The sequence below is a fragment of the Mytilus galloprovincialis genome, chromosome 12, assembly GCF_965363235.1.
Source record: "Mytilus galloprovincialis chromosome 12, xbMytGall1.hap1.1, whole genome shotgun sequence".
Lineage (NCBI taxonomy): Eukaryota > Metazoa > Mollusca > Bivalvia > Mytilida > Mytilidae > Mytilus > Mytilus galloprovincialis.
The window spans coordinates 79,170,404-79,740,582 of record NC_134849.1 but is presented as its reverse complement, the minus strand read 5'-3'; the positions used below and the strand labels follow the sequence as shown (position 1 = coordinate 79,740,582).

Here is a 570,179-nt window from a genome sequence, read left to right as displayed (position 1 = left end):
ATAAGGCAGCAATACATAACAAACAAAAGTACCAAACATCCTGTCAACATTACGTCTGCAAAAAAAAAAAAAAAAAAAAAAAAAAGAAACACGTTCATGCGTCCGAAGCTTTTTTCTAGATTTATCTTCATCTATAACGCTGAAGCCGTATACTTTATAGTCAATGGTTTGCCGGTGCCTTAAGTGCTTCAGTATACAGACTAACAAATTCCACAGTCAACAAACAATGTTGTAAAGGGAAGGCAAAATCAAATCCCTGTAGAAAAATCAATTATATTTCGGTTTTTCAAATTATAAAAAAAGATGAACAAATATGATCACGTACATCATGTACAGTGTGCCCACTGAATAATCCGAGGAGCGTGTTATTTTAGACAGGTACCACTTATTTATGTTATTTCGAAAAGACAGAAAAAAATATTCCAGTCATTCCTTTTATTTTAATTCCAAATATAACTTAAAATCATCAAGTCAATAATCTGATAAACACTGTCAGCCAACCAGAAAAAGCCTTAGTTTCAAAATTAAATAATTATAACATTGATCACAAATTGAACAAGTAAACTAAAAAACAAAAATCCAATTGCTCGATTTCGCTTTCTATTTCTATTTATGATGATGGAAGTGTTAAACGACCTTGACTGGCTTTTAAGCTCTCGCACGGTCGGTTTATATCTATAGTCATGTTTATATCGCTTATATGACCATTGGAGGTATTTGGAGGTCAAATCAATAGATGGCGTCAAGACACACAAAACGAAGCTACATTTTATCGGGCTGATGCCCTGTAAATTTCTTTATTTTAGTACGTTTTATAATTTGGATAAATGTTTTACATGGTTATAACTCAAATATGAGACATTGAGTCAAACCGGGGAACATTAATTTAACTCCTCAAAGGCGTTTTCAGTGCTGGTATCAAATTTTGTTCTGTATGCAAAATTACACATTCAAATGAAATTCACGGTACCAAGCCGCAAAAATACTTCAAAACAGTCTTTCGTCATCATTTGATATAACAGAAACCTGTGGAGAAATTACCCCTTGAGTAAACCTTCAGTTATCTTTATATACAGGAATAGAATAATGATAATATACTGTATGTTAATTATGCGTGTCATTAAATTACATTTCAAAGTAAACAATTGAAATTGACAAATTGTTGAAAATAAAATATTTGAAGAATTCAAAGAAAACATAAGTACAATTTTCGGAAACACGACATCGTCATTCATCCTTGTCAAACCACTCTATGTGCCCAACAATTAGATTATTTTGTCAACAGTTAGCCCAAGTTGTCATAATTCAAACTGTTAAACGGGATGCTTACTATAACAAAATAATGAGATGTTACCTATGTAAATGGATTTAATTAAACCGGTAGGTACGACAACACGTTTCTCAGATTGAAACACTGTACAACGTATCTGAGACACCTGAAGACAATAACCGGTTGTAGACTTTGTCATGCACCGTGATCAATAATATTGTCATTTTCTGAATCTGAAGTGAATACACAATATCATAGAAAATACCATAGAAGATATAGTATTGTTTGATTATCAAAAGTAAAACATCACAGGGAATGTCACTGCTCAAAATTAGGAATGCCCAAAAAAAGTATTGGGAAAGTCCTTGCTCAAAGCCAAGAATGCACATAGACAAACATCAATTCATCGTATCATATAATCTTGCATTTGTACTCTGCCAAATTCATTAAACATCAACTGAACTACCGGTTAACCGGTTAGTCGGTCGATAGATTATTCAAGTAACCGGTTAGGCAAAACTGTTCTATTTGATAATTTTGAATATTATTTGTTATCAATTTTGTTTACTGAGTTTCTAGTTGAGGTTCATAAGTGTAATGAAAACACACTTACTACAACTCTCGATGACACTTACACTTTTATATATAGCTTGAAACCTGTAATATAACCATTTTAGACAAGAACAAAATGCTTATATCCCAGACTAGTTCACAAATGAAAGATTCACTACATTGTTCCGTAATTTGAGGAGCTAATGGAGCCTATCACTAGTACTTCTAGAATAATACGATCGAATACAGTTATCAACGAGGTGGCATTATTATCCATACAACAATGTTATTATACACAACTGCATACTTAATACCGGGATATCCGACCTAAGTATTAAATTAATGAACTAACGAATTCGAAATCCAACAATTACATAGTAGCGAACATAGATAGACAATTTAATGCGAGGCATATCTAGAGAACGATCTTAAGATATAACACAAAAGGTAAAACAAATTTTTGTTGGTTCATGTCTGTCATATGTGTTTTTTTGTTTTAAATTAGGCCGTTTGTTTCCTTAATTTATCTGTTTAATATGTGTTCATGTCAGTGCCTTATATAGCTAACCATACGGTACGGAGTTTTCTCATTGTTGAAGGCCATACAAATTCCTCTCATTACTTATGTCCACTTCGTTTGAGCTTAAGTGGAAAGTTGTCTAATTGGAAATCAGACCATATCTCCTTGTGTGTATACCTTCACTATTCTATCACAACTTACCGACGACGGTATCTGAATAAAAACATACTCGCAAGGTTTTGGTTGAGTAGGATAGGTTATAAAAAACAACAAGTCTGTTTCTCATAACTGCTATCTGAAAAATCTTAACCTGTTATCAAAAAGTTCGATACATATAACCTAATTCAACAGATAGTATAAATAAAATGAATTTAGCTACACGAACATTACAAGAAATAAAGGCAAACAATCAATATCTACAACATCAAAGTATGATCAGTCTAGTCCTAATAAAATGAAGGGTATGGGCAATAGCTTGAACAATGCAGCAGACAACCAATATTTGATTTATTTATAAACATGATAATTAGATTTTTGAATTACCATTAGCAGCATAAGAGCTTCTTAAACAGGAAATGACAATGTTTGTTTGTTATAACCGTAGTAAATACAAAATACAGAGAAAAAACATCATGAGTAATCTGATCTGTTTTAAATTTTGTCGTTGTGTTGTTTATATTTGATTTCCCTTGGTAAGTTTTTTCTCTCTTTTTACTCTCATGATGGCCTTCCGAATCACAACGCAATCTAATTAATTTATCATTTGTATGTGACGTTATTACAAAACGTTGGTTACACATCAATAGTTAAATGTGTAAACTGTGTTAAAGTCTTCAAAAAGTGGGACGAAAGATACCAGAGGGACAGTCAAACTCATAGACTGAAAACAAACGCATGTCCAACAATAAAAAGACCAACAGACAAATAATAGTACAGATGACACAACATAGAAAACTTAAGACTAAGCAACACGAACCCCACCAAAAACTGCGGGTAATCCCAGGTGCTCCTGAAGAGTAAGCAGATCCTGCTCCACATGTGGCACACATCGTGTGGCTTATGTTATAACAAATCCGGTAAATAGTCTAATTCGGTAGGTCACATTCGTGCAAAGGTATTGTAGTTACGACATACAATGTAAGGAACACATCCGATATCATCTGTGAAACGGTTATTACATAAAGGTCAACCAAATCGTGATGACGTCCGTAAAATTTACGAAGAGATGATTTTAACTGCACCATTTGGAACTCTTTGTTTGATAGCGAAAATTGATACCCACAAAACATAAAAAACATAAACACGATAAACAAATGATGATATGAATTTATTGGAGGTTCATTTTCTTAAACATGTTAAATAAATTTGAAATGTATTAAATCTTTTTTTAATTAAATAAACAAATGAAATGATAATATATTGTGAATTCATTATTATTCGTTTTATACCAGTTTTCGTGGTACAGATTAACCACGAAATTAAATTTTCAACGAATAAGAAATTTTCTAAACACTTGTATGCAGACTTTAGCAACATCACGAAATTAATTATCAACGGACATGCACATGATGCAATTTTTCCTTAATCGACGAAAATTGATACCCACTAAAATAAATGAATTTAACAGTAAGTAATAACTCTATTACATTTGTCAAACCCCAAAGCATATAAAGACACCCCATTTCATTTTGATATTTGATACATATATCTTTATGAAGGTTTTTCTGTAGTTTTAATAATAAAATAGTGTAACTTTATTTAATTGGCTGTTAATAAATATATATTTTAGGGAATATTTTTGGATGATTGATTATCCTGTCTGGTATAATTTTAAGACAATAGCTTTAAAAGGCATGCCAATTTAAACAAAAGTTGATTAAAACCTATATACAAATAAATGGTTTAAATTAGGAGTTCAAGCTATTCAACTGTAATCGGTAATACTTAGTTTAGTTGGTAGTAAGTGACATACCCCAACCCGCTAAAAAGGTTTAGAAAAATATAAACCAAAGAACACGCATCTAGTTTTATTGAAATTATATATCACGTTGTTCAAAGACGTAAATGTAGGTCATGTAATAATAAAATAAATGTAGGAGAGTATATGTTAACACAACACGAAGAAGCCAACTGGTCGGGTAATAACTAAGTAACTAAGGACAGTATATGTTACACTACACGAAGGAGTCAACTGGTCGGGTAATAACTAAGCAACGAAGGACAGTATATGTTCACACTACACGAAGGAGTCAACTGCATTTAATTATCGACGAGAAAGAAAAAGAATACAATAGAAAGTGACAAGTTTATAAAGTTGAATAAATATATTATATATATGTATGGGGTAGTGACCTTTCGATCATTCATTTGGATGATTTCAAGTTGTAATAAAATGTGGTTTAAAGCATAAAATAATATGCCTACGCTAGGTCATTACTTACCATTATTTAAACTACAGATGATTCAAACCTTTAATTTGTGTTGTCATGTCAACACATGGTCAATTAGGGGTTTACTGTACAATTTTCTAATTTGTTTTAAACAATAACAACTCTTCGTTTATTAGAATGAGATAAATATCATTTACTTTGTTTATTCCTTTAAATAAAAAAAAATCCTATTCGAGAAAGGGAAACAGCCAGTTCTTTAAAATAATAGTTTTTGATATTTGATAAGGATTTTTGAGAGAGACATGCATTGCCAGGCAAAAGAGGAAAAAAATCAATTATTCTAAAAGAATTGTTAAAACGATTAACTTTTTGAATAATTTGCTATTCCGCTATAAAAATATCGTGAAACAAGAGAATAAAAATAGCATCCCTTTTATATAGCTAGACTCATGTATGCACATACTTGTATATATCTCTGGTATAGCTTATATGATAAACTACTTACAAAAGAGGGACGGAAGATACCAAAGGGATAGTCAAACTCATAAATCTAAAACAAACTGACAACGCCATGGCTAAAAATGAAAAAGACAAACAGAAAAACAATAGTACACATGACACAACATAGAAAACTAAAGAATAAACAACACGAACCCCTCCAAAAACTAGGGGTGATCTCAGGTGCTCCGGAAGGGTAAGCAGATCCTGCTCCACATGTGGCACCCGTCGTGTTGCTTATGTGATTACAAATCCGGTAAATAGTCTAATTCGGTAGGTCACATTCATGAATTGTAGTTACGACGTAAGGAACATATCCGATATCATTTGTGAAATGGTTATTCCATAACTATGGAACGCCAACACTGTCTTGTTATGATCATTTTCATTATATGATGTGCATTTACCTTTATATGATGTGCATTAACCTTTATATGATGTGCTTTTACCTTTATATGATGTGCACTTGTCATTATATGATGTGCAAACACCTTTATATGATGTGCAAATATCTTTATATGATGTGCAAATATCCTTATATGATGTGCAAATATCCTTATATGATGTGCAAACATCATTATTTTATGTGCAAACATACTTATATGATGTGCAAGTATACTTATATGATGTGCAAATATACTTATATAATGTGCAAACATTCTTATATGATGTGCAAACATTATTATATGATGTGTAAATGTACTTATATTATGTGCAAAGATCCTTATATGATGTGCAAAGATTCTTATATGGTGTGTACATATCCTTATATGATGTGCAGTTTTCTTTATATTACGTGCAAACATCTTTATATTATGTGGTTGTGTCATTATATTATGTGGTTGTGTCATTATATTATGTGGTTGTGTCATTATAATATTATCATGTGCTTGTAATCTTATATTATGTGGGTAGGTTTACTTCATTATATGATGTCGAAACGTCATTATATGATATGCTTTCATCGTCGTTATGGTCAATGAACATGATTACGATTAGAATGATTACTGTCGACGTCATAACTGATTCCGATCTGCTTCTGTAAACCATTAACCCGGCTCAAATATGTATCCATCGCTAGCGAAAGTGCAATTTATAGGGAAAATGAGACAAAGCAATTTAACAAAATCAACGTTTCAAACATTTCGGTTGAAGATTAAGATCAGTTAATACAGGAGCTAGTTGAAGAAATTCCCTGCTGTGGAGAAAATGATTACAAATGTAAGAGCCTTTTATAGCTTGCTATTCGGTTTAAGCATAGGCTCCGTGTTGAAGGTCGTACAATGACTTATAAAAAGTAAAAACACAAAAATACTGAACTCCGAGGAAAATTCAAAAAGGAAAGTCCAAAATCAAAAGGCAAAATCAAAAGTCCAAACACATCAAACGAATGGATAACAACTGTCATATTCCTGACTTGGTACAGGTATAATTGTTTCCTCTTACAAATTATGACTTGGATGGAGAGTTGTCTCAGTGGTTCTCATACCACATAAAATTGAGAATGGAAATGGGGAATGTTTCAAAGAGACAACAACCCGACCAAATAAAAAAAAAAGAAAAAAAAAGCAGAAGGTCACCAACACATCTGCTTATTTCTATTCATTGCAAAAGAAACCATTGAAATCACAGTCTGTTTCAAAAATATTTCATAACAATAGCTATAAAATTATCTACTGATGCATAATATGGCGAGATGGTTTGTTTAATAAAATGTTATTGAATAATATTAATCTGTAAATGGTAAGATGTATAATGTAGTATTGAATATGTACACTGATATTAAATCTAGTATATCATATAATCTATGCCACTAAAGGAAGAGACCGATTTCATTGAGCCGCATCTCCTCTAAAAACATACCAAGTCGGAAATATTTGTGATATGACGTTTACATGTAGTGTTTTTTACTTTTAACTTGTCTTTGAACCAATCTTTTTTCCACAGAAAACGCCAATTATGTGAAAAAATACCCTATTTTGAAGATTGCAAACTAAGTCGACGTAGTGCCCACGAAATGCTAAATGGCTATGTGGGTAATTATAAAAAAAAAAAAAAAAAGTGCTATCTTTGTTAATGAGACAACTCTCCACAACAGACCAAATGACACAGAAATTAATAACTATAGGTCACCATACGGTCTTCAACAATGAGCACATATTGGCATATACAGATTGTTTATTTTCCACTTATTTTAATGGAGCTAATAAAATTCTGAAACATGAGTACTAGTATGTCAACAGATTTGGAGAAGCGTCAACGATTTCTGAGATACAAGGGGTTGATTCCTGATGAAGTGTTTTAAATTTAATTTTTCGTCCGATTACATCGGATTTTCCCCATTGTGGTAATGGCAACGGATTTTACGTAGACGATACAGTTATTGAGTTAAAAGGAAAAAAACCCACTGAAAATCACACTTTGCCACACTTTTTCCAATTTAGGGTATTTAATATTTTGATTTTCCAACCGAGATGAATGGGATGACGCCCGTCTTTTGCATTTTGTTCCTCTTTTTCGTCTCCTTAAAAAATAGAATAAAAAGGATTCACTTTGTCATGACTGTGTCTACCTTACTTACTGTGTCATCACTCTTTGTTTCAACACTTGCCAACTCGCTGGCATCTCCGTGTATCATCGGTACAGCGGATATAGGTACTAACCAAGGGGTCGTGATCGATTTTTCCTCTGACACGGTACGAAAATCTTTTGTTTTGTTTACATTATATCAATGTGTACTTCAATCTAAACATATTTGTTGTTTAAAGAAATGATTTGGTCGTAGGGTGGTGATTAGAAAAGTCTCACTATTTGCCCAAAACAAGAAACCTTACTAAAAACATGTGCAAATACTTGTCAAAGAAGTTGGCGCTCGTCTCACCCGATATGATTCGATATTCATTGCAACTCTTTTTCTGATAGAAGGCCACTGTTTGTGCGTAATAAGTATAGCTGTTTCAATAATTGGCATTGAAATATTTTGTACATAAGTTATTTTTCGATATTTTATTCCGACAAGAAGCGTTGTGTATAGCTGACCAAATGAATCCTTCTGTACGGTGCATAGTTAAATGAATGTACGGTATATAGTTTTTCACGCTTCGAAGTACATGTAAAGCTATATCCGCTGTACCGATGATACACGGTAGTAATTATAATTCGGAATACTTTTCTTGCTTGTGACAATGTGTTCGACAAGGAGAAGACTTATCACCTTTCCTATTTTATTTACTTTTGATTGACTAAATTAATTTCTTAGTGACTAAAAATATTACAGGACTAATAGAACTATACCAGAAGATCTGGAAAGAGAATAAGAAATATATCTTAAGTGTTTTGTTATATTGTTTGCAGATGACACGTTGTTGTTGGCTGAAATAGCACAGGACCTGCAGACTCGACTCAGTGCTTTCCATGATTATTGTAAGGCTTGGAACTTGAAAGGAAAGTTGACAAAATTAAAGTCTTTGTGGTTTTTTTTTGGACGGAAGCCAAAAAATCTCCGATTTTCTTACAATGATACTAACATTAAGATGATAAAACAATATAACTATTTGGGAATTGTTGTTACTAAAACGGGAAATTTTAATATGACAAAAAAACATTTATCCGATAAGGCTTAAAGCCATGTACGAAAACTTGAAAACAGGAAGGATGTATAAGATTTCTGTAAAATGTCAACTTCAGCTTGTTCGTTTTAAAAAAATATATATATAAACACGTGCGTTTGTCCTCCAGCTGGCTTAGTAATTTTGAAACCTCTCTCTCTTGTTTTTTATATACTGTAAATATTTATTATTTTTGTCTCTGTATACTGATGTCATACATTAACTTTGTGAGACCAAATATATAGATTTAGAGGCCATAAGTATACCGGTATGGATTATTGATTGACTGTTATTTAGCCCCACTTTCAACACTTTCATGCTATTTCGTGGCGGTGAGTTTATATTGGTGGAGAAAGCCGAAGTGCCTGGAGAGACCCCCTGGTCTTCGTTTGGAAAACAGACAATTCTGGTCAATTAAGATTGGAATAGAGCTTACCTGCCACGTGCGGAATTTGAAATCGCACACCTAATTATTGACATGCTAGTGATACAGCAGTTCGACTACTTATAAAAAAGAAGATGTGGTATGACTGCTAAAGAGACAACTCTCCACAAGAGGTCAAAATGACACAGAAATTAACAATTATAGGTCACCATACGACCTTCAACAATGATCAAAGCCCATATCGCATATTCAACTATAAAATGCCCCGAAATGACAATATAACCACTCGACCACCGAGCGCCCATCACTTTCACCCGAAATGGATTAAAGGAGATATGGAATGAAGCTGAACTCGATGCATTACATTTACGTGGAGCTTTTTATCATGTTTTTGTGCAAATATTTCACAGTTTCAACTGTAGATGATTATGGGTGGATTCCTGAGGTCCAGCGGCAAATTGATATATGCATATTCGTACAAGAACATGTTAATGTGATATGAATATTAACCCTGTGTTGTACTAGACCGACACCCTAAGCCGGATTTTTTAACATGCTAGTTCAAACGGTAGCATTCCGAAGGAAGACATTATATCACCTTACCCGGACACATTTTTCTGATTCCGAGCCGATCAGCTTTTGCTCTTAATCCTTAATCCCGCGTGCTTATATAATTAGCTGGGGAGCAGCATGTAAATATGAATTTTAAAGTCTTTGGTTTTGACCCGGCCGGAGTTCGAACCCACGAAATCTCTCACTCAAGGCGAACATGCTACGACGAAAGGGGGGGGGGGGGGGGGGCAAGTTGTTTTGTAAATGTTTGATTCTAAATTTCTTGAAAGAGATTTTATCTATTTCAGAAGGGAAGCGAAATAGTTTGTTTCCATTTAAAATGAGGAAAAAATAAAACAATGATGAAACTTAAAAAAAAATAAACCATGTTTTTTTGTGTGTGTTTTTTTTTTTTATTATTAATTTCGAACAAGGAATACACGTGCTCCTTCCCTCAAACTAGAGTCGGTGTCTACCACATTTATTTATTAATATATAATGTACAGATCATCTGTTTAAGCTTTGGATACAGAGATCTGACAACACGTCATTTTATTTTCTGTCCTTGTATATCTTACATCAGCCAATGAAATTTCAGCCTTCAAATTTTGAAGGTGTGTATCAATCCAACAAACCGGAGAATTGCACGTTTTTAATCTGGTGTCTAAATGAACTTGAAACACTGCATTTATTTATTTTTTACTGAGACCTGTTGTTCTCTTACAGATAGAGAGTGGTGTTTTGAATTTTTCAAAGTGAAGATTTACGGCAGCGGCTTTTAATATTTTGCGTTTATCCTTGAAACATAATAGATTTAAAAAAAACAAATAGTGCAATGTGTCTGAATTATACTCTATAGTAAAGGTTCTTTTTGGACAATTTACTGAAGTATGAAAGTTGTTTGCGACTTCAAGGAACTTTAGTTTGGATTTGCCGTTTGTGGTTTAATTAATTTTTACCAAGCCTTCATTCAATAATAGCTACAGATGAAAAATTCTCTGCTAGAAGAAATTGTTGAAACTAAATTTTCAGGTTTTAACAATTCAGGTGAGCGAAACGAGGCGTAAAGATTGATGCCTACGGTTGACGAAAAATTCGCCATAACATTATACCGCGGCAAATTTATAACTATATAAAATTGAATGTCACTTTTCCATTCCAAAAATGATAAAATGAAAGGCCCCCTTTATTTTTTCCTATCGCCTCTTTTTTTTTGGTTTCAAATGACCGGTTCCTTATATGAACTATTACTCTACCAGAGTCCGTTTTTTCCCAATTGTTTGTGTCTATCTTGAGAATATACAAAGAGAAACTCCAACAGCTGAAATGATCAGAAATGACAATACTAAACTTCGTGTATTATCTTCTAAAAATATAGAAAAAATGCTTACGTTAGGTATACTGAAATTGACAAATATAATGCCTTCCCTCGTTAAAACGTTCATAGAGCATGACATAAAAGAATTATTTATTAAATTTAATAACCTTAACCGTATTGTAGACTTCGTATGAATATGTTTATTATTAAAGACGATTTAAACAAAACTTTGCAATCCATATATATTTTTAAAATTTTCCAACAATATCAGATGTGATTTTTTGCATATTAAAACGAGGTACTAACATGGCAAGGTTTATCTCAAGTCTCAACCATTTTCTAAACGGTAGCTACAGATTTGACCTAATTAGTAGTAACGGTTACTCCGCAGAAGCAGATCGGAATCAGTTATGACGTAGACAGTAATCATTCTAATCGTAATCATGTTCATTGACCATAACGACGATGAAAGCACATCATATAATGACGTTTCGACATCATATAATGAAGTAAATAAAACCACATAATATAAGATTACAAGCACATAATATAAATACACAAGCACATCATATAAAGATGTTTGCACATAATATAAGGGAAACTGCACATCATATAATGATATGTACATATCATATAAGTATATTTGCACAGCATATAAGTATATTTGCACATCATATAAGGATCTTTGAACATAATATAAGTATATTTTCACATCATATAAGAATGTTTGCACATCATATAAGTACATTTGCACATCATGTAAGTATATTTGCACATCATATAAGTATATATGCGCATTATATAAGTATGTTTGCACATCATATAATGATGTTTGCACATCATATAAGGATGTTTGCACATCATATTAGGATGTTTGCACATCATGTTAAGGTGTTTGCACATCATATAAAGGTGTTTGCACATCATATGATGACAAGTGCACATCATATAAAGGTAAATGCACATCATATAAAGGTAAGTGCACAACATATAATGAAAAATGGGCATAATAAGACAGTGTTGGCGTTCCATACATAACGGTCAACCAACTCGTGATGGCGTCCGTAAAATTTACGAAGGGATGATTTCAACTTCACCATTTGGAACTCTGTTTACAAAGTGACTTGCGTGTTTTATCTTTACTTTATGCAAGCATTGTGACATTTCCATTGAAACTAGACTGTTCTTACGTTTCAATTAAGAATACTTAGTGAGGTTTATTTCACATTAAATATGTGCCAAACGCCGCGTTTATACCTAAACGCATCAGAAAAAATATTCCTCTTCAATTGGATCGGTACAAATTCTAAAAAGATCAGCAGAAAATTAATAATTTGAAGGTGATTAAATTAGATAATGCACATTATAAGGTTATTCTTGGCGTGTAAAACGTCTTTTGATGTCAGGATTGCCCAAAAGAAAGAAAAAAAAAACTATACCATTTATTTATATATATATATAAGAAGTGATTATTATTCCATTGTTAACAGTGGTGTTTACTGATGTGTTTAGTGATCATTATAGTCATGTCGTTCACGAAACATTGAAGATGACTATGTGAAGCAAAGTACTGATGTGTTTAGTGATTATTATAGTCATGTCGTTCTCGAAAAATTGAAGATGACTATGTGAAGCAAAATACTGATATGTTTAGTGAATATTATAGTCATGTCGTTCTCGAAACATTGAAGATGACTATGTGAAGCAAAGCACTGATGTGTTTAGTGATTATTATAGTCATGTCGTTCTCGAAACATTGAAGATTGGACTATGTGAAGCAAAGTACTGATGTGTTAAGTGATCATTATAGTCATGTCGTTCTCGAAACATTGAAGATTGGACTATGTGAAGCAAAGTACTGATGTGTTTAGTGGTCATTATAGTCATGTCGTTCTCGAAACATTGAAGATTGGACTATGTGAAGCAAAGTACTGATGTGTTTAGTGATTATTATAGTCATGTCGTTCTCGAAACATTGAAGATTGGACTATGTGAAGCAAAGCACTGATGTGTTTAGTGGTCATTATAGTCATGTCGTTTTCGAAACATTGGAGATGACTATGTGAAGCAAAGTACTGATGTGTTTAGTGATTATTATAGTCATGTCGTTCACGAAACATTGAAGATGACTATGTGAAGCAAAGTACTGATGTGTTTAGTGATTATTATAGTCATGTCGTTCTCGAAACATTGAAGATGACTATGTGAAGCAAAGTACTGATGTGTTTAGTGATTATTATAGTCATGTCGTTCTCGAAACATTGAAGATGACTATGTGAAGCAAAGTACTGATGTGTTAAGTGATTATTATAGTCATGTCGTTCTCGAAACATTGAAGATGACTATGTGAAGCAAAGTACTGATGTGTTTAGTGGTCATTATAGTCATGTCGTTCTCGAAACATTGAAGATTGGACTATGTGAAGCAAAGTACTGATGTGTTAAGTGATTATTATAGTCATGTCGTTCTCGAAACATTGAATATGACTATGTGAAGCAAAGTACTGATGTGTTTAGTGAATATTATAGTCATGTCGTTCTCAAAACATTGAATATGACTATGTGAAGCAAAGTACTGATGTGTTTAGTGATTATTATAGTCATGTCGTTCTCGAAACATTGAAGATTGGACTATGTGAAGCAAAGTACTGATGTGTTAAGTGATTATTATAGTCATGTCGTTCTCGAAACATTGAAGATGACTATGTGAAGCAAAGTACTGATGTGGTTAGTGATTATCATAGTCATGTCGTTCTAGAAACATTGACGATTGGACTATGTGAAGCAAAGTACTGATGTGTTTAGTGATTATTATAGTCATGTCGTTCTCGAAACATTGAAGATGACTATGTGAAGCAAAGTACTGATGTGTTTAGTGATTATTATAGTCATGTCGTTCTCGAAACATTGAAGATGACTATGTGAAGCAAAGTACTGATGTGTTAAGTGATTATTATAGTCCTGTCGTTCTCGAAACATTGAAGATGACTATGTGAAGCAAAGTACTGATGTGTTAAGTGATTATTATAGTCATGTCGTTCTCGAAACATTGAAGATGACTATGTGAAGCAAAGTACTAATGTGTTAAGTGATTATTATAGTCATGTCGTTCTCGAAACATTGAAGATGACTATGTGAAGCAAAGTACTGATGTGTTTAGTGATCATTATAGTCATGTCGTTCTCGAAACATTGAAGATGACTATGTGAAGCAAAGTACTGATGTGTTTAGTGATCATTATAGTCATGTCGTTCTCGAAACATTGAAGATTGGACTATGTGAAGCAAAGTACTGATGTGTTAAGTGATTATTATAGTCATGTCGTTCTCGAAACATTGAAGATGACTATGTGAAGCAAATTACTAATGTGTTTAGTGATTATTATAGTCATGTCGTTCTCGAAACATTGAAGATTGGACTATGTGAAGTAAAGTACTGATGTGTTTAGTGATTATTATAGTCATGTCGTTCTCGAAACATTGAAGATGACTATGTGAAGCAAAGTACTGATGTGTTTAGTGATCATTATAGTCATGTCGTTCTCGAAACATTGAAGATTGGACTATGTGAAGCAAAGTACTGATGTGTTTAGTGATTATTATAGTCATGTCGTTCTCGAAACATTGAAGATGACTATGTGAAGCAAAGTACTGATGTGTTTAGTGATTATCATAGTCATGTCGTTCTCGAAACATTGAAGATGACTATGTGAAGCAAAGTACTGATGTGTTTAGTGATTATTATAGTCATGTCGTTCTCGAAACATTGAAGATTGGACTATGTGAAGCAAAGTACTGATGTGTTTAGTAAATATTTTAGTCATGTCGTTCTCGAAACATTGAAGATGACTATGTGAAGCAAAGTACTGATGTGTTTAGTGATCATTATAGTCATGTCGTTCTCGAAACATTGAATATGACTATGTGAAGCAAAGTACTGATGTGTTAAGTGATTATTATAGTCATGTCGTTCTCGAAACATTGAAGATTGGACTATGTGAAGCAAAGTACTGATATGTTAAGTGATTATTATCGTCATGTCGTTCTCGAAACATTGAAGATGACTATGTGAAGCAAAGTGCTGATGTGTGTAGTGATTATTATAGTCATGTCGTTCTCGAAACATTGAAGATTGGACTATTTGAAGCAAAGTACTGATGTGTTTAGTAAATATTTTAGTCATGTCGTTCTCGAAACATTGAAGATGACTATGTGAAGCAAAGTACTGATGTGTTTAGTGATCATTATAGTCATGTCGTTCTCGAAACATTGAAGATGACTATGTGAAGCAAAGTACTGATGTGTTTAGTGATTATTATAGTCATGTCGTTCTCGAAACATTGAAGATGACTATGTGAAGCAAAGTACTGATGTGTTTAGTGATTATTATAGTCATGTCGTTCTCGAAACATTGAAGATTGGACTATGTGAAGCAAAGCACTGATGTGTTTAGTGGTCATTATAGTCATGTCGTTCTCGAAACATTGAAGATTGGACTATGTGAAGCAAAGTACTGATGTGTTTAGTGATTATTATAGTCATGTCGTTCACGAAACATTGAAGATGACTATGTGAAGCAAAGTACTGATGTGTTTAGTGATTATTATAGTCATGTCGTTCTCGAAACATTGAAGATTGGACTATGTGAAGCAAAGCACTGATGTGTTTAGTGGTCATTATAGTCATGTCGTTCTCGAAACATTGGAGATGACTATGTGAAGCAAAGTACTGATGTGTTTAGTGATTATTATAGTCATGTCGTTCACGAAACATTGAAGATGACTATGTGAAGCAAAGTACTGATGTGTTTAGTGATTATTATAGTCATGTCGTTCTCGAAACATTGAAGATGACTATGTGAAGCAAAGTACTGATGTGTTAAGTGATTATTATAGTCATGTCGTTCTCGAAACATTGAAGATGACTATGTGAAGCAAAGTACTGATGTGTTTAGTGGTCATTATAGTCATGTCGTTCTCGAAACATTGAAGATTGGACTATGTGAAGCAAAGTACTGATGTGTTAAGTGATTATTATAGTCATGTCGTTCTCGAAACATTGAATATGACTATGTGAAGCAAAGTACTGATGTGTTTAGTGAATATTATAGTCATGTCGTTCTCAAAACATTGAATATGACTATGTGAAGCAAAGTACTGATGTGTTTAGTGATTATTATAGTCATGTCGTTCTCGAAACATTGAAGATTGGACTATGTGAAGCAAAGTACTGATGTGTTAAGTGATTATTATAGTCATGTCGTTCTCGAAACATTGAAGATGACTATGTGAAGCAAAGTACTGATGTGGTTAGTGATTATCATAGTCATGTCGTTCTAGAAACATTGACGATTGGACTATGTGAAGCAAAGTACTGATGTGTTTAGTGATTATTATAGTCATGTCGTTCTCGAAACATTGAAGATGACTATGTGAAGCAAAGTACTGATGTGTTTAGTGATTATTATAGTCATGTCGTTCTCGAAACATTGAAGATGACTATGTGAAGCAAAGTACTGATGTGTTAAGTGATTATTATAGTCCTGTCGTTCTCGAAACATTGAAGATGACTATGTGAAGCAAAGTACTGATGTGTTAAGTGATTATTATAGTCATGTCGTTCTCGAAACATTGAAGATGACTATGTGAAGCAAAGTACTAATGTGTTAAGTGATTATTATAGTCATGTCGTTCTCGAAACATTGAAGATGACTATGTGAAGCAAAGTACTGATGTGTTTAGTGATCATTATAGTCATGTCGTTCTCGAAACATTGAAGATGACTATGTGAAGCAAAGTACTGATGTGTTTAGTGATCATTATAGTCATGTCGTTCTCGAAACATTGAAGATTGGACTATGTGAAGCAAAGTACTGATGTGTTAAGTGATTATTATAGTCATGTCGTTCTCGAAACATTGAAGATGACTATGTGAAGCAAATTACTAATGTGTTTAGTGATTATTATAGTCATGTCGTTCTCGAAACATTGAAGATTGGACTATGTGAAGTAAAGTACTGATGTGTTTAGTGATTATTATAGTCATGTCGTTCTCGAAACATTGAAGATTGGACTATGTGAAGCAAAGTACTGATGTGTTTAGTAAATATTTTAGTCATGTCGTTCTCGAAACATTGAAGATGACTATGTGAAGCAAAGTACTGATGTGTTTAGTGATCATTATAGTCATGTCGTTCTCGAAACATTGAATATGACTATGTGAAGCAAAGTACTGATGTGTTAAGTGATTATTATAGTCATGTCGTTCTCGAAACATTGAAGATTGGACTATGTGAAGCAAAGTATTGATATGTTAAGTGATTATTATAGTCATGTCGTTCTCGAAACATTGAAGATGACTATGTGAAGCAAAGTACTGATGTGTGTAGTGATTATTATAGTCATGTCGTTCTCGAAACATTGAAGATTGGACTATTTGAAGCAAAGTACTGATGTGTTTAGTGAATATTATAGTCATGTCGTTCTCAAAACATTGAATATGACTATGTGAAGCAAAGTACTGATGTGTTTAGTGATTATTATAGTCATGTCGTTCTCGAAACATTGAAGATGACTATGTGAGGCAAAGTACTGATGTGTTTAGTGATTATTATAGTCATGTCGTTTTCGAAACATTGAAGATGACTATGTGAAGCAAAGTACTGATGTGTTTAGTGATCATTATAGTCATGTCGTTCTCGAAACATTGAAGATGACTATGTGAAGCAAAGTACTGATGTGTTAAGTGAATATTATAGTCATGTCGTTCTCGAAGCATTTAAGATTGGACTATGTCATGTATGTGGTGCCAAGATAATTACGATCACTTTTAATTCAAAGTTTCTTCTTTGGTATCTAATAAAAGAACTGAATTTGGTTTACTATATTCATACCAGATGTCAACATATACATGCTTACATTAATAAGAGAAATAAATTGGATCGGTACAAATCCTAAAAATATCAGCAGAAAATGAATAATTTTGACGGTAATTAAACGGCACATGTTAATGTTATTCTTGTCGTTTAAAACGTTTTGTATTGTCAGGATTGCCCAAAAGAAAAAAAACATCACTACTATACCATTGTCATGCCAGATGTCAACATATACATGTATACATTAATAAGAGAAATAAAACATCAGTACTATACCATTGTCATGCCAGATGTCAACATACACATGTATACATTAATAAGAGAAATAAAACATCAGTACTATACCATTGTCATGCCACATGTCAACATACACATGTATACATTAATAAGAGAAATAAAACATCACTACTATACCATTGTCATTCCAGATGTCAACATACACATGTATACATTAATAAAAGAAATAAAACATCAGTACTATACCATTGTCATTCCAGATGTCAACATACACATGTATACATTAATAAGAGAAATAAAACATCACTACTATACCATTGTCATGCCAAATGTCAACATACACATGTATACATTAATAAGAGAAATAAAACATCACTACTATACCATTGTCATTCCAGATGTCAACATACACATGTATACATTAATAAAAGAAATAAAACATCAGTACTATACCATTGTCATTCCAGATGTCAACATACACATGTATACATTAATAAGAGAAATAAAACATCCCTACTATACCATTGTCATGCCAGATGTCAACATACACATGTATACATTAATAAGAGAAATAAAACATCACTACTATACCATTGTCATGCTAGATGTCAACATACACATGTATACATTAATAAGAGAAATAAAACATCAGTACTATACCATTGTCATTCCAGATGTCAACATACACATGTATACATTAATAAGAGAAATAAAACATCAGTACTATACCATTGTCATTCCAGATGTCAACATACACATGTATACATTAATAAAAGAAATAAAACATCAGTACTATACCATTGTCATTCCAGATGTCAACATACACATGTATACATTAATAAGAGAAATAAAACATCCCTACTATACCATTGTCATTCCAGATGTCAACATACACATGTATACATTAATAAGAGAAATAAAACATCACTACTATACCATTGTCATTCCAGATGTCAACATACACATGTATACATTAATAAAAGAAATAAAACATCAGTACTATACCATTGTCATTCCAGATGTCAACATATACATGTATACATTAATAAAAGAAATAAAACATCAGTACTATACCATTGTCATTCCAGATGTCAACATACACATGTATACATTAATAAAAGAAATAAAACATCAGTACTATACCATTGTCATTCCAGATGTCAACATACACATGCGTACATTAATAAGAGAAATAAAACATCACTACTATACCATTGACATGTCAGATGTCAACATACACATGTATACATTAATAAGAGAAATAAAACATCACTACTATACCATTGTCATTCCAGATGTCAACATACACATGCGTACATTAATAAGAGAAATAAAACATCACTACTATACCATTGTCATTCCAGATGTCAACATACACATGTATACATTAATAAGAGAAATAAAACATCACTACTATACCATTGTCATTCCAGATGTCAACATACACATGCGTACATTAATAAGAGAAATAAAACATCACTACTATACCATTGTCATGCCACATGTCAACATACACATGTATACATTAATAAGAGAAATAAAACATCACTACTATACCATTGACATGTCAGATGTCAACATACACATGTATACATTAATAAGAGAAATAAAACATCACTACTATACCATTGTCATGCCAGATGTCAACATACACATGTATACATTAATAAGACAAATAAAACATCACTACTATACCATTGTCATGCCAGATGTCAACATACACATGTATACATTAATAAGAGAAATAAAACATCACTACTATACCATTGTCATTCCAGATGTCAACATACACATGTATACATTAATAGGAGAAATAAAACATCACTACTATACCATTGTCATTCCAGATGTCAACATACACATGTATACATTAATAAGAGAAATAAAACATCAGTACTATACCATTGTCATTCCAGATGTCAACATACACATGTATACATTAATAAGAGAAATAAAACATCACTACTATACCATTGTCATGCCAGATGTCAACATATACATGTATACATTAATAAGAGAAGTAAAACATCACTACTATACCATTGTCATTCCAGATGTCAACATACACATGTATACATTAATAAGAGAAATAAAACATCACTACTATACCATTGTCATTCCAGATGTCAACATACACATGTATACATTAATAAGACAAATAAAACATCACTACTATACCATTGTCATTCCAGATGTCAACATATACATGTATACATTAATAAGAGAAATAAAACATCACTACTATACCATTGTCATTCCAGATGTCAACATATACATGTATACATTAATAAGAGAAATAAAACATCACTACTATACCATTGTCATGCCAGATGTCAACATATACATGTATACATTAATAAGAGAAATAAAACATCAGTACTATACCATTGTCATGCCAGATGTCAACATACACATGTATACATTAATAAGAGAAATAAAACATCACTACTATACCATTGTCATTCCAGATGTCAACATACACATGTATACATTAATAAGAGAAATAAAACATCAGTACTATACCATTGTCATGCCAGATGTCAACATACACATGTATACATTAATAAGAGAAATAAAACATCACTACTATACCATTGTCATGCCAGATGTCAACATACACATGTATACATTAATAAGAGAAATAAAACATCACTACTATACCATTGTCATTCCAGATGTCAACATACACATGTATACATTAATAAGAGAAATAAAACATCACTACTATACCATTGTCATGCCACATGTCAACATACACATGTATACATTAATAAGAGAAATAAAACATCACTACTATACCATTGTCATTCCAGATGTCAACATACACATGTATACATTAATAAGAGAAATAAAACATCACTACTATACCATTGTCATGCCAGATGTCAACATACACATGTATACATTAATAAGAGAAGTAAAACATCAGTACTATACCATTGTCATTCCAGATGTCAACATACACATGCGTACATTAATAAGAGAAATAAAACATCACTACTATACCATTGACATGTCAGATGTCAACATACACATGTATACATTAATAAGAGAAATAAAACATCACTACTATACCATTGTCATGCCACATGTCAACATACACATGTATACATTTATAAGAGAAATAAAACATCACTACTATACCATTGTCATTCCAGATGTCAACATACACATGTATACATTAATAAGAGAAATAAAACATCACTACTATACCATTGACATGTCAGATGTCAACATACACATGTATACATTAATAAGAGAAATAAAACATCACTACTATACCATTGTCATGCCACATGTCAACATACACATGTATACATTTATAAGAGAAATAAAACATCACTACTATACCATTGTCATTCCAGATGTCAACATACACATGTATACATTAATAAGAGAAATAAAACATCACTACTATACCATTGTCATGTCAGATGTCAACATACACATGTATACATTAATAAGAGAAATAAAACATCACTACTATACCATTGTCATGCCAGATGTCAACATACACATGTATACATTTATAAGAGAAATAAAACATCACTACTATACCATTGTCATTCCAGATGTCAACATATACATGTATACATTAATAAGAGAAATAAAACATCACTACTATACCATTGTCATTCCAGATGTCAACATACACATGTATACATTAATAAGAGAAATAAAACATCAGTACTATACCATTGTCATGCCAGATGTCAACATACACATGTATACATTAATAAGAGAAATAAAACATCACTACTATACCATTGTCATCCCAGATGTCAACATACACATGTATACATTAATAAGAGAAATAAAACATCACTACTATACCATTGTCATGCCACATGTCAACATACACATGTATACATTAATAAGACAAATAAAACATCACTACTATACCATTGTCATGCCACATGTCAACATACACATGTATACATTAATAAGAGAAATAAAACATCACTACTATACCATTGTCATTCCAGATGTCAACATACACATGTATACATTAATAAGAGAAATAAAACATCACTACTATACCATTGTCATGCCAGATGTCAACATACACATGTATACATTAATAAGAGAAATAAAACATCAGTACTATACCATTGTCATGCTAGATGTCAACATACACATGCGTACATTAATAAGAGAAATAAAACATCACTACTATACCATTGTCATGCCAGATGTCAACATACACATGTATACATTAATAAGAGAAATAAAACATCACTACTATACCATTGTCATGCCAGATGTCAACATACACATGTATACATTAATAAGAGAAATAAAACATCAGTACTATACCATTGTCATTCCAGATGTCAACATACACATGCGTACATTAATAAGAGAAATAAAACATCACTACTATACCATTGTCATGCCAGATGTCAACATACACATGTATACATTAATAAGAGAAGTAAAACATCACTACTATACCATTGTCATGCCAGATGTCAACATACACATGTATACATTAATAAGAGAAATAAAACATCACTACTATACCATTGTCATGCCAGATGTCAACATACACATGTATACATTAATAAGAGAAATAAAACATCACTACTATACCATTGACATGCCATATGTCAACATACACATGTATACATTAATAAGAGAAATAAAACATCACTACTATACCATTGTCATTCCAGATGTCAACATACACATGTATACATTAATAAGAGAAATAAAACATCACTACTATACCATTGTCATTCCAGATGTCAACATACACATGTATACATTAATAAGAGAAATAAAACATCACTACTATACCATTGTCATTCCAGATGTCAACATACACATGTATACATTAATAAGAGAAATAAAACATCACTACTATACCATTGTCATGCCACATGTCAACATACACATGTATACATTAATAAGAGAAATAAAACATCACTACTATACCATTGTCATGTCAGATGTCAACATACACATGTATACATTAATAAGAGAAATAAAACATCACTACTATACCATTGTCATGCCACATGTCAACATACACATGTATACATTAATAAGAGAAATAAAACATCACTACTATACCATTGTCATTCCAGATGTCAACATACACATGTATACATTAATAAGAGAAATAAAACATCACTACTATACCATTGTCATGCCACATGTCAACATACACATGTATACATTAATAAGAGAAGTAAAACATCACTACTATACCATTGTCATGCCAGATGTCAACATACACATGTATACATTAATAAGAGAAATAAAACATCACTACTATACCATTGTCATGCCAGATGTCAACATACACATGTATACATTAATAAGAGAAATAAAACATCACTACTATACCATTGTCATTCCAGATGTCAACATACACATGTATACATTAATAAGAGAAATAAAACATCACTACTATACCATTGTCATGCCAGATGTCAACATACACATGTATACATTAATAAGAGAAATAAAACATCAGTACTATACCATTGTCATGCTAGATGTCAACATACACATGCGTACATTAATAAGAGAAATAAAACATCACTACTATACCATTGTCATGCCAAATGTCAACATACACATGTATACATTAATAAGAGAAATAAAACATCACTACTATACCATTGTCATTCCAGATGTCAACATACACATGTATACATTAATAGGAGAAATAAAACATCACTACTATACCATTGTCATTCCAGATGTCAACATACACATGTATACATTAATAAGAGAAATAAAACATCAGTACTATACCATTGTCATGCTAGATGTCAACATACACATGTATACATTAATAAGAGAAATAAAACATCAGTACTATACCATTGTCATGCCAGATGTCAACATATACATGTATACATTAATAAGAGAAATAAAACATCACTACTATACCATTGTCATGCCACATGTCAACATACACATGTATACATTAATAAGAGAAATAAAACATCACTACTATACCATTGTCATGCCAGATGTCAACATACACATGTATACATTAATAAGAGAAATAAAACATCAGTACTATACCATTGTCATTCCAGATGTCAACATACACATGTATACATTAATAAGAGAAATAAAACATCACTACTATACCATTGTCATGCCAGATGTCAACATACACATGTATACATTAATAAGAGAAATAAAACATCAGTACTATACCATTGACATGCTAGATGTCAACATACACATGTATACATTAATAAGAGAAATAAAACATCAGTACTATACCATTGTCATTCCAGATGTCAACATACACATGTATACATTAATAAGAGAAATAAAACATCAGTACTATACCATTGTCATTCCAGATGTCAACATACACATGTATACATTAATAAGAGAAATAAAACATCACTACTATACCATTGTCATGCCAGATGTCAACATACACATGTATACATTAATAAGAGAAATAAAACATCACTACTATACCATTGTCATTCCAGATGTCAACATACACATGCGTACATTAATAAGAGAAATAAAACATCAGTACTATACCATTGTCATGCCAGATGTCAACATACACATGTATACATTAATAAGAGAAATAAAACATCACTACTATACCATTGTCATGCCAGATGTCAACATATACATGTATACATTAATAAGAGAAGTAAAACATCACTACTATACCATTGTCATTCCAGATGTCAACATACACATGTATACATTAATAAGAGAAATAAAACATCACTACTATACCATTGTCATGCCAGATGTCAACATATACATGTATACATTAATAAGAGAAATAAAACATCAGTACTATACCATTGTCATGCCAGATGTCAACATACACATGTATACATTAATAAGAGAAATAAAACATCACTACTATACCATTGTCATTCCAGATGTCAACATACACATGTATACATTAATAAGAGAAATAAAACATCAGTACTATACCATTGTCATGCCAGATGTCAACATACACATGTATACATTAATAAGAGAAATAAAACATCACTACTATACCATTGTCATGCCAGATGTCAACATACACATGTATACATTAATAAGAGAAATAAAACATCACTACTATACCATTGTCATTCCAGATGTCAACATACACATGTATACATTAATAAGAGAAATAAAACATCACTACTATACCATTGTCATGCCACATGTCAACATACACATGTATACATTAATAAGAGAAATAAAACATCACTACTATACCATTGTCATTCCAGATGTCAACATACACATGTATACATTAATAAGAGAAATAAAACATCACTACTATACCATTGTCATGCCAGATGTCAACATACACATGTATACATTAATAAGAGAAGTAAAACATCAGTACTATACCATTGTCATTCCAGATGTCAACATACACATGCGTACATTAATAAGAGAAATAAAACATCACTACTATACCATTGACATGTCAGATGTCAACATACACATGTATACATTAATAAGAGAAATAAAACATCACTACTATACCATTGTCATGCCACATGTCAACATACACATGTATACATTTATAAGAGAAATAAAACATCACTACTATACCATTGTCATTCCAGATGTCAACATACACATGTATACATTAATAAGAGAAATAAAACATCACTACTATACCATTGACATGTCAGATGTCAACATACACATGTATACATTAATAAGAGAAATAAAACATCACTACTATACCATTGTCATGCCACATGTCAACATACACATGTATACATTTATAAGAGAAATAAAACATCACTACTATACCATTGTCATTCCAGATGTCAACATACACATGTATACATTAATAAGAGAAATAAAACATCACTACTATACCATTGTCATGTCAGATGTCAACATACACATGTATACATTAATAAGAGAAATAAAACATCACTACTATACCATTGTCATGCCAGATGTCAACATACACATGTATACATTTATAAGAGAAATAAAACATCACTACTATACCATTGTCATTCCAGATGTCAACATATACATGTATACATTAATAAGAGAAATAAAACATCACTACTATACCATTGTCATTCCAGATGTCAACATACACATGTATACATTAATAAGAGAAATAAAACATCAGTACTATACCATTGTCATGCCAGATGTCAACATACACATGTATACATTAATAAGAGAAATAAAACATCACTACTATACCATTGTCATCCCAGATGTCAACATACACATGTATACATTAATAAGAGAAATAAAACATCACTACTATACCATTGTCATGCCACATGTCAACATACACATGTATACATTAATAAGAGAAATAAAACATCACTACTATACCATTGTCATGCCACATGTCAACATACACATGTATACATTAATAAGAGAAATAAAACATCACTACTATACCATTGTCATTCCAGATGTCAACATACACATGTATACATTAATAAGAGAAATAAAACATCACTACTATACCATTGTCATGCCAGATGTCAACATACACATGTATACATTAATAAGAGAAATAAAACATCAGTACTATACCATTGTCATGCTAGATGTCAACATACACATGCGTACATTAATAAGAGAAATAAAACATCACTACTATACCATTGTCATGCCAGATGTCAACATACACATGTATACATTAATAAGAGAAATAAAACATCACTACTATACCATTGTCATGCCAGATGTCAACATACACATGTATACATTAATAAGAGAAATAAAACATCAGTACTATACCATTGTCATTCCAGATGTCAACATACACATGCGTACATTAATAAGAGAAATAAAACATCACTACTATACCATTGTCATGCCAGATGTCAACATACACATGTATACATTAATAAGAGAAGTAAAACATCACTACTATACCATTGTCATGCCAGATGTCAACATACACATGTATACATTAATAAGAGAAATAAAACATCACTACTATACCATTGTCATGCCAGATGTCAACATACACATGTATACATTAATAAGAGAAATAAAACATCACTACTATACCATTGACATGCCATATGTCAACATACACATGTATACATTAATAAGAGAAATAAAACATCACTACTATACCATTGTCATTCCAGATGTCAACATACACATGTATACATTAATAAGAGAAATAAAACATCACTACTATACCATTGTCATTCCAGATGTCAACATACACATGTATACATTAATAAGAGAAATAAAACATCACTACTATACCATTGTCATTCCAGATGTCAACATACACATGTATACATTAATAAGAGAAATAAAACATCACTACTATACCATTGTCATGCCACATGTCAACATACACATGTATACATTAATAAGAGAAATAAAACATCACTACTATACCATTGTCATGTCAGATGTCAACATACACATGTATACATTAATAAGAGAAATAAAACATCACTACTATACCATTGTCATGCCACATGTCAACATACACATGTATACATTAATAAGAGAAATAAAACATCACTACTATACCATTGTCATTCCAGATGTCAACATACACATGTATACATTAATAAGAGAAATAAAACATCACTACTATACCATTGTCATGCCACATGTCAACATACACATGTATACATTAATAAGAGAAGTAAAACATCACTACTATACCATTGTCATGCCAGATGTCAACATACACATGTATACATTAATAAGAGAAATAAAACATCACTACTATACCATTGTCATGCCAGATGTCAACATACACATGTATACATTAATAAGAGAAATAAAACATCACTACTATACCATTGTCATTCCAGATGTCAACATACACATGTATACATTAATAAGAGAAATAAAACATCACTACTATACCATTGTCATGCCAGATGTCAACATACACATGTATACATTAATAAGAGAAATAAAACATCAGTACTATACCATTGTCATGCTAGATGTCAACATACACATGCGTACATTAATAAGAGAAATAAAACATCACTACTATACCATTGTCATGCCAAATGTCAACATACACATGTATACATTAATAAGAGAAATAAAACATCACTACTATACCATTGTCATTCCAGATGTCAACATACACATGTATACATTAATAGGAGAAATAAAACATCACTACTATACCATTGTCATTCCAGATGTCAACATACACATGTATACATTAATAAGAGAAATAAAACATCAGTACTATACCATTGTCATGCTAGATGTCAACATACACATGTATACATTAATAAGAGAAATAAAACATCAGTACTATACCATTGTCATGCCAGATGTCAACATATACATGTATACATTAATAAGAGAAATAAAACATCACTACTATACCATTGTCATGCCACATGTCAACATACACATGTATACATTAATAAGAGAAATAAAACATCACTACTATACCATTGTCATGCCAGATGTCAACATACACATGTATACATTAATAAGAGAAATAAAACATCAGTACTATACCATTGTCATTCCAGATGTCAACATACACATGTATACATTAATAAGAGAAATAAAACATCACTACTATACCATTGTCATGCCAGATGTCAACATACACATGTATACATTAATAAGAGAAATAAAACATCAGTACTATACCATTGACATGCTAGATGTCAACATACACATGTATACATTAATAAGAGAAATAAAACATCAGTACTATACCATTGTCATTCCAGATGTCAACATACACATGTATACATTAATAAGAGAAATAAAACATCAGTACTATACCATTGTCATTCCAGATGTCAACATACACATGTATACATTAATAAGAGAAATAAAACATCACTACTATACCATTGTCATGCCAGATGTCAACATACACATGTATACATTAATAAGAGAAATAAAACATCACTACTATACCATTGTCATTCCAGATGTCAACATACACATGCGTACATTAATAAGAGAAATAAAACATCAGTACTATACCATTGTCATGCCAGATGTCAACATACACATGTATACATTAATAAGAGAAATAAAACATCACTACTATACCATTGTCATGCCAGATGTCAACATACACATGTATACATTAATAAGAGAAATAAAACATCAGTACTATACCATTGTCATTCCAGATGTCAACATACACATGCGTACATTAATAAGAGAAATAAAACATCACTACTATACCATTGTCATGCCAGATGTCAACATACACATGTATACATTAATAAGAGAAGTAAAACATCACTACTATACCATTGTCATGCCAGATGTCAACATACACATGTATACATTAATAAGAGAAATAAAACATCAGTACTATACCATTGTCATTCCAGATGTCAACATACACATGTATACATTAATAAGAGAAATAAAACATCAGTACTATACCATTGTCATTCCAGATGTCAACATACACATGTATACATTAATAAGAGAAATAAAACATCAGTACTATACCATTGTCATTCCAGATGTCAACATACACATGTATACATTAATAAGAGAAATAAAACATCAGTACTATACCATTGCCATGCCAGATGTCAACATACACATGTATACATTAATAAGAGAAATAAAACATCACTACTATACCATTGTCATTCCAGATGTCAACATACACATGTATACATTAATAAGAGAAGTAAAACATCACTACTATACCATTGTCATGCCACATGTCAACATACACATGTATACATTAATAAGAGAAATAAAACATCACTACTATACCATTGTCATGCCACATGTCAACATACACATGTATACATTAATAAGAGAAATAAAACATCACTACTATACCATTATCATGCCACATGTCAACATACACATGTATACATTAATAAGAGAAGTAAAACATCACTACTATACCATTGTCATGCCAGATGTCAACATACACATGTATACATTAATAAGAGAAATAAAACATCACTACTATACCATTGTCATGCCAGATGTCAACATACACATGTATACATTAATAAGAGAAATAAAACATCACTACTATACCATTGTCATGCCAGATGTCAACATACACATGTATACATTAATAAGAGAAATAAAACATCACTACTATACCATTGTCATTCCAGATGTCAACATACACATGCGTACATTAATAAGAGAAATAAAACATCACTACTATACCATTGTCATGCCAGATGTCAACATACACATGTATACATTAATAAGAGAAATAAAACATCACTACTATACCATTGTCATTCCAGATGTCAACATACACATGTATACATTAATAAGAGAAGTAAAACATCACTACTATACCATTGTCATGCCAGATGTCAACATATACATGTATACATTAATAAGAGAAATAAAACATCACTACTATACCATTGTCATTCCAGATGTCAACATACACATGTATACATTAATAAGAGAAATAAAACATCACTACTATACCATTGTCATGCCACATGTCAACATACACATGTATACATTAATAAGAGAAATAAAACATCAGTACTATACCATTGTCATGCCAGATGTCAACATACACATGCGTACATTAATAAGAGAAATAAAACATCACTACTATACCATTGTCATGCCAGATGTCAACATACACATGTATACATTAATAAGAGAAATAAAACATCACTACTATACCATTGTCATGCCAGATGTCAACATACACATGCGTACATTAATAAGAGAAATAAAACATCACTACTATACCATTGTCATGCCAGATGTCAACATACACATGTATACATTAATAAGAGAAATAAAACATCACTACTATACCATTGTCATGCCAGATGTCAACATACACATGTATACATTAATAAGAGAAATAAAACATCACTACTATACCATTGTCATGCCAGATGTCAACATACACATGTATACATTAATAAGAGAAATAAAACATCACTACTATACCATTGTCATTCCAGATGTCAACATACACATGTATACATTAATAAGAGAAATAAAACATCACTACTATACCATTGTCATGCCACATGTCAACATACACATGTATACATTAATAAGAGAAATAAAACATCACTACTATACCATTGTCATTCCAGATGTCAACATACACATGTATACATTAATAAGAGAAATAAAACATCACTACTATACCATTGTCATTCCAGATGTCAACATACACATGCGTACATTAATAAGAGAAATAAAACATCACTACTATACCATTGACATGTCAGATGTCAACATACACATGTATACATAAATAAGAGAAATAAAACATCACTACTATGCCATTGTCATTCCAGATGTCAACATACACATGTATACATTAATAAGAGAAATAAAACATCACTACTATACCATTGTCATGCCACATGTCAACATACACATGTATACATTAATAAGAGAAATAAAACATCACTACTATACCATTGTCATTCCAGATGTCAACATACACATGCGTACATTAATAAGAGAAATAAAACATCACTACTATACCATTGTCATTCCAGATGTCAACATACACCTGTATACATTAATAAAAGAAATAAAACATCACTACTATACCATTGTCATGCCACATGTCAACATACACATGTATACATTAATAAGAGAAGTAAAACATCACTACTATACCATTGTCATGCCAGATGTCAACATACACATGCGTACATTAATAAGAGAAATAAAACATCACTACTATACCATTGTCATGCCAGATGTCAACATACACATGTATACATTAATAAGAGAAATAAAACATCACTACTATACCATTGTCATGCCAGATGTCAACATACACATGTATACATTAATAAGAGAAATAAAACATCACTACTATACCATTGTCATGCCAGATGTCAACATACACATGTATACATTAATAAGAGAAATAAAACATCACTACTATACCATTGTCATTCCAGATGTCAACATACACATGTATACATTAATAAGAGAAATAAAACATCACTACTATACCATTGTCATGCCACATGTCAACATACACATGTATACATTAATAAGAGAAATAAAACATCACTACTATACCATTGTCATTCCAGATGTCAACATACACATGCGTACATTAATAAGAGAAATAAAACATCACTACTATACCATTGTCATTCCAGATGTCAACATACACATGCGTACATTAATAAGAGAAATAAAACATCACTACTATACCATTGACATGTCAGATGTCAACATACACATGTATACATAAATAAGAGAAATAAAACATCACTACTATGCCATTGTCATTCCAGATGTCAACATACACATGTATACATTAATAAGAGAAATAAAACATCACTACTATACCATTGTCATGCCACATGTCAACATACACATGTATACATTAATAAGAGAAATAAAACATCACTACTATACCATTGTCATTCCAGATGTCAACATACACATGCGTTCATTAATAAGAGAAATAAAACATCACTACTATACCATTGTCATTCCAGATGTCAACATACACATGTATACATTAATAAGAGAAATAAAACATCACTACTATACCATTGTCATGCCACATGTCAACATACACATGTATACATTAATAAGAGAAGTAAAACATCACTACTATACCATTGTCATTCCAGATGTCAACATACACATGTATACATTAATAAGAGAAATAAAACATCAGTACTATACCATTGTCATTCCAGATGTCAACATACACCTGTATACATTAATAAAAGAAATAAAACATCACTACTATACCATTGTCATGCCAGATGTCAACATACACATGTATACATTAATAAGAGAAATAAAACATCACTACTATACCATTGTCATGCCAGATGTCAACATACACATGTATACATTAATAAGAGAAATAAAACATCAGTACTATACCATTGACATGTCAGATGTCAACATACACATGTATACATTAATAAGAGAAATAAAACATCCCTACTATACCATTGTCATGCCAGATGTCAACATACACATGTATACATTAATAAGAGAAATAAAACATCACTACTATACCATTGTCATTCCAGATGTCAACATACACATGCGTACATTAATAAGAGAAATAAAACATCACTACTATACCATTGACATGTCAGATGTCAACATACACATGTATACATTAATAAGAGAAGTAAAACATCCCTACTATACCATTGTCATGCCAGATGTCAACATACACATGTATACATTTATAAGAGAAATAAAACATCACTACTATACCATTGTCATGCCACATGTCAACATACACATGTATACATTAATAAGAGAAATAAAACATCACTACTATACCATTGACATGCTAGATGTCAACATATACATGTATACATTAATAAGAGAAATAAAACATCACTACTATACCATTGACATGCTAGATGTCAACATATACATGTATACATTAATAAGAGAAATAAAACATCACTACTATACCATTGTCATGCCACATGTCAACATATACATGTATACATTAATAAGAGAAATAAAACATCACTACTATACCATTGTCATTCCAGATGTCAACATACACATGTATACATTAATAAGAGAAGTAAAACATCACTACTATACCATTGTCATGCCAGATGTCAACATACACATGTATACATTAATAAGAGAAATAAAACATCACTACTATACCATTGTCATTCCAGATGTCAACATACACATGTATACATTAATAAAAGAAATAAAACATCACTACTATACCATTGTCATGCCAGATGTCAACATACACATGTATACATTAATAAGAGAAATAAAACATCACTACTATACCATTGTCATGCCAGATGTCAACATACACATGTATACATTAATAAGAGAAATAAAACATCCCTACTATACCATTGTCATGCCAGATGTCAACATACACATGTATACATTAATAAGAGAAATAAAACATCACTTCTATACCATTGTCATGCCAGATGTCAACATACACATGTATACATTAATAAGAGAAATAAAACATCACTACTATACCATTGTCATGCCAGATGTCAACATACACATGTATACATTAATAAGAGAAATAAAACATCAGTACTATACCATTGTCATGCCAGATGTCAACATACACATGTATACATTAATAAGAGAAATAAAACATCACTACTATACCATTGTCATGCCAGATGTCAACATACACATGTATACATTAATAGGAGAAATAAAACATCACTACTATACCATTGTCATGCCAGATGTCAACATACACATGTATACATTAATAAGAGAAGTAAAACATCCCTACTATACCATTGTCATGCCACATGTCAACATACACATGTATACATTAATAAGAGAAATAAAACATCACTTCTATATCATTGTCATGCCAGATGTCAACATACACATGTATACATTAATAAGAGAAATAAAACATCACTACTATACCATTGTCATTCCAGATGTCAACATACACATGCGTACATTAATAAGAGAAATAAAACATCACTACTATACCATTGTCATGCCAGATGTCAACATACACATGTATACATTAATAAGAGAAATAAAACATCAGTACTATACCATTGTCATGCTAGATGTCAACATACACATGTATACATTAATAAGAGAAATAAAACATCCCTACTATACCATTGTCATTCCAGATGTCAACATACACATGTATACATTAATAAGAGAAATAAAACATCCCTACTATACCATTGTCATTCCAGATGTCAACATACACATGTATACATTAATAAGAGAAATAAAACATCACTACTATACCATTGTCATGCCAGATGTCAACATACACATGTATACATTAATAAGAGAAATAAAACATCAGTACTATACCATTGTCATGCTAGATGTCAACATACACATGTATACATTAATAAGAGAAATAAAACATCCCTACTATACCATTGTCATTCCAGATGTCAACATACACATGTATACATTAATAAGAGAAATAAAACATCCCTACTATACCATTGTCATTCCAGATGTCAACATACACATGTATACATTAATAAGAGAAATAAAACATCACTACTATACCATTGTCATTCCAGATGTCAACATACACATGTATACATTAATAAGAGAAATAAAACATCACTACTATACCATTGTCATGCCAGATGTCAACATACACATGTATACATTAATAAGAGAAATAAAACATCACTACTATACCATTGTCATGCCACATGTCAACATACACATGTATACATTAATAAGAGAAATAAAACATCACTACTATACCATTGTCATGCCACATGTCAACATACACATGCGTACATTAATAAGAGAAATAAAACATCACTACTATACCATTGACATGTCAGATGTCAACATACACATGTATACATTAATAAGAGAAATAAAACATCACTACTATACCATTGTCATGCCAGATGTCAACATACACATGTATACATTAATAAGAGAAATAAAACATCACTACTATACCATTGTCATGCCACATGTCAACATACACATGTATACATTAATAAGAGAAATAAAACATCACTACTATACCATTGTCATGCCACATGTCAACATACACATGTATACATTAATAAGAGAAATAAAACATCACTACTATACCATTGTCATGCCACATGTCAACATACACATGCGTACATTAATAAGAGAAATAAAACATCACTACTATACCATTGACATGTCAGATGTCAACATACACATGTATACATTAATAAGAGAAATAAAACATCACTACTATACCATTGTCATGCCAGATGTCAACATACACATGTATACATTAATAAGAGAAATAAAACATCACTACTATACCATTGTCATGCCACATGTCAACATACACATGTATACATTAATAAGAGAAATAAAACATCACTACTATACCATTGTCATGCTAGATGTCAACATACACATGTATACATTAATAAGAGAAGTAAAACATCACTACTATACCATTGTCATGCCAGATGTCAACATACACATGTATACATTAATAAGAGAAATAAAACATCACTACTATACCATTGTCATGCCACATGTCAACATACACATGTATACATTAATAAGAGAAATAAAACATCACTACTATACCATTGTCATGCTAGATGTCAACATACACATGTATACATTAATAAGAGAAATAAAACATCAGTACTATACCATTGTCATTCCAGATGTCAACATACACATGCGTACATTAATAAGAGAAATAAAACATCACTACTATACCATTGTCATGCCAGATGTCAACATACACATGTATACATTAATAAGAGAAGTAAAACATCACTACTATACCATTGTCATGCCAGATGTCAACATACACATGTATACATTAATAAGAGAAATAAAACATCACTACTATACCATTGTCATTCCAGATGTCAACATACACATGTATACATTAATAAGAGAAATAAAACATCACTACTATACCATTGTCATGCCACATGTCAACATACACATGTATACATTAATAAGAGAAGTAAAACATCACTACTATACCATTGTCATTCCAGATGTCAACATACACATGTATACATTAATAAGAGAAATAAAACATCCCTACTATACCATTGTCATTCCACATGTCAACATACACATGTATACATTAATAAGAGAAATAAAACATCACTTCTATACCATTGTCATTCCAGATGTCAACATACACATGTATACATTAATAAGAGAAATAAAACATCACTACTATACCATTGACATGCCAGATGTCAACATACACATGTATACATTAATAAGAGAAATAAAACATCACTACTATACCATTGTCATGCCAGATGTCAACATACACATGTATACATTAATAAGAGAAATAAAACATCAGTACTATACCATTGTCATGCCAGATGTCAACATACAAATGTATACATTAATAAGAGAAATAAAACATCACTACTATACCATTGTCATGCCACATGTCAACATACACATGTATACATTAATAAGAGAAATAAAACATCACTACTATACCATTGTCATGCCAGATGTCAACATACACATGTATACATTAATAAGAGAAATAAAACATCACTACTATACCATTGTCATGCCAGATGTCAACATACACATGTATACATTAATAAGAGAAATAAAACATCAGTACTATACCATTGTCATGCCAGATGTCAACATACAAATGTATACATTAATAAGAGAAATAAAACATCACTACTATACCATTGTCATGCCACATGTCAACATACACATGTATACATTAATAAGAGAAATAAAACATCACTACTATACCATTGTCATGCCAGATGTCAACATACAAATGTATACATTAATAAGAGAAATAAAACATCACTACTATACCATTGTCATGCCACATGTCAACATACACATGTATACATTAATAAGAGAAATAAAACATCACTACTATACCATTGTCATGCCAGATGTCAACATACACATGTATACATTAATAAGAGAAATAAAACATCACTACTATACCATTGTCATGCTAGATGTCAACATACACATGCGTACATTAATAAGAGAAATAAAACTGACCAGCACAAGTGTTTGTATTATGAATGTTGAATCTATCACACAATTCTCATGCGTGTTTAAATTCTTGGTTTTACAGACATTCTGGTCTTGGTTATGTTCCCTCTGCGCCACGGAACCCAATGAGTGTTGGCACTGATATACGATTCTAGCAAGAACACACCGTTGATGTTGGTATTAGTACATCTTCCATGCCACCAACCACTCTTCTTGTCGATAGAACACGACAAAGATGTATGTATGGCGTTTTCCCAGTCACACTCTTCTTGTCGATAGAACACGACAAAGATGTATGTAGGTCGTTGTCCCTGTCACACTCTTCTTGTCAATAGAACACGACAAAGATGTATGCATGTCGTTGTCCCTGTCAAGTGTTGAAAATATCCTAATATTCGTTGGATTCTTCTGCCCATCCATCATTGAATCACCTGAAAAGATAAATTAATGGATGATTGTTTGGTGTTAAACGCCCCTCTCAGTGCTGGATTCGAATTCATAACCTCATGTTGACAGGCTAGTGATAGAGTAATTTGACAATTTAGAACTCCCGGCGATCGATGCCCGCTGTAAATATAGATGTAAAATACGTAAATTAAATCAACAGTACATTACCGATGCTTAAATAAGTCTGAATACAACAGTGAATTACATTGTTTTGGATTTTTTTCTCTCGAGTACATCAACCTAATGTTCATGAACACGTATCGTCTGATAAGGAATATGTCCTCTTATTACCAGACATTATCTATAAATCATTATAGCAATGGGAATAGCAATATACTTCGTAAACAATCTTCAGCTACATGTCATTATGGCCCTCTGAACTTAGGAACCGTTAGTTTTTATATCTATTTCATGTGATATAGCAAATTTTACTGAAATTCTAACTAAACAGCAGTTTGGGTAGATGCTGGTGAAAAGTAAAACTAATAAATAAACCATATGTAAAGGAGAGACGAACGATACAAAAGGGACAGTCAATCTCATAAATCTAAAACAAACTGACAACGCCATGGCTAAAAATGAAAAAGACAAACAAACAACAGCACACATGACACAACATAGAAAACTAAAGAATAAACAACACGAACCCTACCAAAAACTAGGGGTGATCTCAGGTGCTCCGGAAGGGTAAGCAGATCCTGCTCCACATGAGGCACCCGTCGTGTTGCTTATCGTGTTGTAAGGATCTGTATAAAGAAAGAAATCAAAACGTTATTAATTGCATGAGCGCTTCTTTGGATTTACCTTCATCAATAATGCTCAAAGCCGCAAATATGAAAGTCATTGATGTACAAGAACCGAAACAGTCAAATAGCTTTATGCCAAAAAGGGACCTAAAAAAAGCTAAATCCATATATAAAGAAAATGTTCGAATCGTACCTAGAAATGAATCGTAGATAAAATGTAAATAGTATTACATGAATAGTTTATTGTGAGAATATAATACAATCCGTTGTTATCTTCGTATAGTTCATGCGTTTTCATCGGTTTTAGTTTGTAACTCGAATTTGTTGTTCGCTTTATTGATTGATGACTATTGAATACCAATTCACTATTGTTGCTTTTATTTGATATTGAATAACAAAAGAGGTACACAACGGCATTATATTGGAAAAATTCTGAAAATGTTCTATTAGATTAAGAAAGGTTTTAAGCAGATAAAGTGGCCTGCCAAGCACAAACAATATCATATATCTAAATCATTTGACATAGAAAGTGCACAAGTAAGTATATGGTTAGAGGCTATTTTCTCTGTTTTTCCAATTCGATAGCTTAATTGTGATGATATTTTTTGATAATATTCTTAAATTAATTGTGTGAAAAAGCCTGCTAAAATACTTCACTTTTGTTGAATAACCCGATAGTCATTTAAAGTTATTAGGTCAATTCTACAATATTATGTAGTTGTGATAATGTATTACTCATTTGTTTTTTTACAAAACACTCGTATTGATACGATTTACAAACGGACAATATCATTTGAAGCCTTGTCCAAACAAACAACAACATAGTTGTCTTGAAGAGATGATAGACATTTCATTTCCTCTATATCTCTGAAAACGGAATTTGGTCGATCATTCACACAGTTTTTCAACTTATGAATTCGATTTTTTATCAGAGACCTGATTGTTTTGACCCATTCTGACAAAGTATCCAGTTTGACAAATGTTCTGGCGTAGTCCTCAGTAGAATCCATAATGATCTTGAAGTAATGATTCGACTTGATGTGTTGGGCTTCTCTAAATTTAGGACCACAATATTTCACCTTTCGGAGATGTTCATGCTCAATAATGTTTCGATCCCCAGTAATAACATGAATAACGTGCCCAGATGGGCTCTGAATATAAGTCGAGTGGGAACACCAGGTTTCATGGTTTTTTGTTATGTGTTGGTTTTTTGTGCAAAATAAAGTGGAATTGTAGATGTTCAAGATGAATTTATTCAAGTTGATCAACCATGTTTCATTTGATGGTAACTATAAAAGTGAGATATTGTAGATATTAGGTGCCCAAAAAATAGTTAAAAAAAGAAAATAAAATTACATTAAATACGGGATTTTTCATCTGTGTTTAAGATATTTGCCACTGGACGTCATGCAAAAACAAAATTTAACAATCAATCATTCAATTGATTATCAAATAATTTTCAAATATATTCCATTTACACATGAATTTACAATTTTATTGCATTCATCGACATGCATAAAACTACTGGTAAAGTAAACCTGGTTTTCTAGCTAGCTTAACATCTCACATGTATGACTGTCACGTAAAGTTCTATTATATTGACAAAGATGTGTGAACAAAACAAACTGGCATAACAGGTAAAAATGTCAAAAAGTGGGGTACAGCAGTCAACATTGTGACATCAACTATATCACTTTAAAAAATAATAAAATATGTATAAAAAAAAAAAAAAAGGCGTATAGACAAAGAACATAAGCAAACATGAGAGACAAGAATACAAAAATTTACCATGGCACAATAATACAATGATGAAATGTATAAGTAGAGAGCCACGTCAAATAGTAATTACCAAAAAAAACAGACTAAACAGTTAAGATGATGAACAACGTCAGTACCCAGAATCTATAATTCAAGACCATCGTCTATTATTTGTGAAGTTGATATTATATTTATTAACAAGTGCAAACACATCAAACAAATGGTTAGCATTTGACCTATTCCTGACTTTGTACAGGCATCTTATGTAGAAAAGGGTTGATAAAACCTGGTTTATAGCTTGATAAACCTCTCACTTGTATGACAGTCGCATAAAATTCCACTATATTGACACAATATGATAACAAAACAAGAACTTAACCCTAGTCAAAAACTAAGACTGGGGTTAAGTTTGATTTATAAACAAATTCCACACAAGTCATGCAAGTTGCATAGATTACAAGTGCACAAGGGAACTTAATAATTTGCGAATATAAGTTATAATTAGGATGCTTAGATTACAAGTGCACAAGGGGACTTAATAATTTACAAATATAAGTTATAATTAGGAGTACCTGCGGTTCAACTGTAACCTGTAATTGTGAGTTGGTAGTTAGTGCTTTCATTCCCCACGCATATTGTATCATAGACGGCATATGCTGAAGTCTTAGTAATATCTTCTAGGTCAAATCGGACTTTGTAGGAATTATGTTATCGAAGAATGTAATTGAGATTGTCATTTCCTTTTGAAATAGATAATAATTTACTGATTATAAGTGTAAATATTATAAAACATGCTATTATCATGGATTTATTTTTGCGATTTTTAGTCAACATTGTTCTCGCTGTTTAATATTTGCATTTGAATTGTTCGTCTGTTATTTTCCTAAAAAAATAATTAAGCGCCAATAAGATATAACGGATGTTCATATTAAATGCAAATTAAGTCATGTAAGTCTAGAAGCAAAATAAGCTAACACTATTGATATTCTATGAAACTACTTTTCGAGATATTAAAAGATGAGAAAAAGCTGGCTCGAACTTATATTAAGCATTGGCTTTACTTGGGTTTCACATCGTAGACATTTGCTTAAATATTGTAAAATATCCTTTTGTGATCTATTGAAGTCTTTTATGAAAAGAAAAGTGGGTAATATGGGTCAAAACTTGTAACCTACATAGTAGGGAAAACACAAGGAATCCACACATTTTACAAAAAATCCAAAATCTGACAAAATAACATAAAATACACATATTTTCGCCGAAAGTTTTTAATACACTTTTGGATGCTTCATTGTTGTTGTTTTGTACTTAAGAGAATGTTGTCTTGCGACCGTCCGTATTGAGATATTTTAAATTTTATTCATTTACCATTTTATAGACTCTTTTTGAGAATTGTTAGACTTACATCATAAAACAAATGTGTCAGTAGTTGAACACTTTTTTTAAAAAAGATTATCGAGGTTGTTTAACGCTCAATGACGTACATCCTTAATATGCTATCATTCACGCATGAACATTTGGTAAAATTAAGCTCTTTCAAACAATGTAGGATACGTGACGACTTTACCATGTGTCCAAGAAAAGCATATACCACTATAATACAAAACCATCCATGCAACAACAAAAAAACGCCAATACAAGAGTGGCAAAACCCATAAGTTGAAAATGAACTGACAACGCCATTACTAAAAAAAGAAAAAGACCAACAAACAAACACTAGTACACAAACATCATACAAAACTAAAGCCTAAGCAACACAAACCCCACCACAGCTGGGGTGATCTCATGGGCTCTGGATGGGTAAGGTGATCCTGTACCACATGTGATACCCGTCGTGATGCTCATCTTAGTACAAACTCGATTATCAGTCTAATTCGGTAGGTCACATTTTTCAAACGGACGGGATTGTAGTTACGACATAGGGAACATATCCGATGTCTTCTGCGAAGCGGATATTCCATAACGCATAACGGTGAACCAACTTGTGATTAGGGCCGTAAAATTTAAGAAAGGGATGATTTCGTCAACAATTGGAAATCTTGGTTCGATAGCTTCCTTGTGAACTGCAACCCTCTATCAAGGAAACCATGATAAGAAATAAAAGACAGGGAAAATCGTGCCAATTGGAAGATATATACTCCGTATGCAAGCGCTACTTGAACGTTGCTACATAGAAATGGAAAGTTAAGAATTGGGAAGCTGTAATTATCTCTCTTGTCGTAAATATTTGTTTTTAACCGAGCCTCATTTTCATTTTGATATAAGTCAAGATATGCGGCAAACTTAACTGTTTCCTTTATTTCAAGTTCGATAGAAGTTCAACATAGTAATCAAACTTTGAATCATTTAATGAGAGAATAACAAAGATAAAGAATACTACTAACTTCTTTTCTTTTTTCCTAGGAAGTTCCTGTAAGAAATCAGCCTCACAAGAATAAAAGAACAAGTAAGCATGACGGGGGCACGGTTGGTTACCCATGAAAACACCGATTGTTTGTTGAAAAAAGTCATCAAAACGTTACAAATATGTTGTCAATAAAGAAAGAAATCAAGCATCTTAATAATTTCAGTTTCAGAAAACAATTTGTTTGAATCAGAGTGATTTTTACAAAGTAAGATTTTTCCCGCCATAAGACAAGATACTTGTATCTACACCTACGTTAACCAGTCTCTTTTATGAAACAAAGCAAAACCAGCTCTATAGTATAGTATAGGTTACTTAACTACATATTTTAGAAAAAAAAATAAGCATCTTAAAACATGCATTGAAATACAGTCTTCTTCAATGTCGCAAACATGACGACTAACGATAAATGAAGGAAATAATTAAGGTGCATTTACAATATTATGTAATTGTGATAATGTATTACTCATATTTTTTTTTTACAAAACACTCGTATTGATACGATTTACAAACGGACAATATCATTTGAAGCCTTGTCCACACAAACAACAACATAATTATCTTGAAGAGATGATAGACATTTCATTTCCTCTCTATCTCTGAAAACGGAATTTGGTCGATCATTCACACAGTTTTTTAACTTATCAATTCGATTTTTTATCAGAGACCTTATTGTTTTGACCATTCTGACAAAGTATCCAGTTTGACAAATGTTCTGGCGTAGTCCTCAGTAGAATCCATATAATTATCTTGAAGTAATGATTCGACTTAATGTGTTGGGCTTCTCTAAATTTAGGACCACAATATTTCACCTTTCGGAGATGTTCATGCTCAATAGTGTTTCGATCCCCAGTAATAACATGAATAACGTGCCCAGATGGGCTCTGAATATAAGTCGAGTGGGAACACCAGGTTTCATAGTTGTTATGTATTGGGTTTTTTTTGTGCAAAATAAAGTGGAATTGTAGATGTTCAAGATGAATTTATTCAAGTTGATCAACCATGTTTCATTTGATGGTAACTATAAAAGTGAGATATTGTAGATATTAGGTGCCCAAAAAATAGTTAAAAAAAGAAAATAAAATTACATTAAATACGGGATTTTTCATCTGTGTTGAAGAAACATTGGTGGCCTTGGCCTGTTTCCGCTCTTTGGTCGGGTTGTTGTCTCTTTGACACATTCCCCGTTTCCATTCTCAATTTTAAGTTATATATTAAGCTTTATTTTCGCATATAAAGCCTTCAAAACATTAGTCGGTTGATTAAATGACGTCGTTTGAATTTCGTTGCTAAATTGAGGCGGTTTCGCATGAAAAAATATCGTTGCTGTACTGTTACTTTGTGTCAATTACTTATATGTTCGAGAATATTGTATAGTCCTTCAACAAATTAATACACAGTATGATCAAAGGGAAAATATTTAACATGTTCGAACTACATGTAGTCCATATAGTTGACTATGCGATAGGGTAGGAATGTATTCAGAAATATGCTTATGCCTTGGTCTTCATTCGAGCAGTTGTGAACATTATGCCAAGTTTATAACGTTTATTTGGATGTATTAATTCGCGGATACGTCCGGCTAGAATGATAATGTTATCCAAAGCCTCATATAGAAGGGAGGCGAAAGATACAAGAGGAGTATCAAACTCAAAAGCCGAAAATAAACTGACAACACTATGGCTACACAAGATAGAAACAAACAACATTAAACGAAACGAAACTAAAGACTGAGGATAACGAACCAACCAGAAAGTGTTATGATGCTCTCTGTGTGTTATTGCCAGATATACTATGAAGACGGAGCATCACAAACCAACCAGAAAGTGTTATGATGCTCTCTGTGTGTTATTGCCAGATATACTATGAAGACGGAGCATCACAAACCAACCAGAAAGTGTTATGATGCTCTCTGTGTGTTATTGCCAGATATACTATGAAGACGGAGCATCACAAACCAACCAGAAAGTGTTATGATGCTCTCTGTGTGTTATTGCCAGATATACTATGAAGACGGAGCATCACAAACCAACCAGAAAGTGTTATGATGCTCTCTGTGTCTTATTGCCAGATATACTATGAAGACGGAGCATCACGAACCAACCAGAAAGTGTTATGATGCTCTCTGTGTGTTATTGCCAGATATACTATGAAGACGGAGCATCACAAACCAACCAGAAAGTGTTATGATGCTCTCTGTGTGTTATTGCCAGATATACTATAAAGACGGAGCATCACAAACCAACCAGAAAGTGTTATGATGCTCTCTGTGTGTTATTGCCAGATATACTATGAAGACGGAGCATCACGAACCAACCAGAAAGTGTTACGATGCTCTCTGTGTGTTTTTGCCAGATATACTATGAAGACGGAGCATCACGAACCAACCAGAAAGTGTTACGATGCTCTCTGTGTGTTATTGCCAGATATACTATGAAGACGGAGCATCACGAACCAACCAGAAAGTGTTATGATGCTCTCTGTGTGTTATTGCCAGATATACTATGAAGACGGAGCATCACGAACCAACCAGAAAGTGTTATGATGCTCTCTGTGTGTTATTGCCAGATATACTATGAAGACGGAGCATCACAAACCAACCAGAAAGTGTTATGATGCTCTCTGTGTGTTATTGCCAGATATACTATGAAGACGGAGCATCACAAACCAACCAGAAAGTGTTATGATGCTCTCTGTGTGTTATTGCCAGATATACTATGAAGACGGAGCATCACAAACCAACCAGAAAGTGTTATGATGCTCTCTGTGTGTTATTGCCAGATATACTATGAAGACGGAGCATCACAAACCAACCAGAAAGTGTTATGATGCTCTCTGTGTGTTATTGCCAGATATACTATGAAGACGGAGCATCACAAACCAACCAGAAAGTGTTATGATGCTCTCTGTGTGTTATTGCCAGATATACTATGAAGACGGAGCATCACAAACCAACCAGAAAGTGTTATGATGCTCTCTGTGTGTTATTGCCAGATATACTATGAAGACGGAGCATCACAAACCAACCAGAAAGTGTTATGATGCTCTCTGTGTCTTATTGCCAGATATACTATGAAGACGGAGCATCACAAACCAACCAGAAAGTGTTATGATGCTCTCTGTGTCTTATTGCCAGATATACTATGAAGACGGAGCATCACAAACCAACCAGAAAGTGTTATGATGCTCTCTGTGTCTTATTGCCAGATATACTATGAAGACGGAGCATCACAAACCAACCAGAAAGTGTTATGATGCTCTCTGTGTGTTATTGCCAGATATACTATGAAGACGGAGCATCACAAACCAACCAGAAAGTGTTATGATGCTCTCTGTGTGTTATTGCCAGATATACTATGAAGACGGAGCATCAAAAAACCAACCAGAAAGTGTTATGATGCTCTCTGTGTGTTATTGCCAGATATACTATGAAGACGGAGCATCACGAACCAACCAGAAAGTGTTATGATGCTCTCTGTGTGTTATTGCCAGATATACTATGAAGACGGAGCATCACGAACCAACCAGAAAGTGTTATGATGCTCTCTGTGTGTTATTGCCAGATATACTATGAAGACGTAGCATCACGAACCAACCAGAAAGTGTTATGATGCTCTCTGTGTGTTATTGCCAGATATACTATGAAGACGGAGCATCACGAACCAACCAGAAAGTGTTATGATGCTCTCTGTGTGTTATTGCCAGATATACTATGAAGACGGAGCATCACGAACCAACCAGAAAGTGTTATGATGCTCTCTGTGTGTTATTGCCAGATATACTATGAAGACGGAGCATCACAAACCAATCAGAAAGTGTTATGATGCTCTCTGTGTGTTATTGCCAGATATACTATGAAGACGGAGCATCACAAACCAACCAGAAAGTGTTATGATGCTCTCTGTGTGTTATTGCCAGATATACTATGAAGACGGAGCATCACAAACCAACCAGAAAGTGTTATGATGCTCTCTGTGTGTTATTGCCAGATATACTATGAAGACGGAGCATCACAAACCAACCAGAAAGTGTTATGATGCTCTCTGTGTGTTATTGCCAGATATACTATGAAGACGGAGCATCACAAACCAACCAGAAAGTGTTATGATGCTCTCTGTGTGTTATTGCCAGATATACTAATTATTTCTTGCTACTATATGAAATATTTGCCACTGGACGTTATGCAAAAACAAAATTTAACAATCAATCATTCAATTGATTATCAAATAATTTTCAAATATATTCCATTTACACATGAATTTACAATTTTATTGCATTCATCGACATGCATAAAACTACTGGTAAAGTAAACCTGGTTTTCTAGCTAGCTTAACATCTCACATGTATGACTGTCACATAAAGTTCTATTATATTGACAAAGATGTGTGAACAAAACAAACTGGCATAACAGGTAAAAATGTCAAAAAGTGGGGTACAGCAGTCAACATTGTGACATCAACTATATCACTTTAAAAAATAATAAAATATGTATAAAAAAAAAAAAAAAAGGCGTATAGACAAAGAACATAAGCAAACATGAGAGACAAGAATACACAAATTTACCATGGCACAATAATACAATGATGAGATGTATAAGTAGAGAGCCACGTCAAATAGTAATTACCAAAAAAACAGACTAAACAGTTAAGATGATGAACAACGTCAGTACCCAGAATCTATAATTCAAGACCATCGTCTATTATTTGTGAAGTTGATATTATATTTATTAACAAGTGCAAACACATCAGACAAATGGATAACATCTGACCTATTCCTGACTTTGTACAGGCATCTTATGTAGAAAAGGGTTGATAAAACCTGGTTTATAGCTTGATAAACATCTCACTTGTATGACAGTCGCATAAAATTCCATTATATTGACAACGATTTGATAACAAAACAAGAACTTAACCCTGGTCAAAAACTAAGACTGGGGTTAAGTTTGATTTATAAACAAATTCCACACAAGTCATGCAAGATGCTTAGATTACAAGTGCACAAGGGAACTTAATAATTTGCGAATATAAGTTATAATTAGGATGCTTAGATTACAAGTGCACAAGGGGACTTAATAATTTACAAATATAAGATATAATTAGGAGTACCTGCGGTTCAACTGTAACCCGTAATTGTGAGTTGGTAGTTAGTGCTTTCATTCCCCACGCATATTGTATCATAGACGGCATATGCTGAAGTCCTAGTAATATCTTCTAGGTCAAATCGGACTTTGTAGGAATTATGTTATCGAAGAATGTAATTGAGATTGTCATTTCCTTTTGAAATAGATAATAATTTACTGATTATAAGTGTAAATATTATAAAACACGCTATTATCATGGATTTATTTTTGCGATTTTTAGTCAACATTGTTCTCGCTGTTTAATATTTGCATTTGAATTGTTCGTCTGTTATTTTCCTAAAAAAATAATTAAGCGCCAATAAGATATAACGGATGTTCATATTAAATGCAAATTAAGTCATGTAAGTCTAGAAGCAAAATAAGCTAACAATATTGATATTCTATGAAACTACTTTTCGAGATATTAAAAGATGAGAAAAAGCTGGCTCGAACTTATATTAAGCATTGGCTTTACTTGGGTTTCACATCGTAGAAATTTGCTTAAATATTGTAAAATATCCTTTTGTGATCTATTGAAGTCTTTTATGAAAAGAAAAGTGGGTAATATGGGTCAAAACTTGTAACCTACATAGTAGGGAAAACACAAGGAATCCACACATTTTACAAAAAATCCAAAATCTGACAAAATAACATAAAATACACATATTTTCGCCGAAAGTTTTTAATACACTTTTGGATGCTTCATTGTTGTTGTTTTGTACTTAAGAGAATGTTGTCTTGCGACCGTCCGTATTGAGATATTTTAAATTTTATTCATTTACCATTTTATAGACTCTTTTTGAGAATTGTTAGACTTACATCATAAATGGATGTCTACGAGAAAACCATGCAAAATCAAAAAAAAATTATGAAAGGGGTTGTGGAATTTTCAGCTGATTTTTGGTTCCTAGTAAAGTATTAAGTACATCTAATAGTTCTATGGTTAAAAAATGACAATTTATCTCAAATTATGTGAATACAGGGCAATTCTAGTTTAGTACCAAATTTGCTGGAAAATGTTGTTGAAAATGGACATTTTTGGGGTTTTTTTTTTTTTAATAGTTCAAAGTATTATATGACCAAAAAAATTGTTTGGCCTTAAAATTCAGACTTTCTACTAAAATAAACTGTAATTTGGATCTTATTTCAACCTTTATCTTTGTTTTTATTTTTATTGACATAATTGTGTTTTTTAAAAATTTGAATTCAGCCTGTACTGAAAATGTCCATAAAACCTCAAAAGTCACTCAAATTGAAAAAATATTTTGTTAAACGTTATGGTTCACTACAAACTAGTATTTCTTAACGGGATTTTGGTTGCAAATCGATATAAGCTTATTTGAATAAAAGATGAAAAACTGAAAAATATAGCTAAAATTATCTCCCTTTGTAAAACTCTTCACAATAAAAGGTAGATTTAGTGTCAATAACAGAAGGAGGGAAATCAACAAATGTGCAGAAGGATAGGAAATAATGGTATTTTAGATGAATATGGTGTAGCCAAAAACTTATTTTTATTGAAAGAGTGTAACAAAGACATAGCAAACCATGTGGCAAAGACATTCCCACTGCCACTGGGATAAGTCTGATCCTGATCAGATCGCTATAGTCTAGACATGACTCATGAGGCTAGACTATCACTATCATGTCTAGCCCTAGGTTTCAGACTCACATTTTAAAATGCATATGCTGCAAACATGGACAGGAGTTGGATTGCAGTAGACAAGAAGACAAAATGAGTTGCTGCCATCCTTTCATGACCCTTCCAAATCTAGCAACGGAAATTCCAAAGCAAAACTTTCAGTTTCAGTTGGTTCTGGTAAGTTTGTTAATTTTTTTTGTGGTTAGAAAAAGCAATTTGACACCATAAAAAGACCTACTGTAGAAACATCACATCAACACATAAATATAGGAAGAAGAGCATAGACTATTTCTCTTTGGGGGAAAAAAAGGGGGGGGGGTATTTACATAATTTTCTTGAAGCAAACACTGATTTAATTTTCATTGACATACATTTATAATGATTTAAAATTCTTCTGAAACTAAAAGATTTATGTGTTTGCCTTCTAAATTTTAATAGAAAAACTTTTTTCTCTCTCAGTCTCTCTAGAAATCTATAATAATCATGATAAATATATATTCTATTACAAAGCCCTCCGGTATTAGGTCTGTTCGCCCTGAGTTTGTTTGCCAAATTGTCAATAGAGTCCATTGACTCTGGGTTTTTTTTCCTAATTTAAAAATAATGGTTGCTTCAAATCCCCTTTTTTTTTTAAATACAACCCATTGAAATAGAAAACATTCAGTAGATAGATATAGGAAGATGTGGTATGAGTGCCAATGAGACAACTATCCATCCAAATAACAATTTGTAAAAGTAAACCATTATAGGTAAATGGACGGCCTTCAACACAGAGCCTTGGCTCACACGGAACAACAAGCTATAAACATGATAAAGGACCCCTAAATTACTAGTGTAAAACCCTTCGAACAGGAAAATCAATGGTCTAATCTATATAAAAAAAAGGAGAAACAAGAAACACGTATAAATTACATAAACATACGAAAACTACTGTACATTTATGCCAACTAAAAAGTATGTGTGTTAACCGCACTACCCTTACCTACCTTTATTTTTATCCCTACCCTAAAGTTTTTTGTGACAGGTTTTGATTAAGTACTGTTAAAGTCACAATATAGGTCCCAAAGAGTTGTGAATTTCCTGTCTTTATTCATTCCTTTACCAGTACTACATGTACATTGTACAATGCAGCTAGATTGATACAATATATGGTTCTCAAACTCAAAAAAATGTTTTACAGACTATGAGCTGGGTTTTTTTCTCTCTAAAAATTGGTTACTGTGAGACTTTTTCTTTACATTTCCTTAGTGCAGGTCATGTATCACAGTTATAAACATGGAAAGAGAACTTGTACATGTCTTTACTTCTATCGTTAAGAAAATAGAATCTGAATAGAATATGCTTACAAATGTATTCCAAATTAAAGGGCCCAGAAGGGGCAACATGAGATTATAACATTACAGATTACTCAGATAAAACAAATTCAAAATAACAATACTGAAGAAATAAATTACTTGATGATGTGATTGATATCATAGCATTTATGACATTTACACAAATAAATTATCATATCTACAAAACTTTTTTTTTCAATGAACCAATGCATTATGTTAAGCCAACTTAATGTACAATGTACATGTAGATGTAACTCACTGTACTGATCATGCAAATGTACAAATATACAATATTTTATTTCTTATCAACAGGTTAATGTTGAAGATGGAAAAGCACAAAAATAATGTTAAAATGAAAGCAGATATGATAGTAGATCATATAGGTAAATATATGATATAATTGATAAAAAAAAAAAATGAATCAAACAAGTCATAACAAGAGACTACTAAATAGACAGCAAATAAGACCTGTGTTGTGGCAATATAATCATATAATATAGAAATTGGAAATTGACCAGTTACATTTTTTATTGTAAAAACATGTTAAATAATCAATAAATTAGATTAACCCTTCAATTTTAAAAGTTCAATCTGGTAAACAAAAAGTAAAAATAACACAGAACACTCAAATTATTATTTTATGATCAATTAAGGGCCATATCAGTACAATTTACACAACAAAATTTTCATTACTCATCATTGGAATTGTTCTCTTTATAAGAATTAAACCTAGAAAAAAATATGTGTTTTTGTCAGCTTGACACTGAGATCCTCATTTATAGTATACATGCATTTATGGTAAACCTGAATTTTTCATTTTGGAAAAAACACTTTTACCATTATTACAGCTATTTTCCTAATGCGTGTAGAGTAAAACTTTGGTAGGTTTGCTTGCTCTGTTTGTATAAATATTGATTCAAGCTTTGTAATTAAGGTTGATATCTTCAAACAATAAATATAGGCATATTTGAACCTTTATGGAGTACTTTTAAATTTGATTAGACGTTATGTCAATTGCGATTGTACAATATACAAACAAACCATGCAAGCTAACCGAAGTCTTAGATTTACATGCCTTAGAAAATTAGCTGTAAAATTAATTATTTATTTGTTTCCAATGCTTATTGTTTTACCAATTTCAAATGTTTTTAAATTGGTCTATATCAGCTAAAGGGTCAAAAGGGTTCAAATTTAAACTTGATTTCATAAAACAATTGAATAATTGGTGTTCTTTGATATTATGCAAAATTAAACGGTATATTGTACTTTTTTGGGTTAAATACTTCTTATACATGTTATATGTTTAGATTGTTAATATTCGTTTTCAAATTGCAAAAAAGACCACGGGGCAAAAAAACCTTTGTTCGTTTATTACAATATTATTGAAGGTTTTTTTTCTATGCTAAATGTTATCATGCATTTAGCATGTTTAGATTTATGATTTGGGCTCAGTTTTCAAGTTGATTCAAATTGGGGTCCAAACTTAAACTTTGTTTAAATTCATTAAAAAATTGCATATATGGGGTTTTTTGATATGATAAATCTAATCATGTCTTTTAGACTTTAGATTTTGGATATTGGCACAAATCCAATTTCAAAGTCATCAGTTCGTTTACCACATTTATTCTGTGTCAGAAACCTACATGTATGATGTGTCTAATAATTCATCACAATCCAAATTCTGAACTGTATCATGTGAATCAAGTTTGAATGTAGTGTCTATATAGTGTCCCCCCCCCCCACACCTGATGAAGGTGCAATCTCTGCATTTGTAATAGAATGTACCCTTGAGCTGTTTTATTCTCATTGTTGAAGGTTGTACAGAGGCATTACATTCATTTCATTTGAACTTTTGTGGATATTTGTCTCATTTGCAATCAATACTCATCTCCCTATTTTTGTATTGTCATAACGTCATAAATACAAGATGAAATCTACAAAATTAACCTCATAAAAATTAAGTTTGCTGCAGCTTGGAATAAGAAAAAAATCAAATTTAGGTCCATTTTTAGCTAGTATACTTTATTTCTTATTCTATGTACTGGAATGTCAGAGTTGTGATAATGGAAACACATTTTACACTAAGACCAAGGTAATAATTAATTTCTTTTTAGGAAATTTCAATCATTTAATGGATAACAATTGTTTTCTTATTATTTTTTACAGACATTTGGTGATCCAAAAATAACTGGAGTTCATGAAAGAAGACTGATTGCTGAGACACATTTTTGTTGATAAACATGTTTATGATGAAGAAAAACTTAGATAATATTACTGATACTTGAATAAGGCTCTGATCTGTCTTTGAATTTTCCTGTTGATGTTAAAAAATTGCAAGCTCAAGTAAAAATAAATTGAAATGGAACTCATATGCTTTGAAAAAAAGGAAAAAAACGGCAATGTGAATCTCGCTGAAAACCACCAAGTCAACACACAGTTGCAACACAAATGAGAAGAGAGAGATATTTGCTAGGAAATAGAATGTTCTCACTGTCTCACCATCAGCAAGGCTTTCTCATCAGCGAATAAGAAGTCTAAAATTACTTCTGTATTAAAAGGTCATCAGTATTGAAGACAATAAAGAAGATTACCAATGTACTTGGCCATTTGATAAACATAATAATATTTTCATTTGTCAGAAATTGTTTCTTAGATTGACTAACTAGTTTTATTGATTGAATTATTAGTAAATTACCTTTCATAGTTCATGTAGTTACATGTATATAAATTCTTATAAGATAGTATGGAAACAATTTAATACTTCCCTAAATTCCTTATGCAACAATTGTCTTGTGCTGCTAAGTCAATTCGAATTAACTTTCATGTATGTTTATAATAATCTTATTCTTGCATGTAAGCACCATTTAGTGTTATTGTATCATCTTCATTGATTGTTAAATATAATACTAATGCTATAAAAAATAATGACATTTATGATCATTTATACAGATTGAGATATTTAAAAATTTATCAATGCTAAAAGAGAATTTATAAATTTAGACATTTTTTTAGGCGAATTTTAGAAAGTACTACAACAAAAGCAAACCAATAGTATATGCTCAAATGCACTATTAACTCTCTCTCCAGATAACCAAATAGAGATATGTTTATATTTTATTAAATTGATGAAGTGTATGTTAGTTTAAATTAATATGTACATGCAATTTTAAGGTTTTAAAAATCAGCATTTTTATTGGATTATCTCCCTTTGTACAATAGAAATTCAGGTTTTATCCACACTGTCTCAGGTACTCATGATCAAAATGACTTATATGGTAACCAGCATGCAAGTAAAAGGTTGCAACGTGTCTTAATTTTGTTTACCTGTCAGACACAACTTCTGAATGTCAATACTTTAGATTTTTCAATATGATGAACTTGACATTGAATTTCATATAATTTTTCAGTAACCAGAATACAACTTTAGTAATTAGCAAGCTGCATTAACCAAAAATAGGATTACTAGGAAGAAATGAATGGATTTTACTCTTTAAAGTAATAGGGACAAGTGAACTAAAGGAATTTGGAATAAAAAAAAATACCAAAAAAAAAATTGTCTTTGGCAGCTCCCCCCCTTTTTTAAGCCTAATGCTTACTATTGTTTGAGACACAAAAATCCAATTTTCTATTTGATTTACCTATATTGCATGTTACAATCTGTATAATTCAAGTATTTATTTTTGAATGCTTGGTTTCATTAAAATATGAGACATTCCTCAATTTATTGCGAAAATACAAAAAAAGGGGGGTGAGGCTATCTAAATGATCAATAAAATCTATAAAATTAATTTGCAACCGAAATCCCTTCAAAATATTTTGAACCAAAGAAAATGCAAAGCATTTCTGAAATTTAGGGTAAATTAAAGCGACTTTTGGGCTGTAGTGTCTGTTTTAGTGTGATTTGATGAAAAGGCCATATTTTTTATCATTTTATGTGTTTTGCCACACCCTTATTTTCTATATATATCATTATGTTTAATAAAATTATGTGATTTATACTTCATACACATCCTATCTGTGCTATTAAAGTATTTAAACACTCAGAAGTATTATAGTATTTATTTCTATTTGAGAAATTTATGAAATCTATGCATTTCAGTAAATGCATCTATAAATAAACTCGAAAATACCCTAAATTCCTATCGTTGCCATGGTTACCAGCAGTGTAAGGGCTTCAAACTTGCATGACTTTCATATGAGGTCAACCTGAACATGTCAGCAAAGTTTCATCAAAATCAAACAACTTTGCATGGAGCACCATCTGCATGGTTTTCTCATAGATGTCCATATAAAACAAATGTGTCAGTAGTTGAACACTTTTTTTTAAAAAGATTATCGAGGTTGTTTAACGCTCAATGACGTACATCCTTAATATGCTATCATTCACGCATGAACATTTGGTAAAATTAAGCTCTTTCAAACAATGTAGGATACGATAACGACTTTACTATGTGTCCAAGAAAAGCATATACCACTATAATACAAAACCATCCATGCAACAACAAAAAAATGACAGAACAAACATTGTATCAAAGTTTTATCAACGCCAATACAAGAGTGGCAAAACCCATAAGTTGAAAATGAACTGACAACGCCATTACTAAAAAAAGAAAAAGACCAACAAACAAACACTAGTACACAAACATCATACAAAACTAAAGCCTAAGCAACACAAACCCCACCACAGCTGGGGTGATCTCATGGGCTCTGGATGGGTAAGGTGATCCTGTACCACATGTGATACCCGTCGTGATGCTCATCTTAGTACAAACTCGATTATCAGTCTAATTCGGTAGGTCACATTTTTCAAACGGACGGGATTGTAGTTACGACATAGGGAACATATCCGATGTCTTCTGCGAAGCGGATATTCCATAACGCATAACGGTGAACCAACTTGTGATTAGGTCCGTAAAATTTAAGAAAGGGATGATTTCGTCAACAATTGGAAATCTTGGTTCGACAGCTTCCTTGTGAACTGCAACCCTCTATCAAGGAAACCATGATAAGAAATAAAAGACCGGGAAAATCGTGTCAATTGGAAGATATATACTCCGTATGCAAGCGCTACTTGAACGTTGCTACATAGAAATGGAAAGTCAGGAATTGGGAAGCTGTAATTATCTCTCTTGTCGTAAATATTTGTTTTTAACCGAGCCTCATTTTCATTTTGATATAAGTCAAGATATGCGGCAAACTTAACTGTTTCCTTTATTTCAAGTTCGATAGATAAGTTCAGCATAGTAATCAAACTTTGAATCATTTAATGAGAGAATAACAAAGATAAAGAATACTACTAACTTCTTTTCTTTTTCCTAGGAAGTTCCTGTAAGAAATCAGCCTCACAAGAATAAAAGACGGGGGCACGGTTGGCTACCCATGAAAACACCGATTGTTTGTTGAAAAAAGCCATCAAAACGTTACAAATATGTTGTCAATAAAGAAAGAAATCAAGCATCTAAATAATGTCAGTTTAAGAAAACAATTTGTTTAAATCAGAGTGATTTTTACAAAGTAAGATTTTTCCCGCCATAAGACAAGATACTTGTATCTACACCTACGTTAACCAGTCTCTTTTATGAAACAAAGCAAAACCAGCTCTATAGTATAGTATAGGTTACTTAACTACATATTTCAGAAAAAAAAATTAAGCATCTTAAAACATGCATTGAAATACAGTCTTCTTCAATGTCGCGAACATGACGACTAACGATAAATGAAGGAAATAATTAAGGTGCATTTAAGATTGGTTGTCCAACTACATGTATTAAATAGAAACAGATGAATGACAAAAAAAGTATATAATTAATCAGTATAAAATTGAGAATGGAAATGGGGAATGTGTCAAAGAGACAACAACCCGACCAAATAAAAAAACAACAGCAGAAGGTCACCAACAGGTCTTCAATGTAGCGAGGAATTCATAAGTAATTTAATGATCTTTATTAATAAGTCCTATTAATGTTTCCAGTATTGCATCAATTATTTTGGGTTTTTAATTCGACAAGTTTTCGAGTGTCAACCATTTCGTTTTAAATACAACACACGTTTTTACTTATTTGGAAATGCTATAAATTATGTTCATTTGACGCAAATGTGACCTCATCATTTTAATTGTAATAGTTTGTTTTAGGGCCATGATTGTGATATTATTCAACTAGTTTTACGAATTTTCAATTACATGTTAAGCTTAGAGCGTTCCTTACGACTAAATTCATGACAAATTTGTTTGACACATTGAAGGCTCTATGACTTAGTCTAATTAAGTTTTTGTATAACTGTGTGATGTTGCTATAAATGATGAATTGTTTTTGTTCGTTGCCTTTGCAGTGTTTAAAGTCACGTTAAAACATGTTTACGACTAAAAGCAGGACAACTGGCATTGCTTGTAAAATAGATCAGGATCAAACGTACCTCGATACGAAAGAGATTTAACACCTCAAAGTTGGCAGATACAAGTGATCACTGCCGTATACGGTGCAGGGGTGTCATCCTGGTTTGCCCACTTTTAATTGCATGTATATGTAAACATAGAGGGAATTGTTGTTTTAACAATTATAGTTTATTTCTGAATTAAAGTCATATTTTTTACCTTTTATTTTACCTGTAAAATTAAAAAAAAATATTTATATTCTGCTAATAAATCAAGAAAAATGTGCAAAAATTTTCTATATTATATATATATTTGGCAGGATAATGTATTTCATTTAAAAAAATTAGGAAAAAATGTGTACTAAAATGAATAATCAACAAATAGTTTTAATTACTGGTACATTCAGAAAAAAAGTGAAAAGTAAAATAATGAATAAATCTCATTTGAATATCTTTTGATTTATTCAACTTCATTTTTTTTTTTAAATTTCAATACAATACACTTTTTCAAAATTTAGTAAAATATAAAAATATCCAATTAAATTTAACAACTAGAATATAAATGCAACTGTTCAGTAGCCATTGATCAACAACACCAGTTACAACTTCAACCAGAAACACTATATATAGACTAAGAGACAGCAATCAACAACGCAACACAGACAGTATGTTCAGGGGTAACCGTGAAAGGCTGCTTCTTCCACTTCACCCAGTGTATATGGCGAAAGGCACAGAAATATGGACTACAGTCCTATTATAAAGAAAGTGAAGTCATTACTTAACTGATACGACAAGCTGCAGTACTATCGGTAGCTCTTGTTCCATCCCACCTTGTTGACGATGATTGGCTAAACACTTTAAAAGACATTGGAGAAGCTGAAAACATACCCTCTACAACTTCATTTACAGATTACGTGACAGAGTTTTGGGTTGAAAACTACCGGTTTTTAAGAAACCACTATAACACAGAAGGACCCCGCACCATGCATAAATCACCTGGAAGGATGGCACACCAAACTTTAGAAGCGACTCAAACACGCCCACCCCAACATCTACGAGATCATTGAGCTACTGAAGAAGACAAAGACACTAACAGAATGCAACATTATCCAGTATGCAGTATGAGGAACCCGCCCACCTTAAAGACGACGATACAGAGTAATAGACACCAGACTCATAGACAGATACCAACAAGGACCCATCAACGTGGTAGATTACTCTGACACAACATCACATCTTCTCCATTTGAACTGAACAATGAAGTTAGTCATTGTAAATTTTGAATTTGTAAATATTAAATGTTTTTTTACTTTTGATGTATATATCAAAAAGTGTATTTCTCATCATTTTACATATAGTGCCCTTGTTACTTATTTTGTACTGAATTGATTTCCCTATGCAATGCATTTATAAAACTTATTAATATATTAAATTATGTTTGCAATAAAAGAAACTCAGTGTACAAATATATTTCTATCTTGAAAATCATTCAGACACAGATTTTTTTTAATACATTTCTATACAAAACAAACCAACCTGAATATCTGAGAAAAAAATATCTGATTTTCTTTTAGTATTTTTCTATACAAAAAACCAATCTGAATATCTAGAAAACACTTACAAACTATATACCTAGGTTGGAACAGACTATACAATTGTATGCACATTGAACCTTTTGTCTTTTGTTTTATCAACTAATAGATAATTGGTAGAATTAACAGTGGGCAAACCAGGAGTAAACCGGTGCAGGAAATGCTTACATCTTTACAACTGACATTGCTTGTCGAAAAGACCAGGATCAAATGTTCCTTGATACGAAAAAAGTTCAACACGTCAAATTTGACAGATACAAGTGATAACTTACATTCAACCATTTAGACCACTTTGTTACCGAGTTACATATTGCCCAATCAGCCTTCATCTAGTAGCATGTGCTTGCTACTGACAATATACCAATTCTTCATTTCAATAGTGATTTTTTTATCAATCAAGAGAAACGGACGCATTGAATATATAGTATGTTATTTTAATTCCTTTTTTTTTTGCGTTTATCACATGGTAAAGACTGAAATCTATGACGTGTTTGATTAACGTAAATAGAGAACAAGTATTAGCTTTTAAAAAAGCTTGTCGTCTTTTAGCTGATGAAAATGGAAAGTGTTCTCGCTTTGTAGATTAATTAATTCAGAATAGCCTTGCATATCAATCAACAAATTTACATGTAAGGTCACACGTTATAAAGTATTATATCGTTTAACATATGGTGTGTTTACAAAACTCCAGGAGATTCGGCTATTTATAGATAAAAGTATCATGATAAATAACCAGGCAAAATCGAATTGCTAAAATAGAGAGGACAATGCCGATACTCTACGGGATTGAAATACATTTACTAGGTTTGGATTGTCATAATCAATCAACGAATTTTTAATTATTCACGTCTCGTAATATCTTCCAATCAGGTATTAAGAAGAGTTTAGCCCGCAGACTGTTCATCGTTCAATTCTTAATAACGTCTCCTAGGAGACGTTAATGATAAGCCATACCTATGGCAAGTCATTTTTGTATTTAATCTATTTTCAAAATATCTTTTAAAGTTAAAAAGATATCTTTAAAACTAAATAAGATATTTTGTTAAGTAATTGAGATATCTTCTAAGTTAACTAAGATATCTTATAAATCAAGTTAAATATATTATGTATTAAAGGCTGCATCCAAACCCAAATATTTTTACACAGAAATTTTACACAATATATTACTATGTCCTTTAATCACCTGCTCCGGCATTTGAATAACTACATATTAATCTTATTTATGTGCTTCAGCCACAAGCAGGACTATAATATAGTAATTCTTGTTTAAGTATTAGTTTATGCTTGTGTTGTAAAATGTTTAAATTTTTCAGATTTCTTGAAGTGTCCTTTAAGCACCTGCCCTTGGTGACTCCTGCAGAGGTAAAGGGGGGGGGGTTGATATCTCACAAACATGTTTAACCCCGCCGCATTTTTGCGCCTGTCCCAAGTCAGGAGTCTCTGTTAGTCTTGTATTATTTTAATTTTAGTTCCTTGTGTACAATTTGGAAATTAGTATGGCGTTCATTATCACTGAACTAGTATATATTTGTTTAGGGGCCAGCTGAAGGACGCCTCCGGGTGCGGGAATTTCTCGCTACATTGAAGACCTGTTGGTGACCTTCTGCTGTTGTTTTTTTCTATGGTCGGTTTGTTGTCTCTTTGGCACATTCTCCATTTCCATTCTCAATTTTATTAACAATACTATTTGCTAATATGCATTAGCCACGAGGAAGGACTTAACTCAAAGTTTTTTTTCTATAATAAATGCTTCTGGTGCACGGTCAATAATCACTAAACATACAGGTTTTGATATGTGACTACATGTATTATTTACTCAATTTATATTTCATGTTTTTTTGTCAAACGTTTTTCTATTTTTATTTTTGTTTATTGTCTTAGCAATTGTGTGATAAAAAAATCAATGTACTGATTATGCCCGTAATGGGTCCACTATTGGAAATAAAATATATCTTATCTTATCTTATCTGTATTAGATAAGATATCTTATACAAAAGTCTAATAATATATCTTATTTAGGTTATAAGATATATTATTTGTTCAAGAAAGATCACTTAATTATATAAGATTTTTTGGATTCAAGATATCTTATAAACTAAATAATAAAATTGAGAAGGGAAATGGGGAATCTGTCAAAGAGACAACAGCCCGACCATAGAACAACCAACAGCAGAAGGTCACCAACAGGTCTTCAATGCAGCGAGAAATTCCCGCACCTAAGGCGTCCTTCAGCTGGCCCCTAAACAAATATATATACTAGTTCAGTGATAATGAACGCCAGAAGAAACGACACAAGAAACTAAAATTGAAAATAATACAAGACTTATAAAGGCTAAAGGCTTCTGACTTGGGACAGGCGCAAAAATGCGGCGGGGTTAAATATGTTTATGAGATCTCAATCCTCCCCCTACACCTCTAGCAAATGTAGACAAACGCATAACAATACGCACATTAAAATTCAGTAAGTAAGTTATATTTTCAGATAATTAAGATACCTTTATAGATAAATAAATATCTACCAAGGTTGATAAGATATCTTTTAAATTATATTAGATATCTTTTTTAATTATATAAGATATTTCATTAACTTCAAATTAAATAAGATATATCATATAGAATAAAATATATGTTATATTATTTGTTAGATATCCTATTTACTTACTAAGATATCTTGAAATTGAATAAATATAAAAACGTTTGACATACATACGTACTGAAATGTTTGTTCTTGTTCTGATTAATCAAACTATTAAGGTTCTTGTTCTGATTAATCAAACTATTAAGGTTCTTGTTCTGATTAATCAAACTATTAAGGTTCTTGTTCTGATTAATCAAACTATTAAGGTTTTTGTTCTTATTAATCACTATTAAGGTTTTTGTAATTTGACTTTTTACAACATAAAAAATGTAACATAACAAATTCTCTGAAAAGTTCAAGCTTCAAACTGAGATAATTATCAGTATGCAATTATCTGAGAATGTTAATTTCATTTCATTCTGTTGATAGTTAGAAAAAAATGCGAATTCAAATCCCCTACCAAGCCAATGTTCTCCTGCTATATATCCAAATCCAGTTTTGTATTCATTCCAGTCCCTATAGAAATCCACATTTCCATTGTATCGTCTTTGGATTGTCTATATATACAAGTTATTTTAAATATAAACTAATCTCCTGAGACAACCACTTGTTTACAAATGTAGATCTGAACTGCTCTGAACAGATTTATCAGCAATATATTCAATCATGTGCAGCAAATCAAAAACTGTTCGTTATCGTATTGTTTATTTATGTATTTCTCTGTCCTGAATGTTCCTGTATTTATTTGTACTGTCATGCAATGCTGTCTTTTTAGTGTTTTATTCAGCATTGCCATAATAGCGCGACGTTTGACTAGACATAAAACAAGACTCAACCCACCATTTTTTTTCTCATAAAAATGTAGTACCAAATCAGGAAAATGTCAATTATTATCATATAGTTCGTTTCTGTGTGTGTTATATTGTCGTTTGGTTTTTTGTTGCACTTCAGTGTTCATGTTGTTTTGATGTTTTCCTCATATAGTTCATGTGTTTCCCTCGGTTTTAGTTTGTGACCCGGATTTGTTTTCTCTTAATCGATTAATGGCTTTCGAACAGCGGTATACTACTGTTGCCTTTATTCTTACAATTTTTTTCGGATAAAATACCTAATAATTTACTGTTCGGCCTTTTAAATGATGTTGAAATCAAAATAACCGAAGAAAACAATGCAGAACAAAACAAATCGTTTTTCGTAATCGGTGATCACGTAATTGATTTTCAAGAAAAGACAAATAGTATGCTTGGTAGTCTGTAGATTGTAATCGATTAACGTAGCCTTTGGTAAAACTCAGAATAATGCTCTACATAAAAGACATACAGGTCAGCTACCCAAATAGAAGACAAACACGAAAACCAAAGTCGGGATAGAAAACACACATCGTAGATACCAAGCTTCAAATTGAGTACGCCGATAAAATGTTTTAATACAGCTGAGAAAACCAAGAATGACAAAAAGTATTGCCAACACCTTGGCCTTGCAATGATTCAAAAATGTGAATAATGGAGACACCCTGTGATTCATTACACTATTAGAACAAGTCTACTATTTAAATGGCGCTATTGGTGCCCGTATAAATACACACAACCCGTCGATTAACTTGTTTTCTTCCAGACATTAAGAAATGTATATGTTACAAAGGACAAGCTTGAAGCTTACAAATGGCAAATTGAGGATAAGAAATGATCACATTACAATGTGGTGTCACATTGCATACCATAGGATCGGCATGTCTTGCTCCGCTAGTTAACATAATACCTCAAAGCTTTTGTAATAGTTTATAAATCATTCATTTTCTTATTTGTAGTCATTAGAAAAATACTTAAGGAATGACTGTAATATTTTTTTCTGTCTATGAAGATATAACATAAAAATAAATTGGTGCACACTGAATAACGCGCGTAGCGGGTTATTTAACAGCGCACCACATTTTTTATGTTATTTCGAATAAACAGAGATAATAATACAGTCATTTCTTATAATTTAAGTATCAATTCCATTTTAAACCGTAGAAAACCATTAAAAAACGTTGATGACGTCACGGTCACACGACTAAATTATGTCTATGGGCTGATAACAAAATAACCTCAGCGCATCAGAAGACGCGTGTCATCAAAAATTAAAGTATTTCAAAATACTACATGAATCCGTAGAAAGAATAGTAAAATGACTGCATATCCAGGGTATATTGGCGATAAAATAAAGGAACCAGCAGGGATTTTCATGCTGCATTGAATTATATAATCATTTTTGGCCTCCGGCAGTTACCTGCGCTTTCCTTGGTTGTTATCTCTTTCACATATCCCCCATTTCCATTTTCAATTTTATTCCAAAACATATATGAATCGGCATTTCTTAGGTTTATACGACCTTTGAAATATATACAAATACAGGTACTCTACTACGTGTGAAGAGCTAAACGTTTTAACATGACCAAGTCTTCTGTTTTAACATTTTAGAGATTTCTCTAGAACTAAAACTAAAAAATTTCCAAGGAGATTTAAGTAAAACATAAAGGCATATACGGCTGTCAAAAGTCATAAATCGATTTATCTTACACAAATCCGAGTTACATGCCAAAAACTATGAGAAACACATCAACCATGCGAGGGGAAAAACAAGAACAATAAAAACACTGAACTGCTACAAATACAAACGCCAACATTCGTAGGACTATGTGATAACAACTGTCATATCTGTTACTTGGTACAGATACAATAGATATAAGAAGATGTAGTATGAGTGCCAATGAGACAACTCTCCATCGAAGTCACAATTTATAATTTTAAACCAGTATAGGTCAAAGTACGGTCTTCAACACGAAGCCTTGGCTCACACCAAACAGCAAGCTACAAAGGGTCCAAAACTGACTAGAGTAAATCATTCAAACATGGAAACCAACGGTCTAATAAATACGAGAAACGAGAAACATTTATGAACCACATCAACAAACGAGAACCACTGAACATCAGGTTCCAGCAAACAAAGCCATATATTGATAAATAGACAAAGACATAATAGAGTACAAATTTAAATAACGAAATTACCGAATTTCTAGGAAAATCAAAAACGGAAAGTCCGTAATCAAATGACAAAATCAAAAACTTAAACACATCAAACGAGTTGATAACAACTGTCATATTCCTGATTTGGAACAGGCATCTTCTTATGTAGATAATGGTGACTTAAACCTGGTTTTATAGCTAGCTGAACCTCTCACCTATAAATGACAGTCGTATTTTTCAAAATAGAAATGCAGTAAATTAAGAAATACTAGTAGATATGATAATTTTTTGTTTTCTTTATTTACAGAAAAAAATAGCTTATCGTCCACCCTCCGTGATCAGTGTCCATTTCACAAAATACGATCATGGTAGGTCCATTTTAAGGTTGGATGGTATATACCCAACTACAAGTTCCCGGAGGTAATTTGCTGCAGTCGGCCAGTGTAGTAGAAAAGAACATTTCTGTGAAAAAAGCAAATGACTACATGTATATACTTAAAATATGAAGATACGAACATTTTGATAACTTTGTATCTATTTTTAAAATTCTTTCAAAACTAAATCATTACACCTGTTTCTTTTATAATAAAACATTTAGATTATTTTCAAAAGTAGTGACTGTATATAAACTTCATCTTTATGTAACTGTAACTATAGTAATAAATGTTTCGTATATATGCATGGTTTATGTGTTTAACGCTTTATCAACTGTATTCAAGATTTAAAATATATAAAGTCAATAAATAAATATTTGCTATATAAATAGTTATAAGTTTGAACCTTTTACAAATGCCATGCCGATCTTATATGTTCCAACTGTCGTAACCGACCTTTGGTAGCAGTACACAGTTAGGGAAAAAACTTAAAATTGACACTCATAATTTTTAACTACCCTCTTCATGCTCTTACTTTCTAACAAATAAGGCTTAATATTTGTGTTATGCATGTGTCTATTTATGGAAAGAGCATCTTCCATTGATTTGATTTCAAATTTTGAATAGTTGTGATGGTGAAATATAATCTCTTTTTGTTGTCACTATGGCAACAATCTGCATTTAGTTGCTACAAAACATTGCCAAAAGGGGGAGGGGCGTGAAAATGCCATTAGAGACTCAAAAATTTGGTCCAAAGGAGAATTTCAATTCATTAGAGTGACACCTTTCCTGAAATTTGATTAAAAAGATCGAGGGTCAAATCTCAAAGGTACCAGGATTATAATTTAGTACGCCAGACGCGCGTTTTGTCTACATTAGACTCATCAGTGACGCTCATATAAAAATATTTATAAAGCAAAACAAGTACAAAGTTGAAGATCATTGAGGATCTAAAATTCCAAATAGTTGTTCCAAATACGGCTAAGGTAATCTATGCCTTGGATAAGAAAATCCTTAGTTTTTCGATAAATTCAAAGTTTTGTAAACAGGAAATAGTATTAGTATATGAACCGCTCCATGGTAAATGTCGTTAATGGAATATAATTACTTTGTGTAAACTCCTTTATGTTAGCGAAACTCGTCAAACATTATGTTAAAGGATTAATCAACAGATTAATCATCATCTAATAGTAAAGATCCGCATTACTAACTTAAGAGAAAGCGTAGCAATGGACCAAAACATTACCATAGGTCCAATTTTAAAAGGTCTTCAAAACATAGAATGCATTCTGAGAGCTTTGATGACATCTGTATCATCCACTTGAGGTTTCTTTACAGTAGAACTATTCTTTTTACTGTCTGTTTATTGTGTAAAATATTATAAAGATTATGCATTCGTCAAGGGATGCATAAGTACATTTTATATAAAGATTATGCATTTGGCAAGGGATGCATAAGTACACTTTATATAATGATTATGCATTCGTCAAGGGATACATAAGTACATTTCATATAATGATTATGCATTCGTCAAGGGATGCATAAGTACATTTTATATAAAGATTATGCATTCGGCAAGGGATGCATAAGTACATTTTATATAAAGATTATGCAGTCGTCAAGGGATGCATAAGTACATTTTATATAATGATTATGCATTCGTCAAGGGATACATAAGTACATTTCATATAATGATGATGCATTCGTCAAGGGATGCATAAGTACATTTTATATAATGATTATGCATTCGTCAAGGGATGCATAAGTACATTTTATATAATGATTATGCATTCGTCAAGGGATACATAAGTACATTTTATATAAAGATTATGCACTCGGCAAGGGATGCATAAGTACATTTCATATAAAGATTATGCAGTCGTCAAGGGATGCATAAGTACATTTTATATAATGATTATGCATTCGTCATGCGATGCATAAGTACATTTTATATAATGATTATGCATTCGTCAAGGGATACATAAGTACATTTTATATAAAGATTATGCATTCGGCAAGGGATGCATAAGTACATTTTATATAAAGATTATGCATTCGTCAAGGGATGCATAAGTACATTTTATATAAAGATTATGCATTCGTGAAGGGATGCATAAGTACATTTTATATAAAGATTATGCATTCGTCAAGGGATACATAAGTACATTTTATATAAAGATTATGCACTCGGCAAGGGATGCATAAGTACATTTCATATAAAGATTATGCAGTCGTCAAGGGATGCATAAGTACATTTTATATAAAGATTATGCATTCGTCAAGGGATGCATAAGTACATTTTATATAAAGATTATGCAGTCGTCAAGGGATGCATAAGTACATTTTATATAAAGATTATGCAGTCGTCAAGGGATGCATAAGTACATTTTATATAAAGATTATGCAGTCGTCAAGGGATGCATAAGTACATTTTATATAAAGATTATGCAGTCGTCAAGGGATGTATAAGTACATTTTATATAAAGATTATGCAGTCGTCAAGGGATGCATAAGTACATTTTATATAAAGATTATGCATTCGGTAAGGGATGCATAAGTACATTTTATATAAAGATTATGCATTCGGCAAGGGATACATAAGTACATTTTATATAAAGATTATGCACTCGGCAAGGGATGCATAAGTACATTTTATATAAAGATTATGCACTCGGCAAGGGATGCATAAGAACATTTTATATAAAGATTATGCACTCGGCAAGGGTTGCATACGTACATTTCATATAAAGATTATGCATTCGGCAAGGGATACATAAGTACATTTTATATAAAGATTATGCATTCGGCAAGGGATACATAAGTACATTTTATATAAAGATTATGCACTCGGCAAGGGATACATAAGTACATTTTATATAAAGATTATCCATTCGTCAAGGGATGCATAAGTACATTTTATATAAAGATTATGCACTCGGCAAGGGATGCACAAGTACATTTTATATAAAGATTAAACATTCGGCAAGGGATACATAGGTACATTTTATATAAAGATTATGCATTCGGCAAGGGATGCATAAGCACATTTTATATAAAGATTATGCACTCGTCAAGGGATGCATAAGTACATTTTATATAAAGATTAAACATTCGGCAAGGGATACATAAGTACATTTTATATAAAGATTATGCACTCGGCAAGGGATGCATAAGTACATTTTATATAAAGATTATGCAGTCGTCAAGGGATACATAAGTACATTTTATATAAAGATTATCCATTCGTCAAGGGATGCATAAGTACATTTTATCAAATATAAAGACTGATCAGTATACCACATGATGTAGCTCTTTTTTTCTTTTTTTTTCTTTTTTTCTTTTTTTAACCAGTAGGATCGGAATCTTTTACATGATTCAAAAAAGGAAATTCCTTCCACTTCAGTTTAATATAATAAATGAATCGATTCTATCGACATCAGCAACATTCTTCATTACAAACAAAAAACGAAAAAATATGTAGAAAAAAAACGAAAAAAAAAACAACCCTTCAAGATTATGTTCAAATTAAAGTCTGTCGATTTCATCGTTATACTGTACTATAGATAGTTGATGTAAGGATAACTCAATCGTGTATCCTTGTAATATGAACATGCACGAACGTAAGGTATGAATTGAGATTTAGAAACGCAATTCGATTGTCAGAGGATATATAAATGAGGAAAAATGGAAAGCTGACAACTTGGAAAGTAGAAAATATTACGATCGTAATACACTGTAATTTGTGTCAATATCGAGGAAAAGAGAACTTAATGATGCTGACCACACTAAGTAAATAACTAAAAAATAATTATTATTTAAATAGATTGGACTAAATGCAATTTGGCCTTTGCGTGTAAAAGACAATGATATTAGTTTGTTCAGATTTTACCTTTACAATAGTTTTATTGTTTGGCTTTCTAACTGTTTTGATCTGAGCGTCACGAATGACTCTTATGTAGACGAAACGCGCGTCTGGAGTATCCAAATATCAGCATGGTACCTTAGATAACTATTTATGATATTCAAGTGATATATTAAAGAAGGTAATAATTAGAATGATCAAAGAAACATTTTGAGCGATTAATGTAGTGATGGTTGGAAAAAACAGATGTGATCAATGTTTATAAAACAACCAGTAAAATATACGCATGAGAGTACTAAAGGAAATAAGGGTGCGCTAAAATATAGTTAAAATAAAGACATTCTTATCATGAAACTCACATCATAGTATGGAATCATTCGAAAACAAATATGAACAAATATGAACAAATCAAACAAATAAACACATCTTCCTTAAAACATATAATTCTAACCGATTACAAGTGTGAGCAATCAGATACATATTTTAATATCCAATTACAGCCTAATAGAAGCATATTGACCACAACCAATGGCTGCAATTGTTATTTAATTAATCAACAACTGATGAACATTACAAAATTGGGTTTTTCTAGAATATACTTTAGTGTCATACTCTATGTTGTGTGCAATATGTGGTTTTTTGACCCCAAAAAGTCAAACCCAAGAGCATGTGTATGCAAACAGAGTAAATACAAATCTACATGTGATAAAGTTTAAAAGAATCACAAATCCTCAAAAAAATCGATTAATACTCAAAACACATAACAAATAAGCGTTGAACAATAAAATGAAAAACCATGAAAAAGACACATGCTTATAAAAATGGCAGATAGACCAAAAAAATCAAATCTAAAAAAATATTCTATATGTTTATCAACTGAAAGAAGGAGCTTCAATATAATTATTTTAGCCTTCTATTTTATTGTTCAAATAATACAATTATAGCCTGTGCACAATACAACATAAAGTTCATTTGATGTCATCAATATCTCTGTATTGACAATTTTGCTAAGTTTACGACACAATAGATATGAGTCAAATTGATGAGACTGTAACTGACATCTGTTTAAATCTTGTATCTTTTACAAGCAAACACATAAATGTTACAAACCCTATAACTGATGTCATTCCGTAACATCCGACACAGTGAGACCAGGTGTGCAAATTCACACTCAGTCAAACAGTCACAAACAGTAGAGTACAGATCAGAGGACTATATACTGGCATGTAAAAATCTTCGAACGCTAAAACATGTCATTCCTCAACCGATTATATACTGGCATGTAAAGATCTACGACCGCTAAAACATGTCACCCCTCAATCGCTGTATATTTGGTATGTAAAGATCTACGACTTCTAAAACATATCATCCCTCAATAACACTCAGTAGTCAAACAGTTACAAAAAGTAAAGAGTACATATCAGACAACTATATACTGGTATGTAAAAATCTACGACCGCTAAATCATGCCAACCCTCAATTTACTTTATACTGATATGTTAAGATGTACGACCGCTAAATTATGTCAACCCTCAATCAACTATATACTGATAAGTTGAGATCTACGACCGCTAAATTATGTCACCCCTCAATCAACTATATACTGATAAGTTGAGATCTACGACCACTAAATTATGTCACCCCTCAATCGACTATATACTGATATGTTAAGATGTACGACCGCTAAATTATGTCAACCCTCAATCAACTATATACTGATAAGTTGAGATCTACGACCGCTAAATTATGTCACCCCTCAATCGACTATATACTGATATGTTAAGATATACGACCGCTAAATTATGTCACCCCTCAATCGACTATGTACTGATATGTTAAGATCTACGATCGCTCAGACATGTCACCCCTCAATCGACTGTATACTGGTATGTTAAGATCTAAGACCGTTAAAACAGGTCACCCCTCAATCGACTACATGTATGTACTGATATGTTAAGATCTACGACCGCTAAATTATGTCACCCCTCAATCGAATGTATACTGGTATGTAAAGATCTACGACCGCTAAAACATATCATCCCTCAACCGACTATATACTGGTATGTAAGGATCTATGACCAGTCAGACATGTCAACCCTCAATCGCTCGGATATATAAAAATAGAAGAAATATATTCAAATAATCTAATGATAATTATAAATTATTTTCATAATGTGACAATCCTACCTGGTTTAGGAGTTTTTATAAATGTCTCTGATCCTGTAGATGGTTCCTTTGAAGGACAGCAAGCAAAAAATAATGAACAGTGTTTTAAGATTTGATCATAGGTACTGGAACATCAATTAATATCACTTGTACACATCATTGCACACTGGAATAGTGATTTTACTTTCATAGTGTTCACTAATGCTCCATTTTGAACTACTCTTGTGTTGGTGTTGGTGTAAAACTTCTGTATTTTAATATCAAAACTGTTAACAGGTTGTGCTAAAATTGCAAACACTACTGTCCTTATACAAAACATTATATTCACTGATATTCCGTTACTACTTGAGAATGTCGTTATAAAGTTTGATGGTGAATCGCCTTTGCATAGTAACCAAAGCTGTATGACGAGTTAATGACGGTGTAATATTATATAATAGTGATTGGTTCTTCGTGTGAAAGAATATATGGATGAGGGTGAAGATTGGGGTTTACAAAATAGAGAATAATGGTATAAAATGTAAGAAATGAATAAGAATGGACACAAAAAGAATAGGGAATAATGAGGTGCTAAGATACATAGAATAGAGATTAATAAGCAAAAATATATAGAAAAAAATTAGCCTCAAAATTAAAGAAAAAATATTTAGCGAAACTCGATCCAAACCCTCATGTATGATACATTGGTTCTTTGATACCTGTCACAAATGAGTTATTTTGATCTTATACAATTCTAAATTGTTGGTAGAACATAGAAACTAATCAAAATTGAAATTGAAATAACACCATATATAACATTTTAAAAATTTATTTATTTTCAATGGTTATTGAAACTTCATATGAGAAAGTCGGTTTTATTTAGCTATTAACTCTCATTTTTCTCATCAATTTCACGCATGACATAATACCTTAAGAGAATAACTTGGAGTTAATTATGACATTGTTCAGTCCTATGAAATTGAATAATGATACGGTTACCAAGCACAAAGATCAATTACATTTGTTTAATTTCGTGTAAAAAACCTTTTGCGTTTTCAATAAAAACGTACGTTTGGTAAAAAAACAAACTCTGAAAGGTATAGAGCGTGTTTGTCAAACTTTCCTGATTTTCCAATCTGGATCAGATTGTGTAGTACCTTTTTTGTCATTATTCCTTTGTAATTCATTGTTACAGCATTGGATTGATACACCAGGTAATGTACTATGACTTCCAGAGGGTATCATCAGATACTGTTGTACTATGCGTTGTCTAATGTATCATCCGATACTGCTGTACTACAGTTTTCCGAGGTTATAATCAGCAACTGTTGTACTATGAGTTTCCGAGAGGGTATCATCAGATATTGTTGTACAATGAGTTTCCGAGGGTATCGTCAGATATTGTTGTACAATGAGTTTCCGAGGGTATCATCAGATATTGTTGTACAATGAGTTCGAGAGCATTATCAGAGACTATTTTACAATGAGTTTCCGAGGGTAGCCTCAGCTATTGTTGTTCAATGAATGTGTGGGTATCATCAGAGACTATTGTACTAAGAGTTTCCGAGGGTATCATCAGATACTGTTGTACAATGAGTTTCCGAGGGTATCATCAGATACTGTTGTACAATGAGTTTCCGCGGGTATCATCAGATACTGTTGTACAATGAGTTTCCGAGGGTATCACCAGATACTGTTGTACTAAGAGTTTCCGGGGGTATCATTAGATATGTATACTGTTGTTCTTTGAGTTTCCGAGGGTATCATTAGCTACTATTTTACTAAGAGTTTTCCGAGGGTATCACCAGATACTGTTGTACTATGAGTTCCCGAGGGTATCATCAGCTACTGTTGTACTATGAGTTCCCGAGGGTATCATCAGCTACTGTTGTACAATGAGTTTCCGAGGGTATCATCAAATACTGTTGTACTAAGAGTTTCCGAGGGTATCATTAGCTACTATTGTACTAAGAGTTTTCCGAGGGTATCACTAGATATTGTTGTACTATGAGTTCCCGAGGGTATCACCAGATACTGTTGTTCTATGAGTTCCCGAGGGTGTCATCAGCTACTGTTGTACTATGAGTTCCCGAGGGTATCATCAGCTACTGTTGTATAATGAGTTTCCGAGGGTATCATCATATACTGTTGTACTATGAGTTCCCGAGGGTATCACCAGATACTGTTGTACTATGAGTTCCCGAGGGTATCACCAGATACTGTTGTACTATGAGTTCCCGAGGGTATCATCAGCTACTGTTGTACTATGAGTTCCCGAGGGTATCATTAGCTACTGTTGTACTATGAGTTCCCGAGGGTATCATCAGAGACTATTGTACAATGAGTTTCCGAGGGTATCATTAGCTACTATTGTACTAAGAGTTTTCGATGGTATCAACATATACTGTTGTACTATGAGTTCCCGAGGGTATCATCAGCTACTGTTTTTACTATGAGTTTCCGAGGGTATCATCAGCTACTGTTGTGCTATGATTTTCCTGTTCATTAGATCAATAGTTAAATGCGTTCGTACTAAAATAACGTGTTAGACTTATTTCTAAATTTAATTGTTAAAAAAATAGTTTCTGTTTTGGCATGTTATTAGAGAGTAATCCTATATTTACAGGGAAGGTTGATCGGTCGAGAACATGTTGAAAATCTCCACTTTCTAAGTTTTCATTAGTCAGTACTTATTCTTGGTCATAGTTTTTTTGTTGTTTAAATTATATTATATTTTGACGTGTCGGGCCCATTTACAGTAACAAATTGAAAACAACACGATTAATAATGTCATGCGTCCGAAGCGCTTTTCTGGATTTATATTCATCAGGAACGCTCAAAGCCAAACATGAAATTCTAAGATGCCTAAACCGTTGAAGAGCTATACGTAAAAAAAACTAGAATAAATAGTCAAATTCATCTAAAGCCAACTTTGTCTGAAGGAGTTAAAACCTTAGTTTCTAGATAATTTCAAAATTGATAAACGGGCAAACACAATTATTATTTCAGTTCACATGATGAAAATGTATACCTTAATGCATAGATTTAACAACATGTCTGCGAAGGACACATGTTCCGGTACACTTAATGGGTACCTGCCACCTTATGATACTGTTGAAATCAAATGATTAGGGTTAATGAAGGCATTTTCATAGTACTGATGGATAAAACAATTTTTACAAGACTAGAGCCTGTCGTTATTCATGTCTGTCATATATGTTTTTTCCGTGAATGTTTTTTGTCAGTTTTCGCAAATGAATAGTTTCATATTTTTCATGTCAGAATCTTTCATAGCCGAATATACTTATTGGTTTTTCTCGTTGTTAAAATCCATACATTCGCCAATAAAGCTCACTTTCAATCTTTTTTTAACTATATTGTCTCATTAGCATTCATACCTCATCTTCTTATTTTTATATTTTGGTAAAGCGAGTACTGAAAATGATTAAATGCTTTTGTTCATGACATGTTTAGATATACATTTGTATGTTTGCATGAAATTGGGAATGTGTAAAAACCGAAACGAGTCTAAAAAAAGATAGTGCTTAATAAATAAGCCAGGCTTGCAACGGCCGAAAATTAACATTATGTCTGCTCATTCAACTATTTTTTTTTTTTTTTTTTGTTAAGTTCCTAAATGTCTAGTAGTGATTACTTCATGTACATTACTACTTATTTTGTACACACTGATGTGTTTGAACTTTCATTTTGACATAAAATACATGTACTTTTCGTTTTGAATTTCTTTTGGTGTTTGGTATTTTTGCTATTTTAATTTATACAGAAGGCTTATTTCTGACCCTAGTATTAATAAAAGTGCGAGAAAACCCAAATCAAAAACTAATTAAAAAGACCATTAAAACAGAAAATTCCAAAAACCTATGCAACATACGACAGTACCAATCTACATTCTATATATAATAAGTGTAATGTACTTATGTATCTAGTTCAAATTTGTATATACTAAGCATATTTTTTGTGCAATTCATGAGCAGTTATTGATCACATTATAAACTGTTAAGAAATTTAAAAGATAGTTTGTTACTTGTCGAGCACATATTTTACTCTACAAAATTACTTGAATAATAAAGCTATGAAAACAGGTTTCAAATGTCAATATTTAAACTTGGTTCGAACTGAATTATTAGTTTTTTTTTACCTATTAGTTAAACTCAAAGAATTATATAATTTAAAGACATGCAACTGTCTGACCTTAGTCCAAACTAAAAACTCTAGCTAATTTTACTTTTCAATTAAAATCTAACATTTTGACAGCATTATTCAAACTACCAAACGAGCAGGAAATTTGTATGCTTTATAAATAATTTAGATATTTGGGCTGACCCAGACCAGTCGCGACTAAATCTCAAATTCGAGACTAGTCAAGACTAATCGAGTCCGGTCGATAATTGATCGAGTACAATTTCAGATTAGTTATTTATCAGACTCGTAGGTAAATCGAGACCAAAGTCGAGTACAGTTAGGTACAGTGTAGTTCAACCAACCATACTAGATTGATAAATAATAGTTCTACATTAATGAACCAAACATCATATCGAACAAAGAAAGAAGTAATCAGATCCAATGAAAATGAATTTATATTTCTTAAGTCCATGAACACAAATGTATATAATAATGTACATAGATATAGGAAGATGTGGTGTGAGTGCCAATGAGACAACTCTCCATCCAAATAACAATTTAAAAAGTAAACCATTATAGGTTAAAGTTGTGTACATATATGCTTAAATACAAAGTATATAGAGAACATACATTCTTAAAATTTAATACTCATCGAAAACACAAAACAAAGAACAGCAACAAACAAACAAAATTATATGTTTTCAGATTTATTCAACGATACTAATATGATTTAAAAATATAGAAACAAGGTGAAACTAACTCGTTTTGAGCAACATTTCGACACAACAAATGGTCTTCATCAATGTATGTATTTAATTAAAATGCCTGTACCAAGTCAGGAAGATGACAGTTGTTATCCATTCGTTTGATATGTTTAAACTATTGGTTTTGCCATTTGATTTGGGACGTTCCTTTTTTTAATTTTCCTCGGAGTTCAGTCTTTTGTTTTTACTTTTTACATTTGTTTCATGAGCTAAATCATTAACATGATTAATACAGGTGCCTTTTTTTATAGATACATTATTTGGAATATATACTAAGCTACATGTAGCAAAAAGCAAACGTATGTATCCTTAACTTTTCCCTTATTATTTAAATGTTATACTTTGATCCACGTCCGTTCCTTTAATCAACATCCATTGTTGGGTCTCTTTCTCAAACCTGATTCCAATATTTCAATCAAAATGGAATGATTTTCTTAAATGAAATACAATGAATAAACATAAATTTAATAAGAAGTAAAATCACATAAAGACTGAACTCCATGGACAATTGAAAACGGAAAGTCGATAATCAAATGGCAAAATAAACAGCGCCAACTTATTAAACAAATGGCTAACAACTGTTATGTTCCTGACTTAGTACATGTATTTTAGACATCAAGAAAGAAATATACAGTATCAAAAAATTGATAGAATAAAAACATACAGCCCAAGTGTTAATTTTTTATATTTTGACTCTAATTTTAAGATGAGGGATTCGGGGTACAAATTGATTTTTTTAATTAGTTATATGTACTTCCCAATCTATTTTTACTGTTCATGATTTTTCACTGAGTTTCAAAATATATGTTTACATATATACATAATTATGTTATGCACAATGTGGACAAACTTTATAACCTTTCAATATACATACACGTATATATGTTTTAATTACTTCTTTTAGTGCAATTTTGAATTAATTCTTTATCTTCAGATTTAACTTCTGTGTTATGTATTAGTTTTGCGAGTTCTTGATATTCACCGAATGCGTTCAAAGCGTCGAGGAATTTATCATAATGGTCTTCTCCTCCATTCAAAAGTATTTCCATTAGTTTCCTGTTCTTTTCTTCATTTGAACTCCGTTTCTTAATCTTTTTACTTTCTTCGTTTTTCAACATACCAAAAAACGTTAGGTGATCTACTATCCATTTAAACGAAGGAACTTTATAGAATGTATCAGGCCACTGTGATAAACCTGCAAACATAACCAATTTCATTTATCAAAAATACCGTAATACATCGAATAACAATTTCACGTCATCCAAAAATATGACTATTCATTGATTCGAATTATGGCAAGATACAACTATACACAGCTAATCAGATACATGAAGTTGAAGGGAAAAACAGAAGGGAAAACTACAATGACTGCTCCATACACATTTTTTATTGTTGCAATCTATCCAATTATGTTTTTTACTTGCAATTAGTATTTCTATAATAAAGTACACCGTGTTTAAATTACCTTGTTAACAATTTCTGGACTTGATAGTATATAATATCTAGGCCGGAGATATATCAAAAGTAAGTTTGTTTTTTTTGTTATGTTTATCACCTTGTAGAATATAAATATATATATACTATTGTTTTTGATTCAAAGCCGAATATGTGAAAGCCGAGGTTTTATAAGTACCAAAACAGTTGAAGAGCAAAAAATACCTACAAAATAGTCAAATCAATTTAAGACCAAATTAGCGTCAGGGAGTTGAAACCTTAGTTTTTTAATAATTTCATATTTATCAATTTTAGAAAGATTTATGTTTTTTAGCATATTGTTATTTTTATTGTTACTTTTATTGTCTTTTTGATCGATTGCAGTGTTTGATATGACTTTGTTTGTATGTTTTAAACTTAGAATTTAGAGAAAAGATAACTTTTTGTTCTTTGTGTATCACTTTCTAACTGATAATTGCATGACATCTACTTTCATCTGACTTAGAATATATAATTACCGTATATTGGTAAACCAATGGTCAAGACAATCAACAATGCTACGGTAAAGTAAATACAGTTTAATTTATAAGTTCTACCTGTAAAGAGAAATAAAGGTTTAAGGTTTACAGTACACGATATAAAAAGAAGGAAATATGGTATGACTGCCAACGAGAAAACTTTCCAACATACCCCACATGACACAACGGTTAAACATTATACGTCTTTAAGGTAGCACATTACAAAGATTTTTCATCCCCAATCAGACATCTTTAAACTGATGTAATTCCACTCATCCTTCTTTAAATTTTATAAATGAGGTACCAAAAGAAAGAAGAATGATTAATCTTTCAAATCAATAGAACAAATGTTATACCACATTGAATTTAGTGACCTCTTATGAATTGATGTTGCAAACTTCATTTAAGATTTATGAGAGAATGAAATACAATAGGAAAAATCTGAGATATAGTTTTGGAGATCAAGCTGTGTTGTACAAGAATCTATAAAATATTTTGGGATGCTATGAAGAACAAAGACGCTAAATTCATTCAAGTGTGGACATCACAATATAGCAACTAATTACATAACAATTGATTATGTAATAATTATGTCAAAATGAAATTATCACAATTTGAAAGATTAATCTTTCTTCTTTCTTTTGGTACCTCATCTATAAAATATAAAGAAGGATGAAATGAATTACATCAGTTTAAAGTTGTCTGATTAGGAGTGAACAAATCTTTGTATTGTGCTACCTTAGTTATGAGTCAAATTGATAGATAGCCCCTAGTTGACAAATGTACAATAATTCAAACGAGAAAACTATTTATGAACCATATTATAAAGGTAAAATTAGTATGATATACATACTTGTTTATGTTTTTAAATAGCATTTTTTTTCTGACCGACCAACCGGATTAGATGATGAGAAACATCTGTAAACATGTTTATTACAGACTTCCAGGTGTCCAAGTGTTCCCGTGGTGAGGGGTTGGGCCAACTTGAGAATTGTTTTTCCCTGGTTGTGGGTGTGGTTTATACATATGTTAGTGACACATCTTTATTCAGCCTGTAACGGAATGTTCATGGATACCACTGTAATCGCACAGCTTTGGTGAAAGGAGAACACCAAAATCCAGTTTAGAAGTTAACTGACAGTTAATGTGCAATTCATGAACATTTCAGTCTCGATTATTTTGGAGTTTTTACAATTTAGCTATTTTGTTGTTTTTATGCACAAGTAATTTGATGCAATGTTGATGGGTTTTTTAAGAGGCTAACATATGATACTTTCCATACAAATGCAAACATACCTTCGTTATAATAATTTCTGACATCTTTAAATCTGTTTTCTAATGGAGAAGACAAGTTTTTTGGTTGTGACCTGTTTGAGGATATTAGGAAAAATATCAACAAGACAATAGCCAATGTAAAAAGATACACAAGTAATGACAATTTAAAAAGTATAAATAGCTTCAGATCATACAGACAACAATGGACCTAACTATTTAACGCGCTTATTATTTAGATGAGCATTCCCATATAGACTTGTTGCTGTGATAATCTGTTTAATCTGAAAATAAAGTCGTGCAGTCTTAGGAGCCAACACAGTGGGAAAATATACTAAAACTCTGTTGGTTTCCTCACTTAACAACCATTGGTTCAGTTTGATATTTTTACTTTATATCTTGACACGTAATGAACTCGGAAACCTTAATTGATAAATACTGGTAGGTAGTTAAGAGTGATGCATATTACATATGTCAGCAACCTTGAGGTATTAATGATAAGTAGAAACATATTTCATGTATTGAGCTGTTACGTCATCATGTTTATATTATAATAATATAATCAGAAAAAACTAACATTTTTGTTTTACAAGTTTAAGGCTCCAGAAATGTCAGACATAGGATTTGGGTCCTAGTGTCTTCTCCATTAAACTCTTATAACTGTTTTTTGTGTATTTCGAATTAGGGTATATCAGATCAAATTTTATACGACATATTTTCTTGTTTTGCTATCACATTTAACCATATTAATTAGGAGACACATTACATAATGGGTAACTTTTCATAGATCCGCACAACTGATCATAAAATTAATAAGGTTACAAAAATATTTCAAGTTGTAAAACTAATATCACGTTTCGAAATTTGCTAACAGAACCGAGCACTTCATATCTTGATTATAAAAGCTTCCTGGAAACAAACAGAAATTTGAGGTATTCCTTTTTTCAAACTTTATGTTTATGCTCTAAACTATTTTAGGTAATTGTTAAGCATTGCTGTTATTTATGTGTGCAACAGTAGTATATAATATCATGTATGCATTCAACACTCTTACCAGAATTAAAAATTATTCTCGCCAGACGCACGTTTCGTCTACATAAGACTCATCAGTGACGCTCGATTCATAGAAAAGTGAAAAGGCCAAACAAATAAAATTTTGAACTGCATTGAGGACCAAAGATTCCTAAAACTTTTGCAAAATACAGCAACGATAATCTATTTCTGAGGAAGAAAAACCATAATTGTTGTTTGAAAGGTTATTGCTCGATGGAGAGTCAAAGAAATTCAGGTTGAAATTTTAAACCAAAGTCATCAACTATAAGAGGAAAACAACGGAAAAAGAAAAACAAACGCCAAAATGGGAAGAGACGAACTATTTGATAACACCTGCAAATTCTGACTTTATACAAGAAAAAACTTGTGGATTGAAACGTGTATTATGTCTAGCCTAACCCCCAGCTTATAAGGTAATCATAAAAAAGGGCAACAGTAGTATACCGCTGTTCGAAATTCATAAACTGATTGAGAAAAAAAAATCTGGGTTACAAACGTAAACTGAGGGAATACATTAAATGTAAGATGAAAACTACGAAACAACAAAAACACAACACTAAAATGTAACACACAGAAACGAACTATTATATAACAATGGTCATGTTCCTGACTATGTACAGGACATTTTAAGAAAAAATATGGTTGGTTGAACCTGTTTTCGTGGCTAGCCAAACCTCCCTCTAAAAAAATAACGTTACAATGACAACACTATATAACAGGAAAATAGTACAAACAATCACATGCACAATTACAGGGAAACGCATTGATAAATAATAGGATATGACAGTGCATTACATTACCTTTAAACAGCATAATGACAATATACATCTTTCTTATCTTTCTTTTAATAAAACAAAAGTCGTGCTGAAGTCGAAAAGGGTTGTTAAAAAACTGAAAGAGTTTCAAAGTGGCAAATTACTTACGTTCTGACGATAATTTCTTGACATGATTTATTCCGAACAGCAGTACCAATAACATGATTAAAGGGACACGGATTTTCTGTAATGACACCAATAACATGTAATTCATTGAAGTACACATCCTTTAAGAATAAGTATGTTTCATCAGTACGTTGTTATAAGGTTTTTTTTTAATAATTGGCATGCACATTTATATATACAGTTCGACAAGTGAAATCAACTAAGATTACAATTTCGTTAATAGAAAGGTAAGATGTTATATTAAAATGGTGATAGAATTACATGTGTATCGGTATTGAAGGTTATAATATTATTTTTCACAAGACAGATATTTATCAGTAAAAACTATTATCTTTGTTTTCGGCTATAATTTATCATTTGCATTAGCGGTTTGTGTTTTTCATGAATTACAATACCGAAATGTTCTAAAATATAGATTGTCGCAGAGAAACCAGTACATTAAGCAATAGGTAAATTAAAATGAAAATACAATAAATATTTTTTTTTCTCGAGCTTTACTAAACATTAACTGGTTGTTTTTTTTAAGAAAGAAATCAACACAGATACAGCAGTAACATAAAGTGGAATGTACGAAGTAAGGAATATGACAGTTGTTTGACATTTGTTCGATGTGTGGGAGGGTTTTGATTCTGGACATTCCGTTTTTAATTTTCCTTTGAGTTCTGTACTTTTGATTTTACTTTTTTACATCGGCATTACATAACGGTATACATCAGTGGTGTGAAGTAAAATTTTATAAAATTAACCAGAAATATGAAAGTTGTTTTCAATTCGTTTGATGGGTTTAATCTTTTATTCTCGCAATTTGGTGAGAGATTTTCCGTATTGTAGTTCTATCAAGTACTGTTGTCATTTTAATGTTAGATTTTACAATGCCATAAAAGCAGGTTTAACCCACCAATTCCTTGTTAAAATGTCCTGTAACACGTCAGGAAAATGTCCATTGTTATATTATAGTTCAATTCTCTGTGTGTTACATTTTAATGTTTTGTTTATGTTGTGTATTATTTCTCCTCTTATATTTGATGTGTTTCCCTCAGTTTTAGTTCGTAACCCCGGATTAGGTTTTTTCTCAATCGATGTATGAATTGCGAACAGAGGTATACTAATGTTGCCTTTTTTAGTTGTTTTAATATTTACATCATAGGTGTGAGGTAAAATATAAAAAAGAAGATGTGATATGATTGCCAATGAGACAACTATCCACAGAAGACCAAAATGACACAAACATTAACAACTATAGTTCACCGTAGGACCTTCAACAATGAGCAAAGCCCATACCGCAATGTCAGCTATAAAACTCTCCGAAAAGACAATTTTAAAACAATTCAAACACTAACGGCACTATTTCTGTAAAAAAAAATGAACGAAAAACAAATATGTATCACTTAAACAAACGATAACCGCTGAATTACAGTCTCCTGACTTGGGACAGGCACATACATAAATCATGTGGCGGGGTTGTTTGTTCAAATTTACATTCATTACCACAAATGAGTTTGTGACACGAACAGTCTTCCTCTGAGGGTGTACAATAGCAGTTGTGTTTAGGCGTTGTAACAAATATGTACCCTTGTGAAGAATCGCATCCACAAGTTGTATCATTTATCATTCTTCCTTCACGGTGGACGATTTGACCCTCTTCATTACAAAATGACTTTTGATACACACACTAATTGTTACCATCAGTTGAAAATGGGAAAGGCTGATACCGTTTATAGCTGCATCCTGCTTTATTGAAATATGGTTCGAATATAAGTTTGCTGCCTATAGTTAATATAAAAGAAATTAGAAGAGGAATATGTTGTAACATAGCGCAGTTAATTTTTGTAGCAAAATCCTTAATTGATAGATACAATCATCATAGATACTAGGATTGTAATTGTGTAAACCATGTTAATGTTGTTTATACTTTTACAAAACAACAATAATCACAAATCAGGTGATAAATTTAAGCACGAAAAGGGGGAAAACTTTAAATTTGTAATAGTGTTAATACCTTTGTAATTCTAAGTAAATGCATTGGTCAATACAATATTGTTATCAAATCGTTTAAGCACCCTGCAAAAGAACAATAAGTCGGACATGGATACCACAGACTCTTGCGTACCAGCCAAGTAAATATCTTCTACACTAGTATTTTCCTCATCTGTCTATATGAGTATTGAATAAGTACAGACTTTTGATTTAAATAATCACTTACTGTCTTGGTACCGATGCCACATGTGGAGCAGGGTCTGATTATATTTCTGAGCACCCATTCTTGATGAGATTTGTGGTGCTAATCCTTAGTTTTCTATATTGTGTTTTGTGTAATATTGTTTGTGTGTTTGTCTTTTCGTTTTTAGCCATGGCAATGTCATATTTTTTTTTCGATTCATGAGTTTGAATATTCCTGTGATATCGTTTGCCCTATTTTGATGACTGCTACAGTTTGAAAGGGTGTAAGCATAATATCTATAAATACCTAGCCTCGCTAAATTATCAGAGGTAACTATACATTGACTACTAATGTGGAATGTGTTTGATATTGTCCCATTTTTATATATTGGAAATATTGCTGGAAAAAAAAAATGAAAGATACAGTATTACTTCCAACCTCCGTATGACTAAATTTATCGGCTTGATTACTTAAAATCGAAAAGGGAAGCAATTGATCAAGGCAGAATTTTGTTTCATTGAAAAGTCCATCACGATAGGGGGAATATATCAAATATTTCATTTTACAGTATTACCTGTGCTACTATAATCCAGTCCATCACAGGTCTCTCGATACGAATTCTCTGGAGAACGCAACAAACACACATAGCTTTGACCGCAATAAAACTTTCTTGCTCTGAGACGCCAATGTCCTGGCGCTGGACATTTTAACTCATATACAAACGTCACATCAATAACCTGTAAAATATTAAAAGTTCGGTGAATCGGTAGATAATATAATGACATGACATTTTGTTCTTTGTTGTTTGATTTTTACAATTGCAAATTGTAGTCTTTACAAAAACAAACTACTGATGTACGATTGATACTTTTTGGTTTTGTTAAATTATAGAAATGAAAGAGCGATTTAAAAAATAAAGTCAACAAATGGTAAGATAGAGGCCACATATACTACAAAGATTATAACAATAGTCTGAGCGGTATTGAAATGTGTACAACAACAGTCCTTACAAATGCTGGTCGGATTGGAAAATATCTTTCAACTAGTCTCTTGCCTTGCAGTTTTATATCTTTTGTTTACAGTTATAATTGTGTCTGAGCCGTATTCAGCATAAATCTTGAGGAACAGTCTGCACAATCTAGTTATACAAGGACAACGTTCCGGCTTCTAGACCATAGAGGTGTGAACAAACGCGTACGTATGTCAAATAATAAAAATGTACTTATCTGATAAAACAATGAAATGTACTTATCTGATAAAACAATGAAATGTACTTACTTGAATAAACCAAATTAGTACTGCTGATTTCATCATACAAAGATATAGGAATCACTTCATCTGAAAAAAAAGATAAAAACAAAAAGCTATTGTGTGTTATATTGTTTTACTTACTGTGCATACTGGCACATATTTGCTATATAAATCAGTATCTATGCATGTTAAACTTTTATTTCAATACAATGTGTCCTCATTATTTTATAATTCTGATGAAGCTAAATTATCTCATGTTATTTTCGACGATTATATTTTTAACGAGATTGGAATCATTAAAAAAAATCAAACAAGCAGACAAAATAAGTTATCAAATTTTACTTAAGTTTATTTTTTTGTTCAAAACATAACAAAGTTTGTATCAACATAACAAATGAATAGAACAGAAATCATTAGTCCTCTATCAATCTTTTTTCTTTTTTTTTTCTTTTCTTAACTACGTGAGCGATCCTTCTGGATAATTATATGAAAATAATTCGCTTACAAATGTACGATATCAACATTTGTGTCATTATTGAAGATTCTTCCACCTGAACATGAATCAAATATCAGTTAATGGTTACAGAATCAGGCCAACCGTTAGATGTTACTACAATTGTTTTTTTTTATATATATATTTAGGATCGTCCTGTGATCTCTTGAACAGCGGTATACTACGAAAACGCTGAACCAAATCAGGAAGAGCCAGTTTTTGGGCTTTTGATATTGCCATCGGATTAGGGACTTTCCGTTTAACATTTTACTCATAGTTTAGTTATTTGTGCTTTTCGTCATACTACTGTTGCATGTATTTATGTAGGTAAATGATATAAGCGGATAACTGTCCATTTCGTTACAATATTGGACAGGTCTGAGGCCGCAGACCGAATACCTGTTTAATATTTTACAAAATGGACTGTTAGAGGCTTATATCTTACTTTAAACATTGTTTCACGTTTAAACCATACCGAGTGCACCGCAGTTTTTTTTTTAAATTTCAAATATAAAATTAATATTTACAAATGAAGAGATAACAACTTGCAGTCATTTTGAATTCTTTTGTTGTTCATCTGAATTTTCGACAGACTGTTATTGTTTACCAAAAACTGTACCAACTCAATATACTCCCCTTTCTCTGTTTTTTTCCCTTGCAGTTTGTGTATTGATGTCCCTTGTGGTTTTTTTAATGTTACAGAAACATAATTTTTTATCTCGTATTTCTATTGCAAAAACAAGAGTGCAAACGCTGAAATGACTCGCCTTCTTTACTTATCATTGATATTATGTTTAAAGTCCTAAATTTAAAACTTTAGTACAACTGTCTCATAAACTTAACAGTAACCAACAAAACTAAACATTGACCAATGAACCATGAAAATGAGGTCATACCACGCAGGCATGTACAGCTAACAATTCTTCTATACAACAAATTAGTTGAAAAACAGACAAAAACACAAAATCTTAACACTGAGCAATGAACCGTGAAAACGAGGTCAAGGTCAAATAAAACCTGCACGACTTACATATAGATCATAAAATATTTCCATACACCAAATATAGTTGACCTATGGCATATAGTATTAAATAAAAAATTTAATTTGACCACTAACCATGAAAATGAGGTCAAGGTCAGATGACATCTGCCCGCTAGACATGTACACCTAACAATGATTCCATACAACAAATATACTAGATAACCACGTCATACATTTTTACTCTTTGAGTATGTTTGTTTTGTTCATACATCGTTGACAATGTAATGGAATTTCATGCGACTGTCATACAAGTGACAGGTTTAGCTAGCTATAAAACCAGGTTCAATCCACCATTTTCTACATTAGAAAATGTCTGTACCAAGTCAGGAATATGACAGTTGTTATCCATTCGTTTGATGTGTTTGGACTTTTAATTTTGCCTTTTGATTTTGCCTTTTGATTTTGGATTTTCCTTTTTGAATTTTCCTCGGAGTTCGGTATTTTTGTGTTTTTACTTTTTGCATAAAGTATAAGAAAAACAGACCAAAACACAAAAACTTAACTATAACCACTGAACCATGAAAATGAGGACAAGGTCAGATGACACCTGTCAGTTTGACATGGACACCTTACGGTCCTTCCATAGACCAAATATACTAGCCCTACTGCTTATAGTATCTGAGATATGGACGTGACCACCAAAACTTAACCTTGTTCAATGATCTATGAAATGAGGTCGAGGTCAAGTGAAAACTGTCTGACGGGCATGAGGACCTTGCAAGGTACGCACATACCTATATAGTTATCATACTACTTATAATAATTCAACATTACAAGAAATCTGGACTTTTTTTTTCAAGTGGTCACTGAACCATAAAAAAGAGGTCAAGGACATTGGACATGTGACTGACGGAAAGTTCGTATCATGAGGCATCTATATACAAAGTATGAAGCATTCAGGTCTTCCACTTTTTAAAATATATAAAAAATTTAAGAAGTAAGCTAACGCCACCGCCGCCGCCGGAACACTATACCTTTGTCGTGCTTTCTGCAACAAAAGTTGCTGGCTCGACAAAAACCGTCTTTCTTATTTTCTTTAAACATAAAACATATCACTACGAACAAAATGCGACTCGGACACACGGCTGATTTGTTTCACATATAACATTCGGTAATGGCCTCCATTATTCTACTTCCTATATTCATCGTCGTTTATAAGCGAAGTGTTGTATTATATTCATAATCAAGCAATACTATCAGACTTGAAAAAAATTGCACTTTGTACACAGGGTGAAGTTTATGTTGTGTATGGCCCTTGTATTGCGGCATCATCTGTGTAATGTTAGGGGCACCTCAGATAACCCCTAGTTTTGGTGGGGTTCGTGTTGTTTATTCTTTAGTATTCTATATTGTTGCATGTGTATTATGGTTTGTCTGTTTGTCTTTTCATTTTTAGCCATGGCGTTGTCAGTTTATTTTAGAGTTATGAGTTTGACTGTCCCTTTGGTATCTGTCGTCCCTCTTTTAGAAATAAGAGAAACAACAGAGGTCAATTTTGATATCAAAAGACGGACGAGGATAACTCTTTTGAAAAACGAAATGCATAAAAGCAACAAAAACAATACTTAAAACGAGCATTATCAACCGATTGATCATTGCTAAAGGAAAAATCCCAAAACATGAGAAAAATGGCTGTGATGTTATTTTTGGTAGTGTTACACAATTTGAAAGTGATTTCTTTCTCAAGAAACCGTTTTAATGAGTGACAAAAATTATTGTATTGGAAGGTGACTTTAATCAAATGTTTTTTGAAATTGTCATTTGTTTTTTTTTGGTTGTACTTTTTTTAAACATGTCGAAAACAATTGGCGGAATTGATAGTTTTTTTTCCAAGTGATTCGACTATCATTTACCTGTTATGCTATCTTAAGCTTCAGCTGTCCAATATTTATAAGAAAGAGCAGTTATTCTCTTCAAAATATTGGACGCTTAAAGGTAACATAATGGTTTCTTACAGCGAAATGATAGTCCAATCACTGACAAAAAGAACGGGTACATCAATATAATGACGTCACAACAATGTTTAAATAGCAGTTAAAATGATTTGTGGTTTATATATTATGAATACCTATCAAATAACAAATATCGACATTGCTTGATATCAATACAAAACCTTGTACCTTGAATTAGAGGTTTGTTAACTCATATATTGACTGATTGTCTTCCCTTATATCTATTAATACTATGTAAATGGTAATATCAAGCATCAAACACTAACAATATACTCGTCTAGCCTTGTGGTCAATTTAATATACACAAAAAGGTAAAATCACAAAAATAATGATCTTCTTTGAAAATTCAAAAAGGAAAGTCCCTAATCGAAATTGCAAATGACAAAAAATATCAAACGAGTTGACAACAACTGTCATATTCCTGACTTGATACAGGCATTTTAGAATTGTTGTTACAAAATAAACAATTATAAATCAGACCATTATTATAACCATAATGTCAGATCTTCAGTTTTGTTGGTCTAAAAGGCTGGATATTATCGCACATGTCTGTATGAGTGAATATATACTGAGTGCCAATAAAAACGCAACACTTTTGTTTTAAAAAAAAAATCTTATAATTTTTATTTCATTTATATTAGAACTTTGTATAGTTGTATAAAAATGACTTTTAAGACAATTTTCGACAACTTTACGGTTGAGTGATTTTTTCGGAACAAATGCGAAGTAAGGAATTTTGAACTGGCATAAACCGAGTTCACAGCTTTTGAACATACGCACCATTTTTACGATTTTGTAATTTGAACCTGAGGTAATGTCATGAATTTGCCCGCCCTTATTGTTAAGAACCTGCAATTAACATCTAGGAAAATGTCAGCACTTTCTGCCAACCAGCGACATGCAGTTTTTGGCATGATTCAATGAAGCCTTTCACAGCAAACAATTACGAGAAGACTGAAGTTGTAGCGTCTACAATAACCCAAATCATCCACAAATTCAACTAAAATGGATCATTTAATGATAAGCCACATCCTTGGGTACAAAACGCAAGAAATGCTCAGCAAGACCGATACATTTGGTCTTTCACATATCCAAAATCGACTCTGATGGCTGTCCAAAGGTCACGAGAGTTCAATGGTGATCACGGTAGAACTTTTGTAGCAATTTCAGTAAGCTCCATTTGCGCAGAAATTGTCGAAGAGCACCACAGTCTTTCCTTAGTGACATATAAAGGGCCGTTTGGCGTAAACATCGAATTCTGTAAACCAAAAAGGATTCATTTTGTAACAAAAACCGTCGGTGGTGGTTACATAGACATTTGACACCTGCCTTGGCCAGAAGTCATGCTTTTCCCCGGATTTTGACCGATCGAGAAAATTTTTGCTTCAATTTTGAGATTGTTTGGACGATGAAAACCACCACCAATATCATAAAGTCAGCTTGAGTTTGCTTTGAGAGACAAGTGGAATAACATTCATCGGGATCACATTAAACGTCTGGGGTGATCAATTCCATGGCGCTGTCGAGATTGCGCTACACCACGGAGTTGTAACATATTTTGTTACCACTGTGAGTTGATGATTCGACATTGCATGTTTCGTTTATCTATATCGCACGAAAGATGACAAGGACACATTTTTGTTTGATATTGATCTATTATTAAAATTGTATATCTTCAAGAACAATTTATTTTGAAAGATTATCATTTCTGATACAATTTTATTTTTGAAAAACCAAGTGTGGCGTTTTCATTGGCACTCAGTATAATAAATTAATGTTCTATCCGTATAATTTCACAAACTGTGTTATACACTACTGAACACGAAAAATACACATTAGTATCTATTAAATAACCTTTGTAGGGAAACCTATTTTTAGAAAATAAACATACATTTAAAATGTGTCAGATTACATTCAATTTTATTGAGGGTATTGTACACTTTGTTGAGCAGCGATTCGCCATTATAAAAATATGTGAATGATTGCATGAATTCAAGGACATCAATCTTAATGTCAATAATGGTTGCATGTTTGTTCATTGACATAAATGATAATTTAAGAATGCACTTTTATTTTGCAGTCATCCACTTTTATTTTATTTTAATTTAAATAGGAAAGACAGTGTCACTGCATTATTATTATGCAATTGTTTAATTGTTTGTTTTTGATATTACTATACTCATTTAATCTCATTGTGTTTGGGCAAATGAATAGTGTATTGTACTTTCATCAAATGTAAATTATATAAAGTTATCTCTACCTACATTATATTCGACTATGCTACTTGTTTAATCAGTAGATCTTTTATTCCTTAATATCTTCAGCCAACATTAAATATACTTATGTTCCAAGCATGCAGAAATCTTTTCGTCGGTGTGTTTTGTCAACATTTTTCATGTGTATGTAGACCGGTTCATATCAGGTAAATAAACAAATATTGAGTGAATTATCGTCCCTTGTCTTTCAAGTCCATTTGGAATATAACTGTTTTATCAAGTAACCAGCACAAAATTATAGATGTCCTTTTATAACAATAAAAAGTTTAGTTTTCCAATTATTTTTGATTTTCATGATAAATATCCACCCCCTTTATTTGGACTTTTGCTTTGAAAATAGAGCATTGAAGCTAAATTTTAAATGTCCAGTATTTAGAGATTATTAATTGTCGCTTTTTAAGATTATCAAATATATTCCCAACCCAAATTGAAAATGTCAACTCATCGAAAATATTAAGCTTCCACATTTGCAATTTTGTGCCGCATCAAACCGATTAAAGGGTCAACGTAAATTCGAAATTAAAGCATATCAACAAAACAAAACAAAAACAGAGAAATTGTGTTTAATAAGCATAATAAGGCAAATGCAGTTCGTGCATTTGGGGAAGAAAATCCGAGACTTTAGATTGATTCAACATTTTATTTTACTTCTAGATTAGCAGAAAATGTATACATGTACACAATATGAGGTGAAGTATGGATATAGTAAGACAAATTTTCACCAAAAAAAACAACAAATAAAAGAGCATGAAAAAGTTGAATATGTTATAGAAACAACATACCGACCAAATAGCAGAAATCGACATAAGGCCACCTACATGTAATGGGTCTATGATACAGCTAGAAAATCCTGTACATGGAAGCGGAATTTAGCTTGTCATTATACAATAATGTAAAATAGTTCAAGGAAATAAACGCCACACTTTAATCTGAAACATACTCTGATAAGGGATTTTCCGTTTTTTCTTAATTTTCCTCGGAGTTTAGTGTTTTTGTTATTTTAATTTATACATAGAATTTTAACAACTAGAGATGTGTGATATCTTTTGTAAGCCGTAAAAGACACTAACGCATGACAAAATAATAATTGACATAATTCATACGAGAAATAAACTGCATGAATGATTAATTAAATTACAAACGAAAGATAAATAAGCAAACAACAACCAATTATAACATTTGAAAAAAAACTCCTGACGTATTGACACAATTACACACTAATGTGGTTTGGTTACACATGACTATGTATAACCCTCTCATCACCTGGATCAGTTGTGCAACAACACACCTTTATTTGTTTTGTAATCTTTGTTGAGTCGCACTTGTATCAAAGTATATCAACGGAAGAACTTCCCGTAATCTTATCAGCTTGAAATGAGAATCCATAGTTTTTTGTTTCAGTATATTCCTGTTTGTAATTCTATAAACACCTATTTCTGTTACATTTGAAGAAGTAACGTAATTTCGACATATATTTATATTTATAGGTTTATTGGTTCTGTTTTTCAGTTACTTTTAACTGTATTTATATAAAGCAAGGCGTAGTCCGCCACAATCTGTATGTATGTTACCTTCCAAATTCAGGAGTCTGTAATTCTTTGATTTTCGTTTGTTATGATATGCTATTTTGATATGAGCGTCACTAATGAGTCTCATGAAGACGAAACGCGCGTCTGGCGTACTAAATTATAAACTTTTTTGTTTGTTACTGCGTTTCATATTTGTTTGTCGTTCATTTTCTTTGTACATATTTTGTATGAACTGCCCTTTGTCATTTCTGCGCTTTTTATAGCTGATTATGCGGTATGGGCTTTACTCAAATTTGAAGGCTGTAAGGTGACCTATGGTTGGCGTTTTTACGTAGTTTTTCTTCTGGTAAAGAGTTGTCTCATTGGCAATCTTACCATGTCTTCTTTTTTTTTTATATTTAGCCCAATGTCTTTGAACCTTCTAAAAGACAAAACGAAAAAGCACCTTGTGCAATTCTTCAATTTTACTTTCAGATACATTGCTGATGTATATATTATCACTTAATATAAAAATGGACATCATCACGAATTGGTTGATTCATACGAAGTGTCTAAACTTACTAAGGAAATGTTTACCACGTCGTAAATTTGTGGTCTATTAAGTACCGAACATGACCTTTTCCCGAATATGACTGTTTTGCTGAATGTGAATACACATTGCTATAAGCCGTGTCAAAGTGTTTGTGTATCTGACATTCATGTATTAAGATATGATGCTGTATTTATAATTCTGGTCGGATATTGTGATATGTTTTATCATTTGTAGTGATAATTCTTTTTAGGGATGTCAACAAGTACTCGAATATCGCTCGGTAGTACCGAGTATTGATTACCACAATGATACTCGACTAATCGGTTTCCTGATAGAAAGTTGTTGCTTTCTTACAATAAAATTATTGAGAGCACCTCCCGGGAAATTATAAATTAATCAATTTAATAAAAATTAGAATACGATTCGAATGTTTGCATTCAACTGTAATTAAAAATCTCTCCAAACAGAGGTACAAGTACAACCCAGGACTAATGCACTTTACGAGTTTGACTGTCCCTTTGGTATCTTTGGTCCCTCTTTTACAAATGATGCATCGATACAGTCTCTTCAATATACTGACTTGTCAGTATAATTTGTGATGTAGCTCTTTTTCGTCTTTTCAAACTAGTAAGATTTCACCTTTACATGAGAAAAAGATGAAATTCCTTCTTGGTCCTTTTACCAATAGAGGAATTGATGCAATCAACATTTGCAACGTTCTATATAACAAGGAAATCTGAAATTCCTATTTGTTTTCAAAATTATTCTATTATTGTATCCTACAGTTACACTTGCAAAACCATTGCACCCAACGTATTTTACTTTAAACAAGCATTGCAGGACATTGACTTGGAACAATACATACAAAACCTTCTGAAATATGAATGTTCCCACTTGCCTTATAATAAGAGGCATTTGGTCATGTAATGACTGGAGATCTAAACATAATTCAAAATGAGAATCTTCAAAAAGGTGATTAATTATGGTTCTAAGTTTAAAAACCCTAACACATCAATTGGAACCATAACTTCAAAATACTTTTGGATTCCATTGAGGACTACATATACGCCCAAGCATGGGCTAAATGAGAAGTTGAACTGAACACTTTGTAAGAATAGATCAAAACTATTAGGTCTTTGATAAAACGTCGCATTCATAATTTGAAATGTAAATGATCGATCGAAGTCTGTGTTTAGGGACAAAGAGGTCGTGAAATGTATATAATTTCTTTATGATTAGTATGTTGTTGTTCTTGCGGACAAAGCTTCAAATAATAGTGTCGTTGTATGTAAATCGTATTGCTACGAATGTCTTGTCAAGGAATTAAAAATAAATGAGCACTCAGGTAACACAAGCATACAAACATGACAAAGACATATCATTTGACAAGGATGAAATTTTAGCAAATCATTAGTCCTTCATGGCTTCAATGAACAATACATTGAACTACAAATCGAAGGACTATCCTTGTTTGTATTGGATACCTAAGCTTCACAAAATTCTGTACAAGAAACGGATCATTGCCGGGTCATCTTCATGATCCACTAGAGAATCGCCCATTAGATAAACTAAAAGCCTGTCCGCAGTGAAAGAGGTTCGTCAAAAATACTGTGAAACTGTTAACTTGCGTAGTGGTATTATCTATTATGTGGATTTAAAATTTTTTTAGATAATTTTAAATCTCGGTATTTTTCTGAAATTAGTTTCATCAAAACTTAAGATTTTTCAACCCTGTAAACCACCATTCCCCATGTGAAATTAAAAATTCGTCTAAAAGAAATAATCACCACAATGTCTTTTGATATAAAATGGTAGCATACGCTCTGAATGTATTACTTTTGTATAGCTTAAGGCATATTTTTTTAATAGTGAACAAAAGGGTAAAACATGCTACATAGAGGAACAAGTGATCAGAATGCTTGAGTTTTTTATCGACAACATAGTTGTTGAATTTGTATGTAAACTTTTATAGCAAATTGTCGACATTCCTATTGGACCGAACTATGTGCCTCTCCTAGCCGTCATTTTCTCATTTTCATACGAATCGGAGTTCCTTCAGACACTTGTCAAAGACAAGAAGATCAAAGAAGCCAGCTTATTTCATATGAATGTCAGAGATATTGATGATGTTCTTTCCATAAACAATTCGAACTTTTCAGGTTGGGTTCCATTAATATATCCCAAAGAACTAGAAATTTAAGAAACAACATACACGGCTTCCTCCGCCTCATTTTTAAACTGATACCTCGAATTTGACATACAGTCATCTCAGTACCAGATGCTATGACAAATAAAGGCAACAGTAGTATACCGCTGTTCGAAATTCATGAATCAATTGAGAAAAAACAAAACAAATCCGGGTTACAAACTAGAACTGAGGGAAATGCATCAAATATAAGAGGAAAACTACGACACAACAGAAACACAACATTACAATGTAACACACACAGAAACGAACTATAATATAACAATGGCAATTTTCTTGAAATGATAAAAGACATTTTAGGAAGAAAAATGGTAGGTTAGACCTGGTTTTGTGGCTTGCCAAACTTCCCACTCTAATGGCAATGTTAAACATAACATTAAAATGACAACATTACATGACAGGACTACAATACAAATAAACCGGGAACGATATAGGACAGAGAAACACGTATTATAACCAACAAAAGGTATCGGGTTTAAAATTGAGACGATTGTAATTTTGTAATTATGCATTTCTCCCACGTAAGTAGCATATAACAACATCAACTGCTTATGGGATATACATTTCCGAACTTATTCGATATCAAAGAGCATGTAGCTCCTACTAAGACTGTGTAAACGTCACCATGTGTCTGATCAGAAAGTTAATGAACTAGGGATAAGTCAAATAAAGACTCGTCATTTTTCTAACAAAAGTTCATATGAAGTATAGTTATCAAAGGTACCAGGATTATAATTAAGTACGCCAGACGCGCGTTTCGTCTATATAAGACTCATCAGTGGCGCTCATATCAAAATATTTATAAAGCCAAATAAGAACAAAGTTGAAGAGTATTGAGGATCCAAAATTCCCCAAAGTTGTGCCAAATACGGCTAAGGTAATCTATGCCTGGGATAAGGACATTCTTACTTTTTCGAAATATTCAAAGTTTTGAAAACAGGAAATTTGTCAAGATGATGACCACGTTATTGATATTCATGTCAACACCGAAGTATTGACTACTGGGCTGGTGATACCCTCGGGGACGAAACGTTCACCGGCAGTGGCATCGACCCAGTGATGTACCAGAATTATAATTTAGTACGCCAGTAGCGCGTTTCGTCTACATAAGACTCATCAGTGACGCTCATATCAAAATATTGTTGGTATCAAGACCTTGTTGATACATATTCCATATCAACTTTACAAATTATACATGGTGGTCTTGATGCGTAGATTCTGCGTACAGACGTTGTTTATCATCTTAACAACGTTTTAATAGTTATCAAAAGTACCAGGATTATAATAAATTGTTCTTTTATTTGTCTTTGTTCCATTAAATTATTACGTTTACTGTTTGGTCTGTTTTCTGTGATATCCATTTGACGTGGCTCGGTACTTAGACATCCCGTCAATATGATTGTATTGTCTTTATCTTAATTTTTGTTGGTGCACGTGTTTTGTACGTGTAAATTTTTGTGTTCATTTGGTACATATGACGTGATTCTGTACTTTTAAAGAACCGCCTTTACGTTATTATTCTATTATATGTCATTATATTATTGTTCTATTATAAACTTGCAAATACTTTTAACGACAAAATAGTTTTACTTGCGTATGTTTGAAAGTCGAGGGTTTAAACCTGTAAATAACATGAAAGAGGAACCATCTCATAAATAATATTTGCATGAGAGTCGATGATTTAAACCTGTTTATAACATAATTGAGGGACCATCTCGTAAATGATAAGCGAGAACTGAGATATCAAGTCCGAGTTTTTGATTTTTCATCCCTGTATACCTGCTGTCTCGATATGAAATAGAAAATCGTCTAAAAGAAATAATCCACAATGTTATTCAATATAAAAATGGTAGCATACGCTTTAAATGTATTCCATACATCTCCTTGTCGAACAATTATTACTTTCACATACTAGTAAATCAAAGTTTCTTCAACTTCTTGTCAAAAAACAAGAAATTCAAAGGAGCCCGTCCATCTTATTTCACATTCAGATATAATGATGATGTTCTTTCAATTAACTATGGAACCTTTTCTGATTGGGTTACATTATTTTAACCCTAGAACTAGAAATTAAAGAAACAGCAGACACGGCTTTGTCCACCTCATTTTTAGACTTACATCTTGAATTTGACAAACACGGTCATCTCAGTACCAGTACTTATGACGAATGAGACGATTTTAATTTTGAAATTATGAAGTTCCCCCATAACTTAGTAGCATAGTACATCTTCAACTTCATATAAAATATATGTTACCCATTGTATTCGGTTGTCAAGAGCTTGACACTCCTGAGCACTGTCTGAGCAGAAATTGAGGAAGCAAGGCTACGTCAAAGAAATTCTCTCGTCCTTTTTCTAAAAAGCTTCATCAGAAGGTACCAAGATCATGTCGATAAATATTCCGTATCAACTTCAAAAATAATACAGGATGGTTAACATATAAATTTTGGGTATTGACGTTGTTTTATATTGGTTGATTTGTCTTTATGATTATTACTCTTACTGTTCAGTCTGTTTTGGTGATATTCATTTGACGTGGCTCTATATTTATACGCCTTGTCATTGTGTTATTATTCAATGGTAAAATATTTGTATTTCTGTCTTTCATTTTGGCTGATGGGCTTTTTCTTTATGCCTTTATTGTGTTTCTTTGATACATTTGACGTAGCGTTGTTCTTATATATCCCGTCACTGTGTCATTGTGCTATGGACAATTTTTGTATCCCTGTCTTTCAAATTAACTTTGTCTATAAGCCTGTTTGTGCTTTTCTGTTATATATCATTTTGTTTAATAGTGATTACGATTATATCACAATGTTGACTGATGTATCCCTATTTTTGACATTTTTACCTATTATGTCTGTTTGTTTTGTTCCCGCAGCGTTGTCAATATAATGGAATTACATATGGCTGTCATACAAGTAAATGGTTTAGCTAGCTATAAAACTTGGTTTAATCGACCATTTTTTTCTTTAGAAAATCCATGTTCAAAGTCAGGAATATATCAGCTGTTATCCATTCATTTGAAGTGTTTGAACTTTAGATGTTTCCATTTAATTAGGGACGTTGCCCTATAACCCGCACTGCTCTTATTATTATTCTAAAAATCGGGATTTGAAAATCTATTTATTTCATACTTAGCACATCTGTTTATAGTTTTTAAAAGAAAAAAGGGTGTCATTGTAAAATCTAGAGAGAATCAATTTCTGCAAACAATAGACTACTTTTGGAGTTTCTTTACCGGTAAAATAAAACTCGTCAACAAAGCGCGCTTTTATGACGTCATTTACCAAATATAGAGAATCGTCTGTATCTCTGCATTATTTACGTTCTCAATCGTTTAATTGATATATACTGAGTATTCACATCATTTACTTGTAAAAGTTTACTGTCTTATTCGTAACATATCAATAGTATAACAATGCCATAAAAAATATCATGTTATTCACTTATGCATTGTAAGAATGTATGTATGCACTGTAGTTTGAACACCAAAAAGATCAATAAAATTTAAAAAAAAAGCGTTTAGTTGATAGCCATTGTGCAGGATAAATTAATAATTACAAATTATGTTTGTTGTGTAATTTCCCAATGACAGCAGTGCTGATTGATAAATATGACACTTTAAAAAGTAATTCGTGAAATATCAGCATCATACTTTTCTAACCACTTGCTCAGCATGGGAACGCATATGACCATGCCCCTGACAAATTACGTTCTCGGAAAGGCATCGAACTCGATTGTTGTCTATACAATAGTTATTTTCAATGTTTGTCTGCTTTTGAAGTTTCGTAATTTATACAAAACCAGTCTACCAATAATAATTTTACAAACTAGTTAATTTGAAAAAGAACAGCAACCATCATAAGCGATATTTTCCAATTAATGAAGGACAATAATTGCTTAACGGAAAGACCGATAATCAAAGAACTAAACCCCAATTAAAAAACATGGTTACTTATAAGAGCTTTGGATCAGCTGGTTATAAGTAAACATTCTCACTTTCAATCAACCCTTAATTTTTTCAAAACATACAGTAACAATAATTCAAAATGTTTTAAACCATCAAACGACTCAGGAATCTTCATAAAATGTTCCAATATTCAAACTGAAGAATGTTAACAAGAATGCAATGCACGTAACGAGAACCAACATTGAAATGCCATGAACAATTTAGCGACTTAACCATCAAAAGTATCATGCCTTCAAATAGTCCGACATATATGTCATACGGATTAAAACATATGTCAAGTTGGTTCAACATTCAACATTCAATTCAATTTTATTTATTTATTTGTTTTCTTGCATCCATTTTCAACATTCAATGTTCAATAAACTCATCATCTTTTAACGTTTGTTTTTAACATTTAACATTCGTTTTCAACATTCAACATTCGTTTTCAACATTCAACTCTCGTTTTCAACATTCGATTTTCAAATTTCAACATTCAACTCTCGTTTTCAACATTCGATTTTCAAATTTCAACATTCGTTTTGAACATTGAACATTCGTTTTGAACATTCAACATACGTTTTGAACATTCGATTTTCAACATTCAACATTCGTTTTGTTATCAACATTCAACATTTGTTTTTAACATGCAACATTTGTTTTCAACATTCGATTTTCAACTTTCAACATTCGTTTTCAACATTCAACATTCTTTTTACATTCAACATTCGTTTTCAACATTCAATTTTCAACTTTCAACATTCAAAATTCAATTTCAACATTCCACATTCGATTTCAATATTCAGCATTCAACATTCATTTTTTTTTTTTAATTTTCCCCTTGTATCCATTTTCAACATTCAACATTCGATTTCAATATTCAACATTCATTTTTTTTTTCCTTGTATCCATTTTCAATATTCAACATTCAACATTATTTTTTTTTTCCTTGTATCCATTTTCAATATTCAACATTCAACATTATTTTTTTTTCTTGCATCCATTTCAACATTTAACATTCGTTTTCAACATTCAACATTCGTTTTCAACATTCGATTTTTCAACTTTCAACATTTAACATTCGGTTTTGACATTTAACATTCGGTTTTGACATTTAACATGCGTTTTCAACATTCGATTTTCATTTTTTAACATTTGTTTTTAACATTTAACATTCGTTTTCAACATTCAACATTCGATTTCAACATTCAACTCTCGTTTTCATTATTCGATTTTCAACTTTCAACATTCATTTACAACATTCGATTTTTAACTTTCAACAATCGTTTACAACATTGGATTTTCAACTTTTAACATTCGTTTTCAACATTCAACAATCGTTTTAAACATTCAACATACGTTTTCAACGTTCGATTTTCAACATTCAACATTCGTTTTGTGTTCAACATTCAACATTCGTTTTTAACATTCAACATTCGTTTTCATCATTCGATTTTCAACTTTCAACATTCGTTTTCAACATTCAACATTCGTTTTTTACATTCAACATTCGTTTTCAACATTCAATTTTCAACTTTCAACATTCGTTTTCATCATTCAACATTCGTTTTCATCATTCAACATTTGTTTTCAATATTCTATTTTCAACTAAACATTCGTTTTCATCATTCAGCATTCGTGTTCAATATTCAACATTCGTTTTCAATATTCAACATTTGTTTTCAACATTCGATTTTCGACTTTCAACATTCAACATTCGTTTTCATCATTCAACATTCGTTTTCAACATTCAACATTCGTTTTCAGCATTCGATTTTCAACTTTCAACATTAGTTTTCGACATTCAACATTCGTTTTGAACATTCAACATTCGTTTTCAACATTTGATTTTCAAATTCCAACGTTCGTTTTCAACATTGAACACATGTATGTGCCTGCCCAAGTCAGGGGTCTGTAAGTCACTTGTTGTCGTTTGTTGATGTATTACCTATTGTTTTCGTTAATTTGTTTTGCAGAAATAAGGCCATTAGTTTTCTCGTTCGATATTTTTTACATTTGTCATTTCGTGGCCTTTTTTAGTTGACTATGCTGTATGGACTCTGCTCATCGTTGAAAGCCGTACGGTGACCTATAGTAGTTAATTTCTGTGTCATTTGGTCTCTTGAGGAGTGTTGTCTCATTGTCTGTCTTACCACATCTTCTTTTTTATACATACTAACGGTAGTCAGGTATCGTGAAAGCTCTGGTATATGATCTTGCGGTGAAATCTTATCGAAATGGCATTTGCTACGTCAATAAGTAATATAATAGAAAGAAATATACGGACAAATTTATTTAAAAAAAAGGCTGCCAAAAGGTTAAACATTATGATAAATAATTCAAGAAAAATCAAGGTTGAAAAGTAAACTTATTTTACAAAACTACAAAAGGCAGACTGCTGCTCGACATTTCTATTACATTAAATAAAATGACCCATTCAGGTTAACTTTTTTGGGGTGAATAGGGCTAGTATCGTTCATTTAATCCATTAGATCTGATAGTATCGCAACGACTAAGTGCTTTATAGCAATATTAGTCTATTTGTCCGTCCTTCATAAGTTTTGATTTAGCATACAAATAAAGATTGAGAATAGAACCTAATCGGCAAAATTACAGTTTGAACTGGACATCATGCTCATTCAATCGCGAATGTCCCAAAACTGATACAATGTAAGATAATCAAAATCTAATTTTTGCAAAAGCTTTCACGTGAAATTACTTCAAATCGTTATGGAACCAACGGAACATATCAAAATATACATGATAATACAAAAATAGCACAACTTGCAGTGTGGTTGACAATAACACGACAGAAATTGATCCAATGTTCTCAAGTGAGCATACACGAGTTGTGTTGATTAAGGAAGATAATCACATAAAAAGTATCTACGGAAAGCATGTAAAAATGTTCCAGAACAAAATCCTTTTTTGTAGATGTAGGATTTCGGTATATTTTTCTATTAATGAACTTTATCATAATTATACTTAATAGAAAAGAAAAGAAAAAAATGGGGTCACCGTTCACTGAAGCTCACAATCCATGCTGTCTACGGAGCATGCATGTTTGTTCTTTCATCTGTTGAACTAATAGGAGAAGTAGCGGTAATATCGAGATTACAAAGAACTAAATTACAGAAAATGCTTAAATTTGACATTAGTGTTAAGCTTAAATAAATAAAGAAAATATATGTACCCGATGAGTAAAAAAAAAGGTACTTCAATTCCAATACCAAATGCAGATAATTTAGAGCTTTTTAAATGATATAAACATTTAAAAATTCATCTGGGGCCAAAACGTATCAATTTTGTTGGTTGATTTTTGTACCATATCATACAGTAACAAGTAATAGCATAGTAAATAAAATTTGTAATGATAAAACAAAAGGTTTAATTTTTTGCTGAAACTTTTGTATCCCCGAGCCTCCTTAAGTTGATATAATGAGATATATAATAGCTAAGATGTTCGCTTGTCATGCTATGGCATTTTTGTCAGATTTTACGGAATCCTCTGGTTTTATCTAGTTTAAACATATTTATTTACAGTGGATTGGGAAACAAGTTTTACAACTTATATTACTCTCTTCCCACTTTGCAGGTGCGAGTGCTGCCTTGTAGCCTGCTCTTGTTCGAAATCTGCAATGGTGTCTTTAACGTGCAAAACATATGGCTCTCTCTTAAAATGGGTCAGCCATTTGTCGTCCTCTCCAACGGACTATCATCGTTTCCTCAGGACCATATTTGAAAATGGTGTCAAGGGAAAGCCGAAAATTCAGTTTTATCTATTAGCCCATTAACCGCAATTTTTCTTTTATAGTGTAAAATTGTTACGTAAGCCATCTGTAAAAAGCTCGTAAAATTTTATTCATTTTTTTAATACTTTTTGAGAACTTAAACTTGTCAATGATAAGGCTATGAAAAGTTAAGAAAGAACATTTCCCGCAAAAATGTCAACAGCTTATATCTCGAAGACAAGCACATTGACCATATATGCTCTTTTGATTCCTTTATTTATCATCTATCAATGTTAACTTGTGTTTTGAAAAGCTTATTATTTTGAAACTGAGAAGCAAACTCCCTTAACAGACTGAGGTGATCGAACAATTGAGTAAAAATAGCGTCCATATTTAATTCATATTAAATATTTTAAAATGCGAGTTTAAATTATTACGGTTACAACTCTGTCGCATTTATCTTAATAATAAAAACCTCGCAATAATTTCTGAATTTACTGTATGTCAGCGCAGTCACGATTAAGCCCAACATTGTCATACGATATACACACGAAGAACGCTTATTTAAACTGAAGGTAGCAACCCTTTAAGTATAAAAAAAATGTGGTATGATTGTCATTGAGGCAATTCTTCACAGAAGAACAAATGAATCTGAAATCAACAACTATACGTCACGGTATGGCCTTCTACAATGAGGAAAGTCCATCCGCATAGTCAGCTATAAAAGATCCCGAAATGACAAATGTAAAACAATCCAAGTGATAAAACTAACCCTTTAAATTTATGTAGAAAATAATAAACGAAAAGCAAATATGTATTGTTGTGTGTTAGTTTTCCTACATGTGCTAGATGTTAAGGTGGAGAGTTGAGATCTAAAAAACATGTTTTACCCCGCAGCGTTTTTGCGGCTGTCCCAAGTCAGGAGCCTCCGGCCTTTGTTAGACTTGTACGATTCTTGTATATATTTCTGAATGTATTATAACGTCCATGCATTATCACTAAACTAGTATACATTTCTGTTTATGACCAGGTGAAGAATGCCTGCGGAAGAGAGAGTTTCTCGCTGCAGAAAAGACCCGTTGGTGGCCTTCGGCTGTTTTCCGCTCTTTGGTCGGGTTGTTGTCTTTTTGACATGTTCCGTATTGCCATTTTCAAATTTATGTAACAATCGACAACCACTGAATTACAGGTTTCTGACTAAGTTAAAAACAAATGCGTACACATGCAATTATATATACATGAGGGATGCATTAAGCATTACAGATACACATATACTTTTACTTACAAAAAGTTACGCTACTGTAGGTACTGTAAACTCAGAAATTATTGCGATGTTTTTATCATTGCGAAAAAACGACAGGTCATAATCGCAATAATTTAACTCGCATTTTGAAATTTTAATATGAATTCAACAGGATTTTTCTCAATATCCTAAAAATTAGAATTGCATTTTAGTCTAAAATGACAAAATCGCAATGATAAATGCACGCAATAATTACTGAATATACAGTAGTTTTATTTTGAAATCTACTTATTTAGATATTTAGAATTTTTGAAAAACAAAATGAAAGCATTAATGTCTGTTCTTATTAATTAATAACATACTTCAACTAGTTGCAAGTATATCAATTGGTTAAAGAAATATTGTTTTCTGACTCTAAAAGTTGGTCCGTGTTGGGACGTTTACGCTTTTTTATTTTCAATTTTTTAGTGGTTATATCCGCTTAGGATAAGACATTTGGATTGTGATTAATTTTGACATACATGTAGTTTAGGATTCTGACACAAAACGAATGTGGTGAAAGGTCTAAAAAATTGTAAAATGGGTTAAAATATTTGTATCAATTTTCAATTGAAGATTTATTGATATTGCGCAATACTGTGCAATTAAAGACATCTTGCTTTGGTGCAAATATTGTGCTATCACACAATACTGTGCAGTTGAGAGATTTATTGCTTATGAGCAATACTGCCCTATAGCGCAATACTATGCAATTGAAGATTTCCTGCTATTGCACAATACTTTATATAATAATTTACACATAATATTTGGCGTGTATCTCCTGAGTCATATCAGTATTAATGCTTGTTTTGACCCCTCATTCCTGAAAGTTTGGGGCACTTACCCCCAAAAATTCAATCCCAACCTTCCCTTTGTGTTGGGATAACTTGCATTACAATTTTAGAGGGACCCATACACTTCACAAATTATTGTCTGGAAACTGGAAAATTGCTTGATTTTTGCCACTTTTAAGCCCTTAATTTCTGAACCTTCAGGGTCCCAAACTCAATCCCATCATTCCCTTTATGATATGCAATCTTTTCGGGTACTATAACCCAAAAATCAATCACAACCTTCCTTTTGTGGTTTCAAACCTTGTGTTTTAATTTCAAAGATATTCATTCATTTAAACTAAAGATATTGTCCGGAAACTAAGTGTCCGGACGACGACGACGACGACGAAGTGATACCAATAAACGACCACAATTGTTAGCGGTCGTATAAAAAAATCTAGAAAGTTTCGAGAAGCAAGTCACTCGAAAAGAGATCTGGAATTCGTTGAGTAGCGATCGAATTGATCGAGAAAGGATCGTGTAGAGGTCGAGTTTGGTCGGAATGCAAATATTTTACCGATCATTTTTCGATTATTTCGATCTTTGCTCGACTAATCCGATCGGTAACCGATCATCGAAATCTTGTTTGATCTGTGATCCAGATTAACTCTACCAATTTCTGATCGCTTTCCAATCAAAACGACTAATACTATATTGTATCCCAGACAAACTTGACAAATACCCGATCTCTATTTGGTTGAATTCGACGATTTTTCTACCTTTTACTCTGTTATACACTAGTGTACAGGCCTACTACAAGTTTCTTTAACGAACGTTTCAGATCTAAAACATCATAACTTGCTTCTGCAAGATAGGATTGTGTGTTTTGCCCCCGCATGAATGTCGTGGGGCATACTAATTTACCCCATTGCGTCCGTCCTTCTGTCCACCGTTTGTCCGGGCAAGGATACATTGTTTGTCAAGCAACCTTCTACTGCAGCTTAGAGGATGTTCAGACACATGCATAATGAAGGTTTGCATGGTCACAGGATAATGATTTCTTTCAAATATATTTTGAAAATGACAGTTACTTGGACTAAGTAATACTTTTTTGAATATTGAAAACGAATGTTGAATGTTGAAAACCAATGTTGAATGTTGAAAATGAATGTTCGATGTTGAAAACCAACGTTGGAAGTTAAAAATCGAATGTTGAATGATGAAAACGAATGTTGAAAGTTGGAAATCGAGTGTTGAAAACTAATGATCTATGTTAAAAACGAATGTTGAATGCTGAAAACTAATAGTTGAAAATCGAATGATGAAAACGAATGTTGAATGTTAAAAAGGAATGTTGAATGTTGAAAAACGAATGTTGAAAGTTGAAAATCGAATGTTGAAAGTTGAAAATCGAATGTTGAAAACGAATATTCTATGTTGAAAACGAATGTTGAATGTTAAACCAATGTTGAGTGTTGAATACGAATGTTTAAAGTTGAAAATCGAAGGTTGAAAACAAATGTTGAATGATGAAAACGAATGTTGAAAGTTGGAAATCGAGAGTTGAAAACTAATGATCTATGTTAAAAATGAATGTTGAATGTTGACAACCAAAATTGAATGCTGAAAACTAATAGTTGAAAATCGAATGATGAAAACGAATGTTGAATGTTAAAAAGGAATGTTGAATGTTAAAAAACGAATGTTGAAAGTTGAAAATCGAATGTTGAAAACGAATGTTGAAAGTTGAAAATCCAATGTTAAAAACGAATGTTGAATGTTGAAATCGAATATTGAGTGTTGAGAAAGAGTGTTGAATGTTGAAAACGAATGTTGAATGTTGAAAACGAATGTTGAAATTTGAAAATCGAATGTTGAAAACGAATGTTGAATGTTGAAAACAAATATTGAATGTTGAATGTCGAAATCGAATCATGAAAACGAATCTTGAAAGTTGAAAATCGAATGTTGAAAATGAATATTGAATGTTGAAAATCGAATGTTGAAAACGAATATTATATAATGAAATCGAATGTTGAATGTTGAATGTTGAAAACGAATGTTGAATGTCGAAATCGAATGTTGAAAACGAATGTTGAAAGATGAAAATCGAATGTTGAATGTTAAAAATGAATGTTCAATGTTCAAAACGAATGATGAAAGTTGAAAATCGAATGTTCAAAACGAATGTTGAAAGTTGAAAATCGAATGTTGAAAACGAAAGTTGAATGTTGAATGCTGAAAACGTATAATGAAGTTGAAAATCAAATGTTGAAAACGAATGTTAAAAGTTGAAAATCAAATGTTGAAAACGAAAGTTGAATGTTGAAAACGACTGTTCAATGTTGAAAACGAATGTTGAATGTTGAAAATCGAATGTTGAATGTTGAAAACGAATGTTGAAAGTTGAAAATCAAATGTTGAAAACGCATGTTGACTGTTGAAAACGAATGTTGAATGTTGAAAACGAATGTAGAATGATAAAAGTTAAAAATCGAATGTTGAAAACGAATGTTGAAAGTTGAAAACGACTGTTGAATGTTGAAAACGACTGTTGAATGTTGAAAACAAATATTGAATGTTGAATGTCGAAATCGAATCATGAAAACGAATCTTGAAAGTTGAAAATCGAATGTTGAAAATGAATATTGAATGTTGAAAATCGAATGTTGAAAACGAATATTATATAATGAAATCGAATGTTGAATGTTGAAAACGAATGTTGAATGTCGAAATCGAATGTTGATAACGAATGTTGAAAGATGAAAATCGAATGTTGAATGTTAAAAATGAATGTTCAATGTTCAAAACGAATGATGAAAGTTGAAAATCGAATGTTCAAAACGAATGTTGAAAGTTGAAAATCGAATGTTGAAAACGAAAGTTGAATGTTGAATGCTGAAAACGTATAATGAAGTTGAAAATCAAATGTTGAAAACGAATGTTAAAAGTTGAAAATCAAATGTTGAAAACGAATGTTGAATGTTGAAAACGACTGTTCAATGTTGAAAACGAATGTTGAATGTTGAACATCGAATGTTGAATGTTGAAAACGAATGTTGAAAGTTGAAAATCAAATGTTGAAAACGCATGTTGACTGTTGAAAACGAATGTTGAAAGTTGAAAATCCAATGTTAAAAACGAATGTTGAATGTTGAAATCGAATATTGAGTGTTGAGAAAGAGTGTTGAATGTTGAAAACGAATGTTGAATGTTGAAAACGAATGTTGAAATTTGAAAATCGAATGTTGAAAACGAATGTTGAATGTTGAAAACAAATATTGAATGTTGAATGTCGAAATCGAATCATGAAAACGAATCTTGAAAGTTGAAAATCGAATGTTGAAAATGAATATTGAATGTTGAAAATCGAATGTTGAAAACGAATATTATATAATGAAATCGAATGTTGAATGTTGAATGTTGAATGTCGAAATCGAATGTTGAAAACGAATGTTGAAAGATGAAAATCGAATGTTGAATGTTAAAAATGAATGTTCAATGTTCAAAACGAATGATGAAAGTTGAAAATCGAATGTTCAAAACGAATGTTGAAAGTTGAAAATCGAATGTTGAAAACGAAAGTTGAATGTTGAATGCTGAAAACGTATAATGAAGTTGAAAATCAAATGTTGAAAACGAATGTTAAAAGTTGAAAATCAAATGTTGAAAACGAATGTTGAATGTTGAAAACGACTGTTCATTGTTGAAAACGAATGTTGAATGTTGAAAATCGAATGTTGAATGTTGAAAACGAATGTTGAAAGTTGAAAATCAAATGTTGAAAACGCATGTTGACTGTTGAAAACGAATGTTGAATGTTGAAAACGAATGTAGAATGATAGAAGTTAAAAATCGAATGTTGAAAACGAATGTTGAAAGTTGAAAACGACTGTTGAATGTTGAAAACGAATGTTGAATGTTGAAAACAAATATTGAATGTTGAATGTCGAAATCGAATCATGAAAACGAATCTTGAAAGTTGAAAATCGAATGTTGAAAATGAATATTGAATGTTGAAAATCGAATGTTGAAAACGAATATTATATAATGAAATCGAATGTTGAATGTTGAATGTTGAAAACGAATGTTGAATGTCGAAATCGAATGTTGAAAACGAATGTTGAAAGATGAAAATCGAATGTTGAATGTTAAAAATGAATGTTCAATGTTCAAAACGAATGATGAAAGTTGAAAATCGAATGTTCAAAACGAATGTTGAAAGTTGAAAATCGAATGTTGAAAACGAAAGTTGAATGTTGAATGCTGAAAACGTATAATGAAGTTGAAAATCAAATGTTGAAAACGACTGTTCAATGTTGAAAACGAATGTTGAATGTTGAAAATCGAATGTTGAATGTTGAAAACGAATGTTGAAAGTTGAAAATCAAATGTTGAAAACGCATGTTGACTGTTGAAAACGAATGTTGAATGTTGAAAACGAATGTAGAATGATAAAAGTTAAAACGCAAAATCCAATGTTAAAAACGAATGTTGAATGTTGAAATCGAATATTGAGTGTTGAAAAAGAGTGTTGAATGTTGAAAACGAATGTTGGAAACGAATGTTGAATGTTGAAAACGAATGTTGAAATTTGAAAATCGAATGTTGAAAACGAATGTTGAATGTTGAAATCGAATGTTGAATGTTGAAAACAAATATTGAATGTTGAATGTCGAAATCGAATCATGAAAACGAATCTTGAAAGTTGAAAATCGAATGTTGAAAATGAATATTGAATGTTGAAAATCGAATGTTGAAAACGAATATTATATAATGAAATCGAATGTTGAATGTTGAAAACGCATGTTGACTGTTGAAAACGAATGTTGAATGTTGAAAACGAATGTAGAATGATAGAAGTTAAAAATCGAATGTTGAAAACGAATGTTGAAAGTTGAAAACGACTGTTGAATGTTGAAAACGAATGTTGAATGTTGAAAACAAATATTGAATGTTGAATGTCGAAATCGAATCATGAAAACGAATCTTGAAAGTTGAAAATCGAATGTTGAAAATGAATATTGAATGTTGAAAATCGAATGTTGAAAACGAATATTATATAATGAAATCGAATGTTGAATGTTGAATGTTGAAAACGAATGTTGAATGTCGAAATCGAATGTTGAAAACGAATGTTGAAAGATGAAAATCGAATGTTGAATGTTAAAAATGAATGTTCAATGTTCAAAACGAATGATGAAAGTTGAAAATCGAATGTTCAAAACGAATGTTGAAAGTTGAAAATCGAATGTTGAAAACGAAAGTTGAATGTTGAATGCTGAAAACGTATAATGAAGTTGAAAATCAAATGTTGAAAACGACTGTTCAATGTTGAAAACGAATGTTGAATGTTGAAAATCGAATGTTGAATGTTGAAAACGAATGTTGAAAGTTGAAAATCAAATGTTGAAAACGCATGTTGACTGTTGAAAACGAATGTTGAATGTTGAAAACGAATGTAGAATGATAAAAGTTAAAACGCAAAATCCAATGTTAAAAACGAATGTTGAATGTTGAAATCGAATATTGAGTGTTGAAAAAGAGTGTTGAATGTTGAAAACGAATGTTGGAAACGAATGTTGAATGTTGAAAACGAATGTTGAAATTTGAAAATCGAATGTTGAAAACGAATGTTGAATGTTGAAATCGAATGTTGAATGTTGAAATCGAATGTTGAATGTTGAAAATGAATACAAGAAAAACTAGAGGCCCTAAAGATCCTGTGTCGCTCACCTTGGTGTATGTGAATATTAAAGGACACATGACAAAATTGTGTTTTATTGATGGTGATGTCTTTGTAGATCTTACTTTCACAGTGTAGATACTATTCTGTACGCTATCCGGAAGTCGCGATTTTCGAAGCGAGAACTTTTTGGATCACATTCTAAATTTGTTGGATATACTATATTAAACGGTAAGATGTTCATCTGTACATTGCTTAATGCTTAATTCAGCTGACATCGATATTCACAAATGGTTTATAATTAAATTTAGCACATTCATTATTCGTATCTTTGCCTTAATCAAGAGATTTTCAAGTGCATCACTAAGGAAAATCAGTCGGTGAACCTAAAAACAATCTTTTGGCACCCTTACTGTACAAATTAACGTAAAACCCAGACTTAATTAACTAAATAAAGTATATTTTAAGTGGTGGTAAAAGTTTCAGCCAGATCTTTGAAGCCAGAAATAAGAAAATTACACTTGTTTGAATTTCTCACTGTACGATCAGTCTCGCTTGTATATTTTGAAACTGTATGATCAGTCGTTATTTCACTGTATTCTAGTGGTGATTTCAAAGTTATTTACGATACATTAGAAGGGGGCAATTTTTATAAATAACACAAATATATTTCACTAAATTCACATCCTAAAAACTTATGAATCATGTTTAAGCTTGATAGGGTGTACTCGACTTACTTCATTAAGTATAATGATGTTTGAATGTTGCTGAGATAAGAGGAAGTTTTGTTTGTTTATATAAGTTCCAGAAATGTCCTCCGTTATACTTAAAATTGTACAAACACACAGATTTAATTGTTATACAAACATTCGAGGCCGTAATGTAGCCTATAATTGATTACAGTTCCTTCACTTTGTTTTGGATGTAGATCTGTCTCTTTCACACGCAATTGTACACTTCTTTGTAAAGCGGTGGTTTATAGTGATAATGAAGTCCGTCTTTCCGTTCGTCCGTTGGACCAGTACAACATGTTTCGCGGTTTTGTAAGCGCATCTCCTATAAACCACTTAATATACATTTGGGTTTCCAGACATTTTTAAATGGAGAGGGTGTCCAATCCAGGAGAATAGAGGATTACAAATATATGTTCACATACAAATGCATTGAAAGTTAAAAATGATTTTCAAACCGCCGGAACCCAATTGTCAATAAAAGACCCCGAAATGACAATGTTAAACAATTCAAACGAGAAAATTAACGGCCTTATTTATATAAAAAAAAGGAATGTATTTCGAATTTTATTAACAATCTTTTATGGGGTTTCTTTGTATAAGATACGGACTTGAACATTGCATTATATGGGGACACCCAGCAGGTATTTCCAACCGTGGCGTCACCCCAAAAACCAATTGTTAAACTAATCTAAAATTGCTCCATTTTTAATCAATTAATGTATTATGGACCTTCTATTTCGAATTTTTGGTTAAAATATTTTTGATGTTTCTATATCTAAAATACGGACTTTGTCATAACCTTATATTGGGCGTACCTATTTTATATCCACAACTTCCTTCAGACACTTGTCATAACTTAATTAATCTTTTTCATTTTCCTTATCATTTAATTAAATTGTGCACCTCTTTTTTTTTATTTTTCGAAAATTCAGCAGTTTTCTAGTTCCATGATAAGGACTTTTCCACTACTTTATTGGGTGATACCAATTTACTATACGCAACTTTCAAAAACTTACCATATATTAATAAAACTTCCACATATTCGTTTTTGAATGATGCCCCTGTGCACCTATAATTTAGTTTTTTTGGTGGTCTATTTTTTTCCAAAACATGGACTATAGAAGTGGCGGGATATAATTTCGTCAATTCTTTGCTCAATACCTAAAGTTTTTAAACAAAGCTTTCTCTTTCTATTTTTTGTCATTTTAAAAGAGAAAAGCTTGATGTATGTTATCACCAATTGGTCAACGGCAGACGGTGTCTTTAAAAATGTAATAGTTAAACAGATTACTGCAACGACACACTAATACGAAGTCCACAAGCGAATCATGTATCGCTTTTTATGTATTTGATTTTAAATAAGACTGACGGAACAAAATATAATTATTTTGCAGTCTACAAAAATCATCAGAAATATATTTGTATTGTCTGATGAAAGAAATTACACGTTATAGTTCCATGGACACAATCATAATATCACATAGACACGTATATACCTTCAAAATGCCTTTGTTTTTTTTTCTTCAAAATCACGACTGGTCATACAGACAAAAAATATGAAATCGCTACTAGAATACAGTTACTTTTAGACTGATCGTACAGTAATTTATTTTGGGATCCTCACGGAAAGCATATTTTTTATTTGAAATACGAACATTCTACTTATATACGGTAAGAATATTGAAACAGTATATATTTAACTGTAAACTGATGCAAATATTTGCAATAAAAGATCATTTGATTTGTACTACGGGAGCAAAATTGTCCATCGATTTCACTTTTTTCTATGAAGTTGGTGTGATGCACACGTATACTTTATATTCTACTGCATGTTTTTGTTACAGTTACTAATATTTATGATGCTATACATACATTTAAGATGTGCAAAACACTTTATAGATATAGGAGTAAACAAATGATGAGAAAATGCACCAAAACAAAACCGTTCTGTTAGCCAGTTTGAAATCCTCGCTTCGAAAATCGCGACTTCCGGATAGCGTACAGAATAGTATCTACACTGTGACTTTACTAAACATTCTTGCTGCTTACAATTATCTCTATATATAATGAACTTGGCCCAGTAGTTTCAGTGGAAAATGTTAGTGAAAATTTACAAATTTTATGAAAATTGTTAAAAATTGACTTTAAAGGGCAATAACTCCTTAGGGGGTCAATTGACCATTTTGGTCATGTTGACTTATTTTTAGGTCTTACTTTGCTCTTTATTATTGCTAATTACAGTTTATCTCTTACTATAATAATATTCAAAATAATTAAAAAAAACGGCAAAATTTCCTTAAAATTACCAATTCAGGGGCAGCAACCTAACATGCGGCCATCTTGGTTGGTTGGCCAAGTCACGCCACACATTTTTCAAACTAGATACCCCAAAGATGATTGTGGCTAAGTTTGGATTAATTTGGCCCAGTAGTTTCAGAGGAGAAGATTTTTATAAAAGATTACTAAGATTTACGAAAAATGGTTAAAAATTTACTATAAAGGGCAATGACTCCTAAAGGGGTCAACTGACCATTTTGGTCATGTTTACTTATTTGTAAATCTTACTTTGCTGAACATTATTGCTGTTAACAGTTTATCTCTATCTATAATAATATTCAAGGTAATAACCAAAAACAGCAAAATTCCCTAAAATTACCAATTCAGGGGCAGCTACCCAAAAACGGGTTGTCGGATTCATCGAAAAATTTCAGGGCAGATAGATCTTGACCTGATAAACAATTTTACCCCCATTGTCAGATTTGCTCTAAATGCTTTGGTTTTGAGTTATAAGCCAAAAACTGCATTTTACCCCTATGTTCTATTTTTAGTCATGGCGGCCATCTTGGTTGGTTGGCCAGGTCACGCCACACATTTTTTAAACTAGATACCCCAATGATGATTGTGGCCAAGTTTGGTTTAATTTGGCCCAGTAGTTTCAGAGGAGAAGATTTTTGTAAACGTTAATGACGACGGACGCCGAGTGATGAGAAAAGCTCACTTGGCCCTTCGGGCCAGGTGAGCTAAAAAAAATGAATGTTGAATGTTGAATATTGAAATCGAATGTTAAATGTTGAAAATGGATGCAAGAAAAAAAATGAATGTTGAATGTTGAATGTTGAATTTTGAACCAACTTGACATCCGTCAACTACTCGTGTATTTACATTTTAACTCGATTCCAAATTAAGACATATCAGCATCGATAAAGAAACCAAAAATAAAGCTTTGTCAGCAAAAATAAAAGAAAGAAAAGAGTTGTTGAAACAGGAAATTCAAACAATTGGATTTTAGGATGAAAACAGGTGTTGTAAATGCTAAGTTAAAGAAAACAGCAACACGTAACGCGTTAAAGGCTCCGATCAACTTAAGAATCACCATTTACAACACTCAACAAACAAAATTAAAAAAATACCACTTCAATAAAAGAAATAATATACATCATTAATGTCAGAAAAGGTGCTCTTCGAACTGTTTTGTACTGTACACTTGGCTTTAATCATATATATTAAAGCCAAAACAAGAGGGATACCCTTTCACTTTCTATTTTCATTTGTTTATAACCAACCAACAATGCCGTATTTGGCAAAACCTTTTCAACTTTTGATCTTCAGTGCTGTACAACTTTGTACCTTTTTCACTTTCGATCTTTTATATCTTGGCGTTATGTATTCGGGTTTAGTTTTCTGTAATTAGTTAATACCTCAGTTTCTTTATGTTAACTCTTTCATATACATTTGATCAAATTTACTGTTTGCAATAGCATGAATTGTTCTATATAATAAGAATGTTTTTATCCGGGGCATAAAATCAATGCCGTATTTGGCGAAACCTTTTCAACTTTTGATCTTCAGTGCTGTACAACTTTGTCCTTTTTCACTTTCGATCTTTTATATCTGGGCGTCACTGTTGATTTTTGTGTGGACAAGGCGCGTTTTTGGCGTATTGAATTTTAAACCTGATGCTTTTTGTTATCTATTAATCATGTTTTTCTTTGTCTAATATGTTCTCCTATTTATTTGTATTGTAGTCCTGTAATATTATGTTGTCATCTCAATGTTATATTTAACTTTGCCATTAAAGTGCGAGGTTTGGCATGCCACAAAACCAGGTTCAACCCACCACTTGTATTCCCCTTTAAAAGTGTCCTGTACCAAGTCAGGAAGATGGCCATTGTTATATTATTGTTCGTTTAAGTGTGTGTTGCAATTTAACATTGAGTCGTTTGTGTTTTCTCTTATTTTTGAGATATTGAGATAAGACGTGGCACGGTACTTGTCTATCCCAAATTCATTTATTTGGTTTTCATGTTATATTTGTTATTCTCGTGGTGTTTTGTCTGATGCTTGGTCCGTTTTTGTGTGTGTTACGTTTCGGTGTTATGTCGTTGTTCTCCTCTTATATTTAATGCGTTTCCCTCGGTTTTAGTTTGATACCCTGATTTTGTTTTTTGTCCATGGATTTATGAGTTTTGAACAGCGGTATACTACTTTTGCCTTTATTTATAACAATGTTGAGGAAAAATATTTATAAAATTACCGTTAAACTGAATATCCCCGAACTACTATAAATATATAACATCAACTGATAAAAATTCAAATTCAGTTCATGTCCTGCACGGAAGAAACAAATCTCAGATCATAATGCATACGTAATTCAGTTTAATTCAAGTATTAAGGGTACATTTCTTTTTATTCAAATTGAACACTTCAGGGGCGTAGCTACCGGGAGGCACGACAGCACGTGCATCCACGTCGTTTTCACAAAAAAAAAAGAAAAAAAAAAAAAGAAATGAAGAGAGAGAGAGAGAAATGTCCAATGAGTTGTCAATCGGAATCGGACAGCGACGCGTGATGCATGTAATATCTTAGGGGTCATCCATAATTGTCAACCATTTTCCAAAGTGTACAAAACGTACACTTGGGGGGAGGGGGTTAAAAAATCAACATTTTTACCGTACGCTTTTTTTTATTTCCGGAATTTATATCGTTTCCGTCAGGAAAGTCGATTTATAAAATCGAGAATTGGCTTGGGTGTGTTTCTCTTCTTATTTCTTCTTTATTATTTTCACTTGATGATATTGATTTCGATATCATAATTCTACTCAATCGGGATTGAACGATTACAAGATCAAATCATATGAAAACTAAATCTTTCAAAAATTATTTAAACAAAAAGTTTGCAAGCATTTCTCAGTACCCCTGATTGTCAATTTCACCTGCTCTATTATTGATCGATATCATTTTACTCTGTTTAATAAACAAAATTGATGGAAACACTAACATGCTAAATTCTTTGAATGTTTTGATTTTGACAAGACGTCATTTTTTGTGAAAAGATTTTAAGCTGTTCCTTCGATTAATTTCCTTGTAATGCATTCCAAAATAGTAAACCAGTAAACCGGAAGTAAACTGATTTTTTTTTAGTATAAGCCTCCTTTAATTAGGAGCACCTCCATATGAAGTTTAACCTTAACTTAAAAAATATCCAATATATGTACACGTTACAGTATATATACATAAACGATAATAGTGCCATGAATGGCATATTTACAGGGACCTTTTAAATAGAAATACAGGCGGGAAAATTAAAAACTCAAAATGTTTTAAAACATTACACTTTTATTGATTACTGTCTTGAGCTCTGATTCCATCAACAACTGTCAGTCCATACTTTACAAATGCAATATAACCATGCATTTCCCTTTCTTTGATTCTTAGCATAATTTATGTGCCCTTTTGATAATCTTTTGCATGCTCTAGGTGCCCCTTTTTTATTGGAGTTACCATTCCCACTGTGTGATAGGGGAAACACTAATTTTTGTACTCTTTATTCTGACAAAACACAAGCATCATAGATGTCATCAAATAAAACAGTCAGATATGTTTTATTTTTTTTTTCAATTCAAATTTCTATATTAAACTAAAATATAATAGATAGGATCTTCTTTTTATTAAGAATGACTGATTCTTCTCTTGAAATCTGAAAATGGTTGATGTACACTTTTTAAGGGAGGGTGGGGGGTCTGAAAAAGTGTACGTTTTGTAAACTTTGGAAAATGGTTGACAATTATGGATGACCCCTTAGACTATTATGATTATAATATTTGTTTAACGTCGGAGACTGTTGGTGTCCCGGATATTAGTTTGACAACCCATAGTTACAAGTGTTGATGAAGCTGTTCGAGTCATGTAGAAAAAAATCGTGGCTCCATATACACTTACACGCAGTTGCGTGTACATTGATTTGGCATGCAAAAAAGAAATGGCAAATCAAAATTTATAAATTGAATGTTAAAGGAAACAACTATGTTGTCACCTTTTTAATTAATGAAATATCATTAAATAACGACATTTGGTTTCAAAATAAAAAAAATGACAAGATCAGGAGGTAACTTGTATCTTTTACAAGATTTGAATTTGTATTCAGTCTAAGACATGTAGTTTTGGAGAATATTTCACAGTGTACAGTTCATCCGTTTGGAATGAAATGTACCAATCGGCATTAGAATTATTAGATCCCTTCGATATCGTTGAAAATATGCCGAGGCGAAGTGGTCGACAGACTACCGGAGCCAATCACCCTGCAACCACGCCAAAACAGTATTGGAAATTCTTATGATTATTTGCGTTTTTAGACCATATGATAAGGGAACTGGAAAGTCGAGTCGCTTCAAGTATTATCTTCTTTGCGCTGTATCTGCTTCATCATAATGTAGGAAATATCACAAATCTCAATATTGTCTGAGACATCCGAAACTGACTTGTCATGTAATTTTGATGAATTCAATTGGGAAGGTCGCTCGATGCCGGACACGTACGCTGGTTTATAACATCTCGCGAGTGCTACCATACCATGATGGAGATCTTTCAGTCACGGTACTACATATGTAATTGAAAACAAATATACGATCAACAATGAACAACGACAGTTACATAGCATTACTGCATATTCATCGGGATTTCAGTGAGAATATTGACAAAGTAATAGTCTAAGAGAAGTTTCTTTCTTCCAAGACCCAAAGAGCAGATTTTGGACAATTTTGAGTAAATTCTTATCAAAAATATGAGTTGTTTATTTGTTACTCTATTCAGAAGATTTATTAATAGTTTTACATTCATAAATTTTTATCTACATATACATGTAGCTCCTCTTTCAGCCGTCCTATGACCAAAAACCGAAAAGAAACATTTTTCTGCAAAATAGGGTCCTACAATTTTTTCGCATCGCTCCGCTCGGCAGAACTTGCTTCCACGTCGTTTCTTTCTAGCTACGCCCCTGCACTTTCCCGAACAAGTTCTCATGGTGAAGTACTAAGTGAAAATTAGCTGAAATTGTCTTTTTTTAATCTGTATCCAATTATTTAACATTTATATACAATAGATATATAACATAACATTAAAAAATATTCACAAAACAATGGTTAAAAGTAAAATGACAAAGACATCATCACAATAATGAAAAAGTTAATGCAATGACACCTTTAGTTGTGTAAAGTGTATTTAAACAGTTTTATAAAATCAATATTACTATTTACATTTCTAAATAAATTACTTCTTGTGAAGATATATCTCTATAGATAACTTGACTTTAGTGCTTGGGTCATGTATCATAAAGTGCAAACTATACTTACGTATAGGGGTTTTAAAAGTTCTTTACTGGCTCTAAATCCCTCGCACTGTTGACCAAACAGAATTGCTGATATTAACATTTAATAAAATAATTAAGCATTTATAGGAAGTAGAGATAAATAAAATACTTTTCAAAATGTTTTTTTATTGTTCTCGGATAGAAAAATATGTTGGTATGTATTTATACTCAATATGTTATAAGACTTGATCTCTATCAAGAAGTTACTCTAATTTATTGTCAAATTACTTTAAAGAGACAAATTATGTATGACCTTAAGCTAAGGTAGTTATTGTTAATTAACAGTGTATTTGACACTAAAACTGTAAAGTGAACCAGGCTTTTAATTTGACAATTTACACCAACTGAAAGCCATTAATGCAGCGAGAAACTCCCGCACCCGGAGTCGTCCTTCAGTTGACCCCTAAACAAATATGCATAAAAGTTCAGTGATAATGGACGTCATATTAAACTCTGAATTATACACAAGAAACTTAAATCAAAAATCATACCAGACTAACAAAGGCCAGAGGCTCCTGACTTGGGACAGGCTCCTGTCTTTGGACATTGTCACATACATACATATGTACGTTGAAATTATCTGATAAAAACCATTTCACTAGAAAATCATTTTTAGACTGTACTGCTACCCAAAATATTTCATAAATTTACATGTCATTAGAAAACAAATATTAAAGTATCAACACTGAAATGCACTGAACAATCACATTCGACGGAACAGTATCAGAATGTTTGGAACTTCAGCATGAAGCATCAATCTATTGGTGAATAGTCAATTGACCTAGAAAATGTACAAATGTGCAAAAACATACAAACATCTACAAAAATTACATCTACCTATACCATTACAGATGAATCTATATCTAAATCATTATCATAAAATGAAACTGCAGTTTGTAAATATCCTTTCATTGCACTTTTCACATTGATTGAAAAATGTCTCAAGGGTTGATAGATTCATTTTTCTATCTTATCATTCCGAGCCTATCTGTTAGGTAATATTTGTTTATGGAAAATAAAAACAATATTTAAAGCACATGTTCTTCCTCCTTTTTTTTGTTTGCCTTTTTTCTGTACTTTCACTTTCACCGTTGTTGTAGATCTACTGGTCGTGGTTTAACGTCTTGATTATTTCTAGGTAATTCTTCTGTAGACGTATTTTATAATCTGGAACATCTTGTAATTCTAAAATAATATACATATTTATATTATACATCAGTTCTTCGGTGATAATGTTTGCTGTCTAATTCACTACAATTAAAAATAAGTTCCCATTATAAATTAAACCAATTACTATTTTAACCAATGACATTTAAGGGGAACATTTCTGCTAAAAAAAGGAATTGTTGCTTTTGTCATGTTTTTATTTTAATAGTATCTATCTGATAATGCATAATGTAAGTAATCAATAATATTTTTAAAACCATTTACAAATTTATGTCATGTTATATAGTTCAATAGATAAGTAATATGCCATCAAAGAAAGCATTCAGTAGTTTAAATCCTAATTTTGTTTTCATTTTTGATATTCCTGAATTATTTAATTTTGGATGTAAGGCGTCTTCTGATTGGCTGACGTCGTTTTGTTATCAGCTCATAGACATAATTATGTCATGTGACCGTGACGTCATCAAAGTTTTTTCGTGATTTTCTACGGTTCAAAATATAATTAAGAACTAAATTATAAGAAATGACTGTAATATTTTTTTTGCGTATTCGAAATAACATAACAAATGTGGCGGGTTATTCAGTGTGCCCCACATTTTGTATGTTATTACTTCATAGACAGAAAATATATTACAGTCATTCCTTAATTATTTTTGTGGTTTATAAAGATGCTATCAATATAAAAAATCATCAACCATTAATCTATCAAAAGGTAAAATCACAAACATACTGAACTCAGTGGAAAATCCAATCGGACAGTCACTAATCACATGGCAAAATCCAATGACAAAACACATCAAAAACGAATGAACAAGAACTGTCATATTCCTGACTTGGTACAGGCATTTTCAAATGTAAACAATGGTGGATTAAACCTGGTTTTAAAGCGCTAAACCTCTCACTTTGATGACAGTCTCATCAAATTCTGTTATATTTTCAATGAGGTGTGAACTAAACAGACATGACAAATAAAATAGCCAAAATATGGGAACAACAGTCACATCGTGTAACAATTTTAAAAGGAACAATTTAACAGAAATGATTGTCGGAAATATTGAAAATATTGATGTCAGTAAAAGAGTTGTAATCAACAATTCATTTGTCCTGTCGTTTTATCCATCGTCTTGACCCATCTAGAGTGTTTTATGATTTAGGCCACAAATTGGTCAGTCAACCTATCTTTCCTACTGTCTTTTAATGCAAAATATGCAATTGTAAGATGTCTGTGCAAACAACATTTGTTGCTAGAAAATAAACCAGCAGCTGAGACCATACAAATGAACTAGAGGCTCTAAAGAGCCTGTGTCGCTCACCTTGGTCTATGTGCATATTAAACAAAGGACACAAATGGATTCATGACAAAATTGTATTTTGGTGATGGTGATGTGTTTGAAGTTCTTACTTTACTGAACGTTCTTGCTTCTTACAATTATATCTATAATGGACCTTGCCCATTAGTAACAGAGAAAAATATTTGGTAAAAATTTACATAAATTTACCGTGTTCATGAAAATTGTTAAAAATTGACTATAAAGGGCAATAACTCCTTAAGGGGTCAACTGACCATTTAGGTCATGTTGACTTATTTGTAGATCTTACTTTGCTGAACATTATTGCTGTTTACAGTTTATTTCTATCTATAATAGTATTCAAGATAATAACCAAAAACGGCAAAATTTCTTTAAAAATTACCAATTGGAGGGCAGCAAGCCAACAACCGATTGTCCAGTTCATCAAAAAATTTCAGGGCAGATAGATATTGACCTGATAAACATTTTTATCCCATGTCAAATTTCCTCAAAATGCTTTGGTTTTTGAGTTATAAGCCAAAAACTGCATTTTACCCCTATGTTCTATTTTTAGCCGTGGCGGCCATCTTGGTTGGTTGACCGGGTCACGCCACACATTTTTTAAACTAGATACCCCAAAGATGATTGTGGCCAAGTTTGGATTAATTTGGCTCAGTAGTTTCAGAGGAGAAGATTTTTGTAAAAGATTACTTAGATTTATGAAAAATGGTTAAAAATTGACTATAAAGGGCAATAACTCCTAAAGGGGTCAACTGACCATTTCGGTCATGTTGACTTATTTGTAAATCTAACTTTGCTGAACATTATCACTGTTTACAGTTTATCTCTATCTATAATAATATTCAAAATAATAACCAAAAACAGCAAAATTTCCTCAAAATTACCAATTCAGGGGCAGCAACCCAACAACAGGTTAACCGATTCATCTGAAAATTTCAGTGCAGATAGATCTTGACCTGATAAACATTTTTACCCCATGTCAGATTTCCTCTGAATGCTTTGGTTTTTTAGTTATAAGCCAAAAACTGCATTTTACCCCTATGTTCTATTTTTAGCCGTGGCGGCCATCTTGGTTGGATGACCGGGTCACGCCACACATTTTTTAAACTAAATACCCCAATGATGATTGTGGCCAAGTGTGGTTTGATTTAGCCCAGTAGTTTCAGAGGAGAAGATTTTTGTAAAAGTTAACGACGACGGACGACGACGGATGACGGACGCCAAGTGATGAGAAAAGCTCACTTGGACCTTCGGGCCAGGTGAGCTAAAAAGGTAGAATGAGCAGCATTCTGGATGCAGTAGCACTTACTATCAATTAGTGAACAAGGTTCCTTTTAATATTGTAAATTTGTTGGCCACACAATTGGGGAACAGTACTACATAAACAGTGATAAATAACACTGTTTTAAAATAGTCTGAAATATGCTACAGAAAATGCATTGTACCATGAACAAATAGTGTACACATGAACAAATGCAAATTGATTTTATTTTAAAAAATATTCCAAATCTGGTAAAATATTATAAATTGCAAGCCGAGATGAAATATAATTTGTAGGATGTTACAATAATTCGACTCTTTTTGTATTGTCATAAGTGTAACAAATAAACAGCTATTTCTAATGTTGATGAAAGGATCAAATGCACACCAGGGATCTCTAATGTTTAATGATGACACATACAGATCTTACCTGTTTTATAAGGTGGTGGCACTGAGCTGGATGAATCAGACATCAATTTTTCTGCTAGATCTTCGTATCCAGTATTTTGCATTAAAACATCAATACACATAGATTTATTAGGCTCTCCCCTTTTGATCACTATATCTAGCATGGTGTTTTCCTGATCAGTATTTTGTTCAATGCTGCGTCTGTCATCCACTGATATCACTAACTTTGTCATCATTTGATCCAAAATATCCCTCAGGTCTAATTTGGAATATGAAATGATATAAGATAACACATTGAAAATTAATGATAAATATGATAGAGAATAAGGAGATGTGGTCATATGTGTTAATATGACAACTATTCATCGACCAAAGGACAAATAGATAAAAAATTACAGGTCAAAGCAAGGCCTTAAATACAGGTAATTAACAAAACAGAAAAGTATAAAAAATCCCAAAAATCAGAAGATGTGAAACTATTCAAAAGAAGAAAATTCAAAGTCCTGGTACCTACTTTAAACATAAACAACACGACGGGTGCCACATGTGGAGCAGGATCTGCTTACCCTTTCGGAGCACCTAAGATCATCCCTAGTTTTTGGTGGGATTTGTGTTGTTTATTCTTTAGTTTTCTATGTTGTGTCATGTCACCGACTCATGTGTACTATTGTTTGTCTGGTTTCAAGTTACTTGTGATAAGCAAATTTCTTTTTAAATAAGTGTATATTCTTGTCTTAGACATGATTTGAACAGCATGCTTACATGATTTGTATCACAAAGAAGACTACTTTTGGGGCAACAATCCAGCAAATATTTGGTAATGCTAAAAAAAATACTTCTGATCTGACCATTAGAGCAAATATTCCCCCTATTCAAATTTCATATTATGCAACTATAGACTTTTGATGAGGTTGACAATGATTCCGAAAAAAACAGAGATATGATGTTCACTGAAGCAAAATAGACCGTTAATAATCTCGTTTGCACGACTAAAATTTGATATGTTTAGCCCTTTTGTAGCTTACTATGCGTTATGGGTTTTGCTTATTGTTGATTTTGCGTGTTTCATCTACTTAAGACTCATGAATAACGCTCTGATCAAAATAGTCAAAAAGACAAACATGTTCAAAGTTGGCAATACTGTACTTGCAAAGCTTGAAATACACGCTTATATTTGTGAATCTTTTTATCTATACTATTAAATGAGGAGACCTCATTTTGTGTGTCATTTCTCTTCCTTCCACACTAAATTTATCGTTATACCTCTATGTCCTATATGTACCATCCATAGTCGCATTTGTCATCCTTGCTTATGATAAGTTCCGTATGGGTTATTTTGGGAGGAAAACGAAAAAATGTGTCTGGATAGTTTTTCCGTCATTGGACGGAATTTTAAGTGAGATTAGACTTCCAGTTTGCATTTTTCTGTGTTTGAACATACCTATACTAATAAAGTGCATTTGCTATCTTCTATGAATTTCAAGGTTACCAACCACGGCGATCACAGAGTTGATTATATAGAGAGGTTCTCTACAATATATCTATGACCGCCGTGGATTGATTAGTAAACGGGGAATTGATAGTAAAAAGAAAATATATTTATAGTAATGAATGTTCATAATATACAGACAAACGCTAGCGTTATTGAAATGAATAAAAAAAAACAAGAAACAAGGGCATTTTGGAAAAGAAACAAGAGGCTCTCAAGAGCCTGAATCGCTCACCTTAATTCTTTTGGTTAAATTTCTCATCAATGATTATTTTGGCTTTTCAATTTATTTAAATGTTTTTTGGATCGTCCTATTTTCTCCAAAAGCCAAAAAAAATAATCATTTTCTCCTATGTTTTATTTTAGCCATATGAGCTATGTTTCTTGACATACAAGGAAATAAAATATAAAATTTATACTAGATACTCTGAAACTCATTTAGCCTAAGTTTGGCTGAAATTGATACAGAAGTTTCAAAGGAGAAGATTTTTTTAAAGTAAGTCAACATGATGAACAAATTGTGAAAAAAGTCTTTAAAGGGCAATAACTCCTTAAGGGGTCAATTGACAATTTTGGTCAAATTGACTTAATTGAAGATCTTACTTTGCTGAACATTATTGCTGTTTACAGTTTATTTCTATCTATAATTATATTCAAGATAATAAACAAAAACAGCAAAATTTCCTTAAAATTATCAATTCAGGGGCAGCAACCCAACAACAGGTTGTCTGATTCATCTGAAAATTTCAGGGCAGATAGATCCTGACCTGATAAACAATATTACCCAATGTCAGATTTGCTCTAAATGCTTTGGTTTTTGAGTTATAAGCCAAAAACTGCATTTGACCCCTATGTTCTATTTTTAGCAATGGCGACCATGTTTGTTGATAGATCATAACTTCGGATACAATTTACAAACAAGATACCCTAAGGAACATTCAGTTAAAGTTTGGAAGTATTTGGCCCAGTAGTATCAGAGGAGAAGATTTTTGTAAAAGATTTCTAAGATTTATGAAAAATGGTTAAAAATTGACTATAAAGGGCAATAACTCCTAAAGGGGTAAACTGACCATTTCCGTCATGTTGACTTATTTGTGAATCTTACTTTGCTGAACATTATTGCTGTTTACAGTTTATCTCTATCTATAATAATATTCAAGAAAATAACCAAAAACAGCAAAATTTCCTTAAAATTATCAATTTAGGGGCAGCAACCCAACAACAGGTTGTCTGATTCATCTGAAAATTTCAGGGCAGATAGATCTTGACCTGATAAACAATATAACCCCAGGTCAGATTTGCTATAAATGCTTTGGTTTTTTAGTTAAAAGCCAAAAACTGCATTTGACCCCTATGTTCTATTTTTAGCAATGGCGACCATGTTTATTGATAGATCATAACTTCGGATACAATTTACAAACTAGATACCCTAAGGAACATTCAGTTAAAGTTTGGAAGTATTTTGCCAAGTAGTTTCAGAGGAGAAGAATTTTGTAAAAGATTACTAAGATTTACGAAAAATGGTTAAAAATTGACTATAAAGGGCAATAACTCCTAAAGGGGTCAACTGACCATTTCTGTCATGTTGACTTATTTGTAAATCTTACTTTGCTGAACATTATTCCTGTTTACAGTTTATCTCTATCTATAATAATATTCAAGATAATAACCAAAAACAGCAAAATTTCCTTAAAATTACCAATTCAGGGGCAGCAACCCATCAACGGGTTGTCTGATTCATCTGAAAATTTCAGGGCAGATAGATCTTGACCTGATAAACAATTTTACCCCATGTCAGATTTGCTCTAAATGCTTTGGTTTTTGAGTTATAAGCCAAAAACTGCATTTGACCCCTATGTTCTATTTTTAGCAATGGCGACCATGTTTGTTGATAGATCAAAACTTCGGATACAATTTATAAATTAGATACCCTAAGGAACATTCAGTTAAAGTTTGAAAGTATTTGGCCCAGTAGTTTCAGAGGAGAAGATTCTTGAAATAGTTTACGACGACAGACGACGGACGACGACGGACGCCAAGTGATGGCATAAGCTCACTTGTCCCTTCGGGATAGGTGAGCTAAAAAGGAGGAGCCGGGCTAGAAAAACAATTTTCCTGTTTCAAAGTACCCATGACTATTGATACCTTTTTCTGAAATTCTTAAGTCATAAAATCTTTCACAAAACTTCATCGTATCACGAAATATATTTAATAGAGAGGGTCTATATAAATAAACAATGACCACCGTGGATTGATAAGTAAACTGAGGTTGATAGTAAAAAGCAAACACACTTTATTTATAGTAATGAATATAAAAAAGAAGATGTGGTATGATTGCCAATGAGACAACTATCCACCAAAGACCAAAATGACACAGACATTAACAACTATAGGTCACCGTACGGCCTTCAACAATGAGCAAAGCCCATACCGCATAGTCAGCTATAAAAAGCCCCGATAAGACACTGTAAAACAATTCAAACGAGAAAACTAACGGCCTTATTTATGTAAAAAAAATGAACGAAAAACAAATATGTAACACATAAACAAATGACACCCACTAAATTACAGGCTCCTAATTTGGGACAGGCACATACATAAATAATGTGGCGGGGTTAAACATGTAAGCGGGATCCCAACACTCCCCCTACCCTGAGACACTGGTATAACAGTACAACATAAGAACGAACTATAAAAATCAGTTGAAAAAGGCTTAACTCATCAGATGACCAAAAACACAAGAGGAAGTTCGTAATATACTTAACGTATGTTCATATTGAAATTAATAGAAAACACAAAAATGGGATTTGGAAAAAAAGGAAGAGTAGAAAACAGTTTTCCTCTCCCCAAGTACCTATGACTTTTGATATGTTTCCTGGATTTCTCCAGTCATTATTTGTTTGTACAAAAAATCATTCTACAACACTAAACATACTTTCAACCGCGCTCTGAATGACCGTGATTTTGCATGCGTATTCTAGTATATTACATTTATTAATAACAATGAAAATTACAATACTTATTAATATCAAATTGTGGTGGTAATTAGAGAATGAATTGTATTATCTAGCTATGTCGATGTTTCTTCTGAATCAAATTGTAGACCAAATATAAATTTCGTTGAACCAAACTAAAATCAAAGAAATTAAATAAATAAAATGTCAAACTTACCTGATAAACTAGGGTCAAACTGCTTTTTTTCCTGTTCCTGTAGAATAAACAAGCATACATAGAGTTTGACCCAAGACTCCTTAATGTGTTTTCTACTATAAAACTTTGATAGACCTAAATATACAGTTTTACGACAAGTATCCCATAACATTTACATGAACCAAGAAAATGAGGTCAAGGTCAGATAAACAAAGTCGGAAATACATGTTCACTTTTGAATCCATACACCAACTATGGTAGACCTTTTGCCTATAGTATACCTATAGATTATTACATTGATACCAGTGGATTATAGGATTTATCCAATTGAGATAGTTAAATTGTCAATTTTAAAGTCCAAGCCTTGGCGAGGACTTTAAAAATTAAAATTTAACTATCGAGATTGGATAAATCCGATAATCCACGCGTAACTATGTAATAATCTGTTTCTCTAATGATTACATTTTCCTTTTTTTTCTGTAAAAAAATCCCCTTCTACTTTCCACGAAGTTGTCAATTTCATTAACACCTATTAGAACATTTTCATTCGTTCAATGAGCTGAGAAAGGTTATGACCCTAAAACTCAGCCAATCATCTTCTGAGATCACAGGCAACCACACATTGGTTAATTTGTTTTATACAATTGGTTTGGAAAGGGATATATTTCCATAGAATTAGAGACAAGAAATTATTTCTAACCATAAAAACTTTATATCAAACAATGAACCATGACAATGTGGTAAAGGTCAGATGATATCTACCAGATAGACATACCGGTATACACCTTAAATTAATCTCAACAAATAAAGGTGAGTATGCTTGTAGACCAAAACACTAAGACATAACTTTGGGTTTTAGGTTAAAGTTAATAATAATAATTGAAAGTTTGGCAAACATAAATTTATTTACTAACTATCGATAACACATGGGTTTGTTGTTATATTATGCATATTTATTCATGTTTACAATAATATTTAAATTAATTTTGCATAACAATAAGTCACCTTAATAAAGTTAAGAGTTTAAAGTTCTTTATATGACAACACAGACTGGTCATTCGCGGTAAAAGTTTACGTTGAAAATCCATTTTTGACTATTTTATTTATCATGTCTGTTTAGTTCACGCATCATTGTAAATATAACGGAATTTGATGAGACTGTCTTCAAAGAGAGAGGTTTAGTGCTATAATACCAGGTTTAATCCACCATTTGCATTTGCAAAAGGCCAGTACCAAGTCAGGAATATTACAGTTCTTGTCCATTCGTTGTTGATGTGTTTTGTCATTTGATTTTGCCATGTGATTATGGACTTTCTGATTAGATTTTCAATTTAGTTCAGTTTTTTTTGTGATTTTACTATTTTCATAGCTTGACCTTTGGAAGCTCAGTCTTAGTGCAGTAAAGTTTTAATTCCCTCCACCCTGTGAACATGTTTTGTATAAGTATATAATTACTGTATGTTTTTACGCATTACGTTTTTTCTGCAGATCTTAAAAAGAACATTATGCTTGTTTCTGATTTAAAAGATTATATTTCATTATTTTTCATTGTAGATATGTTTGTAAGACATGTAAGCTGCAGCGGTCTTAGTGTGCTGGCAAAGCGATTTGAAGATAGTTGTATTATAAGATAATGGAACTTTGCTGCACTTGTCTAGGCGAGCTATTTCTCATGTTTGAGTTTTTGTTCATAAATACTTTATGTGCGTTTGGACCACAAATAAGAAAACAATTTAGAACGGGCACATCACAATTTACATATATGATGAGTTAAAAGTGCTATATTTCAAGGTAAAGGACAGATAAAGGTTAACTTGCTCATTATTGAAAGCTGCACTTTGCACTATATTTGTTAAGTATAATGTCATTTAGTCCCTGTTGGAGAGCTGCATCATTGGCAATCATACCACATAATTTGAAGTCATCTAAAACAGCAATCAATACATGTTTTATGACCTTTTGGAGTTATTGAGTACTAAGAATACGTCTATGTACCTCTTAATGTTTTTTGTCTGTAACTGATAGTTTTTCTGAACGTATCATAGCAAGATATGAGTGCAGATATTTTATGATTTTTTTACTAGTAGTAAATGAATTTATGAAACATATGAGATCAAGCTTTATAGTATAAACAAGTCTTGCAGATAAATTTCCAAATTGCTTTGAATCCCTGATATAACCTTTTCCATTTCTATGGGGATATTAATACACATTTTTTGCTAATTTCACCAATTTAAGACTCTCCTGTATATGTGTTTATCTACTTACCAAACTGGCATTAATGTTTGGCTCAACATCATACGTTTTCATCACATAAGCTAGTCCATCAGACGCTTTAACATTTTTCAGTGCTACCATTAGTCTGTAGATTGTTGGCTTTACCTGGCCAGATTTCCATTTGATGAGAAGATCATGAAATTGACCATAAACATCCCTTGGATTGTTTTTTATTGTCGCCTTAATGCTATTAATGCTTAGTTTTAATTCAATGCCTAAGTGAACAATGCAATCACCTATCAATTGTTTTTCTGTCAAACTATTAATTACGTCATCTGAAGGTTCATCTTGTAGGCCAACATTAGCTATTTCTGTAACAAAAAAAGACAGAAAGAAACTGGAATTTTTTGAATGTCATATCAAAACATGATATTATCATGTGGAATAGTCCATGGGACATAGATGATACCCCATTTGCATATAGCATTATAAAGCATTATAAAGGGACATAAATCAAGAACGTTAACAGTAACACTACCAAAATTTGTTCCTGATTTGAGTTTTGTAGCATTCTATACATGAAAATGGCTTATAACATGTTGAGGGAAACTGAAGTTAGAGAAAGGAAACAAAGCATTTGGCAATGTATCTTCTTTAACGGAACATAACTCTTAATCAGCAAAAGTAATGCCAAAACAAATAACCCATTTCAAACTTGATATGTGTTTTGTGGTACATGTAATAAATATTCGGTTTCATATCATTTGGTTGTGGCACAGTAAAAAAGAAAACGAAATGCAAAACTTTTAAAGCTTTGTATGCATACGTTGGTCACCAAAATTCAAAATTGATTTTTTTAGTGGTAATGAGCATTATAAATAAGATTCATAACATTAAGTTAAGAGAACAGAAACCATTTTTGGAACGTGCGGCAGAGACATAATAGTTATTAAAGGTACCAGGATTAACAATCTTTTATCCTTATTTTGAAGTATTACAATAAAAAATGATCGAATATATCTAGTTAATAAATCAACATACATGAAACTTAAATGTAATGATTCATTTTGTTTGTGTGTAGTAGAAATAAATTCACCATATATGCAATGATTAAAATAACCAGAAAGGCTCTAATAAATTAATAAGAGCAAATAAAGTATGGAGTTGAAGTGCATTGAAGACCAAATAATCCTTAAATTTTGCCAAATGCAGGTACGTTAATCTATTACTGAGGAAATTATATAAAGCAAGATTCGAAGCCATAAATTAAAGATAAATATTTTTTGTAATGAATCAGCCACTCAATTATACAAATACACCTACTTGTTAAAGTTTGATCCTCTCTGTGTACCTGAAATATGTCAGAGGTAAAATTGAATTAAAGTCTTTAATAGTATCAAAATCAAATATAAAACCAAGAAAAACCCGATACATATTCTATAAAAATGTAAATTGTCATGTTGTCCTGTGATGCCAAATAGGAACATTGGTGTTATAGGATTCAAGGCATATTATTATTCATAGGCAAACGCATATATGTATTGAAATGCAGGAACATAATGACATTGCATATAATGCAGAAATAATTGATGTACTTTTTTGTAAAACACTACACATATATGAAGATATTATTGTTGCTTTACTGTTGCAAGGACTTTAATTGTTACATTTTTACCTTAAGTCTATACACTATTCTTAAATCAAGTGCTTTAGAAACACAATTAATAAAGTGTAATTTATATTTTCATGAAATATAAACACATTGTACCAGTCTTGCATTGTTTAGCTTTATTACTTCATTGCAGGCGGTGTGATGTGTTTTATACAATATGTATTTACCTGACGTTTCGATCTTTTTTTTTCCTTAGCATTATCTTATAAATGTTTATGTACCATCTACTTAACCATATGATTTGATTGGTGAAAAAGTCTTTATTCGTCACAAACAAATATAACAAGTGAATCTGTGAGCTACCTCTTACTATTGATATCCTGCCACTAAAAGAACATGGTAAACATAAAATTTGTTCAGCGGAGAATCACGGTATACTAGGTGACTTAATAAAATTTCATAAATCCTTGTATTGTAGTTTCCGAGTAAAATGTGACAAACATTTTCAAATTGGTTAACATCTTTAAATGATACAAATGATCGATAAACAGGAATGTATAAGTTATTAATCTGAAAACACATCACACAGTATATGTGACTTACATAAAATATGAAACCAAATTTCAGAAATCCTGGTATTGTAGTTCCTGAGAAACATGCAACAAAAAATGAACGTCATTGGAAGGGCGGATGAATGTACACACAGAAGTAACACAACAGTGTAACAAAATTAAGTCAGACAAAAAAAAATGATTTTATTTATCCAACCTGACACAGATAGTGCTGTCTTTTAATAGCCGTCAGTGCCATCTGCAGTTTTCTGAATGTTGCATTCATTTGGTTACTTTCTGTTTTATCCCTCCATTCAAAGAGCCCCATCAACATAAAATCCATAGGATTTGAAAAATAACGAAAATTTAAGTTCTCCAGATCATTTTTTTCCATTCCAAGTTTTATAAAGAAGTTGGAGAAGTCCCCAATACCGATTGTTCTTGCTAGTTGCACGAAATGATGATTATCTGGTTTCAAGTCCAGTGTTTTTGTTTCAGGACCTGGAAGAGTAAATTAGTTGTTCAGCTAAATGAGGATACAATAGCTATAGTAATAATGTTGACATTGTGTCTTTATTTTACTTTTTTTTTCATTATTTTAGTAAAATGTTTTTAGCTGAAAGTTGCTCTTTTTGCAAAACTTGTTTCATCAGTAGTACATGCAGTGTTTTGATTTAAATATTTTTCAAACCAAATATAAAAAAAAATCAAAAATCATAAAAAAATCAAAAACACCAAAATAAGAAAATGCCTGTGCATCAAAGTCATAACAACACTGTTACATAATTAATAGAATTCAATTATTTATAAAACGACAGTTTTTCAATAATATGAACCACACCAAATATATCTTATATCTTGCTTTATTATTTATATGGTCCGAGACCACAATTGTCGTCCCTTGATTTTCGTTGTCTACAAATATAGTACCTAGAGTTGACAGAGAGTTACTTGCCATTAATTTTTATACACCTTCCAAATTAATTTGTCCATGTGTAATGCCTCAAATTGCAAGTAAGGGGGTGAAATTAAACTGTAAAAAAAATTTGGTCCTGAATTTTTAAGGAAAGTAGTGATTTGGTCCAGCTGAAAAAGGTTAAATATTACAACTTCGGAAGCTGTCAAAAGATTGCAAGACACCTTAAACATAAAATTGTCTTTACTTTGAGTTAGAGCCGATGAAGTTTTCATATAATTTGTCCCAAAAGTAGTACAACACACTGTCAAAATTTCATTGAGAAAGGGTAGGTGGGATTTTTAAAATTTTCATTGATGTTCTAAAAGATATGCACTACGAAATAATTGTGGTCTCAGACCATATCTAGAATAATGTTATCTTTTATTGTTTATTCTATTACCTTTACAATTTGAGTCACAATGCTTCTTATTCTGAAAATAAACAAATACACTTGATCAGCTTTTAGTTTGCAACCAGCATGTTTTGGTAAATATTTACTCAACCCTTTGATTTTCAATGGTATCCCTTGTTTCATTAGTATTTTTTGTTGCAGGAATACAAAACTTTAAAGTTCACACATACCATTTTCATCATCCAGCTAGTTATGTTAACCACTGTTATTGTGACAAGCTGGATTTCCTTAATCTAATAAAGAAGCTTTTGATTTGATGATGACTACTGCAGTTGTATGCATACTGTACTGTAGATTATAGAGTGTTTTGTTCACTTTCAACTTTGATTAAAGCAACTCTCCCCATAATTTACTTATTTTTTTAATATTAAGTGCCTCACATATCTATGCATAACGAGATATGATCAGTAAATATCAACAAGATGCTCTCGAACCCAACAGCACAAGTGATCAGACAAATCGTATTCTTGAAATCATGAGAGCATATACTATTAGTGCTGTCATTTATTACATCAAAACAGTACTAAACACAAATTAGAATTAATACTGAATACTGGCAAGTAAAACTAATATTGGTAAAACTATTATCAGGAACCATATGGAAGCTTCATTAGTTTGTCAGACATGATTAATTAACTTCTAAAAAAGGAGGATGCATAAAGATATTACTAACCTTTTCAAAAACCCAATTCAAAGGACATTTTGTTTTATGTATTTTCTTGTTCTTGCATATCCAATTTTCTTTTGTTCTTGCATCTGTCAAAGGTACTAAACACGTTTTACCGTTGCACATTTCTCCAACTTCTATTTCAAACAGATCTGATATGGAATGGTGACTTTGTTTACCAAAACAACGTGGGTAAAACTGAAGAATTCGTTCAAGTGCCAAAGTCAGGCATTCCTGTGTTGTTGTTGCTAGATCTGGTGATATGAGCTGTTTTGACACATCATTGACGAGGTATGCAAATAATCTCTGACCTTCAACCTTAATATGAAGTTCATTTCTGTTGTCAGCATCCATAATCGCAGATTGAAAATAAAGACAAAAACGATTGTCCTCTTCTTTCAGAGACCAGATATTTATTGCAGCCCCTATAAGTTTGAACGACAAAGCAGATGGAACCACTGTCTCCTTAAGATGATAAGCTATGCACAGTGTTCTGTCATCTGTTGCATTTCTCTGCATTTGTTTTGGAATCTTTTGCTTCACAATGCAGGGTACTAGAAATAAGTCTGCAGCAGCGTCTTTTTCAGTGTAGCGTTTAGGTTCTACAAGGATATCTAGATGAAGGAGGACTTGGATTATATATTCCTTAGTTCTGACATCCGTCAAAATTTCTTTGAAAGCTGGTTGTGACCAAAGAGTAAACAGGTCTGTCTTCTTTAGAACTCCAGTAGATGATAAATTTTCCAGTATGTCTCGGACGGGTCCTTTTTCTGGCCAAAACATTTTGTCTGTAACAAAGGCTCTCAGGATATTGACCATTGCTGAAGGTTGAATGACAATGAAATCTCTTAAAGCAGGTTCATCGAAATACAACAGCTTTCCGATTGAGTGCTGAACAAGTAAGAAATCGTCTACTCTTCTTTCATTCAGAGCAAATTCTTTATTAGATTTGTTTCTCTCTAAAAGTTTTTCTTTTGTTATCAGCTTTACTCCATCTGCTCTCATATCTGATATTTGTAAATCAAGAGGCACCCAAACAATCGGCATCTGTTGTCCCCATGTTGACTGCTGAAAGGCGATATCAACTAATGTATCCTTCAAGTGCTCAATATCTTGATCTGCTGCATCGGTTGCATTCATGAAAAAGACATTGTCATACATGATATGTTCATGAAGCTTGTGTAAGGAAAACATTTTCTGCAGATCTTCTTTGAATTTAAGGACCAGTTTCTTTTTCTCATCCTGTCAATCATAACAATGAAATGAATACATTTTTTTATTTCACGAAAACAAAAATATTTTTGGACAGCTCTGAATTTAAAAATTAAAATCACAAAAATAAATATAATATTTTCAAACACTGTAAACAATTAAATAAAATATTTTAACCGATGAGTCAAAATCTTCAGTTTTAGCTCTTTTAAAACGTATTTCAGATTCTAGACTATGCAAATGAATTTATTTTATCCTCTTGAATGCTGAATTGGTTACTGCAAACTATTTTGAAATGAATACTTTTTCTTCTGTTTCCCGCCGATATAACCAAAAAGTGTCCCACAACAGAAACCTTCTTATATTTAATGCGTTTTCCTCAGTTTTAGTTTGTTATCCTGATTTTGTCCATGGATTTATGAGTTTTGAACAGCGGTATACTACTTTTGCCTTTATTTGTCTTATCAAAGTGGAAAAATTAAAGCGAGAATTCGTTTCAATAACCATAACTTGATCGAAGGACTAAGTTTTCAATGCAAAGTCATGTTTTTTCAAAATATTATTTTATAAGTGTTTAGTGTTTTCGTCTAAACTGTTAAATCAACATTAGTAGTTAGTTTGGGGCCCTTTATAGCATGTTGTTCGGTGTGAGCCAAGGCTCCATGTTGAAGGCCGTACTTTAACCTATAATGGTTTACTTTTTAAATTGTTATTTGAATGGAGAGTTTCATTGGCACTCACACCACATCTTCCTATATCTATTAATTCAGAGTATTTTAGTACTGTTTTCACTGGAATGTATACAAGAAATTGGAAATTTTAGATCAAAGTTGTAATGTATGCTTAAGGATGATTACCTTCTGATGTAGTTCATGTAGTTCTAATGGCATTGACTTCGAAATTTTAAAATTATTACAGATTATCTTTTTTAAGGCTTAAGGGCTTCATATATATATAGTAGTTGTCGTTTGTTTATGTACAATATATACGTGTTTCTCGTTTCTCGTTTTGTTTATATAGATTAGACCGTTGGTTTTCCCGTTTGAATGGTTTTACACTAGTAATTTTGGGGCCCTTTATAGCTTGTTGTTCGGTGTGAGCCAAGGCTCCGTGTTGAAGGCCGTACTTTAACCTATAATGGTTTAATTTTTAAATTGTTATTTGGATGGAGAGTTGTCTCATTGGCACTCACACCACATCTTCCTATATCTATATATATATATATGATTACATAAAAAGGCTGTTTTTGGTATATGAAAAGTACATTTAAGTATTATTTAATATGACCAATATAGGTTGGGCCCTTAACTTAAACTTGGTCCTTGAAAAACAAGAATTAAGTTTAGTGCCTGATTGTTTCAATTGTTAAATATTTAAAAATAGGGCAGGAGAAACAGTTTTGTCACTGAAATTTTGCATATGTGTGTTGAAAAGTAAGATGGGAAAATGAATAATAAAGGCAGACAAACCTCTGAGAAGCTATCACTGTGAGTGGCAGCAAACAAAATTCTTGGCATTTTATCTTCAGTTTTGTTACAGTATGTCAATACAGAATTAATCCAATGCTCCAGAATAGCTACAACAGTAAACCAAGTAATAAAATGTTTCCAAAAGATTCATTTTATTTCAAATTGCTTGAATTTTCATGATTAACAGTACAGAGGTTTTCCAAACCTATTTTCTGATTTTTCTGCAGACTTCTCAATAATATATTTTATCATGATGGATATATATAACTGTATAAAGCTTGCCATTTTAACCATGATTACATTGATTCAAATTCATGTTACTTTTCTTCTCTTAAAAACTAATCAAATAATTGGTTAACTATAGTATTGAAATACAAATATTATTGATTGCTGCAGAAGCGCTTTATTCTTAAAATAACATTTTGCTTATCATTCTGGATACAATACATTTGTTTTATATACAGATATAGTTTGAAATTTGACTTAAAATAGCACAAATAAATTAAATGATGTTTCTTGTTTTGTAATGTCTTAGGACGGAAATATTTTACAGCCTTTAACATTAAACTTTTGATTATTATCACTGTTTCATTTCCGTAGATCAATCATTATCAGAATGCAGTGGAATAAATGGTTAAACTGTCTGAATTATTCTTTTCATCTCCTTTTAATTTGCTAGACACAATCTAGCTACTCTAAGACTGACGAATTTGGACTAGGAATCATGAATGACAACACTGTTGACAATATATCAATCGTGACTGCGAAAAGTGTGAATCAAACTCATTTAATAAAAGTTTTATGAACTCGGTGTTTCTGTATTGTAAATTTTATAGATTCTCGATCTCCTATATTGGCCCTTCAGTATCTTGTTTACTACACATAACTTCGAATCTATATCAGGGTCAATACAGAAACGTCCAATTAATTACATTATATTATAATCTCTTAGAGTATTTCAAAATCCAATTGTCTATTCAAAGCCACTTACATGCTGCAGTAACATCTCCTTGCGGATATTCTTCTAATTCTGTATAAAGGCCTTTACGTCCATCAAACATCAGAATGAACGTTCCCCTGTGCTGGATAAATAACTGATGGGTCATATCAAATGATTTTTGTCCACCAAAATCGACCAGATCTGATGGTGCTATATTCATGATATTTGTACCTTTCTTAATCTTTACCAATAAGTCATCTTGAATGGAATTAGCAGTATGGATTGGTTGTTCCTTGAAGTCTTTTGATGTCTCCTGATTGGATTTCGATGACATGTGTTCCTGATTTGAAGGACCCAGATTTACATTCGATAGATTTAATTGATTTCCCTTTGTTTTAACATGAGACTTTGGATCACCTGGATTTTTTTCTATACTCTCATCTTGCAGACTTGGTTGTTTCTTTAATTCGGGATTCCCGAGAAGTAGTTTTGCTAAAACATCACCACTACCTAACAAGGTTAAAAATATAAGGAAGAGGCATGAGAAAAGCAATAATTTGACCCTTGACATTTAAAAATAAATAGATGTCAACCTATTCTTGAAAGCCTTACAAAATAATTTTATTTTAATGACACCTAGATATTAGAATAACTGAGTTCAAATGTCCACTGTGTTGCACATAATTTATCTATCCAAGGGAATTTTGGATCCTCAATGCTCTTCAACTTTGTACTTGATTGGCTTTATAACTATTTTGATATAAGCGTCACTGATGAGTCTTATGTCGACGAAACACGCGACTGGTGTACTCAATTTTAATCCTGGATCTTATTTACACCACTGGGTCGATGCCACTACTGACCGACGTTTCCTTCCCGAGAGTATCGCCTGCCCAGTAGTCAACACTTCGGTTTTGATGTTCCAGAACATATGAGTATTTTAACCATATGTGATTGGTCAAGTCCATATGCGTATAATGATATGGTCCGACCATACGCATATGTTCCAACCATACTTGTATGATCAGACTATATTAGTATATACTTGTTTGTTTATTCACGGATTGGACCATATGAAATTTTAGCCATACAGGCATTTTTTTTCAAATATGCATTAGTATACATATTTGTTTAGGACCCAGCTAAAGGACTCATCCGGGAGCAGGAGTTTATTGCTGCAATTAAGATCTGTTGGTGGCCATCAGCTGTTGTCTGCTCTATGGTAGGGTTGTTGTCTTTTTGACACATTCCAAATTTCCATTCTCAATTTTATAAGAAACGTTTCAATAATACAATTTACTTTATCTAAAAAATAAACCAATGAGATTACATGAAAATGTATATTATAATGCAAAGGCAACATAACACGGTGACCAAATATTGATGCCACAATTATTTTTCATCGCTAATTGTATCTTGCATTTAGGATGACATTTACTTCCACATGGTACTATAAAATTTTCTGCAGGTCTTGATTCTGCACGATCCTTTGCAGTTAAACCTTTTGCTTTCGAGTAAAAAAAAAGCATTTTAAGGATGTGTAGCAGCTTCGTGCAGTGGTACTTAGGTCCTGAGACATACATAACAGTCATTCGGAAATTTTGGAAATATCTCCCCAAGTCGACATATTGCCATTCAATTGTCATAACAAATCGGTAATGTATTAAGGGTGTTTACTATAGTGACTAGAGAGTAAAATAAATACATAAAACTGGTTAATTTTTATCATTATAATATAATATTCTGACCCTTGATATTGTCTTTTTATTGACGTGACAACCAGAAGGTTCATACCTTATGAAGAGATAAATATTAACTGTAAACTTGTTGATTATCCTGACCATATGCGTACGGTCGGACCATATGAGTACTACGCCTATGGTCGGACCATATGCGTACTAGTATATACCAGTACAGTCATTACCATACGCGTATGGTCCAAATACTCATATGGTCCTGAATATTGACATGAATATCAATTATGTGGTCATTTTTTTCAAATTTCTCACAAAACTAAGGATTGTCTTTTTCCAGGCATAGATTACCTCAGCCATATTTGGCACAATTTTTTTGAAATTTGGATCCTAAATGCTCTTCAACTTTGTTCTTTCGACACTGATGAGTCTTACGTAGACAAAAAGCGCATGTGGCGTACTCAACTATTATCCTGATACCTTTGATAACTAATAAAGATGAAATTTGAAGGTAAAAAAAAAGCTTAAATTTAAGTTTGGTTAAATTTAGAGAGGTACATGTACCTATAATTATAATATTTAAATTTGACAGCAACAAAATAAACTACCAAAATAACCTAGCAATGTGTAAGATCAATAGATAATTAATAGATACCGGTAATAAATATACATGTAGCTGTAGATTTTGCTGAGAATTCAAGTTGAATTGAAAAAAATATAGAAAGACAATATAACAATCAAAACCAAGGAGTAAACAAAGACTCATAAAACAAAAGGACATTTACATCAACAGTTATAAATAATAAATAAGAAACAACACGAACTCTACTAAAAACTGGGAGTAAAATCAGGTGCTCTGGAAGGGTAAGCATTTCCAGCACCGTATACAGCACCCGTCATGTTATTTCTTTGTTCAGTTCGGTAATGACCTAAGGTTACTATGACTGAGGATGAATATCAGATATGATTTCTGACACACTTTTGTCATAATGGCCAATCAGCTCATAATGGCCAATCAGCTCATGATGGCGACCATAAAATTTCTCGAGTGATGACCTTAATTTGAGTGATTCATAGCCCTGTCTTAGCAACTTTTGAGAAAGTAGTATTCCTAATTCAACAAAATCAACGTACTTTGAGCTAGCTCTAGAGTAACCTATCAATTGAGACACATATACTCTATATGCCGATGCTGTGGGAATGTTGCTACACAGAAATGGAAAGTTGACTATAGGAAAATTAAAACCATCGCGTTTGTCTGTGTCCGTAGTATCTTTAATTTCAAGTTCACTTGGATATATTAAATGTAAGTGATCACTGAATCTATTATTATTAAGAGACAGTACATCATCAATATACCGAAAGGTGAAATTAAAAGACTGGGCCAATTTCTTTTCTCCTTTCTGTACAAGCACTTGGATTAATTCTGCTTCATAGGAGTATAAAAACAAATCTGCAAGTAGAGGGGCTCAATTTGTACCCATTGGGATTCCAATAGTCTGTTGGAAGAACAAACCTCCAAATTCAACAACAATAATTAAACTGAGACGAGACATGTCGAGGCAGGACGAAAAAGGCCAAGACTGGTCGAGAACATATTTAGACTTTACCACAATTATCAAGTACCTAATTAGATTTATTAAGTAAAGTAGATACTAAAGTTCAGTACTGTCGATATTTTGTCAAGTCATTGATTGTCAATGAGCACAAAATATGGTCTTTTCAGACTGTGAGCAAATTGTTTAGTGGTTAAACATATAATACAGACCTCTTTCCAATGGAATCATCTTTCGTTGTTGTAAGTCGATGCCATTTCTTCCAAAATGAATAATTAGTCCATCAGTTGAAAACCACTTCTTTGGAATTTCCTCGCCGATAAGAATACTTGCAAGCGACGATTTCCCAATGTTACAAGGCCCAGACAAATAAACCCTGTTTTCATAGGAAGCAAATGTTCCGAGAGCTACAAGATCCTGGAACTCATTTCTATTTAACTGTCTGAGTTTGGTCAAAATTGGATTTGATAGTTCCTATTAAATTAAGAAACGTAATTAACAGTGTAAGTCTATTAAATTATTCTTATGTTGGTATTGAGTAACTATGATAAGTCAATATGAAAACATTGTAGCTGTCCTATAATATTGTTTCACAAAAAAGTTAGAATCACAACATGCACAGTAAGCTTTAATTATTTTAGGTCCTTTTTGGTCATAAACCTCTTAAACTGTTTCGGTTCCTAAATACAACCTTGGCTTTCAACTATTTGGCTTTGAAATTTCCTGATGAAGATAAATCCAGCAAACAGCTGCGCCATGAGCGCATGATACGCCCGACATCTTGTGTGGAAGTTTTATGCAATAATCATAAATAGTTTCTGAGAAAGTTTTAAGCAATAACCATTTATTGTTTTTGAGACACGGTGGGATATGTGAACCCCTCAACCCTCCCCCCCTCCCCCCCCCCACCTTGTTTTTTTTTTTACAAAAAACTAAATATCACTAAAATAAAATTTTGAATCAAACCAAAAAGTATACCGATCTTTAGATTAATATAACAAAGAAGTGTGTACAGTTTCAAGCAATAATCATAAATAGTTTTTGAGATACGGCGTGATATGTAAAAAAAAACCTCCCCTTTTTTACAAAATACTCAATAACTCAAAAATAAAATTTTGAGTCATCACCAAAAAGTATACAGATCTTTAGATTAATATAACAACGAAGTGTGTAAAGTTTTAAGCAATAATCATAAATTGTTTTTGAGATACGGCACGACATGTAAAAAACCTCCCCCTCGTTTACAAAATACTCAATAACTCAAAAATGAAATGTTGAATCATCACCACAAAGTATATAGATATTGAGATAAATATAACTAAGAAGTGAGTAAAGTTTTAAGCAATAATCAAGAATCGTTTTTGAGATACGGTGCAACATGTGAAAAAAAAACACCCCCCTGTTTTAGTTACAAAGTGCAGTAACTCAAAAAAGTTTAAATCTTATTTTCACCAAAAAGTATACAGATCATTTGACCATCATAAGTTTCATGAAATTTAGATAAGTCGTTCTCAAGTTACGGTGTGACATGTTTACGCCAGACAGACAGACGGAAGGACAGACGGACGGACACCGGACATTTGTATACGATAATACGTCCCGTCAAAATTTTGACGGGCGTATAAAAATTGCCTGCAATCCATGAAATTTATGAAGTCATGGAAGTGTTGTATTTAATTTTTTCTAATCATTATGTTCCCAATGTGAATAACCTATGCTCAGGTTTCCTTTTATCTATTTAAGAAGATAAAGTAAACCTTAAGGTGACAACTCCATCAGGCAAAGTTATCAGGATTTTTTCACTGGCAATTTAAACCTTTTTTAATCTCCATACTTTCACACATTTTATAGTTTTAGGTTTTCAACTTTTAGTAATGGGCTATGAAGTATCAATATATAATGTGTGGTGTGAACAGAAAATACTATCAAATAATAGAAATTGACGTCATAAAACTTAAGAACTATTAAAATGTTAAGTACATTTACTTTATTCCTGATTCTGTTCCTTGTAAAACATTTTTCAACAAAAAAGATATTTACTTGGTTTAAACAGAATAATTTTCAAGAAAAAATAAAGAAGGCACCGATTTATTTTAAAGATTAAGATTATTTATCCTTTGTAAAGATGAGCTTGGCTGTTGTTTTACGGGTCCTATTGATTTTCATTCACTCAATTGTTTAAGCTTTCAGAAGTTGTATTGCCTGGCTTACCTGATGAAGGCAGAAAAGAAACATATCTTTGACACATGGAAAACGGTATCATGTTGTTTTATGAAGGCCTCACAAAGTTTGTTTTTTTATTATTCTAAAGGCTGCAAAAGAATCCGACTTAAACAAATGGATCAGTTCCTTTTAGCTTCCTTTTGCCCCTATCTATCAAACATTGTAAGAACTTATTTATGGAAAGCTTAAGCTGCTTCTAATAAAATTCTTTTTTATACAATTTAAACTTTTGGGGTGTGGACCAATTAATTTATATTCTATTTCTATATCATGTATATAGGATCAAATATAAAAATTCGTAAGGGTTCCACGGAATCCAGTGTCTCGCCTACTTTTGCTGTTAATTGCAGACTCAACAAAAATGAGGAAAAACATCAATAAAAAATTTCCCTCTCGATACTGTCTTTTGATTGAAAGAAGCTTCCAAATTTGGTAAAAAAATCAAGGATAGTTTATGAATCTAATAAATGTTTTATAAACTTTAACTGCAGACTGTATGTAATGTTAACTGAAAGAAAAACTAACAATTTGGAAATTACTATGGCGTTCATTACTGGACTAGTATATATTTGTTTAGGGGCCAGTTGAAGGACGCCTCTGGGTGCGGGAATTTCTAGCTACATTGAAGACCTGTTGGTGATCCTCTGCTGTTGTTTTTTATTTGGTCGGGTTGTTGTCTCTTTGACACATTCCATTCTCAATTTTAAGTCCATTAATAAGTAAAATACGGAAAAAGTGAATTTTTTTTTCACAAAAAATACTTCTGAATAATATCTTATGATCAGAAACAAGCTTTTGTCTAAGTTTGGTAAAAAATCCAGGATAGTTTAAGAAAATTATAAAAATTTTAAAAACTTAAACCACAGAGTGAATGTTTTGTTTCTGGCAAAAAAACTAAGTCCATTTATAAGTAAAATATGGAAAAGTGGAAATTTATTTTTACAAAATGTTCTTCTTGATACTATCTTATGATCATAAACAAGCTTCTGTCCAAGTTTGATACAAATCAAGGATAGTTTATGAAAGTTATTAAAATTTCAAAAACTTTAACCACAGAGTGAATATTTGTGGACGCCGCCGACGGAATATAGGATCGCTTAGTCTCGCTTTTTCGACTAAAGTCGAAGGCTCGACAAAAAGGAAAGTCATTAAAAAAAGAGGCTTAGCATCAGTATGTTGTTACTTTTTCACTGCAGTGTTAATAGCCACTGTTTGATGACTACCAGACCCAGAGATACCTCAAATATCATAAAAAAAAATCTAGTGTACTTTGAATTCGTCTTTTAATTCGGTAATGAGAAATTTTGACTATCAAATGTAAAATTTCTAAGTTTACCCTTCTATTGCACCTAAGATGGTTTTGTGTGTCTTCCCTTTTTATGGTATTTAGTTTTTTATCTCTACATTTTGTAAATCGCTTTATATTGTTTTATTCTGAGTGTAAGCATTTGTATTTCTAAAGCATGTGTACCTGTAAGTATTCCATCACTTCCTTATACTGCCCCTTTTCTTCTTGTGCTGCTAGATCGTATGGAGTCTTACCCTGAAATACAGACAAATATGTATATTACTTTCATCTGTTAGCAACAAAGAAGACTTCTGTAACAAGTATCTTACAATTAGTAGGACCAGTAGCAGCTGAGTGGTGTTTTACTTTATATTGACAATATTCAGACGGTGTTCATCAGTACTTTATATGATTCGGCTAAAATGTGCTCTAAATACAAATCAATGGAAAGTTGGCACCGTCAACAGATGCTGCAAATACTGCGCAATTATTGACAAAAAATAAAATTAACTGTGAAATTGCCTAATTCCTGTTGAATTGTGACATGGTTAAAATGACCACATGCAGGAAAGCTGTTAACACATTACAGTTCCAGAAGACAATAAATCACTTGCACATTCTATGGTGTTTCATTTGAAAAAAATATAAAGGAGATCAATTTACAACATAGTTATGACTTGTTTCCGATGGAACAAACATTCCGAACAAACTTTCCTCTGAATTCAGCACAATATCTTCGTAACCCTGAGAGATTTTATTTAAAGGTGGTTATACATAAATTTGCAAAGGCGAAGCTGAATTTAAGTTATAATTTTGATTTGATTTTTGGTGTTTTAACACCACTTTTAAGCACCGCTTTTGGACTATTTCGTGGCGGCCAGTTTTTATTGGTGGAGGAAGCCGGAGTGCCTGCAGAAAACTACCGACCGAATTTAAGTTATAAGATATTGGTATTTTTTAATATTCAATTAGAAATAGCATGGTCATTGTGAATTCAAAAGTCAGCTGATTGTGTTGTCGGACTTTTACATCAACCTACACTTATTTTCTGTATAATTAACAATTCATATACAAACTAATTTAAAGTCTTTTATGCAATCAAAAGGGAGGTGATTGAAATGTGTGTGGGTAGTATTAGCGACAAGATTGATCTCCACTGTATTATGAATGCGCGGTTTTGTCACCTTTTATGTACTGCTGCAAAAAATCATTGCTGTTTTAAATTCATTTCTAATATATGACAAATTATAAATTTGTCAAAATTTTCTTGACTCTAAAATGTATAAAAAAGATTGATAAAAAAATGTACAAAACTCTTTAAAAATATTAGACTTAGAACTCTGGAGATAATGACAAAAAAGAATAATTTATTAATTGTTATACAAGACATCTAGCATGTCTAGAAAGGAAGAATTAATTTTGCCTTCAGTTTCATGAAAAATGACATTCCTTTTATGGTATGGAACCTTGTGGTATAATTTCATTGTGACCCATAAACTTATACTCAAACTATTGTCCAAAAACAAGAAAATCCAAGTTTGTTCTTCTGCCCCTTTTTGGCCCCTAATTCCTAAGCGGTTTGTCCATGACCCCCAAAAATCAATCCCCACATTCCTTTTGAGGTATAGAACCCTGTGGAAAAAGCGACAAATTTTCGGCCCCTTTATGACCCTTAATTTCTAAACAACTAAAACAATAACCCCCCAAATCAATACCATCCGTCCTATTTTGGTATGGAACCTTGTGCTATAATTTCGTAGAGATTCATATACTTTAACCTCAAGTTATTGTCATTTTTTAAAATGGAAGGATGAACTGCATACTAACATTGAAAAATATTTGTATAATTTCCAATATAAATTTCTACATAGGATTATTCCTACAAATACATTTTTATTTAAGATTAAAATCAGAGACACAATTTAAGTTATGTTTGTTTTTACATCCGGCGGTGTATTCGTTGTTGCCACAGACATTTCTACTCACGTGACTGTCGTCTTTGACTGTTAACATAACGCAAAATATCATTCCTTATCGCTTGTTATATTATTATTATATATGTCAATTTCATGAAAATAATTTTTATTAACATAGATAAATGATATGAAAATGTTTTGTCGTGAGAAATATATATATAATATATCAATAACAAATCAAAAATACCGAAAATTTGAGTTAATGCATGTGAAAGAATATCTAAGAACGTTTCGCAGGAAAATATGAATGCCTTGTACTCAAATTCAATCTATTAGAACATTCGAATTATTACAGAAGAGTGTTCACTATGCACTTGCACTGCACTATTATTAGAATATTAGAATAGAATGATAAACAAATGGATGAAAATTATATAAATATGTAACTGTACATGTTATATACAAATATTAATATAATATATAACAACAACAAGTACATGGATGCCCCACTCGCACTTTCATTTTCTATGTTTATTCGACTGCACATTGGGGTCAAAACTCTAATTTGGAATTATCATATCATAGGGAACATGTGTACTAAGTTTCAAGTTGATTGGACTTCAACTTCATAAAAAACTACCTTAACCAAAAACTTTAACCTGAAGTGGGACAGACAGACGGTAGAACGAACGTATGGACAAAAGGAAGCAGAGACAGAACCAGATGCTCCGCAGGGTGCAGCTTAATACGACCGCAAAGGTTGAACCCTGAACGGTTGGGGCAAGTATGGACACAACATTCAAGCTGGATTAAGCTCTAAATTTGGATTGTGATTAAATAGTTGACACAGCATAGGTTTCTCACACAGAATGAATGTGGTCTAATGAACTTAAAATATTTTTTTTGCCTTTGAGCAATTCACTATCCTGTTGAATATTAATCCTCTCAAACAAATGTTTGAAGAAATTTTCTTTTTATTTATGAAATCTGAAATGAGAAAAATTTAACCCCCCCCCCAATTTTTTTTTTCACATCCCCCTTTCCCTTTTTCCAAAACTGATCTCAATTCAAATTTCTAATGGCCCCTAACAATAACTACTCATTTAAATACATAAATTTAAAAAAAGTGCTTGTTATCACTGAATTGTAAAGATTGTTTTAATTTATCAGTTGGTAGTAAAAGTGAATATACATTGTATATTGTATAAAACAATGATTTAAGTTGATTCAACTACTATTCTGGACAAAGAAAGATAACTCAAATTTTCAAAGAATATTGAAAATTTCTTGCTATTGCATAATATTGTGCAATTGGATATTTCTTGCCATTGCGCAATACTGTGCAATTGAAAATACTTGTCATTGCACAATATTGTGCAATTGAAGATTTCTTGCTATTGCACAATAGGTCCGGTGAAGTTGTACATACATTATGACACGCCCTCTGGTGGTGGTTAATAAACATGTAAAGTATAAAGTATGAAATCATAATCATCGGACGGACGGACGGACAGACTGATCACTATAGGGTGACCCGCCTAAAGGTGGGGCCCTAATTAAAGGATTTAGTTTCATCTGAACCAAACATTCTTTTAAGAAATAGAGAATGGAAATGTGGAAGCTGTAAAAGAGACAGTAACCATGTCAAAAGAGCAGAAAGCAGACAAAGGCCACTAATGGGTCTTCAACAAAGCGAGAAAATCCCTCGCCCAGAAGAAGGCTTCAGATGGCCCATAACAATATGTGTACCAGTTCAAACTCCAAATCATAAAAATTAACTTACAATTAAAAACATACAAGACTAACAAAAACCAGAGACTCCTGACTTCACGTCAAAGTAATCATACCAAGAGACTCACCCAATATGCAAAGGTCAAGAGTCAAAAAGTCATAGTCTGGTCAAGAGATCCTTGCCAAAAAAACCAATACAAAGCGGATTTTGAGAATAGGGTCATCGTGGTACACAAAACTATCAATATATCTATATATCTAATATATATATAAGAAGATGTAATACGAGTGCCAATCATACAGTTAAATCTCCATTTAATTCAAACAAAATATACAAGTTTTACATTGAGGGCAAAGGTCAAGCTCTCATGAAGTTTCTCGTGCCAATAGACTCATCATCTTATGACAACACATCTACATGCCACATATTCAAAAGCAAGGTCAATTGAAAACTATATTTTGAGGTCAAGGTAATATACCGAGAAACACACTGCAACATGATGACACACCCAACGTGCATACATGTAGGTCAGGAGTCAAAAAGTCAAAGTCTGATCAAGAGTTCCATGTAAAATATACACACAGCAGTCCTGCACGAAAGCTCATTATGGTACACGTAGCAATGTCTTATGTCATGATGCACTACACATGCAAAATATAGAAAACCTAGGGCAAAGACAGAAACAGAAGACATATTACTAAACTCAATTGAATGGTACTTGTATTGCAGGTCACTACAATTGCCTTCAACAAAGAATATAAACTCTCGCAACAATGCAAAGTTAAACTCGTCTTTCACTTAAGTTTGAGCATGATTCTTTGCAACGATTATCTTACCACTGTTAATTGAGAATCGAGTCGTGCAGTTATGTCAATAAATGAAAACAGTAAGTTTAGACATTCAAACACTAAAATCTAGGGTTTACCATTAATTTTTAACCCAACCATATGATAGTACTATGGTAAACTTATGGAAACACATGCTACAGTCATGAAATTGAATATTTGAATTAGTACGACCAGAACAATACAAGACAGAGTTGTAAACTAAAGAAAGTAATGATACATATCGAATTTTTAATCCCAATGCACAAATTAGAAACCGTAGTTTTCATTCAAATTATTTATCTAAAATGTACGCTTGGGTTAAACAATGGAAATTAACACTGTATATTTATATAAACGATCAATCTTGTAAGGAAATAAATAAATTATGACAAAGATGACATTTATCTCCGCCACTAGACAGCTTGAAAAATATTGCAGTCTCCATAGGATCATCTCTTTCAAATTATCCACCCTCCCATATGTGTATACCCCATCCACACCCTCCTCTATTTGTATACCCTATTTCTACCCTCCTATATCTTTATATTGTTATTTTACAGCATTTTATAGTTTTTAGAGTTATCACTGATATTGTTAAAATAAGGAAATAAATAAATTATGAAAAAGATGATAGGTATCTCTGCCACTACACAATTTAAATACAGAAATTTGAAGAAAAAAAATTATAGTGTTTATAGGATCATCTCTTTCAAATTATTTTCAAAGTGCCAACACAATATAGAATTATTAAACAATTTTTATTTCCCCGTTATTGAACATACAAATATTGTCTAGTAATTAGTCTTTGTTATAATTGTCATGACAACGGATTGGTGTAAGTTTTGTTTAAACACGTTCTCATCTAAAATTAGAAATTCTCATATGCCACTTAACTTATTTTTGTGTGAGAAGGCTACAACATTTGTGATTATTGATATATTTCGCGTTAAAAACTCACTGTATAGCATTAATGATATTTGTTTGTCATCTTTTGGCAAGATTTGTGATCTTTCTTTGTAAATGCGAACCAAAATTTCATTATTTTATCATAAACCTTTTTCATAGGATGCTAGAATGAATTTTTTTAACACCAAGGAAATAGTTCAAGTAAATAAACCCTAAAAAGATACTCATTCTGCATTTTTGTTATACTTTTATGTCATTTTTGAAATATATACATAACATAGCATTTACCCATCTTTATTTCAGATGTTTCAATGAAAAGAATGCTAAATTAAGTCTTTTTTCTCTTACTTGTATTTGTCAGGTCTGTATGCCTGCATACAACCCTGGTGTATGCTAAAACCTCACTGTATGCATATACAAGTATTTTTCAGGTCTGCATACTAGCATACCGACCTGGTTAATGCTAAACTCTCACTCTATGCACATCCTAGTATTTGTCAGGTCTGTATGCTAGCATACCGACCTGGTGTATGTTAAACTCTCACTCTATGCATATACTAGTATTTTTCAGGTTTGTATGCTAGCATACCGACCTGGTTAATGCTTAATTCTCACTCTATGCATATACTAGTATTTTTCAGGTTTGTATGCTAGCATACCGACCTGGTTAATGCTTAATTCTCACTCTATGCATATACTAGCATTTTTCAGGTTTGTATGCTAGCATACCGACCTGGTTAATGCTAAACTCTCACTCTATGCATATACTAGTATTTTTCAGGTTTGTATGCTAGCATACCGACCTGGTTAATGCTTAATTCTCACTCTATGCATATACTAGCATTTTTCAGGTTTGTATGCTAGCATACCGACCTGGTGTATGTTAAACTCTCACTCTATGCATATATACTAGTATTTGTCAGGTCTGTATGCTAGCATACCGACCGGGTGTATGTTAAACTCTCACTTTCTGCGTATATAAGTATGTGTCAGGTCTGTATTCCTGCATACAAATCTGGTGTATTTAGAACCTTATATATATTTTTTTTTTGGTATAGTTAAGGTCTGTATGCCTGTATACGAACCTGGGATATGTAAACCGATTTTTTTATAATGTTTGCCTGCATGGATTCTAAAATTTTATTTTGGATTGTATTGGCAAGACTGTATGCCTGAATGCTAAGTATTTTCTGAGTAGTAACATTTATTATTACTTATGTTTGCATACCTCCCTTAGAAATAAGGAGATGTGTATGATAGTGAAATGAAAAGGTCGAATTCCATGGATGTAAGGAATTACTTATGTATAGCCTTCGACTTCATTTGAATTTGAATTTGAAAGAAAGCTCTTAATTCTTAACTGCAACACTCAGGGGTTTATTCTCGTATACCAACCCGCTTTTCAATAAACCCTTGTAAAACAATGGAATTCATGAGTTTGATTGTCGGCATAACAACATATAATCCTATACCCATTGGAACATAAAAGTTTGCATATTTGTTTGACATTTTCAGTTCACGTTATTCTTGCATACAACACTGGTGTACGGTGAAAAAAAAAAAATTTTTTCTTGCATGGAAACATACAAGCTTTAGTTGCTTGTATACCAATCTATGTTTTATTGAATTGCAGTTTTACATACATTCTAGTATTGTCAAACCAAGCTGGTGTTCAGTAAGCTTGTGTTATTGTGTATGGTTTGCCCCCAGTCTTAAATGTCTGCATATTTGGTGGCACTTATTAGATATTAAGCAAGCTGAATGGTTTGCATTCTAACCAGCCTTATATTGTATTCATATTTTGAATTGCAAAACTATCATTTTTCATCATTCTCAAAGTTATAGACTGCAAGAGGGGCGAAAGATACCAGAGGAACAGTCGAACTCATAAATCGAAAATAAACTGACAACACCATGACATGAAATATACAAATTAAAGTACACAAAAAAACAGCATAGAAAAACAAACAAAGTCTGAGCAAAACGAATCCTAACCAAAAACTATTATCTCAGGTGCTCTAGAAGGGTAAGCAGATACTGCTCCACATGTCCAACAGTGGCACCGTCGGGTTGCTCATGTTTTTACAAACCCGATAACTAGCTTTTTACAGTAAGTCAAATTCATGAAAAGGGAAGGGGATTGTAGTTATGACGTGAGAAACATATCCGATATCATCTGTGAAACGGTTATTCCATAACGGTCAACCAACTATATACTATGGTAACAATTGTGTATACACTGGAGTTGTAAAAACAAATCCTTCAACCAGGAAAGCCAAAGAATTGATGCCTTTTCTTGTGAAGCCATGCATACATTATTAGCAGGAACAGCAAAAAGACTGGTGTTGTTCATTGGTGTCATAGTTTTCTAGGAAGGCATTGGTTTAACCTCTCCAGTCACTCACTAAGAAGTGTTACAATTAAATTCATAAGCAACACATAAATAGTTACATGAAAGGTATAGCCAATGTTTGAAAAATGCTGAAACGAGAAATGGAAACTACATATTATATACATATATATATGCGAGTAAATATTTTACACTTCACAAATTTAACATTGATGTGGCGTGGTCAACTACATCAAAGATTTGATGGTCAATTATACTTAATTTGTTGAATGATCTTGCATCTTGATTATTAAATGTGACAGTTTGTACGGTACATGAGTTGCACAGTAGAAATGTAATAACATTTGGACGTTTATCAAAGCAAGGTTTAATCTAATTTAGCTTTAAGGACAGCGGTTCATAGCACGATTTTGTAAGAAACTTTTTGTATTGATCACTTATATTGGTGTAGTAGCTTGAAGTAACAATTAAGTTGCGATATAGATTGTAATGAAGTAACATGTTGTTTTATAGAGTTGGAACTAAGTAACGTTTTGTATTGGAATTTATAACTGTGAACCTGGGTTGTGAACCTTTTAAATATATCATATATACATGTACTTTTATATGATTAAACATGTGAACATTAAACAGACTTCGTTACTAGTATATAGACTGAAGTGAGCCTATATATACATATATGGTGAAATATTTAATAGCTATTTCCTTATGTAAACGGGCAAGAAGGATTAGATCCCAGATATATATCCAAAGTAATGACTGTCAAAAATACACAGAACAAAGACCCGTTTAGCGTTACATTTATATCACAATTACTGATTTTAAAAATATGTCATTTCCTTAGTAACATTCATATTTCCAATTTGAACACTCTTGAAATGTGCTGTTCTAATCCTTTTGCAATAAATTTATGTATAATTTGTTTGAATTACATCTTTTCTAAAAAAAACTAAAAAGCTAAACAAAAGACGGTCAAAGCTACGTTTTCTTTTTCATTGTATACATGCTAGCAGTCAGCTATTAAAATTGTAACTAACACGTAATAATATGTAGATTTATAAAAAGTTTGCCAATGAAATCTCCTTGTTTTATTGGTCATTAACAATACAGGGATGAATCTTAGTGCTATTGTTGTAACATTAAGGGGGCCTTATCACAACTATTAGTGAAATAAAGTATCTGAAGTATCTTAAAAAAAGATGGTCATAAATTACCCTGTTACAGTATTGATTTAAACAGTCTAGTGGCGGATTAAGATATTTTCATAAAGGGGGAGGGGGTTCCAGCCAAGGTTCAGTAATTCCTATATAATCAACCAAATGATTCCCACAAAAGCGGGGGGAGGGGGGTGGGGTCAGGTACCCTTTGTATCCGCCTATGGGACCCAACATGAAAAATAAGAAATGTTAATGTATAGCAAAACAATTTACGAAAAAGAAAACCCGGAAAAATATGAACCAATGAAAACTTCAATAGTCAGGCATATAAAGACTACTATAGTGTGGCCGGTTTTAACATGTGAGCGCTCAGCTTCCCCTTTTTTTTTTTACCTGGGACAGTTGTTTCCCTAAAATTTGTAAGAATAAGGCATGAATATCCAGAAGTTTCATAAGGGGGATGAGATAGGGAGGGCACTGCATGACTTCTTTAGAGATGGACGCTTCAGTACTGTTTCCCTCAATAAATCAACTAAAGTTTTTCCACAAAGCACTGGCATAGCACCCCCTCAGATTCTACCTCTTGTATGTGTACGGACTGTACGTACTACATGTTCAAGCCGACCTCCAAAAAAGAGGGAAATAGTGAAAAATGTACAAAAACAGCTAGGTTTACGTACCATAAATACATCCGACATTCTGGTTTGCTTCTGGTTTATTCAAATCAAGATAATAGAGCGTATTTTTGTCCATTTTCTTCTCCGTGAGGGGAACTCCTTCATTGATCATTCAAATTGTATACATTTATAAATGACGTCATCTAGATGGAGTGCGTGACTCCGCAGATAAATAGTCCTTTTTCTTTGACTTTTTAATAATTACCAATACCAAGTATAAACAAAACAGGTTGTTTTGTAATCAATTGCTATTATTTTAATTAAGTGTACTGGTAAAGTAACTTGTGTAAGTCAAGGCTATCCGTCTATATCCCTCCGCCTTACGTCAGAAGGTCCCTGACGTCATATAAATTTTTGTCAACAACTTCGAACCTTGTACAAATTATGATCGCCTCATTTTCCGTAATTTTAATTTGCAAACAAAACAGATAACTGTCAGGTCAATAAAGCGATCATAGTCATGGAACTTTAGAATTGGTTTTCATTTATAGATTTACAACAGTGAACGCTTTACCGGTTTGCCTTGCAAATTAACGCTTTTCTGTTTACCAACGTGAACGGGAGAAAATAAAGAGGTCAGTGGTAGGCTTTTAGTTTTTTTTAAAACTCGAAATCGGCAATAAAGTAAAACCACAACTATACTGACGCAAAGGATTTTTTTGAACACCCAGGTTCGTATGCTATCATACAGACCTGTGAAATACAACATCTGATTCAATATTTGCTGTTCTGCATACACCAGGTGCGTATGCTAGCATACATACCTGAGAAATGCAATGTATTAATTAAATGTAGACATTAGCATACACCAGGTACGTATGCTAGCATACAGGCCTGAGAAATGCAAGTTAATTTATTACAATTCAGTTTAGCATACACCAGGTGTTAAATATGCCAGATTCACGATTTCCAAGTGCTTGATAAAAGAAAAATGTGTTTTTTCCTTTATTTTTCTCTTTCTTGCATAAGATTGTCTTATGAGCAATAATTCGACCTATTTGAGTACGAAGTATGACAAATTACCGTTAATGAGAATTTCTAATTTTAGATGAGAACGTGTTTTTAACAATTTGTTTGTTTACACTGACTTTAATTACAGCCAGTATGATAGTCTATGTGTTTTATAGTAAAATTTAGCCATTCAAGTCTATAAAACTTTTTCATATTTTAAGTTTAATTTAAATAATCATATGACTTTTAACTATAGCCTTTAAATAGAATCCAACCATATCTCGTACATCATTTTAGTGATTCATTACTTAATAGTTAAACACTGGGCATATACTATAAAATATTACCGTAAGTGTTGTAACCAAGGGACTTGCACCTCTTTCTACCAGACATCTTGTGGTCTGTAGATGTCCATTCACAGCAGCCCAATGTAAAGCTGTGAATCCACTGCTCTGTAATATAACCAAATAACATGTAACTATTATGTACAATACTTTGTTATCAATATCAATAATATACAACATATCCTACAACTGACATCAAAACTTGTCTGATAAACTGGACATTGTTGTGTAATAAATATAAACAAAATATATATCACATGAATCAGTGGTCAAAACTGAATAAAATGACCAGCCACACTTGTATTTATATTCTACATTAAAAATAAATAAACATGTTTTGTTGTGAAATGTCAAAACTTCCATAAAACCTGATATCTTAAAAAAATATTTTTTTCAAGAAATGTGTAAAATAATTACATCAATGGATTCAGTAGAACAAAACAAACAAAATGAGACCCCACTTTATATGTTTATTACAAATATTTGTTCATTAACACTGTCTAATTAACAACAGGAATTAGTGTAGACTCAGTATAATAAACATTTTAATAAAATATTTTTTTCAAGAAACATGAAAAGGAGTAATATTTTCTGATTCAGAACAATAATACAAGTAAAATGAGACCCCACTTTATATAATTATTACAAATATTTGTTCATTAAACTTGTCTAATTAACAACATGATTTAGTGTAGATTAATAGTAATGTGATCAGACTAAGTAGATAACATACTGTTGTGATGTCGATCTTACATCCTCTATCAATGAGGAATCTACAGATCTCCAGGCGTCCTCTACTGGCAGCAATCATTAATGCTGTCATTCCTCTACCCTGGAATAATACAACTGACATCAAAACTTGTCTGATAAACTGGACAATGTTGTGTAATAAATATAAACAAAATATATATCACATGAATCAGTGGTCAAAACTGAATACAATGACCAGTCACACTTGTATTTATATTGTATATAAACAATAAATAAACATGCTTTGTTGTGAAATGTCAAAACTTCCATTAAACCTGATATCTTAAAAAAATATTTTTTTCAAGAAATGTGTAAAATAATTATATCAATGGATTCAGTAGAACAAAACAAGTAAAATGAGACCCCACTTTATATGATTCTTACACATATTTGTTCATTAAAACTGTCTAATTAACAACAGGGTTTAGTGTAGATTCAGTATAATTATTCATTTTAATAAAATATCTTTTTTAAGAAACATGAAAAGGAGTAATATTTTCTAATTCAGAACAATAATACGAGTAAAATGAGACCCCACTTTATATAATTATTACAAATATTTGTTCATTAAACTTGTCTAATTAACAACATGATTTAGTGTAGATTAATAGTAATGTGATCAGACTAAGTAGATAACATACATTTGTGATGTCGATCTTACATCCTCTATCAATGAGGAATCTACAGACCTCCAGGCGTCCTCTACTGGCAGCCTCCATTAATGCTGTCCATCCAGTAACCTGGAATAATACAACTGACATCAAAACTTGTCTGATAAACTGGACAATGTTGTGTAATAAATATAAACAAAATATATATCACATGAATCAGTGGTCAAAACTGAATAAAATGACCAGTCACACTTGTATTTATATTGTATATAAACAAACAATAAACAACATGTTTTTGTGTGAGATGTCAAAACTTTCATCAGAACTGTCATGTATTAATTTTTTTTTAGTTTTTTTTTAAGAAATGAATAAAATATTTATATCAATGGATTCATTAAAATTCTCTGAGTAAAATGACATCTCACTTTATATAATTCTAACAAGTATTTGTTAATATAATGATTAAATCTGTCTGATTAACATGATTCAGAATAATGATCAATTTTTTGAAAAGTAACTTTTTCAAAGAAATATGAAAAATAGTTACATTTCCTGATTTAGTACAAGGAGACAAACAAAATGAGACCCCACTTTATATGATTCTTGTCTAATTAACAATATAATTTTGTATATATTAAGGAATGTGGTCAAAGTGAAGCAATAACATACATGTGTGATATTTGTTTTACTTCTGCTGTTAAACCTTGGTGTAAAAAATGGTCTTGTAAAGAACTTTATCAACTATAATTCAAAACAAACAAAAACAATTAACGAGAGAAAAAAAATACCTTTATGCATTTTTTTTTCTCTCATTAAAACTGTTAAATTAAAAACAGATTTTGATTTAATATCGAATTCAGTATAATGATATAGATATCAGTTTCCATACAGATTTATAGATTATCGTTGGTTATCTCAACAAGATTAATTTTCTCGCTTGAGCCAGTCACGGCGAAAGCAAGAAAAGCAATCGAGTTGAGATGACCAATGATAATCTGTTTATCGCTATTTTACCTATGACAACGTTGTCAATTTCATGTCAATTTCATTAGCAACGCCACGTGGTTCCTTAGTTTCTAGCAATACATTTCCATCTCAAGTGAGTAGCATGGTATGAAAATTATCACCAAAAAATATCAAAGGAAAAATGCACAAAATAGCGATAAATATTATTATATTATTTCAGAAGTAACTTGTAGTTATGTGTTTTATACTGCTAATGTACAATCTGTTATGTTCTGGAGTAACATGTAGTTGTGTGTTTTATACTGCTGGTGTACAATCTGTTATGTTCCGAAGTAACTTGTTGTTATGTGTTTTATACTGCTTGTGTACAATCTGTTATGTTCTAAGGTAACTTGCAGTTGTATATTTTATACTGCTGATGTACAATCTGTTATGTTCTGATGTAACTTGTTATGTGTTTTATACCGCTAATGTACAATCTGTTATGTTCTGAAGTAATTTATAGTTGTGTGTTTTATATTTCTTATGTACAATTTGTTCTGTTCTGAAGTAATTTTTAGAACTTTGTTTGTTTTATACTGCTTATGTACAATCTGTTATGTTCTGAAGCAACTTGTTTTTTATTTTTTATACTTCTGTTATTATAGTTCTAAAGTAAATTGTTGTCGTGTGTTTATGTACAATATTCAACATTTTGAAGTTACTTGTAGTTTTCACTGTTTCACTGTGCTTTAATTTTAAGTTACATGTATTTCTGTGTCTTTTTTTGTTCATGTACCATAAAAGGCTGTATCTTCAAATGATTTTTCTATGAATTATTAAAATAAGGTAGTTTTGAATGTTACTATTTTACTTACATCTTGATAATTAATGTCTGCACCATTCTGTAGGCTTAATTTAAAGGCTTCTATATCTCCCTTCAAAGCAGCTGTAAGAAGTTTCTGTAAGTATAACATAGAAATTACATTTAATCGTGATAATCAATGTCTGCACCATTCTGTAGACATAATTTTAAAGCTTCTATATATATATTCCCAGCAGCTGTAGTAAGTTTCTGTAAGTAAACCGTAATAAAAATAGATTGTAATGAATGTCCTTACTGTTAAATTAGGTAATAATTATGTTTTCTTCTGTTTAGCAATGACTACATAAATCAGTAGTTTCCTTCCTTCAAATAACAGACAGAGAGGAATTCTTTTAATAACATATAATTGTTGGGATTTATGCATTTTATATTATCAAGAAAAACACCAAGAGTGCACACACTGAAATGTCTCACCTTCTTTACTATCATTGATATTATGATGATAGTCCTAAATAAAAAGCTTTATCACAACTGTCACATAAACCAATAACAACTAAACATTGACCAATGAACCATGAAAATGAGGTCAAGGCATGTACAGCTAACAATTCTTCCAAACAACAGATATAGTTGACCTATTGGTTATAGTTTAAGAAAACCAGACCAAAACACAAAAACTTAACACTGAGCAATGAACTGTGAAAATGAGGTCAAGGTCAAATAAAACCTGTGGGATTGACATATACATCATAAAATATTTCCATACAACAAATATAGTTGACATATTGCATAAAGTTTTAAATAAAAAGACCAAAACTCAAAAACTGAACTTTGACCACTGAACCATGAAAATGTGGTCATGGTCAGATGACACCTGCCAGCTAGACATGTACACCTTACAATCATTCCATACACCAAATATGGTAGACCAATTGCATACAGTATAAGAAAAACAGACCAACACACAAAACCTTACTGTAACCACTGAACCATGAAAATGAGTTCAAGGTCAGATGACACCTGCCAGTTGGACATATACACTTTACAGTCCTTCCATACACTGAATATACTAGATCTATTGCTTATAGTATCTGAGATATGGACCTGACCACCAAAACTTAACCTTGTTCACTGATTCATGAAATGAGGTCGAGGTCAAGTGAAAACTGTCTAACGGGCATGAAGACCTTGCAAGGTACACACATACCAAATATAGTAATCCTATTACTTATAATAAGAGAGAATTTAACATTACAAAATTTTTTTTTTTATTGGAAATGAGGTTAAGGATATGGACATGTGACTGACGGAAACTTCATAACATGAGGCATCTGTAACAAAATATGAAGCATCCAGGTCTTCAACCTTCTAAAACATGAAGCTTTTAAGACGTTAGCCGCCATCGAATCACTATCCCTATGTCGAGCTTTCTGCGACTTAAGTCGCAGCCTCGACAAAATTGTTAACCTTCAAAAATATTTTTTTTTATAGAATCATGGACTAGATTTGGCATATCCTTGATTTTTTCTTTCTAGTAGTATTTTTTGGACTTTGACCTTTGTTCTTTTAAAGACATGTGTTACACTTAGTCCTTCAGTTGCCCCTACTTTTGTCCTTTTTAAGACATGTAGTTGTGTTTTTCATTCACTAAGTCCTTTAATTGCCTTTTAAAGACATGTAGTTGTGTTTCCTTCACTTTGCCCCTAGATACTTTCTCATCCTTTTTCATATCAGCTAGTGGAAATCTCTCTATTAACTTAAAGAGATACATATATATAAATGTATGTAGACTGAATAAATGTAGATGTGGGATATAATAAGGCAATGAGAATGTAACCTAACAAGACAAAAAGTGTGTTGCATCAGTCAGTCTTATTCAACTCACATGAACTTAACAATGGCAAGGGGAGATAACTTCTGTATTTTATTTTTTTTCATGTACAAAAATTGTCCCAATATTTTTTTTCAAATAACTCTATAGACCTACTTAGAGTTACAAATAAACAAGGATTCTGAAAGTACTACATAAATAATACACTATCTCCCACTTTAAAAATCTCCCCCCCCCCCTTTCCCACCTCCCTCAAAAGCTGCCCATCCCCTTCTACATCATGTACATTCATACTTGAAACATATTAGCTAAATTTCTTAAACTTCATTTTTGTTTGCTTTGTTTAGTTACTGAATACTGATTCAAATGCTGTTTGTGTCACCAGTGTAATGAGTAGAAATGTTTTTGAGTTCACCTTGCTTTGTCCCAGTTTTGTATTTGTTTTTGTTTTTGGAATAAGTAGTTTGTTAGTTCACTTAGAATTCTACTAGTTTTTATCTCAAGTTATCACATACTTGTATCTAATTGTACACTTAGGCCAAATAAAAAAGTATGTATGGTTCCAGTTACATCTGAAAATAAGTTAGGGTAGGTAGGCAGGGTTTTTTTTTTATTTTATGTTTTTTTTTACATTGAGTCTATGGGAGCAACATTCTGACTTTAACAGTGCTTAATGAAAAATGACAATAAAATCTTTAGAGTAGGCTATTTTAAGCCGAAAAAGTAGGGACGGCAGGGTTACTGGAACCACACATATATTTTTGTTTGGCCTAATGGGGAACAAAACTACAAATGACAAGGAGACTATTAATTAAATCTTACCTTATTCCAACGTTCCATTATAGCCTAAAAATAGGAAAGAAGAATTATAGTCAATATATACTGTTGAGTTTTAATTGAGGTATTTGTGTTATTGCCAATAGAAACATGATCACTATGAGTGGTAAAATACTGACCTAATATTTTTATCTTCTTATTTCATTCAAATAATATATTATAGCATTGAAACAGTCATTTATCTCAACTTTTCTGCACTATTTAAAGTTTAATGAACTGAACTCAAAACCTTAAAAATCTAATCACATACCTAAATGAGGTACAAATGTATTCTACAAGCAGGGTGTGGCTTTTTCCATCGAACACCAGAACATCTATTGCACTTTCCCAGACCTAAAAATGTCAAAAGTTCTATTTACCAGCATTAAGACACACATAAAGAACAATATTAAATATCATATTGCAGCTTCTCCAAACACTGTCTATAATCAACTAGACCAGTCACATTAAATTCAATCATTTTTTTATACTGTATGTGCCTGTTGAAAGACAGGACCAATAACATAGTGGATTTAGTTTGAAGCTGTGTACCATATTTGTTTTTCCTTCATTGTTGTAGTAGGCTGTTTATTTTTCTTTTGAAATGTTTCACATTTTATCGTACCAAGGCTTTTTATAGATGATTATCATGATTATATGGAATGGGTTTTGCTCATTGTTGAAGGCTATAAGACGACCTGTAATTGTTAATATCTTTGTCCTATGGTCTAGGAATAATTGTATCATTATTAATCATATCACATCTCCTAATTATTATATGGTATGGGTTTTGCTCATTTTTGATGGCTGTTGAACGACCTATAATTGTTTATATCTTTGTCCTATGGTCTAGCAATAATTGTATCATTGTTAATCATACCACAACTCCTTATTTTGAGATCGTTTCTATAAAAAGGTCGGCATTTAAGAAACACATAAAAAATATCAAGTAACAGTTTCTTAAAACATTATCAATAATCAACTAGACCAGTCACATTAAATTCAATCATTTTTTTATACTGTATGTGCCTGTTGAAAGACAGGACCAATAACATAGTGGATTTAGTTTGAAGCTGTGTACCATATTCGTTTTTCCTTCATTGTTGTAGTAGGCTGTCGATTTTTTCTTTTGAAATGTTTCACATTTTATCATACCAACGCTTTTTATAGATGATTATATGGTATGGGTTTTGCTCCTTGTTGAAGGCTTTTGGACAAACTGTGATTGTTTATATCATTATTCTTTAGTCTAGGGATACGTGTATCATTGTTATTCTTCACATGAACTTTCATGATCATTTTCTTTATGCAATGAATTTGAATAATTTCAAACTATTGGGTAACAGGAAGAAGTTGAACAGCATTAAAAACAAGAATGTGTCCTAAGTACACGGATGCCCATTCCGCATTATAATGTTCTATGTTCAGTGGACCATGAACTGGGAGTAATCTCTAATTTGGCATTAAAATTAGAAAGATCATATCATAAAGAGCGTGTGTACCAAGTTTATAGTTGATTGGACTTTAAGTTCATCAAAAACTTTAACTTGAAGCAGGACAGACGGACCAACGGACGGAAGATCAGACGAACAGACCAAAAAACATAATGTCCATAAATGGGGCATAAAAATTGCTAACATTCTACAAATCAACATTTTCAAGCTGTTCATCAAATATAAAATCATTCCCTTCCATAGAAGCCAAGAAAAAGAAATTTTCATTGTACAATGAGTGTTGTATAATTTCAAACTATCAACCAATAGGATGTGGCTGTACGACAGATGTGAAAACAGGAAGTGGCTGTATGACAGATATGAAAACAGGAAGTGACTGAACCACAGATGTGAAAACATGAAGTGGCTGTATAACAGATATCAAAAAAGGAAGTGGATGTATGACAGATATGAGAACAGAAAGTGGATGTATGACAGATGTGAAAACAGAAAGTGGCTGTATGACAGATATGAAAACAGGAAGTGAATGTATGACAGATATGAGAACAGAAAGTGGATGTATGACAGATATGAGAACAGAAAGTGGATGTATGACAGATGTGAAAACAGGAAGTGGCTGTATGACAGATATGAAAACAGGAAGTGGATGTATGACAGATATGAAAACAGAAAGTGGATGTATGACAGATATGAAAACAGGAAGTGGATGTATGACAGATATGAAAACAGGAAGTGAATGTATGACAGATGTGAAAAACAGGAAGTGGCTGTATGACAGATATGAAAACAGGAAGTGGATGTATGACAGATATGAAAACAGAAAGTGGATGTATGACAGATGTGAAAACAGGAAGTGGCTGTATGACAGATATGAAAACAGGAAGTGGATGTATGACAGATATAAAAACAGGAAGTGGATGTATGACAGATGTGAAAACATGAAGTGGCTGTATTACAGATGTGAAAACATGAAGTGGCTGTTTGACAGATGTGAAAACATGAAGTGGCTGTATGACAGATACAAAACATGAAGTGGCTGTATGGCAGATGTGAAAACAGGAAGTGGATGTATGGCAGATGTGTAAACAGGAAGTGGCTGTATGACAGATGTGAAAACAGTAAGTGGCTGTATGACTGATGTGAAAACAGGAAGTGGCTGTATGACAGATGTTAAAACAGGAAGTGGATGTATGGCAGATATGAAAACAGGAAGTGGCTGTATGACAGATGTGAAAACAGGAAGTGGCTGTATGACAGATGTGAAAGCAGGAAGTGGCTGTATAACAGATGTTAAAACAGGAAGTGGCTGTATGACAGATGTGAAAACAGGAATGAGCTGTATGGCAGATGTGAAAACAGGAACTGGGTGTATGACAGATGTGAACACAGGAAGTATGAGAGCCGTGGTGTAGTGGTTAGTGCATAGGACTACTATCACAAAGGTTCCTGGTTCGATTCCCGTTTGGGATGGAAATTTCAGGAACTCAATTTTCGGCTCTCCCTTGACACCATTTGCGAGTATGGTCTTGAGGAAACGATGATAGTCCGTCGGACGGGGACGATAAATGGCTGACCCGTGTTAAGAGAGAGCCATATCTCTTGCACGTTAAAGACACCCTTGTAGATTTCGAAAAAGAGTAGGCTAATGCCGCTACAAGGCAGCACTCGCATCCGCAAAGTGGAAAGGGATTAATATAAGTTGCAAAACTTGTTTCCCAATCCACTATAAATAAATATGTTTAAACTAAAACTAAACACAGGAAGTGGCTGTATGGCAGATGTGAAAACAGGCAGTGGCTGTATGACATATGTGAAAACAGGAAGTGGCTGTATGACAGATGTGAAAACAGGAAGAAGCTGTATGGCAGATGTGAAAACAGGAACTGGGTGTATGACAGATGTGAAAACAGGAAGTGGCTGTATGGCAGATGTGAAAACGGGAAGTGGCTGTATGACATATGTGAAAACAGGAAGTGGCTGTATGACAGATGTGAAAACAGGAAGTGGCTGTATGGCAGATGTGAAAACAGGAACTGGGTGTATGACAGATGTGGAAACTACTTACTCAGTATTGATTTACCTCATTTTGGAGAAGCAGCAAATATTAATTTTCAAGTCTTTGGTTGAACTGTCCAGGGTTCAAACCTACCACCTCCCACACTAAAGTTGAACACAATACCACAACACCTTGAAGATCAATGAGGCGGTTTTTATGAATTGATTTGTCTTTAAAAACATATATTATAAAATACATAATAATAAGATAAATACTTATGTACCTCTGAGGTCAGTCTAATTTATAAGTAAGGTTGTACCATCATCTAAAGCATCTGTGAAAAATAAATATAAATCATATTTACTTGTGTAAGCACGATATATATAAAATAATGAAGTATGACTAAAAAATACTTCATCGTACATGTTATGAATGTTTCTTATAAACATATCAATGTGTGTGTGATGTGTGAACCATCGAAATTCGTATGATATTGTATTAAAACTGATTTTTGAGGTAGGTTTTGTTTTATTTTCTATTCTATTGCATGAATTGCAGGTTTACTGATTTCAGCAAGTCAACATGGTGACTCCTTAGTTACAAAATATCAACTTTGGATTTGACGGAAGCTTACGTAAAAAACATGTAAATAAACTAGAGGCTCTAAAGAGCCTGTGTCGCTCACCTTGGTCTATGTGCATATTAAACAAAGGACACAAATGGATTCATGACAAAATTGTATTTTGGTGATGGTGATGTGTTTGAAGTTCTTACTTTACTGAACATTCTTGCTTCTTACAATTATATCTATAATGAACCTTGCCCATTAGTAACAGAGAAAAATATTTGGTAAAAATTTACATCAATTTACCGAATTAATGAAAATTGTTAAAAATTGACTATAAAGGGCAACAACTCCTTAAGGGGTCAATTGACCATTTAGGTCATGTTGACTTATTTGTAGATCTTACTTTGCTGAACATTATTGCTGTTTACAGTTTATCTCTATCTATAATAGTATTCAAGATTATAACCAAAAACGGCAAAATTTCTTTAAAAATTAACAATTGGAGGGCAGCAAGCCAACAACCTATTGTCCAATTCATCTAAAAATTTAAGGGCAGATAGGTATTGACCTGATAAACATTTTTATCCCATGTCAAATTTCCTCAAAATGCTTTGGTTTTTGAGTTATAAGCCAAAAACTGCATTTTACCCCTATGTTCTATTTTTAGCCGTGGCGGCCATCTTGGTTGGTTGACCGGGTCACGCCACACATTTTTTAAACTTAATACCCCAAAGATGATTGTGGCCAAGTTTGGATTAATTTGGCTCAGTAGTTTCAGAGGAGAAGATTTTTGTAAAAGATTACTTAGATTTATGAAAAATGGTTAAAAATTGACTATAAAGGGCAATAACTCCTAAAGGGGTCAACTGACCATTTCGGTCATGTTGACTTATTTGTAAATCTAACTTTGCTGAACATTATTACTGTTTACAGTTTATCTCTATCTATAATAATATTCAAGATAATAACCAAAAACAGCAAAATTTCCTCAAAATTACCAATTCAGGGGCAGCAACCCAACAACAGGTTAACCGATTCATCTGAAAATTTCAGGGCAGATAGATCTTGACCTGATAAACATTTTTACCCCATGTCAGATTTCCTCTAAATGCTTTGGTTTTTGAGTTATAAGCCAAAAACTGCATTTTACCCCTATGTTCTATTTTTAGCCGTGGCGGCCATCTTGGTTGGATGACCGGGTCACGCCACACATTTTTTAAACAAGATACCCCAATGATGATTGTGGCCAAGTTTGGTTTGATTTGGGCCAGTAGTTTCAGAGGAGAAGATTTTTGTAAAAGCTAACGCCGGACGACGGACGACGGACGCCGGACGCCAAGTGATGAGAAAAGCTCACTTGGCCCTTTGGGCCAGGTGAGCTAAAAATGGCAAATGTTGGGTTTGAGAATTGAAAGAATTAAAAAGATTTTTTCAAGTGGTTATTCACGAAATAATTCATGCAAGCTACAGATTTATTAGAATGTTTGAGCTTTATCAAACAGGGAGTAAAAAAGAACAGCCCCACACACAGCATTGCCAACCTCGCTTCAGTTTTTTATCACCATATTTGTCATATTAGAATCGAAATAATTCATGGAAGCCATAGATTGTTTGAAATTTACACATGGCCTGGAGCGTGATATTCTTCAATTTTACCCCTCGCCAAGGCTCTGACTAAAATTCGAATATCACGGCCCAGGCCATGTGTAAATTTTAAACAATCTTTGGCTTCCATGAATTATTTCTTAGTTATTTCATTAACATGAATAATCCTAAATTTTAAGGCCAGATACATTAAAATGTAGACCTGTGAAGTCATATGAGGTTATTTTCTATTTGTTGACTATATATTGACCTGTACATATCTCCTATATATTGACCTGTACATATCTCCTATATATTGACCTGTACATATCTCCTATAAATTGAACTTTGCACATCTACTATATTTTGACCTGTACATATCTCCTATATATTGACCGGTACACATCTCCTATATATTGACCTGTACACATCTCCTATATATTGACCTGTATATATCTCCTATAAATTGACCGGTACACATCTCCTATATATTGACCTGTACACATCTCCTATATATTGACCTGTACACATCTCCTATATATTGACTTGTACACATCTCCTATATATTGACGTGTCCATATCTCCTATATATTGACCTGTACATATGTCCTATATATTGACCTTTCCTATATATTGACGTGTCCATATCTCCTATATATTGACCTGTACATATCTCCTATATATTGACCTGTACATATCTCCTATATATTGACCTGTACATATCTCCTATATATTGACCTTTCCTATATATTGACGTGTCCATATCTCCTATATATTGACCTGTACATATCTCCTATATATTGACCTGTCCATATCTCCTATATATTGACCTGTACACATCTCCTATATATTGACTTGTACACATCTCCTATATATTGACTTGTACACATCTCCTATATATTGACATGTACATATCTCCTATATATTGACCTGTCCATATCTCCTATATATTGACCTGTACACATCTCCTATATATTGACTTGTACACATCTCCTATATATTGACTTGTACACATCTCCTATATATTGACATGTACACATCTCCTACATATTGACATGTACATATCTCCTATATATTGACCTTTACACATCTCCAGTACATCTGTCATAGATTCAGTACCAGAATCTATGACAAACGAGATGATTTTAATTTTGAAATTATAAATTTCCCTCACCTTAGTAGCAATATATCGGCATAAAGGGACAACCCGTGGTAAAATCTAGATATATTCGAGCCCCCATGAATTATTTCGATTCTAATAGGACATATACGGCAATTCTTTTTGGATAGAAGCGCTCTAGGTGAAGGCAAATATTTGCAGTTCCCTTAAATTAACGCACTTTCAGATTGGCGTTAAAGAACGGAGCATACAGAAAAAGTGACATGCTCAAACTATTTACAGTAACGTATTTAGATAGATTTGGATGAATTTTTATAATTATTTACTTATATGTCTTTAATGCATAAAACTAGAGGCTCTAAAGAGCCTGTGTCGCTCACCTTGGTCTATGTGAATATTAAACAAAGGAAGCAGATGGATTCATGACAAAATAATGTTTTGGTGATGGTGATGTGTTTGTACATCTTACTTTACTGAACATTCTTGCTGCTTACAATTATCACTATCTATAATGAACTTGGCCAAATAGCTTCTGTTGAAAATGTTACCGGTAGTAAAAATTTACAAATTTTATGAAAATTGTTAAAAATTGACTATAAAGGACAATTACTCCTTAGGGGGTCAATAATTTATTCTTACATACTTTTGATTTTTTAACCCTGTATGCTTACATTGCCTATGTACTAGTATATTTTAAAATTGTTTGTATGCACATTGAACAACAAATGTATGTGACGTATAAAAAAAGTTCTGACGTCAGACACTCAAATCAATCAATGTGTTCGTAGATAGTAGATGTTTTTGTGTTCTGTTAAATTGTTCCTAATAAAAATTTTATACGATGATGACTGATGTACCCATATTTTGACCTTTTTTTATTAATTGTGACTGTTTATTTAACGCATCATGTAAATATAACGGAATTTGATGAGACTGTTATTAAAGTGAGAGGGTTAGCGCTATAGAACCAGGTTTAATCCACCATTTTCTACATTTGAAAATGCCTGTACCAAGTTAGGAATATGACAGTTCTTGTCCATTCGTTTTTGATGCGTTTTGCTATTTGATTTTGCCATGTGATTATGGACTTTCCGAATTGATTTTCCTCTGAGTTCAGTATTTTTGTGATTTTTCTTTCTCCTATATATTGACCTGTACATATCTCCGATATATTGACCTTTCCTAGATATTGACCTTAACACATCTCCTATATATAGACCTGTACACATCTCCTATAAATTGACCTGTACACATCTCCTATAAATGGACCCGTACACATCTCCTATATATTGACCTTTATACATCTCCTATATATTGACCTGTACACATCTCCTATATATTGACCTGTACACATCTCCTATATGTTGACCTCTAAACATCTCTTATATATTGACCTTTACACATCTCCATTCTTGCTGTGTTGGCAGAGCTCCAGATAAGCTGCGTAATTGCGTGATCACGCAATACAAATAATAGAAAACCCAATGCAATTGTCCATTGCAGGGTTCAATAACCCAATTAATTCAAAGGAAAACCCAATTATATGCCAAAACCATGAGTTCTCAACCCTTTTGTTTGCTACCGTTTGCGTTATTTACCCTTATCTGTTTTCACTTGTTGCGTAAATCTATTTTTATTGTTATAATTGGAAATGTCCTTTCATTCTAAAAATAGTTCCCTGCATCAAGTAGCTGAAATGGGTCCCTGTTGGAATTTTCCCTTGCTCAAAAGGTACATGTGTTTTTGAAATCATTTCGATCTTCTCGGCGTTTATCCAATTAGCGTATGTCATGTTGTCATATTTTTGCATGAACCCCCTGAGGGGTTCATGCTTATATATTGGTGAGTTTTGGATTGTGTCTATGGGCCACTCGATATCTCTCAGCCGGAAGTCAGAATAAGTTTCTCGGAACGTCTCGAAATTTTTCGGTCATTTATACAGATCTAAACAGGTTGTTATCTACGTCTTTTATATGGTCCCTTGATGGCCCTTGACGAAGCAATTATATTTGTTTTAAAACGACCACTGTATACTGTGTGTATATCTGGGTCAATTATAACGTTGTCTCGAAAATATGTAAACTAATTATGTTTGAAGATTTAACCACGGGATACTGACAGTGCATTTCATCATAGTCTTACGTGGAGAACATTCTGGTTATACTATTTATATTAGATCAGAAAACAGAAAGATGATATTCTAATCAAACTTATTTAATTCAATCGGAATGAAAGAAATATCTACCAAATTAATATACTGTATTTATGTTTCTGAAGAAACTAACAATGATTGAAATCAGAATATTTTCAGAGCTACAATTAAGGAATAAATATTTTATATGACTAGATACTCGGCTTTGATATTTTTAAATATTTATTTGTAAAGGAAACATACAAATAAGATTTAAATAAATTCTTGAATCCTACAAAAAAAATGTTTACAAACAATAATTATTATATTTCTACGTTTATTATTTCATCCCGTTTTAGTATTTAATAGGTTTTATTAGTATTTTTTTTTTTGTATTGTAATATATCCATAAAACGAAAAGTAAGATGAATTTATTAAATATTTAAATTTTAAACGGTCGTAAATAAAAATACTTGTGTATTCTCAATAATAGATTACATAAAGCATTATTTCAAATCTTTGCAGCTCACAACAACCGTAAAAAATAATTTACAATAATCACAACAAAATTTAATTACAACCATAATGTTGATTATTTTATACTGTTTTAGTATGGATTAAGTAGTCTTTGCTTATATTTTGTATAGTAATATATTCACATATATAGTGGAATGTTATGATTTAGATTCATTCGATAAATACAATGTCCATCCGCAAATATTTGACGTTCGTGTTTATTGATATTATATAGTATATATCTAAAAAAAAAAATTGGAAAAGATTACTAACAGGAACGTTAGTTTATTGTAAAATTGTGATTCAATTTATCAAAGTTTAACATTATAGCATCTACATATTTTTACTATGGTACGGTTTTAAAAAATGTGTTCATTGTGTTGAACAACTAGTCTACACGTCTTGATTCTTTCCCTTTATAGATCACATGTCAAAGGCCAATGTCAATGAATCCGAAGTCAAAACATTCAATGTAGGCCGTTTTACATTCGAATTCAACTATGTTTCTCACTTTAAATATTCATTTTGAGCTCAAAAACGAACTTCAAAATTTGATATCGGACAAAATTGGGTTTTTTGGAGGGGTGGGCTTACCTTCAAGGTCTGAATCACGGAGTTCAGAGGACTGAAACCTTGACAAATACCGTTAACCTAAAGGCACATAACGACTGGTCGTGTCTATTATCAAAATACGCCGAGGAAATGACTACTTCCGGTTGCAAGTCCAGTTAAAGTTCAAAATTGGAAAAATTCCGAAATTTGGTGAATTTTGGTGCAAATGACCTTCTTTACACTGATGAACCCAGATCAGTTTCACTCCGACCTAACAACTGTTGTGATAAAAGTGTTCACTGGTGTACACGCTACATGTAAACTACAGATGGATGCATCTATTAGCATCTCTCGGACTTACAGGTCGAGAAAAAGAACGAAAAAAGGTCAAAATTGACGCTTTTTGTGCCCGAGGACCAACTTTGGGGCAAATTCCCGCCAAAAAAATTCCGCCTCCTCACCCCGACCACCCCACCCCGTGATCACCTATTTTAGATTTATTGTAATCAGTATGCATCAGCATCAGGCTACAGCTCATTTGCATATCATTTGCATATTCTTGCAAATACTCGAAATTTAGACAATTTCTGAAAACAACTCAGCATGGTAAGGGTTAAGATATGTGATAACGCAAATGCGTATTCTTTTCCTTAGTATCAGTGAGATGCTTTCTATTTACTATTTCGTGCGCTAAACTTGCATGCAATACTATTAAGTTCGCTCGTGAAAGCTTATTTTCGTTTTTGTTATCTAAATTCAGAACACGGCAGAAAGAGTTTTACATGTGACTTCCAAGCACGGTCATCATAACTAACGATATTCTGACCTCGAGATGTTTCTCTTTTGTTTCTTTTTTGAGTCACTGTCCTATTATAAACTTTGACATTTTCGAAACGTTAAGGATTGTCTACCCAAAGAATAGATTCCTTAACTTTGCAATGTATTTAGCCTTTTAACTTTTTTCATTAGAGCGTCACTGATGCTTTTTTTGCAGACTTAACTCGTGTCTGGTGTACATCATTTTAATTCTGGTATATTTTTATAACTACATACCTTTTTATATAAATTGGTTATTTTGAAAGTGTATACAGGTAGTCATAAACTTCTGAACTAAGAAATTCTTCAGCAAAACTAAGTTTCCCTGTATAATGTTTGAATTGATTTTAAAAGTAAAATCAGGAAATCCTTAAAATTTGAGATGTTTTATGAGACCAAAATAAGTCTCTTCACAAGAGGTCCCAATCAATTGCATGTCACAGGTTTCACCGCATAAAACATCTACCATGAGTAAAGACAGCTTCAAATATGAGCTGGTCATAAAGGCATTCATGTAGGAAACAAAATATAAAGATATGATATATAAAATAAATGCATCCAGAATTCCAGGTTATAAAGCAAAATTTATACTGTGATAGGTTTGTGCAATTTGCATAAGTCATCCGGTTAGGAGAAATGACAATTTGCCGAATGCTTATAATTGGGAAAATTATGCACATTCCCAGGTAATAAATAAAATAATTGAGCTTCAAAATGACTATTCAAATCGGCCCATTCAAATAAAAGCTGTAAACATATACTTTCAACTAGCATCTTCTATTTACAGTCAGTTATTTCAATACAAAAGCAAACACAAATTCAGCAACGATCTTTTGGTGACACGGTAGTCAGCGGTCGTAGGTTCATGTATTGCTTTTCTTTTTTTAAAGAAAGCAACTTGTTTTTGAATTGCTCGAGATTTATCATAACATACATCGAATTAAAACGAAAGTGAATGTCGGATAAAAATATTGATTAGAAACATGTTTTCAGCTTCTTTTGAATAACAGTGAGGGAAAGATATGATGATAACAACACTAAGCCAGTATTTTTAGGAAGCGTCCGTCGAACGCATGGGCGTGTTTGCGTACCTTAACGAGACATTGCTAATAAACACGGGACTTCGTCAAAAACTGAATCAGTTGCCGTCAGAAAATGTGAAAGGCCAAATGATATCAAATATGAAATGATATGTAATTGGAAACCAAAAGTTCTAATAAGGGATAACTTAACCCAGATTTATGTAAATTGAATAAAACAAAAACATTCAAGTATAATTAGAGTTTAAATTAATATACTATATTTTTTCGTTTTACGGTTAATGAGTGAATACACACACAGACTTTCCTCTCAGAATTTTTATATAAAGGTATATAAGAGAAAAAAAGATCTGAGACGAGTGCCTTGGAATACACATGTCCGTTATTTACAGTTTTCACAAGTTGTGAGAAAATACAAAACTGGCAGAAAGTTTGAAACGGGACACAAATTAAACCTACAATTGCTCGTCAGTGAATTAAGAAAATAAAACAGCTATAGCACATATTATTCAAAGAAAGAAACATATTTAAAATGGAAAAAATTCCGGGGTTGATATTGCCTAAATATTTAATAGTGTGTTGATGAAAAAACCCAATACATTAAGGAGCTTGGTGGTGAAAACCCCAATCTGTATTAACTTGAGGGGTGAATTGGAATTGATAATGCAATTAAAAATCTGTATCACCCAATTACACAAGAAAATGGTGGGTAAAAACCCCAATTTGTGAATTCTTATCTGGAGCTCTGGTGTTGGGTTGCTGTCTCATTGACATTTATCTCACTTTATTTTTCTTTAGCACAAGTTCAATACTTAAGTTCAGCTAATCTACTTTGAAGTCAAATAACATTGTTATGATGTCATGTGTCTTGTTTACTATAAAAACATTGGAGTTATGGTATTTTGAATGTAAAAACTATATGTTGATTATCTCCCCTTATAGAGTTTGAATATTTTACATTGGAAATTAATTTTCAATAGTAAATGATCCTATATCATGTATATATTTCACATATAATGTACACTTACCTATAATAACAACTTGACTGGACAAGGATCACATTGACTGGTCAGAGATCTAATAAATACAAATAATAGAAGTTTAAAATAAAAACATGACTAAGAAAGAAAAAAGACAAACAACAGTACACAAAACACAAAATTAACAAGAATGTGTCCATAGTACACAGATGCCCCACTCACACTATCATTTTCTGTGTTTAGTGGACCGTAAATATGGGATAAAAACTCTAATTTTGCATTTAAATTAGAAAGATCACAGGGAACATGTATACTAAGTTACAAGTTGATATAAGACTTCAACTTCATCAAAAACTACCTTGACCAAACACTTTTAACCTGAAATTTGCACTATCATTTTCTATGTTCAGTGATCCGTGAAATTGGGGTCAAAATTCTAATTTGGCATTAAAATTAGAAAGTTCATATCATAGAGCACATGTGAACTAAGTTTCAAGTTGATTGGACTTCAACTTCATTAAAAACTACCTTGATCAAAAACTTTAACCTGAACGGATGGACTGAAGGATAGACGGAAGGATGCACAGACCAGAAAACATAATGCCCCTCTACTGTCGTAGGTGGGGCATAACAATTAAAGACTTGGCAACAGGGAATCCATCAAAAGTTGAGGGCTGTATAGGAGCTCCACATGTGACACTTATGTTGCTCAATAATAAGTACAAAGTTTACATTGGTTGAATACAATGTTGGCCTCTTTCATTGATTGACATTAACATCTAATCTTTCATTCCTACACCACAAGTGACTCGTTAAAAACTCTTATTATTTAAGCAACTCACAATGTAATGAGTGCAATGTTTTGTTTAGTTTGGACTCCCAAATGCAATTAATTTTGTAATTATGTCATGTTATTTTTTGTTTCCAATTTATTTAACAAGTAGATGAGTGCAAAATGTTAATCTTGTTTAAAAAGAATTAAAATCAAAGTGAAGAAAATCACTCATGGAAAGATTGGAAGAGTAGCTTGAATAATTTCAAATCACATTTAGATATGGTGCGGACAAAATCTATTTCTGAATTTCATTTGATAAAATAAATAACCAAACATTCCAAAACAATTTGACTATAATGTTCACTTACCATTTCTAAGTAATACATTGACTGGACTTGAATCAAATAAAAATGGACAGTAGATCTTTAAACTGAAAATATAAAATAGCTCAAATTCAGTTTCAGATAAATATCAGTTGAATCATTTCTGAACATGTATATACTTGTTTAGCTTGTGACAAGTAACTTGTCGTGTAGATTGCGTTGTTAACTTTTTTTTCCTACTTATAAAAACAACTTTATAAAAGAAATAATTGTAACAGGATGCTGTTACGAAGTCTCCCAAACAAAGTGCTCAAAATTAGTCATTCCCACGGTCGCCTGACATTATGCAAAGTCCAATACAAATTTGTCTGGTCTAGTAAAGTGATATGTGCAAGTGACGTCTAGGTATTACACCTGTATGTCATTCAAATCTTCTTGAAATCATGTACAGCAATATTCATGATTCAGGGGTGGGGATCTAGACAGTTTACAAGTTCTCAAACAGGCAGGAGATAGGGGTAAGAGTGACCCTAGGGGACTAGCCTTTTATTTCATCGGATTTGTTTTATTATCCAATACACGAATATATATGGTTAAGGGTAGGGGATCACAACCATATACAAATTTTCAAAAAGAAGGCGGTGGGGTCACCTCTGTGGACTTCTTCTATATTTCATTTGATTTATTGTATTGTCCCATACAAAAATATATATGGTTAAAGGGTGGAGATCTCAACCGTTTACCAGTTCTCAAACAACAAGGGGGTGTGAGTGACACCTGGGGACTGGCCTTCTATTTTATTTGATTTGTTTTATTGTCCAGTACAATGATATATATGGTTAAGGGTAGGGGATCTTGACCATTTCCAAGTTCTCAAACAAGAGGGGTGGGGTGGGGCTGACCCAAAGGGACTCCCATTTTATTTTATTTGATTTGTTTTGTTGCCCCATACAAAAAAATATATGGTTTAGAGGTGGGGATCTTGACCGTTTCCAAGTTCTCATACATGAGGGGGTGGAGCTGACCTGACTCCTACTTTATTTCATTTGATTTGTTTTGTTGCCATAAACAAAAATAAATATGGTTTAGGGGTGGGGATCTCGATTGTTTACAAGTTTTCAAAAAGAAATGGGTTGGGTGACTGACCCCTCTGGAGTTCCTATTTCATTTCATTTATTTCATTGTCCCATACAAAAATATATAGGGTTAATGGGAGGGGATCTCAACTGTTAACAAGTTCTCGAACAACAAGGGGGTGGGAGTGACCCCAGGGGACTCGCCTTTTATTTCATTTGATTTGTTTTATTGTACTGAATAAAAATATATATGGTTTATAGGTGGGGATCTCAATGGTTAACAAGTTCACAAACAACAAGGGGTGGGATTGACCCCAGGGGACTCACCTTATTTCATTTGATTTGTTTTATTGTACCATATACAATGTAAACATATATATGGTTTAGGGGTGGGGATCTTGACTGTTTTTAAGTTCTCAAACATAAGGGGTTGGGTGGGGTGAACCCATGGACTCAACCTAAATTTAATTTGATTTGTTTTCTGGTCCTGTGATCATTACTGAAAACCATGTGTGTTTGTCACTTACTGTTTTCAAGTTATAGTCATTTGAAAATTTTAAAAAAAATCCCATAGGATTCTATAGACATAGTAAATTCATCCCTTCTGTTGGCCCCTCAAAATACGCCTAAATAGATCACAAGAAGAAAAATAATAAGAACTGAGCAAAAACTTTGTTCAGGAGTCTTAATAGCAAAAAGTATAATTACGAATTTTGTTATAGTCTCGATTTTCTAATGCCGAATATGAAAAAGGCTGAGTTTGTTGTGGGCCCAGATGAGATGATTTATCATGATACTCTTTAATTTTTAGGACTTCTTTGCTTTAATAGAATTTTTAATTGTCTGTCCTTTGCAGATGTCTTTACTAATCATTTAAGTAATTTCATGGCCAATTAAAATCTCATTTGTCTGTTATCTTAAGAGCACTGCTCATTTACAAGCCCCCAAGGGGCAATTTTTGAAGGCCTTGCCTTTTGGGCAATCAGTTTCTTTGTTGAATCAATGAGACGAAACATTGAAAGTTAAACAAAAATTATGAGCTAACCTGAGAATAATTGTTAAAGTCATGTTTTTACATCTCAAAACTGGAGAATTGTTGTGGGATTAGGAAAAAAAATACTTTTACAAGTAAATTTTTGAGAAAATTAAGTGTAGATTATTCAAACATTATTATTAACTTATATAAGTATATATTATTTACTTTTACTTGTACAAAAAAAAATGTTGTACAAGTATTACCTTTGACTGACTGTAACTTTCAGATTAAGAACAGCAATAAGAGCACTGTTCCTTTGCTATTCGTGTGTGATTTTTTGCTGTGCATGTACTGATTTTGTGTCATAAATGGATACCACATGTCATTTGTTTTTCTTTTATAGTATTCATTGCTCATGTTGTTGTTCAATGGCAGCTTCAGTACATCCAGTATGTGCTTTTGGTGCATGTTTTACAAATTTTTGGTCAGGTGGAACAATTAAAGACAGCCATCACAAACAAGTGATGCTGCAGTTAAATTCATATAATTGAATACTTTTCTTCTAAACATGGAACCATTGAACTATGTTCTTAACCTTTGGCATAACTAAACTGTTATCTTGAAGAACATATATCATGTCTATGGGCTCATAACAAAATAACGTCAGCCAATCAGAAGACACGTTACATCCAACATTAAATTATTGAACTATATTCTTAACCTTTGGCATAACTAAACTGTTATCTTGAAGAACATATATCATGTCTATGGGCTCATAACAAAATAACGTCAGCCAATCAGAAGACACGTTACATCCAAAATTAAATTATTTAACTATATTCTTAACCTTTGGCATAACTAAACTGTTATCTTGAAGAACATATATCATGTCTATGGGCTCATAACAAAATAACGTCAGCCAATCAGAAGACACGTTACATCCAAAATTAAATTATTGAACTATATTCTTAACCTTTGGCATAACTAAACTGTTATCTTGAAGAACATATATCATGTCTATGGGCTCATAACAAAATAACGTCAGCCAATCAGAAGACACGTTACATCCAAAATTAAATTATTGAACTATATTCTTAACCTTTGGCATAACTAAACTGTTATCTTGAAGAACATATATTAAAACAATAAATACTTTAAAAAAAACTATTTGACCAATATTATAATATTATTTGTTGTTGAATAAAAATAATAAAAATACTAATAAAAACAATAATAACTAAATAACTATTGTCATTTTTATCGAGAATATATCGGACAATTCAGCAAAAAAAATAAAAATCAGCGGTACCACGAAAAACGTAATATTTCGAAAACAAGATGATATATCCCGAGAAAAACATTTTTTATGGTGTAATGTTACTTTTTATAGTGGTTTACTACTTTTGACAATATGAAAGAATACTACTTAGAGATATTACTCGTTTTTATTCAAATCGAATTTTTGAAATGAAATTGCATTTTTATTGAATCCGCTGGTTTTCGGAAATACTCTCTTTATTACTATATCGCTTTGAAAAGACAAACAGGTTTCCTATTGGGAACAGTCTTCCTTAATATCGCGGGGGAAAGGGTACAAATGGGATTTACTTCAATTTTTTTTACAGTCGCCAGCTGGGCGATCAGGATGATAAAATATATTCGCCCAGCTGAAAATCTGGTCGCCATGGGCGACTGGGCAAGCGTTAAGTTTATTCCTATCAAAATAGTCTCACCATTGACAATAACACCAATGATTTTATAAGGTGTATTTTAAGATTCAGTTACGAAATAAGTGCTCCATTCCCCTATTCTATATGTTTTTACTGGTGCATGTTTCTATAATCAATATGTTTCATTATTCAAAGTTAAGGAAATGTTTTCAAAAAATGATTTTTATAAAGGGTACACCATGGACACTATTTCCAATGTTTATTATACAGAAAGATGTTGACATTTAGGGAACAAATAATAGAGAATGCACATGTATAAAAATTTTAAGGAAAAAAAAAGATGGCAAATTTTGTATATATCTTATTTTGGACTTTAAATAATTGTATGGTTTGTTTGATATTATCACAATTAGATCATAATACAAATGTACCAGATCACAAATAAATTGCCGAAATCCTACAACACAAAATCCTCAGTGAGCCAACAGTACTACATTACTTTACTTTCAAGTCGAGTTATCTACCTTACAATATATAACGTCCGCCATATTGTTTTCAACAAGAAATTTGCATACAAGACATAAAAAATGATTTTCTGAAGATTCTGTGTACTTTTATTAATTATGAACGCCATAACCCTTAATCATTGTATGCTGTAACACTAATTGAAGCAAAAAAACACCTAAAACACCATTAAAATTTCTTTTCTCAGGATATATCATCTTGTTTTCGGGATGTTACGTTTTCTCGTATTTCGCGGGAAATCGTGGTACCCAAAAATCAGAATCAAGTTGGTTTGAATTTTAATATCTAACATAACAATAACACAACCTAAGTATTGTTACATTTGTAATTAATCACTTACTAACCAAGCCTAGCATTACGAGAGTTAATGTCCGACGTAACAATAGCTATACAGTATTATATGTCACTTGGTTTCAAGGTAATTGTAGCCAGTGCCATTGATACCCTGTACAATTTGTGAACTGTCTCTGTACAGACCGTCACGTGAAAGACCCTATTGGGTAGTCAAACATACCCTTATCTTGAAAACAAATACAAGCACTGTTAAACTCAAGGTTCTGTTTGAATTGTGACTGTTAAAGTTGAGTTTGCAAGTCCAAAGTCCATTTCCCCCCCTTTGGGAATTCCTGGCTACGGGCCTGAGTCAAAGATATACTAGTTAAAACTTAGAGGCAGATTTGGGAGGAGGGCATGGGGTCCATACTCCCCCCTTTTTGTGGGAAAAACTTGGTTAGTTAGGGAATCACTGGAGCATGACTGGAAGTCGGCCCCCTCTTATGCAGTCAGTGGATTCACCACTGCTTGTAAAGTAAAACTATGACTATTTAGTATTACATGTGTATATTCAAGGATTTGTATAGTCTACTATACAAGTCCTTGGTATATTTTTACTGTTGTTTGGGCCAGAGACATATATACATGTATATATGTCTCTGTTTGGGCGAACGGTCCCGATACCAACTAGGACCACCACTGCACCAGCTGGGACCAGAATTTCAACTTGCACGTCTTATTCTAACACATCTCTGTGTGTATACACAACATATTTGATATATCTTTGAGTATGTTTGACAAAAACGTCTATTCTTACCATTTCTTTCACAATCGTTTCAGGAAACAAACTTTGACAGGCGGCGGGAAACTATCTACTATGCATAATATACAACTCGTTTCAGGACTTGTTTCCGGAAAATTTTCTGATAGGATTTTTTTCAGTTTAAAGTTTTGCTGTCTAGAGAACAACAATCGCAGATTCCTATATAGCGTAAAGGTCTGTTTCCGCTCGTCGGTAGTAGATAGATTCCGTTTTCTGAAATAAAGCCGACCCCTCGTTTGAAAAATCCTGGACTCGCCCCGACTGCTCCATAGTCTTATATGGTAAACAAAAATGCTGTAAACAATTTCGTAATGGGATTTCGTAATGAGATTAAATGACCTTGAATTGTCCAATGTACTAGTACTAAATGTGATCATGTAAACAGTTTTCTTGAAAGAAAACAAAAAATGTTGCGTTCCAAAACATTATTCGATTTGCAGTATGAAGATCACATAGAAAAAATGACGAAAAAATCTGACATTTGGTCGTCAATCGGCAATACTGATACAAATAAATATTAGTGACCGCTGTCGACAAAAAACTAGCAATTGATATTAATATAAATCATAAACAAACGTTGTTTGTAGAAAATTTATGAGGGGGGATAGGAGGGGTCCTGATCCCGAAATCACGAGCTTAAAACACGAAATCCCGAAATCCCGAATTTAAATAAAGTAAATCCCGACGTCCCCAAATCCGAAAAAAAGAATTCCCGGATCCCGAAAGGGTCAATCCCGAAATCCCGAAATTAAAAAACACCCGATCCCGGAGTCCCGATAAAGGTCCTATCCCCCCTCATTTATGGAAGTACAACACAGAAAAACACAAAAAATAGTTACAATTAAAAGAAAACAAAAAATAAGGGATTTTGAAATAAGGAGGAGGGCAAAAAAAATGTCCTGTCTATAAGTTCAATGACACTCCGGAAGGCGCCTGCTACTACAAATAGTACTCTAGATAGATGCTAATTTTCCGTCTTTACTACGCATACTATGTCATGTCAATGTTGTTTACTTTTTTAAATAATTTTTTTAATGAACAATGTTTAACTATACCTAAAAAAAAAGACGAATGATTTGTGCCTAAATTGTTGTTTTAGTGTAGATGGAAATAAATCAATAAAAGAGAGGCGAAAGATACCAGAGGGACATTCAAACTCATATATATATATAAGCCAAAAACAAACTGACAACGCCATGGCTAAAAAAGAAAAGACCAACAAACAAATAATAACTTACATAAAAACAAAATAGAAAACTAAAGACTGAGCAACCCCATAAAAAACTGAGGTTGATCTCATGTGCCCTGGAAGGATTAACAGATCCTACTCCACATTTGGCATCCGTCATGTAGCTCATGTTAGTACACATCTGGTAATAAGTCTAATTCGGTAGGTCACATTCAGAAAAATAATTTATATCTAGGCAACATGACTGGATCCTTCAAATGTTATAATCAATGGTACGTTTGCGTGTCCAATGAATAAGGAAGTTATGTTTAATTCTTGTTAGGTGGTCCTTTAAATAGGTTTAACTTTGACAGTAATGTACGCTACCTTTTGAAAGAGTACTGATACCTAGGTTCGTTACGCAACGGTTCGTGTGAGCCTTTTGTATGACTGGTTCGACCCAAAGCAAGGGGTCGTGTGAGCCTTTTGTACGATTGGTTCAATCCAAAGTAAGGGTTCGTGTGAGTCTTTTGTACGATTGGTTCGACCCAAAGCAAGGGTTTGTGTGAGCCTTTTGTACGATTAGTTCGATCCAAAGCAAGGATTCGTGTGAGCCTTTTGTACGATTTGTAAGATCCAAAGCAAGGGTTCATGTGAGCCTTTTGTACGATTGGTTTGATCCAAAGCAAGGGTTCGTGTGAGCCTTTTGTACGATTTGTAAGATCCAAAGCAAGGGTTCATGTAAGCCAATTTTACGATTGGTTTGGTCCAAATCAAGGGTTTGTGTGAGCCTTTTGTACGATTTGTTAGATCCAAAGCAAGGGTTCATGTAAGCCTTTTGTACGATTTGTTCGATCCAAAGCAATTGTTCTTGTGAGCCTTTTGTACGATTTGTAAGATCCAAAGCAAGGGTTCATGTAAGCCAATTTTACGATTGGTTTGGTCCAAATCAAGGGTTTGTGTGAGCCTTTTGTACGATTTGTTAGATCCAAAGCAAGGGTTCATGTAAGCCTTTTGTACGATTTGGTCGATCCAAAGCAATTGTTCTTGTGAGCCTTTTGTACGATTTGTTAGATTCAAAGCAAGTGCTAATTTGCTACGACATCTTAATTCCTGTCTGTCAGGTCAAAGAGTATAAGTAAAATATGGATAGTTTTTGTTTGAACTTTTCAATCGAAATAACAAAAAAGAAATACAAATATGCAGGTTTTCGTACATGAACTTAATTTGCTTGCTTTTTATGTGGAGTGGTACTGATAATTAGTCATCAAAGGCCAAATAAATTAAACGTTTATATCAAACTTATAGCTCTGGTTTTATAAAAGTTGAAACCATTCATATCATATATAAACATATACCATAAACATTATTTTCAGCATTCATATGTATGTAATAGTTGCCGCTGTACTACATTAAGCGCCCATCTATCTATTTGCAGGTGTCGGAATTTTGAAAATTGAAAATTCTTCTCAAATTAAAATTGATATCAGCGATAAACTTAATAAAATTGTTCGCGCTTGTTGCAAAACAACAACACCCCACTTTTAAAGTTAAATGGTTGCTCCCTTATAGACAACGTTTGGACTGGTTATCATATACGTACATTTGTGTAGCTCCATTATGGGTCCGAAATCAACCACTGTTTTTAAATAGTAAATAAAAGGAAAGGGATTTTTATGTAATAAGGGATATTTTTGTTCCGTTTTGCATTTTGCATTTTGTCATTTGAACATTTTTAAATTATCGTACGACAATCGACTAAAAGAACACAGGTACATCCAGTCAGAAAGGGGCGTGTAAAGAGAAGGCACAGTGTCAGCTGCATGATGGATTTTTCCATATTTGGCCGTACACCAATGTTGCTCTCGAAAAACCAGTACAATGTAAAACGCTGAATTTTAAGTAATAATTCAACAACGGAACGCTGAAAACTGACATTGAAAGTCAAGAAAAATAAGAACCGAAAACAATTGAAGAGGTGTTTGGTCAAAGTGAAGTTAAACATACCAAATCCATCTATAAGGGCTACTTTGTCCGAGGGAGTTGAATCCTAAATTTCTTCGTAATTTGTACGTAAACAACCTATTTTAAATTATCGATTTGTTGTTGCCAGTGACGCATATTTCATGAATGTTCCGAAATAAATTAGCAATAAATACAACAGAGAGAGAGTGTGCATAATGAAGACATAACCTTGCAATCAGTTTCATGAATTGAGGTCTGGAGCTGGCGTATGGCAGTAACTGCTAGCTTTATATATAGTAGTTCTTTGTTAATTTATTAGGTCTTTCCACCTTTCCTGGTGGATTTGTTCTGATTATTTTTTTTTTTATTATTTTTTTTTTCTTCCGCCTAATTTTTCTCTGGCGGTGTAAAAATGTTTCAAAAGATGTCGCTTAGTTTTTTTGTATATGATATCATACAGTCTTTACGCATTTGAAACTGACCCTGTTTAACCGAACACTTTTCTTTGTAAGAGTTATCTCCCAAAACACTGGTTTTCTTGTTATCAGATCTCCTCCTCTTGAAATAAATGAAATAAATTTGCAACTGGAAAACCATAAGTGATAGAGGCATAGGGTCTTTTGATTTGAGGCCCTTGGTAAAAAAGTATGAAAATGAGGTCAAGGTCATAGGTCAAGGTCATGTTCAAATTTTTGATTTTGGCTTGTTATCTCTTATTTTCAGAAATCATACAAGATATCGACAAAATATTTTCAGACAATTGTTAGTTGCGACATGTCGTAACATGTAAATTTTACTTAAAAGGGTACGTAACATTTAATGCGAGTTTTGCCCCCTTTTATATCTAATATTAGTTGAATGGTAATATAACTCATTAACAATATAAAGTAGAGGCCTAGAATCTTTTGAATTGAGGTCCTTGGTTGATGACATTGAAATTGAGCTCAAGGTCATAGGTAAATTTAACGTTCTAGATTTTGACCTTTGCTTTTTCCTCTTAAATATACATGAAAAGCCATGGGACTTTTGGCAAAAGATTGCAAGCAATGTGACCTTGAAAAATCCAACCGGAAGTGATCTTTTGTAAACCGGAAGTAGCCATTTTTTGTACTAATTTATTGTAAAAGTATATAGAATCATCTATTTTTGGAATCAGTGTCAAGTAAACTATCAAAACATACCGAAAGTAACATCTTTTAAACCGGAAGTAAAAAATGATCTCCTTATTTATATCTTTTTGTATAGAAACCATACATTTTTGGAATCAGCGTTCAATAAGCTGTCATTTGACGCTAAAATTGACATTTAAAATCGAATTTTAATATTTTCATATAAAAAAGATCCTTACTGGTGGAAAGACCATCAATGGTTCTCTGAACAATTGGTTTTTAATTATCATTGTCATTTTGACTAGTTTCGTTTGTTTCCTATTTTGAAATAGGACTTGCATTTCTTTCCAAGTGCGTTTTACTGTTCGTATTACTGTGTGTTTTTCATTCTTTATTGGCTAGAGGTATAGAGGAGGGTTGTGATCTCACGAAACATGTTTAACCCCGTCGCATTTGTGCGCCTGTCCCTATTCAGGAGCCTCTGTCCTTTTAAGTCTTGTATGATTTTAATTTTAGTTCATTGTTATATTTCGAAGTTTAGTATGACATCTATAATCACTGAACCTGTACACTTTTTTGTCTAGGGGCCAGCTGAAGCGCGCCTAGCACAACGTTCATTGCGACGCTATACATTAAGTATTCCTTCTGTGTTATTTCTTGGAACTGAAATAAATCAAAACAGGCAATATATTATCGTCATACAATCGATAAAAAAGAAAACAAAACGTTTAAAGTTGCATGCGACCGATGCGCTTTTTCTGGATCTACCTTCATCAGGAACGTCAAAAAGGCGAATAATACTATTTGGTTTACTGCGAGTTGGTCAGTTTTCACTGTTACTTCTAAATGTTGGGCACTGGGAACACTAAATAGCTCTTAATTATTTATCTCAAACGCTAACCTTATATGAGAGATTTAAATCAACTTATTTAATTCCGGTTTAAATAGGTTTAAATTTTTTTTTTTGATAGATGCACAACCTTAAAATTTCAGGATACTGTTATCCCATGTGATGTCTAATATGTTTTATATAAAAAAAAAAGGCTTCTTCTTTCCATTATTTATTTTGTAATTAAAAATGATTTGATACATGTATATATTCGTGCTATCTATTTATAACTAAGAATGATTGTTATCAGAGCCGTGTTTACATCAGTGTTTACAGGTACCCCTCTTTTCTCCCCTTTTCTATTTTTGATATTTTAATCAAAAATTTAAAAAATCAAACTTTCAAAAAGTGAAATAATCAAAATTGCACGTTAGGTTTAGTATTTTAAAAGTTTGATCAAATTCCTAAACTTCTTCTGACATCAGACTCGGACTTCTCTTGAACTGAATTTTAATGTGCGTATTGTTATGCGTTTACTTTTCTACATTGGTTAGAGGTATAGGGGGAGGATTGAGATCTCACAAACATGTTTAACCCCGCCGCATTTTTGCGCCTGTCATAAGTCAGGAGCCTCTGGCCTTTGTTAGTCTTGTATTATTTTAATTTTAGTTTCTTGTGTACAATTTGGAAATTAGTATGGCGTTCATTATCACTGAACTAGTATATATTTGTTTAGGGGCCAGCTGAAGGACGCCTCCGGGTGCGGGAATTTCTCGCTACATTGAAGACCTGTTGGTGACCGACTGCTGTTGTTTTTTTATTTGGTCGGGTTGTTGTCTCTTTGACACATTCCCCATTTCCATTCTCAATTTTATTTTATTTTATCAAATTTATGAACGATATTTAGAATTTTAATATTTTAATAAATTGGTTAAAATTTAAAAATCTAAAGTTTCAAAACTTTTTAAAACTTTGAATTGATAAGTGTTACACGGACCCTCATAATACTGATCCATTACAATAATTAATGATGGGTTGCACATTCCTCTTTTATTATTTTTTTTTGCTACACACAGTAGCTAAGCGTTTGGTCATTTCAGAAATAACGTATCATAAACAGAGAAATGTCTTAGTTTATAAGGAATACTACAAATGTATTGTTTTCGATTTTATTGGATGACCAGTTATCTTTTAATTTCATACCGTAAGAATAGAGCTTCTGTGGGGCTTATTTCTACTGTATATGGATCAATCACGGAGTAAAATTGAAAAATTGTCGAAACTTATTGGACTTTTATGTATAGCATAGTCCGAATTATATACTTAATAGGATACAATTCAGATAATAGTTATTTTGCACTAAAAATTGCTGTGCCATGCCTTTTTCAAATAAGATTAAAACTCGTATATGTTTAAGTAAAACTATATTTCGAATAACATCGCTGACCAACATAAATAAAAAAAAATCCAAAATGCAATGAACGGTTTACTCCTGACAGATATTTTGTTCTCCTTGAAAAATACTGGGTAATGATATGTCTAAATTTCAGTCCCGAGTAATCTGATGATGTTTATTTAGAGTTAAATGATCAGAAATGCACAATAACATATATGTATAAATATATATGTTTTTAGATACTTAAAGTATATATGTTACAGGGAATTTGTAAAATCAGGGATTTTGTAAAATCACTGAAATTTCAGGGAATTTGTAAAATCACTGAACTATTTTGTGATTTTATAATATCCCTGATTTTGACCAGTGATTTTATAAAATCCCTGATTTTGACCAGTGATTTTGTAAAATCCCTGATTTTGACCAGTGATTTTGTAAAATCCCTGATTTTGACCAATGAGTTTACAAAATCCCTGAAATAATTAAGATCTTTTTTCACTGATTGTTTTCAGGGAATTTGTAAAAATAAATTCATTCTTATTGATTGAAAAATTTCTGTGAAAAAAGCCTACAGCAGTAACACTCAATAAGTTTAAGGTTAATCTAAGTGAGAAGTATTCATGCACTTAACAACTAACATACTGTAGAAAAATTGCTCTGGCACAGATGTCTTTAAATCAAAAGCAAACATACACACAGAAGTTACTCCAAATGATTGAGGGAAAATTAAAGTGCAACATATGGAACAGGGAAAAATATGATGAAATTTTAAAACTTATTGTCAAAGAGCCACAGAAAGAAGACAAAACAAGCTCTTATTACTCCCTGGTTTAAAAAAAAGTAAGTTACTGTTTATTATAGTTTTTTTCTGTAATTACTATAAAAAACGTAATTATTTCATTTTTTTAAAAATAATATAAAAATCAAATATAAAAACGTTTATATTCACAAAATGAAAATAAAAAAGACAACAGAGAATAAAGGTAAGAATACGGATTTGCATGTCAACGTTTTATTTACTTTGGTCATATCTCAAATACATGTAACCTATCACAAAGTGATAAAAGTTTAAATAAATTTCTAAACTTTCTCATCTCTTTCAATCCAAATAAAAGTAAAGTAAATATTTGTTTAATGTAGGTATGAAGTTCTTCAATGTGGAGATGTGAAAAAAATCGTTAAAAACGGTATTCATCAGATGAAAATGTAAAATATTATGTATGTCTTGAAGACATGTACAGCATAGTGCAGAAAATTTACATATCAATAGGTCATGGTGGTAGGGACAAAATGGGAAAGTACGCAAATGTTTGATTTGAAGCTTTAGAACTTTACAAGGAACTGTGCGAGGAATGCCAACTTAAAAAACGTAGAACTGCTAGTAAAGGCATTGTCGTTAAGCCTATGATAAGCAAGAGTTGAATTCCCGAGGACAGGTTGATTTGATAGACATGCAATTATTCAAATACAACGGTTATAGATTTTTAATTGTATACCAAGATCATTTAACAAAATTTGTAATTTTACACCCACTTACACCAAAGCGTGCATATGAAGTAGCAATACAAATACTTGATATCTTTCTTATTTTTGGTGCTCCAAACATCCTTTAAAGTGATAATGGTGCCGAATAACTGCAAACATCATAAGTGAGCTTAAAAACTTATGGCCAGAATGTAAAATTATTCATGGTAAAATTCGACACAGGGCAGCATTGAGCGAGGTAATGCTGATGTCAAGGATATGGTTATCACATGGATGCGAGATAACCTTTGTAAAGACTGGCCTGTCGGTGTCAAATTTGTACAATTTGAGAAAAACAGAAGTCATTATTCAGACATAAACAGAGCTCCCTACAAAGCTATGTTTGGGGTAGACGCAAGAGTTGGGCTAACATCATCTTCACTCCCTGATAAATTTATAGCTAAAATTGACAGCGAAGAACATTTGTCAGATTTAGCAAACATGGCGCTTGATATAAATACTGATGACGAAAACATATGCACAACTAATGATGAACAAATGGAGATTTCTGAGCCACAACCTACTGAACCAAAAACTGACCTGTGTGTTGTATGTGAAGCAACTGCATTGAATGCAACTTCTTGTGCTTCTGGTAACAAAACTGTACATGTTTTATGTGGAAAATCTATCATAACAGAAGACTTTCTGTTAAAAGTAATTTGCTCTCTGTGTGATACAGAAACAGTCATTGAAAAAGAACGTGCAAATGCTTCCGAGTCAATGGTAAAACAAGCCAATTGTATGTTAAGTCGGTCTAATAGAGTTTTAGAAGAAGTAGACATTGGATGTAATGTTGTTATTCCTATCCCAGTCGTTGATCGTGGAAAAGGTTATCCCCGAAATATAATGGCTATTGTCCAAGGAAAGTCAGAGAAAGGCTATCGTCTTGCTACCAGGCATAATATTCTGTTAGGGTTATACACAAGAAACAAGTTTAAACCCACTGATTTCTTGTTTTTGAGTCCATCAGCTGTTTCAATGGAAATTTTTACATTTTTTGACAAGCTGTTAAACTCTCTTCTATTTGTGATGGACAAGGATTTTTTAAATGTGGATGTTCTGGAAAGAACAGATGTGAACAAAACAGGTGTGCCTGTAGAAAAGCAGGACAATTATGTAATAGTAGAAGCATCAATAAAACTTGTCATGCAAAAATAAGTAAATTGTGGTCTAAATATCTGTCTATATGCCTTTAAGCCATTATCAATATACACTAGTTTTAGCTCATAGTATTTACTAAACAAATGCATTTCAAATTATTAATCTATTTTTATATTAAGAAAAACACATTTCTAATAGCAAGTTAAACTTGTAATCAGGGATTTTACAAAATCCATAGCTCTATTTTCAGTGATTTTGTAAAATCTCTAACAATTTTAGGGATTTTACAAAACCACTGAAACTGTTAGTGATTTTACAAATTCCCTGTAACATATACATAATAAGTTTTGAATATGATGAAAGTTATCATCAAAATGAGATCAAAATAAGAAAAAAATGCCTTGGTGCGGAAAATTTTGTGGTAAATTTATCATACTTCTTAATTTTCTTATTTCAATCAGAGTTTTAAATATTGTATATTGCCTTAATGATAACATGACTTTTTTAACTGTTCTAATTTGTTTGCTGGGCATTACCAATTATGACTGGATTCGGTAATTTCTGCTAAAAAAAATCCGAAGTTAACTGAATCTGAACCACCACCATCACATACATCAAGCATCATCATCACCATCACTGATCATCAACTTCATCAACAAAAAACGTATAAATGTTGTGACCACTGCATATAATGTTGTGACCACTGCATATAATGTTGTGACCACTGCATGTAATGTCCCGGCAACTGCACATATTGTTGGGACTATTGCGTATGATATTGTGAGCACTGCATATGATGATGTGACCACTGCATATAATGTTGTGACCACTGCATGTAATGTTGTGACCACTGCATGTAATGTTGTGACCACTGCATGTAATGTTGTGACCACTGCATGTAATGTTGTGACCACTGCATGTAATGTCCCGGCAACTGCACATATTGGTGGGACTATTGCGTATGATATTGTGAGCACTGCATATGATGATGTGACCACTGCATATAATGTTGTGACCACTGCATGTAATGTTGTGACCACTGCATGTAATGTCCCGGCAACTGCACATATTGTTGGGACTATTGCGTATAATAATGTGAGCACTGCATATATTGTTGTGAACATTGCATATAATGATGTGAGCACTGCATACAATGTTGTGAGCACTGCATATGATGATGTGACCACTGCATATAATGGTGTGACCACTGCTTATAATGTTGTGACCACTGCATATAATGCTGATCATGAACATAAGGCAGTCATGGCGTTCCATACATATTTGTACGAGAACATGTTAATGTGATACGAATATTAACCCTGCTTTTTAGCTCACCTGGCCTAAAAGGCCATGTGAGCTTTTCTCATCACTTGGCGTCCGTCGTCGTCGTCGTCGTCGTCTGTCGTCGTTAACAATTTTTCAAACATCTTCTCCTCTGAAACTACTGAATGGATTTGAATGAAACTTCGCATGATTGTTCCTTAGTATATCCTGCACAAAGTGTGCGCTTCGATTTTTGATCCGTCAAAAAACATGGCCGCCGTTAATTAAAATAGAACATAGGGGTCAAATGCAGTTTTTGGCTTATATCTCAAAAACGAAAGCATTTAGAGCAAATCTGACATGAGGTAAAAATGTTCAATAGATCAAGATCTATCAGCCCTGAAATTTTCAGATGAATCAAACAAACCATTGTTGGGTTGCTGCCACTTAATTGGTAATTTTAAGGAAATTTTGCAGTTTTTGGTCATTATCTTGAATATTATTATAGATACAATAAAACTGTTAATAGCAAAAATGTTAAGCAAAGTAAGATCTACAAATAAGTCAATTTGACCAAAATTGTCAATTAACCTCTTACGGAGTTATTGCCCTTTATATACTTTTTTCACAGTTTGTTCATCATGTTGACCTACTTTAAAAAATCTTCTCCTTTGAAACTGCTGTATCAATTTCAGCCAAACTTAGGCTAAATGAGTTTCAGAGTATCTAGTATAAATTTTATATTTCATTTCCTTGTATGTCAAGAAACATAGCTCCTATGGCTAAAATAGAACATAGGAGAAAATGATTTTTTTTTTGCTTTTGAAGAAAATAGGACGGTTTAAAGAACATTTAAATAAATTGAAAAGCCAAAATAATTATTGATGAGAGATTAAACCAAAAAAATTCAGGTGAGCGATTCAGGCTCTTGAGAGCCTCTTGTTACTAGACCGACACCCTGAGCCGGATTTTTAATATGCTAGTTCTCAGGGTAACAGTCCGAAGGAAGACATGTCACCTTGACCGGACTCATTATTCTGATCCCGAGCCGAGCAACCTTTGGCTTACTCTTTAATGTAGCGTGCTTAGCAGGGAAGCAGCAAATATCAATTTGAAAGTCTTTGGTTTTTTTTCCGGCCAAAGTTCGAAACCACGACCTCCTGCACTCGAGCCAACCATTGTACCACGAAAGGACTGTCAATAGACAGTAACCCGTAATATAAAAGGTTTCGTGGGAAGCCGCTCACATATACACCTCCAGTCTCAAGTAAAAACAGGGCTAACGTACCAACTATTTTTTTTTGTCATTGGGCGGAATGTTTTTTTTTTTGTAAATGTTTGATTCCAAATTTCTTGAGAGAGATTTTATCTATTTCAGAAGGGAAGCGAAATAGTTTGTGTCCATTTAAAATGAGGGAAAAAATAAAACAATAATGAAATTAAAAAAAAAAACATGTTATTTTCTATTAAAGTCGAAGTATTTGTTTGTCATGAGCACACGGAAATACAAGTGCTCCTACGCACAATAAATGAAGAGTCGGTACATAACCAATCTGATTAAGATACAAATGTACAGATCATCTGTCTAAGCTTTGGTTACAAGGATCTGACGGTTCATTTTACTTTCTGTTCTGGTAAATATAACATCAGCCAATGAAATTTCAGCCTTCATATTTTTGAAGGTGCGGATCAATCCGACAAAACCAGAGAATCCCAAATGGTCTTAAAAACAGAAAATAGAATGGAGCGTCTTCCGATCGGCGTAAGCAAAGCTTGAACATATAATTTCTATAATTCATTTAGATTGATGTCTAAATGAACATGAAAAACTGCATTATTTTATTGTTTACTGAGACCTGTTGGTCTCTTACAGATAGAGAGTTGTGTTTCAAATTAAAAAAAGTGAAGATTTACTGCAGCAGCTTTTTACACTTTGCGTTTATCCTGGAAACTTCAATTGATTGCAATGCGTCTGAATATACTCTATAGTAATTTCATAGTAATCTTGATAACTTATCTATAGAAAAACCTTTCCTTGCAAAATAGTATAGACAAGAACAGATTTGAAAATAAATAATTTATAGTTATGGTCATTTCCTTTATTTAGGGGTGGGGACGTGTTGTTCAAGTTGCCTACTGTGAAAACGTTTACAAAATGGGGAGTCCTTAATAAATGTTAACACAATACGATAGAGGAAAAGTTACTGCTGTTAAAATCGAAATTTATAATTAGGAGGTGGGAAGAAACATTGGAATTTCTCTTATTTTTTTCAAGTCTACACCTTGAAGAAGGAAAAATAATCAAGACCCCCCTTTCCAAAGACATAAGTATTTCAACCCCCCCGCCCCAAAAAAAGGCCACCACCGAACAATCACACACACACACATCCACACACATTTCCAATACTTTTGTTTGTAATAACAACAAAAAAACCAACGCATTAAGTTTCTATTGCATTATAAGTTTAAAATATCGCGTCAGTAGTTGATCTAGAATTTCAAGCGTGGAAGTTGTTTGCGCCTTCAGGGAACTTAATTTGTATATGCCGGTTATGGTCTTATTGATATTTTCCACACCACCTTCATTCAATATTAGCTTCAGATGAAAAATACTCTGCTAGAAGAAATTGTTGAAACTAAGGATTTAGCTGCGTAACAATTGATGTCTACGGATATGCTGGATGACGAAGATATCGCCATAACATTATACGGTGGCAAAACTATTAATAATTGAATACCACCTTTCCATTCTAAAAAATAATAAAATTAAAGGCCCCCTTTATTTCTCCCTTTTTGGGTTACAAATGACCGGTCCTTTATATGAGCCATTACTCTACCAAAGTCTGATTGTTGCCCATTTTTTGTGTCTGACTATCTTGAGAAAGTAATATATAAAGAGAAACTTGAACAGCTAAAATGATCAGCAAGGCAAAATTTACAAAAATGAACATACTGGAAATTCATGTATTAACTTCTTATAGAAAAAACACTAACGCTAGGTTTAAAGATATTGACAAATATAATGTCTTCCCTTGTTTCTTAATCCACGAAAATTGGTACCCACGAAAATAAATGAATCCACAGTAAGGATACTTGCACATACTATGAAAATATTTGCACATCATATATAAAGGTGTTTGAACGTCATGTATATAATGACACGTGCACATCATATAGAGGTAAATGCACATCATATAATGACAAGTGCACATCATATAATGACAAGTGCACATCATATAATGACAAGTGCACATCATATAAAGGTAAATGCACATCGTTTAATGAAAATGGTCATAACAAGACACTGTTGGCGTTCCATACTATGGACATGTGCATCAGTGTTAATCTATTAAGTCATTTCTGTCCTATTTTTTTAAGTTAAAAAAAGTTCAGAAACCTAAGCTTAATATATAAACACTGATATTCTCAACTGCATTGTTACACTTATCGTGCTCCCAAACATTAAAAAATGGCAGATGTTTAGAAAGTCAAGCGTGTTGTTTTTTTCTGAAAACTTTATTGCTTTGACTTTGGTTATAGTGGTTTTGAATTTGGCCAAGCACACCATACTTTTACTTCGAGATTCACTTCTTCTCGAGTGTCGAGTTGCGAGTTACAAAAGTCGAGTTGCGAGTGACGAAAGTCGAGTTGCGATTTACGAAAACGGGGATAACTATTTTTATTTTTGGTGTACCTCTTTAACATTTTTTAATGACGATTGCTTATAGCATTGTATACAGTATTGTTGATTCTTTTTGTTATTTGGACTTTATCGGAGTCTTGTGTAAAAAAAAATGAATAGATTGCTTACATAATCACTACGCAAAGTATTGTTATTTTCTGAAGAAACCGATAGCCTTTTGAAATACAGTAGATGGCTTGTAGTTTAATTATTATTAAATTTCATAGTCAGTACCGTCATATTAAACGTAAAGGGAGATTGCAGCTAAACTATAGTACATATGTTAAAGACCCCTTCTGCAGATTTAGTTCAGAGTGGACTCTTTGGGGGCAGCTGCAGAGGAAATATTTGTTAGGGAGCCCAAAATTTATTCTTTGGCAGTGACACTCAAAGTTGTGGACGTTTAAGTTATATATGTCTACATTGGCTAGAGGTAAAGGGGGAGGTTGAGCCCTCATAAAACCTGTTTAACCCCGCCGCATTTTTGCGTCTGTCCTAAGTCAGGAACCTCTAGCCTTTGTTCGTCTTGCATATTTTTTAATTTTGGTTCATCTATATGTTTCGGAGCATATACTGGCGTCAATTTTCTTTATCTAGTGAATATAGTGTTAAGTGGCCTTCTCATATAGTCTTTGCATATCGTAAATAAACGCAATTATTCTAAAGCTAGTTTTTAGCATAATACGTGTAATGTTCGTCTCGTATAATTTATGAGGGCATGATACAAATGGAATTTAGATTTGAATTATAAGGAATGACTGTAATAAATGTTCTGTCTACTCGAAATAACCTTTAAAATGTGGTGCACACACTTTTTTGAAGGCCGTACGGTTGCCTATAACTGCTTACATCCACTTCTTTTGAACTTTGGGGGATAGTTGTCTCATATGCAATCATACCACTTCTACTTATTTTATTTTAATATTTATACAGTAACGAATATGCATACACTCTTACGGTTTGCATTTTGTAAGGATGTTTAATGGAACGTGTATATTAATAATGTTATGTCACTTGTATAATACATGTTATACGGACACCAATTATGTATTTTAAACAACAAATATAGTTTTGTCTTTTTAGTTAATGAAGTTTGTATTACACCGAGTTTTTATTTTAGGATGTTTACAAGTAATTCATACACCTGCTTATTCAAAATACTCACAACGACAAACCTGTTGTTATATTTCATTTGCATATGTTTAAAGACTGTTATCACTGTACGGTTCGTTGTCTTTAGTTTGTTTGATTAGTACTGTTCGTTGTGAATTATTGTACTGGTCATTGTGCGTTTTGACTATTCAAAGTCGATCAGTATGGTAGAAGCATGTATGTTACCACTGCTTGTCAAATTTTCAAAGCTTATGTCAATGGAAATTCGCCATACAAATTTTAGGCTGTATCTAATGAGTTTCTACTCCAGTGTTTTTCTTTCGAATCAACAGCTCACTATAAGCAAACTCAACGAATATCTTTGAACGTTCACGATGGTTACCGCTAACGAAAATAATGTTACTTCAATATTCTTCAACTTGAAGTGATTTAGTTGATTGATTGATACTTGATAAAAGTCCAATGGCAAATATATCATTCATATTTAGGACAATGGAGTGGTTTTGGGTTAACGTTTTGTGTTTTTTTCTTCTGCTTGGTTATTTGTATAACTATGTCCGGCCAATAACTTTTTTTTATATCATTTAAACATGTTTGCTTTCTACTTTTAAGTCGTGTATACTTTTAACTGTTTTAATTTATAACTATTATCAAACTCGTGGAGAAGAGGTTTATGTCAGTGAGCTCGCGATGTGGCAAAACAAAATAAATATAATATCTTGAAGTCATGCATGCGGTCTACAAAAATAATCAAAATGTGTTAATAAATTCAACAGAAATTATGTATATTTTTTTTTAGACATAACCAACAAACAGCACCACATAGATTTTTGGCACGGTTCCTGACCTTGGACTGGCTGTTCTATACAAGACTATTTTTTTACAGATCTCAACAATCCCCATTTATATCAATCGGTGGAAAATCAAAAACTTCAATCGAAAATGACAGAACATACAACGAAATTTTCGTAAATAAAAATAAAATCTCTTTACTTGAGAATATGGGTACTTGACTTTGTACATGAAAAAAAATAATCAAGACAATTACTATGTGTAACAGTAAAAGTATAATCAGTAATACGGTGTCAAAAGAATGCTCGCCATTTAATGATTATTAAAATTAAGCAACCAGAAGTATATATTGAACTCTACGAAGAAGAATCAAGTTAATTAGGAGCAGGTTAGATCAATACACAAACGATATATATATACATATGTTGACATAATTTTACATAACGTTTAGTTGTTTTTGTGTCGTTGGGTTGTTATCAAATGGATGTATACCCCACATGTCTCGTTAAAATCATACTTAATATTCAGGGTATTAAATACAGATCATAGTTTATAAATTATACATTTATCTTCCCAGTTCCCATGTTATTACAGGAGACCTTAACATCGTTCATGACCGACAGTTGAAATCGTTCCTCAATAAAGGACCTAAATATCGTTCCCCGTCACTTATTTAGGGGAATGAGTGTCGTAACATGATCCACGACTCACTCCATATTTACAGCTCGAAATGGATAAAACGAGAAAAAGATGACAAAAAATCCTTAGATTTTTTTTTACCGAATTCAGTGATGAACATAGTTGATATTCGTTTTAATCATTTCAAAGATCATTTTATTCCCAACAACAACCATAATAGTCGTATTTCTCGTATCAATAATAATCTAAAGGAACTCGCCAAGGAATTGTTTTTTTTTTGTCTCGGCTTATAAGGCTACTTATAATACCATTATTGTATGACGTGAATTTTACATTGAGGTTCTGTAAAAGGAAATCACCAATTCACCAACATTCTAACTGAATCCATTTTCGGAAAATGACATTTATAACAAACAAGCTTTTAGCTACCTCTTTACAGGCAGAACCAAATGCAATGAAAGTTCAAACTATGTACTGGCTTCCGAAGCTGCACATAACATCTTACAAGTAGAGATTTATTTCGTCTTCAGTCAATTGTTCCACTACTAAACTGTCTATTCTACTTACTAGTACGCTTGGTACAATCCAAAACCTGATAATAAATTGTTCAAATAAGGCCTTTGAAAATAGTGGAATAAAATACTTTTGGAGTGTTAAACATTCGTTGGAAGTACTTGATACATTGCATGCTTATATTGCTGATTTCAAATCTGTTCACAATTTTGATTTTCTACACTATATACTTCTTTGCCTGATAATCTCGTTAATAAAAAAAAGTCACACACCTACTTAAATAGGCATTTAAAAATTCAGAATGCGAATATATATGTTCAAACTCTTTAATGTCATTTTCTAGTAACAACAAACAAAAGAACTATATGTCACTGGACCTGTTTTGATACTATAACTGCCCTTGAATTTTTACTAGATATAATTATTGTTTGCTAGGGAGATTCCTAATTCCGTCAAGTTATCAGAATTCCAATAGGGATTAACTGTATTGTTATGATTTACAATTGATGACTAAATTCAGCCATCGACGCAACATCCGATCAAAAAATTTAGATACTTGGACGATATATGGCTCTCAATAAATATGACTTCATTTTAAATGCTAATACTAACAGTGAAAACTTCCTTTCCTGGATCTTGATATCTATATCTTTAACAGGACGCTTAATACCAAAATTAACGACAAAGAGATGATGTTCATTTTCTATTGTAACTTATCCATTTTTAGATGGTGACGTTCCCTTGTCACCATCTTATTGTGTTGATGTATCTCAACTTGTTCGATTATCTCGTGTTTGTAACGACGTATTTAAGTTTACTGAAAGAAATCACCGTACTACTGAAAAATTATAACACCATGATTTTCGATATCACAAACTAGTCAAATATTTACTAAATGATATCATCGGTACAAGGACATTATTCGTAAATATAAATCAACATGCAGACATCTTATACGTTCTGGTATTTCACACATCCAATATTGTATACAAAGCACAAACATGTCGTCATTCACCTTAATAGCTAACCAAACCTTTAAACAGACCAATTCAGAAGGGATATATTGACGATACTGCTGTCAAGTCATTAAAGATTGCATATTTTGGTATTACTATTGATTCATTTTTGCGCCTGCCCCAAGTCAGGAGCCTCTTCCCTTTGTTTAGTCTTGTATGGTGTTTTTTAAATTTTGTTTCATTTACCTGTAAATGTTTAACCCGAATAATTCAGTCATTATATATTCCGGTGATCTACGATTACACTTTAAGTACACAATCAGTCCTAAACTGAGATACTGGTGTTGTATTTAGTCATATTTCGTCATATAATTTATCTGAGAAAAAATCAGATTTGACTGTTATATCATTATAATAAGATCATCTGATTTTTAAATCATGACTGAGTGTAAAGTTCAACAATTTGTTCAACTGATAAACGACCTGTATCATATATGTATAATCAATATTAATTTCTGATTAGTTAAACGCGCTTATAACAGCTTTAGTCATACAAATTATTTCACGTTTGTCATGTTCTTTGAAAAACATTCTTCAAAGGACTATTGACCTCCTCCCTAAGTATCGAACATCACTAGCAGTCGTTATAAGAGTTCATGAGAAGGTATTTACATTTTTTTCAAAATTTCTCAAGATGATAAAATAAACAAGCACCTGAATTGTACTTGACTAATAAGTTACACAGTGTTAATCACTTACTTTTCTACAGATGTGTATTGCCGCTCTATCGAATACCAATACAGTTCATAACAACCATTTCATGACGGGAACCTCTCATAAATTGCTGTAGGAACACAAAAAAATGCACATCAAAATGAAGGAAAAAGTTTATAGATACATCTAAAAGTTTTATACCGAGGTTCTGTTATGCCTTTTAATATTTCCTGATATAAGAAATTGTGTGCACAGTTAAGCACGTGTATCAATATATACGATAACAAAACCTGTTACCATTCAATACTAACGTAGATAAACTGGATCTGTGTTCCCAATTGCGAACATTACACAATTGTTGCTATCGTATTTTTCCTGCTGGTCCGATTGCCATTGCAGTACAAAAGCATAAAAACGTCTAAGTTCGATTCCCGGTACTAGTGTGTTTGTGTGTGGGTTCGTTCGTGTATTATGTATTGTTTTAAAACTAGATATTTGCATGTGCACTTTATGCATTTATTACGAATCATTCCTTAAAGTGTTATTAATTAATAGGCACAATAAGTCTTCGATTACACAAAATGTCTATGTATCCCCAAAATTGATGGTGACATCATGAAATACGCCCATCGATATTCGTTGACTAGGTACAATTGTTCACTTATCAATAAAGTGGGACAAAATAGTTTGCTATATTTGCGACAAGTCTCATGTATTCTACAAAAGTCTTTTAACTTACCTTATAAGCTTAATAAGTCTTGTTTACATAACCACATTTTGTTGATAATGATCATACGAAGTTAGAAGGACTAAAACGATTGTCGACACGTGATGTATAACATACGGGTATGATTATATAATTGGACTTTATTACTTTCGTCAATCTTACATTATCTCCCCCGTTAGATTTATGTATATTTATATATTTCTTTCTAATAACCGATATAATATATATTATGACACGCACATCTGTCGAACACTATTCAAATCCTGGTATCTATAATTGATGTATTTGCAAATTCTGAGTCGATGACATTGTAGGTGGATGTTTTCTTTACGAGGTATCAAATGCCAATTGTCAAAATTCTGTCTTCCCATGAATCATCATTGATATGGTCAGAATTATAAATTTATTATTTCAAAACACTTAAATGTTTCTACCCTAGGAAAAGATTAGCTGATCTGTAATTGGCAAAACTTTGCAGAATGTTTCATTCTGAATTATCTCCTACTTCGTACTTTATTTGGCCTTTTGAACTGTTTTTATTTGACGTCACAGATGTGTCTATTTTAAACGTGACCCGCATCTTGCGTTTAATTTGAGTTATTGTATTTTTTCATATAAAAACTAGAATGTTTTGTTTAGTTGTTTTTAAAGCGATATTTTTTAAAGCTATAAACAATTTATATTCATTAATAATCAATATTACGCAAAAGGTTACTATACACTGAACAAATTTGAATAGCGACATGAGACTTTTCAATATCTATTTTATAAAATGTACAAGGGTAAAATATTAACAAATTGAAAAAAACTATTCAGTGTGTCAAACAATTATCAATGTTAATTAAATATATATTTAGCATCAACTTCAATTTACCTCATCAATTAACTTTGATTATTTTTGAAATTAACTTAAAAAAAGTTAGCTTTTCAAAATAATAGACTTAAGTATAATGATCATGATAATACATTATATAACAAGTCTGAAAGGGTACAACATCACCAAAAAAACACAATAAAACGAACAATATGTTAGATATTTCGGATAACAGATATCCTTCTTCGGTATAGCACGATGTCAAATGAATCATGTCAATTCGAATTAAGACTCTATCATAAAGTCTATAATCACATGGCAAAATCAAATAACAAAACGCATAAAAACGAATGGACAAGAACTGTCATATTCCACTGACTTAAAGTTATTTCTTGACACGTATATTTACCGATCCTTTTTGAATTTCGTTAGCTGTGAAAAAAATAACTGAAATTATAAAAGTGTACAGCTATTCCAAAACAATGCTAACAGTTTTACAGATTAAGTGATGACAACAGCATGGTTATTGATAAGACATTTAAGATTAAATGTTCGTCATTCTTTGGTATATGATAAGTCACTGTCGTTAAAGTTGAGAATATGAATGACAGGTTTATCCAAATTCCAACTGTGAATAGATCCTTCTCAATTGACTTGTGTTATCAAAGTAATAATCTAGTAAGTATTAACCTTGTTGACAAAGTGAAGTGATCGTATTATCTCCCTTGTTTACACCGATCATAACAGCTTTATAAAAGTAGAACAATACGATACAATGTTCAAATCTCGTTAGTTTGTCTATATTGTAAGGTACTTTTTTATATTGCTCTTTGACTGTGTGTGTTTCTTTTAATCTATATGGCTTTCTTTAACAATTCTTTGAGCGTTCCTGATAAAGACAAATTCAGTAAGCGCTTTGAACACATTGTATTAATACCGTTTTGTTTTTCAATTTTTTATGGCCCACCTACGATAGTAAACGGACATTATGTTTTCTGATCTGTGGGTCCGTTCTTTCGTCTGTTCGTTCGTCCGTCTGTCCCGCTTCAGGTTAAAGTTTTTGGTCAAGGTAGTTTTTGATGAAGTTAAAGTCCAATCAACTTGAAACTTAGTAAACATATATCTATGTTCCTTATGGTATGATCTTTCTAATTGTAATGCCAAATTATAGTATTTATTCCAATTTCTGCGTCAACTGAATATATACAATGATAGTGCGAGTGGGGCATTCGTGTACTGAGGACACATTCTTGTTAAATGAATAAATGGAGTTTAGAAAATTATCCAAAAAAGTTGGGATTCCAATTTATGCATCGGAAAGTATGTAACTAAGTAACTTTATTAACTTTTTCGTCGATTGTGTTATGTTACACTGGAGAATATCAAAGTTTCAGCTGTTTAAATCCTCGCTATCAAAAGAACAGTTTTATCGAAGGAATTATAAAATTGAGATGATCAAGTGATGCAATGTGACAATTGTGTTGATTGCTACTTCTCGTAATCTTGGTAAATTGTACAACATTAACTTAAATTGTCCTTACTATTGCCTGCGTCTAATTGTGTCAATTTCAGATTTGTTAACATTAACACTTCAGTTTTTCCTAAACGAAACACCAATGTCATCTCTTCAATACCTTTAGTTGTGGTCCTATGAATTCTCTTTAAATTGATCCAAAAACTATTAGCAATGACATTGATGTGTTTTCTTTTTTGATTTGGCCATGTGATTAAGTACTTTCCGAATTGATTTTCCTCTAAGTTTTGTGATTTTACTTTTTCCTCCTCCTTTTCCTCAAAAATCTCATTTTGTCAATTTTAGTTGTCAATCTTAACTACCGATTTTGGACATATACTTTGACAATATAATGTGAAGCGTTTCTCTAAAGACCGTGGCCTACCTGATTAATGGACTTTTCTTCTCCTTTTGTCAATGTAACTGTATTTAAACTGTTGGTTGCCCCTGATGTGGTGCATGTTTAGTAGGGAGACTAATTTGGAGAGTATATGAATAGATTGGCAGACATCAAAATGAATAAAACATTACCAAGAACATCATATTTCAACCAAAGATGAAGAACTGGATCTTCCATCACTGTATTGGATACCTAAACTACAAGTGTCCTTACAAACAACGGTATATTGACGGGTCTTCCAAGTTCTCCACGAAACCCCTTTGTAAATTATTAACATCTATTTTATCAGCAATCAAAGACGGGCTTCAAAGTTATTGTGAAACGGCATATTCTAGAGGTGGCTTGAATCAGATGTGGATACTTAAAAATTCCAAAGATCTTTTAGAATACATACAATCTAACTCTCTTTCATCTTGTAACAGTATTAAAACATTTGACTTTTCTAATCTTTACACAAGTATTCCACATTCCAAACTAAAGGACAAATTAAAAGAGTTCGTATTGCTTTGCTTCATGAAAAAGAATGGCCAACGTAGATACAAGTATCTTGTCTTAGGGAGGGATAAATCCTACTTTGTAAAGAATCACTCTGATTCAAACAAAAAATTTTCTGAAACCGATATTATCAAGATGCTTGATTTCTTGATTGACAACATATTTGTTACGTTTGGAGGACGTGTTTTTCAACAGACTGTCGGCATCCCAATGGGAACAAACTGTGCCCTCTACTTGCCGACTTGTTTCTTTATTATTATGAGGCTGACTTCATGCAGGAACTTCTTAGGAAGAAAGATAAGAAGTTAGCAATATCCTTTAACTCTACTTTCCGCTATATAGATGACGTTCTTTCACTAAACAATTCAAAATTTGGTGACTATGTGGATCGCATCTATCCCATCGAATTGGAGATAAAAGATACTACAAATACAGTTAAGTCGGCTTCATATCTTGACTTACATCTAGAAATTGACAATGAGGGTCGGTTGAAGACAAAACTTTACGACAAAAGAGATGATTTCAGCTTTCCAATTGTGAACTTTCCATTTCTAAGTAGCAACATTCCAGCATCACCTGCATACGGGGTATATATCTCCCAATTGATACGATATTCCTGTGCTTGCATTTCCTATCATGATTTTCTTGATAGAGGTTTACTGCTCACAAGGAAGCTATTAAACCAAGAGTTCCAAATGGTGAAGTTGAAATCATCCCTCCGTAAATTTTACGGACGCCATCACGAGTTGGTTGACCGTTATCATGGTTATGGAATAACCGTTTCACAAATGATATCGGCTATGTTCCTTACGTCGTAACTACAATCCCCTTCCCTTTCATGAATTTGACCTACCGAATTAGACTATTTACCGGATTTGTTTTCACATAAGCAACACGACGGGTGCCGCATGTGGAGCAGGATCTGCTTACCCTTCCGGAGCACCTGAGATCACCCCTAGTTTTTGGTGGGGTCCGTGTTGTTTATTCTTTAGTTTTCTATGTTGTGTCATGTGTACTATTGTTTTTCTGTTTGTCTTTTTCCTTTTTAGCCATGGCGTTGTCAGTTTGTTTTAGATTTATGAGTTTGACTGTCCCTTTGGTATCTTTCGTCCCTCTTTTTTTAACAAAGCATTTTCTGATAAGCCAAACTTATAACAGCTTTACTCGTGCAAATAATTTCACGTTTGTCATGATTTTGAAAAAAAATTGCTTTGAAGAGCTCTTGACCTCCTACTTAAGTATAAAGTATTGAATATCACTAACAATCGTTATAAGAGTTCATGAGAAGGTGTTGACAATCCTTTTCGAAGCTTCTCAAGATGGTTAAATACACAAATACCTTGATTGTACTTGAATAAACAGTTACACAGTGTTAATCATTTACTTTGGTACATATGTCTATTGCCTCTCTATCGAAATCAAATGCACTTCATAACACCCATTTAATGACAGGAACCTCCCATAAATTTCTGTTGGAAAAAACAAAAACATTTAAAGGATTTATACCTAGGCACTGTAACATGTGTAATGCCTTACAATTTTTCCAGATGTACGGGTGTGTCATCACTCCAAAGTAAATGCTGAGTACAGTTTATCACGTATTTCAATATATACAGCATAACGACTATCGTAGATAACCTTGATCTGTATTCCCAATTGCGAAATAGAAACAACTGTTTCTATCTTATTTTTCCTTTTGCCGTTACAGTACGCTGGGCATAAAACAGCCTGTTTTCCTTTACGGTAATTTATTTTCTGTGTTAAACCTATTAAAATCGCTGAATCGATTTGTCATCTAATGGGAGTCATTTCGCTTTGAAAATTTAAGATAGGCGATATGTTGGATACATTCACACAGATTTAATTCGTAAAGGTTTAAATTATTTTGATCTGGAGTCCTTGGTCCATTTGGCGGAAATTGAGGTCAAGGTCAGGGTCATGACCTAAATTTTGAAATTTGCTTGTTATCTTTATTCAAAAGAAATTGTAACAATTAATGATATGATGTGTTTTCCAAATAACTGTTTACAATAAGGCGCAAATTCAACCCAGTAAGTCGAAGCGTTTTGATCAACCCTTATATGAGTTTTCTCCCCTATTGTATTTGCAATTGGTATTTCTCCACAATCATACAAGTCATTAACCTGAGGTTTTTAATCAAATATGTGTTTATAATTAATAGTAAGTAAAGTGCTCAAAGAAGAGTCTTGTTGAGATGATTCGTGCGTCTGGCGCACAAAATGTCAATCTCCTGGTATCTTGGAGTTCATATACAACCAATCAGTTAAAGCCACTGCTGGTTGAGTTTTTTTTTCTCCCCGAGGGTATCCACAGCCAAGTAATCAGAACTTCTGTCTTGTCATGAATCGTTGTTGATATTTCCATGATAATAATTTAACTGTTTACGAAATACTTTATATGGAAATGATAACCGTAGCTGTATTTTGCAAAATTTTTAAGAATGGTTGGTTCTCCGTTCACTTCAATCGGGTATAATGTTTGGTCTTTTTTTATTTAATTTATGTGTCTTTCTTTAACGAAATGCGCATCTGATGTACATCTCGAGTTACTGTCTAAAATATAAAAGGTTATATGTCTTGTTTGGGTTCATCTGAAAGGAAATATATAAACCACGTATCTGTCGATTCAAACACTACGACTGGCATCTGTGACAAGTTTTATTTTAGGTAATTATTCATAGATATATTTTGGATTATTTTAGCTTCTTTGGTCTTGTTCTGTGAAAGTGAAGCGTTGTAAATAAATCAACGTTCGGTTTTCTTGAGAACTATAAATCGAAGCTAATTTTGTCAAATATGTGTTCCATAAAGTTAGTTTAAGCGTATCTTTCGTAATGCTAACTCGCTTGCAAACATTTAATTTACGACGTTTTCTTTTTAAATTTCTAATTTGCTGGAATAAAGTAATTTTGTCCAAACCATAAAAACGCTAAACACATATTACCCCTTAATTAATTTTTTGTATTCGAAAGGAATTTTTTAACAATAATCTTGAAAGGAGTAGGTCCGGTAAGGACGGGTTTCGGCCTCAAATTTTAGGTTCATCTGACGAAAGATTTTGACCACTTTTTAAACACTTAAGTGTCTATTTCTTTTGAATCAATTAGCTTATGTGAAAGATTTTAACTGCTTTAGTCATTAAAAACGATCCGATTTAATCTTAAATATGAAAAATCTACCAAATATGCAAAAAAAATGTCACTTTTCAGATGGTTTTTGTCAAAAATGAAAGTGGCTGCATCCGTGTTTCTTCCTCAACCTTTATATATGTTATGTATTATCATAAAATACAGCTTACATTTCAGTATTAAGGATGAACACGAATGCGGCCACTTTCGTTTTACATGAAAACAGTCTAAAAATTAATTTTAAATGCTAGAATTGTGAAGATTTCAGAAATTAAGCATGACTTAATGGTGCTAGTACCCGATATATGTGCATTGCATTGTCAAAAAGAGTCCATATGTATGTAGCAGAAGCATTCAACTATTTCACAAATCACTAAAAGTTTACATTTTAACGATTTTGTAAAACTGCTATATTTTGGGGCCGAAAAGGGGTCTTACTGGACCTACTCCTTTGATTTTTGTTAAAAGATTATATACTTACTCCCAGAAATCATGAGAAAGTTTTAACCGGTTTGTCAGGTCTTTTAGCTGCCCTTAATTGTATTAAATTTATTTTATTTTCAATCCCAATTATATCTTTCTTATCTCTCACTCGGCAAAGCATTTTAAGGATGTACACCTCTGAGAAGCCTAAAATTTCTAGAATTATACTGTTTTTCTCAACCTGATTGTTTGGTTTATAAGACTGTAACAAACTAATTGGTGAACATGGTGAATGGTGGTGCACTTCTTGCTACGGCCCTTTGAAAATGATCAATTTTGATGATTTTCCCATTGTCATCGATTTTTACCTATTTTGGGGCTATTATTGTGAAAAAAAAATCACAGTTCCACAATTAAACTTTGTTTCATACTTTCTATAATGATGAAGTGGATCGATCTGAAAAATAAATTACTTAAAAAAACTATAGGTAGTTGTTAAAATAAGACAGTTTATCATATTTTGACGCTTTTTTTGTGTAAAATTTACCATGCCGTAAATTTTGTATTTTTGTGATTTTTCTCAGTTTTAAGAAAGAATGTATATTTTTTAAACTTATTTTTTTATAAATGATTGAAAAATTACTTATCTAAGAAATTTGAAAAGACCAAATGATATGGGACGTACAGGATTCTTTTAAATTCTTTTTTTGTATCCCTCATCCATTTTCTCAAAATTTTAGGCAAAAATACAGTCTTGATTGGTCGTAAAATTTGAAACTGGATTACTCAAAAACCATTTATTGTAACAACACAATTTAATGTTTGATTATAATATTTTTAAAATTGATTGATATTTTCCACTTGTAGCACATATTTTGGAAATCTTTCAAAAACGAGATTTCAACGAGACTGCACGAGACTGAAAAGTCAGAAGAATACATCCTTAAGGTGATCCTTGAAAGAGGGACGAAAGACACCAAAGGGACAGTCGAACTCATAAATCTAAAACAAACTGACAACGCCATGGATAAAAATGAAAAAAGAGAAACAGACAAACAATAGTGCACATGACACAACATAGAAAACTAAAGAATAAACAACACGAACCCCACCAAAAACTAGGGGTGATCTCAGAAGCTCCGGAAGGGTAAGCAGATCCTGCTCCATATTTGCACCCGTTCAACCAACTCGTGGTGGCGTCCGTAAAATTTACTGAGGGATGATTTCATTTTCACCATTTGGAACTCTTGGTTTAATAGCTTCCTTGAGAGCAGCAACCCTATATCATGAAAATCATGATAGGAAATGCAAGCACGGGAATATCGTATCAATTGGGAGATATATACCCCGTATGCAGGTGCTGCTGAAATGTTGCTACTTAAACCAACGTAGATACAAGTATCTTGTCTTAGGGAGGGATAAATCATACTTTGTAAACAACCATTCTGATTCAAACAAAAAATTCTCTGAAACCGATATTATCAAGATGCTTGATTTCTTGATTGACAACATATTTGTTACGTTCGGAGGACGTGTTTTTCAACAGACTATCGGCATCCCAATGGGAACAAACTGTGCCCCTCTACTTGCTGACTTGTTTCTTTATTATTATGAGGCTGACTTCATGCAGGAACTTCTTAGGAAGAAAGATAAGAAGTTAGCAATATCCTTTAACTCTACTTTTCGCTATATAGATGACGTTCTTTCACTAAACAATTCAAAATTTGGTGACTATGTGGATCGCATCTATCCCATCGAATTGGAGATAAAGGATACTACAGATACAGTTAAGTCGGCTTCATATCTTGACTTACATCTAGAAATTGAAAATGAGGGTCGGTTGAAGACAAAACTTTACGACAAAAGAGATGATTTCAGCTTTCCAATTGTGAACTTTCCATTTCTAAGTAGCAACATTCCAGCAGCACCTGCATACGGGGTATATATCTCCAAATTGATACGATATTCCCGTGCTTGCATTTCCTATCATGATTTTCTTGATAGAGGGTTACTGCTCACAAGGAAGCTATTAAACCAAGAGTTCCAAATGGTGAAGTTGAAATCATCCCTTCGTAAATTTTACGGACGCCATCACGAGTTGGTTGACCGTTATGGAATAACCGTTTCACAAATGATATCGGATATGTTCCTTACGTCGTAACTACAATCCCCTTCCCTTTCATGAATTTGACCTACCGAATTAGACTATTTACTGGATTTGTAATCACATAAGCAACACGACGGGTGCCGCATGTGGAGCAGGATCTGCTTACCCTTCCGGAGCACCTGAGATCACCCCTAGTATTTGGTGGGGTTCGTGTTGTTTATTCTTTAGTTTTCTATGTTGTGTCATGTGTACTATTGTTTTTCTGTTTGTCTTTTTCATTTGTAGCCATGGCGTTGTCAGTTTGTTTTAGATTTACGAGTTTGACTGTCCCTTTGGTGTCTTTCGTCCCTCTTTTATAAATGGAAGGTTCACAATTGGAAAGCTGAAATCATCTCTTTCGTCGTAAAGTTTTGTTTTCAATCGACCCTCATTGTCAATTTCAAGATTTAATTCAAGATATGAAGCAAACTAAACTGTATCTGTAGTATCCTTTATCTCTAGTTCAATGCGATAGATGCGTTCCACATAGTCACCAAATTTTGAATTATTTAGTGAAAGAACATCATTTATGTAGCGGAAAGTAGAGTTAAAGGATATTGCTAACTTCTTATCATTCTTCATAAGAAGTTCCTGCATGATGTCAGCCTCATAATAATAAAGAAATAAGTCGGCAAGTAGAGATTGTTCCCATTGGAATACCGACGGTCTGTTGAAAAACTCGTTCTCTGAACGTAAGAAATATGTTGTCAATCAAGAAATCAAGCATCTTGATAATATCAGTTTCAGAGAATTTTTTGTTTGAATCAGAGTGATCCTTTACAAAGTAGGATTTATTCCTCCCTAAGACAAGATACTTGTTTCTACGTTGGCCATTCTTTTTTATGAAGCAAACCAATACCAACTCTTTCAATTTGTCTTTTAGTTTGGAATGTGAAATACTTGTGTAAAGAGTAGAAAAGTCAAATGTTTTAATACTGTTACAAGATGAAAGAGAGTTAGATTGTATGTACTCTAAAAGATCTTTGCAATTTTTAAGTCTCCACATCTGATTCACGCCACCTCTAGAATAGGCAGTTTCACAATAACTTTGAAGCCCGTCTTTGATTGCTGATAAAACAGATGTTAAAAATTTAGAAAGAGGTTTCGTGGAGCACTTGGAAGACCCAGCAATATACCGTTGTTTGTAAGGACACTTATGTAGTTTAGGTATCCAATACAGTGATGGTAGATCCAGTTCTTAATCTTTGGTTGAAATTTCAAAGGAACAAAGAAAGATTCCTCTGATTTTTCAAAAAATTTAGATACTCATCAATCATTTATTTAAAGTCTTATTTCCTAATAACATGTTATAAAGTGTGTCCACTCATTATATTGATAATTTAAACCAAAAGGCTAAACGTGAGACCCAGTTACAAAGGATTAACAACATAAGTTAAATGATCAAACCTAATAGAAATATTTACTTTGTGTGATTCTGCATATGCAATTATATTTTCGGTTTGCCTTTAGCATATCTCTGTACCAACACATATGATAGTATTTCTAAATCTACGTGTGTACGTAATTGTAATTAACAATTCGACAAAATACATGTTCAGCTATTTTTACCCGCTGTCAGCAACTACGAGTACTCTCAAATCGTATATTTTTGTTAATTCGACCGATTGATACGACTTATAATGCTATTATGTCTTCTAATGTTTACTTTTTGGGGTTATATCTGGTCTATACACCAGCTTTGATAAGTGTGTGGTATTACTTAATTTTTTTCACTTCTCCGGACAATGAACATCAACATTATATGTTTTGTAAAAATATTGCCTTTCTCCATTTAAACTGTAAAGCTAACAACAAAATTATTTGAATTTTTTAGTGTATTATATTATGGTAAATGGCGGATTTTTTGTTCAAAGTTACTTTTGTTTCTCTGAAACTATTTAAAATTCACAGTGGTATACTACTGTTTATTAGTCATGCCTTTGTTTTACTGATTTTGTATTTACATTGTATCATAAATTAAATGTATTTTTTCGGTATATGTTCACTAGTGCTGGCATGTCTTTTGATTGATCGGAGTACCTGATTTCACTCCCGATTTTTAGTGGAGTTCGTGTTGTTTCTTAATTATTATTTATAACTGTTGACGTAAATGTCTTTTGGTTTTACGAGTTTTTGTTTACTCCTTGGTTTTGATTGTTATTGTCTAAATTGATATTTTATAGTGTCGTTCTATGTTGTGATGTTACACTATTATTTAAGTCGAAGTTGGTATTATAAAAAGCGCGGTGACATAATGCTGAAAAGTCATCTAGATTTCGAGTTTAATCTCCCTAACACCTGGCTAAAATGGCCTTCACTTAAAGATAAAAGTAACTTCTTTATTTTCTGTCCCGTCATAAGAATTTCGTATGGTCATATTTGTTCTAAAAAGTCCTTATATGTTAAACGTGTTATTTAATTGAATAAATGCTTTTGTGTGTTGTTTTTTTTTTGGCAAATGAATGTTTGGTTTTAGATAGTAACACAGTGATTACTTCTGTACCAATTTTTTGACGTTTTTATTCTTTATGTCTGTTTTGTTCATGCATCGTTTTGAATATAACGAAATTTGATACCAGTGTCATACAAGTGAGAGGTTTAGTGCTATAAAATCAGGTTCAATCCACCATTTTCTACATTTGAAAATGCCTGTATCAAGTCAGGAATATGACAGTTAATCGGTACAGCAGTCATCACAGTTTTAAAGAAACAATTTACAAAAGAGCTCAAAAGCATCTATCAAATTAAAAACACATTCATTGCGTCGCATGCACGACTTGAGACAGGAAGACATTTTGTCGTTAAATGTTTATACCAAACTATTTAATAGTTTAACATTGGGAATGTTGGCATACAGGGTTAAAAAGTATGTTATAACTAATTTCAGAAATAGACCGCGAATTGTCCAGAATGTCTTTAGAATTTCTAAGAATTCACAAATGTTTAATACCACTACGTTCAACGTATTTTCGAATTTATAATAGAACTATACCATAATGACGGGATCTTTTAAAATACAGACTCATATAAGCCCAATCAAGGCTAGTTGTGAGTATCTGCTCTGAAATTTACTTTTAGTAAGATGCTTTTGAAATAATGATATTAAGGGTACCTTTTTTTAGGGCAACACATTTGCGTCTGGACAATTAATATCTATTAGTGATGCACGATGTCAAAATATTGAAAAAAGTCCATAACCAAAAACAATCATCGAAGAGCTAATCAAACTGAAAGGACAACAATTCAAAGGGAAACGGAAATAGTAATTAGAGATATACTTAAGGGAGGTAAATTTCTTAAGTTGATACATATTAGGAAAATTCAGTCAAGCTAAACATAGACAAAGGAGAAATTGGAGCAATACCTGAGGTAGATATATTCCTTAATTGAAATTCAATTCGAAGTAAGTTCAAAAAAGACATAGATATAATCAAAGGCACCTGTGCTAATGAATTAACAATTTGTATCTTTAAGATTTTGTAGTATACTAAAACGTGTAAGATAAAGGCCTTTTTGTGATCACAAACAGTTTTGGTTGATTGATGAAAAAAATGAAACAATGATGAAGGTATAGTGTGATGTACCAAGAAATGATGTTAATGTTCATAAATTTATTAGTTAGGATAGATATATGCATAGACATACAAGATAATATTTCTTGCTTCATGAAAATGTGTTTCAAATGCAATATCTACGCGGTTAAACTAAAGATCAAGTTAAAAAATCTAAAATATATACATATATTCATATATAAAGAAAACTATTTGGTAAGGCTTAGTTATAGATACTCACATCTTAGTTATCTATATAAGACGAATAGCTCGCTTGTATATTTTACTTCATAAAACATGTATTTACATGCGTTTATACCGAACAAATAAGTGTCTAATCTATCTTTATGACTCATGACTAATACTTCTAAATTTCTTAACAAATAAATGTATTTACATGCGACGATACCAAATAATCAAGTGTCTCATTTATGTTAAAAAGACTAATGACTCACATTTTCATATTACTTTACAAATAAAATGTATTTACAAATAACATGAATAATAAAGAATAGCATACCTCAATACTTTACATAAAATGCAATGGTGAACAATTGAAGGATTTAAGAATCTGCATGTAACAACTCTTTGCAATTAAATTACAATCAAAAGTTACGGATTAACAGAGTAAAACATCAATTTTTTGCATGATAAAGTGAGCAATCAATTGATTGACGAATCTTCAAATATACATTGGAAACACAAAAGTAATCAAACATCTAGATATAAGTTAACACCAAGCAAAAACAGAACACAGGAATCAGGTCAAGAATACACTGTACAAAAATGTACATTTCAAAACACTTATAAAAGTGTAAAGGTCCAAAATTGCAGTTTCGAACTGTTACTTCTAATTTGGAAGTGAACCAATTTATTAAGACCATTGTTTGGAGGTGAAAAAATAAATACACTAATAGATCAGTATATACGAAAGAGGAAACAAATATTTTTAAGTGATCCTTTAATACAAAAGAATGCACTGTCACTACAAAAAGTGGCAATATATCTTCCATTTGGTAGAACTGAAGAAAAGAGTCCAACATTTTATAGAATATGGAAAAATAAAAATATGCAATAAAAAATACGAAAAGTCTCTAAAAAATGGTAACAACAACAGCTCAAACACTTCAAACACCTGTCATATATATTTTAAAAACACGTAAACTTTAAAATTAAAAAAAATATTATTGAATAACTATTACATACTGATGAATCAAAAGTGTAATTGTAATTTCAGCTGATAAAGGTTATAGATTCATTAAGATCTTAGTATAACGGTATGAAAAAGAAAGGTGAAACTCAAGGTTAGACACTAACATAAGGGGATACAGGACTACCAAACTTGTTTTGGTAGACCATCTCATGCCCTCATCCCCCCTCCCCCCCCCCCCAAGATGCAATTTCCTGCCATCTGAGCATCTCAAAAGCACACAAATGTTCATTTTAGTTTTAAAATATATTCTTTTTTTCAGAAAAAAGTGAACATTTAATCATCAATTTCATGCAACCTGAACTTTACCCCAAGGAAATATTGAACAATGAGATGCAAAATCCCGCAATCTGATATAATTCTTAAACTTTGTTAAGAGGAGTAATTGACCTTTTATTTCAGAATTTTTTAGAAAAAAAAAGGATAAAAATCAGTCAATGATTTAATTTTGTATTACTTATAAAACTTAATTATAAGTAAGTTAAATTTTACACCATTTAATTCTTTTTTGTAATTATATCATTGTATATGTTGTTGTTACTAAACTTTTTCTTACATACCAGCACAAATGAATTATTATATACTTTTTTAAACTTTATGATGACAACCCAATGATATTTATTATTTAGTAAGTATTATAACCAAATTCAATCATATGTGTATAATCAAATGTTTCCTTATGTTTTAAGGTGTATATAGTTGCTAAAAGGTAAAATCACAAAAATACAGAACTTGAAAGGCCATAATCACATTAAATTATACCCTTTGGGTAATGCTCCACAATTAATGGAGGAATATGCAAGATACTGAACAGTGGTATTAACCATTTGTCGATTCTTAAAAATTCTAAAGAACTTCTGGAGAATTTAAAATCTCGGTCTATTTCTGAAATTATTTTTGATTGTTTAACCCTAGGTCTGAATACAAAATTCCCCAAAATTGTTTTGTATAAACATTGAACGACAAATTTCTTCCTATGTAACGTATCTTATGTGAGACACGAGAAGCTTTGAATGTGTTTTTGATTTGATAGAAGTTTTTGTGCTTTTTTTTAAATGTTTGTTTTAAGATTGTAACACAGTGATGACTGCTGTACCCATGTTTTGACATTTATTTTGTTTATTCGGTTTTGTTCACGCATCGTTGTAAATAAAACGGAATTGATTGCAACTGTCGTACAAGTCAGAGGTTTAGCGCTAAAATATCAGGTTCAATCCACCATTTTCTAAAATTGAAAATACCTGTTCATGTACCACACTTGTTGTTTATTCGTTTAATGTGTTTTGTCATTTGATTTTGCCATGTGAATACGGACTTTCCGATTGAATTTTCCTTGGAGTTCAGATTTTTGTGCTTTAACTTTGTTCGTACTAAATTTGAGTCAAACGTGATTGACGAGAATAGTTTTTGTCTCCAGCAAATTTACAAGAACAATTGTGGTAAACGGCAAATGACCAAAAACAGTTACATGCCCCTCAATAGTTCAGCAACTGACAAGATATATTAACCTGTTCTATGATATCCTATGCATTTCAATTTGGTAACATGAACTCTGATCTCTTCTGCAGTACTTTAATTTTTAAGAGAACCATACTGAATTAGCATTTATTATCTGCTGCTTGACATTCAGCTATTATCAATTGCTCAAATAACCATTTTACCGATCATTTTATAAATTTTCTATCCAACAAAAGGTGTTTTACTTCAGAAAATGGTGATTTCCACTTGGTCTCTTTTGAATAAAAACCAGACAGTGTCTGAAAATACTGATTTCCAACTCGTTCATTAAACATAGTCACCAGCAAATTTCTGAGAACAGTGCATCTGATTACCAATCGTTCTCTAAAATATAACAATCATATATAGTCTGATTATGGTTTCTTCTGATTGTTCCCTAGAACATTATACTCATACCTAACTCTGACCTATAATGGTTTACTTTTACAAATTGTGACTCAGATGGAGAGTTGTCTCATTGGCCAAGGAGGTCGAACCTTGAACAGTTTTGGTAAGTATAGACACAACAAATAAGTTTGATACAGCTCTGAATTTGGAGTTGTGATTAAATAGTTGGCACATCATCAGTTTCTGAAACAGAATGAATGTGGTCTAATGAACCTAAAGAATTAAATTTACCTAGTAGAGTTCAACATCCAACATCTAATTAAATACATGGCGATGGATTGATTCAGCATATCGAAGAATCTCAAGAATTCAGTTTTTAATAAAATCAAACAAATTTAAATGTTGGACCCTTTTGCCCTCAATGTGGACCAATTTGATAACAGGGCACACAAAATCAAAAATCTAAATACATGGTTAGATTTTGCAAACAAATGTATCAAATATCCCCAAATATTCAGTTTTTATTGAAATCAAACTAAGCTAAATTTTGAACCCCAATTTGGACCAAGTTGAAAACTGGGCCCTAATTCAAAAAACAATTACATGTTTAGATTCATCCTAACAAAGAACCCCGAGTATTCAAGTTTTATTTATCAAAATAATTACATTTTGGACCCTTTCGACCTTAATGAAGACCAATAAGAAAATGGGACCAGGCACTTTAAATCTAAAAACACAGTTAAAATTGGCATATCAAAGAACCACAATAATTAGACTTTTGATGAAATCAAACAAGTTTTTTTATCCTTTTGACCTGATTGTAGACCAATCCGATAACATGGCCCAAAAATCAAATTGTATGGTTGGATTTAGCAATATCAAAATATAATATCAAAGAACCCCATATATTCATTTTTTGTTAAAATCAAACAAAGTTAAATGTAGGAACCAAATTTTGACCAACTTGAAAACTGGGCCTAAAATCAAAAATATAAATACACGTTTATATTCAGCATATCAATAAACCCAAGGAATTCAATGTTTGCGAAAATCAAACTCAGTTTTGTTTTGGATTCGTAAGAACTTAAGTTCCAATTTAAAAACTGGATCAAAAATAAAAAATCTTAATATTGTAGATTCAGAAATTATTGCGATGTTTTTATTATTGCGAAAAATGCGATAGGGTTATATTCGCAATGATTTTAACTCGCAATTTTAAATCTTTTATATGGATTAAACAGGATTTTTCTCAATATTGCGGCATATCAAATAACCTCAAAAGTTAAATTGTTGATGAAAACAAACAAAGTTTAATGTTGGACCGTATGGACCTCATGTGGACCAATACAAAAGTAGGGGCCAAATTCCGAAAACTTGATCACGGTAAGATTCAGCATATTTAAGAACCCCAAGAATTCAAGAATAGAACCCCTTTGAAATTGGTTAAGAATTAAGCAATGTATACAAAGTTTTAGAAAAGTATTGTTTTGGGTAACTTTTTTGGCCACGAATTATTAAACCATCTTGACCATCACCACCAAATGCAATCCCAATCTACTTTTATTGACATGAAACTTTGTGGTACAATGTCAGTAAGATCCATACACTCACACACAAGTTATTGTCTGGAAACTAGAAAAATACTTATTTTGTCCCTTTTTTGCCCTTTGTTCTTAAACTGTTGGAGCCATAACCCCCATAATCAATCCTTACTTTTCTGTTGTTGTTTCGAATCATTTGTTAAAATTTCATAAAGTTATTGTCCTGAAACTAAGTTCTCTCGTACTTTGCTAATGAAGACGTGGTACCAATGTAAGAACGCAATATTTTTTTGCAGTCCTATAAATACAAATATCACAGTTAATCCTATCTAGGGGATTTTAAACAAGGTTCACTTGATTTCCAATATATATCAAAGTATTTTCAAAATATGTGAAAGCATAAAAATAGAAAACACATAATTAACAGCGTCTGGTGATGTTTCATAGCCTGATCGGTTTCGTTCCATAAAAGACCATCAGAGGCAGAATCATTGAGATATATGTATGGAAGTTAATAAGGACCTGACTGGCTATACTTAAGAATGATTGATTAATGGTTGCATCCTTTTCATTTAGATACGGTAACTATAGGATCCGGTGGCTCAGAGTTGCCCATCGGTTCAGTTCCCGAAGGTATTATCCTTGGTTACAGTAAACATTTTTGACATTTTAGGGTAAACATTTTTTGTATGTTATGGTAAACATAAAGGTAGTTGTTAATTATGTGTTCTGGCATATACTACATTTTTTTGAATGTTTTTTTTTCACATTTCCCCCCGTTTATACATAAATTAATATTGCTTCTACTAACGAAAGCTCCATTTGGAGCTAATGTGTTTCGATACCTTTTATGTCAATACACCATTAATATATGACCTATCTCTGAAGTATGTGTTGTCAGGAATGATATAGACCATATAAGCTTTACAAACACACATTGCAATCGATTTAACCCTGCATGTTTTTTTTTAGATATTTTCATTTTTATTTAACACAATACAAACTTACAAGTATTTCAAACAAAACTTTGAAAAATAAAGGTTTATACAATTCCTTATTACTCTTTTTAAATTTCCTGTTATTAATTGAACAAGATGATTGTTACACAGTAATTCGCCGTATCAGTATCTAATGAAATATAAGAGAACTACGACACAACAGAAACACAACATTAAAATGTAACACACACAAACACGAATTATAATATAAAAATGGCCATTTTCCTGACTTTGTACAGGATATTTTGATAAAGAAAAATAAGTTGGGTTGAACCTGGTTTTGTGGCATGCCATACCTCCCGCTTTAATGGCAATGTTAAATATAACATTAAAAGGACATTGCTTGATAGGACTACAATACAAAAAAATGGGAGAACATATAGGACAGAGAACATACGAATAAAAGCTGACAAAAGGAGCTAGGTTTAATATTAAATACGCCCGTGACGATCTGATGAAAAAAGTTCGAAAGCAAAGGATTGAAAATAATCTGACAACGCCATGACTAAAAATTAAGAAAAAACTAGACAAATAATAGTACAGAAGACAAAAAATTGAACACTCAAGACTACGCAACACGAACCCCACCAAAAAACTGGGGATGATCTCCACATGTGGCACCACCTTCTTGCTTATGTTATTACAAATCCGGTAAAAAGTCTAATTCGGTAGGTCACAATCGTAGAATTGAATTGTATTATTGTTAGGGTCATATCCGATATCATCTATGAAACAGTTATTCCATACCAGTCAATCAACGCGTGATGGCGTCCGTAATCAGCAATCCTCTATCAAGGGAATTATGATAGGAAATGCAAGCCCGGGAATATCGTATCAGTTTGGAGATATATATTCCGCATGTAGGCGCTGCTGGAATATTGCAACATATAAATAGAAAGTTCAGAATAGGGCAGCTGAAATTATCTCTTTTGTCGTAAAGTTTTGTTTTCAATCGACCCGCATTATCAATTTCTAGATGTAAGTCAAAATATAAGGCAGACTTAACTGTATCTGTAGTATCCTTTATTTCTAGTTCGACGGGATAGATTCATTCAACATACATGATCATGCATGACATAGTGACCAAATTTTGTACTATTTAGTTAGAAAAACATCATCTATATAGCGGAATGTAAAGTTAAGGATGTTGCTAACTTCTAGTTTTTCTTCCTAAGAAGTTCCTGTATGAAATCAGCCTCATAAAAAATAAAGAAACAAACTGAAAGGAAGAGGGGCACAATTGGTTTCCATTAGAATTCCGACAGTCTGTTGAAAAGCACGTCTTCCAAACGTAACAAATATGAAGAAAAATACATCTAAAATAGACAGAGTGGACCTGGCTGGGCACTTGTACATCCCAACAACAGATAAAAGAGCACTCACAGTTATCTTTCTCAACTAAAACAAAGAGTAAATATTCCTAATTGTGAATTTGTTTTATCTCATTTACTCACTGTACTGAAAATATTTTTTTCTAGATTCAATTATTACATACACATATATATATTTCTTTCATATATATCTACAAGTATTCATTCTATAATTAATACATATAAAAAGGAAGATGTGGTATGATCGCCAATGACACAGAAAATTACAACTATAGGTCACCGTACGGCCTTCAACAATGAGCAAAGCACATACCGCATAGTCAGCTATAAAAGGCCCCGATAAGACAATGTAAAACAATTCAAACGGCCTTATTTATGTAAAATAATGAACGAAAAACAAATATGCAACACATAAACAAACGACAACTACTGAATTACAGGCTCCTGACTTGGGACAGGCACACACATAAATAATGTAGCGGGGTTAAACATGTTAGCGGGATTTGAACCTCACCTAACCTGGGACAGTGGTATAATAGTACAACATAAGAACGAACTATAAAAATAGTTGAAAAAGGCTTAACTCATCAGATAGACAAAAAGTACAAGTGGACGTGGCCGGGTTCTTATACATCCCGACACAGAAAGACACAATGAACATATCTAAGAGTACTCGCAGTTATCTGACAGCTAGTTCAAAGCCACTAACAACTAATAAACAAATCATGCATCTAAGACTAAACATGTATGGTATTGGCTATATACATATTACAGTATGTTGACACATTATTTACTGCATGTATTTACAGTTTAAAAATAGCATTGAAATAGTTCACTATTGGTTCATTTTTTAAATTCTAGTCAAATCATTCATCTTTGGTCCACTCTCTTTTTTTTTATCTTGGCCATTATTTTGTGTGACTCTATTTATTGCTCGTAAAATGCAGACGTTACTGTTTATACAAAATGTGAAGATGGGCATGAAGGATTGGTCTTGACTTCTGTAAATCTATTGATGTAGTGGTGTATGTATTCCTCGTTAAATACATATATAACTGTTTATACAAAATGTGAAGATGAGCTTATTTCTCTATTGTGTTGAAACACTGATTAGGTGTTCTATTTCAACTTCAATAGCCATTCCTGAAATAAAATAAAATATTACTACACAGATAAAATATGTAACTTTTCAAAATTCTACAAACAAAAATCAAAATTTTATAGATATACAAATTTCGACCAATATAAAAAGAAACTCTAGTGATTACCAGACAATGTACCCATAGTTATGGTCACAGTCAACAGGCGGTTTTATTATGTTTTAATGTAGAAATAATAAGATGTGATATAAGTGCCAACTCTCCATCCAAGTCAAAATGTGTAAAAAGTAAACAATCAAAGTCACATTACAGCCTTCACCATGACGCCTGAGTCTTTATTTAACACAAGTCCTTAAATCTTAATGAACTTTGTGCATAAGAAGATAGGAATTGAAAAATGCTCTGAAATCCAACTGTTTAAAGCATATTTACCTAATATTTAATTTTTAATAGATTTCACTTCCTCTGCAGAAATAGTTTTAGCCAAAATCTCATTTAGATGATCTGTATATAGCCTAGTTGGTTTGTTATGTTGATCAAACCGTTTTAAAAGGTCGCTTAGTATATTACGTAATTTATTAAAACGTTTATCATCAAGATGAAATATTCTAGAATGTTGTAATTCGTTTCTTGTCAGTCTTATGCGCTCAATATCATCTCCAATAGCTATGTCTGTAGTCAGAATTATTTGCCATGGACCACCCCATGAATTACTAGGAATGTGTTTATTAAGATTCCTGTGATCACTGTACAAATATGTTATATCACAATCACACCTTGGACGTAGATATGGTTTATCTGGTTTCAATAGATCATATAAAACGTCAGCAAGAATATTCAGCGCTATCATTCCCATCTTTGAAAAGTTGATTTCCTCTTTTGTGAACTGAAATACAGATTTAGGTAGAGAATTATGATACAAAATATGTAAAATCCAAAAAGAAGACATGTAGGCCTAAATAAATTTGTTTGGTGAATCGATTTTTGATTTAAATGGGTGGTCAAATAAGTTAAGTAATGCCACCACAGCAACACAAACAATATAGTAATAAATATAAAAATAATTAACTAGCCAAAAAAATAACTCCACCTTAAGATTTGTTTTCGTTTTCACTACTCAAATCTGTAAATGATGTACAAAGTAATGAAGAAACAGAGACACGTTTCTGCAATAAAATATCCTAGTACAAGAAAATGAGAACAAAGCTAGATATGTGATATAACGTACCCCTGTCAAACTGGCTGCTGCTGTCGCCTCATCATGGATATTTGAAATGTCTCTATTACTAGCGTTGATACGGACAAACACCTGCAATAAAAGAAAATAACCTTAAGAGAGCAAGCGGACATTCATCAACATCATTTTCTCTACCACACAAAAGACGAAAGCTTCTAGCTAGTGTCCTTCGTATTTTCGTCGTTGAGAACTAATCTTTTTCAGGTATAATATTTAACAAAAATATTGTGTCAAAACATCTATTAATTAGTAACTTTGATAATGCATAATGATCATGATAGATAGCTTCTTAGCCATGTTAATATGCAGGACAAACATATATTGATGTAATATAAATCATGTTTTGTGCTAGACCGACATTCTGAGCTGGATATGCTAACGTGCTAGTTCGCAAGATAATAGTCCACATGAAGACATTTTACCAATTTAAAAGTACATGTATATGGTTTGACCAGACTGGAGAATGAACCCTATACTTCCCGCACATGAGGCGATCGAGGTTGTTTAGTAAATGTTGACCTCAATACATGTATATAGTAACTAAAACATATAATCAGTAGGGATCTTCCTCTTATCATATGCAATCATTTATACAACCTAAGTTGTAATAAAAAATGTACTACTAATTTGATTTAACATCTGGAACCCCCTTTTTTTTGCAGGAGTCTTGGATAACATATAACAACAATTACAGCATGGATGTGGTGAATTCTAAAATCTGAAATGGGGACAAAGTTCCCAATTACAGTAGACAAATTAATTAAAAAAAATTATTCAATTTCAATCTAATAATAACATGAATGAACTCAAATGTGTCAACTTTTTTTTATTTCTAACTTTTTTTATTTACCCACATTTGCCCAGAAATCTCTGTATTTCTTCCAGTCTCGTGTGTCATTTGACAATGAGACAGAGTAAATATATATTTATCAGTATATCAATATACAGGAATGAGCACACGAAAGATTTTAGTTGAAAAAATCAATGTTACCTGATGACTACAATGACGTTCCATCTTAAATCCGTAACAACAGGACAAAGTTCAGAAATGTTTTAGTATTTCGATTTCTTTTTCAAAGATTTCATTAGACATCTCTGTCTTATTAAATGTGATGATAGTTTCATGGCATAAAGTATTTGTATCTGAAAACAGACATTGTTGGAAGATGCAGGAGAACCCGGAATATATATATTCGGCAAGAAAATTGGCAATCCTAGTTAAGCAAAATGGTTCAATGATAACATTATAATTTATATTCAATACAGAAATATTATCATTAAAAAAAGATCTGAAAAAAATTATGTTTTAAATACCTTGTTTTGTGTACACTTAAGGTGGATCGGGACTACTGGGCTGCGCATGAGTACACGCATGAATTGCAATGCACACAAAAAGTATTTGTCGTAAATTTATGGAACGCCACAGCTGTCTTATGTGGTGCTCTGACATTACGTGATGTGGTTTGATCATTACTTGATGATATTTTGTTACTGTTCATGATACGGTTAAGTAATAACTTGTTATGGTTTCGTCATTACTTTATATGTTTTCAACATTATTTAATGTGATTATGTCGTTAGGCAATGTGGTTGTGCCATTAGGCAATGTGGTTGTGCCATTAGGCAATGTGGTTTTACCATTACTTGATGTACGTCTATATGGATTTACGTAATGCAGTTGTTTCATTACACGATGTGATTCTGTTATTTCGTAATGATGGTGGTTTTGTTTTTTATAAGGCTTAGACATTACACTGCATGATATGTTTATTCCCGTTTTTGATGTGGTTTTGCCATTCTTTGATGTGGTTATGTCATTACTTGATGAGGTAAAACCACGTGACAAATCGGGATACAGAAGTTGGCGCCAAAACATGGACATGGCGGATATTGTCACGAAAATAATGCAGGAGGCTGATCTCGCAACCTTAATAGAAAATTTTAGAAGGAACAAAACAGACAGTTTAGAAATATTGAAAAGCTTAACAGAAGCCGAGTTAAAAAATTAGGACTTCAAACAATTGGAGACAGGGTGAAATTGAGGGAGAAAGTCCGATCAGGTATGTCCCACATCGGCACATGGCACATGGGTCCTCAATGACTTCGTACTTTATTTGGCCTTTTCAACATTTTTTATTCGAGCGCCATGCATGCATGATGAGTTTATTATGCATGAAGAAGTGGACAGGGTATCCCGGATTCTACTTTTCAGGGTTTGACACGATTAAACAATTTTTGTCTTTCAATTTTAGCATCACATGCAGTGGCAGCTGAGGGTGAAACAAACATTTTTTTTTCTCAGAATCAAAAACAAATTATTTTTTTCTCCAAAAACTGGAAACAAACTTGTTTTCCCAAAAAAAAACATAGCCCCCCCCCCCCCCCGAAAATCAAATGGTTGCTGCCTAAACTAAATTTATGTACTAGCCATTCTGCAGGGTCAGTTAAAATATATATTTAAGTAGCCCGTTCACCGTAAAAGAGAAAAATCTTGTGTTCTGGGGCATTTAAATTGAACTTTTTTTGTTTCATTTAATTTCACTGTTTTTGCGGCCCCCTGAAAAACCCTCCACAAATCCGCCTCTGTGAAACTTCATAGCCATTTCAAACAAGGTTCATACATGTACTTGTACTATATATACATTTATTGTACATGTTATAAAACTCCATCAGAAAAAAAAAACATTTGCGTTTTCACTTTGTCCCAAGATACATGTAGTGTTGCATTATTAGAATAAATTTAAATGGCACTTCCATCTCAGCTGTTTATCAGATTGAAATTTATTGCTGGCTATAAATAACCAGATACAGTACTATACTCATTGAATTAGGGATTTCCCTTATTTTCCCACCAAAATGTGTCCAGGATTTGTTTGTTGAACTACTGCAGTTTCATTTGGATATAGCTATATAGATATCCAATGGAAGGTACAGTCAAGCATTTGTATTTAATTAATTATAGAATGAATTGTATTAAATTGTTAATTTTCAACTTGAAGAAATGGTCATATGATGTTTGACTTGTTCAACCATGCGAGACCATGTAAATAATTGGAAATGGGTAAACCATGCATATTTGCAGTCTTGCTAATTAGGGGCAAGAAGAATAATTTAGCAACAAGAACACTATTTAGGGACAAGAAATTTAATATATATCAATAAAAGTAAATTTAAAAAAAAAGTCAATATCTATACATTTTACATGTAAGTAGCAAATCATCACATAATAATGTAACAAACTGTCGCCACAGGCCGAGTAATTGTGGAAGGGTCCGTTGACAAGTTTTGGGGCTCTCCTTATTTATATACCTTTGAGATCCCTGAAAGCCAATCCAAAATAAGGGTTCTAGCCAGGGATCCCTGAGGGCCAATGAGAACCCTGTCAGGACTGACAGGAAAATGTCCGATAAATTAGGGGCTTGACAGGAAAACCTGCAAATTTAAAAATCACACACAAAATGGACAGTAAAATGCCTGTTCTTTAATTATTATACAAATGGGCCAAAGTCCTAACTTTTCCTTTATATAAATTTAGCAAAAGAAGCTTAAAGCTTCGTTACTAGACTTGTTTCCAATTTCTAGCCGTGCGTAGGACTAGCAGACGCTGGGAGTACTGATATTAAATTCCAGCGGTAAAATGGTTACAATATAATCCCTAGAAATTAATCTTTAACATAATGTAATGACTTATTTGTTACTCTTATAGACTACTTAAGAGATTTTAGATATATAAATATTTCCTACTGTGGTCACATGACCTGTAAAACGGCTCTTCACGGAAAAACAACAAAAATGGTTTGGAACGATAGTAAAACTTAAATATTTCCTTACTGAGACACTATCAGGAATTATAATGGGTTGAGATATAATTTCAGGCAGCTATATTGTTAGCTTTTTTCATAACTACTTTTACCCCTTTTTATTGGGAAAATATGTGTCATTTTTATCAAATTGGGAAGTTTATAAGAATCTATGAATCTGACTGAAACTTCAATTAACAGACCCCTTTAAAGAGTCAAACCCTGCTTTGAAATAAGACCCCTTATTGTCCGTGATGATACATTGATAGACAATCAAATCTGCACATATAGTCATTTTAGGCCTGAAAAATGTATAAATGAGTCTTTGTGAGTTTGTATTCATGCACAATTACTACCGAGACTGTAATGTCATGACTGTTTAGGAAAATACATGTAGTTGTCTTTTTGGGAATAATTTTAAGCCATTTTATTTTTATTTAAATTGGAATTTCTCTCCAGGGGAAAAAGCCTTTATTCTCCGGTAATTTAAGGCAAACATACAATATCACTGTCAGGTATATGCTGCATATTTGTGCAAAACACCTTACAATCTATGAAAAATATGCATACCTGCCAACTTTTCAAAATGCTCATGGTTTTTTTTGCGTGCAAGATGGCTGTCATAGTTTAAAAAACCTTCAAGGGGGGCTGCAAATACATGTTAATGTTGTTTTTTTGGCATCTTCATACTTGTATAAGCCTAAAGTCATTGTAAAATTTATTGTTTTGTTTAATTTGTGGACAAAATTGCTCTTTAAAAATTTCAATTTGGGAGCCTCCATGGGGGAAATTCCCCGCAAGTATGAATATGTTTTAAGTAAAACGAGATTGGTTAACAAGTGGAAATGGTGGAAGGGGCACTTGCCAAACAAAATGCATAAAGTTAAAAAGTTGCAAATATAACAGTATGTCCAATTCAAATAAATGTTCATAAAGTCAATAATATTTCTGTTGCAGGCCATCATCCAATAAAGTTTACATCCATTTGTTGTCGACTTTTTTCTTCTGTTGGCATAGTAAATTCCAGGTTGTAAACATTATTAAATGTTATATTTGTTCCAGTTATTACAATATATATATATATATGTATTACAGTAAATATTTCATTTTCCCTGTCATGATATAATTTTCTATTCTGTTTTAGAACAATTGTATACAGTATTATATTGTCTTAAAAAATTTTAAACACTCTATTGGGGGTCTCATTCGGGGGTTCTGAACCCCGGATCCCTCTTATTGTAATGTCAGGACAGATTCCCGTACCCTGCTTCCACTATTTACGTAAGCTATTCTCTTATTTTTTTGTAATTTCCCGTATCCTGCAAGACTTCATTTCTCGTTTTCACGGCACAATAATTTGACTCACTTGTCACGCTTACAAAAAAATCAGCAATCCCGCGTCAGGCGTAGACCCCATTGAGACCCACTCTATATACTATATACTATATATATACTATACCAGACTCAAGCTAGCGAACAATAAGCCAGCGAACAATAAGATGCATCAAGCTAGCGAACAATAAGCCAGCGAACAATAAGGAAAACGCGCCAAACTGATCATGCCTAAAAACCGAAGACTTGCAATAACACGAAACGTACTTTTAAATATGACGACAAATACTTTCCAGTAGGAAGATGAAATGTAATTCCATTTTAACACATACAAAGTTTAATTATTTATTAGTGTATTAAATACAACTTTTTTTAAAGCCGGGAATCTAAAAAACGTTTTAGCTATTAACCCTTTCTCCTTTCTCTCTGATAAGGGATGGGTTATTATCTGTATAATGATAATAACAATTGATAACAACAGGTTACACTAAACTACTGTTAGTAGCGATACAATTAGATCTTCAAGTTTATAGAAATGATACGATTGAAAAGTAAAGCTGATAACCATTATATCCATCCCCCTTCTTTCATTCATAAAATTTTCCCTACGGCAAAGTTTTTTTGCCCACTAGGTACAAATGATAGGCACTTACCTAAGGTTGCCTGGGCCCAAATACCCAGGTGGGTAAAGTTACGGAACTTTTTTTTTTAGGTCCAAAGTTGGGGTAGGGTGACCCTACCATCCCCCTTCTTTCGTTCATAAAATTTTCCCTACGGCAAACCTTTTTTGCCCACTAGGTACAAATGATAGGCACTTGCCTAAGGTTGCCTGGGCCCAAATACCCAGGTGGGTAAAGTTACGGAACTTTTTTTTTAGGTTCCAAAGTTGGGGTCGGGTGACCCTACACTCCCCCTTATTTAATTCATAGCAAAGTCCCTACGGCAAAGCTTTTGTTCACACTAGGTACACTCGATATGCAATTGCCTAAGCTTGCCTGGACCCAAAGATCCAGGTGGGTAAAGTTACGGAACATTTTTTTGGGGTCCAAAGTTGGGGTCGGGTGACCCTACCATCCCCCTTATTTAATTCATAGCAAAGTCCCTACGGCAAAACTTTTGTCCACACTAGGTACACTCGATAGGCAAGTGCTTATTCTGTAATTTCCGCTCTCTACATTTAGCTTGCCTCAACCAAATGTTATTGAACTATTGCACAATGTTTATTAACACAAAACACTGATGATCAAGTTTGAAATTGGGTGACGTCACTTTTACCGTTCTGAAGTTGTGCCCATTCAGCGCTAATTTACAAAAACAAAACAAAACCAACAAACAACCAAATTCAGTGTCCAATCAATTTTGCTAATTTTTAAAATAGAAATCGTTAAAACTAAATTGCTCGTGGTCAAGTTTGTTTAACTTTGACCAAAAGGTTTCAGTAAAGAGAAAACAACTCATTTAACCCTGTGTGCCAGGCGAGCTTGTTCAAACATAGGTGAAAATGTTTTTAATATGGAATCACAAATTACATTTAAAAAAATGTGATAACAAATTCCACAAATTCGTTATCACGAATTTAATCCGTAATAACCAATTTATACAATTCGTTATAACGATTTTAATTCGTTATCACAAATTACAAAAAATTGTGATAACGAATTTAATTCGTAATAATTCGTAACGAATTACAAAATCTGATATAACGATTTCCACCAATTCATTGTCACAAACTTAAGCTGTTATAACGAATTATAAAATTCGTAATAACGATTTAAATTCATGATTTCGAATTCAAATTATATTTGTGGGAGGTCCTATTTTTTTTAGATATTAAGCATGACATCCGTAAACATTCAGTAGTATTGCATTCCAACTCATTTCAACCACATATATAATTACTATCATATGACTAAAATTTCAACCCAAATGATTAACTAAAACCACGTCTGGTCATTTAAAATTGTTTCTCATTTAACATAGTCTTATCTATATATTTGAAAGTTCCACGGTCGTAATTGGTTTTTATCTTCAAAAATACACGGATAATATATTTAATCAATCAATATTTATATACAAGGACTTTGGATGGGGTTTACAGAATAGAGAATAATGGACGAAAAAATAAATAAAGAATGATATGGGCGAGATAAATAAAGAATAAAGAAATATGACCAAAATAAATATAAAGAATAGTGAAATAGGGACTGGTAAAATATATCGAATAGAGAAATATACGGCTGCTTAAATATAAGGAATTAAGAATTATGGGATGTTTAACTATAAAAAAAAATTATATCTAGGAATACAAACAAATATGACTGTATATAATTGCAGTAGCATTTTTTGTTTGTTTGTGCAAGTGCAAGAATTATGTCCGCAGAGAAACAAGAACCGGTTTAAACCGGTATAAATGAGGTGATTCTGGCTCTGTAGGTGGCCGGCTCTTAGCATACGGTCCAATCAAACAAGTTTTATGTCTATATAGTCCTCAACATAAAATTATGATGAAGATTACTAAATGCTTAAGGAAGAAAGATGATCAAGAGCATTCATTAATTATACAGAAACAACAAAATTTGTATTGACAATAATAATTATTTTAACTGTATAGAAGATACATTAGTCTACTATACTTATATATTTATACACAACACATTTTAGCCTATTACAAGGCAATATTTATGTTCCTATCCAATATACCCTTTATCCCGCGGGGTTGGCCTCTTTTACAAGACATATACCTATTGTATTTATGGTTAACGTGTTCTAAACATGCATGAACTATTTGCCACTGGACATTAAGCAATCAATTACTATTTCCTTAAATACGGGTTTGAGTATAACAAAGCTATAAGAGAGATACTAAAGGTTTCACTGGAATTAACACTATGGACGAGTTTTGTTTATTTATTAATAGCGAAGACTCGCTTTCATCCATCGTTTGAAGATAACGTAAGTGGCAATTTCAAAGTGCGCCTTCCAAAACGCTATACGTTGGATGGGTCGTGGAAATGTGCAATGGAGGTGTCGTTCATACCGGAATTAGAAGCCTAAACGAGACGTATGTACTTCTATTCCGATTTCGTGCAACAGTCTCCAGTCGATACGTTTAAATGAAGATATCACGGACGTGACGTTTGAGAAACCAGTCTATTTCACGGTAACCAGGAATGAATTGTATCACATCGAATTTGTTTTGAGAGACGATCATCTTCAAATATGTCGTCTAAAAGATGACCATGTATTTCTCTTGCTATATTTTCGAAGGAAGTGACGTAAATCTATAAGAGGAAACTACTCACTGTCATTTAGGAAATTACGAGTATGTTTAATTGCAATATTTGCCGTAAAGTGGATGTGTGGCCACACGATCTTCAAAGACATGTGAGAATTAAGCGTTTCTTCCGATGAGCCACTATACCGCCCAGGTGTTACCCAGCAGCAGCAAAAGCAGCAACAGCAGCAGCAGAAGGCTTTCGTGTTTAGACACCCTTTCACCATGATTGTGTCCGGTCCAACCTCCTGCGGAAAAACTTTTTTTTTTTTTTGTTTCAAAACATTAAAAGGCTGTGAAGTCCTAGTCCAGACAGGATCGTTTGGGTTGTATAAAAGGTGGCAACCTCTTTACGAGGAAATATAACGAACAGTGCTTCCACGCGTTGAATTCATTCGTGGAATTCCTTTTGATCTCGAAAGGGACGATTTTTTCGATCCCAACATTCGAAACATGATCCTATCAGATGACCTCATGACGACATCGGCCTCAAGACTCCAGAATAAATGATTTGTTTACGGAAAGGTGTCGCCATAGGAATTTATCGGTCGACGTTTTAAATCAGAATTTATACTTTGGCAAAGACCCCACCCAGAGACGAAACTGTCATTATCTCGTTCTCTTTAATAACCACATTGATCGACAGCCCATCGTGACTCTTGGCCGACAAATGTATCCTTCTCGAGGGGACTTCTTTCTCCGGAAATTTGAAGAGGCAACGAGGACACCTTTCGGGTACCTTCTTGTTGACCTAAAAGCTAGAACCACAGAAACCTCCAGATTGCACACAGAGGTCTTGCAGGTCGGTCAAGGAGAGACACCAGACGGACAGAGGGATGACGACCGTCTCTCGAATACTTTTGAAGACGATAGTTCGGTCTCATCAGACGAAGATATTGCCGACGAGACAACACATAGTTCGTCAGAGGATGCTGAAACACGAAAATATCTCATCGCCTGTCAGGATTGCGGAGTAGTGTTTGCTCACCTACGTGGATTAGGAACCCAACGTCAGCAAGGATGTGGGAATAAAAACGACATTGCTCTCCCGATGACCGGGAAAGATGTAGAGGATGCTTTGAGTGGATTGCCCGTGACCGTTTGCTGTGCAGAAGATTTGCCTAGATATGTGACCGACAGGCCTAGAAGGTTTGTGGTCAATACGGACAACTGTGATCAAAAGGGGAGCCATTGGGTTGCATTTCATTTCCCCACATCGGGTCCATCAGAATTTTTCGACTCCTTAGGACGATTACCGGAAAAGTGCCAACGCTATTTCAGAAATGGACCGAAATAATGTGTGGTTTGCAATTAAATCCAACCCGATGATTCATATACATGTGGCCTGTATTGCATTTATTACGTCAAATTGAGATGTCGGGGACTCGAGATGAAGGACATTATCAACAACATTTCATCCACTGACACGATTCAGAATGACAGTAAACTCGTAGCCCTATTTGGTTAAATAAAAAATAATGATACAAAAAAAATAATGAAAAAAGAAAGAAAAAAAAACAGAAGAAAAAACTCACAGAAGAAAAGAAAAAAAAATCTTAAAACACCTACATGGATGTGTAGCAGGTCTCAAGTCTTGAAAACTTTTTTCTAGGGTTTCTAATAGTATCCACCCTGGAGGGTAGCCTGGTCAAACATTAAGATATAGCGTCCAGGATTTAAGCCCAAATATGGCGTCGACGTCTGGATGTCCGAGTAACATGGTCCAACCCGAAGTTTGCGTCTTGATATCAGGGTCGACTATGGCGTCCGCTTCAAGGCCAAAATATGGCGTCGGCGTCCGCGCCCAGGTTCAAATATGACGTCAGCGTCCGACGTCCACCTTAATGGGGATCATTCTGTTCCACAAACACTACTGTTGTATCATTGGCATTTACACAACATCTCCTTTTTTATATTAAATATATATTATCTATGTTCCAGACCGTATGAGTATTTGGACCGTACGCGTACGGTCTGGACCGTATGCGTACGTTTTCAAAATACTCATACGGTCGGACCGTACGCGTACGGTCTGACTAATATTAAGAAGTTGGCAAAGTTATTTAGATGCATATAACAGATCAATATAACTTAACTCTCAAATTGATATAAAAAAGTTTAATTGTAATTGAAAAAAAAACTTTATATTTTAATGAATTAAAAAATTCACGCTAATTGAATCTGTTAATCTCTTGTATTAAGAATGTCGATCACTTAGTAAAATAATTGAATTATGATCACTAAAATTGAAAATAACGGAAGTAAATATAATGTGGGAGGAAAATTGTTTTAGAATATTTAGCAACTTTACACAAAATGCAAATGCTAAGGAACATACACGAACTGCACAAATGTAAATGTAAAACATATTAGAACGTTACTTGTGGTAGCAATTGTAACATTGGTTGAGAGTACCAAAATTAGGATCAAGATATACAATTAAACAAATATTTAATTTCAATTGTTCATTTGTTCATTTTATCCGTGTAATTGTAATAATATTAATTAGTAAAACTAAAAATAAAGATTGCTAATACTGTTAATTTGTTTAAATTTAACCCATATGATCTAATAACATGAATGGTCAGTTCGTACTGGACCATACGCGTATACTCATACGGTCCGACCGTACGCGTATGGTTGGACCGTACGAGTATACGTATACGGTCCGGACCGTACGCGTACGGTCCAAATACTCGTATGGTCTGGAACATCTATACGTATATATTTCCTATATACGAATTTTACATGTTTAAATGATGCAATGAAAATTCAGAAGATATGTGGTAATATTGCCAATGAGAAACTTATCCACCAAAGACAAACGAACGTGAATCAGCCATGAGTTACACATATGTATTCATGTAAAATGCAATTAAAACCCAGTCCTGAGTAGATGTGACGAAAAACGAAAAATAACAACCCGATTAATGCTGAAACAATAAACGTAAAATAACAACCCGATTAATGCTGAAACAATAAACGTAAAATAACAACCCGATTAATGCTGAAACAATAAACGTAAAATAACAACCCGATTAATGCTGAAACAATAAACGTAAAATAACAACCCGATTAATGCTGAAAAAATAAACGTAAAATAACAACCCGATTAATGCTGAAACAATAAACGTAAAATAACAACCCGATTAATGCTGAAACAATAAACGTAAAATAACAACCCGATTAATGCTGAAACAATAAACATAAAATCAATATCAAAGACAGCAACCGATAACAATATAGTGCTCCTATATACCGTCTATCAACAGTATTTGTCTATACCTACCGTCGGTGGTTAACATACATGCAATACAGTACTCCTATACACCGTATATCAACAGTATTTTTCTCTACCTACCGTCGGTGGTGTACATACAATACAGTACTCCTATACACCGTATATCAACAGTATTTTTCTCTACCTACCGTCGGTGGTTAACATACAATACAGTACTCCTATATGCCGTCTATCAACAGTATTTTTCTCTACCTACCGTCGGTGGTTAACATACAATACAGTACTCCTATATACCGTCTATCAATACTATTTTTCTCTACCTACCGTCTGTGGTTAACTTACAATACAGTCCTCCAATAGACCGTCTATCAACACTATTTTTCTATACCTACCGTCGATGTTTAACATGCAATACAGTTCTTCTATATACCGTCCATCAACAGTATTTTTCTCTACCTACCGTCGGTGGTTGACATATAATGCAGTGCACCTATATACCGTCTATCAACAGTATTTGTCTATACCTACCGTCTGTGGTTAACTTACAATACAGTCCTCCTATAGACCGTCTATCAACACTATTTTTCTATACCTACCGTCGATGTTTAACATGCAATACAGTTCTTCTATATACCGTCCATCAACAGTATTTTTCTATACCTACCGTCGGTGGTTAACATGCAATATAGTGCTCCTTAATACCGTATATCAACACTATTTTTCTATACCTACCGTCGATGTTTAACATGCAATACAGTCCTCCTATATACTGTGTATCAACACTATTTTTCTCTACCTACCGTCGGTTTTTTACATACAATACAGTACTCCTATATACCGTATATCAATAGTACCTGTTTATACCAACCATCGGTGGTTAACAAGCAATACAGTACTCCTATACACCGTATATCAACAGTATTTGTCCATACCTACCGTCGGTGGTTAACATGCAATATAGTGCTCCTTAATACCGTATATCAACATTATTTTTCTATACCTACCGTCGGTGGTTAACATAAAATATAGTGCTCCTATATACCGTCTATCAACATTATTGTTCTATACCTACCGTCGGTGGTTAACGTGCAATATACTAGTAGTGCACCTATATACCGTATATCAATAGTATTTGTCTGTACCTACCGTCGATGTTTAACATGCAATACAGTTCTTCTATATACCGTCCATCAACAGTATTTTTCTATACCTACCATCGGTGGTTAACATACAATACAGTCCTCCTATATACTGTGTATCAACACTATTTTTCTCTACCTACCGTCGGTTTTTTACATACAATACAGTACTCCTATATACCGTACATCAATAGTACCTGTTTATACCTACCATCGGTGGTTAACAAGCAAAACAGTACTCCTATATACCGTATATCAATAGTATTTGTCTGTACCTACCGTCGATGTTTAACATGCAATACAGTTCTTCTATATACCGTCCATCAACAGTATTTTTCTATACCTACCATCGGTGGTTAACATACAATACAGTCCTCCTATATACTGTGTATCAACACTATTTTTCTCTACCTACCGTCGTTTTTTTACATACAATACAGTACTCCTATATACCGTATATCAACAGTATTTTTCTATACCTACCGTCGGTGGTTAACATACAATACAGTACTCCTATATGCCGTATATCAACAGTATTTTCTATACCTACCGCCGGTGGTTAACTTACAATACAGTACTCCTGTATACCGTATATCAACAGTATTTTTCTATACCTACCGTCGGTGGTTAACATGACATATAGTACTCCGATATACCGTATATCAACAGTACCTGTCTAGACCTACCATCGGTGGTTAACAAGCAATACAGAACTCCTATACAACGTATATCAACAGTATTTGTCTATACCTACCGTCGGTGGTTAACATGCAATATAGTGCTCCTATATACCGTCTAGCAACAATATGTGTCTATACCTACCGTCGGTGGTTAACGTGCAATATAGTGCACCTATAGACCGTCCATCAACAGTATTTTTCTATACCTACCATCGGTGGTTAACATACAATACAGTCCTCCTATATACTGTGTATCAACACTATTTTTCTCTACCTACCGTCGTTTTTTTACATACAATACAGTACTCCTATATACCGTATATCAACAGTATTTCTCTATACCTACCGTCGGTGGTTAACATACAATACAGTACTCCTATATACCGTATATCAACAGTATTTATCTATACCTACCGTCGGTGGGTAACATACAATATAGTCCTCCTTTATACCGTCTATCGAAAGTACCTGTCTATACCTACCATCGGTGGTTAACAAGAAATATATTACTCCTATATACCGTATAACAACAGTATTTGTCTATACCTACCGTCTGTGGGTCTATCAATACTATTTTTCTCTACCTACCGTCGGTGGTTAACATATAATACAGTGCACCTATAAACCGTATATCAACAGTATTTTTCTATACCTACCGTCGATGGTTAACATGACATATAGTACTCCGATATACCGTATATCAACAGTACCTGTCTACACCTACCATCGGTGGTTAACAAGCAATACAGTACTCCTATACACCGTATATCAACAGTATTTGTCTATACCTACCGTCGGTGGTTAACATGCAATACAGTGCACCTATAGACCGTCTATCAACAGTATTTGTCTATACCTACCGTCGCTGGTTAACATGCAATATAGTGCTCCTATATACCGTCTAGCAACAATGTGTGTCTATACCTACCGTCGGTGGTTAACATATAATATAGTCCTCCTATATACCATCTATCAACATTATTTTTCTATACCTACCGCCGGTGGTTAGCATGCAATATAGTGCTCCTATATACCGTATATCAACAATATGTTTCTATACCTACCGTTGGTGGGTAACATACAATATAGTCCTCCTATATAGCGTCTATCGACAGTACCTGTCTATACCTACCATCGGTGGTTAACAAGCAATACAGTACTCCTATATACCGTATAACAACAGTATTTGTCTATACCTACCGTCTGTGGGTCTATCAATACTATTTTTCTCTACTTACCGTCGGTAGTTAACATATAAAACAGTGCACCTATAAACCGTATATCAACAGTATTTGTCTATACCTACCGTCTGTGGTTAACTTACAATACAGTACTCCTATAGACCGTCTATCAACACTATTTTTCTATACCTACCGTCGGTGGTTAACATGACATATAGTACTCCGATATACCGTATATCAACAGTACCTGTCTAGACCTACCATCGGTGGTTAACAAGCAATACAGTACTCCTATACACCGTATATCAACAGTATTTGTCTATACCTACCGTCGGTGGTTAACATGCAATACAGTGCACCTATAAACCGTCTATCAACATTATTTTTCTCTACCTACCGTCGCTGGTTAACATGCAATATAGTGCTCCTATATACCGTCTAGCAACGATATGTGTCTATAAAATTGAGAATGGAAATGGGGAATGAGTCAAAGAGACAACAACCCGACCAAATAAAAAACAACAGCAGAAGGTCACCAACAGGTCTTCAATGTAGCGAGAAATTCCCGCACCCGGAGGCGTCCTTCAGCTGGCCCCTAAACAAATATATACTAGTTCAGTGATAATGAACGCCATACTAATTTCCAAATTGTACACAAGAAACTAATATAAAAATAATACAAGACTAACAAAGGCCAGAGGCTCCTGACTTGGGACAGGCGCAAAAATGCGGCGGGGTTAAACATGTTTGTGAGCTCTCAACCCTCCCCCTATACCTCTAACCAATGTAGAAAAATAAACGCATAACAATACGCACATTAAAATTCAGTTCAAGAGAAGTCCGAGTCTGATGTCAGAAGATGTAACCAAAGAAAATAAACAAAATGACAATAATACATAAATAACAACAGACTACTAGCAGTTAACTGACATGCCAGCTCCAGACTTCAATTAAACTGACTGAAAGATTATGATTTCATCATATGAACATCAGGCACAATCCTTCCCGTTAGGGGTTTAGTATCATACCATCATAACATATATGAGAAGCACATAACCCGTGTCATGCCAACAACTGTTTTTAGAATAAATGTCTTTAGTTCCGACGCAAAGACCTTATCAGTGACTCAATATTAACGCCAAAATATGCAATCTTTAATGACTTGACAACAGTATCGTAATTATATCCCTTCTTAATCAGTCTATTTAAAGGTTTTGTAAGTTTCTGAGGTGAATACTGACACCTTTGTGCTTTATAAAGAATATTTCCATAAAAAATTGGATGTGAAATACCTGAACGTATAAAAAGTCTGCATGTTGAGCTATATTTACGAATGATGTCTTTATACCGATGATAAAATTTAGTAAAAGTTTTGACTAGTTTGTGATATCGAAAACCTTGGTGTAATAATTTTTCAGTGATACATAAATTTCTCTCGTTAAAATCTAAAACATTGTTACAAACACGAGCGAATCGTACAAGTTGAGATATATAAACACCGTAAGATGGTGACAAGGGAACGTCACCATCTAAAAACGGATAATTAACGATAGGAAATGAAAAATCATCCCTTTTATCATAAATTTTAGTATTCAGCTTTCCGTTAGTGATATAGATATCAGGATCGAGGAAAGGGCAGTGGTCATTATTAGTATTAGCTTTATTTAAAGTAAGTTCAGCAGGATAAATTTCATTAATATACATACTGAAGTCGTCATTATTGAGAGCCAAAATATCATCCAAATATCTAAAAGTATTATTAAATTTGTTTATCAGATGTTGTTTTGAAGGGTCTTTGCTTATTTTTGTCATAAATTGTAACTCATAACAATACAAAAAGAGGTCCGCAATAAGTGGTGCACAGTTAGTCCCCATTGGAATTCCGATAATCTGACGATATACGGAATCCCCAAAGCGAACAAAAATGTTATCTAGTAAAAATTCAAGGGCATATATAGTATCAAAGCATGTCCAATTAACATAGTTGTTTTGTTTATTGCTACTAAAAAATGACCTAAAAGAGTTTCAACATATATATTCACATTCTGATTTTTTGAATGCCCATTTAATTAGGTGTGTGATTTTTTTCTTAATGAGAATGTGAGGCAATGTGGTATACAGGGTAGAAAAATCAAAACTTTGAACAGATTCATCAGATTATCGGAATTCCAATGGGGACTAACTGTGCACCACTTATTGCGGACCTCTTTTTGTATTGTTATGAGTTACAATTTATGACAAAAATAAGCATAGACCCTTCAAATCAACATCTGATAAACAAATTTAATAATACTTTTAGATATTTGGATGATATTTTGGCTCTCAATAATGACGACTTCAGTATGTATACCTATCGTCGGTGGTTAAAGTGCAATATAGTGCACCTATAGACCGTCCATCAACAGTATTTTTCTATACCTACCATCGGTGGTTAACATACAATACAGTCCTCCTATATACTGTGTATCAACACTATTTTTCTCTACCTACCGTCGTTTTTTTACATACAATACAGTACTCCTATATACCGTATATCAACACTATTTTTCTATACCTACCGTCGGTGGTTAACATACAATACAGTACTCCTATATGCCGTATATCAACAGTATTTTTCTATACCTACCGCCGGTGGTTAACATGCAATACAGTACTCCTGTATACCGTATATCAACAGTATTTGTTTATACCTACCGTCGGTGGGTAACATACAATATAGTACTCCTATATACCGTCTATCAACAGTATGTGTGTATACCTACCGTCTGTGGTTAACATGCAATATAGTCCTCCTATATACCGTCTATCGAAAGTACCTGTCTATACCTACCATCGGTGGTTAACAAGAAATATATTACTCTTATATACCGTATAACAACAGTATTTGTCTATACCTACCGTCGGTGGTTAACATGCAATACAGTGCACCTATAGACCGTCTATCAACAGTATTTGTCTATACCTACCGTCGCTGGTTAACATGCAATATAGTACTCATATAGACCGTCTATCAACATTATTTTTCTATACCTACCGTCGGTGGTTTACTTATAATACAGTGCACCTATATACCGTCTATCAACATTATTTTTCTATACCTACCGTCGGTGGTTAACATGCAATATAGTACTCATATAGACCGTCTATCAACATTATTTTTCTATACCTACCGTCGGTGGTTAACATATAATACAGTGCACCTATATACACCGTCCATCAACAGTATTTTTCTTTACCTGCGATCGGTGGTTAACATACAATACAGTCCTCCTATATACTGTGTATCAATACTATTTTTCTCTACCTACCGTCGGTTTTTTAAAAAAAACAATACAGTACTCCTATATGCCGTATATCAACAGTATTTTCTATACCTACCGTCGGTAGTTAAAATATAATGCAGTACTCCTATATACCGTATAACAACAGTATTTGTCTGTACCTACCGTCGGTGTTTAACATACAATACAGTCCTTCTATATATCGTCTATCAATACTATTTTTTTCTACCTACCGTCGGTGGTAAACATGATATATAGTACTCCTATATACCGTATATCAACAGTATTTGTCTATACCTACCGTCAGTGGTTAACAAGCAATACAGTACTCCTATATACCGTATATCAACAGTATTTGTCTATACCTACCGTCGGTGGTTAACATATAATATAGTGCTCCTACAAAATGTATATATTGTCTATTAAAATTATGTGTCTATACATACTGTCGGTGGTTAACATACAATAAAGTGCTCCTATAAACCGTCTATCAACAGTTTTCATTTATACCTACCGTCGATGGTTAATATAACGTATTATATGGTCCGTATTATATAGTGCTCATATATACCGTCTGTCAAAAGTATCTGAATTTACCTACCGTCGGTGGTTACAATACAATATAGTGCTCCTATATACCGTCTATTAACAGCATTTCTTTATACCTACCGTCTGTATTTAACGTAAAGTATAGTGCTCCTTTATATACCGTCTTTCAATAGTATTTCTTTATACCTACTGTCGGTGGTTAACATAGAATTTAGTGCTCCTATATACCGTCTAACAACAGTTTTTTGTCTACCCCTACTGTCTGTGGTTAACCTACACTATAGTGCTCCTATATACCGTCTATCAACCGTATTTGTCTATACCTACCGTCGGTGATTAACATACGATATAGTGCTCCTATATACCGTCTATCAACCGTATTTGTCTATACCTACCGTCGGTGATTAACATACGATATAGTGCTCCTATATACCGTCTATCAACAGTATTTGTCTATACCTACCGTCGGTGATTAACATACGATATAGTGCTCCTATATACCGTCTATCAACCGTATTTGTCTATACCTACCGGCGGTTGTTATCAAAACAAACTATGTTCAATCCGCAGTCCAAAGTTTCGTATCTATACTTCACTCTGAATGACCGATGACATGTATTTGACCAGTAACATTCCCTATTGTATTCATTATTTAGTTTTCTCCCTGAACTTGTCTGAAATATTTGCGGCTGTACTGATGGCAAACAATAATCAATCAATTTCTCAAAGTACTTCTAAATCTAAATAATATATTATTTTTTAATCTAACCAGTAATATGTGATCGGTGAATGTACGTATGACAATTACGCCAATTTTGAAAAAGCATATTTTTTTTCATTTGCGCACATTGACATTTTTTAATTTGCGCCAAATTCATTCGAAAGGTTAGGGTTAATAAGTTTAAATAATAAAATTAAACTTTTTTAACCAAACGCAGCAGTTCAATGAACACAAGCTACAATATAGATAAATGTGTATATAGACACATGTTGAGCTCATGGGTATCATCATTTAATAACACTTCTGGTACCCGAACATTTACTTTCATATATGGAACCGATGCCATAAAGAAAAAAACAGACATTAACTTGTAAAAATGATAATCAGATCTCTCAACGTGGCAGTAAATGTACCATAACATGAAAAGGGGATGCTTTATTGTAACGAAGATATCACAAGGTTGCAGTTCAACAGAAGTGTTGCATGACAATACTCAGTTAAAAAAGATTTGTGCATATGCAAATGTGCTTTTTATGTCAAACTGTTACAATCTTATTTTATAAAGTGCTACTTCAAGTGTGATGTACACAGTTTTGAAACTTTTGCAATAAACTTATCCTGCTTTCAACCCCCTCCTCCTCCCAGTCACGTGTGAGCACGTGGCAGGTGGCAAAAGGCCAGAAGGAATATTTTTGTTATTATATAAATAAATTCTATACATCTTATATGTCTCATGACTTGTGTTTACCTGTTAATTTGTGCAAATGAAGAAAATAAATTTGCCGCAAAGAAATAAAAAAACAAATAGGCGCTAATTAAGTGCAGATTGGCGCAAATGGAAAAAGCCGAAGCAAATATTATCTTTTCTCGTATCAGATCAAATTGGTGTTTTCTTTCTTTTTTTCGTTCAATTTCATCATGTCCATTTGTTCATTTGACTCTGTCTCCATCACTACTAAGATGCATTTTAATTTATGATGTAAAGTCGTTCAGGTTTTTGTTTTATTATATAAAAAAAAGAAGATATGGCATGATTGCCAATGAGACAACTCTCTAAAAGAGACAAAGTGACACCGGAATTAACTATAAAAAGACCTTTAACAGATCACGGTACGCTCACGGTCCAGATGTCTGTAAATTCAGAAATTAATACGAGGTTTTTATTATTGCGACAATAATTAAGAATCGCATTTTGAAATATTGCGTTTGAATTAATCAGCATTTTTTCTTAATCGTTGTAATCAAAATATCATTACAGGCTATGACACTCATCGCATTAAATTTTTAACAATTGCACGCAACAATTTACATACATTCAAAGACTATGAATTTGATGTATATTTGACAAGATGAGTTCGTTTAAGTTACCAAAATTCTATGCACAGTGATATATATATAGTTCATTTTGCGTCATCCCATATTCTAGCAAAGGGAGATAATCTCAGCATCACCGTTACATTAGCAATATCTCTCGTACATAAAATAGTTAGCTCGAACTGTATGATCCTGTGTGAATCTGATCTTTATATTAAAAGTGCATAAATGGTTCACAAATAGGTCTTATTTTAACATTAAACAGTATCAAAACAATTAGTGCATTATATTAACATAACCAAATAGGCATGCAAAAAAAATCAATAGGCAAAATATGCTTGTCTACCGTCTAATTCTAAGTACTATATGGACCTGATTTGATTTCAAATGAAATGTTAAAATATAGTCAGTCATATTTGATAGGTTGCTTATATAAATTATTTAATTTGTGCCTCAAGAATAGTGTGTACCCAAAGATTTGGGCTGATGGTTTTATTTCGCCAATTTTTAAATCAGACGATCCTTGTGATCCATCTAACTATAGAGGTATAACAATTACTAGTACCATTGGTAAACTTTTTAACAATATTTTGAATACAAGACTTGACAAATTTTTGTACCAAAACAACTTAATTCATAATTCTCAGATTGGCTTTACAAAAAATGCCAGAACTTCAGATCATATATTTATTTTAAAAACACTGATCGACAAATACTGTCACAGTAAAGAGGGTAGATTATATACTTGTTTTGTAGACTTTCGCAAAGCATTCGACAGTGTAATTCATATAGGTCTTAAACTGAAGCTTTTAAATATGAAAGTTGGTACTTTATTTTATAATATTCTTTCAGATATTTATAACAATAGTCAAGCATGTGTAAGAGTTGGAGCGTCTCTCACTGACCCTTTTAGTATTAAATTAGGTGTTAGACAAGGAGAAAACTTGAGTCCTTCATTATTCAAAATTTTTAAAAATGACTTACAATCTTATCTTGACTCCTGCCTGGATGCAGTTTCCCTGCACTCAGAGAAATTAAATTGTTTGATGTATGCGGATGATATTGTGATTATGTCAACATCAGCCACAGGGCTTCAAAGTAGACTTGATCAGCTAGAAAAATATTGTGCTGACTGGTGCCTCAAAGTTAATATTAACAAGACTAAAGTCATAATTTTTAATAAGGCTGGAAGGAAAATTCAGGCGAATTTCCGACTGCAGAATAACTTGATTGACTGTGTCGCTCATTACAAATATTTAGGTGTTCACTTTACTGCATCTGGAAGTTTTCATCTAGCTAAAACTGAACTTTATAATAAGGCTCTTAAGGCCTACTATAAACTTAGAAAGGATTTTATCAATTTGTCTCCTGGAATAAAATCTTGTGTTCATAGTTTTGATCATACCCTTAAACCCACTCTGTTATATAATCCAGAGGTATGGGGAGGTTATAATGATTCTTGTAATAAATTACAGTCTTCCTTATTTAATCTTGAAAATATTTTTAAAAATTTTAAGTGTGAGAATCTCCATCTTAAATTTTCTAAATTTATACTTGGTGTACACAAAAGGAGTGTCAATTTTGCTTTATTATCAGAACTGGGGCGTTTCCCCTTACATTATGATATTGTAAAGTCAATTGTAAAATACTGGTATAGATTTGAAAATCTTACAACTGAATTCAGTTTATTGAAAGATGCTTATAAATGCAGCCAAGAGCTTCACAAATCTAACATAACTTCTTGGTTCTCATTTGCTAAAAAAGTGTTAGAAGTTTTTGAAATTAAACAAGAAGTAAAACATTTCGGACAATATAAATTTTTGAACATATCTAGCAAATTAATTCACACTAAATATATAAGCAATTGGTATGCTAGCCAAAAATAAAGCTTCTGATGGAAAACTGTTTAATTATGTGAAATTTAAGCAGAATTTTGGTTATGAAAATTATCTTTCTTTAATTAAGGACGTTGATTTTAGAAGATCTATATGCAAATTACGTATTTCTGCTCATAAGCTTCAAATTGAAGTTGGACGTTTTTCAAATATTCCACGAAATGAAAGAATTTGCAAAAAATGCTCCTCTGGCTGTGTTGAAGATGAAATCCATTTTTTAACTAACTGTGAAAATTTTAAATCAGATAGAGATGCTCTTTTTGACTTTGTTTGCCAAAGAATTCCAAATTTTTCTATACTTGATAACCAGCATAAATTTATTTATTTATTAAACTGTGAAGACAATCGGGTCCTTAATGCTGTTGGTAAATTTATTAAAGTGAATATGAGTTAGTAATTGTATTGTTACTGTATGTAAAAAAATGTTTGTATCTATGTATCTATGCAAATCAATATTCTTTTTCCTTTATATTCATGTATGCTATGTATGCCCCTTGTGGGCCCTTAATTGGAAATAAAATATGTTCTGTTCTGTTCTGTTCTGTTCTGTTCCATACCATGTTTTTTTTTGGAGTTAACATATTTAAACAAACGAATCCGAACGATGAGTTTGTTTAAATATGTTAATGAGTAAGACACATGGTATATAAAATTTGTAATATAAATAAAATGATTGACAGCTTCAAGACCTTCAACCAATATTGGAAATTGATCACGTTACAGTTTTATCCAATGAAATGGAAGCTCGCGCAAGTCACTTTTGTGCCTCGTGTATGATCTTCTGTGTATTTAATGTAATAGAACCCCTGAATTTGCAAAAAGGAAAGACCATATCAGATTTTCCCGATTTTTATTTAAGAATTGAATGCTTCTTTTTGTAAATTTATTGGGGTGTAAAAGCGTTGACCGAAGTACATTTTGTATGAAGCGCTTCATACTAAAAATGTGCGCACGGTCAACGCTTTTACAACCCTATAAAGTTACAAAAAGAAGCATTCAATACTTATAATTACATTTTTTTTAGCTATGATCATGAAAACACGAATTTTATATATTTTGTATTTTATTCACCTGTGCACTTTATTGTGGGACCACGTGCTATCATAAATGAAAAGTTGTATTGAGTGATGCAATTGCTAACGGAATAACACAGGATGTGCAGTTAACCAATCTAAATAAAGTATTATAATGAAACATACAATTAATGTAATTATTTAGTTTTGCGCCCCGTGTATGATTGTTTGCGCAAGTAATTTCATAATGTCATCAGACTGAGGTTAACAAAAATATCGGATTCCAGCGTCGGACAAGGATTAAATAATTATTCTAATGACGGTAAGAATTGGGTATTTTTTTTTGTTTTCAAGTATCATACAAATTAATCATATTTTACAGAATTTTCATCTCGTTGAAAATTGCATATTTATACATTTCTAGTTTTCGTACAAACTGCTTTCTTCCGTTATTTTATTAATTCGATTATTAGATTAATTATTAAAACTCAATTTTAATGATAAAACACTGTATTTAAACAGTAGCGGATCCAGGGAGCGTAGATAGTGTACGTTCTCCTAAATGATCGCAAAAAATCATGTTTTTTCACAGATATTTGTAGCCGATATTTATTCCCTTTTCTATAGGTACCCCCTTTTTTAAATCGAAATTTAATTGGATCTTCGCAAAGGAAATGATAGTTTCACATTTCATTTATTTCACAACTTAAAGAAGAAACTTTTAGTAATTGTTTCCAAAATTAGGGGAATTCGTAACAATCCTATATAGTTTGAAAAAGGTTTCTTAAGATTTGGGTACACATTACTTTATTGCTTTTTGTTATGAAATGAAAACAAATGAAGATCTTGACCTTTTAGTACGTTTAACAGTTTCCTAAATATTTAAGAGGCGGATACATTTTAAAAAAGGGTGGAGCTTCAGCCATGGAATAACATGAACATGAATATGTCATACCATGGCTGAAGCTCCACCTTTTTCCCTTTAAATTCTAGTTGAGTTGCATATTTAATTAGCAAAGTATGCATGGTACAACATTAATTTGCATATAATATACCATGGTTTTCCCTCACCACACTTTTTAAGCAAATTATTTCATGAAAACATCAAACGAAAAAATCCAATTTATGTTACAATTGCTAATATTTACTGTATTGTACATAGCTCAATTCCATTCCATTCCATTCAATTTTATTTATTTTTTAATTTTCAGCAGAAAACAGTATTTCTAACAATTCAATTGAATTAATTTGATATGACGTTGACACACGGTAATCACTCTAATGTTATTATTTACATCGCTGTCAATCATCCGGTAAAGATGAATACTCATTACTACCCTCGGTAGTTAACGTCCCTCGATGGTTATCTTTAAGTGCCTACCTGTTGGTGACCTTCTGATGTTGTCTGTTCTATGGTCGGGTTGTTGTCTCTTTGACACATTCCCCATTACCATTCTCAATTTTATACGTTGAATTTGATTAAATTATTCAAATATGGGAAACATCCAAAGGAAAGTACTTTATCCAAAAATGTGAATTATGTGCACTGAAAAAGTTATCATACGCCCATTTCATATTATAGCGAGGGGGAAGGATGGTTTTTTTTTCTAGTGGAATATTTATTTCAACCTTTTGCAAGTCTCGCTTTTTTTCGCTTTTGTACACATTCAATCATGTATGTTGTTGCTTAAACTATTTATTTTTCATTTTGTTTTGTTTCAGGCAAGGTAAGGGGGCAACCATTTGATATTTGGGGGGAGGGGGATGTTTTCCTGTTTGAATAATCAATTTCATCTATTGCTATAAAATAAGAAGATGTGGTATGATGGCCAATGAGACAACTCTCCACCAGAGACAAAATGACGTAGAAGTTAACAACTAAACATGCTTATAAGAAAGAAGATGTGGTATGATTGCCAATGAGACAACTATCCACAAGAGACAAAATGACATAGAAGTTAACAACTAGGTCACCGTACGGACTTCAACAATGAGCAAAGCCCATACCGCAAAGTCAGCTATAAAAAGCCCCGAAATGACAACGTAAAACAATTCAATCGAGAAAACTAACTACCTAATTTATGTATACAAAAAATGAACGAAAAACAAATATGTAACACATACACAAAAGACAATCACTGAATTACAGGCTCCTGACTTGGGACAGGCACATACATACAGAATGTGGCGGGGTAAAACATGTTAGCGGGATCCCAACCCTCCCCCTAACCTGGGACAGTGGTGTAACAGTACAACATAAGAACGAACCATAAAAATCAGTTGAAAGAGGTTTAACTCATCAGATGGATAAAAATACAAATACTACAAATGCAAGTGGACGTGGCCGGGTACTTGTACATCTAAACAACAAAAAGACACTAAGTACAGATCTGAGAGTACTCGCAGTTACTGACAGCTAGTTCAAAGCCACTAAAAACTATCATGCATCTAAGAGTAAATTTATTTAATTCTTATTGTGTATAAATTATTCACAGAATATCAAAACTAATGGACGTCCCTTTATAGTTTTCAGTTCTTACCAGGCCAGAATATTCTTTTTCTGTCTTCTTTAATTTTTTAAGTCAATTTTTCTCTGTTCTTATAATGAGCTGCTTCGGGTAGAAATCGACCTTATGCAAACTTATTTCAATACATTTGTTAAACTATTTCGGGTTTAACAAATCTTTATGCAAAGTGTGTAACTGTTTGAAAATTGAGTTGAAATAAGAACCCTATGAAATAGACCAAAATTTGTGTCTTTTATTTGAATGTTCCAAAATCAATGAAAGTCTTATACATGTACATTTGTACATGCACTTGCATACATTTGATTTCTATCCGACGTAGCTCTGATGTTTTTGCGCTTAATTCTTTATTCTTTATATTTGAGCACTTTTATAAAAATAAGGAGACGAGGTATAATTGCCATTGATACAACTATCCATCCAAATTCAAATGAAGTGGATGTAAGCAATTATAGACAACCGTACGGTCCTTCCGGTCTTCAACAATGAGAAAACCCCATACCTTATAGTCGGCTATAAAAGGCCACGACATGAAAAATATGAAACAATTCCATCGTGAAAAATAAAAGCCTAAATCATATCAAAACAGTTTATCAAAAACAAATATGACAGACATGAACCAACGACAAACATTGAACTACAGACTCCTAACTTGGGACAGGCACATCAAGAATGTGGCTGAGTTAAACATGTTTGAAGACACCAACCATCCCCTAACATGGGACAGTGTTGTAACAGTATTACATAACAACCAGCTATAAAAATCAGTTGGAAAAGGCTAAACTAATAAGATCGATAAAAAGAACAAAACCTACAAACAAAAAGATAGACGGGATGTGGCAGGGTATTTGTACATCCCTCATAATAAAAAAGACACAAAGTACAGTTTCTGAGAGTGTTCGCAGTAACTGACAGCTAGTTTAAAGCTAATTACAACTAATAAAATAAATCATGTATCTAATACCTAGGTCACACATTTACGGATTTGATGCCGGATTAGATACGGATACGATCCGTCATCATTAGTGGCAATCTGTATTAGTCGGCCACAGACCACAATTAATTCCTCTATTAGTTCTTTATAACTTTTTGTCTCATTAAAAAAATTGCACCGAATCTTTTTGACCAATTTTTTGTGTGTCTAATGTATAGTTCTAGTCGAAAAATATATCCAAAATTCAGAAAGATTGCTTTCACACATCTTACAAATTTAGCCAATACACATCCATACCCCTATTGACAAGTCATGAGGTGTTCCGAAAACTGTAAATATTACCTTTTTCCACTTGGCCTAATCACTCATTCCATATCAAAATCAGTTTAAATACAACATCCAAAAATGTATTTCACCTCTCTTCTTCCATTTCCACCCCAAAAAATCTAAGAAATGAGTGAGGAAGGGAAAGAAAAAAAATTAAGGCAAAATACACTCTAATTAAAAGGAACTATATTCGTGGACAACGAAAAGCGGGGTCATTAATTGTGGTCTTGGGCCAGTCCGTAGATTTCCATATTGTAGCCGTAGTCATGCGTAGTCATACGTAGTAGTACTTGTATATATCCTTGCGCAAAATTTGACCACGGATCAAACAACCGTAGTATATCCTTACTAAACCGTATAAGAACGTACTGATACGTTTTAGTCCCTATCAAAACCGTATTAATCCGTACTTATTCGTAGGCCCGAATTTTCTACGGTTAGTTCCTGAGTACTAGTACGGTTACACCACGTATTTGTTAAGGATACAATACGGTCTGTTACGGTTTTTACTACGTTACAACACGACAAAATATGGAATATTACGGTCCACGACAAACTGACATAAGGCTTCTGTATAAATACTCCCTACTTATAGGGACCAACGTATTGTGTGTCTTGCCGTTGAGGTATACATACCATTATCCAACATGAATAATCAACAACTGCTGCTTGCAGTTAATTTGCTTGAATTGGATATTGATATGGCACAAATCGACAGGGCAGTGGTCGAACTACTTGATGACAGACGTAGACTTGACCGGAGGCAGAGTAGATGGTGGACTAGGGACTGATTTCGCTATCCATGGCCAGTATGAGTCCCTCATGACTGAATTTTGTGAAGAAAATCCAGCAACATTTAAGAACTTTGTAAGAATAGTCCCAAATATGTTTCAAGAACTGCTTCATGTCGTTGGTCCGAGGATTACGAAGAACAACACATGGTATAGACAGAACGATAAATAATTAATTAAACAAATCAAAACAAAATCTACGATTCACTGCCATAAAGAAATGATAAAAAACATGTCAAGCTTAATTATAGAAATGATTAACGGCTTTTAGAAAATGTGGCAGTTCGTACTATTCTGTTTCAGACCGTTCTCTATATATGGAACGCCAAAGCTGTCTTATGTGGCACATTCTATTATATGCTGTGGATATTTCATTATATGAAGGTGCTTTTTTATTATTATGTGTTTTACAATAAAAGAGATAATTCACCTTCAAGTCGGGTTGTGTTTTACAAAAAATAGCTAATTCACCTACTAGTCGGGTTGTGTTTTACAAAAAATAGATAATTCACCTTCAAGTCGGGCTGTGTTTTACAAAAAATAGCTAAATCACCTTCAAGTCGGGTTGTGTTTTACAAAAAATAGCTAATTCACCTTCATGTCGGGTACCTATTTTAACATATCTATTGAAACATAATATTTTTACAAAACCTTCTATTTCTATTATATTAATTTCTAGTATCCAAGTTCCATGTGAAAACAAATTTGTATTTATTTACAAGATTTAAAAAAACATTGTCTTCACAACAAGAGATTAAAACATATACATTCCAACTTAAACATTTAAAATTGCTCAATTTTTCTTGTGCTGTCCCTATGGGGCATACTGTTGACCACCCACAAACATTTTATTTTTTTCCTTCACAATTTTGCCTTGATATCGCTAGAGCGCAGTTCTTCAGTAATGGTAATTTTTCTTTTCTACGTTTTTGTATTTCTAACAGTAATTGTTCAGATATTCCAAAAGATGAATCTTAAAAATTCTTCGAACTTTTCTTTACAAGATCCCGCATCTCAAAATTTAGACGGAATTTCGTCACCGCCTTACATTTTTCTAAATCGCAGGTTAAGTACCTTGTGTTATATAAAGGTAAATATAGGAATTTTTTTTCTGAGACGAGTGCCTGTGGGTTACAGCTTGAATATCTTGTAAATGTGATTATTATTTTGCTTTGACACTCATTTGATTTCGTTAAGCTATTACTAAAATGTTATATAGAAACACTTTGGTTGAGTTGTAGCACAATGTTGAGAAGAACAGCCAGGAAACGTAAAGCAAAAGGACAGAAAATTACTCTCCCGAGGAGAACCACAACAAGGGCCGAAACACTCACAACAGGACACCAGACACAGACATCCATGCCAAGGCCACCAATATTTTCGACAGCTATGTCTACGTCTGGACCAATCCCTTACGCAACCAACGTAGGATCTGTCATATCACCACATTCAGGTGCCACTTATGCAACTGTTAGCCCACAGAGCTCCACATCAGCAGATACACACACAGTGTCAAGCCACACGCACCTCACAGACAATACCGTACCCATGCAAAATGCAGGAAATCATTTCATTAATTTGACACCTACATGTAAATCCAATACTAGTATACCACAAATGTATATCCCACAGCAAATATACGGTGTAAATACTGATATTGCAATAAATGTACCACAAAATATAAAAGACAAAATTTATAAAAGTGAATATATAGATTTGGCTGTATTATTGGCACAAAACATGCCATCAGATTCAAACACGCAAAAGTTAGTGGCACAAAACATGCCATCAGATTCTAACACGCAAAAGTTAGTGGTACAAAACATGCCATCAGTTTCAAACACGCAAAAGTTAGTGGTACAAAACATGCCATCAGATTCAAACACGCAAAAGTTAGTGGTACAAAACATTCCATCAGATTCAAACACACAAAAGTTAGTGGTACAAAACATGCTATCAGATTCAAACACACAAAAGTTAGTGGTACAAAACATGCCATCAGATTCAAACACACAAAAGTTAGTGGTACAAATCATGCCATCAGATTCAAACACACAAAAGTTAGTGGCACAACACATGCCATCAGATTCAAACACACAAAAGTTAGTGGAACAAAACATGCCATCAGATTCAAACACACAAAAGTTAGTGGTACAAAACATGCCATCAGATTCAAACACACAAAAGTTAGTGGTACAAAACATGCCATCAGATTCAAACACACAAAAGTTAGTGGTACAAAACATGCAATCAGATTCTAACACACAAAAGTTAGTGGTACAAAACATGCCATCAGATTCTAACACACAAAAGTTAGTGGTACAAAACACGCCATCAGATTCTAACACGCAAAAGTTAGTGGTACAAAACATGCCATCAGATTCAAACACGCCAAAGTTAGTGGCACAAAACATGCCATCAGATTCTAACACGCAAAAGTTAGTGGTACAAAACATGCCATCAGATTCAAACACGCAAAAGTTAGTGGTACAAAACATGCCATCAGATTCAAACACGCAAAAGTTAGTGGTACAAAATGGGCAACTTGTCTTGCATTCTGCTCCAAATCTGTCAAGAAACTTTGGTATTGAGGTGTGGACAACCGCTTTTATAATATTTACAAGTATTTATTGCAATCTTCAGCCTGGAAGATTTCAGGAAGTTGCTCAAATACATGAGTATTATACGCTTAGGTGCCAAGCGTTGTAATTATTTAGGTAAGAAGTATTATGATGAACAATTTCGTTGCGTAAAGCCTTTGACCCTACTGGGTCCTGGGCTACAGTTGATTCTGAATTATGGTTGATATATATTTAAAATGATAGTACGGAGAACAAAAATTGTAGTACTGGTAGTACTTCAGTTAACTTGAACACTGGGTCTAACTTGAAATGTTATACTTTAAATTTAGAGGATAGTTGTTTTGAACAAGCTTGTTTTTATAAGCATGTTTCATGCGTTGCAATGCAGGTCATCCTGTTATAACCTGCCCAAATGGGCAGACATTGGCATTGCATAATCAAAGACCTTCTTATGCTAATCCAAGATTCAGGTCACCTAAACCGCAAAGCAGATATAATTTTTAATTTAGGTCACCTGGTTCAAACCCAAGACAGAGACCTGCAATAATGCATTTATAGGACATGGGGCATACCCCCATAAGAATTAAATGTTTAGAAGCATGTTTGGTAAGTTACCCTGACAAAGTGGTTGCTGCTGAAATTTTATTTGGTTCTTCTCATGGTTTCAGACTCCAGTATACAGGCCCTCGCATTCATTCTTTTTCAAAAAATTTAATTTAATTTCAGCTGAACAAAATAGTGATGCAGTTTTACACAAGTTGCAAGATGAGGTAAATTGTGGTAGAATGTTAGGGCCTTTCAAAGTTATGCCCATTTCAACCCTCCGTATAAATATTGTGCCTAAATCAGACAGTAGTTGGAGACTAATAACAAATTTATCGTTCCCGCCAGGTGAAAGTGTAAAATCATATATTGATCAGGTATATTGCAAGGTGAATTACACTTCATTAGACACTATTTTAGAAAAAAAAAATATGAATGCGGTTTGTCATCAGAACTGGCTAGAATTGATGTTAAGTCGGCTTTTCGGAATTGGATAGTAAATCCCGCTGACTTGATTTGCTTGGAATTAAAATCAATGAACACTTTTACATTGACAAATCTCTTCCTTTCTGTTGTTCGTTATCGTGTAATTTATTTGAAAAGTTTGCAACGTTTCTTCAGTGGCTTGTTGAATAACGTAGTAAGATACATTCAGTTGATCATTACTTATATGACTTTATTTTTATTGGTGCCAAATCAACTGGCCATTGTGGTATTTTAATTGAAGCTTTTAGCAAGGTTTGTAATGAATTGGGGGTTCCTATTGCAGAAAACAAAACAATTGGAACTGCCACAGTCATCCCCTTTTTGGGTTTTGTCATTGATACTGTTCGTATGATGGTTGTTATTCCTCAAGAGAAATTGGAAAATCTGCAATCTGAGTTGAGTTCTTTATTATTTAAGAAAAGGGGTTAATGTTGAGAGAGCTGGAATCCATCACAGGTTTAATGTCTTTTTGTTCAAGGGCAATTCCTTCTTCCCGAGCTTTTATATGTAGGTTTTATGATCTCATTGCATCAGTTAAGTGTAAAAAGCATCACTATAAGGTTAATATAAATAAAGAGGTTTAAGCTGACGCTATGTTTTGGTTTCAATTTTTAGACACTTTCAATGGTCAGTGTTTTCCCCTGAAAGCGTTTGGTTATCAAATGATATTCTACAGCTTTTCATTGATAGTTCAGGCAATCAATATTTAGGTTGTAGAGCTTTCTTTAATGGTAAGTGGTCTCAGTTAAAGTGACCTCAAATTTGGTGTTCATCATCATATTGAGAATTTGGCTTTACTTGAGTTGATTCCTGTTATTCTTGCTTTGTATTTATGGGGGGAATTGTTACGTTATAAGAAAAGGAGTAGGTTCAGTAAGACCCTTTTTTGGACCCAAAATATAGCAGTTTTACAAAATTGTGAAAATTTTATCTTTCAGATATTTATTGGAAAGTAGAATGCTTCTGCTACATAAATATGGGCTGTTTTTGACAATACAATGCAATTAAGTCATCCTAAATAACTGAAATCTTCACAATTTAAGCATTTTAATTAAATTTTAGACGGTTTCGGTCTTGAATGAAAGTGGTCGCATTCGTGTTCATTCATAACTTTGAAACGTAAGTTGTATTTGATGATAATACATAACGCATATAAAGGGTGAAGATGAACACGGATGCAGCCACTTTCATTTTTGACAAAAACCATCTGAAAAGTGACGTTTTTGGCATATTTGATAGGTTTTTCATATTTAAGCTTCAAACGGAGCGTTTTTAATGACTAAATCAGTTAAAATCTTTCACATATACTTATCAAATCAATTGAAATAGACACGCAGGTGTTTAAAAAGTGTCCAAAATCTTTCGTTAGATGAACCTGAAATTTGAGGCCAAAATCGGTCCTTACCGGACCTACTCCTTTGCTTCAACATAGACAACTTAGCTCTAGTGAATACAGTTAACAAGAGAACTTCTAAGGACAAGCAAATAATGAAACTTATTCGTCCCCTGGTGTTGTTAACCATGCTTAATAACATTCAGTTTAGTAAAAAACTTTACTGCTGTGCATATAAAGGGTTCTGAAAATAAAATAGCCGATGCCATTTTTCGTTTTCAGATGGATTGTTCCAGATGTTTGGCCCCAACAGCGGATATTTACCCTGCTCTAATTCCACTGGAATTTATGACTGTTATTTTAGACCTTTAGTAACCCGTTTGATTAAAAGTTCCATAGCACCCAGTACATTGCAGATATACCAAAGAGGGCAGTCTTTTTTTTACGAGGTTAGATCTCTCTATGGTTTAATGAATACTTGGCCTGTTCCTCTCTGTGAGTTGTTAAGTTTTATTGCTTTCTTGTTTAAGAAAAAAATATACCATTCAACAATTAATTGTTACGTTACTGGGCTGGGATTTTTTAGTATGGCGAACAATTATGAAGACGTGACACAAAAATTTGTGGTTTGGAAGCTTTTAGAAGGTATAAAATGCTCAAGGTCTAAGAAAAATGAGTTACGTTTACCAATAACCAGAGTCATGCTGAAATCTATCATTTTTAGCTCACCTGGCCCGAAAGGGCCAAGTGAGCTTTTCTCACCACTTGGCGTCCGTCGTCCGTCGTCGTCGTAGTCCGGCGTCCGGCGTCGTCGTCGTTAACAATTTACATTTTGAACTTCTTCTAGAGAACCACTGAATGGAATGAAACCAAACATTGCACGAATGTTCCTTATAAGGTGCTGACCAAGTGTTGTTACTTTGTAGCTGATCCATCATCCAAGATGGCCGCCAGCGGGGGACTTAGTTTAACATAGGACCCTACGGGAAATGCATACAAATGACTTCTTTTAGAGAACCACTGAATGGAATGAAACCAAACATGGCATGAATGTTCCTTATGAGGTGCTGACCAAGTGTTGTTACTTTGTTGCTGATCCATCATCCAAGATGGCCGCCAGCCGGGGGACTTAGTTTAACATAGGACCCTAGGGGAAATGCATACAAATGACTTCTTTTAGAGAACCACTAAATAGAATAAAACCAAACATAGCATGAGTGTACCTTATGGGGTGCTGACCAAGTGTTGTTACTTTGTAGCCGATCCATCATCCAAGATGGCCGCCAGCGGGGGACTTAGTTTAACATAGGACCCTATGGGAAATGCATACAAATGACTTCTTTTAGAGAACCACTGAATGGAATAAAACCAAACATTGCATGAATGTTCCTTATGAGGTGCTGATCAAGTGTTGTTACTTTGTAGCCGATCCATCATCCAAGATGGCCGCCAGCGGGGGACTTAGTTTAACATAGGACCCTATGGGAAATGCATACAAATGACTTCTTTTAGAGAACCGCTGAATGGAATAAAACCAAACATGGCATGAATGTTCCTAATGAGGTGCTGACCAAGTGTTTTTACTTTGTAACCGATCTGTCATCCAAGATGGCCACCAGTGGGGGACTTTTGAATGAAATTAAACATGTTCCTTTCCTTATAAATGAGGTTGTGTTGTCACTTTTAGCCAAATTTTATATTTTTTTATATGATTTCAAAAACCCAAGTAGAATCAGGTGAGCGATACAGGCTCTGAGAGCCTCTAGTTTCTTTAGTTCGCTATGAATTAAGTTTATTTAAAGCTGCCTTTTCACTTGCTTTTCATGGTTTATTTAGGATAGGAGAATTGGTTGTTACCAATAGTTTACAGAGCCATACATTACAGTTATCAGACATACATATTTTAAGTGGTTTGCTTCAGGTGTGCATTCCTTCGTCCAAAACAGACCAGGTGAGTAAAGGTTCCGCAAACATTTGGATTTATCCTCAGTCAGATTTGATGATTTGTCCTGTTAAATTTGTCATTGAGTTTATTAAGTTGAGACCCCCACTTTTAGGTCCTCTTTTTGTCATTTTGACGGTAGTCCTTTATCTAGGTATCAGTTTGTGACTTTATTAAAAAAAGGCTATTGATTTGTCTAGTATTGATCAAACCAGATATAGTTCCCATTCTTTTCGTATTGGTGCAGCAACCACTGTAACACAATTTGTGTTCCAATCTACTAATTACATAATTAATACAATTTCAAGTACATGTATTTGACCCTTGCAGACATTTATCGTTCATGTATTTTGCTGACGTTATATAATTGCATCGCGCAGATGTTAATAACATTGTCAACTGACCAACCTAGTACATGTATTACTTAAAAGCTAGACTACTCTATACAACTGTTGACATTTATGGTCATTTTTGACAGTTATTGCAACACCTTGATTTTTCAAAATTTGAAAAATCAGCCTCTTTTATTGGATGATATATAATAAGATATTTGTATAATACTATTGAAACATAGTTTATAATAACATTGGCATTGAAACGAACAAAAAATGTTTGAAAAAAAATGATTTATAAACCACAATTTTAATAACAAAATGAAGTGTTTTTTGTAAAAAAAAAAATGCATTTTACAACTTTGGCTGTAGTCGAACTTTTCAATGTCAGACATTTCAAAATCAATCTTCAGATGACTGTTCACATCATGGTTGGTCGTTATACGCCAAAGAATTAGAACTTTTTGCGCAGCCTCCATTCAAACGGATAACCGCATCTTAACGTCTTTTGATTCCTGCCAAAAATCGACTAACTTGTTGCTAAGGTAGCAGCAACAATTTCTGATGAAGTGCATTGTTTATTTCATGATGTGTTTGAACTGGGGTGTCCTTTCACGCACTTTCCGCCCAATAGTGTCCCATATATGCTCGATAAGGTTCAAATCTGGGCTACGATCCGTCCAAGGAAGATGACCCGAATTCCATTGGAACAACTAATCTTCCTCCACGATGCTAATTTTCAACTTTAGCGAGCTCTGCACTACATTGGATATGGAAAACTGTGTGTCTGTTCGTTAGCAAAGGTCTCCGAAATGGTCTTATCGCACGATACAGTTCTTGTTAAAAGGCTCCTGTATGCCCACCACTCTCTTTTTTGGATTGTATTGTATGCAATGGGTTTCCTTCTGACCAACCTTTATCATGCTTGATTTTCCCTAGTAAATGGTATAGGGGGTCTTCTTTATCTCGGAAGGTCTTTAACATCATTTAGTGCCATTTTTTATTCTTAAAACGACTTATAGTGGAATGGTGATGACCAACAATGCGTGCAGTTGTTACAGCGACATCCTTGCTTCTCTCATGCTGATAATCTGTCATCTTGCTGCAGTTTAGAGTTGTCGAGGACCCATTACAAGGTGTCAATCACATAACTTTAACAACTTGGTTATTTAAAGTGTTGAAAACAATGAGGATGAAAACATCTGTTTTGCTGTTTACGGGTACGGTAGCTGCATGTGCAAAAAAACACCTTACCGAGTCGATATTTATTGATTAAACTCAGGTGATACTTAAATAATGTTTTTAAAAGTAGTTCTATTTTACCAAATTATATCACAAAAAAATAAAAAATGTTTTTTTAATTTCAATTTCAATTTGGTGTTGCAATACTTTTTTCCAGGTGTATATATAAGATCCAGCTTTGGACTCGAACAAGAAGAGATTTGGTACCGGAGATTCCGCCAAGGTCTCCCCCCTCGTGGGTAGGATGGAACTCGTGTGCTTAATATCCGAACGTACTCTACCAGGACGGAACAATTATACACTATACGATCACGTGCCCGTGTGAGATATTGAACATTCGAACAATTGAACTTTAAAAACAGTTTGTGAACATTTCAACATTTGAACTTTAGAATATTTCTTGACTTTGTAATTACTTAATAAAATATATTTATCCTAATAATGACTTCGTCACACCACCTTGTCAATGGAAGGGGTATCCGATAGTGAAATAATGATGGAGGGTTGCTGGAGTTCCAATGCTTACAAGGGTTACATAAGAATTTAATATCATTTATCATGCCTTAAGTTGTTGATTGTATATGTATAGGTATTGTAGGGGATCCTATAAATGTCTGGATAGTAGGACCATCTATAGTGAAGCACGCTTTTATGACAGCTCGTGATCGGCCAGGTGGGGTAAACTTAGGCCTAGGTCGGTTGAATGCCTCATTTTGGTGGCAAGGCAAGGGTGGCATGATAGTGAAGCATGTTAAAGGTCAGCTCAGAACAGTGCAAAAATATGAGATTCCACCACATTTTTTAGTATTACATGTAGCGGGTAACGACATAGGTAGTTCCAAGGTGGGCTTTTGCGTAATGAAATAAGGAACATGATCAGATGGATAATGAAGGAGTTTCCCAACTCTAAGTTGGTATGGTCTCAAATTTTGACCAGGTTGAAATGGCGTCATTCAGATGACCGCAAAGCAATGGACTTGTGTCGCTATAGGATTAACAACTATATTGCTGCCTTTATAATTAGCTGTGGGGTTACTACATAAAACATCCAGATATTCATGCAGATGGGAAAAAAATCAATCGGATGGTGTTCACTTGTCATCCTTAGAAAATGAATTGTGGTTGAACATATCACAAGGGGCAATGTAACATTTTATTCAAAAGATGGTCTGTGCTTCCACTTTTCCTTGTTAGTTATATATTATATGATATACAATTACAGATACAATCAATATATGATATACAATTACAGATACAATCAATATATGATATACAATTACAGATACAATCAATATATGATATACAATTACAGATACAATCAATATATGATATACAATTACAGATACAATCAATATATGATATACAATTACAGATACAATCAATATATATATGATATACAATTACAGATACAATCAATATATGATATACAATTACAGATACAATCAATATATGATATACAATTACAGATAAAATTAATATATTATGATATACCATGGAAGTATTATATTGATGTCAATATAATACTTCCATGGATATACTAATACAGATATGATCAATATATGATATACAAATACAGATACAATCAATATATGATACAATCATCTATATGTATATAGTGATTTAATTGTTGTTGTTTTGGTTAATTTTGTTTGTTTCTTTTTACCTGTGTATGTAAATATATTTCGAACAGTTGTTCGAATAAAATCAAAAAGATTATCTATCATAATTATCTGGTTCATAAACTGGTCCGCCGTTCTATCTATAGATTCGCACCGAAGTTATATGAACTATGGAAGTTATACTATTATACTAGCAAACAACCTTATGTCATTACTATATCATAGTCCATAACATACATGAAATACTTGCCACTGGATGTTAAGCAACAGACAACCAATAAATCATCGCTGTATCATGTCAAACCTTACAAGGTAGCATGGAAACTGACTAAAACAAATACGATTGTCAATGAACTATGGAAGTTGTAATTTTTATACTAGCAAACAACCTTATGGCATTACTATATCATAGTCCTAAACATACATGAAATATTTGCAACTGGATGTTAAGCAACAAACAATCAATAAGTCATCGATGTATCAAGTCAAACCTTACAAGGTAGCATAGAAACTGACAAAAACAAATATGATTGTCAATGAACTATTGAAGTTATACTATTATACTATAGCAAACAACCTTATGTCATTAATATATCATAGTCATAAACATACATGAACTATTTGCCACTGAATGTTAACCAACCAACAATCAATAATTCATCGATGTATCATGTCAAACCATAGAAGGTAGCATGGAAACTAACCACAACTAATATGATTGTCAATGAACTATGGAGGTTATACTATTATACTAGCAAACAACCTTATGTCATTAATATATATACCATAGTCCTAAACATAGTGAACTATTTGCCACTGAATGTTAACCAACCAACAATTAATAATTCATATCTATATCATGTCAAACCTTACAAGGTAGCATGGAAACTGACTAAAACAAATATGATTGTCAATGAACTATGGAAGTTAATAAAAAATACTATCATACTAGCAAACAACCTTTTGTCATTACTATATCATAGTCCTAAACATACATGAAATATCGGTAACTGGACGTTTAGCAACTAATATCGATAATAATAAGTATGTCAAGCCGTTTAAGGTTACATAGAAACTAATAACAAATAAATGTGGTTGTCAATGAACAACGAAAGTGATACTATTATACTAGCAACAGATCGTTGGCGTTTCAATGGGCAGAGTTGCCTCCCTGGAAATATCTGATATTGCTATATTTGACCATAATTATAGACATAAAACAGAGAGATATGCTACAAAAATAATATTAAATTCCACTTAAGAATGAGAATCGATAGATTTTTAATAAATTTAATGAAGAAGGTGACCAAAGTGAACAACTATTTGAAATAGTACATTGTTTTAATTCCCTCTGAAGGTACGAGAATTCTTAGAAACAATAGCAACATGTACTAATAAGAAAAAAGTAAAAATACGGTCTGAAGTATACGGAAGCCGATAAGGGCCATTCAAAAAAAAAATTATGTCGTAATTACGACATAGCATGTCGTAATTACGACATAGCATGTCGTAATTTCGACATAACATGTCGTTATTACGACATCGCTATGTCGTAATTTCGAAATAACATGTCGTTATAACGACATCGCTATGTCGTAATTTCGACATAACATGTCGTTATTACGACATCGCTATGTCGTAATTTCGACATAACATGTCGTTATAACGACATCGCTATGTCGTTATTTCGACATATCATGTCGTAATAACGACATCACTATGTCGTTAAAACGACATAGCTATCGCTATATATAAAAGAATATGTATTATGATTGCCAAGAGACTAAATGACACAGAAATTAACAACTATAGGTCATCATAATGCCCCCAATAATTAGAAAAGCCCCACATAGTCAGCTATAAAAGAGGGAGGAAAGATACCAGAGGAAGAGCCCCCGAAATGCTGTGTGGCAGACAGTGTTATAATTAATTATTAGCTCCCTTGGTAAAACTCCAAATTTTATATTTAATGTATTTCATTGTTAAATAATTTACATTAAGCTTAATAAGTACATATTTGTGAATTGCATAGACTTCGCTATTTGAATTCATTGGTTAAAGATATTTATTTATATTGTAAAGTTTAATATTTGCATCGTCGCAAAATCTTTGGTTACCTTCTTTGAATAGATTCAGTGAGAAACTTATATATTTTATAGATCCCATGTAATTATACCGACCCGACCGTGTATGTTAGGTCTATCAATCATTCCTACCAAGGCAAGTCAAGCTGTTCATCTCCCTACAAATAAGTGCAAACTTCAAGGCTTTTTGTTAAAAGTTTGAAATGAAGTCTTGATTGCTCTATTTCTACTTTCAAACGTTGGGCACGATGTTCCTACAACGCCTAGGATTTAAAACAGAATCTTCGAAATTTCACTCGCAAAACAAAATAAAAATAAAAATGTTAGAAAACACGAAACAATATTGTAACAAATTCAGTATATGTTTTAAATTATGTTTTTACAGCTCTTGATCATATACTAAGTAATATCTAGTTTATTTGAGGATTAAAATAAGAAAGCTATGTGAAAAAAAACGGATGTCCAACGTTACATTTAAGAAAAACTGTTTTAACTCTTATGTATAGTGATCCTATTTCTTATTCTCTGATCTTCTTGGCAGGAACAACGACATGTGTTGGTTCTCTGTGCCGTTAAAGCCGTTATTTTGCCAAATTTCATTTGACTCGGTGGCTGCATATTAAGCTGGAATAAGAAAAATGTCCAACGACGTTTTTCATTAACTCAACATCTGAAAGTGAATTTTATAAGTAGATATAGCAGAAAATGAATTAAAAGAGTAAGACAATAATAATATCTAACAAAAGTACAAATATTTGCCTCATGTGAGTTCAAGTATTGCTGATTCAATAAAATCTTCTCTACACAGTCGTTTTTCAAACGGTAGCCATTTTGTCCAAGTTGATATTTCATTTTTCAAATCAGTTAACGCGTATTTTTTATAATTGAAAAGAACAAAAGTTAGATACACGAAGAGTAAAAAATGCCAAGATTCTTTTCTTATTACCTACATATTTGGGTCTTAAAGGAATAAAATGCTTCCACACATTACAAAACGGTAGCCAATTTGTCCAAACGTCTGAAAACGCCTAAAATCCTAAAGACGCTAATTTCCGACGTTACATGTGCTAAAGTTTCAATTAAATGTTCAGGATAATTAAAACAAATCATGTTATGAAATTTGGAAAAAGAGGTTGATGATTGCTGCCGAAAAAAAAGAATAATGCATGTTACTATAGACTCCGCCCGGGGACATAGGTTCGACACAGGGTAAATTTTGCAATTTTTATTAATCGTTTATAGCTTTTAACGATTTATTTAAAAGAATTGGGAAATGGGGAAAACATCCCATTACATGAACTTCGTCCAACTTTTGCAGAGACAAATATGAGACACCAAGACAGTCTCTAAATGTAAAATGCGAATTGAAATTTATGTTACGGAAGTACTCCGAAATAGATCATTTAAAGTCGTCACTTCAGTAAGGTGCAATCACCAATATTAAAAGACTTAATACCAGTTCACGGAATGTTTTACTTCGCGATTTGTCCTGCTATTCATGTTATAACAGTCGTGATGAAAATAATTCCTGTACTAGCGAAGCCGGAACTTTTCGTCAATATAAACTTGTGCATGAAATGGAGGTAATTGAAAGACGAATCCCAAACAGCAACGAAAACCGTTTCATCGAATTGATAAAAACCCGGGATTATATTTGCCGTATTCGCGGACGATCCAGGAGTAGATTACTATATTTTAGAATGTATATCAGAAGTTAAACGCTATATATGACTTGGGAAATAATTCTCAAGCCAAGGTTCAAGTAATTGAAGGGGTGTATTTCGACAACTTATTTGCCAGGGAAAATACAAATTTATCCAAGGGTAAAAATGTTCGATTTACTTGCAGAGTGTCAGATATATTTGTATTGATTGAATTAAGATATAGAAATTTTACAATGACAGATGATATGCACCTTGAAAGTTAAACATCCTATGATAAAACAAAAATATGGAAAACCGTATACATGTACTTCCGTCCCATCTTTCCTTCCTACATTACTTGCGACAGTACTGCATTTTTAGTTGAAATAACTTAAAGGGTAAACATTATTAAATCGATTTCCACAACTCGAGGTAATGTTTTATAAAATGACATCACAAAACGAACAGAACCAGAATCAACCAACAATATAAAAAAACCGACTAAAACTTGCAAAAATTAGACGAAGTCACAAACCCTCTTCGACACCGCAATGTGAAAGTGTAACGTCGTGTTGTAGGAATGTCGTGCCCAACGTTTGAAAGTAGAAATAGAGCTATCAATACTTCAATTCACCCTTATTACAAGAAGCCATGTAGTTTGCCCTTATATAAAGGGAGATGGAATGATTGGCATGCAATGTCAGTCCTCATATATTTCCACGTCTTATTTGTCTATTTCAAAGTTGTCTGACTGAACAGCCCTTCCACGGCAGGTATCTTATAAAACTTAAATGGGATTTTAAAAATATATAAGTTTCTCACTGAAGGTATCCAAAGAAGGTAACCAAAGATTTTGCGACGATGCAAATATTAAACTTTACAATATAAATAAAAAAACCTTTAACCAATGAATTCAAATAGCAAAAGCTATGCAATTAACAAATATATACTTATTAAGCTTCATGTAAATTATTTAACAATAAAATACATTAAATATGAAATTTGGAGTTTTACCAAGGGAGCTAATAATTAATTAATAACACTGTCTGCCACACAGCATTTCGGGGACTCTCCCTTTTACGGAAGCCGATAAGGGCCATTCAAAAAAAAAATTATGTCGTAATTCGACATAACATGTCGTTATTACGACATCGCTATGTCGTAATTTCGACATAACATGTCGTTACAACGACATCGCTATGTCGTTATTTCGACATAGCATGTCGTAATAACGACATCACTATGTCGTTTTAACGACATAGCTATGTCGTAATAACGACATCGCTATGTATATAAAAGAATGTGTATTATGATTGCCAAGACACTTAATGACACAGAAATTAACAACTATATGTTATCATAATGCCCCCAATAGTTAGAAAAGCCCCCGCATAGTCAGCTATAAAAGAGGGACGAAAGATACCAGAGGGAGAGGCCCCGGAATGCTGTGTGGCATACAGTGTTAACATTAATTAATTATTAGCTCCCTTGGTAAAACTCCAAATTTCATATTTAAAGTATTTCATTTTTGATTAATTTACATGATGCTTGATAAGTATATATTTGTTAATTGCATATCTTTTGCTATTTGAATTCATTGGTTAAAGATATTTATTCATATTGTAAAGTTTAATATTTGTATCGTTTGTCAACTTCTTTGGTTACCTTCTGTGAGAAACTTATATAATTTATAGATCCTATTTAAGTCCTTCAAAATACCGACCGTGGAAGTGATGCAGAGTCAGTCAAGGTCTTATAAACCTTCTACATGTTCGAACAAATATGTGTGGAATTATATGAGGACTGACATACAGTCCTAGATATAAACAAGCTCTAACTACATGCCTTCGTGTAATAAGGGTGAATTGAAATGTTGATTGCTCTCTTTCGATTTTCAAACGTTGGATACGATGTTCCTACAACCTTTAGGATTTAAAACAGAATCTTCGAAATTTCATCCGCAAAACAAAATAAAAATGTTAGAAAACACGAACCAATATTAAAACAAATTCAATATATGTTTCAAATTATGTTTTTACAGCTCTTGATCATATACTAAGTAATATCTAGTATATTTGATGATTAGATTAGCAAAGCTATGTGAAAAAAACCGGATGTCCAACGTTACATTTATGAAAAACTGTTTTAAATCTTATGTATAGTGATCCTATTTCTTATTCTCTGATCTTCTTGATACTTGGCAGGAACAACGACAGGTGTCGGTTCTTTGTGGCGTTAAAGCCGTTATTTTTGCCAAATTTTATTTGACTCGGTGGCTTCATATTAAGCGGGAATAAGAAAAATGTCCAACGACGTTTTTCGTTATCTCAACGACTGAAAGTGAATTTTGTAAGTAGCAGAAAATGAATAAAAAGAGTAAGACAATAATAGTATCTAACAAAAGTACAAATATTTGCCTCATTGTTCGTGAGTTCAAATATTGCTGATTCAATAAAATCTTCTCTACACAGTCGTTTTTCAAACGGTAGCCATTTCGTCCAAGTTGATATTTCATTTTTCAAAGCAGTTAACGCGTATTTTTTATAATAATTTATTAATCAAAACAAAAGTTAGATACACGAAGAGTAAAAAATGCCAAGATTCTTTTCTTATTAACTACATGTTTGGGTCTTAAAGGAATAAAATGCTTCCACACATTACAAAACAGTAGCCAATTTGTCCAAACGTCGAAAGTTCGAAAGACGATAATTTCCGTCGTTACATGTGCTAAAGTTTCAATTAAATGTTCATGATAATTAAAACAAATCGTGTTATGAAATTTGGAAAAACAGGTTGATGATTGCTGCCGAAAAAAAAAAAGAATAGCGCATGTTGCTATAGACTCCACCCGGGGACATAGGTTCGACACAGGTTAAATTTTGTAATTTTTATTAATCGTTTATAGCTTTTAACGATTTATTTAAAAGAATGGTGAAATGGGGAAAACACTTCGTCCAACTTTTGCAAAGACAAATTTTAGACACCAAGACAGTCCTCTAAATGTAAAATTCGAATTGAAATTTATATTGTGGAAGTACTCCATAGATCATTTAAAGTCGTCACTTCAGTAAGGTGCAATCACCAATATTAAAAGACTTATACCAGTTCACGGAGTGTTTTACTTCGCGATTTGTCCTGCTATTCATGTTATAATTGTCGTGATGAAATTAATTCCTGTACTAGCGAAACCGGAACTTTTCGTCAATATAAACTTGTGCATGAAATGGAGGTACTAGTAATTGAAAGACAAATCCCAAACAGCGACGAAAACCGTTTCATCGAATTTTAAAAACCCGGGATTATTTAAGCCGTTTTCGCGGACGATCCAGGAGTAGATTACTATATTTTAAAATGTATATCAGAAATTAAACACTATAGATGACTTGCGCGGAAATAATTCTCAAGCCAAGGTTCAAGTAATTGAAGGGGTGTATTTCGACAACTTATGTACCAGGGAAAATACAATGCTATTCAAATTTAACCAAGGGTAAAAATGTTCGATTTACTTGCAGAGTGTCAGATATATTTGTATTGGGGTTGAGTTAAATTTTACAATGACAGATAGCTAGATGATATGCACCTTGAAAGTTAAACATCATATGATAAAAGTTTCGTACATCTAAAAAAAAATATCTTTCTTATGGAAAACTGTACCACATCTTCCTATATCTACTTCCGTCCCATCTTTCTTTCCCACATTACTTGCGACAGTAATGCATTTTTAGTTGAAATAACTTAAAGGGTAAACATTATTAAATAGATTTCCACAACTTGAGGTAATTTATGATAAAATGACATCACAGAACGAACAGAACCAGAATCAGAAATTTTAAAAATTTTGTAATATAATAAATAAATCAACCAACATATAAAAAAAACAAATAAAACTTGCAAAAATTAATCAAAAACCCTCTTCGACGCCGCTTTTTATGTGTAATGTCGTGTTTTAGGAACATCGTGCCCATCGTTTGATAGTAAATACAGAGCAATCGATACGTCCATTCACCCTCATGACAACAAACTATGGAGTTGTGCACTTCTTTAATGAGAGGTGGAAAGCTTTGTTTGCCTTGATAGGACTTCAGGTCAGTCCTCATAGTCCCAGGTCGGTTACTTATTACGTCCAATCAGGATCTATAAAATATATAAGTTTCTCACAGAAGGTAACCAAAGAAGGTGCCAAAGATTTTGCGACGATACAAATATTAAACTTTACAATATAAATAAATATCTTTAATCAATGAGTTCAAATAGCAAAAGCTATGCAATTAACAGATATCTACTTATTCAGCTTCATGTAAATTATTTAACAATGAAATACATTAAATATGAAATTTGGAGTTTTACCAAGGGAGCTAATAATTAATTAATAACACTGTATGCCACACAGCATTTCGGGGGCTCTCCCTCTGGTATCTTTCGTCCCTCTTTTATAGCTGATTATGCGGGGGCTTTTCTAGTTATTGGGGGCATTATGATATGACCTATAGTTGTTAATTTCTGTGTCATTTAGTGTCTTGGCAATCATAATACATATTCTTTAATATATATATAGTGATGTCGTTATTACGACATGTTATGTCGAAATTACGACATAGCGATGTCGTTGTAACGACATATTATGTCGAAATTACGACATAGCGATGTCGTTATAACGACATGTTATATCGAAATTACGACATAGCGATGTCGTTATAACGACATGTTATGTCGAAATTACGACATGCTATGTCGTAATTACGACATAAATTTTTTTTTTGAATGGCCCTTATCGGCTTCCGTAGAAGTATACATGTCTTGCACATGTCACCCTAACGAAACAGTTAGACAAAGGTAAACTGGTCCGCCGTTCTATCTATAGCTTCGCACCGTCAGTGTAGCGATAAGTGAACACAACAGGGGTCCAGTTTAAGACAAAGGTAGCATAGATAGCAACTTGAAAGAAACAGAGATAAGAAAACAAATGACAGAAATAATTTTGAATATCTTAACACGGTATTAACAAAATTTTGGTATATTATTCGGAAAGATCCGATTGCCAAACAAATAAATAAAAATAAATAAAAAAAATATCTAAATCCAACCCGGTTAGTGGTTTAAAAAAAAAAATAAGAATATTGGCAACGTTATAATAAATCATTAAGCCGAAGACATTGATTCACAATACCCCACCACGGGAGGCTTTAGTATACAATCATTATGTATGTGAAACAGATGTAAAAAGACGTGATGCCGTTTTATTTCAAGAAATCACGTACAAGGGAACACCGAATGGTTCCTGTTATATTCATGCATAGAACCGACATGGTATCTACACAAACCTCTTCAATTGTTAAACATGGAGACATTTGTATATTATCAAATAGGTGCTAAAACATATGACGACAGTCTACTGTGAATTCCACAGTATAGCACTGATAACTACTATCTCTATTAGATCTCGTGTAGATTTATGATTAGATTAGATTACGAGAATAAAGATTTTTTTACATAAATAAGGCCGTTAGTTTTCTCGTTTGAATTGTTTTACATTGTCTTATCGGGGCCTTTTATAGCTGACTATGCGGTATGGGCTTTGCTCATTGTTGAAGGCCGTACGGTGACCTATAGTTGTTAATGTCTGTGTCATTTTGGTCTTTTGTGGATAGTTGTCTCATTGGCAATCATACCAAATCTTCTTTTTTATAGAATAAGTCCTTTTCATTATATTATGAATAATTAACAAAAGGTGCTGATCTACTTGGTCAGTTTCTGTAGTCTGTAAAAAGACTAGCTACAACCAAGATAGTTATATTAGATAATATAACCTCCTTGCAACAAAGTAGACTTATATGCACGTGTAGTAAATTTGAAAAAAAAACTCTTATGAAACAGACACACATCTTTCTATGATACTAGATACGAAATAAATATATAAAGGTCGACCTCTGACGAGGGTTTACCTGGGATTATTCCCGAAAGAACCCGAAACATTGCATAAATTCTAAAGAATTAAGCAATAAAAAGTACGTAGTGTCAGGTCAGAAATATTGATACCATACCATGAATAAGTGGGTTTATGGTCAATTTATAAAACTGTCAGTGTAGCGATAAGTGAACACAACAGGGGTCCAGTTTATCTGGTTCACAGCTTTGTAGCGAACCGTCATTTTTATGGCGGTTGACAGAGTCTCTGTTTTCCTCCGTCAATGTGGCAGAATTCGCTGCATAGAATCTTAATTTTAACTATGACATTTTAGGTTTTTGGATACTACAGACTACACTTGTGTATCCCACGGTGTTTTATAAATTTAAAGCACCCGTGTATCCCACGGTGCATCTTTACATTTGAATATATCTATCTATCTATCTGCAAGGTTGCCATATTATCTTCGGGTAACCAACCATTTATCTATCTACATATACATCTATCTATCTATCTATCTATATATATATATTTTATGAATCTATATTATGAATAAAAGCTGTGGCCAGATATCGCATATCCATATATGCATTGTGTTTTAATGGCACCATCTGAGATAATTAACAGTACTGTTTGTTTACATTTGTAATATCACCTGTTTTGTCATCCTCATTGGGGAATGTTGATTGAGTTTCAGTGTTCTGTTTCGCTTTCTTTTTATTTGGTTTCTTTTCGTCTAAATCGTATGTATCACTATTGTCACTTGTGTTACTTACGTTGCTTCTTTACTTTCTCTTGTTGGTAGTTGATGATATACAGTGTAGTAAAGCTTAATTACGGAGCCCCTAAAGTGTCATGTAAATATAAATATTTTCGTTTGCCGGAGAGTTAATCTGGTGCGCACTATTGAAAAAAATCGTGCACACGACTTGCAAAAATGTTCGCATGACTTTGATCTTGTGCGAATGACTTTCAGACTAGCGCGCTCGACTTTCGAAATGATGCACACAACTTTCAAAATCGTACTCAAGACTTTCACAATAGTGCGCAAACTCGTGCTAGCACTAGTTTGAAAGCCGTGCACACCAGTTTTTGAAAGTTGTGCGCACCAGTTTTCAAATGTCGTGTTTCACAAGATTAAAAGTCGTACGCACGAGATTTAAAGTCGTGCGCACGATTTTGCAAGCTAGTGTGCACCAGATTAAATCTCCGGCAAACGAAAATATTTCTTTTTACTTGGCACTTCAGGGGATCCTTACCGTGCATAATGACATAGAGTTTTTCCCAAGAAATACAAAAAAAAGTAAAAATAAATTCAAGGGTATACACAATGAAGCAACACTTTAAAAACGTCATGTGTCCGAATCGCATCTCTGATTATACCCACATAAGGAACGCCAAAAGGCAAAAACCTGAAAGCTGAATGCACATTTACCGAACCACGATCAAATGGAACATAATAGCTAAAATGCTTAGTCAGCACCTAGAATCTATAACTCAAGACCATCCTGTATTATTTGTTAAGAAGACACTGCATATTATTTTATTAGGTCTTGGTACTAACGGAAATTTGAAGATAATAACAATTTTCGGCTAAATTTGAGACAATTATATATATATTAAGATGTAAGCCCTGTATAACCAGTTGCTGTCCGATGGAGAATGCGGTCTGTCATAAACTTGTCACATGTTAAGACGTGTATAATGAAATTAAAATTTGATGTGACGGCATGGTAAATCTTTATGATTGTGGCCTATTATCTATTTCTTGCATGAAGATATATTTCTCGTATCACACTACACGGAGTGTGATACTAAATGGTGATACGGGAACTGCGTTAATTTGATTGGCTTAGTCCAGCATCAAGAGACGAATTTACGACATTTCTATTGGCTATTCGTTAGGTCATTAACGACTTTCTATTTCACGTCGATGTACATTGCGTCCATGGCAGCGGACATATGTGATTTCTTCAATAATATACAGAACACTCACACTTTTCACCTAAAAATCCTCTTATTGTCAAATTTTATTAAATTCTGAAACGTACAAAAAGTCTTCAAAGGCTGATATTAGATTTGATTGCGAAACAGGACATATGATGCCATATTTTTTAATTTAACACAGTGAGAGTGTTTACCATGCTAGAAATAGGCTTAACAACTCTAGATAATTGGATATCACTTGATATAAACTCTCGTTATTTGATAATGATAAACTCGCCGAGGCTCGTTTATTATTATATTGAAATTAAATAACTCGAGTTGATATCAAGCGATATCGCAATTCTCTATGGTTATGAAACCTATGATTAGCATCCTTTACGATAGACAAAATAGCTGATATAAAAGGTACATCATCTACTTGCCACTTTACATCATTTACTATCATGTTACAATCCTAGATAAAGCCGACGAGTAAAAACATAACATCGACCACCGAAAGCTATATGATTATGTACCCTAGGTGGTCGAGTGGTCTCAGGCTCTGGTCACGGTGCAGGTGGTGTTGCCACGATGTCACAGAAGCAAGTGTTCGAAACCCGCTGAGGGAAGAACAAAAATTTCCTAACGCAATTTTGAATATCTAGTACTGTTGGGCAAAATTTGAGACGAACTATATATATATATATATCACCAAAACAATTAGAGCATTTATTTACGTTCTTAGTAAGTAACTACACGCTTCAACCAATTACAAGTAAATCAATTAGAAAACAAAATGCTGTTTTCTGATCATTAAGCCTTGTCTTTCACGTTCACAGTAATGCGTTAAATGATCTTTTACAATCAATTTTATTTAAAAATCCACAAACATATACTTTTCAAAAATAATATGAGTAACATACTTTTTAATTTACTTGACCATCTAACACCATAAAGATTAAATTTAAAATATATCATGCTATATTGGAATGTGACCATTATAGATACAAAACGTGAGTTTTTGTCGCCTTTTGTGTTTTCTTAAAAAGTACTGCATTTTTTCTTTAATTTAGTGCACAGTATTATTTAGGAAGTTGAATCATTTTGACAGACATATTTTTTTTCTGATCTGTTCCATCTTTTGAAAATACTGCACAGATTTTGAAGGAGAATTGCACTTAATTGCATTCACGGTCCGATCCCAGATCTTTCACGATCCAATCACAATGCTTGACAACCGTTACTTATTCTTTCACGATCTTTTCTATCGATATACCGAATGACACCCGTGATGTATTGAATTCAAAGTCACTGGTATTAAAGAGATAATAGTAACTGCAATTACGATTATCCCAATATGGCGACGGTAGATATAGGTAAAATCTTTACACTCTTTTTTCTTAACTGTAGCATGTATTTGTCAATAGTTACTCAGCTGCAAGGTTTATCTATACCATTTCATCATATTTCAATCGTAACGGTGCACTGGAATTGTCTAAGCGCTGTGAAAATAGCCGTTGAAAAATTCGGGATGATAATCGTAACTCGGAAAAAAGATAATCGTAATGATGGTATCTAAAAATAAAAAAGATAATCGTAACTGGAAACTGTTTTATTGATATTGACACTAAAAACGTTAATCTGATAGCATATTATGAAATTATGGCGATGAATTATTTACGAAACGTACCAACATCTTATGACATTTCTTTTTATGCATATATATCTAATAGTTGTTATAAAAACAGCTACATACTAGTATATCATAAAATTGGAAGGGTGAACAAGCTTCAAGAAATTTGGAAATGGGAAAACACGAACCGCGCTGAAGTACGTCCATTATTCATAGTTCATTATTCATTATTCAATAATGAATAATGAAATAGTTCACTATTCACTATTCAATATTGAAAAATGAATAATGAATAATGAAATGGTTTATGTTTCATTATTCAAATTGAAGCGGTGAATAGTGAAAAAAATATAAAAAAAATTGACCGTGACACTATAGCTATATTTTGATTCGAAATGACCATAAGACGGTTTACGGAGGACCTAAAAGCCACAATATGCATAAAAATGAGGAAATATAAAAAAGAAGATGTGGTATGATTGCCAATGAGACAAATATCCAGAAAGACCACAATGACACAGACATTAACAACTATAGCTCACCGTACAGCTTTCAACAATGAGCAAAGCCCATACCGCATAGTCAGCTATTAAAGGTTCCGCAACGAATATTAGAAGACCTAAATACCAAAATACGCGTGAAAAAGAAAAGAAATAGCCAATTTTAAATAATGAAATGGATATTTTGAATAATGGAATGGAGTGCGGCGACCCTTTAGCCCCTAATTATAGATAAATCTTATATCTCATTCGAAAGCTGATTACAAGAGCAACAAAATGTATATAGTCAATATGTTCCGCAACGAATATTAGAAGACCTAAATGCCAAAATACGCGTGAAAATTAAGAGATAGCCAATTTTGAATAATGGAATGAACTGCGGCGACCCTTTAGCCCCTAATTATAGATAAACCTTATACCTCATTCGAAAGCTGATTACAAGAGGAACAAAATGTATATAGTCAATATGTTCCGCAACGAATATTAGAAGACCTAAACGCCAAAATACGCATGAAAATTAAGAAATAGCCAATTTTGAATAATGAAATGGATATTTTGAATAATGGAATGAACTGCGGCGACCCTTTAGCCCCTTATTATAGATAAACCTTATACCTCATTCGAAAGCTGATTACAAGAAGAACAACATGCTTATAGTCAATATGTTCCGCAACGAATATTAGAAGACCTAAATGCCAAAATACGTGTGAAAATTAAGAAATAGCCAATTTTGAATAATGAAATGGATATTTTGAATAATGGAATGGACAGCGGCGACCCTTTAGCCCCTAATTATAGATAAACCTGATACCTCATTCGAAAGCTGATTACAAGAGGAACAAAATGTATATAGTCAATATGTTCCACAACGAATATTAGAAGACCTAATTGCCAAAATACGCGTGAAAATTAAGAAAAAGTCAATTTTGAATAATGAAATGGATATTTTGAATAATGGAATGGACTGCGGCGACCCTTTAGCCCCTAATTATAGATAAACCTTATACCTCATTCGAAAGCTGATTACAAGAGCAACAAAATGTATATAGTCAATATGTTCCGCAACGAATATTAGAACACCTAAATGCCAAAATACGCGTGAAAATTAAGAAATAGCCAATTTTGAATAATGAAATGGATATTTTGAATAATGGAATGGACTGCGACGACCCTTTAGCCCCTATTTATAGATAAACCTTATACCTCATTCGAAAGCTGATTACAAGAGGAACAACATGCTTATATTCAATACGTTCCGCAACGAATATTAGAAGACCTAAATGCCAAAATACGTGTGAAAATTAAGAAATAATAGCCAATTTTGAATAATGAAATGGATATTTTGAATAATGGAATGAACTGCGGCGACCCTTTAGCCCCTAATTATAGATAAACCTTATACCTCAATCGAAAGCTGATTACAAGAGGAACAAAATGTATATCGTCAATATGTTCCACAACGAATATTAGAAGACCTAAACGCCAAAATACGCATGAAAATTAGGAAATAGCCAATTTTGAATAATGAAATGGATATTTTGAATAATGGAATGGACTGCGGCGACCCTTTAGCCCCTAATTATAGATAAACCTTATACCTCATTCGAAAGCTGATTACAAGAGGAACAAAAGGTATATAGTCAATATGTTCCGCAACGAATATTAAAAGACATAATTGCCAAAATACGTGTGAAAATCAAGAAATAGCCAATTTTGAATAATGAAATGGATATGTGAATAATGGAGTGGACTGCGGCGACCCTTTAGCCCCTAATTATAGATAAATCTTATACCTCATTCGAAAGCTGATTACAAGAGGAACAAAATGTATATAGTCAATATGTTCCGCACAGAATTTTAGAAGACCTTATTGCCAAAATACGCGTGAAAATTAAGAAAAAGTCAATTTTGAATAATGAAATGGATATTTTGAATAATGGAATGGACTGCGGCGACCCTTTAGCCCCTTTTATAGATAAACCTTATACCTCATTCGAAAGCTGATTACAAGACGAACAAAATGTATATAAGCTGATTACAAGAGGAACAAAATGTATATAGTCAATATGTTCCGCACAGAATTTTAGAAGACCTTATTGCCAAAATACGCGTGAAAATTAAGAAAAAGTCAATTTTGAATAATGAAATGGATATTTTGAATAATGGAATGGACTGCGGCGACCCTTTAGCCCCTTTTATAGATAAACCTTATACCTCATTCGAAAGCTGATTACAAGACGAACAAAATGTATATAGTCAATATGTTCCGCAACGAATATTAGAAGACCTAAATGCCGAAATACGCGTGAAAATTAAGAAAAAGTCAATTTTGAATAATGAAATGGATATTTTGAATAATGGAATGGACTGCGGCGACCCTTTAGCCCCTAATTATAGATAAACCTTATACCTCATTCGAAAGCTGATTACAAGAGGAACAAAAGGTATATAGTCAATATGTTCCGCAACGAATATTAAAAGACATAAATGCCAAAATACGTGTGAAAATCAAGAAATAGCCAATTTTGAATAATGAAATGGATATTTTGAATAATGGAGTGGACTGCGGCGACCCTTTAGCCCCTAATTATAGATAAATCTTATACCTCATTCGAAAGCTGATTACAAGAGGAACAAAATGTATATAGTCAATATGTTCCGCACAGAATTTTAGAAGACCTTATTGCCAAAATACGCGTGAAAATTAAGAAAAAGTCAATTTTGAATAATGAAATGGATATTTTGAATAATGGAATGGACTGCGGCTACCCTTTAGCCCCTTTTATAGATAAACCTTATACCTCATTCGAAAGCTGATTACAAGACGAACAAAATGTATATAAGCTGATTACAAGAGGAACAAAATGTATATAGTCAATATGTTCCGCACAGAATTTTAGAAGACCTTATTGCCAAAATACGCGTGAAAATTAAGAAAAAGTCAATTTTGAATAATGAAATGGATATTTTGAATAATGGAATGGACTGCGGCGACCCTTTAGCCCCTTTTATAGATAAACCTTATACCTCATTCGAAAGCTGATTACAAGACGAACAAAATGTATATAGTCAATATGTTCCGCAACGAATATTAGAAGACCTAAATGCCGAAATACGCGTGAAAATTAAGAGATAGCCAATTTTGAATACTGAAATGGATATTTTGAATAATGGAATGAACTGCGGCGACCCTTTAGCCCCTAATTAAAGATAAATCTTATACCTCATTCGAAAGCTGATTACAAGAGGAACAAAATGTATACACTCAATATGTTCCGCAACGAATATTAGAAGACCTAATTGCCAAAATACGCGTGAAAGTTAAGAAAAAGTCAATTTTGAATAATGAAATGGATATTTTGAATAATGGAATGGACTGCGGCGATCCTTTAGCCCCTATTATAGATAAACCTTATACCTTATTCGAAAGCTGATTACAAGACGAACAAAATGTATATAGTCAATATGTCCCACAACGAATATTAGAAGACCTAATTGCCAAAATACGCGTGAAAATTAAGAAAAAGTCAATTTTGAATAATGAAATGGATATTTTGAATAATGGAATGGACTGCGGCGACCCTTTAGCCCCTAATTATAGATAAACCTTATACCTTATTCGAAAGCTGATTACAAGAGGAACAAAATGTATATAGTCAATATGTTCCGCAACGAATATTAGAACACCTAAATGCCAAAATACGCGTGAAAATTAAGAGATAGCCAATTTTGAATAATGAAATGGATATTTTGAATAATGGAATGGACTGTGGCGACCCTTTAGTCCCTAATTATAGATAAACCTTATACCTCATTGGAAAGCTGATTACAAGAGGAACAACATGCTTATAGTCAATATGTTCCGCAACGAATATTAGAAGACATAAATGCCAAAATACGTGTGAAAATCAAGAAATAGCCAATTTTGAATAATGAAATGGATATTTTGAATAATGGAATGGACTGCGGCGACCCTTTAGCCCCTAATTATAGATAAACCTGATACCTCATTCGAAAGCTGATTACAAGCGGAACAAAATGTATATAGTCAATATGTTCCACAACGAATATTAGAAGACCTAATTGACAAAATACGCGTGAAAATTAAGAAAAAGTCAATTTTGAATAATGAAATGGATATTTTGAATAATGGAATGGACTGCGGCGACCCTTTAGCCCCTAATTATAGATAAACCTTATACCTCATTCGAAAGCTGATTACAAGAGCAACAAAATGTATGTAGTCAATATGTTCCGCAACGAATATTAGAACACCTAAATGCCAAAATACGCGTGAAAATTAAGAAATAGCCAATTTTGAATAATGAAATGGATATTTTGAATAATGGAATGGACTGCGACGACCCTTTAGCCCCTATTTATAGATAAACCTTATACCTCATTCGAAAGCTGATTACAAGAGGAACAACATGCTTATATTCAATACGTTCCGCAACGAATATTAGAAGACCTAAATGCCAAAATACGTGTGAAAATTAAGAAATAATAGCCAATTTTGAATAATGAAATGGATATTTTGAATAATGGAATGAACTGCGGCGACCCTTTAGCCCCTAATTATAGATAAACCTTATACCTCAATCGAAAGCTGATTACAAGAGGAACAAAATGTATATCGTCAATATGTTCCACAACGAATATTAGAAGACCTAAACGCCAAAATACGCATGAAAATTAGGAAATAGCCAATTTTGAATAATGAAATGGATATTTTGAATAATGGAATGGACTGCGGCGACCCTTTAGCCCCTAATTATAGATAAACCTTATACCTCATTCGAAAGCTGATTACAAGAGGAACAAAAGGTATATAGTCAATATGTTCCGCAACGAATATTAAAAGACATAATTGCCAAAATACGTGTGAAAATCAAGAAATAGCCAATTTTGAATAATGAAATGGATATGTGAATAATGGAGTGGACTGCGGCGACCCTTTAGCCCCTAATTATAGATAAATCTTATACCTCATTCGAAAGCTGATTACAAGAGGAACAAAATGTATATAGTCAATATGTTCCGCACAGAATTTTAGAAGACCTTATTGCCAAAATACGCGTGAAAATTAAGAAAAAGTCAATTTTGAATAATGAAATGGATATTTTGAATAATGGAATGGACTGCGGCGACCCTTTAGCCCCTTTTATAGATAAACCTTATACCTCATTCGAAAGCTGATTACAAGACGAACAAAATGTATATAAGCTGATTACAAGAGGAACAAAATGTATATAGTCAATATGTTCCGCACAGAATTTTAGAAGACCTTATTGCCAAAATACGCGTGAAAATTAAGAAAAAGTCAATTTTGAATAATGAAATGGATATTTTGAATAATGGAATGGACTGCGGCGACCCTTTAGCCCCTTTTATAGATAAACCTTATACCTCATTCGAAAGCTGATTACAAGACGAACAAAATGTATATAGTCAATATGTTCCGCAACGAATATTAGAAGACCTAAATGCCGAAATACGCGTGAAAATTAAGAAAAAGTCAATTTTGAATAATGAAATGGATATTTTGAATAATGGAATGGACTGCGGCGACCCTTTAGCCCCTAATTATAGATAAACCTTATACCTCATTCGAAAGCTGATTACAAGAGGAACAAAAGGTATATAGTCAATATGTTCCGCAACGAATATTAAAAGACATAAATGCCAAAATACGTGTGAAAATCAAGAAATAGCCAATTTTGAATAATGAAATGGATATTTTGAATAATGGAGTGGACTGCGGCGACCCTTTAGCCCCTAATTATAGATAAATCTTATACCTCATTCGAAAGCTGATTACAAGAGGAACAAAATGTATATAGTCAATATGTTCCGCACAGAATTTTAGAAGACCTTATTGCCAAAATACGCGTGAAAATTAAGAAAAAGTCAATTTTGAATAATGAAATGGATATTTTGAATAATGGAATGGACTGCGGCGACCCTTTAGCCCCTTTTATAGATAAACCTTATACCTCATTCGAAAGCTGATTACAAGACGAACAAAATGTATATAAGCTGATTACAAGAGGAACAAAATGTATATAGTCAATATGTTCCGCACAGAATTTTAGAAGACCTTATTGCCAAAATACGCGTGAAAATTAAGAAAAAGTCAATTTTGAATAATGAAATGGATATTTTGAATAATGGAATGGACTGCGGCGACCCTTTAGCCCCTTTTATAGATAAACCTTATACCTCATTCGAAAGCTGATTACAAGACGAACAAAATGTATATAGTCAATATGTTCCGCAACGAATATTAGAAGACCTAAATGCCGAAATACGCGTGAAAATTAAGAGATAGCCAATTTTGAATACTGAAATGGATATTTTGAATAATGGAATGAACTGCGGCGACCCTTTAGCCCCTAATTAAAGATAAATCTTATACCTCATTCGAAAGCTGATTACAAGAGGAACAAAATGTATACACTCAATATGTTCCGCAACGAATATTAGAAGACCTAATTGCCAAAATACGCGTGAAAGTTAAGAAAAAGTCAATTTTGAATAATGAAATGGATATTTTGAATAATGGAATGGACTGCGGCGATCCTTTAGCCCCTATTATAGATAAACCTTATACCTTATTCGAAAGCTGATTACAAGACGAACAAAATGTATATAGTCAATATGTCCCACAACGAATATTAGAAGACCTAATTGCCAAAATACGCGTGAAAATTAAGAAAAAGTCAATTTTGAATAATGAAATGGATATTTTGAATAATGGAATGGACTGCGGCGACCCTTTAGCCCCTAATTATAGATAAACCTTATACCTTATTCGAAAGCTGATTACAAGAGGAACAAAATGTATATAGTCAATATGTTCCGCAACGAATATTAGAACACCTAAATGCCAAAATACGCGTGAAAATTAAGAGATAGCCAATTTTGAATAATGAAATGGATATTTTGAATAATGGAATGGACTGTGGCGACCCTTTAGTCCCTAATTATAGATAAACCTTATACCTCATTGGAAAGCTGATTACAAGAGGAACAACATGCTTATAGTCAATATGTTCCGCAACGAATATTAGAAGACATAAATGCCAAAATACGTGTGAAAATCAAGAAATAGCCAATTTTGAATAATGAAATGGATATTTTGAATAATGGAATGGACTGCGGCGACCCTTTAGCCCCTAATTATAGATAAACCTGATACCTCATTCGAAAGCTGATTACAAGCGGAACAAAATGTATATAGTCAATATGTTCCACAACGAATATTAGAAGACCTAATTGACAAAATACGCGTGAAAATTAAGAAAAAGTCAATTTTGAATAATGAAATGGATATTTTGAATAATGGAATGGACTGCGGCGACCCTTTAGCCCCTAATTATAGATAAATCTTATACCTCATTCGAAAGCTGATTACAAGAGGAACAAAATGTATATAGTCAATATGTTCCGCAAAGAATATTAGAAGACCTTATTGCCAAAATACGCGTGAAAATTAAGAAAAAGTCAACTTTGAATAATGAAATGGATATTTTGAATAATGGAATGGACTGCAGTGACCCTTTATCCCCTCATTATTGATAAATCTTATACCTCATTCGAAAGCTGATTACAAGAGGAACAAAATGTATATAGTCAATATGTTCCGCAACGAATATTAGAAGACCTAATTGCCAAAATACGCGTGAAAATTAAGAAAAAGTCAATTTTGAATACTGAAATGGATATTTTGAATAATGGAATGGACTGCAGCGACCCTTTAGCCCCTAATTATAGATAAATCTTATACCTCATTCGAAAGCTGATTACAAGAGGAACAAAATGTATATAGTCAATATGTTCCGCACAGAATTTTAGAAGACCTAATTGCCAAAATACGCGTGAAAATTAAGAAAAAGTCAATTTTGAATAATGAAATGGATATTTTGAATAATGGAATGGACTGCGACGACCCTTTAGCCCCTTTTATAGATAAACCTTCTACCTCATTCGAAAGCTGATTACAAGACGAACAAAATGTATATAGTCAATATGTTCCGCAACGAATATTAGAAGACCTAAATGCCGAAATACGCGTGAAAATTAAGAGATAGCCAATTTTGAATACTGAAATGGATATTTTGAATAATGGAATGAACTGCGGCGACCCTTTAGCCCCTAATTATAGATAAATCTTATACCTCATTCGAAAGCTGATTACAAGAGGAACAAAAGGTATATAGTCAATATGTTCCGCAACGAATATTAGAAGACCTAATTGCCAAAATACGCGTGAAAATTAAGAAAAAGTCAACTTTGAATAACGAAATGGATATTTTGAATAATGGAATGGACTGCAGTGACCCTTTATCCCCTCATTATTGATAAATCTTATACCCTATTCGAAAGCTGATTACAAGACGAACAAAATGTATATAGTCAATATGTTCAGCAACGAATATTAGAAGACCTAAATGCCGAAATACGCGTTAAAATTAAGAGATAGCCAATTTTGAATAATGAAATGGATATTTTGAATAATGGAATGAACTGCGGCGACCCTTTAACCCCTCATTATAGATAAATCTTATACCTCATTCGAAAGCTGATTACAAGAGGAACAAAAGGTATATAGTCAATATGTTCCGCAATGAATATTAGAAGACCTAATTGCCAAAATACGCGTGAAAATTAAGAAAAAGTCAACTTTGAATAATGAAATGGATATTTTGAATAATGGAATGGACTGCTGCGACCCTTTAGCCCCTAATTATAGATAAACCTTATACCTCATTCGAAAGCTGATTACCAGAGCAACAAAATGTATATAGTCAAAATGTTCCGCAACGAATATTAGAAGACCTAAATGCCAAAATACGCGTGAAAATTAAGAAATAGCCAATTTTGAATAATGAAATGGATATTTTGAATAATGGAATGGACTGCGGCGACCCTTTAGCCCCTATTTATAGATAAACCTTATACCTCATTCGAAAGCTGATTACAAGAGGAACAACATGATTATATTCAATATGTTCCGCAACGAATATTAGAAGACCTAAATGCCAAAATACGCTTGAAAATTAAGAAATGGCCAATTTTGAATAATGCAAAGGATATTTTGAATAATGGAATGGACTGCGGCGACCCTTTAGCCCCTTATTATAGATAAATCTGATACCTCAATCGAAAGCTGATTACAAGAGGAACAAAATGTATTTAGTCAATATGTTCCGCAATGAATATTAGAAGACCTGATTGCCAAAGTACGCGTGAAATTAAAGAAATAGCCAATTTTGAATAATGAAATGGATATTTTGAATAATGGAATGGAGTGCGGCGACCCTTTAGCCCCTAATTATAGATAAACCTTATACCTCATTCGAAAGCTGATTACAAGAGGTACAACATGCTTATAATCAATATGTTCCGCCACAAATATTAGAAGACCTAAATGCCAAAATACGCGTGAAAATTAAGAAATAGCCAATTTTGAATAATGAAATGGATATTTTGAATAATGGAATGGACTGGCAGGACCCCTCAGCCCCTAATTACAGATATATATTATACCTCAATCGAAAGCTTATTAAAAGAGGAACAAAAGGTGTATAGTCAATTTGTTCCGCAACGCATATTAGAGGAGTAACGAAGGACTTAAAGATCGAAATACACCTGAACATTGAGAAATAGCCAATTTTGAATAATGAAATGGGTATTTTGAATAATGGAATGGACTGGCAGGACCCTTCAACCCCTAATTACAGATATATATTATACCTCAATCGAAAGCTTATTAAAAGAGGAACAAACGGTATATAGTCAATTTGTTCCACAACGCATATTAGAGGAGTAACGAAGGACTTACAGATCGAATTACGCGTGAACATTGAGAAATAGCCAATTTTGAATAATTAAATATATATTTTGAATAATGGAATGGACTGGCAGCACCCTTCAACCCATAATTACAGATATATATTGTACCTCAATCGAAAGCTTATTAAAAGAGGAACAAAAGGTATATAGTCAATTTGTTCCGCAACGCATATTAGAGGAGTAACGAAGGACTTAAAGATCGAAATACACCTGAACATTGAGAAATAGCCAATTTTGAATAATGAAATGGGTATTTTGAATAATGGAATGGACTGGCAGGACCCTTCAACCCCTAATTACAGATATATATTATACCTCAATCGAAAGCTTATTAAAAGAGGAACAAAAGGTTTATAGTCAATTTGTTCCGCAACGCATATTAGAGGAGTAACGAAGGACTTAAAGATCGAATTACGCGTGAACATTGAGAAATAGCCAATTTTGAATAATGAAATGGATATTTTGAATAATGGAATGAACTGGCAGGACCCTTCAACCCCTAATTACAGATATATATTGTACCTCAATCGAAAGCTTATCAAGAGAGGAATAAAAGGTTTATAGTCAATTTGTTCCGCAACGCATATTAGAGGAGTAACGAAGGACTTAAAGATGGAATTACGCGTGAACATTGAGAAATAGGCAATTTTAAATAATGAAATGGATATTTTGAATAATGGAATGGACTGGCAGGACCCTTCAGCCGCTAATTACAGATATATATTATACCTCAATCGAAAGCTTATCAAGAGAGGAACAAAAGTTATATAGTCAATTTGTTCCGCAACGCATATTAGAGGAGAAACGAAGTTCTTAAATATCGAATTACGCGTGAACATTCAAAAATAGCCAATTTTGAATAATGAAATGGATATTTTGAATAATGGAATGGAGTGCGGCGACCCTTTAGCCCCTAATTATAGATAAACCTTATACCTCATTCGAAAGCTGATTACAAGAGGTACAACATGCTTATAATCAATATGTTCCGCAACGAATATTAGAAGACCTAAACGCCAAAATACGCGTGAAAATTAAGAAATAGTCAATTTTGAATAATGAAATGGATATTTTGAATAATGGAATGGACTGGCAGGACCTTTCAGCCCCTAATTACAGATATATATTATACCTCAATCTAAGGCGTATCAAGAGAACAAGAAAAGGTATATAGTCAATTTGTTCCGCAACGCATATTAGAGGAGTAACGAAGGACTTAAAGATCGAATTACGCATGAACATTGAGAAATAGCCAATTTTGAATAATGAAATGGACATTTTGAATAATGGAATGGACTGGCAGGACCCTTCAGCCACTAATTACAAATATATATTATACCTCGATCGAAAGCTTATTTATAGAGGAACAAAACGTTTATAGTCAATATGTTCCGCAACGCATATTAGAGGAGTAACGAAGGACTTAAATATCGAAATACGCGTGAACATTGAGAAACAGCCAATTTTGAAAAATGAAATGGAAATTTTGAATAATGGAATGGACTGGCAGGACCCTTCAGCCCCTAATTACAAATATATATTATACCTCGATCGAAAGCTTATTAATAGAGGAACAAAATGTATATAGTCAATATGTTCCGCCATATTAGAGGAGTAACGAATGACTTAAATATCAAAATACGCGTGAGCATTGAGAAATAGCCAAATTTGAATAATGAAATGGAAATTTTGAATAATGGAATGGACTGGCAGGACCCTTCAGGCCCTAATTACAGATATATATTATACTTCGATCGAAAGCTATTAATAGAGGAACAAAATGTATATAGTCAAAATGTTCCGCAACCCATATTAGAGGAGTAACGAAGGACTTAAATATCGAACTACGCGTGAACATCGAGAAATAGCCAATTTTGAATAATGAAATGGATATTTTGAATAATGGAATGGACTGCTATGACCCTTCAGCCCCTAATAACAGATATATATTATACCTCAATCGAAAGCTTATCAAAAGAGGAACAAAATGTATATAGTCAATATGTTCCGCAACGGATTTCACAGGAGTAACAAAGGACTTAAATCTCGAAATACGCGTGAACATTGAGAAATAACTTATTTTGAATAATGGAATGGACTGCTGCAACCCTTCAATCCCTAATCAAGGCAAAATTTATACACTACATTAAAGCTTATTGATGGAGGAATAAACTGAGTATAACCGATATGTGCCGCAATGACCATTAGAGTGTTTACGGAGGATCAAATGCCAAAATACGCGTGAAAATTAAGAAATAGCCAATTTTGAATAATGAAATAGATATTTTGAATAATGGAATGCATGGAATGCTGTGACCCTTACCCCTTAATTATAGATAAACCTTACACCTCATTAGAAAGCTTATTACAAGAGGAACAAAATGTATATAGTCAACATGTTTCTCAACACATATTAGAGGAGTAACGAAGGACCTAAATATTAAAATACGCTTGAACATTAAGAAATAGCTTATTTTGAATAATGAAGTGGACTGCTGCACCCATTCAGTCCCTAATCAAGACATTCTTTGTGGAAGAAAGAAACGCACACACACACACACTAACAAGAGTGCACACGCTGAAATGTCTCGCCTTCTTTACTAATCATTGATATTATTTTGATAGTCTTAAATATAAAGCTTTATTACAACTGTCATATAAACTCAACATAAACCAAGAAAATGAAACATTGATCAATTAACCATGAAAATAAGGTCAAGGTCAGATGAACCATGCCAGGCAGACATGTACATCTAAAAATTCTTCTATACAACAAATATAGTTGACCTATTGCTTATAAATTAAGAAAAACCGACCAAAACACAAACACATAGCACTTAGCAATGAACCGTGAATATGAGGTCAAGGTCAAATAAAACCTGCGCGACTGACATAATTTTATTATAGATAAGTATGTAGATAATTTTCATACACCAAATATAGTTGACCTAATGCATATAGTATTAGAAAATAGACCAAAACTCAAAAACTTAACTTTGACCACTGAACCATAAAAATGAGCTCAGGGTCAGATGACACATGTCAGTTAGACATGTACACCTTACAACCATTCCATACACTAAATATAGTAGACCTAGGCCTATTGCATATAATATTAGAAAAATAGACCAAAACTCAAAAACTAACTTTGACCACTGAACCATGAAAATTAGGTCAAGGTCAGATGACACCTGTCAGCTAGACATGTACACCTAATAATCCTCCATACACCAAATATAGTAGACCTATTGCATATAGTATAAGAAAAACAGACCAAAACACAAAAAACTTAACTATAACCACTGTACCATGAAAATGAGGTCAAGGTCAGATGACACCTGCCAGTTTGACATGTACACCTTACAGTCCTTCCATACACGAAATATACTATACCTATTGCTTATAGTATCTGAGATATAGACTTGAACACCAAAACTTAATCTTGTTCACTGATCCATGAAATAAGATCAAGGTCAAGTGAAAACTGTCTGACGGACATGAGGACCTTGCAAGGTATGCACATACCAAATATAGTTATCTTATTACTAATAATAAGAGAGAATTTAACATTACAAAAAATCTTAACTTTTTTCAAGTAGTCACTGAACCATGAAAATGAGGTCAATGACATTGGACATATGGCTGACGGAAAGTTCGTAACATTAGGCATCTATATATAAAGTTTGAAGCATCCAGGTTTTCTACCTTCTAAAATATTTAGCTTTTAAAAAGTAATCTAACACCGCCGCCGCCGCCGCCGTATCACTATCCCTATGTCGAGCTTTCTGCAACAAAAGTTGCAGGCTCGACAATAAAAATTCACAAATAGAAAAAACACAATGGATTTTACGATTACAAATATGTCTGATCAGAGATAGAATACGGCGCAAGAGGTATAAATTCTGAAAAAAAAGTGGACGCTGCTAAGGCCAATCGAGAACAGCGCTGCAATGATGAGGAAATTCTCAAATGGCAAGGAGTAGGGCCGGACTCAACATGGATTGTCAATGACATTAAAGATGTTGACACGAAGTAAAAGTCTGCAAAATTATAACCTTGTGCTCGAAAGGGGAAACTATTCGCACATGGGAATGTGAGAGATTAAACAAGCAGCTTTCTACCGTCTTGGCAAAGAGAGAGACCGATGGAGCTGTGCAATTTTTGAGCTATGGGATTAAAAGATCCAGACACACCGGGTACGTTTCACGACTTTCTTATTTTTCATAAGGATGTAGGATCGAGAGTGTAAGGATATGTTTTGTAGGCCCCAAAACTGTGTCTGAAAACCAGTGAACTGGGGATGGTGATTTTGGAGTGACCTAAATTGATTTTTTTATTGTTAGGATAACTAGAACACACCCGCGAAATCGCGGGCATTCAGAGCGTAGTTTAAAGTATGTAAAGTGTTGTTTGAAGAATTTTGTGAAATATTGAATGACTGGAGAATTTCAGCAAAAATATCATAAATCATAGGTTATTGGGGACAGGAAAATGTTTTTTTTAATCCCTCCTCCTTTATTTCCAAAATTCCCAATTTGTGGTTTTCTATCAATTTCAATATGAATATACATTTAGTATGTTATGAACATTTAAGTAAGGAGCCTGTAATTCAGTGGTTGTCGTTTGTTTATGTGTTACATATTTGTTTTTCGTTCATTTTTTGTACATAAATAAGGCCGCTAGTTTTCTCGTTTGAATTGTTTTACATTGTCATTTTGATGCCTTTTAAAGCTGAGTATGCGGTATGGTATTTGCTCGTTGTTGAAGGCCGCTAGTTTTCTCGTTTGAATTGTTTTACATTGTCATTTCGGTGCCTTTTAAAGCTGAGTATGCGGTATGGTATTTGCTCGTTGTTGAAGGCCGTACGATGACCTATAGTTGTTAATTTCTGTGTCATTTTGTTCTCTTGTGGAGAGTTGTCAACATGGCAATCATACCAGATCTTCTTTTTTTTGTAATCAATGAACTTTGTAAAAGATTTAATGACTGGAGAATTTCAGAAAATGTATCAAAAGTGCACATGAATAATTTTAGCGCTTATCTGTATCTATCATATAAATAAAGTGTATTTACTTTCAATTCTTAGTTTTCTAATCGATCCATATGGTGGTCATTGATATAGTATACAGACCCTCTCTATTTAATAAACTCTGTGACCACCGTGGATAGTAAACTTCAAAATGATAGCAGATAGAATTCTGAAAATACACTTTATTCGTAGTATATGTAGTATATGTTCAAAGTATACAGAAAAACGCAAACCGGAAGTATAGTCTGACTTAAAATTTTGTCCAATGACGGGACAATATCCGGATGCCCTTTTTCTCGTTTTTCTCCCAAAATAACTCAATCTGAATAATCATATGAATGGATGACAAATGCGACTATGCACTGTACCTATAGGACACAGAGGCGTGTTGATTAATTTATTGTGGAAAGAAGAGAAGCGACACCCAAAATGAGGTCTTCCCGTTTAATAGTATAGAAGACATGAATCCAATAGTGAACATGGAGTTAGTAGTTGAAAACGTCAAAGCCCTGAGAGGTATAGCCAAAATGAACCACCTTCGAGGGTATTCCCGGTTGAGGAAAGATCAGTTGGTTGAGAAGTGATAGAAACGAAGACAAATCTTAAATTTCATCGTCGTCCCAAACCCCACACGAGGAAGGAGATTATCACCCAGACAAAACAACTTGGGTTGAAAGGGGTTAGATCGACTGCTAAAGAAGGTGCAGGAAAAGATTTGGGAAGATAGGAAAGCATTGGGGATAACATTGAGGTACATTCGCCGAAGAAAGCCTTTAAAGATGTATTTACTACCTGGAATATGACCCCATCATGGCATGGATGTGCAGACCTCCCTTGAGGTCTCTCGGGTGTCGCGTGGGGAACTTATGGAATATGGGCATTGTAAGGGGCAAACCAATGTGATCATGCACTGTACCTTTGAAAAGATTAATCCAACAGGTAAGGCGGATGATGAGAACGAGAGATACTTTCACTCTGGAAACTAGATTTTCACCGCGGCCACGGACTTGGTTGAAACCCTTGAGGAGATAGATGAAAAGATCGTAGAAAAGATTGCCCGGTGGACCTCTGACAAAACTAGGGAAATGGTGAATACTTCCTCGGTCCAGTGGGGTGTGTATCCCTTCTCGAATGTACCTTTCTTTTTGGTGATTCGGAAAATCGCGGTGGTTTAATGGGAGGTATGCTGCCGTAAAGGTTCCAATACAACTTGTTTTCATGCTCCTTATGACTTGCGGCAACAGGGGCCATCTTGATAGCGGTGCTTGGTGGTATTGCACTGGCGATCAAGATCGTCCAGGACATCGATATAGGTGCGTGTGGAGTTGGCTGAAAAGTTTTTGAACATTTTCTCTTTCTTGGTGCGGTTTCAACGTTTGACAATACTCGACTTATCTTCGTTCCCGGTGGAGTAGAGATCGATACCATGCTTTTGAAGCAGCTGATTTACATGTGTGTTGCCTTTGTCTGTACATAGCTTCTTGGGCACACCGCTTGGAAGGCATCCCGCACCATCACCGGGGTACCCCCTTCCTGTTCTTGAGTGGTATCAGTATCAACGAGGTCGACCACCCAGGTCTCATCCACACCACCCATCGCTACACAGCGTTTATGAAACTAACGTCGAACTGGTTTGTGCAACTCCTTAGCTAGCTCATCGGTCCAGCGAACAGTTTTTTAATACCCAGACCGAATCGAACTTTGGTACCGATGGTTGGTCCGACGATACTGCAGTCCAAGCGTTCGTGTGTGGTACATTTGGGAATGGTATTAAGCGAGGCTAGCATAGCTTTGTCACAGATGGTGTTGCTTGCGGTTGCATCCTTGTGCTGGGCATAACAAAGATCGTGGTGATATTTGGTCAACTTGAATAATGGGTTTTGACCAAGCTTTTGGGTGCCATCGGGAAGTAGTCGCTTTCTAAGTCTAGTCCCTCGCCCGGTGAAGTTGTGTCTGGGTACATGCATTTCCATGGGTAATCGGTTGATTAGTTTGTTCATGAACCCTGTACCGGTTGTAGCAACGAACTGAGACTTCTTGGCATCGCACACCTTGCAGTTGCCAACCTTTCTCCGTCGCCCGTTGCTGGTCATTACCTCGCTTGTGTTGACTGTGTACGTCTTTCTATGACTTTCACGCAGAAAATCATCTCTATGTTATTTTAATAAATGAACGTTGAAGACATTTCCTACAGTGCCAACGCCCCCACGAGGTGTAATCACTACCTCCTACTTCAGCGATCGATAAGACGGTTGATCATTGGGAAATCGGACTGTGGTAAGACAACGCTGATGAACAACCTATTCCAGCGTGATGGATGGCTCCGACTACAATCGATTGTACGTCTACGGATAATCGCTTCACCAACCTATCTACCAAATGTTGGAGCAAGCGCTGGAAAAAAGCTTCCTGAAAGAAGATATCGAGACCTCCTACAGTGCAAGGGCAAGTCGCCCTACTCGTTGATCAATGTGGTCAACACTTTATCACCACCACGACACCGAAGTGGTATCGAGACTTTTTTTCGATCAAGGGAGCGATGTACCAAACCCCCGAGAACTTGATCCCAGCCGTAAGAACCTCATGGTGAACCTCATGGTGTTCGACGACTTGATGCTGAGAAAACAGAACACGTGTGAAGACAACGTCGATTGTTTCTACCTGTGCCAGAACTACTTCACACTGCCCCGCCAGTCGATCCGGGAGAATGCCAACTTCCCCTGCCTCTTTCAGCAGAATGCTAAGAATATCGACCACATCCGACGCGATCACTGCAACGATCTCACCAAGGAACAGTACAGTCTGACGCTCTGTCTAAGCATTGCTGGTCCAAGCCCTATGGATTTGTAACCATCGATTTTACAAGCACCAAGGCAAATGGAAAATATGCAAATTAAATGAGTTCTTTGAGGTATAAGATAATATAAATAGATAATATCTGGACACAGAGGAACCCCAGCCCTGCAAGTTCGAATGGCCCTGCAAATGCAATTTTGAGTGGGTTCCATGTTGAAAATGCAGTTGCGTGATCCTTCGACCGATCTAAAGCGGTGGAGGTGATTTCAATGCATAGAACTCCACCATTATGGTAAGGTGTAGCGATTTTCTCAACCCCAATGCCCTGCCAAGACGCTTTGAGGCCACCAGTGCACATACCCATGACACTTGAATCTTTCGAAGACAAGGGATCCGTATCAGCTGTGTAATACTTTCATGCGCAACTCATTGATTAGGGGCGTTCACACCAACGCTTAGGGGCGTTCAACAGCATTCGATCCTATTAGATAAATGACATTTACCAAGATTATCGACCCTAAGCAGCGTGAGGCACTTGTCAGGGAGTTGCAAGACACCAAACGGAAGATTCAAGCCAGTAATATGCAGCATCGCCTCTACAAGATTGAACTTAGCCGGGACCTTTACAAGGTGTTCAAGCCTGTGGTTGAGTCTTAGCGAGAGGCAGCTTCACAGATCACCAAAAAGATCGCAGACCTTCCTGCAACAGTGCCAATACTCCCTCCTCCACTGCCCAAGTTTGCCGACCCACTACTAATTGCACCACCTACAGAAACCGTCCTTGGAGCTCGAGCACAGCAGCTTTGCAGCTCAGTATGACTACTTCCGCCGACCACACCTTTTGATTGCGATCTGAAAACGATGGTATCTTCATCAGAAGCTGACCAGTTACTTTTGACGGCGATAATTTGTTCATGGATAGTGTAAAGTACAAAGGAACCCTTGGCCTCTGGGAAGTTATGGTGAAAAAGAAACCAGAATCGTTCGAGCACGACGACCCTGACGACAATGCAGAGATCCTGAAAAGTTCCGGTGATATGTATAAAGGCAATTCCATCTTTTCAAGAACCCCGAAGACGTTAATAATTACAAGTGGAAGGGAATCGTGTCCCACATTTACCAGAAGTATAAGTTTGGCAGTGAGCTGCAAACCGTGTTTTTCCAACTTCAAGCAGCTTCTCGATCGCTTGGAACTGTGTGCTGAGCAGGAAATAATGGTGTGCGCAACGAAATTGTGTCGATTATCCATGCTATGAAAAAGGGTAGATATATCAGCATCGAAGAATATATGGCACTTCATCATAGTATCCTATAATAAATGTTGCAAATCAAGAAAGGTTACGCCTAAAAGTAGGCATACAGTGGTAGAGGACTGTTTGACACAATTTCCAGTTTGGCTGGACGCATGTTTACTTCCTCTGCCACCAAAACCATAGGAAGTAAGGCCGTGAGTGCAAACACTAATGCAGCCTTGAGAGGTGTTGAAAAAGGGGCCCCAAAGCCGTCGACCATGTGGTTGATAAAGTGACCCGCCCCCGAAAACGCAGAATGTCCACTCAACAGTCCAATGGTCAATCAGCAAACCGCAGCAAACCCAGCTGAACAACCTGATGTCCGGTTCTGGCATTGCTACCAGCCACGACTTTGTGCAGCGCTATAAATAAATACGTAATGTCCAACATCCTTATAATCACCGAAGGGTTGATCTACGACGAAAGTCTCCAAAAATATAAGGTTCACGAATACGAACCTCAAGTTGGTGCCAACCTGAATAATTCAGGTGAGATCCGAATCAACATCGAAACCCAAGACTTTTCCCTCCATCCTGTAAAAGAACCACGGTAGTGCATATGCTAATGCAGATCTAGTGTCTCTCATTCACAATGGAATCATGTATCTCTTCAAGACTATCAGTTACAATTAATGCAAGCTCTCATGCCAGCTGATCGAACATATCAACGACCCAGTCGTTGACATCACTATGCTGGGCATGTTGATTTATCCCAACAATTTCTCCAAATCCCAAGGTCTTAACTAGCTGTGGTACAAAGATTCATCTACCGAAGCCGAGGCCAAAAACACAGGCTTTGGTGCACGTCATGGGTATATTATCACCAAGCCCGCCAATAAAAGGATCGTTTTCATTCACCATACCCCTGAGACATATTTTAGGCTTTGCAGACAATTACAACAAGATTGTGTATGGATTCAAGCACGAATTGTCACTCGTGCGCGACTCGGACGACAATGCCATCTGCTGCTGCCGTCAACGACGTGGCGAAAATCAACCTGAGTAAGATCTCTTGGTTTGTTCCTCACGTCCTTCCTTCCTTCCGATAAAAAAAAACTGCGGTTGTAAAAGACCATCCAAAGCAAGAGTAAGATCGATTGTGGTTTCCAAATACGATAGTGTGATTCTACAAGTGCTACCGAAACCTTACAGTTCCACTGGTGTTTGTCTGCCAAGAGCGGTCGGGAGAAACCGAGATACATCATCGTAGCCTTTCAGACCGGTAAAAGTATGATCGGACTTAAAATGAAGCCGTGTTCGACCACTGCCGGTTGCGAACTATCTACCTCACCCTCAACGCAGAACGCTACCTGGCGGTAGACTTCAATGCCAGTTTCACACAAACCAAGATCGCCAGAGAGTACAACAATGTCGCAGAGTTCTAACTACTTCAACATGGACCGTTTTATCAGCAACTGCAACATTAACCCCTCCGATTTCAACGATCTGTATCTACTGTTTGTCATTGATGTGAGTCACCAGTCCATTTGAATCCGATAGTCAGAATATGAACGTCGTGTACAAAAAGTAAAAAAATGGATAAAATTCACCTACAAGTACCTCCTCTTTGCCAGCCGCCCTGCCGAAGTCTTTGCGATCGTTGTGATCAACAACTGAGAAGTATGACGGTATCGAAGAGTGGAAGCAAAAATATGTGACAATGGTGTACAATAAATAAATGGATAACACATGGTTTCAGCAATTGCTAAAATCACCAACCCCAAGCATGGGTTTTCCTTCATCGTTTCTGGAAACGACAGCCAAATTCTTACCCGGTTCAACCTCCACTGCAACTCAAGGAATCAAAGACCTACGAGATGGCATTGGTAAATCTGAAAACCAATAATTCCACCCCTAACATTCATATGTATACAGGTAACCATTCCTTCCGCTACTCTCCCGATGATGGTGCCAACTGGTTTTCCATCGCACTGAGCACAGGTTTCCTATGACATCGAAGACATCAACAATGAAATCCAGCGACAGCTACGGCTCAACAAACACAAAACGAAGATCATCATCGATGCCAACCGGGCGATCCTAAAGCAACGCTGACCCTCGCCAAACTCTATCAAGTAGACTTCAAAGTTGTCAATAACATCAACACCGTCTTGGGATCCAAGTGGCAGATTTACACGTTCGGTATGATCACAAACGGTTATACAGAAGGGGAGCACATTGTAAATATCATCAGAATCAACAGCATTCTGGTGAATGGTGATATCAACCATGAAGTTATGTAAATGGTACACAACAGTCTTCAATCTACAGCTTTTTTTCCCCGCAGACGGTCCTGGTATGAAAATCATTCAAACCCCTAAGCACCTTTTGGTAGTATACTTGCTAGTGAACTTGCGAACCAGCAATCGCATGCAAACATATCTCAACGATCAAGACGGTAGGCTCATCGATCTCAGAGGTGAACATCTCACTATCCGTTTTCATCTTCTTGCGTTTACACAGTGAATCCCAGTGGCAACGGTCTCTACCTCAAATCCCCAAACGCCCGGATTACCTATGGGTATGGACTGTACTTGGAGAGTGGTCAGCAATTCCACGACGGAGCCGTTTTGATCTTATATTTAGATGCTTACAGTCCCTTCAAAAACATCCCTCTCCTCGGTATGTTCCTATAAAATAAATGAACGATTTAGATTATTGGTACCGACAATGTGTGTCGAATCAACTCGATGCAGAAATTTGAAGGTATCAAACTACCTTGAATGCCTATAAACGTCTGGACAAAGCTGTATCTGCAGCACTGGGTGCTTGTTCTGTGGTTAGTTTGGTGTTAACCAGCAGTACCCTGGGTTCAGCTTTGACCGGTACAGGTCTTATAGCCACCCTTCTTCTGGGGTTTCTAGCTTGCTTGAATGCTACCACCGTAATGGATCTCACACTAATTTCTAGGCATGTAACCAAAAAAAAAAAAAAAGAAACACCACGATACCTTGCGATTGCCCCAGTCCAAAAAGTCCTTGGTTGAGCAATGTATCAGCTCTGCTTTAGCTAATGATGAACAGATCTATGATGCCGAGTTTGGGAAAGTCGTCACCTGCCTCAAAAACTCAATTCAATGGTTTTAGACCCGATTTTCAGGCTTAAACAACATATTCTAACACTTCCAATCATACCGTCCTTATCAAAAATATAAAAGCCGTGGTAATCATAGCCGGTGCGCCTGTTTTTTTCATCCCATAGCTCACGATTCGCACTGCTCCATCGGTCTCTCTCTTTGCCCCGACGGTGGTCAGCTGTTTGTTTAGTCTTTCACATCCCCAAGTGCGGATATTTTTCCCTTTGCAGCACAAGGTTATGATTTTTGCGAACCCACATTTCGTATCAACTTCATGTCAACATCTTTAATGTCTTTGACAATCCAGGGTGAGTACTGACTAACTTCTCGCCATTTGAGAGTTTCCTCAGCAGTATTTTCCAAAATTTCTACCTCTTGTGCCATATTCTCTTTCTGATCAGACATATTTGTAATCTTACAATCCATTGTGTTTATTATCTGTGGATTTTTCTTGGTGTGTTTTCTTTCTTCCACAAAGATACATTTTCCCACGACCCCAACTCCCACTTTTTTCCCTCTTAACCTCGTCAATGAGCGTGCAAGATTTTCGAATTTTTCGGTCCGGTCCCAGCAGAAATTCCCCTCAAAATGTTCACGCATATTTCGATGTTTAAGTCCTTCGTTACTCCGCGGAATAAATTGACTATATACCATTTGTTCCTCTCTTTATAAGCTTCCGAATGGGGTATTAGGTAGATCTGTAATAAAGGGCTGAAGGGTCACAGTATTCCATTCCATTATTCAAAATATCCATTTCATTATCCAAAATTGACTGTTTCTTATTTTTCACACGAATTGTGGCATTTAACTCCCCCGTAACCCCTCAAATGGTCATTGCGGTACATATTGTTTTTTTTTTCTCAATTTATTCATCTATTATTTCGACATCATTTAAGTCCGTCGTTACTCCTCTAATATGCGTTGCCAAACATATTGACTATATACCGTTTGTTCCTCTCGTAATAAGCTTTCGAATGAGGTATAAAGTATATCTATAATTAGGGGATAAATGGTCGCAGCATTCCATTCCATTATTCCAAATACCGAATCATTATTCAAAATTTGCTATTTCTTAATTTTCAAGCGTAATTTGCCATTTAGGTCCTCTGTAATCCCTGTAATGGTCATTGCGGCACATAATGTTTATTCTCAGTTTATTCTTTTATTAATAAGCTTTAATTTGGTGTAACAAAAAATTCTGAATAAGAGGGGACGGGTTGCAGCAGTCCATTCCATTATTAAAAATATCCATTTCATTATTCAAAATTGGCTATTTCTCAATGTTCACGCGTAATTCGATCTTTAAGTCCTTCGTTACTCCTCTAATATGCGTTGCGGAACAAACTGACTATATACCGTTTGTTCCTCTTTTAATAAGCTTTCGATTGAGGTATAATATATATCTGTAATTAGCGGCTGAAGGGTCCTGCCAGTCCATTCCATTATTCAAAATATCCATTTCATTATTTAAAATTGCCTATTTCTCAATGTTCACGCGTAATTCCATCTTTAAGTCCATCGTTACTCCTCTAATATGCGTTGCGGAACAAATTGACTATAAACCTTTTGATCCTCTCTTGATAAGCTTTCGATTGAGGTACAATATATATCTGTAATTAGGGGCTGAAGGGTCCTGCCAGTTCATTCCATTATTCAAAATATCCATTTCATTATTCAAAATTGGCTATTTCTCAATGTTCACGCGTAATTCGATCTTTAAGTCCTTCGTTACTCCTCTAATATGCGTTGCGGAACAAATTGACTATATACCTTTTGTTCCTCTTTTAATAAGCTTTCGATTGAGGTATAATATATATCTGTAATTAGGGGCTAAAGGGTCGCCGCAGTCCATTCCATTATTCAAAATATCCATTTCATTATTCAAAATTGACTTTTTCTTAATTTTCACGCGTATTTTGGCAATTAGGTCTTCTAATATTCGTTGTGGAACATATTGACTATATACATTTTGTTCCTCTTGTAATCAGCTTTCGAATGAGGTATCAGGTTTATCTATAATTAGGGGCTAAAGGGTCGCCGCAGTCCATTCCATTATTCAAAATATCGATTTCATTATTCAAAATTTGCTATTTCTTAATTTTCACACGTATTTTGGCATTTATGTCTTCTAATATTCGTTGCGGAACATATTGACTATAAGCATGTTGTTCCTCTTGTAATCAGCTTTCGAATGAGGTATAAGATTTATCAATAATGAGGGGCTAAAGTGTCACTGCAGTCCATTCCATTATTCAAAATATCCATTTCATTATTCAAAGTTGAATTTTTCTTAATTTTCACGCGTATTTTGGCAATTAGGTCTTCTAATATTCGTTGCGGAACATATTGACTATATACATTTTGTTCCTCTTGTAATCAGCTTTCGAATGAGGTATAAGATTTATCAATAATGAGGGGATAAAGGGTCACTGCAGTCCATTCCATTATTCAAAATATCCATTTCATTATTCAAAGTTGACTTTTTCTTAATTTTCACGCGTATTTTGGCAATAAGGTCTTGTAATATTCGTTGCGGAACATATTGACTATATACATTTTGTTCCTCTTGTAATCAGCTTTCGAATGAGGTATAAGATTTATCTATAATTAGGGGCTAAAGGGTCGCCGCAGTCCATTCCATTATTCAAAATATCCATTTCATTATTCAAAATTGGCTATTTGTTAATTTTCACGCGTATTTTGTCAATTAGGTCTTCTAATATTCGTTGCGGAACATATTGACTATATACATTTTGTTCCTCTTGTAATCAGCTTTCGAATGAGGTATCAGGTTTATCTATAATTAGGGGCTAAAGGGTCGCCGCAGTCCATTCCATTATTCAAAATATCCATTTTATTATTCAAAATTGGCTATTTCTTGATTTTCACACGTATTTTGGCATTTATGTCTTCTAATATTCGTTGCGGAACATATTGACTATAAGCATGTTGTTCCTCTTGTAATCAGCTTTCGAATGAGGTATAAGGTTTATCTATAATTAGGGGCTAAAGGGTCGCCACAGTCCATTCCATTATTCAAAATATCCATTTCATTATTCAAAATTGGCTATTTCTTAATTTTCATGCGTATTTTGGCGTTTAGGTCTTCTAATATTCGTTGCGGAACATATTGACTATATACATTTTGTTCGTCTTGTAATCAGCTTTCGAATGAGGTATAAGGTTTATCTATAATTAGGGGCTAAAGGGTCGCCGCAGTCCATTCCATTATTCAAAATATCCATTTCATTATTCAAAATTGACTTTTTCTTAATTTTCACGCGTATTTTGGCAATTAGGTCTTCTAATATTCGTTGTGGGACATATTCACTATATACATTTTGTTGGTCTTGTAATCAGCTTTCAAATAAGGTAGAAGGTTTATCTATAATAGGGCTAAAGGATCGCCGCAGTCCATTCCATTATTCAAAATATCCATTTCATTATTCAAAATTGACTTTTTCTTAACTTTCACGCGTATTTTGGCAATTAGGTCTTCTAATATTCGTTGCGGAACATATTGAGTGTATACATTTTGTTCCTCTTGTAATCAGCTTTCGAATGAGGTATAAGATTTATCTATAATTAGGGGCTAAAGGGTCGCTGCAGTTCATTCCATTATTCAAAATATCCATTTCAGTATTCAAAATTGGCTATCTCTTAATTTTCAGGCGTATTTCGGCATTTAGGTCTTCTAATATTCGTTGCGGAACATATTGACTATATACATTTTGTTTGTCTTGTAATCAGCTTTCGAATGAGGTATAAGATTTATCAATAATGAGGGGATAAAGGGTCACTGCAGTCCATTCCATTATTCAAAATATCCATTTCATTATTCAAAGTTGACTTTTTCTTAATTTTCACGCGTATTTTGGCAATTAGGTCTTCTAATATTCGTTGCGGAACATATTGACTATATACATTTTGTTCCTCTTGTAATCAGCTTTCAAATAAGGTAGAAGGTTTATCTATAATAGGGGCTAAAGGATCGCCGCAGTCCATTCCATTATTCAAAATATCCATTTCATTATTCAAAATTGACTTTTTCTTAACTTTCACGCGTATTTTGGCAATTAGGTCTTCTAATATTCGTTGCGGAACATATTGAGTGTATACATTTTGTTCCTCTTGTAATCAGCTTTCGAATGAGGTATAAGATTTATCTATAATTAGGGGCTAAAGGGTCGCTGCAGTTCATTCCATTATTCAAAATATCCATTTCAGTATTCAAAATTGGCTATCTCTTAATTTTCAGGCGTATTTCGGCATTTAGGTCTTCTGATATTCGTTGCGGAACATATTGACTATATACATTTTGTTTGTCTTGTAATCAGCTTTCGAATGAGGTATAAGATTTATCAATAATGAGGGGATAAAGGGTCACTGCAGTCCATTCCATTATTCAAAATATCCATTTCATTATTCAAAGTTGACTTTTTCTTAATTTTCACGCGTATTTTGGCAATTAGGTCTTCTAATATTCGTTGCGGAACATATTGACTATATACATTTTGTTCCTCTTGTAATCAGCTTTCGAATGAGGTATAAGATTTATCTATAATTAGGGGCTAAAGGGTCGCCGCAGTCCATTCCATTATTCAAAATATCCATTTCATTATTCAAAATTGGCTATTTCTTAATTTTCACGCGTATTTTGGCATTTAGGTCTTCTAATATTCGTTGCGGAACATTTTGACTATATACATTTTGTTGCTCTGGTAATCAGCTTTGGAATGAGGTATAAGGTTTATCTATAATTAGGGGCTAAAGGGTCGCAGCAGTCCATTCCATTATTCAAAATATCCATTTCATTATTCAAAGTTGACTTTTTCTTAATTTTCACGCGTATTTTGGCAATTAGGTCTTCTAATATTCATTGCGGAACATATTGACTATATACCTTTTGTTCCTCTTGTAATCAGCTTTCGAATGAGGTATAAGATTTATCTATAATGAGGGGTTAAAGGGTCGCCGCAGTTCATTCCATTATTCAAAATATCCATTTCATTATTCAAAATTGGCTATCTCTTAATTTTAACGCGTATTTCGGCATTTAGGTCTTCTAATATTCGTTGCGGAACATATTGACTATATACATTTTGTTCGTCTTGTAATCAGCTTTCGAATAGGGTATAAGGTTTATCTATAATAGGGGCTAAAGGGTCGCCGCAGTCCATTCCATTATTCAAAATATCCATTTCATTATTCCAAATTGACTTTTTCTTAATTTTCACGCGTATTTTGGCAATTAGGTCTTCTAATATTCGTTGCGGAACATATTGACTATATACATTTTGTTCCTCTTGTAATCAGCTTTCGAATGAGGTATAAGATTTATCAATAATGAGGGGATAAAGGGTCACTGCAGTCCATTCCATTATTCAAAATATCCATTTCATTATTCAAAGTTGACTTTTTCTTAATTTTCACGCGTATTTTGGCAATTAGGTCTTCTAATATTCGTTGCGGAACATATTGACTATATACCTTTTGTTCCTCTTGTAATCAGCTTTCGAATGAGGTATAAGATTTATCTATAATTAGGGGGTAAAGGGTCGCCGCAGTCCATTCCATTATTCAAAATTGGCTATTTCTTAATTTTCACGCGTATTTCGGAATTTAGGTCTTCTTATATTCGTTGCAGAACATATTGACTATATACATTTTCTTCGTCTTGTAATCAGCTTTCGAATGAGGTATAAGGTTTATCTATAATTAGTGGCTAAAGGGTCGCCGCAGTCCATTCCATTATTCAAAATATCCATTTCATTATTCAAAATTGACTTTTTCTTAATTTTCACGCGTATTTTGGCAATTAGGTCTTCTAATATTCGTTGTGGGACATATTGACTATATACATTTTGTTCGTCTTGTAATCAGCTTTCAAATAAGGTAGAAGGTTTATCTATAATAGGGGCTAAAGGATCGCCGCAGTCCATTCCATTATTCAAAATATCCATTTCATTATTCAAAATTGACTTTTTCTTAACTTTCACGCGTATTTTGGCAATTAGGTCTTCTAATATTCGTTGCGGAATATATTGAGTGTATACATTTTGTTCCTCTTGTAATCAGCTTTGGAATGAGGTATAAGGTTTATCTATAATTAGGGGCTAAAGGGTCGCAGCAGTCCATTCCATTATTCAAAATATCCATTTCATTATTCAAAGTTGACTTTTTCTTAATTTTCACGCGTATTTTGGCAATTAGGTCTTCTAATATTCATTGCGGAACATATTGACTATATACCTTTTGTTCCTCTTGTAATCAGCTTTCGAATGAGGTATAAGATTTATCTATAATGAGGGGTTAAAGGGTCGCCGCAGTTCATTCCATTATTCAAAATATCCATTTCATTATTCAAAATTGGCTATCTCTTAATTTTAACGCGTATTTCGGCATTTAGATCTTCTAATATTCGTTGCGGAACATATTGACTATATACATTTTGTTCGTCTTGTAATCAGCTTTCGAATAGGGTATAAGGTTTATCTATAATAGGGGCTAAAGGGTCGCCGCAGTCCATTCCATTATTCAAAATATCCATTTCATTATTCCAAATTGACTTTTTCTTAATTTTCACGCGTATTTTGGCAATTAGGTCTTCTAATATTCGTTGCGGAACATATTGACTATATACATTTTGTTCCTCTTGTAATCAGCTTTCGAATGAGGTATAAGATTTATCAATAATGAGGGGATAAAGGGTCACTGCAGTCCATTCCATTATTCAAAATATCCATTTCATTATTCAAAGTTGACTTTTTCTTAATTTTCACGCGTATTTTGGCAATTAGGTCTTCTAATATTCGTTGCGGAACATATTGACTATATACCTTTTGTTCCTCTTGTAATCAGCTTTCGAATGAGGTATAAGATTTATCTATAATTAGGGGGTAAAGGGTCGCCGCAGTCCATTCCATTATTCAAAATTGGCTATTTCTTAATTTTCACGCGTATTTCGGAATTTAGGTCTTCTTATATTCGTTGCAGAACATATTGACTATATACATTTTGTTCGTCTTGTAATCAGCTTTCGAATGAGGTATAAGGTTTATCTGTAAAAGGGGCTAAAGGGTCGCCGCAGTTCATTCCATTATTCAAAATATCCATTTCAGTATTCAAAATTGGCTATCTCTTAATTTTCACGCGTATTTTGGCATTTAGGTCTTCTAATATTCGTTGCGGAACATATTGACTATATACATTTTGTTCGTCTTGTAATCAGCTTTCGAATGAGGTAGAAGGTTTACCTATAAAAGGGGCTAAAGGGTCGTCGCAGTCCATTCCATTATTCAAAATATCCATTTCATTATTCAAAATTGGCTATCTCTTAATTTTCACGCGTATTTCGGCATTTAGGTCTTCTAATATTCGTTCCGGAACATATTGAGTGTAAACATGTTGTTCCTCTTGTAATCAGCTTTCGAATGAGGTATAAGATTTATCTATAATTAGGGGCTAAAGGGTCGCCGCAGTTCATTCCATTATTGAAAATATCCATTTCAGTATTCAAAATTGGCTATCTCTTAATTTTCACGCGTATTTCGGCATTTAGGTCTTCTAATATTCGTTGCGGAACATATTGACTATATACATTTTGTTCGTCTTGTAATCAGCTTTCGAATGAGGTAGAAGGTTTATCTATAAAAGGGGCTAAAGGGTCGTCGCAGTCCATTCCATTATTCAAAATATCCATTTCATTATTCAAAATTGACTTTTTCTTAATTTTCACGCGTATTTTGGCAATTAGGTCTTCTAAAATTCTGTGCGGAACATATTGACTATATACATTTTGTTCCTCTTGTAATCAGCTTTCGAATGAGGTATAAGATTTATCTATAATTAGGGGTTAAAGGGTCGCCGCAGTTCATTCCATTATTCAAAATATCCATTTCATTATTCAAAATTGGCTATCTCTTAATTTTCACGCGTATTTCGGCAATAAGATCTTCTAATATTCGTTGCGGAACATATTGACTATATACATTTTGTTCCTCTTGTAATCAGCTTTCGAATGAGGTATAAGATTTATCTATAATTAGGGGCTAAAGGGTCGCCGCAGTCCATTCCATTATTCAAAATATCCATTTCATTATTCAAAATTGGCTATTTCTTAATTTTCACGCGTATTTTGTCAATTAGGTCTTCTAATATTCGTTGCGGAACATATTGACTATATACATTTTGTTCCGCTTGTAATCAGCTTTCGAATGAGGTATCAGGTTTATCTATAATTAGGGGCTAAAGGGTCGCCGCAGTCCATTCCATTATTCAAAATATCCATTTCATTATTCAAAATTGGCTATTTCTTGATTTTCACACGTATTTTGGCATTTATGTCTTCTAATATTCGTTGCGGAACATATTGACTATAAGCATGTTGTTCCTCTTGTAATCAGCTTTCGAATGAGGTAGAAGGTTTATCTATAATTAGGGGCTAAAGGGTCGCCACAGTCCATTCCATTATTCAAAATATCCATTTCATTATTCAGAATTGGCTATCTCTTAATTTTCACGCGTATTTTGGCATTTAGGTGTTCTAATATTCGTTGCGGAACATATTGACTATATACCTTTTGTTCCTCTTGTAATCAGCTTTCGAATGAGGTATAAGGTTTATCTATAATTAGGGGCTAAAGGGTCGCCGCAGTCCATTCCATTATTCAAAATATCCATTTCATTATTCAAAATTGGCTATTTCCTAATTTTCATGCGTATTTTGGCGTTTAGGTCTTCTAATATTCGTAGTGGAACATATTGACTATATACATTTTGTTCCTCTTGTAATCAGCTTTCGATTGAGGTAGAAGGTTTATCTATAATTAGGGGCTAAAGGGTCGCCGCAGTTCATTCCATTATTCAAAATATCCATTTCATTATTCAAAATTGGCTATTATTTCTTAATTTTCACACGTATTTTGGCATTTAGGTCTTCTAATATTCGTTGCGGAACATATTGAATATAAGCATGTTGTTCCTCTTGTAATCAGCTTTCGAATGAGGTATAAGGTTTATCTATAAATAGGGGCTAAAGGGTCGTCGCAGTCCATTCCATTATTCAAAATATCCATTTCATTATTCAAAATTGGCTATTTCTTAATTTTCACGCGTATTTTGGCATTTAGGTGTTCTAATATTCGTTGCGGAACATATTGACTATATACATTTTGTTGCTCTTGTAATCAGCTTTCGAATGAGGTATAAGGTTTATCTATAATTAGGGGCTAAAGGGTCGACGCAGTCCATTCCATTATTCAAAATATCCATTTCATTATTCAAAATTGGCTATTTCTTGATTTTCACACGTATTTTGGCATTTATGTCTTTTAATATTCGTTGCGGAACATATTGACTATATACCTTTTGTTCCTCTTGTAATCAGCTTTCGAATGAGGTATAAGGTTTATCTATAATTAGGGGCTAAAGGGTCGCAGCAGTCCATTCCATTATTCAAAATATCCATTTCATTATTCAAAATTGGCTATTTCCTAATTTTCATGCGTATTTTGGCGTTTAGGTCTTCTAATATTCGTTGTGGAACATATTGACTATATACATTTTGTTCCTCTTGTAATCAGCTTTCGATTGAGGTATAAGGTTTATCTATAATTAGGGGCTAAAGGGTCGCCGCAGTTCATTCCATTATTCAAAATATCCATTTCATTATTCAAAATTGGCTATTATTTCTTAATTTTCACACGTATTTTGGCATTTAGGTCTTCTAATATTCGTTGCGGAACATATTGAATATAAGCATGTTGTTCCTCTTGTAATCAGCTTTTGAATGAGGTATAAGGTTTATCTATAAATAGGGGCTAAAGGGTCGTCGCAGTCCATTCCATTATTCAAAATATCCATTTCATTATTCAAAATTGGCTATTTCTTAATTTTCACGCGTATTTTGGCATTTAGGTGTTCTAATATTCGTTGCGGAACATATTGACTATATACATTTTGTTGCTCTTGTAATCAGCTTTCGAATGAGGTATAAGGTTTATCTATAATTAGGGGCTAAAGAGTCGCCGCAGTCCATTCCATTATTCAAAATATCCATTTCATTATTCAAAATTGACTTTTTCTTAATTTTCACGCGTATTTTGGCAATTAGGTCTTCTAATATTCGTTGTGGAACATATTGACTATATACATTTTGTTCCTCTTGTAATCAGCTTTCGAATGAGGTATCAGGTTTATCTATAATTAGGGGCTAAAGGGTCGCCGCTGTCCATTCCATTATTCAAAATATCCATTTCATTATTCAAAATTGGCTATTTCTTAATTTTCACACGTATTTTGGCATTTAGGTCTTCTAATATTCGTTGCGGAACATATTGACTATAAGCATGTTGTTCCTCTTGTAATCAGCTTTCGAATGAGGTATAAGGTTTATCTATAATAAGGGGCTAAAGGGTCGCCGCAGTCCATTCCATTATTCAAAATATCCATTTCATTATTCAAAATTGGCTATTTCTTAATTTTCATGCGTATTTTGGCGTTTAGGTGTTCTAATATTCGTTGCGGAACATATTGACTATATACATTTTGTTCCTCTTGTAATCAGCTTTCGAATGAGGTATAAGGTTTATCTATAATTAGGGGCTAAAGGGTCGCCGCAGTTCATTCCATTATTCAAAATTGGCTATCTCTTAATTTTCACGCGTATTTTGGCATTTAGGTCTTCTAATATTCGTTGCGGAACATATTGACTATATACATTTTGTTGCTCTTGTAATCAGCTTTCGAATGAGATATAAGATTTATCTATAATTAGGGGCTAAAGGGTCGCCGCACTCCATTCCATTATTCAAAATATCCATTTCATTATTTAAAATTGGCTATTTCTTTTCTTTTTCACGCGTATTTTGGTATTTAGGTCTTCTAATATTCGTTGCGGAACCTTTAATAGCTGACTATGCGGTATGGGCTTTGCTCATTGTTGAAAGCTGTACTGTGAGCTATAGTTGTTAATGTCTGTGTCATTGTGGTCTTTCTGGATATTTGTCTCATTGGCAATCATACCACATCTTCTTTTTTATATTTCCTCATTTTTATGCATATTGTGGCTTTTAGGTCCTCCGTAAACCGTCTTATGGTCATTTCGAATCAAAATATAGCTATAGTGTCACAGTCAATTTTTTTATATTTTTTTCACTATTCACCGCTTCAATTTGAATAATGAAACATAAACCATTTCATTATTCATTATTCATTTTTCAATATTGAATAGTGAATAGTGAACTATTTCATTATTCATTATTGAATAATGAATAATGAACTATGAATAATGGACGTACTTCAGCGCGGTAAAACACGAACCGTTTGTTAATTTACAGAAATCCAAACACTAGGTATGCCACAAAATATGTGAATGAGCGATGGAAATTATGATACATGACAATAGTTGTCAGGCGACACGCATGTGTCACCTTATATCAGATTTCTGATTAAGATAGTAAACACAAATTAATTTATCCTGAAGTAAAAAGTAAATATAGTTAATATTGTTTAAATTCATTTATTGCAGCTGGTTATATGTGCTATTTCTGCCCCCGGGAAGCCACTGCTGATTTAATTCTAGAGCATACCCTATTATGCCATAACGAAGTAGGAAAGACATTTAGTATTCGTCAAAAACCGTTTGACGAGAAATTAGTTGCTTCAGTTTTCATGTCACTTCGATCATTTTTCATGGATGATATCACAACTTAAAAGTTATGATGAACAAGGGATAACTTTGAAAAATGTTTTACAGTTTCATTTCGGAGTCTTTTATAGCTGACTATGCGGTATGGGCTTTGTTCATGGTTGAAGACCGTACGGTGACCTATATTTGTTAATGATGAGTCCTGTCGGTCTCTTGTGGAAAGTTGTCTCATTGGCAAACATACCACATCTTCTTATTTATATTGGCTACTTCATGACTGTCACTGAAATTTCGGTATCTCAGATATAAACTATAAAAAACACAAATTTAATTTTGAATTATGATAATATGACATCCTTAAAACATTTAATGCTATATAAGACTAGAGAAAGATTGGCCCTACATGGGATTCTTTGTGTATTATGAAATTAAGTAACGTGGAGTTCATTGACAAACATGGATTTGTGTAATTGTTCTTTTATAGTTTGGCCAAAAGCCCGAAAATCAAGAAATAAAATTGATGTGGCTTTAAATTTTCTTACAAGAAATACTATCTCAAAGAATGACTGCAAAGTTGAGAATTAAATAACGCATATTCCGCAAAATAAAAAACAAACTTGTCTTGTCTGTACACCAGCTTTGATTATTTGTAATATCTTCACTTATTCTTACAACATTTGTATAAACTTCAAGATTATAAAAAAACCGGTTTTTTTTCTAAAGTGAACATTGATTGGTTAAATATTTCTCAGTCATGTCCTGTTTTTGAATTTGTTTGTTAGCTTTTTGGTCATGAATGTTTGTCTCTAATATTTAATTAACTGTGCATTTGTATTCAGATATCGCAGATCAAATTTATTCGTTCATTGTTTAATCATACGTTTTTTGATTGAGTTAAGTCTGCCAATTGATATTTTATCGTATGTTTTTCTTTGTTGTGATGTTATGCTATTGTTTCAGAAAAAGGGAGAAGGTTTGGATCCATTAAAACGTTTAATCCCGCTGCAAATGTTTGCACCTGTCCTAAGTCAGGAATCTGATGTACAGTAGTTGTCGTTTGTTTATGTAATATATACGTGTTTCTCGTTTCTCGTTTTGTTTATATAGATTAGACCGTTGGTTTTCCCGTTTGAATGGTTTTACACTAGTAATTTTGGGGCCCTTTATAGCTTGTTGTTCGGTGTGAGCTAAGGCTCCGTGTTGAAGGCCGTACTTTAACCTATAATGGTTTACTTTTTAAATTGTTATTTGTATGGAGAGTTGTCTCATTGGCACTCACACCACATCTTCCTATATCTAATTATTAAAAATTCATAAATACTCGGTATATGAAAAGTATGCTGTATACATATGCATGGAAGATATTGTAGAGAAAAATATTGAAGTTACTAAACAAGGAACATTTTTGTATTTGCATGCTGGCCATATAATTAGTACTTTTCTATTAAAAGAAAACAAAAATTAGCCTTACCTAATTTTCATGCATTTTTCTGAAGCACAAAATATTTGTTTCAAAATCTTTAAAAAATCTTTGTAATTAAACCAGTTCCGACTGTGATGATCTACATGTTATGCCCTTTGGTGTAATTTATCAATATACATATTTGTGTTTTTTTTTTCCGTCTGTCAAATGCTTCGTAAGACTATAGGTAAGGATAATAAAAAAAAATAAAAAAAGTAACAATAAACAAAAGTAAAAAAAAAAAAAAAGTGACAATACACAATAGTAACAATAACTTGACTGGTAACTATTCTAGATCCTTTACCATTGCACTGTTTAAAGAAACGTCCTAAAATACATGGATATAATTTGATCAAAACATTTGAACTTAATTTTTAAAATCATATATTATATCAGTATAAAATAGAAAAAAGTGAATCCAAGGGAAAAATATGGACGGCTGAATTTATTGAATTATAAGGAAAAGGGAGATATGGGGGGTCATATATGAACACTAAATACGATAATGCAGTTTTATAGAATATCGTTGATTATCTCAACGAGATTGTTTTTCTCGCTTGAGCTGGTACAGCGAAAGTGAGAAAAGCAATCGAGTTGAGATGACCAATGAGAATCTGTTTATCGCTATTTTACCTATGACGACGTTGTCAATTTCAATCTTAATTTCGTTAGCAACGCCACGTGGCCTCCTTAGTTTCTAGCGATAATTTTTCCATCTCAAGCGAGAAGCATGATATGAAAATTATCACAAAAAAGATCAAAGGAAAAATGCACAAAATGGCGATAAATAAAGTTATTGACGGAAACTTTTATTCATTTCGCACAGAATTTTAGTATAAACGTGATTTAAGAGGCAAACAACATATGACATATGAAAATGTGGTATACGTGACTTTCATTTTGAGCAACGAATTGAAAGGATTGCACTTTTGGAATATGGGATATAGCTTATCAATCCTTTTTCTCATCAAATAGAGATATATAGGTAAATTTATCCTAGATATTAACCTGTAAGTTTCTTCATTTAATTTTATATGCGTTAATGTCATCGTTAAACTGGGCATTTACATTTTTAACAAACAAAATACCATGGAAATGCTGAAAGACACATTTATTATGTTTCAGTTACTATTATCCGATTAAGAAAATTACGATTATCAAAGAAGAACAATACCATAGAGTTACGATTATCATCCCGAATTTTTCAACGGCTATTTTCACAGCGCTTAGACAATTCCAGTGCACCGTTACGATTCAAATATGATGAAATGGTATACATAAACCTTGCAGCTGAGTAACTATTGACAAAAGCATGCTACATGTAAGAAACATGAGTGTAAAGATTTTACCTATATCTACCGTCGCCATATTGGGATAATCGTAATTGCAGTTACCATTATCTCTTTAATACCAGTGAAAGTAAAGCTTCCTTGTATTTACTTTACTTTTATTTATACTTTATATAGATAGCACGTTTTTGTATTGTTTACTCGGACATTTGTCGCTTTAACGGAGGAACAGTGCAAAAAGTTCCATTTTAAATTTGGCCTTGAATTTCAACTTAAAAGTATCATCGAACATCAAAACGGCTACGCTTTGATTCTTAAATGAGTGTATTTAATAAACCTTAATGCTACGTAAAATCTCCATCAGAGAACACTATACGCTACAAAGTCACCGTATTTTAGATTAAGTTGTCATTTGTTGCTTATCCGCTAAAAAAATTGACTTTTATGAGTAAGAGCAAAGAGTGCTCGGCTATGAATGATCAGGAATCTGAATAAAGTGCCAGATAGGATGACGTGTCTACCAGCAGATTGTTGCCTTGTGAACTAGCACGTTAACACTCTGCGTGTTGGTCTAGTACTAACCAGTATAATGTGTCCAGATAGGATGACATGTCCACCAGCAGATTGTTGCCTTGTGAACTAGCACGTTAACAGTCTGCGTGTTGGTCTAGTACTTACCAGTATAATGTGTCCAGATAGGATGACATGTCCACCAGCAGATTGTTGCCTTGTGAACTAGCACGTTAACAGTCTGCGTGTTGGTCTAGTACTTACCAGTATAATGTGTCCAGATAGGTTCACATGTCCACCAGTAGACTGTTACCTTGTGAACTAGCACGTTAAAGGTCTGCGTGTCGGTCTAGTACTTATCAGTATCATGTGTCCAGATAGGATGACATGTCTACCAGCAGATTGTTGCCTTGTGAACTAGCACGTTAACAGTCTGCGTCTTGGTCTAGTACTTACCAGTATAATGTGTCCAGATAGGTTCACATGTCCACCAGTAGACTGTTACCTTGTGAACTAGCACGTTAAAGGTCTGCGTGTCGGTCTAGTACTTATCAGTATCATGTGTCCAGATAGGATGACATGTCTTCCAGCAGACTGTTACCTTTTGAACTAGCACGTTAATAGTCTGCGTCTCTGTCTAGTACTTATCAGTATCATGTGTCCAGATAGGATGACATGTGTACCAGCAGACTGTTACCTTGTGAACTAGCACGTTAATAGTCTGAGAGTCGGTCTAGTACTAATCAGTATCATGTGTCCAGATAGGATGACATGTCTACCAGCAGACTGTTACCTTGTGAACTAGCACGTTAATAGTCTGCGTCTCTGTCTAGTACTTATCAGTATCATGTGTCCACATAGGATGACATGTGTACCAGCAGACTGTGACCTTGTGAACTAGCACGTTAATAGTCTGAGAGTCGGTCTAGTACTAATCAGTATCATGTGTCCAGATAGGATGACATGTTTACCAGTAGACTGTTACCTTGTGAACTAGCACGTTAAAGGTCTGCATGTCGGTCTAGTACTAATCAGTATCATGTGTCCAGATAGGATGACATGTCTTCCAGCAGACTGTTACCTTGTGAACTAGCACGTTAATAGTCGGCGTCTCTGTCTAGTACTTATCAGTATCATGCGTCCAGATAAGATGACATGTCTACCAGCAGACTGTTACCTTGTGAACTAGCACGTTAAATGTTTGTGTGTCGGTCTAGTACTTATCAGTATCATGTGTCCAGATAAGATGACATGTCTACCAGCAGACTGTTACCTTGTGAACTAGCACGTTAAATGTTTGTGTGTCGGTCTAGTACTTATCAGTATCATGTGTCCAGATAAAATGACATGTCTACCAGCAGACTGTTACCTTGTGAACTAGCACGTTAAATGTTTGTGTGTCAGTGTAGTACTTATCAGTATAATGTTTTCAGATCTGATGACATGTCTACCAGCAGACTGTTTTCTTTGTGAACTTGCACGTTAAAGGTCTTTACTTCGGTCTAATACTTATCAGTATAATGTGTCCAGATAGGATGACATGTCTACCAGCAGACTGTTACCTTGTGAACTTGCTTGTTAAAGGTTTGTACTTCGGTCTAGTACTAATCAGTATAATGTGTCCAGAAAGGATGACATGTCTACCAGCAGACTGTTTTCGTTGTGAACTTGCACGTTAAAGGTCTGTACTTCGGTCTAGTACTAATCAGTATAATGTGTCCAGATAGAATGACATGTCTACCAGCAGACTGTTACCTTGTGAACTTGCACGTTAAAGGTCTGCGTGTCGGTCTATTACTAATCAGTATAATGTGTCCAGATAGGATGACATGTCCACCAGCAGACTGTTACCTTGTGAACTTGCACGTTAAATGTCTGTGTGTCAGTCTAGTACTAATCAGTATAATGTGTCCAGATAGGATGACATGTCTACCAGCAGACTGTTACCTTGTGAACTTGCTTGTTAAAGGTTTGTACTTCGGTCTAGTACTAATCAGTATAATGTGTCCAGATAGGATGACATGTCCACCAGCAGACTGTTACCTTGTGAACTTGCACGTTAAAAGTCTGCGTGTCGGTCTATTACTAATCAGTATAATGTGTCCAGATAGGATGACATGTCTACCAGCAGACTGTTACCTTGTGAACTTGCACGTTAAAGGTCTGCGTGTCAGTCTATTACTAATCAGTATAATGTGTCAAGATAGGATGACATGTCTACCAGCAGACTGTTACCTAGTGAACTAGCACGTTAAATGTCTGTGTGTCGGTCTATTACTAATCAGTATAATGTGTTCAGATAGGATGACATGTCTACCAGGAGACTGTTACTCTGTAAACTAGCACGTTAAAAGTATGCGTGTCGGTCTAGTACTAATCAGTATCATGTGTTCAGATAGGATGACATGTCTACCAGGAGACTGTTACTCTGTAAACTAGCACGTTAAAAGTATGCGTGTCGGTCTAGTACTAATCAGTATAATGTGTTCAGATAGGATGACATGTCTACCAGGAGACTGTTACTCTGTGAACTTGCACGTTAAAAGTCTGCGTGTCGGTCTATTACTAATCAGTATAATGTGTTCAGATAGGATGACATGTCTACCAGGAGACTGTTACTCTGTGAACTAGCACGTTAAAAGTCTGCCTGTCGGTCTAGTACTAATCAGTATAATGTGTCCAGATAGGATGACATGTCTACCAGCAGACTGTTACCTTGTGAACTTGCACGTTAGAGGTCTGTATTTCGGTTTGTTACTAATCAGTATAATGTGTCCAGATAGGATGACATGTCTACCAGCAGACTGGTACCTTGTGAACTAGCACGTTAAAAGTCTGTGTGTCGGTCTATTACTTATCAGTATAATGTGTTCAGATAGGATGACATGTCTACCAGCAGACTGTTACCTTGTGAACTTGCACGTTAAAGGTCTGTACTTCGGTCTGTTACTAATCAGTATAATGTGTCCAGATAGGATGACATGTCTACCAGCAGACTGGTACCTTGTGAACTAGCACGTTAAAAGTCTGTGTGTCGGTCTATTACTTATCAGTATAATGTGTTCAGATAGGATGACATGTCTACCAGGAGACTGTTACTCTGTAAACTAGCACGTTAAAAGTCTGCGTGTCGGTCTATTACTAATCAGTATAATGTGTTCAGATAGGATGACATGTCTACCAGGAGACTGTTACTCTGTGAACTAGCACGTTAAAAGTATGCGTGTCGGTCTATTACTAATCAGTATAATGTGTTCAGATAGGATGACATGTCTACCAGGAGACTGTTACTCTGTAAACTAGCACGTTAAAAGTATGCGTGTCGGTCTAGTACTAATCAGTATAATGTGTCCAGATAGGATGACATGTCTACCAGCAGACTGTTACCTTATGAACTTGCACATTAAAGGTCTGTAATTCGGTCTAGTACTAATCAGTATAATGTGTCCAGATAGGATGACATGTCTACCAGCAGACTGTTACCTTGTGAACTTGCACGTTAAATGTCTGTGTGTCAGTCTAGTACTTATCAGTATAATGTAATCAGATAGGATGACATGTCTACCAGCAGACAGTTTTCTTTGTGAACTTGCACGTTAAATGTCTGTGTGTCGGTCTAGTACTAATCAGTATAATGTGTCAAGATAGGATGACATGTCTACCAGCAGACTGTTACCTTGTGAACTTGCACGTTAAAGGTCTGAACTTCGGTCTAGTACTAATCAGTATAATGTGTCCAGATAGGATGACATGTCTACCAGCAGACTGTTACCTTGTGAACTTGCACGTTAAATGTCTGTGTGTCAGTCTAGTATTTATCAGTATAATGTGTTCCGATAGGATGACATGTCTACCAGCAGACTGTTTTCTTTGTGAACTTGCATGTTAAATGTCTGTTTGTCAGTCTAGTATTTATCAGTATAATGTGTTCCGATAGGATGACATGTCTACCAGCAGACTGTTTTCTTTGTGAACTTGCACGTTAAATGTCTGTGTGTCAGTCTAGTACTTATCAGTATAATGTAATCAGATAGGATGACATGTCTACCAGCAGACTGTTTTCTTTGTGAACTAGCACGTTAAATGTCTGTGTGGCGGTCTAGTTCTAATCAGTATAATGTGTCCAGAAAGGATGACATGTCTACCAGCAGACTGTTACCTTGTGAACTTGCACGTTAAAGGTCTGTACTTCGGTATATTACTAATCAGTATAATGTGTCCAGATAGGATGACATGTCTATACCAGCAGACTGTTACCTTGTGAACTTGCACGTTAAAGGTCTGTACTTCGGTATATTACTTATCAGTATAATGTGTCCAGATAGGATGACATGTCTACCAGCAGACTGTTACCTTGTGAACTTGCACGTTAAAGGTCTGTACTTCGGTCTAGTACTAATCAGTATAATGTGTCCAGATAGGATGACATGTCTACCAGGAGACTGTTACTCTGTGAACTTGCACGTTAAAAGTCTGCGTGTCGGTCTTTTACTAATCAGTATAATGTGTTCAGATAGGATGACATGTCTACCAGGAGACTGTTACTCTTTGAACTAGCACGTTAAAAGTCTGCGTGTCGGTCTAGTACTAATCAGTATAATGTGTCCAGATAGGATGACATGTCTACCAGCAGACTGTTACCTTGTGAACTTGCACGTTAAAGGTCTGTATTTCGGTCTAGTACTAATCAGTATGATGTGTCCAGATAGGATGACATATCTACCAGCAGACTGTTACTTTGTGAACTTGCACGTTAAATGTCTGTGTGTCGGTCTAGTACTAATCAGTATAATGTGTCCAGATAGGATGACATGTCTACCAGCAGACTGTTACCTTGTGAACTTGCACGTTTAATGTTTGTGTGTCAGTCTAGTACTTATCAGTATAATGTAATCAGATAGGATGACATGTCTACCAGCAGACTGTTTTCTTTGTGAACTTGCACGTTAAATGTCTGTGTGTCGGTCTAGTACTAATCAGTATATTGTGTCAAGATAGGATGACATGTCTACCAGCAGACTGTTACCTTGTGAACTTGCACGTTAAAGGTCTGAACTTCGGTCTAGTAATAATCAGTATAATGTGTCCAGATAGGATGACATGTCTACCAGCAGACTGTTACCTTGTGAACTTGCACGTTAAAGGTCTGAACTTCGGTCTAGTACTAATCAGTATAATGTGTTCAGATAGGATGACATGTCTACCAGCAGACTGTTACCTTGTGAACTTGCACGTTAAAGGTCTGTACTTCGGTCTAGTACTAATCAGTATAATGTGTCCAGATAGGATGACATGTCTACCATCAGACTGTTACCTTGTGAACTAGCACGTTAAAAGTCTGCGTGTCGGTCTAGTACTAATCAGTATAATGTGTCCAGATAGGATGACATGTCTATCAGCAGACTGTTTCCTTTGTGAACTTGCACGTTAAATGTCTGTGTGTCGGTCTAGTACTAATCAGTATAATGTGTCAAGATAGGATGACATGTCTACCAGCAGACTGTTACCTTGTGAACTTGCACGTTAAAGGTCTGAACTTCGGTCTAGTACTAATCAGTATAATGTGTCCAGATAGGATGACATGTCTACCAGCAGACTGTTACCTTGTGAACTTGCACGTTAAATGTCTGTGTGTCAGTCTAGTATTTATCAGTATAATGTGTTCTGATAGGATGACATGTCTACCAGCAGACTGTTTTCTTTGTGAACTTGCATGTTAAATGTCTGTGTGTCGGTCTAGTTCTAATCAGTATAATGTGTCCAGAAAGGATGACATGTCTACCAGCAGACTGTTACCTTGTGAACTAGCACGTTAAATGTCTATGTGTCAGTCTATTACTAATCAGTATAATGTGTCCAGATAGGATGACATGTCTACCAGCAGACTGTTACCTTGTGAACTTGCACGTTAAAGGTCTGTACTTCGGTCTATTACTAATCAGTATAATGTGTTCAGATAGGATGACATGTCTACCAGGAGACTGTTACTTTGTGAACTTGCACGTTAAAAGTCTGCGTGTCGGTCTTTTACTAATCAGTATAATGTGTTCAGATAGGATGACATGTCTACCAGGAGACTGTTACTCTTTGAACTAGCACGTTAAAAGTCTGCGTGTCGGTCTAGTACTAATCAGTATAATGTGTCCAGATAGGATGACATGTCTACCAGCAGACTGTTACCTTGTGAACTTGCACGTTAAAGGTCTGAACTTCGGTCTAGTACTAATCAGTATAATGTGTTCAGATAGGATGACATGTCTACCAGCAGACTGTTACCTTGTGAACTTGCACGTTAAAGGTCTGTACTTCGGTCTAGTACTAATCAGTATAATGTGTCCCGATAGGATGACATGTCTACCATCAGACTGTTACCTTGTGAACTAGCACGTTAAAAGTCTGCGTGTCGGTCTAGTACTAATCAGTATAATGTGTCCAGATAGGATGACATGTCTATCAGCAGACTGTTTCCTTTGTGAACTTGCACGTTAAATGTCTGTGTGTCGGTCTAGTACTAATCAGTATAATGTGTCAAGATAGGATGACATGTCTACCAGCAGACTGTTACCTTGTGAACTTGCACGTTAAAGGTCTGAACTTCGGTCTAGTACTAATCAGTATAATGTGTCCAGATAGGATGACATGTCTACCAGCAGACTGTTACCTTGTGAACTTGCACGTTAAATGTCTGTGTGTCAGTCTAGTATTTATCAGTATAATGTGTTCTGATAGGATGACATGTCTACCAGCAGACTGTTTTCTTTGTGAACTTGCATGTTAAATGTCTGTGTGTCGGTCTAGTTCTAATCAGTATAATGTGTCCAGAAAGGATGACATGTCTACCAGCAGACTGTTACCTTGTGAACTAGCACGTTAAATGTCTATGTGTCAGTCTATTACTAATCAGTATAATGTGTCCAGATAGGATGACATGTCTACCAGCAGACTGTTACCTTGTGAACTTGCACGTTAAAGGTCTGTACTTCGGTCTATTACTAATCAGTATAATGTGTTCAGATAGGATGACATGTCTACCAGGAGACTGTTACTTTGTGAACTTGCACGTTAAAAGTCTGCGTGTCGGTCTTTTACTAATCAGTATAATGTGTTCAGATAGGATGACATGTCTACCAGGAGACTGTTACTCTTTGAACTAGCACGTTAAAAGTCTGCGTGTCGGTCTAGTACTAATCAGTATAATGTGTCCAGATAGGATGACATGTCTACCAGCAGACTGTTACCTTGTGAACTTGCACGTTTAAGGTCTGTATTTCGGTCTAGTACTAATCAGTATAATGTGTCCAGATAGGATGACATATCTACCAGCAGACTGTTACTTTGTGAACTTGCACGTTAAATGTCTGTGTGTCGGTCTAGTACTAATCAGTATAATGTGTCCAGATAGGATGACATGTCTACCAGCAGACTGTTACCTTGTGAACTTGCACGTTTAATGTTTGTGTGTCAGTCTAGTACTTATCAGTATAATGTAATCAGATAGGATGACATGTCTACCAGCAGACTGTTTTCTTTGTGAACTTGCACGTTAAATGTCTGTGTGACGGTCTAGTACTAATCAGTATATTGTGTCAAGATAGGATGACATGTCTACCAGCAGACTGTTACCTTGTGAACTTGCACGTTAAAGGTATGTACTTCGGTCTAGTACTAATCAGTATAATGTGTCCAGATAGGATGACATGTCTACCATCAGACTGTTACCTTGTGAACTAGCACGTTAAAAGTCTGCGTGTCGGTCTAGTACTAATCAGTATAATATGTCCAGATAGGATGACATGTCTACCAGCAGACTGTTACCTTGTGAACTTGCACGTTAAAGGTCTGTACTTCGGTTTATTACTATTCAGTATAATGTGTTCAGATAGGATGACATGTCTATCAGCAGACTGTTTTCTTTGTGAACTTGCACGTTAAATGTCTGCGTGTCGGTCTATTACTTATCAGTATAATGTGTTCAGATAGGATGACATGTCTACCAGGAGACTGTTACTCTGTAAACTAGCACGTTAAAAGTATGCGTGTCGGTCTATTACTTATCAGTATAATGTGTCCAGATAGGATGACATGTCTACCAGGAGACTGTTACTCTGTGAACTAGCACGTTAAAAGTCTGCGTGTCGGTTTATTACTAATCAGTATAATGTGTTCAGATAGGATGACATGTCTACCAGCAGACTGTTACCTTGTGAACGTGCACGTTAAAGGTCTGTACTTCGGTCTATTACTTATCAGTATAATGTGTCCAGATAGGATGACATGTCTACCAGGAGACTGTTACTCTGTGAACTAGCACGTTAAAAGTCTGTGTGTCAGTCTAGTACTAATCAGTATAATGTGTTCAGATAGGATGACATGTCTATCAGCAGACTGTTTTCTTTGTGAACTTGCACGTTAAATGTCTGCGTGTCGGTCTATTACTTATCAGTATAATGTGTTCAGATAGGATGACATGTCTACCAGCAGACTGTTACCTTGTGAACTTGCACGTTAAATGTCTATGTGTCGGTCTAGTACTAATCAGTATAATGTGTCCAGATAGGATGACATGTTTACCAGTAGACTGTTACCTTGTGAACTTGCACGTTAAATGTCTATGTGTCGGTCTAGTACTAATCAGTATAATGTGTCCAGATAGGATGACATGTCTACCAGTAGACTGTTACCTTGTGAACTTGCACAATAAATGTCTGTACTTCGGTCTAGTACTAATCAGTATAATGTGTCCAGATAGGATGACATGTCTACCAGCAGACTGTTACCTTGTGAACTTGCACATTAAAGGTCTGCGTGTCGGTCTATTACTAATCAGTATAATGTGTTCAGATAGGATGACATGTCTACCAGGAGACTGTTACTCTGTGAACTAGCACGTTAAATGTATGCGTGTCGGTCTATTACTAATCAGTATAATGTGTTCAGATAGGATGACATGTCTACCAGGAGACTGTTACTCTGTAAACTAGCACGTTAAAAGTATGCGTGTCGGTCTAGTACTAATCAGTATAATGTGTTCAGATAGGATGACATGTCTACTAGGAGACTGTTACTCTGTAAACTAGCACGTTAAAAGTATGCGTGTCGGTCTAGTACTAATCAGTATAATGTGTCCAGATAGGATGACATATCTACCAGCAGACTGTTACTCTGTAAACTAGCACGTTAAAAGTCTGTAATTCGGTCTAGTACTAATCAGTATAATGTGTCCAGATAGGATGACATGTCTACCAGCAGACTGTTACCTTGTGAACTTGCACGTTAAATGTCGGTGTGTCAGTCTAGTACTTATCAGTATAATGTAATCAGATAGGATGACATGTCTACCAGCAGACTGTTTTCTTTGTTAACTTGCACGTTAAATGTCTGTGTGTCGGTCTAGTACTAATCAGTATAATGTGTCAAGATAGGATGACATGTCTACCAGCAGACTGTTACCTTGTGAACTTGCACGTTAAAGGTCTGAACTTCGGTCTAGTACTAATCAGTATAATGTGTCCAGATAGGATGACATGTCTACCAGCAGACTGCTACCTTGTGAACTTGCACGTTAAATGTATGTGTGTCAGTCTAATATTTATCAGTATAATGTGTTCCGATAGGATGACATGTCTACAAGCAGACTGTTTTCTTTGTGAACTTGCATGTTAAATGTCTGTGTGTCGGTCTAGTTCTAATCAGTATAATATGTTCAGATAGGATGTCATGTCTACCAGCAGACTGTTTTCTTTGTGAAGTTGCACGTTTAAGGTCTTTACTTCGGTCTAATACTTATCAGTATAACGTGTCCAGATAGGATGACATGTCTACCATCAGACTGTTACCTTGTGAACTAGCACGTTAAAAGTCTGCGTGTCGGTCTAGTACTAATCAGTATAATATGTCCAGATAGGATGTCATGTCTACCAGCAGACTGTTACCTTGTGAACTTGCACGTTAAAGGTCTGTACTTCGGTTTATTACTATTCAGTATAATGTGTTCAGATAGGATGACATGTCTATCAGCAGACTGTTTTCTTTGTGAACTTGCACGTTAAATGTCTGCGTGTCGGTCTATTACTTATCAGTATAATGTGTTCAGATAGGATGACATGTCTACCAGGAGACTGTTACTCTGTAAACTAGCACGTTAAAAGTATGCGTGTCGGTCTATTACTTATCAGTATAATGTGTCCAGATAGGATGACATGTCTACCAGGAGACTGTTACTCTGTGAACTTGCACGTTAAAAGTCTGCGTGTCGGTCTATTACTAATCAGTATAATGTGTTCAGATAGGATGACATGTCTACCAGGAGACTGTTACTCTGTGAACTAGCACGTTAAAAGTCTGCGTGTCGGTCTAGTACTAATCAGTATAATGTGTCCAGATAGGATTACATGTCTACCAGCAGACTGTTACCTTGTGAACTTGCACGTTAGAGGTCTGTATTTCGGTCTGTTACTAATCAGTATAATGTGTCCAGATAGGATGACATGTCTACCAGCAGACTGGTACCTTGTGAACTAGCACGTTAAAAGTCTGTGTGTCGGTCTATTACTTATCAGTATAATGTGTTCAGATAGGATGACATGTCTACCAGCAGACTGTTACCTTGTGAACTTGCACGTTAAAGGTCTGTACTTCGGTCTGTTACTAATCAGTATAATGTGTCCAGATAGGATGACATGTCTACCAGCAGACTGATACCTTGTGAACTAGCACGTTAAAAGTCTGTGTGTCGGTCTATAACTTATCAGTATAATGTGTTCAGATAGGATGACATGTCTACCAGGAGACTGTTACTCTGTAAACTAGCACGTTAAAAGTATGCGTGTCGGTCTATTACTAATCAGTATAATGTGTTCAGATAGGATGACATGTCTACCAGGAGACTGTTACTCTGTGAACTTGCACGTTAAAAGTCTGTGTGTCGGTCTATTACTAATCAGTATAATGTGTCCAGAAAGGATGACATGTCTACCAGGAGACTGTTACTCTGTAAACTAGCACGTTAAAAGTATGCGTGTCGGTCTATTACTAATCAGTATAATGTGTCCAGATAGGATGACATGTCTACCAGCAGAATGTTACCTTGTGAACTAGCACGTTAAATGTCTGTGTGTCGGTCTAGTACTTATCAGTATAATGTGTCCAGATAGGATGACATGTCTACCAGCAGACTGTTCCTTGTGAACTAGCACGTTAAATGTCTGTGTGTCGGTCTAGTACTAATCAGTATAATGTGTCCAGATAGGATGACATGTCTACCAGCAGACTGTTTCTTTGTGAACTACCATGTTAAATGTCTGTGTGTCGATCTAGTACTAATCAGTATCATGTGTCCAGATAGGATGACATGTCTACCAGCAGACTGTTAACTTGTGAACTAGCACGTTAAAAGTCTGTGTGTCGGTCTATTACTAATCAGTATAATGTGTCAAGGTAGGATGACATGTCTACCAGGAGACTGTTACCTTGTGAACTAGCACGTTAAATGTCTGTGTGTTGGTCTAGTACTAATCAGTATAATGTGTCCAGATAGGATGACATGTCTACTAGTAGAATGTTACCTTGTGAACAAGCACGTTAAAAGTCTGCGTGTCGGTCTATTACTAATCAGTATAATGTGTTCAGATAGGATGACATGTCTACCAGCAGACTGTTTTCTTTGTGAACTAACACGTTAAATGTCTGTGCTGTGTGTCGGACTAGTACTACTCAGTATAATATGTTCAGATAGGATGACATGTCTACCAGCAGACTGTTACCTTGTGAACTAGCACGTTAAAAGTCTGCGTGTCGGTCTATTACTAATCAGTATAATGTGTTCAGACAGGATGACATGTCTACCAGCAGACTGTTTCTCTGTGAACTACCACATTAAAAGTCTGCAAGTCGGTCTAGAAATAATCAGTATAATGTGTCGAGATAGGATGACATGTCTACCAGCAGACTGTTACCTTGTGAACTTGCACGTTAAAGGTCTGTACTTCGGTCTAGTACTTATCAGTATAATGTGTCCAGATAGGATGACATGTCTATACCAGCAGACTGTTACCTTGTGAACTTGCACGTTAAATGTCTGTGTGTCAGTCTAGTACTTATCAGTATAATGTGTCCAGATAGGATGACATGTCTATACCAGCAGACTGTTACCTTGTGAACTTGCACGTTAAATGTCTATGTGTCGGTCTATTACTAATCAGTATAATGTGTCAAGGTAGGATGACATGTCTACCAGCAGACTGTTACCTTGTGAACTTGCTTGTTAAAGGTCTGTAATTCGGTCTAGTACTAATCAGTATAATGTGTCCAGATAGGATGACATGTCTGTCAGCAGACTGTTTTCTTTGTGAACTTGCACGTTAGAGGTCTATACTTCGGTGTAGTACTATTCAGTATAATGTGTCCAGATAGGATGACACGTCTACCAGCAGACTGTTACCTTGTGAACTTGCACGTTAGAGGTCTGTATTTCGGTCTAGTACTTATCAGTATAATGTGTCCAGATAGGATGTCATGTCTACCAGTAGACTGTTTTCTTTGTGAACTAACACGTTAAATGTCTGTGCTGTGTGTCGGTCTAGTACTAATCAGTATAATATGTTCAGATAGGATGACATGTCTACCAGCAGACTGTTTCTCTGTGAACTACCACATTAAAAGTCTGCAAGTCGGTCTATTACTTAATAATATAATGTGTCCAGATAGGATGACATGTCTACCAGCAGACCGTTACCTTGTGTACTAGTACGTTAAAAGTCTGCGTGTCGGTCTATTACTAATCAGTATAATGTGTCCAGATAGGATGACATGTCTACCAGCAGACTGTTACCTTGTGAACTAGCACGTTAAAGGTCTGCATGTCGGTCTAGTAATAATCAGTATAATGTGTCCAGATAGGATGACATGTCTACCAGCAGACTGTTGCCTTGTGAACTAGCACGTTAAATGTATGTGTGTCGGTCTAGTTCTTATCAGTATAATGTGTCCAGATAGGATGACATGTCTACCAGTAGACTGTTACTCTGTGAACTAGCACGTTAAAGGTCTGCATGTCGGTCTAGTAATAATCAGTATAATGTGTCCAGATAGGATGATATGTCTTCCAACAGACTGTTGCCTTGGGAACTAGCACGCCAAAGGTCTGTGTGTCGGTCTAGTACTTATCAGTATCATGCGTCCAGATAGGATGACATGTCTACCAGCAGACTGTTACCTTGTGAACTAGCACGTTAAATGTTTGTGTGTCAGTCTAGTACTTATCAGTATCATGCGTCCAGATAGGATGACATGTCTACCAGCAGACTGTTACCATGTGAACTAGCACGTTAAATGTTTGTGTGTCAGTCTAGTACTTATCAGTATCATAAGTCCAGATAGGATGACATGTCTACCAGCAGAATGTTACCTTGTGAACTAGCACGTTAAATGTTTGTGTGTCAGTCTAGTACTTATCAGTATCATAAGTCCAGATAGGATGACATGTCTACCAGCAGAATGTTACCATGTGAACTTGCATAGTAAATGTCTGTTTGACGGTCTAGTACTAATCAGTATCATGTGTCCAGATAGGATGACATGTCTACCAGCAGACTGTTACCTTGTGAACTAGCACGTTAAATGTTTGTGTGTCAGTCTAGTACTTATCAGTATCATGCGTCCAGATAGGATGACATGTCTACCAGCAGACTGTTTCCTTGTGAACTAGCACGTTAAATGTCTGTGTGTCAGTCTAGTACTTATCAGTATCATGCGTCCAGATAAGATGACATGTCTACCAGCAGACTGTTACCTTGTGAACTAGCACGATAAATGTCTGTGTGTCGGTCTAATACTTATCAGTATCATGTGTCCAGATAGGATGACATGTCTACCAGCAGACTGTAACCTTGTGAATTAGGAATCAAATATGATTCTTGTTGATAGCGCATGTGCAGAATGTGATTCCACTAGAACGATTTCAGATCAGATCTGAAACAGTCTACAAGACAAAGTGATTCAACTTTTTTATGTTGTGTGGTGCTTGTACAAAATTAATTATTTATTGAATCTATATTAAAAATTTAATTGAAACTGTATATTTAAAAAAAATTAGCCTCGCCATAGTTAATGTCATTACAACATTTAATGTGTCTTTTGAGCTAAAATATAAACATAAATCAGGCCGTCAGTTTTCACGTTTGTTTTACGTTTTCTATTTCGGTGCCTTTTAAACCTTACCATGCGGTATGGGTTTTGCTCATTGTTGAAGGTCGTATGATAACCTATTGTTACTAACTTCTTAATCATTTGGTATCTGGTGTATAGTTGTCTCATTTACAATCATACCATATGTTCTTTTATTCTACTACGACTGCTATCTGGCGCAAATTTCACGTCGATATTAAGGCGACGTAAAAACTAAGCATACGAGAAATCTCTGTGCGTTCGTTAATCAAAATCAGTTAGGACTGAGAGCTGTAAGGTAATTTTTAAATGTAAGAACTGAGAGCTGATAATGTTTATGCGCTTTTGTGTCGTATTCATATTTACTAGGATCTTCTGTAATATCTTATAGTTTATTAGTTTTTACCTACAAGCACATGCGCAATTAGGTAATGCAATTATATATTTGTCGTCATCAATCACAAGTATATTGGTTTGTAGTTTAACCATATGGCTTACAATAACCCAACTTTTCTTGTGCATCACTTTGATTGATCGTTGTTGGTTAACCGATGCAGTTTCGTTGATTAGGTTGTTCGCTACAAGACGTAAAAAAGGGGGGTATGCACAATATGATTGCGAAAGTGATAGAAAGCAAATGATAGCGAAAGTGATATAAAGCAAATTAGGGACAAATCAGAGCGACACTTACCTGTGACAAATCATACATTACTATTCACAGCGACACCTATCTAACCGTTTGTGTTGACGGCACTTACAATGATGTTTAAGTGATTTGTTTTTGCAGCAGTAGATACATGACATCCATATTGTCTAAATGCGACACATTTGCAGGATTTTATGTTTCGCCTGTATAAAAAAATACTTTTCTGTATGCATTCAATTTTTACTATATATATATATAACAAATATAATAATTTCAGGATTTCGAATTGATAGATTCTTCTAAACGTGAGGCAGCTTTTCGCTCATCAGGATGAAGTTTCGTCAAATAAGTTTCCAGAAGACTAAAAGTAAAAAGACAAAGACAAAGGAAGCTGCAATTGCAAGTATTTCGACGTTGCCCAGGACGTATCTCTTTGCTGCTCTCTTCGTAGATACAAAACATCTGTTACTCCACGTAACAAATACGTTATCACAAACCGGCGAACAGCCATTTCAGACGACGAGGAAGAAACCGACAATGGTGTGCTATATGAATTCGACGATATAGACAAAGTTTTGAATTCAGTCCGTAAGGAGCGCACACACATCAAAACAAATCCTTGGATCCCTCCGCGTAAATCTGTGCACGAAGAAGACTTGATTGATCTTGTACCAGAAGGTGCCAACGCTCAGGATTATTTGAACGTTTGTATCCTAGCTGAAGAGGCGGGAAAATCTTATAATTCTACAGAATCTACCCTGACAGCAGCCGACAATCCAAGGATACCAACGCATGAAAAAAGACAACTAAGTTTAACTGATCTGAACATTAATCGATGGTCTATTATCTCTGAAGGTGATGTTGATATAGAACTCAATTCTCCTACAATTGAAGAACTGAATGAACGATTTGCAAACATAGATTACGCTATTGATTTCAAATACGAAGAAAATATTGACAATATCCTGGACGACGAAATGGCAGTAAAACTTGCTAAAAGACTTTCCGTCAATGACTTATTGGAGGACTATAGTGAGGTATCATCTGATACATCTAGCAGTAGCATGGAAATCTCAGACAATACCAGCTCTACTGGCTCATACAGCAGTGAAGGGTCCATAGAAAACCAACTTCCGGTTTACTCGACAAAGTTTGTAGAACGACCTGATCGAATGGAAGAATCAATCGATGCTGGTTATTCAAGTCTTAGCCGCGACTCACGGTTCCCTTCGACATCCGATTCTGATAATGCTGAACATTCCGATAGCGACATTGAAGAAGAATCAAATATAACTCTTGTTGATAGCGCATGTGCAGAATGTGATTCCGCTAGAACGATTCCAGACATCAGAAACAGTCTACAAGACAAAGTAAGTCAACTAAGAGCTGAAAAAATGATCGTTGAGGAAAAAACCCGCGAAGCACAAGAAGACGATATAATTCGTTTTAAAGAAACTCAGCGATTGCGACGCCATCTACCTGGTTACAAGAAACAAATGTTGTTGAAAACATTGACCAGTCTGAAGGAAAGACTTGAAAATCAAAGCCAAAGATTACAGAAAAGTTATTCAACAGTATTATCAATGCAAAGAAGATTTGCTCAGAGACATAATCCGTTTTTCATTGTCCCAAACACAAACTTTAGTTGAGAAAAGTAGTACTATCGCGGATGAATAATTAGTGCTATATGTATGATTGTATGTAAATATGATGAATTATTATTTATTTATAATGCTCTATAGATGAGGAATTCAAAATACAGAACAAAGTGATCATAGAGCTAGGAAAACAACTCGTTGTAAACTTTTCATTTTCTGGACTATTTTCAATATAAATCATGTGTCGTCTGCAAAGACTGACTGTTGATAATTTGTTGTTACTTTTGAACTTAATAACAGTTCAAACATTGTTTATGTTGTGTGGTGCTTGTACAAAATTAATTATTTATTGAATCTCTATATATAAAATTTAAATGATACTGTATTTTTTGTTTAATACAGCCTCGCCATGATTAATGCCATTACAACTAAATTTCCAAAATTTGACATTCTCCCGCAATTCGCATAAACCTCTATTCCACAACCCTCTCAAATAAACACAAAAATCGTTATACTATACACCATTACAATACAATACACACAAAGCAAATATAGTATACCCCGCTCAAATACACACAAAACCGTTATACTTTACCCTGCTCCGACACACAAAACCGCTATACTATACACCATTACAATACAAAACACACAAAACCGCTATACTATACCCGGCTCCGATACCCAAAACTGCTATACTATACCAGGCTCCGATACCCAAAACCTCTATACTATACACCATAACAATACAATACACACAAAACCGCTATACTATACCCGGCTCCGATACCCAATTCACACATCAAATAAAGTATACCTCGCTCCAATACACAAAACCTCTATACTTTGCCCCGCTCAACTAAAAAACCTACTAAACTATACCCTGTTCTCATAAAAAGAGCTGATATAACTCGCTCTGATGCACACACAACTACATTGTTCACTGATCCATGAAATGAGGTCGAGGTCAAGTGAAAACTGTCTGAAGGGCATGAAGACCTTACAAGGTACGCACATACCAAATATAGTTATCCTATTACTTGTAATAAGAGAGAATTTAACATTACAAAAAATCTTAACTTTTTTTGGAAGTAGTCACTGAACCATGAAAATGAGGTCAAGGACATTGGATATGTGACTGACGGAAACTTCATTACATGAGGCATCCATATACAAAGAATGAAGCATCCAGGTCTTCCACCTACTTAACTATAAATCTTTTAAGAAGTTAGCTAACGCCGCCGCCGCCGCCGGATCACTACCCCTATGTCGAGATTTCTTTTTGTCGCAGGCTCAACAAAAACTGATATACCCACTCCAATAAACAAAACAAATAAAGCCTTAGGCTATATTAAACCTCGCTCAAATACACACATACATACAGCATAAAAAAGAAAAGCAAGCAAACAGAAAACAACCGGTACATATATGAATACCGATGCACGAGTCACAGAACACGAGTAACAAATGTACTTCAAAACTCTATGTTCGTTAAAAAGAGGTTTTGAATTGTTTTACATTGTCTTATCGGGGCCTTTTATAGATGACTATGCGGTATGGGCTTTGTTCATTGTTGAAGGCCGTACGGTGACCTATAGTTGTTAATGTCTGTGTCATTTTGGTCTTTTGTGGATAGTTGTCTCATTGGCAATCATACCACATCTTCTTTTTTATTTTCTCTTAAATCAATTTCTCCAAGGATAAAATGGTAGGTTTATTGAAAGAGGCCAATGTTTTCACTCTACAAATCAATAACACTAGCCACGTGCGTATACTTTGTTTATAACAATTAGGAGATACATGTAACAGTATTGTATTTAAACTACGACGCGATCAATTGGTGATTTGATGGTTGCAAATTAAGCTTTCTGTCGACGTGGGTGATACCGTCAAATATAGTTATCTCCATTCTAATGACACTAACAGAAACAACATTAAAACATACATTAAAATATGTTATTCGTCGTCTGCGCTTGTGCGTTCGTTTTCATAGCATCGATTGTGAATTGATTTTATGAAAATTGGTGACATTAACCAATCAAAATGAATGTTACAAACGATGTTACATTAAGATCCATTATAGATGCCATTAGAAAGCAGCTGGATCACAAAACTGTTCAGTTTAAGATTAAAAGGAACACATGAAAGACAAAAATGTGTCCATAGTACACAGATGCCCCACTCACACTATCATTTTCTTTCAGTGTTCAGTGGACCGTAAAACTGTGGTCAACTGAACACTAACATTTGGCATTAAGATGAAAAATATCATATCATAGGCAAAATCTATTTTAAGTTTCAAAAACTACATTGACAAAAATGTTTAACCCCAAAATTCAACCTGAAGTGTGACAGACGGAAGGACGGACGGACGAACGAACAGACGCAAATATCGAAAATCATAGTTAGGCATAAAAACAATACAATAAGTTTCAAACAATCAACGTTGAAGACGTCATATTAATTATCTAAAATTGGAGGTAAACCTATAAATTGCTGTTAAATACCACAGTAACACTAGGCCAGTATCTCACTACAATCTCTGAAAAAAAATGTAAATTTTGACGATTGTAGAATCGAGTAAAAAAAATCCAATATTATGCTAACCCTGTAGTTGTCAAGTAAATGAAATAAACAAATTGGTGATCGTACATGACATAATATAATATCAATTATTACAGAGGGAGACCGTGAGGGCATTCCGGTGTTTTGCTTTTGCCTAGATTTCAATTACGTAATCGTTTTGGGTTTTTAACCGATCTATAAATAAAGGAAACAGTAGTATACCGCTGTTCAAAACTCATAAATCCATGGACAAAAAATAGGTAACAAACTAAAACCGAGGGAAACACATTAAATATAAGAGGAGAGCAACGACACAACACTGAAATGTAACACACACAGAAACGGACCAAGCATCAGACAAAATCCCACGAGAACAACAAATATAGCATCAAAACCAAATACATGAATTTGGGATAGACAAGTATACCGTGACACGTCTTATCGCAATGTGAATTTACACTAAAAATTAAGAGAAAACAAACGACCAACGTCAAAATGTAACACACACAGAAACGAACAATGATATAACAATGGTCATCTTCCTTACTTGGTACAGGACATTTTTAAAAGGGAAAAAATGGTAGGTTGAACCTGGTTTTGTGACATGCCAAACCTCGCACTTTAATGGCAATGTTAAATATAACATTGATATGACAATATAATATGACAGGACTATAAACATGATGAATACGTAGACATCATCAAGTGCAAACTAACATTCTTTGTCGCTTGTTATGAATTCATTTCTTCAATGGATATACTCGTCAAATGCTTTTACAAGATAAATTAATAATATTACTGAAATGTTTTGTTATATGTATATACAAATAAGTATAAAAAAATCATTACTATCTATGCACATGCAGGTGGAAGAATGTTTAAAGAACGTTTGTAATCTCAAGGAACGGAAACACTGCATGGATGATTACACATGTTTGCGGGAATTTACGAATGTCTACTCAAATCGATCCATTTCTTTTACGAAAATCGAATTATTACAAATGAGTGACGTGTCCACCATGCACTTGCACTACACTATACTAGTAAAATAGTAGAATAAGTTGATCTACAAATACATGAAACTAATATACACATGTAACTGTTATATACACATGTAACTGTTATATACACATGTAACTGTTATATACACATGTAACTGTTATATACACATGTAACTGTTATATACACATGTAACTGTTATATACACATGTAACTGTTATATACACATGTAACTGTTATATACACATGTAACTGTTATATACACATGTAACTGTTATATACACATGTAACTGTTATATACAAGTATCAATATAATATATAACAATAGACCAGAGTATACTAATATACACATGTAACTGTAATATACACATGTAACTATTATATACACATGTAACTGTTATATACACATGTAACTGTTATATACACATGTAACTGTTATACACATGTAACTGTTACATACACATGTAACTGTTATATACACATGTAACTGTTATATACAAGTATTAATGTAATATATAACAATAGACCAGAGTATACTAATATACACATGTAACTGTTATATACAAGTATCAATATAATAATATACACATGTAACTGTTATATACAAGTATCAATATAATAATATACACATGTAACTGTTATATACAAGTATCAATATAATAATATACACATGTAACTGTTATATACAAGTATCAATATAATAATATACACATGTAACTGTTATATACAAGTATCAATATAATAATATACACATGTAACTGTTATATACAAGTATCAATATAATAATATACACATGTAACTGTTATATACAAGTATCAATATAATAATATACACATGTAACTGTTATATACAAGTATCAATATAATAATATACACATGTAACTGTTATATACAAGTATCAATATAATATATAACAATAGACCAGAGTATACTTATATACACATGTAACTGTTATATACAAGTATCAATATAATATATAACAGTAGACCAGAGTAAACTTATATACACATGTAACTGTTATATACAAGTATCAATATAATATATAACAGTAGACCAGAGTAAACTTATATACACCTGTAACTGTTATATACAAGTATCAATATAATATATAACAATAGACCAGAGTAAACTGATATACACATGTAACTGTTATATACAAGTATCAATATAATATATAACAGTAGACCAGAGTAAACTTATATACACATGTAACTGTTATATACAAGTATCAATATAATATATAACAGTAGACCAGAGTAAACTTATATACACCTGTAACTGTTATATACAAGTATCAATATAATATATAACAATAGACCAGAGTAAACTTATATACACCTGTAACTGTTATACACAAGTATCAATATAATATATAACAATAGACCAGAGTAAACTGATATACACCTGTAACTGTTATATACAAGTATCAATATAATATATAACAATAGACCAGAGTAAACTTATATACACCTGTAACTGTTATACACAAGTATCAATATAATATATAACAATAGACCAGAGTAAACTTATATACACCTGTAACTGTTATATACAAGTATCAATATAATATATAACAATAGACCAGAGTAAACTGATATACACATGTAACTGTTATATACATTTGTAACTGTTATATACAAGTATCAATATAATATATAACAATAGACCAGAGTATAATGATTTGTATACAATATGATAGTCATTACAATGAGGATGAATTCCCTGTCATTAATTTATCACCCACGCACAAAACGAACTTGTCCCAGAAAAAAATCAGTTCATTAGGTAGCAAAACACAGTTAGAGGTGTAGTTTCGCATTATGGCCATGGTGAATTTTTTTAAATATGAAAGTTTTTTGTACAATTACATTAATTTTTAGATAGTTGAAGAATAATATAGCCTTTAAAGATGGTTTATATGAACATTTATATTGTTTTAGCATGTTTTATATGCTAAATCGTGTTTGAGAGTCCGTTTTCCCTTTCAGTACCGCCCATAGATTTAGAAATTATGTACACAGATTTGTCGCTCGATCTTTTCAATTCAATTTTATTGAATAAAATTGAGAATGGAAATGGGGAATGTGTCAAAGAGACATTAACCCGACCAAATAAAAAAACAACAGCAGAAGGTCACCAAAAGGTCTTCAATGTAGCGAGAAATTCCCGCACCCGGAGCCGTCCTTCAGCTGGCCCCTAAACAAATATATAATAGTTCAGTGATAATGAACGCCATACTAATTTCCAAATTATACACAAGAAACTAAAATTAAAATAATACAAGACTAACAAAGGCCAGAGGCTCCTGACTTGGGACAGGCGCAAAAAATGCGGCGGGGTTAAACATGTTTGTGAGATCTCAACCCTCCCCCTATACCTCTAACCAATGTTGAAAAGTAAGTTCAAGAGAGTCCGAGTCTGATGTCAGAAGATGTAACCAAAGAAAATAAACAAAATGACAATAAAACATAAATAACAACAGACTACTAGCAGTTAACTGAAATGCCAGCTCCAGACTTCAATTAAACTGACTGAATGCTATATGATTTGATTTTGGACCTCTTGATAGATAAGGGCTATAATGTCAGGAAAGGTATCACGCTAATTTATTGAAATTTTCCTTAGGACCAAATTTTTGAGACTTTTGTGACATGTTCACCCCTCCCCCCTTTTTGTAGTTTTTCATATCAAATAAATGCAGATTGTTGCCATGGTTACACCAAAAAGTGGTTGTATTTCACCATTATAACTATTTGAAATTAAATCTATGGATGGTTTACTTTCCATAATTATGCACATGCATAACACAAATATTAAGCCTTATTTGTTAGAAAGGAAGGGAAAGAGGCAGCTTAAAAATTATGAGCGTCAATTTTATGTTTTTTTCCTAACTGTGTATTGCTACATCAACATCAATTTCAGGTATAGAGTTGTGTTTTTTTTCTATAACAATTAAGTGCTTGTCGCACCATCTACAAGAACTTGTAACCATCCGTTGTTCAGTACTTTAGTACTTTGACTTGTTCTGCTACGTCTCACTCATGCAGATCTTAACAGATCATGTTTTTGACGTTACCAACAATCCAGTACAATATTTAACATTATTTAACATGATATAAAATATAAAAGATAAAGCTCCAGTTGTGTACGTAATTTCGGTACCAACTTCAATGTCAGTTAATCCAGTACAATATTTAACATGATTTAATATGATATAAAATGTAAAAGATAAAGCTCCAGTTCTGTACGTAATTTCGTTACCAACTTCAATGTCAGTTAATCCAGTACAATATTTTACATTATTTAATATGATATAAAAGATAAAAGATAAAGCTCCAGTTCTGTACATAACGTCGGAACCAACTTTAACGTCAGTTAATCCAGTCAAATATTTAAACATTATTTAATATGATATAAAATATAAAGGATAAAGCTCCAGTTCTGTACGTAATGTCGGTACCAACTTCAATGTCAGTTATATCACAAGTAGATCGATTCAAAGTTCAAACTAATTAACTTTAGCAGAAAACTTAACAATTGCTCACGCCGTCGCCATCACCGGACAAGCAATCTTTAAGTCTCGCTTTACGCTACTTTCATCTCAGGCGAGACACAAACTAGAGGATCTAAGGAGTCGATATACCATCTTCAACATTGGACTCCCTGGCGTTATGATGTGTAGATCTGCTCTTGCTGATTATTTTTGTTAGAAAGTTTCGATCTCTGTTATATAGCATTCAAGATATGATGATAAAATGTAACTAATAGTAATAATATTTATGAAAGGACAAACATTTCGGCTAAGATGTCTAATTGATTAATTTAAAAAAAGATATTGGTATGGTTGCCAATGGTAACACTCCCCAAAAGACCAAATGACACAAAAATTAAAAAATAAATAAATAATAAAATGCCCGCATGAAATACAAATTTAAACAATTCAAACCAGAAAACTAACAGCCTAATTAATGTACAAAATAATACAAAAATAAATATGTGACACAGCAACAAACGACTACCACTGAATTACTTGTTTCTGACTTGGAACAGTCACGTACAGAATGTGAGGGGAATTAACTAGCTTGAAGGCGCCAAACCTCTGTCTATGTAGTCTCGATTTTGTCCTGCTGCTTATTTCATGTATCAAAGTTTCTCACCATCTATTCTAGTATTCAAGATATTAGGAAAACAAAAGACAAAAAACATGTTCATTTAAAGGCAATAACTCCCACAGAATTCGTCTGAAAATTTAAATGTAAATGAAATGTCAGTCGATCTCAACATTCTGAACAATCCTGCCAAGTCTGTTTATCTAGTTTCTCTTCTAGATAACAGTAAAGATTGCACTTTACCCTAATATTTAAAGCTCATTAGAGCTTATGTTTGTCTATGTTTGTATACCTTGCCGACTGTAAATAAAGCTTATTTATTATTCATTTATTATTCTATTTTTATCCATGTCAGCCATGATGGTTGGCAAGTGAGGTTATCGGACAAAGTTTGTCAATTACATACCCAAATGATGTTTGTTGTTCATTTTTGTTTAATTTGGATAATTAGTTTCAGAGAAAAGGACTTTTGTAAAAGTTAATGAATGACGTCAAAACGAACGCCAAATGATGATCATAGTTGAACTGCTGTGTCCTAGAGAATAATGGAGTAATAAAGAAATAAAGTCACTGATTAGAAAAAGGAACAAATTGTTCAAAAAAATGAAAACAGACTCACATAGTAAAATAAATAAACAGTACAGGGAAACAAAAAAGCTGCTTCAGAAAGAGACAAGAAAAGCTTACTGGACACATCAGGAAAACATTATTTGTTACGACGAAAGCTTACAAACCTCGCAAAAACAGAAAAAAAATTTGGAATTATATTAGGTCCACCAAAAAAGACAGTTCAGGAGTTGCACCATTAGATCTGAGGGTATGCTGATAGACGACACAAAACAAAAAGCTGAAATACTCAATAAACAATACCACTCTGTTTTTACACCTGAAAATGATAAAGAACAAATACCAACTCTTTCCGACAACTATCCATATATGGCAGAAATACATGTAACACCAAATGGCATAGAAAAACTTTTGAAAAATCTTGATCCATCTAAAGCTACAGGTCCAGACGAAATACCAGCACGAATTCTTAAACAATTTGCACCAGAATTTGCACCACATCTCGCTTTCATCTTTAACACATCTTTTTTGAAAGGAGATGTACCAACAGACTGGAGACATGCAAATGTGATCCCTATTTTCAAAAAAGGCGAAAAATACCTAGCCAGTAATTACAGACCTGTCTCTCTAACATGCATTTGCTGCAAACTGCTCGAACACATTGTTGTAAGTAACTGTAATGTAAATTGATAGGGTATGTAAACTTGGTGTTTTAGGACCCTCATATTCAGGGCCGACCATCTATGACTTAGTATTACATGGTGCTTTATGGTCCTAAATTATGGAGCCTGTAAGCCCTAATTATACACGGTACACGGTAGCCCTAATATGTATGGAGTCCATAAGCCCTGGTGCATATAAGCCTGATTTCCCATAAGCCCAGTTGCCCATAAGCCCGGTTGCCCATAAGCCCAGAAACTCTGGTGCCCATAAGCCCGGTTGCCCAGTTGCCCATTAACCCTGTATCCATAAGCCCAGAAACTCTGGTGCCCATAAGCCCACAAGCCCATATTGCAAGAGAAGGTATATAAGGGAGTGATAATTGTGAAACAGCAGAGCTGACGAGAGAACGAGATTAGAATATTGCCAATGTTACTTAGTGTGCTATATCTGTATTTACTGTATATTCTGTTATTACTGTGTATTGTGTTTTTACGATACTTGAATACACTGTTGGACTTTACACAACGACTTCGTGTTTATTTTAGTAAGTTAGAGAAAAGGTCCAAGCAACACAAGAATCCCTCATTTATATACGCAAAAGGATCTTCTCGGGTCACGAACTACCCGTCGACAACACCACCGGGAAGGTCCCCCGAATTTTTGCGTTACATTGGTGGCAGCGGTGGGATTTATTTATTTTTGTGTTGAATAAGGATAATTCTTTATTGGATTCAAATCAGGATTTTCACGTTGTGCTAGGATGGAAACCCCTAGAAACAGGATATACACTCGGGCACATATGCCTTCTGAGGTAAGACAGACACACTTTTATACCAATAATGGAGTCTATGATAGTCGCTCTCCATATGACTCCGGAATTGAAAATTCCACGGTATGTGGGACTCCTCAGCCAAAGCACCTAGGAAAATATACAGGCTTCCAAACGAAAGCCGGATTATTTTCACAAGAGGAGCAATTTGGTCTGAGTACTGAGGTTCCGGGATACGAGGAGGAAAATATAGAAGAGAATAAACAAAATTGGGGAAAAGTTTGGTTAATTTGGTTAACTTTACTCTCTGTCTGTACTGGCTTAGTAGCAATAGCCTGGAAATATTTTCCGTGTAACGAAGTAGTTAAAAAGTCACAGGAGTATGTGATGACCGGATTACTAGGAATCATAGCTTTTGTGCTAGTAACGACCGTATTGAAAATTTTAATACATTTTTGTAAGACCCCGCGTGAACAGGATGTTATAGTGTCGCCAGGGCGTGAACAGGGAGGAAAACGATCTAAACAGTCAACGTTTCTCAGTAACAATAATATACGGAGCATGACAAACCCTAATCAAGAATGTGGGTATGTCGATGCACCGAATAGCCCTTACTATGCACCGAATAATTCTATGTCCAGTTACTCAGGAAAAATGCCAGTTAGCCAAAAGTCCACGTTGAATAGCCCAGTTAATATGGGACATGAAAACCAGGACAAATTGGAACACAGGCAAATTCCAGAACGCAATGGACACGATAATAATATGAATGTAGCTAGCTTTGATGCTTTTAGTGGATCAGATAATGCTAGAGATTTTGTTTCTGTTGAACCAAACAATAGACCGGGAACCGAGTTCACGAATGTAGGGGCACAAAGTAAAGAGATGGGAAGATTTTCAGCACGTCCCTCCGAATATCCGGTACGGCGTACGTTCTTGGGGTCAAATTCAGACGTATGGTCGGAATTTCTCCAATATTTTGAAAATATTCGGGAGTTAAATTTGTGGGACGATGAGAAAGCAAGACGAGTATTGCTTAGTACGTTAAGGGGCCAAGCGGAAACCTACGCTTACGGGCTGCCTTTGATAATTCAGAGAAATTATCAACGTTTAGCGGAGAAACTGAACGATAGATTCGGGCATGCTGCAATGAAAGAGAGATATATTGCTGATGCTAAACTACGGAGGAGGCAACCAGGAGAATCCCTCCGAGATTTTGGTCAAGCTATTGAAGACTTGTATAGGCGGGCTTATCCAAACAATCCTGACATAGTTGAAGAAAACGCTATGAAGTCATTTTTAGACAGATGCGGCCAAAACGAAGAATTTCGTTTAAATATAAAACGCACTAGACCAAGAACTTTACAAGATGCTGTTTTATCGGCTGTACAAGAAGAATGTTTACGGTTAGGTGACCAAGATTTATTTCAAGATGCCAAACCCGCAAATCGTTTAATCTTTGGAATAGACGGCGAAGATGATGGTGGCGAAATAAATGACGAGAACGATTTTGAAATTCCCTTTTCGTCAGGGGAGAGTTATCAACCTCAAAATGATTATAGGAGTGAAACCTATAGAGGGAGAGGATCCAAGTCGAAAAATAATTCTCGACGAAATAATCGCGGGAGAGGAAATTCTAATTATTCTAACCCAGCACGATCAAGAGGGGGCCGGGGTTTTAACCGGTCAAATGACTCCTCTGATCCGTTAAACTAAAACGGACCGGTACCTTTGGCCAGGTACCGGTCACACCAACGCGGCCTTACGCGAAAAATTATGCAAGGAAATTTGGAATTAAAAATCAGAAAGACAGAAGAAAAAGAAATGATAAAACTAAACAAAATTCAAAAATTCAAGTATCTAAAGAAACTAATCCTTGCAACTTAAAGCAGACGCCTCAAGAGGCGAAAAATTTTGACGATGTCACTACGGCCAAGAATCTAGAGCACCCTAATTCTCATGGAGCTCTAGTTCGTGTTTACGGTGTTGCTAACATGATGGTTAAAGGTCATATAGAGAGTGTTCCTATCAATTGGAAAATTGACACTGGAGCTAAACGGACTTTCATTACGGAACATGTTTTTAATTCAATTATTGAAAAACCGCAACTAAGTCCAGTTGACGCTAACTATATAGCCGCTGACGGACATAGTTTGAAATGTAAAGGAGAAGCTGTCATGTTGGTAATTTTCAATGATCATGTTTTTGAACACAAGATCATTGTAGGAGGAGTAAAATATAACTTACTCGGGGAGGACTTCATTCTTAAAAACCGGTGTACGTGGGACCCGGATGAATCAAGTTTTATTATTAAAGGAAGAAGATTTCCATTAGACGGAAATGATGGTAAAAGTGGATCCGGCAGAGTGGTGGCCTTACAAACGATACTGGTACCTGCAGGACACGAGGCTATTGTAAAATCCAGCGTTGTTAATAAGTTAGATTCACCCTGTAAGCAAAATTTCCTCGGGATATTGACACCGGAAAAATTGTTTATGGAAAAGTTTGGTTTAGCTATCGCTAGGACACTAGTAGATGTTTACGAACGTGGTTGTGTTGGCCTCACGGAGGAACAGCAACAAAGATTTAAAGTATTTCTTTGTAAAAGTGTTTTGCTAAACCTGGGGAGGTAGGACGAACTAATTTAGGCTCACATTCTATCAAGCTGAACGATGAAAAGCCGGTGAGAGAGCCTCCCAGACGGATTCCTCTCTATAAAAGACAAGCAGTTGAGGATGAAATCAACAAACTAGAGGCACAAGGACTTATTGAAAAATCAATTAGCCCTTGGTCATCGCAAATTGTAATGGTTCAAAAGAAAGACCAGTCCTGGAGAATGTGTGTGGACTTCAGAAAATTGAATGAAAAGACCGTAAAAGACGCCTACCCCTTAACTAGAATTGATGAAAACCTCGACACCTTAAGTGGAGCCGAATGGTTTACATCCTTAGATTTAAATATGGCGTATCACCAGGTTCCATTAGAAGATGGGGATAAAGAGAAAACCGCGTTTGCAACACCAAGAGGGGGTCTATATCAATTTGTGACTATGCCGTTCGGTCTTTGTAATGCGGCCGGAACGTTCGAGCGAATTATTGAGAAAGCGTTGAGTGGAATACAATGGCATATTGCTGTTTTGTACCTAGACGACATTGTAGTTTTTGGAAAAACGTTTGACGAGCATTTTGATAATTTAGAAAAAGTACTCGACAAACTAATGTTAGCCGGATTAAAATTGAAACCCAAAAAGTGCACTTTTCTTCAGAAAGAAATCACATTTTTAGGTCACGTGGAATCAAAATCCGGGGTGAGCACAGATCCGGCCAAATTAGATGCGGTAAATAAAATACCGGCTCCAACAACAATAACAGAGGTACGAAGTTTCCTCGGCCGGACCTCGTACTACCGTAAGTTTGTAAGAAGTTATTCGAAAATTGCAAAACCTCTGTTTGATCTCACTAAGAAGGGACATTGCTGGAAGTGGACAACGGATTGTGAATCAGCGTTTCAAGAGCTTAAAAAACGGTTGACTTCAGCACCTATATTAGCATACCCGCAAGTAAATGGAGCTGAATTCATACTGGATACTGACGCCAGTTATTTTGCTATTGGCGCGGTATTGTCACAAGTACAAGACGGAATGGAGAGAGTTATTGCCTACGGAAGTAGATCGTTAGATAAACCGGAACGCAATTATTGTGTGACCAGGAGAGAAATGCTAGCCGTAGTATTTTTTACCCGACATTTTAAACATTACTTATTGGGTAGACGTTTTACTTTGCGCACAGATCATGGATCGCTTACATGGTTACAAAATTTCGAAGAACCAGATGGGCAGATTCATCGTTGGATCCAACAGTTGAGTCAATTCCACATGAAGATTGTCCATAGACCTGGTGTCCGTCATGGTAATGCTGACGCTTTATCTCGCATTATCACGTCGACATCCGATATTTGCAAACAATGCAAAATGCCCTGGGATTATGAATACCAGGGACCTGAAGAAGTAGAAATAATTGATATGCAGGAAGGAAAAGGAGTAAAATTGATGAATAAAACTTTGGAAGGTCAGTCTGTAGGTGGAGTTATTAATAAAAGTCCAGAAAGACCCACAATGTCATCAAATAATTTTGGAGACATAGATGGGCAACTAGATTGTAGTATTCCGGGAGAAATACCTATTGTAAGAAGGGGGAGAAGGCCCAATCGGCCTCCGCCAGCTAGACGAAAACCAACCCCAAAAATAGCATTGGACATAACATCTATGAGACAGCAACAAGAAAAGGATGATATAATGGGGGAAATTTTAAAACTTAAAATTGAAAATGCGGAAAAACCTTCAACAACGGAAATAAGTAGTAAGAGCAAAGAATTCAAATTTTGGATATCAAGATGGGAGTTGTTGGAAGTTAAAAATGATGTCCTGTGTTTGTATTGGGTTGAAAAGAACAACTGTGCAAAATGGCGTGTGTGCGCACCAAAGTCCGCGATTATTGGTATACTTTGGTACTCACATGACGCTAGAACCTCGGGTCATTTAGGGATAAAGAAAACAGTTGAGCGAGCCCATATATGTCCATTTTATTGGTGGAGTATGCAAAGATCGGTGAAAGAATATGTTCATAACTGTGAAATATGCGAAGAGCGGAAAAATCCAGCGCACAAAAAGAGGCATGCTCTAAAAACACACTTAGTCGGTGCTCCATTCGAGAGAATAGCTACGGATATCGCTGGCCCGTTTCCATTGTCTGACAACAAAAACCGTTATGTGCTCGTAGTAGGGGACTATTTTACTAAGCTTACAGAAGCATACCCGATGCCAGATATGCAGGCGGAAACAGTTGCTGACATTATTTTTAGAGCATGGGTTAAAAGATACGGCTGTCCTATTGAATTACACTCTGACCAGGGTAGACAATACGAAAGTACCCTTTTTCAAATTATGTGCGAATTACTTGAAATAAAGAAAACCAGAACAACTCCATTGCATCCTCGTTCTGATGGGATGATAGAACGTATGAACCGAACGATTCAGGACATATTATCAAAGTACATCAAGTCCCACCAGAGAGATTGGGATCAACACTTAGATTTTCTGACCATGGCCTATAATTCAACACCTCATGAAAGTACAGGTTTAACACCACACCGTTTGGTATACGGACAGGAAATGAAATTTCCCTTGGATATTATTTCTGAAAGAATTGAGCAAGACGAACCCCAGTCTGAGTTTGCATCTGATTACGCCAATAAATTAGAAGAAAGGCTGCGGGAGGCACATGAAATAGCGAGAGAGCATTTAAAAGTGTCATCCGAACGACAAAAATTTCAATACGACGGGAATGTTAAAGAAAAAAATATATTTTGACGGACAGTACGTGTGGAGAAATCAAAAACAAAATATTCCAGGAAAGAAAGCCAAGATTTGTAGGAATTGGACCGAGCCGTGGGTGATTATAAAAAAATTAAGCGACGTTTTGTACAGAATTCAACATGCTAAAAATTCACCCCCTGTTGTGGTTCATGGAGACAATTTAAAACCGTATCGGGGATCAAAAGAACTTGAATGGTTTAAACAAGGAGTAATTAATGAAAATGTGACAGTAAGTTTTCCAGATGTCGATCATTTCCTGCAATCGGAAAATTTTGAAAAGGACAGTGAAAATGCGGAAGAATTTGCCAATGACGTACCCATAGAATTGCCGGATGAAAGTATTATTCCGAACCACCAAAACAAAGATAAATGCATTAAAAATTTACCAGCTGTTTCGAAAAGTCCGCAAAAGACCGAAAAGGAAACCCGAGGGAATTCCAGAATTATTCTGGGCAAAAGCCCGGAGGCCCGGAAAACAAAAGCCCAGTTTCCGCATCTGAAATTAATAAGCATCTCACCGGATGTCGCACCTGCGCAAGAAAATCAAAACAGTGGGAAAGATAAACATTACACCACGAGGAAAGGACGCCAAGTTAAAATACCAGAAAAGTTTAAGGATTTTATTGCAAATTATATAATGTCAAGTGCAAAACTTTTTGATTGTGTCGATTGTGGGAAGGAATACGTTAGCCCTAGAAACCTAAAGAGACATAGGAATAAAAAACATTCAGAATATGTGCAGTGTCGGTGTTGTCCATATGAAGACTGCACAAAAATATACTGCAGAATTGAGTACATGACGTACCATCTAGAGGCAAGACATAAACTTTCTAGTGAACAAGCCAAGATTAAATCAAAGAGCTGCCCCTTAGTCCGAAAGAGCCGCACGGAATTCGAAGGATCGCGACATGGTTCCGTTTTACATGCTATACCAGACTCGCCACCAGAGACACAGATTGAACATGCTGAACCAGAAAACCAATACCAGGGTCCAGATGTTTTGGATATATTGGTTAATAATTGTGAATATGACAACCTAGAAGACCTGATAGGTGAGGTGTCTGAAATTCGAGATTTTGATTTTCAACCTGAAGAAAATAAATTTAATTTGGAAGGTTTTTTTTATGACAATTGTGATCCAAGTGATATAAGCATTAATGTGTCAGATGATGAGTGTTGCGACAATAATATGAACACACCAACATACTGTGTTCCAGACAGTATCCAGGAAAACAACCATTTTAATAACATGTATGAGAATATATCCTCACCTGAAAATATGGATGAATATATATGTAACAATAACACGAATGATGACCAGATGGAGGATTTAGTGTATGTATCCGATTACAATGTGTCAGATTGTGGAAGCCAAAAATCCACAAGTAGTAATTCAACAAATACATGTACTGAGGATGAAATTGTTGAATCCGTAGAGATAATTTCTGTTTCCCTAATTAAAACAGTCACAGAGGTAGCCGGGGTTAAACAGACGAGAACCGAGCAGAAATTTTCTTTCACTGGGTGTGCTGAACCGTCCGAAATTGATTGGAATGATTTTTTCCGGTACATGCAAGATCAAATACATGAACATTCGATTAGCCAAAATAGAAGGACAACCGTGCCAAAGCCAGATGTAGAAGAGCTATAATTAAAAAAACACTTCAAATTTAACTTTTGTAAACTATTTTCTTTTGATTTTTGTTGTCTCTAAATTTGTTATAAATATTTTTTATTATGCTTTCACAATTGATACATGTATTTCTTTGTTAAGTAGGTGAGTGAGAGTTAGTTGTGCTAAACCTGGTGCGTATTGTTGAATTTCTGTCCATAATGTGCTTGTTAAATTTAAAGGGTGCTAAAGAACTTTATCGTTCAAGACCAATCAGTCAATTCATTATATCATGGTCATTACTATCCATTCACTCGTTTGAATTTTTTTTTTATCATGTATGTTGATATTTTTTTTTTTGCAGTCTAGTACATTTTTGGTATTATGACTTTGTTTTATAAGTATTTACATGTATGCCTGAATTTTTTTTTAACATGTTTTTGTTATTATAATTATACTGAACAGTGGAAGTTCAGTTTTTCAAAAGGGGAGGGCTATGTAATGTAAATTGATAGGGTATGTAAACTTGGTGTTTTAGGACCCTCATATTCAGGGCCGACCATCTATGACTTAGTATTACATGGTGCTTTATGGTCCTAAATTATGGAGCCTGTAAGCCCTAATTATACACGGTACACGGTAGCCCTAATATGTATGGAGTCCATAAGCCCTGGTGCATATAAGCCTGATTTCCCATAAGCCCAGTTGCCCATAAGCCCGGTTGCCCATAAGCCCAGAAACTCTGGTGCCCATAAGCCCGGTTGCCCAGTTGCCCATTAACCCTGTATCCATAAGCCCAGAAACTCTGGTGCCCATAAGCCCATAAGCCCATATTGCAAGAGAAGGTATATAAGGGAGTGATAATTGTGAAACAGCAGAGCTGACGAGAGAACGAGATTAGGATATTGCCAATATTACTTAGTGTGCTATATCTGTATATACTGTATATTCTGTTATTACGTTATAACTGTGTATTGTGTTTTTACGATACTTGAATACACTGTTGAACTTTACACAACGACTTCGTGTTTATTTTAGTAAGTTAGAGAAAAGGTCCAAGCAACACAAGAATCCCTCATTTGTATACGCAAAACGATCTTCTCGGGTCACGAACTACCCGTCGACAACACCACCGGGAAGGTCCCCCGAATTTTTGCGTTACATAACATACTAAAACATCTGGACACACATAACATCCTTGTGGACAATCAGCATGGCTTCAGATCAAAACGCAGCTGTGAAACACAGCTACTTACTTTAAGTCATGAACTACTTAGTAACCTCCATAATGGTGTACAAATTGATCTTATTATTTTAGACTTCTCCAAGGCATTTGACAAGGTACCTCACAAAAAGTTATTAAGGAAGATAGATAATTATTGCATAAGGGGAAATACCTGGAATTGGGTATCAGCCTTCCTTAGTAACAGAACGCAACAGGTTGCCCTTGACGGAGAGGTATCTAGTCAAATACCTGTGGTAAGTGGGGTGCCCCAAGGCTCAGTTTTGGGTCCACTACTTTTTCTCATCTTCATTAATGACCTACCTGCAGCAGTAACATCAAAAACACGCTTGTTTGCAGATGATTGTATCTTATACAGAAACATAACAAACCAACAAGATTGCACCATACTACAAAATGATCTAAACTGCCTAGCCAATTGGGAAAAAACTTGGGGTATGCAATTCCATCCTGAAAAATGCAACTCCCTCACTGTAACAAGATCACAGTCACCATTCAAACATGATTATGTATTAAAAGGCCACATCTTAGAATCCGTCAGCACTGCAAAATATCTTGGTATCACCCTTTCTCACAATATGTCTTGGGATACACACATAAACAATATTACTTCAAAAGCAAATAAGATCTTAGGCTTTCTAAAAAGAAACTTGAAAATAAACCAGGAAGAAACTAAAAGTTTGGCATACAAATCCATGGTACGTTCTAATTTAGAATACTGCTCTTTAGTTTGGTCACCTCACACCCAAAAACAAAAAAACAACATTGAAAAAGTACAATTATTGTATTATGTCCGAAGAAGAAATTTCTGCCGTGGAGCCAATGGACGAAAGTCAACTTTTAAAAGACGACGAAAGTGATCTTACTACAGCTGATGCAGTTTCCTTATTTAACAGTTCTTTAAATAAGGCCCTTCAGAGACAGAAAAGTGAGATTTTATCGGAGTTCAAAAAGACCCAAGTAAGCTCTGTCAATACAAACACACACACGTTAGTCAGTGGTCAACCCTCTACAATTGCTTCCCAGTCTCCGTCATTTGAATTCAGACAGGAAGGGATTAAAATACAGTTTAATTTTAACACCGACCGTATTTCTTCATTAAGAAGAATTGAACATTTGCTAACTTCCGAGTCACTTGACCAAACTCTTGACCTACAGTCTATTGTTAAAACTGAGCTTGACACTTTGAACCAGCGAAACAAAATTCTGAAAATCGCTGATCGCCATGGGTGGGATACCGTTCACGAATATCTGGACGATCCTCTTGCTGACAATGTTGAAGATGCTTCAAAGTTACGCACTGCCGTTTTCAGAGCTAACCGTAAACGTACGGCTAACAAGCCTTACCGCAGAGGTGGTGGCAGAGGAGGTTTCAATGCTAGAGAATTTTTTCGTGGCTTCAGCAAAGAATCTGGACCCAGAAATGACAACTACAGTCAACAAAACAACTCCCAGCAGCAGTACAACGACGGACTGTGCTTTTACTGCAAAAGACCAGGACACACTGCCCGTTTCTGTCCCTTCAAAGCACGTGCCTTCAGTAGTACCAAGTCAGCACCAGCCACTATTACAAGTGCTCCATCCCTGTCTTAATGAAAAAGTTGAGTATGATATAGAATTTGATAGTTATGAATATACCGATGGCAATAAGACCGTAAAAAATCGATTAAAAGATCATGTTCAGTTTTGGGAAGATAGTTTAAAACCTTCTGAATTAGTTTTAAGCACTGTAAAATTTGGTTACGTTATTCCTTTTATTCAAGAACCTCCATCAGTTTATTTGAATAATAACAGATCAGCATTTAATAATTCCTCATTTGTTTTGAAAGCTATTACAGAATTAAAACTGAATGGTTGTATTACTGAAGTTTCAAATAAACCTTATGTAATAAATCCTCTAACTGTAGCCATCAGTGATTCGAAGAAAGAGAGATTAGTTTTAGATCTGAGACATGTTAACAAATATGTACAAAAACAGAAAATAAAATTTGAAGGGGTTAAAGAGGCCAAACAATACGCAAAAAAGGGGTTTTTCATGCTAAAGTTCGATTTACGGCATGGTTATCATCATATTAATATACACCCAGAACATCAGAAATTTCTAGGTTTTTCCTGGGTAATTGATGGACAAGAAAGATATTTTATTTTCTCAGTTTTACCTTTTGGGCTATCTTCAGCTGGACATATTTTTACTAAAGTCGTTCGTACATTAGTTAACTTTTGGAGATCACAAAGTTTCCCGATTATTGTGTATTTGGACGACGGATGGGCTTGTGACAGTAGGGAAAGATGTGTACGCATGTCAAAATCTGTTTTACATACTTTATTGAAATCTGGGTTTTTATCAAATTTTGAGAAATCAATTTTTTCACCAGTGCAAAAATTAGACTGGTTAGGTTTTTCATGGAATCTGGTATCTGGCGTTATTGAAGTTCCCAGAAAGAAAATTGAAAAAATACAGTTAAAAATTGAAAAAATTCTTTCAGATAATCGTTCAACTGCTAGAAACTTGGCATGTGTTCTTGGTAAAATCATATCTTTGATTCCAGCTTTTGGTCAGATTTGCCAATTGATGACACGTAATTTATGCGTGTCTGTTTGCCAGAGAAATACTTCGGACTCATATTTTGAAATTTCCACCCAAGTCAAAACCGAACTTGAGTTTTGGAAAAGTAATTGTAAATCTATACCTAATTTATTGGTATGTCCTATACACAAGATTCCAGAACGTATTATTTTTTCCGACGCCAGTATGTATGCTGGAGCAGGTTTTGTCGATGGTAATGTTTTACAAATTGCTCATTATATGTTTAGCGAACAAGAAAGACTTAAGAGCTCCACATGGAGAGAGTTGAAATCTGTCGAGTTTACATTAGAAAGTATGTTTGCACAGTTAGCAGGAAAACTTGTAAAAATTTATACTGACAATCAAAATGTCGTGCATATTTGTCGAGTTGGCAGCATGAAGCCTGATTTACATGAACTTGCTATGAATATTTATACAACTTGCATAGTTAATAGTATTACGATTGAGGTTGAGTGGATTCCTCGATCCGAAAATGTACAAGCAGATTACTTAAGTAGAATTTTTGATTTTGATGATTGGGCTGTGGACGACAGCGTTTTTCTTATGTTTAATAACAGATGGGGGAAATTTACGTTTGACAGATTTGCAGACGATAAAAATCATAAAATTGCACGGTTTAATTCAAAGTTTTGGGTTCCAGGAACTACAGGAGTCGACGCTTTCGCTTTCGACTGGTCAGGAGAAAACAACTGGATTGTGCCTCCAGTCTGCTTAGTTTGCCGAGTTTTAAATCATATGTTAACTTGTCGCGCAAAAGGTGTATTGGTAGTTCCTAAATGGAAATCTGCTCTATTTTGGCCTATGGTTTGGAACAACACAGAAAATAAATTTAACGATTTTATCACAGATGTTGTTGAATTTGATCGTCCTAAACATTTCTTTTTATCTGGTTCAGACAGAGACAGTGTTTTTGCTAAATCCCCATTCATCAGTAGCGTCCTTGTTTTTAAACTTGATTGTTCATCGTAGGAGGTCACATTCCTTTGTACGGTTCAATGCACAATTTTACTATCGGGTGTAAATTTTTACTACACGGTAAAATACACGTATCAAAATAGGTAATTACTACGGAATGGACCCACACGCTTACATATGTATACATTATTAGTTCAAAGTATATTAGCTTTAAAGAATTAAGATGCACCTTGTGCGGTTATAATTTGAGTAGCACCTTGTGCAGTATATAATTTAGATGCACCTTTTTGCAGTTTATTTTTGAGATGCAGCTTGTGCAGTATATAATTGAGAAGCACTTTGTGCAGTTTATAATTGAGATGCACCCTGTGCAGTTTATAATTGAGATGCATCTTGTGCAGTTTGTAATTGCGAAGCACCTTGTGCAATATATAATTGAGAAGCACCTTGTGCAGTTTATAATTGAGATGCACCTTGTGCAGTATAAAATCACAAAGCACCTTGTGCAGTTTAAATGCAAAAATGCACCTTGTGCAGACTTTAATTGAGAATTACATTATGCGGTTACAGTACAAAAGATTTACGATAAGAGATGCACTGAGTGCGCTTTAAAATATGCTCCTTGTACAGGTGTTTAAGATGCACTTTGCATGATTGATCCGTTAAAGTGATATATTTATATTTATCATTAAGCTACGTTGTGCTTAGTTTTATTTATGTTTCATTATTACAGGACAGTGTAGACAGTGTAACATGGAGGAAAATTTCTCAGTTTGCGAATTCAAATCAAGAGTTTACCGGATGTGAAAAAAGCATTTTCAATATTGTGAGAAGCAGTAAAGCAGTTTCTACAAATAAAAAGTATGATGTGTATTTCAAAAAATTTAAAGAATGGTGTATTTCATATAAAGTTATTCCGTTACCTGCAAGTGTATCATCCGTTGCAGTTTATATTAGTGGCCTTGTGCAGCAATCCGTATCTGAGTCAGTTTTATTAGCGCATTTTTATAGCATAAAGTGGTATCATTATTTCAGTTTAGTGTGCAATCCGTGTGAAGACAAGCTTATTCAGATGATGATTGAAGGAGCTAAGAGAATTCTAAGTAAACCAGTTTTGAAAAAAGAGCCAATTACAGCAGATCATTTACAGAAGATAGTGGACAAAATTGGTAGTGATCGTGCTCATTTGCCGAATGTTAGAATTTGTGCTATGATGTTAGTTGGTTATGCAGGATTTTTACGCTACAGTGAGATAGCAAATTTAAAAATGTGTAACATAAAATTTTTTGACACTTATGTTTCTTTGAATATTGAAACTGGGAAAACTGATGTATATAGAAGGGGTAATAATGTTATAATTTCTAAAACAAATTTGCCTACCTGTCCAGTAGTTTGGTTATTGACATACATTAATTTAGCTAAATTGGCTTTGGATTCTAATCAATATGTGTTTCGTTCTGTTAGATTTTTTAAATCAATAAATTCTTATAAGTTAGCAGAGGTTAATCGTCCGTTATCTTATACTAGAGCTAGGGAGTTACTTTTGGGCACATTAACTGCGATTGGTCTTGTTGTAAACTTTTTTGTCTTCATAGTTTGCGCAGTGGTGGTGCAACTGCTGCTGCAAGAAATGACGTTTCTGATCGTTTAATTAAAGAGCATGGAAGGTGGCGTACCGATTTTGCTAAAGATGGTTATATCAAAGATTCTGTTAAAAAGCAACTAACGGTTTCGTCAAATCTTGGTATATAACAGGTTATAGATATTTAACAATTTTGGTGATATTATTCAGCTCAATTATACTATGAATTTGCTATTTTTTGCCCTTTGTCTCGAGGTTATAGCGAGTAGCACACCTACTTTATGTCGTTTGTTCTTTGTTAAGGCCATAGAATATTAATTACTTTATATTCGGACGAACGTAGTGAGGGAGAATATAAATAAAATTTAGTTCGTCGTACGTAAGTAGTTCATGAATATTCATGACATGTGACCATTTGTCCGCACTTAAAACCCGTGCGGTCATCTTTCTGACCATCGACTCTCGCTATAGCCTAAAGTAGACACGTGTATTCACGGTTGATTTAATGTGAATTTGTAATTGGAATTATGATATTATTGTTATTATGTTTGTATGTGGTACATACATTGTTGTATTATATAGAATTAAAGGTTATAGCGAGTAGCACACCTACTTTATGTCGTTTGTTCTTTGTTAAGGCCATAGAATATTAATTACTTTATATTCGGACGAACGTAGTGAGGGAGAATATAAACGGACTTTCATTACGGAACATGTTTTTAATTCAATTATTGAAAAACCGCAACTAAGTCCAGTTGACGCTAACTATATAGCCGCTGACGGACATAGTTTGAAATGTAAAGGAGAAGCTGTCATGTTGGTAATTTTCAATGATCATGTTTTTGAACACAAGATCATTGTAGGAGGAGTAAAATATAACTTACTCGGGGAGGACTTCATTCTTAAAAACCGGTGTACGTGGGACCCGGATGAATCAAGTTTTATTATTAAAGGAAGAAGATTTCCATTAGACGGAAATGATGGTAAAAGTGGATCCGGCAGAGTGGTGGCCTTACAAACGATACTGGTACCTGCAGGACACGAGGCTATTGTAAAATCCAGCGTTGTTAATAAGTTAGATTCACCCTGTAAGCAAAATTTCCTTGGGATATTGACACCGGAAAAATTGTTTATGGAAAAGTTTGGTTTAGCTATCGCTAGGACACTAGTAGATGTTTACGAACGTGGTTGTGTTGGCCTCACGGAGGAACAGCAACAAAGATTTAAAGTATTTCTTTGTAAAATGCAGGAGTGTTTTGCTAAACCTGGGGAGGTAGGACGAACTAATTTAGGCTCACATTCTATCAAGCTGAACGATGAAAAGCCGGTGAGAGAGCCTCCCAGACGGATTCCTCTCTATAAAAGACAAGCAGTTGAGGATGAAATCAACAAACTAGAGGCACAAGGACTTATTGAAAAATCAATTAGCCCTTGGTCATCGCAAATTGTAATGGTTCAAAAGAAAGACCAGTCCTGGAGAATGTGTGTGGACTTCAGAAAATTGAATGAAAAGACCGTAAAAGACGCCTACCCCTTAACTAGAATTGATGAAAACCTCGACACCTTAAGTGGAGCCGAATGGTTTACATCCTTAGATTTAAATATGGCGTATCACCAGGTTCCATTAGAAGATGGGGATAAAGAGAAAACCGCGTTTGCAACACCAAGAGGGGGTCTATATCAATTTGTGACTATGCCGTTCGGTCTTTGTAATGCGGCCGGAACGTTCGAGCGAATTATTGAGAAAGCGTTGAGTGGACTACAATGGCATATTGCTGTTTTGTACCTAGACGACATTGTAGTTTTTGGAAAAACGTTTGACGAGCATTTTGATAATTTAGAAAAAGTACTCGACAAACTAATGTTAGCCGGATTAAAATTGAAACCCAAAAAGTGCACTTTTCTTCAGAAAGAAATCACATTTTTAGGTCACGTGGTATCAAAATCCGGGGTGAGCACAGATCCGGCCAAATTAGATGCGGTAAATAAAATACCGGCTCCAACAACAATAACAGAGGTACGAAGTTTCCTCGGCCTGACCTCGTACTACCGTAAGTTTGTAAGAAGTTATTCGAAAATTGCAAAACCTCTGTTTGATCTCACTAAGAAGGGACATTGCTGGAAGTGGACAACGGATTGTGAATCAGCGTTTCAAGAGCTTAAAAAACGGTTGACTTCAGCACCTATATTAGCATACCCGCAAGTAAATGGAGCTGAATTCATACTGGATACTGACGCAAGTTATTTTGCTATTGGCGCGGTATTGTCACAAGTACAAGACGGAATGGAGAGAGTTATTGCCTACGGAAGTAGATCGTTAGATAAACCGGAACGCAATTATTGTGTGACCAGGAGAGAAATGCTAGCCGTAGTATTTTTTACCCGACATTTTAAACATTACTTATTGGGTAGACGTTTTACTTTGCGCACAGATCATGGATCGCTTACATGGTTACAAAATTTCGAAGAACCAGATGGGCAGATTCATCGTTGGATCCAACAGTTGAGTCAATTCCACATGAAGATTGTCCATAGACCTGGTGTCCGTCATGGTAATGCTGACGCTTTATCTCGCATTATCACGTCGACATCCGATATTTGCAAACAATGCAAAATGCCCTGGGATTATGAATACCAGGGACCTGAAGAAGTAGAAATAATTGATATGCAGGAAGGAAAAGGAGTAAAATTGATGAATAAAACTTTGGAAGGTCAGTCTGTAGGTGGAGTTATTAATAAAAGTCCAGAAAGACCCACAATGTCATCAAATAATTTTGGAGACATAGATGGGCAACTAGATTGTAGTATTCCGGGAGAAATACCTATTGTAAGAAGGGGGAGAAGGCCCAATCGGCCTCCGCCAGCTAGACGAAAACCAACCCCAAAAATAGCATTGGACATAACATCTATGAGACAGCAACAAGAAAAGGATGATATAATGGGGGAAATTTTAAAACTTAAAATTGAAAATGCGGAAAAACCTTCAACAACGGAAATAAGTAGTAAGAGCAAAGAATTCAAATTTTGGATATCAAGATGGGAGTTGTTGGAAGTTAAAAATGATGTCCTGTGTTTGTATTGGGTTGAAAAGAACAACTGTGCAAAATGGCGTGTGTGCGCACCAAAGTCCGCGATTAGTGGTATACTTTGGTACTCACATGACGCTAGAACCTCGGGTCATTTAGGGATAAAGAAAACAGTTGAGCGAGCCCATATATGTCCATTTTATTGGTGGAGTATGCAAAGATCGGTGAAAGAATATGTTCATAACTGTGAAATATGCGAAGAGCGGAAAAATCCAGCGCACAAAAAGAGGCATGCTCTAAAAACACACTTAGTCGGTGCTCCATTCGAGAGAATAGCTACGGATATCGCTGGCCCGTTTCCATTGTCTGACAACAAAAACCGTTATGTGCTCGTAGTAGGGGACTATTTTACTAAGCTTACAGAAGCATACCCGATGCCAGATATGCAGGCGGAAACAGTTGCTGACATTATTTTTAGAGCATGGGTTAAAAGATACGGCTGTCCTATTGAATTACACTCTGACCAGGGCAGACAATACGAAAGTACCCTTTTTCAAATTATGTGCGAATTACTTGAAATAAAGAAAACCAGAACAACTCCATTGCATCCTCGTTCTGATGGGATGATAGAACGTATGAACCGAACGATTCAGGACATATTATCAAAGTACATCAAGTCCCACCAGAGAGATTGGGATCAACACTTAGATTTTCTGACCATGGCCTATAATTCAACACCTCATGAAAGTACAGGTTTAACACCACACCGTTTGGTATACGGACAGGAAATGAAATTTCCCTTGGATATTATTTCTGAAAGAATTGAGCAAGACGAACCCCAGTCTGAGTTTGCATCTGATTACGCCAATAAATTAGAAGAAAGGCTGCGGGAGGCACATGAAATAGCGAGAGAGCATTTAAAAGTGTCATCCGAACGACAAAAATTTCAATACGACGGGAATGTTAAAGAAAAAAATATATTTTGACGGACAGTACGTGTGGAGAAATCAAAAACAAAATATTCCAGGAAAGAAAGCCAAGATTTGTAGGAATTGGGCCGAGCCGTGGGTGATTATAAAAAAATTAAGCGACGTTTTGTACAGAATTCAACATGCTAAAAATTCACCCCCTGTTGTGGTTCATGGAGACAATTTAAAACCGTATCGGGGATCAAAAGAACTTGAATGGTTTAAACAAGGAGTAATTAATGAAAATGTGACAGTAAGTTTTCCAGATGTCGATCATTTCCTGCAATCGGAAAATTTTGAAAAGGACAGTGAAAATGCGGAAGAATTTGCCAATGACGTACCCATAGAATTGCCGGATGAAAGTATTATTCCGAACCACCAAAACAAAGATAAATGCATTAAAAATTTACCAGCTGTTTCGAAAAGTCCGCAAAAGACCGAAAAGGAAACCCGAGGGAATTCCAGAATTATTCTGGGCAAAAGCCCGGAGGCCCGGAAAACAAAAGCCCAGTTTCCGCATCTGAAATTAATAAGCATCTCACCGGATGTCGCACCTGCGCAAGCAAATCAAAACAGTGGGAAAGATAAACATTACACCACGAGGAAAGGACGCCAAGTTAAAATACCAGAAAAGTTTAAGGATTTTATTGCAAATTATATAATGTCAAGTGCAAAACTTTTTGATTGTGTCGATTGTGGGAAGGAATACGTTAGCCCTAGAAACCTAAAGAGACATAGGAATCCAAAACATTCAGAATATGTGCAGTGTCGGTGTTGTCCATATGAAGACTGCACAAAAATGTACTTCAGAATTGAGTACATGACGTACCATCTAGAGGCAAGACATAAACTTTCTAGTGAACAAGCCAAGATTAAATCAAAGAGCTGCCCTTAGTCCGAAAGAGCCGCACGGAATTCGAAGGATCGCGACATGGTTCCGTTTTACATGCTATACCAGACTCGCCACCAGAGACACAGATTGAACATGCTGAACCAGAAAACCAATACCAGGGTCCAGATGTTTTGGATATATTGGTTAATAATTGTGAATATGACAACCTAGAAGACCTGATAGGTGAGGTGTCTGAAATTCGAGATTTTGATTTTCAACCTGAAGAAAATAAATTTAATTTGGAAGTTTTTTTTTATGACAATTGTGATCCAAGTGATATAAGCATTAATGTGTCAGATGATGAGTGTTGCGACAATAATATGAACACACCAACATACTGTGTTCCAGACAGTATCCAGGAAAACAACCATTTTAATAACATGTATGAGAATATATCCTCACCTGAAAATATGGATGAATATATATGTAACAATAACACGAATGATGACCAGATGGAGGATTTAGTGTATGTATCCGATTACAATGTGTCAGATTGTGGAAGCCAAAAATCCACAAGTAGTAATTCAACAAATACATGTACTGAGGATGAAATTGTTGAATCCGTAGAGATAATTTCTGTTTCCCTAATTAAAACAGTCACAGAGGTAGCCGGGGTTAAACAGACGAGAACCGAGCAGAAATTTTCTTTCACTGGGTGTGCTGAACCGTCCGAAATTGATTGGAATGACTTTTTCCGGTACATGCAAGATCAAATACATGAACATTCGATTAGCCAAAATAGAAGGACAACCGTGCCAAAGCCAGATGTAGAAGAGCTATAATTAAAAAAACACTTCAAATTTAACTTTTGTAAACTATTTTCTTTTGATTTTTGTTGTCTCTAAATTTGTTATAAATATTTTTTATTATGCTTTCACAATTGATACATGTATTTCTTTGTTAAGTAGGTGAGTGAGAGTTAGTTGTGCTAAACCTGGTGCGTATTGTTGAATTTCTGTCCATAATGTGCTTGTTAAATTTAAAGGGTGCTAAAGAACTTTATCGTTCAAGACCAATCAGTCAATTCATTATATCATGGTCATTACTATCCATTCACTCGTTTGAATTTTTTTTTATCATGTATGTTGATATTTTTTTTATTATAATTATACTGAACAGTGGAAGTTCAGTTTTTCAAAAGGGGAGGGCTATGTAATGTAAATTGATAGGGTATGTAAACTTGGTGTTTTAGGACCCTCATATTCAGGGCCGACCATCTATGACTTAGTATTACATGGTGCTTTATGGTCCTAAATTATGGAGCCTGTAAGCCCTAATTATACACGGTACACGGTAGCCCTAATATGTATGGAGTCCATAAGCCCTGGTGCATATAAGCCTGATTTCCCATAAGCCCAGTTGCCCATAAGCCCGGTTGCCCATAAGCCCAGAAACTCTGGTGCCCATAAGCCCGGTTGCCCAGTTGCCCATTAACCCTGTATCCATAAGCCCAGAAACTCTGGTGCCCATAAGCCCACAAGCCCATATTGCAAGAGAAGGTATATAAGGGAGTGATAATTGTGAAACAGCAGAGCTGACGAGAGAACGAGATTAGGATATTGCCAATATTACTTAGTGTGCTATATCTGTATATACTGTATATTCTGTTATTACGTTATAACTGTGTATTGTGTTTTTACGATACTTGAATACACTGTTGAACTTTACACAACGACTTCGTGTTTATTTTAGTAAGTTAGAGAAAAGGTCCAAGCAACACAAGAATCCCTCATTTATATACGCAAAAGGATCTTCTCGGGTCACGAACTACCCGTCGACAACACCACCGGGAAGGTCCCCCGAATTTTTGCGTTACATAACATACTAAAACATCTGGACACACATAACATCCTTGTGGACAATCAGCATGGCTTCAGATCAAAACGCAGCTGTGAAACACAGCTACTTACTTTAAGTCATGAACTACTTAGTAACCTCCATAATGGTGTACAAATTGATCTTATTATTTTAGACTTCTCCAAGGCATTTGACAAGGTACCTCACAAAAAGTTATTAAGTAAGATAGATAATTATTGCATAAGGGGAAATACCTGGAATTGGGTATCAGCCTTCCTTAGTAACAGAACGCAACAGGTTGCCCTTGACGGAGAGGTATCTAGTCAAATACCTGTGGTAAGTGGGGTGCCCCAAGGCTCAGTTTTGGGTCCACTACTTTTTCTCATCTTCATTAATGACCTACCTGCAGCAGTAACATCAAAAACACGCTTGTTTGCAGATGATTGTATCTTATACAGAAACATAACAAACCAACAAGATTGCACCATACTACAAAATGATCTAAACTGCCTAGCCAATTGGGAAAAAACTTGGGGTATGCAATTCCATCCTGAAAAATGCAACTCCCTCACTGTAACAAGATCACAGTCACCATTCAAACATGATTATGTATTAAAAGGCCACATCTTAGAATCCGTCAGCACTGCAAAATATCTTGGTATCACCCTTTCTCACAATATGTCTTGGGATACACACATAAACAATATTACTTCAAAAGCAAATAAGATCTTAGGCTTTCTAAAAAGAAACTTGAAAATAAACCAGGAAGAAACTAAAAGTTTGGCATACAAATCCATGGTACGTTCTAATTTAGAATACTGCTCTTTAGTTTGGTCACCTCACACCCAAAAACAAAAAAACAACATTGAAAAAGTACAAAGAAGGGCAGCACGCTATGTCACAAACATATACCACAACACCAGTAGTGTTACTTCCATGATTGACCATCTTCAATGGAAGTCACTTGAAACTCGCAGAAACATCAATCGAGTCACTATGCTTTACAAAATCTCTCACCATCTCATTGCAGTAGACCCAAACCTTTACCTTGTACCACAGCCAGTCAAAAACACCAGATTCACTAATCCATTACAATACCAGACATTTAGCACAAGAACAGACTATTTCAAGTACAGCTTTTTTCCATTCACTGTTGTACTGTGGAACTCACTCCCACAAAACATCATCAGTGTTAACTCCCTGGATCAGTTTAAAATACTGATCCAGAGTCAGTATATTTAGATATCTAACCTGTTTGTAAATAATGTAAATGCGTTAAGTTTTGTTTTGTTTTTGCACAAAATTATTTTTGAATTATTGCACAAAATTAGTTATTATATTTTATTAAGTGTCTGTTTGCGATGCGCCGACGTATAGTCATCAATGTGCTGATGGATCGTCGTATGATGTAAATGTAGATGTAGAGGGCAAGTAACCCCTGCTCCACCAGTGGTACTAGCTCATGTAAATTAAGTAAAAGGTTAATAGACGACGACAAAAAAGACGCCATGTGACGAGAATAGGTAAACTAAGGTGCCTTGGAAGGACAAGTAGCGCCTGCTCCATTAGTGGCACTTTATTATGTTAAATAAGTAGATGATTAAACGACGACAACACAATGGACGACAAGTGATGAGCTGAATCGCGGTACCTTGGAATGACGAGCGTCTCATGATCTACTAGTGGCACTATCTCCTGTAAAATAAGTAAATTGGTAACAGACAACGACTCAATGGATGCAAAATGCTCGTCATAGATGAACTTAGGTGCCCTGGAAGAACTAGCATCTCCTACCCCACGAGTGGCATATGTTATGTTAAATACATAGAAAATATTAACAAACGATGACACAACGGACACCAAGTGATGAGAATAAGTAAACCCTGATTCCCTGGCAGGACATCAAGCTCCTGCTTCGCTCGTGGTTGTATATAATGCAAAATAAGTAAACACAACGGACGGCAAGTGATGAGAATAGATGAACTGAGATGACCTTTAAGGACAAGCAGCTCCTGCTCCTGTTCCACTAGTTGCACTATCCCATGTAAAATAATTAAATTGTTAACAGACGACGACTCAATTGACGTCAAGTGCCCGTCAGATATGAACTGAGGTGCCCTGGAAGGACTAGCAGCTCCTGTTTCAAAAGTTCCACTATCTTATCTAAAATAAGTAAACTTGTTAAAAGACGACGACACAATGGACGCCATATGAACATCATGCTTGTTGCTAAATTAAGGTGCAATACAAGGGCGAGCAGCTCTGGTTTCACTAGTGGCGCTAGCTTATGTAAAATGAGTAAAATGCTATTAGACGACGACACAACAGACGCCTAGTGATGAGAACAACTAAACTGCATGAGCTGCCATAAAAGGAAGTGCATCTCGTCATCTCCTGCTCCACTAGTGGTACAAACTCACGTAAAATACGTAAATTGTTAACAGACGACAACTCAATGGACGCCATGTGTTCATCATAAATGAACTGAGGTGCACTGGAAGGACGAGCAGATCCTTCTTTATTAGTGGCACTATCTTGTGTAAGATATGTAAATTGTTAACAGACGACGACTTAATGGACTAAAGTTATAATTATAGCTGTACTGTAAATCCCCAGAATGACGAGCAACTCCTATTCAACAAGTTTCACTACATCAAAATCATAGTTATGTATACTTTATCCATGTGATTTGTACACGTAACTTTGCCCCTTTTGAATAAATCACTTCCCTTATGTGTATATAAGCAAGTTTAATTCTAAGGAAACATGCCTAAATTTGACTATTTACGAAACGGGATAGGTGAAAGCATCATTTTTTTAACATGATTTGGCCGAAAACTTAAGAAAGCAGGTAGGATACAAGTTGTTTAACCTGAAAATTCAACATACAAGATGTTTCCCTATATGCTGAACTAAGGTGCCCTCGAAAGAAAAGCAGTTCTTGCTACACTAGTGGATAATGTAAAATAAGTCATTTTTTTCAAAACAACACAACGGACGCTAATTGAGATCAAAGTTGAACTGAGGTGCCCTTGAAAGACGTGCAGGTCTGACTCCACTAGCTTATAGTGGTACTATCTCAGGTAAAATAGGTAAAATTGTTAACATACGATGACACAACATATGTGATTATAGCGGAACTGAGGTGCCCTAAAAGAACAAACACATCCTGCTCAATAAGGGGTATAGGTTCATCATTTTATTAAAATTATTAATATATTTTTTTTACTATATTGTACTGTTTATTACATGTTAATAATGAATATTAATAGACATTTGCGGAAACTGTCATACACCTACGATTAGGATGACAATTACACTTACAGGTAGCATTTAAATCTTGGGCTTTCTCAGAGTGTAGAAATAAACCTTTGATCCAAAACAATGTAACGATAGAGAAGTTTTCCTGTAGTTAAATACTTTTCTTTTAAATATATTTTCATGCAATCTGTTAACATTAATTATTGCATATGGTGTTATCCAAGGTTGAAAATGCTACCATTGTACGAAGTATGATAGAATAAACTTACATTATTTTAGAAATAAATTTAACATGACAGACACACAAAATATCGCAATTGTCGTCGCAGTTGATAGATTGTGACAATTGTTGAAAAAAAGTCAGCAATACTTTGTGTAAGCTTGCTTATGCTAAGACATACTTTCTCTCTTATTTTGTTTTAAAGAAATGATGAAATACAGCAACGGGTGTTTTTGAGCTATTTATTCCTCATTAAAAGTTCACTTGCCGTTCGGTATAATTTTGAAATCTTTTATTCTTCCTGAATAGGACAAAAAAAAACACAACTATTCAAGAGAAAAAACAGTTATCGACGAACTTTTCTGTGTCGGAAGTATATTTTATACTGTTCGCCAGACTCCGTTGAAATGTAAAATAGTTGTATTCAAAAAGCTAAATCTTTTCTATCTATATTATCAACAGCAACACACAGAAAATGACAAACGAGTTCCAATGCAAGTTGTTGTTTTTTTACATGCAATTATTACAACAAGATCCCTGGAATCATTAAGTATGGGGTTTTTTTTTCGCGGTGTCGATAACTATCCTCCATGAACATTGGTGGAACTAGTATGCTCGAAACATGAGATAAACCTTACCCTGTTCCGAGACTGGTACTATTTTTATGGAATTGTAATATAGAGTGCACTGACGACGCAGGGGTCGATCCAGCCATTTCTCGAAGAGGATTCCAACCCAAGATAAAAGGGTGCGACCAAATGTCTTTAATCAAAAGCATAGATCGGCAAGAAAAGGAGTGTTCCAACCCCAAAAACAGTCCGTGATCTCTCACTGCGACGTTATTTATTTCAACACAAAGTTTATACTCAAATCTATTCAATTGATTGGTAGTTAGGAATAAAACAAATGAAAAGAGTAGCAGTCGAGAAGAAATTGTTAACAAAATCACAATCTATTTAAATCGACAACGCAACAGTTGCGAATACAAAGTTGTAATCGTGCAGTAGAGTATCATCTGAACAATATTTTTGCTGGTTTTCGTATTCTAACCATTGCATTGAAAGAACCCATTTTCGCGGGGAAATATAAAAAAAGAAGATGTGGTATGATTGCCAATGAGACAACTATCCACAAAAGACCAAAATGACACAAACATTAACAACTACAGGTCACCGTACGGCCTTCATCAATGAACAAAGTCCATACCGCATAGTCAGCTATAAAAGGCCCCGATAAGACAATGTAAAACAATTCAAATGAGAAAACTAACGGCCTTATTTAAGTAAACTTTGGACAGACACATACATAAATAATGTGGCGGGGTTTAACATGTTAGCGGGATCAAAACACTCCCCCTAAGTCTATTTCACTTGCTGATCATATCATACATGTCCATCTACACATTCGGTCTTAAAAATCCTTGTCTTCAAGTATTCGGCTTTGAGTGGTAAATGCAGAAAACAGCTTCCAACATATGATTTTTTTTCATAGAAAATTCAATTTGCTATTTTGTATATGTATTGTTGGTTTGTTTTTGTATTTTGATATGACCCCTTGTTTTTGTTACCTGTAATCGTAAGTCTAAAGTGTAATCCTAGAGTTTCCGCAAATGTCTAATACGATATCAGGAATCATTATATGTACATAGAAAGTAAGATGGTGAAAATCGTATATACACATAAATTATATTGTAACAATCATATATAAACATAAGTATGTGGTAACACTCATATATAAAAATAAGTATAGTGTTACACTCATATATAAACATAATTATATGGTAACCAACAAGACAACATGATATTAAAGCAAGTTCAAACAAATCTGTACCTACATCTTAATTTATCCGATGACCGAAAGTGGACCAGGCACATTATGAAATTTATAAGCAGGACACGCTGTACACTTGGTTTCCTTCTAAGAAACTTATGCAAGTACCTTTGAGAGTGCAACAAACTATCCTACTTTAAAAGCCATGGTTAGATCGGTACTAAAATACCATCCTATCACTTGGAACCCATTTACCAATAGAAGATAGAAAGCATACAGAAAAGAAGTGCACGTTTCATCCTGCACGACTATAAATCCAGAGAAACAGGATGCGTTACAAATATGATTTTAAAACCACCTCTTAAAAGAACCAAGGAAACACCAGAGGCTGAATATGTTCTCTAAAGTTGCTCAGTTATTGATGTCGGTTAACGATTGAAATACATGTATCTACAAGAAAACAGAAACAAAAGCCAAGTCAAGACAAATAACATTATTGATTTTAAATACAAGAACATCACAAAAAGACAAAAAACCCATAATAGCATGAATAGCAGATCATTCCATTTGATGGACTGCAAAACAGACATCTGAAAGAACTCCTTTTTCCTAAAACGATAGTGAAGTAGAACCACCTAGAAAATAACATCACTGCCCTCCAATACTTATACTAACCAACCTCTTCCAATGCGCATATATCAGCAATTGGATCCTGCGATGTGTAACATGCATTGATAGATACATAGTGGTGAGAAAAAAAATATATGTAAAAATCATAAATAAACATCAACATAATAATATGGTAAAATTATTTATAAAAATAATGATATGCTAACAATAATATAAAAAACATAATTATCATGATCTTATGCATGGAATTAATATTATCGATATAATTATATGTACATAGTACTTTGAAAATAATATATGGTAAAATTAACATAATAAAAAAAATATCCTAATATGCTAACATTTTTGCAAATAGAACTTTGTGTAAAAAAGGACACATCCACCACAAAGGAGTACAATACCTCAATTGAGCTGAGCACATACACAAAAAATGACCACAATTCACCTCAAAGGACCAGAATGCACTAACAGGGAGTACAATGCTCCACAAAGGGGTACTTACATAAATAGGAGTAAAATGCACAACAAATGAGTACATTGCGCAGCAAATGGGAACAATACACCGAAAGGAGTACAATACACCACAAAGCAGCACATACACAACAAAGGACCACAATTAATTACAAAAGAGTGTAAACACCTTAAAGGAGAACAATACACCACAAAGGAGCACAAAAGAGCACATACACCAGAATTAGAGGTTATCAATAGCATGTGTCGCTCTCCTGCATTTAATAATGATTTGGAAATCATGTAAAATAAGATTAAATCATAATAATAGCATACATTATCAGATATTATAATGATATTTAAGATAATAACAAAAAACTGCAAATTTCTGTAAAATTACTAACTCAGGGTCAGCAAGCCAACAATTACCATGTCAGCCATTATGGTTGTAAGGTGGGGTCATCTGACACATTTTTGAAACTAGATTCCCTAATTATGATTATGGCCAAGTATGGTTAAATTTGTATCAGTAGATTCAGAGGAGAAAATTTATGTAAAAGATTACAAAAATTTACGAAAAATTATTAAAAGTTGACTATAAAGGGCAATAATTCCAAAGGTGGTCAACTAACAGTTTTGATCATACCGACTTATTTGTAGAACTTACTTTGCCGAACATTATTACTGTTTACAGTTTATCTTTATTTATTATAATATTCAAGATAATAACCAATAACTGCAAAATGTCCCTAAAGATACCAATTCAGGGGCAGCAACCCAAATATGTAAAGGTGGATAGTTCTTAACCTGATGTACATTTTATCTCATGTCAGATTTGCTCTAAATGCTTTAGTTTGAGAGATATAAGCCAAAAACTGCATTTTACCCCTTAGTTTTATTTTTATTCATGTCGGCCATGTTAGTTGGCAAGCGGGGTCATTGAAATCAATTGTAAAACTACTTACAATAGAGATGATTGTTGCAAAGTTAAATTAAGATAAATTTGGCCATTAGTTTCAGAGAAGAAGATTTTTGTAAGAGTAAACATACGACGACCACGACGGACGCCAAGTGATGAAAAAAGCTCACTTGACCTTTCAAGATTGTGCATGATTTGAGCGAGATGTTTACAGAATTCATACACGTGGATCTCATTGAACAAGAAATTACAGACTTAAATGAATATATGTTTAATTTAGACAGTTAACTTAGACAATACGAAAACTTACGCAAGCAATCAAAACCAACATAATTTCTGATTGACCAGTACAGTCAACAATGAACGCTGACGCCTAATGCTATAAACCTAGATCAAACACTAGTAATACAAACAAACAGCCGTTTACACGCTAACAACTACTGAAAGAATTCTGTTAGAGGCAAATAATACCAGAAATCAATCACGCAACTTTCATAACCCGAATTTACAAACTTACAATAGTCACGAAGAATATTCCTACAAACAACCACCAAGTATATTTAGTAATAACCATAGATTACCTAAATTAAATTTGCCACGTTTTGACGGGGATGTTTTACAGTGGAGCACATTTTGGGACTCATACGAATATACCTTACATTTTAATTGTAGCCTAACACCAATAAAGAAATTCAATTATCTCACAGTCTAACTTTAAGGATCCGCCGCCAAAACCATAGCCGGATTTGCGCTTATATAGCTTTAAAATTCACTCTTGATAGGAGCTGACTATTATTAAGTCATAGTTCAAAATCACATGATCATCGGCAATAGACGTAAAGCCATCGTATCAAAGATTGGTTATACTAGCTATCTCGACCAACAACAAACTAGAGGGTATAAAGAGTATGTCTCGCTCACCTTGGTCTATGCATATAAAACAAAGGACACACATTACAGACAAGAATAAAATTCATGACAAATTTGTGTTTTGGTGATGGCGACGTGTTTGTAAATCTTACTTTACTGAATATTCTGATTGTTCACAATTATTTCTATCTATAATGGACTGAGCCAAGTAGTTTCAGAGGAACATATTTTGTGTGAAAATTACCAAATTTTACATGAATTTATAAAATAAAAAAATCGTAAAAAATTTACTTTAAAGGGCAAAAACTCCTCCAGGGGTCATGTGGTAATTTGGTTCATGTTGACTTACTTATAGATCTTACTTTGCTGTATATCATTGCTGTTTAAAGTTTATGACTCTATCTATAATAATATCTAAGATAATAACCAAAAACTGCAAAATTTTCTTATAATTACCAATTCAGTTGGTTGACTGATCATTTCAGGTTCATAGATGTTGACATAATGATCAATGTTACCCCATGCATGACTTGCTCTAAATGCTTTGGTTTCAGAGATACAAGCCAAAATCTATATTTTCCCCTATAATCTCTTTTTAACCTTGGCGGCCATCTTACACATTTTTTTAAACTATATACCCCAATGATGATTGTGGCCAAATTTAGTTAATTTTGACTAAGTAGTTTCAACATGACCAAGTGAGAAGATTTTTGTAATAGATTAAAAAAAAATAACGCAAAATTGTTAAAATTTACTATAAAGGGCAACAACTGTCCAAAGGGTTACTTGACAATATTCATCGTGTTGACCTTTTGTAGATCTTACTTTGCTGAACATTATTGCTGTTTACAGTTTAGCTCTATGTATAATTGTATTGAAGATAATAGCAAAAACTGCCCAATTTCCTTAAAAATACCAATCAGGAGCAGAAACCCAACAACGGATTGTCTGATTCATCTTAAAATTTCAGAACGGAAAGATCTTGACCATCTTTACCTCATCAGATTTACTCTAAATGCTTAAGTTTCAGAGATATAACCTACAAACTTTATTTTAATCCAATGTTCTACTTTCAGCCATGGTGGCTATCTTGGTTGGTTGGCCGGGTCGTTGGACATATTTTTAAAACTAGATACCCTAATGAAGATTGTGGCTAAGCTTTGTTTAATTTGCCCCAGTAGTTTCAGAGGAGAAAACTTTTGTAAAAGTTAACGACGGACGCCAAATGATGAGAAAAGCTCACTTGACCATTTGGACCAGGTGAGCTAAAAAGTGAAATCACAAAAAAATGAACTCTGAAAAAAAATCAAATCAGAAAGTTCCTAATCAAATAGCAAAATCAAAAGCTCAAACACATCAAACAAATGTCATATTCCTGTCTGATGTAGAAAAAAGTGGTTTAAACCTGGTTTTATACTTTTTGGAATTTTTGATCCTCAATGCTCTTCAACTTTGTACATGTTTGGCTTTATAATATTTTGATATGAGTGTCACTGATGAGTATTATGTAGACGAAACGTGCGTCTGGCGTACTAATATAATTATAATCCTTGTACCTTTGATAACTTTTTAAAGCTAGCTTTAGCTGCCACTTGTATGAGAGTTATATTAAATTCAATTATCTTGTCAACAATGTGTAAACAAAAACAAACATAATAGATAGAAATGTCACCAATAGGGGTACAACAGTCAACCGTGTGTTAAAAAGGAAAACAATTCACCAAAGAGGTTTACATACACTTATAATTATTTGTGTTAAACCTTACAATGAACAAGTGTAACTGCGACCTACTGCTCACTGATGATATTCATGAACGAATACTTTAAGGTTAACAGGAAGTTGTTTTATCTGAAAACACAGCACAAGGTATAGTTGACTTATATAAACCCTAAAATCCTTGTAATGTAATTCCTGAGAAAAATGTGAAGAAAATGTTCAATTTTTATGTTATGTGTAAAATGATGATCAATGATGTAAGTGTTTGGCTAACGGGAAATTGTTCAATTATGAATCTGATAACGCAACACATGGTAACGCTGACTTTTATAAACCCTGCTACAAAATTTCAGAAATTGTTGTGTTAAATGTAGCTCCTGAGAAAGATGTGACAAAAAATATTCATGGGACGATCGGACTGATGGACTGACAGATTGACTGTTGGGTGGACTGATTGATGGACAGACAGAGGTCAAACAATAAACACTAACTTTTTCAAAGCAGGGTATATATACAGGGGATTGATCTGTTGAATGCTCATCGAAGAAATGAAATACAAAAATAACGGTTAACAGCATAGCTTATCTTTCAAACAATGAGGCTAAATTATGCACAATTTTTTTCACTTCTTTTGCCTATAGTATATTTTCCCTTTTTAAATGCACATTTGTGTTTACCATTTTCTATTCAAGCTATTGAACATGTCTTTGGCACCTTTCGCTGACTCTGTGATTCCTGTTCTGGTTTTATTTTTGGTTTCTTTGGAATTGCCCCTTTACCTCTCGATTGTTGTGAAACTATAAGGGTGTTCAGATCAATATTCTTTAAAACTTCTTCTAAACAACGTGCACCTCTCCCAATGTTAACTAAAGCCTGAATAAGGACCCGTATTGTAGGTTTGATTAGTTGGTCTTCTCTCCACTTAAATAATACGACTCTATTCTGTTCTGCTAAGTCAGAAGGATTGTTGCTCTGTATATTTTCTAGGGCAGGAATTGATAGTCCAATTTCAGTGCCAAGTTGGAAAAACACTTGACCAATTAATGGAGCTAATTTATCTAGAATTTCATCCGTTGGAATGAAATCCAAGTAATCTGCTGGAATATCTGAAACATTATTTTATAATTATTTCTTTTTAGAATACTGCAAAGTTCATTGATCTGTGAAGATTTAAATGATATGAAATAAGCAGTACCTTTTTATTAATGTTTTCATTCTGATAATTAAGCCTATAGCCCAGTAAATAGAAAGAGACCATGTTTATTTTTGTAATCAGTTTAATTGGGGTCTGGAGCTGGGTTGTCAGAAAATGACAGAGAAGTCCTTTGTTAATCAATGTGTCATTGTCATTTTGATTAGTCTCTTTTGTTACCTTTTCTTAAATCGGACTCAGACTTTTTTAAACTGAGTTTACTGTGCGTAATGTGTTGTGTTTGGATTTTTTACTTCATGGTCTAGATGTATAGGGGTATGGTTGAGATCTCAAAAACATATTTGACCTCTTGTCCTTAGCCAGGACACTCTGGTCTTTGTTAGTCATGTATGATTTTTAACTTTAGTTTCTTTTATATGTTTCCGAGTTTAGTATGACGTCCATTATTACTGAACTAGTATACATTGTTGTTAAGGGGCCAGCTGAAACCCATCGGTGACCTTCAGCGGTTTTCTGCTCTATGGTCGGGTTGTTGTCTCTTTGATACAATTCCCAATTTTCATTTTTAATTTTATTAAGTGACTGTATTTCTACTTACCTGTTTCTGCTTTGATGATTCTTCTTACCTGCAAACAAAAATTAAATATTTGCTTTTATGTATTTACAAAAAAAAGATTAAAATCCTATTGACAACAATATTTGATGTTATATAATTACTGAAACAAACATAACAAGAGGCTGTCACAACGACAGCAAACTGGATTTATTAACATTTATTTGTATCCTGCCAATATCACAATGAACAGTGAAAGTGAAAATCGTCAATATCAAACTTAACCTCCATTTTGTCATCAGTATCAACATATTAAAATTTGAAAAGCTTAGGTTGAATGGTTCATGAGTAAATGCACGGATACGACTGGAAAAGCCATTTTTCAATCTTTCAAGAACCATAACTCCTGAACGGTAAAAGTCAAAATCGTCATTATTGAACTTGACCTCCATTTTGTCATCAGTAACAACATATTAAAATTTGAAAAGCTTTCGTTGAACAGTTCATGTGTAAATGCACGGACACGACTGCAAAAGCCATTTTTCAATCTTTCAAGAACCATAACTCCTGAACGGTAAAAGTTAAAATGGTCATTATTAAACTTGACCTACATTTTGTCATCAGTAACAACATATTAAAATTTGGGAAGGTTTGGTTGAACAGTTCATGCGTAAATGCACGGACACGAATGGAAATGCCATTTTTCAATCTTTCAAGAACCATAACTCCTGAACGGTAAAAGTCAAAATCGTCATTATTGAACTTGACCTCCATTTTGTCATCAGTAACAACATATTAAAATTTGGGAAGCTTTGGTTGAACAGTTCATGCGTAAATGCAGGGACACAAATGGAAATGTATTTTGACATACGTCAGAGTTATTATGAAACGGACACTTTGTTAGCATGTTTGTAAGGCAAGTGCTGAAATCATGAATGCTAGAATACAACTTTCTCTATATTAGTCAGATTGGTTTTTAGCAGCAATTCCACCGTTGTCTTATTCCTATTCATCAATTTCAATATCATGCTAGATTTCTAGGAATTCTATAACTCCCAAATTGTGCATTCAATGGCTGACATATTGTTACATACTTCAGGAGCAAGACGACAATTGTCAACAGAAAAGCAGAACCGTCTCACAGTTTCAGTGGACCTAAGTGTATTGATTGGTTCCTTTTGGTTGCTTGTACAATCTGTGATTATACTTGATACAGTTGTCAAGAATTGCTGTTTGACTTTACATTTTTTTTCTTTTCCTTTTATTTACTTTGATTAAAACCTTGGTCATGTTGGTGTCTTATAAATTTATTGGAAAATTTCAATACATTTGTCTTCAAAGAATAATAAAACTAACAGTGTTTCATTCAAAGACAAAATGAAAGAGTATTTAAAAAACTATGTACAAACTTACTTGACACAAAACATGGGTCGATATACCCATGTTGATCAGAGCTCCTGACAAAGTTTTGAAATTGGATTTAGCTTTTATCTCTTTCCACTTTGATAACAGCAAAAATTTGGCAACCTGTATATCTTTAGGATGATTGTATTCGACATCTTTCCATATCCCAAGCATTCCAAGATGTGTAACTAATTCATGCATTTTATTTGATTCGCAGTGGTTTGAAAAACGCAACAGTTCAATATCACTTGGTGTCTTGCTTAAAGCGTCATCACTTAACCCTGAAATACACAATGCAATCATGATTTTTACCTTCAAAAACATCATTAAAACATAAATTCAGATTATTATATGATGTGCATTACTCAAACAGCTAAACATGAGGAAAAGTGCTTGAAAAAATATGTAAGGGTTCCGTGGAACCCAGTTTCTCAGCTACTTTTGCTGTTAATCGCAAACTCGACAAAAATGTGGAAAAACATTAATAAAAATATTCCTCTCAATACTATATTTTGATTGTAAGAAGCTTCTGTCCAAGTTTGGTAAAAATCTAGGATAGTTTATGAATGTAAAAATTGTTTAAAAAACTTTAACTGCAGACAATGTAATGTCAACCGGAAGGCAAACTAAGTCCCTTATAAGTAAAATAAGAATAAACAAGTACAAAATGTAAACAAAATTTCCTACTTCGAAAATCAACATATTTTACAACACAAGTCACCATTTGAAGTACATATAGGGAAACGTTAACAAACAGATCAACAGGTTTCACAGCACAAGTCACCATTTAAAGTACAGAGGGACACAAAAACAAACAGATGAACAGGTTTCACAGCACAAGTCACCATTTAAAGTACACAGAGGGACACTTAAACAAACAGATGAACAGGTTTCACAGCACAAATCACCATTTAAAGTCAATAGAGGGACACGTAAACAAACAGATCAACAGGTTTCACGACACATGTCACCTTTTAAAGTACATAGAGGGACACTTAAACAAACAGATCAACAGGTTTCACAGCACAAGTCACCATTTAAAGTACACAGAGGGAGACTTAAACAAACAGATGAACAGGTTTCACAGCACAAGTCACCTTTCAAAGTCAATAGAGGGACACATAAACAAACAGATGAACAGGTTTCACAACACATGTCACCATTTAAAGTACATAGAGGGACACGTAAACAAACAGATTAACAGGTTTCACAGCGCAAGTAACCATTTAAAGTACACAGAGGGACACTTAAACAAACAGATGAACAGGTTTCACAGCACAAGTCACCATTTAAAGTCAATAGAGGACATGTAAACAAACAGATGAACAGGTTTCACAACACAAGTCACCATTTAAAGTACAGAGAGGGACACGTTAACAAACAGATTAACAGGTTTCAGCACAAGTTACATTTAAAGTACACAAAGGGACACTTAAACAAACAGATGAACAAGTTTCACAGCACAAGTCACCATTTAAAGTCAATAGAGGGACATGTAAACAAACAGATTAACAGGTTTTAATACACATGTCACCATTTAAAGTACATAGAGGGACACTTAAACAAACAGATTAACAGGTTTCACAACACAAGTCACCATTTAAAGTCAATAGAGGGACACTTAAACAAACAGATCAACAGGTTTCACAGCACAAGTCACCATTTAAAGTCAAAAGAGGGACACGTAAACAAACAGATCAACAGGTTTCACAACACAAGTCACCATTTAAAGTACACAGAGAGGGACACTTAAACAAACAGATCAACAGGTTTCACAACACAAGTCACCATTTGAAGTACATAGAGGGACACTAATACAAACAGATGAACAGGTTTCACTGCACAAGTCACCATTTAAAATACACAGATGGACACTTAAACAAACAGATCAATAGGTTTCACAAGACTAGTCACAATTTAAAGTACATAGAGGGACACTTAAACAAACAGATGAACAAGTTTCACAAAACAGGTCACAATTTAAAGTACATAGAGGGACACTTAAACAAACAGATCAACAGGTTTCACAGCACAAGTCACCATTTAAAGTCAATAGAGGGACACCTAAACAAACAGATCAACAGGTTTCACGACACAAGTCACAATTTAAAGTACATAGAGGGACACTTAAACAAGCAGATGAACAGATTTCACAACACAAGTCACAATGTAAAGTACACAGAGGGACACTTAAACAAACAGATCAACAGGTTTCACAACACAAGTCACCATTTAAAGTACATAGAGGGGCACTTATACAAACAGCTCAATAGGTTTCACAACACATGTCACCATCTAAAGTACATAGAGGGACATTTATACAAACAGATGAACAGGTTTCACAGCATAAGTCACCATTTAAAGTACACCGAGGGACACTTAAACAAACAGATCAACAGGTTTCACAGCACAAGTCACCATTTAAAGTCAATAGAGGGACACGTAAACAAACAGATCAACAGGTTTCACAACACAAGTCACCATTTAAAGTACACAGAGGGAGACTTAAACAAACAGATGAACAGGTTTCACAGCACAAGTCACCATTTAAAGTACACAGAGGGACACTTAAACAAACAGATGAACAGGTTTCACAACACAAGTCACAATTTAAAGTACATAGAGGGACACTTAAACAAACAGATGAATAGGTTTCACAACACAAGTCACAATGTAAAGTACATAGAGGGACACTTAAACAAACAGATCAACAGGTTTCACAGCACAAGTCACCATTTAAAGTACACAGAGGGACACTTAAACAAACAGATCAACAGGTTTCACAACACAAGTCACCATTTAAAGTACATAGAGGGGCACTTATACAAACAGCTCAATAGGTTTCACAACACATGTCACCATCTAAAGTACATAGAGGGACATTTATACAAACAGATGAACAGGTTTCACAGCATAAGTCACCATTTAAAGTACACCGAAGGACACTTAAACAAACAGATCAACAGGTTTCACAACAGAAGTCACCATTTAAAGTACACAGAGGGACATTTAAACAAACAGATGAACAGGTTTCACAGCACAAGTCACCATTTAAAGTACACAGAGGGACACTTAAACAAACAGATGAACAGGTTTCACAACACAAGTCACAATTTAAAGTACATGGAGGGACACTTAAACAAACAGATGAACAGGTTTCACAGCACAAGTCACCATTTAAAGTCAATAGAGGGACACTTAAACAAACAGATCAACAGGTTTCACAACAGAAGTCACCATTTAAAGTACATAGAGGGACATTTATACAAACAGATCAACAGGTTTCACAGCACAAGTCACCATTTAAAGTCAATAGAGGGACACGTAAACAAACAGATCAACAGGTTTCACGACACAAGTCACAATTTAAAGTACATGGAGGGACACTTAAACAAACAGATAAAGAGGTTTCACAACACAAGTCACAATGTAAAGTACACAGAGGGACACTTAAACAAACAGGTCAACAGGTTTCACAACACAAGTCACCATTTCAAGTACATAGACGGACACTTATACAAACAGATCAACAGGTTTCACAACACATGTCACCATCTAAAGTCCATAGAGGGACATTTATACAAACAGATCAACAGGTTTCACGACACAAGTCACCTTTTAAAATACACAGAGGGACACTTAAACAAACAGATGAACAGGTTTCACAACACAAGTCACCATTTAAAGTACACCGAGGGACACTTAAACAAACAGATGAACAGGTTTCACAGAACAAGTCACCATTTAAAGTCAATAGAGGGACACGTAAACAAACAGATCAACAGGTTTCACGACACAAGTCACAATTTAAAGTACATAGAGGGACACTTAAACAAACAGATGAACAGGTTTCACAACACAAGTCACAATGTAAAGTACATAGAGGGACACTTAAACAAACAGATCAACAGGTTTCACAACACAAATCACCATTTAAAGTACACAGAGGGACATTTAAACAAACAGATGAACAGGTTTCACAACACAAGTCACCATTTAAAGTACACAGAGGGACACTTAAACAAACAGATAAACAGGTTTCAAAACACAAGTCACAATTTAAAGTACATAGAGGGACATTTATACAAACAGATCAACAGGTTTCACAGCACAAGTCACCATTTAAAGTCAATAGAGGGACACGTAAACAAACAGATCAACAGGTTTCACGACACAAGTCACAATTTCAAGTACATGGAGGGACACTTAAACAAACAGATAAAGAGGTTTCACAACACAAGTCACAATGTAAAGTACACAGAGGGACACTTAAACAAACAGATCAACAGGTTTCACAACACAAGTCACCATTTCAAGTACATAGACGGACACTTATACAAACAGATCAACAGGTTTCACAACACATGTCACCATCTAAAGTACATAGAGGGACATTTATACAAACAGATCAACAGGTTTCACGACACAAGTCACCATTTAAAGTACATAGAGAGACACCTAAACAAACAGATGAACAGGTTTCACAGCACAAGTCACCATTTAAAGTACATAGAGGGACACCTAAACAAACAGATGAACAGGTTTCACAAAATAAGTCACAATTTAAAGTGCATAGAGGAACACTTATACAAACAGATCAACAGGTTTCACAACACATGTCACCATCTTAAATACATAGAGGGACACGTATACAAACAGTTGTCACCATTTAAAGTACACATATGGACACTTAAACAAACAGATCAACAGGTTTCACAACACAAGTCACCATTTAAATTACAGAGAGGGACACGTAATCAAGCAGATCAACAGGTTTCACAACACAAGTCACCATTTAAATTACATAGAGGAACACTTATACAAACAGATGAACAGGTTTCACACCACAAGTCAATAATTAAAGTACATAATGGGACACTTAAACAAACAGATGAACAGGTTTCACAACACAAGTCACAATGTAAAGTACACAGAGGGACACTCAATCAAACAGATCAACATTGAGGGACACTTAAATTTACAGATCAACAGGTTTCACAACACAAGTCACAAATTAAAGTACATAGAGGGACACTTAAACAAACAGATGAACAGGTTTCACAGCACAAGTCACCATTTAAAGTCAATAGAGGGACACGTAAACAAACAGATCAACAGGTTTCACGACACAAGTCACAATTTAAAGTACATAGAGGGACACTTAAACAAACAGATGAACAGGTTTCACAACACAAGTCACAATGTAAAGTACATAGAGGGACACTTAAACAAACAGATCAACAGGTTTCACAACACAAGTCACCATTTAAAGTACACAGAGGGACATTTAAACAAACAGATGAACAGGTTTAACAGCACAAGTCACCATTTAAAGTACACAGAGGGACACTTAAACAAACAGATGAACAGGTTTCACAACACAAGTCACAATTTAAAGTACATAGAGGGACATTTATACAAACAGATCAACAGGTTTCACAGCACAAGTCACCATTTAAAGTCAATAGAGGGACACGTAAACAAACAGATCAACAGGTTTCACGACACAAGTCACAATTTAAAGTACATGGAGGGACACTTAAACAAACAGATAAAGAGGTTTCACAACACAAGTCACAATGTAAAGTACACAGAGGGACACTTAAACAAACAGATCAACAGGTTTCACAACACAAGTCACCATTTCAAGTACATAGACGGACACTTATACAAACAGATCAACAGGTTTCACAACACATGTCACCATATAAAGTACATAGAGGGACATTTATACAAACAGATCAACAGGTTTCACGACACAAGTCACCATTTAAAGTACATAGAGGGACACGTAAACAAACAGATCAACAGGTTTCACAACACATGTCACCATTTAAAGTACATAGAGGGACACCTAAACAAACAGATGAACAGGTTTCACAAAATAAGTCACAATTTAAAGTGCATAGAGGGACACTTATACAAACAGATGAACAGGTTTCACAACATATGTCACCATTTCAAGTACATAGACGGACACTTATACAAACAGATCAACAGGTTTCACAACACATGTCACCATCTAAAGTCCATAGAGGGACATTTATACAAACAGATCAACAGGTTTCACAACAGAAGTCACCATTTAAAGTACATAGAGGGACATTTATACAAACAGATCAACAGGTTTCACAGCACAAGTCACCATTTAAAGTCAATAGAGGGACACGTAAACAAACAGATGAACAGGTTTCACAACACAAGTCACAATGTAAAGTACATAGAGGGACACTTAAACAAACAGATCAACAGGTTTCACAACACAAGTCACAATTTAAAGTACATAGAGGGACATTTATACAAACAGATCAACAGGTTTCACAGCACAAGTCACCATTTAAAGTCAATAGAGAGACACGTAAACAAACAGATCAACAGGTTTCACGACACAAGTCACAATTTAAAGTACATGGAGGGACACTTAAACAAACAGATAAAGAGGTTTCACAACACAAGTCACAATGTAAAGTACACAGAGGGACACTTAAACAAACAGATCAACAGGTTTCACAACAGAAGTCACCATTTAAAGTACACAGAGGGACATTTAAACAAACAGATGAACAGATTTCACAGCACAAGTCACCATTTAAAGTACACAGAGGGACACTTAAACAAACAGATGAACAGGTTTCACAACACAAGTCACAATTTAAAGTACATGGAGGGACACTTAAACAAACAGATGAACAGGTTTCACAGCACAAGTCACCATTTAAAGTCAATAGAGGGACACTTAAACAAACAGATCAACAGGTTTCACAACAGAAGTCACCATTTAAAGTACATAGAGGGACATTTATACAAACAGATCAACAGGTTTCACAGCACAAGTCACCATTTAAAGTCAATAGAGGGACACGTAAACAAACAGATCAACAGGTTTCACGACACAAGTCACAATTTAAAGTACATGGAGGGACACTTAAACAAACAGATAAAGAGGTTTCACAACACAAGTCACAATGTAAAGTACACAGAGGGACACTTAAACAAACAGATCAACAGGTTTCACAACACAAGTCACCATTTCAAGTACATAGACGGACACTTATACAAACAGATCAACAGGTTTCACAACACATGTCACCATCTAAAGTCCATAGAGGGACATTTATACAAACAGATCAACAGGTTTCACGACACAAGTCACCTTTTAAAATACACAGAGGGACACTTAAACAAACAGATGAACAGGTTTCACAACACAAGTCACCATTTAAAGTACACCGAGGGACACTTAAACAAACAGATGAACAGGTTTCACAGCACAAGTCACCATTTAAAGTCAATAGAGGGACACGTAAACAAACAGATCAACAGGTTTCACGACACAAGTCACAATTTAAAGTACATAGAGGGACACTTAAACAAACAGATGAACAGGTTTCACAACACAAGTCACAATGTAAAGTACATAGAGGGACACTTAAACAAACAGATCAAAGGTTTCACAACACAAGTCACCATTTAAAGTACACAGAGGGACATTTAAACAAACAGATGAACAGGTTTCACAGCACAAGTCACCATTTAAAGTACACAGAGGGACACTTAAACAAACAGATAAACAGGTTTCAAAACACAAGTCACAATTTAAAGTACATAGAGGGACATTTATACAAACAGATCAACAGGTTTCACAGCACAAGTCACCATTTAAAGTCAATAGAGGGACACGTAAACAAACAGATCAACAGGTTTCACGACACAAGTCACAATTTCAAGTACATGGAGGGACACTTAAACAAACAGATAAAGAGGTTTCACAACACAAGTCACAATGTAAAGTACACAGAGGGACACTTAAACAAACAGATCAACAGGTTTCACAACACAAGTCACCATTTCAAGTACATAGACGGACACTTATACAAACAGATCAACAGGTTTCACAACACATGTCACCATCTAAAGTACATAGAGGGACATTTATACAAACAGATCAACAGGTTTCACGACACAAGTCACCATTTAAAGTACATAGAGAGACACCTAAACAAACAGATGAACAGGTTTCACAGCACAAGTCACCATTTAAAGTACATAGAGGGACACCTAAACAAACAGATGAACAGGTTTCACAAAATAAGTCACAATTTAAAGTGCATAGAGGAACACTTATACAAACAGATCAACAGGTTTCACAACACATGTCACCATCTTAAATACATAGAGGGACACGTATACAAACAGTTGTCACCATTTAAAGTACACATATGGACACTTAAACAAACAGATCAACAGGTTTCACAACACAAGTCACCATTTAAATTACAGAGAGGGACACGTAATCAAGCAGATCAACAGGTTTCACAACACAAGTCACCATTTAAATTACATAGAGGAACACTTATACAAACAGATGAACAGGTTTCACACCACAAGTCAATAATTAAAGTACATAATGGGACACTTAAACAAACAGATGAACAGGTTTCACAACACAAGTCACAATGTAAAGTACACAGAGGGACACTCAATCAAACAGATCAACATTGAGGGACACTTAAATTTACAGATCAACAGGTTTCACAACACAAGTCACAAATTAAAGTACATAGAGGGACACTTAAACAAACAGATGAACAGGTTTCACAGCACAAGTCACCATTTAAAGTCAATAGAGGGACACGTAAACAAACAGATCAACAGGTTTCACGACACAAGTCACAATTTAAAGTACATAGAGGGACACTTAAACAAACAGATGAACAGGTTTCACAACACAAGTCACAATGTAAAGTACATAGAGGGACACTTAAACAAACAGATCAACAGGTTTCACAACACAAGTCACCATTTAAAGTACACAGAGGGACATTTAAACAAACAGATGAACAGGTTTAACAGCACAAGTCACCATTTAAAGTACACAGAGGGACACTTAAACAAACAGATGAACAGGTTTCACAACACAAGTCACAATTTAAAGTACATAGAGGGACATTTATACAAACAGATCAACAGGTTTCACAGCACAAGTCACCATTTAAAGTCAATAGAGGGACACGTAAACAAACAGATCAACAGGTTTCACGACACAAGTCACAATTTAAAGTACATGGAGGGACACTTAAACAAACAGATAAAGAGGTTTCACAACACAAGTCACAATGTAAAGTACACAGAGGGACACTTAAACAAACAGATCAACAGGTTTCACAACACAAGTCACCATTTCAAGTACATAGACGGACACTTATACAAACAGATCAACAGGTTTCACAACACATGTCACCATATAAAGTACATAGAGGGACATTTATACAAACAGATCAACAGGTTTCACGACACAAGTCACCATTTAAAATACACAGAGGGACACTTAAACAAACAGATGAACAGGTTTCACAACACAAGTCACCATTTAAAGTACACCGAGGGACACTTAAACAAACAGATGAACAGGTTTCACAGAACAAGTCACCATTTAAAGTCAATAGAGGGACACGTAAACAAACAGATCAACAGGTTTCACGACACAAGTCACAATTTAAAGTACATAGAGGGACACTTAAACAAACAGATGAACAGGTTTCACAACACAAGTCACAATGTAAAGTACATAGAGGGACACTTAAACAAACAGATCAACAGGTTTCACAACACAAATCACCATTTAAAGTACACAGAGGGACATTTAAACAAACAGATGAACAGGTTTCACAACACAAGTCACCATTTAAAGTACACAGAGGGACACTTAAACAAACAGATAAACAGGTTTCAAAACACAAGTCACAATTTAAAGTACATAGAGGGACATTTATACAAACAGATCAACAGGTTTCACAGCACAAGTCACCATTTAAAGTCAATAGAGGGACACGTAAACAAACAGATCAACAGGTTTCACGACACAAGTCACAATTTCAAGTACATGGAGGGACACTTAAACAAACAGATAAAGAGGTTTCACAACACAAGTCACAATGTAAAGTACACAGAGGGACACTTAAACAAACAGATCAACAGGTTTCACAACACAAGTCACCATTTCAAGTACATAGACGGACACTTATACAAACAGATCAACAGGTTTCACAACACATGTCACCATCTAAAGTACATAGAGGGACATTTATACAAACAGATCAACAGGTTTCACGACACAAGTCACCATTTAAAGTACATAGAGAGACACCTAAACAAACAGATGAACAGGTTTCACAGCACAAGTCACCATTTAAAGTACATAGAGGGACACCTAAACAAACAGATGAACAGGTTTCACAAAATAAGTCACAATTTAAAGTGCATAGAGGAACACTTATACAAACAGATCAACAGGTTTCACAACACATGTCACCATCTTAAATACATAGAGGGACACGTATACAAACAGTTGTCACCATTTAAAGTACACATATGGACACTTAAACAAACAGATCAACAGGTTTCACAACACAAGTCACCATTTAAATTACAGAGAGGGACACGTAATCAAGCAGATCAACAGGTTTCACAACACAAGTCACCATTTAAATTACATAGAGGAACACTTATACAAACAGATGAACAGGTTTCACACCACAAGTCAATAATTAAAGTACATAATGGGACACTTAAACAAACAGATGAACAGGTTTCACAACACAAGTCACAATGTAAAGTACACAGAGGGACACTCAATCAAACAGATCAACATTGAGGGACACTTAAATTTACAGATCAACAGGTTTCACAACACAAGTCACAAATTAAAGTACATAGAGGGACACTTAAACAAACAGATGAACAGGTTTCACAGCACAAGTCACCATTTAAAGTCAATAGAGGGACACGTAAACAAACAGATCAACAGGTTTCACGACACAAGTCACAATTTAAAGTACATAGAGGGACACTTAAACAAACAGATGAACAGGTTTCACAACACAAGTCACAATGTAAAGTACATAGAGGGACACTTAAACAAACAGATCAACAGGTTTCACAACACAAGTCACCATTTAAAGTACACAGAGGGACATTTAAACAAACAGATGAACAGGTTTAACAGCACAAGTCACCATTTAAAGTACACAGAGGGACACTTAAACAAACAGATGAACAGGTTTCACAACACAAGTCACAATTTAAAGTACATAGAGGGACATTTATACAAACAGATCAACAGGTTTCACAGCACAAGTCACCATTTAAAGTCAATAGAGGGACACGTAAACAAACAGATCAACAGGTTTCACGACACAAGTCACAATTTAAAGTACATGGAGGGACACTTAAACAAACAGATAAAGAGGTTTCACAACACAAGTCACAATGTAAAGTACACAGAGGGACACTTAAACAAACAGATCAACAGGTTTCACAACACAAGTCACCATTTCAAGTACATAGACGGACACTTATACAAACAGATCAACAGGTTTCACAACACATGTCACCATATAAAGTACATAGAGGGACATTTATACAAACAGATCAACAGGTTTCACGACACAAGTCACCATTTAAAGTACATAGAGGGACACGTAAACAAACAGATCAACAGGTTTCACAACACATGTCACCATTTAAAGTACATAGAGGGACACCTAAACAAACAGATGAACAGGTTTCACAAAATAAGTCACAATTTAAAGTGCATAGAGGGACACTTATACAAACAGATGAACAGGTTTCACAACATATGTCACCATTTCAAGTACATAGACGGACACTTATACAAACAGATCAACAGGTTTCACAACACATGTCACCATCTAAAGTCCATAGAGGGACATTTATACAAACAGATCAACAGGTTTCACAACAGAAGTCACCATTTAAAGTACATAGAGGGACATTTATACAAACAGATCAACAGGTTTCACAGCACAAGTCACCATTTAAAGTCAATAGAGGGACACGTAAACAAACAGATGAACAGGTTTCACAACACAAGTCACAATGTAAAGTACATAGAGGGACACTTAAACAAACAGATCAACAGGTTTCACAACACAAGTCACAATTTAAAGTACATAGAGGGACATTTATACAAACAGATCAACAGGTTTCACAGCACAAGTCACCATTTAAAGTCAATAGAGAGACACGTAAACAAACAGATCAACAGGTTTCACGACACAAGTCACAATTTAAAGTACATGGAGGGACACTTAAACAAACAGATAAAGAGGTTTCACAACACAAGTCACAATGTAAAGTACACAGAGGGACACTTAAACAAACAGATCAACAGGTTTCACAACAGAAGTCACCATTTAAAGTACACAGAGGGACATTTAAACAAACAGATGAACAGATTTCACAGCACAAGTCACCATTTAAAGTACACAGAGGGACACTTAAACAAACAGATGAACAGGTTTCACAACACAAGTCACAATTTAAAGTACATGGAGGGACACTTAAACAAACAGATGAACAGGTTTCACAGCACAAGTCACCATTTAAAGTCAATAGAGGGACACTTAAACAAACAGATCAACAGGTTTCACAACAGAAGTCACCATTTAAAGTACATAGAGGGACATTTATACAAACAGATCAACAGGTTTCACAGCACAAGTCACCATTTAAAGTCAATAGAGGGACACGTAAACAAACAGATCAACAGGTTTCACGACACAAGTCACAATTTAAAGTACATGGAGGGACACTTAAACAAACAGATAAAGAGGTTTCACAACACAAGTCACAATGTAAAGTACACAGAGGGACACTTAAACAAACAGATCAACAGGTTTCACAACACAAGTCACCATTTCAAGTACATAGACGGACACTTATACAAACAGATCAACAGGTTTCACAACACATGTCACCATTTCAAGTCCATAGAGGGACATTTATACAAACAGATCAACAGGTTTCACGACACAAGTCACCTTTTAAAATACACAGAGGGACACTTAAACAAACAGATGAACAGGTTTCACAACACAAGTCACCATTTAAAGTACACCGAGGGACACTTAAACAAACAGATGAACAGGTTTCACAGCACAAGTCACCATTTAAAGTCAATAGAGGGACACGTAAACAAACAGATCAACAGGTTTCACGACACAAGTCACAATTTAAAGTACATAGAGGGACACTTAAACAAACAGATGAACAGGTTTCACAACACAAGTCACAATGTAAAGTACATAGAGGGACACTTAAACAAACAGATCAAAGGTTTCACAACACAAGTCACCATTTAAAGTACACAGAGGGACATTTAAACAAACAGATGAACAGGTTTCACAGCACAAGTCACCATTTAAAGTACACAGAGGGACACTTAAACAAACAGATAAACAGGTTTCAAAACACAAGTCACAATTTAAAGTACATAGAGGGACATTTATACAAACAGATCAACAGGTTTCACAGCACAAGTCACCATTTAAAGTCAATAGAGGGACACGTAAACAAACAGATCAACAGGTTTCACGACACAAGTCACAATTTCAAGTACATGGAGGGACACTTAAACAAACAGATAAAGAGGTTTCACAACACAAGTCACAATGTAAAGTACACAGAGGGACACTTAAACAAACAGATCAACAGGTTTCACAACACAAGTCACCATTTCAAGTACATAGACGGACACTTATACAAACAGATCAACAGGTTTCACAACACATGTCACCATCTAAAGTACATAGAGGGACATTTATACAAACAGATCAACAGGTTTCACGACACAAGTCACCATTTAAAGTACATAGAGAGACACCTAAACAAACAGATGAACAGGTTTCACAGCACAAGTCACCATTTAAAGTACATAGAGGGACACCTAAACAAACAGATGAACAGGTTTCACAAAATAAGTCACAATTTAAAGTGCATAGAGGAACACTTATACAAACAGATCAACAGGTTTCACAACACATGTCACCATCTTAAATACATAGAGGGACACGTAAACAAACAGATCAACAGGTTTCACGACACAAGTCACAAGTCACCATTTAAAGTACATAGAGGGACACCTAAACAAACAGATGAACAGGTTTCACAAAATAAGTCACAATTTAAAGTGCATAGAGGAACACTTATACAAACAGATCAACAGGTTTCACAACACATGTCACCATCTTAAATACATAGAGGGACACGTATACAAACAGTTGTCACCATTTAAAGTACACATATGGACACTTAAACAAACAGATCAACAGGTTTCACAACACAAGTCACCATTTAAATTACAGAGAGGGACACGTAATCAAGCAGATCAACAGGTTTCACAACACAAGTCACCATTTAAATTACATAGAGGAACACTTATACAAACAGATGAACAGGTTTCACACCACAAGTCAATAATTAAAGTACATAATGGGACACTTAAACAAACAGATGAACAGGTTTCACAACACAAGTCACAATGTAAAGTACACAGAGGGACACTCAATCAAACAGATCAACATTGAGGGACACTTAAATTTACAGATCAACAGGTTTCACAACACAAGTCACAAATTAAAGTACATAGAGGGACACTTAAACAAACAGATGAACAGGTTTCACAGCACAAGTCACCATTTAAAGTCAATAGAGGGACACGTAAACAAACAGATCAACAGGTTTCACGACACAAGTCACAATTTAAAGTACATAGAGGGACACTTAAACAAACAGATGAACAGGTTTCACAACACAAGTCACAATGTAAAGTACATAGAGGGACACTTAAACAAACAGATCAACAGGTTTCACAACACAAGTCACCATTTAAAGTACACAGAGGGACATTTAAACAAACAGATGAACAGGTTTAACAGCACAAGTCACCATTTAAAGTACACAGAGGGACACTTAAACAAACAGATGAACAGGTTTCACAACACAAGTCACAATTTAAAGTACATAGAGGGACATTTATACAAACAGATCAACAGGTTTCACAGCACAAGTCACCATTTAAAGTCAATAGAGGGACACGTAAACAAACAGATCAACAGGTTTCACGACACAAGTCACAATTTAAAGTACATGGAGGGACACTTAAACAAACAGATAAAGAGGTTTCACAACACAAGTCACAATGTAAAGTACACAGAGGGACACTTAAACAAACAGATCAACAGGTTTCACAACACAAGTCACCATTTCAAGTACATAGACGGACACTTATACAAACAGATCAACAGGTTTCACAACACATGTCACCATATAAAGTACATAGAGGGACATTTATACAAACAGATCAACAGGTTTCACGACACAAGTCACCATTTAAAGTACATAGAGGGACACGTAAACAAACAGATCAACAGGTTTCACAACACATGTCACCATTTAAAGTACATAGAGGGACACCTAAACAAACAGATGAACAGGTTTCACAAAATAAGTCACAATTTAAAGTGCATAGAGGGACACTTATACAAACAGATGAACAGGTTTCACAACATATGTCACCATTTCAAGTACATAGACGGACACTTATACAAACAGATCAACAGGTTTCACAACACATGTCACCATCTAAAGTCCATAGAGGGACATTTATACAAACAGATCAACAGGTTTCACAACAGAAGTCACCATTTAAAGTACATAGAGGGACATTTATACAAACAGATCAACAGGTTTCACAGCACAAGTCACCATTTAAAGTCAATAGAGGGACACGTAAACAAACAGATGAACAGGTTTCACAACACAAGTCACAATGTAAAGTACATAGAGGGACACTTAAACAAACAGATCAACAGGTTTCACAACACAAGTCACAATTTAAAGTACATAGAGGGACATTTATACAAACAGATCAACAGGTTTCACAGCACAAGTCACCATTTAAAGTCAATAGAGGGACACGTAAACAAACAGATCAACAGGTTTCACGACACAAGTCACAATTTAAAGTACATGGAGGGCACTTAAACAAACAGATAAAGAGGTTTCACAACACAAGTCACAATGTAAAGTACACAGAGGGACACTTAAACAAACAGATCAACAGGTTTCACAACAGAAGTCACCATTTAAAGTACACAGAGGGACATTTAAACAAACAGATGAACAGGTTTCACAGCACAAGTCACCATTTAAAGTACACAGAGGGACACTTAAACAAACAGATGAACAGGTTTCACAACACAAGTCACAATTTAAAGTACATGGAGGGACACTTAAACAAACAGATGAACAGGTTTCACAGCACAAGTCACCATTTAAAGTCAATAGAGGGACACTTAAACAAACAGATCAACAGGTTTCACAACAGAAGTCACCATTTAAAGTACATAGAGGGACATTTATACAAACAGATCAACAGGTTTCACAGCACAAGTCACCATTTAAAGTCAATAGAGGGACACGTAAACAAACAGATCAACAGGTTTCACGACACAAGTCACAATTTAAAGTACATGGAGGGACACTTAAACAAACAGATAAAGAGGTTTCACAACACAAGTCACAATGTAAAGTACACAGAGGGACACTTAAACAAACAGATCAACAGGTTTCACAACACAAGTCACCATTTCAAGTACATAGACGGACACTTATACAAACAGATCAACAGGTTTCACAACACATGTCACCATCTAAAGTCCATAGAGGGACATTTATACAAACAGATCAACAGGTTTCACGACACAAGTCACCTTTTAAAATACACAGAGGGACACTTAAACAAACAGATGAACAGGTTTCACAACACAAGTCACCATTTAAAGTACACCGAGGGACACTTAAACAAACAGATGAACAGGTTTCACAGCACAAGTCACCATTTAAAGTCAATAGAGGGACACGTAAACAAACAGATCAACAGGTTTCACGACACAAGTCACAATTTAAAGTACATAGAGGGACACTTAAACAAACAGATGAACAGGTTTCACAACACAAGTCACAATGTAAAGTACATAGAGGGACACTTAAACAAACAGATCAAAGGTTTCACAACACAAGTCACCATTTAAAGTACACAGAGGGACATTTAAACAAACAGATGAACAGGTTTCACAGCACAAGTCACCATTTAAAGTACACAGAGGGACACTTAAACAAACAGATAAACAGGTTTCAAAACACAAGTCACAATTTAAAGTACATAGAGGGACATTTATACAAACAGATCAACAGGTTTCACAGCACAAGTCACCATTTAAAGTCAATAGAGGGACACGTAAACAAACAGATCAACAGGTTTCACGACACAAGTCACAATTTCAAGTACATGGAGGGACACTTAAACAAACAGATAAAGAGGTTTCACAACACAAGTCACAATGTAAAGTACACAGAGGGACACTTAAACAAACAGATCAACAGGTTTCACAACACAAGTCACCATTTCAAGTACATAGACAGACACTTATACAAACAGATCAACAGGTTTCACAACACATGTCACCATCTAAAGTACATAGAGGGACATTTATACAAACAGATCAACAGGTTTCACGACACAAGTCACCATTTAAAGTACATAGAGAGACACCTAAACAAACAGATGAACAGGTTTCACAGCACAAGTCACCATTTAAAGTACATAGAGGGACACCTAAACAAACAGATGAACAGGTTTCACAAAATAAGTCACAATTTAAAGTGCATAGAGGAACACTTATACAAACAGATCAACAGGTTTCACAACACATGTCACCATCTTAAATACATAGAGGGACACGTATACAAACAGATGTTACCATTTAAAGTACACATATGGACACTTAAACAAACAGATCAACAGGTTTCACAACACAAGTCACCATTTAAATTACAGAGAGGGACACGTAATCAAGCAGATCAACAGGTTTCACAACACAAGTCACCATTTAAATTACATAGAGGAACACTTATACAAACAGATGAACAGGTTTTACACCACAAGTCAATAATTAAAGTACATAATGGGACACTTAAACAAACAGATGAACAGGTTTCACAACACAAGTCACAATGTAAAGTACACAGAGGGACACTCAATCAAACAGATCAACATTGAGGGACACTTAAATTTACAGATCAACAGGTTTCACAACACAAGTCACAAATTAAAGTACATAGAGGGACACTTAAACAAACAGATCAACAGGTTTCACAACACAAGTCACCATTTAAAATACACCGAGGGACACTTAAACAAACAGATGAACAGGTTTCACAGCACAAGTCACCATTTAAAGTCAATAGAGGGACACGTAAACAAACAGATCAACAGGTTTCACGACACAAGTCACAATTTAAAGTACATAGAGGGACACTTAAACAAACAGATGAACAGGTTTCACAACACAAGTCACAATGTAAAGTACATAGAGGGACACTTAAACAAACAGATCAACAGGTTTCACAACACAAGTCACAATTTAAAGTACATAGAGGGACATTTATACAAACAGATCAACAGGTTTCACAGCACAAGTCACCATTTAAAGTCAATAGAGGGACACGTAAACAAACAGATCAACAGGTTTCACGACACAAGTCACAATTTCAAGTACATGGAGGGACACTTAAACAAACAGATAAAGAGGTTTCACAACACAAGTCACAATGTAAAGTACACAGAGGGACACTTAAAGAAACAGATCAACAGGTTTCACAACACAAGTCACCATTTCAAGTACATAGACGGACACTTATACAAACAGATCAACAGGTTTCACAACACATGTCACCATCTAAAGTACATAGAGGGACATTTATACAAACAGATCAACAGGTTTCACGACACAAGTCACCATTTAAAGTACATAGAGAGACACCTAAACAAACAGATGAACAGGTTTCACAGCACAAGTCACCATTTAAAGTACATAGAGGGACACCTAAACAAACAGATGAACAGGTTTCACAAAATAAGTCACAATTTAAAGTGCATAGAGGAACACTTATACAAACAGATCAACAGGTTTCACAACACATGTCACCATCTTAAATACATAGAGGGACACGTATACAAACAGATGTCACCATTTAAAGTACACATATGGACACTTAAACAAACAGATCAACAGGTTTCACAACACAAGTCACCATTTAAAGTACACCGAGGGACACTTAAACAAACAGATGAACAGGTTTCACAGCACAAGTCACCATTTAAAGTCAATAGAGGGACACGTAAACAAACAGATCAACAGGTTTCACGACACAAGTCACAATTTAAAGTACATAGAGGGACACTTAAACAAACAGATGAACAGGTTTCACAACACAAGTCACAATGTAAAGTACATAGAGGGACACTTAAACAAACAGATCAACAGGTTTCACAACACAAGTCACAATTTAAAGTACATAGAGGGACATTTATACAAACAGATCAACAGGTTTCACAGCACAAGTCACCATTTAAAGTCAATAGAGGGACACGTAAACAAACAGATCAACAGGTTTCACGACACAAGTCACAATTTAAAGTACATGGAGGGACACTTAAACAAACAGATAAAGAGGTTTCACAACACAAGTCACAATGTAAAGTACACAGAGGGACACGTAAACAAACAGATCAACAGGTTTCACGACACAAGTCACAATTTAAAGTACATGGAGGGACACTTAAACAAACAGATAAAGAGGTTTCACAACACAAGTCACAATGTAAAGTACACAGAGGGACACTTAAACAAACAGATCAACAGGTTTCACAACACAAGTCACCATTTCAAGTACATAGACGGACACTTATACAAACAGATCAACAGGTTTCACAACACATGTCACCATATAAAGTACATAGAGGGACATTTATACAAACAGATCAACAGGTTTCACGACACAAGTCACCATTTAAAGTACATAGAGGGACACGTAAACAAACAGATCAACAGGTTTCACAACACATGTCACCATTTAAAGTACATAGAGGGACACCTAAACAAACAGATGAACAGGTTTCACAAAATAAGTCACAATTTAAAGTGCATAGAGGGACACTTATACAAACAGATGAACAGGTTTCACAACATATGTCACCATCTTAAATACATAGAGGGACACGTATACAAACAGATGTCACCATTTAAAGTACACATATGGACACTTAAACAAACAGATCAACAGGTTTCACAACACAAGTCACCATTTAAATTACAGAGAGGGACACGTAAACAAGCAGATCAACAGGTTTCACAACACAAGTCACCATTTAAATTACATAGAGGAACACTTATACAAACAGATGAACAGGTTTCACAACACAAGTCAATAATTAAAGTACATAGAGGGACACTTAAACAAACAGATGAACAGGTTTCACAACACAAGTCACAATGTAAAGTACACAGAGGGACACTTAATCAAACAGATCAACATTGATGGACATTTAAAATTACAGATAAACAGGTTTCACAACACAAGTCACAAATTAAAGTACATAGAGGGACACTTAAACAAACAGATCAACAGGTTTCACAACACAAGTCACAATGTAAAGTACACAGAGGGACACTTTAACAAACAGATCAACATTGAGGGACACTTAAATTTACAGATCAACAGGTTTCACAACACAATTCATAATTTAAAGTCAATAGAGGGACACGTCTACACAAACACACGTTTCTACAGATTGGAATTATTTTGAACACGTTTCTACAGATTGGAATTATTTTCAACACGTTTCTACAGATTGGAATTATTTTGAACACGTTTCTACAGATTGGAATTATTTTGAACACGTTTCTACAGATTGGAATTATTTTGAAGTGTTACAATATTTACCTTGACAGTCCTCTTCACACTGTTCTTTTGTCTGCAGAAAAATTAATATGAAAATTATTATTTCGAATAAAATGTTATAAATATGTTTTAAATGCGCATTATATTTAATTTAATTCAACTGGCATTAAACAGCAGTCATTTTGTGACAAAAATATATTATCTTTTGTTCTTCCTTTGATGTTTATCTTTCATCTGTGTTTCGATCAAGCAAGGTTATACTTACTTTTTATGTGAAAAACGTTTGATACACGAAGGAATCGAAGAACAGACACACAGATAGATTAATGAACAGAGAAAACGATTATAAATAATTCTAAAGAATATTTTTAGGCAGCATAATTTGAACATCATGATTATAAATTGATACAAAGTCTGCAAGATAATGCTCAAGACTATAAAATAATTATATATTAACTATAATACAATTACTTGTTTGACTCTTGGATTCTTATTATATTGTATGATTAATGTGTGTATAATTTGATTATGTTACTCATTTGATTGTTTCCCTGATATGTTAAACACACCTGATCTTGATTCCAAACGCGCCAGTGTCTTCTTTTGTGTGTTTGGTTATGTTTGTCACAAATCCATCCATTGGTCTGCTTGGCTTCTTCTGCACTGATGAAGCATTTTAAATTTGAACATGAATATTCAATGTGAAATGGCGATTGTTGGCTGCGTTTTGCATGGACTGTGGAGTGGTAGAAATCTGAGATTCTTTCCATTGTTACAACCAGGCATTCTTTAACACCTGTAGCTATATCAGGTACGATTAACCCGGAGGAGGTTCTGTGAACTATGTAAAGGAGAATCTTGTTGCCCTCAACGCATACAACGATATCATGTGATTTGTCAAATGATAAACCAATAAATCCTGAGAACAGGAGTTGTCTCCCTTCATACTGCTTCACGGTCCACATGCTAAGACATGCACTGATCAGACGATTTGGTAGGGCTGGTGGTATAATAGTGCCTTTAAATAAAAACGCTAAGCATATAGCTCTCTCTGGTGTACATTCTTTGTCCATGAAGTTGGTGGTATTTCTCTCTGTAACCATACAGGGAACAAAGAAGTTTTCCACTGGTAACCGACTTCCTGTAGATGTATCATATCTCCGTTGCTCTGCTAGGATATCTAAATAAATCAAGCTGTTAAATATGAACTCTTTGTATGGCAATATTGCACTGATATCTTTTTGCTCCCAGATTAGAAAAAGGTCTTCCCGTCTTATGGTCCCATATTTTGACATTCTTTTAAAAGTTTCATGAATTTTCTTTTCCTCTGGCCAAAATACTTTATCTGCAAAATATAAAAAACATAAAAAACGCTTTAAAAAGAGGATGATGTGGTTTAATTGCCAATATAACAACTATCCACCAGAGACCAACCAACTTGAATGCAACTAAGGATAAATATGTAATTAATCAATGTTCACTTGAAAGCAAATTTAATCTTGTTTTAAGCAAAATATGAAGGATCTCATAACCTTCATAATTTAGAATGACATAAATACCTGTCACAAAGGATCTCATAACCTTCATAATTTGGAATGACATAAATACCTGTCACAAAGGACCTCATAACCTTCATAATTTAGAATGACATAAATACCTGTCATAAAGGATCTCATAACCTTCATAATTTGGAATGACATAAATACCTGTCACAAAGGATCTCATAACCTTCATAATTTGGAATGACATAAATACCTGTCACAAAGGATCTCATAACCTTCATAATTTGGAATGACATAAATACCTGTCACAAAGGACCTCATAACCTTCATAATTTGGAATGACACAAATACCTGTCACAAAGGACCTCATAACCTTCATAATTTGGAATGACACAAATTCCTGTCACAAAGGACCTCATAACCTTCATAATTTAGAATGACATAAATACTTGTCACAAAGGATCTCATAACCTTCATAATTTAGAATGACATAAATACCTGTCACAAAGGATCTCATAACCTTCATAATTTAGAATGACATAAATACCCTGTCACAAAGGATCTCATAACCTTCATTATTTGGAATGATATAAATACCTGTCACAAAGGACCTCATAACCTTCATAATTTGCAATGACATGAATACCTGTCACAAATCAAAACCTCCGCGATAAGTATTCACATAAAGGAACTCATAACCTCTTTAATAAGTATGGAGATAAATAAGTGTCATAAAGGCCCCTAACCTTCATAATAAGTATTGACATAAATACCTATGACAAAGGACTTCATAACCTTCATACTAAGTAGTGATATTAATACCTACCACAAAGGACTTCATAACCTTCATACTAAGTAGTGATATTAATACCTATGACAAAGGACTTCATAACCTTCATACTAAGTAGTGATATTAATACCTACCACAAAGGACTTCATAACCTTCATACTAAGTAGTGATATACATACCTGTCACAAAAGACCTCATGACCTCCACCATGAGTAAGGGGTTGATGATTACGAAATCTTTAAGTTGTGGAGTATCAAAGTACACTATCTTCCCCAGTGAGTGGTGGAAATTTAGGAAATCTTTGAGTTGGTCAGGGGACAGTACAGACACCTTGCTTATAACATTCAATTCTTCTACATCCTTCAATGACAAGATTTGTTTTCCTTCTGCCACCAGCTCTGCAATCTCAAGTTCAAGGGGGACACACGCGTTTGGCATCTTCTCCCCCCAACAAGGATGTTCAAACGTAAGTTCTGTGATGGCTTTCTTGAGGACTTCAATTTCTGTATCTGTGTTATCCCTTGCATTGACAAATATCCGTTGTGTTAGGACAAGATGGTTTCGTCCCTCGTGGTCCTTAAACAATTCCTCTACTCCATTGTACAACTCCTCACGCCTGGACTCCACATCCTCCTTCAAAGTGATAATTTACGATATGACATTATCAATTTTTAAAATTACATTTTTTTTTTAAAAGTCGATGATAGTAAAGTAAAAAGAGTAAAAAATAGTAAAAGAATTTTACAAACAATGCATGCTTTTTAAATATTTTTATAGAATACAGTGTTTTACAAGATAAAAGACAAAACTTGCATCTTACTCCTATATTCTATTTTAAGCCATGTCGGCAATCTTTTAAAACTAATTGCCGTAATGATGATTGCGACCAAGTTTGATAAATGTGGACCAGAAGTATTTTCTGTTTTGTATATCTGGCCATATTGATCAGTTTTGCTTATTAAAGTTTTTTTTGATCTGTTACTGTTAATTGATAATAGGCCAAAATGAGAGAAATGTGAAAAAAACTCATCATTAAGGGGGATTTTTCCAATAAGGAATCCACTGTCGTTTCTGGCCATAGTACCTTATTTGTAGATATAAAAGAAGATGTGGTATGATTGCCAATAAGACAACTCTCCACTAGAGACCAAATGATACAGAAATTAACAACTATAGGTCACCGATGAGCAAAGCCCATACCACATAGTCAGCTATAAAAGGCCCCGAAATGGCAACGTAACACAATTCAAACGAGAAAACTAGCGGCCTTATTTATGTAAAATATGAACGAAAAAACAAACATGTAACACATAAACAAACGACAACCACTGAATAGCAGGCACCTGACTTGGGATAGGCACATATATACAGAATGTGGCGGGGTTAAACATGATAGTGGGATCCCAACCCTCCCCTAACATGGGACAGGGGTGTAACAGTACAACATAGAGATGAACTATTAAAGTCAGTTGAAAAAGGCTTAACCCATCAGATAGATACAAATACTACAAATACAAGTGGACGTGGCCAAATACTTGTACATCCCAACAACAAAGAGACACCAAGTACGGATCTGAGAGTACTCAAAGCCACTAACAACTAATAAAAAATCATGCATCTAAGACTAAATTATCAATCAATACACATCCAACATCCAATGGATTTAGTTTGAAGACGTCATAAACAGTCAGAGAAAAACAGGACCTTGTACAATGCCAAGATACAGGCATGGACAGACTGTAGATCCATGAATGTGTATATGTATATGAAATAATATTTAGTTTGCTTTTAATTTACTGATAAACAAGAATGTGTCCAAAGTACACGGATGCCCCACTCGCATTATCATTTTCCATGTTCAATGGACCGTGAAATTGGGTAAAAAATTTAATTTGGCCTTAAAAGTAAATTGATATACCAAAAGGGAACATGTGTACTAAGTTTCCAGTTGATTGGACTTTAACTTCATTGAAAACTACCTTGACCAAAAACTTTAACCTGAAACTCACACTTTTAGTTTCTATGTTCAGTGGACCATGAAAATGGGGTCAAAAGATTAATTTTGTTTTAAAATAAGAAAGATCATATCATAAGGAACATGTGTACTAAGTTTCAAGTTGATTGGACTTTAGCTTCTTCAAAAACTACCTTGACCAAAAACTTTAACTTGAAATGGGACGAATGTACGCACAGACGGAAGGACGCACGTAAGGACGCACGGACGGAAGGACGCACAGACCAGAAAACATAATGCCCTTCTACTATCGTAGGTGGGGCATAAAAAATCAATATTAATACCAATAAAAACAATATTCAATGATCTAATTACAGTGTTGAATTGGTAACCTTTTAGAATAAGTTTATTTAAAAGGATCAATAAGTTTACCAGGATCGTTTCTATATTTCAGGGCACAGTAAACAACATTTCAGTAAAAATGAGGATGTGCTATCCCGTTTGAAATAAGTTTTCTACAGGTTCAACCAAACTTTAGAACCGAATCTTTATATTTAGGAAGAATTTAGTTAAGGTTTTAAGTAATTTATGGTAACGAAATCCCTGACTTGTTAATTTACCAGAAATACATTGATTACGTCCGTTAAAATAAAAAATGTCACAACAGATACGGGCATAGCGAGCGAGTTGTGAAATATAAACACTGTAAGATGGTGCCAAAGGATCATCACCATCCAAAATGGGAAAATAAACAATAGAAAACGAAAATCGTCCCTTTTGATGTAAATTTTAGTGTGGAGTTTCCCCGTTTAAAACAGAAATACCTGTATCTAGGAAAGGACAGTTATTACTGTTTAAATTTGATTTATTTAAAGTAGGTTCCTTTGAGTAAATTGCGGCAGTATATTGAGAAAATATTTGATTATTTAACGAAAAAATATCATCAAGATAACGGTAAGTATTGTTGAATTTATTAATTAAATGCATTTGAGACGAGTTTTTACTGAGTTTTGTCATAAGCTGTGATTCATATTTGGCAAAACTTTTAGGAATTTCGGTCCTCAATGATCAACTTTGTATTGTATTTGGCCTTTTTAACTTTATGGACTCAAGCGTCACTGATGAGTCTTTTGTAGACGGAACCCGCGTCTGATGTAAATATAAAATGTAATCCTGGTATCTATGATGAGTTTATTCATAACAGTACAAAAACATGTCTGCTATTAAAGGGGTGCAATTAGTGCCCATAGGAATACCTACAACATGTCAAAAAACTTTGTTGCCGAAACGGACATAAATATTATCAAGGAGAAAATTAACAGCTTCAATCATCCCATCACACCTCCAGTAAGTATATCTAGCATATTTACCTTTCTTGTTTTAATGATCATTTTACCTTGTTTATGTATATTTCTATCTATTTTACTTTTTAAGATATAAGGCAATAATGCAAAAAAAAAAGGCAAACAAAATCATCCTTGTTACAATTAATTAAGAACTACAAATATAACTGGACACGAAAAAAGATTGACTTGATCAGCCTCCTGTTATATCTAAATTATATTACTTGATCAGCCTCCTGTTATATCTAAATTATATTACTTGATCAGCCTCCTGTTATATCTAAATTATATTACTTGATCAGCCTCCTGTTATATCTAAATTATATTACTTGATCAGCCTCCTGTTATATCTAAATTATATTACTTGATCAGCCTCCTGTTATATCTAAATTATATTACTTGATCAGCCTCCTGTTATATCTAAATTATATTACTTGATCAGCCTCCTGTTATATCTAAATTATATTAATTGATCAGCCTCCTGTTATATCTAAATTATATTACTTACCACTGGTATTTGGTCTTTGTGAGTGGCAACAAATAAGATCTTCGGAATGCCTACATATACCACCTTACAATATGTTAGAATAGAGTTAACCCAATGTTGAAGGAATACTGAAATATAAAAACAATATGAAAAAATAAAATAAAAGTTTAATAAAATTAGAAACTGGTATGTCATAATTGATAGTGATAAAAACCAAAGAAATACATTTTATTAGGGAGCAAATTGACAGATAATTTATTTTTGATGACGGAAATCCATTTGAAATAAAATACACCGACTATCCCCTGCATAGCACATATTTCACCTTTGCAAGGTCCAGCGGCAGTTACTTAAAAAATAACCTTTTTTTTGTTCTTTTTACTCTACAAAAAAATTAAGAAAACACAGACTTGACTGGAAATGTTAAGCTATTTAGATATATTTAATATTTCAAATGGGCATGAATGCTTGAAAATAATTAATCGGCACTGATTTTGGAAATTATCTACGATACTACTGAGATATACTTAATATAAATTTCATAAAAAATCTGACAAGAATTGAACACATGAGATCACTAACAATAACTGTTTAGAAAATAACTAATCAGCACTCATTTCTTGTCTATTATTAATATAATTTTGTAATATATGTCATTTATTCAGTTTTAATGATTTTTTGTATCACTAGTATTGTTTTTGTATGTACAGCCCTATTTATAATCAATGAATGATTTTTTTCATGAAAATCCGAAATTCCAAGTTTCCTTTGAACAACATCAACATGAACAACACGTACAGATAACAAAGCTATGGTAACTATTAAATGGGACAACATAAACATGATCAACACAGATAAAAAAGCTATGGTAACTATTCAATGGGACAGTACACTTTGCAAAAATTTAAATCACAGGTAAATTCCAACTGATTATTGGGAAAACTATCATTGTCTTCACAATATTAAAGTAAGTATTGGCACAGTAACCTGGAAGTCTTGTTATTACTAATGATAAAGTAAATGCTTTTTTAACATAATAAACAATGAATGATGTTCAATATGAGTCTTTGTATTGTAACTAACATACAATACCTGCTGGTGTTGGTGTCATGTGCTGCCCTGGAAAACACAGAACATCTGGGACTAGTTCATGTAATCCTTTGCTTCCGTCGAATACCACAAGAAACAAAGCTCTGAACGTCATGAAGGTTTGGTGTGTGGTATAGTAGACATACTGTCCACCAAAGTCCCAAAAAATCAGTCTTCCTACTTTCATCTTGTAGTCTCCACTTTTAAGGACTTTTTCCATTCTCTTTCTTATTTCTTCTTTTGTCATTTTCGATTTCATATGTGTTTTTAGCTCTGGTATTCTCTTGGACACACTGTCGGATACTTGAGGTGACAAAGGTTTGGCTGCTAGAGGCTGTTGGGAGGGACCAGCGGTCATCACTTTACTATCACTTCTAACAAGGTTTGAATCTGGTAAATGTGGTTTCTTTGGTGTTTTTTCTTCTTTTCTTTTGTCCTCTTCTACTGAAGTCATCAACACCTTATTGTAAACCACATCTAAAGCGTCATACGTTTCTGTAAAATAATATATATCACTTGAATAGACAATATTCAAAAAAAAATTATTTTGGTTTAATATTGTGCTGTTGTTATACTGATACCATCAAAAGACATACTCAAAGCCAAAAGCATTGAATGATTTTTAGCAAAACCGTAACATATGCCTCAACAGAATAAATAAGGTCACTATATGTACGTGTCGTACTGTCTTTTTAGCAAAGACAAAAACTACCATTTTGTCTGTTTTATTCCTGTGTTTTAACTTTGAGCAGGAAATTCAGAAATGAATTTGAAGCTAGAAGCCTCAGGTATGATTTAAGTTCAGTTTAAGAAGAAGAAATATTTAAAAAAAAAATACAGACAGACAGATAAACAGACCATAAACTCCAAGTTTATAGCTAACAAGCATTCTGTGAGTATTGCATGGCAATACATAGTCCCTTACCAGTTAAAAATTCATTGTATTTAAAAAAACAAAATTTTAACTTGATCTATAACTTGTCATAATGTAAACTATTTAACAAATATCAAGTCAATAAGTCCAAGGACCATTTATTAATCTGCACTCAATCATTAGACTGGAAAACAAATTAAACTTGATTTGTAACTTGTCATGATAAAACTATATACCAATTAACAAATCAATACCTTCAAGCATGACGAAAATTAGTGCTGAAAACTGATTATTTGAGTGAATTTTGTAAGTCAAAGGACCATAACTCTGCAAAAAATCTTCAGACCGGAATAAAATTCAAACTTGATCTGTAACCTGTCATGATAAAACTATACACCAAATAGCCAATCAATATATTCAAGCATGGAGTAGATAAATGGAGGAATGTACCCATGGGACACAGATGATGCCCCTGCTTGCATATAACGTTTGAAAGGGATATAACTCAAGAACTGTAAAAGTGACGCTACCCAAATTTGTACTGGATCTGAGTTTTATGGTAATAAGCATTGTGCATAAGTTTCATAACATTTGGAGGCAAACTAAAGTTTAACTGAGAACAGACACATATATTTCAGGAATTTTTCCAATTGTAAAAGGGGCACAACTCTAGAACGGTAAAAGTGATGTCACCAAAATTAAAACTTGATCTGTGTTTTGTGGTAATAAGCATTGTGTATATAAAGTTTTATAACACTTGGTTAAGGCCAGCTAAGTAAGAGAACAGAAATCAATTTTGGGTAGTACGCACGTACAGATGTACAAGGGTAAAACTTAATGCCCCCTTCACAACGGCTGGGGCATAAAAAGTGTGGAAAACTGATTTACCAGACTGACAGATGGACAGACAGACGAACAGAGTGCAACTTGAAGTTCCCTTCGACTCCGTCGGTAGGGTACTAATAAAGAGCTCTACAATGAGTACATTATAGTATATCCTTTTGAACTTGCTGTAAGAATCAAATATTATATGCAGAAGTTGTTTTTTTTTTTATCAGAAGTCAGTATAACGGCCTGTAGAAAAAAAAATGCACAACAATATCTTAAGCCAGTTAAGGCATATAAAAATTGCCAAAAATATGACCATTAACATGATAAAAGGACAATATCTCTGAATATCAGAATAGAATTTTGTTTAAATCATAAGAGAAACTACATTCACCAATCCCAACAATAGTGTTATTGAGTTCGTATTACCGTTAAATTCGTTTAATAAGCTGCAGGTTCATCTATGTCTTTGTCTTTTCAAGTTATAAAGATTACCTGATTCTGAAGCTAATAGAGAGGTGGAAGATACCAAAGAGGTATTCAAATATAAATGAAAAGTTTTAATGTTGTAGATTTTCCTACCTGGATCAATATAAATCCAGCTTCTAGTCTCTACATCGAGGCCACACCGACCTTCTATTAGGGAAATCCCATCGGTAGGATGTCTTCCTTCTGGGACGACATCACCAGCTAAGAGCTTGACAAGACTCGATTTTCCGACCGCGAACTGGCCTGTTACCATACAGCGCATGTCATAGGAAACATACGTTCCACTGCCAAGTAACCTGTTTAACATGGCGGACTTTGTCTGTGTGTGGATTGGATCTGTAATTATAACTTTTTCTATAAAAAGTCTAAGTTTAATATAGATTTGTTAACCAATTTAAAAGTTTGTTTTCAATATTTTTCATTAACAAATCATTAAAAGTCTATGTCAAACATGGATTGATTGTTGTTTGTGTAACGTCCAGTTCTCTATAAGGTCACATGAATGAATAATCATTGGTGAAAATCCCAAGTGTCTACCACTTACGGTTTCTGATTTAGAGTGGCCAAACGACTTTGTTTTAATTTTCAAAGGGGCATAACCCAACCAAGGAGTCTTTGAATCTTTTCGGTTTAAAAAAATCAAAGTCACAGGGTGAGTTCTTGAACAAATTCCACTCATCGGTTTTGGTCTTCCTATGACAGTTCAGGCATTTATTTACTAACAAGATTTTTTGTTTGGGTTTTGGGCAGATAACTCTGGACTGACAACATTTTGAGACTCAAAGGGGGAGACCCAAAAAACTATTTGTGATAACATTATTAAGTGTGAACCTGATTGTGATGTCTTATGGTTACGGAGGGAAATTGTGTCAAAGTTTGGCAGCAGAATAATAACTATAAGAAGAAATACAGTAAGGTATTTCCCGTTTGGAAAAGCATTATCAATATTAAATTTTATAGTCAATTCTAATAATCAATGTTAAAATCTACTGGAATTATTCGGTGAAAACTCTTAAAAAAATTGACGATTGACTTGTATTAACCTGACTTTATATATGCACAATTGAATACAAGAAGTGGCGGGAACCAGGTGTAAAGTGTGTCAAGCCTTAACTTGTATGACAGTAGTCACAATTGAATACAAGTGGAGGGGACCAGGTGTCAAGTGTGTCAAGCCTCAAACTTGTATGACAGTGATCACAATAGAATACAAGTGGAGAGAACCAGGTGTCGAGTGTGTCAAGCCTTAAACTTGTATGACAGTAATCACAATTGAATACAAGAAGTGGAAGGAAACCAGGTGTCAAGTGTGTCAAGCCCCAAACTTGAATGACAGTAGTCACAATTGAATATACGAAATGGAGGGAACCAGGTGTCACGTGTGTCAAGCCTCAAACTTATATGCCAGTAATCACAATTGAATACAAGAAGTGGCGGGAACCAGGTGTCAAGTGTGTCAAGCTTCAAACTTGTATGACAGTAGTCACAATTGAATAAAAGAAGTGGAGGAAACCAGGTGTCAAGTGTGTCAAGCCTCAAACCTGTATGACAGTAGTCACAATTAAATACAAGAAGTGGAGGGAACCAGGTGTCAAGTGTGTCAAGCCTTAAACTCGTATGACAGTAATCACAATTGAATACAAGAAGTGTGGGGAACCAGGTGTCAAGTGTGTCAAGCCTCAAACTTGTATGACAGAAATCACAATTCCATTTAATGATGTATCTATGGAGTCAATGCCTCCAAACTTACATCATGTACATAGATGTTAATTAATACGTCTTGCACAAACAAACACATTTGTTTGTTTATTTATACATATGTGGCCGACAAAAAAGATGCTTCTCTAATTAATTTTGACTTTTACTTTCAATTCTGCAAATTGGTCAAAGCGTTTTTGAGTTAATGTTTGACATGTTGACGACGGACGGACAGACGGACAACGGTATACCATAATACGTCCCGTAAACTGGCGTATAAAAAGAATCATCTAGTGTTGTGTTTCTAAAGTCGGTCAGTATAGTGACTATCAAACTTACTTAAGCAGAAAACTGAATAATCGCTGGAGACAGAAATTTTGCCGGAAAAGCAATCCCTACGTCTTGCTTCCTGTGACTGAGACTAAAGCTCTTTAGATAGTTATCTAACTTAAGTATGCATTAAATTTTCAATTTTTTAGCATATGATATAACACAAGTAATTTATACCTGTCCTTGGTAAAACGTAAAGATTAAATCATTTTTTAAATATTTTAAGGACAACATTTGTTTTCCTTAAAATCCAGTTCAATACAAAATTATGCTGATGGCAAAAAAGTCTGTTTTCATTTAATTTTTTAGTACCTAAACTAGGCCGTTAGTTTTATGGTTTAATTGTTTTACAAATGTCATTACGTGGCCTTTTATAGCTGACTATGCGGTATGGGCTTTGGTCATTGTTGTAGGCTGTATTGCACATGCAGTGACCTATAGTTGTTAATTTCTGTGTCATTTGGTCTCTGTGGAGAGTTGTCTGATTTACAATCATATCACATCTTCTTTTAGTATTAACTGCATCACATTCTTTATGTGCCTGTCCCAAGTCAGATACATGTAGTTCGGTGTCAGTATGTTGTCTATACAATACCCAACTTTTAATTTTTTTTGGGGAAAAAAATGCTAGCAAAGTAGAATATTGCTTGCAATGGCAGAGTACGAATAAACATGAATATAGCATCCTATAGAAGACCATATTATTTGATGGTACTTACTATGTCATGTATTTCATCTATTGGAAAGCTGCTAACCCTATAGGTCCATAGTTTGTTATTATCATGTATAGTGACTAATCTCATCAATACATTGCAGTTGATTGCAGGACATAATACAAAAACATGTTATTCCGCAATTCTTAGAGTATAACATACAAGATTGCACAAGCTGAAATGTCTCGCCTTCTTTACTAACCACTGATTTTATCTTGTCTTGATAGTCCTAATTATAAAGCTTCACTACAAGTAACACACAAACTTGACATGCTCCAAGAAAATGAGGTCTAGGTCAGATAAACCAAACGGGAAATACATGTACACCTTACAATCATTCAATAAACCAAACATAGTTGACCTATTGCTTATAGTTTCTAAGAAACAGTCTTAACCAAGAAAACTTAACATTGACCAATGAACCATGAAAATGAGGTCTAGGTCAGATGAACCATGCCAGACAGACATACATCTTACAATCAATGTATGCATTAAATATAGTTGACCTATTGCTTAAAGTATCTAAGAAACAAACTTAACCATGAAAACTTTACATTGACCAATGTTATGAACCATGAAATTGAGGTCAAGGTCAGATGGTGCCTGCCAGACAGACATATACACCTTACAATCCTTCCATACAATAAATATAGTTGATCTATTGCTTATAGTTGAATAAAAACAGACCAAAACACAAAAACTTAACACTGAGAAATGAACCGTGAATATGAGGTCAAGGTCAAATAAAACCTGCGAGACTGACACGAACATCATAAACTATTTCCATACACCAAATATACTAATAGTTGACCTATTGTATATAGTATTAGAAAAAAAAAAACACCTCAAAACCTTAACTTTGACCACAGAACCATGAAAATGAGGTCAAGGTCAGATTACACCTACCAGTTGGACATGTACACCTTACAATCATTCCATATACCAAATATAGTAGACCTACTGCTTATAGTATCTGATATATGGACTTGACCACGAAAACGTAACCTTGTTCACTGATCCTTAAAATGAGATCTGGGTCAAATGAAAATTGTCTGACGTGCATGAAGACCTTGCAAGGTATGCACCTCCTAAATATAGTTATCCTATTACTCATAATTAGAAAGAAATTAACATTACAAAAAATGTTGACTTTTTTTTCAAGTAGTCACTTTACGGAAACTTCGTCACATGAGGCATCTATATACAAAGTATGAAGCATCCAGGTCTTCTAGCTTCTAAAATATAAAGCTTTTAAGAAGTTAGCTAACGCTGCCGCCGTAGGATCACTATACATATGTCGAGCTTTCTGTGAAAAAAGTCGTAGGCTCCACAATAAATTACCTTCTATCCCTTGTCCAGCAGTCACACCTGAAGATTTCTCTGACATGACAGTCTAAAAAATGAGGAATATGCACTGTAAATATATCTTCACTCATGTCACTCATAGAATGTTGTAGAACTATGAAATTTCTAAAATATTTACCCCCAAAAATAATATACAATAAAAATGTGTCACATTATAAACAGTTGAACCTTATTATGTCGAAGTCGAAGGTAACGGACCAAAGTATTCGACTTATCCGAGGTTCAACTCATCCAAGATAGATTGTGTTGTCATAAATTTGGAATGCATGAAATAAGTTATGAGATTTGTGTAAAATAGATACTTTGATCAGTGTGCCTTATAGATATGACACTTGATGATTGTGTATTCAATCTCCATATTTTCTGAATTTAGATTGTGATCAAACTTTTGACATAACATAGGTTTCTGACACAAATAAATGTGGTTAAAGATCTTAAAAATTTGAAATGGGACATTTAATTTTTCTAGAATGGTCTGATATCCAAAATCTAACAACATGGTTAGATTTAGCATATAAAAACACCAAAAATTTAATTTTAGTTGAAATCAAACTCTGTTTAATTTTGGACCCTTCAAACCTTAATATGGACTAATTGAAAACAGGGCCTAAAATACAAAATCTAAATGCACAATAGGATTCAGCATCATAATCATACAGCCGCAATAACTCAGTTTTTGATGAAATCAAACAAAGTTTAATTTGGACCCTTTTGACCTCAATGTAGACCAATTTAAAGACTTTAAATTAATCCCATTGGAATTGGTTAAAAGATTAACAGACAAGAATGTGTCCAAAATACATGGATGCCCCACTCACACTATCATTTTCCATGTTCAATGGACCATGAAATTGGGTAAATAATCTAATTTGGCATTAAAATTAGAAAGATCATGTCATAAGCAACATGTGAACTAAGTTTCAAGTTGATTAGACTTCAGCTTCATCAAAAACTACCTTGACCAAATACTTTATCCTGAAACTTGCACTTTCATTTTCTATGTTTAGTGACCTTTCAATTGGGATCAAAAGTCTAATTTGGTCCTAAAATTAGAAAGATCATATTATAAGCAACAAGTGTACTAAGTTTCAAGTTGATTGGACTTCAGCTTCATCAAAAACTACCTTGACCAAAAACTTTAACCTGAAGTGGGACAGACGGACGAACGAACAAACAAACGGACGGACGGAAGGACAGACGAATGGATGCACAAACCAGAAAACATAATGCTCCTCTACTATCGTTGGCGGAGCATAATTACTAGAGGCTCTTGAGAGCCTGTGTCGCTCACCTTGGTCTATGTGCATATTAACAATGGATACAAATAAATTCATGACAAAATTGTGTTTTGGTGATGGGAATGTGTTTGTAGATCTTTCTTTACTGAACATTCTTGTTGCTACTTGAAAATAACAACCGATTATCTATTACAATCGGTTGACAGTAACCAACCGACTATTGGTTATAATAGCATCATGATACCTTACCCTTTTTTTTTAAATGAAATCATGCATTTAGTCTCATTGTACATGTCTAATGTGTATATTTCATATCATTGCAGAGTTTATATATTCATATTTGATCTTTTGTTTCCTTTTCATATTCTGGCGTACTAAATTATAATCCTGGTACCTTTGATAACTATTTATTGAGCAGTTAAAACAATGAATTAATAAGAATCAAGATTCATTTTGAACATATTTTATCTCATAATTACAACATTAATTACCAACAGTGACACTAACATTTCCAAATTTCAATGGTGTAACTCACAATACAATTTCAATGACATAGCTGTATAAACATTTGAATGCTTCTAATTAAGAAAAGATGTATAAAGTTTTTAACTTTAAGAAATTTAAAATTAACAGAAAAAAATAAAACAATGCATTTGGCCTGAGAACACAGTTATTTCGTAGTGCATTTCTTTTAGACAATAAATTCAAATTAAAAAAATCGCACCTGCTCTTTCTCAAAAAGATTTTTACAGTGTAGTGTACTACCAGTGAGACAATTAATATCAAAATTATAGAAACTTCTACCAGCTCTTACTCAAAATATTGACAATTCTGTGTTAAGGGGGTGTAAAATTCAGTTTGACAGCTTCAGACGTGATAAAATTTGACCTTTTTGAACTGGACCAAATCACTATTTAACATAAAGATTCAGCACCCAAATTTTTTAAACATGTAATTACATCCCCCTACTTAATATTTCATGCATTTAATAACAAGAAATAAATTGGGAAAGTGTATCAAATAAAACATGCAAGTTATATACTGTTTACAATAGGGACTACATTCGTAGACAACGAAAAACAAAGGACGATAACTGTGTCCTTGGACCATTTGCATTAAAATATATACAGTAAACAAAAGGGATTAAGCCAATGTCTGCTTATTTGTGTAGAACTTTTTTTTTCATTTTTGTGATCATCATTTTTCTGTCAATTGTGTCATTCGTGCGTCTGAACTTATAGTTGCAAGAATACGGAATTATTACATAGTTGAACAGTATCTGATTTGTGATTCTTATATTTTTTAATGGCGGACAAATTTCGGAAAATTTACAAAAATAAACGATGTTTGGCAAGCAATTTGGGAAGGAATATGACGTTTTTGATGCTACAAATGGATAAAACATTAATAAAAGGCAATTTGCAACATGTTCTAATGAAGCAAAGAAATTATTTTGTCTAAAATCAGGATTATTTTATGTACGCTCTCAAGTAACACGTATCGGTATTGAAAGAAAGTATTTCATACAAAGTTATTAATTTTAAATAACATTCCATCAATCTGTAAATATTTATAGTCAATGCTTTTGTCACGTTTATAAAGAAGGAAATTGGTTATGTCTTTAATCATAGGATGTTTTACATTATCATTGTTATGGACTGATATAATTGTTATTATTTGTTTGACTGCGCATATAATATGCAAACCGCAAACGGACCTGAAGTTGATAAGCTAAAAGTCCGGAAACTTTAATGACAATTAATTGAACGAAATCCCAATCGATTATCGACATCGCCAGGCCCAACCAACTGATTTCCGATTTATTCCGATCATCGGAACAACACTAGTTGCTACAATTATCTCTATCTATAAATGAATTTGGCCCAGTTATTACAGTGGAAAATATTTCCTAAAACTTTACAAAAATTTAAATTTTTTTTTAAAAATTAAAAAAAATTGTTAACAATTGACTACAAATGCTTTGGTTTCAGAGATATAAGCCAAAATCTAGCCATGGCGGCCATCTCGGTTGCATGGTTGGGTCACGCCACACACGTTTTAAACTAGATACCCCAATAATGATTGTGGCCAAGTTTGGTTAAATTTGGCCCAGTAACTTCAGAGGACAAAATTTTGACAAAAAGATTACAAAAATTAACGAAAAATTGGTCAAAATTGACTATAAAAGGGCAATAACTCCTTAAGGGGTCAACTGATAAATCTGGTCATGTTGACTTATTTGTAAATCTTACTTTGATGAACATTATTGCTGTTTACAGTTTATCTCTATCTATAATAATATTGAAGATAATAACCAAAAACAGCAAAATTTCCTTAAAATTAACAATTCAGGGGCAGCAACCCAACAACAGGTTGTCCGAATCATCTGAAAATTTCAGGGCAGATAGATCTTGACGGGATAAACAATTTTAGCCAGGTCAGATTTGCTCTAAATGCTTTGGTTTTTGAGTTATAAGCCAAAAACTGCATTTTACCCCTTTGTTCTATTTTTAGCCATGGCAGCCAGCTTGGTTGGTTGGTGGGGTTACCGGACACATTTTTAAAACTAGATGCCACAATCATCGTCTAGTTTAATTTGACCCAGTAGTTTCAGAGGAGAAGTAAAAGTTAACAACGACGGACGCCGAACGCAAAATGATGAGAAAAGCTAACTAGGCCCGAGCTAAAAAATACTGTGCAATTGAAGATTTCTTGCTATTGTGCAATACTGTGCTATTTTGCAGTTATTTTATCCCATTGAAATTGGTTAAAAGATTTGTCTTTATGTTCAATTGAAGATTTTCTGCTACTGTGCAATACTGTGCAATTGAAGATTTCTTGCTATTGCGCAATGCTATGTTATTGTGCAATACTGTGCTACTGTGCAATACTGTGCTTCTGTGCAATTATAGATTTCTTGCTTTTGTGCAATACTGTGCAATTGAAGATTTCTTCTTGAAACTTTTCAAAAATTTTGAAGAAAAAAATATGAACCACCTAAAAAATTGGAAAAAAAGTCCCCCCAAACTTTTTGACAACACCCCCTGCCCTACCCCCTAGGATTTTTTACCCCAAAACTCAATCCCAGCCTTCCCTTTGTGGTATGGAACCTTGTACAATTTAAGAGAGATCCATAAACTTAAACACAAGTTATTTTCTGGAAACTACAAAAATGCTAATTTTTGGCCCCTAATTCTTAAAGGGATAATTCGCGATTTTTCACTTTTCATCTTATTATGTTCATAATACCATAAACAAGAATGTGTCCCCAGTACACGGATGCCCCATCCGCACTATCATTTTCTATGTTCAGTGGACCGTGAAAATGGGATTAAATCTCTAATTTGGAATTAAAATTAGAAAGATCATATCATACAGAACATATATACTAAGTTTCAAGTTGATTGGACTTCAACTTCATCAAAAACTACCTCGACCAAAAACTTTAACCTGACATGGGACAGACGGACGAACGGACGAACGGACGAACGAACGAACAGACGGACGGACGGACGGACGCACAGACCAGAAAACATAATGCCCATAAATGGGGCATAAAAACATATTCACCAAGTTTTATTTTGATATGAAATCTAATAAAGAAGAAAATTGGGAATTATTAATTTTATTTTTTGAAACTTCCTGACTTATGTGACGTAGTTTAAGTCTTTAATGCATGCCGGGAGTGAAAATATCTCATTTAAGTCTTGTTCGTTAACCATCTAATAACGCGATTTAAAGCACATCAACGACTTTTGGTGTAGCAATTAACCAACGAAAAATAAGTGATAGCCATGCAACTTTTAAAATTAGATCGTGTTGATTTTTAAAAAACGAATTTTAATAATAAAAGTAAATCATACAATAGAACATTTTTATGATTTTTTTTTTCTAAAAATACTTTAAACAAACATATGAAACTGACATGATCGATAGTGTATTAAAAATACATGTTGGTATTCTGACCTTTTTGCTTCATTCCAGCAATCATTTTCACTTGCTTGTAGGTGGAAACAATAAAATGTGTATTTTTTTGTGACACCTAAAGAATGTGGAATGCATAGTTTAACTCAAGGTAATTAAAAGATTAGCATTATGTAATTCTAATCTTTTGATCCTCATTCAGTGAAATCTAGGCGTCACGGTTCACTGGCATTTCAGGTGTGAAGAACATTTCGTATCAATTGTAAACTGGAGTCATACAAAGTTTCAGACACATGAATGTAAAAAAATAAAAATTAAAATTAATTAACGGGAATAATAAGATCGCACAATAACTGGATAGCTGTTGTATATTTTTATATTTTGCATAAGATCACTTTTAATGAATTATGACTTTTGAATACTTTAGTAACGATAAAATACTGAATTATTTTTATTGTAGTATTTATAAATAAAAATAGCCTTCTAAACACGAGTTTATGAACTAAAAATTGTACTATTTCAAATTAGGATCGGCAGCCTTAAATATTTCAAACAGATCATTAACAATTGCAATTATATATTTTAGTCAATTCAAAGTGATCTTTAATTACCTATTTAGGAATTAATGTGCTCATCAAAATATTTTAAATCTCAAACACATGAATACTTCAGATATTTGAAAAAAGATGTTTTAAAAAATTGACAGGAAATTAAAGGATCTAATTGGAATGGAATCAACAAATTACGAACAGATATGCTTTTCAAGTGTGAAAAACATCAACAAAATTTATACATAATCGGGAATGTCCTTCTTAAAATACTCTTCGTCTCACATCGTAACTATATATAATACTTAAGCTATTTGACCAACGATGTATACAAAAAAATGAACGAATTAAATGTCATCTTTCCCTATTTTTTAATGTAATTATAAGTCTGTTTTAACTGGCAAGAATACCAGTAAAGCGGACAAGCAGTTTATTCTGCAAATTGCTGTCATTGAATATCAAGAGAGAAAATAAATCCCGAAATTGATTTGAAACTTTGATACTCTATAGTTTTCCTGGAAAATATTCACATCCCTCGGTATTAGTGTACTTCCAGTTGCGTATATATATTACATGCATGTCGGAACAACTGTGATGATGGCGAATTTCTTCCTTTTTTGAGAACAATCTAATTGATATTTAAATGTCCATAACTTCGATGAGCCAAATAAAGTTATATATCGACCAGTATTTAAATCTCTTCTTCTTCTTCTTTTGGTATACAATAGTCTATCTACATTTGATGATTACATACTGTTGGCATACGTGAACTTGTCATTTTACAAAACTTTTACCCCAATTTACGCAAAATGTATGTTTCTTTCTTATGTTCTATGTATACATGTATATATTTTAATTTGCGCTATAGTTCCGTAATTTATAATCCAGGCGTATATACGAATGGTCGACAAGTTCGTACATTTTTTTAAATCAATATTTCTGGCCTTCACCATTGACAATGAGTATATATTACATTTTACCAAATTTACACTTGGAAAAAATACGTAAATAGATTTTTATTTCATCAAATCTGTTCTTTTTTTTTTTTTTGGTATTATGTATATTTTATAAATAAATATCTTTTCACCAGAAATGTGTTTCATAAACAAGCGTATGAGTTTAGTAATATCACTTTCGGACACGCAAGATAGAGATGTATATTATACACCTAATAGTTCAAAATGGAAAGTCATAAGTTATCGGCCATGTACACTTATCATTACAAACTTGACAGGAAATCGCTTGAATACCTGGACGTGTCACCTCACACCCCCTCCAATACCTTTGGGAGTAATACCTTTAGCCATGCGGGTGATCAGTGGAGCGAAGATCCTAATTTATTTGAATAAAGTTATTACATAAAAGATTATGAACTAATTAGATTTCCGAAAACAATTCAAGTTTCAGGGAAGACTTATTTATGATTTGAAATTTTGACTTTTTCACTAATTCCTAAATTTTCAGTCTAAAAATAACAGATCCTGGTTATTTAAAAAAAAAGAATAACATTTTCCGTATCAAGTTAGTTAACTAGTCGGATTAAACAACCGTACGATTGACGAGATATCAACACGCAATTACGACTACATCAGGTTACTGTAGTTTTGGTCCTTAGACATATCTTGATCTTGCAAATCGGCGAAGGTGACAAAATGGCCGACCGCAGAGAATTGATACTCTAAATTTAATATTGATGGTGATCTCTTATCTAGCAGAATAAAATTTTAATATCTATGAATTTGAGCATTTTTATACAGAATAAACATTATATCAATTTTTGATTTTTTTGCGAAGTTTCCCTTTAAACTGTTGGTACCATAACCCCGAAAATCAATCCCAACCTTCCTTTTGTGGTATTGAACCTTCTGGTAAAATGTCATAGAGAGACATCAATTAAACTAAATTTATTGTCTGGAAACCAAATGTGTCTTTGGACGATGACACTGCTGACGACAACACCTACAACATCATAGCATTATAAATATGAACGTATAAAAATGCTGAAAACTGATTACTTTCCTTTATTGTTTAAGTCAAATGACCATAAATCTGCACAAAACTTCAGACCAGAACAAACTACGAAATTGTTCTATAATTTGTCACGGTAAACCTAAAACTGTATACCAAATATCAAATCAACATCTGTAGGCATGACGACAAAAAGTGTGGAAAACTGATTACTTTGGAATTTAAGAAGTCAAAGGACCTGCCATGTGAGGGACTCAAACTCATAACCGTAGTGTAAAAAGGCTAGTGATATAGTTGTTAGCTACGTAAAAGGATATTTGCTAAAGTAGGACAAAGTTAATTGTTGGCCAAGCTAAAAATAGTTAATACGTTACAGTTATCTCCATTTCTATGCATTCTATACAAAATTAAAATAATTGAATAATTGACACAGCATAGGTTTATGACACAAAAAGAATGTGGTCAAAGAACTGAACAAATTGAAATTGGACATTAAGGGGGTACAGAACACCTTAAAAAAGATAACTCTTACTCATTGCTACGTTTTAAAATCGTGTGCAATATGCAAGCTTTTAAATGATCATGATCAGAATGTTTACATTATTGCTAAGAGCAGCTGTACACCTATTGTTATTCATTTAATCTTTTAATCCATTTAAAGTTACTAATTTTCAATAAAGGAATCTTCAAGGAGACATAATAGGGAAATTTCAGAGTGAAATAAATTTACCAAAAGAAAACCAGGACGTTAGAAAAGGAGGGAAATAGAAAGGACCAAAACTGTTTTCGTTTTTTACTTGCCAATGCCTAGATCTTATATAAAATGAAATAAAGTACAAAGATGCTACCATTTGATTTTACGGGTGGGAGAGCTAGAATTAAAAATGTTGTCCTGCATTTTGTTTAGTTGTAATCATTGGGGGGGGGGAGGGGGGGACTGGGATCGGGTGTTTTAATCTCGAGATTTCAGAATCCGGGAATTCTTTTTTCAAATTTCAGGATGTCGGGATTTAAATTTATACTCGGGATTTCATGTTTTTAAGCCCGGATCAGGATTTAGGACCCCTCCTACCCTCCCTCATCTGACATCATTTTCCTGGATTTTTATTTTTCATTCTTTAGGGAACTGCAATTTCATTAGTTTATCTGTAATTGTTTACATAAATTTTAATTCTGCTTGTTTATGCCAAATTACTGTTCTTGCCTTGTTTGCTCAAAAGCCTGTCTTGCTTTTTTCAAATTTCATCCAAGCCTCCCCTCAAATGGTAGCTCCCTCTGACAATAAAATTGTAACCAAATAAATAAATAAACCATGGACAATTATACAATGCTTCTGTTTGTAGATCTTCGTACCAAATTGATTAAACTCAAAACTGAATTGACTTCACAATACTTTTTTTAAAACCATACCTGTAGTTTTTAATGAAAGACACTATGGGCTTTAATTAGTAATACACTTATCGTCATGTCATATGTTTTCGTATGTCATATGTTTTCGTATCAACCACATTTTCTCAGTTTTTAACTGCATACGCGTATATTGTGGCGTGTTTTTCGGTTTCTATATTATGAACAATAACACCACTACAGTTTGACAAATTTAAAACATATTCAAGCGCTTTTTAAAGACGTTAGAACAAATTTATTAAAACTGACCTATTTACCCATTTTTATTTAATGTCAAAAATATGCATCACTTGAATAGTTGTGGAAAAAAATTCTGAAGGGTTAAAATAAAGTCCAGATATGTTTTTTGCCTGTCAGACATCTGATCTTCAAGACATACGACTGTCATGTGTTTTTTGGCCGTTTTAATTACAAACCAGCGATTTAAAATTAACAGGGTTCTTATATAAAATGGTTGTTCAAAATCCAATTATTCAATATTTTATTGACAATTCTTTTTATACATCCTTGACACATGAAGATGAATACAGTCTTAACTTTTTTTTATATTTAATCCTAAATTTTGAAAACTGCATTTTATTTTAGAAAAATAATGTATTTTGTACAAACCAGGTGCCAATCTGAAACTAATCAAAATCTAACAATTTCAGCACATGAAACACCAACCTAAAACTATTTGCTAGTAATTTTTAGTACTGAAAAGTTTTAAATAACTTTTTTATGATTCACGCGTTCACCAGAACCACGACTTTGGAAAATATTAATTTCCGGATTTTATAGTCATTTCCTGTCCGTATACTGATCCAATTTTTATTTCATACGAAAACATATGACGCCGTTTTTTTTACATACACAAATCGCAAAGTAATCGGAAACAGTAAAAAATCGTAGTAAGCCTTGACAAAAAAACTAGATAACTGAAATCAATCTACAGGACATGCTTTTTAAATTTGAGTAAACACCTGAATAAAAACTCAACAGTGAAAACCGTAAGCAGTAAAAATTGTTATTAGTACGAAAACACATTACACGATGATATGTTAAACAGGTTATGATTAATTTATAATTTTAAAATTTCTGGCATATTTTTTTAAACTGCAATTGAATATTTTATTACATGATTTATATTCATGTAAAAAGTTAGAAGATACTGAGGGGGATACTCAACCACCAGTGCATCATTTACATGTTACAGAACAAAGACAAAAAGAAGAAAAATAACCATCTGATTCAGTCCACAAAACACAACACATATTCATGCACTCTCACATTCATCTGAATAAAAAAAAAAATACTACATCTTTCTAGTATCTTTTTTCAACCTTTTATCCTGACAGGTGTAGAAAATAAAAGGGTGTCTTCTATTCCGTCCGCAATTTAGGGAAATTCAAGTCTATATTTCGAATCATGGTTAAAACTGAAACTACACATATGTATGATATAAATAGAACATGTTATTTTTGCTTTATGAAATTTAAATTTCGAAATAAATATAAAAAAAGAAACTGTGGTGTTATTGCAAGTGACAAGTGAAAATGTTTCTTCTCAACTATCAATTCAAGATTATTACTGAATAGAGTAATCATTCTCTATAATAATAAGGGTCCCAAAAAATAATGTAAAATAAATAGTGTAACTGCCATGCTTTTAAGGAAAAACCAGTTGTATCTAATTTTCATAACCTCTGCAGAAATACTAAAAAACAGTTCTAAGATTAACGAACTTGATTTCACAGTATAAGGATTTTGCAGAGTCAGCTCTATTTCATCTCTCATTATAAGACGTGGTTCTTTGCACGAATAGTTTTGTTTTTAAGTTTTGAACTGTATATTTTTGAATCTGTAGACCAATAAATTGAAAATCTTGATCATGTAAAGCATCTGCCAACTTTAAAGCTTTTCCCTATGTATCATAGGTATTTTTTACGTGTCATGCTTTTAACTTCAACAGCTCGTATCTCAAATCAACAAGAGTGCACACACTGAAATGTCTCGCCTTCTTTACTAATCATTGATATTATGTTGATAGTCCTAAGTATAAAGCTTTATTACAACTGTCACATAAACTTAACATTAACCAAGATAGCTAAACAAAGACCAATGAACCATGAAAATGAGGTCAAGGTCAGATGAACCATGCCAGGCAGACATGTACAGCTAACAAAAGTTCCATACAACAAATATAGTTGACCTATTACTTATAGTTTAAGAAAAATAGACCAAAACACAAAAAACTTAACACTGTGCAATGAACCGTGCAATTGAGGTCATGGTCAAATAAACCTGCGGGACTGACATATAGATCATAATATATTTCCATACACCAAATATAGCTGACCTTTGGCATATAAAATTAGATAAAAAGACCAAAACTTAAAAACTTAACTTTGACCACTGAACCATGAAAATGAGGTCAAGGTCAGATGACATCTGCCCGCTAGACATGTACACCTTACAATCATTCCATACAACAAATATAGTAGACCTATTGCATAAAGTATGAGAAAAACAGACCAAAACACAAAAACTTAACTATAACCACTGAACCATGAAAATGAGGTCAAGGTCAGATGACACCTGCCAGTTGGACATGTACACCTTCCAGTCCTTCCATACACCAAATATACTAGCCCTATTGTTTATAGTATCTGAGATATGGACTTGACCACCAAAACTTAACCTTGTTCACTGATCCATGAAATGAGGTCGAGGTCAAGTGAAAACTGTCTGACGGGCATGAGGACCTTGCAAGGTACGCACATACCAAATATAGTTATCCTATTACTTATAATAAGAGAGAATTCAACATTACAAAAATTCTGAACTTTTTTTTCAAGTGGTCACTGAACCATGAAAATGAGGTCAAGGACATTGGACATGTGACTGACGGAAACTTCGTAACATGAGGCATCTATATACAAAGTATGAAGCATCCAGGTCTTTTACCTTCTAAAATATAAACCTTTTAAGAAGTTAGCTAACGCCGCCGCCGTAGCCGCCGCCGCCGTAGCCGCCGCCGCCGGATCACTATCCCTATGTCGAGCTTTCTGCAACAAAAGTTGCAGGCTCGACAAAAATCAGTTACATCCTTTTTTTGCCCCTGCATCTGAAAGTAGGGGGGATTGTTTTACCCTGTCTGTCCTTCCGTCTGTCCCATTATTGGTATATAATAACTACTCCTACTGTTTGATTCCTAGGAAGTTTTCACTTTGCTTTCTGTTGAGTAGTTAAGTACGTACACTGCGCTTCAATGGAAACTATCCCTTTTTCAAACAATTTTATGTGACTACATGTCCATTATGTATTCCGTGTGCATGGAATGGGTTGGCATGTCATGAAATGTGTCTATATAGTTGTATGGTCGATTAAAGCTTGTGTATTATGATTTTTAAAAATAAATATGAATTCATAACTTCATAAAAGTCATGGCCAGTACAAGTGCTTCTTACCAAAAAACAAAATTATCGTCCTTGAGGTCAAAGTTCAAGGTCACATGAGGGTCAAAATTTTAAGAAGGCTCACCACCTCATGATGATACATCCACATGCCAAAGATGTAAGGCCTAGGCCAAAAGGTGAAGAAGTTGTGGCCTACATGGTTGTTTTTCACGAAAAAACATAGAGTTGACCTTGAGGTCACATTTGAAGGTCACACAAAGGTCATCTTGATGCAAGACACTTAACCTCGTTATGATACATCCACATGCCAAATATCTAAGGCCTAGTTCAAAAGACGAAAAAAAATATTGCCATTATGTACTTTTTGAATAGATTTTGCTCTTATTTTATGAACCAATTTGAGGGTGGGGCGTATTTCAAACTTAAATACCAAAAAATCTAACGGTTAAATTTTAAAAAAAATTTGCAAGAACAACCGACTAGTATAGCACTACAAATGCTTAGTTTTATGAAAAAATTAAACGACACATTTTTTTTCAAAAAAAAACAACTTCTTCAAATACTAGAAGCGCAGCATTCACTTTTCGGGGCAGATTCTGGTACCCCTATTAAAGTTCGGACAAAATTTTAGATCCAGAATAAACCAGATGCTCCGCAGGGCGTAGTTTTATACGACCGCAGAGGTTGAACCCTGAACGGTTGGGGCAAGTATGGACACAACATTCAAGCTGGATTCAGCTCTAAATTTGGATTGTGATTGTATAGTTGACACAGCATAGGTTTCTGACACAGAATGAATGTGTTCTAATGAACTTAAAATTTTTGTTTTCTCTTAGAGCAATTCACTATGCTGTTGAATATTACTCCCCTCAAAAAAATGTTTGAAGAAATTTTCTTTTTATTTATAAAATTTCAAATGAGAAAAATTGAACCCAATTTTTTTAATCACCCCCCCTTTCCCTTATTCCAAAACTAATCTCAATTAAAATTTCTAATGGACTTTGCAACAATAACTACTCATTTAAATACATCATAAAATATTAAGATGTAAAAAAACTGCTTGTTATCACTGAATGGTAAAGATTATTTTAATTTATCAGTTGGTCATGCTGGTAGTAAAAAGTGATTGTATATAACAAAGATTTAAGTTGATTCAAGACAAAGAAAGATAACTCCAATTAAACAAAAATCTTGCTATTGCACAATATTGTGCAGTTAGATATTTCTTGCTCACTATTCTGGACAAAGAAAGATAACTCTAATTAAAAAAAAATTTGCTATTTCACAATATTGTGCAATTAGATATTTCTTGCCATTGCGCAATACTGTGCAATTGAAAAGACTAGCTATTGCACAATACTTAATATAATAATTTTAGATCCTGATTTGGACCAACTTGAAAACTGGGCCCATAATCAAAAATCTAAGTACATGTTTGGACTCAGCATATCAAAGAACCCCAAGATTTCAATTTTTGTTAAAATCAAACTTAGTTTAATTTTGGACCCTTTGGACTTTAATGTAGAACAATTTGAAAACAGGACCAAAAATGAAGAATCTACATACACAGTTAGATTTTGCGTATCAAAGAACCCCATTTATTCATTTTTTTATGAAATCAAACAAAGTTTAATTTTGGACCCAGATTTGGACCAACTTGAAAACTGGGCCAATAATCAAGAAACTTAGTACATTTTTAGATTCAGCATATCAAAGAACCCAACCGATTCATTTTTTGTCAAAATCAAACTAAGTTTTATTTTGGACCCTTTGGACCTTAATGTAGACCAATTGGAAAACGGGACCAAAAGTTAAGAATCTACATACACAGTTAGATTTGGCATATCAATTTATTATTCAATTTTGATGAAATCAAACAAAGTTTAATTTTGGACCCTTTGGGCCCCTTAGTCCTAAACTGTTGGGACCAAAACTCCCAAAATCAATACCAACCTTCCTTTTATGGTCATAAACCTTGTGTTTAAATTTCATAGATTTCTATTTACTTAAACTAAAGTTAATGTGCAAAAGCAAAGAATAATGCTTATTTGGGCCCTTTTTTGGGCCCTTATTCCTAAACTGTTGAAAACAAAACTCCCAAAATCAATCCCAACCTTTCTTTTGTGGTCATAAACCTTGTTTCAAAATTTCATAGATTTCTATTAACTTAAACTAAAGTTATAGTGCAAAAACCAAGAAAATGCTTATTTGGGCCCTTTTTGGCCCCTAATTCCTAAAATGTTGGGACCAAAACTCCCAAAATCAATACCAACCTTCCTTTTGTGGTCATAAACCTTGTGTTATAATTTCATAGATTTCTATTCACTTTTACTAAAGTTAGAGTGCGAAAACTAAAAGTATTCGCACGACGACGACAACGCAGACGACGACGCCAACGTGATAGCCATATACGACAAAAAAAATTTCAAATTTTGCGGTCGTATAAAAACTTACAAGAAAAGGGTATCAGTGAACTAATATTCACCTCAGCTATCATTATTAGCTATGCTATTGTCAATTTAGGATTAAATTTTTAAAAATTTAACATATTTAACCTTTTAAAATTTTTACAAGATGTTTAGGTTGGCCTAGTTTATCAATGAAAAGAAATTAAGAAAAATTAAACAACAGGATTTTTTTGGGGTATAGTGTTGGGTACCCCCTTAACCTATTATGGTCCAATATCCAAAATCTAAGTACATTGTTAGAATAAGCATATTAAAGAAACCCAAGAATTCTATTATTGATGAGATACTTATAATTAAAACATTCCTGTTCAAAGGGAAATAACTGAAAATAAACAAGAGACCAAATGACATAGAAATTAATTATTAATTATACCATTTCTGTTCAAAGGGAAATAACTCAAAATAAACAAGAGACCAAATGACATAGAAATTACTTATAAATTACACCATTTCTGTTCAAAGGGAAATAGCTCAAATTCATAGTAAAAATCACTTTTGTTACTGAAAGGACAACAACTCAACAACGAAAACAGCTCAAATCGTGAAAATTGAACTTGACCTTCATTTAGTCACAGGAAACAACATATCTTAATTTGAAAAGATTTCGTCAAAGCTTTTTCATGTTAATGAACGGACAGTGTTTGGCAGCCGCCCACCTGGCGCTGTACATCCTAAAATCAATAACCAAAAACAATTAAATATCAAAAATCAAGAAAACTTGCTCTCGTTTTGTTCGCTCTAAAATATGAAATAAAAGACATTTGCGAATTTTATTGAATATTGAAGAAATCACATGATAATAAATTCCTGAATTGAATCAAAGAGCTGAAAGCTCTGAGGAAAAATGACACCACTGTCTCTAATATTGGGATATTTTTTATGCAAGTCTTGATTTTCACATACAATAATTAGTTTAACAATGCTACATGTCTCGTAAGCATATAATTGATATTCATATATATATATGTGTGTGTGTGTGAAGTGAAGATGACAACTGGCTGTTTTTTTTAAAGACAAATGAATAGGTCAAGACTACCTGAATTGTACAAATAAATACCGTAGGCTTGTATATTTCTCACTGGTACATAGTCCAAACCCCCTTCTCTCCACAAAATTTTAAGTAAATAATCTTTTTGTTACTGTTATCAAAGGTCTAATGAAACCCAGGTAATTTCAAAGACTTCTAGTCAAACCGGCACCTGGTTAAATTGGCACCCGGTATAGTCAAATCAGCACCTGGTTAAATCGACACCTGATATAGTCAATTTGTCACCCATGTTAAATATATTTTTAACAGAATTTTAAGCAAAAAGAGTTAAATACCTAAGGAAGGGATTGTCCAAAAATATTAACTTTCACATTTTTGGGGATTCATGTACATTTTGTATATATTTATTTTTCTCAACTAAATGTGTATTTTTAATCATATATATGAGGTATTGGATATTCTTTATGCATTTTTTAACCAGTTGAGCATTTTACAGGATTGTTGGTTTAATGCTGTATAAACTTTCCTGAAAAAAAACACCTTAAATTTGCTAATTATTTGGCATGAAAGTTTGATTTATTGAAAGGGATTCATAGTTTTCCATTTTATTTTTCTAATTGTCTCATTGTTAAAACAACAGCTTGGGTAAGGGCTTCGTTGTTTACCTTTATACACAACAGCATAGTAACTATGTACTTGGTAAAAGTTATTAATCAACTGAATAGAAAATATAATAACAAATATTATTGGATGCTGAATTCACTTCAAATAGGTGCCGATTTGACTAGATGCCGATTTAACCAGGTGCCGATTTGACTTGTACATTTCAAATCCTCTGCGATCAATTGCGGTATTTTCTTGAGAAAACCTGTTTTCCATCGTCAAACAGAAGTAGAAACTGCTTAAAAATAATTCTAGAACGCTTCATGATTGTTAAATTAAGTTAAATTCACTTAAAAAACAATTTTCTGAAACTTGTGATGTTTAAACAGGAAGTTTAACTAGAGGCTCAAAAGAGCCTGTGTCGCTCACCTTGGTCTATGTGAATATTCAACAAAGGACACAGATGGATTCATGACAAAATTGTGTTTTTGGTGATGGTGATGTCTTTGTAGATCTTACTTTACTGAACATTCTTGCTGTGTACAATTATCTCTATCTATAATGATTGGTTTCAGTGGAAAATGTTAGTAAAAATTTACAAATTTTATGAATTTTTTAAAAAAATTACTATTAAGGGCAATAACTCCCTAGGGGTCAATTGACAACTTTGGTCATGTTGACTTATTTTTAAGTCTTACTTTGCTGTAAATTATTGCTGTTTACAGTTTATCTCTATCCATAATAATATTCAAGACAATAACAAAAAACAGCAAAATTTCCTTAAAATTACCAATTCAGGGGTAGCAACCTAACAACCAGTTGTCCACTTCATCTGAAAATTTTAGAGCAGATAGATCTTGACCTGATAAACAATATATACCCCTATCAGATTTGCTCTAAATACTTCGGTTTTTGAGTAATAAGCCAAAAACTGCATTTTACCCATATGTTCTATTTTTAGCCATGGCCGCTATCTTGGTTGGTTTGGCGGGTCACGCCACACATTTTTTTAACTAGATACCCCAATGATAATTTTGGCCAAGTTTGGTTTAATTTGGCCCAGTAGTTTCAGAGGAGAAGATTTTTGTGAAAGATATATAAAATTTACGAAAAATGGTTAAAAATTAACTTTATAGGGCAATAATTCCTGAAGGGGTCAACTGACCATTTTGGTCATGTTGACTTATTTGTAAATCTTACTTTGCTGAACATTATTGCTGTTTACAGTTTATCTCTATCTATAATAATATTCAAGATAATAACCAAAAACAGCAAAATTTCCCTAAAATTACCAATTCAGGGGCAGCAACCCAACAACAGGTTGTCCAATTCATCTGAAAATTTCAGGGCAGATAGATCTTGTCCTGATAAACAATTTACTCCATATCAGATTTGCTCTAAATGCTTTGGTTTTTGAGTTATAAGCCAAAAACTGCATTTTACCCCTAGTTCTATTTTTAGCCATGGCGGCCATCTTGGTTAGTTTGGCGGGTCACGCCACACATTTTTTAAACTAGATACCCCAATAATGATTGTGGCCTAGTTTGGATTAATTTTGCCCAGTAGCTTCAGAGGAGAAGATTTTTGTAAAAGTTAACGACAACAGGTGACGACGACGGACGACGCACGCCAAGTGATGAGAAAAGCTCACTTGGCCCTTCAGGCCAGGTGAGCTAAAACGCATGTGTAAAAGAAGAAATTAACCGGTGAGAGTCGAAATCCGTACATGACAGATATCACAATAATACGACTTTGAAAGTAAAACAGTTCCATCCTCTTGTAAAACAGTCTTTATTATACCTATCACATTAATGTTTGAAGTGTCTTAAGCTTATATACAAACCATATAAGTGGGTATGAAACACCAAAACGGAATGTACAATAACAGATTACGTTTTGTAGTTTACAAATTTTAAGCTAGTTTACGGTTGTCTTTTTTTACTACGTTTGTATCATTTCAATCTAGCAGATACCGGTTTATTTCAAATGCATTGAAAAGAAACAAGAAATTTGTAATGAAAGGTTTAGTTTTTATATTAACCAGTTTTATTTGATATTAAATAGAAATAACTGATTAATATGAGTTAAAATTATTAGTTTGAAAAATGATGAGAGCGCCCTCTGCAATATCAATGATGGCGGAACGTAAACAACCACCTCGCAGCGAAATTGAACTTGTTCTCTTATTTCTTGCTTATTGTACTCTATAGTCCGCACCCACTCTGGAAGGTCCAATTTTGGAGAATAAAACCGCGGACTATACAAGCCTTTCTATGGACAGGTCAACATTTTTGTTGTAAATAAAATAAAGTATGTAAACAGGTTCCCTTCCGACTACAACACTTTGTTCGAGTGTAGCAGAATACAAGCAGATACCAATTAGTTTGTAAAATAGTAAATATGCAACCGAGTGTGGTAGGTGGAGGCAATAATCGACTTCCTGTTGTTCTGGTCAATGGTATCGGAAAATACCGCTGAAGCGTCATTTTCCAAAAATGACAACTAAGCTTAGTTTAAAGCTTGTTAAGTGTGGATTTAGCGCCTCAAATGTATGATGTTGTCCAATCAAAATCGTGATGATCAATAAATTGCATTATAATTTAAATTTTTTTGATCAAGACATAAATTTTTTTTAATTTTTTAAGATTTCTCTCTTGAAGTATCTTAGTTTTGTGATATTTGATTTCTGAGTTTTATATTTCTTTATATTACGTAAATTATTTTCTACTTGATTCATTGTAAGCATATGTAATTTAACACCATATGTACCTGTAAGTATTCCATCACTTCTTCATACTGGCTCCATTTGTTTTTTGCTGCTAGATCATATGGAGTCTCACCCTGAAATACAGACAAATCTTTATATTACTTTCATCTGTTAACTACAAAGAAGACTTTTTAACACAGATCAATAGGTAAGACCAGTAGCAGCTAAGTGGTGATTTATTTTATCTTAACAGATGCTTACCATATATATATATAACTCATGAGACGACATTCAGATTATTTTTCACAATTTTGTGAAGACTTTAAATAGGCTTTTAACTCTTTTTTGTCCTTATGTCTACATGAGGGTGTGGAGGACTTTGGGGGTTTTCATTTTTAACTATCTTTTCTAATTTTGGCATTATTGACAGTTCTTTATATTTTTAACACCCCAATATTGTTCTCTATTTTCTATATTTTTGCACCCAATTCTTTTCTATTCATTAATTTTTTACCGATTTCTCTCCATTTTCAATTTTTTCTTCTTCCATTCATAATTTTCTAATCTGCTGTAAACCCATCCATACCCTCCTATATCTGTATACCCACACCATACCCTCCTATATCTGTACAACCCTCCACAACCTCCGATATCTGTGTAACAAATCAACACCCTCCTATACCTGTATACACCATCCACACCCTCCTATATCTGTATACCCAATATACACCCTCCTATATATGTATACCTCATCCAAACCCTCCGATACCTGTATTCCCAATCCACACCCTCCTATATCTGTATACCTCATAAACACCCTCCTATATCTGTATACCCCATATACACCTTCCTATATCTGTATACCTCATCCTTACCCTCCTTTATTTATTTTATACCCCATCCACACCCTCCTATATCTGTATTACCAATCCACACCCTCCTATATCTGTATGACCAATCCAAACCCTCCTATATCTGTATACCCCATCCACACCCTCCTATATCTGTATACCCCAACCATACTCTCCTATATCTCTATACCCTATTCACATCCTCCTATATCTGTAAACCCCATCCATATACTCCAATATCTGTATAACCATCCACACCCTCCTATATATTGTAACGCCGCCTCCCTGGTGCTAGAGTCGGCCACCAGAGAACACAGGGTCACAAAGAAAAAGGAATTTAAAGGATCTATAAAGTGTAAGGTTCGGCGTCCCCTATTAACCGTCGGACCAAACACGTCACAGAAAGGGAACACGTATACTTGTATTTATATATAATTCTTAGTTATGAAATAAAATATCTGAATAATATAAAGTTTCATATTTTATTAATATCAATAATAATCTACGCTGGAGAGAATGGGTCTTGCAGGATTCGTTACGGGTCGGGTCAGGTCCCTGGTTCAGGATGGTCTTCCATAGATACACACAACTACTACATGTTTAATTCAACATTCAAGTAACAAGGTTGTCACTTATTTTGTATCTTTCTATAATCTCAATTAAAGGATAAAAAAACACCCTTCTACATTATAGAACTAAGAAGACAACAACTTAGTATAACACCTTAAATTGCATATTATTCATGCCAAAACCGCCAACAGAACTCTAAATGTGCACCTTCAATAGCAATGTCACCGTCACCGGTAACCGTATTTAGCACAGTCACCGTGATAGGTGACTATTTGTCACCGTCACCCACAACCTTAGCACCTATAACCTCAGCACCGTCACCGACAACCTCAGCACCGTCACCGGCACCCTTAGCACCGTCACCTACACCCTAAGCACCGTCACTGACAAGCCTTAGCACCATCACCGACACCCTTAGCACCAGCACCGACAACCTTAAATTAAAACAAAGGTAACGTTCAATAAGCTACATAGTCCAGCATTTATTAAAGTTTGTCACTACCCATTCTTGTCAACCAAACACTCCGTCGTTTCTGTTGTTGTTTTGGTATTTATACTTTCGACTGACCAATGACAGAGCTTGTTACATATTGTTTACCAATCGGCAACCATGGATCATATTAGGGAAACTCCCGTAATGTTGATACTGTTTGTAAACAACGATTGATCTTCATCAATAAAGATGGGTTTCGACTTTAAATTTATTAGTAGATCATTAGAACAGTTTTATTTGAGTTTATAGTATAAAAAGGTAACTACCGCGAAAATACGGAATCAGTATGTGAACTAAAACTTCTTAACAAACTAACATACACAAATCTGTCGTATCATGAAAACAACAGCCAAAATAACAATGACAAGTTTTACACTACTTGTAACATTAGACATCTCACTAACATCTATCGTTTTATCCTCAATAATTTCGAGAAACTATACAGACATAGGTTTACTATAAAAAGGGGGGAATGTCGGCATTACAATATGTATACCCAATCCACACCCTCCTACATCTGTATACCCTATCCACACCCTCCTATATCTGTATACCCCATCCATTCTCTCCTTTATCTGTATATCCCAATCACACCCTCCTATATCTGTATACCTCATCCTTACCCTCCTATATCTGTATACCCCATCCACGCCCTCTTAATCTGTATATCCCATCCACACCCTCCTATATCTGTATATCCCATATACATCCTCCTATCTCTGTACACAATATGAAATAATTAAGCGATTTTTATTTCCCCCTTATTGAATCCATATAAATATTGTCTAGTAGTGTTTATTCCTGTATATAAAATATGTTTCACCCAACATAAAGATTATCTGTCATTGCCCACCTCTCATCTGTTTAAATATAAAAACAAGATGAAAGCATTGCTTCTAATATTTTAAAACCATCTGATAACTTTGTTATAATTGTCATGACAACAGATTGGAGTTTACACAGATTGGTGTTAGTTTTGTTTGACAATTTGTTTGTTTACACTGATTTTGGTTACAGCAAACTTGCATGATAGTCTATATAACTTTTTCATATCTTCAATTTAAACACGACACTATAGCCTTTAAACCATTTGACCAAACATATCTTATACATCATTTGAGTGATTTAATACTTAATAGTTGAACACTGGGCATATACTATAAAATATTACCTTATGTGTTGTAACTAAGGGACTGGCACCTTGTTCTACCAGACATCTTGTGATCTGTAGATATCCCCACTCAGCAGCCATATGTAAAGCTGTGTATCCACTGTTCTATAATATAACCAAATAACATGTAACTATAACATGTATAATGGACAATACTTTGTAATCAATATCAATAATATACAACATATCCTACAACTGACATTAAAACTTGTCTGATAAACTGAACAATGTTGTGTAATAAATATAAACAATATATATATCACATGAATTAGTGGTCAAAACTAAATAAAATGACCAGTCACACTTGTATTTATATTGTATATAAACAATAAATAAACATGTTCTGTTGTGAAATGTCAAAACTTCCATAAAACCTGATATCTTAAAAAAAAAAATAATTCAAGAAATGTGTGAAATAATTATATCAATGGATTCAGTAGAACAAAACAAACAAAATGAGACCCCACTTTATACATGTTATATAATTATTACACATATTTGTTTTAGCAATTAAGTGTAGATTCAGTATAATTGTTCATTCTAATAAAATATTTTTTTTAAGAAACATGAAAAGTAGTTATATTTTCTGTTTCAGAACAATAATATGAGTAAAAAGAGACCCCACTTTATATAATTATTACAAATATTTGTCCATTAAACCTGTCTAATTAACAACATGATTTAGTGTAGATTAATAGTAATGTGATCAGACTAAGTAGATAACATACTGTTGATGTGATGTCGATCTTACATCCTCTATCAATGAGGAGTCGACAGACCTCCAGGTGTCCATACTGGGCAGCCAATATTAATGCTGTCCATCCACTAACCTGGAATAATACAATTGACATCAAAACTTGTCTGATAAACTGGACAATGTTGTGTAATAAATATAAACAAAATATATATCACATGAATCAGTGGTCAAAACTGAATAAAATGACCAGTCACACTTTGTATTTATATTGTATATAAACAATAAATAAACATGTTTTGTTGTGAGATGTCAGAACTTCCATTAAACCTGATATCTTAAAAAAATATTTTTTTCAAGAAATGTGTAAAATAATTATATCAATGGATTCAGTAGAACAAAACAAACAAAATGAGACCCCACTTTATATGATTCTTACAAATATTTGTTCATTAAAACTGTCTAATTAACAACAGGAATTAATGTAGATTCAGTATAATTGTTCATTTTAATAAAAAAAAATATTTAAGAAACATGAAAAGGAGTAATATTTTCTAATTCAGAACAATAATATGAGTAAAATGAGACCCAACTTGATATAATTATTACAAATATCTGTTCATTAAACCTGTCTTATTAACAACATGATTTAGTGTAGATTAATAGTAATGTGATCAGACTAAGTAGATAACATACATTTGTGATGTCGATCTTACATCCTGTATCAATGAGGAGTCTACAGATCTCCAGGTGTCCTCCAATGGCAGCAAACATTAATGCTGTCTGTCCATACTCCTGGAATAATACAACTGACATCAAAACTTGTCTGATAAACTGGACAATGTTGTGTAATAAATATAAACAAAATATATATCACATGAATCAGTGGTCAAAACTGAATAAAATGACCAGTCACACTTGTATTTATATTGTATATAAACAATAAATAAACATGTTTTGTTGTGAAATGTCAAAATTTCCATTAAACCTGATATCTTAAAAAAATATTTTTTTCAAGAAATGTGTAAAATAATTATATCAATGGATTCAGTAGAACAAAACAAGTAAAATGAGACCCCACTTTATATGATTCTTACAAATATTTGTTTGTTAAAACTGTCTAATTAACAACAGGAATTAGTGTAGATTCAGTATAATTATTCATTTTAATAAAATATTTTTTTAAGAAACATGAAAAGTAGTTATATTTTCTAATTCAGAACAATAATACGAGTAAAATGAGACCCAACTTTATATAATTATTACAAACATTTGTTCATTAAACCTGTCTAATTAACAACATGATTTAGTGTAGATTAATAGTAATGTGATCAGACTAAGTAGATAACATACATCTGTGATGTCGATCTTACATCCTCTATCAATGAGATGTCTACAGATCTCCAGGTGTCCTCTCCTGACAGCCCTCATTAATGCTGTCACTTCAAACTCCTAGAATAATACAACTGACATCAAAACTTGTCTGATAAACTGGACAATGTTGTGTAATAAATATAAACCAAATATATATCACATGAATCAGTGGTCAAAACTGAATAAAATGACCAGTCACACTTGTATTTATATTCTATATAAACAATAAATAAACATGTTTTGTTGTGAGATGTCAAAACTTCCATTAAACCTGATATCTTAAAAAAATATTTTTTTCAAGAAATGTGTGAAATAATTATATCAATGGATTCAGTAGAACAAAACAAGTAAAATGAGACCCCACTTTATATGATTCTTACACATATTTGCTCGTTAAACTGTCTAATTAACAACAGGATTTAAGTGTAGATTCAGTATAATTATTCAACTGTCATGTTAATTTTTTTTTTAAGAAATGAATAAAATATTTATATCAATGGATTCATTAAAATTCTCTGAGTAAAATGACATCTCACTTTATATAATTCTAACAAGTATTTGTTTATATAATGATTAAATCTGTCTGATTAACATGATTCAGAATAATGATCAATTTTTTAAAAAGTAACTTTTTCAAAGAAATATGAAAAATAGTTACATTTCCTGATTTAGTACAAGGATACAAACAAAATGAGACCCCACTTTATATGATTCTTGTCTAATTAACAATATAATTTTGTATATATTAAGGAATGTGGTCAAAGTGAAGCAATAACATACATGTGTGATATTTGTTTTACTTCCGCTGTTAAACCTTGGTGTAAAAAATGGTCTTGTAAAGAACTTTATCAACTATAATTCAAAACAAACAAAAACAATTAACGAGAGAAAAAAAATACCTTTATGCATTTTTTCTCTCTCATTAAAACTGTTAAATTAAAAACAGATTTTCATTTAATATCGAATTCAGTATAATGATATATATCAGTTTTCATACAGATTTATAGATTATCGTTGGTTATCTCAACAAGATTAATTTTCTCGCTTGAGCCAGTCACGGCGAAAGCGAGAAAAGCAATCGAGTTGAGATGACCAATGATAATCTGTTTATCGCTATTTTACCTATGACAACGTTGTCAATTTCATGTCAATTTCATTAGCAACGCCACGTGGCTCCTTAGTTTCATACATTTCCATCTCAAGTGAGTAGCATGGTATGAAAATTATCACAAAAAAATATCAAAGGAAAAATGCACAAAATAGCGATAAATATTATTATATTATTTCAGAAGTAACTTGTAGTTATGTGTTTTATACTGCTAATGTACAATCTGTTATGTTCTGGAGTAACATGTAGTTGTGTGTTTTATACTGCTGGTGTACAATCTGTTATGTTCTGAAGTAACTTGTTGTTATGTGTTTTATACTGCTTGTGTACAATCTGTTATGTTCTAAGGTAACTTGCAGTTGTATATTTTATACTGCTGATGTACAATCTGTTATGTTCTGAAGTAACCTGTGGTTGAGTGTTTTATACTGCTGATGTACAATCTGTTATGTTCTGATGTAACTTGTTATGTGTTTTATACCGCTAATGTACAATCTGTTATGTTCTGAAGTAATTTATAGTTGTGTGTTTTATATTTCTTATGTACAATTTGTTCTGTTCTGAAGTAATTTTTAGAACTTTGTTTGTTTTATACTGCTTATGTACAATCTGTTATGTTCTGAAGCAACTTGTTTTTTATTTTTTATACTTCTGTTATTATAGTTCTAAAGTAAATTGTTGTCGTGTGTTTATGTACAATATTCAACATTTTGAAGTTACTTGTAGTTTTCACTGTTTCACTGTGCTTTAATTTTAAGTTACATGTAGTTTTGTGTCTTTTTTTTTGTTCATGTACCATAAAATGCTGTATCTTCAAATGATTTTTCTATGAATTATTAAAATAAGGTAGTTTTGAATGTGACTATTTTACTTACATCTCGATAATCAATGTCTGCACCATTCTGTAGGCTTAATTTTAAGGCTTCTATATCTCCATACCTAGCAGCTGTAGTTAGTTTCTGTAAGTATAACATAGAAATTACATTTAATCTTGATAATCAATGTCTGCACCATTCTGTAGACATAATTTTAAGGCTTCTATATCTCTATTCCCAGCAGCTGTAGTAAGTTTCTGTCAAAAACAGACAGAGAGGAATTCTTTAAATATCATATAATTGTTGGGAATTTGCATTTTATATTATCAAGAAAAACACCAAGAGTGCACACACTGAAATGTCTCGCCTTCTTTACTAATCATTGATATTATGTTGATAGTCCTAAATAAAAAGCTTTATCACAACTGTCACATAAACTTAACATTAACCAAGAAAACTAAACATTGACCAATGAACCATGAAAATGAGGTCAAGGCATGTACAGCTAACAATTCTTCCAAACAACAGATATAGTTGACCTATTGGTTATAGTCTAAGAAAACCAGACCAAAACACAATCAAAGAGCTGATAGCTCTGAAGTGGAAGAAGGTGAATAAAAAGTAACTTGAATTACCATAAAAGCAGCCCCACTTACCCAGGCTGCTTTGTTCCATTATTGTTTAAATGTATTTTTTTCTTCAAACAAGAAAAGGTCATAAGTACATGGATTTCCCATCCGTACAATCTCTTTCTATGTTCAGTTGACTATGAAAATTAGGTAAAATCTTTAATTTGGCAGTAAAATTAAGAAGATCATATCAAGAGGAACACATGTGTACTAAGTTTCAAGTTGATTGGATTTCAACTTCATCAAAAACTACCTCGACCATAAACTTTATAACCAGAAGCAGGACGGGCGGACAGACTAGAAAACATATTGCCCATAAATGGAGCATAAAAATAGTAAGACTTGTTACATACCCGCCAACTTTTGAAAGTTCCCATATGGGTTTTTACTGCACAACAACAATTTTAAAGGTTACAATTTTTAGCGACGTATTTTGCAAGATCTGGATTGTCTAGAAAAAGTGTCATATTTGTATGATGAACTTACATGCCTTTTCCTTAAGTCTGTTTGCATGATTCTAGTTATATATTAAATCGGTAGAAAAAATATACATGAAGCTAGCAGACCAGGGTTTATTTTCCAGATTAAGAATATTAGATGCTTGTTGAAATTTCCAATTTTGAATAATGCACAAAGATGGACCTTTAACAGGTTGGGAACAACACTCCAAATGAGGGTAACCTAACTGGAAGATCATCACAACCCACTGTAAAAAATGAGCACAAAAAAGTCATTTATACTCATATTATTTGATGAAACTTTTCCCCAAGAACTATTCATCTATTAAGTTCTGAATGGTCAAAACATCATGTTTTTTTATCGACATCAATTCTGTCGTAAATGTAACCAAATGATGTAGAAATTGTGTTTTTTCTTCAAATTGTAATGTTTATAGTTCCCTTTTTGCCTCTCTATTTGAATAAAATAAAATAATAAGAAGAATCTGTTTCTTGTTTTGTTTTGTTTTTGACAAATGATTGTTCACTGCTTGCAAATGAATCATTATATTTATATATCTTATCTGTATATATTTTTGTTCATGTCTCCATCTCCTTATCATTTGTAAATGTTTAGACAAATAAGAAAGAAATAAGCTCCACATGTATATTTGCAACATCGTAAATTAATTAAAAAAATAACATACACTAACACTAGTACTGCATGGATTTTAAGCATTATATGAAAGTCGTATTAGTAGAAGCTTAAAAAGACTTAAAAACCGTGTAAAATGTCTTGCTATTTCTTAGCTTACACAATAAAATCTAATATAAACTAACATTTACAAATCTAAATTTCAACATTTTACTAGGATTAATCTACCTACCAGACCTTTAATTAGTCTAGTTGCACATATTGTATGTTGATTTCTGATATATGAGAAACAAATTTATCATATAAACTTCAATGTAATCCTTGAAAGGAGGTCTAGATTGCTAAAATAATTTATAAATTTTAATTTTTTTATTTGTCCAAAATCATTTAAATTCATTTAATTAACATTATTTTATGATTATTTGATTAAAATATTAATCATTTATAGTCTTTTTACAATTTACATTTTTAAAAGCAAAATAACTGAAAACAGGCTAAAACAAAGGGAAGTAACAAAAAAGTATTTCAATATTCCCAATACACATCGTTTTGATAACACAACGGCAGTTAGCCGGAGGTAAACATCGTTGATTACCAGTATGTTTGACACCCAAGCTGTCAAGTGAAGCCATATAATTATACATCTTCTTTGATGTTCAGGTAAAATTTAACACAGGTGTCAATTACACCCGTACAGTAGTAAGAAATGATTAAATTTGGCGTCTGAAAATTTTCATTCATCACTAAATGATCAGTATAATGTCATAACCATGTCAGATGTAAGATGTGCAGTCAAGATGTCTACAAAACTCAAATGGCAAAGCAGATGGACAATTAGTGAAACTGGAAGACAGCTTTTCAACCTAATTCCTATCGTTGGTAAGGACGCACAACTAGACAAGCCTAACAACCAAATAGGAAGAATATTGTCAGAAATAAGAACGGGCTACAGCAGACTTAACAAATACAGAAACCAAATCGGTCAATCCCTCACGCCATATTGTGAATGCGGAGAAGAAGAAACATCAGAACACTTCCTGCTATACTGCCCAAGATACCAACAAGAAAGAGAGGACATGCGAAGACAAATGGAACTACTTAACATCGATCCAACAAATATACAGTCAATACTAGCACCACCAAAAAGAGAAACCTACGAAGCAACATCGCAAATTGTAGGGGAATATATTACAAAATCAGGGAGATTCCAAGAACTTGCAATCCCTGATTCCCGATCCTGCGCCTAAACAAGTATACCAAAGTACCGCGAGATATTACCTCGAGCAACGGTGTACCATAAGAGGAGGAAGATAGCACACAGAGAACAGTAGTGTCAATTATTGACCTTAGGATCAGGATCAGGAAATATTTCATACACGGGAGTTTTTTTCTCCTAAACGGGAGGACGGGAGGAGACCCCTGAAAATACGAAGGGCATCTAATTCACATGACAAAGGAAAACCATGAATGAAGACAACACTTTATATATCCTTTTTATTTATATAAAAACAAAATCTTCTTGTCTGCAGGATTGCAAATTCGTAACTTCAAGGGCGAACTTGTAAACAGGGCGAGTTGTCCCGATACCAAATTCACGCATGCGTAATACAAATATCTACAGTTAAAACATCCTGTTACAAGTAAACAAATAACGTTCATGTGGATGAGATGAAATCTAATAAATTACATAAATTACATAAATAAAAGGGTCATATTTACGATAGTGATTGTTTTACAATCATAATTTACAAATTAAATGATTCAGATGCCTAATCATGTGTAAAAATCGGTGTCAGGAATCTAAGTTGTTTTGAAATTGTAATATACGAAATGAATGCGGCATACAGAGACTCAATGCCAAGGGTCGGCCCCTTAAGTCTTCAGAAGACTTGACGTCTTCTTCCACTAAAAACTTAACACTAAGCAATGAACCGTGAAAATGAGGTCAAGGTCAAATAAAACCTGTGCGATTGACATATACATCAAAGAATATTTCCATACAGCAAATATAGTTGACATATATTGCATAAATATTAAATAAAAAGACCAAAACTCAAAAACTGAACTTTGACCACTGAACCATGAAAATGAGGTCACGGTCAGATGACACCTGCCAGCTAGACATGTACACCTTACAATCATTCATACACCAAATATGGTAGACCTATTGCATACAGTATAAGAAAAACAGACCAAAACACAAAAACCTTACTGTAACCACTGAACCATGAGGTCAGATAACACCTGTCAGTTGGAAATATACACTTTACAGTCCTTCCATACACTGAATATATACTAGATCTATTGCTTATAGTATCTGAGATATGGACCTGACCACCAAAACTTAACCTTGTTCACTGATTCATGAAATGAGGTCGAGGTCAAGTGAAAACTGTCTAACGGGCATGAAGACCTTGTAAGGTACACACATACCAAATATAGTAATCCTATTAATTCTAATAAGAGAGAATTTAACATTACAAAAAACATTTTTTTCAAGTAGTCACTGAACCATGGAAATGAGGTCAAGGACATTGGACATGTGACTGACGGAAACTTCATAACATTAGGCATCTATATACAAAGTATGAAGCATCCAGGTCTTCAACCTTCTAAAATATGAAGCTTTTAAGACATTAGCCGCCGTCGGATCACTATCCCTATGTCGAGCTTTCTGCGAATTAAGTCGCAGGCTCGACAAAAATTGTTAACCTTCAAAAAATTATTTTTTTATAGAATCATGAACTAGATTTGGCATATCCTTGATTTTTCTTTCTTGTAGTGTTTTCTGGACTTTGACCTTTGTCCTTTTAAAGACATGTAATACACTTAGCCCTTTAGTTGCCCCTACTTTTGTCCTTTTGAAGACATGTAATTGTGTTTCATTCACTTAGTCCTTTGATTGCCTTTTAAAGACATGTAATTGTGTTTCATTCACTTAGTCCTTTGATTGCCTTTTGAAGACATGTAATTGTGTTTCATTCACTTAGTCCTTTAATTGCCTTTTGAAGACATGTAATTGTGTTTCATTCACTTAGTCCTTTAATTGCCCCTTGGTACTGACTCATCCTTTTTTATATCAACTAGTAGAAATCTCTCTATTAACTTACATAAAGAGATACATATATAAATGTATGTAGACTGAATAAATGTAGATGTGGGATATAATAAAGCAATGAGAATGTAACCTAACAAGACAAAAAGTGTGTTGTATCAGTTGGCTCTTTATACCATAAAATAGATTGGTCTTATTCAACTCACATGAACTTAACAATGGCAAGGGGAAATAACTTCTGTATTATTTTTTTTTATGTAGAAAAATTGTCCCAATATTTTTTTCAAATAACTCTACAGACCTACTTAGAGTTACAAATAAACAAGGATTATGAAGGTACTACATAAATAATACACTATCTCCCACCACTCACTTTTAGAATCTTTTTTTCACCTTCCACCTTGCTTTGTCCCAGTTTTGTATTTTTTTGTTTTTGGAATTAGTTTGGTAGTTCACTTAGAATTCTACTAGTTTTTACTTGTATCTAATTGTACACTAATGGGGAACAAAACTACAAATGACAAGAAGACTATTAAGTAAATCTTACCTCATTCCAACTTTCCATTATAGCCTAAAAATAGAAAAGTAAAGTTATATTTAATATATACTGTTGAGTTTTAATTGAGGTATTTGTGTTATTGTCAATTGAAAAAAACATGATCACTAAAAAATACTGACCTAATATTTCTATCTTCTTATTTCATTCAAATAATATATAATAGCATTGAAACAGTCATTTATCTCAACTTTTCTGCACTATTTAAAGTTAATGAACTGAACTCAAAACCTTAAAAATCTAATCACATACCTGAATGAGGTACAAATGTATTCTACAAGCAGGATGTGACTCTTTCCATCAAACACCAGAACATCTATTGCACTTTCCCAGATCTAAAAATTTCAAGTTTTATTTACCAGCATTAAGACACACATAAAGAACAATATTAAATATCATATTGCAGCTTCTCAAAACACTGTCTATGATCAACTATTCCAGTCACATTAAATTCAATCATTTTTTATTCTGTATGTGCCTGTCCACAGCCAGGACCTATAATGTAGTGGATGTAGTTAGAAGCTGTGTACCATATTTGTTTTTCCTTCATTGTTGTAGTACAAAGTAGGCTGTTGATGTTTTCTTTGGAAATGTTTCACATTTTATCATACAATGTCTTTTTATAGATGATTATATGGTATGGGTTTTGGGTTTTGCTCATTGTTGAAGGCTATTGGACGACCTGTAATTGTTTATATCTTTGTCCTATGGTCTAGGAATAATTGTATCATTGTTAATCATACCACACCTCCTTAGGTAACTTCAAACTAGACAAATAGACTTGTGTCGCTGCATGCAAGTGATAGGCCATTTCTGGAATCATGTCTTTCACCGGAAAATATCCTCAATTTCGCACCCTTTTGTGACATCATTTACCAGATAGAAGGTGGGCCTGTATCCCTGCTCTATTAAAGTTTCAAGCATTTTCAGAATCGTCATTCTGCAGAGTAGTTTAGAAATAATTTATTTTCCGTAAGGACGCAATCTTAGTTCCCATACCACTTAAGGGAGGGTCACCAACTTATTAAATTTTAATTCTCCAAATATTTTGTGCAATATACAATCAAACTTTTTCACCCGTTCGCTCAACATGTGTTGGAAGTGACGATGCCTACATTTTAGTTATGTGGTGATGGAAGTCATATGACAGATTCAACTAACTACCGTATCCCGGAACTGGCCTATTGAGGCAACATATTCACTGAGGCATAAATGATCACTCCCTTACATCATTAATTATAAAGCCAAGAAAACTTTCATGAAAATTTTCTTTGCACAATGCACAACAGAAACTACAAGAATTTGTACATAGTCATCATAGTACATGGATGCCCCACTAACACTATCATTTTCTATGTTCAGTGGACTGTGAAATTGGGGTCAAAACTCATAGGGAACATGTGTAAGAAGTTTCAAGTTGATAGGACTTCATCTTCATCAAAAAATAGCTTGACAAAAAGCTTTAACCTGAAGTGGAGCAGACACATTTTCTATGTTCAGTGGACCGTGAAATGGATTCAGCTCTAAATTTGGATTGTGATTAAATAGTTGACACAGCATAGGTTTCTGACACAGAATGAATGTGGTCTAATGAACTTTAAATATTTTTTTTGCCTTTGAGCAATTAACTATGCTGTTGAATATTAATCCTCTCAAAAAAATGTTTGAAGAAATTTTCTTTTTATTTATGAAATCTGAAATGAGAAAAATTTAATCCCCCCCCCCCATTTTTTTTTCACATCCCCCTTTCTCTTTTCCCAAAACTAATCTCAATTCAAATTTCTAATGGAGTTTGCAACAATAACTACTCATTTAAATACATCATAAAATATTAAAATGTAAAATAAAGTGCTTGTTATCACTGAATGGTAAAGATTGTTTTAATTTATCAGTTGGTAGTTAAAGTGAATATACATTGTATATTGTATAAAACAATGATTTAAGTTGATTCAACTACTATTTTGGACAAAGAAAGATAACTCCAATTGAAAATTTCTTGCTATTGCATAATATTGTGCAATTAGATATTTCTTGCTATTGCACACTACTGTGCAATTGAAAATATTTGCTATTGCACAATACTGTGCAATTGAAGATTTCGTGCTATTGCGCAATACTGTGCAATTGAAAATATCTTGCTATTGCACAATACTGTGCAATTGAAGATTTCTTGCTATTGCTGAATACTGTGCAATTGAAAATTTCTTGCTATTGCACAATACTTAATATAATAATTTTGGATCCTGATTTGAACCAACTTGAAAACTGGCCCATAATCAAAAATCAAAGTACATGTTTAGATTCAGCATATCAAAAAAGCCCAAGAATTCAATTTTTGTTAAAATCAAACTTAGTTTAATTTTGGACCCTTTGGACTTTAATGTAGACCAATTTGAAAACGGGACCAAAAAATTAAGAATCTACATACACAGTTAGATTTGGCATATCAAAGAACCCCAATTATTCAATTTTTGATAAATTCAAACAAAGTTTAATTTTGGACCCTGATTTGGACCAACTTGAAAACTGGTCCAATAATAAAAAATCTAAGTACATTTTTAGATTCAGCATATCAAAGAACCCCAAGGATTCATTTTTTGATAAAATCAAACTAAGTTTAATTTTGGACCCTTTGGACCTTAATGTAGACCAATTTGAAAACTGGACCAAAAATTAAGAATCTACATACACAGTTAGATTCGGCATATCAAAGAACCCCAATTATTCAATTTTTGATGAAATCAAACAAAGTTAAATTTTGGACCCTTTGGGCCCCTAATTCCTAAACTGTTGGGACCAAAACTCCCAAAATCAAACCCAACCTTCCTTTTATGGTCATAAACCTTCATTAAAATAAAGACCTTGTCATATGAGGTTATTTTTGATTTGTTGACTATATATTGACCTGTATTCTTACTTTGTTGGGTTGCTGTCTCATTGACATGTATCTCACTTAGTAATATGATCCTATATAGTTCACATATAATGTACACTTACCTATAATAACTTGACTGGACAAGGATCACATTGACTGGACAAGGATCTCATTGACTGGACAAGTATCATATTGACTGGACAAGGATCACATTGACTGCATGGACAAGGATCACATTGACTGCATGGACAAGGATCACATTGACTGGACAAGGATCACATTGACTGGACAAGGATCACATTGACTGGACAAGGATCTACAAAATACAAATAATCGAAGTTCAAACTAAAGGTGTCACACCACCAATTACTCCCTCAAATTTAGAACGTATGTGAAAGTAGGCCTACTCGGACAAAAAATAGTGCATTTGATGTCATTGTTTACTTAAACTACCCAACAAATTTGCAGAAATGAAACTTTTGGTGAAGGAAAAATATATTAAGACCATTTTGAGCCCAAATTTACTTGTCTATGAGTTGACATTAAAAATTGAGGATTAATGCGCTCCATAGTATACTAATTTAAGATTTCAAGAAAACCAGGGGTTATTTTTAGTGGTACATCCATTCGGAAGGTCTCTTCTTTCTTATATGGCTTTAAAGGTATGCTGAAAATTGGCATGACGAAAGGTGATACCTGTACGATTCAGGACATACCTGGTTTGTAAGAGGTTAAACTTAAGATAAAAAATTTAGAAAGCTATGAAAATTGCAAAATTTGGTTGTACAGATAGGGACTTTTAATTGGTGGTCTGACACCTTTAAGCAAAATGCGGTGAAACATCAAAATCAGAAAACAATTGGTTTTTTTTTGTCTTAACTGATCATTTGAGATAATAGTAGCCACATTTCAATCTTTTTGGCAGCAAAATGTCACATATTGCAAATTTTGAGTTTGTGCTATTTTTAGCTTTTCCCACCCTGACAATATGCTTTTATATAAAAAATGTCCTAAATAATGTTATAAATGCACAGAAAGTTATTCTGTGGTGTTAAACATTGAAACATAGGTTGTTTACTACCCCCAAACAAATTTTGTCATGCAGATTTAATGAAATTATTTGATTTTTACCCCTTATATCATTGCGTCATAATATGTACTTGGCAGATAGCATAGCCTAATGTAAACACTGCAGAAACTCACAAAAGTACCATTTATTATTCCAAATGAAATTTTATATCTTAAATTTATTAACTGATGTAAATAAACACAGTTAAATGACCATGACTGCACTTTTGATCAATTTGTAGTACTTTACTGACACCAGATGAAAAAAAGGGGAGTCAATATTCCTCGACACTTCAATACCTTGGATTTTTTACTAAATTCATTGCAAAAATTGTGGAAAGTCTTGAAAGTAGTAAAACAAACAAGGAAAAAACAGCAAACACTGATCTTGATATTGAAAGTTTATGTTCCTGTAGCCCAAAATGAAATTTTCAAGTATTTTCTATCAAAGTCATACATTACAGTCAGTTTAAATTGAGCTGTGAAATTTTTAATATAAGTCGCATAATGCTCAGATAGGCTGTTTTTAACTACAAATTGACTAAGGATTAAGAATAAAGCAAAATAAAAGATTTCTAATCAACTTTTTTGTCTCTTTAGGTGTCACACCACCAATTATTCCCTCAAATTTAGAACGTATGTGAAAGTAGGCCTACTCGGACAAAAAATAGTGCATTTGATGTCATTGTTTACTTAAACTACCCAACAAATTTGCAGAAATGAAACTTTTGGTGAAAGAGAAATATATTAAGACCATTTTGAGCCCAAATTTACTTGTCTATGAGTTGACATTAAAAATTGAGGATTAATGCGCTCCATAGTATACTAATTTAAGATTTCAAGAAAACCAGGGGTTATCTTTAGTGGTACATCCATTCGGAAGGTCTCTTCTTTCTTATATGGCTTTAAAGGTATGCTGAAAATTGGCATGACGAAAGGTGATACCTGTACGATTCAGGACATACCTGGTTTGTAAGAGGTTAAACTTAAGATAAAAAATTTAGAAAGCTATGAAAATTGCAAAATTTGGTTGTACAGATAGGGACTTTTAATTGGTGGTCTGACACCTTTGACAAGGCTAAAAAGAAAACACCAACAAACAACAGTACACAAAACACAAAATAAACAAGCATTCTGACATTATTGCATGGCATACATAGTCCCCTAGGACCCCTACCAATTAAAAAATCATTGTACTGGAACAAAATGTTAACTTGATCTATAACTTGTCATGGTTTAAACTATATAACAAAGACAAGTCAATATCTTCAAGCATGCATGACGACTCAAAGTGTGGAAAACTGATTATTTAAGCAAATTTTCGAAGATCAAGGACCATAACTCTGCACAAAACCATCAGACTGGAACAAAATTTGAGTTTGATCTGTAACTTGTCATGATAAAACTATAGACCAATTATCAAATCAATATCTTCAAGTATGACGAAACGAAGTGAGGAAAACTGATTATTTAAGTGAATTTTCAAAGTCCAAGGACCACAACTCTGTACAAAACCATCAGACCAGAACTTAATTCGAACTTGATCTGTAACATGTCATTATGAAGCAATAAACCAAATATTAAATCAATATCTTCAAGCACAAAGAAAACAAGCATGGCAATACATAGTCCCCTACCGGTTAAAAAAATCATTGTAATGGAACGAAATTCTAACTTGATCTATAATTTGTCATGGTGTAAACTACATAAAAAAACAAACAAACCTACCACTTAATTCTTCAAACAATTTACTAAAGAGAAGGGAAAAAATCCAAAATGTCATTTATCTTAATACAGTGTCTTTTAAAAAATGAGTTATTTCCCTTTGAACAAAAATCTAGTAATTAATAAGTATTTCATCAAAAATATAATTCTAGGGAAAGTTAATAAAAAATGAGTACGTATTTCCCTTTGAACAGAAATCTATTAATTAATAAGTATTTCATCAAAAATTTAATTCTAGGGAAAGGGCTTTAACTGAACAAGGAGAAAAGCTAAAATCAAACTTGACCTGTAACTTGTCATAATAAAACAATACACCAAATATCAAATCAATATCTTCAAGCATGAAGAAAAAAGTCTAGAAACTTATTTGCCGGACTGACAGACAGATGGACAGACAGACAGACGAACAGAGTGCAAACCTAAAGTCTCCTTCGACTTCGTCAGTAGGGGACTAATAAACAGCTGCGCCACGAGCGCATGATATGCCCGTCGTCTTGTGAAAAAAAAACATTAAAAAATGTTTGGAATAACGCGAGGGTTGTTCAGGAAGTCATGCTAGGTATATCTTGACTCATTCCTTATTCCTGCTCAATAGGAAGTTTATATGAGAGACAGAAAAAAAATTGCTCACAACATGTTTTATATGTTTTTTACCAAAAAGCTCAATAAAAATTCAATTACTCAAAAATAAAATAAAGAATCATCACAAAAAGTATACAGATCTTCAGATTAATATAACTAAGACATGTAAAAAGTGTGTAAAGATTTAAGCAATAATCATAAATCGTTTTTGAGATACGGTACGACATGTGAAAAAAACACACCCCTGTTTTAGTTACAAAGTCCCGTAACTGAAAAAGTTTTAATCTTATTTTCGCCAAAAAGTATACAGATCGTTTGATCATCATAAGAAACAACTATGTTAATTTTAATGAAATTTGGATAAATTGTTCTCAAGAAATGGTGCGACATGGTCAGACGGACGCCAGACATTAGTATACTATAATACGTCCCGTCAAAATTTTGACGAGCATATAAAACCTGGAAAACTGATTTGCTGGTCTGACGGATGGACAGACAGACAGACATAGACAGACAGACATAGACAGACAGACAGACTGACGGAGTGCAAACCTAAAGTCCCCTTCGACTTTGTCGGTAGAAAAATAAAAACCTTAAGACTGAGTAACACAAACCCCACCAAAAGTTTGTGGTGATCTCAGGTGCTCAGGAACGGTAAGCAGATCATTCTCCAAATGTGGCACTTGTGTTGCTCATGAATGTAAGTACAAACCCACTGATAGGTCTATAATTTAAAGATGCTTGTCAATGGTTGAATACAATTTTGACCTCTTTCATTGAATGGTTGCTGTCCCATTAACATAAATATCCCAAGTTCACTTCATAGTCGAAAACTCTTATTTTTTTAAGCAATTTACATTGTAATGATTGCAATGTTTTGTTAGACATGTTAGTTTGGTAATCATATAGTTGTGTCACATATTTTTTTTGTTTTCCATATAAATACATGTATAACAAAAGTAGATGAGTGCAAAATGTTAATCCTGTTAGCTCTTTATTATCTCCCCTTTAAGCATTTTAACATTGTAATGAAACGTCTTGAAAAATTGGGTTATTTATACAATTATACATTTTAACATTGTTAATTGAATTTCATTTGATAAAATAAATAACATCTGAACATAACGATTCAATACAATTTGACTATAATATTCACTTACCTTTACTAAACGTGTATTAAATCGACTGGATTTGAATCAAATAAAAACGAACAGTAGATCTTTAAACTGAAAATATAAAATAGCTCAATTACAGTTTCAGATGAATATCGGTTGAACCATTTCTGAATATATTATGTATATACTTTTTTTAGCTTGTATCAAGTAACTTGTCTGTGTCATGAATGAAAGAGATATGACCTTCTGTATATAGTACCATACATAGCTTGGTGTAGGAGTTTTTAGGACAAATTCATAATAGCATGAAGGCCTGTTATTAGCAAGGCTGTCTAATGGGAGTTATTTTTGTGTCATGTCACTGTATTATTAGCATGGCTGTCTAATGGGAGTTATCTTTGTGTCATGTCACTGCATTATTAGCCAGGCTGTCTAAATGTCTAATGGGAGTTATTTTTGTGTCACGTCACTGTATTGTAATCCAGGCTGTCTAATGGGAGTTATTTTTGTGTCATGTCACTGTATTATTAGCCAGGCTGTCCAATATGAGTTATTTTTGTGTCACGTCACTGTATTGTAATCCAGGCCGTCTAATATGAGTTATTTATGTGTCATGTCACTGTATTATTAGCATGGCTATCTAATTGGAGTTATTTTTGTGTCACGTCACTGTATTATTAGCAAGGCTGTCTAATGGGAGTTATTTTTGTGTCACTTCACTGTATTATTAGCCAGGCTGTCTAATGGGAGTTATTTTTGTGTCACTTCACTGTATTATTAGCCAGGCTGTCTAATGGGAGTTATTTTTGTGTCACATAACTGAATTATTAGCAAGGGTGTCTTATGGGAGTTATTTTTGTGGCATGTCACTGTATTATTAGCCAGGCTGTCTAATGGGAGTTATTTTTGTGTCACATAACTGAATTATTAGCCAGGCTGTCTAATGGGAGTTATTTTTGTGGCATGTCACTGTGTTATTAGCCAGGCTGTTTAATGGGAGTTATTTTTGTGTCATGTCACTGTATTATTTACCAGGCTGTTTAATGGGAGTTATTTTTGTGTCTCGTCACTGTATTATTATCAAGGGTGTCAAATGGGAGTTATTTTTGTGTCATGTCACTGTGTTATTATCAAGAGGTCTAATGGGAGTTATATTTGTGTCATGTCACTGTGTTATTATCAAGAGGTCTAATGGAAGTTATATTTGTGTCATGTCACTGTTTTATTAGCAAAACTGTCTAATGGGAGTTATTTTTGTGTCACATCACTGTATTATAAGCAAGGGTGTCTAATTGGAGTTTTTTTTTGTGTCATGTCACTGTATTATTAGTCAGGCTGTCAAATGGAGTTATTTTTGTGTCATGTCACAGTATTAGTAGCAAGGTGTCTAATAGGAGTTATTTTTGTGTCATGTCACAGCATTATTACCAAGGGTGTCTAATTGGAGTTATTTTTGTGTCACGTCACTGTATTATTAGCAAGGGTGTCTAATCGGAGTTTTTTTGTGTCATGTCACTGTATTATTAGCAAGGGTGTCTAATCGGAGTTTGTTTGTGTCATGTAACTGTATTATTAGCCAGGCTGTCTAATTGGAGTTATTTTTGTGTCACATAACTGAATTATTAGCCAGGCTGTCTAATGGGAGTTATTTTTGTGTCATGTCACAGTATTATTACCAAGGGTGTCTAATTGGAGTTATTTTTGTGTCACGTCACTGTATTATTAGCAAGGGTGTCTAATCGGAGTTTTTTTGTGTCATGTCACTGTATTATTAGCAAGGGTGTCTAATCGGAGTTTTTTTGTGTCATGTAACTGTATTATTAGCCAGGCTGTCTAATTGGAGTTATTTTTGTGTCACATAACTGAATTATTAGCCAGGCTGTCTAATGGGAGTTATTTTTGTGCCATGTCAGTGATGTCACTGTATTATTATCAAGGGTGTCTAATTGGAGTTATTTTTGTGTCACGTCACTGTATTATTAGCAAGGTTGTCTAATCGGAGTTTTTTTGTGTCATGTCACTGTATTATTAGCCAGGCTGTCTAATTGGAGTTATTTTTGTGTCACGCTACTGTATTATTAGCCAGACTATCTAAATATATATATGTATCACTTAAAAATACTTCATTGGTACTTTTATTTATAGTTAAGTTATGAATGTTTCTTATAAACATATCAATGTGTGTGTGTTATCTCCCTGTTTAAACATATCTATGTGTGTGTGTGTTATCTCCTTGTTTAAACATATCAATGTGTGTGTGTTATCTCCCTGTATAAACATATCAATGTTTGTGTGTTATCTCCCTGTATAAACTGTGCATATCAATGTTTGTGTGTTATCTCCCTGTTTAAACATATCAATGTTTGTGTGTTATCTCCCTGTATATACATATCAATGTTTGTGTGTTATCACCCTGTATAAACATATCAATGTTGGTGTGTTATCTCCTTGTTTCTTATAAACATATCAATGTTTATGGGTTATCTCCCTGTTTCTTATAAACACATCAATGTTTGTGTGTTATCTCCCTGTTTCAATAAAACAAAACAGACCTGTATAATGAGGAATTATTTCATTAACATAAATAAATCCTAAATTTTATGACCCGCTTCATTAAAATGTTGACCTTGTCATATGAGGTTATTTTTGATTTGTTGACTATATATATAGATATATATTGACCTTTACACATCTCCATTCTTGACTTGTTTGGTTGCTGTCTCATTGTCATTTATGGGTTCAGATCTTCACACCGGTAGTTAGGTACAACCGACAGACTTTCAAATTTTTGCATGTTAAAAAGTTACAAAAGCAATTTGAACAAAAATATATGAAATGAAGAATAAAAATAATCTCCAAATATGCAACTTTACTAAAAGGAAACTTATGCATTTGCTTAAATTCTTCACAATTGAATTGATGTGTATTCAAGTGACCAGGTCACGGCTAATTTAGACCCTGCTGGGAGATAATCAACATAAACAATGTATATAGTTTTTACATGTACATTCAAAATACCATATACCACCAATGAGTAAAAAAGACACAAAGAATATGATGACATCATTACAATGTTATTTGCCTTCAAAAGTAGAATGGTTGAACTTTTAAGCATTGAACTTGTGCTAAAGGAAAAAGAAATGTGAGTTATATGACAATGAGACAGCAACCAAACAAGTCAAGAATGGAGATGTGTAAAGGTCAATATATATCTATATATATAGTCAACAAATCAAAAATAACCTCATATGACAAGGTCAACATTTTAATGAAGCGGGTCATAAAATTTAGGATTTATTTATGTTAATGAAATAATTCCTCATTATACAGCTTAAAACAGTCCGAAAGATAGGATCTGACTAAAGACCAAAATTTTGACATGGAAAAACAAGTATGTTAATTTTTCCCACAAACAGTGAAAGGGAAATGGTCATTGGATAACAAAAATTAAAACTCGACCCCATACAAAATCTTGATGAAAAATAAACACCCAGCAACTATGTATCTTGCAAAAAAAAGTGGTTAAAAGAAAACGAAGTTGAGCTGTTAACTGACACAAAGTTAGGCTAGTATTCTTAAGCAGCAATTAAAACTAAACCAGATATTTTTTGGTTAAATAATCAAGAGTTTTCTAAATATACTGCCGAGATTTACCTATTATTACTTTAAATAAATCAAATAAGAAAGGTAATAACTGTCCTTTCCTAGATTTAGATATTTCAGTTTTACAGAGGAAACTCCACCATTGTCTACACTAAAATTTACGACAAAAAGGATGATGTTTGATTCCTTATTGTTAATTTTCCTTTTCTGGATGGTGATGTTCCATCTTATGGTGTTTATATATCACAACTCTTTCGCCTTTGGATTTTAATGGACGTTATCTATGTATTACTGGTAAATTATCAAGTCAGGGATTTCGCTACCACAAATTACTTAAAACTTTTACTAAATTCTTCCATAAACAATGATAGATATAAAGATTTAGTTTTAAAGTCTGGTTGTACCTGTAGAAAACTTATTTCAAAAGTGATAGCACATCTACATTTTTACGGAGAGGTTGTTTACAGTGCCTGGAAATTTAGAAACGATCCTGGTAAACTTATCAATCCTTTAAATATTGTAAATTCAGAAATTAATGCGATGTTTTTATTATTGCGAAAAATGCGACAGAGTTGAAATCGCAATAATCTAAACTCGCATTTTGAAATATTTTATATGATTTAAACAGGATTTTTCTCAAAATCGTAAAAATAAAAATCGCATTTAAGTCTTAACTGACCAAATCACAATAATAAATGCACGTGATAATTTCTGAATTAACAGTAAACTTATTCTAAAAGGTTACCAATTCAACACTGTAATAAGATCTTTGAATATTGTTTTTATTGGTATTTATATTGATTTTGTTATCAGTAAATTAAAAGCAAACTAAATATTGTTATATACATATGCACACTCATGGATCTACAGTCTGTCAGTACCTAGCCTGGCCTGTATCTTGGCATTGCACAAGGTCATGTTTTTCTCTGACTATTTATGACGTCTTTAACTAAATCCATGGGATGTTGGATGTGTAATAATTGATAATTGTAACATAAATTTTCTTTTTTCTTTTGCTGTTTTAAGGGGGCTCCTGGGTATAAATCAAATTTTTTTTCTAATATAGGAATTCGCTATATTTTTTAATAAGTGAACTTTATCATATACTTAAAAGAAAAATGGAATAAAAAAATGGGGTCACTGTTCATTTAAGCTCACAATCTGCCTCCGGAAGAAGCATACATTTTTGTTAATGTCCTTTTTTTCTGTTGAACTAATAGGAGAAATAGAGGTAATATCGAAATAAAAAAATAACCTAATTACAGAAATCGCTTATATTTTACAATTATTTAGTTTATGTACAGCTTATATGAAAACAATAATAAAAAATATAGGTCACCGATGAGTTAAAAAAGGTATTTCAAATTTAATGCCAAAAAATGACATTTTTGCACCAAAGGGAGATAATTTGGAGCTTTTTTTCAATGATATAAACATTTTAAAAGTCATCTGGGGCCAAACCAAATCGATTTTTTTGGGTTGATTTTTTTTACCATATCATAAAGTAATAACTAATAGTGTAATAAATAAAATTTGAAATGAAAACATAAAGGTTCAATTTTTTGCTGAAACTGTTGTACCCATGAGCCACCTTAATGAAATAATTCGCTTAAAAGGTGTGTTTACGGAAAACCATGGTATATTATATGCAAATTGATGAATCATACTTTGCTAATTAAATATGCAACTCAACTAGAATCTAAAAGAAAGAAGGCGGAGCTTAGCTATGGTACAAAATATTCATGTCATAATGGTTATGTCACTCTAATGTTAATACCCAGACTATCTCTACTGGGAGTCATTCTGGTCAGGTCACTCTAACGTTAATAGCCAGACTATCTCTACTGGGAGTCATTCTGTGTCATGTCACTCTAATGTTAATAGCCAGAATATCTCTACTGGGAGTCTTTTTGTGTCATGTCATTCTAATGTTAATAGCCAGACTACATGTATCTCTACTGGGAGTCATTTTGTGTCATGTCACTCTAATGTTAATAGCCACACTATCTCTACTGGGAGTCATTTTGTGTCATGTCACTCTAATGTTAATAGCCAGACTATCTCTACTGGGAGTCATTCTGTGTCATGTCACTCTAATGTTAATAGCCAGACTATCTCTACTGGGAGTCTTTTTGTGTCATGTCATTCTAATGTTAAAAGTCAGACTATCTCTTCTGGGAGTCATTTTATGTCATGTCACTCTTATGTTAATAGCCAGACTATCTCTACTGGGAGTCTTTTTGTGTCATGTCATTCTAATGTTAATAGTCAGACTATCTCTACTGGGAGTCATTTTATGTCATGTCACTCTTATGTTAATAGCCAGACTATCTCTACTGGGAGTCATTGTATGTCATGTCACTCTAATGTTAATAGCCAGACTATCTCTACAAGGAGTCATTCTGTGTCATGTCACTCTAATGTTAATAGCCAGACTATCTCTACTGGGAGTCTTTTTGTGTCATGTCATTCTAATGTTAATAGCCAGACTACATGTATCTCTACTGGGAGTCATTGTATGTCATGTCACTCTAATGTTAATAGCCACACTACTTCTACTGGGAGTCATTTTGTGTCATGTCACTCTAATGTTAATAGCCACACTATCTCTACTGGGAGTCATTTTGTGTCATGTCACTCTAATGTTAATAGCCACACTATCTCTACTGGGAGTCATTTTGTGTCATTCTAATGTTAATAGCCAGACTATCTCTACTGGGAGTCATTTTATGTCATGTCACTCTAATGTTAATAGCCACACTATCTCTACTGGGAGTCATTTTGTGTCATGTCACTCTAATGTTAATAGCCACACTATCTCTACTGGGAGTCATTTTGTGTCATGTCACACTAATGTTAATATCCAGACTATCTCTACTGGGAGTCATTTTATGTCATGTCACTCTAATGTTAATAGACAGACTATCTCTACTGGGAGTCATTCTGGTCATGTCACTCTCACGTTATTAGTCAGACTGTCTCTACTGGGAGTCATTTTATGTCATGTCACTCTAATGTTAATATGCAGACTATCTCTACTGGGAGTCATTTTGTGTCATGTCACTCTAATGTTAATAGCCAGACTATCTCTACTGGGAGTCATTCTGTGACATGTCACTCTAATGTTAATAGCCAGACTATCTCTACTGGGAGTCATTTTGTGTCATGTCACTCTAATGTTAATATCCAGACTATCTCTACTGGGAGTCAGTTTGTGTCATGTCACTCTAATGTTAATAGCCAGACTATCTCTACTGGGAGTCATTCTGTGACATGTCAGTCTAATGTTAATAGCCAGACTATCTCTACTGGGAGTCATTTTATGTCATGTCACTCTAATGTTAATAGCCAGACTATCTCTACTGGGAGTCATTCTGTGTCATGTCACTCTAATGTTAATAGCCAGACTATCTCTACTCGGAGTCTTTTTGTGTCATGTCATTCTAATGTTAATAGCCAGACTACATGTATCTCTACTGGGAGTCATTTTGTGTCATGTCACTCTAATGTTAATAGCCACACTATCTCTACTGGGAGTCATTTTGTGTCATGTCACTCTAATGTTAATAGCCACACTATCTCTACTGGGAGTCATTTTGTGTCATGTCACTCTAATATTAATAGCCAGACTATCTCTACTGGGAGTCATTTTATGTCAGGTCACTCTAATGTTAATAGACAGACTATCTCTACTGGGAGTCATTTTATGTCAGGTCACTCTAATGTTAATAGACAGACTATCTCTACTGGGAGTCATTCTGGTCATGTCACTCTCACGTTATTAGTCAGACTGTCTCTACTGGGAGTCATTTTATGTCATGTCACTCTAATGTTAATAGCCAGACTATCTCTACTGGGAGTCATTTTATGTCATGTCACTCTAATGTTAATATGCTGACTATCTCTACTGGGAGTCATTTTGTGTCATGTCACTCTAATGTTAATAGCCAGACTATCTCTACTGGGAGTCATTCTGTGACATGTCACCCTAATGTTAATAGCCAGACTATCTCTACTGGGAGTCATTTTGTGTCATGTCACTCTAATGTTAATATCCAGACTATCTCTACTGGGAGTCATTTTGTGTCATGTCACTCTAATGTTAATAGCCAGACTATCTCTACTGGGAGTCATTTTGTGTCATGTCACTCTAATGTTAATATCCAGACCATCTCTACTGGGAGTCATTTTGTGTCATGTCACTCTAATGTTAATATCCAGACTATCTCTACTGGGAGTCATTTTGTGTCATGTCACTCTAATGTTAATATCCAGACCATCTTTACTGGGAGTCATTTTGTGTCATGTCACTCTAATGTTAATAGTCAGATTATCTCTACTGGGAGTCATTTTATGTCATGTCACTCTAATGTTAATAGCCAGACTATCTCTTCTGGGAGTCATTTTATGTCATGTCACTCTAATGTTAATATCCAGACCATCTCTACTGGGAGTCATTTTGTGTCATGTCACTCTAATGTTAATAGCCAGACTATCTCTACTGGGAGTCATTTTGTGTCATGTCACTCTAATGTTAATATCCAGACCATCTCTACTGGGAGTCATTTTGTGTCATGTCACTCTAATGTTAATAGACAGACTACATGTATCTCTACTGGGAGTCATTTTGTGTCATGTCACTCTAATGTTAATAGCCAGAATTATCTCTACTGGGAGTCATTTTGTGTCATGTCACTCTAATGTTAATAGCCACACTATCTCTACTGGGAGTCATTTTGTGTCATGTCACTCTAATGTTAATAGCCACACTATCTCTACTGGGAGTCATTTTGTGTCATGTCACTCTAATATTAATAGCCAGACTATCTCTACTGGGAGTCATTTTATGTCAGGTCACTCTAATGTTAATAGACAGACTATCTCTACTGGGAGTCATTCTTGTCATGTCACTATAATGTTAATATGCAGACTATCTCTACTGGGAGTCATTTTGTGTCATGTCACTCTAATGTTAATAGCCAGACTATCTCTACTGGGAGTCATTTTGTGTCATGTCACTCTAATGTTAATATCCAGACCATCTCTACTGGGAGTCATTTTGTGTCATGTCACTCTAATGTTAATATCCAGACTATCTCTACTGGGAGTCATTTTGTGTCATGTCACTCTAATGTTAATATCCAGACTATCTCTACTGGGAGTCATTTTGTGTCATGTCACTCTAATGTTAATAGCCAGACTATCTCTACTGGGAGTCATTTTGTGTCATGTCACTCTAATGTTAATATCCAGACCATCTTTACTGGGAGTCATTTTGTGTCATGTCACTCTAATGTTAATAGTCAGATTATCTCTACTGGGAGTCATTTTATGTCATGTCACTCTAATGTTAATAGCCAGACTATCTCTACTGGGAGTAATTTTATGTCATGTCACTCTAATGTTAATATCCAGACCATCTCTACTGGGAGTCATTTTGTGTCATGTCACTCTAATGTTAATAGCCAGACTATCTCTACTGGGAGTCATTTTGTGTCATGTCACTCTAATGTTAATATCCAGACCATCTCTACTGGGAGTCATTTTGTGTCATGTCACTCTAATGTTAATATCCAGACTATCTCTACTGGGAGTCATTTTGTGTCATGTCACTCTAATGTTAATAGCCAGACTATCTCTACTGGGAGTCATTTTGTGTCATGTCACTCTAATGTTAATAGCCAGACTATCTCTACTGGGAGTCATTTTATGTCATGTCACTCTAATGTTAATAGTCAGACTATCTCTACTGGGAGTCATTCTGTGTCATGTCACTCTAATGTGCAATGAAATAGTTTTTGAACAACATTTTAGTTATTCAATTGTTTTAATATATTTAGGTTTTGCATGTATTTAATTATTCTAGACTTAGTCGTAAATTTAGGCATAAGTGTTTTACACGGATTATGTGTCATAATCTTGGACAAAGGTCTTTTAAATGCATTTACTCTATTTATTTCATTATTCATTCTATGTGACAGTTTGGACTATAATTTTCAAATACGTGTCGGACACTAATTACTCTTTTAATCTATTGTTATTTCTAATTTGTCATCTGTTAATCTTCTTAATCCTTTAATTGATTGTGCTTATATATATTGTTATTGTTTGTATGTTCATTACATTTAGTTTGGAGTTTGTTGTTCGGTCTTGCCGGACTGCTAAAATAAAAGTTAAAGGAGCGAATCTTCCTTCTTGATTTACATATAGTCGAATAGCCATTTCACCCCGGCTATATCTGGTGTTAGGACGTACGGGCAACGCATCTTTCGGATACCTTGTTCTACCTGTGTAGCTGACCCCCAGCAAACAGAAAAATGGATACGCAGAGAACCAGAAATTTTGACCGAAACTGGAGAAACCAGATGTCTGATAACGGAACTACCGTTCAGACCAGAAATTCAACACAACATATGGATAACTGCCTATGTAAGTTTTGTGGAAAAACTGTGAACAATCAATTTCATTTTAGACAATGTAGAGCAAAAATGTCATTTTGTTATAAGCGCAGAAATTTTGGACATTTCGCCAGAATGTGTAATTTTCATAGACAACCGGACTTGAAAGTTGTCAAAGTTAAATCGAAATCAAAATTACGTCGCAACGCAGAAAGAATGAGACTATTCAAAGAACAGAAAGCTATGTCAATATTTCCCTGTGCGGAACTTACTACTATTGAACTGATGGATTTCTTTCCCGCCTTTAATTATGATAGAGAATTCATTGATAGCGTTACACTCAGGCACGACCGAGTGCATTCAGAGAGAGTGAAGTTTGAAATCAAAAGTGTTCATTACGAAAAGAAATTCAAAGAGCTGAAACAAGAGCATAACAGTGTAATTCGCAATTTAGAAAAATTTCAAAAACAAGGTGCAAATGATAAAAAAGAAATAGAAAAATTACAGGAACGCAATACGGATCTTAAAGCAGTTCATTCTCGGATATACGATCAAAGATGTAAAGCCATCGACCAGCAATATCAATTATAGCGCGACAAAGAATGTATGTTGAATCGAATCACAACACTAGAAGACGAACTGGACAATATTCGGAAAAATACAAGAGAAGATAATCATCCAAACCAAAACTATCGATACAGAGGACGCCACAATCACAGAAGAAACTTTCAGAACAATTTCAGATGAACATAATATTAAGACCCGGGTCGTGTCTTCAGAGGCCGCGGGAATATATGACCAGACAATTTGGACAGTGCAATGAAATAGTTTTTGAACAACATTTTAGTTATTCAATTGTTTTAATATATTTAGGTTTTGCATGTATTTAATTATTCTAGACTTTGTCGTAAATTTAGGCATAAGTGTTTTACACGGATTATGTGTCATAATCTTGGACAAAGGTCTTTTAAATGCATTTACTCTATTTATTTCATTATTCATTCTATGTGACAGTTTGGACTATAATTTTCAAATACGTGTCGGACACTAATTACTCTTTTAATCTATTGTTATTTCTAATTTGTCATCTGTTAATCTTCTTAATCCTTTAATTGATTGTGCTTATATATATTGTTATTAGATATAGGAAGATGTGGTGTGAGTGCCAATGAGACAACTCTCCATCCAAATAACAATTTAAAAATTAAACCATTATAGGTTAAAGTACGGCCTTCAACACAGAGCCTTGGCTCAAACCGATAGAGTTTTGGCTCTAATGTTTGTATGTTACATTACATTTAGTTGGGAGTTTGTTGTTCGGTCTTGCCGGACTGCTGAAATAAAAGTTTAAGGAGCGAATCTTCCTTCTTGATTTACATTCAGTCGAATAGCCATTTTACCCGGCTATGGTCTGCTGAAATAAAAGTTTAAGGAGCGAATCTTCCTTCTTGATTTACATTCAGTCGAATAGCCATTTTACCCGGCTATACTATCTCTACTGGGAGTCATTTTGTGTCATGTCACTCTAATGTTAATAGCCAGACTATCTCTACTGGGAGTCATTCTGTGTCATGTCACTCTAATGTTAATAGCCACACTTTCTCTACTGGGTCATTTTGTGTCATGTCACTCTAATGTTAATAGCCAGACTATCTCTACTAGGAGTCATTTTGTGTCATGTCACTCTAATGTTAATAGCCAGACTATTTCTACTGGGTCATTTTGTGTCATGTCACTCTAATGTTAATAGCCAGACTATCTCTACTGGATCATTTTGTGTCATGTCACTCTAATGTGAATAGCCAGACTATCTCTACTGGGAGTCATTTTGTGTCATGTCACTCTAACGTTAATAGCCAGACTATCTCTACTGGGAGTCATTTTGTGTCATGTCTTTCTAACGTTAATAGCCAGACTATCTCTACTGGGAGTCTTTTTGTGTCATGCCACTCTAATGTTAATAGTCAGATCAGAAACATATATACACATGTGTATATATGTTTCTGGTCAGATTATCTCTCCTGGGATTCATTTTGTGTCATGTCCCTCTATAAACGTTAAAAGTCAAGACTACTGTTATATTTTCCGCCCTCACCCCTTTAAGTGGGAAAACCTTGGTTATTTTGGGAATCACTGGAGCATAACTCGAAGCGAGCCCCCCTTTTAGGCAGTCGGTGGATCCGCCACTGCTTGTAAACTATGGCTATTTACATATATGTAGTATTACATGTGTATATTTTACTGTTGTTTGGAACGAGGACCACCACTGCACCAGCTGGGACCAGCATTTCAACCTGCACGTCTTATTTTAACATACTTTTTTGTGTATTCAAAACATATTGGATATATCTTCGAGTATGTTTGACAAAAACCGTCTATTTTTACCATTTTTCACTACAGGAAACATACTTTGACAGGCGGCGGGAAACTATCTACTATGTCTAATATACAACTCGTTTCAGGACTTGTTTCCGGAAATTTTTGTGATATGATTTTTTTTAAAGTAAGACAGGTTGCAGTCGTACTGGTTGATCCAGGGGAACGTACAGGGCGTACGCTACACTTTGATCGTCAAAACAGTTTCACATTGTTCTCAAGTTTTATATGATTATAAAAACGTCTGACGTCACAAAGGAAAAGTGATTGTTGTATTGTACGTCAATAGTCCAAGTGTCGCAGATTCCAAAATAGAGAAAAGGTCTGTTTCTATTCATCGGTAGTAGATAGATTTCGTTTTCTGAAATAACGCCGCCCTCTCGTTTGAAAAATCCTAGACCCGCCCTGAGTCTTGTATATTGACTGACTCCATAGTCTTATATGGTAAATATGACAAAAATGCTGCATAGAAACAATTTCGTAATGGGACATTCCATTTAATATATGAAAAGACGGGGGGATTATATCTTGTCAAAGACCCCTTAAGAAAAATTTCAGGCAAATTTCAATCTCTCACGTGCTTTGTTTTCATTGGCGGATCCAGGGGGGGTCCGGGGGTTGGAACCCCCCTTGTGTTGGCCGATCACAGCATTTGAATGGGAGCATATAGTTGGAACCCCCCCCTTTTATTCTGTTGGGACCCCCCCCCCCTTTTTACTCTGTGTTGGGAACCCCCCCCCCTTTTTAAAATGGTCGGATCCGCCACTGGTTTTAAACCCCTCAGATGCCAAATTGTGCCAGCATTTCCTCAATTTTACACATTAAGACAACAAAAGACCCATCAGAAACAAAAATGGGCACCCTACAGATATATTTTGAGCCAATCAGGCCTAAGAAATGGCTTTTGATATCCTCAGAAAAAAAAACATCCTCCCCTTTTGAGATACATGTATATTAAATGACTCTGAATTTTCCAATGTACTAGTGTCATAGAGTCATTTTATACCTACTTCACTAGCTGTGTTTGTTATAACTGTTTTCAGGTGAGTCAAGTATTTTATTTATTCAAAGTTAATATGTTTCTTTCATTATTTTATTCAATTGAATCGTGAAACCTCGTAAAGTTTCGTTTCCATTTTATTTAGTAAAGTTGAAGTTATATAGCTATAAGTTCTGCAAGTAAAGAAGTTAAGATCAAACTGTTGTTGCTCGATCAGTGTAAATAAATGTATATATGTTCAAAAAAAGGTTGGTTTATTCTTCACAAACTTTCTGTACTCAAGGGTATTTCTAAACGCGTTATAGAATTTAGTTTTACGCTCGCATGTTGGAAATGATAATTTTAACTTATCGCTTGTTCATACTTAATACGATTTAAGGTCAGTTCCGCAAGGGTAAGATGTTGATTATTTTAATAAACGCTTTATGCGTAATTTTCACATGTGTAGGTTAATTTGATAAGTAATTATTTACGGTAAACTATTCTTGTCGTTTAGCCCTATATCATATCACCTAACGAGTCATGATTTTTTTTTATAAAAGCAAGCATGTATATTTTAAAAGCTAGTTTCCCTATTTCACATGATTCTGTTTTCATATTCATAATATTTGAATATTCACGATTAGTATCGTAATGCTAGGTTTGTTTCGAGTTTGAATATTTCTCAACCAATGCTCATTGTCGGAATTGATTTTTTTGTGGTTAATAGGTTTTATGAAGTTTACGTTTTTACAAGCGCAATAAATGCTCTACCATGATAATAATTCGACAGATAAAAGTTTATACATGCTCATTGTTGAGATATTATGTATTCAATATTGTATGCTGTGAAGCACGTGCTTTATGCTCCGTTAGGTTCAAATATTAGGTCTCGCATTATGCTCATATATACACAGTCTATGGAAGAAACGAATCGACAAAAACTTTTTTTATATCACATAGCGATATTGTCTAATATCAATTGTAAATATGCAGACATTCCATGCGGGAAATGTTGTTTTCGGCAAAGAAAGAGTAAGAAAATATTAATTTTAAAACGTATTAATCAAATATAAACAACAATTGAGTCTAAATATACATTCAGAAGTTAGTTAGAAGCAAACGTTTCTGTCCGTGTAAAATTTGAAGTGCTGTGTTTTTCTTATATACATAAATATACAAATGCTATTATTTCTAATATCAATGCGATATTTTTAAAAAATCATAGCGGTCTTTTTCTTATATCAATATTAGTACTTATTAGTATTATTACTATTTGACTGCTGTACCCATATTTTGACAATTTTACCTATTATGTCTGTTTTGTTCACACATCGTTGTAAAAAATCATCCTACAACAGTTCACAAGCTGTATATGCCCGCGATTACGCGGGTGTGTTCTAGTATGACAGAATTTGCATGATGAGACTGTCATACACGTGAGAGGTTAAGCGCTATAAAACCAGGTTCAATCCAACATTTTCAATGAAATGCCAGTACCGATAGGGTTTTATAAACAATGTCGTAATCAAATAGCGAAGTATCAAAATTATTGTTCACATATATACAATATTTAGCAAGTTTTATAATGGACGCACCAAAATAACATATATCTGATATGCTCGCAACGCACGCATGGAAGGCTTTCTTTATTGAAAACAATAAAACTAACTTGTGACAGAGATGAATCATACTGTCCTCGTTCAGATTGATTCGACAATATCTGACCTGTACTTTTGAATCTCCTTTTTGTATACAAACTAGAACACACCCGCGTAAGCGCGGGCATATACAGCTTGTGAACTGTTGTAGGATGATTTTTTGTAAAAGATATTATGTATGGAGAATTTCATAAAAGGTATCAAAAGCCCTCTCCCTTTTTCCAAAGTCCGATATTTGTTTCCTTTCTGTTAAATTCAATTATTTTCGTGCTTCTGGCCTCAGACCACAATTATTCTTCTCCTTTGCTACAATGCTTCTTTTAGTAAAACTCAAATCAAATTGAACCGCTTCAAACATGAAATACATGTAACTGCTTATATATATAGACCATTATTAGTCTAATAAAATATGCTTATGGGACAACCCATCAGTGCCTTTTCTTTTGAGAGCCTTATTAACATACCAATGGTAGGATATGAATCATGTATAAATGACTAAGACCGACTTAGGCTAATTTGAGGGGTGGTCGGAGGGGTCCTGATCCCGAAATTCCGGGCTTAAAATCATAAAATCCCGAAATGCAGAATTTAAAGAAATTCATATCCCGAAATCCCGAAATAGAAAAACATATTCCCAGATTCCGTAAGGATCAATCCCCAAATCCCGAGCTTAAAAACACCCGATCCCGACGGCCCGAAAAAGGTCTAGCCTCCCTCTAATCTCTACCTTACTTTCATTTTTGCCAAATCACTAACTAAATTTCCCTTTCAACCATAAGTTTTTATGCCCCATTTATGAGCATTATGTTTTCTAGTCTGTGCATCCGTGCGTTCTTTCTTTCGTTCGGTCGTCCGTCCGTCCGTTTGTCCGTCTGTCCCGCTTCAGGTTAAAGCTTTTGGTCGAGGTAGTTTTAGATGAAGTTGAGCATGTTTTACTTATTAATATATATGCAAGTGGTATGACCCCTTAAATAGTAAACATTTCAAAGAAAACAGTAGACAGCATCAGGGACTTTACCCATATCCTCACTGTTTAATATCTTCTAGCATTCAGTCCATGTTAAGTTATGGGGAGAAAACTCTGCAATATGAAACCGAATACTAGATGATAGCAAACATATAGACAAGGGTTTGGGAGGGGGGGGTTACTTTTTTAAAAATACAAATAGCACCCAGCTTAGACTAGCAAAAGAATATCTTTTGAAATACCACCAATATGGAAAATGGTTAACACTATTGCCGAACCGTATTCTTACGGCCAACTACCGTAAACGTGGATATTGAAAGAATGACCATTCTACTATGGTCACATGTACATGTACTTCCGCTAGGTAAATTGACCAATGAGGCTATACCCATATCCTCACTGTTTAATATCTTCTAGCATTCAGTCCATGTTAAGTTATGGGGAGAAAACTCTGCAATTTACAAAATCATACGTGGTAAATCACATAAGAATTAGAAAATACTTCGCAATCACATAAATAATAACACTTTTATTCCCAATACTCAAAACAAAAATGTTTATGAATTTAAATCGTTTAATTGCCATCAATTACAAGACCAACATTAAGTTCAAAATATATAAGCATTAATTCTATAAATCATAGTTACACAACAAAATACAAATTGTATGAAATCCTTCAAATCACAATACTTAGGTGCAAACATATGTATTCTAGAACCTATTACCATTAAGATTGCCCTTTAAAAAACCCTTTTTAGCCCGGAAAAATCTGCCTTCTCTCTATATTGTAGTTCAATATTTTCGGCTTGGCTAACAGACGCCGCAAGATTCGAAGCCACAATTTCAGAATCAATCAGTGTATTTACACGACCATAATATTCCGCACTTGCTTTACCGAACCACCCAACGTGATTCATCACTTCGTCAACATTGCTAGCTGAGTCAGACAAAGCCATAGTAACAGTACAACCAGACCGGAAACTATGAGGCGTTTCCCCTTCATATATACCCAGAGTCGACAGATAGTATCGTAATCTCTCATATACCACAGAATAACTAACTGGTTTCTCCAACACCCTACCACTTTCTGAAACTACCCTAAACAAGTAGCCTTTTGTCAAATCCACATTACACGAGTGGGCAAATTGAACAAAATCCAACAATCCTTTTACCGGGCAAACTACATTGTCATCGCATCTCTTGATGACGAACGAGTTACTCCTACCCTTTTTACCCCGGAGAGTTTTACCAAACGTATGCTGGAAAACAAACCCTGAACCGTCTTTAAGAAACTTCACCTCTTGTGCAACAACTATAGAGAGATCACTTGCTCTATCGCCAGCAAAATACTGCAACTTAAACCAAGCTTGATCTCTGTAAAGGACAAATTTTTCCTTAAGCTTAGAACCGTCTTTTTGAAGTTCCCGAGAAATAAAAGCACTAATAGATCTAATCTTTGTCAAAAATATAGGCTTCGCTTGTTTGGGTAGAATATGCGCCTTAGCTTGTTCGACTTGCACCAATTTTAAATACTCTTTGATTACAGGTGAAACTGCCGGATTTCCTTTCCTTTCCACATCGCACCAAGTTCTACCCAACCCTTTATCATCAAATAAATTTACCAATTGGTTAATGATACCTTCTACTGTTGCCGAAGCTAATCGGTTGGGACAAGAACACTGAAACATACCCTTTAATCCCAAATATTGACAGTTTATATCATGGACAGTAGTTTTTCCAAACTTATCCTTCCAAACCAAAAAATTTCTTACATCATTTGGTCCACATGTAGCTAGCGAAGGCTTTTTCGGTGATTTTTCAAGAAAACAAAGAAAAGTTTCAAACAAACTGTTCTTTCTTTTATAGTCGGAAGAAGAAATCATCCGTTCATCCAAATCTGCTGTCCGGTCATTTATTGCTTGCCAGTCTATAATAATGTCAGCACCCTGCAACAAACCATTGGAATATTTACTATATATAAAACAGTAGATACTCTAGCTTCGTGAAAATAAGACCCTAAATGCAAACAATGACCACCTTAATCCCACTTTATCTAGAATAAAGCCACGTTTTGATGGCGTCTTGACTACACCTTTGTTACCCTTCATACCAAGACATACCGATTCCACGGAGTAGTATTTCAAAATTGGCCACCATATCGGTAAAGGTCGCATTTCGGGGACAATAATTGTACAAGAAATGCCCTGCTCTCGCAACAGACTCAATACTGGAAATACAAGTACGAAAGGTGGGTAAACATACGGATTTTGCTCACTCCTCAGGTTCTGTGAGAACAAATTAACTCCTGCAGAACATGGGGTAGGCCATGGAGTAAAATGTTTCAGTGGAACACCTGTAGATGACTTCATGACATTAGAATCCAAAGACATTAGGTCAACTGAATGTGGACCATACAAAGACTCTACCAGTAACCACGACTCATCACTTAACATTGAATCCGCGGTATTAGTTAATCTTGATGGGGCATCCGCTTCGTTTAAACAGGAAGGGACATATTTCAAATGTAAATCAATGTTATAAGTTGACACATGGCTAAATATTTCTTTCATGATGCAACTTAAAGCTCTAGACTTGCAACCTTGGTTTTCCCATGCCGCTATAACAGCCATGTTGTCTGTAAACAAATCAACTCTAGAATCTTGCAAAGAACTGTCTAAAGACTGTAACGACTTCAGGACAGCATCAGCCTCTTTCTCATGAATTGGTCTACAGTCATTTGTATCCCAATAGTCCCCCAATGTCATTGTACTCGCCTCAAGCTTCACTGAAGCGCCATACCTGAAACCAGAGGAATCAGTCGACAACTCAATCACCTTGTGAAATTCAGACCTCCATTTGGAATATCCAGTCCAAGTATCAAGAAAACGCCAATGCATTAGTTCATCCCTCAACGGTCCCAATACCTTAACCTTTCTACTGTTTTTAACGCAAGTAGATATTGCAGCATTCACTTCCCTACAAAACAACTTGCACCCTGGAACAGCCAATGTCAACGAAATACATTTACCACAAAATCTTTGCAGTGTCCTCAAGTCAACCTCATCCATTAAAAGTATAGATTTCCTCAAATCAATAAATTTCAACTTCTTATCTTCAGGAAGTATGTACGCCTGTTTAACAGAGTCAACTAAAAAACCAAGAAATTTCTTACATGTGCCAGGTATTAGTGAACATTTACTAAGAGACAGTGTATAACCTAGCCTTGTCAGCAACTGCAACACCATATAGGTTATTTTACTTGCTTCAAGTATAGCATCATCGCTATTCTTACTTCCACCTGTAACAACAAACCTATCATCGATATACAATGTATTTATGACGTCTAGCTGTCTTAAATAAGAGGTCACACAAATTCCTATCGATTGGTAGATAAACGGCGATGCTTTCCATCCAAACGGTAGAGTAGTATATGTCATATAAAAACCACCAAATTGAATACCAAAATATGTCTGAGATGATTCTTGCAAATTGACATGGTCATAGCCCGACTTTTCATCACATGTTATCATCAAAGCATTCTCTTGAACCAACCTATGAACATCTTTTAAATTCTCCAAATGAAAAGGTAAATCTTTGACCCATAAATTAAGATATCTTTCGTCATGGCATAACCGTGGTTTACTTGGTTCTACAGTTAATGGCATAATAACTTTAGGGGGTTGACATTCACCTACCCTTCCCAAAAGTTTGATGCACCCAGTTGAAATTCTCTCGCACAATTCTTTTGATATAAAAGTAGAGTAGTTTTTACAAATAGCTGCATTCTGAAAATAATTTCTAGGGGGTATTTCAGAGTCATAATTTCTTCCCTTAAAGTTTCCCTTGAAACGTCGAAAAAACTCTCCAACATCAACTCCATCTTCAAGCCACTTCACCACGTCTTGATGTGCATTTTCATCAAGAATAAGCCTCCATTCTGATACACAATTATGTAACTGTCCAGAGACAAATTTATCAGGGTCACGTAATTGTAAAGAGTCTATATCAAACAAAACATTATCATGATAGACCTCTTCCGCACGTGGACTGAGGTTTGTAAGTGAAGGAACTCTGCCTTTAAGTGTTAGCCATGCTGGTTTTCCCCTTACTGTTACATTCAAAGGATCAAATCCACTTTCTAACTCCCACTCTGGGATTTGTACAAAAGAATCGCCAATAGTTGTATCCGTAGTTCCCTGTAGATAACAAAGAAACTACTTTGATTTAAATGAAAAACCAGCATAAGTTACACTCAAAGGAAGAATTCCTTCACCTACAACCCGCGTGGAAAAACCACTAGGGGATCAGTGCCCCTTGGACTGTAGACAAAGAAATTCTCAAATTACCATACAGTAGCGTGTTGGTTTGAAAACCAAATAGCAAATAAATAGAATAAAAAACACTATGCAAAAATTTCTTCTACATTATTTTGTTTTATTACAAAAGATAAATAATTATCAACAAATTAAATTTTTATCCTTCATTTTCCTTTGGCCACTTTCATTTTTTCACAGTCTTTTATCTGATGTGTATTACTCTCACAAAAGTGACAAGCGCCTCTAGGACGGAATCCAAACCTAGCCCCCATGGGCCTTGTATTCCTGTAACCCCCGGCTGTAAAATTACCATACGGTTGCACACCTTGAGGTAGATAATTTGGCTGATACATGGAATACATAAGCGGGTTCTGGAATTGTGGGTACAAATTACTCAAAGGGGATTCTTCCCGCTTTGGAGCATTATCACTACCCTGAGCAGCGTTACCATCATTTTTGTTCTCCGATTGTTTCTCTTTCAAACATTTAGAAATAGCCTTCGTAATCGTATCAACGGCTTTCCCACCTAAAACTGATAGGCACAAACTAGAAATATCCAGTTTGGAGTAGTGCCTGTTTGCCTGCCTAGCCAGCTCTTCATAAACGTCCGCATCATCGTGATCTAATTTTTTGGAAAATTTTGCAAGTTCATCTAACGTTAAGAGAATTAGAGAATCGCTTGGATTCTGTTGCAAGCACAATGTCCTCACCTTGTCCTTCAGCTCTGTTATTATTTCAACTTTGGTCTTTTTTTCCAAGGAAGCTATCCTATCTTCTAAGGTATCACTAGCAGTAGACGAGTCAGGTTTTCTTTTCCCAGCCTTTGGTTGAGTGTCCATATCAGAAGTACTTTGTATTGGAGCCTATAAAAAATTCATGTAAAAAACATTTGAATAATGATAACATTATATTTCAATAAAAAAAAAAAAAAAAAAAAAAAAAAAAAAAAAAAAAAAAAAAAAAATATATATATTCTATTTCAAGCTCAAAACTTTCATTCATTTTATTCTAATAAAGTCAATATAATAGCATATGAGTTGGGTAGCTTTATTTATCACCTATGTTATTGTTATCTGTGTTAAAGTACACGTGACCTTTTTGTAGACTCATTCTTATTCAACCATTAAATTAATCTTAGTGTATTGATTAGTAATAAATTTCAGCTGTGTATTTCTAAAATATCATAAATACTATAGTTTTATATATAATAATGCTAATACATAAAGTGAAAATCTGGAAAACTATTACGAAGCATCGTATATATCTAATTTTTTTTTTTTTTTTTTTTTTTTTTTTTTTCAAAATGTAAATAAACACGAATGATTAACCCGAGGAGATAAAAAGCAAGTAAAAAATCGCGCTGGGGAATATTAAATATAGAAAAAATAAATAACTCACAGAGTCTCCTTCCGAAACCTGCAGATCTTGACCCTTCGGCTGTCCAAACTCATTTGCATATATAATCAGTGAGTGGAGGATCCACCTGGCCTCACCCACATCGTCATCACTTCTCCCAGACAACTGGCAAATTTCATCCAAGTCTTCCCCAGTAAGCACCTTTACATGTTGCGCTATCTCCTCCATGTTCAAATTTTCAGTTTTCAGTTCTTTATTCATTCTAGCTAATCCTTTTAATGATTCCGGCTGTCCTGGTCTTATACGTTTGATTACTGGAACTAGTTTCATTCCCTTTAAACTATATCGCTTCTTTAGGACTGGTGGCAACACCATCTAAAAATAAACAACCAAAAGAATTTATATAGTAGTTATCTTCATTTTATTAACATTGCATACAGCTAATTTCACAATGCCTGCAGAGCAAAACCCTGGTTGGCATGCTTGCTTTTTTGAAAAACGTTAACTCAAGTTTTGTAATTAAGATTTAAATCTTCAAACAATATATATAGTAAATATACTATATTTAAACTTGATAAGAAGTTATTCAAATAACTATATATTATATAATATACCAACAAAGCAAGCAACCAACCAAAGTCCCGCCCTACACGCATCAAGAAACCAGCTCTAATATTGATTAATCAAACACGCACAACTGAAGAAATCAAGCAGACCGCGTAAATAGAAAATAGAACGATTAACAAATTGAACTAGATATAAACCAAACGGTTTTCGTAAAATGAAAAACTACTTCTTTTCATATTTCTGTTCAAAAGTAGAGCCATGCTACATTATAAAATCTTATTTAATCCATTAAATAACACGCAAGATTACTTGAATTATGCAGCATTAAATGTATTCTTATTATAACATAATAAAGTACCAACATATTACCATGTTTTATTCTGTTCACATATTCGCATGCTTCCCACGTGCAACCCGAGCGGTCAAACGTGGTCCTATCTAATTTTCTACATTCTAACATTTATTCTCTAAATTCTGAAAAAACCGCCACGTACTCTTTCATTATATTATAATAAAATAACACCAATATAAAAAATATATAGCCACCAAGGCTCCTGACCACCAAGGTCAAAATATCTCATATTAGCCACCTAGGCTTTTGACCACCAAGGTCTAATAAATCTCATTAATAGCCACCAAGGCTTATGACCACCAAGGTCTGTGCCACCTAGGCATTTTTTTTTTTTTTTTTTTTTTAATAATAAAAAAGATTTGTTACCTTTGTAAGTGTCAGTACGGCTGCCGTTCTCCAGTAGACACGTCTTTCTACCTTCGGGGATATTGAAAGAATGACCATTCTACTATGGTCACATGTACATGTACTTCCGCTAGGTAAATTGACCAATGAGGCTATCTATACTAACATAGAAAGTCCCTGACAGAATACAGAGAGTCTCTATATATTAAAGTAGTATAATCGTAGTTTACTTGAGATAAACGGCGAAAATAATTCTCCTCTCTAAGAGGTATAATTGTGGTTCTTGCGATCTAAACACCATGACATGAAACGCGAAAAATATTTGTCCTCTCTAAAGAGGTATAATAGTTGTGATTCTTGCGATCTAAACACCATGATATGGAAAACGCTCTGAATGGCTTATTTATTTTTCATTTTTGTTATCTATCATACGATTGGTTGAACTTGTGTCACATGTTTTACTTATTTTAATATATACGCAACTGGTATGACCCCTTAGATAGTAAACGTTAACATTTCAAATAAAACAGTAGACAGAATACAGAGAGTCTCTATATATTGAAGTAGTATAATCGTAGTTTACATGTAGATAAACGCAAAAAATAATTGTCCTCTATAAGGAGGTATAATAGTTGTGATTCTTGCGATCTAAACACCATGATATTGAGAACGCTCTGATTGGCTTCTTTTTTTTCCATTTTTGTTATCAATCATTTGTGCATGGTTTAAACCGGAAGTCTATCTATGACAGTCACTAAAATTCAGTCTGATGACGGAATCAATATCCGGACTCCGTTTTTGTCGTTTTTCTCCAAAAAATAACTCAATCTGAATAATCATAAGAATTGATGACAAATGCGACTATGCATGTTACCTATAGAACACAGAGGCATGATGATTAATTTATCGTGGAAGGAAGAGAAGCGACACACAAAATGAGGTCTTCTCGTTTAATAGTATAGATTAGACCGTTGGTTTTCCTGTCTGAATGGTTTAACACTAGTAATGTTTTTGTTCCTATATAGCGTGGTGTTCGCTGTGAGCCAAGGCTCCGTGTTTAATGCCCTACTTTGATCTATGATGGTTTACTTGAAACAAATCATTACTTTTATGGAAAGTTGTCTCATTCGAACTCATGCATCATCTTCTTATGTTTATAAATCTTTAAAATTTCCCCTTATAAACAACTGCTTTCCAGTCCTCCAAAAACTTCATTTGGGTGCTGAATCTTTTGTGAAGTGAAATATCAACTAGCACAATTCTAAAGCTTTAACGGTAACGACAGTTATGATGGTTCAAGAACGATTACGTCAATAAAATGACCAAATAAACAGCACTGAACGATCTAAATTGATTAATAAAGAAAAGATACGGATTGTTATTTTGCACTAAGAAATGTTCGCGTATTTATACGATCGGTTTCTAGTCAAAAACGAAAGTCAAATCTCTGTGGCAACAATACATCGGAATGCCCTCACGGTCATCGCGATGTAAAAGAGCGTCCTTGTGGCGAGCTGATTATGTTCATAGAGATATCGATTTACCAACAGGAAAAGTCTTTGATATCCAAAAAGAACTGTTTTCCTTGTCAATATTTTTTTTCTATGTTAATAATAAACACATTTTCTGTTTGACAAGATTTTTGATTTTCGTTGTATCTGGAGTTGTTCAATTTATAGTCTGAGGCTACTCAGATGGTATTTTGAAAGTTCGGAAAATAAGCATTAATTTTGTACATTTTAATTTGTATGGAATATTTATTTTACCATTTGAATATTCATTGTTATTTGGAGCTGTATTGGATTGGATTGTTTGAATGAATGTTTTTTTTTTAAATCTTTTTAGTAATGACATTTTTGTCTATTTCGATATTACCCATGTAGAAAGGCTATAGCAGTGTGAACAATAAAACTAACTTGTGACAGAGATGAATCATACTGTCCTCGTTCAGATTGATTCGACAATATCTGACCTGTACTTTTGAATCTCCTTTTTGTATACAAACTAGAACACACCCGCGTAAGCGCGGGCATATACAGCTTGTGAACTGTTGTAGGATGATTTTTTGTAAAAGATATTATGTATGGAGAATTTCATAAAAGGTATCAAAAGCCCTCTCCCTTTTTCCAAAGTCCGATATTTGTTTCCTTTCTGTTAAATTCAATTATTTTCGTGCTTCTGGCCTCAGACCACAATTATTCTTCTCCTTTGCTACAATGCTTCTTTTAGTAAAACTCAAATCAAATTGAACCGCTTCAAACATGAAATACATGTAACTGCTTATATATATAGACCATTATTAGTCTAATAAAATATGCTTATAGGACAACCCATCAGTGCCTTTTCTTTTGAGAGCCTTATTAACATACCAATGGTAGGATATGAATCATGTATAAATGACTAAGACCGACTTAGGCTAATTTGAGGGGTGGTCGGAGGGGTCCTGATCCCGAAATTCCGGGCTTAAAATCATAAAATCCCGAAATGCAGAATTTAAAGAAATTCATATCCCGAAATCCCGAAATAGAAAAACATATTCCCAGATTCCGTAAGGATCAATCCCCAAATCCCGAGCTTAAAAACACCCGATCCCGACGGCCCGAAAAAGGTCTAGCCTCCCTCTAATCTCTACCTTACTTTCATTTTTGCCAAATCACTAACTAATGTGACCTCAATGGTAGATTCAGCCGTTTTCAAAAGGGGGTTAACCCAGGTCAAAAGGGGGGTCCAACCATATGTACCCATTCAAATGCATTGATCGGCCAAAAAAAGGGAGTTTCCAACCGCCGGAACCACCCCCACTTTTGGATCCACCACTGGACCTATATTAGAATCTAATAGGTCGGTAGACTATTTACAACCGCATTTAAATTCCGCAATTAAATCATTACTTGAGATTCACCTCAATCGAGCTTATACATGAAACTCACGTGAAAATTTTCATGTGAATTTCACAAGAATTGAGATTCACGTGAAATTGATGTGAAATTTTTCACATGAATTTCACGTGAAATTTACAACAACAAAGTTTGATGTTTTTCATGATTTTAATTAAATTTGAAAATGTATATGTTATTTGAATTTCTCTATTTTAAATATTCATAAATTCATAAAAAAAAATTTATGTGCTTTTCATGTGAGTTTCACATGAGAATCACGTGAAACTCACAAAAACTGTTTTCACGTGAGTTTCACGTATAAGCTCGTTTGAGGTGAAATTAATGTGAATTTCACGTGAGATTCACATGAATTTAAATTCACGTGAAATTGATGTGAGTGAAATTTGCCTGTGTAGGTGATTTTGGCTTAGCAAATAATTGAATTCATCTCAATTGCATTCCACTAAATTTGCTACGTGACATTTATTGAATGTGTACATCTACAAATGATAAATCGTGCATTATGATGCATTTATTCAACAATTCAATTTTCTTGTTTAAATACACCTTGCTTGTTATTAAATGAAATAATTCATGGAAATTATACAACAGACGTATGTCGTGTAAAATATCACCCTGTTTGAAGAAAATAGTCATTACTTTATACCAAGAAATCTGCCTTTCTTCGTACAAATGCTAACATTCTTCTGAAATTTCCCACAATGCAACTCGTTGATATAAGACAATATCGCTCGTTGATATAAGAAAATGTTTTATCGCATCGCTTCTTCCATAGACTGATACATTTAAGAGTTAGTCCGCATCTTGCTCATATATTCGAATGCTAAATAAGCTTTTATTTATAATAATATTGTAAGCATACGTGTTCGTCAGTTTAAATGCATATGCTCATGCATTTACGTAAAGTTTGTATACTATAGATATTATTTGATCATTTATATTGGAAAATTATATGAATTATATGTTTCTTTTATTTGCATTATATGCTATTATATTGTTATTAATTATTAGACTTTCTCATGCGCTTTTGAAGATAAAAGATCTAATACCTACTTCACTGTTTTTGTTATAACTATTTTCAGGCTCTTACTCATCTCCCTAAGTCCGTAAGGTGTGCTGGATGTAATTATTTTTCAGAAATGCAAAAAAAATAAATAATTCAAGCAATTAGAAGAAAACAAAAAATAAGGGATTTTTAAATAAGGAGGAGGGCATAAAAAATGTCCTGTCTATAAGTTCAATGACACTCTGGAAGGCGTCTGCTACTAAAAATAGTACTCTAGAAAGATGCTAATTTTCCGTCTTTACTACGCATACTATGTCATGTCAATGTTGTTTACTTTTTTAAATATTTTTTTTAATGAACAATGTTTAACTATACCTCAGAAAAAGACGAATGATTTGTGCCTAAAGTGTTAATTGTTGTTTTAGTGTAGGTGTTGTCATCCAGAGGACATAAATCAATAAAACAGAGGCGAAAGATACCAGAGGGACATTCAAACTCATAAACAGAAAACAAACTGACAAATCCACGGCTAAAAAAGAAAAAGACAAACAGACAAATAATAGTAAACAAAAAACAACATAGAAAACTAAAGACTGAGCAACCCCATAAAATTGAGGTTGAAATCAGGTGTTTCCGAAGGGTAAACAGATCCTGCTCCACATTTGGCATCCGTCATGTAGCTCATGTTAGTACACATCTGGTAATAAGTCTAATTCGGTAGGTCACATTCAGAAAAATAATTTATATCTAGGCCACATGACTGGATCCTTCAAATGTTATAATCAATGGTACGTTTGCGTGTCCAATGAAAAAGGAAGTTATGTTTAATTCTTGTTAGGTGGTCCTTTAAATAGGTTTAACTTTGACAGTAATGTACGCTACCTTTTGAAAGAGTACTGATACCTAGGTTCGTTACGCAACGGTTCATGTGAGCCTTTTGTATGACTGGTTCGACCCAAAGCAAGGGTTCGTGTGAGCCTTTTGTACGATTGGTTCGATCCAAAGTAAGGGTTCGTGTGAGTCTTTTGTACGATTGGTTCGACCCAAAGCAAGGGTTTGTGTGAGCCTTTTGTACGATTAGTTCGATCCAAAGCAAGGATTCGTGTGAGCCTTTTGTACGATTTGTAAGATCCAAAGCAAGGGTTCATGTGAGCCTTTTGTACGATTGGTTTGATCCAAAGCAAGGGTTCGTATGAGCCTTTTGTACGATTTGTAAGATCCAAAGCAAGGGTTCATGTGAGCTTATTTTACGATTGGTTTGATCCAAATCAAGGGTTCGTGTGAGCCTTTTGTACGATTTGTTAGATCCAAAGCAAGGGTTCATGTTAGCCTTTTGTACGATTTGTTCGATCCAAAGCAATTGTTCTTGTGAGCCTTTTGTACGATTTTTTAGATTCAAAGCAAGTGCTAATTTGCTACGACATCTTAATTCCTGTCTGTCAGGTCAAAGAGTATAATTAAAATATAAAAAGAAATACAAATATGCAGGTTTTCGTACATGAACTTAATTTGCTTGCTTTTTATGTGGAGTGGTACTGATAATTTGTCATCAAAGGCCAAATAAATTAAACGTTTATATCAAACTTATAGCTCTGGTTTTATAAAAGTTGAAACCATTCATATCATATATAAACATATACCATAAACATTATGTTCAGCATTCATATGTATGTAATAGTTGCCGCTGTACTACATTAAGCGCCCATCTATCTATTTGCAGGTGTCGGAATTTCGAAAATTGAAAATTCTTTTCAAATTAAAATTTATATCAGCGATAAACTTAATAAAAATGTTCGCGCTTGTTGCAAAACAACCACACCCCACTTTTAAAGTTAAATGGTTGCTCCCTTATAGACAACGTTTGGACTGGTTATCATGTACGTACATGTAGCTCCATTATGGGTCCTAGATCAACCACCGTTTTTAAATAGTAAATAAAAGGAAAGGGATTTTTATGTTATAAGGGATATTTTTGTTCCGTTTTGCATTTTGTTATTTGAACAGTTTTAAATTATCGTACGACAATCGACTTTTAGCAAACTAAAAGAACACAGGTACATCCAGTCAGAAAGGGTCGTGTAAAGAGAAGGCACAGTGTCAGCTGCATGATGGGTTTTTCCATATTTGGCCGTACACCAATGTTGCTCTCGAAAAACCAGTACAATGTAAAACGCTGAATTTTAAGTAAAGAATTCAACAACGGAACGCTGAAAACTGAAATTGAAAGTCAAGAAAAATAAGAACCGAAAACAATTGAAGAGGTGTTTGGTCAAAGTGAAGTTAAAACATATCAAAATCCATCTATAAGGGCTACTTTGTCCGAGGGAGTTGAATCCTAAGTTTCTTCGTAATTTGTACGTAAACAACCTATTTTAAATTATCGATTTTTTTTTTGCCAGTGACGCATATTTCATGAATGTTCCGAAATAAATTAGCAATAAATACAACAGGGAGAGAGTGTGCATAATGAAGACATAACCTTGCAATCAGTTTCATGAATTGAGGTCTGGAGCTGGCGTATGGCAGTAACTGCTAGCTTTATATATAGTAGTTCTTTGTTAATTTATTAGGTCTTTCCACCTTTCCTGGTGGATTTGTTCTGATTATTATTATTTTTTTTTTTTCTTCCGCCTAATTTTTTTCTGGCGGTGTAAAAATGTTTCACAAGATGTCGCTTACTTTTTTGGTATATGATATCATACAGTCTATACGCATTTGAAACTGACCCTGTTTAACCGAACACTTTTCTTTGTAAGAGTTATCTCCCAAAACACTGTTTTTCTTGTTATCAGATCTCCTCCGCAACCGTAAAAGAAAGAGACAAATTTATTTTTTCCAAATTGCTCGTTATATCCTCAGGATGTTAGTTTTTATTTTGACCGAAGCTTTACGAAGACTCCATATGAGAGTTATTTCCCCTTTTATATTGAAATAAATGAAATAAATTTGCAACTGGAAAACCATAAGTGATAGAGGCCTAGGGTCTTTTGATTTGAGGCCCTTGGTCAAAAAGTATGAAAATGAGGTCAAGGTCATAGGTCAAGGTCATGTTCATTTTTTTGATTTTGGCTTGTTATCTCTTATTTTCAGAAATCATACCAGATATCGACAAAATATTTTCAGACAATTGTTAGTTGCGACATGTCGTAACATGTAAATTTTACTTAAAAGGGTACGTAACATTTAATGCGAGTTTTGCCCCCTTTTATATCTAATATTAGTTGTATGGTAATATAACTCATCAACGAGGGTTTGGATGGGGTTAAATGATTAGAGAATAATGCCCTTAAAAAATGAAAATTAGAGAATAACGGGCAAAAAAAATAAAGATTAGAGAAATGCGTGGTCTAAAAATATAATGAATATTGAATGATTAATAAAAGAAAACGCTGAAAATTAACTGTTAACAGAATTTTCCCTTCTTAAAATTTAAAGAAATTATCAAAATTATCATTGTAAAAATATGATAAAAGTGAAAACAAACTTGGTAAACCTTTTTTGGTTTCGTGATAACAGACTATAGGATTCAGTCAATGTGAACTGGTTTCCGATACTTCTACTGGACTTTTAATTTAGTGGCGGATCCAGAGGGGATGTAGAGGGCGTACGCCCCCCCCCCCCCGACTTTTGCTTGGACTTTTTTTTTTTTTAAATGATTAATCAGACTAGACTTCGTGAACATGGTCACTGGTATTAAAGAGATAATCGTAACTGCAATTACGATTATCCCAATATGGCGACGGCAGATATAGGTAAAAGTCTACAGTCATTTTTCTCAAATGTAACATGTTTTTGTCACTAGTTACTCAGCTGCAAGGTTTTTCTATACCATTACATCATATTTGAATCGTAACGGTGCACTGGAAATTTCTAAGCGCTTTGAAAATTGCCGTTGAAAAATTCGGGATGATAATCGTAACTCGGAAAAAAGATAATCGTAATTATGGTAGTAAAAAATGCTAAGATAATCGTAACTAGATAGTGTTTTATTGATATTGACACTAAAACATGTATCTGATAGCACATGATGAAATTATGGTGATGAATTAATCACGTTTCAACATCTTATAACATATCTTTTTTGTGCATATATTATTAATGGTTCTAATGAAAACCGCTACATACTATTATATCATAAAATTGGAAGGGTGAACAAGCTTCAAGAAATTTGGATATCGGAAAAACACGAACTATGTTAAAATACAGAAAACTCCACACAACTAGGAATGTCACAAAATATTGGAATGAGCGAAGAGGCAATTTTGAAGGAAGTTATGATATATGGCAATACTTGTCAGGGGAAACGCATGTGTCACCCTACATCAGATTTGTGATTAATAAAATTGAGAATGGAAATGGGGAATGTTTCAAAGAGACAACAACACGACCATAGAAAAAACAACAGCAGAAGGTGGCCAACAGGTCTTCAATGTCGCGATAAATTCCCGCACCCGGAGGCGTCCTTCAGCTGGCCCTAAGACTGTTAAAGAACATTGATTTATCCTGAATAAAAACATAGTAAATATAGTAAATATTGTTTTAAATCATTTAATGCAGGTGGCTATATGTGCTATTTCTTCCCCCGGGAAGCGACTGCTGGTTCAATTCGAGCCCATACTCTTTATGCCATAATGAAGTAGGAAAGACGTTTAGTATTCGCCAGAAACAGTTTGACGAGAAATTAAGAACAACAGTTTTGCACTTTTGGGATATGGGATAATACTAATCCCCCTCCATTTTCTCCCAAAAAAACCCACCTTAAACGCACACATAACATTGAAAATTTGAAAACAATTAGAATATCTACTTACCACAATACCTGACCCGACAGCTGCTTCATTGTCAATATCTTGAACAGGTACATGTATATATTAAAAGGTTATGCATATTGTTGTCTGTTATAAGGGCATTTTTCAATTAAAGTGTGAATTTCATACCTAATAAAAATGAAAAATCAACTTGTCGAAATTTTTATTTCTAGAGTTATCTTGAATACCTCTATTGTAGACCTGTTTGTAAATAAAAAGTGCAATCTTAAATACTCTTTGAAATGATATCATTTTCATAATGTATGAACTGTTTCGTAGGGGACATTTGTCCACTACGAAACTGCTTTTAAACGCACATCTTATTGCATTTAAATGTCTCCTATAGACATTCCAGTTTGTTTTAATTTATAAACTAGAAAGATCTCATTTTTTTCTGAATGTGAGAATCATTTTTTATCGATAAATATTAGACAGTACTTCACATATGAACGTACAACGTATATTACGTAGTGGACATTTTGATGAGTGTCGTAGTGGACACAACCGTTTCGATCGTAGTGGACAAAAAGTTTCGTAGTTGACATCAACCCTATTCTATGTTGATAACATACTGACAATTACATGAAACTAACCCTTGTTATTTGTTTTGAACGAATAGAATTGAAAAAATAAAAATCTCCAATACTTGTTTCGTAGGTGACCGTTTTGTGGTGGACATATTTACATGTTGGTTTTTTTCCACAATCTCTATATTGCAATAGTAACAAGAATGATTATATTCATCAAAACACGTACAAAGCTGTATTATAATTTTAAAACCAGATACTGAAGGAGATTTGAACCGTTTCGAAGTGATCACTCTGGTCCATTTGATGTGCTCTTTAAAACATCATTTCGTTTGTAAGACCCTTATGTTGATATCTCTTGCAAACATTGAGCATGGGTGTTGAATAGGGCGTCTAGAGAAATGCCATTTTGGTTATTTTGAATCATTCAGGAATCAATAGCTTATTAGTCCCTCTAAAATAGTATGTTTCTTTGCTTAAAAAATGTTAAATCTAATTCCATGTACTGACTGCACAAAAAATTACTTGTAAAGATCAAACACATTTTTTTTAAAAGTGGCTGGGACAAGAAATAACGGTTTTGTAGAAAAACGCAAATAAATCGAGAGATATATAAGTAAATTTGTCTTAGATATTTACTTGTAAGTTTCTTTTTTTTTTTTTTTTTTTTTTTTTTTTTTTTTTTTTTTTTTTTTTTTTTTTTTTTTTAAATGTTAAAATATTTTATTTGAATTTTACATTTGTTAGAGATACATGAAGTACCGGTACCTTATCCCGGCCTCGTTAACGTTAGTATATAGCATTTTATTGATAAGTTAGTACTTGTTAGTGCACAATATGTATATATAGTAATAATGACATGTATGTAACTGAATAGAAATATGATAACAAGATGTATAATAAATTCTAATTTATGAAATTAATTTAATTTTTTCTGCAACCAGATTATGGAATTTTTCATATTTGCCTTCTTTATTTATCAATATTTCGTGATATTGAAGAAATTCTTTTTTGAAAATTTCAAACATATTAATTTGTTTTGTTTTTTGTTCGGATGTATAGTATCCTTTGTATACAGTAAAAATAATAATTGTAATTAGATCATTTATACTGTAGTAACTTGTATCGTTTATTTTGTATCCGTACAAAAGTGATTTAATTGATATGATGTGATGTCCTATTTTAAGTTTATCAAGCAAAAGTTTTATTTTATCCCAAAATGATTTCAGAAATTTGCATGTTAAAAAGTAGTGCTCATAATCTTCGATGACATCACAAATATTACATAGCGGAGTTTTAGTTATTTTCCAAGAGAAAAGTAATTGTTTGGTTGGTAAAATGTAGTGCAGAAATTTCCATCTTAACATTTTGAATTTATTATCTTGTATATAATAAAAGATATAATTTAGCATTTGTTGTCTTTTGTTTGTGTTGTTTTCCAAGATAAATATGTTGTCCCATTTTTGAAATCCTATTGGTTTTTCATAATATCTATTTAAGAGGGAGATGTAAATGTCTTTGGAGGAAATGTTTTTAAGTGATACCATTTTTCCTTTTTTATCTTTAAATTTATATTCGGAGTCAGTGGCAACTTTTGTTTTTAATGATTCTTCTTTAGTTAGCTCTTGTAACCACTGTTTTGGTATTGCTTTCATTAATTTAGAATATTCTGAAAACCAGTTAGCATGACAGGAAAGTTTATCTAAGATCATGTTTTGATTAAATTTTCCTTTATTATCAATAATGTCATTTAAAAAAAGAATTTTGCTGTTTATCCAGTTTTTGAAGATGAGACATTTACCGTTTAATTTGATATTTTTATTGCCCCATATAAGCTGCTGTCTTATTTGTTTATATGATAGATGATCCAATTCCTTTTCAGATTTTGTATTTATCCATGATTTGATTATTCTTAAGTAAAATTGTGGAATTAGTTCTTTCAGTTTATAGACCAAATTAATATTGTTGAAATTCATTTTAAATATAAGGAATTCTTGTCCAAATTTATCAAAATAAAATCTTGGTAATACTTTCCAATTGGGTGATAGATCTTCGTTTTCGATGAGTTTTTTTACCCAACTAATATTTATCGCTTCTAGATATTTATCTATGTTTATCATTTTAAGCCCGCCAGCATGGTAATTTTTACTTATTATATCCCTTTTAACCTTTTCAGATTTATTATTCCATATAAAACTGTATATTATTTTTTTAAATTTTGCTAGGTATTCGTTATCAATTTCGGTTACAGATGCAACATAAGTAATATTCGGTAAGATTAATGATTTAACAAGAGTTATCTTACCTAACATAGTTAAATTTCTTTTATTCCAATCTTTAATTATTTTTTCAGATTTTTCGTATTGTCGTTGCAAGTTTAATTTTTTACACTCATTTTTATTAAGTCCAAAGTATATTCCTAAAACTTTTATAGGTTTTTGTGTAAAATTAATGTTTTCAACTTTATCTTTGCAGGCTTTTAAATTGCCGAGCCATATTCCTTCTGTTTTATTTCGGTTAAGCTTTAGGCCTGAAAGTGATCCAAAAATTTCTATAATATTCAGAGTTAATGACACTTCTTGTTTTGAATTTAAAAATAAAGTGGTGTCGTCTGCAAGCTGGCTTAATTTTAATGTATGGGTTATATTATCTAGTTTAATTTGAAAGCCTTTAAAATTTTTATTTTGTCTTAATCTACTAGCTAAAATTTCAACAGCAATTACGAAAATTATAGAACTCGCGGGACACCCTTGACGGATACCTCGCTCAATGTTGAAGGGTCTTGAAATCCAGCCATTATTTAATATGCAACCCTTTATATCTGTGTATAAAGTATTTATCCACCTCAAAAGAGATTCCTGGAAGCCAAATTTCTTTAAAGAACAATACATAAATTCCCATTCTAGCGAGTCAAATGCCTTTGTGAAGTCTAAAAATAAGATAGCTCCATCTACATTGAATTTTTCCGAATAATCTATAATATCCTGGATTTGTCTAATATTAAATCCTATATATCTGTTTTTTACATAACCGTTTTGATCACTATGAATGATTTTATGCAATATTGGTTTCAGTCTTTGTGCAAGAGAGTATGCTATAATTTTGGTATCTACATTTAGTAAGGTAATTGGTCTATAATTATCTAAATTTAATGGGTCATTTTTCTTGTATATAAGGGTAATCAATCCAAGTTTCTGAGAATTTGTTAATTCTTTTTTTTCATAGCAATTATTAAAAACATCTACAGCAAAGGTTTGTAAATTTGACCAGAAAGCTCTATAAAATTCAATTGAGAGACCATCGATACCTGGTGTTTTATTAAGTTTCATTTTAAAAACAGATTGTGTACATTCCTCTATTGTCAGGTTGCCGTCAATTTCATTACCTTCTTTTGTACTTAATTTGTAATTTATTTTAGTTTTTTCAATATAATTTTCAATTTCTGTTAGATCAGGATTAGTTGACTTATATAAATTGACATAATAATTTCTCCCCGTTTCTAATATTTTGCCTTGATCTTCTGTTAATTCTCCTTTACTGTCTCTTATAGCAGTAATGTTTTTCCTTGTTTGTCTTGATTTTTCTAATCCCAAAAAATATTTTGTATTTTTTTCGCCCTCTTCTATCCATTTAACTCGTGATCTTATTTGTGCCCCTTTTATTTTATCTGAATATAAAGTTTGTAGTGTTTCTTCTGTTTTATTTATTGAATCTATTATATTTGGCAAATTATTATTTTTTTCATCAATGTAGTTATCGTGAATTTCATTCAAAAGTTAAAGTTCTTGTTCTAGTTTTGTAATTTCATCTCTTTTATGTTTAGCTTTTATTTTACAATGTTCTATAGTTTTCTCTCTAACTTCTATTTTAAAAAGATCCCACACGATTGCTAGACTTTTTTTATTTCTTAATTTTTCATATTTATCTATCAAAGTATTTATTTTTAGTTTGTATGATTCGTCGTTAAGGATATTATTGTTTAATTTGAAGTATCCCTTTCCTTTGTTCCCTTGACAATGATTAATTTTAAGTGAAATCGCTAAGTGATCTGTATATTGAATTGTTGCAGGTCGTATATCAGTGCTGAGTACTCTTGGTCTCACATCTTCACTTACTAGAAAATAATCAATTCTACTAGCTACTTCATTATTTTTTCTTTTCCAGGTATATTGCGTTTTATTTGGATTTATAGCTCTCCATATATCTATAACTTTTAGTTTTTTTATCAGAGTTTTTAGCCCATTTGTCTTATTTTTTATTTTTTGTTGATCTTTTCTATTACTTTTTCTATCTTTTATATTAAGCGTTTCATTCATATCACCGCCTATGATAATTATACCAAGACTATATTTTTCAATGACACTTAAAGCTTTTTTAAAGAATATATTTCTATCTTTACTTGTGTTTGGGGCATAAAGGTTTACAAAAGTAAATATATTTTTGTCGATTTCTATGTTGATTAAAACAATTCTTCCGTGTTGATCTACATATTTATCTATGATTTCATACTTAATTTTTTGGTTGATATAAATCGAAACACCTCTTGATTGTGTGCTTCCAAAACTATGATATAAATCGCCCGTAAATTCTTTATCTATTAAATTGTTCGAAAAATGTGTTTCTTGTAGAAATATTATGTTGCATTTTTGTTGTTTTATCCATTCTTTTAGTCTAATTCTTTTTTCATATTTTCCTAACCCCTGACAATTTAAAGAACATATATGCAATGGATTAAGTGACATCTTGATTTTGTTTTTAAAAAAGTATTTGATACATGTATTTCAAATATAGAAAGCATAATATACATACAAATATATACAGAATTTAGAGATAAAAATACAATCATATGTGCATCTCTAGTGACAGTTTTAGCTTTGACTGTACATGTGTGAGTTGCTAGACGAAATATAATTACATGTACACACATACATTTAATTTCATATTGACCGACTTTAATAGGTTTCCACCTATTTCTATATTTAGAATTGTTAGCTGGTAAAATATATTGACCTTCACATGTAAAACGATTAATTCGCACGAGGATTAACTTTAATAGACTAATATACCGTACATAGTCATAGAAATATATAAATGTGATGGATGTAATATATATCTTTCTGAATTGGTGAGTATTGAATTTATTTTTCGTTAATTGTATATTTTTAAAACACTTTTCAGAAATAAAGACATTAATAACCAAGTAGCAAAAATAACGGGAGAATATTATCAAATACTTTCGTATGCTTGTGATAACAGTACAGATAATATTACAACTATTTTGTTTAAGGGGCTTGACTTTAATTATACAGATATTTAGCAGGACACGGAGATTCTGATGCTTATAATTAAAAAAATGAAGACATAATACATGAATGAAAACTTTTGAGGCTACAACTAAAAAAGGATAATTATCTGCATATAAAAACAGGTATAAATAGGTCAAACTGATTTGTTTACATTTTGTATACAGGTGTGTGGAAATGGCGATGGAATTAATTTGCATATCTATATAAATATAGTAGAGTGCTATTGCTTTTCTGTTTACATGATTATATGACATAGCGCACATATTGATATTGTGGTACATTGAAGCACAAATTATTACATATATATATATAACTATACTAGTTGTTTCATATGAAAAAAAAAAAGAATTAGTTTCATTGATCTATACATATTATATTGACAACAATCTATATATAGAGTTTATTGTTTTATTTTGTTTTGTGCAGAGTATATACAATCTAATGTTATTGTATCATACACTGCCACATATTTTTTTAATTGTTTTTTATGAATATATATAAAATAAGAGTATATACAGATATTTGTACAAGTACAAATTATTATGTCCATTGACTTAGGCATTATTGTATGGATAATATATTTTGAAAGGAAATGGTATATGGTAACTGTTCTTGTACCTATGTCTTTGATGATTTACTGGAATCAGTTTGTCTTTTGTGATATTCATCTGTAGGGGTTGTTGCTGGTCTTTTCCCCTGTTTTTGTACTGGTGTTGTTGATTCAGGGTTTACAATGAATTTGTCTATTGGTCCTTTTGATTCAACTTTTGGCTTGTTTTTTGTTTTGTCTTTGTTTTTCTTTTTTCTTGTTTTTTTCTCCTGTGAATCAGGATCAATTTCTGTGACGACTTTACTGATAGCTGTTGTTGTTGCTGTTATTGCTTCTGTAGGTAGCAATATGGACTGTGAAGGTGGGGTTTCACTGTGATCAGCATGATCACCAATGTCAGTCTCTTCCCCACTTTCACTTTCACTAGAATCAGACTGGTCATCTGTTTTATTAGCTTCATTGTCTGATGCTGTTTTACTAGGAGTGTTATTATCTGGTGCTGGTTTACTAGGAGTTTGGCATTCTTTTGCTTTATGCCCTTCTTTTCCACATTCATTACAAACCCAATCGTTTTGGCATTTGTCCTGTTTGTGTCCCTTTTTCAGGCATTTTTGACAAGTAATATGTGGATTTATGTAGATTTGGCCTTTGTAATATATTTTGGCATTGTACTTGCTTATCCTTGTGAATCTGGGTAGTGTGCCTTCCAATGGTTCGACAAAAAAGATTCTGTCTCCAGATTGGCAGTCGGTCATTTCGCCATTTATTCTCACTCTCTCTCTGAAATAGCTTGTAACGACTACGCCATTAGATTGAAAGAACGAGAAGATCATACCGTCCTCAGCTGATAACTTGTAAGTTTCTTCATTTATTTTTATTTTCCGTTAATGTCATCAATTAACTGTACATTTGCATTTTAATACACACAATACCATTGAAATGCTGAAAGACACATTAAAAAATTTTCAGTTACTATTATCCGATAAAGAAATTACGATTATCAAACAAGAAAAATTCCATATAGTTACGATTATCATCCCGAATTTTTCAACGGCAATTTTCAAAGCGCTAAGACAATTCCAGTGCACCTTTACGATTCAAATATGATGTAATGGTATGGAAAAAACTTGCAGCTGAGTAACTAGTGACAAAAACATGCTACATTTGAGAAAAATAACTGTAAAGATTTCACCTATATCTGCCGTCGCCATATTGGGATAATCGTAGTTGCAGTTACGATTATCTCTTTAATACCAGTGATGGTTAACATTGCCATTTCCCGTGTACTACTATTTAATTTTTATACGACAATTCTTGACTTATAAAGATATTTTTCGCTGGAATTTACTGATTATCAAAGTCATGTGCACTAGTAACCCCAATTTAACTTGATCGGACAAAAATGTGTTAACGCTGTTTAAATGAAATTAATCGTCATTTGATAAAGATTGACAAAAATTAAAAATCATTTTTAATTTATTTCAATGTATATCAAATCATTTTAATGCCAGTCAAATAGCTTCGCTTGCAGTAGTTCAATTTAAATCAAGTTGGTGGTAAGTTACGTCAAACAAATAGGCCACGCCCCCGTTAAACTATTTCAAACTGGTATCAATTCGTTTTAAACCGTGTTGCGACCCGAGCTTTTAACAGGTAAATCACTCAAGCAAAACAACATCGATGTATCTTTCGTTTATTTGTTTCAAACTTTATCGACTTATATATATAAATGCGTGTATTCTTATTAAAGTAATATACTTCACAATTTAAACAAATGAATGATCAATACACGTAACATATAAGGAATTTAAATAAAAACAATAAAATATTGGTGCACGGTTTAAAAATTTCAAAACTTGTGAATCTGTTAAAAATAAAATAGTTAGATGTTTAACATATTTTTAATTTGCCCGAATGCAGTAGATCTTTATCTCACATATTCGTTTCAAAACTTGCTGAGTGCTATGAAAACTTGTGACATGTAAGTAACGTATGGTCCATTGCAATGTCTTACGAAACTTTAGGTATTCCTGTATATTTCCGTTTCTCTTTTTCTGTCTTACTATAGTGTACTCGTTAATTAAATATAGACACGGAAATTAAAGTATCTTACAAAAATTATTTATTGTTCACATAGTTTAAATCGATGTATAGTTTCGGTCAACAACAAATATTCCCTAGCTGTATATTGATATATGAAATAGCTTGTAATAAAAACAATGTTGTGTTAAATAATAAAATGAATGAACATAATGTTAACATTTGTTGAATTTAATAAACAGTTAAGTCTTGTACAACATTGCAAATAAAGGAACAGCTCAAAAAACTTTTAAAACTGTGTCAAATTGTAATATCGGTCACTGACGCGAAACGGGCGTTAATTGCGGACAAGCAGCACATTACGGTAATTGTGAATTGTGGTTCCGATTCTGTAAAGGGATTATTGTGCTGTCATTCACCGTGACGTACATGTACAAAAAGTCTCGCTATAAATAAAAGTCTTCTTTCCACTTAATACATCTTAACTATATAAAGAAAAACACAACACAAACTTATGTTGTTGACTAGCTCGAGTACTGCATATTGTGAGCTGCCGATTTAATAAGACAAATGATCAATATAAACATATTATACACTATACAATGTGAAAACAATAACATCATTGTTCAACAAAAATATATACTCATCAATGTTGACCTTTTGTATTAGAATAACTGAATAAATGAATGTTTCGTGGCCGCCCAGGAAAAACCCTTTTAGGAAACCTGTGTCCTTTTGTCCATGCCAACGAAACTCTAAGTGTTGGACCTCACTTATCAAATGAGAAAAAGAAAAACATAATTTTGTTTGTAAATATCGAAAAAGAAAAGAAAGCGAGTCATTAGGACTCAAGGGCTATGAAAAGTTTTGGTACAAAAGTCTAAATACGATTACGTTTGTATAGCCAATCAACCTACATAAAAATCAATATATTTATCAAATACAAAATTATGCAAATCTTTTTTCCTTAAAAAACCCTTAAAAATACGATGTTCACAGTACGAAGTACAGGCTAGAATTAACTATATAAAACAGTCACTTTACAACCTAATTTTTTGGCGCCAAAAATTCCTACGCCTACACGTACATGTATTACACATGCGCAAGAAGACAATCAATTCCCGTTATACTTATGTGCCTCGGGAATTTTTTAGTCTTCTTTCCACTTAATACATCTTAACTATATAAAGAAAAACACAACACAAACTTATGTTGTTGACTAGCTCGAGTACTGCATAGAGCAACAAAGATAGAAAAATAAGAAAATAAATATACTACAAGCCTAAAGTTTTAGATACGGCTAACCTACTTTCTACAGAGTCGGCTACGTAGCCGTCTTTGCTTGAATCACTTTTCCACCTACCATGGCGCTTCCAGCACCTTTCATTGACACCTGAATTTGCCGCCATAGTGGCACCACCAGACCTAAGAGAATGCAACCCAAGATTCAATTCAGGTGCAACTAGTCTTAATCTCTTAATAACACACTCCCTAGCAGTAGTGTAACTAATAGGTTTGTTAATACTAATTAATGCACATTTTTTCTTGCTTCTGTACAAAGGTCGAAATAAAAACATATCACTATCCAAAACTAATTCAGCTAAACTTACATATCTAAAAAACATAGCATAAGGACAAGCCAAAGTATGACCTTTACAAATTAAAATTTCATCACCTGATCTGTACTGATCAGTCTTACTTCGCCTAATCTTAATAACTAAATGCTCTTCTTTTACGAAAAAATCGTTACATCTAAGCTGACTTAACTCATTAAAACGTAAAAAACCACTGAAACCTAGCAAAGTCATCAAAAGATCCCTAACTACCAGTAAATCTGTAGAAAAATGAAACATAGAACATAACCGAATTAAGATATCAGTAGTGACTGGGTCTTTCTTATTAACAACAGGTTTAGCAGTTCTTTTAGCTGATTCAACTAAATTTTCAACAAAAGAGTTATTTGTAGGGTCAATTTGACCACACATTTCATGTGCCCATTTAATTGAATAAACAGCAGATGATACCGTACTGTACGTTGATCCGGAATCTAACAAATTAGACAAATATAAAGCAATATGTATAGGCGAGGCAGGCATAGAAATTAAACAATGTTTACTAACAAATTTTTCCCACTTTAAAAAACCATAGTAATATTTTTTCACAGTACTGTCACTTCTGGATCCCAATAAACGTGTTGATAAGCTGGCAACCGAACTGTACAAAGGGTGAGTTTCATCAATTCCACTATGTACCACGGCGTCACGCACAAACTGCTCTTGCTTTATTCCTGTGCAAAAGAAATACAACAATCAAAATCTGATTTTAAAAGCAATCATTGCAAAATTCAAAGGATTTACTCCAAAAATACCATTATTACCTCTACCTCTTACAATTAAGTTTTTATTTGTAAGCCGCATTTTACTCTCAACAAAAGTGCAATTCGAATTGTGTAATAATGCCCAGAATGGAGCTGATTTCCAAAATGGAACAACAAGAGTACTGTCCGCGCTATCGTTGCATACTTTTCTAATGACCTTGGCTATCAAATTTGGCGGTGGCGCCAACCAGTTATTTTCTCCTTGCCAATTTTGCGTGAAAGCGTCAATAGCTTCAGTACCTTTGCACCAACATTTTGAATTAAACCTAAAACATTTACTGTTATAATCAGTAGCAAATCTATCTATAGAATGTTTTCCCCAAAGCTCATCAAGAATGTCAAACACATCAAAATGAATTCCCCAATCATCACAATCTGAATATCTACTTAAATTATCAGCTATTGTGTTTTGTTCCCGAGGAACCCATTGTGTCTTAATACTTATATTGTTTTCTGTGCACAATTTATTTAAATCGCAAGCAATCTCTTGAAGATCTAACTTTCTACTACCGTTCTTAATTATGCTTGTAACGTTTTTATTATCAGTATTCAGTTGAACTGCATGATTTTTCAGCATTGTAACAGAACTTTTAACTACTCTACTTACTGCTTCAAGCTCTCTCCATGTAGAGCTTTTAACACTTTCAGATACCGACCAGTTACTAGTCACAGTTATCAAACTGTTATAAGGAACTTCTAGACCACAATCAGTCATTTTCATAATACAATCAGAGTCACAGACAGACTCTGTATCAGCTGGGACTACATATCCCCCAAAGCCGACATCTGATGCGTCAGTATACGCCACAAAATCACAAAAATCTGACTCATGCAGATTAAAACCCTTTCTATTGAACTTTCTTAAGTTCTCAAACCAAAAATATAGCTCTTCAATAGCTACAGAATTCAATACTACAAGCGAGTTCCAACTTGCTCTCATTATAAGACAATTGTACAATTCTCGAGTTCTAAGTCTACAAACGTTTCCCATTACAGACATCATTGATATTATCTGTCCAACAATACCAGCCACAAATCTAGCATTATACAAAAGCTTGCCTTTACCTACACTTATCAATGTTTTGTCAATAACCGAAAGAAGTCTTTCGACTCTCTCCTCGGTAATACTCAATTTTCCAAATTGCATTTCCCAAAATAACCCTATCCAAGTAATATTCTGTACAGGCAACCATATACATTTCTCTTCTGCTATTAAAAAACCAAACTCTGTCAAACTTTCTCTTACAAAAGTGCTAACACGGTGTGCGCAATCGAAATTACTGTCTCCGCCCAAACCATCATCTAAGTACATTAGGATTCTAAAACCTTGACTCCTCCAGTACTTAACAACTTCTTTTGTAAGTTTGGTAAATATATGACCAGCGCTAGCAATTCCAAAAGGAAGAACATTAAATACATAATATCTGGTTGTCCCTTCAAATTGCCAACTAAAACCTAAATACTTTCTGTGGTCTGGTAATATCTCTATGTGATGATAAGCACTTTTTAAATCAAAGCGAAACAGATAATTTCCTTTATTAAATAGTTGCTTGGCAACTGACCCATCTTCAAACTTAAATTTAAACTGATGTATGCACTCGTTGATATGTCTGCAATCTAGAACCAATCTAGGTTTTGCTGATCTGTTATATGCTACCGTTAGCGGATTTACTACATACGGTATTTCGTGTACTTCTGAAATACACTTCTTATCTAATAATTTAGAAATTTCACCATTTACAAAAACAGAATTATCTAAAGATGATTTATTATTTCTGAGAACACAACTGTCTGGAAGAGTTTTAAATGGTATACCATAGCCTTGCTCTATTACTTTTAAAATGTACTCACTTGTACCAGTCTCCTTCCATTTGTGTATTGCCTTATTTAATTTACCTACTGGTGTCAAAACATTCACCTGTAAATTTAAATGACCAGACGTCTGGTCATTACTCTCGTCATACCTGACTGAACCGTTAACACAATTGACCATTGTTTCGTTTACCTCTTTGTGAGCAGAATTCAATAAACGACTCCCCCCTTTTAACTCAAAATTTGATTTGTAACTCAAATCCCAAGCTAAATTACAACATTTATCAAAAATTTTACTTAACTTTGGTCGTTTCTTTTCAGGACACTCATTCTGCCAATGACCAGGCTTGTAACAATTATAACAAACACCAGGCTTCCTTGATACTGTCTGTCTATCTCTGCTTCCACTGGAACTCGCTGGTTTTACATAAGGCTCAGCGCGGGATCTCCTCTTTACTCTGTCTGCTTTGATCTTCCTTTCCGCTCTGTTTTGTGCTCGAAATATCTTTCTGTTATCTTCTGAATCGTCCGCCAAAGGATTTGCGGTATACTCCTGAACCAATTTCCACCCACATTCTGAAGAGTCTGCCATCTTTACTAATTTTTGCCGATAATTTAAAAGTTCAATACCTTCAGATATCTTCTGTTTAGCCCTCGCGGCAGATGGGTCTTTTGGCTCGATAACAGCTTCTGCTTCTTTCAACGCGACAGACACTTTCTGGTTGAACTTAAATTGATCTTCACAACTTTTCCTCTGAAATTTGTAACTGTCTGTTGATAAAAGGTCATTGTGAATACGATTGAACTGTGCGTCCGAACGTTCCTTCTGTTGCTGGTCATAAACTTGAAATTTAGTAGTAAATAAACTGTCCAACTTAGATAAAAATTCATTCTGTGATCTATTTACTTCTTCACTAACGATACGCTTCACATTATTTTCTAAGTCATCCATAGCGTGACGGTGAACGGCACTCACAAAATACGATGTTCACAGTACGAAGTACAGGCTAGAATTAACTATATAAAACAGTCACTTTACAACCTAATTTTTTGGCGCCAAAAATTCCTACGCCTACACGTACATGTATTACACATGCGCAAGAAGACAATCAATTCCCGTTATACTTATGTGCCTCGGGAATTTTTTAATATATTCGGTATATATGAGATAAATTTTAGTCTGCGATAACGATGGGTTGGTTGATTTAAGTTTTACGACCTTGACTTGCTTTAAATCGACATTCTCTTACGTCTAATGCATTTTATTTTCGTTTAGGGCATATTATATAAGTCTACCTACCAAATTGAAATCAACATAAACATTATTAAAATAAACAAGAATGGAAAAGAAACAATTATGCACTGTTGCTCTGATATAATTTTTATTAACTATATTTTAGCGGTAATGTCCAAATTAAAAACTAATTGTCGTACAAAAAAATAATTTATCGAGGTGCTTTCGTTGAAGTTCGCGTTACATATCAAAATGAATGTCGGAACATTTGCAAACTTTCAATCCAGGTGTTCTCATCGAGGTCCGCGTTCATTTTTCAATTCAATACACAATATTTCATCTAGGTGCTTTCGTTGAAGTTCGCGTTACATAGTAAAACGAATTTCATTGGTCGGAACATTTGCAAACTTTCAATCCAGGTGTTCTCATCGAGGTCCGCGTTCGTGTTTCAATTCAATACACAATAAGAAGTCCAATATGGTAAAAAAAAAGAATTTTAAACTTAAATTGAACAAAAAAGAAATAATAAAAAATATAGTTTATAATATGTAAATATTTATTTAAGAAAGCTAACAATAAGATGAAAGAAAAATATGTGATGCTTAAGAACATTGATCTGGGCCGTAACAGCCTTATGTTGGAAATTTTAAAACAAAGTTGAAACAAAGGCTTGTCTTCATATCAAATTGTTTTCACGGCCAATTTCTTGCAAGAAGCAAACTCCCATTACTTCAGTGTCGCCCCTGCATGTTTTTGCGTGATCCATGCATGTTTCTGATTTACTTGTCTTTTGTTCATTTACTGTCCTACTGTATGGCTATAGTCTAAGTGTTAATTGTCATTTGAAATACTTTAAACTTGCTTATACTGGTTGGTTCCACGTGAATCTTATGATAATAGTTCATGCATAAATCACCGGAATTTGGTACACGTAAAATGTTAAAATAATATCTTTTTTTCTAAAATTTAATTGAAATCATTAAAAAAACCTTCATATTTTTGCAAAGTTCAAGTGAAAAGAACATGAAAAATTTCACGTGTGATTCATTTGAATTACTGAGTTTTTTACTCCATCATTTAAGGCAATGGTGGTGTCGTTGCTTCATCCATGCAGAAATAGAGTACTTTAAAAATATGATTCAGTAAAAAGTTTTATAATTGCTCGGTTTTTGATGGTTGTTTTACGGCGGTACGTCTAAACACTGCTAAGGACTCCTTAACGGTGCACTAAGGACTATACAATGCCACTTAGGACTAGAAAGAGTACTGTTATACGTGTTATTTTTACATATTATGTTAAAGATTGATATTTAATGCATAAATTTCAAATTTTATAGAAAAATAATCATAAATAAAAAAGATATTCAACATTTTCTAGGCACGTGCCCATTTTTCTTTGATATACCGAAAATCAATGAACCGATTGACACGTGCCAAATAATATAACAACTGATCGAACAATTATATATTCTTTAATCTAAGCAATTAACAATTGTATCGAAAAGATTAATACTTGATTATTTTAATAAAATGTGTTGTTCTTATTTAAAAGTTAAAATGATTAAAAGGACAAATAATTTTGCTTTTGTTTCATTTATTTCCCGACATAGTTATTTGCCATAGGTTTTAATGTTGATGTGCGCCTAACTAATAAGTAAGAGTGTGGTCAGCTTGGTAAAATGTTTATGTGAGAGACATGAAGACAAAATGAATATATATATTTATAACTTTTTTGTTTTTATTTTAATTCCGACAAAGATGCGTTACAAATGGCTTCACTAAAACATGAGTAAATTCCGAAAAAAAAACACCCTATAAATCATGATTTTTATTTGTCCACTTTCTATTATGAATGTTCCACAGTGTTTAGTACATTATTTACGAATAATTTCCTGCATTTGTCAATTTAAAGTTAAAGATATAATTTTGACAGAAAAAGAGAGTGCTTTGTAAAAATTACTCACTGTTGAAGGCCGTATGGGTAACTTAAAGTTATTAATTTCTGTGTCATTTTGTCTCTTGTGAATAGTTGTCTCATCACCAACCCGGTTTTAGGACAATGAATAGAAGTTAAAAGCTACTACATACTTTAAATTTGGAAGTACCCATGCAGCAGCAGCAGTAAGAAAAACATGCTACAATGCCGGACCCAAGTCCGAATAAAGGGGTAGGGAAGTAGTTTTTCTTTTAACTGGCACAATCGTATGTTTTATTTTTGGCGCAAATCATACCATCTAATTTTAAAACATGTGGCGCAAACGTAACATTTGAGAAAAAAAAGTTGTGGCGCAAAAGGACGCATTTTTGGCGCAAACAGATATCTCCCACCAATCCTACCACATCATTTTTTATATTGGTTGCAAATTTTTTTTATCGTATTGAAGTCGTATTTGTCCAGAAATATATTGCTCAAACGTGTTCTTCATCGGCAATGGACATTTGAGCGCATTGACAGGACATTTGAGCGAAAAAAAAAAGGACGTTTGAGCGCCAAAGTATAGGACATTTGAGCGCCTAAATTTTAGGACATTTGAGCGAAAATAAGAATAAGCGTAGGACATTTGAGCGAAAACAAGTCTTGGATAGAGAATTGTCTTATTGGCAATCATACCACATTTTCTTACGAATATAGTTCATTAAATGAGGAGTTTACCAACAAAAAGATTAAAACATATTTTAATTGTAAAAAACAAAGCACTAAAAACAAAGCACAGTCATAAAACAGGAGTTTACCAACAAAAAGATTAAAACATCTTTTAATTGTAAACAAAGCACTAAAAACAAAGCACTGTCATAAAACATAAAACTCGGCAACGGCATTATTTACAAGTCTGTTCGGGCTTGGAAATTATATCCCAGGCTTCTGACATAAAAATCCCTCGTAATTTCCTGTTGGCAGTATTTCGAATGCAAATCCCGGAGATTCTGTTCCTTCTCCTTTTCTGTTCGGCTCTGCGGTGCATCAATGTTCAAACTCCGAATTTTTATGTAAGTCACAGATTGCAATTTGATAATAGTGTCAAGGAAAGTATAAATTGATGGATGACTGTGATAGAACTGCTCGTTATAATGGGCATGAAATGATTCGGGCCCATTGTTAGTACGTTTTAACGAGGATGGAACTTCGGCCCAGAGATGAGGGGGAAATAACGATTCATCTGTTATATAAGTATCAGTCAGGTAATCTGCAAATTCTATACAAGGCTTGTCGTTAGGTACAACGGTCATAAAATCTTCTACGAAACAGTCGGCTACTTCGTCTGGAGCTAAAAAGGCTATCCCAAAAATCCCTTTAAGCCATTTACTAATGTCTGAATCAAGCTCTTTGTATTGTTGACTAAGTCCAACTTTCTGGATTTTTCGCCACCAGGCTTGGCCTAAGTGAAACCTACAGCATTTGATCTCTATAGACGGGAAAAAATCCTTCATAACTTTCATTACCCGTTCTTCAAAATCGACGTGTACTGCTTTCGGTTGAAGTGTGTGACCTTGATCGGAACATAGCTTGACAATTGAGGAAAAGCAATTCACGTAAATTTCTTCAGACTTTCCAGGAAGTAAGCAGAATACAAGAGGGACATAATTTCCTTTGTTATAGCCATGAATAGTATATAACTGTTTAAAGAACTTTGGGCAATATTTGTAAGTACCATCCATAAAAATTTCCGGCACACTGCATAAACATTCAAGATTGGTTGGACACGTAAGAATAATTATACCAGTTTGTTCATCATTAAACTGCACAAAATTTTCAAATTTATTTGACTGAATATTAATCTTCTTTAATGATTGGTGTGTTTCCTCTCTAGATTTAGGAAGTGCAGGGTGAGATTTACGCCTCTTTCTATATATAGCCTTTGAAACGCTGCCAATGTCTTCAGACTTTAGATTTGCTTCATCCATGTTCTGTAACTCTGTACGGATAATTTTTGAAGGACGTTGAGCAATATCATCATCCGCTTTTCTTTTTGATCGTACCCGCAGCAAGTGACGTTCATTGTCACGATCACTGGTATCATGGTTATGAGTATTTTTCTGTTGAATTATAACGGTTCCGGTACAATCCGTCCTCAGTCTTGCTTTGCAACCTTTTGCCTGAAAAATATTGAAAGGACAAATACAATTGAAGTGTTTAAATGCTTTTTCATTTGCTATTGCAAGACATAAAAATAAGATGTAGTATGAATCCTAAAAAGACAACTCCTCATCCAAGACACAATATAATTAAAACAAGCAATTATATATTGTATATATACACTGTAAAAATTGTGTTTAGGGCCTAAACACTTTTCTATACACATTTCAACAGACGAACAAGTAGTTTACATTAACATTAAATTTGTAAAAAAAGGTACTTACTGTACATCTCCAGGATATTTCTTCTCCTTTTAGTGTTTTGTCCACTCTATATCGGAAACTGTCACAAACAAGGCTTCTTTTTCCCTTATTAGTCTCGGTCAAAATAATATCCATTTTAACACGTACATGTATTATTAGTATTAAGATTTCAAGTGCCAAGGGACATTTCACTTAATAGATATATATATAAGAATTTTAGAACAAAGAAAATTTGCATAGCCAATGAATTATAGTAGAATTGATTGGTAAATAGAGATCAACTTAGGATTTCACTTACATAAACCAGCCAGAACCGGTCGAATTACTCGGGTGTGAAATAAAATAAAAAATATTTATAACTAAATCTTACTTTTTTTTCTTACTTTTAAAAAAAAATCTTAATTCGTGTAAAATTATCAGGGAAAATTTCGCTCAAATGTCCTGTCTGAAAACTCAGGTAAGGTTAATATCCCGGCGCTCAAATGTCCTATGAAGTCGGCGCTCAAATGACCCTATGTGCTTTTTTCTTTTTCGCTCAAATGTCCTATGCCCGTTCTTCATATGATAATAAATTTTGAAAATGAACCATTATAGCATACGCACAAAAAAATAATTTCTGTTCAAATCCGTCTGTTTACTTGTAGCTGGCATTAAATAAGTTTGGTTACATGTAGTAATTTTTTTTATCAGATTATTTAATCACTTTGTGATTGCAGAACCTGCTGCATTGGCTTGTATGTGTGAACGTTATTCGATAACGTCAGGAACGATAACTCGTGGCGTAATGTCAACTTACTGTCAAGACAGAGGCTTTTATAGAAATAAAGGAATATGGAGTAAACGTATACGGAACCAGTAATCGCACACAAAGTCAATGCTTAACAAAAATACAAATAATTAATGGTCAGCGTTTTTATTCCTGTTCATCTTTATATTCCCTAAAGGGTCTTCAACAATGAAAGATTCACTTGTTTAGGGATGACATCAAAAGATCGATGTAGGATAAAAAAAACTTAAATCAAATAGTTTGGGGGGGGGGGGGGTCAACTTTGCTGCAAGTTTTGTTAATCTAAAATCGATTTTACATATATCCCTATTGGTCAATCAATTTTTACCAAATTAAGTTAAGAGGTGGGGGGTGGAGGTCAGTAAAAAACCTATGTGAATTCAGTTTTGTATTCTTCATTGAACTTTCGATGTCGTCCCTTACCATAACAACAAAAAAACACTAGCTAAGAGTACTTAAGTTACTGACAGCTATAGTTCACACTCCTACGTTTGAAGTCTTCCTGTCCATCATCCCGCAATCGTTATTTTTGAAGATCATATAAGTGAATGAATAATTCGATTTTCTGCCTCAGGACCTGCGCATATATGAAATACTTAACACTGAACATTGAACCTGGTTGTAATTTGCAATTTTTATTTGTAATTTTTCCTCACTAGGTAGGTGAAATTATGTATAACATCAAATGTATTGTAAATTGCGAAAATGCATTACGAGCATATTCTATAATTTTAAGTTTGAATAATAAAGAGTTTATTTTTTTTCATATATTGAATACGCAACAAAATCTCTGTAATTTTACCCATGTATTATTTATGTTTATGTTAAAGGCGTTTGATTGGATATTAGTTAAAGGTAGGCGTGGTTTTCGGTAACTTTCCTCCAATCAACTGGCCTATTCGACAAACATGTGTGCGCTGATGCGTGCAAACTGGCTATTGTAACGGCACATGTCTTACATCAGAATCTATCGTGCGTGACCAATGTTTATTGTAAAATTTCTTGTCATGTGAGCAAATTATCAGACATACAAGTTCTAAAGGTTACAACTTGAATTTGCTTTTTGAAAGATTATTTTCGGCAGTGCCCCTGATATACGATGTAAAGTGTTTAAGAAAAACAAGACTTTAAATGAAGGATGCATATTATCAGAGAATATAATCTGGGACTATGCCAGATATAATGTATGTATTTTATGGCTCGGATATTAACAATAAAATGTTCTGAAAAAATTAAGTGTCCGATAATTTGAATTATCTGATAAAGTTATCTCGATCACTGTCGACAAAATATTATTGCATGGATGGTAAACTGCTGATTTTTATTTCTAGACATGGTTTGTGACTGTTATAATAGACAACTATATGCATTCTGGCTTACGTTTACAAAGAACACACTATACATTTTTCTGAAATATCAATCCTTTTTGGACAGACTTGCTTTTTCCTTGTATTTGTAAAAAATATAAGACGTTTCATTTTATTTGAATACTTCAAAAATTGCTTCAAAATACTATAGGCCTGTATTGTTGTTATTTTTTTTTTAGGGTCAATGACTTCCCCCCCCCCCCAAAAAAAAAAAGTAGTAAAATAATTGTATATTTGATTTGAATAATTGTTTTAAAACGTAATAGAAATAAAGGTCAGCCAAACCCAAATTCAGCAATAAGGAGTGTCATTCACCGGGTTTAATTTCTTTTACCGGTTTTGAACTTCTTGTTTTGTTCAATAAATAATAGTAATCTTCTTATCTTGTTCAATAAAAAATAGTAAAATTTACTTTCCATACACATGTTTGACTTCCTAAATAACACTAGGAAATAAAATTTGTCACAATTTCGCTTTTGTCGTCTGCTCAAGTTAGTTTAATTTGGTATTGTAATATGCACATGAGATACTTGTCACTGAACGTTGAACAAACAGTAGCTATCCACCAATCCATCAGTGATTTCGATACTTCTGTTGCATACCCGTCATTTTGTCACATGTTTGGTACTATTATTTGAACAAAGTTCGTGTTGTAAGCCGAATTTGTCCTACATTTTAATTAATCTTGTCAAGTAATACATTCCTTGAACTGGTTTAAATGTTTAACTAAATCCTATGATATCAATTTTGTGCATTGGTTTTTTGAAACACAATTTTGTTAATTTGAGCGTGTCAACACTTAGTCTAGTAGTGATTTCGGTTTGTATGACCATACAAAATATTTATATATTAGTATTACAGTAAGTTATTGTTTCATTTTACATGTTTACCATTGATAACATCAAATAAAATGTGTTGCAGGTTGAACTAAACCATAAAGGAAGGATCTAAAATTTTAACTATGTATGTTTAAACTATTATGAATGCGGAGTGGGGGTATTGTACGATAGCCTCAGTAGTAGTATGATACTTTGATATCAAATGGACTAAAGTTAAAAAGTTGCATTTACTACCAATCCATGCACAATAGTAAGATGTATGCTCCTGAGCGTATTATGGACAAAGAAAAGGGTTGTGGTGTACTTTAAAATTTTGAACTAAGTATGGTAGAATGGTTGCCATACGCCTTCATATTACAGAAACCACCAGCGTACACTACAGCATAATTACGATTTCAGTTGTTATAGTTCACACACAAATCAATTGGGCTAGTTTAATCTCCTGCATGGTTTTTTCCTTGGCAATCATCACTGTGTCTAAACCACACCGGCAAAATTTGCTCGGACTCGATGCTATCTAACATCCGGCACAATGACGGAACACCAATAGACAAAAGAAAGGTAGGTTTCTCCTTATTGTTTTATTCTATTTATGATATTGAAGAATATATATACATATACAACTATTTTCTATTGTGAGATGCAATATTTTCTACAACCGTTCTCTATTAACGGAGAAATAAGTCAAAATGCATGTCAAAATGACAAATTGAGTGAACCTTGCCTCGAAATTGTTTAATTTCTCGTTAAATTGTTCACATTGTACGGAAAGAAAGGTACGGGAAGATAGATATTGACACGGAGATTGCAAATTAAGTTATTATGAGCATCTCATTAATTGTATCTCTGTGTATGGAACGAAAGAAAAGGGTAATGTCAAATTAAAATAAACCGGTTTCGTCAATGTTGTTACTACACAATCACCCGGTTTCGTCTATATATATCACCCGGTTTGGTTGGTTTTTTTTAACAAACAATTTATGAAAAGCAACTTTGGCACGGATCTGAACATTGTATTTCGAGAATTTAAATATATATTTATTGTAAGGTAAACTTGGCGTGTTAAAATCTATTTTAAACATGCACTTTTGGACATAGTTAATTATGATAATACACATTTTCCTAATGAAAGGCGTATCCCTTATTTCACTTAACTTCAAACTAATTTTAAATGGAATATAAATACTCAATAGCAAACACTGGTATCTAATTATTTTGTAACATTATTATATTTTCTTTGTTTATAATAGTAGTATGTAAAGATGAAAAATAAAAGTATGTGTTTTGATTGTGCCATAATTTTATTTTACTATACTAAATTATATACACTATGCATTCAATCATTGACGAACAGTCCCAAACCGACTATAGTCTATACTGTTCTGCACAAGTTTATCATGCATGCAGTCCTGCCAGATTTTCTGGTACTATATATTCTGTGTTCCTTGCGCACTAAAGCAAGTTTTCACACTTAAGCATCCATAACATAGCAATGAGATTTGTATCTTTCTCCCCGTTTCTGGTAGGCACATTTATTTTCCTATAGGCATGTTTTTCACATTATTGTTACAGTTCAAAATTTAAAAAAATCTTTTTTACAGTTCGAATTCGATTGAAACTTTTGAAAACAATATCTGACAGTATTGTATTTTCAATGTGAATAAAAGTTGGTTTGCAAAACATGACCGTCATTTATATCTAGGTCTTATTTAGAAAAAGTGACGGTAACCACTTATCCCATACACATTGACAATGAGACAACTTTCTTTTAGACACAAAAATGATGTTGAATTAATCAAGTTTAGGTCACCGTATGCCTTAAACAATGAGAAAAACACACAAACCGCATGAAAGCAAGCTATAACAGGGCCCTAAATTATAAATGTAAAACAATTCAAACATAAAAACTGCCTGCCTATTTTATGTTCAAAACACATATGGTATAAAGCAACCAAAGACAACCATGGAATAACAAGCCTGTGACTCGGGAAATGGACTGAGTCAAAGTGTTGTCGCTGACACAAACAGTACAACAAAAGTACAAATAATAAAAAATGATGAATAAACCTTAACTCGTCCTATGACAGAGTCTTTATAGTGAATTCGCGATTTGTGCCAAAACTTGTATCATAGTTAAAATTATCCATTAAATATGATAAATATACATGTATTCGCAGTTTACTATGAAATCCACTATATCTGAACTAGTATACATATTTATTAAGGGACCAGCTAAAGGACACCACCAGATGCGGGAGTTTCTCGCTTCATTGAAGACCCATTGTGGCCTTCGGCTGTTTTCTGCTCTATGGTCGGGTTGTTGTCGCTTGGAATTTGTATGAATTTTTCATGTTTAAATGCCCCCCCCCCCCCTCCCCCCACTTTTTGTTTTTGTTTTACCAAAAAAAAATCAATCCCTCTAAACCAAAATTTTAAACATCACCAAAAAGTAAACACAAATTTATAGTATTTATATAACTAAGAAGTGTATAAAGTTTGATGCAGTTATAATACTTCGTTTTTGAGATATGGCGCGACATGTTAAAAAAAACCCACATTCCTGTTTCACTAACATGTTCTGTAACTCAAAAAGATTTAATTTGATTTTCACTTAAAGGTTTACAGATCATGTTAAATTTTAAGAAAATAAGATAAGCTGTCCTGAAGTTACGGTGCGACATGTTTATGGTGGACAGACGGATAGATAGACGGACGGACGGACGGACGGACAGAATGACTGATAGATGGAGGCACGGACGGATGGAGGGACGGACAGTTAGACGGGTGTATACAATAAAACGGCCTGTCAAAATTGGGACGGGCGTGTAAAAACGCGAAGAAATGGAGAAAAAAATCGTAATTAAAGGTAAATATTTTTTATTAGGATATCGGCCAAGTCGATTTAGTTGTATAGTTGTCTGCCTTATCATTTTCCTATATAACTTTTATATATATTTGAAAAAAAAAATATGTATAGAAATCGATAAAAAGAACTTGATATTCGGCATTTATTATGAGAAACATAATCCAACTGACATAATCCGATTTCCCGGGTGTCCCTGTTTTTCTCATTTCTTACAATATTTTAATTCGGTATACACTTTATAAGATAAGTGGCGAATCTAGATGACGTATATGTTGCACGCCCCGACCCCACCTTTGGTTTCCAAAACTTTATTGATTCCTGTATTTAAAGATTTTGTAAAGCAAAATATAACCAAAATATTGTTCGACTCGCTACGCTCGGCCGTATGTAAAAGTTGTTCGAAATACGCCCACTTTGAAATAAACTGAATACGTCTGTCCGTATATATTGTCAAAATATATTGATCAACATCAGTGTACGATCATCATAACACAATGGCGACAGTGCAGACTCGGTTTTTTTAATAATGTTAACAAAATAATTATTATTGAATTGTATAGATGACCTGAGACTATTATACTAATTTGTACATAGCAGTATAGTGATAAATAAATTGTATTTTAATGCATGGTAGTTGTAACCCTACATTCGTTTTCTATGCCGATTATGCATGCATATACATTTGTCTTATTATCAACGTTTATCCTTAAGAAGATTTATTTTTAACGATGGTAGAAAAGATTACATACATGGAATGATTAGATTACTTATAAAGGTGTCCATTCTTTTGTGCGAGAAAATCACATATCAATTGTGTGTTTCGATTTTTAAGACCGTAAACTTTAATTTCAAGTTTAAAATTGTTCAACATATTTTCCCATCACTCATATAGAAAAAAACATATTTAGAGAGCTTTAATCTCAATATGCTGTTAAAAAAATTTGGAATGCAAAGTAAAACTAAAATATATGTGTCGGCTATAAGAGTATGAATTTGCTAATTATTTATTTGAATCTGAGACTCATATAAATAATAAGCCGCTGTCCGGTGAACAACTTGTTTTCGAACGACCCACAAAACTCTTTTTGAACACTGAAGTTAAATAATCAATTCTAATGTAATGCGATTGATTTTTTTTATTTGACCAAACCGGGTTATTCATTTTGAAATCTATGACGAAACCGGGTTGTATACATTGACGAAACCGGCCAGTTTGATTTTGACATGACCCATTTCTTTCGTTCCATACACAGAGTTACAATTATTGAGATGCTCATAATAACTAAATTTGCAATCTCCGTGTCAATATCTATCTTCCCGTACCTTTCTTTCCGTACAATGTGAACAATTTAACGAGAAATTAAACAATTTCGAGGCAAGGTTCACTCAATTCGTCATTTTGACATGCATTTTGACTTATTTCTCCGTTAATAGAGAACGGTTGTAGAAAATATTGCATCTCACAATAGAAAATAGTTGTATATGTATATATATTCTTCGATATCATAAAAAGAATAAAACAATAAGGAGAAACCTACCTTTCTTTTGTCTATTGGTGTTCCGTCATTGTGCCGGATGTTAGATAGCATCGAGTCCGAGCAAATTTTGCCGGTGTGGTTTAGACACAGTGATCATATTCAAGAAAATTCATATTCTGTATGAAGCTTGATTGAGCCGTAGATTCACACAGATACCGATCATAGTTATCTTTTCTTCATTTACATAAATGAATGTCGGGAATTCGGAATATGGCAGTTATACATGTATCCTCAGTTTATATTTATTTTGAAGCATTATCGAACTAATACGACTTAAATTTCTCTTTAAAATTTACTTTGAACTAAATATCTAGTAAATGACTTTACATGGGAATAACTTGGGGTGTATTCATGTATACTAGTATGTAATGATAATAAAAAGAAACCAACAGCACTATTTGACGAAGACGAAATTAAGGATTGAATTTTAACGTCCAGTGACATATATTACAATGATGTCGAAACCGAACTTGAAATTGACAATAAGTATTCCGTCGCTTTTCCAAAGAATTCACGCTTAGTTGCGATTTCACGTGCTATTTTGAAGAGACATGTTTTGTCGAAATGCACATCTGGTGCAAGAAAATTGGTACCGTTAATTTTATTACAACTTCGGGTTCGCATTATAGTTATATTTGTACAAAATAACTAACAATAAACAAATTGTGATGATTTCTTTAACTGTTCTTGAACGTTCTAGTTTTAATATAAATCTGTGATTTTTCTATATTCGTACTTTCGACGAGGCAAAGCAAGTTCGATCTAGACCTGGACAATTTGATGCATTTAGCAATATTCAATCGTTGTACAAATTTATTGTAGAACATGTAGAAAATCCGTCTTTTTCGGATAAAAAAAATCTACTTTGTTAACTCGGATCGAAAACTTACAATATAGTTTATCCTATTGAAACATGAACGCGGACTACATTGAGAACATCTTGGATTGAAAGATTGCAAATCTACTGACCAATGAAATGCTTTAGATTTAGAACGCAGACCTCAACGAGAACACCTAGATGGATAACACACTGTAATCTTTAGACCGTCGAACAGATAGCGATAATTCCAGACTTCTTCTTCTTCTTTTTCTTTTAGTTCAAATAAGGTCAACATATAGAAGAATACAAAGTCATACTGCCAAGGAATTGTATATTAGGAATTGTATATTTACAATCCCTTGATGCTGCTGTACATGCCTGAGTTTCATTTCATCCTCAAATGTCCACGTTTTCAAGGTTTTAGAACAATTTATATGAAGCCATTTTATTTGAAAAAACCGTCGATGTACAAATTTATTAAACTGATGAGTACTAATAATGTAAAAGAATTGTGTAATTTAGGTAAATTTACAATTAGATCTTTTGAGCTTAGATCCGAAATGTTAAAATAATGTTTGTTTATTCTACAACACCTTCTGATGTCACATAGTCTGTGTTTATGTATGTATTATATGTATTATTGCTGTTGATATAATTGTATACCTATAGTTTATATAGACTTTGGTAATAAAGATATATACTTTCGATTGGTTGATATGTATAAAAAATATCTTAAAAAAATATGGATTTTAAAATATTTGGTTAAATCAGAGTAACTATAGTTTTAATCCAAACTATTAAACAGATTGTTTTATCATTTTCAGCAGACTTGGAAATTAGAAATGGAATATTCTCCAAAAGTATTATGTTTAAAACTGTTTAAAGAAAACTTTGAATTTGAAGAATATTTAGACGTATTACGTTATAAAGATAAGATAACGTTATGAAGGTTTAGAACTGAAAATCATCGGTTACCTATAGAAACCGGTAGATGGCGTAGAATTATGAGACAGGAAAGGTACTATGTACTTTGTAACTCTCAAGAGATTGGTTGATATATTTCACTATATTCTAAACTGCACAACTCTAACAGAAAGTAGAAGACCTTTTCTTAAACCTAACTATGTAAGCAGAGTAAATGTTTCGAAATTGGGCACTTTATTTATCTAAAAAAATGTTGTGTTTTGAAAATTTTGTGTAAATTAATTTGAATCATATATAAATAAAAGTATGTTCTCAAATCTGATCACCAATCGCTCATTCTTGTTGCTCGTTTCAAGTTGTGCAAATTGTCATACGCAAAATCTGTATGTTAATATCATATGTAAAAATATCTTTCATTTACCGTTAACTTGGTTTTATAAGAAATAAAGAATCTAAATTAAATGATACAATTAATTTTTTTTAGTTTTTTGGATTAAATTACCTTAAATTAAAGGATGTGAAAAGGTATAAAATTGTAACTTTTTCAAAGTTCAAGTTGATCAATTATTGATTTAAGTGAATAAATCAAATTTATTTTCTCGAGGAATAAATCAAATCAGGAACATATATATTGTAAGGTATACTGTTCCCAAATTGAATAGTATACAAATCATAGTAATAATTATGCATCAGCGAAAAGGATAGTATTTGTATTGTGTTTGAAGAATCGTAAAAGTGTTTTATTTTCTAAATTCTATTTATTCACTCGGACTTCGTAGAGTTTAAAATATTTTTTTTTACCATATCGGACTTCATATTGTGTATTGAATTGAATCACGAACGCGGACCTCGATGAGAACACCTGGATTGAAAGTGTTCAAATGTTCCGACCAATGAAATTCATGTTACGTTGTAACGCGAACCTCAACGAAAGCACCTAGATGAAATATTGTGTATTGAATTGAAAAATGAACGCGGACCTCGATGAGAACACCAGGATTGAAAGTTTGCAAAAGTTCCGACCAATGACATTCATTTTGATATGTAACGCGAACTTCAACGAAAGCACCTAAATGAAATATTTTATTTGTACGACAATTAGTTTTTTTTAGACATTACCCCTTAAATATAGTTAATAAAAAAATATCAAAGCAACAGTACATGATTGTTTCTTTTCCATTCTTGTTTATTTTAATAATGTTGATGTTGATTTTAATTTTGTAGGTAGACTTATATTATATGCCCTGAACGTAAATATACGGTTTTTTTTAAATGCATTAGACGTAAGAGAATGTCGACATAGAGCAAGTCAAGGTCGTAAAACTTAAATCAACCAACCCATCGTTATCGCAGACTAAAATTGATCTCAAATAAACAGAATATATGTTCATTTATAGCAAGACTTGTTGTAAGTCACGGTGCATGACAGCACAATAATCCCTTTACAGATCGTAACCACAATTCACAATTTTCGTAGTGTGTACTTTTCCACAATTAACGCCCGTTTCGCGTCAGCGACCGATTACAATTTGACACAGTTTTAAAAGTTTATTGAGCTGTTCCTTCATTTACAATGTTGTGTGCAAGACTCAACAAATGTCAACATTATGTTCATTAATTTTATTATTTAACACAACATTGTTTTTATTACAAGCTATTTCATATATCAATATGCAGCTAGGGAATATTTGTTGTTGACCGAAACTATAAGATACATCGATTTAAACTATGTGAAAAATAAATAATTTTTGTAAGTTACTTTAATTTCCGTGTCTATATTTAATTAACGAGTACACTATAGTAAGACAGAAAATGAGAAAAGGAAATATACAGGAATACCTAAAGTTTCGTAAGACATTGCAGTGGACCATACGTTACTTACATGTCACAAGTTTTCATAGCACTCAGCGAGTTTTGAAACGAATATGTGAGATAAAGATCTACTGCATTTGGGCAAATCAAAAATATGTTAAACATCTAACTATTTTATTTTTAACAGATTCATAAGTTTTGATTTTTTTAAACCGTGCATCAATATTTTATATTTTTTTTTATTTACATTCCTTATATGTATTGGTCATTCATTTGTTTAAATTGTGAAGTATATTACTTTAATGAGAATACACGCATTTATATATATAATTTTAAGTCGATAAAGTTTGAAACAAATAAACGAAAGATACATCGATGTTGTTTTGCTTGAGTGATTTACCTGTTAAAAGCTCGGGTCGCAACACGGTTTAAAACGAATTGATACCAGTTTGAAATAGTTTAACGGGGGCGTGGCCTATTTGTTTGACGTAACTTACCACCAACTTGATTTAAATTGAACGACTGCAAACGAAGCTATTTGACTGGCATTAAAATGATTTGATATACATTGAAATAAATTAAAAATGATTTTTAATTTTTGTCAATCTTTATCAAATGACGATTAATTTCATTTAAACAGCGTTAACACGTTTTTGTCCGATCAAGTTAAATTCGGGTTACTAGTGGTGATTCGATATGGTGAAATTCAAATTACAATTATTATAACACATTGCGTAGGCTGAGGATGACAATCATGACACCTTCAAAGCGACACAGGATTTAGCAAGAACATATTGACTTCTATTTCACTATTCCACCAAATAGAAAGTAATGCTCTATAGACTATTACACTCTCATGAAAACAAAAGTTCCACAGCAATAGTATCTAACTACGGAAACATGTTTAACCCCAAACGCCCCAGCCTATAAATAATAAAGCTGAATAATGATTCCCAGTCAGTATAAGCTCTATATAATTTAAAGTCGTAAGTACGAACCATTTGATTTGAGGAGACAGTCTTAGATATTTGAGAGAAAAAAAATTCTAGACGCAAAACAAAAATCTTGTCCATTTTTTTCCTATTAGAAACGAAAATACCCAACAGAATTATTTAGCATTAAATGAACATGATGAATAAAAGCGGACATATTTTTTTGTGGCAGGGGTTTTCATGTCTGACCAGAATGTCTGTTTTCGCCGAACTGATATATATGAAATACCTTTTAAGACCATACTGCAACCTGCCTGCTGGGTGTGACCTTTATGTCATTAACAATATAAAGTAGAGGCCTAGAATCTTTTGAATTGAGGTCCTTGGTTGATGACCTTGAAATTGAGCTCAAGGTCATAGGTAAATTTAACGTTCTAGATTTTGACCTTTGCTTTTTCATGAAAAGCCATGGGACTTTTGGCAAAAGATTGCAAGCAATGTGACCTTGAAAAATCCAAACGGAAGTGACCTTTTGTAAACCGGAAGTAGCCATTTTTTGTACTAATTTAATGAAAAAGTATATAGAATCATCTATTTTTGGAATCAGTGTCAAGTAAACTATCAAAACATACCGAAAGTAACATCTTTTAAACCGGAAGTAAAAAATGATCTCATCATTTATATCTTTTTGTATAGAAACCATACATTTTTGGAATCAGCGTTCAATAAGCTGTCATTTGACGCTAAAATTGACATTTAAAACCGAATTTTAATATTTTCATATAAAAAAGATCCTTACTGGTGGAAAGACCATCAATGGTTCTCTGAACAATTGGTTTTTAATTATCATTGTCATTTTGATTAGTTTCGTTTGTTTCCTATTTTGAAATAGGACTTGCATTTATTTTCAAGTGCGTTTCACTGTTCGTATTACTGTGTGTTTTTCATTCTTTATTGGCTAGAGGTATAGAGGAGGGTTGTGATCTCACGAAACATGTTTAACCCCGTCGCATTTGTGAGCCTGTCCCCATTCAGGAGCCTCTGTCCTTTTAAGTCTTGTATGATTTTAATTTTAGTTCATTGTTATATTTCGAAGTTTAGTATGACATCTATAATCACTGAACCTGTACACTTTTTTGTCTAGGGGCCAGCTGAAGCGCGCCTAGCACAACGTTCATTGCGACGCTATAGATTAAGTATTCCTTCCGTGTTATTTCTTGGAACTGAAATAAATCATAAAAGGCAATACATTATCGTCATACAATCGATAAAAAAGAAAACAAAACGTTTAAAGTTGCATGCGACCGATGCGCTTTTTCTGGATCTACCTTCATCAGGAATGTCAAAAAGGCGAATACTACTATTTGGTTTACTGCGAGTTGGTCAGTTTTCACTGTTACTTCTAAATGTTGGGCACTGGGAACACTAAATAGCTCTTAATTATTTATCTCAAACGCTAACCTTATATGAGAGATTTAAATCAAATTATTTAATTCCGGTTTAAATAGGTTTAATTTTTTTTTGATAGATGCACAACCTTAAAATTTCAGGATACTGTTATCCCATTCGATGTCTAATATGTTTTATATATATAAAAAAAAGGCTTCTTCTTTCCATTATTTATTTTGTAATTAAAAATGATTTGATATATTTCGTGCTATTCATTTATAACTAAGAATGATTGTTATCAGAGCCGTGTTTACCTCAGTGTTTTCAGGTACCCCTCTTTTCGCCCCTTTTCTATTTTTGATATTGTTATTAAAAATTTTAAAAATCAAACTTTCAAAAAGTGAAATAATCAAAATTGCACGTTAGGTTTAGTATTTTAAAAGTTTGATCAAATTCCTAAACTATCAAATTTATAAACGATATTAAGAATTTTAATATTTTAATAAATTGGTTAAAATTTAAAAATCTAAAGTTTCAAAATTTTTTAAAACTTTGAATTGATAAGTGTTACACGGACTCTTATAATACTGATCCATTACAATAATTAATGATGGGTTGCACATTCCTCTTTTATTATTTTCGTGCTACACACAGTAGCTAAGCGTTTGGTCATTTCAGAAATAACGTATCATAAACAGAGAAATGTCTTAGTTTATAAGGAATACTACAAATGTATTGTTTTCGATTTTAATTGGATGACCAGTTATCTTTTAATTTCATACCGTAAGAATAGAGCTTCTGTGGGGCTTATTTTTACTGTATATGGATCACTCACGGGGTAAAATTGAAAAATTGTCGAAACGTATTGGACTTTTATGTATAGCATAGTCCGAATTATATACTTAATAGGATACAATTCACATAATAGTTATTTTGCACTAAAAATTGCTGTGCCATGCCTTTTTCAAATAAGATTAAAAATCGTATATGTTTAAGTAAAACTATATTTCGAATAACATCGCTGACCAACATAAATAAAAAAAAAATCCAAAATGCAATGAACGGTTTTCTCCTGACAGATATTTTGTTCTCCTTGCAAAATACTGGGTAATGATATGTCTAAATTGCAGTCCCGAGTAATCTGATGATGTTTATTTAGAGTTAAATGATCAGAAATGCACAATAACATATATGTATAAATATATATGTTTTTAGATACTTAAAGTATATATGTTACAGGGAATTTGTAAAATCAGGGATTTTGTAAAATCACTGAAATTTCAGGGAATTTGTAAAATCACTGAACTGATTTGTGATTTTATAATATCCCTGATGTTGACCAGTGATTTTATAAAATCCCTGATTTTGACCAGGGATTTTGTAAAATCACTGATTTTGACCAATGAGTTTACAAAATCCCTGAAATAATTAAGATCTTTTTTCACTGATTGTTTTCAGGGAATTTGTAAAAATAAATTCATTCTTATTGATTGAAAAATTTCTGTGAAAAAAGCTTACAGCAGTAATACTCAATAAGTTTAAGGTTAATCTAAGTGAGAAGTTTTCATGCACTTAACAACTAACATACTGTAGAAAAATGGCTCTGGCACAGATGTCTGTAAATCAAAAGCAAACATACACACAGAAGTTACTCCAAATGATTGAGGGAAAATTAAAGTGCAACATATGGAACCGGGAAAAAATAAGATGAAATTTTGGAACTTATTGTAAAAGAGCCACAGAAAGAAGACAAAACAAGCTCTTATTACTACCTAGTTTTAAAAAAAGTAAGTTACTGTTTTTAAAAAAGTAAGTTACTGTTTATTATAGTTTTTTTCTGTAATTACTATAAAAATAAAACCAATTATTTCATTTTTGTTAAATAATATAAAAATCAAATATAAAAACGTTTATATTCACAAATTGAAAATAAAACAGACAACAGAGAATAATGGTAAGAATACGGATTTGCATGTCAACGTTTTATTTACTTTGGTCATATCTCAAATACATGTATCCTTTCACAAAGTGATAAAAGTTTAAATAAATTTCTAAACTTTCTCATCTCTTTTAATCCAAATAAAAGTAAAGTAAATATTTTGTTTAATGTAGGTATGAAGTTCTTCAACGTGGAGATGTGAAAAAAAAATCGTTAAAAACGGTATTCATCAGATGAAAATGTAAACTATTATGTATGTCTTGAAGAAATGTACAGCGGAGTGCAGAAAATTTACATATCAATAGCTATATATAGGTCATGGTGGTAGGGAAAACATGGTAAAGGAGGCAAATAGAAAGTACGCAAATGTTTGATATGAAGCTTTAGAACTTTACAAGGAACTTTGCGAGGAATGCCAACTTAAAAAACGTAGAACTGCTAGTAAAGGCATTGTCGTTAAGCCTATACTAAGCAAGAGTTGAATTCCCGAGGACAGGTTGATTTGATAGACATGCAATCATTCAAATACAACGATTATAGATTTTTAATCGTATACCAAGATCATTTAACAAAATTTGTAATGTTACGCCCACTTACACCAAAGCGTGCATATGAAGTAGCAATGCAAATACTTGATATCTTTCTTCTTTTTGGTACTCCAAACATCCTTCAAAGTGATAATGGTGCCGAATTAATGCAAACATCATAAGTGAGCTTAAAAACTTATGGCCAGAATGTAAAATTATTCATGGTAAACCTCGACACAGCATTGAGCGAGGTAATGCTGATGTCAAGGATATGGTTATCTCATGGATGTGAGATAAACTTTGTAAAAATGGCCTGTCGGTGTCACATTTGTACAATTTGAGAAAAACAAAAGTCATTATTCAGACATAAACAGACCTCCCTACAAAGCTATGTTTGGGGTAGACGCAAGAGTTGGGCTAACATCATCTTCACTCCCTGATGAAATTACAGCTAAAATTGACAGCGAAGAACATGTGTCAGATTTAGCAAACATGGCGCTTAATATAAATACTGATGACGAAAACATACGCACAACTGATGATGAACAAATGGAGATTTCTGAGCCACAACCTACTGAACCAAAAACTAACATGTGTGTTGTATGTGAAGCAACTGCATTGAATGCAACTTCCTGTGCTTCTTTTAACAAAACTGTACATGTTTTATGTGGAAAATCTATCATAACAGAAGACTTTCTGTCAAAAGTAATTTGCTCTCTGTGTGATACAGAAACAGTCATTGAAACAGAACGTGCAAATGCTTCCGAGTCAATGGTAAAACAAGCCAATTATATGTTGAGTCGGTCTTATAGAGTTTCAGAAGAAGTGGACATTGGATGTAATGTTGTTATTCCTATCCCAGTCGTTGCTCGTGGAAAAGGTGATCCCCGAAATATAATGGCTATTGTCCAAGGAAAGTCAGAGAAAGGCTATCGTCTTGCTACCAGGCATAATATTCTGTTAGGGTCATACACAAGAAACAAGTTTAAACCCACTGATTTCTTGTTTTTGAGTCCATCAGCTGTTTCAATGGAAAATTTTACATTTTTTCGACAAGCTGTTAAACTCTCTTCCATTTGTGATGGACAAGGATTTTTAAAATGTGGATGTTCTGGAAGGAACAGATGTGAACAAAACAGGTGTGCCTGTAGAAAAGCAGGACACTTATGTAATAGTAGATGTCAGTGAAACTTGTCATGCAAAAATAAGTAAATTGTGGTCTAAATATCTGTTTATATGCCTTTAAGTCATTATCATTATATACTAGTTTTAGCTCATAGTATTTACTAAACAAATGCATTTTAAATTATTAGTCTATTTTTATATTAAGAAAAAACACATTTCTAAGTTAAACTTGTAATCAGGGATTTCACAAAATCCATAGCTCTATTTTCAGTGATTTTGTAAAATCCCTAACAATTTTAGGGATTTTACAAAGCCACTGAAACTGTTAGTGATTTTACAAATTCCCTGTAACAGATACATATTAAGTTTTGAATATGATGAAAGTTATCATCAAAATAAGATAAAAATAAGAAAAAAATGCCCTGGTGCGGAAAATTTAGTGGTAAATTGATCCTACTTCTTAATTTCCTTATTTCAATCAGAGTTTTAAATATTGTATATTGCCTAAATGATAACATGACTTTTTTAACTGTTCTAATTTGTTTGCTGGGCATTACCAATTATGACTGGATTCGGTAATTTCTGCTAAAAAAAATCCGAAGTTTACTGAATCTGAACCACCACCATCACATACATCAATCATCATCATCATCACCATCACTGATCATCAACTTCATCAACAAAAAACGTATAAATGATGTGACCACTGCATATAAATGTTATGACCACTGCATATAATGTTGTGACCACTGCATGTAATGTTGTGACCACTGCATGCAATGTCCCGGCAACTGCACATATTGTTGGGACTATTGCGTATAATATTGTGAGCACTGCATATATTGTTGTGAACATTGCATATAATGATGTGAGCACTGCATTTAATGTTGTGAGCACTGCATATGATGATGTGACCACTGCCTATAATGGTGTGACTACTGCTTATAATGTTGTGACCACTGCATATAATGCTGATCATGAACATAAGGCAGTCATGGCGTTCCATACATATTTGTACGAGAACATGTTAATGTGATACGAATATTAACCCTGCTTTTTACTAGACCGACACCCTGAGCCGGATTTTTAATATGCTAGTTCACAGGGTAACAGTCCGAAGGAAGACATGTCACCTTACCCGGACTCATTATTCTGATTCCGAGCCGAGCAACCTTTGGCTTACTCTTTAATTTCGCGTGCTTAGCAGGGAAGCAGCAAATATCAATTTGAAAGTCTTTGGGTTTTTTCCGGCCAAAGTTCGAACCCACGACCTCCTGCACTCGAGCCAACCATTGTACCACGAAAAGACTGTCAATAGACAGTTACCCGTAATATAAAAGGTTTCGTGGGAAGCCGCTCATATATACACCTCCAGTCTAAAGTAAACAGGGCTAACGTACCAACAATTTTTTTTTGTCATTAGGCGGAATGTTTTTTTTTGTAAATGTTTGATTCCAAATTTCTTGAGAGAGATTTTATCTATTTCAGAAGGGAAGCGAAATAGTTTTTGTCCATTTAACATGTTTAAAATGAGGGAAAAAATAAAACAATAATGAAATTAAAAAAAAATGTTATTTTCTATTAAAGTCGAAATATTTGTTTGTCCTGAGCACACGGAAATACAAGTGCTCCTGCTCACAATAAATGAAGAGTCGGTACATAACCAATCTGATTAAGATACAAATGTACTGATCATCTGTCTAAGCTTTGGTTACAAGGATCTGACGGTTCATTTTACTTTCTGTTCTGGTAAATATTACATCAGCCAATGAAATTTCAGCCTTCATATTTTTGAAGGTGCGGATCAATCCGACAAAACCAGAGATTCCCCAATGGTCTTAAAAACAGAGTATAGAATGGAACGTTTTCAGATCGGCGTAAGCAAAGCTTGAACATATAATTTCTATAATTCATTTAGATTGGTGTCTAAATGAACATGAAAAACTGCATTATTTTATTGTTTACTGAGACCTGTTGTTCTCTTACAGATAGAGAGTTGTGTTTCAAATTAAAAATTTCTCTTATTTTTTTCAAGTCTACACCTTGAAGAAGGAAAAATAATCAAGACCCCCCTTTCCAAAGACATAAGTATTTCAACCCCTCCGCCCCAAAAAAAGGTCACAACCGAACAATCACACACACACATCCACACACATTTCCAATACTTTTGTTTGTAATAACAACAAAAAAAGCAACGCATTTTAAAAGTTTCTATTGCATTATAAGTTGAAAATATCGAGTCAGTAGTTGATCTAGAACTTCAAGCGTGGAAGTTGTTTGCGCCTTCAGGGAACTTAATTTGGATATGCCGGTTATGGTCTTATTGATATTTTCCACGCCACCTTCATTCAATATTAGCTTCAGATGAAAAATACTCTGCTAGAAGAAATTGTTGAAACTAAGGATTTAGCGGCGTAACAATTGATGTCTACGGATATGCCGGATGACGAAGACATCGCCATAACATTATACGGTGGCAAAACTATTAATTATTGAATACCACCTTTCCATTCTAAAAAATAATAAAATTAAAGGCCCCCTTTATTTTTCCCTTTTTGGGTTACAAATGACCGGTCCTTTATATGAGCCATTACTCTATCAATGTCTGATTGTTGCCCATTTTTGTGTCTGACTATCTTGAGAAAGTAATATATAAAGAGAAACTTGAACAGCTAAAATGATCAGCAAGGCAAAATTTACAAAAATGAACATTCTGGAAATTCATGTATTAACTTCTTATAGAAAAAACACTAACGCTAGGTTTAAAGATATTGACAAATATAATGTCTTCCCTTGTTTCTTAATCCACGAAAATTGGTACCCATGAAAATAAATGAATCCACAGTAAGGATACTTGCACATACTATGAAAATATTTGCACATCATATATAAAGGTGTTTGTACGTCATGTATATAATGACACGTGCACATCATATAAAGGTAAATGCACATCATATAATGACAAGTGCACATCATATAATGACAAGTGCACATCATATAAAGGTAAATGCACATCGTTTAATGAAAATGGTCATAACAAGACACTGTTGGCGTTCCATACTATGGACATGTGCATCAGTGTTAATCTCTTAAGTCATTTCTGTCCTATTTTTTTAAGTTAAAAAATGTTCAGAAACCTGAGCTTTATATATAAACACTGACATTCTCAACTGCATTGTTACACTTATCGTGCTGACAAACATTACAACATGGCAGATGTTTAGAAAGTCTAGCATGTTGTGTTTCTGAATACTTTATTGCTTTGATTTTAGTAAAAGTGGTTTTGAATTAGGCCAAACACACCGTACTTTTACTTCGAGATTCACTTCTTGTCGAGTATCGAGTTGCGAGTTACAAAAGTTGAGTTGCGATTACAAAATTAGATTTGCGTGAAAATGGGGATATCTTTTTTTATTTTTTGGTGTACCTCTTTAACATTTTTGAATGACGATTGCTTATAGAATTGTATACAGTATTGTTGATTGTTTTTGTTGTTTGGACTTCATCTGAGTCTCGTGTAAACAAATGAATGGATTGTTTACATAATCACTACGCAAAGTATGGTTATTTTCTGAAGAAACAGATAGCCTTTTGAAATACAGCGGATGGCTTGTAGTTTAATTAATATTAAATTTCATAGCTATTACTGTCATATTAAAAGTAAAGGGAGATTGCAGCTAAACTATAGTACATATATGAAAAAGAGACCTTCGGTAGATTTAGTTAAAAGTGGACTCTTTGGGGCAGCTGCAGAGGCAATATTTGTAAGAGACCCCAAAATTTATTCTTTGGCAGTGTCACTCAAAATTGTGGACGTTTAAGTTATATATGTCTACATTGGCTAGAGGCAGAGATGGGTCCGATTACTTTCAATGTAATTGATTAAATTACAATTACTTTGTCATTTGTACGATTAAATTAAATTAATGATTACATTATTTCTGAAAGTATCTGATTAAATTAATGATTACATTGGCAAAGTAATCAGGATTACATCTGATTACAATGAATTTAAAAACAAAACATTTTGAATGATGTGAATGAATTAGCGTTCAATATAACTATAGCATTTTTGAGAAAGTATTTTATTTGGTTCAATTATAAAATGATAACTTCAAATTAAACTTCATTTATTTAAATAAACACCAAATTTCACTACATGTATATACATTACACTTTATCAACAATGATCTCTGAATCATTTTGAATTAAATTTAATAACGATATTTCATAATCAAAAGTTTTTTTGTTTGTCTTCTGACCTCTTTCATAATTTATATGTATTCCAAGTTGCAGTTTATGGAAGTTTAAATGTGGATGAAATAAAGTTACCAGTTAAAACTATGTTAAATTTTAATAGAAATGTTTAATCAAATTGTAAACAATATGTAAGTACTAAAAATCATTGCATTTTACATGTCCAGTCCAAATACAAAAAAAAATTAAACAACATATTTGTCCAACTTTTAATTTAGTTTGTGCTAATTAGATAAATTTTCATATCTGATTTATCTTTTATCATATATATTTCCCTACAGCTATACTCAATTGGTAATTGCAATAAAAACAAACATTAATTAGTCTCCTACCTGTCAATTCAAAGTTGACAAAAATCACAAAAATTAACAAAAGATTATAATTCAGGGTTAAAGAAAAGTATTACTTGAATATATAACAGTTATTATCAAATATTAATATGAAGATCATTATAAAACGATGAATATACTTGTATTTACAATATCTTTTACCAAAAAGGTATATAATTGTATTATATGTCTCTGCTTAGGCTAATGATGACTTTTCAATACTGTATTTTATTTTTTACTGAAGTAGCTATATAGACATGCTTGAAGTAACCAAACCATTTGTATAGTATGTTTAAAATTTATCATATATGAATAACAAAGAGGTTCATTTAATGACCAAAAACACAATTTTAGATTTTTTTCATTGTAATCAGAATGTAATCAAAAAGTAATCATGATTACAGGGTATTTTGAAAAGTAATTGATTAAATTAAATTACATGTAATCAGATTTTTGGCTGATTAATGATTACACTGATTACTTGAAAAATAGTAATCAATTACAGCTGATTAACGATTACAATTACAATTACCCCAAGTCTGGCTAGAGGTGAAGGGGGTTGAGCCCTCATAAAACCTGTTCAACCCCGCCGCATGTTTGCGTCTGTCCTAAGTCAGGAACCTCTAGCCTTTGTTCGTCTTGCATTTTTTTTTTATTTTGGTTCATCTATATGTTTCGGAGCATATAATGGCGTCAATTTTCTTTATCTAGTGAACATAGTGTTAAGGGGCCTTCTCATATAGTCTTTGCATATCGAAAATAAACGCAATTATTCTAAAGCCAGTTTTTAGCATAATACGTGTAATGTTCGTCTCGTATAATTTATGAGGGCATGATACAAATAGAATTTTGATTTGAATTATAAGGAATGACTGTAATAAATGTTCTGTCTACTCGAAATAACCTTTAAAATGTGGTGCACACACTTTTTTGAAGGCCGTACGGTTGCCTATAACTGCTTTCATCCACTTCATTTGAACTTTGGGGGATAGTTGTCTCATATGCAATCATACCACTTCTACTTATTTTATTTTAATATTTATACAGTAACGAATATGCATACACTCTTACGGTTTGCATTTTGTAAGGATGTTTAATGGAATGTGCATATTGATAATGTTATGTCACTTGTATAAAACATGTTATACGGACACCAATTATGTATTTTAAACAACAAATATAGTTTTGTCTTTTTAGTTAATGAAGTTTGTGTTACACCGAGTTTTTATTTTAGGATGTTTACACGTAATTCATACACTTACTCATTCAAAATACTCCCAACGACAAACCTGTTGTTATATTTCATTTGTATATGTTTGAAGACTGTTATCACTGTACGGTTCGTTGACTTTAGTTTGTTTGATTAGTACTGTTCGTTGTGAATTATTGTACTGGTCATTGTGCGTTTTGACTATTCAAAGTCGATCAGTATGGTAGAAGCATGTATGTTACCACTGCTTGTCAAATTTTCAAAGCTTATGTCAATGGAAATTCGCCATACAAATTTTAGGCTGTATTTAATGAGTTTCTACTCCAGTGTTTTTCTTTCGAATCAACAGCTCACTATAAGCAAACTCAACGAATATCTTTGAACGTTCACGATGGTTACCGCTAACGAAAATAATGTTACTTCAATATTCTTCAACTTGAAGTGATTTAGTTGATTGATTGATACTTGATAAAAGTCCAATGGCAAATATATCATTCATATTTAGGACAATGGAGTGGTTTTGGGTTAACGTTTTGTGTTTTTTTCTTCTGCTTGGTTATTTGTATAACTATGTCCGGCCAATAACTTTTTTTTATATCATTTAAACATGTTTGATTTCTACTTTTAAGTCGTGTATACTTTTAACTGTTTTAATTTATAACTTTTATCAAACTCGTGGAGAAGAGGTTTATGTCAGTGAGCTCGCGATGTGGCAAAACAAAATAAATATAATATCTTGAAGTCACGTATGCGGTCTACAAAAATAATCAAAATGTGTTAATAAATTCAACAGAAATTATATATATATTTTTTTTTAGACATAACCAACAAACAGCACCACATAGCTTTTTGGCACGGTTCCTGACCTTGGACTGGCTGTTCTATACAAGACTATTTTTTTACAGATCTCAACAATCCCCATTTATATCAATCGGTGGAAAAACAAAAACTTCAATCGAAAATGACAGAACATACAACGAAATTTTCGTAAATAAAAATAAAATCTCTTTACTTGAGAATATGGGTACTTGACTTTGTACATGATAACAAATAATCAAGACAATTACTATGTGTAACAGTAAAAGTTTAATCAGTAATACGGTGTCAAAAGAATACTCGTCATTTAATGATTATTAAAATTAAGCAAAAAGAAGTATAAATGGAAAACTACTAAGAAGAATCAAGTTAATTAGGAGCAGGTTAGATCAATACACAAACGATATATATATATAGATATTTCGACGACATAATTTTACATGTCGTTTAGTTGTTTTTTTTGTGTCGTTGGGTTGTTATCAAATGGATGTATATCCCACATCTCGTTAAAATCGTACTTAATATTCTGGGTATTAAATACAGATCATAGTTTATAAATTATACATTTATCTTCCCAGTTTCCATGTTATTACAGGAGACCTTAACATCGTTCATGACCGACAGATGAAATCGTTCCTCAATAAAGGACCTAAATATCGTTCCCCGTCACTTATTTAGGGGAATAAGTGTCGTAACATGATCCACGACTCACTCCATATTTACAGCTCGAAATGGATAAAACGAGAAAAAGATGACAAAAAATCCTTAGATTTTTTTTTACCGAATTCAGTGATGAACATAGTTGATATTCGTTTTAATCATTTCAAAGATCATTTTATTCCCAACAACAACCATAATAGTCGTATTTCTCGTATCAATAATAATCTAAAGGAACTCGCCAAGGAATTGTTTTTTTTTTGTCTCGGCTTATAAGGCTACTTATAATACCATTATTGTATGACGTGAATTTTACATTGAGGTTCTGTAAAAGGAAATCACCAATTCACCAACATTCTAACTGAATCCATTTTCGGAAAATGACATTTATAACAAACAAGCTTTTAGCTACCTCTTTACAGGCAGAACCAAATGCAATGAAAGTTCAAACTATGTACTGGCTTCCGAAGCTGCACATAACATCTTACAAGTAGAGATTTATTTCGTCTTCAGTCAATTGTTCCACTACTAAACTGTCTATTCTACTTACTAGTACGCTTGGTACAATCCAAAACCTGATAATAAATTGTTCAAATAAGGCCTTTGAAAATAGTGGAATAAAATACTTTTGGAGTGTTAAACATTCGTTGGAAGTACTTGATACATTGCATGCTTATATTGCTGATTTCGAATCTGTTCACAATTTTGATTTTCTACACTATATATTCTTTGCCTGATAATCTCGTTAATAAAAAAAAGTCACACACCTACTTAAATAGGCATTTAAAAATTCAGAATGCGAATATATATGTTCAAACTCTTTAATGTCATTTTCTAGTAACAACAAACAAAAGAACTATATGTCACTGGACCTGTTTTGATACTATAACTGCCCTTGAATTTTTACTAGATATAATTATTGTTTGCTAGGGAGATTCCTAATTCCGTCAAGTTATCAGAATTCCAATAGGGATTAACTGTATTGTTATGATTTACAATTGATGACTAAATTCAGCCATCGACGCAACATCCGATCAAAATATTTAGATACTTGGACGATATATGGCTCTCAATAAATATGACTTCATTTTAAATGCTAATACTAACAGTGAAAACTTCCTTTCCTGGATCTTGATATCTATATCTTTAACAGGACGCTTAATACCAAAATTAACGACAAAGAGATGATGTTCATTTTCTATTGTAACTTATCCATTTTTAGATGGTGACGTTCCCTTGTCACCATCTTATTGTGTTGATGTATCTCAACTTGTTCGATTATCTCGTGTTTGTAACGACGTATTTAAGTTTACTGAAAGAAATCACCGTACTACTGAAAAATTATAACACCATGATTTTCGATATCACAAACTAGTCAAATATTTACTAAATGATATCATCGGTACAAGGACATTATTCGTAAATATAAATCAACATGCAGACATCTTATACGTTCTGGTATTTCACACATCCAATATTGTATACAAAGCACAAACATGTCGTCATTCACCTTAATAGCTAACCAAACCTTTAAACAGACAAATTCAGAAGGGATATATTTACGATACTGCTGTCAAGTCATGAAAGATTGCATATTTTGGTATTACTATTGATTTATTTTTGCGCCTGCCCCAAGTCAGGAGCCTCTTCCCTTTTTTTAGTCGTGTATGGTGTTTTTTAAATTTTGTTTCATTTAATACCTGCAAATATTTAACCCGAATAATTCAGTCATTATATATTCCGGTGATCTACGATTACACTTAAAGTACACAATCAGTCCTAAACTGAGATACTGGTGTTGTATTTATTCATATTTCATCATATAATTTATCTGGAAAAAATCAGATTTGACTGTTATATCATTATAATAAGATCATCTGATTTTTAAATCATGACTGAGTGTAAAGTTCAACAATTTGTTCAACTGATAAACGACCTGTATCATATATGTATAATCAATATTAATTTCTGATTAGTTAAACGCGCTTATAACAGCTTTAGTCATACAAATAATTTCACGTTTGTCATGTTCTTTGAAAAACATTCTTCAAAGGACTATTGACCTCCTCCCTAAGTATCGAACATCACTAGCAGTCGTTGTAAGAGTTCATGAGAAGGTTTTTACATTTTTTTCAAAATTTCTCAAGATGATAAAATAAACAAGCACCTGAATTGTACTTGACTTATAAGTTACACAGTGTTAATCACTTACTTTTCTACAGATGTGTATTGCCGCTCTATCGAATACCAATACAGTTCATAACAACCATTTCATGACGGGAACCTCTCACAAATTGCTGTAGAAACACACAAAAATGCACATCAAAATGAAGGAAAAAGTTTATAAATACATCTAAAAGTTTTATACCGAGGTTCTGTTATGCCTTTTAATATTTCCTGATGTAAGAAATTGTGTGCACAGTTAAACACGTGTATCAATATATACGATAACAAAACCTGTTACCATTCAATACTAACGTAGATAAACTGGATCTGTGTTCCCGATTGCGAACATTACACAATTGTTGCTATCGTATTGTTCCTGCTGGTCCGATTGCCATTGTAGTACAAAGATCATAAAAACGTCTAAGTTCGATTCCCCGTACTAGTGTGTTTGTGTGTGGGTTCGTTCGTGTATTATGTATTGTTTTAAAACTAGATATTTGCATGTGCACTTTATGCATTTATTACGAATCATTCCTTAAAGTGTTATTAATTAATAGGCACAATAAGTCTTCGATTACACAAAATTTCTATGCCCAAAATTGATGGTGACATCATGAAATACGCCCATCGATATTCGTTGACTAGGTACAATTGTTCACTTATCAATAAAGTGGGACAAAATAGTATGCTATATTTGCGACAAGTCTCGTGTATTCTACAAAAGTCTTTTAACTTACCTTATAAGCTTAATAAGTCTTGTTTACATAACCACATTTTGTTGATAATGATCATACGAAGTTAGAAGGACTAAAACGATTGTCGACACGTGATGTATAACATACGGGTATGATTATATAATTGGACTTTATTACTTTCGTCAATCTTACATTATCTCCCCCGTTAGATTTATGTATATTTATATATTTCGTTCTAATAACCGATATAATATATATTATGACACGCACATCTGTCGAACACTATTCAAATCCTGGTATCTATAATTGATGTATTTGCAAATTCTGAGTCGATGACACTGTAGGTGGATGTTTTCTTTGCGAGGTATCAAATGCCAATTGTCAAAATTTCTGTCTTCCAATGAATCATCATTGATATGGTCAGAATTATAAATTTATTATTTCAAAACACTTAAACTTTTCTACCCTAGGAAAAGATTAGCTGATCTGTAATTGGCAAAACTTTGCAGAATGTTTCATTCTGAATTATCTCCTACTTCGTACTCTATTTGGCCTTTTGAACTGTTTTTCTTTGACGTCACAGATGTGTCTATTTTAAACGTGACCCGCATCTTGCGTTTAATTTGAGTTATTGTATTTTTTTCATATAAAAACTAGAATGTTTTGTTTAGTTGTTTTTAAAGCGATATTTTTTAAAGCTATAAACAATTTATATTCATTAATAATCAATATTACGCAAAATGTTACTATACACTGAACAAATTTGAATAGCTACATGAGATTTTTCAATATCTTTTTTATAAAATGTACAAGGGTAAAGTATTAACAAATTGAAAAAAACTATTCAGTGTGTTCTGATGCCTTTTTTGTCAAACAATTATAAATGTTAATTAAATATATTATTTAGCATCAACTTCAATTTGCCTCATCAATTAACTTTGATTATTTTTGAAATTAACTTAAAAAAAGTTAGCTTTTCAAAATAATAGACTTAAGTATAATGATCATGATAATACATTATATAACAAGTCTGAAAGGGTACAACATCACCTAAAAACACAATAAAACGAACAATATGTTAGATATTTCGGATAACAGACATGACAGATATCCTTCTTCGGTATAGCACGATGTCAAACGAATCATGTCAATTCGAATTAAGACTCTATCAAAAAGTCTATAATCACATGGCAAAATCAAATAACATTAAGCATAAAAACGAATGGACAAGAACTGTCATATTCCACTGACTTAAAGTTATTTCTTGACACGTATATTTACCGATCCTTTTTTAATTTCGTTAGCTGTGAAAAAACTAACTGAAATTATAAAAGTGTACAGCTATTTCAAACCAATGCTAACAATTTTACAGATTAAGTGATGACTACAACATGGTTATTGATAAGACATTTGAGATTAAATGTTCGTCATTCTTTGGTATATAAGTCCCTGTCGTTAAAGTTGAGAATATGAATGACAGGTTTATCCAAATTCCAACTGTGAATAGATCCTTCTCAATTGACTTGTGTTATCAAAGTAATAATCTAGTAGGTATTAACCTTGTTGACAAAGTGAAGTGATCGTATTATCTCCGTTGTTTACACTGATCATAACAGCTTTATAAAAGTCGAACAATGCGATACAATGTTCAAATCTCGTTAGTTTGTCTATATTGTAAGGTACTTTTTTATATTGCTCTTTGACTGTGTGTGTTTCTTTTGATCTATATGGCTTTCTTTAACAATTCTTTGAGCGTTCCTGATAAAAACAAATTCAGTAAGCGCTTTGAACACATTGTATTAATACCGTTTTGTTTTTCAATTTTTTATGCCCCACCTACAATAGTGAAGGGACATTATGTTTTCTGATCTGTGGGTCCGTTCTTCCGTCCGTTCGTTCGTCCGTCTGTCCCACCTCAGGTTAAAGTTTTGGTCAAGGTAGTTTTTGATGAAGTTAAAGTCCAATCAACTTGAAACTTAGTAAACATGTTCCTTATGATATGATCTTTCTAATTGTAATGCCAAATTATAGTTTTTATTCCAATTTCTGCGTCCACTGAATATATACAATGATAGTCGTGTACTGAGGACACATTATTGTTAAATGAATAAATGGAGTTTAGAAAATTATCCAAAAAAGTTGGGATTCCTATTTATGCATCGGAAAGTATGTAACTAAGTAACTTTATTAACTTTTTCGTCGATTGTGTTGAAAAAAAATGAAACGTCAGTTTTATTCGTTCCGATTTGTAAATTTGCTTTGAAGAACATTAACCAATATGTAAAACTACTCTTGCCGATAGAAACATACAGAAAACCGAAACAAATAATAAATAATTGAAACAGTAAATACTTACTCAATTAAAACTATTATTTATTTCAGCTGTTTAAATGTTCTCTATCAAAAGAGCAGTTTTATCGAATGAATTATAAAATTGAGATGATCAAGTGATGCAATGTGACATCTGTGTTGATTGCTACTTCTCACAATCTTGGTAAATTGTACAACATTAACTTAACATCATTATTCGGTTTCACAATAGAAACATACGGGAAAAACGGAACAAATGATGAATAATATTTGGGAGAGTTCAATGAAACAGTAAACACTTACTTAAAATTATTGTTAATACCATTCAATTCAGAAATCAATTTAGAAGTATATTTGCAGAGTAATAAAAAGATATCGGAAATAATAACTGTTCGTTATGACAACAGCATATTTACGGATAAGGGTTTAAAGATAAAATGTCCTGTGATGAGACAGTTATGTTACATTGGAGAATATCAAAGTTTCAGCTGTTTAAATCCTCGCTATCAAAAGAACAGTTTTATCGAAGGAATCATAAAATTTAGATGATCACGTGATGCAATGTGACAATTGTGTTGATTGCTACTTCTCGTAATCTTGGTAAATTGTACAACATTAACTTAAATTGTCCTTACTATTGCTTGCGTCTAATTGTGTCAATTTCAGATTTGTTAACATTAACACTTCAGTTTTTCTTAAACGAAACACCAATGTCATCTCTACAATACCTATAGTTGTGGTCCTATGAATTCTCTTTAAATTGATCCAAAAACTAATAGCAATGACATTGATGTGTTTTCTTTTTTGATTTTACCATGTGATTATGTACTTACCGAATTGATTTTCCTCTAAGTTTAGTGATTTTACTTTTTCCTCCTTCTTTTCCTCAAAAATCTCATTTTGTCAATTTTAGTTGTCAATCTTAACTACCGATTTTTGGACATATACTTTGACAATATAATGTGAAGCGTTTCTCTAAAGACCGTGGCTTACCTGATTAATGGACTTTTCTTCTCTTTTTGTAAATGTTATTGTATTTAAACTATTGGTTGCCCCTGAAGTGGTTCATGTTTAGTAGGGAGACTAATTTGGAGAGTATATGAATAGATTGGCAGACATCAAAATTAATAAAACAATACCAAGAACATCATATTTCAACCAACATGACCAAAGATGAAGAACTGGATCTTCCATCACTGTATTGGATACCTAAGTGTCCTTTCAAACAACGGTATATTGCTGGGTCTTCCAAGTGCTCCACGAAACCGCTTTCTTAATTATTAACATCTATTTTATCAGCAATCAAAGACGGGCTTCAAAGTTATTGTGAAACTGCCTATTCTAGAGGTGGCGTGAATCAGATGTTGATACTTAAAAATTCCAAAGATCTTTTAGAATACATACAATCTAACTCTCTTTCATCTTGTAACAGTATTAAAACATTTGACTGTTCTACTTTTTACACAAGTATTCCACATTCCAAACTAAAGGACAAATTAAAAGAGTTGGTAATACTTTGCTTTATAAAAAAGAATGGCCAACGTAGATACAAGCACCTTGTCTTAGGGGGGAATTAATCCTACTTTTAATTTGTAAAGGATCAATCTGATTCAAACAAAAAATTCTCTGAAACCGATATAATCAAGATGCTTGATTTCTTGATTGACAACATATTTGTTACGTTTGGAGGACGTGTTTTTTAACAGACTGTCAGCATCCCAATGGGAACAAACTGTGCCCCTCTACTTGCCGACTTGTTTCTTTATTATTATGAGGCTGACTTCATGCAGGAACTTCTTAGGAAGAAAGATAAGAAGTTAGCAATATCCTTTAACTCTACTTTCCGCTATATAGATGACGTTCTTTCACTAAACAATTCAAAATTTGGTGACTATGTGGATCGCATCTAACCCATCGAATTGGAGATAAAGGATACTACAGATACAGTTAAGTCGGCTTCATATCTTGACTTACATCTAGAAATTGACAATGAGGGTCGGTTGAAGACAAAACTTTACGACAAAAGAGATGATTTCAGCTTTCCAATTGTGAACTTTCCATTTCTAAGTAGCAACATTCCAGCAGCACCTGCATACGGGTATATATCTCCCAATTGATACGATATTCCCGTGCTTGCATTTCCTATCATGATTTTCTTGATAGAGGGTTACTGCTCACAAGGAAGCTATTAATCCAAGAGTTCCAAATGGTGAAGTTGAAATCATCCCTTCGTAAATTTTGCGGACGCCATCACGAGTTGGTTGACCGTTATGGAATAACCGTTTCACAAATGATATCGGAAATGTTCCTTACGTCGTAACTACAATCCCCTTCCCTTTCATGAATTTGACCTACCGAATTAGACTATTTACCGGATTTGTAATCACATAAGCAGCACGACGGGTGCCGCATGTGGAGCAGAATCTGCTTACCCTTCCGGAGCACCTGAGATCACCCCTAGTTTTTGGTGGGGTTCGTGGTGTTTATTTTTTAGTTTTCTATGTTGTGTCATGTGTACTATTGTATTTCTGTTTGTCTTTTTCATTTTTAGCCATGGCGTTGTCAGTTTGTTTTAGATTTATGAGTTTGACTGTCCCTTTGGTATCTTTCGTCCCTCTTTTTTTAACAAAGCATATTCTGATAAGCTAAACTTATAACAGCTTTACTCGTGCAAATAATTCACGTTTGTCATGATCTTGAAAAATTTTTGCTTTGAAGAGCTCTTGACCTTCTTCTTAAGTATTAAGTATTGAATATCACTAACAATCGTTATAAGAGTTCATGAGAAGGTGTTGACAATCCTTTTCGAAACTTCTCAAGATGGTTAAATACACAAATACCTTGATTGTACTTGAATAAACAGTTACACAGTGTTAATCATTTACTTTGGTACATATGTCTATTGCCTCTCTATCGAAAACAAATGCACTTCATAACACCCATTTAATGACAGGAACCTCCCATAAATTTCTGTTGGAACAAACAAAAACATTTAAAGGATTTATACCTAGGCACTGTAATGCCTTACAATTTTTCCAGATGTACGGGTGTGTCATCACTCCAAAGTAAATGCTGAGCACAGTTTATCACGTATTTCAATATATACAGTATAACGACTATCGTAGATAACCTTGATCTGTATTCCCAATTGCGAAATAGAAACAACTGTTTCTATCTTATTTTACCTTTTGCCGTTACAGTACGCTGGGCATAAAACAGCCTGTTTTCCTTTACCGTAACGGTAATTTATTTTCTGTGTTAAACCTATTAAAATCGCTGAATCGATTTGTCATCTAATGGGAGTCATTTCGCTTTGAAAATTTAAGATAGGCGATATGTTGGATACAATCACACAGATTTAATTCGTATAGGTTTAAATTATTTTGATCTGGAGTCCTTGGTCCATTTGGCGGAAATTGAGGTCAAGGTCAGGGTCATGACCTAAATTTTGAAATTTGCTTGTTATCTTTATTCAAAAGAAATTGTAACAATTAATGATATGATGTGTTTTCCAAATAACTGTTTACAATAAGGCGCAAATTCAACCCAGTAAGTCGAAGCGTTTTGATCAACCCTTATATGAGTTTTCTCCCCTATTGTATTTGCAATTGGTATTTCTCCACAATCATACAAGTCATTAACCTGAGGTTTTTAATCAAATATGTGTTTATAATTAATATGAAGTAAAGTGCTCAAAGAAGAGTCTTGTTGAGATGATTCGTGCGTCTGGCGCACAAAATGTCAATCTCCTGGTATCTTGGAGTTCATATACAACCAATCAGTTAAAGCCACTGCTGGTTGAGTTTTTTTTTCTCCCCGAGGGTATCCACAGCCAAGTAATCAGAACTTCTGTCTTGTCATGAATCGTTGTTGATATTTCCATGATTATAATTTAACTGTTTACGAAATACTTAATATGGAAATGATGACCGTAGCTGTATTTTGCAAAATTTTTAAGAATGGTTGGTTCTCCGTTCACTTCAATCGGGTATAATGTTTGGTCTTTTTTTATTTAATTTATGTGTCTTTCTTTAACGAAATGCGCATCTGATGTACATCTCGAGTTACTGTCTGAAATATAAAAGGTTATATGTCTTGTTTGGGTTCATCTGAAAGGAAATATATAAACCACGTATCTGTCGATTCAAACACCACGGGTGTCATTCGGTTTATCGAGAGAAATGGGCGTGAAAGAATATCTAACGGCGGTCAAGTATTGAGAGACGATCTTGAAAGTTCTGGTAACGGATCGTGAAAGACATTTAATCGAGAAGACATATGAAAGATCAGTAAATATTCTAATTTAATTAAGTACACAGACACATTTACGACAAAATAAAACTGTCTGTCAAAATGATTCAACATTATGATCAGTATTTCAGAATATCCAGTTTCAAAAGTACACAGTTATTACAAAACGACAAAAGGCAGATTGCTTCTCGACATTTCAATGACTTAAACAATGTAAACAAACACGATTTTTCCACAAATTCAACTAGATAAACTACTTTTATCAAAATAAGGGTAATTAAACGGTTCTCATAGTTATTTTGTATAAATATAACCTGAAACTTGGTAAATAAAGAACTATTCACACAAAATTGATTTTTTTGGATCGTGAAAGATCACGTTCCGCATTTTTGAAGATCGTGAAAAGGATCGTGAAAGATCTGATGCTACGAAGACGTTCAAATTATTCTTCCTTTAAATGATAATTGATATTTGTTATTGGAATTGAGACAGGCTAGATAGGTCAATATCCTTCATAGGTTTAAGCATTTCAAAGTATTAATATTTTCCGAAAATGAAAAGAAAATTAAATTACAACTACGGCAATAAGAAAAGACAGTGGGTGACAAAACGCAGAAAAAAAATAATCCAGTGAAGGTGAGCCAATGGAAGAGGTTGAAGATGCAAATATTGTTACAGAAGCAACACACGAATATTGTGAAGATGATGTGGAAATGAATGAGATAGTAAAGTTATTACCAATTGTTATCAAAGAAATAGCAAGGTTTGGATTCCTGCAGTATCTTTTAATGTTCTTCAATCTGATAGCAAATAAGAAATTCGACTTTTCAAATATTTGCTTTTTAGCTCACCTGGCCCGAAGATCAATATCTATCTGCCCTGTAATTTTCAGATGAATCTGACAACCCGTTGTTGGGTTGCTGCCCGTGAATCGGTAATTTTAAGGAAATTTTGCTGTTTTTGGTTATTATCTTAAATATTATTATAGATAAAGATGAACTGTAAACAGCAATAATGTTCAGCAAAGTAGGATCTATAAATAAGGCAAAATGACCGAAATGGTCAATTGACCCCTTAAGGAGTTATTGTCCTTTATAGTCAATTTTTAACAATTTTCATAAAATTTGTAAATTTTTAATTAGCATTTCCACTGATACTACTGGGCCAAGTTCATTATAGATAGATATAATTGTAAGCAGCAAGACTGTTTAGTAAAGTAAGATTTAAAAACACATCACCATCAACAAAACACAATTTTGTCATGAATCCATCTGCTTCCTTTGTTTAATATTCACATATACAAAGGTGAGCGACACAGGCTCTTTAGAGCCTCTAGTTATTGCTTTGTGACATTTTAAGATTTTGGAGTACACCCACAACAATATTAATGCGGTATCCGTTTAAAGAAACAAAGCAGTTCTGGTATATTGGGAAAATTCTATTTCATGGACGTTTTCAAAGATTTATGACTGGATATAAGAACACTGGCCAATCATGTCATACAAGGAAAGGATTTTATGATCCCGACAACGCTCTCATCAATTTTGCCGTTCCCAGCCATATTCATATTGAGACTTTTAACACAGTTCTGAATCTACCCGATATTAAAGGACCCGGTAAATTTGATTTCATGGTTAAGAAAGTTGTTTCAACGAATCCATCCAATTCTTTTGCACTAACATTTGATGGTAAGAAATTTGCACAAGGTTTGACAACTGATTCTGGTGACGTCGATTTACTTGGATACGAAGAAATACCACTGAAAATTGAACAGGACCAATTTCAAACCATGTATAAACAGATAATGGATTTATACGATCGTCTGAAACATTTCGAAGGTTCAGTTCTGAGTCAACTAGACAAGAATGAATTTGTTACAAGCCTAAAAGAGGGACGAAAGATACCAAAGGGACAGTCAAACTCGTAAATCTAAAACAAACTGACAACGCCATGGCTAAAAATGAAAAAGTCAAACAGAAAAACAATAGTACACATGACACAACATAGAAAACTAAAGAATAAACAACACGAACCCCACCAAAAACTAGGGGTGATCTCAGGTGCTCCGGGAGGGTAAGCAGATACTGCTCCACATGCGGCCCCCGTCGTGTTGCTTATGTAGTTACAAATCCGGTAAATAGTCTAATTTGGTAGGTCAAATTCATAAAAGGGAAGGGGATTGTAGTTACGACGTAAGGAACATATCCGATATCATTTGTGAAACGGTTATTCCATAACGGTCAACCAACTCGTGATGGCGTCCGTTAAATTTACGAAGGGATGATTTCAACTTCACCATTTGGAACTCTTGGTTTAATAGCTTCCTTGTGAGCATATGTATCTTTCAATCTCAGTCTTGCGACTAAAGACATGCGCCAACTGATTAGCAAACAAACTTACGCACCCGATAAATTTATACTGAAAGACGAAAAGGAAATTGGCAAATTTCTCCTACGTTATTGATGTGATTCAAACAAATATATACAGGGCAAAGGCTGTAATTTCAGATGCTTTAGGATAACTGTCTGTTGTTATGATTGTAAAGTATATATTTTCGACTTGTGCAAGGTTTCAACTAAAATTGAACTCAATATCATGCATTATTCGGCAATGTTTGTTTTATGTTTGGCCAATTGAATATATACATGTATGTAATAGCGACAAGGTGTTTCGTGTATGGTGTACATGTCTGTCTGCATGTTTCTTATATGACCATGATGACTTCAATTGTGTTTGATTTATTAAATTATGGAAAGATGTCTATGTCTGGCTGTCGGTCAGGGTTCATATACTTTTAACCTTATCATGCTTATGTTTCGAATTAATTGGCCAAGCATAACTTTTACATTTGTCAGTTTCTAAGGCACTGTAAAGATCGGAACACATTTATTTGGTGTACGGGATATTTGTAGAGATCTGTATGGCATGGTTCATCTGACTTTGACCTTTTTTTTGAAACATTGATAATCTTAAGCGCATTTGACACTTCTAGTAAAACCCTTTATATTATAGACGTTCAACAAATATACTATCATAAGTAAAGCAAACAAGACATTACAGCATTTGCGCTTTGTTATTCTATAATATGTACTATATAGTTAAATCAATCCTTATCTGCGTTGTTTATAAAGAACTTAAAAAGGTTCTGTTGCACAAAATGTTGGTTATCGTTCAATCGAAAATTACACATGAAATGTGCTGTTTTTGCTATGATTTTTTGTTTGATGGATAACATTTTGGTTTAAACGTTGCATATCCATATTATTGGCTAACTAGTGTCGGTGTGCATGAAGTCCACTAGACCGATTCACAGAGATGAATCTTTCACACTTATTTATACACGTTATTAGTTGGGTTTTTTTTTATCTTTCGAGGTAAAGTGTTGAATAGAAAAAAAAAGATAATAGCTTTAATGTTCATCCTTATCAAAATAGTTACAGGCTTCAACCACTTGCAGATTTATCAAATGGTAAAAGAAATACTGATTTCTGATTACTAGTATTAAGTCTGGTCACGCATTTTCTTTCACGATCGAAAAAAATACGTTGCCTGATCTTTCACGATCAAGTTTGATGGAAATTCAACAAGTTCAAGGTTTTCAAAAACAAATTAACGCTTTTAATGGAAGAATATACTTTTATTTTACTGTACTGTCAAGTACACCAAAGATTAAATTTCAAATATATCATGATATTCTGAAATATGACCATTATAGGTACCCAAAGCGTGTTATTTGTAATTAATTTCATAGACACGCATTGCGCCTTTTGTGTTTTTTCAAAAAGTACTTCATATTTTCTTTATCTTCTTTCACAGTTATGTTGAGGAAGTTAAACCATTTTGACAGACATATTTTTTTGTTCGGAATTGTTCCGCGTTTTGAAAATTAAGCGATTTTTTAAAAGATTCTGAACTAGAATGTACATTAAATGCCTTTCACGATCCGTTACCAGAACTTTCACGATCGTCTCTCAATACTTGACCGCCGTTAGTTATTCTTTCACGCCCATTTCTCTCGATAAACCGAATGACACCCGTGAACACTACGACTGGCATCTGTGCCAAGTTTTATTTTAGGTAATTATTCATAGATATATTTTGGATTATTTTAGCTTCTTTGGTCTTGTTCTGTGAAAGTGAAGCGTTGTAAATAAATCAACGTTCGGTTTTCTTGAGAACTATAAATCGAAGCTAATTTTGTCAAATATGTGTTCCAAGTTTAAGCGTATCTTTCGTAATGCTAACTCGCTTGCAAACATTTAATTTACGACGTTTTCTTTTTAAATTTCTAATTTGCTGGAATAAAGTAATTTTGTCCAAACCATAAAAACGCTAAACACATATTACCCCTTAATTAATTTTTTGTATTCGAAAGTAATTTTTTAACAATAATCTTGAAAGGAGTAGGTCCGGTAAGGACGGGTTTCGGCCTCAAATTTTAGGTTCATCTGACGAAAGATTTTGACCACTTTTTAAACACTTAAGTGTCTATTTCTTTTGAATCAATTAGCTTATGTGAAAGATTTTAACTGATTTAGTCATTAAAAACGATCCGATTTAATCTTAAATATGAAAAATCTACCAAATATGCAAAAAAAATGTCACTTTTCAGATGGCTTTTGTCAAAAATGAAAGTGGCTGCATCCGTGTTTCTTCCTCAACCTTTATATATGTTATGTATTATCATAAAATACAGCTTACATTTCAGTATTAAGGATGAACACGAATGCGGCCACTTTCGTTTTACGTGAAAACAGTAAAAATTAATTTTAAATGCTAGAATTGTGAAGATTTCAGAAATTAAGCATGACTTAATGGTGCTAGTACCCGATATATGTGCATTGCATTGTCAAAAAGAGTCCATATGTATGTAGCAGAAGCATTCAACTATTTCACAAATCACTAAAAGTTTACATTTTAACAATTTTGTAAAACTGCTATATTTTGGGGCCGAAAAGGGGTCTTACTGGACCTACTCCTTTGATTTTTGTTAAAAGATTATATACTTACTCCCAGAAATCATGAGAAAGTTTTAACCGGTTTATCAGGTCTTTTGGCTGCTCTTAATTGTATTAAATTTATTTTATTTTCAATCCCAATTATATCTTTCTTATCTCTCACTCGGCAAAGCATTTTAAGGATGTACACCTCTGAGAAGCCTAAAATTTCTAGAATTATACTGTTTTTCTTAACCTGATTGTTTGGTTTATAAGACTGTAACAAACTAATTGGTGAACATGGTGAATGGTGGTGCACTTCTTGCTACGGCCCTTTGAAAATGATCAATTTTGATGATTTTCCCATTGTCATCGATTTTTACCTATTTTGGGGCTATTATTGTGAAAAAAAATCACAGTTCCACAATTAAACTTTGTTTCATACTTTCTATAATGATGAAGTGGATCGATCTGAAAAATAAATTACTTAAAAAAACTATAGGTAGTTGTTAAAATAAGACAGTTTATCATATTTTGACGCTTTTTTTGTGTAAAATTTACCATGCCGTAAATTTTGTATTTTTGTGATTTTTCTCAGTTTTAAGAAAGAATGCATATTTTTTAAACTTATTTTTTTTATAAATGATTGAAAAATTACTTATCTAAGAAATTCGAAAAGACCAAATGATATGGGACGTACATGATTCTTTTAAATTCTTTTTTTGTATCCCTCATCCATTTTCTCAAAATTTTAGGCAAAAATACAGACTTGATTGGTCGTAAAATTTGAAACTGGATTACTCAAAAACCATTTATTGTAACAACACAATTTAATGTTTGATTATAATATTTTTAAAATTGATTGATATTTTCCACTTGTAGCACATGTTTTGGAAATCATTCAAGAACGAGATTTCAACGAGACTGCACGAGACTGAAAAGTCAGAAGAATACATCATTAAGGTGATCCTTGAAAGAGGGACGAAAGACACCAAAGGGACAGTCGAACTCATAAATCTAAAACAAACTGACAACGCCATGGATAAAAATGAAAAAAGAGAAACAGACAAACAATAGTGCACATGACACAACATAGAAAACTAAAGAATAAACAACACGAACCCCACCAAAAACTAGGGGTGATATCAGAAGCTCCGGAAGGGTAAGCAGATCCTGCTCCACATTTGCACCCGTTCAACCAACTCGTGGTGGCGTCCGTAAAATTTACGGAGGGATGATTTCATTTTCACCATTTGGAACTCTTGGTTTAATAGCTTCCTTGAGAGCAGCAACCCTATATCATGAAAATCATGATAGGAAATGCAAGCACTGGAATATCGTATCAATTGGGAGATATATACCCCGTATGCAGGTGCTGCTGAAATGTTGCTACTTAAACCAACGTAGATACAAGTATCTTGTCTTAGGGAGGGATAAATCATACTTTGTAAACAACCATTCTGATTCAAACAAAAAATTCTCTGAAACCGATATTATCAAGATGCTTGATTTCTTGATTGACAACATATTTGTTACGTTCGGAGGACGTGTTTTTCAACAGACTATCGGCATCCCAATGGGAACAAACTGTGCCCCTCTACTTGCTGACTTGTTTCTTTATGATTATGAGGCTGACTTCATGCAGGAACTTTTTAGGAAGAAAGATAAGAAGTTAGCAATATCCTTTAACTCTACTTTCCGCTATATAGATGACGTTCTTTCACTAAACAATTCAAATTTTGGTGAATATGTGGATCGCATCTATCCCATCGAATTGGAGATAAAGGATACTACAGATACAGTTAAGTCGGCTTCATATCTTGACTTACATCTAGAAATTGACAATGAGGGTCGGTTGAAGACAAAACTTTACGACAAAAGAGATGATTTCAGCTTTCCAATTGTGAACTTTCCATTTCTAAGTAGCAACATTCCAGCAGCACCTGCATACGGGGTATATATCTCCAAATTGATACGATATTCCCGTGCTTGCATTTCCTATCATGATTTTCTTGATAGAGGGTTACTGCTCACAAGGAAGCTATTAAACCAAGAGTTCCAAATGGTGAAGTTGAAATCATCCCTTCGTAAATTTTACGGACGCCATCACGAGTTGGTTGACCGTTATGGAATAACCGTTTCACAAATGATATCGGATATGTTCCTTACGTCGTAACTACAATCCCCTTCCCTTTCATGAATTTGACCTACCGAATTAGACTATTTACCGGATTTGTAATCACATAAGCAACACGACGGGTGCCGCATGTGGAGCAGGATCTGCTTACCCTTCCGGAGCACCTGAGATCACCCCTAGTTTTTGGTGGGGTTCGTGTTGTTTATTCTTTAGTTTTCTATGTTGTGTCATGTGTACTATTGTTTTTCTGTTTGTCTTTTTCATTTTTAGCCATGGCGTTGTCAGTTTGTTTTAGATTTACGAGTTTGACTGTCCCTTTGATGTCTTTCGTCCCTCTTTTATAAATGGAAGGTTCGCAATTGGAAAGCTGAAATCATCTCTTTTGTCGTAAAGTTTTGTTTTCAATCGACCCTCATTGTCAATTTCAAGATGTAATTCAAGATATGAAGCAAACTTAACTGTATCTGTAGTATCCTTTATCTCTAGTTCAATGCGATAGATGCGTTCCACATAGTCACCAAATTTTGAATTATTTAGTGAAAGAACATCATTTATGTAGCGGAAAGTAGAGTTAAAGGATATTGCTAACTTCATATCATTCTTCATAAGAAGTTCCTGCATGATGTCAGCCTCATAATAATAAAGAAATAAGTCGGCAAGTAGAGATTGTTCCCATTGGAATACCGACGGTCTGTTGAAAAACTCGTTCTCTGAACGTAAGAAATATGTTGTCAATCAAGAAATCAAGCATCTTAATAATATCAGTTTCAGAGAATTTTTTGTTTGAATCAGAGTGATCCTTTACAAAGTAGGATTTATTCCTCCCTAAGACAAGATACTTGTTTCTACGTTGGCCATTCTTTTTTATGAAGCAAAGCAATACCAACTCTTTCAATTTGTCTTTTAGTTTGGAATGTGAAATACTTGTGTAAAGAGTAGAAACGTCAAATGTTTTAATACTGTTACAAGATGAAAGAGAGTTAGATTGTATGTACTCTAAAAGATCTTTGCAATTTTTAAGTCTCCACATCTGATTCACGCCACCTCTAGAATAGGCAGTTTCACAATAACTTTGAAGCCCGTCTTTGATTGCTGATAAAACAGATGTTAAAAATTTAGAAAGAGGTTTCGTGGAGCACTTGGAAGACCCAGCAATATACCGTTGTTTGTAAGGACACTTATGTAGTTTAGGTATCCAATACAGTGATGGTAGATCCAGTTCTTAATCTTTGGTTGAAATTTCAAAGGAACAAAGAAAGATTCCTCTGATTTTTCAAAAAATTTAGATACTCATCAATCATTTATTTAAAGTCTTATTTCCTAATAACATGTTATAAAGTGTGTCCACTCATTATATTGATAATTTAAACCAAAAGGCTAAACGTGAGACCCAGTTACAAAGGATTAACAACATAAGTTAAATGATCAAACCTAATAGAAATATTTACTTTGTGTGATTCTGCATATGCAATTATATTTTCGGTTTGCCTTTAGCATATCTCTGTACCAACACATATGATAGTATTTCTAAATCTACGTGTGTACGTAATTGTAATTAACAATTCGACAAAATACATGTTCAGCTATTTTTACCCGCTGTCAGCAACTACGAGTACTCTCAAATCGTATATTTTTGTTAATTCGACCGATTGATACGACTTATAATGCTATTATGTCTTCTAATGTTTACTTTTTTGGGTTATATCTGGTCTATATACCAGCTTTGATAAGTGTGTGGTATTACTTAATTTTTTTCACTTCTCCGGACAATGAACATCAACATTATATGTTTTGTAAAAATATTGCCTTTCTCCATTTAAACTGTAAAGCTAACAACAAAATTATTTGAATTTTTTAGTGTATTATATTATGGTAAATGGCGGATTTTTTGTTCAAAGTTACTTTTGTTTCTCTGAAACTATTTAAAATTCACAGTGGTATACTACTGTTTATTAGTCATGCCTTTGTTTTACTGATTTTGTATTTACATTGTATCATAAATTAAATGTATTTTTTCGGTATATGTTCACTAGTGCTGGCATGTCTTTTGATTGATCGGAGTACCTGATTTCACTCCCGATTTTTAGTGGAGTTCGTGTTGTTTCTTAATTATTATTTATAACTGTTGACGTAAATGTCTTTTGGTTTTACGAGTTTTTGTTTACTCCTTGGTTTTGATTGTTATTGTCTAAATTGATATTTTATAGTGTCGTTCTATGTTGTGATGTTACACTATTATTTAAGTCGAAGTTGGTATTATAAAAAGCGCGGTGACATAATGCTGAAAAGTCATCTAGATTTCGAGTTTAATCTCCCTAACACCTGGCTAACATGGCCTTCACTTAAAGATAAAAGTAACTTCTTTATTTTCTGTCCTGTCATAAGAATTTCGTATGGTCATATTTGTTCTAAAAAGTCCTTATATGTTAAACGTGTTATTTAATTGAATAAATGCTTTTGTGTGTTTTTTTTTTTTTTGGCAAATGAATGTTTGGTTTTAGATAGTAACACAGTGATTACTTCTGTACCAATTTTTTGACGTTTTTATTCTTTATGTCTGTTTTGTTCATGCATCGTTTTGAATATAACGAAATTTGATACCAGTGTCATACAAGTGAGAGGTTTAGTGCTATAAAATCAGGTTCAATCCACCATTTTCTACATTTGAAAATGCCTGTATCAAGTCAGGAATATGACAGTTAATCGGTACAGCAGTCATCACAGTTTTAAAGAAACAATTTACAAAAGAGCTCAAAAGCATCTATCAAATTAAAACACATTCATTGCGTCGCATGCACGACTTGAGACAGGAAGACATTTTGTCGTTAAATGTTTATACCAAACTATTTAATAGTTTAACATTGGGAATGTTGGCATACAGGGTTAAAAAGTATGTTATAACTTATTTCAGAAATAGACCGAGAATTGTCCAGAATGTCTTTAGAATTTCTAATAATTCACAAATGTTTAATACCACTACGCAATTAAAAACTATTGTTTCGTTTGTCGTTCAACGTATTTTCGAATTTATAATAGAACTATACCATAATGACGGGATCTTTTAAAATACAGACTCATATAAGCCCAATCAAGGCTAGTTGTGAGTATCTGCTCTGAAATTTACTTTTAGTAAGATGCTTTTGAAATAATGATATTAAGGGTACCTTTTTTTAGGGCAACACATTTGCGTCTGGACAATTAATATCTATTAGTGATGCACGATGTCAAAATATTGAAAAAAGTCCAAAACCAAAAACAATCATCGAAGAGCTAATCAAACTGAAAGGACAACAATTCAGTCAAGCTAAACATAGACAAAGGAGAAATTGGAGCAATACCTGAGGTAGATATATTCCTTAATTGGAATTCAATTCGAAGTAAGTAACAGCAAATCCAAAAAGACATAGATATAATCAAAGGCACCTGTGCTAATGAATTAACAATTTGTATCTTTAAGATTTTGTAGTATACTAAAACGTGTAAGATAAAGGCCTTTTTGTGATCACAAACAGTTTTGGTTGGTTGATGAAAAAAATGAAACAATGATGCAGGTATAGTGTGATGTACCAAGAAATGATGTTAATGTTCATAAATTTATTGGTTAGGATAGATATATGCATAGACATACAAGATAATATTTCTTGCTTCATGAAAATGTGTTTCAAATGCAATCTCTACGCGGTTAAACTAAAGATCAAGTTAAAAAATCTAAAATATATACATATATACATATATAAAGAAAACTATTTGATAAGGCTGAGTTATAGATATTCACATATTAGTTATCTATATAAGACGAATAGCTCGCTTGTACATTTTACATGCGTCTATACCGAACAAATAAGTGTCTAATCTATCTTTATGACTCATGACTATTACTTCTAAATTTCTTAACAAATATATGTATTTACATGCGACGATACCAAATAATCAAGTGTCTCATTTATGTTAAAAAGACTAATGACTCACATTTTCATATTACTTTACAAATAAAATGTATTAACAAATAATAAAGAATAGCATACCTCAATACTTAACATAAAATACAATGATGAACAATTGAAGGATTTAAGAATCTGCATGTAACAACTCTTTGCAATTAAATTACACTCAAAAGTTACGGATTAACAGAGTAAAACATCAATCTTTTGCATGATGAAGTGAGCAATCAATTGATTGACGAATCTTCAAATATACATTGGAAACACAAAGATAATCAAACGTCTAGATATAAGTTAACACCAAGCAAAAACAGAACACAGGAATCAGGTCAAGAATACACTGTACAAAAATGTACATTTCAAAACACTTATAAAAGTGTAAAGGTCCAAAATTGCAGTTTCGAACCGTTAATTCTAATTTGGAAGTGAACCAATGTATTAAGACCATCGTTTGGAAGTGAAAAAATAAATACACTAATAGATCAGTATATACGAAAGAGGAAAAAAATATTTTTAAGTGATCCTTTAATACAAAAGAATGCACTGTCACTCCAAAAAGTGGCAATATATCTTCCATTTGGTAGAACTGAAGAAAAGAGTCCAACCTTTTATAGAATATGGAAAATTAAAAATATGCAATAAAAAATACGAAAAGTCTCTAAAAAATGGTAACAACAACAGCTCAAACACTTCAAACACCTGTCATATATACATTAAAAACACGTAAACTTTGAAATTAAAAAACAAAATTATTGAATAACTATTACATACTGATGAATCAAAAGTGTAATTGTAATTTCAGCTGATAAAGGTTATAGATTCATTAAGATCTTAGTATAACGGTATGAAAAAGAAAGGTGAAACTCAAGGTTAGACACTAACATAAGGGGATACAGGACTACCAAACTTGTTTTGGTAAACCATCTCATGCCCTCACCCCCCCCCCAGATGCAATTTCCTGCCATCTGAGCATCTCAAAAGCACACAAATGTTCATTTTAGTTTTAAAATAGTTTTTTTTTTTCAGAAAAAAGTGAACATTTAATCATCAATTTCATGCAACCTGAACTTTACCCCAAGGAAATATTGAACAATGAGATGCAAAATCACGCAATCTGATATAATTCTTAAACTTTGTTAAGAGGAGTAATTGACCTTTTATTTCAGATTTTTTTAGAAAAAAAGGATAAAAATCAGTCAATGATTTAATTTTGTATTACTTATAAAACTTAATTATAAGTAAGTTAAATTTGACACCATTTAATATTTTTTTGTAATTATATCATTGTATATGTTGTTGTTACTAAACGTTTTCTTACACACCAGCACATATGAATTATTATATACTTTTTTAAACTTTATGATGACAATCCAATGATATTTATTATTTAGTAAGTATTATAACCAAATTCAATCATCTGTGTATAATTAAATGTTTCCTTATGTTTTAAGGTGTATATAGTTGCTAAAAGGTAAAATCACAAAAATACAGAACTTGAAAGGCCATAATCACATTAAATTATACCCTTTGGGTAATGCTCCACAATTAATGGAGGAATATGCAAGATACTGAACAGTGGTATTAACCATTTGTGGATTCTTAAAAATTCTAAACTTCTGGAGAATTTTAAATCTCGGTCTATTTCTGAAATTATTTTAACATACTTTTGATTGTTTAACCCTAGGTCTGAATACAAACTTTCCCAAAATTGTTTTGTATAAACATTGAACGACAAATTTCTTCCTATGTAACGTATCTTATGTCAGACACGAGAAACTTTGAATGTGTTTTTGATTTGATAGAAGTATTTGTGCTTTTTTGAAAAAATGTTTGTTTTAAGATTGTAACACAGTGATGACTGCTGTACCCATGTTTTGACATTTTATTTTGTTTATTCGGTTTTGTTCACGCATCGTTGTAAATAAAACGGAAGTGATTGCAACTGTCGTTCAAGTCAGAGGTTTAGCGCTAAAATATCAGGTTCAATCCACCATTTTCTAAAATTGAAAATACCTGTTCATGTACCACACTTGTTGTTTATTCACTAAATGTGTTTTGTTTTTTGATTTTGCCATGTGACTACGGACTTTAGTTGAATTTTCCTTGGAGTTCAGATTTTTGTGCTTTAACTTTGTTCGTACTAAATTTGAGTCAAACGTGATTGACGAGAATAGTTTTTGTCTCCAGCAAATTAAAAGAATAATTGTGGTAAACGGCAAATGACCAAAAACAGTTACATGCCCCTCAATAGTTCAGCAACTGACAAGATATATTAACCTGTTCTATGATATCCTCTGCATTTCAATTTAGTACTCTGATCTCTTCAGCAGTACTGTAATTTTTAAGAGAACCATACTGAATTAGCATTTATTATCTGCTGCTTGACATTCAGCTATTATCAATTGCTCAAATTACCATTTTACCGATCATTTTATAAATTTTCTATCCAACAAAAGCTGTTTTACTTCAGAAAATGATGATTTCCACTTGGTCTCTTTTGAATAAAAACCAGACAGTGTCTGAAAATACTGATTTCCAACTCGTTCATTAAACATAGTCACCAGCAAATTTCTGAGAACAGTGCATCTGATTACCAATCGTTCTCTAAAATATGACAATCATATATAGTCTGATTATGGTTTCTTCTGATTGTTCCCTAGAACATTATACTCATACCTAACTCTGACCTATAATGGTTTACTTTTACAAATTGTGACTCAGATGGAGAGTTGTCTCATTGGCCAAGGAGGTCGAACCTTGAACAGTTTTGGTAAGTATAGACACAACAAATAAGTTTGATACAGCTCTGAATTTGGAGTTGTGATTAAATAGTTGGCACATCATCAGTTTCTGAAACAGAATGAATGTGGTCTAATGAACTTAAAGAATTAAATTTACCTAGTAGAGTTCAACATCCAACATCTAATTAAATACATGGCGATGGATTGATTCAGCATATCGAAGAATCTCAAGAATTCAGTTTTTAATAAAATCAAACAAATTTAAATGTTGGACCCTTTTGCCCTCAATGTGGACCAATTTGATAACAGGGCACACAAAATCAAAAATCTAAATACATGGTTAGATTTTGCAAACAAATGTATCAAATATCCCCAAATATTCAGTTTTTGTTGAAATCAAACTAAGCTAAATTTTGAACCCCAATTTGGACCAAGTTGAAAACTGGTCCCTAATTCAAAAATAAAATACATGTTTAGATTCATCCTAACAAAGAACCCCGAGTATTCAAGTTTTATTTATCAAAATAATTACATTTTGGACCCTTTCGACCTTAATGAAGACCAATAAGAAAATGGGACAAGACACTTTAAATCTAAAAACACAGTTAAAATTGGCATATCAAAGAACCACAATAATTAGACTTTTGATGAAATCAAACAAGTTTTTTTTATCCTTTTGACCTGATTGTAGACCAATCCGATAACATGGCCCAAAAATCAAATTGTATGGTTGGATTTAGCAATATCAAAATATAATATCAAAGAACCCCATATATTCATTTTTTGTTAAAATCAAACAAAGTTAAATGTAGGACCCAAATTTTGACCAACTTGAAAACTGGGCCTAAAATCAAAAATATAAATACACGTTTATATTCAGCATATCAATAAACCCAAGGAATTCAATGTTTGCGAAAATCAAACTCAGTTTTGTTTTGGATTCGTAAGAACTTAAGTTCCAATTTAAAAACTGGATCAAAAATAAAAAATCTTAATATTGTAGATTCAGAAATTATTGCGATGTTTTTATTATTGCGAAAAATGCGATAGGGTTATATTCGCAATGATTTTAACTCGCAATTTTAAATCTTTTATATGGATTAAACAGGATTTTTCTCAATATTGCGGCATATCAAATAACCTCAAAATTTAAATTGTTGATGAAAACAAACAAAGTTTAATGTTGGACCGTATGGACCTCATGTGGACCAATACAAAAGTAGGGACCAAATTCCGAAAACTTGATCACGGTAAGATTCAGCATATTTAAGAACCCCAAGAATTCAAGAATAGAACCCCTTTGAAATTGGTTAAGAATTAAGCAATGTATACAAAGTTTTAGAAAAGTATTGTTTTGGGTCACTTTTTTGGCACCGAATTATTAAACCATCTTCACCATCACCACCAAATGCAATCTCAATCTACTTTTATTGACATAAAACCTTGTGGTACAATGTCAGTAAGATCCAAACACTCACACACAAGTTATTGTCTGGAAACTAGAAATATACTTATTTTGTCCCTTTTTTGCCCTTTGTTCTTAAACTGTTGGAGCCATAACCCCCATAATCAATCCTTACTTTTCTGTTGTTGTTTCGAATCATTTGTTAAAATTTCATAAAGATCCATTTACTTTAACTAAAGTTATTGTCCTGAAACTAAGTGCTGTCGTACTTTGCTAATGACGACGTGGTACCAATGTAAGAACGCAATTTTTTTAATCAGTCGTATAAATACAAATATCACAGTTAATCCTATCTAGGGGATTTTAAACAAGGTTCACTTGATTTCCAATATATATCAAAGTATTTTCAAAATATGTGAAAGCATAAAAATAGAAAACACATAATTAACAGCGTCTGGTGATGTTTCATAGCCTGATCGGTTTCGTTCCATAAAAGACCATCAGAGGCAGAATCATTGAGATATATGTATGGAAGTTAATAAGGACCTGACTGGCTATACTTAAGAATGATTGATTAATGGTTGCATCCTTTTCATTTAGATACGGTAACTATAGGATCCGGTGGCTCAGAGTTGCCCATCGGTTCAGTTCCCGAAGGTATTATCCTTGGTTACAGTAAACATTTTTGACATTTTAGGGTAAACATTTTTTGTATGTTATGGTAAACATAAAGGTAGTTGTTAATTATGTGTTCTGGCATATACTACATTTTTTTGAATGTTTTTTTTCACATTTCCCCCCGTTTATACATAAATTAATATTGCTTCTACTAACGAAAGCTCCATTTGGAGCTAATGTGTTTCGATACCTTTTATGTCAATACACCATTAATATATGACCTATCTCTGAAGTATGTGTTGTCAGGAATGATATAGACCATATAAGCTTTACAAACACACATTGCAATCGATTTAACCCTGCATGTTTTTTTTTAGATATTTTCATTTTTATTTAACACAATACAAACTTACAAGTATTTCAAACAAAACTTTGAAAAATAAAGGTTTATACAATTCCTTATTACTCTTTTTAAATTTCCTGTTATTAATTGAACAAGATGATTGTTACACAGCAATTCGCCGTATCAGTATCTAATGAAATATAAGAGAACTACGACACAACAGAAACACAACATTAAAATGTAACACACACAAACACGAATTATAATATAAAAATGGCCATTTTCCTGACTTTGTACAGGATATTTTGATAAAGAAAAATAAGTTGGGTTGAACCTGGTTTTGTGGTATGCCATACCTCCCGCTTTAATGGCAATGTTAAATATAACATTAAAAGGACATTGCTTGATAGGACTACAATACAAAAAAATGGGAGAACATATAGGACAGAGAACATACGAATAAAAGCTGACAAAAGGAGCTAGGTTTAATATTAAATACGCCCGTGACGATCTGATGAAAAAAGTTCGAAAGCAAAGGATTGAAAATAATCTGACAACGCCATGACTAAAAATTAAGAAAAAACTAGACAAATAATAGTACAGAAGACAAAAAATTGAACACTCAAGACTACGCAACACGCACCAAAAAACTGGGGATGATCTCCACATGTGGCACCACCTTCTTGCTTATGTTATTACAAATCCGGTAAAAAGTCTAATTCGGTAGGTCACAATCGTAGAATTGAATTGTATTATTGTTAGGGTCATATCCGATATCATCTATGAAACAGTTATTCCATACCAGTCAATCAACGCGTGATGGTGTCCGTAATCAGCAATCCTCTATCAAGGGAATTATCGTATCAGTTTGGAGATATATATTCCGCATGTAGGCGCTGCTGGAATATTGCAACATATAAATAGAAAGTTCAGAATAGGGCAGCTGAAATTATCTCTTTTGTCGTAAAGTTTTGTTTTCAATCGACCCGCATTATCAATTTCTAGATGTAAGTCAAAATATAAGGCAGACTTAACTGTATCTGTAGTATCCTTTATTTCTAGTTCGACGGGATAGATTCATTCAACATACATGATCATGCATGACATAGTGACCAAATTTTGTACTATTTAGTTAGAAAACATCATCTATATAGCGGAATGTAAAGTTAAGGATGTTGCTAACTTCTAGTTTTTCTTCCTAAGAAGTTCCTGTATGAAATCAGCCTCATAAAAAATAAAGAAACAAACTGAAAGGAAGAGGGGCACAATTGGTTTCCATTAGAATTCCGACAGTCTGTTGAAAAGCACGTCTTCCAAACGTAACAAATATGAAGAAAAATACATCTAAAATAGACAGAGTGGACCTGGCTGGGCACTTGTACATCCCAACAACAGATAAAAGAGCACTCACAGTTATCTTTCTCAACTAAAACAAAGAGTAAATATTCCTAATTGTGAATTTGTTTTATCTCATTTACTCACTGTACTGAAAATATTTTTTTCTAGATACAATTATTACATACACATATATATATTTCTTTCATATATATCTACAAGTATTCATTCTATAATTAATACATATAAAAAGGAAGATGTGGTATGATCGCCAATGACACAGAAAATTACAACTATAGGTCACCGTACGGCCTTCAACAATGAGCAAAGCACATACCGCATAGTCAGCTATAAAAGGCCCCGATAAGACAATGTAAAACAATTCAAACGGCCTTATTTATGTAAAATAATGAACGAAAAACAAATATGCAACACATAAACAAACGACAACTACTGAATTACAGGCTCCTGACTTGGGACAGGCACACACATAAATAATGTAGCGGGGTTAAACATGTTAGCGGGATTTGAACCTCACCTAACCTGGGACAGTGGTATAATAGTACAACATAAGAACGAACTATAAAAATAGTTGAAAAAGGCTTAACTCATCAGATAGACAAAAAGTACAAGTGGACGTGGCCGGGTACTTATACATCCCGACACAGAAAGACACAATGAACAGATCTAAGAGTACTCGCAGTTATCTGACAGCTAGTTCAAAGCCACTAACAACTAATAAACAAATCATGCATCTAAGACTAAACATGTATGGTATTGGCTATATACATATTACAGTATGTTGACACATTATTTACTGCATGTATTTACAGTTTAAAAATAACACTGAAACAGTTCACTATTGGTTCATTTTTTAAATTCTAGTCAAATCATTCATCTTTGGTCCACTCTCTTTTTTTTTTATCTTGGCCATTATTTTGTGTGACTCTATTTATTGCTCGTAAAATGCAGACGTTACTGTTTATACAAAATGTGAAGATGGGCATGAAGGATTGGTCTTGACTTCTGTAAATCTATTGATGTAGTGGTGTATGTATTCCTCGTTAAATACATATATAACTGTTTATACAAAATGTGAAGATGAGCTTATTTCTCTATTGTGTTGAAACACTGATTAGGTGTTCTATTTCAACTTCAATAGCCATTCCTGAAATAAAATAAAATATTACTACACAGATAAAATATGTAACTTTTCAAAATTCTACAAACAAAAATCAAAATTTTATAGATATACAAATTTCGACCAATATAAAAAGAAACTCTAGTGATTACCAGACAATGTACCCATAGTTATGGTCACAGTCAACAGGCGGTTTTATTATGTTTTAATGTAGAAATAATAAGATGTGATATAAGTGCCAACTCTCCATCCAAGTCAAAATGTGTAAAAAGTAAACAATCAAAGTCACATTACAGCCTTCACCATGACGCCTGAGTCTTTATTTAACACAAGTCCTTAAATCTTAATGAACTTTGTGCATAAGAAGATAGGAATTGAAAAATGCTCTGAAATCCAACTGTTTAAAGCATATTTACCTAATATTTAATTTTTAATAGATTTCACTTCCTCTGCAGAAATAGTTTTAGCCAAAATCTCATTTAGATGATCTGTATATAGCCTAGTTGGTTTGTTATGTTGATCAAACCGTTTTAAAAGGTCGCTTAGTATATTACGTAATTTATTAAAACGTTTATCATCAAGATGAAATATTCTAGAATGTTGTAATTCGTTTCTTGTCAGTCTTATGCGCTCAATATCATCTCCAATAGCTATGTCTGTAGTCAGAATTATTTGCCATGGACCACCCCATGAATTACTAGGAATGTGTTTATTAAGATTCCTGTGATCACTGTACAAATATGTTATATCACAATCACACCTTGGACGTAGATATGGTTTATCTGGTTTCAATAGATCATATAAAATGTCAGCAAGAATATTCAGCGCTATCATTTCCATCTTTGAAAGTTGATTTCCTCTTTTGTGAACTGAAATACAGATTTAGGTAGAGAATTATGATACAAAATATGTAAAATCCAAAAAGAAGACATGTAGGCCTAAATAAATTTGTTTGGTGAATCGATTTTTGATTTAAATGGGTGGTCAAATAAGTTAAGTAATGCCACCACAGCAACACAAACAATATAGTAATAAATATAAAAATAATTAACTAGCCAAAAAAATAACTCCACCTTAAGATTTGTTTTCGTTTTCACTACTCAAATCTGTAAATGATGTACAAAGTAATGAAGAAACAGAGACACGTTTCTGCAATAAAATATCCTAGTACAAGAAAATGAGAACAAAGCTAGATATGTGATATAACGTACCCCTGTCAAACTGGCTGCTGCTGTCGCCTCATCATGGATATTTGAAATGTCTCTATTACTAGCGTTGATACGGACAAACACCTGCAATAAAAGAAAATAACCTTAAGAGAGCAAGCGTACATTCATCAACATCATTTTCTCTACCACACAAAAGACGAAAGCTTCTAGCTAGTGTCCTTCGTATTTTCGTCGTTGAGAACTAATCTTTTTCAGGTATAATATTTAACAAAAATATTGTGTCAAAACATCTATTAATTAGTAACTTTGATAATGCATAATGATCATGATAGATAGCTTCTTAGCCATGTTAATATGCAGGACAAACATATATTGATGTAATATAAATCATGTTTTGTGCTAGACCGACATTCTGAGCTGGATATGCTAACGTGCTAGTTCGCAAGATAATAGTCCACATGAAGACATTTTACCAATTTAAAAGTACATGTATATGGTTTGACCAGACTGGAGAATGAACCCTATACTTCCCGCACATGAGGCGATCGAGGTTGTTTAGTAAATGTTGACCTCAATACATGTATATAGTAACTAAAACATATAATCAGTAGGGATCTTCCTCTTATCATATGCAATCATTTATACAACCTAAGTTGTAATAAAAAATGTACTACTAATTTGATTTAACATCTGGAACCCCCTTTTTTTTGCAGGAGTCTTGGATAACATATAACAACAATTACAGCATGGATGTGGTGAATTCTAAAATCTGAAATGGGGACAAAGTTCCCAATTACAGTAGACAAATTAATTAAAAAAAATTATTCAATTTCAATCTAATAATAACATGAATGAACTCAAATGTGTCAACTTTTTTTTATTTCTAACTTTTTTTATTTACCCACATTTGCCCAGAAATCTCTGTATTTCTTCCAGTCTCGTGTGTCATTTGACAATGAGACAGAGTAAATATATATTTATCAGTATATCAATATACAGGAATGAGCACACGAAAGATTTTAGTTGAAAAAATCAATGTTACCTGATGACTACAATGACGTTCCATCTTAAATCCGTAACAACAGGACAAAGTTCAGAAATGTTTTAGTATTTCGATTTCTTTTTCAAAGATTTCATTAGACATCTCTGTCTTATTAAATGTGATGATAGTTTCATGGCATAAAGTATTTGTATCTGAAAACAGACATTGTTGGAAGATGCAGGAGAACCCGGAATATATATATTCGGCAAGAAAATTGGCAATCCTAGTTAAGCAAAATGGTTCAATGATAACATTATAATTTATATTCAATACAGAAATATTATCATTAAAAAAAGATCTGAAAAAATTATGTTTTAAATACCTTGTTTTGTGTACACTTAAGGTGGATCGGGACTACTGGGCTGCGCATGAGTACACGCATGAATTGCAATGCACACAAAAAGTATTTGTCGTAAATTTATGGAACGCCACAGCTGTCTTATGTGGTGCTCTGACATTACGTGATGTGGTTTGATCATTACTTGATGATATTTTGTTACTGTTCATGATACGGTTAAGTAATAACTTGTTATGGTTTCGTCATTACTTTATATGTTTTCAACATTATTTAATGTGATTATGTCGTTAGGCAATGTGGTTGTGCCATTAGGCAATGTGGTTGTGCCATTAGGCAATGTGGTTTTACCATTACTTGATGTACGTCTATATGGATTTACGTAATGCAGTTGTTTCATTACACGATGTGATTCTGTTATTTCGTAATGATGGTGGTTTTGTTTTTTATAAGGCTTAGACATTACACTGCATGATATGTTTATTCCCGTTTTTGATGTGGTTTTGCCATTCTTTGATGTGGTTATGTCATTACTTGATGAGGTAAAACCACGTGACAAATCGGGATACAGAAGTTGGCGCCAAAACATGGACATGGCGGATATTGTCACGAAAATAATGCAGGAGGCTGATCTCGCAACCTTAATAGAAAATTTTAGAAGGAACAAAACAGACAGTTTAGAAATATTGAAAAGCTTAACAGAAGCCGAGTTAAAAAAATTAGGACTTCAAACAATTGGAGACAGGGTGAAATTGAGGGAGAAAGTCCGATCAGGTATGTCCCACATCGGCACATGGCACATGGGTCCTCAATGACTTCGTACTTTATTTGGCCTTTTCAACATTTTTTATTCGAGCGCCATGCATGCATGATGAGTTTATTATGCATGCAGAAGTGGACAGGGTATCCCGGATTCTACTTTTCAGGGTTTGACACTATTAAACAATTTTTGTCTTTCAATTTTAGCATCACATGCAGTGGCAGCTGAGGGTGAAACAAACATTTTTTTTTCTCAGAATCAAAAACAAATTATTTTTTTCTCCAAAAACTGGAAACAAACTTGTTTTCCCAAAAAAAACCATAGCCCCCCCCCCCCCCCCCCCGAAAATCAAATGGTTGCTGCCTAAACTAAATTTATGTACTAGCCATTCTGCAGGGTCAGTTAAAATATATATTTATGTAGCCCGTTCACCGTAAAAGAGAAAAATCTTGTGTTCTGGGGCATTTAAATTGAACTTTTTTTGTTTCATTTAATTTCACTGTTTTTGCGGCCCCCTGAAAAACCCTCCACAAATCCGCCTCTGTGAAACTTCATAGCCATTTCAAACAAGGTTCATACATGTACTTGTACTATATATACATTTATTGTACATGTTATAAAACTCCATCAGAAAAAAAAAACATTTGCGTTTTCACTTTGTCCCAAGATACATGTAGTGTTGCATTATTAGAATAAATTTAAATGGCACTTCCATCTCAGCTGTTTATCAGATTGAAATTTATTGCTGGCTATAAATAACCAGATACAGTACTATACTCATTGAATTAGGGATTTCCCTTATTTTCCCACCAAAATGTGTCCAGGATTTGTTTGTTGAACTACTGCAGTTTCATTTGGATATAGCTATATAGATATCCAATGGAAGGTACAGTCAAGCATTTGTATTTAATTAATTATAGAATGAATTGTATTAAATTGTTAATTTTCAACTTGAAGAAATGGTCATATGATGTTTGACTTGTTCAACCATGCGAGACCATGTAAATAATTGGAAATGGGTAAACCATGCATATTTGCAGTCTTGCTAATTAGGGGCAAGAAGAATAATTTAGCAACAAGAACACTATTTAGGGACAAGAAATTTAATATATATCAATAAAAGTAAATTTAAAAAAAAAGTCAATATCTATACATTTTACATGTAAGTAGCAAATCATCACATAATAATGTAACAAACTGTCGCCACAGGCCGAGTAATTGTGGAAGGGTCCGTTGACAAGTTTTGGGGCTCTCCTTATTTATATACTTTTGAGATCCCTGAAAGCCAATCCAAAATAAGGGTTCTAGCCAGGGATCCCTGAGGGCCAATGAGAACCCTGTCAGGACTGACAGGAAAATGTCCGATAAATTAGGGGCTTGACAGGAAAACCTGCAAATTTAAAAATCACACACAAAATGGACAGTAAAATGCCTGTTTCTTAATTATTATACAAATGGGCCAAAGTCCTAACTTTTCCTTTATATAAATTTAGCAAAAGAAGCTTAAAGCTTCGTTACTAGACTTGTTTCCAATTTCTAGCCGTGCGTAGGACTAGCAGACGCTGGGAGTACTGATATTAAATTCCAGCGGTAAAATGGTTACAATATAATCCCTAGAAATTAATCTTTAACATAATGTAATGACTTATTTGTTACTCTTATAGACTACTTAAGAGATTTTAGATATATAAATATTTCCTACTGTGGTCACATGACCTGTAAAACGGCTCTTCACGGAAAAACAACAAAAATGGTTTGGAACGATAGTAAAACTTAAATATTTCCTTACTGAGACACTATCAGGAATTATAATGGGTTGAGATATAATTTCAGGCAGTTATATTGTAAGCTTTTTTCATAACTACTTTTACCCCTTTTTATTGGGAAAATATGTGTCATTTTTATCAAATTGGGAAGTTTATAAGAATCTATGAATCTGACTGAAACTTCAATTAACAGACCCCTTTAAAGAGTCAAACCCTGCTTTGAAATAAGACCCCTTATTGTCCGTGATGATACATTGATAGACAATCAAATCTGCACATATAGTCATTTTAGGCCTGAAAAATGTATAAATGAGTCTTTGTGAGTTTGTATTCATGCACAATTACTACCGAGACTGTAATGTCATGACTGTTTAGGAAAATACATGTAGTTGTCTTTTTGGGAATAATTTTAAGCCATTTTATTTTTATTTAAATTGGAATTTCTCTCCAGGGGAAAAAGCCTTTATTCTCCGGTAATTTAAGGCAAACATACAATATCACTGTCAGGTATATGCTGCATATTTGTGCCAGACACCTTACAATCTATGAAAAATATGCATACCTGCCAACTTTTCAAAATGCTCATGGTTTTTTTTGCGTGCAAGATGGCTGTCATAGTCTTTAAAAAACCTTCAAGGGGGGCTGCAAATACATGTTAATGTTGTTTTTTTGGCATCTTCATACTTGTATAAGCCTAAAGTCATTGTAAAATTTATTGTTTTGTTTAATTTGTGGACAAAATTGCTCTTTAAAAATTTCAATTTGGGAGCCTCCATGGGGGAAATTCCCCGCAAGTATGAATATGTTTTAAGTAAAACGAGATTGGTTAACAAGTGGAAATGGTGGAAGGGGCACTTGCCAAACAAAATGCATAAAGTTAAAAAGTTGCAAATATAACAGTATGTCCAATTCAAATAAATGTTCATAAAGTCAATAATATTTCTGTTGCAGGCCATCATCCAATAAAGTTTACATCCATTTGTTGTCGACTTTTTTCTTCTGTTGGCATAGTAAATTCCAGGTTGTAAACATTATTAAATGTTATATTTGTTCCAGTTATTACAATATATATATATGTATTACAGTAAATATTTCATTTTCCCTGTCATGATATAATTTTCTATTCTGTTTTAGAACAATTGTATACAGTATTATATTGTCTTAAAAATTTTTAAACACTCTATTGGGGGTCTCATTCGGGGGTTCTGAACCCCGGATCCCTCTTATTGTAATGTCAGGACAGATTCCCGTATCCTGCTTCCACTATTTACGTAAGCTATTCTCTTATTTTTTTGTAATTTCCCGTATCCTGCAAGACTTCATTTCTCGTTTTCACGGCACAATAATTTGACTCACTTGTCACGCTTACAAAAAAATCAGCAATCCCGCGTCAGGCGTGGACCCCATTGAGACCCACTCTATATACTATATACTATATATATACTATACCAGACTCAAGCTAGCGAACAATAAGCCAGCGAACAATAAGATGCATCAAGCTAGCGAACAATAAGCCAGCGAACAATAAGGAAAACGCGCCAAACTGATCATGCCTAAAAACCGAAGACTTGCAATAACACGAAACGTACTTTTAAATATGACGACAAATACTTTCCAGTAGGAAGATGAAATGTAATTCCATTTTAACACATACAAAGTTTAATTATTTATTAGTGTATTAAATACAACTTTTTTTAAAGCCGGGAATCTAAAAAACGTTTTAGCTATTAACCCTTTCTCCCTTCTCTCTGATAAGGGATGGGTTATTATCTGTATAATGATAATAACAATTGATAACAACAGGTTACACTAAACTACTGTTAGTAGCGATACAATTAGATCTTCAAGTTTATAGAAATGATACGATTGAAAAGTAAAGCTGATAACCATTATATCCATCCCCCTTCTTTCATTCATAAAATTTTCCCTACGGCAAAGTTTTTTTGCCCACTAGGTACAAATGATAGGCACTTACCTAAGGTTGCCTGGGCCCAAATACCCAGGTGGGTAAAGTTACGGAACTTTTTTTTTTAGGTCCAAAGTTGGGGTAGGGTGACCCTACCATCCCCCTTCTTTCGTTCATAAAATTTTCCCTACGGCAAACCTTTTTTGCCCACTAGGTACAAATGATAGGCACTTGCCTAAGGTTGCCTGGGCCCAAATACCCAGGTGGGTAAAGTTACGGAACTTTTTTTTTAGGTTCCAAAGTTGGGGTCGGGTGACCCTACACTCCCCCTTATTTAATTCATAGCAAAGTCCCTACGGCAAAGCTTTTGTTCACACTAGGTACACTCGATATGCAATTGCCTAAGCTTGCCTGGACCCAAAGATCCAGGTGGGTAAAGTTACGGAACATTTTTTTGGGGTCCAAAGTTGGGGTCGGGTGACCCTACCATCCCCCTTATTTAATTCATAGCAAAGTCCCTACGGCAAAACTTTTGTCCACACTAGGTACACTCGATAGGCAAGTGCTTATTCTGTAATTTCCGCTCTCTACATTTAGCTTGCCTCAACCAAATGTTATTGAACTATTGCACAATGTTAATTAACACAAAACACTGATGATCAAGTTTGAAATTGGGTGACGTCACTTTTACCGTTCTGAAGTTGTGCCCATTCAGCGCTAATTTACAAAAACAAAACAAAACCAACAAACAACCAAATTCAGTGTCCAATCAATTTTGCTAATTTTTAAAATAGAAATCGTTAAAACTAAATTGCTCGTGGTCAAGTTTGTTTAACTTTGACCAAAAGGTTTCAGTAAAGAGAAAACAACTCATTTAACCCTGTGTGCCAGGCGAGCTTGTTCAAACATAGGTGAAAATGTTTTTAATATGGAATCACAAATTACATTTAAAAAAATGTGATAACAAATTCCACAAATTCGTTATCACGAATTTAATCCGTAATAACCAATTTATACAATTCGTTATAATGATTTTAATTCGTTATCACAAATTACAAAAAATTGTGATAACGAATTTAATTCGTAATAATTCGTAACGAATTACAAAATCTGATATAACGATTTCCACCAATTCGTTGTCACAAACTTAAGCTGTTATAACGAATTATAAAATTCGTAATAACGATTTAAATTCGTGATTTCGAATTCAAATTATATTTGTGGGAGGTCCTATTTTTTTTAGATATTAAGCATGACATCCGTAAACATTCAGTAGTATTGCATTCCAACTCATTTCAACCACATATATAATTACTATCATATGACTAAAATTTCAACCCAAATGATTAACTAAAACCACGTCTGGTCATTTAAAATTGTTTCTCATTTAACATAGTCTTATCTATATATTTGAAAGTTCCACGGTCGTAATTGGTTTTTATCTTCAAAAATACACGGATAATATATTTAATCAATCAATATTTATATACAAGGACTTTGGATGGGGTTTACAGAATAGAGAATAATGGACGAAAAAATAAATAAAGAATGATATGGGCGAGATAAATAAAGAATAAAGAAATATGACCAAAATAAATATAAAGAATAGTGAAATAGGGACTGGTAAAATATATCGAATAGAGAAATATACGGCTGCTTAAATATAAGGAATTAAGAATTATGGGATGTTTAACTATAAAAAAAAATTATATCTAGGAATACAAACAAATATGACTGTATATAATTGCAGTAGCATTTTTTGTTTGTTTGTGCAAGTGCAAGAATTATGTCCGCAGAGAAACAAGAACCGGTTTAAACCGGTATAAATGAGGTGATTCTGGCTCTGTAGGTGGCCGGCTCTTAGCATACGGTCCAATCAAACAAGTTTTATGTCTATATAGTCCTCAACATAAAATTATGATGAAGATTACTAAATGCTTAAGGAAGAAAGATGATCAAGAGCATTCATTAATTATACAGACACAACAAAATTTGTATTGACAATAATAATTATTTTAACTGTATAGAAGATACATTAGTCTACTATACTTATATATTTATACACAACACATTTTAGCCTATTACAAGGCAATATTTCCTTAAATACGGGTTTGAGTATAACAAAGCTATAAGAGAGATACTAAAGGTTTCACTGGAATTAACACTATGGACGAGTTTTGTTTATTTATTAATAGCGAAGACTCGCTTTCATCCATCGTTTGAAGATAACGTAAGTGGCAATTTCAAAGTGCGCCTTCCAAAACGCTATACGTTGGATGGGTCGTGGAAATGTGCAATGGAGGTGTCGTTCATACCGGAATTAGAAGCCTAAACGAGACGTATGTACTTCTATTCCGATTTCGTGCAACAGTCTCCAGTCGATACGTTTAAATGAAGATATCACGGACGTGACGTTTGAGAAACCAGTCTATTTCACGGTAACCAGGAATGAATTGTATCACATCGAATTTGTTTTGAGAGACGATCATCTTCAAATATGTCGTCTAAAAGATGACCATGTATTTCTCTTGCTATATTTTCGAAGGAAGTGACGTAAATCTATAAGAGGAAACTACTCACTGTCATTTAGGAAATTACGAGTATGTTTAATTGCAATATTTGCCGTAAAGTGGATGTGTGGCCACACGATCTTCAAAGACATGTGAGAATTAAGCGTTTCTTCCGATGAGCCACTATACCGCCCAGGTGTTACCCAGCAGCAGCAAAAGCAGCAACAGCAGCAGCAGAAGGCTTTCGTGTTTAGACACCCTTTCACCATGATTGTGTCCGGTCCAACCTCCTGCGGAAAAACTTTTTTTTGTTTTTGTTTCAAAACATTAAAAGGCTGTGAAGTCCTAGTCCAGACAGGATCGTTTGGGTTGTATAAAAGGTGGCAACCTCTTTACGAGGAAATATAACGAACAGTGCTTCCACGCGTTGAATTCATTCGTGGAATTCCTTTTGATCTCGAAAGGGACGATTTTTTCGATCCCAACATTCGAAACATGATCCTATCAGATGACCTCATGACGACATCGGCCTCAAGACTCCAGAATAAATGATTTGTTTACGGAAAGGTGTCGCCATAGGAATTTATCGGTCGACGTTTTAAATCAGAATTTATACTTTGGCAAAGACCCCACCCAGAGACGAAACTGTCATTATCTCGTTCTCTTTAATAACCACATTGATCGACAGCCCATCGTGACTCTTGGCCGACAAATGTATCCTTCTCGAGGGGACTTCTTTCTCCGGAAATTTGAAGAGGCAACGAGGACACCTTTCGGGTACCTTCTTGTTGACCTAAAAGCTAGAACCACAGAAACCTCCAGATTGCACACAGAGGTCTTGCAGGTCGGTCAAGGAGAGACACCAGACGGACAGAGGGATGACGACCGTCTCTCGAATACTTTTGAAGACGATAGTTCGGTCTCATCAGACGAAGATATTGCCGACGAGACAACACATAGTTCGTCAGAGGATGCTGAAACACGAAAATATCTCATCGCCTGTCAGGATTGCGGAGTAGTGTTTGCTCACCTACGTGGATTAGGAACCCAACGTCAGCAAGGATGTGGGAATAAAAACGACATTGCTCTCCCGATGACCGGGAAAGATGTAGAGGATGCTTTGAGTGGATTGCCCGTGACCGTTTGCTGTGCAGAAGATTTGCCTAGATATGTGACCGACAGGCCTAGAAGGTTTGTGGTCAATACGGACAACTGTGATCAAAAGGGGAGCCATTGGGTTGCATTTCATTTCCCCACATCGGGTCCATCAGAATTTTTCGACTCCTTAGGACGATTACCGGAAAAGTGCCAACGCTATTTCAGAAATGGACCGAAATAATGTGTGGTTTGCAATTAAATCCAACCCGATGATTCATATACATGTGGCCTGTATTGCATTTATTACGTCAAATTGAGATGTCGGGGACTCGAGATGAAGGACATTATCAACAACATTTCATCCACTGACACGATTCAGAATGACAGTAAACTCGTAGCCCTATTTGGTTAAATAAAAAATAATGATACAAAAAAAATAATGAAAAAAGAAAGAAAAAAAAACAGAAGAAAAAAACTCACAGAAGAAAAGAAAAAAAAATCTTAAAACACCTACATGGATGTGTAGCAGGTCTCAAGTCTTGAAAACTTTTTTCTAGGGTTTCTAATAGTATCCACCCTGGAGGGTAGCCTGGTCAAACATTAAGATATAGCGTCCAGGATTTAAGCCCAAATATGGCGTCGACGTCTGGATGTCCGAGTAACATGGTCCAACCCGAAGTTTGCGTCTTGATATCAGGGTCGACTATGGCGTCCGCTTCAAGGCCAAAATATGGCGTCGGCGTCCGCGCCAAGGTTCAAATATGACGTCAGCGTCCGACGTCCACCTTAATGGGGATCATTCTGTTCCACAAACACTACTGTTGTATCATTGGCATTTACACAACATCTCCTTTTTTATATTAAATATATATTATCTATGTTCCAGACCGTATGAGTATTTGGACCGTACGCGTACGGTCTGGACCGTATGCGTACGTTTTCAAAATACTCATACGGTCGGACCGTACGCGTACGGTCTGACTAATATTAAGAAGTTGGCAAAGTTATTTAGATGCATATAACAGATCAATATAACTTAACTCTCAAATTGATATAAAAAAGTTTAATTGTAATTGAAAAAAAAACTTTATATTTTAATGATTTAAAAAATTCACGCTAATTGAATCTGTTAATCTCTTGTATTAAGAATGTCGATCACTTAGTAAAATAATTGAATTATGATCACTAAAATTGAAAATAACGGAAGTAAATATAATGTGGGAGGAAAATTGTTTTAGAATATTTAGCAACTTTACACAAAATGCAAATGCTAAGGAACATACACGAACTGCACAAATGTAAATGTAAAACATATTAGAACGTTACTTGTGGTAGCAATTGTAACATTGGTTGAGAGTACCAAAATTAGGATCAAGATATACAATTAAACAAATATTTAATTTCAATTGTTCATTTGTTCATTTTATCCGTGTAATTGTAATAATATTAATTAGTAAAACTAAAAATAAAGATTGCTAATACTGTTAATTTGTTTAAATTTAACCCATATGATCTAATAACATGAATGGTCAGTTCGTACTGGACCATACGCGTATACCCATACGGTCCGACCGTACGCGTATGGTTGGGCCGTACGAGTATACGTATACGGTCCGGACCGTACGCGTACGGTCCAAATACTCGTATGGTCTGGAACATCTATACGTATATATTTCCTATATACGAATTTTACATGTTTAAATGATGCAATGAAAATTCAGAAGATATGTGGTAATATTGCCAATGAGAAACTTATCCACCAAAGACAAACGAACGTGAATCAGCCATGAGTTACACATATGTATTCATGTAAAATGCAATTAAAACCCAGTCCTGAGTAGATGTGACGAAAAACGAAAAATAACAACCCGATTAATGCTGAAACAATAAACGTAAAATAACAACCCGATTAATGCTGAAACAATAAACGTAAAATAACAACCCGATTAATGCTGAAACAATAAACGTAAAATAACAACCCGATTAATGCTGAAACAATAAACGTAAAATAACAACCCGATTAATGCTGAAAAAATAAACGTAAAATAACAACCCGATTAATGCTGAAACAATAAACGTAAAATAACAACCCGATTAATGCTGAAACAATAAACGTAAAATAACAACCCGATTAATGCTGAAACAATAAACATAAAATCAATATCAAAGACAGCAACCGATAACAATATAGTGCTCCTATATACCGTCTATCAACAGTATTTGTCTATACCTACCGTCGGTGGTTAACATACATGCAATACAGTACTCCTATACACCGTATATCAACAGTATTTTTCTCTACCTACCGTCGGTGGTGTACATACAATACAGTACTCCTATACACCGTATATCAACAGTATTTTTCTCTACCTACCGTCGGTGGCTAACATACAATACAGTACTCCTATATGCCGTCTATCAACAGTATTTTTCTCTACCTACCGTCGGTGGTTAACATACAATACAGTACTCCTATATACCGTCTATCAATACTATTTTTCTTTACCTACCGTCTGTGGTTAACTTACAATACAGTCCTCCAATAGACCGTCTATCAACACTATTTTTCTATACCTACCGTCGATGTTTAACATGCAATACAGTTCTTCTATATACCGTCCATCAACAGTATTTTTCTCTACCTACCGTCGGTGGTTGACATATAATGCAGTGCACCTATATACCGTCTATCAACAGTATTTGTCTATACCTACCGTCTGTGGTTAACTTACAATACAGTCCTCCTATAGACCGTCTATCAACACTATTTTTCTATACCTACCGTCGATGTTTAACATGCAATACAGTTCTTCTATATACCGTCCATCAACAGTATTTTTCTATACCTACCGTCGGTGGTTAACATGCAATATAGTGCTCCTTAATACCGTATATCAACACTATTTTTCTATACCTACCGTCGATGTTTAACATGCAATACAGTCCTCCTATATACTGTGTATCAACACTATTTTTCTCTACCTACCGTCGGTTTTTTACATACAATACAGTACTCCTATATACCGTATATCAACAGTACCTGTTTATACCAACCATCGGTGGTTAACAAGCAATACAGTACTCCTATACACCGTATATCAACAGTATTTGTCCATACCTACCGTCGGTGGTTAACATGCAATATAGTGCTCCTTAATACCGTATATCAACATTATTTTTCTATACCTACCGTCGGTGGTTAACATAAAATATAGTGCTCCTATATACCGTCTATCAACATTATTGTTCTATACCTACCGTCGGTGGTTAACGTGCAATATACTAGTAGTGCACCTATATACCGTATATCAATAGTATTTGTCTGTACCTACCGTCGATGTTTAACATGCAATACAGTTCTTCTATATACCGTCCATCAACAGTATTTTTCTATACCTACCATCGGTGGTTAACATACAATACAGTCCTCCTATATACTGTGTATCAACACTATTTTTCTCTACCTACCGTCGGTTTTTTACATACAATACAGTACTCCTATATACCGTACATCAATAGTACCTGTTTATACCTACCATCGGTGGTTAACAAGCAAAACAGTACTCCTATATACCGTATATCAATAGTATTTGTCTGTACCTACCGTCGATGTTTAACATGCAATACAGTTCTTCTATATACCGTCCATCAACAGTATTTTTCTATACCTACCATCGGTGGTTAACATACAATACAGTCCTCCTATATACTGTGTATCAACACTATTTTTCTCTACCTACCGTCGTTTTTTTACATACAATACAGTACTCCTATATACCGTATATCAACAGTATTTTTCTATACCTACCGTCGGTGGTTAACATACAATACAGTACTCCTATATGCCGTATATCAACAGTATTTTCTATACCTACCGCCGGTGGTTAACTTACAATACAGTACTCCTGTATACCGTATATCAACAGTATTTTTCTATACCTACCGTCGGTGGTTAACATGACATATAGTACTCCGATATACCGTATATCAACAGTACCTGTCTAGACCTACCATCGGTGGTTAACAAGCAATACAGAACTCCTATACAACGTATATCAACAGTATTTGTCTATACCTACCGTCGGTGGTTAACATGCAATACAGTGCACCTATAAACCGTCTATCAACATTATTTTTCTCTACCTACCGTCGCTGGTTAACATGCAATATAGTGCTCCTATATACCGTCTAGCAACAATATGTGTCTATACCTACCGTCGGTGGTTAACGTGCAATATAGTGCACCTATAGACCGTCCATCAACAGTATTTTTCTATACCTACCATCGGTGGTTAACATACAATACAGTCCTCCTATATACTGTGTATCAACACTATTTTTCTCTACCTACCGTCGTTTTTTTACATACAATACAGTACTCCTATATACCGTATATCAACAGTATTTCTCTATACCTACCGTCGGTGGTTAACATACAATACAGTACTCCTATATACCGTATATCAACAGTATTTATCTATACCTACCGTCGGTGGGTAACATACAATATAGTCCTCCTTTATACCGTCTATCGAAAGTACCTGTCTATACCTACCATCGGTGGTTAACAAGAAATATATTACTCCTATATACCGTATAACAACAGTATTTGTCTATACCTACCGTCTGTGGGTCTATCAATACTATTTTTCTCTACCTACCGTCGGTGGTTAACATATAATACAGTGCACCTATAAACCGTATATCAACAGTATTTTTCTATACCTACCGTCGATGGTTAACATGACATATAGTACTCCGATATACCGTATATCAACAGTACCTGTCTACACCTACCATCGGTGCTTAACAAGCAATACAGTACTCCTATACACCGTATATCAACAGTATTTGTCTATACCTACCGTCGGTGGTTAACATGCAATACAGTGCACCTATAGACCGTCTATCAACAGTATTTGTCTATACCTACCGTCGCTGGTTAACATGCAATATAGTGCTCCTATATACCGTCTAGCAACAATATGTGTCTATACCTACCGTCGGTGGTAAACATATAATATAGTCCTCCTATATACCATCTATCAACATTATTTTTCTATACCTACCGCCGGTGGTTAGCATGCAATATAGTGCTCCTATATACCGTATATCAACAATATGTTTCTATACCTACCGTTGGTGGGTAACATACAATATAGTCCTCCTATATAGCGTCTATCGACAGTACCTGTCTATACCTACCATCGGTGGTTAACAAGCAATACAGTACTCCTATATACCGTATAACAACAGTATTTGTCTATACCTACCGTCTGTGGGTCTATCAATACTATTTTTCTCTACTTACCGTCGGTAGTTAACATATAAAACAGTGCACCTATAAACCGTATATCAACAGTATTTGTCTATACCTACCGTCTGTGGTTAACTTACAATACAGTACTCCTATAGACCGTCTATCAACACTATTTTTCTATACCTACCGTCGGTGGTTAACATGACATATAGTACTCCGATATACCGTATATCAACAGTACCTGTCTAGACCTACCATCGGTGGTTAACAAGCAATACAGTACTCCTATACACCGTATATCAACAGTATTTGTCTATACCTACCGTCGGTGGTTAACATGCAATACAGTGCACCTATAAACCGTCTATCAACATTATTTTTCTCTACCTACCGTCGCTGGTTAACATGCAATATAGTGCTCCTATATACCGTCTAGCAACGATATGTGTCTATAAAATTGAGAATGGAAATGGGGAATGAGTCAAAGAGACAACAACCCGACCAAATAAAAAACAACAGCAGAAGGTCACCAACAGGTCTTCAATGTAGCGAGAAATTCCCGCACCCGGAGGCGTCCTTCAGCTGGCCCCTAAACAAATATATACTAGTTCAGTGATAATGAACGCCATACTAATTTCCAAATTGTACACAAGAAACTAATATAAAAATAATACAAGACTAACAAAGGCCAGAGGCTCCTGACTTGGGACAGGCGCAAAAATGCGGCGGGGTTAAACATGTTTGTGAGCTCTCAACCCTCCCCCTATACCTCTAACCAATGTAGAAAAATAAACGCATAACAATACGCACATTAAAATTCAGTTCAAGAGAAGTCCGAGTCTGATGTCAGAAGATGTAACCAAAGAAAATAAACAAAATGACAATAATACATAAATAACAACAGACTACTAGCAGTTAACTGACATGCCAGCTCCAGACTTCAATTAAACTGACTGAAAGATTATGATTTCATCATATGAACATCAGGCACAATCCTTCCCGTTAGGGGTTTAGTATCATACCATCATAACATATATGAGAAGCACATAACCCGTGTCATGCCAACAACTGTTTTTAGAATAAATGTCTTTAGTTCCGACGCAAAGACCTTATCAGTGACTCAATATTAACGCCAAAATATGCAATCTTTAATGACTTGACAACAGTATCGTAATTATATCCCTTCTTAATCAGTCTATTTAAAGGTTTTGTAAGTTTCTGAGGTGAATACTGACACCTTTGTGCTTTATAAAGAATATTTCCATAAAAAATTGGATGTGAAATACCTGAACGTATAAAAAGTCTGCATGTTGAGCTATATTTACGAATGATGTCTTCATACCGATGATAAAATTTAGTAAAAGTTTTGACTAGTTTGTGATATCGAAAACCCTGGTGTAATAATTTTTCAGTGATACATAAATTTCTCTCGTTAAAATCTAAAACATTGTTACAAACACGAGCGAATCGTACAAGTTGAGATATATAAACACCGTAAGATGGTGACAAGGGAACGTCACCATCTAAAAACGGATAATTAACGATAGGAAATGAAAAATCATCCCTTTTATCATAAATTTTAGTATTCAGCTTTCCGTTAGTGATATAGATATCAGGATCGAGGAAAGGGCAGTGGTCATTATTAGTATTAGCTTTATTTAAAGTAAGTTCAGCAGGATAAATTTCATTAATATACATACTGAAGTCGTCATTATTGAGAGCCAAAATATCATCCAAATATCTTAAAGTATTATTAAATTTGTTTATCAGATGTTGTTTTGAAGGGTCTTTGCTTATTTTTGTCATAAATTGTAACTCATAACAATACAAAAAGAGGTCCGCAATAAGTGGTGCACAGTTAGTCCCCATTGGAATTCCGATAATCTGACGATATACGGAATCCCCAAAGCGAACAAAAATGTTATCTAGTAAAAATTCAAGGGCATATATAGTATCAAAGCATGTCCAATTAACATAGTTGTTTTGTTTATTGCTACTAAAAAATGACCTAAAAGAGTTTCAACATATATATTCACATTCTGATTTTTTGAATGCCCATTTAATTAGGTGTGTGATTTTTTTCTTAATGAGAATGTGAGGCAATGTGGTATACAGGGTAGAAAAATCAAAACTTTGAACAGATTCATCAGATTATCGGAATTCCAATGGGGACTAACTGTGCACCACTTATTGCGGACCTCTTTTTGTATTGTTATGAGTTACAATTTATGACAAAAATAAGCATAGACCCTTCAAAACAACATCTGATAAACAAATTTAATAATACTTTTTGATATTTGGATGATATTTTGGCTCTCAATAATGACGACTTCAGTATGTATACCTATCGTCGGTGGTTAAAGTGCAATATAGTGCACCTATAGACCGTCCATCAACAGTATTTTTCTATACCTACCATCGGTGGTTAACATACAATACAGTCCTCCTATATGCCGTATATCAACAGTATTTTTCTCTACCTACCGTCGGTGGTTAACATACAATACAGTACTCCTATATACTGTGTATCAACACTATTTTTCTCTACCTACCGTCGTTTTTTTACATACAATACAGTACTCCTATATACCGTATATCAACACTATTTTTCTATACCTACCGTCGGTGGTTAACATACAATACAGTACTCCTATATGCCGTATATCAACAGTATTTTTCTATACCTACCGCCGGTGGTTAACATGCAATACAGTACTCCTGTATACCGTATATCAACAGTATTTGTTTATACCTACCGTCGGTGGGTAACATACAATATAGTACTCCTATATACCGTCTATCAACAGTATGTGTGTATACCTACCGTCTGTGGTTAACATGCAATATAGTCCTCCTATATACCGTCTATCGAAAGTACCTGTCTATACCTACCATCGGTGGTTAACAAGAAATATATTACTCTTATATACCGTATAACAACAGTATTTGTCTATACCTACCGTCGGTGGTTAACATGCAATACAGTGCACCTATAGACCGTCTATCAACAGTATTTGTCTATACCTACCGTCGCTGGTTAACATGCAATATAGTACTCATATAGACCGTCTATCAACATTATTTTTCTATACCTACCGTCGGTGGTTTACTTATAATACAGTGCACCTATATGCCGTCTATCAACATTATTTTTCTATACCTACCGTCGGTGGTTAACATGCAATATAGTACTCATATAGACCGTCTATCAACATTATTTTTCTATACCTACCGTCGGTGGTTAACATATAATACAGTGCACCTATATACACAGTCCATCAACAGTATTTTTCTTTACCTGCGATCGGTGGTTAACATACAATACAGTCCTCCTATATACTGTGTATCAATACTATTTTTCTCTACCTACCGTCGGTTTTTTAAAAAAACAATACAGTACTCCTATATGCCGTATATCAACAGTATTTTCTATACCTACCGTCGGTAGTTAAAATATAATGCAGTACTCCTATATACCGTATAACAACAGTATTTGTCTGTACCTACCGTCGGTGTTTAACATACAATACAGTCCTTCTATATATCGTCTATCAATACTATTTTTTTCTACCTACCGTCGGTGGTAAACATGATATATAGTACTCCTATATACCGTATATCAACAGTATTTGTCTATACCTACCGTCAGTGGTTAACAAGCAATACAGTACTCCTATATACCGTATATCAACAGTATTTGTCTATACCTACCGTCGGTGGTTAACATATAATATAGTGCTCCTACAAAATGTATATATTGTCTATTAAAATTATGTGTCTATACATACTGTCGGTGGTTAACATACAATAAAGTGCTCCTATAAACCGTCTATCAACAGTTTTCATTTATACCTACCGTCGATGGTTAATATAACGTATTATATGGTCCGTATTATATAGTGCTCATATATACCGTCTGTCAAAAGTATCTGAATTTACCTACCGTCGGTGGTTACAATACAATATAGTGCTCCTATATACCGTCTATTAACAGCATTTCTTTATACCTACCGTCTGTATTTAACGTAAAATATAGTGCTCCTTTATATACCGTCTTTCAATAGTATTTCTTTATACCTACTGTCGGTGGTTAACATAGAATTTAGTGCTCCTATATACCGTCTAACAACAGTTTTTTGTCTACCCCTACTGTCTGTGGTTAACCTACACTATAGTGCTCCTATATACCGTCTATCAACCGTATTTGTCTATACCTACCGTCGGTGATTAACATACGATATAGTGCTCCTATATACCGTCTATCAACCGTATTTGTCTATACCTACCGTCGGTGATTAACATACGATATAGTGCTCCTATATACCGTCTATCAACAGTATTTGTCTATACCTACCGTCGGTGATTAACATACGATATAGTGCTCCTATATACCGTCTATCAACCGTATTTGTCTATACCTACCGGCGGTTGTTATCAAAACAAACTATGTTCAATCCGCAGTCCAAAGTTTCGTATCTATACTTCACTCTGAATGACCGATGACATGTATTTGACCAGTAACATTCCCTATTGTAATCATTATTTAGTTTTCTCCCTGAACTTGTCTGAAATATTTGCGGCTGTACTGATGGCAAACAATAATCAATCAATTTCTCAAAGTACTTCTAAATCTAAATAATATATTATTTTTTAATCTAACCAGTAATATGTGATCGGTGAATGTACGTATGACAATTACGCCAATTTTGAAAAAGCATATTTTTTTTCATTTGCGCACATTGACATTTTTTAATTTGCGCCAAATTCATTCGAAAGGTTAGGGTTAATAAGTTTAAATAATAAAATTAAACTTTTTTAACCAAACGCAGCAGTTCAATGAACACAAGCTACAATATAGATAAATGTGTATATAGACACATGTTGAGCTCATGGGTATCATCATTTAATAACACTTCTGGTACCCGAACATTTACTTTCATATATGGAACCGATGCCATAAAGAAAAAAACAGACATTAACTTGTAAAAATGATAATCAGATCTCTCAACGTGGCAGTAAATGTACCATAACATGAAAAGGGGATGCTTTATTGTAGGGAAGATATCACAAGGTTGCAGTTCAACAGAAGTGTTGCATGACAATACTCAGTTAAAAAAGATTTGTGCATATGCAAATGTGCTTTTTATGTCAAACTGTTACAATCTTATTTTATAAAGTGCTACTTCAAGTGTGATGTACACAGTTTTGAAACTTTTGCAATAAACTTATCCTGCTTTCAACCCCCTCCTCCTCCCAGTCACGTGTGAGCACGTGGCAGGTGGCAAAAGGCCAGAAGGAATATTTTTGTTATTATATAAATAAATTCTATACATCTTATATGTCTCATGACTTGTGTTTACCTGTTAATTTGTGCAAATGAAGAAAATAAATTTGCCGCAAAGAAATAAAAAAACAAATAGGCGCTAATTAAGTGCAGATTGGCGCAAATGGAAAAAGCCGAAGCAAATATTATCTTTTCTCGTATCAGATCAAATTGGTGTTTTCTTTCTTTTTTTCGTTCAGTTTCATCATGTCCATTTGTTCATTTGACTCTGTCTCCATCACTACTAAGATGCATTTTAATTTATGATGTAAAGTCGTTCAGGTTTTTGTTTTATTATATAAAAAAAAGAAGATATGGCATGATTGCCAATGAGACAACTCTCTAAAAGAGACAAAGTGACACCGGAATTAACTATAAAAAGACCTTTAACAGATCACGGTACGCTCACGGTCCAGATGTCTGTAAATTCAGAAATTAATACGAGGTTTTTATTATTGCGACAATAATTAAGAATCGCATTTTGAAATATTGCGTTTGAATTAATCAGCATTTTTTCTTAATCGTTGTAATCAAAATATCATTACAGGCTATGACACTCATCGCATTAAATTTTTAACAATTGCACGCAACAATTTACATACATTCAAAGACTATGAATTTGATGTATATTTGACAAGATGAGTTCGTTTAAGTTACCAAAATTCTATGCACAGTGATATATATATAGTTCATTTTGCGTCATCCCATATTCTAGCAAAGGGAGATAATCTCAGCATCACCGTTACATTAGCAATATCTCTCGTACATAAAATAGTTAGCTCGAACTGTATGATCCTGTGTGAATCTGATCTTTATATTAAAAGTGCATAAATGGTTCACAAATAGGTCTTATTTTAACATTAAACAGTATCAAAACAATTAGTGCATTATATTAATATAACCAAATAGGCATGCAAAAAAAATCAATAGGCAAAATATGCTTGTCTACCGTCTAATTCTAAGTACTATATGGACCTGATTTGATTTCAAATGAAATGTTAAAATATAGTCAGTCATATTTGATAGGTTGCTTATATAAATTATTTAATTTGTGCCTCAAGAATAGTGTGTACCCAAAGATTTGGGCTGATGGTTTTATTTCGCCAATTTTTAAATCAGACGATCCTTGTGATCCATCTAACTATAGAGGTATAACAATTACTAGTACCATTGGTAAACTTTTTAACAATATTTTGAATACAAGACTTGACAAATTTTTGTACCAAAACAACTTAATTCATAATTCTCAGATTGGCTTTACAAAAAATGCCAGAACTTCAGATCATATATTTATTTTAAAAACACTGATCGACAAATACTGTCACAGTAAAGAGGGTAGATTATATACTTGTTTTGTAGACTTTCGCAAAGCATTCGACAGTGTAATTCATATAGGTCTTAAACTGAAGCTTTTAAATATGAAAGTTGGTACTTTATTTTATAATATTCTTTCAGATATTTATAACAATAGTCAAGCATGTGTAAGAGTTGGAGCGTCTCTCACTGACCCTTTTAGTATTAAATTAGGTGTTAGACAAGGAGAAAACTTGAGTCCTTCATTATTCAAAATTTTTATAAATGACTTACAATCTTATCTTGACTCCTGCCTGGATGCAGTTTCCCTGCACTCAGAGAAATTAAATTGTTTGATGTATGCGGATGATATTGTGATTATGTCAACATCAGCCACAGGGCTTCAAAGTAGACTTGATCAGCTAGAAAAATATTGTGCTGACTGGTGCCTCAAAGTTAATATTAACAAGACTAAAGTCATAATTTTTAATAAGGCTGGAAGGAAAATTCAGGCGAATTTCCGACTGCAGAATAACTTGATTGACTGTGTCGCTCATTACAAATATTTAGGTGTTCACTTTACTGCATCTGGAAGTTTTCATCTAGCTAAAACTGAACTTTATAATAAGGCTCTTAAGGCCTACTATAAACTTAGAAAGGATTTTATCAATTTGTCTCCTGGAATAAAATCTTGTGTTCATAGTTTTGATCATACCCTTAAACCCACTCTGTTATATAATCCAGAGGTATGGGGAGGTTATAATGATTCTTGTAATAAATTACAGTCTTCCTTATTTAATCTTGAAAATATTTTTAAAAATTTTAAGTGTGAGAATCTCCATCTTAAATTTTCTAAATTTATACTTGGTGTACACAAAAGGAGTGTCAATTTTGCTTTATTATCAGAACTGGGGCGTTTCCCCTTACATTATGATATTGTAAAGTCAATTGTAAAATACTGGTATAGATTTGAAAATCTTACAACTGAATTCAGTTTATTGAAAGATGCTTATAAATGCAGCCAAGAGCTTCACAAATCTAACATAACTTCTTGGTTCTCATTTGCTAAAAAAGTGTTAGAAGTTTTTGAAATTAAACAAGAAGTAAAACATTTCGGACAATATAAATTTTTGAACATATCTAGCAAATTAATTCACACTAAATATATAAGCAATTGGTATGCTAGCCAAAAATAAAGCTTCTGATGGAAAACTGTTTAATTATGTGAAATTTAAGCAGAATTTTGGTTATGAAAATTATCTTTCTTTAATTAAGGACGTTGATTTTAGAAGATCTATATGCAAATTACGTATTTCTGCTCATAAGCTTCAAATTGAAGTTGGACGTTTTTCAAATATTCCACGAAATGAAAGAATTTGCAAAAAATGCTCCTCTGGCTGTGTTGAAGATGAAATCCATTTTTTAACTAACTGTGAAAATTTTAAATCAGATAGAGATGCTCTTTTTGACTTTGTTTGCCAAAGAATTCCAAATTTTTCTATACTTGATAACCAGCATAAATTTATTTATTTATTAAACTGTGAAGACAATCGGGTCCTTAATGCTGTTGGTAAATTTATTAAAGTGAATATGAGTTAGTAATTGTATTGTTACTGTATGTAAAAAAATGTTTGTATCTATGTATCTATGCAAATCAATATTCTTTTTCCTTTATATTCATGTATGCTATGTATGCCCCTTGTGGGCCCTTAATTGGAAATAAAATATGTTCTGTTCTGTTCTGTTCTGTTCTGTTCCATACCATGTTTTTTTTTGGAGTTAACATATTTAAACAAACGAATCCGAACGATGAGTTTGTTTAAATATGTTAATGAGTAAGACACATGGTATATAAAATTTGTAATATAAATAAAATGATTGACAGCTTCAAGACCTTCAACCAATATTGGAAATTGATCACGTTACAGTTTTATCCAATGAAATGGAAGCTCGCGCAAGTCACTTTTGTGCCTCGTGTATGATCTTCTGTGTATTTAATGTAATAGAACCCCTGAATTTGCAAAAAGGAAAGACCATATCAGATTTTCCCGATTTTTATTTAAGAATTGAATGCTTCTTTTTGTAAATTTATTGGGGTGTAAAAGCGTTGACCGAAGTACATTTTGTATGAAGCGCTTCATACTAAAAATGTGCGCACGGTCAACGCTTTTACAACCCTATAAAGTTACAAAAAGAAGCATTCAATACTTATAATTACATTTTTTTTAGCTATGATCATGAAAACACGAATTTTATATATTTTGTATTTTATTCACCTGTGCACTTTATTGTGGGACCACGTGCTATCATAAATGAAAAGTTGTATTGAGTGATGCAATTGCTAACGGAATAACACAGGATGTGCAGTTAACCAATCTAAATAAAGTATTATAATGAAACATACAATTAATGTAATTATTTAGTTTTGCGCCCCGTGTATGATTGTTTGCGCAAGTAATTTCATAATGTCATCAGACTGAGGTTAACAAAAATATCGGATTCCAGCGTCGGACAAGGATTAAATAATTATTCTAATGACGGTAAGAATTGGGTATTTTTTTTTGTTTTCAAGTATCATACAAATTAATCATATTTTACAGAATTTTCATCTCGTTGAAAATTGCATATTTATACATTTCTAGTTTTCGTACAAACTGCTTTCTTCCGTTATTTTATTAATTCGATTATTAGATTAATTATTAAAACTCAATTTTAATGATAAAACACTGTATTTAAACAGTAGCGGATCCAGGGAGCGTAGATAGTGTACGTTCTCCTAAATGATCGCAAAAAATCATGTTTTTTCACAGATATTTGTAGCCGATATTTATTCCCTTTTCTATAGGTACCCCCTTTTTTAAATCGAAATTTAATTGGATCTTCGCAAAGGAAATGATAGTTTCACATTTCATTTATTTCACAACTTAAAGAAGAAACTTTTAGGAATTGTTTCCAAAATTAGGGGAATTCGTAACAATCCTATATAGTTTGAAAAAGGTTTCTTAAGATTTGGGTACACATTACTTTATTGCTTTTTGTTATGAAATGAAAACAAATGAAGATCTTGACCTTTTAGTACGTTTAACAGTTTCCTAAATATTTAAGAGGCGGATACATTTTAAAAAAGGGTGGAGCTTCAGCCATGGAATAACATGAACATGAATATGTCATACCATGGCTGAAGCTCCACCTTTTTCCCTTTAAATTCTAGTTGAGTTGCATATTTAATTAGCAAAGTATGCATGGTACAACATTAATTTGCATATAATATACCATGGTTTTCCCTCACCACACTTTTTAAGCAAATTATTTCATGAAAACATCAAACGAAAAAATCCAATTTATGTTACAATTGCTAATATTTACTGTATTGTACATAGCTCAATTCCATTCCATTCCATTCAATTTTATTTATTTTTTAATTTTCAGCAGAAAACAGTATTTCTAACAATTCAATTGAATTAATTTGATATGACGTTGACACACGGTAATCACTCTAATGTTATTATTTACATCGCTGTCAATCATCCGGTAAAGATGAATATTCATTACTACCCTCGGTAGTTAACGTCCCTCGATGGTTATCTTTAAGTGCCTACCTGTTGGTGACCTTCTGATGTTGTCTGTTCTATGGTCGGGTTGTTGTCTCTTTGACACATTCCCCATTACCATTCTCAATTTTATACGTTGAATTTGATTAAATTATTCAAATATGGGAAACATCCAAAGGAAAGTACTTTATCCAAAAATGTGAATTATGTGCACTGAAAAAGTTATCATACGCCCATTTCATATTATAGCGAGGGGGAAGGATGGTTTTTTTTCTAGTGGAATATTTATTTCAACCTTTTGCAAGTCTCGCTTTTTTTCGCTTTTGTACACATTCAATCATGTATGTTGTTGCTTAAACTATTTATTTTTCAT

At 33.5% G+C, this 570,179-nt stretch overlaps 6 protein-coding genes and 4 long non-coding RNA genes across 12 annotated transcripts; 1 reads left to right on the top strand and 9 right to left on the bottom strand.

Annotated features, from left to right (window-relative positions):
• Positions 1-49,183: 49,183 nt before the first annotated feature.
• On the top strand, positions 49,184-53,830 carry LOC143054961 (uncharacterized). The gene is made up of 3 exons (XR_012971899.1): positions 49,184-49,908; positions 51,378-51,448; positions 53,232-53,830. It is a non-coding gene; the product is annotated as an uncharacterized LOC143054961 (long non-coding RNA).
• A 22,004-nt stretch (positions 53,831-75,834) lies between these two features.
• LOC143054960 (uncharacterized) lies at positions 75,835-84,617 on the bottom strand. The gene is made up of 6 exons (XM_076228052.1): positions 84,558-84,617; positions 83,854-84,016; positions 81,101-81,176; positions 79,149-79,219; positions 77,853-77,930; positions 75,835-77,095 (listed from the first exon to the last, which is right to left on the bottom strand). Exons 1-6 carry the CDS (start codon positions 84,591-84,593, stop codon positions 76,788-76,790), a joined length of 732 nt encoding a protein of 243 aa, XP_076084167.1. The 5' UTR covers positions 84,594-84,617; the 3' UTR covers positions 75,835-76,787.
• Positions 84,618-131,763: 47,146 nt separating this feature from the next.
• On the bottom strand, positions 131,764-134,801 carry LOC143053867 (uncharacterized). Its single transcript, XR_012971489.1, has 3 exons — positions 133,570-134,801; positions 132,885-132,915; positions 131,764-132,027 (listed from the first exon to the last, which is right to left on the bottom strand). It is a non-coding gene; the product is annotated as an uncharacterized LOC143053867 (long non-coding RNA).
• A 1,347-nt stretch (positions 134,802-136,148) lies between these two features.
• LOC143053774 (uncharacterized) lies at positions 136,149-145,921 on the bottom strand. The gene is made up of 5 exons (XM_076226554.1): positions 145,889-145,921; positions 144,129-144,200; positions 140,647-140,908; positions 137,236-137,694; positions 136,149-136,351 (listed from the first exon to the last, which is right to left on the bottom strand). Exons 1-5 carry the CDS (start codon positions 145,919-145,921, stop codon positions 136,149-136,151), a joined length of 1,029 nt encoding a protein of 342 aa, XP_076082669.1.
• Positions 145,922-160,590: 14,669 nt separating this feature from the next.
• LOC143054957 (uncharacterized) lies at positions 160,591-199,372 on the bottom strand. Its single transcript, XR_012971896.1, has 7 exons — positions 199,286-199,372; positions 198,592-198,676; positions 174,485-174,546; positions 173,390-173,438; positions 164,318-164,368; positions 160,856-160,938; positions 160,591-160,614 (listed from the first exon to the last, which is right to left on the bottom strand). It is a non-coding gene; the product is annotated as an uncharacterized LOC143054957 (long non-coding RNA).
• A 20,853-nt stretch (positions 199,373-220,225) lies between these two features.
• Positions 220,226-464,932, bottom strand: LOC143054955 (uncharacterized). 3 transcript variants are annotated; one of them, XM_076228051.1, is made up of 4 exons: positions 464,803-464,932; positions 463,560-463,892; positions 462,872-463,024; positions 220,226-220,674 (listed from the first exon to the last, which is right to left on the bottom strand). In XM_076228051.1, the coding sequence occupies exons 1-4, from the start codon at positions 464,878-464,880 to the stop codon at positions 220,228-220,230; spliced, it is 1,011 nt and encodes a 336-aa protein (XP_076084166.1). In that variant the 5' UTR covers positions 464,881-464,932; the 3' UTR covers positions 220,226-220,227. The 3 variants fall into 3 exon arrangements, 2 of the variants coding, with proteins under 2 accessions (XP_076084166.1, XP_076084165.1); XM_076228050.1 differs by lacking the exon at positions 220,226-220,674 and having other exon boundaries at positions 462,273-463,024; XR_012971895.1 differs by lacking the exons at positions 462,872-463,024; positions 463,560-463,892; positions 464,803-464,932 and adding an exon at positions 221,017-221,163 and having other exon boundaries at positions 220,536-220,674.
• Positions 358,997-441,984, bottom strand: LOC143054952 (uncharacterized). Its single transcript, XM_076228047.1, has 19 exons — positions 441,907-441,984; positions 437,494-437,687; positions 434,749-434,831; positions 434,488-434,511; positions 429,225-429,308; positions 426,564-426,662; positions 425,174-425,278; positions 422,151-422,222; positions 402,817-402,868; positions 398,828-399,070; positions 396,547-397,038; positions 395,476-395,582; positions 391,872-392,303; positions 391,478-391,499; positions 389,948-390,723; positions 389,421-389,451; positions 368,781-369,052; positions 367,413-367,440; positions 358,997-366,767 (listed from the first exon to the last, which is right to left on the bottom strand). The coding sequence occupies exons 4-19, from the start codon at positions 434,503-434,505 to the stop codon at positions 366,349-366,351; spliced, it is 3,252 nt and encodes a 1,083-aa protein (XP_076084162.1). The 5' UTR covers positions 434,506-434,511; positions 434,749-434,831; positions 437,494-437,687; positions 441,907-441,984; the 3' UTR covers positions 358,997-366,348.
• Positions 458,586-459,759, bottom strand: LOC143055155 (uncharacterized). The gene has a single exon (XM_076228296.1). It carries the CDS (start codon positions 459,726-459,728, stop codon positions 458,586-458,588), a length of 1,143 nt encoding a protein of 380 aa, XP_076084411.1. The 5' UTR covers positions 459,729-459,759.
• On the bottom strand, positions 459,840-462,088 carry LOC143055154 (uncharacterized). The gene is made up of 2 exons (XM_076228295.1): positions 462,083-462,088; positions 459,840-462,041 (listed from the first exon to the last, which is right to left on the bottom strand). The coding sequence occupies exons 1-2, from the start codon at positions 462,086-462,088 to the stop codon at positions 459,840-459,842; spliced, it is 2,208 nt and encodes a 735-aa protein (XP_076084410.1).
• Positions 464,933-489,870: 24,938 nt separating the features above from the next.
• Positions 489,871-492,229, bottom strand: LOC143054949 (uncharacterized). The gene is made up of 2 exons (XR_012971893.1): positions 491,701-492,229; positions 489,871-491,436 (listed from the first exon to the last, which is right to left on the bottom strand). It is a non-coding gene; the product is annotated as an uncharacterized LOC143054949 (long non-coding RNA).
• Positions 492,230-570,179: the final 77,950 nt, after the last annotated feature.

Coding starts and splice junctions, on each gene's coding strand:
- LOC143054960 (XM_076228052.1), bottom strand. CDS start 84,593: ATGATGAAATCAGCAGTACTAATTTGGTTTATTCAA. Junction 84,017..84,557: donor TACTAATTTGGTTTATTCAA/GTAAGTACATTT, acceptor AATATTTTACAG/GTTATTGATGTGACGTTTGT. Junction 77,931..79,148: donor CAGAAATTATTATAACGAAG/GTATGTTTGCAT, acceptor TTCTCTTTACAG/GTAGAACTTATAAATTAAAC.
- LOC143053774 (XM_076226554.1), bottom strand. CDS start 145,921: ATGTCTGTGGCAACAACGAATACACCGCCGGAT. Junction 140,909..144,128: donor AAGTGATGGAATACTTACAG/GTACACATGCTT, acceptor TTAATTTAATAG/GAACTATCAAATCCAATTTT. Junction 136,352..137,235: donor AGGAGATGTTACTGCAGCAT/GTAAGTGGCTTT, acceptor TTACTGTTGTAG/CTATTCTGGAGCATTGGATT.
- LOC143054952 (XM_076228047.1), bottom strand. Junction 397,039..398,827: donor CTGGATTTATATTGATCCAG/GTAGGAAAATCT, acceptor ATTATTTTACAG/AAACGTATGACGCTTTAGAT. Junction 369,053..389,420: donor GTGTGAAGAGGACTGTCAAG/GTAAATATTGTA, acceptor TGTGTATTTCAG/GGTTAAGTGATGACGCTTTA.
- LOC143055155 (XM_076228296.1), bottom strand. CDS start 459,728: ATGATTTCTTCTTCCGACTATAAAAGAAAGAACAGTTTGTTTGAAACT.
- LOC143054955 (XM_076228050.1), bottom strand. CDS start 464,880: ATGGTCATTCTTTCAATATCCCCGAAGGTAGAAAGACGTGTCTACTGG. Junction 463,893..464,802: donor CCGTACTGACACTTACAAAG/GTAACAAATCTT, acceptor GTTTATTTTTAG/ATGGTGTTGCCACCAGTCCT. Junction 463,025..463,559: donor AGGTTTCGGAAGGAGACTCT/GTGAGTTATTTA, acceptor AATTTTTTATAG/GCTCCAATACAAAGTACTTC.